Genomic DNA, 576716 nt, shown 5'->3' on the forward strand with positions numbered 1-576716 from the left:
ACTGAAGTTTTCACATCCTATTCCTTGGTAAGGAGTCTTTATTCCCATATGCATCTTAAGTTATTTGAGAGCTGGCAGGGAATAAAAATGGACCAATAAAAATATCTGAAAATTCCCTCTTGCTCTTATCTTTCAAAAGAAAAGCATGTGCTGAGTAGATGAATTAAAAGGAGATAGGGAAGCCCAGACCACAGTTTAACAGAAGCCATTGATCTTTACAAATTAGACTGACAACAGAGATCCATTAAAGTCCTCAGAATAATGAAAAAAATTCCTTTCCTTTGGCCTTTCTTTTATCTTCCCTCTTCCTAATTCTGATTCACCTCTTCCACGTTCTCCTGTCCTTCACAAGAGACACGAAATGCTGATGAGGTAATGGCCGTTAGTTATAAACCTCTTTCAATCTCATTTGAGAAATGACTCTGATTCCAAACATTAATTTTTGGTACCTATCTGAATAACAATAAGCTTGCTATAGCGTTGATTATGCAGTACAGAAGAAAAGAGGGGCTGTTCATTTTAATACAGTTTTGCCAGTTCAATGAAACCCATTATGAGTTAAACAGGATGCCCACACCATTTTTTACACCACCTAGCACAATACTTAGCATTTATCACTTTCTGCTTTTCATTGTTTTTATTTATTTACTTGCATTTTTTTAAATAAGATAAGCTTCCTAAGATTAGTAACCAGGTTGTTCCAGGCCTCCTTAACCCAAACAAGTCCAAGTCACAATGCCACTCATTTGCTTAGTCATTTGAGACCTAGTTTTTTGTACACCTTAAGAAGGCAAGAATGCTTACTTATGTATGCTGTTTGAATAAGAAGTGGATTACTTAGAAAAAGTAAGTAATAAAAATGGAGTAATAAATGTAATATAAGCTATAAAATGGAGAAAAGGCATGCATTGCAAAAGTGCCACTTCATTCTCCAATTCCTAAAGACAAAGGAGGAAATCATTCTCTTTCCTCTTCAACCACATACACACATATTTTTATCTATTGTAGCACTTACCTTACTGTGTTGTAATCCATCTTGTCTTCAAAATGAAACCACAAGGCTCTGAGAGGTGGAGGTTCTATCTCATTCATGTTCCTATTCTCTGTGCCTGTTTTAGATCTTGATAAGAGTAAATGGTCTGTAATACACTTGTCACTTTGTATAGGTGACTTATTTACAAACGTGGCAATAATTAAACAAAAATATTTTGGAAAAGTAATATAGCAAATCATGCAGGCTGTGTCTCACCGGTCTGACCCTGTCACTGAGAGGAAATCTAGTTTCAAGAATCAGAAGTGAGTTTCTGGGCTGTGTGGTTGGTATGAAGCTCAGTCCCGTACACTATCTCATTCTCCTGAGGTTGTTCATGGAGGCATCCACATAAGTGCACCCAGATCACATAAGCGCATTTGAGTCAGCGTGTCCTTGGTTTGCCAGTTGCCTCATTCACTTATAAGTTATAATTATTTGAGGAAAACATTTAATCACTCTGATTTGGGCTTTCTCCATACATTAATAAAGTTATAAAGCCTACTCCTCAATTGTGCGAAGGGGATCTTTACCAGAAAATGCACTTTGAACAGTTTGTATAATATCTGGCATATAATAAACATTCAGTTAATAGGAATTTCCGCTGCTGCCAGCCAGACCTGGGTGGAAATTGCAATTCAAGGGTGAAGACTGTGGATCTGACCTTGCAATTACAGGAGAGGAGATCTGTAGTAATTATATTAGCGGCTAAGGCAGTACAAGACAGCACTTCATTCGCTTTTCAGGGCCAAGTTAATACTCTGGGGTTCATGAGTTTCCCCACGGAATAGAACACTACAGATCTGTCCAGGACGTGGGAGTTTGGGAAATGAATCCTACGCCACTGCAGCCTTTCAAAATTTGCTCTGAAATAAGTTATGTAATAACAGTTGAAAATTAAACCCTGATTTGTTCGTCTCTTTCCGGGAATTTTGGAGTAGGATTAGAATATGCTGAGCTCTGAAGTCTTACGTGTAATAGTATAAGACCTGTATTGCATTCACAAATCCTGTGGCCATTGACAGCCCTGTACTTCTTTTTCTATGAGAGAAAACAGCTATGTCGCAAGGCGCTTCCTTTGTATCTCTCTGTTTGGGGCTGAAATCCAGCGGGTGCTGTTGTGAGCCTTCTCTCACTTCTCTAGGAGTCTAGTTCAGATCTTTCCATCTCTGCTTCTTCCTGGAGACCGCACCCTGGGCAATTTGAGAAAGTCTTTCCACAGCAATATAACTTTTGTATTTCATCAACAACCTTTTCCAACCTCTGAGAAGACTGTTAAAAAGGTAGTTAATAATCAATACCAAAATAATACCAAATCAATACCAAAATAATCAATATTGACCAAAGTTTCATAAGAATTTAGGAAGTTATCTAGAACTGCTTACACATTATTCTTCTCTGATAATGTAAACTACTGAAGTATTTCCTTGAATTTGGCTTTTCTGTCTCTATGCTAGCCCTGAAAGGAAAAAAAGAAACAAAAGCCCAATGTTGCTTCTATTCCATATCAAACATCTGAACACAAAGGGAAAATAAATGCAGATGTTTCTACAACAACAAATTTCTGATTTCCAATTTAATAGTAAGTCTAAAAGCATGTAGAAACAAGCTAAGCTTTTCTTTCAGATTTTAGCACAAATTAAGATGCTTGAATTTAGTTGGGATTTGGGATGGCCAATGGGAAGGATCTAACTTGATATTGTTAATGTGAAGGTTAGAGAAATGATTTAATTTGTAGTCGGTACTTATGCTTCATCTCCCAAAAGCCAGATAGTGAAATGATTTTTTAAATACCAATGTCTAATTAGTTTCTAAGTATCTTCTCCCTAATATTCTCTTGCCAAATCAGAGTCTATATCACCCTTTTTTTCATGTAACTTCTGAACATTTACTGTTGTGTAGGCAGTTTCAAGGAAAAAAAAAAAAATAGAGTGTTTGGAACAAGTTGGTATATGGTATTCTTTCTAATCTCACTTTTGGCTCAGAAGTGAAGACAATAGAAGTTAATTCCAAAGGAGTATATCTGATGAAAATTTAAAAATAGGTGTCTGAAAATTAATTAGATGGTTCTTACAGCGTTCACTCTAATTGGGTTATAGAAATATTTCCGCAGGGTGGAGACTGCGGCACTTTGGGTAGCTGGAGATTTCCTTAAAGGGCCACAGTGTGATGTTCTGTCTCCCACCCATCCACCCTCCAACATGTGGCCCTGGTTTTGAGATGGGTGGCAATTTAACGGGCAGTGGTCTGAGGCAAACCTGAAAAGTGAGGAGTGTGAGTTGAGTTGTTAGAAACAGCTGAGGAAAGGCGTCTGCTCTGCAAGCAGATGGCACTGTCAGAGTCTGCAAAGTACGAAGGCGTGTTCCCAGTGGCCACTTTCACATCAAAAGCACCAACAATTCGGAATGAGCTTTACCTTATTGCTCATGCAGAGAAAGGCGACGGGAATCTCTGACAGGCACTGCAGTAAGGGCAAGGGCTGTGCTAGTAGAATCTGTACCAAAGGGATCAAGAGACTGAAAGCAGATGGGACCAGTCATGGGGATGACTCTTGTCCCCATGAATCGACTGCAAACACCTGGGAGGCTGCAGGAGCACAGAGTCGTCTGTAGTAGAAGTAGTTGCAACTTTTCTGACTCGCGTAACTTCTCCTGCTTGCTCTCTGCTCCCAAACCAAAGGGACCAACAGGTTGGGATGGCACCTGAGGGAGAAGCTGTAGGGACAGAACTCAATTCAGTTCCATGCTCAGCCCTAGGCTTCTGGCATAGAACAGACTCTTGCCAGGGAAGGGGGAAAAGACTAAAGTCAATTGAATGAAACCATGCAATGTCCATGGAAAACAGCTTGTTTATTGACTTAGCATGATCATAGAACTCTTTATGACCTGCAGTATGAATGGAAAAGTTATGGGCGTGGCTGTGTTATCATCCAGAGGCAGGAGGAAACTTGATCTCTGAACAAACACAAGGGAGATAAAATAAATTTGCTTTATGAACCCCGCTTATACAACGTACTGTTTATTTTTTTTTTTTTCTTTTTTAACTTTTTTTTTTTTTTTCTTTTTTTTTTGGAGGGGGGGTTTGTCATACATTGATATGAAAAGCCACGGATTTACACGTATTCCCCATCCCGATCCCCGCTCCCACCTCCCTCTCCACCCGATTCCTCTGGGTCTTCCCAGTGCACCAGGCCGGAGCACTTGTCTCAGGCATCCCACCTGGGCTGGTGATCTGTTTCACCATAGATAGTATACATGCTGTTCTTTTGAAATATCCCACCCTCACATTCTCCCACAGAGTTCAAAAGTCTGTTCTGTATTTCTGTGTCTCTTTTTCTGTTTTGCATATAGGGTTATCGTTACCATCTTTCTAAATTCCATATATATGTGTTAGTATGCTGTAATGTTCTTTATCTTTCTGGCTTACTTCACTCTGTATAAGGGGCTCCAGTTTCATCCATCTCATTAGGACTGGTTCAAATGAATTCTTTTTAATGGCTGAGTAATATTCCATGGTGTATATGTACCACAGCTTCCTTATCCATTCATCTGCTGATGGGCATCTAGGTTGCTTCCATGTCCTGGCTATTATAAACAGTGCTGCGATGAACATTGGGGTGCACATATCTCTTTCAGATCTGGTTTCCTCAGTGTGTATGCCCAGAAGTGGGATTGCTGGGTCATATGGCAGTTCTATGTCCAGTTTTTTAAGAAATCTCCACACTGTTTTCCATAGCGGCTGTACTAGTTTGCATTCCCACCAACAGTGTAAGAGGGTTCCCTTTTCTCCACACCCTCTCCAGCATTTATTGCTTGTAGACTTTTGGATAGCAGCCATTCTGACTGGCATGTAATGGTACCTCATTGTGGTTTTGATTTGCATTTCTCTAATAATGAGTGATGTTGAGCATCTTTTCATGTGTTTGTTAGCCATCTGTATGTCTTCTTTGGAGAAATGTCTGTTTAGTTCTTTGGCCCATTTTTTTGATTGGGTCATTTATTTTTCTGGAATTGAGCTGCAGGAGTTGCTTGTATATTTTTGAGATTAATCCTTTGTCTGTTTCTTCATTTGCTATTATTTTCTCCCAATCTGAGGGCTGTCTTTTCACCTTACTTATAGTTTCCTTTGTAGTGCAAAAGCTTTGGAGTTTCATTAGGTCCCATTTGTTTATTTTTGCTTTTATTTCCAATATTCTGGGAGGTGGGTCATAGAGGATCTTGCTGTGATTTATGTCGGAGAGTGTTTTGCCTATGTTCTCCTCTAGGAGTTTTATAGTTTCTGGTCTTACATTTAGATCTTTAATCCATTTTGAGTTTATTTTTGTGTATGGTGTTAGAAAGTGTTCTAGTTTCATTCTTTTACAAGTGGTTGACCAGTTTTCCCAGCACCACTTGTTAAAGAGGTTGTCTTTTTTCCATTGTATATCCTTGCCTCCTTTGTCAAAGATAAGGTGTCCATAGGTTCGTGGATTTATCTCTGGGCTTTCTATTCTGTTCCATTGATCTATATTTCTGTCTTTGTGCCAGTACCATACTGTCTGGATGACTGTGGCTTTGTAGTAGAGTCTGAAGTCAGGCAGGTTGATTCCTCCAGTTCCATTCTTCTTTCTCAAGATTACTTTGGCTATTCGAGGTTTTTTGGATTTCCATACAAATTGTGAAATTCTTTGGTCTAGTTCTGTGAAAAATACCGTTGGTAGCTTGATAGGGATTGCATTGAATCTATAGACTGCTTTGGGTAGAATAGCCATTTTGACAATATTGATTCTTCCAATCCATGAACACGGTATGTTTCTCCATCTGTTTGTGTCCTCTTTGATTTCTTTCATCAGTGTTTTATAGTTTTCTATGTATAGGTCTTTTGTTTCTTTAGGTAGATATACTCCTAAGTATTTTATTCTTTTTGTTGTAATGGTGAATGGTATTGTTTCCTTAATTTCTCTTTCTGTTTTTTCATTGTTAGTATATAGGAATGCAAGGGATTTCTGTGTGTTAATTTTATGTCCTGCAACTTTACTATATTCATTGATTAGCTCTAGTAATTTTCTGGTAGAGTCTTTAGGGTTTTCTATGTAGAGGATCATGTCATCTGCAAACAGTGAGAGTTTCACTTCTTCTTTTCCTATCTGGATTCCTTTTACTTCTTTTTCTGCTCTGATTGCTGTGGCCAGAACTTCCAACACTATGTTGAATAGTAGTGGTGAGAGTGGGCACCCTTGTCTTGTTTCTGATTTCAGGGGAAATGCTTTCAATTTTTCACCATTGGGGGTGATGCTTGCTGTGGGTTTGTCATATATAGCTTTTATTATGTTGAGGTATGTTCCTTCTATTCCTGCTTTTTGGAGAGTTTTAATCATAAATGAGTGTTGAATTTTGTCAAAGGCTTTCTCTGCATCTATTGAGATAATCATATGGTTTTTAATCTTTCAGTTTGTTAATGTGGTGTATTACACTGATTGATTTGCAGATATTAAAGAATCCTTGCATTCCTGGGATAAAGCCCACTTGATCATGGTGTATGATTTTTTTAATATGTTGTTGGATTCTGTTTGCTAGAATTTTGTTAAGGATTTTTGCATCTATGTTCATCAGTGATATTGGCCTGTAGTTTTCTTTTTTTGTGGCATCTTTGTCTGGTTTTGGAATTAGGGTGATGGTGGCCTCATAGAATGAGTTTGGAAGCTTACCTTCATCTGCAATTTTCTGGAAGAGTTTGAGTAAGATAGGTGTTAGCTCTTCTCTAAATTTTTGGTAGAATTCAGCTGTGAAGCCATCTGGTCCTGGGCAAACGGAGACCAAAAGAAAGCAGGAGTCGCAATACTCATATCACATAAAATAGACTTTCAAATAAAGGATGTGAAAAGAGACAAAGAAGGACACTATATAATGATCAAAAGATCAATCAAAGAAGAAGATATAACAATTATAAATATATATGCACCCAACATAGGAGCACCGCAATATGTGCAGCAAACACTAACGAGTATGAAAGAGGAAATTAATAGTAACACAATAATAGTGGGAGACTTTAATACCCCACTCACAACTATGGATAGATCAACTAAAGAGAAAATTAACAAGGAAACACAAATCTTAAATGACACAATGGACCAGCTAGACCTAATTGATATCTATAGGACATTTCACCCCAAAACAATCAACTTCACCTTTTTCTCAAGTGCACATGGAACATTCTCCAGAATAGACCACATCCTGGGCCATAAATCTGGTCTTGGAAAATTCAAAAAAATTGAAATCATTCCAGTCATCTTTTCTGACCACAGTGCAGTAAGATTAGATCTCAATTACAGGAAAAAAATTGTTAAAACTTCAAACATATGGAGGCTAAATAACACGCTTCTGAATAACCAACAAATCATAGAAGAAATCAAAAAAAGAAATCAAAATATGTATAGAAATGAATGAAAATGAAAACACAACAACCCAAAACCTATGGGACACTGTAAAAGCAGTGCTAAGGGGAAGGTTCATAGCATTACAGGCTTACATCAAGAAACAAGAAAAAAACCAAATAAATAACCTAACTCTACACCTAAAGCAATTAGAGAAGGAAGAAATGAAGAACCCCAGGGTTAGCAGAAGGAAAGAAATCTTAAAAATCAGGGCAGAAATAAATGCAAAAGAAACTAAAGAGACCATAGCAAAAATCAACAAAGCTAAGAGCTGGTTTTTTGAAAAAATAAACAAAATTGACAAACCATTAGCAAGACTCATTAAGAAACAAAGAGAGAAGAACCAAATTAACAAAATTAGAAATGAAAATGGAGAGATCATAACAGACAACACTGAAATACAAAGGATCATAAGAGACTACTACTAGCTGCTATTAGCATAGCAGCTCTATGCCAATAAAATGGACAACTTGGATGAAATGGACAAATTCTTAGAAAAGTATAACTTTCCAAAACTGAACCAGGAAGAAATACAAGATCTTAACAGACCCATCACAAGCAAGGAAATCGAAACTGTAATCAAAAATCTTCCAGCAAACAATGTACTGTTTAAACCCTCTATTGTTCTAACCAAAATAAATCATGCAATACTCTTTGGATTTTTTATTTTTTTTCAAAAAAACTATGTATACTGTGTATAATGACTGGCGATCTGTAGGGTCATACCAGGAGGTGGATAAACCCAGATCAATTTCCTTTCCACTACAGTTTCATATTCCCTTCAATCTCTGGTCAGAAATTCTGGATGACATTGTTTTCATATAACTGCTTGAGACTATGCAGTTTTTTGCACTATTTTAGGCATAAAATATCCATAATACCTGTTTTATTGTCATTCTAAATAAACACAATCTCCTTAGAAGGTGAAAGTCAATTTTATTCTAGTGTTCATATGGTGTTTTCCCATTGAGATACTGTTTCATTCTACAGAGGGTGTAAGAATTGGCCAAGTTATTTTTAGGAATGGAGAACACATTTCTCCCGAGGTAATGGGACACCATGAGGCGTGCTCTTGCATATTGCTTCCTTTCCTAATTAAACGGAATGTGAGAGGGAAAGTAAGTTGACATTGTTAAAGTAAATGACCCAACGCTTTAGTAATGAAGACACATCTAGGCTGAAGTTTATTGTTTTAATTTTCATCGTGAGCAATTTCAGCCCTACCAAGTAAGTTGCTGCAAGTGTCCTGCCGTGTACTGCCTCCGTTGTGCTAACAGTGAAGCCCACTGATCCTATAAAAACAAAACTCTCTGTGATAAGTTGTGTTTTGGAATGAAGTGGTTTATTTATATGTAAGGTGAATTAATATTGGACATTTATTAAATCTAGCTTTTAACAGGGTGTCGTAAGTGGGGTTCTTTAGAGGGCAGAGGCATTGAGAGACTAAAAGTTGTGTAAATTATGCCCCATAAAAATATAGATGAGGCTCAGATGCCTTTGGATTAAATATCCATTACTGAATATCTACATAATGCATGTGAAAGTGCTTTTAAAATAAAAACTCTTTTTATATAAATGGAAACTATGGCCAGATTCTCCCACATTATACCCTGTAGAATACTTCAAAGCATTCTCTGTAGCCTTAGAGCAGAGAAGTCTATCATTCCTACAAAGGAAGGAAATGACTGATTATGCTACACAGTCCAAACCCACCCTACTCAAACTGTTTTGGCAATCTAAAACAGTTCAAACTTTACTCAACTTCTAGCTGAGGGCTTAAATTTCTGTGGTTTATAAATATATAATTCCAAAAAACAAGCAAACAAACAAACAAAAAAAACAATTTTTGAACTTCCATCCTGCTTTGAAAAGTATTACATGCTCAACAGGTAAATTACACAGAATCATTTGACTGTAATAAACAGGAGTAGAAATAGTTGGACTTATATTCCAATTCTGCTATTTAGTAGTTGCATGATCTTGGACTTCCCAATCTTGGGCTTCCCAGGTGGCACTAGTGGTAAAGAACCTGTCTGTCACTGTAGGAGAGGAAAGAGATGCAGGCTCAATCACTAGATCAGGAAGATCTCCTGGAGGAGGGCATGGCAATCCACTCCAATACTCTTGCCTAGAGAATCCCATGGACAGAGGAGCCTGACGAGCTGCAGTTCATAGGGTCAAACAGAGTCTGAAACAACTTAGCATGTATGCATGATCTTGGACAAGTCATTTTCAGTCTGTGCTTTATTGTTCTTTATCAGTTTTTATGATAGTCTAACTTCTACCTTGAAGAATTTACTTGAGAATTAAATGAGATCATGCAAGCAACAATTCCAGGATTTGACATGACTGAATTACTTCCTCCTACAAAAATAATTAGTTCCATATTGAAGACAGCTAACTCAATTACTTATGTTAATCTATGGAAATCTCTAAGTAGAGAAATAAAAATAATGTGAATATAATTTTCACATAGTTTTGTGATCTATTTTGATATTCTATGTTTCTAATATTTCACTATAGAATTTAGACATGAAAGGGTATCCATATTTAGAATTGGGTGGTTTAATGCCCTCATTTTACAGATAGAAATGTTCAGAGAGAGATAACAAATACAATTAAACATGTAATCCAACTACTTAGTGTAGAATTGGGATTGCATGTGAAATCTCTCTCTCTTTTTTTTTCTTTTTTTTTTTGCTATTGGTGTGGGTAGCCATTCCCTTCTTCAGGGGATCTTCCCGACCCAGGAATTGTACCAGGTCTCCTGCGTTGCAGGTAGGTTCTTTACCATCTGATCCACCAGGGAAGCACTGAACTCACAGTACTTTAAACAAAATGATCAAAGTCCTGTTCAAAATGAAGATCTTAATTTCAAGTAGCTGAAAAAATGCCCACCTTCACTCACCAAGATGCTATTTGTTACTTTCCCCCTGACAATTTCATTCTGTGGTGTGCATCATAATCACTTGCACTTATCCAAAGCAGAGTATCATCCTGGAAAAATTCCAGTCAAAATTTTGACTTGGTTTAGTCTAACCTTTGCAGTATTTAGGACAGTTGTGGATTAACAAAACACAAACATTACTGGCTGAGACCTGGGGTAGTGATTGGATAACTTTACCACATAACAGATTGCATTGTTGACTTCAGGTGTTAGAAGGAGAGAAGAGCTGAGGGCCACTTTTGAGGCTGAGCACATAGGCACCATCTGAGCTTAATATATTAGCATATAACTTCCCTAGAGGCAAAGAAGTAATTAAAGGCTTTGTTGTAAAATTCCTTCTATTGTGACTCACAAGCAGGTAAAACTAGCATATGATAAGAGTGAGCAGAGATGCTGATAATAACATAAGTAATGATAAAGTAAGCAGGGCTACTAATAATTTCTGCAAGAACTGAAACTAAAATTTGCTTTGAACATTCACACAGATAATAAATCAAAATATATTGCCAGACTGAATAACTCACTACTTCCTTTTTGAAAGAAAATAAATAATGGTCATACATACAATGTACATTTAATCATGTTTCTTGTATCCCCAGGTTCATCAAAGTATGTGGAACACAGTGAATTCAAGAAGTGCTTGTTATATGAAGAAACCACTGAATAAGTACACTGGCTGGATCAACTGATGAAAAATTATGGATTGTTTTGTGGAGCTGAGCAGAAAGATAGTATAAATGCCATTTCTAGGTAATAGACTCTCCATGCACATATAGTTTAGTTATATTGGCAAATTCTCTCCCATAGTTGGTTTTCATCTACTTAATTGAAAATGCTTGTTGATTATTTTCATTCTTTTATCTCTCAAATTAGCTACTTATTTCCTATCTCTACCTCAGTCAAAAGTCTTATTATTTCATACCTTGAGTAGATTGTTCAGAAGCTGCCCCCACCCCCACCCCCAAAAGTTCTCTCAATTCTGTGTCATCATCCCACATAAAAATGCCAGGCTAGTCTTTTCAAGGCAAGGATTTGGGCAATTTACTACCCTGCTTGAACACCATCAATTTCTCAACCCCTGTAGCAAAAGAATAACTTCCAGACCCCTTATCTTTGTATTCAGATTCCCTACAGAAGTGTTTGTACACTTTCTCTCCAACTCATCTACTTCCGTTCTCTTAATCGAGTCTAATTATCACCTTGACACACATTGCACTTTTTCCACTTGCACCTTCCTGCTCACACTGATCCACTTTTTAAAAGGCCATCTTGCTCCTCATCTCAGCAGGCCCCAGCACCTACATCCTGTTTATGTGTTGAAGACGACGACCTCTCTGATGTCACCAGGAAGTAATCCTTTCTTCTGAGTAAGCAGAACACTAGTTACCTCTGCCACACTCCCTAAATTATGGTTTGTGATACAACACTATTTCTAGAAGATAATAAATGTTAGGAACAAATATCTAATAACTTTTGGAAACCTTAATATAAATATGTTAAAAGCAATTCTTATCAATATTTCTCCAAGTCATGTTATGTGGAATGCAGCGCTGATTGTGGATCTCATGTTGTATAGAGCATATAAAGGAACTGGCATTTCACCAAACACTTTGTGAGAAAACACTTGCTTATGGTAATTTTACAAGATAGATTTATAGCTTGAGTTATCCTTTTGTTTTTCCACATAGGTATTTTAATTTTGGAGCTGAACATGTTTCCTTCTTCATGCTGATTTCTAGAATTTTTGTATTTCCATTACTGTTTTAACCTTATTCCTGGTACCGTATTACTGCTTTATTTTTATTTCCTTCTGTGTCATATGTACTATATCCACTTTTTTGTAAATGTAAGTATATTTCTTAAAATGGAGGTCTCCAACTTTTTTGGCACCAGAGACCAGTTTCGTGGAAGACTGTTTTTCCACAGATGAGGTAGGGGAATAATTTCAGGATTCAAGTGCATGACATTTACTGTGCATTTTATTTCTATTATTATTATATCAGATCATCAGGCATTTTGTTGTTCGGTCATTGAGTTGTGTCTGGCTCTTTGCTGTCCCATGAAGTAAGCTGGGCTTCCCTTTCTTTCACTATCTCCTCTCACCCTGTACTCCGATACAATACTCTAAGCTACTGTGTTAATTTCCTATTACTGCTGTAACTAATTGGCACAAACTCGGTCACTTAAAACAGCACAAATTTATTATCTTAACATTCTGGAGGTCAAAATGGTCTCACTCACTGAAATGTTAGCAGTGCAACGGTCTTTTTTGACAGCTTTAGGAAGAATACATTTTCTCTCTCTCTCTCTCTCTCTCTTTTTTTCTTTTTTGAGATATGAGTGTCTGCTCCTGCCCACACTCTCTGGCAAATACTTCCCTTCCATCTTCAGAGCCAGCAGTGGTGAGCAAGGTCTCTCACCCTGACTCTGCCTCTCCTGCCTCCCTTGTTCACATTATAAGGGCTGTTTGATCACATTAGACTCCTGCATAACCCAAAATGATTTCCTCATCTCAAGGTCTTAATTTCATCCACATCCTTAATTCTCCTTTCCTTGTAATACAACATATTCATAGTTTCTGGGTATAAGAATGTCAATATCTCTGTGGAAGGGCAGGGTGTCATTCATTTGCCTACAACAAACTGTTTTGAACTAAGTTATAACATATAATGTATAAAATAAATCAAATGTATAAAAAATTAAAGAAATAAAAAATAAATAATAATTGAGATGTCACAAGCAGTGCATGATTTATGTTCTTCCATAGATTATAAGCGGTTAGGCAAGTTGGTCTTAACTTATCCTATTTCCCCTCAGTGCCTGAAACAGATTTTTATCCATAACCAATTTTCAGTAAAAAAATTTAAATAAATGCCAACTTCCATTATTCCATCTCCACCATTCCTCAGACCAATATACACACATATTTGCAAACTACAATTTACATATTATTGTCTCCAGCTATTTAAATACTTTGATAAGCACCATGTGTTTCTATGTAAATACTGCCTTTTCCCCTTATCTTTTTAGTATAATTTTTGATCCATCTGAGGTAAATGCTCTATTCTGTTCTAGTACTTATGAATTAAAGGTTGATTCATGTACAAAAGCTATAATACTAGAATATTTGGAAAGGAAGAAAGCAAGGTTAGTGAAAGTGAAAGTTGCTCAGTTGTGTCCAACTCTTTGAGACCCCATGGACTATATAGCCCATGGAATTCTCCAGGCCAGAATGCTGGAGTGGGGTAAACTTTCCCTTCTCCAGGGGATCTTCCCAACTCAGGGATTGAACCCAGGTCTCTGGCATTGCAGGCAGATTCTTCACCAGCTGAACCACAAGGGGAGCCCAAGAATACTGGAGTGGGTAGCCTATCCCTGCTCCAGGGGATCTTTCTGAGCCAGAATGGAACTGGGGTTCCTGCACTGCAGGCAGATTCTTTACCAACTGAGCTATGCGTGAAGGTCAGTGGTGATATTGCACATTGTGCTTTTAAATATCATATAATGTGTCAATATTTCAAAGATCTGCATAACTCAGTAAATCAATATTTTCCAAAAGATTAATAGATTTTAAGAGTATGAAGAGCTTATGGATATGGTTTCAGATGCACCTTTAGGAAACTACTACTTTCCCAATTTTGGTGTAGCATCAGGAGAAAAGCCAAAATTATCAGAAAAGGCTATAAAATACTCCTATTTCTTTTGACTAAATATTGGCATGAGACAATATTCTTCATACAGGTGAACCAAAACAATGCATCACATCAAGCTGCATTCAGAAGCAGGTATAAGAACAAAGCTGTTGTCTATTAAGCCACACCCAAAGAGAAGTGGTAGCCTTTTGAGACTGGGGTGGGAGGTGGCAGCCTCTAGGGCGGAGCTGGCTCAGATGGAGATAAGCCTTTGGAGGAGCCCCAAGAGGGGTGGCGGGAAGGAGGACCAGGAGGCCTGGGTCTTTCCTGCCTCTGCCCAGAGAGGGCTGTGCTGTGGGGAGACCAGAACCTTCCTACCAGGAGGAGGCACTAACCATGGACACTGATGTGGCCGAAATGCTTGGGAAGAGAGCTCTGTCTCCCCAGGATTCACCCTTTTCCCAAGAAAGCAAGAGTAGTTGTTAAAATTTTTTTCTCAAAGATGTTAGTGTGACCTGGGAAGAATGTATAAAATATAAACTTAGCATTAGTCTATACTACATACTATATATTGCTATGTGCTATATACTGTATACTATATAATGTTGTTTAGTCATTGAGTCGTGTCTGACTCTTCTGTGACCACATGAACTCTTGCCTCCCAGGATCCTCTGTCCATAGGATTTCTCAGGCAAGAATATTGGAGTGTGTTGTCCTTTCCTTCTTCAGAGTATCTTTCCAACCCAGGGATAAAATCTATGTCTCCTGCATTGGCAGGTGAATTCTTTACCACTGAGCCATATACTCAAGATTCAAAAAACTAAGATCATGGCAGCCAGTTCCATAACTTCATGGCAAATAGATGGGGAAACAACAGAAACAGTGACAGACTATTTTTTTGGGCTCCAAAACCACTGCAGATGGTGACTGCAGCAATGAAATTGCTCCTTGGAAGAAAAGCCATGACCAATCTAGACAGCATATTAAAAAGCAGAGACATTACTTTGCCAACAAAGGTCTGTCTAGTCAAGGCTATGGTTTTTCCAGTAGTCATGTATGGATATGAGAGTTGGACTATAAAGAAAGCTGAGTGCCGAAGAATTGATGCTTTTGAATTGTGGTGTTGGAGAAGACTCTTGAGAGTCCCTTGGACTGCAAGGAGAGCCAACCAGTCTATCCCAAAGGAAATCAGCCCTGAATATTCTTTGGAAGGACTGATGCCGGGGCTGAAACTCCAATACTTTGGCCACCTGATGTGAAGAACTGACTCACTGGAAAAGACCTTGATGCTGGGAAAGATTGAAGGCAGGAGAAGGGGGCGACAGAAGATGAGATGGTTGGATGGCATCACCAACTCGATGGACATGAGTTTGAGCAAGCTATGGGAGTTGGTAATGGACAGGGAGGCCTAGTATGCTGCAGTCCATGGGGTCGCAAAGAGTCAGACATGAATGAGCGACTGAAATGAATTGAGCCATACACTGTATAACATATATGCTGTTTATAGTTAACTTTTGGAACTTACTTCAATGATTTAGCATTTTTATCTTAATTAAAGTAACAGGAATAGACTTGATTCTTCATTGTTTTCCAATCTCCGGTACAAATTTGAGTAAAGAACAATAAATATTTATCATGACCTCGGATTTGTATTCGCTGCTGTTACTCAGAATATGTATAATGCTAACAAAAAATGAGAAAAGTTCAGTATCCTCTGTGTTTATAACTGATTAAGAAACTCTATAGCATATTTCATTGGGAGAATGTGAAACAATCACTTTAGAGCAGTGGTTTTCAAAGCTGAAAACCATAAGAATCTCTGAAAATCTCAGTGCCCCTCCCTTCCCTCCAAAAAAGATTAAGTTTGACTACCTATTTTAAAGAATTGACAGACAGTTGCATAGGTAATTGAAAAAGGAATAATCAGATATTAGCTTAACTGAGCACTGGTTCTTTGGTATCTCTTATTTAGTACTTGTGAAAGGGAAATAAAACTCTTAACTATTAAGTTTAAAAAAAAAAACAAAACCTCACTATCCAAGGTTACAGTTTAAACCAATGAAATCAAAGTCAAATTATAATGCATGGCCACAGTGAGTTTTGGAAATTAATGGTCTTACCTTGGGGATTGATTTCCAACAGCAAGTAACAATTTATGAAATCTTTAGATAAATCTCCACTTACGAATTTATTCTCTAAATTTATCTCAGCAAGATTGCTCTATGTTTAAAATTCTGAACTTGCAACCATTCCCATCTGTAAAAGAGATTCACTTCTTCAGTGCTGATCCTTTTTTTCTTTTTGAATCGCTCATCTTTACTTCAGAATCACACAGGAAGATTCAGTCTAAAAATTCAACAATAGATTTCACATGATCTTATAATTTTATCTAGCTAATTAGAAGTTCTTAGTTTATGTATGAGTGTGTAACTTTTGGGGTTAATAACTAATTGCAAAATCCAAAAGAAAGAATGAGTGTAGGTTTAGTTATAGATGGTAACATTTAAAATACGGAGATTTAAGAACTCACATTACACATAACACAGTTTTATGAGATAGGAACTATTACTATTTCTTTTTTCATTTTCTTTATTTTAGTGGATGCGTATTCTGAAAAAATGTAATACTCTCCACAGGCCAAACAGCTTCTAGATCTAAAAATTTCATTTATGAACCAAGTCAGTCTAAATTCAGAATGTGTACTTTCACCCACTGTATCATACAAAAACTTAAATCATAACCCTGTTAATTGGCCATATCCCAATATAAAAATATTTTTGGTGTTAAGAAACATAAAATTTAAAAAAAGAAAAAAATTGTAATTGTAAAAAAATTGTAACATAACCAAGCATTTTTGAGCAGTAGTGGCAACTCTTTCAGGAAGCAGTTTATTTTGTTACTGTGAAAAACTAAAAAGGCAGCCTTTATTAAACCAGCAGAGAAATACAATATTCCTCAAACATTAAGAGGCAGCTGCAGGAAGCATTTTGTAAACATATGGTATTTGTATAATTAATGTTTAAGTAGAGAATTAGCTTACAGTTACATAATTACAGTTAGAAAACCTGAAATTTCCCAAGCTGAATTCATAGTAACTCCTTTTTTCTTCAAACCTATCTATTCCTATATTATTCCCCCAGTGCATACAACTAGAATATTGGTTGCTCAGTTCATCTTTGGAAGATATTCTGCATAAGTTCTTTGTTTTCATCCAGGCTTCCCATATCCCATACTTTAGATATCTCCCCCTGCTTTAATTGTAACTACTTGGTTTAGACTTATGTCCATTTACACCTTCAACATTGTGATGGCTTCCCGTGTGCCCTATTGGTCCAGTACATTTTCCATTGTCCTGGGAAGTGGCCTCATCTAAAAGGGAAATGTAATCATGTGGGGTTTTTTTTTGGCTTAAAATATTTCAATAAATTCTAGGTTAAAATACTAAAATAATCTCTGAGATGAAATCTAATCTCCTTAATAACACTATTGTTTATAATCTAACTGCTTTTTTAGTCTCATTCCAAATTTTAATTCTAATGTACTTCTTTACTTCTAATAATTAATTTTTTGGCCCCTTTTATGAGGAAATCTTAGAAAACCTCTCATTCTCCTGGATATAACCTTTATATGTTTTCTGATAATTCATCCAAGTATTCCTTTTCTCAGGAGTTACTTATTCAAATTTCCAGCAACAATATAACCAACATCCAACATTGTTTTTTTTTTTTTTTTCCCCCCTATGTGACAGCAAATTCTAAAAAGTCAGCTGCCAACTAAATGTGATGCAATGGCAAAGAGAAGCAAATGGAAATGGAAAAAAAAAAAAAAGTGGAGTATTAACACTCTGACAAAATTTCTACTTTCCCATTCTATTTTCCTCGATTTATTTGCATTGATTACTGAGGAAGGCTTTCTTATCCCTCCTTGCTATTCTTCGCAGCTATACATTCAAATGACTATACCTTTCCCTTTCTCCTTTGCCTTTGGCTTCTCTTCTTTTCTCAGGTATTTGTAAGACCACCTCAGACAACCATTTTTTCTTCTTGAATTTTACACCCATTAGGGATGGAGCTGTTAAAGTGCTGCATTCAATACATGAGCAAATTTGGAAAAGCCAGCAGTGGCCACAGGACTGGAAAAGGTCAGTTTTCATTCCAGTCCCAAAGAAAGGCAATGCCAAAGAATGTTCAAGCTACTGCATAGCTGCACTCATCTCACATGCTAGCAAAGTGATGCTCAAAATTCTCCAAGTCAGGCTTCAACAGTACGTGAACCGTGAACTTCCAGATGTTCAAGCTGGATTTAGAAAAGGCAGAGGAAGCAGATATCAAATTGCCAACATCTACTGGATCATTCAAAAAGTGAGAGAGTTCCAGTAGTCTTATATGGATGTGAGAGTTGGACTATAAAGAAAGCTGAGCACCAAATAATTGATGCTTTTGAGCTGTGGTGTTGGAGAAGACTCTTGAGAGTTCCTTGGACTGCAAGGAGATCCAACCAGTCAATCCTAAAGGAAATCAGCTGTGAAGAACTGATTCACTGGAGAAGATTCCAATGCTGGGAAAGATTGAAGGCAGGAGGAGAAGGCAATGACATAGGATGAGATGGTTGGATGTCATCACAGACTTGATGGACGTGAGTTTGAGCAAGCTCCGGGTGTTGGTGATGGACAAGGAGGCCTGGTGTGCTGCAGTCCATGGGATTGCAAAGAGTTGGACACGACTGAGCAACTGAACTGAACTGATCAGATAAAATATACTTCATAGTAAAATAGGTATGTCTGAGAACCTTTGCTATTCACCTGAAAACATTACAACATTGTTTTTTAATCAGCTACATACCAAGACAAAATAAAGTTTAAAAAGTTAAAAAAGATAAAAAATCTGAAAAAAAACTGCAACAAGAAACAAAGATGGATATTATATAATTATGAAATAATTAAGTCAAGCAGAGGATAGAATGCTTATGGAACATCTGAACACCTAAAGCAAATTTTAACAAGCACAAAAGGAAAAATAGGCAGTAGCATAATATAGTAAGTGACTTTAACACCAATTTACATCAATGAATAGATCATGCAAACAGAAAATCAATAAGAAAGCATTTAAACAATATGTTCTGCCAAATGAACTTAATAGAGATATACAGAACTATATGTTCAAAACAGTAGAATGAATTTTTTTTTTTTTCAAATGTTCATGGAACATTCTCCCAAGAGATCACATGCTAGTTCATAAAACAGTTCTCAATAAATTTAAGAAGATAAAAACATATGTTGAGAATCTTTATTGACCACAATGTTATATAACTAGAAGTCAATTACAAGAAGAAAATTGGAAACAAATAAACAATCATGTGGAGGCTAAACCACATGCTGTTAAACAACCAATGGGTCAATGAAAAAATCAAAGAGGAAACAAACAAATACCTTGAGACAAATGAAAATAGAAGCAGTTTTACAAAATCTAGAGGTGAAGCAGAAACAATCTAAGGGAGAAGTTTATAGTGACACTGACCTAGCTCAGGAAACAAAAAATATCTCAGATAAGCAATTTAACATGATATCTACAGGAAGTAGAAACAGAAGAACAAAGCCTAATGTTAGTATAAGAAATAATAAAGATCATAGAGCAAAAAAGAAACAATGAAAAAAAAAAGTAATAAAAGATCAGCAAAATTAAGAACTAATTATTTGAAGATAATTAAAAAAAAAAAGAAAAGCCTTTAGCCAGACTTCAGAAAATTAGAGATTCTCAAACATATAAAAGTATGAATAAAAGAGAAGAAGTTAGAACCAACAGCACAGAAATACGAAGATAAAAAGAGATCATTATGAACAATTATACACAAAAAAATTGGGCAGTTTAGAGAAATGATTAAATTCCAAGAAACATACCATCTTCTAAGGCTGAATCAGAAGGAAATGAAACATCTGAATAGGCTGGTAACAATTATTGGAATTGAATCAGTAATAAAAATCCCCAGAAATGAAAGTCAGGGGCAGATGGCTTCACAGCTAAATTCTACCAAACATTTAAAGAGATAATATTTACCCTGCTCAAAGCATTCTAAAAAAACTGGAGTGTTACTCCTACATTTGTTCTAGTAAGCCAGTACTACCATAATACCAAAACCAGATCAAGATTAAAAGGAAAAAAAAAAAAAGACAAGAAAATGGCAGGCCGGTATTCCTAGTAAACATAGACATTTTCATGTCTTTAACAAAGTACTAGCAAGCTAAATTCAACAATATATTGACAGGATCATACACCATAATCAAATGAGACTTATCCCAGAGATGCAAAAATGCTTCAATATTCACAAATTAATCAATATAATACACTATACTAACAAAAATAAAGATTAAAATCTTATGATCATCTCAACAGATGCAGAAATAACATTTGAAAAAATCTGGCACTTATTTATAGTCAAAACTTTTGAAAAAGTGCACGTAAAAGAAGCATATTTCAATTAATAAAAGCTGTATATTACAAACTCACAGCTATCATTATACTCTATGGAGAATAATGAAAGTTTTTCCAGTGAGATGAGGAGCAAGACAAGGCTGACCACTCTTGTCACTTTTATTTACATAGTACTAGAAGTCCTAGTCACAACATTTAGAGAAGAAAAAGGAACAAAACTTATGTAAATAGGAAAGGAAAAGTAAAACTATCTCTATTTTTAGATGACATAGTAGTATATGTAGTAAACCATAGAAATTCTACCAAAAAATATTAGAACTAATAAATAACTTTAGAAGTTTCAGAATGCAATATTAAGACACAGAAATCTACTGCATTTCTATATACTAATTACAAATATCAGAAAAAGAAATAAAGAAAACAATCTCATTACAATCTGCCCCCCCCCAAAGAATACAATATGTAGGAATAAATTTAATCAAGAAGGTGAAAAACCTATACTCTGAATACTGTAAGATGCTGATGAAATAAACTGAAGAAGGCATAAATAAAAGGAGGTATATTCAGTGCTCATAGACTTGAAAACTTTAATATTATTAAAATGCACATGCTACACAAAGCAATATACAAATTCAATCCATATCAAAATGTCAGTGACATTTGTCATGAAACTAGAGGAAGAACTTCTAAAATGTGTATGGACACATAAAAGACCCTGAAGAATTAGCTCAGTTCAGTTCAGTTGCTCAGTTGTGTCCGACTCTTTGCGACCCCATGAACCGCAGCACGCCAGGTCTCCCTGTCCATTGCCAATTCCTGGAGTTCACCCAAACCCATGTCCATCGAGTCAGTGATGCCATCCAGCCATCTCATCCTCTGTCACCCCCTTCTCCTCCTGCTCCCAATCCTTCCCAGCATTAGGGTCTTTTCCAATGAGTCAACTCTTTGCATCAGGTGGCCAAAATACTGGAGTTTCAGCTCCAGCATCAGTCCTTCCAATGAACATCCAGGACTGATCTCCTTTAGGATGGACTGGTTGGATCTCCTTGCAGTCCAAGGGACTCTCAAGAGTCTTCTCCAACACCAGAGTTCAAAGCATCAGTTCTTCGGTGCTCAGCTTTCTTCAAGACTGTCCAACTCTCACATGCATACAAAATCACTGGAAAAACCATAGCCTTGACTAGATGGACCTTTGTTGGCAAAGTAATGTCTCTGCTTTTAAATAGTCTATCCAGGTTGGTCATAACTTTCCTTTCAAGGAGTAAGCATCTTTTAGTTTCATGGCTGCAATCACCATCTGCAGTGATTTTGAAGCCCAAAAGAATAAAGTCTGACACTGTTTCCCCATCTATTTCCCATGAAGTGATGGGACTAGATGCCACAATCTTAGTTTTCTGAATGTTGTGCTTTAAGCCAACTTTTTCACTCTCCTCCTTCACTTTCATCAAGAGGCTTTTTAGTTTCTCTTCATTTTCTGCCATAAGGGTGGTGTTGTCTGCATATCTATGTTAAGGGAAAAAACCAAAGCTGGAAGTGTCACATTTCTTGATTTTAAACTATACTACAAAACTACAGTAATCAAAGCAATATGGTATTGGAACTAAGACACATAGATTAATGGAACAGAATTAGAGAGCTCAGAAATAAAACTCATGCTTATATAATAACTAAGGAGTTAATCAATGATAAGGAGTCAAGAATACAAAGTGGGGAAAGACAGTCTTTTCAGTAAACAGTGATGAGAACTTAAAAAAAAAAAAAGAAGAAGAAGAAACCTACTTAATGGAAAAAGTGACTTGTAAATGATCTACTTGAAAAAAAAAAAAAGATTAATATCCAAAATACATAAAGAACTCAACCAACTCAATATCAAAGAGAAAAGAAAAAAGTAATCTGATTAAAAAAAAAAGAAAACTAGACAAGTGCCTGAATAGACATTTTTCCAAAGAAGACAGAGATGTCCAACAGACATTTTAAAATGTACTCAATATCACTAATTATCAGGTAAATGTAAATCAAAGTCACAATGAGATAATACCTCTCACTTTTCAGAACGACTATCAACAAAGTGACATCAAATGGACGTGTTGGTCAGGTTGTGGAGAAGACAAAATGCTTGTACACTGTTAGTGGGAATCTCTGTAGTCACTATGGAAAATGGCATAAGATTCCTCAAAAAATTAAGGGTCAGTAAACAGTTTGGAAAAAACAAAATTGATGTATAATATTCAATAAATTTTTAAATTTTTTCTCTTCTCATTTTGTTATAGCTCCAACATGAGGAATCACCATGGGAAAATAAATTTTAATCATTACTGAGTACTATAAACTACCAGAACTTTGAGTTAGTAAATAGCTGTCTCCCTTTAACAGGATACAGTGTATCCTAATAAGAACTATGGTTTTCTAACTTTATGTTGTGAACATGATTATACTAGCCCCCTCTCCAACCTCCATATGTGTTCTGCTTCTTCAAAATTGAGAGACTTGTTGCTCTCTTCAGTCAAACTTTAATCAGAAATGTATTTAGATTGTTGCTAATATACAAGACCTTCTCAACTGACAGGTAGGATTTTTCAGAATTTGAAAGTCATGCTAAGAATTATTTGAGTGGCATTACAATGATTCTCGCTGACCCTTTTGATTTGGAACATGACTAACGCCAGAGACTGAATTATAAGGAGGGAGTTTTATTTCCCAGGCAAAAATCCCAACAAAAAGCTTGAAACCTGTTTTGAAAGAAAAATAATATTTTAGTTTACTTAACTTGAGCAAACACTAGGGATTACAGAATAGTTGATATATAAACTTCAGAAAGCTGGACTGTAATCACATGGCTACATGTATCCATATGTGCCATGAAAGATATTAAGGCTTATAAATCAGCAGGGCAGCTGGCATATTAAGAGAAAAATAAAAAGAAAAAAGTGAAAGCTTGAAAAAGAATAAAATGGAAAATTAGATGAGAAAGAGGTAGAAATTTAAGGAGAGAAAATCTAGAAAGAGAAATATGTTAAAAGATGTTCAACATAGACAAAGAGGAGAAAGAGGAATAAATGTGATACATGAGAGTCCAATGACAAACTTCACTCTAACATGTTATTATTATTAAAATGTCAATATTGTTTTGATTTGTGCCAAGGGTGGTGGGAGACAGAAAAAAACACAGACTCCTGTTAACAGCATGCTAGGATATATACTTTCATGAGACTGACACCTTGGGAAAGCAGGGGGCTGGGGAGAGTAACAATATCACTTGGAAGAAGCAAAAGGAATTGGCAGGACAATGACAGTAAAGTAATGCTGAAGCACCATCAGAAAAACTTCATTCACCCGATTGTACAAAGTAATGGCGAGGACATGGTCACTTCTGTTAAGCAGTCATTGTCAGAGAGAGACATGAAAGAACTAATGGTTAACGTGATCAGCTGCATTGTATGTGTCTACAATGGGAAAGCACACACAACGAGGACAAAACACTCAGGTTCCGAATGAAAGACTGTCTTCAACATGGCAATATCCTGAGAACAAGGGCGCATGGTGAAAACAAAAGAATAAACACATACTATTTGACAACCAAGACTGAGAGAAGCAGTGCTGGAGGAAGAATTGGGAATTTCTCTCTCTCAGGGTTCACCAGAGAATTAACAGCTTGGTTCCTCCGTCAAAACATATGAACCATATTCTTGCAGTGTTGAAATAACTAAAATTCATAAAAGTACATAAATCACAATTATGGCATAATTAAACAGGTTTCACTTTGGAAATTAAATGAATCACTGGGCAACTACAATAAGCTAGCAATTTTTGAGTCCCGCAGTTTCTCATAAAAGTGGAACTTTAATTTGGTAGCAGAACAGAGACAGAATGGAGACACTGTGATGCTCTCTGAGTAACTGCTTTTGTTACTAATGGGAAAGAACTGTGCCCTGTTATCCTGAAGTAGCATTATAATATGTGGCAGTCTCTAACTAAATCAAAGAGGAATAGTTAGAGGATATACAGCTATTTGATATATAGACTTCTGGAACACCATTGTACTTGAGGAAGCCAATAAATAATATTTTGAAAGGTAAGGATATATATATATATATATATATATATATATATAATTAACTTACTGAAAAGATAAAATAATCAGTTCTTATAGTGCTGCACCTAAACTTTTAAGCATCCATCCATAAATATGAGGCAGAGTCTAGTTGTTTATGCAGGTGTCAGAGTTTCCTGAAGGATAGGTAGTAGTTATTAATAAATCATAGTATAAGGGAAGGAAGAGAAGGATATAATGAAATATCTAGGCTAAGAAGTTATATAGACACAGGAAGAACTCTCACCTGTCTTGAAAAATAAATAGCTCTGGGGAGCCATACATGGCCAAAGGAGTTCACAATGTTCCTTACTCAGTACATAATTTTAGCATTTAACCTTGTATAGCTTGATCTATTCTGGTTCTGTGTGTCTTTTATTTATATTATATTGTGAGCTTAGCAAGAGTAGGTCTTCTCCACTTTGCCATCTGCTTAGTGTCTTTCAGGGGCACAAGTAATATTATTGATACTTAAGCCATGCTGATATTACTTGACTTCACACTCTTCAGTAAATCATGACATTCTGCTTTTGCTATGTGTTTTTGTCTTTTCTCAGAATTTTTGTTCAAATTACTCTCAAGACTGTCAGATGGTTTGGTTGATACTACATGTCTAATTCAGCTTATATACAAGTATTTATATACAAAGGACTGACCAGTATGCTTTGACTGGTGAAAAGGGGACCACAGGAGTTTAAAATCACAAAGATTCGGGATCTAGTTACTTTGATGACTCTCAAAACTTAGTAGATTTGGAAAAACAAATATGCGAAAGGCAAGGGAGGCACTCCAGGTAATATCATATCAAACACATAAGTGAATTAAATAATTGAAACTTTCTCATGAACGGTGGATTCAGCCTCAGTATACACTCAGTAGCAAATTTGGAAAGGCAGATGGTTTCACCTTTAAAAGAACTTTGGTGTTAGACAAACTGTCAGATTCCAGTTCTTCAGTTTATGAAGTAGGCAATATGGATTGCATTAAATTTCTATAAATGTGTGAAAGGTATCTCATCAAAAATATCACACTTTACTATAAAGATTAAACAGGATGATGGTTGTAGGGTATGTTTATGTTCCTAGTACATTATTGTGTTCCATCACTGTCATTTCTGACTCTTTGCAACTCTGTAGACTGTCATACTAAGGTTTTCTGTCCTTTGATGTCTTCTGGAGTTTGCTTAAGCCCATGTCCCTTGAGTTGGTGATGCCATCCAACCATCTCATCTTCTACCACCCCTTTCTCTCCTGCCCTCAATATGTCCCTTCATCAGGATCTTTTCCAGTGAGTCAGCTCTTCATATCCAGTGGCCAAAGTATTGGAGCTTCTGCTACAGCATCAGTCCTTCCATTGAATATTCAGGATTGATTTCCTTTAGGATGGACTAGTTTGATTTCCTTGCAGTCCAAGGGACTTTCAAGTGTCTTCTCCAGCACCACAGTTAGAAAGCATCAGTTCTTTGGCATTCAACCCTTGTATGGTCCAAATTTCACATCCACACATGACTATTGGGAAAAATCATAGGTTTGGCTATACAGACTTCTGTCAGCCAAGTGATGTCTATGCTTCTTAATATGCCCTCTAGGTTTACCATAGCTTTCCTTCCAAGGAGCAAGTGTCTTTTAATTTCATGGCTGCAGTTACTGTCTGCAGTGACTTTGGAGCCCATGAAAATAGTCTGTCACTGTTTCCATTTTTTCCCCCTCTATTTACCATGAAGTGATAGGGCCAGACACCATGATCTTAGTTTAATGAATGTTAAGTATTAAACCAGCTTTTTCACTCTCCACTTTCACCCTCATCAAGAGACTCTTTAGTTTCTCTTTGTTTTCTGCTATTAGAGTGGTATCACCTGCATATCTGAGGTTGCCATTTCTCCCAGTAATCTTAATTCCTGGTACATATGACTCAATATAAATGAGCTTCATTAATCACTAAGAAAACAGAAATATAGATTTTTTTTTTCTAGCAGAGCTGATGCATCTTAAGAAACTTTCTTTTATTGGTACATATTTCAAAATGAAACTAGTTTGACAGCTATAGAGATACTACAAATAAGGAAACAAAGAGTAGGTAGCATTAGTGAATTTGATAATTAACAGACAGTCTGGGAACAAAATTATCTAAAACTGGCAACAGATTCAAGTTTCTATATAGGAGACAACTGTGGCCTAGGAACGTGTGAACCTTGGTTCTCATTCTGACGCTCCCCTTGTAGCTGTGTATCTCTTGTCTATTTACTCACCTGTGATAATCAATGAAATAATAAAGACCCCAGTTAATTTGTAGTTTTAATATTAAACATCTTTGATAAGACCAGTTAGATAATGGAAGGGTCAGCACCAAAATTTCAAATTTTAGTGAAAGACAGAAAAGTAGCATTAAAAATATGAAACGTGGAGGGCAAGAAAAAGAACTGATTTGGAAGGGAGAATCTTGCTTTTTCTCATTTTTATCTGTAGGTTGTGATTTTGATTTGATGGCATAAAACTCGAGTGAAGATGTTTAGGAGGCATTTGGGAGTATGGGCTTGACACTTCAGAGAGAAGACATATGACGAGTTGATTTGGAAGTCCTCTGCATAAAGGTGACAGTTGGTGCTTTGATAGTGAATGATATCACAGAGCATAGCACTTTTTTCAGAAAAGAAAAAAGCAGTCCAAGGACAGAACTTTTGCCAAGACTCGAGTACAGATAGTGTCAAAGGAAGAAGAATCAGAAAAGTTGGTAGAGTTTTCAGTGAAGAATTTAATAAATGTATGTCAGGAAGTTAAAAAAAAAATAGAGGAGTTTCAAGGGGTAAAAAAAGGTAGTTCTTCCTATTTATATTTGCTAAGCTTTATTGAGGGACCATAACAAACAGAGGTAGTATTAATAAGCCAATTACAATTAGGAAGATGAGTGTATATTAGAGTATTAGGCATCAGTTTTTCTATCCTAACTTGGAAGTGACAGACCCATGATTCAAACTTAGCTGTTTCCAGTGTCAGGAATCATGTGCTCTTAGTTATTACTTTAATGAGATCAAGGAAGATAAAGACTCAGAAAAGCCTGTTGTAATTGATACGTGAAAGGTGGTGTGTATCTTTCCAAGAAGAGAAATCAAATTTCAAGGACCCAAGTTTGGCAGGTGTAGTAATGGGCTGGAGACAGGAGAGAAAATTTACTTCATCAAGAGAAGTAATAAAGTGATATTTTCTAGCTAGTAAAGAAGTAAAAAGGCAGCACCTTGATAGAGTAACAAAATGAGAGGAAAATATGCTGTTGTTATAGGGTGATCTTACCTAATGGTTTAGAAAGAGAAAAGGAGTGGGGAGGACACAATTAAAGAAATGTAGAAGAAGGCCATTGATATACTTAGAGCTCTACTCTGGATTTAAGGTTTCCTTCAGTCTAGATCTTGGCTATATCATTAATTAGCTTTCAGATCTCAGAAATTTATTTCTTTAAGCCAAAGTTTCCTCATTGGGAAAATGTGTATAATAATAATAGCTAAGGTTTAAATGAATAGAAACTACACAATTGTTTTTTCCTCTGCTTAAAATGCCCTTCCTCATTTACGTCCTTCAAGTCTCCGCAGAAATTTCCCTCCCAGAGAGGGTTTGCCTGGACTCCTACCTAAAATTTCATATTTCTTCATACCCTTTACATTACATATTTTCCTTCTGGCCTTAATTGCTTTTGTTCTGTTTTGTTTTTAGTGCATGTATTTAGGCAACCTACTGCTTTATTACTTACCTTGTTCATTGTCTTTCACCCTACTGAAACATGTGCTTCACGAAGACACTGATTTATTTATGCTTTGTTCAGCACACTTGATAGGTTTTTAATAAATATTTATTAAATGAATGAATGAATGAAGATGGATACCAAAATCAGCAGCTCAATCTCCTAGCAGGCTCTTTCTCAAGTAGAAGAATTGGCAGACAATCTGAACAAGTCTTTGTCCTCTGAACATCGTTTCAGAAACTCTCTTGAATATGACACCTGTGTTGTGCCATTAGTCAGCCCATTTCTAGATGGTTCCCTTGTAGATGTTTCACTGTAGTTAGGCTTCCCTGTCTGTTCTTATAAAACAAGTGTTTCCATCACCCTTAATTCCCAAGTATACCTTTCTCTTTCTCTTCAGCTTTGTCTCATTCAGCTTATCTTCACACCCATTCTGTTTCTTAGAACTTCAAATTATTTAGAGCCAAGAACTCCCTTCTTGTTTGTTTTCTGGGTAGTGTCTCAATCAAGAAGCAGGGAAGGACTGTGCATTTTTTCTGTGCATGTTTAAAATAACTCATCTTTTATGAGCCCTATGCATATTTCTATTGTTTATTTTCATATTTCTGTGGATCTGGCATATTTCTAAATCAAAGCAGTTCACATAGACTTTCTTTGAGAAAGCAAAAAAGAAACATCTTTGGATGTAAAGAGAAAAAAATATGACTTGTGACTATAATTTCAGAGATCAATGACTTCCGTTAATCACAATTTCTAACTTTGGTATAATGTTGATACATCACTGAGCTAGGCTTTATTGAAACAAACATGGTAAAATGGCTTCAATTTATAAAAGAAAATTAAATTTTTCATGGTGACACTAAAGCGGGTGTTTTGTTTGCTTTAGTAAGAGTTGGCATGGGTAAGTAAGTCTCTTAAAAATTTATTTTCTATTACAAGAGATGAAAACCACATTCAAATTTAGGGTAAATGAGTATCAATATTATCAGCTTATTTTTTGAGCTATTGAGAAAGATATCACATATATTTCAGATCATAAGGTTTGCTTACCATTATGAGGTCACTTGTTTCTTTGCCCAGCTGGCTAACTGTACAACATTTATATGCAGTTCATTAGAATTGTGTATATAACACTCTTATGAATCCTTTATCTTCCTCATTATCCTTTTCATACTTTTTCTTTCTTTTTTCTTGTTCTATAAAAGCCAGCATCCCTTTAGTGGCATAGATTCTCTCAAACAGATTCAATTTACTATTAATTAATACATGTTCAAATTTCACCTCTAATATAACAGATAACTTCCATTATTGTTGTCTGCTTTAAGTTCAGTTCACTTTCTTTTTGAAAATGTATTTCATTTTGATTCATTTAATATTTCAAATATCTAAGCTCCTTTAATTGCTATTTAAAGACAATTTAATGTATATACTTCCTAATCTCATTGAATTTAGCAAATATTTATTCTTTATTCTACCACATGAATTGAGTTGGCTTCCCTGATGGCTCATATGGTAAAGAATTTGCCTGAAATATAGGAGACTGGGGTTCGATCCCTGGGTTGGGAAGATCTCCTGGAATAGGGAATGGCTACCACCTCCAGTGTTCTTGCCTGGAGAATTTCATGCCAAAGAGCTTGGTAGGTGATGGTCCATGGGGTCATAAAAAGCCAGACAGGACTGAGTGACTAACAGTTTCACGTTCCATAAATTGAATTATAAATCCTATGCATTCTCTAAAAGTAACTGAAATTGTACTTCTTTATAAATATTTAACTAAATATCCCAACTTGTGCCCTACCTAAGCAAAAAGAGTATAGCAATTCTGTTGGTGCTGTCTCATGCTGCCCTATGTTTTTTTAATATTACATAATATTTACTTATGATATTTGTATAGCCAATTTCTTGGACCTCTTAAATCACTGCCCTATATTAAAAGCATCTCTTGTCTATTTATTAATTTTCATAAGTATGATTACAGGTATATTGTGTAACTTTCTTTTTGTCAAACATTCTAGCTGAAAAACCTGATCTTTGATAGAGCAGTAAAGGGAAAGACTATCCCAAAAATGAAGAAAAGAAGAATTGAAAATACTGACACGCTATTTTCGACAACTGGACATAGACTAGAATGGAAACATGTTCGCACCATGAGGTCAGTTTTGATGGGAGGGAAACATGGACCATTGTGAGAAGCTGGAAAGCCTAAAACCTGCTTCAACATTTCTGAATTGTGTTGTCAAGTTGAAGTGGTTTATATTCCTTTTGTTTATATCACAAGTGCAGACCTCAATAAATGGCTTTATCTTTTGTTGTTTGATTATATAATGCTTTATATCCTTGAGCAGATCAGGGTGGCCAGGATTTAGAAGTTGCTGCTTCCAGTAATATGTCATGTAATTTTTTTGATATTCCTATAATTCATATCAAAGTGTCATCACTAAAACATCTGTTATCTTATCTAACTAGTATAATTAATTAAACAGTGAGAATGTATTGAAAGTGTTAATGCATTAAAGACTGGAGTGTCAGATATATTTAGATATTTCATAAATATTTATTGAGCACAATTAAGGACAGAAATGGTATGGGCCTAACAGAAACAGAAGATATTAAAAGAGGTGGCAAGAACACACAGAAGCACTATACAAAAACAATCTTCATGACCCAGATAACCACAGTGGTGTGATCACTCACCTAGAGCCAGACATCATGGGGTGCGAAGTCAAGTGGGCTTTAGGAAACAACACTACTAACAAAACTAGAAGAGGTGATGGAATTCCAGCTGATCTATTTCAAATCCTGAAAGATGATGCTTTATGCCAGCAAATTTGGGAAACTCAGCAGTGGCCACAGGACTGGAAAAGGTCAGTTTTCATTCCAACCCCTAAAAAAGGCAGTGCCAAAGAACATTCAAACTACCACACAATTGCACTCATTTCACACGCCAGTAAAGTAATGCTCAAAATTCTCCAAGCCAGGCTTCAACAGTATGTGAACCATGAATTTCCAGTGTTCAAGCTGGATTTAGAAGGGGCAGAGGAACCAGAGATCAAATTGCCAACATCCACTGGATCATCAAAAGAGCAAGAGAGTTCCAGAAAAACATCTATCTCTGCTTTATTGACTATGTCAAAGCCTTTGACTGTGTGGATCACAATAAACTGTGGAAAATTCTGAAAGAGATGGGAATACCAGACCACCTGACCTCCCTCTTGAGAAACCTATATGCAGGTTCGGAAGCAACATTTAGAAGAGGACATGGAACAACAGACTGGTTCCAAATCAGGAAAGGAGTACATCAAGGCTGTATATAGTCACCCTGTTTATTTAACTTATATGCAGAGTACATCATGAGAAATGCTGGGCTGGATGAAGCACAAGCTGGAATCAAGATTGCCAAGAGAAATATCAATAATCTCAGATATGCAGATGACACCACCCCTATAGCAGAAAGTGAAGAAGAACTAAAGAGCCTCTTGATGAAAGTGAAAGAGGAGAGTGAAAAAGTTGGCTTAAAACTCAACATTCAGAAAACTAAGATCATGGCATCTGGTCCCATCACTTCATGGCAAATAGATGAGGAAATAGTGGAAACAGTGACAGACTTTATTTATTTATTTTTTTTTTTGGGGGGGGGGGTCCAAAATCACTGCAGATGGTGACTGTAGCCATGAAATTAAGAGACACTTCCTCCCTGGAAGAAAAGCTATGACCCACCTAGATAGCATATTAAAAAGAAGAGATGTGACTTTGCCAAAAAAAGGTCTGTCTAGTCAAAGCTGTTATTTTTCCAGTAGTCATATATGGATATGAGAGTTAGACTATAAAGAAAGCTGAGTGCTGGAGAATTGATGCTTTTGAACTGTGGTATTGGAGAAGACTCTTGAGAGTCCCTTGGACTGCAAGGAGATCCAACCAGTCCATCCTGAAGGAGATCACTCCTGGGTGTTCATTGGAAGGACTGATGTTGAAGCTGAAACTCCAATACTTTGGCCAACTCATGCGGAGAGCTGACTCATTGGAAAAGACCCTTATGCTGGGAAAGATTGAGGGCAGGAGGAGAAGGGGACAACAGAGGATAAGATGGTTGGATGGCATCACTGACTTGATGGACATGAGTTTGAGCAAGCCCCAGGAGTTGGTGATGGACAGGGAGGCCTGGCGTGCTGCGGTCTATGGGGTCACAAAGAGTCGGACAGGACTGAGCGACTGAACTGAACTGCACTCTGTGTCAAAAACTGTTCAAGGCACTGGGGATTCAAAAGAGAAAGACATGACTAGATCCCCATGCTTGTTACTCTTGTATGCCAGTGAAGAAGACAGAAAATAGAACAAAGAAAAACAAAAAATCAGCTAAATGATGAATAGTAGGCAAATAATTAAAATAGGATGCAGTTCTGTCAAGTAACAGGGTGGCTCTTTTAGATTGGGTAGCCAGAAAATGTTTTGCTAAGGAGGTAACATGTGTGCCAAACTCTGAATAACAAAACCATTTGGCAAAGATCAAAGATTTTCTAGAGCAGATTCCAGGCAGTGGGGCCAGCTTGAACAAATGGCCCCAGGCATGAGCAAATTTGGCATATGTGAGAAACAGCAAGAAAGTCAGTCTAGTTGGGAAGGAAAAGCAGTGTGAGATGAAATACTTGAGAAAAGTAGAAGTAATTCATACATGACTTTGTGTCATGAGAAAAAATGAAATTTGATACTGAAGTTCAAAGTGTAGAAAGTGACATGATATGATTGGATGGCTGCTGTCCAGATAATGTATATGATCATTTATTCAATAAATATGTATTGAGCATATTCTATGTGCACTCTTCTAGATACAAGACCATATCAGTAAAGAAACTATGCAATGACATTTGTCCTCTTTGAATTTGCTTTATATTGAGGGAATACAGACAGTAAACAATAAGCAGACAAATAAATTATACAGTATGTCAAGAGATTATAAGTGTAAGGGAGAAAGAAATCAGAGAGGAGGAATTGAGAAATGCTATGAGAGAAGAAAGGTCAGTTATAATTTTAAATAGTAATCCAATGTAGACAAGATTGAAAATTTGAACAAAGACTTGAGAGTAAAGGAAGGGATTTGAGATTTTTTCATTTTACTGTATTATTTTTATTGTTTTGTCAATTGAAGTTAATGTTTTTCAAGTCTTCACCTTGGTTTACTGTGTTTATCTCATGCTTGTAGCTTGAAAGTTGCCTTTAATCTCTGTACTTATCATCTCTGTGTGTGTTAGTCACTCAGCTGTGCCCAGCTGGACTATATCCTGCCAGTCTCCTCTGTCCATGGAATTCTCCAGTAAAGAATACTGGAGGTGACAGCCATTCCCTTCTCCAGGGGATCTTGCCAACCCAGGGATCAAACCCAGGTCTCTTGCATTGCAGGCAGATTCTTTACCATCTGAGCCACCATGGAAGCCCTATCATTTCTATACAGTATTCAAGTTTTATTATGTTAACATTAAAAAAAAAAAGTTCTGGATTGAAATAAGTTTTAGGTGATGCTCCAGAAAAATATATTTTTGCATTTTGTTTTTTTTAGTTAGTTTTGCCATCACCTCTCAGTATTATTCTTTAATTTCAAAGAGACATAATTATCAAAATAGCTGGAACAAAGTTGTGATGGTTAATTTTATGTGTCACCTTGGCTATACCATGGCACCTAGATGTCTGGTTAAACATTATTTCTAGCTGTTTCACTGAGGTTTTTTTTTTTTTTTTTTAAGGATTCTTAGGAGACAGGTTAAAACAGGCTGAAGAGTATCTTGAGTATAGAGAAGTTATAGATTTGGAGGTCCCTGAGAGCAATCGTATAGGTTGGAACAGTGATGAAGTAACATTCAGAAACAAGACCAGAAGCAAACTAAAAATAAAGGCAAACTGCCAAATAACTGTGTCTCCCTGATAGATTTTTAAAAATTACATGAAGGAATTATAATGAGATGATTTGTTCATGTTTTATTGATAAGTTCAATGTGGTAAAAAGCTATTATCACCAGCTTCACCCGCTGGTGTGAATTTAGAAGTAAAACAGGGTTGCTGAAATTTTGTTTTTCTCTTAGAAGGGCTGTGTTACAATTAATCTAATGATGTAGTCTCCCAAGACTACATGTCCTATTAAGACATTTAATAGGTGTGTTATTATTACTCTCCCTTTATAGAAATTGGTAGAAAAAAATTTCAAAGAGTGGTCTGGAAAAAGACACACACAAATCTACATGCCCGTTTGAACCTCAGAATTGCTGAGGGCAGCTGGAAGCAGGACTGAAAGTGTTGGTATCTTAGGGCAAAATTAGTCAGATCTAGGCATATATTTCTTGTTTATAAGATTAATTGAAAAACTCTTAGAAGAAGTAGAGCATTAGCAACTTAGCTGCAACTTAGCAAAGTGTCCGACCCTCTTAGAGACACTGTGCCTTTTAACTGGCATGCCCCCCTGAGTCTCCACTTTGGAAAAATAGCTCTTGTTTTTAATAATTGTGTGGCAATGCAAAATCAGGATGTCCCAGGAATCCCAGTGCTCCAACCTTGTAAATAATATCTTCTAGACACTATATCTTGCACCCAGATGGGACATAAACATTCTTTGTGACACCAAAGAAGCTAAATTTTAAAGCTAAACATATGGGCATGGGAACCTAGGACTTGCTGAAGAAAATTTACATCCATTTGCATGCCTGTGTGAGTTCTATTTTACATCTCTATCTAATTCTTAGTGTCTTGCCCAAGTGAGTATATCTGAAATGTTGTTTTATTTTTAATGTATAGTCTTAATGGATACAATAGACTAACAAAAATATTAATAATTGCAATTATGCACTTTGTGACTGCTAAACTGGATTTGAATAATCCAGACCTGGATAACTTTATATCTTAAATTGTGGGTTATGTTAAGAAACTCTTTTTCAATCTTTCCTACTCCCTCAGGATGAGACTATTTTCCCTCCCCTCAGAAAATCAACTGTTAGTCTTCCCTTTTTTCCTTCTCTTCTTTCATGTTTCTTGTTGCTACTATTCATTTTGCCTAGAATTGTTTTCTTATTATTGTATGTCACTTTCAATTCAGAATAACCCCTTGAAGACTCTGCTTTTTATGCTTCATGTCAGCCACAATGACCTAACATCGCTTTACATCCATATCTACACAACCTAAGTAAAATTAGAATTGACCATCAGATTCTGTGTATTCAGTTTGTGGCAGCCTGTCACAAATGCCCTACAAATAAAGTGGCTTGTATTTCAAGAATTCTGCCAATCACATAAACCACAAATGTATCTTCCAGACACAGCTATTTGTAAAGCTGTTCATGAGGAGGCATAGACTAGATCTTGATGATTACACACGGATACGAGCTCTCATTTTGAGAGGAAAGAGTGTGCAGTGCTCTGTGAATCATTATTATTCATGACAGTAAGAAGAGCACTACCATCTACTGATACAAAAGCAATAATGGCCCTGTTTTTTTTTTCTTTGCAACTTAAAGTGACTCATTCAATTCTCAGAATAGCTAATAAATACTTGCGAGATATGTTAATTTAGCCTACTGATAAAGCTGCTATATAAATGGACAATAATTAAATAACAATATCAATAATGTGTTCACAAGTTAATGAATAATGAGCTACTATGAAAAAACTGTGACTTCAATCTGAAGTTTTAAAATTAAGATTTGAGTTTTGGGTTTATTTTCTTAAAAAAATAATGTAAAAAAGGGCAAAACTAAAACTTTGTTTGGTAGTCAACTGCAAGGCATTCAAAATTGTATTCAGAATTGGAGATTTAACTGCTACTGAAAATGGCATTAATATGATAATGATATGCTAAAGAGAATCTTTCATTCCTTGTTTCTTCTAAGTGTACATGAACTTCTTTAGTTTTTCTCTCCATACTGTCTAGACAGTAGCGTCAACATCTTTTAAGGATTCAGGGATACAGTGATCACTATATTGTTCTAAACATGCTGGCAACCTAGACAAGCTCAATCTGATATACGTTCTTTGAATCCTTGGCAGAATCAAACATAAGCAAGACATTGCCAACAAGATTACCGTCACCAGAGGAAGAGAGAGAAAGAGGAGTGTAAAACCAGCGGACTACACAGGATACTTGAATTATTTCTATCAAAGAGGGCCCTATTTACAATTCCATGCTGCATTATCATTGTCTCTTTACACCCCAGGGATGCTCTGGCACCTTCACTTTCCAGATATAGGCTTCTCGTCCTCTGTTTTTGTCCCTCTTCTTTCCATTCCTTAATTCCTTAAACTGATCCAGCTATTCCTTTCCTAGGAACCCATATAGTCCTTCAGGAAGTAAAAGTGCAGAGAATATTGTTAAACAAATACAGACTTGTCTTTGCCAAATGGAATGAAGAAAAAAGCTAGGAAACCCTTACAAAAATGATATTGCTGTGTCATTCATAAATACCTCAGACATAATGACCAAGATTAAGAATTCTAAGGCTTAGACTGTCTGGATCCAAATAACTCTTTACCAATTACTGTTTGAATGAACTTAGACAAATGTCCTAAAATATTTTCTGGTAAATAAACCCAGGGATAGAACCCTGGTCTTCTTCACTGCAGGCAGGTTCTTCACTGTCTGAGCCACCAGGAAAGCACATTTTATATATGTCACATAGTAAAAAATACTGTTGTTGCCATTCAGTCGTTAAATTGTATCCGACTCTTCCACACCACGAACTGCAGCACACCAGGCTTCCGGGTCCTTCACTATCTCCCAAGTTTGCTCAAACCCATGTCCATTGAGTCAGTGATGCCATCCAACCATCTCATCCTCTGCCATCCCCTTCTTCTCCTGCCCTCAATCTTTCCCAGCATCAGGGTCTTTTCCGAATAGTCAGCTCTTCACATGAGGTAGCCAAAGTATTGGAGCTTCAGATTCAGCATCAGTCCTTCAGGGACTGATGAGTATTCAGGGTTGCTTTCCCTTAGGACTGATTGGCTTGATCTCCTTGTTGTCCAAGGGATTCTCAAGAGTCTTCTATAGCTGCTGCTTCTGCTACCAAGTCGCTTCAGTTGTGTCCAACTCTGTGCCACCCCATAGATGGCAGCCCACCAGACTCCTCTGTCCACAGGATTCTCTAGGCAAGAATACTGGAGTGGGTTGCCATGTCCTTCTCCATCTTCCATAGCACCACAGTTCAAAAGCATCCATTTTTTAGGCACTCAGCCTTCTTTATGGTCCAACTTTCACATCTGTAGATGACTGCTGGAAAAACCATAGCTTTGATTATCCAGACCTTTGTCAGTAAAGTGATGTCTCTGCTCTTTAATATCGTCTAGGTTCATCATAGCTTTTCCTCCAAGGAGCGGTTTCTTTAAATTTCATGCCTGCAGTCACCCTCTGCAGTGATTTTGGAGCCCAAGAAAATAAAGTCTGACACTGTTTCCACTTTTTCCCCATCTATTTGCCATGAAGTGATGGGACCGGATGCCATGATTTTCATTTTTGAAGGTTGAGTATCAACCCAGTTTTTTAACTCTCCTCTTTCAAACTCATCAAGAGGCTTTTTAGTTCCTCATTGCTTTCTGCCATTAGAGTAATATCATCTGCTCACCTGATATTGTTGGTATTTCTACTGTCTATCTTGATTCCAGCTTGTGATTCATCCAGACTGGCATTTCAAATGATGTGCTCTGCATATAAGTTAAATAAACAGGGGGCAATATACAACCTTGACATGCTCTTTTCCCCAATTTTGAGCCAGTTCTTTGTTCTATGTCTGGTTCTAAGTGTTGCTACTTGTTGACTACAGGTTGTTATATATTATCAATGAATATAGCAGTTGAATAAATGAATGAATATATGAACCCAAAATATAATAATGCATGTAATGATACGGATGTATGTCATTCCATGACGTATAATGAATATGATAACAAACCTAATAATAATACCTAACTCATAAGACTATTGTACAATTTAGAAAAATAATTACAGATTAAATCCCTAGCACACTATTAATTGGGCTTCCCAGGTGGCTTAGTGGTAAAAAAAAAAAAAAAAAAAAAATCACCTGCCAATGCAGAAGATGTAGGAAACATGGGTTCAAGCCCTGGATTGAGAGGAACCCTGGGGGAGGAAATGGCAACCCACTCAGTATTCTTGCCTGGAATATCCTATGGACAAAGGAGCCTGGCAGGCTAGAATCCATTAGGTTGCAAAGAGTTGGACATGACTAAGTGACTGAGCACATATATGCATTGTCTATCATATGGCAATTGCTCAACAAAAAATTGCTGTCATTATTATTATTATTGATAACTTGGCCTGACTTCTGAATTTATTTTCTAACTGGCTAACAAATGGACTACTAAGTCATTTCTGTTCATGAAAAGCTTAGTAGCTGAATTTGATGGCAACACAATATAGCACTGACACTAACCATTTTACTCAAAATGGTCACTTTTTCTGTTAATATATGTTCTCTAAATATATTACATATATATATATATATATATATACTTACATTTATACTGATATTTGTTATATTTATGATGAGATATTAAAATATTATTTCTGTAAGTTAGAATGTCATGAAATAAACATATGAACTATTTTTAATTTTGAGTACATATTAGAGTCAAAGTTTTTTTTTTTTTTTTTTTTTAAATACAGATGACCAGGCCCTATCATCAAATATTCTGACTCAAGTCTATGGTCAACCTGGACATTTATAATTTTTTTTTTACCCTCCATAGGTATCTCCAGTGTACAGTTAGAGTTAAGAAAACGAATGAGTATAAATCGGTATAATGAGTATAAAATCTAAATTATGAAAGTGATTTTATGAATTATCTAACTCAAGTATATCTGCAATTAAGAGCTCAACTCTGCCTACCAATTACACTCATCTCAAACACTAGCAAAGTAATGCTCAAAATTCTCCAAGCTAGGCTTCAACAGTATAGGAACCAAGAACTTCCAGATGTTCATCTGGATTTAGAAAAGACAGAGGAACCAGAGATCAAATTGCCAACATCCATTGGATCATAGAAAAAGCAAGAGAATTCTAGAAAAACATCTACTTCTGCTATATGACTATGTCAAACTTTTGACTGTGTGAATCACAAAAAGCTGTGGGAAATTCTTCAAGAGATGGGAATACCAGACCAGCTAACCTGCCTCCTGAGAAATCTGAATGCAGGTCAAGAAGCAACAGTTAGAACCAGACATGGAACAATGGAGTGGTTCTTAATTGGGAAAGGAGTACATAAAGCTGTATATTGTCACCCTGTTTATTTAACTTATATGTAGAGTACATCATGCAAAATTCCAGGCTGGAGGAAGCACAAACTGGAATCAAGATAGACAGGAGAAACACCAAGAACTTCAGATATGCAGATGATATTACTCTAATGGAAGAAAACAATGAGGAATAAAGAACCTCTTGATTAAAGTGAAAGAGGAGAGTGAAAAAATTGGCTTAAAACTCAACATTCCAAAAGCTAAGGTCATGGCATCCGGTCCCATCACTTTATGGCAAACAGATGGGGAAGCAATGGAAACAGGGAGAGACTTTATTTTCTTGGGCTCCCAAATCACTGCAGATGGTGACTGCAGCCATGAAATGAAAAGACACTTGCTCCTTGGAAGAAAAGTTACGACCAACCTAGACAGCATATTAAAAAGCAGAGACATTACTTTGCTGACAAAGGTCCATCTAGTCAAAGTATGGTTTTTCCAGTAGTCATGTATGGATGTGAGAGTTGGACTATAAAGAAAGCTGAGGGCCAAAGAAGTGATGCTTTTGAACTGTGATGTTGGAAAAGACTCTTGAGAGTCCCTTGGACTGCAAGGAGAACAAACCAGTCAATTCTAAAGGAAATCTGTTTGAAGACTTAAGGCAGGAGGAGAAGGGGATGACAGAGGATGAGATGGTTGGATGGCATCACCAACTCGATGGACATTAGTTTGAGCAAGCTCCGAGAGCTGGTGATGGACAGGGAAGCCTGGTGTGCTGCAGTCCATGGGGTACAAAAAGTCAGACATGACTGAGCGACTGAATTGAAATGAACTGAACTCTGCCTGCCAGATTTTTTTTTTTCCCCACAAGACTTAGCACCCCAGACTCTTTCTAGCAACACTTAACCATATAGCCCTTGTCTTTGTTCAGTTGGGCACTCAAACTTGAACACAGAGCAAGATGTTATCATCATCTGATATATTCTTTGTCTACTAAATCAGTCTGGAATATGTTAACTTTAAGATTCCTACAAACTTATTTTATAATTCGTATATCTTGGTGTAAGTAGCATAACTACTATATTATTATAATTGCCCATCACTGCATATAAAATTACCCCTAAAATAGACCAGCTTTAGAAAAAGTATAAGAGGCGTTATTATAAAATGATAAATATTATTGTATCACACAATTTCTGATGGTGAGAAATCTAGTAGGGGAATTAAACTCTACACATTGAATGGAAGAATTTGTGCATGTAATTTTAAAATCTCCACAGTGCTGTTACTGAATTAGTACAATTTCTCTTTTTGTATGCAGCTGAAACAGTTTGTAATTCTTTGTATCTATTTTTACAAGGTTTCTGAAACCTTTCTTGATTCACATCCTAACCTATCCCCTTCCCTTTACAGCATCATGTTCCTTGCCTATTTGAAACTCACACATTGTATACATTGTATATATTCACAGAAGCTATAAAGGAAACTCTTGAGACAGCTCCAAGCATGGGACTGTGACATGGTAATGCAGTAGCCCTCCAAGACAACACTAATTCATAGAGTGCAAGATACACCATCCTTTACAAACTTATCCTATATAATCACATTATCCTCACATCAGGATATCATGTGACACCCTGGTGAATTATTGCTCAGATCTACATATAATGTGCTCACCAGGTTTTCCCTCAGCTCTGATTCAGAAGTGTCAGAAAAGGGGGAGGCTTGGCTCACTCTTTTTCCTCAATAAATGAATCATTATTTTTTGTCATATAAACATCTGTGGCAATCAATTTTGAAATATGCCTTCCTCTATGATCAGATTTCTGGCATCTCTCCCATGTTCCAAGACTTTTCAGACACCTTCAAGATACCTTGTGCATTACTTTGAAATTCTTTTTATAAATTGAAACATAGCATCTGAAGGATAATCAATCCACTTAAAGCCAATGAATCTATTTTTAAAGTATTATATATTTCTATGTGTTTAGCAATTTCAGCACATTCTTTCTTAAATTTATTTTTCCATTTATAAGAATTTTTCTTACTTCCTAATCATCATTAAGTGATGAATTATGAAGTGTAAGCCAAACTAGCACAGAACTTTAAAGAAGTAAAAATGATGATGCTTAGCTTTCCACCATAATAATCATAATACTGCTTTCTACTGTAAGAGTATATCATCAAAACATCAAATCAAATAGGAAGTCTTACAATAAGGAATTTTTTACCAAGAAAATAATTATAAAAAATATAAATAGTAATTTGTTGTCTAGAAAATGATTATAATGTCCAGAAATTAAGATTTTCTAGGAGGTATAAACACAAAATCCAGTCTGTTTGAAAATTTGGAAGATTCAACTTTTCTTAGAAGTTAGACTCTAATTACCCAAAGTAAAACCTGAAGTCTAGTTTCCAAGAGAAAGCATCCTATATACATTTTATAAATATCTACTTAATGCAGTAAATTAACATCCTATCATCATCCAAACATATCCAACAAAGGATGTATTCTATAGATTGTTTCAAGGCCCTTTTGATGCCTTTATATTCTGCAAAAATTCAGTATTAATGCACAAAAAGAAAAAAAAAAATCAACCAAATAAAAACCAAGATCACGTGAATCCAAATGAAACACTAAAAAGGAGAAATTTAAATTTCAGCTGCACTGTTATCCCCAAAAGTACTGCAACATAGTCTAACATAGAAAAATACTTCATATTGTGTTATCTATTGAGATAGGTCAGAGACAGTGCAGATAGGCATTTTTCTCTGACAAATTTTATGTACTAAAATTAAGTACTGCAAATAATGTTTCATTAATTAAAACTTCAGTGATATACAGTAGCAAAAATTGAGAATCACTGTCTCCTTGATCTAGAGAAGTGTTTATTACTGTCTCTACTTTCTACAAATATTGCTTTCTCAATCTGATTGTCTAGAAATCTAACAACTTTGAGTGCAGTGAGTGTTGTTCCTGAATCAGGCACTATGGTTTGGAAAATTCCCAAGCAACAAAACAGACTAAATAGAAAAATATTTATTAAAATTGCCCAGGAAATAGTTTTCACACACACAGCAACAACTCATAATGGATGTCATAAAAGACTAATGATAATGTAACACTGACTATTCCAAGGGAGACATAATATTTCCTGGGAAGGAAATATATTTATTTCCTAAAACATATTTTGGGAATAAATTTCAGAATAGCAATCACACATACACACAAGTACACAAAATTAAAAAAAAAAAAAAAACAGAAAAACAGGAAAAGTAGGATTTAAACCGTGAGTAAAACTTTCCTGAGAATAAATGAATTGTGAGTTGTTTTTTTTTCTAGACCATATTGAAGTCCATAATACGAAAAATAATTTAATTTGCTGTTTTTATGTTTAAAGTTTAAATTTGAAAATAGAGTTATAGTGGTAGGAAGGGTTCATTTGCCCAAGAAACTGTTGATACTGAATGAACTGTCCCTCTCAAGTGCACTTGTTTAACATTCTATGATTATTTATACCTACTCATTATTTTCCTTCTTATTTTCTCTTTCGTCATTGAGGATTCTTGAGCACAGAGAAAGTAGTGTTCAATAATAAAAAGACGCTTGTTCCTTGGAAGAAATTTGTGGCAAAACTAGACAGCATACCAAAAAGCAGAGACATGACTTTGCCAAAACAGGTCCGCCTTGTCAAAGCTATGGTTTTTCCAAATCATGTATGGATGTGAGAGGTGGACCATTAAAAAAGCTGAGCACTGAAGAATTGATGCCTTTGAACTGTGGTGTTGGAGAAGACTCTTGAGAGTCCCTTGGACTGCAAGGAGATCCAACCAGTCCATCCTAAAGGAGATCAGTTCTGAATAGTCATTGGAAGGACTGATGCCGAAGTTGATGCTACAATACTTTGGCACCTGATGTGAAGAACTGACTCACTGGATAAGATCCTGATGCTGGGAAAGATTGAAGGCAGGAGAAGAAGGGGATGACAGAGGATGAGATGGTTGGATGGAATCACCGACTCGATGGACATGAATTTGATTGAGCAAGCTCGGGGAGTTGGTGATGGACGGGGAAGCATGATGTGCTGCAGTCCATGGGGTTGCAAAGAGTCAGACATGGCTGAGTGACTGAACTGAACTGAACTGAACTGAATAAAAGCCATCAATGAAAATATTTGTCAAGTGAGGTGATGAAAATAAACTTTATACACAAAACAACTAATGCATACTTACTTTTTGCTTAGTTACTTAATGCATGGGTAGATTATTGAATATTTATTTCTAATAAATGAATTTCTATTTATTTTCAGTATGTGGCAGAGGTAATTTTCATGATATTAAAAGTGTGAAAAATATGACACACAGGTAAAACTAAAGTTGATACTTTGAGAAAATGTTGACAAAAAGGATTAAATAAAACTTAGAAAAAGAGGAAGATATCTTTTTCATAAATAAATGAATGAAGCAGTTAAATTTTATGTGGATAGTTAATAAAATTACACGTTATTAGTAACCACATTAATTTGAGCTATGTTATTAGAGCTCAGATGGTAAGGAGTCTGCCTGCAATGCGGGAGACCTGGGTTTGATCCCTGGATTTGATCCCTGGATTTGATCCCTGGATTGGGATGATCCCTTGGAGATGGAAATGGCAACCCTTTCAAGTATGGTGGAGCCTGGTGGGCTACAGTCCATGGGGTCACAAAGAGTTGGACACAACTAAGTGACTAAAACTTTGTTTTTTCTTTTTTCTTTCTATTACAACCTCTGGAAATACCACATATCTAGGTCATGTCCAGAAATTAGGACTGCTCCAAGGATAATCAAGGCAAAAATGAAAGTTCTAGGCCAAGAAATGTTTGAGTAAAACCTTAGAGGTTATATTAAATATCAACATAGAACCTTTGTCCTTGTGACCTGACAGAGACTGTTTTGGGTGAGTTAGGCAGATCTGTGATCTAATGGCAGATTATCATCACAAGGAATATGGAGATGCCATCTCTTCCTAAAATATAGAAAGGGCCCATATTCCTTTTTCTTATATAATCCCACTGAAGGATAAAAACAGATTTCAAAGGTACAATTTAAGATAGACTGTCTCAGTTCAGTTCAGTTGCTCAGTCGTGTCCAATTCTTTGTGACCTCATGGACTGCAGCATGCCAGGCCTCCCTGTCCATCACCAACCCCAGGAGTTTACCCAAACTCACGTCCATTGAGTCAGTGATGCCATCCAACCATCTCATCCTCTGTCATCCCCTTCTTCTCCTGCCTTCAATCTTTCCCAGCATCTTTTCCAATGAGTCAGCTCTTCACATTAGGTGATCAAAGTATTGGAGTTTCAGCTTCAGCATCAGTCCTTCCAATGACTATTCAGGACTGATCTCCTTTAGGATGGACTGATTGGATCTCCTTGCAGTCCAAGGGACTCTCAAGAGTCTTCTCCAACACCACAGTTCAAAAGCATCAATTCTTCAGGGCTCAGCTTTATCGTCCAACTCTCACATCCATACATGACTACTGGAAAAACCGTAGCTTTGAGACATAGCATGTCTCAATCAGGTATAACTTTTGCCCCACTAAAGGAAAATTTGGCAGTACTGGACGAAATGTTTGACTGTTGCAGCTGCTGGGGTGATGCAGGTAGAGACCAAAGATGCTGCTCAATATTTTATGACGCACAAGTCAAGCACCTACTCCCAATAGCAAAGTATTTCGTCCAAAATGCCAGAAGTACTAAAGATGAGAAAACTTGTTCAAAGGTAAATGTCTGACTATAGCTAACTGTGCAAATTGCACGCATGCTAAGTTGCTTCAGTTGTGTCCAATCTTTGTGACCCGATGGACCATAGTCCTACCAGGCTCCTCTGTCCATGGGATTTTTGAGGCAAAAATACTGAATTGGTTTTATCATGCCCTCCTCCAGGGGATCTTCCTGACCTAGGGATTAAATCTGTGTTTCTTACATCTCCTGCATTGGCAGGCAGGTTCTTTACCACTAGAGTCACCTGGGAAACCCAATTACATGGGTATATAACATATATTTATATAAACATACAAATAATAATATAGATAATATTTCCTCATCTGCATATAAATATAGCTGCGTACCTCTTCTAAGTGGTTTGAATCAAGCTAGTTAAGTCTACTGCTCTATGAAGACATGGCTTTAAATGTGGCGTCACTACACCTACAGCTGCATACTTGTTAAATTGTCATACAAAAATGCCTTCTTTTGAAAAGAAAACAAAAATCTGTTTTTGACTTTTGGTTCCCTGCCAACAATGTAATCTTGATTAAACTATCAGCTTCTTTTCTCTTCAAACTAAGACCCAGTGTTTCTATGCAGTTGAGAGTGAATCACCTTAGCGTTTAGTCATCAAAAAATACTTATTATAAGCTCTTTAAAGTTAAAGCATAGTGTTAAATATATAGCAGCTTGCTGTCCCACCCACCTTGTTGTTAGTAAAGATAGAAAGACGTTTAAAAAGCAGGAGGCAATAAACACCACCTGTTTTTAAAGTACAGGGTTCCTGACATTTGCATTTCTGTTTGTATTTAAAGTCTGATATTCACATTGAGTTATGTTGGTATTTGAAAACAGAATGACTTTTAATACAGTGTATCAACTTCAAAAATGTAAAGAAGGAAATTGCATATTACTCATATATCTTCACATCTGCAAAATTAAACATCAAAATGTTAAAACTGGTTATCATGGAATGATAGCATTTTGGATGTTTTAAACATGGCATTTTCAATAATTAACAAATGTTTTATTATACTAAATTAGCAGGGGTCTTTATTTTTTTATTTTTATTAATTTACTTTTTTTCATTTATTTTTATTAGTTGGAGGCTAATTACTTTACAATATTGTGGTGGTTTTTGCCATAGATTGACATGAATCAGCCATGGATTTACATGTGTTCCCCATCCGGATACCCCCTCCCACCTCCCTCTCCACCCGATCCCTCTGGGTCTTCCCAGTACACCCCATAAATTCAGATGATTTGGTTTATAAAATGAAAACTGATAATAGTATACACTTTTAATCTGCTTTCTTGAGAAATACAAGGATATTTCTTCCTTTCCCTCCTTACACCCCATACTGCCTACCACATATATGCAAATTCAAGTTTTAAACATTTCATGGCTACATTCCATTTATAGATACACCAGATTTTGTTTGTCCCCTATTATTGGACATTTTCATTGTTTACAATATTTTGCTCCAATATTTTTTCAGAGAACATACTGATTATCTATATCTATGTATCTATGTTTTCTTGATAGTTTCCTTAGGATAAATTCCTAAAGTACACAATCCAGTAAATCAAAGGCACTTTTTAAAGTCTTCCAGCATATAGTGGCAAATTGCCCTCCTGAAATGTTTACTGTTCAATTTTTGAGAAGGTCCACTTTTTCTTATCACTAAAATATATATGATTTTCATACTTCAGCTTACTGATGAAATGATGTCAATATATAGGTATATATATAATGCTCATTACTACCTACACAAGATCTTTCATTCAAATGAAAAATAATGTGTGTATCTCCCAAGATATTGTAAAATTCAATGAGGATATGATTATGGGTTCAAAAGGCATAACCTTGGACACTATATCATCTTCCAGATTCCTCTGGTTTTCTCAAGAATCCTTTCTTTTATCCCTTTCAGCTGCTTTCATATAGGATCTTAAGTGATGCTTAGTATTGTAGAATATTACTTACAGATTTCAATGAATAGATATACTCCATGAAACGAAATATATAGAGACATCATTCTACTTTCAAGTGAAGATGACTAATAAATAATACAAGCTAAAGACATTATGATCTGATATAAAAAGAATGCTTTTCATTTGGGAGGAGGTAAAATATAATTCCCATTTCTCTAAATTGATAATCAGTGAAACATAAAACAAAATTTCCAAAAGATAAAGACTAGAAGAAATAAAAATAAATGCACATTTCTAATAATAGATTCAAATATATGCCTATGTTGATTGAAGGCAGCATTTTTTTTACAAATGAAATTTTTCATTTCTTCATGTCTAAATATAGAGAAACAATAAATAAGTGATATTTATGAATGCTCAAACTTTTCAGCTTAATTCCATAAATTATGCAATATTTGGGTCCTGTATTTGGCTAATTTACCAAATAGAACATGGCACTTTCATTTTCAGGTTATTGCTTAAACATTGTTTCAAACATACAACTTTTTCTAACACAGGTTGCTAAGCTTTTATCATTTTATTCATCTCCGCACTTTTCTGGGGCTTTAAAAATCTTTATGGTATTAAGCTCTCATTCTTTTCAAAAGGGCTATGGAGTTATACCTGTATCATTTAAACCAGGCATACTTAAACTCATCACCATATTTATAATCTGCTTTATTATTAATAAAGTGATTTCATAGACTTTTTGGATAGCATCCCTGGCTCAAAGGACATGAGTCTGAGCAGACGCCAAGAGATGGTGAAGAACAGGTAAGCCTGTCATGGTGCAGTCCATGGGGTGGCAAAGAGTTGGACATGACTGAGCGACTGAACAACAAAAACAGCATAGACTTCAATTAGACTTCACCAAATCACCAAAATAGCCCTGAGAGGCAAGTTTTTTTGCCCTGTTATATTTTCCATCCACCAGAGAAACTGAGATTAAAAGAGGTGCAATCATTTATCTAAGTTCACACAGTCTTTATTGTTGAATTTAGAACCATATATTTCCTGCTTACATCTTATTCCATCCAATTTGCTTCTGTATACATGTAAAATGAACTCAATATTACAAATTTTTGTTACTGCTTCTACTTTACATAACAGATTACAAGTATGAGATAAACCAATTAACACAATTGCTTTTAGTGTTTAAATATGAGAATTAGTCCCATTATCTTTTCTTACATTATTTTTCCTTCTAACATTTTCTGAAAAACTAGAATAATAAGGGATGACAGAAGCCGCCTTATACACTCAACAGTCTTGTCATAATCATTTGACATGAAATTGATCTAGTGAGTTGATGATCACTCCATTCCCTAGAGTCACTGTGAACCCAGAATCCACTGTTTCATGGTTGACATCAATATGATTAATGACATCAATATTATTCATTTCATCAATAGGATGTAAACAATTAGCAGATTTAGGCAACTGAACAAAAAAAACCAAAAATGTCAATCTACATTTTTATCAACTAAACCAAACAACCAACTGAGTGACAGTATTAACTTTTCAAACAATTGCTTTGAAATCAAATAGGATACAGCTTAATTTGAGCTTATTTTACTTAGAAACCCTGTGTATAAGTATAATATAGAGACATTTTTTGGTGTAAACATTTTAGTACAAAAATTTTATTTATATATAAAACTTATTTTTAGTCATTTTAATCTTATGCAGTTCATATTTCTAGTGACAAGTCTTTTTCTCAATGACAACATTCTAGTGCACAAAACAAATGTGTGTGTGTGGTGGGGCAGAGAGAGAGAGAGACAGAGAGAGAAAGAGTTGAGGCATGTAGATAGTATTTTATATTTGAAGTAGAATGTAGATCAGATACCTATCACATGCATTTTGAAATATAATTATTTTTAAAATTAGTATAGCTTATTAAATATATAAACATTTTTTCCTAAAAATTGAGCTAGTATTTTTTTGTCATAGTATTAGTTGCTTCTGAGACCATGGGCAATCCTTTAGCACAAGAAACTTGGAGAACACACATATGAAGTGTCAATCATAGAAGAGAAGTTTAGATTTTAAAGTCACACTGTAGCTTTTCACAAGTATTCACCTGCAAATGTACATGAAAGTTCTATATTTTTTCCCTGTTCACTAACTTTCAGAATGAAAACTCATCTGAGTGAAACTAGGGTAAAAATAGACAAAACAAATGCTACAGAAATAGAAGAATTCTAATTAGGGAAAGGGTAAAGATGGTATTAAAAACATTTGGATGTGCATAAAAATAGGACTGTTTTTAAATTAAAAAAAAAATTCATATACACTTTAGCTAACCAGACATTTTACATGTCTTGTCATCTATAAATGCACTATCAATATCTCTTACACTCATCAGCCCAGTGCATTCATTTCCAACTTTATTGCTTTAAATTAGCAGTATAATCTAGTAATTCTGATTAGCTTTGTGGTAAACTTGCTTTTCTTCAAATAGGTCAAATGAAGGTTCACCCAGAGTTACCCACCAACCCATATCACCCCACTTTCTGTGACTCTATATTACATTATCTGTTGAATCCATTACAAGGAAGATAGGATTAGGGTAAACTGTATCTTACACACCCCTTAACTGCCTTGCTGAAAAATTCTCTGTTCCTAGAAAGACTTCCACAAGAGAGTCAAAAAGAGAGAGAATGAGTACGACTGATAATGCCACTTTCCCACATTAAATATATGTTACTTCAAATACTTCATGTTAGTACCTTTTGATTTCATCTCCGTTTATTGAAAAAAAATTAAAAAACAATTTAACTTTTAGATCATCCCTACATTTGTCTTAAATATACCCAGCTGTGTCCTCAAAGTTCCATTGTTAATTTCAACACATACTTCAGAGGATAAAAAAACTGATTACAACTTAAACCAAGATTATTCAACACAACTATTTGTCATTTTTTAATGCTTCTTTCTGATGGAATATGTGATTGACAAATGCCAGCCACTATATAATTCACTTTGCTTCACAGTGAGCACAAAGAGATACTAATGGTGAATAATTCATCATATAAATTTTTATATTTCATAGTTCACCATTCATGGTGCTATTGTCAAAGACAAATAGGAAGAGTGCTAAAATTTAAAAACAAATGAAATGGGGAATTCAGAAAAGAGTTTTCATTAAATTATTATTTTCATTTTGAGATTCAGGGATAACTGATTTGTTAAAGAGGGCTCACAGAAAACTAACAAAGTCCATGTTATGTTAAATCTTTGAACTGTAAAATCAATTTAAAGGAATTTTAAGCAAGATGCAACACTGAAATCAGATTATCTTCTTTGCAGCCAAAGATGGAGAAGCTCTATACAGTCAGCACAAACAAGACTGGGAGCTGACTGTGGCTCAGATCATGAACTCTTTATCGCCAAATTCAGAATTAAATTGAAGAAAGTAGGGAAAACCACTGGACCATTCAGGTATGACCTAAATCAAGTCCCTTACTATTATACAGTGGAAGTGAGAAATAGATTTAAAGGACTAGATCTGATAGACAGAGTGCCTGATGAACTATGGACGGAGGTTTGTGACATTGTACAGGAGATAGGGATCAAGACCATCCCCAAGAAAAAGAAAAGCAAAAAAGGAAAATGGCTGTGTGAAGAGGCCTTACAAATAGCTGTGAAAAGAAGAGAAGTGAAAAGCAAAGGAGAAAAGGAAAGATATACCCATTTGAATGCAGAGTTCCAAAGAATAGCCAGGAGAGATAAGAAAGCCTTCCTCAGTGATCAATGCAAAGAAATAGAGGAAAACAATAGAATGGGAAAGACTGGAGATCCCTTCAAGAAAATTAGAGATACTAAGGGAATGTTTCATATAAAGATGAGCTCAATAAAGGACAGAAATGGTATGGACCTAATAGAAGCAGAAGATATTAAGAAGAGTTGGCAAGAATACACAGAAGAACTGTACAAAAGTCATCTTCATGACCCAGATAATCACGATGATGTGATCACTCACCTAGAGCCAGATATCCTGGAATGTGAAGTCAAGTGGGCCTTAGGAAACATCACTACAAACAAAGGTAGTGGAGGTGATGGAATTTCAGTTGAGCTATTTCAAATCCTAATAGATGATGCCGTGAAAGTGCTGCACTCAATATGCCAGCAAATTTGGAAAACTCGGTAGTGGCCACAAGACTGGAAAAGGTCAATTTTCATTCCAGTCCCAAAGAAAGGCAATGCCAAAGAATGCTCAAACTACCACGCAGTTGCACTTATCTCACACGCTAGTAAAGTAATGCTCAAAATTTTCCAAGCCAGCCTTCAGCTGATTTTAGCAAAGGCAGAGGAACCAGAGATCAAATTGCCAACATCCGCTGGATCATCGAAAAAAGCAAGAAAGCTCCAGAAAAAAAAATCTATTTCTGCTTTATTGACTATGACAAAGCCTTTGATTGTGTGGATCACAATAAACTGTGGAAAATTGTTAAAGACGTGGAATACAGATCACCTGACCTGCCTCTTGAGAAATCTATATGCAGGTCAGGAGGTAACAGTTAGAACTGGACATGGAACAACAGACTGGTTCCAAGTAGGAAAAAGCATACGTCAAGGCTGTATATGTCACCCTGCTTATTTAACTTATATGCAAAATACATCATGAGAAACACTGGGCTGGAGGAAACACAAGCTGGAATCAATATTCCTGGTAGAAATATCAATAACCTCAGATATGCATATGACACCACTCTTATGGCAGAAAGTGAAGAAGTAAAGAGCCTCTTGATGAAAGTGAAAGAGGAGAGTGAAAAAGTTGGTTTAAAGTTCAACATTCAGAAAACTAAGATCATGGCAACTGGCCCCATCACTTTATGACAAATAGATGGGGAAATAATGGAAACAGTGACAGACTTCATTTTTTTGAGCTCCAGAATCACTGCAGATAGTGACTGAAGCCATGAAATTAAAAGAAGCTTGCTCCTTGGAAGGAAAGTTATGACCAACCTAGATAGCATATTAAAAAGCAGAGACATTACTTTGCCAACAAAGGTCCATCCTGTCAAGGCTATGGTTTTTCCTGTAGTCATGTATAGATTTGAGATTTCTACTGTAAAGAAAGCTGAGCACCAAAGAATTGATGCTTTTGAACTGTGGTGTTGGAGAAGACTCTTGAGAGTCCCTTGGACTGCAAGGAGATCCAACCAGTCCATCCTAAAGAAGATCAGTCCTGAGTTTTCATTAGAAGGACTGATGTTGTAGCTGAAACTCCAATTCTTTGGCCACTTGATGTGAAGAGATGACTCATTTGAAAAGACTCTGATGCTGGGGAAGATTGAGGGCAGGAGGAGAAGGGAACAACATTGGATGACATCACTGACTCAATGGAGATGCCTTTGAGTAGACTCTGGGAGTTGGTGATGGACAGGGAGGCCTGGCCTGCTGCCGTCCATGGTGTCGTGAAGAGTCAGACATGAGTGAGCAACTGAACTGAACTGAACCAGGTTAAGTAATTAGATACATATTTTATACCTGAAATTACAATATTCAGGATGACCTCATCCAAATAACATTATGTGGGACAATACAGTTATTCAATATAACTCAATATAGTTTGCTGTTCCTGGAAGCTAATTTGCTTGAAAAGTAAATGTTAATCTTTGGATAAATCTTGTTGATGCATACTGAAGACTAGAGAATTAAACATTATATTTTAATGCACTGTCATGATAAATCTTGAAGAAAACATATTGATAATTTTAATATATTTTGAAATAGATGAGGTTAAGATACACAGTTATTTGTGAGATTATTTATACATCAAATGCTATAGTTTTTTTTTTTTTAAAGAACACACTTTTATTTGGAAAAAACAACTTTCTTGACCTTGTTTGACTGGTCAATAAAGCACAGATCTCGTGGTATGTGTTTCAATGAAACATCATGAAAAATCAGGAAAAAAGTGACATTTTTGTATTTTAAAAACTTGAGCAATGTGATGGATGGTTTGGCTTTTCAGCACATACAATGAAGTAAATATTTCTCCAATAATTCAAAAAAATTCATTCCTAAGAGTACTCCCTGATTTTAGGTCTTTTTCTTTTCTGATTTTGATTTCCTCAAGTGTTGAGATACACTGAAACATTAATGGTAAAAATGTACTATTTTATGCTTCTCAAAAGCTATCAAATGTACCACACAAGAGTAAATGCTCATGTAAACCGTGATCCTCTGAAGATCTGAAGATCATAGTTTATAAGTGAAAAAAAAAAATCATAAACTATTATCTTTAGCTAATAATAATGACTCAGTATTAGGCCATCAATTGTAACAAGTAAATCACACTTAGGCAAGACATTAATAGTAGGGCAGGTTGTACACAGGACAAGAGGAAGTATATGAGAACTCTCATCCTTATTGCTAAATATTTATTTAAATCTAAAACTGCTCTAAAAAGTAGAAATTTGTTATTTTAAAAAATACAATATTCTGATTTGAGAAAACATACTTTGAATATTATTTTTACTGTACATCACAACATAATATTTTTGCAATGTGTTATTACCATCCATTTTTAAACTTCTTTTGTGCTTTTTGGGCTTCCCAAGTGACATTAGTGGTAAAGAACCCGTCTGCCAATGCAGGAGACACAGGAGATGCCAATTCAGTCCCTGGGTTGGGTAGACTCTATGGAGGAGAGCATGGCAACACACTCCAGTATTCTTGCCTGGAGAATCCCATGGACAGATGAGCTTGGTGGGCTATAGTTCATAGGGTTGCAAAGAGTTGGACACAGCTGAAGCAACTTAGCATGCACACAAACCATTCATTTTTTAACTTATTTTTGTGCTTTTTAAATGCCAAGAGTGTGAAAAATTCATTAATTTCATTTGAGTTTCTAAATAACCTATTAATTTTTAATGGTTATATAATTTTTAATATAAAAAGATGTTCTTTGATTAATTTTTAAAAGTTGTATTTTGAAAAGACTCTGATGCTGGGAAAGATTGAGGGCAGGAGGAGAAGGGAAATCTCAAGAAAAGTTTTGTATTCATTTTTTAAAAAAGCATTTCTCTAAATATAGTCCCAATGCTTGTATATGGTTTTCTAAATTGCTATCATATGCAAATACCATTGTAGAATTGGTGCTGATATTTATAGGATGTTTGAATCTGTTTCAACAACCCAGTGAGTGAAATGAGAAGTCAACACAATCATCATAGAAGATGAAGTCTCTGGACAAGGACAGTAAAGGATATTGCTTCAGATCCTCTCATTTGTGCTATGGCTTCTGGTCTCTTCCTTGGATGTCTGGCTCTGCAGCCCAGATTGGCTTCCCTTGGTCCACTACCTCCGGATATCTGAAGTGTTCCTAAACAGCTCACACTGCCTCAGTAGGAATGCAGTATCAGCATTTCTGTTTTTTTTTTAATTACTTTTTCCACTTCTCCTTCTAATTCTGTTTGGTTTATCTATGAAATGCAGGGGCTATGGAATACTGCAATCCTTCTATGTAGCTATACTGAAACGTGTCATCAAGACTAAGGATATGCAAACTCTCGATTCATCATCAAAATCACTGAAATGGTTTTGAAGAAATATAAATACATATGTCTTATCCAAGGCCAAATGAGTCAGTTATTTCCAGAAGTGGGACCTAAAAACCCCTATTTTAATAAATACCTATGTACTACACTAATTAGAAACCATTGCCTGGGAATGTAATCAGCCACAAGATCAGATCATTGTGAATGTGTGTGTGTGTGTGTGTGTGTGTGTGTGTGTGTGTGTTTGTATGATTATTACCCTAAAACTCCATCTTGTTAGGCAATGTTGTTTTTTCTATGCTTATTTCTTCTCTTCTAATACGAATATTTTCAGGGCAGCTAATTATTTTCCTAATCAGTTGATCTAGGCTTTATATTTTTTGATATTTATACTTAGCTTGTTATTAATTTTTGTTAGTGCTATCTGGCCAAATAAACATAACAGTAAAAGCACAAACAGTCCTTTAAGTCATGTCTTCTAATCTTAATGGAGCCCACAAGACAAGCAGAGAAGTTTGACCTGAGAGGTCCTAGAGGGGTTGTTTGACTCAAGGCGAGTCATCCCCTTAAACTCATGTTTAATGTACATCATGTTACATTAAATACATTTACTAAATTTTACATTTAAAATAGGTTTGTATATTGCCAAATATTTTTATTTAATTAACTGCAAGTATAATGGAAACACAAAATTTCAAGTATTTATACTTTCAGGAGCTGATGGTCAATATCTCATACAGTCTGAAATGGATTGAATAGTCATTGGGTTGAAGCAACCGAAAACATTTGCTTACTTAGCTTTTAAGGAAAAAAAAAAAAGACATGAGTTTTCATTAACATAGATTAAATTAATTCTAAAAATCTATAAACACACTAGAGAAATATTTTATTATTTCTTTTGTTAAAACCCTTCTGCACTTCCTAATAAACACTTATATACTAGTGGTGGCTTTCATATTTAAGAAGGATATTCAATTATAAGCAGAATGAGCACTACATGGGGAAAAGGAAAGAAAAAGCAAGTATAGCAATCCAGTAAGTAACGGGCCACAAAATGCATAGGTGCCATGCATAATGGCCATGGGGTCAGCGGCTCCCAGCCCTCCATTTGGAAGAATAGAAAAAGCCAATCTATTGCTGTTTCCCAAAGCGATCCCTAGCAGTGTACATGGAGCAATAGCTGTAAAATGGAGTCCCGATAGACTTATTCAAACATGCAAATTAACAGCATTGAAAAGCAACACACAGTAATCAGGTCCCATTCAGCCTTGTAGTCTCATCTGGGACACAATAGCTGTCTGTGTGTCCTGTAGACAGTTTGTATTGGTAATAGCCACCACAAGAGTAATAAAGCTCTTTAACCAAGTCAACCATTTAAGCTGTCCTACAAGTTAGGAGTGAAAAGCAAAGCTGAAACAAAGAGCCATGAAAGGAGCCATTAGCCTTGAAAACACTGGTCCACCCAAAAGCACATGTTCCCCCAAATGAGAGCATATTGTTGGTCTCACCTGCACTTCAGATGTTTCCATCCTTAGAGCTCTACATATCGAAATAACTTAGATCCCAAACATGTTTTAGTGTAACTAGAAATAATAATTGGTGATGATCTTTTTCTAATTAATTTTGTATTTTTAAATTCTTTAACGATCTATTTAATAAATAGCTTGCTTCCAAGCTTGGCCCATTTTTCTAACTGCATGATTAATGTTTAGATTTATAAGTTGATGTACCCTAGCACTTTTTCCCCACAGATCATACGGCTTATGCTTCAGGAGTCTGTGATTCCCAGCGTAATCATACACATGAGCTTTGGATAATCAGGCTTAAACTGTTTTAACTTCTGGAGCATGTACTGGGATAGAATGGTGGAGTATTAATAACATTTTTTTTTTCAAATTTCCTGATACTACAAAAGATCACATTTAAAGTATTTGCATTGTTGTTCAGTTTTGCTGTCATGTCCGACTCTTTGTGACCCCATGAAACAGCACATCAGGCTTCCCTGTTCTTCACTGACTCCTGGAGTTTGCTCAAATTCATGTCCATTGTGTCGGTGATGCCATCCAACCGTCTCATCCTCTGTTGCTTCCTTCTCCTCCTGACCTCAGTCCTTCCCAGCCTTAGGGTCTTTTCCAATAAATCAGCTCTTTGCATCAGAAAGTATCTGCACTACCATATGCTCCTTTTCAAGAGAGGAGATTGTAGAACCCAATTTTCTAATTCATCCCTGATGTTAAAATGATGTACTCTTGATTGCAATGGAACTAAATGAAGGACAGTTGCTTCACTATTTGAGATCATTATTCTATTTATCCTCAGCCTTTATTCCTCAAGGCTAAATAATTTAAATCTCTTTAGTCTTTCTACATAAGTCTGTTTTTAAAGTACTTTATCTTTTTTGTGTATGTGAACCTTTTCTAATTTATTCATCTCTTGCAGCTGCATCGGTATTTTAGCATGGCCTTTGCCCCACAGCAATCCTGCCAGGTCACCATGGTCAGTGTTCCCTCTAATTTTTCCAGTCGTGTATAGGTTGGGTGACAAGGAAGTCACTGAAAAGGCAAGGTCAGCTCGCAGTGTCAGTGAGGTTACTGAATCACCTGGATTTGATAGCTGGGACAAGAAAGTGGACCAATAGACCCTCCTGAGGCTTCAAACCTGCTATAAATGATGTATGAGCCTTTCTTACAGTCACTTCTGAGTTACCCCCAAGGGAGTGAAACTTTACCAACTGTTGTATGGATGTCCAATTTAATAGTGACCCACAGATGTCAACCATCACAAAAATTCTTTACCTTATCCTTAACCTCACTATTAAACATTCAGCCTCCTGCTAGGTAGCCAGAAGTTTAGCTTTGAAGATTTGAATTGTAATACATAACAGTGGAGGACTTTTCAGGGTCTCCCTGGGGAAACAAGAGAATGTTCATTACTTTTGATTCCTCCAATGCCCTCTGCAGTGGTTTGATGGGTTTAGCTCAAAGTAAAAACTGTCATTTTTATATTATTCACTCAATTGCCTTGAACTTCAAGATCTACTATCTTCCCTTGTCCATATGTCTAAAACAGTTGAACAAATGTCATTAAAGATTCTGGTTTTTATCTGATTATAGATAACCTAAAGTTATCTCATATTAAGGCATGAAAGGAAGCAGGATAGAGGTAAGTTTTTCAAAACATGAGTTTAAGAAATTATATATATATATATATATATATATTTGAGGGTCAATAGAGAAGAAAGGTAGCAAGATTCCAATGAGAAAGAAGCCAAAACAGCAGGTAAGAGGTAATCTCTGCCTAATTGAGCCTTGGAAGTTGAGGGAAAGTCCTCATTTAGAAAATATGTTTTTTTAGAAAGAAGGGGTACAAGACAATAATAGGGTAAATGTATGGATTAAAGTGTATGAATGGATTGAAGATCAGGTTGAACACTATTGCATGAAACAAGAGATACTGTGCCACTAACCAAAGATAGCAAAGGAGCAAGATGTTAGAACAATTTAAGAGCATTTTGATACTGTGTCCCTAACATTTCAGTGGGATCAACTGGAAACTTTGCAAAAAGTAACCGCTCCTATGAAATGAGAAAAATTATCTTTCAAAACATTTGCTGTGTGGGCCGTGGCCAAACAGTTCCTGGACAACCAGTGTAGAACTTTGATAATAACCTGATGAAATTGTGTACTGTCGCTAACTTGTAAACATTAATGTAGCCTGAAAAAGCACATAGATTCCCCCCTTTAATAATATCAGCTAAAGTTACGCAATGTATATTTATTTCTTTTATCTAAACCACATATACTCAATAATACTGCCATATTAGCTAAGGCTATGAAGAATGTACTGGAAAAAAACAAAGTGAAGTTGTGTACGAAGAGATAAAGTGAACAATAACAAGGGACTCTGTGAGGGTCAGAGGTACTTCCCTTCACTGGGAAATAAAAATCAAAATAATTGTGTAATAGCAACTCTAAAGGCCTTGCTCAGCATTAGATTAAAACTTGCTATCCCACTTGACTCATTTTATAAGATAATTAAATTAGATTCAAACAATTGATCTAAACATTTTTGCATGAGAAGAACTGCACGTTCTCTTCTCTTTTGTTTCCAATTATTTTTAATGCATAATTTTATCTTTCTACATTATATCTAATTTCATTATAAACAAAAATTTAATCATACCTGTATCTTTCTACTAATGGGAGGGAAAGGAAAACTTTAAAATGAGATATTTTCTTTTAACAAAGCAATTTCAATCATCTTACCCAACATAGGACATCTTAATTAGAGTTGATGATAACATTATTTCACACTGAAAGCTGTGCTAAAAGCTATGATCCCTATTACTGGGCAGCATGTTAGTTTCCAATAAAACCAAGATGATTTGAGAAAATTAAAACAAAATGTCAATACAATACAGGCTAATGTTTGTTCTATAATAAAAATATTAAAATTCTAATGACTAGTAAATTGAGACATTTTATATAATTCCTTCATATTGGCCACCTATGCTTTGCATGAAATATTTATCATGCTCTTCTTCTCATGTTCTTTAAATGCACTACAATAGAGCTTCACTAGATTTAATGGGAGAAATAATAATTTATTTCATAGCAATTATTTGATTAAGACATGTAGACCTGTGATTTTTTCCTTTTCAAAATTAACTGTTTTGATATCAAAGCAAATAGTCTCAAACATGGAAAAATATAGAGAGTTTTTCTTTGAAAGAGTAAAGAGAAGTTAGGTTAATGTTCTGGTCCGGATGCATTACTATCCTTACTTCACCCAAGAGCCAAGAAAGCTATTCAATGGATGATTTCAAGAAAACTCAGAGCAAATTAGCTTTTGCAATTTAATGCAATTTATCTAGGGAAAACATAGAGAGTATGCCTGTAAGAATCATCTGACACCCAAGATTTATTATTTTCCATTCATTAAATGATCATTTCTTAAAAATATATATATACATGTATATATATCTCCATATGTGTCAAGTCTCCTTCAGTGCTGTTACACATGCTGTTCTTTCTGGTTGAAACACATTTCTTCCTTCCTTGTTCACTTAGCAGGTATTTATTCATATTTGCCAAGACCTCCTTTCCCAATCCTTCCTGGAGCCCTAGCTCTCTTGTGAGGCTATCATACTATCATCTATAGACTACTAGCATACTGATTGCAAGTATTATTATTTCCTCAGTTAAGTGTCATAGTTTTCTGTGAGTCTGTAGGAAGTAGCACATAAGTTTGTTGGGTAAAAAATAAGCAATAAACAGAAAGGGTCAAATGACAAAATAAATTGAAAGCATATTGTTGTGAAATACAGTATGGTGTTTCATTGAGGTTAATAGATTTATTCTATTTTTATTTTTTTTAATATTTAGAGCTGTCCTTTGAAACATTCTTACTGGATTGTTGTTAAGAAATAATTTTGAGAATTTGCTCTCAAAAAACACTATTGTCTGCTTTTTACCCCATGCCTACAACATATATGAGAGTATATATAATGAAGGCTATCTAACGTTTCAATTTTTTAATGCAGTTGAAAAATCTCAAGAACAAGGAAGGTAAGACAGAGGTGTTGAGTTCAGCCCTGATCTTTGGTTGGAAGGCATTAAGAGAATATTCACTTTTAATTCTAAATATAACACTTGGGCACCTAGAAATATATAAGTAAAATAAATGTTTTAAACAAGTAAGAATTTTCATTATTAACATACAAAGATATGTTCTCATTTAAATGAATCATGATCACCACAATGATCTTTTATGCATATTGGAACAAAAAGCAATCACAGAAATCTAACTGTGACAGATGCGACATTTTCTAGCAAAGCAGTGCAATGCACACTCCAGATGAGAAGTAACAAAATATGTACAATGGATGCAGAAATGTGATCTTTGATATTTAACAAACATAGCAAACATGAACAGCCATGCAATTTCCCTAGTGAAAACCCTTAGGGCAACTGTTATTCACTCATCTTCCACACTTGGCTATAAATGTGGATTTATGTCTTCTCCAGGGAATTTTTGTGTGCTAACAGTATTTTGTTTTTCTCTTTTTTTAATACTAATTAATTCCATTTTTATATTCCTCCTGCCGTACAATCTACTCTCCTTTGCATTATCTATAATAGTCTAGGATTATCTGATTGAAAAGCAATTGTGACATTTTACATCTTTCTTTCCTACATTCTTATGTAAACTTAGCAAAAAAAAAATAAGCAGATATTTGTATAAATACATGAGATAATGATATTATATATATATATTTTTTGTTCTTTGCTGACTACATGCTTATAGTCAATCAGTTCAGTTCAGTCATTCAGTTGTGTCCGACTCTTTGTGACCCCATGAATCGCAGCACACCAGGCTTCCCTGTCCATCGCCAACTCCTAGAGTCCACCCAAACCCATGTCGATCGAGTCGGTAATGCCATCCAACCATCTCATCCTCTGTCGACCCCTTCTCCTCCTGCCCTCAACCTTTTCCAGCATCAGGTCTTTTCAAATGAGTCAGCTCTTCGCATCAAGTGGCCAAATTGTTGGAGTTTCAGCTTCAGCATCAGTCCTTCCAATGAACACCCAGGACTGATCTCCTCTAGGATGGACTGGTTGGATCTCCTTGCAGTGCAAGGGACTCTCAAGAGTCTTCTCCAACACCACAGTTCAGAAACATCAATTCTTCAGCACTCAGCTTTCTTCACAGTCCAACTCTCACATCCACACATGACCACTGGAAAAACCATAGCCTTGACTAGGTGGACCTTTGTTGGCAAAGTAATGTCTCTGCTTTTTAATATGCTATCTAGGTTGGTCATGACCTACCTTCCAAGGAGTAAGCGTCTTTTAATTTCATGGCTGCAATCACCATATGCAGTGATTTTGGAGCCCAGAAAAATAAAGTTTTTGTTTCCACTGTTTCCCCATCTATTTGCCATGAAGTGATGGGACCAGATGCCATGATCTTAGTTTTCTGAATGTTGAGCTTTAAGCCAACTTTTTCACTCTCCTCTTTCACTTTCATCAAGAGGCTCTTTAGTTCTTCTTCACTTTCTGCCATAAGGGTGGTGTCATCTGCATATCTGAGGTTATTGATATTTCTCCTGGCAATAGCAATGCATCCATAAAAATACCAGCCAAGTGGCTTCCCTGGAATCACAGTGGTTACAATGCAGGGGGTGTGAGTCTGATCCCTGGTTGGAGAGCTAATCCCACATGCCTCAGGGGCCAACCCCCCAAAACATAAAACAGAAGCAATATTGTAACAAATTCAATACAGACTTTAAAAAATGCTCCACATAAAAAATGCCAGGCATGGTTAGGTGTATTTGGTTGGTTTCAGTTGGTAAACATCCTTTTATCATATTTTCTGACACATTCTGCCTTCCTTGGAGTAGCTCCTCCAAATTCTTTTTCTCCACAAGAGCCCATCCACATTCATTTACTTTTCACTCGTCTCCCTTAATCTTAATGCTTCCTCCCAGAAGTGGAGCTTCAAGAAATAAAATGTGGATAACTATTTAATTCATTAGTGTTTAGTTAAAGAATGAATGTACCAAAATATGTAAATTTTGCTTGAATTTGGTTGAATGGATTAGTGTTAAAATACTAACATTCATATGAATCCCAGTCAGAAGACAAACATCATCATCATCATACAATGAAATCAGAAACTGAAGAATAAATTTAATGTTATATAAAAAATAAACAAGTAACGTTGTATTGGTAGATTACTTTAAAAAAAAAATGATATAATGGAGAGACAAACATTTCTTAGTTAGTGTTAGACTGACTGTCTTTCCTACACTGAATGCTTACAATGCCAAATAAATGCTTCCCTTCACTGGAGGTCAGTTCTGAAGCACTGTTTCTGGGTCGCTCAGCAGAGGCAGGACACTGCTCATGGTAATATTATCACCAAAACAGTAAAATGCCTTTTCTCTTTCATAGGATCTGATTCAAGGAAAGGCTATTTTCTTTAATGGTTGTGATACACAGCAATTCCTATATAGAAAAATAATGTTATCTAATTAATATTCTGTCTTCAAAAAGAATCCTATGTCCTTCCCAAAGTTATTGAGCTAATGTGCTCATTCTTAACATTTATATGTTATCAGCATATTCTTATTTTCAATCACTTTTAAGTTTATTACTAATATTTTTCAAAATAGAATTATTAGTGTTTGAAGTTGTAGTTAATTATTACAACATTTTACTGCTTTAATATTAAATATACACCTAGACTTCAGTTCACTGACAGAATTTCATTATATAATACACTGTGAAAGTTTTTTACTGTATCAGTAATCTATATATGAAATAGATATCAAGAAAATTGCAGTAAGTTTGAAGGATGACTGACTTTGTTTTAATCACCAGCATTATAACTAGTTAAATGATGAGAGGTACTTATCAAAGTATGTCCGTTTCTCATTGACAGCACACAGGCTGAGTCAAGTAGCTGGGCAAAGTCTGAGATCAGAGTCAAAGAATCAGAGTTGCCCATCAATATCTCTACTGTGTTTATCTCCAATGTGTCTATCTCAGTAATATCTTTGTCCCTGGATAAAGAAAAAAACCAAAAACTAAGGTTGTGCTTTGAAGGAAATAGCAGAAAATCATGCATTGGAATGGCAACTGCCCCTACTCAACTATTTTCTCTTCACCCAGAATACTTCTTTATATTCAAGCTTCCTCTGCTTTTTTTGCTTTCATCTGGCAGAGAAGAACCATTCCCTTTTTACCTGCTAAAGTGTTTCAAATGGTGTTCTCTCATCTGTATATTTGTGTGTGTTTAAGTCTTGCTCTTTTTCTTATACCATTACACTTATCCTTTCTGCCAAATAATCCTATTTCTTTCTAAATCAAAATAAGCTCATATCACCACTTTTAACATAAATGACTTTTTTTTTTGAACTTAATACTTTTTTCAGCCTCCACTCCTTTTTTCCCTAAAAATAGTTTTAATCTGCTATCTCCAGTTCAACATCATCTATTTACTCCTGAGTATCTTAAAACTGGGGACTTCTTTGATGGCTCAGTGATAAAGAATCCGCTTATAATGCAAAAGACGTGGATTTGATCCCTGTGTTGGGAAGATCCCCTGAAAGAGGAAATGGCAACTCATTACATTATTCTTGCCTGAAAATTCCTACGGACAGAGGAATGTGGAGGGCTGCAGTCCAAAGGGTTGCAAAGAGCTGGACATGACTTGAGCAACTGAGAACACACACATCTTGAAATTATTTTCTCTAAAAGTTGGCTAAGTTTTTTAAAAAAAATTCTTCATACAGGTACATATTTATAATAGCAAACAAATGCATGCATATAATTATTATCATACTAATAGTTTTAGTTCAGTCCTCTGAATTTTTTTTCCTTCAGCTTGCTACCCCTGTAATCCATGTTACCATTCACTCTATATACTAATTCAAGTTGTTTCTCTATGGCCTTATAATACACTCCCTCCACATCTCTGTTTCTCTCTTTCTCTCTCTCTTGCATACATACCTACTCACAAGAATACATACATGATTTAAACACATCTACATATATATTCAATGTTCTATTTAGTGAATGTTATCTTTAAAGTCATTATTGTGAAAATTATACATTTCAGTATCTTGCTCTATTCAGAGGAAAAATGCATAGGTAAATTTCCTGCATCTATATCTGTAATTCACTCCTATTAATATCCATACAGGATGTTATGATTTATGTACACCCTGATTCATTTAATCTTTCCTCTACAGATGGTCGTTCACATGATTTCCTTTTTTTGACACTACCAATCACACTGCGATAAACATTATTGTACGTATATCCTTAAGGTTTGATGTTTTTATCCTAAGAGATATCTAAATATTTAGTCACTTATGTGGTACTACTAATGGTGAGGAATACATTTGTGTGAAACACCTTCATTTCTATGAATAGTTTTGCATGAATGGAATTGCTGGCTCTCAGGGAAGTCACATTGGTAATTCTGGTAAATGCCTCCAAACTGCTTTCCACAAAGATATCAGTAATTCTTATTTCTTTCAAGAATCAAAGTTAATACCTTTTAACAAGCATTTCTTCTCTCAGCTAGTGATATCAATTTCTACATTCTTTTTAGTCTGATATGCACTGTTGTTACATTATTACTTTAATTTGCATTCTCATTACTAATACTATTGAGTTTGAACTTTTCCACCTTCCCTCTCTCCCCTCCCTTCTTTCTGTACCTTTTTTTCCCTCTTCTCTTTTTTTGACAACGTGAATTTACTTTTCTGAGGAAAATGTTTTCATGTTTTCCCTAATATAATATTTGGATATTTGATTTATCCTCTTATCATAGTATTTTAGAAGTTTTGAGTAACACTACTCTTCGTCTCTACATTTAAATAGTTTTTTCCAAATTTATTAAGCATCTAATGTCTCTCTTTGGAGTACTTTGCTATAGAATTTTTAAAATGTTTTACAATTGATTAGCATTTTAAAAATAAATTTTCAGTTCCCTACAATATTAATCTGCTTGAACTGCTATAACAAAATACCATAATGACAGACATCTGTTTTTCTCAGTTCTGGAGCCTGGGAAGTCCAAGTTGAGAGTGTTGGTAGATTACCTTCCCAGCGAAAGCCCTCTTCCTGGCCTGCAGATAGCCCTCTCTTCTTTGTGTCTTCACGGGGCAGAGAGAGAAAGAGAGAGCTGTAGCTTCTTCTTACAAGGACAGGGATCTCATCCCAGGGCTCCATGCTCAAGACATTGAAGCCCAATTACTCCCCAAAGTGCCCACCTCCATATAGCATTATACTTGAGATTAGGCCTTCAACATGTAAGTTTGAGGAATACAAATACCTTAGGTTCATAGCATTCTGCCCCTTGTCCCCATAATACTTGTCTTTTTCACATGCAAAATATATTCATACCCTCACAAAGGTCCTCAAATCTTAACACATTCAAGCATCAATTTAAAGTCTACAGTCCAAAATCTCATCTAGATATTATTTAAATCAGATATAGGTGAGACTCGAGGTTTAATTCACCCTGGGGCAAAATCCCCCCTCTCTAGTTGGGAACCTATGAAACCAGGTAGGCCATGAGCTTCAAAACTATAGTGGTGGACAGACACAGCATAGACATTTCCATTCCAAAGCATAAACGTCAGAAGAAAGAGGTGGTAGGAACGAAGCAAGTCCCAAAACTAGCAAAGCAAATATCTACAGATTGTGAGACTTGAGGTTAATCCTCTTTGATTCAATGCTTTGACTTCCTGACTCACTGAAGTTGTAGTCCCATCTCTGCTAGAACAGCAGTTATGTTTCTGAAAATCTGATGAGTGACCTGCCCTCAAGGCTTGGGAGTGACTGCTGTCTGATCTTTGAAACAAAGGTGATGCTCCCCATTTCAAACCAAAGAGACAGTTCTGATGACTTCCAAACTGCCTTTCTGGGTCATTCTTCCCATGTCTTGAAGACCAATGCCTATTCACAGCCAAGCAGTTTTATGATCTGGTCCTACAGTGTGGAATAAGTCTGACAGCCTTCCTTCATTCCATCCAGTCTCCATCATCTTTAATTAAAACTGGCCATGTTTCCACTGGTATAACTGATTACATTCATGTTTTGAACCAACTTGGATCTCTTTATAAAATGATTGTTAAGCTACACTCTTGGTGTTCTTTTCCAAACACTCTCATTTTTGCCACAAGGATAGGGTGAGGATTTTTCAAATCTTCAAGTTTTGCTTCCTTTTTTTGGTGAATTAATTTATTTGTTTTAATTGGATGTTAATTACTTTACAATAGTGTAGTGGTTTTTGCCATACATTCTCATGAATCAGCCATGGGTGTACTTGTTCACTTCTTTTTTGTTTAACAATTACTTCATGAATTTATTTCTCTCTTCTCACAGTTTATTTTAAGCAATCATGAGAAAGCGAGTCACTCCTTCAATTCTTTGCTTAGAAACCACCTCAGTTAAATATCTAACTTCATCTATTGTATCTTCTACCTTCTGGCATCAGGAATAGGAATAAAGTCTGGCCAAGTTCTTCAATTTTTATAGCAAAGATTACATTTTCCACATTGTCTCCATTGTCCACTAACAAGTTCCTCATTTCCATCGGAGAGTTCATCAGAATGTCTTGGCCGTTCATATTTCTATGAATCCTTTTTATGTTTGTTTATATTTTCTCTAAAAAAGTTTTTCTTCCCAACTCTTTTTTTTTCAGCCTGAATCCTCACCAGAAGAGCCTGTAGCAGTCTTTTCATGGTAATACTGATATTTTCCTTTCATGAATCTCAAAATTTTTCCAGCCTCTACTCATTTCCAAAGCCACTCTATATTTTTAGGTCCATATTGTTACCCCAGTGTTCCACTTCTTAGTACCAATTTCTTTCTTACTGTGCTTAGATTTCTATAATAAAATGTGATAAGTAAATTTGTTTAAAAAGCAGACACATTTATCACAGTTCTGAAGCAAGGGTTCTAAGGTCAAGGCATCAGCTGATTCAGTAACTGGTGTGGACTCTCTTCTTGGTTTGCAGATGGCCACCTTCTTCACACGGTAGAGAGGGTAAGAACTCTAGTCTCTTCTTCTTATAAAGGCACTTGTTCCATCATGGAGTCCCCACCCTTATAATGTAATCTAAAGCTAATTACTTCCAAGGACTTTGCCTCCAAGTATCATTACCTTGGAGGGTTAGAGTTTCGTTAGTCAGACTTGGGGAGTGGGACACAAACATTAAATATATAAAACCTACTTTAATGGAGAAATTCTCTCCCAGCTTTTGATTCCATGTAGTTTTCTACAGTTATTTATATAATATTTATTATGTTTTCAATTTACAGACTATTTACAATGAATTTAGGATTTTATGCAAGACATGTGCTGAGCTTTCTTTTCCAGAATGGTACTCAGTTGTCATCATTTGTTGAATAAATCATGCTTTTTTTCCATTCAACTAAAATATTATTTCTATTATTTATTAAGTTCTTGAATTTTCTGTGATATATTTGTGAACACTCTATTTATTTAGGCTACATTTTTTTTTTTTTTTACTGTTTGATAACCAAGTAAACTTTATTAGAGTGGTTCTATAGTGTTTTATGATGTCCAGTAAAGTAATCTCCCATTTTCCTTTTTCATATATCTATTGGAATTGTCACAAGCTAAGACATTTCTTAACCATAACTGTTGGTACTAAAACATCACCTCCCAGAATAAGGGTTTCTTTTCATTTGTAAAGATCTTGTTTTCAATGCTACATGTGATGGTGTATTATTATATAGACACTTCATATTTTTTGATAAATTCATCCTTGTATATTTCACATTTTTACTAAGAATGGACTAAAGTAAAACACTTATTTTACAATTTTCCCTGTACCCATGTTTACCTCAAAAAAATCTATTGTTAAGCGTAGCAGTTTTTACTAATGCCTTTTGAGTTTTCTAGATGTATGATTATGACATCCACAATTAAAACAACAAAAATATTGTACCTCCTCTTTTCCAATTTTTATACTGCCTCTCATTTCTTTATCTTATTTAATTTTATTTTTATTGAAATTAAATTGAAACATGACTTAAATAAAATAATTCTAATAATTTCTTAATGATTGCATTAAAATTTCATCAAAATGTGATAACAATAATGGCTATCTCGATCCATCTCCTTTATTTAATTAATATGATTTAGTGGTTTTCCAAGTTATAATAATGCTTACTGTGTTTTTTGTAAACAGGTTGAATAATATTTAAGAAGTTTCTCATCTTCCCTTGAATCCCAAAAGCATATAAACAATTTTAAGTCTATTCCACCCGTAGCCTACAAGGCTCCTCTGTCTATAGGATTTTCCAGGCAAGAGTACTGGAGTGGGTGCCATTTCCTTCTCCAGGGGATTTTCCTGACCCAGAGATCCAACTCAGGTCTCCCGCATTGCAGGCAGATTCTTTACCATCTGAGCTACGAAGAAAGCCCCTTACATCTACCAGTGAGAATCATCTTCATGACAATGAGATTCAGAAATAGTTCATATAGCAATGACTTCTTATAGGGACACTGATGTTAAAAATGCAGTGAAATTCAGTATGGGCAGCTGTGGCAGAGGTGAGCCTGCCACAGAGTCCTGCAATATCTAAGATGCTTAGAGGCAGTGACAACGTAATCAAGGACTTCTAAGTTCCCACACTAGTAATAGTCGTTTTGGGCTGCTAAAACAAAACAACACAGGCTGAGGAATAAAATTTAAAACAACAACAACAACAGAAATGGACTTCTCTCAGTGTGGGAAGTTGAACATCTGACTTTGGGGTGGCAGCATGGTCAGACGAGGGCCCTCTTCTGGGCTGCAGAATGTCTTCACATGAAGGAAGAGTTTAGGGACCTCTCTAGGGTCTCCTTATAAGGGCACAGATACCATTCATAATATCTTCATCCACGTGACCTAGTCACTTTCCAAAGGTCCTGCATTTTAATAACATCAATTTGGGTATTAGGATCTCAACATGTGTGTTTGAGGGGGACACACTCAGAGTATAGCAAGTGTAAATTGTATCCTTATGTCTCCAATCCAAACCAGTTGAAAATTCTAATTTCTGCAGGGTTCTTTGCATCCTTTCTTGTTATCAATTATTATGTTGCACAGAATTGTGAGGTGTGAGCAACAAAGCACTTCTGGGCCAGCTTAAACAGAAAATAATCGTGTTAAAGAATAACAAATAGTTAATATATGCTAGAAATGTATCTTGAGCTAGTTATGCTACAGAGTATAGTTACATGGTCAAGAAACATATCAACCAATGAGAGGACTTTCAACTTGAAAACTACATTGTCACTACCAACTATGTCATGTTAACTCACCCCTCAAAAACAAACCAACAAAAATAATTTTGTGTTATTTACAAACAACAACAACAACAAATAAACTGGTGTCCCTTTGTGTTAGCATTCAGTGCTCACAAATGAGGAATCAACTTGCATTTTGCATTTGAGTTATAAACATTTCTCTCTGTAAATATGAACAAGTACTCACCAGACACCATATTTTTATGGATATTTATTTAATGATATAATTTCATTCAGCATCCAATAAGTCAAGTCAGATTTCAAGTCTTAATGATAAAAACACAATATCATTAGAGTAATTAGCCCTGTTGTAAATTGTAATTTAAGTACTCAGTTTGATATTAGAGGTAATCTTAAATGGACAGTTTCTACTATTAAATGAACTTGTAGAATGCAAAGTGTTAAGAAAAACTAAAATAAAAATTAGGCAAGGAGTATCCACATATTCTATGTTGCCTGACTCATCTAATGCAGAAGTTGACCAAAATGATCTTGTTTTTCACTATTTTTTTGTGGTGAGTTTTTGCATAACAATTTCCCATCACACTACTTTAACTACTGCTAAAGGATATTATTGTACAGGCTGTGTTCAAAGATTGGAACAAGGAATGTTAAAATTTGTTGTAAAAACTTGAATTGTGTCCTCTAGAGTTTTGTGTGTCTTCCTGGTTGGTGCCAGTGGTGAGAATTCACCTATCGATACAGGAGACATAAGAGATGCGGGCTTGATCCCTGGGTCAGGAAGATCCCCTGGAGGAGTAAATGGCAACCCACTCTAGTATTCTTGCCCGGAGAATCCCTTGGACAGAGGAGCCTGGTGGGCTGTAGTCCATAGGATTGCAAAGAGTCGGACACAACTGAAGCAACTTAGCACACAGAGATTTGTGAGGAGGGCACAGAGATCAGAGTGTGGTTCTATACATGTAGAAAACTCTAGATGAGAAGGATAGACTGGTGCCACCTCTGATGCCAAATTACAGGAAAGGCTGAAACAAGCGCCATCCAGACTCCAGGTTTTGTGGGAGTTTCTATGGGCTGGAGAGGATGCCTGGGAAATAGTAGTGTTAACTTGAAGTTCTAACAGGATGCCCAGATATCTGGTTAAATATTATCTGGGTGTGTCTGTGAGGGTGTTTCTTGGGGGAGAGGGGAAACATTTGAAAGAATGAGCTGAGTGAAGCAATCCTCCCTTGTGTGGGTGGAATCAGCGCGAAGAAAAGAAAAATGTGGAGTAAGGCAGGATTCTCTCTCTGTCTGTTTCTCTTTCTGTTTTCCTGGAGAACTTGATTAAAGTAAGCCATCTTGACAAAACCAGTCCAAGGGTTCTGCTTGCTGGGTTACCCTTCCACCAAAGCTGGGTTGGGTGAGAACAGAAAGCAAGAGGCAGAGATAGTAGATGTACATTTTTTTGCCCCAAGAAATGATTACAGAGGGGATGCTCCTCAGGGTTGGGGGAGAAAGAAATTTCCAAAGAATCCATAAATTGTCACTTTAAGTAGGGAAGTGAGCAGTTAATCATTTAGAGAGTAAGAAAGGAATTGGCCTTTTTGTCTGTCTAATCGTCTGCTTCCCTTGCCCCAACCACAGAGACTCTGGAAGCTTTTGATAAACAGAAACAGGAAAGGGAGCTCAGATGGTGACAGGCCTAACTATGTTCGCCTGTGCACTGCCAAACTGTGGAATACTATGTTAGACTCCGAGAGAATGGAAAACATCTACATTTGGCTAAGAAAGAGAAGTTTTTACATTGATTCAGACTAGGCTTTCTCACATCTAAATATAAGTGTTTTATACCAAAAAGTGAGCTGCAAAGATATGGGGGACATGATATATTAACCAGAAACATATTTAAAAGGAGTATTACAGAAAGTATATTATAAACAGAATTATAACATTAGTGCTTGAATTCTGTTGAATCTAGTCCACTCATGTAAGTTCAACAAGTGATTGATTTTTTTCCCCATTCCCTTTCAGAATACTTAATACAGGAAATAGTCACAAATTCATAAAAGCATATTCTCATGACCTCGGGGTTTGAAAACAGGACTCTGGAGACTATGAAGTATAAGAAGGAAAAATGATGCACAGTCAGAAGAACATAAAAGTGTGGTTCCTAAGAATCTTCAAAGCATAATTGTCCCAGAGATAGTCAAATTTGTTCTAGGGTAAGAGTGAATAAATCGGAATTTCCTATCTGTGTTTTTCTGTTTTTTTCATAAGAAAGACTTTGAGCACAATGATAGTGCATTTTCTCCAAATAAGTGGCTAACCTCAGTTCAGTTCAGTCTCTTAGTCATGTCCGACTCTTTGCGACCCCATGAACCATAGCACACCAGGCCTCCCTGCCCATTGCCAATGCCCGGAGTCCACCCAAACCCACGTCCATTGTGTCGGTGATGCCATCCAACCATCTCATCCTCTGTCGTCCCCTTCTTCTCCTGTCCCCAATCCCTCCCAGCATCAGGGTCTTTTCCAATGAGTCAACTCTTCGCATGAGGTGGCCAAAGTACTGGAGTTTCAGCTTCAGCATCAGTCCTTCCAATGAACACCCAGGACTGATCTCCTTTAGGAGGGACTGGTTGGATCTCCTTGCAGTCCAGGGGGCTCTCAAGAGTCTTCTCCAACACCTCAGTTCAAAAGCATCAATTCTTCGGTGCTCAGCTTTCTTCGCAGTCCAACTCTCACATCCATACATGACTACTGGAAAAACCATAGCCTTGACTAGACAGCCATTTGTTGGCAAAGTAATGTCTCTGCTTTTTAATATGCTGTCTAGGTTGGTCATAACTTTCCTTCCAAGGAGTAAGCATCTTTTAATTTTGTGGGTGCAGTCTCCATCTGCAGTCATTTTGGAGCCTAAAAAAAATGAAGTCTGCCACTGTTTCCATTTTTTCCCTATCTATTTGCCATGAAGTGATGGCACCAGATGCCATGATCTTAAAGATAGTAGAAAAAGTGTGTTTCATTTGAAATTAGAGGAAAGCTAAAAATCAATGCCTCTTTTATCTAGGATCTTGCAAATTTATATGTAAGCACTTCTGGAATTACCAGCAATGGGAAAAATTAGTCTCTGAATATAATATAAAAAAGTAATATTTTAAGCAATTTAAGAAACTTGATGATCCTCACATAAAAAAGTGATTTCATTAATGAAATTTGAGGAGTTAGATAGAGATATGTAGGTACAAATGTAGATATAGATTAAATACACACATTTAGGTATGCAGTCCTATCGTGGTGTGTACACATAATTCGGGTACATAAAGGTTTGGTATTTGTAAAATAAAGTAGTTCTTCTATAGTATTAAGCATCGTTACTTTGTATTTTTAAGTCTTTTCCATTTTTCTCTAAAAGCTGAAATTTTTCTGAGAATCATTGGAAATTATTTTTTAAAGAAATTAGAGGAAAACTTAATATTACACAAATGTATATTTAGAGAATTTTGAATATAACATCATTATAGCTCTGGTGTTAGTTTTTATTTTTATTTTTTTGTTTGTTTTTAGTACAATGTAATTAAACAATTATTTTGCACTTTAACTTTCAGTGGATAGCAATGATATTCAGTTTCAAATATTCAAGATTTATTTAGTTGCATTATTTGATACATTTTCCTTTTGAGTTTCTCACCTAATTTCTCAAAGACCTCTGCAAAGAGACCCCATATAATTGAATATCTATATTTTAGAATCAGGAAGTAAATATGCAATAAATTCTCAAAGAATATCTATTTCACTGAGCTGCTCTAAACTCTTTAGTTACTTATATAATCAAAAATTAAGCAGTGGTTCTCAAACGTAATGACATATTAAAGTCATCTGGGTACCTTTTTAAAAAATGCATATGCCCAGTATCCATCTTATATAAATGGACCAGGAAAATGAATGTGTGAAAACCTCTCCAGGTGTTCTTCACCTGTGGTCACTAAATTAGACTAAAGCTGCAAGATTTGTAGTTATTCTTACTAATAGCCCTTAGTCTTTACATCTCACTCATCTACATTAAATAAATAAATAAATAAATATATATATATATATATATATATATACCTTGTGGGATAACTAATTTATCTGTTTTTGTTATAGACTTTAAACTATCCCTCAAAAGTGGTTTCCAGAATACTTGTAAAAGTAGATTTAATAGATATTGGAATAGAGCAAGATAGTGCTACATGAAGCACTCTGATTTAGTTATGATTGCCTACAAAGAAGAGATTTTTAGAGTATTGGAAGTGGTATGATAATAAAACTGAACAAAGGGGAAAAAAAGGATTGAAGAATTACCTGAGATATGTCAATGAAATTGACACTAGTGAAGAAAGCAATGAATGAGAAAAAAATAGGGTAAAGGAGAGAGGAAATTCCTTCTGAACAATGTATTGGGTCCATATCGTATCTCAAATCCTACTTTGTAAAAGTCTTGTAGCTTTCTGTTAAGAGTATGTGGGCCCCTAAATTTCCTTTATGTGAAGGCTGGATCCTTCTTTATTTTGTGCATTCTCTGAACAAGAATCTCATTCCAAGATTCAATCAGAATGAATACACATGTAAATATTACCTCCATTGTTGTTTCATACCACGTCTTTTACTTATATAATTTTAGCTAACTATAAGCATTTTAATCCTTTTTGAAAGCTAAACTGAACATGATATTTAATTCTATTTAATTTGTAACGAATCAGTAATCATCTGAAAAATTTAAAAAAAAAGTGTGCATACAGTATAAGAGATATTAAATGTGATAAGAAAAAAAAAACAAGAAAAGCTAGGATATCATGTGTTTGGTTGTGATTCCTCATAAGCGAAAAATGCCAAGAACATGAGCTAGTTGACTGCAGTGTGTTTAGCTGTGACCTGAATTGTGCCTGGTCGCTTTGCTTAAAATATAATTGAACAGGCAGTGGGAAAATAGAAAATTGCCTGGATTAGGTGTTGGCTGAGGCCATCAGAGGAGACTAAACGTATGAAAGTTCAACAAATTACTGAATAAAAGATACTACAGCTGGTAAATATCTTTCCTTGAGAGAGCAGAAGAAATAGTTGTAACTATCATATAAAAGATAAGATAAAGATACTAACATAGAATATAAATGCTCTCAAATCAATGAATTCATAAGACTTCAATTAAAATATTTATATTTTCCATGACACCAAGACTCCAGAGCTTATTTCTTCATGTCAACAAAGTTTGGTAAATTTTTCCTCATTAAGGAAATGAAAAGGTCTATCTAATAAAACAAAATGTCTATCCCATGAATAAAGTTCATATAAAAATAACAGAGTGGAAAAACAATGACCTTAAAATGCAGTGATATTTCAGTATTTTTGACATATAACAAACACAGAAATCGATAGAAATAAATAGTGAATTCATAGAGAAAAGCGTGCAAATGGCACAGAAATATCGAGTTAAGTGTGACCAATAAACAATCTAAGAAAGCAAAATGAAATAAATTGTAGCATATAATTTTCTTTTTAAAGATTGAAAATATTAATAATTTCTAATGCTGTGAATGAGAGAGAAAATGCTTAGGTATTAATAATGGAGACATTTGTGTGTGTCTTTAAATACCAGTTTGTACGCTGCTACTGCTGCTAAGTCATCTCAGTTGTGTTCGACTCTGTGTGACCCCATAGATGACAGCCCACCAGGCTCCCCCATCCCTGGGATCCTCCAGGCAAGAACACTGGAGTCGGTTGCCATTTCCTTTTCCAATGGATGAAAGTGAAAAGTGAAAGTGAAGTCTCTCTGTCGTGTCCGACTCTTTGAGACCCTGTGGACTGCAGCCTACCAGGCTCCTCCATCCATGGGATTTTCCAGGCAAGAGTACTGGAGTGGGTTCCCATTGCCTTCTCTGCTAGTTTGTATTCAATGTAATTTATGATATTTTTACACAGCTAAAATTTTCACTTTTATTAATGTAACTTTTTCATGCAGTAATTTATATACAAGATTTGCTCACCTCAACATTATTTATTGCCTATGTTTTCTTAAATTACTTTCTTACATATATGCTTGTGTAAGGATTATGATATTTTGAACCTCCTGCCCCATCCAGTAAACAAATTCTTTAAAACCTGAATTCAGGGATGAAAATCCTCTAATGTGAAAAAGGACGTTTTAAAATACCTGGAAGAAACAAATGAGCTCCTATCAAGAATAAAGGAATCAATTGATAGGTGTCAATAGATACTGATAACAGCATTTGCCAAGAAGAACAGTTCACTCCTGAACCTCTGTTCTCCTGTATACACACCATATGCAAGTGGGTCTTGACATTCCACAGCTGATGTTGTGAGTGACAGATGTGAGAACATAATTGGTCCTCATTCAAAATCATGAGCATGAGCTTGAAATATACACTTTAGAAGGCTCAGTTAATTTGCTAATGACTAGCTCTGCTTGATTGTTTGAACATAGTGAGCAAGAAAATTTATGGTATGTAGATCGCAGAGGAAATCTAAGGTAAATTCTTTTTAATCACACACCTTGAAAAGCTGTTGCATTTATTTAAAAACTTTACATCCTGATGAGTACAACTTTAACAAATGTGAACGTTATCCAATTCTAATAGTTTCACTAGAGTCAATCTTGGTAATATTAGAAAGTAGTTTTTTTTTTTTTTTCTTTTGGTGATCTTCTCTTCACTCTACAGTCTTTTTTTTTATTATTTCTCACAAGTTCTGGACAGTCTTACTCTGTAGAATAACAATTTTTTAAATTCATCCACGAAAATCAAAGCTGGTTTTTCCAGTAGTCATGTATGGATGTGACAGTTTGACCATAAAGAATAATGAGTGCTAAAGAATTGGCACTTTCAAATTGTGGTGTTGGAGAAGACTCTTGAGAGATCCTTGGAAAGCAAGGAGATCAAACTAGTCAATCCTAGTGGAAATCAACCCTGAATATTCATTGGAAATACTGATGCTGATGCTGAAGCTCAAATACTTTGGACAACCCTTTTGTGAAGAGCCGACTCATTGGAAAGGACCCCGATGCTGGGAAAAATTAAGGGCAAGAGGATAAGGGGGTGATAGAGAATGAGATGGTTGGATGGCATCGCTGACTCAATGAACATGGGTTTGAGCAAACTCAAGGAGATAGTGATGGACAGAAAAACCTGGTGTGCTTCAGTTCATGGGGTCATACACAACTTAGCAACTGAACAACAACAAACTCATCCACACAGGCTAAGTTATTAAGATCACCCTGTCATACTCTTACCTCTCAGAAGCCATTATGTTAGAAGAAAAAGGTACAGATGATTTAAACATATATGAATAATTTTACAATTATGGAATTTAGGAATTTCAGGCTAGATATAAAGGAAGTATTCTAAAACCACCCCCAAATCTCTCTTGATTCTTGTTTACTCCAACCCTGGTAAGTCTCCTGTTTTCTAAATCAGTAAATAGTCATCATCACCCTTCCTGTTGTATAAGCCAGCTTTCTCAAAGTTGCCCTTGACATCTCTCAGCTATGTAAAATCCAATTCCAAGTTGCATTGGTGTTTAGTTCCCAAATATGACTCACCTAATTTCACTTCCATCCATCTCCACTCTCTCCAGCTTTGCCCAGGCTACATATTTTTCAATAGATTCCCTGAATAGACATGTTCAGATGATTTACAACAGCAAATGGACATCTTAAGCACAACTGGAAATTGTGTTTTGAAAAAAAAAAAAAAAAATGCAGACAGAAGATGAGCTGGTTCTTCAAATTCTGGTACTATAAAGATTTTCTCAGTCTCCTTGGTGGTTGTGTTCAGTGTGAGGCTTCTTTTTCAATATGTCAAAGGGGAGAAATATTTCAGGCAATAATTTGATCAATCTAGTAAAACTGAGCTTTTTATTTTGTCTCCGCCTAATTAAAGCATCAACTAATCTTAGTAGAGAAGATTTTTTTAAAATAATTAAGTTTGCCTAAAGCCATCTGAGACAATTTATGATCCACAAAGTATGAGTCGAGTAGCAGGCAATTTGACGGCCTTTCTAACTGTTTGCCAAATATCTTTTTACCCAAGTGATTAGGAAATGTTTCATTTGGTGTATTGCCCCCATCCCTGTGGCCAGGTGTAATAATCTCCAAAAATTTCATGGCTTAGTGCTGTCTTTGGTTGAATAACTTATTTTAAGAACTGAAATTTGAGTTGTTGGACAGTGATACTACCGAGTAAAATATTACATAAGAGCAAAATTTTGGAACTGTGTGTGTGTGTCTTACTTTCTGTTTTGAACCCCGTGTGTTTTAGCCGCTCAGTCATTTCCGACTCTTTGTGACACTGTGGACCATGGCCCCTCTGTCCGTGGGATTCTTCAGGCAAGAAAAGTGGAATGGGTTGCCATTTCCTTCTCCTGGGGATCTTCCCAACCTAGGGACTGAATCCAGGTCTCTTGCATTGCAGGCAGATTCTTTACCATCTGAGTCACCAGGGAAGCTTCATATTTATTCCAATAGCAGTTGTTCAGGTAGGTAAATTGATAGAAATTACTACAGTTACCAATTTATATATGAAGAAATTAAGTCTTTGGGAAATTTCTTGATTTATTTAGGTCTTAGAATATATGAGAACTTACCACTCAGAGGAAAATAAGGAGCTGAGTGAGCACAGACGTGCTAACAAAAATTGATAGAGGCAATTCTTGGAGCTTAATGATTATGTAAAGGCTTTAAATAAATTTTCTGAACTAAATAAAATACATCTCAGCATGAGCAAAGCAAATCAGACTAGCCTCTATTATGCTCTTCAGGAAGAACTTTTAAATGCTTTTCTGTATACGGTTATTTTTTTATTTGTTTCTGTGCATATGTGTGTTTATGAATGGTAGAAGTTCCAGGTCTACCTGAGCAAGCTTTAACTTCTATTTTAAATAATTTGAGAATCTGTACTAATTTTATATTATCTAATGTCTACACTTGACATATTTTGGGTCAGCAAATACCCATAATCAGTTTCTTGTATAAGTCAAAGAACATGAAAGTAGACAGGACAAGAGTAGGTTATGGCAGCATATCTTGTGAGACCAGATGAACTGTGGTGTTGGAGAAGAGTCTTGAGTCCCTTGGACTGCAAGGAGATCCAACCAGTCCATCCTAAAGGAGATCAGTCCTGAATATTCTTTGGAAGGACTGATGCTGAAATGGAAACTCCAATACTTTAGCCACCTGATTGAAAAACTGACTCATTTGAAAAGACCCTGAGGCTGGGAAAGATTGAAGGCAGGAGGAGGAGGGGCTGACAGAGGATGAGACAGTTGGATGGCATCACCGACTCAATGGACATGAGTTTGAGTAAACTCCAGGAGTTGGTGATGGACAGGGAGGCCTGGCATGCTGCAGTCCATGGGATTGCAAAGAGTCAGACACGACGGAGTGACTGAACTGAAAGGACAGCTATGATCAGTTGTTTTTAAAATCAGTTTAATTCAATTTGATAAAATATGTAAACTTTTTGCCAGGTTCTTTGGGGGTAAACAATGAACAAAATATAATTGATTCCTTAAGTAAATATAATACACAAGAAATACTGACATACAGTGAAATGGGCTAAATTTTATTTTATTTAATTTTTTTCATTTATTTTTATTAGTTGGAGGCTAATTTCTTTACAATATTGTAGTGGTTTTAGCCATACATTGAGATGAATCAGCCATGGATCTACATGTGTTCCCCATCCTGAACACCCCCCCCCCCCCCGGCACCTCCCTCCCCCATCCCATCCCTCTGGGTCATCCCAGTGCCCCAGCCCTGAGCACTTGTCTCATGCATCCAACCTGGGCTGGCGATCTGTTTCACACTTGATAATAAACATGTTTCGATGCTGTTCTCTCAGATCATCCCACCCTCACCTTCTCCCACAGAGTCCAAAAGTCTGTTCTATACATCTGTGTCTCTTTTTCTTTCTTGCATATCGTTACCATCTTTCTAAATCCCATATATATGTGTTACTATACTGTATTGGTGTTTATCTTTCTGGCTTACTTCACTGTGTATAATGTACTCCAATTTCATCCATTTCATTAGAACTGATTCAAATGCATTTCTTTTTAATGGCTGAGTAATATTCCATTGTGTATATGTACCACAGCTTTCTTATCCATTTGTCTGCTAGAGTTTAAACTTTAACAAAACATATGAAATAAAGAAAAATCAATTCTAATGGAGAAAGCAGTTAGTGGTTGAATAGCATTTGAATGTCACTGAAGGTTGCATTGAGAGCTTTTGCAAGAAAAAAAAGATAACAAATGGATTCTAAATTAGGAGGTTGTAAGTCAATAATTATTTGAGGGCCTCTAAATAGCATATTAATTAATTAACTAATTAATTAAACCATAATAACATATTTATGGTTTAATTTTAGTATGTGTGGGGCAGTTTGGTAAAATATAAGACTAAAAAGAGCTGTATACAGATGCTAAAGCCTTAAATATGATATCAAGGATTTACAGCTTTTTCTCACAGTTAGGGTTGTGAGTGCTTGCCAACTCTGATTGACTGATAGTGACTGCCCAGTTGAAAGTACTGAGAAGCATTCAGAGCATCAGGGTGAGCTTAGAGATGTGTTTGATCAGCAATGTCGTTCATAGGTAAAGGATGGTGTCAATTGAAAAAAAAAAAAAAAAGAATCATACAATGTAAAAGTTGAGTGCTCAATCGGATCCAACTCTTTGTGACCCCATGGACCATAGCCCACCATGCTCCTCTGTCCATGGGATTCTGCAGGCAAGAATACTGGAATGGGTTGCCATGCCCTCTTGACCCAGAGATCGAACCCATTCCCTGTGTATCCTGCATTGCAGGTGGATTCTTTACCAATGAGACACTGGGGAAGTCCAAAGTTGAGAGTTATGTTTTGTCTGGCCGACATTCTTAGGACTTCGATCTGGGGAGACTGAAGTTCTTAGGTTGTTCCAAGGGACTGTTCCAAGAAGGCAAACAGGGGAGTCAGATATACAGGAGCTTTTGCAACAAAGACCAGGTAGCTGAAACATTAAAGATTACAGTTAACTAAAGAAAATCAGATATTTCTTAAGGAATTTATTACTTTTCTATGTATGAGAAGATGCAAGAGTCTGGCCTCAGTGAAATCATTCCTTTGTTGTGTAACTTAGCTATCTGTGGCCAGTATCCAGTGTTTTCTCATCCTGAGTCCCCTCAGGGTGCTGAGTTGGGAGTAAATGCAATGGCTGAGGGTTTGGCAGTGGGTAGCCCATTTGTCTCCACCCTGAGTTCCCTTAAGGCTCATCATTTGGGTGGCTATAATGTGATGGCTTTATGGCTGCAACGTCCTTTGTTTACTGATATGGCAGGCAGTATTTTTCATCCATAACGGTTTGCAATGAAATTAGGCAGGGGACAAGCACAAATAAGATAGTTTTCATCCTACCACTTCCTTCAACCATGCTACATCAGATCTCCCTTCCAGACTCTTTCTAACATCTAGATAAATCTTAGAGCTTTCCAGCAACTTTCTGTGGGGAGAAAGCAAATTGGCTGAAAGGGCATGTTCAAGCTCTCTCGCCCCACGTTTTGTAAATAATGACTACGTAACAGCTGAGATAATTTGTAGCACTGCACATGTGTGTCACGAGGTATCGGCTTGGTCACAGGCTACTTCAGGTTGTACACATGTGTGCCCTCCACCTAGAAAGTGGTGAATTATTGCTGCCTCATGGCTATGTCCACTGGGTCAGCCACAGTGGGGAGATACAATGTGTTTGCTGCTGTAGCTACTGCGTCAGCCAGGAGGGAGGCTGTGTGATGGCTGCTGAGCCAGCCAGGAGAGAAGAAACGTGTCTGCAGTTCTGATGGATCCTCAAGTCTTCTCCCGGTCTCTTAGCTCATGCCTTCTGGACTTAGCTCACACCTTGCCCACACTGGGTTCAGCAAACAGTGAGGATATGTGAACAGTGACACAACTGGAGCTGTGAGCAGGATCGATGATACACTTTCCATTATGAAAACTATAAAATCGTGCTCTCGTTCAGATTTTTAAAACATCAAATCTAACCTGATTCACTTCAATTTCTAGCAAACTCAGCATACTTACCTCTTTCTGTTACCTGATGGGCAAGTAGCTATGCATTGGTCTTGCCAGAATTGTTCAAACCAGGTAACTTTTCTGGCCCATAGTTTTTGGACCACAGTAAATTGACATATTTTTGCATAAATGGACATAATATATAAATGCTACCTGAGAAAAGCCTTAACAACTTCAGTGTTAGTTTACCTACAGAAATTTTGGCCAAATGTCTTAAGTTCCATCAGCTGAGCATTTACATATATATATAACACACTTTTTTTCCTCCAACTCCTCTTCATTCACTCCCCATGTTATGTCTTATGTGATTATCTCCCACACCAAAAGTTTCTTTAAGGACAGCAATTGTCTTTTTTTAATGTTAGATTATCAACCTCCCCACAGACACCCCCAAGTCCCAGTACTAGTAAAATGCTTTCCCTAAAATCGCTCTGTAATATGTTACTTTTAGCACAAAAATGAAATCTGAAAATTTGCAATACCATCTGCAGAGGGTTTTGTTTTAGCTTCATTTCTTTTTGTCCTTGAAACATTTGAGGAATATACTGTATAACAAGTAGCTAATCATTATTAAATTGATGGGTATTCATTATAATCATTTTAATGTAGACATTACATGGTACCCTACATGCATGCCCTTGTAAGTTAACTTCATTTTGTGGCCTTAAAATAATATACCAGAGAAACACTTTTGTATATACAAATTTCAACTCCTTTCCCATCAATTATACCCTTAATTGTAAAGATCCAAAAGGGAGATTATAGTGGCCAAAACAGAACCAATTTCTGGCACTTGTAAACTGCACTTAGCCAGGTTGTTTATAATCTTGAAGAATTCCTCAAAAGGTAGAAGACCTCTCCTTTAACTTAATTTGTTTAATTGTGTAAATATCACTTGCCAAATATGGATAATTGTACTAAGGTTCTCAAATGCTATGGAGTGTTAGAAATGAACTCTTACTTTAGAACATTAACTTTCTTCTGTTATCTAATCATTTTCTTTTTTAAAAGAATACTTTTTAACTTACAGAAAATTTTGTATTACAAATTAACACTATTCAAAAACTAAAAAAAAAAAAAAAAAAAAATCAAAAGGTAATTGTCTAAAAGCAGACACTAAACCTCTTAAATTAAAAAAAAAGTGCCAATATAATAATGAGAACTCATATTATTCTATGCTTATTTTGTGCTGGACATTTTAAGTACATGAGATGTGCTATCTCATTAAATCCTCTAAACAAACTAATAATAAAGATTCTATAATTCTCCCCATTTTACAGGTGTAATAATACTTTCCAGCTCAGCACTTTAATAAACATCATTGAGCTGATAAGCAATAGAATTGAACTATCAGTCTAGGTGGTCAAAAATAAACCTCTAAATTGCTATAAACAGGCCTCTAAATTGTTACTAAGAAAAATAAGCACATTGCTGGAAAATTATGCTTGGATTTACATTAGAATTAAGAGAAATGAATCTTCAGTTCAGTTCAGTTCAGTCGCTCAGTCGTGCCCGACTCTTTGCAACCCCATGAATCGCAGCACACCAGGCCTCCCTGTCTATCACCAACTCCAGGAGTTTACTCAAACTCATGCCCATCAGAGTCAGTGATGCCATCCAGCCATCTCATCCTCTGTCGTCCCCTTCTCCTGCCCCAATCCCTCCCAGCATCAGGGTCTTTTCCAATGAGTTAACTCTTCGCATGAGGTGGCGAAAGTATTGCAGTTTCAGCTTCAGCATCAGTCCTTCCAATGAACACCCAGGACTGATCTCCTTTAGGATGGACTGGTTGGATCTCCTTGCAGTCCAAGGGACTCTCAAGAGTCTTCTCCAACACCACAGTTCAAAGCATCAATTCTTCGGTGCTCAGCTTTCTTCACATCCATACATGACCACTGGAAAAACCATAGCCTTGACCAGATGGACCTTTGTTGGGAATCTTACATGTGCTTATTTCTTTAGCAAATGTTGTTTGTTACCTACAAACATATTATAATTACACATTGAAATAACATTGACCACAACATTTGTTACTCATTATTGACCTAGAATGGTTCTTACTGTTAAATCAGAGATAATGGCCCTCCATCTATAGGCCCCACTGGGCTCTTGTATTAATTCCATCAACATGGGAATTCAGACTTCACAGGGTCAGAGCACCCAGCCTTAAGTAGAAGTTTTCTCAGTGGGTATGTTGCTGTGGCTACTTGTTAGAGAGTTGACTAGCTTGCAATTTGGCCATTACAGATTGTGGAACCTGGGATAGCACCTTTAAATTTCAAAGGGGAGTAAAAGCCTGGGATTGATGTATTAAACATTTTCATGTGTCCTTTGCTATATTATCATCCTGGAATTACTGAGTCTTTTTTTCTCTTCTTTATGATTATGCCTGTTCCATTCTGCCTTCCTTACCACCTACAACTCTAGTTCATTTCTTCCCTCCCCATCATCTATATGTCTTCTTTATTTCTCTCCTCCACCATCTATTATATACCAACAGTACTACTACTTCAATAAATGAAAGAATGGAACATAGTTTATTCCATCTCTAGGAAAAGAGCTAAATGTATACTTTAATAAATGTATCTCTTCCCCTTGATTGCTAAAATTCCATGGAAATTAGTCTTTGAAGTAGGAATAAAATATTGAAGTTACTCTGTCATATCTAAATAGTAGTAATATTTCCAAAAATACTCAACACAAAATATTTTACACTTATTTGTGTTATATGGCCAAAATTTTAAATGACTTCTAAAAGAATGTATACAGGAAATGCTAATATTAGTGTGATACTCTGTATATGAGATACAGTTACCTAATGCTGCACAAAAAATCACAGCATTTTAAAAATATTTTTTAAAAATTATTTTAAAAAATAATTTTTCATGGTTTTAGCAAGTCAGCAATTCTGACAGGGCAAGTAGGGCCTACTTGTTTCTCCTCCACAATGTTTAAGCCTCAGCTGACTGATGTGAAGGTTGGGAGCTGCACTCATTTGAGGATTGGTTCACTCAACATCTGGTGGCCTATCCTTACTGATGAGAGATCTCAGGTCTTCTCTACACAAACCTAAGGGGCTCCTCGCTGTTATGGGAGGCCTCTCTGAGCTTCTTCTCCACATGCACACTACAAGAAGATCTTGTAGGTCTTCATAGAACTGGTCAGTTTCAGTTTCTTCAACATTAGTGGCTGGGACATAAAATTTGATTACTGTGATGTTGAATGGTTTTCCCTGGAAATGGTTTGCCCTGGAAATGAACTTCTCCACAGAGAGTGTGAACATCCTCAAATGTCACCAGCCTCAGAAGACGCACAGCACTGACTCCACCATCCCCTATGATAAGGGAGTCACAAGTACCATCCATGTTCAAAAGGAGGGGAAAGAGAATCCTTCTCTTGATGGGAAGTGCAAGGTTCTGGAGGAGGAAATGAGACCAAAAATATCCCTATGTCATTTTTTTTTTAAAAATACAATCTGTTTTCTGTTCTTCATTTTATATACAAACTATATACAGCAAGATGTTAACAGTGGTTTATTCTCTATATGGACATAAGTTTGAGCAAGCTCTGGGAGTTGGTGATGGACGGGGAGGCCTGGCCTGCTGCAGTGCATGGGGTCTCAAAGAGTCCGATATGACTGAGTGACTGAACTGATTCTCTTTATGGAAATTATGATTTAATTTCATTTTTTTGTATTTTTTATTATATGCTTCGAGTATTTATTTGGAGAAGGCAATGGCAACCCACTCCAGTACTCTTGCCTGGAAAATCCCATGGATGCAGGAGCCTGGTAGGCTGCAGTCCATGGGGTCGCAAAGAGTTGGATACGACTGAGCGACCTCACTTTCAATTTTCACTTTCATGCATTGGAGAAGGAAATGGCAACCCACTCTAGTGTTCTTGCCTGGAGAATCCCAGGGATGGGGGAGTCTGGTGCGCTGCCATCTATGGGGTCGCACAGAGTCGGACAGGACTGAGGCGACTTAGCAGCAGCAGCAGCATTTATTCAGAAATAATGAACATGTATTACCTTTGTAAGAGAAAAAAGAGAAAATGAAGATGCACCCTGTATTCTTTAAGCTACAGGAAAAGAAAAAGAACAAGAAAACAAAGCTCAGGATCCCTGACCAAGTCCTTACAACACTCCATTTCACTTTCATTGCCTCCTCTTTTGCCTTCATCTGGTGCTTGAGTCAACCTAGAATCCTTTGTAACCACTCACCCAGATGTTTCCACTGCATCTAAAGTGCATGTTACACTTGCTTGCCTCTGCACCCATCTCCAGTGAGGGGCGTGAGGGACAGTTCCAGAAGAAAAGATCAAGGTATTAAACAGACAATCCAGCCCTTGATAAAGCCTATCTAAGCATTACAGAAAAAAAAAAAAAAAAAAAAAAAAAAGGAAACATTACTGAGAATAAATATATGAAAAAAAATCAAATATATGTTTTAAGCTATCTTTCCTTTATTCTTACTTAATTTCACTTTCAAGCTTGGGATTTGTTTCTTACAGAAATTGTCATGCCCTTAAAATTAGTGGTGTCCATGTGTAGAGTCATTTCTTGTCTTGTTGGAAGAGGGTGATTTCTGTGACCAGTGTTCTCTTGGCAGAGCTCTGTCAGCCTTTGTCCTCCTCCTTTCTGTACTCCAAGGCCAGACTTGCCTGTTACTCCAGGTATCTCCTGACTTCCTACTTTTGCATTCCACTCCCCTGTGAGAAAAAAGACATCTTTTTTTTTATCCTAGTTCTAGAAGATCTTGTAGGTCTTCACAGAACTGGCCCATTTCAGTTTCTTCACCATTAGTGGTTGGGGCATGATAGACTTGGATTACTGTGATGTTGAATGGTTTGCCTTGGAAATGAACAGAGATCATTCAGTCATCTTTGAGACTGCACTCAAGTACTGTATTTTGAATTCTTTTGTTGACTATGAAGGCCATTCCATTTTTTTCTGAGGGATTCTTGCCATAGAAAAATCAGTGATTATACTTGTGACAAATAAGTTCCAAAGATGCAACATATCTCCTAATTTTTTTTTCTAGCTTGAAATTGATAATCTGATGATAAGAATGACTCCAGTTGATAGTATCTATATAGTGCTTTCCAGTTTGAAAAAAAAAATTATATACATATGCAATTGTGTTCAACAAACTTCCCTATTCATAGTGCAGAGTACTATTCTCTGTTCAGAGACTTTGTCTTCAGAAACTGGCTTTAAAAGATTTACCCAGGTTACAAATATAAGAACAATGAAGGCAGTCTACTTTCTTTCATGGTGCTAAAGGAGAAGGCATTATTTTAGATCTAAATTGACATTTTTCCCTTTTCTTCAAGACATAATGACCAGCGGTAAAGGCATAGAAGGTAGCTTGTTTGCATATTTTAGACATATAATTCCAGGAATAAATATTCTAGAGCGTTCCTTATGGTGTGTGTCATCAACGTGAAAAGATCTTAGTTTTCCAGTCCTCTGCTTGAGTCAGTACTCAGAGAATGTGGAGTATGGATGCTTGAAACCATGTAACTGTTGCTTTCTCATACTCTGCCCTTTGGTACAAGGCAAAACACCCTTTGCAGGGAAGGTTGACTCAGGTGATTACTGCTGGTGGAAATCCAAGGGCTGCAATTGAACTACTGGCAGAGAGGGTGGTACTCTTGGACTGCTGATTAACCATAGTGTTTATTAGGGTAGCTATTGCTTTAAAACTATTTCTAAGCTTCCCAGTTATTTTCAGGTTCCCTGTTCCCCTTCCCCTGCCCACTTGATTGGTTTTAAATTGCAACTGTCGACTACAGCTTTCTATAGCACTTACTCATGACTGCTCCAGCTTTCCACTTTCTCTTTCCATTCAAACAGCTAAATTGGAAGTGTATAGTGCTTGATTTATATTTAGATGTATTTTTTAAATGAAGAGTTAAAAGTTAAAAGTCTGCACAGCTGCAGGAAACATTATTGAAAGTCCTTTAAAACCATTATGTAGACTCACTCAAATGGCTGCTACAAATGCACATTATAAAATCGGCCTTTTAGCTGTTAGTATTTCATTGGAGTTTGTACTATTTTCCTTTGGTATTGTCAGTATTTAATGCTAATCATTTAGTATCATAAAGCTAGGCATGTTTCTTTATCTAACTATAATAATGGCACCTATGAAAAAATAAGTGAGGAAGGTAGGACATTTAAAAATATGGTAGAGGATTGAGATTAAGGATTGCATAAAAATTAGTTTGCAACAATATTGGAACAAACTGACTTAAACTACAAGTATGTTTATCATTTTAAGAAAGTAGAAGTCCACGTGGAGTGTGGGATTCAGGATTAGTAGACATAGTGTCTCAGGGATGACCTAGCTTCTTTCAGTCTTTTAACTCTGTCACCTTCAACATCAGCTTCCTGCAGGTCTGGTTCTCTCTGTGGAGGTGAAAACCTTTTTGGTATCTGCAAAGCTGCTGGGCTACTTGCTTCCTTTCACATATTCAACAGGCAAGAAGGGAGTAAGATCAAGGATTGGGAGTAAGGGAAAAAGGGAGAAGGGGAAAAAGGGAGAAGGAGAAAAAGGGAGTTAGAGGAAGAGAGGATAAAGAAAGAGTGGAAGAAGGGAGGCAAGGAGGGCCAGGTGGAGGGAGAACAGACAAGCTGGGATACAGGACAAGAGGGATCCTTTCACAAATCTGATGGACCAATTTCTCAAGGAGGGCACTGGTAATCGTGTACAGACTGCCTCAGTGCAAGACTCTAACCCATCATGGATGAGAATCATGCAAATCATGACTGGAATACAGCATGACGTCAGGACTTCTCCTGGAGCTGCACCTTATCAGCATCTTCTGAGTCTCTTGGGGGGCACTGGAGGAGGCTGGGTCCCTTAACAATTTAGATTCTTTAAAAAAGAAAAGAAAACAAAAAACAGGGCAATCAATATTGCCTGGGTACCACCAATATTGCTATAGTGGTACCATATCAATATCTAGAAATAATTCAACTAATTATTGTAAAATAAGATATATTAAAGTCACTAGCTTACTTAACATATATGCAGCATACATCATGAGAAATGCTGGGTTGGATGAAGCACAAACTGGAATCAAGATTGCTGGGAGAAATATCAATAACCTCAGATATGCAGATGACACCATCCTTAAGGCAGAAAGTGAGGAAAAACTAAAGAGCATCTTGATGAAAGAGGAGAGTGAAAACATTGGCTTAAAACTCAACATTCAGAAAACTAAGATCTTGACATCGGGTCCCATCACTTCATGGCAAATAGATGGGGGAACAGTGGAAACAGTGATAGACTTTATTTTTTTGGGCTCCAAAATCACAGCACTGCAGCCATGAAATTAAAAGACACTTGCTCCTTGGAAGGAAAGTTATGACCAACCTAGACAGCATATTAAAAAGCAGAGACATTACTTTGCCAACAAAGGCCCATCTAGTCAAAGCTATGGTTTTTCCAGCAGTCATGTATGGATGTGAGAGTTGGACGATAAAGAAGGCTGAGAGCCGAAGAACTGATGCTTTTGAACTGTGATGTTGGGGAAAACTCTTGAGAGTCCCTTGGACAGCAAGGAGATCCAGCCAGTCCATCCTGAAGGAGATCAGTCCTGGGTGTTCATTGCAAGGACTGATGCTGAAGCTGAAACTCCAATACTTTGGCTAACTCATGCGAAGAATTGACTCACTTGAAAAGACCCTGATGCTGGGAAAGACTGAAGGCAGGAGGAGAAGGGAACGACAGAGGGTGAAATGGTTGGATGGTATCGCTGACTCAACGGACATGAGTTTGGGTAAACTCGGGGAGTTGGTGATGGACTGGGAGGCCTGATGTGCTGCAGTCCATGGGGTCTCAAAGAGTTGGACACAACTGAGCGACTGAACTGAACTGAACTGAAAGTCAGTAACACAAACATTCTTATTTATTTCTTTTTCTTTTATTTGAGAAACTTGAACTGCTACAATTTATTATTTACTTTTATTGAAAAAGAATATAAGAACATTTCCTTTTCCTCTAGGAAGGATTACAGCACTTTTAATTATTTCCTCTTTCCATTATATGAATAGTTTCAATACTATCATGATAATTATGACACTAATGTATTATTCAGTTAATTTGCACTTGATAAAGACCTACATCAGAGTATAATGTTAGGTATTCAGAAATTATAAGAATAATACAGAAAGGGACTTGGTCCTAAACTGTTTATGGTATTATACATATACGTATACAACTGATTATAAATCAGAGATAAGATGTACATAATTCCAGTTCAAGGTAGGAAATCAGTACAGAGAAGTGTAGACAGATGGTAATTAGCTTCTTTCCCTTTAAAAGGACAATCATTTTCTGGGGGGGACAGAGTAAAGTTGCAAAATCTATAACTCTCTATAACTTTATTTGCCTCTTCATTTTCCCCCTTAATCAATTCATTTTTAAAGGCAATGATTCTTGAATATTTGTCAGTTGCCATAGATGTGTAAATTATAATGATCTGTTGTGTATGTGTATGCGTGTGTGTATCTTGTGCAAATGTCCGTTTCATGTGTATTGCTTCTGTTATATTTCAGTGAGTGTTGTGTGTATGTGAGTGTGTGAACCAGTGTGTGGATAACTTGGAGATAGAAGTCTGTGTTGTTCAACTGATGCGCTTGTTACGAGCCTCCTAGACTCTGTTAATGACATGGATCAGTGAAGCAGACCCTTTTTTTGTTTGCAAATTACTAGTTGTCATATGGTTCCTCTTCCCCTACAAGGATTGCTTTCCTAAATAAATGCATAGTAATGAAAAGGAGAATATTCAACAATAATAAATCATCTTTATAGAAGAAACTTTGTGGCCTTTGTGTTCTTCATTCCTGAGGAATAGAAATATGATTAACATTTCCAGCTGAACCAGCATGCGGTGTTAGGAGTGTTTAGATTACTAGCTTCTGAAAAATTTTGTAGAAAAGACATTGGAAGACACTGCAATACTCTTTTGCAATGATATTTGTAGTTTAGTAACAAAATATACAGTTTAAATGTCACTGAAGGAAAAATTATAATGTCATTATAATATTTTACATTTTCTAAATACTCAATTTTTCTTTTTTATATTAAAGAGTACTTTTAGAGTAGTTTTAAGCTCACAACAAAATTGAGATGATACAGCAATTTCTTAAACATTCTCTGATTCTAAACACATGTAGCCCACTCCCACTATCAATGTCCCCCACCAGAGTGGTACAGTTGTTACAATTATTGAACTTACACTGACACAGTTTAATCAACCAAGTCCCTAGTTCATATTCAGATTCATGCTTGGAAGTACATTCTGTGGGTGTGGACAAATGAATAGTTACAGGAATCATCATTATAGTCTCACACAATATTTTCACTGCCTTAACAATCTTCTGGACCCCACCTATTCATTTTTTAACCTACATCAACCTCTGGTAACCACTGCACAGTTTATTTTCTCCATAGATTTGCCTTTCCCAGAATGCCATATGGTAGAAGTCTTATAGTGTGTGACTTTTTCAGATTGGCTTATTTGACTTACTGATATGCACTTAAGTCCCTCCCGTGTCTTTTCATGGCTTGATAGCTCATCTCTTTTTAGTGCTGAATACTATTCCATTGTCTGGATGGGCCACAGTTTATTTATCCATTCACTTACTGAAGGGCATCTTGGTTGCTTCTAAGTTTTGGCAATTATGAATAAAGCTGCCATAAACATCCATATGTAGGTTTTTGTGTGGACATAAGTTCTGAGCTTTTTTAGGTAAATGCCAAGATGTGTGATTGCTGGATTGTATGGTAAGAGTATATTTAGTTTTGTAAAAATTTTCCTTCAAACTGTCTTCACAAGTGACTATATAATTTTGCATTCCCATCAGTACCGAATGAGCGTTTCTGTTACTCCACATCCTCTTCCTCACTGCTGTTGGGGTTCCAAAATTTGGCCATTCTGATAGATATATAGTGGAATTTCATTGCTATGTTCGTGAAAATTCCCCTAAGGACATATAATGTGAAACATCTTTGTATATGTTTATTTGCCATTTGTTTATCTTTGGTGAGGAGTCAGTTAAGCACTTTGGCTCAATTTTTAGATTTTTCTCTTATTCTTGAGCTCTGTGAGTTGTCTATTTTCAGTAATAGTTAGCTATTAGATGATTTTTAAAAATATTTTCTCCCAGCCTGTGGCTTGTCACTTGATGTTTTCTTTTACAGAGTACAAGTTTCTAATTTAAAGGAACTACAGTTTATCATTGTTTTCCTTCATGGATCGTGACTTTGGTGCTGTATCTAAAAAGTCATGTACAAGGTCGGATAGGCTTTTTCTATGCCATCTCTTGGAGCTTTATAGTTTTGGTTTGCGTTTAATTCTAGCATCCATTCTGAGTTAATTATTGTGAAGGGTATACACTATGTGTCCAGATTTTTTTTTTTTTTTTGTATCTGAGTGTTCAGTTATCTTAGCACCATTTGTTGAAAAGACTATCTTTAGGCCATTGCACTGCTTTCGTTCCTTTGTCAGATATCACTGGGCTCTATTTGTTGCTGCTGTTGTTCAGTCACCCAGTCGTGTCTGACTCTGTGTGACCTCATGGACTGTAGCACAGCAAACCTGCCTGTGTCTCACCATCTCCTGACTTTTGCCCAAGTTCATGTCCATTGAATTGGTGATACCATCCAGCCAACTCATCCTCTAATGCCATCGTCTCCTTCCACCCTCAATCCTTCCCAGAATCAGAGACTTTTCCAATGAGTCAGCTGTTCACATCAGATGACCAAACTACTGGAGCTTCATCTTCAGCATCAGTTCTTCCAATAAATATTCAGGGTTGATTTCCTTTAAGTTTGACTGGTTTGATTTCCTTGCTGTCCCAGGGACTCTCAGGAATCTTCTCCAGCACCACAATTTGAAGATAGCAATTTTATTTATATGGCTCTATTTCCAGATTCTGCATTTTATACCATTGATATATTTCTCTATTCTTTGGCCAATAACACACTCTCTTGCTTACTGTTAGTTTATTAGTTGTTAAATACAGTTTTTCACCTCTTACTCAGTACATAAGCTCCTATTGAGTAATTCCTGAAGACTGGTGAATGTGAAATATTATATAGAGTCATCTAGAGAAGTAGCCAGAATGCTAAAATTCATAATGCAAGGTGTCATCACTTTAGCTTCAGGCTCTCATTCAAAGAGCTTTCTTAGATGCATCTGGGTGTATCACGGACCTTGTATATGTATGTGCTTGTGTGTGTTCTTGTGTATATGCACATGAATTGGGATCCAGTACATCACTTATAGGTTGCTAAAGCATTCTGCTCATCCTTGTCAAGGCTACACCAGTGCCACTTACTCAAAGTGGATGTGCTTTCCTATGTTATAATCTGCTTGAATTGATTGTTTATTCTCCAAGTTATGTCTAACACTGGAGACTCCATGGACTGTAGCTGATCAGATTCCTCTGTTCAAGGGATTTCCCAGGCAAGAATACTGGAGTGAATTCCCATTTCCTTCTCCAGGGAATCTTTCTGACCAAGAGATTAACCTCAGATCTCCTGCATTGCAGGTGGATTTTTTTACCAACTGAGCCACCAAGATATATGCTTGAATTAAGGATCATTAAAATGCAAGGAAGTGTTGTTTCTTTGTTCATAATTAGATCACACATGATATTTGTTTATACTTTATTAAAATAGAGAACATTTTTGGAAATTTATTTTCAGTATATATGTATGACTATTACATCTAAAATGCAATTTTAATTGATTTTTACTAAGTATTGTTTCAATTCAAGATTACTATAACTTTTCCTTTACCATTGAATATTTCTTTACTTCTTACATCATATTTTTATATGTAGTGAAAAACAGATTCAACTACGCTATCAGTTTATTTTGCGTGTCTGTCATAACTGGTTCAGTCTTATTACTGACCCCATTAATCTACCAAGTAAAGACTCTGACTCAGATTCAGGAAGGAATTTTGGTAACAGTATTCAAAGAACTATCAAAGAAACCTCCCTGATTCTTATTTTTGTTAATTGGCAAATTAGTGCAAATTCTGGTTCTCTTATCCAAAATAAAATCTAGAATTCAAGGGAAATTAATTTTTTGTGAGAGTTAATTTTATTGTGATAAAATTTTCATCTAATAAAATGAAAACTTTGTTTCATATTCTCAATCACTTTCGCTTTTTTCAAAATGGTATTTTTATTGAATATATTTGACATATAACTGTAAATTTATGGTGTACAATATGTTACTTTGATACATTTATGTATCATGACTGCATTGTAGGGATATGTATCATATTGCATGATTATATAATAGTGCAATATTGTAGTCTGTTTAATTATAAACTGTGAGGCTTGAAGCATTTAAATGTAAGTTTGATGACTTTTATAAACACATACTACGTGTTTAGTACCCTAATCATGATGTGGAAAGTTCCCTCATGTCCTTTGAGGCAGTCTACACACCCTTCTTACCCATGACCCAGGCGACTATTGACATGATTTCTATCACTATGGATTTGTTTTGAGTGTTGTATATTTTCAATTCATGGAATCATACAGTGTTTATCTTTTTGTCTGACCTCTTTCACTCAGCATATTGTTTCAAGTATTCATCTGTGATTAGGTATTAGTAGTTTGTTCTTTTATTTGGGTGACTACTATACTCTTTGAATTAAGATAATAAAATGTCTTTATCAATAAACTTAATGGACATTATTTTGTTTTCAATTTTTTATTCACAAATAAAGCTCCTGTGAGCATTCCTGATATTAACATCTATTTTTCAGTTTTGTGTAAATACCCAAGAATGAAACTGCTAGGCTATATTGTGAATGTATACTTAAATTTATAAGAAATGCTTAAATTATTTTCAGAAATGGTTATTTTATTTTATAATGTAAGTTTTATTTTTTAATCCACTCTAATGGGCTTGACATTGAATCACACTGTTGTTTTCATTGGCACTCCCTGATGGCTAATGATGCTGATTGTCTTCATGGGTATGTTGGTTATTTGCACACCTTTTGTGTGTGTGTGTGTGTGTGAAATACTGGTTCTTGGCTTTCTTGTGATTCTTTCATCTCAAGTTGATTTATGTCTGTCCTCAGACCAATAAAAGAACTTCTCAGGGTGTTTGCGTAAATACTGATTTCATTATTTAAACAAATTTATACACTGGTGCTCAGATGGTAAAGAATCTGCCCTCAAAGTGGGATACCCCAGTTCAGTCCCTCGGTCAGGAAGATCCCCTGGAGAAGGGCATGGCAACCAATTCCAGTATTCTTGCCTGGAGTATTCATTCCATGGACAGAAGGGCCTGGTGTGCTACAGTCTACGGGGTTGCAAAGAGTCAGACATAACTGAGTAACTACACTTTCACTTTCACATAACATGTATGCATATATTGCATGTATATATACTCAAGTATTCATCTTCATACATGGTTCATAACCTGAGCAAAACTGAAGAGTCAATATAATTAAGTAAATCTACTTGTTTCTTTGGGTGCAGTCTACAGTTTCCTAAACTGTTAACCTTGAAAAGAAAGGCACCTAGGAGAACATGCTATTAAATTTCATCATTCAACTGCTGAGGTCACTGACAATTGGATACAATAAGACTTGCCACAAATTACACAGTATTAGCAGAACCAAAACTGTAAGTAATTTTGTAATGTGAACTGCTAGGTTCTATAATCAATGCATTAGTGCTTTGCTATTAAACATCTTTTGTAGTTTGCTTATTAATCATGTATATTAACTTCTGCCCCTATGACCAAAAGTTTCCAGATGGCAGGAATGGGCTCTTAACTTTTTTTTTTTTTAATGTTACCATGGAACTGGATTAATCCCAGACACAGAAAGAGCACTCAGAGACAGAAAATGAGGATAATGGAATTTATGATCCTTCAAGTAATGCATATTTCCCACACCATTCTTTCCCCTATTTGTTTCATAGTCACACTGAAGGGGAAAAAAGTATATGCATCACAGCTTTATTACATATACTACCTTTTAATATATGTGAACACAGTTACAAAAAAAGAGAGAGAGGAAAAAAGAAAAAGCTCTCAGTAAAAACTTTAGCATTGATTGTTGGATGCACATGAGAGCAAGCTGGCAAAGTCTTTCAGAAGTTCAGCAGCAGCCGCAGAGCTTGCTGCAGAGGAGGATTCTTGCAGGAAGTCCCACTGCCAACCTGAGGCCAATTCCTCAGTACAGGTGGCTTCACTGGGGTCAGAATTGTGTCATGTGTTTAATCCTCTCCTGCTTTTGTTTAGTGACAACCTTACTTAATTTCTAAGAGTATGATCCCTTCCGCCAATATTTAAAATTTGTCTCCAGCCATTCATCTTCCAAAGTGCACCCAAGTGTTGACTCAGGGATTTCCAGTAGCTGGATGGGGCTTTGCATTCTTCCAGTTCCATGAAGAAAACGTCCTCTAGGGAAGAGTAAGTGAATGCAAACCTGTATCTCTCGTAATATCCTCTAATGACCTCCTGAATCATGCACTGCAAGTGGAGATGGATATACTTTATTTGAAGAGGAAACATTTTGCATCCCAATAATTTATTTGCCTTTGTATTCTGCATGAGATTTAATTTTCTCACTTGCATTTGACATTGTCTTTGACATCTTCATCAACTTCATCACTCACAGTCCTGATTCTGATGAGTCAAAAATAGTGAGGTACATGAAGGATGAGCTGGTTTTTATTTTACTCACACTTTTATTATGCATGTATTTATGGCTTATATTTGCTCTGATTTATTATTTCAGTAGCTAAAAGTCCTCAGGCTTCACCAGCCCATGGGTACAAATAAGGTCAATTTAATAAAATATCACTTTCGCATAAGTCCTTACCTATGGAAAGGCAACATCTCAGATTCGCATTTAAGGTTCTTTTTTTGCTTGAAATGTCTATATGTGTGTCTCGCAGTTTCTGCAGTGTTACTGATTTCTGTCCTGTTGATCATTCTAGGCTCTCTTTTATGCTTGCTCTGCCCGGGTGCACTGTCACAGGTGACGCTGTGAAATAAAATTTATATTTTATGGCAAGAAACAAAAAATTGCAACAACAAAAAAATTCTTCTTTACCCTTTGAGCTCCTCTTTTCCTGAACTCTGCATTGCATATCTGCATTATGCATCAACCAAACCTCTCCCAATACTTGCTCAGCCATAAAGAGCAACATTCTCCCAGCATCAAGACAACTCCTGGGAATTCCCTGGTGGTCCAGTGGTTAGGACTTGGTGCCCTCACTGCCAGGGGCCCGTGTTCAATCCCTAGTTGGGAACTTAAGATCCTGCAAGCTGCAATGCACTTCCCTCCCCTCCTTGCCAAAACAACAACAACAAAGCAGATGACTCCTTAAAAGATAACACTCTGCCATGATGCTTACGTCTGGAATATGTAAACTGTCAATAATACATCATTTGATGTACAGCCTTCTGTCTCAAGGAGAAGGAAATGGCAACCCACTCCAGTAATCTTGCCTGGAGAATTCCACAGACAGAGGAGCCTGGCAGGCTACAGTCCACGAGGTTGCAGAGTCAGGCAATGACTGAGCAACTGTCACTCACTTCTGTCTCAAAAACTTTACATAAACTGTGTCTTGACTTCTAACTACTAAGCAGTTCTCAGAGCTTTCTGAGATGATCTTCCTAAGTCATCACCTTCAAATTTGGCTCAAATAAAATTTTCTTCTTTATTCCTAGATCACTGATTAATTTTTGATTGATACTATCCTGCCTAGAGCTCTCCACCAACATTCACAACGGTTGTCATTGTAGTTATGATTAGTACCATCACAGCAGTGGGTAGAATAGCACCTGAAGCTATTGAAGACCACCATTTGCTGCATTCTCCTTCTACAAACTGTGTAGAGGAATTGTCTCTTCTAACCTAGTAGAAAGTTACGGCAAAGATTCTCTCCTTAACCAAACTTTAGTCAGGCTCCTCTGAGCTATCAGCTCAACTGAGCTTCATCCTGGGGTGTCCTCTTCTGTCCTTGTAGAGTCTAGTTTTAGCAAGAATCCTATTATGCCAGTATGAGAGAATCCACCCAAACTTGGCATCTAGTTAAATTCCACATCCTTCATCATTCCCCTGTCTATATATGATCACCCTGACCTGGTAGATCAGTTTAACTAGAATCCCCTTACCGCTTATGCCTCCACTCAATGACTTATTGGCTATAAACTCTCATTTTTCCTTGTATTTGGAGTTGAACTCAATTTCTGACTCTTATTGTGATAGTCCTGACACCTATCAAAGTCATCCTGAATAAAGTCTTCCTTAACATTTCATTGTGTCAGAATTTTTTCTATTATTATTTGAAGTTACACTTTCTGGTAGGTTTACTATGATGGTTTGGTGGTAGCTTTTTAAAGCACAGACCTTTCCTAACAGGTCAACCCAGTTGAATTCTATCATCCAGAAAGAAACCAGAAAATTCACCATGATCATAAACATGCTCTAAATAACTCATGGAGCAATTGTAGTTCTCCTGATATGTGTATCTTAAAAGCTCTATTGAAAAGTTATATCTACCTTATATATCTCAACTGCTGGCACCAAGCTTTTACAAATTTCCAGAAATAATTTCCTCCAAGTTTAGGTGAGTCTCTAAGATGGAGCTCTAAAATTCTAAGATGGGGAGGATAATTCTATGATGAGGGGCATGTGCATGATGACACAAGCATATACCTGATTCTATGAAAACTAAAATACTATTATTGCATGCAGATACATTAGAATAAACATGTCTATATATTCATATGATTTATATACATTTGTGTGTATATGAAATAGTCCCATAGTCTTTCTAGAATCAATATGGGGAGGATATAGCCAACAAGTCACTGGGTGGAGGCATAAGTGGTAAGGGGATTCTAGCTAAACAGATCTACCAGGTTAGGGTGATCGTATATCAACAGGGAAATGATGAAGGATGGGGAACTTAATTGATGCCAAGCTCCTCATCTTAGAATATCTAACATGATAATCTCAGATGGAGCTTTAAAATTCGATGATGGGGAGCTCTAAAATTCTAAGATGGGGAGAATAAAATTCTAAGATGGGTAGAAATGTGCACTATTGAACCACACTTCCCTACCAATGAATGCACGCACACAGGCAAACACATGCATATGCCCGACTCTATGAAAACTTAAGTGCTATTGCATGCACATACATTACAATAAACAGGTTTATATATTCATATATGATTTACATGTATTTGACAGTAGGTGCTGGAGTGGTGGATGCCCTGTTCTGGAGCAATGGCTGTGCAGTGCTGGAGCGACTTTGAGGAGATACCCCATGTCCGAGGAAAAGGAGAAGCCCAGCAAGATGGTAGGAAAGGTGAAATTGCATTTAGAATTAAATCCCATACATGCCAGAGATGCTCAGAGGGCTCAAACATATCTTGTGCACATCAGGAGACCCCACAGAGACTGAGACAGAACTGTGTTTGAGTGTCTTCTGAGGAGGTGCTGGTCAGCTGAGGAGCCCAGTGGTCTCCTGAGGTCACCAGTGGACTGCCCCAGGGTCAGGGATTTGGGGTGCAGTAGACCTGGGTATGGCATAAGCCCTTTTGAAGGAGGTCACCATTAACCCATCATAGAGCTGCCAGAACTTACACAGGAATGGGGAAACAGACTCTTGGAGGGTACAAACAGAACTTTACATGCACCAGGACCCAGGAGAAAGGAGCAGTGACCCCACAAGAGACTGACCCAGACTTGCCCAGGAGTGTCCAGGAGTCTCTGGCAGAGGTGTGAGTCGGCGGTGGCCTGCTGCAGGCTTGGGGGCACTGAGTGTAGCACTGCCTGATGGGAGCTTTTGAAGGAGGTCACCATTGTCTTCATTACCTCCACCATAGTTTGGCCTCAACTCAAAAAACAGGGAGCGAACACAGCCCTGCTCTGGTAATCATCAACAGAAAATTGGATTAAAGCTTTACAGAGCCTGGGACTGCCCATCAGAGAAAGACCCAGTCTCCCCCTCAGTCAGTCTCTCCCATCAGGAAGCTTCCATAAGCCTCTTACCCTGCTCCATCAGAAGGCAGACAGACTGAAAACCACAAACACAGAAAACTAACCAATCAGACCACATGGACCACAGCCTTGTCTAACTCAATGAAACTATAAGCCATGACATATAGGGCCACCCAAGATGGACGGGTCATGGTGGGTAATTCTGACAAAACTTGGTATATGGAGAAGGGAGTGCAAACCACTTCAGGATTTTTAACTTGAGAACCCCATGAACAGCATAAAACAGCAAAGATAGGACACTGAAAGATGAACTCCCCAGGTTGGTACAATCCCAATATGTTACTGGATATCAGTGGAGAAATAACTCCAGAAATAATGAAGGGATGGAGCCAAAGCAAAAGCGACACCCAGCTGTGGATGTGACTGGTGATGGAAGCAAAATCTGATGCTGTAAAGAGCAACATTGCATAGGAACCTGGAATGTCAGGTCCATGAATAAAGGCAAATTGGAAGTGGTCAAACAGGAGATGGCAAAAGTGAACATCGACATTTTAGAAGTCAGCAAACTAAGATGGAGTGAAATGGGTGAATTTAACAGAGATGCCATTATATCTACTACCGTGGGCAAGAATCCCTTAGAAGAAATGGAGTAGTCATCATAGTCAACAAAAGAGTCTGAAATGTAGTACTTGGATATAATCTCAAAAATGACAGAATTATCTCTGTTCCTTTCCAAGGCAAACTATTCAATATCACGGTAATCCAAGTCAATGCCCTGACCAATAATGCTGAAGAAGCTGGAGTTGAACCATTCTATGAAGACCTACAAGACCTTTTAGAGCTAACACCCCAAAAAGATGTCCTTTTCATTATAGGGAACTGAATGCAAATGTAGGAAGCCAAGAAACACCTGGAGTAACAGACAAATGTGACCTTGGAGTACAGAATGAAGCAGGGAAAAAGGCTAATAGAGTTTTGCCAAAAGAATGCACTGGTCGTAGAAAACACCCTCTCCCAACAACACAAGAAAAGACTCTACACATGGACATCATTAGATGGTCAACACCAAAATCAGATTGATTATATTCTTTGCAGCCAAAGATGAAGAAGCTCTATACAGTCAGCAAAAGCAAGACTGGGAACTAACTATGGCTTAGATCATGAACTTCTTATTGCCAAATTCAGACTTAAGTTGAAGAAAATAGGGAAAACCACTTGACCATTCAGGTATAACCTAAGTCAAATCCCTTATGATTATACAGTGGAAGTGACAAATAGATTCAAGGAATTAGATCTAATAGAGTGCCTGAAGAACTATGGAAGGAGGTTTGTGACATTGTATAGGAGGCAGGGATCAAGACTATCTCCAAGGAAGAAATGCAAAAAGGCAAAATGATTGTCTGAGGAGGCCTTAAAAATAGCTGTGAATGGAAGAGAAGCAAAGGCAAAGGAGAAAAGGAAAGATAAAACCATTCGAATGCAGGGTTCTAAAGTATAGCAAGGAGAGATGAGAAAGCCTTCCTCAGTGATCATGCAAAGAAGTATCAATGCAAGGAAAACAATAGAATGGAAAAGATCCCTTCAAGAAAATTAGAGATACCAAGGGAATTTTACTTGAAAAGATGGGTAGGGACCTAACAGAAGCAGAAAATATTAAGAAGAGGTGGCAAGAATATACAGGAGAACTCTACAGAAAATGTCTTCATGACCCAGATAATCACGATGGTATGATCACTCACCTAGAGCTGGACATCCTGAAATGTGAAGCCAAGTGAGCCTTAGGAAGCATCACTATGATCAAAGCTAGTGGAGGTGATGGAATTCCAGTTGAGCTATTTCAAATCCTGAAAGATGATGCTGTGAAAGTGCTACACTCAATATGCCAGCAAATTTGGAAAACTCAGCAGTGGCCACAGGACTGGAAAAGGTCAGGTATCATTCCAATCCCAAAGAAAGGAATGCCAAAGAATGCTCAGACTACCACACAATTGCACTCATCTCACACACTAACAAAATAATGCTCAAAATTCTCCAAGCCAGGCTTCAACAGTATGTGAACTGTGAAATTCTAGATATTCAAGTTGGATTTAGAAAAGGCAGAAGAACCAGAGATCAAACTGCTAACATACATTGGATCATCAAAAAAAGCAAGATAATTCCAGTAAAACATTTGCCTCTGCTTTATTCACTATGCCAAAGCTTTGACTGTGTGGATCACAACAAATTGTGGAAAATTCTGAAAGAGATGGAAATACAAGACCACCTGACCTGCCTCCTGATTAATCTGTATGCAGGTCAAGAAGCAACAGCTAGAACTGGACATGGAACAACAGACTGGTTCCAGATTGAGAAAGAAGTATGTCAAGGCTTTATACTGTCACCCTGCTTTTATTTAATTTATATGCAGAGTGCATCATGAGAAATTCTGGGCTGGATGAAGCAAAAGCTGGAATCACGGTTACCGGGAGAAATATCAGTAACCTCAGATATGCAGATGACACCACCCTTATGGCAGAAAGTGAAGAACTAAAGAGCTTCTTGATGAAAGTGAAAGAGGAGAGTGAAAAAATTGGCTTAAAGTTCAACATTCATAAAACTAAGATCATGGCATCTGTTCCCATCACTTCATGGAAAACAGATGTGGAAACGATGGAAACAGTGACAGGATGTATTCTTTTCGGCTTCAAAGTCACTGCAGATGTTGACTGTAGCCATGAAATTAAAAAATTCTTGCTCCTTGGGAGAAAAGTTATGACCAACCTAGATAGCACCTTAAAAAACAGAGACATTACTTTGACAACCAAAGTCCACCTAGTCATGCTATGGTTTTTCCAGTAGTCATGTATGGAAGTGAGAGTTGGACTATAAAGAAAGATAAGCACTGAAGAATTGATGTTTTTGAACTGTGATGTTGGAGAAGACTCTTGAGAGTCCCTTGGACTGCAAGGAGATCCAACCAGTCCATCCTAAAGGAGATCAGTCCTGAGTGTTCATTGGAAGGACTGATGCTGAAGCTGAAATTCCAATACTTTGGCCACCTGATGTGAAGAGCTGACTCTTTTGAAAAGACCCTGATGCTGGGAAAGATTGAAGGTGGGAGGAGAAGGGGATAACAGAGGGTGTGATGGTTGGGTGGCATCACCAACGCAATGGGTATGACTTTGAGTAAAACTCCGGGTGTTGTTGATGGACAGGGAGGCCCGGCGTCCTGCAGTCCCTGGGTCCCAAAGAGCTGGACACAACTGAGTGACTGAACTGAACTGTGTGTATATGCAATAGTCCTGTAGTCTTTCTAGAATCAATATTGGGTCGAGTATATGATATTTACTTGCATTACTGTATTCACTTTCATTTCAGGAAGGAACTTACAAATAAACATTATTCAAAATAGTAAAGCATTTAAAATTACATTAAGGTAGAATCAGGTATTTTTGCAATCTTAATAGAGCAAGAAAGCAGCATGAAGTTAACAAAGGGCCGCACAGCAGGAAATTTATGCCGGTAAAGAAGCAATTCACACCTGTTAACTACTGTGAATAGAATGAGATTCAGCACCATCTAAATATAATGCTATTTATTTTGGGTTTTCTTTCTTAAAAAAAAAAAAGAAAGAAAGAAATGTCATTTTTAAGTTTTTATTTTCTTTCAATAATACTGCATGAATTAAATGAATCAGCATATGGAATAATATAAAAAGCAGGAAGAAATGCAAAGATGAAGAACAATGAACAAAATATGCCATTATATTTCAAAAAGAATTGAGTAAAAAAAAAGTCATGATCAAATTTTGATTAGAAAACATGCAGATTCACAAGTTTACTGGTTATATGTCAATATAATGAAATATAGGAGATAGTCTCTTGCACTGTTAGAATTCGCTATTACTGAGTTAATGGTTAGATAAGACATACCAGGTCTTCAGCATCAAGAGAAGCACACATTGCTAAAAATAAGACTCCTGATGCTTCCTTCATTAGTGAAAAAAAAGTCTTGGAACTCAACAAAGTAAATGTTTGTCCTAATGATATTTCATCTGCAGTTTTGAAGTAAAATTCTTTATCAATGAATGCACAGTGAAACTGCAAGAAAAGGAACCCAAAACTTCTGATTCTGTGCATTGCCTGTCTCATGTGCCTCTTTGATATCTTCTTTTGGGTATTTAGTTTTCTTTGCAGTATTATTCATAGCTGTTTAAAACTGAACAGTCATTATTCCCAAAGACCAAAAAGTTCAATGAGTAGTGTAGAATGGATCTATGGAGATATAAGAGGAGAAACTGAACACAGAAACAAACTGCTGAAAGATAAAGTGAGGTGTATGAACTTTTTAAGGGTTTATTTGAACATTTATTGATTTGAGTTAGGCAGTGTTAACCAGGAACTGCTTAGAAGCGCTCCACCAATAGGAATTCAGGGAGTAGCTGAGAAAAAAAGAAGAAACAAGATAAGAAAGGTATTGATGGACTGTAGCTTTTAGCTGGCTATTTCTGATTAAAAGTTGAATGTTTCTGATTGGTGTCCTTGGGTTTTGACTTTCTAAACTTGAATCACTTAGAGGTTTGGATTTTGGTTTGATTTCTTGGGCAACCAAGTTATTAGACCACCTCAGTCAAATGGCTTCTTTGTTTCATCAAATTCACAATGTTTAATCAGACTCACGCATACATGTGCATCCTTACTCATTCAGCAGTGTCTGACTCTCTGTGATCCTTTCAACTGTAGACACCAGGCTCCTCTGTCCATGGGACTTTTCAGGCAAGAATACTGGAGTGGATTGTCATTTCTTCCTCCAGGGAGACTTCAGCCCAGGGATTGAGCCATCATCTCCTGTGTCTCCTGCATTGAAGGAAGATTCTTTACCTGTTCAGCCATCAGGAAAGCCCATAGCTTTCTTTAAAAGACATTTTACTTTTGACCTTATTTTCCCTGTTATTTATGAAACAAAATGTATGATACAACGTGTTTCTTGGTTAAGTAGGCACAGTTCTTCACTCAGGAAGTCTCACCCTAAGAAGAGCATCTACAGGGGAAGACAGGAGATGAGTAGGTAGGAGAAGTACACAACAAAGAAGGTTGCTCACAACCCAGTTCTACAAGGATTGAGTCATCAGCCACTGTAGTTACTAACCAACAGAGTACACTAAGAGGAATTTAGGATGAAAACAGGGTGAGTTTGCACTGTGTTTTGGAAAATCAAGCCTCTTAGATAAATGTATATCTCAGGTAGAATATTAATGAACCAAGATTTTTGCATCTTCTCATGTATAAGAAAAGCACTAAAATCATTAACTCAGAAATTTGTTTCTTTTGACCAATAGTAAACTTTTATTGAGTTGTACACTTGACTGCTCATATTCTTTAGCCAAAATCTTATGAATACTGACTTATTCCCAACCTCCACAGAGTAGTACTCTTAGAACTATAGAGGGACCGTTTCCTGGGCTACCATCCTCAGTAAGTCTCCGAGTTTAGGAAAACTTTTACTCATAGCTCTTATGTTGTATGGTTTTCTTTAAGTCAGTGGTAGCAGAGTGAGACTTTGTCTCCTTTTACACCAAGACTATTCAATTCCCAAGGATGAATGGGCCCTTTTTTCCTTTTCTGAAACTAGCTGAGGCCTAGGAGAACCAAATAACTCTATCATAGTATTCTAGATGATTCCTCCCTGTTGAAGTGTTCTGTGTCCACACGAATAGTTTGCTTTTCCTGAAGGCATCACGTTTATCATTTTGTAGACTTACCCTTCTTGAACATGTTAGGTAGGTAGAATAGGAAAAATGAGTCCAGAATGGCGGTGGCTAAAATACAAGGAAGGGAAAAATAGAACAAAGGAAGGTCCGAGGACCAGAGTGAGGACCTCAGGTAAAGCAAACAGCACTCCTGGTTAGTCCAATTTACACAGAGTAGGCTCAGGGGGAGGAGAAAAAGCATAAAAAGTAGGAGTCAAACTTGGGCTGGAGGCTTCTCTTCTCTTCATGTCTTTTGGATCGGTGTGTCCTCACACCTCCAAGATGTATTTTCCTTTCCTTTGCTTTCTAAATAAAACTGAGCTGTAATATGGAGCTGTAACACTAGTCCATTGAGGGCTGTAACACTGGTCCATTCGTCACTTCAAATTTTTGTTGTGATGAGACAGAGTGGAGGAAATTACACACTCCCCTGACAAACACAGGCAAGAAAATCTGAACCCTTAACTAAGCACTGAAGGACAATATCAGTAGATATCACCACCCTACTTTTTCATTCCCCTCTTAAAAGTTCCCTCCCACTGTTTCGTTGTCCTTATTCTGCCCACATTTATTCTGTGCCTTTCACTCTTTCCCCAATTCTGCGTTGTGACTATGGACATTTCCACTATGAAATGATTCCTCTCCCAAAGGAAAAATATTTTATTTTCTGTAATACTATCATCAACTATTGCTGTGAACTCCTACATTAAATTATTTTAAATAAGTCTCAATATTCCTATAGGAATGAAGGAAATCAGACATTGTGAAGATGAGCATCATGGCCAATATATGTCTTCAAATCAGCATGAGTATTTTGTTCTAAATTTTAAAGTCTTGTGTACTTTGAATATCTTTGTAGAATTTCTTTACTTTTATGCTAGTCTCTAAATTCTCAGAAAATATAATAAAGATATAGGACATCTCTATTTACCCAGAAATGAAGAATTTTTAAAGATGAGATACTTTCGCAACTAAAACTGGAAAGATCCCAGGCAAATTGGGGGAAAAAAAAAAAAAAACAAAACAAAACTAATAAATTACATAAAGTGATATAGTAACAGTAAAATAAAATCAAGACATTTTTAGCACTTGGTAAGCACATATTTAAGCATTTTGTTGAATGGAAACTTTATGGAACTGAAGTCCGTTTCTAGTTCCACCTGATTATGGCCCTATAATATGACAATATATAGTCCTTTAATTTTTAAGGTTAGTTTATTTGATGAATGCTTTGTGCTTCACAGGTGGAACTAGTGGTTAAAAAAAAAAAAAAAAATGCTGGAGATGCAGGTTCAATTCATGGGTCAGGAAGATCCCCTGGAGGAGGAAGTGGCAACCAGCTCAAGTAGTTTGCCTTGAAGATTTCATGGACAGAGGAGCCTGATAGGGGTACATTTCATGGGGCAGCAAAGAGTTCCACACAACTGAGTGTGCATGCAGACACACACAACTTTGGGAAGATAATCTTTGGGGACTGATAAAGTTTAGCAAAATCTTGGCAAACCAGGTATAAGACACAATAGTTGAGGTAAACATAATTAACATTGACACCAGGTATGTCAAAGGTAAGTTATTGTTTAATCAATAATGCTTTTATGGTACTTATGATAGCATTGTGGTAAAGAGTGGGCCACTCTTTTTAGACTGCCTCTATTTAAATGTCTCTATCACTCAGAACTTTAGTTTCATCTTTCTTTTTACATTTTTCCAGGTTTATTGAGGTATAATTGAAAAATTAAAGTGTATATATTTAAGAAATACAATGTGATAGTTTGATATATCTATACATTGTGAAATAATTATCATAGTGAGGCAAATTAATACATTTTTCATCTCATGTATTTAATCTGTTTTTATGTATGTAGTAAGAACAATTAATATCTACTTTTCTCAGCAAATTTCAAGTATATGCTACAGTATGTTAACCATCGTTAGTTAGAGTTAGTTGCTCAGTTGTTTCTTACTCTTTGTGACTCCATGGACTCTAGCCTACCAGGTTCCCCTGTCCATGGGATTCTCCAGGCAAGAACACTGGAGTGTGTAGCCATTCCCTTCTCCATTGAATCTTCCTGATCCAGGGATTGAATCTGGGTCTCCTGCATCGCAGGCAGATTCTTTGCCATCCGAGCCACCAGCAAAGCCCCTATATTATCCACAGGCATGCTGTATATTGGGCTTCCCCTGTGGCGTAGTGATAAAGAACTGCCTGCCAAGGGAGGAGACATAAGAGATGCAGGTTTGATGCCTGGGTCAGGAAGATCCCCTGGAGGAGGGCACACAACCCATTCCAGTATTGTTGCCTGAAGAATCCCACGGAAAGAGGAGCCTGGCGGGCTATAGCCCATGTGTCCCAAAGGGTTGGGCACAACTGAGGCAACAGCCTGAACATGCCGTATATTAGCTCTCTAGAAAATAGTCAACTTATAATTAAAAATGCATAACCTTTCATCTACATCTCCCTATTTTCCTCACCCTCAGACCCAAGAAACCACCAATCTGCTCTCTTCTTCTATGAGCTCAATTCTTTTGAATTCCTCATATAAGTGAGATTATATAGTATTTGTCTTTCTGTGACTGGTTTATTTCAAAAAAGATAGTGTCCTTCAGGTTCATCCATGTTGTTAAACATGGTAGATTTCCTTCTCTTTTCTGGCTGAATATTTCACTATATATATATATATATATATATATATATATATATATATAGTCTTCATCCATTTATCTGTTGACAGACACTTAGGCTATTTCCATATATTGGCTCCTGGAAATAATGCTGCATTCACAAAGGAATGCAGATACCTCTTTGAGATACTGATTTCATTTCCTTTGGGTATAAACACAGAAGTGAGATTGATAGATCATATGGTAGTTGTATTTTAAACATTTTCTGAAACCTCACATTGTCTTTTATAATTACTGTGGCAATTTTCATTCCCAGCAACAATGTATAAGGATTCCCTTTCTCTGTACCCTCAATAGCATTTGTTATCTCTTCTTCTTCTTCTTCTTTTTTTTTTTTTTTTTGATGAATCACTGACAGGAAGAAGTAAAGTCTCATTGTGATTTTTATTTGCATTTCCCTGAATTTTAGTGATGTTGAGCAGATTTCCATGTATTTGTTGACCATTTGTATCTTTTATTGCCTATTCCTGTCCCTTACCAATTCTTCTTTCTTAAATCCATTCATTTGTTATTGGATCATATGGGTCTTTATGCACTTTGAATACAAACCCCTCAACATATATTTAGCTTTAACATATTTTGGGTGCTAATAGTAACTAGTTCATGGACCTCTTCCTAGTTTTAAATGAATAATACTTATAAATGGATAGAAAAGTGCCTGTCATATAGACAACTGATATTGATAATAATGATGACAATAATAGTGATGGCATTGCTCATAAAATTTAGCTAGCTGATTTTGACTATTGCTTTAATGAAGAATGCAACAATGCATGTATCCTGATAGATTAATCAGAAAGAGTGTGAAATATGGATCAAAGGGTAACTGATGTATACTGGGATATGACACGGATAATACATAAATAAGGATCACTGAAGATAGCCTGAGTACCCTCAATAAATTACTGCAACAAGATCTATCTGGCTAAATTTAGTAGCTTTATATGTTAATATGTGTGTATATATATCTTGTATCTTAAATAATCCAAAGTACAGTATCAGAAAAGAAATAGAAAAGTTAAATCTAGAAAGACAAATAGAATAGGAAGGGAGACAATAGTGTTAGTCGCTCAGTCGTGCCCAGCTTTGCGGCCCCATGGACTACAGCCCACCAGGCTCCTCTGTCCGTGAGATTTTCCAGGCAAGGATACTGGAGTGGGTTGCCACTTCCTTCTCCAGAGGATCTTCTTGACCCAGGGATCAAACCCGGGTCTACTGCACCAGAGGCAGATTCTTTTTTTTTTTTATTTTTTTTATTTATTTTTTTTTTTTCCAGTGGGTTTTGTCATACATTGATATGAATCAGCCATGGATTTACATGTATTCCCAATCCCGATCCCCCCTCCCACCTCCCTCTCCACCCGATTCCTCTGGGTCTTCCCAGTGCACCAGGCCGGAGCACTTGTCTCAGGCATCCCACCTGGGCTGGTGATCTGCTTCACCATAGATAGTATACATGCTGTTCTTTTGAAATATCCCACCCTCACATTCTCCCACAGAGTTCAAAAGTCTGTTCTGTATTTCTGTGTCTCTTTTTCTGTTCTGCATATAGGGTTATCGTTATCACCTTTCTAAATTCCATATACATGTGTCAGTATGCTGTAATGTTCTTTATCTTTCTGGCTTACTTCACTCTGTATAATGGGCTCCAGCTTCATCCATCTCATTAGGACTGGTTCAAATGAATTCTTTTTAATGGCTGAGTAATATTCCATGGTGTATATGTACCACAGCTTCCTTATCCATTCATCTGCTGATGGGCATCTAGGTTGCTTCCATGTCCTGGCTATTATAAACAGTGCTGCGATGAACATTGGGGTGCACGTGTCTCTTTCAGATCTGGTTTCCTCAGTGTGTATGCCCAGAAGTGGGATTGCTGGGTCATATGGCAGTTCTATGTCCAGTTTTTTAAGAAATCTCCCCACTGTTTTCCATAGCGGCTGTACTAGTTTGCATTCCCACCAACAGTGTAAGAGGGTTCCCTTTTCTCCACACCCTCTCCAGCATTTATTGCTTGTAGACTTTTGGATAGCAGCCATCCTGACTGGCGTGTAATGGTACCTCATTGTGGTTTTGATTTGCATTTCTCTAATAATGAGTGATGTTGAGCATCTTTTCATGTGTTTGTTAGCCATCTGTATGTCTTCTTTGGAGAAATGTCTGTTTAGTTCTTTGGCCCATTTTTTGATGGGGTCATTTATTTTTCTGGAATTGAGCTGTAGGAGTTGCTTGTATATTTTTGAGATTAATCCTTTGTCTGTTTCTTCATTTGCTATTATTTTCTCCCAATCTGAGGGCTGTCTTTTCACCTTACTTATAGTTTCCTTTGTAGTGCAAAAGCTTTTAAGTTTCATTAGGTCCCATTTGTTTAGTTTTGCTTTTATTTCCAATATTCTGGGAGGTGGGTCATATAGGATCTTGCTGTGATTTATGTCGGAGAGTGTTTTGCCTATGTTCTCCTCTAGGAGTTTTATAGTTTCTGGTCTTACATTTAGGTCTTTAATCCATTTTGAGTTTATTTTTGTGTATGGTGTTAGAAAGTGTTCTAGTTTCATTCTTTTACAAGTGGTTGACCAGTTTTCCCAGCACCACTTGTTAAAGAGGTTGTCTTTTTTCCATTGTATATCCTTGCCTCCTTTGTCAAAGATAAGGTGTCCATAGGTTCGTGGATTTATCTCTGGGCTTTCTATTCTGTTCCATTGATCTATATTTCTGTCTTTGTGCCAGTACCATACTGTCTGGATGACTGTGGCTTTGTAGTAGAGCCTGAAGTCAGGCAGGTTGATTCCTCCAGTTCCATTCTTCTTTCTCAAGATTACTTTGGCTATTCGAGGTTTTTTGTATTTCCATACAAATTGTGAAATTCTTTGGTCTAGTTCTGTGAAAAATACCATTGGTAGCTTGATAGGGATTGCATTGAATCTATAGACTGCTTTGGGTAGAATAGCCATTTTGACAATATTGATTCTTCCAATCCATGAACACGGTATGTTTCTCCATCTGTTTGTGTCCTCTTTGATTTCTTTCATCAGTGTTTTATAGTTTTCTATGTATAGGTCTTTTGTTTCTTTAGGTAGATATACTCCTAAGTATTTTATTCTTTTTCTTGCAATGGTGAATGGTATTGTTTCCTTAATTTCTCTTTCTGTTTTTTCATTGTTAGTATATAGGAATGCAAGGGATTTCTGTGTGTTAATTTTATATCCTGCAACTTTACTATATTCATTGATTAGCTCTAGTAATTTTCTGGTAGAATCTTTAGGGTTTTCTATGTAGAGGATCATGTCATCTGCAAACAGTGAGAGTTTTACTTCTTCTTTTCCTATCTGGATTCCTTTTACTTCTTTTTCTGCTCTGATTGCTGTGGCCAGAACTTCCAACACTATGTTGAATAGTAGTGGTGAGAGTGGGCACCCTTGTCTTGTTCCTGATTTCAGGGGAAATGCCTTCAATTTTTCACCATTGAGGGTGATGCTTGCTGTGGGTTTGTCATATATAGCTTTTATTATGTTGAGGTATGTTCCTTCTATTCCTGCTTTTTGGAGAGTTTTAATCATAAATGAGTGTTGAATTTTGTCAAAGGCTTTCTCTGCATCTATTGAGATAATCATATGGTTTTTATCTTTCAATTTGTTAATGTGGTGTATTACATTGATTGATTTGCGGATATTAAAGAATCCTTGCATTCCTGGGATAAAGCCCACTTGGTCATGGTGTATGATTTTTTTAATATGTTGTTGGATTCTGTTTGCTAGAATTTTGTTAAGGATTTTTGCATCTATGTTCATCAGTGATATTGGCCTGTAGTTTTCTTTTGTTGTGGCATCTTTGTCTGGTTTTGGAATTAGGGTGATGTTGGCCTCATAGAATGAGTTTGGAAGCTTACCTTCATCTGCAATTTTCTGGAAGAGTTTGAGTAAGATAGGTGTTAGCTCTTCTCTAAATTTTTGGTAGAATTCAGCTGTGAAGCCATCTGGTCCTGGGTTTCTGTTTGCTGGAAGATTTTTGATTACAGTTTCGATTTCCTTGCTTATGATGGGTCTGTTAAGATCTTCTATTTCTTCCTGGTTCAGTTTTGGAAAGTTATACTTTTCTAAGAATTTGTCCATTTCATCCAAGTTGTCCATTTTATTGGCATAGAGCTGCTGGTAGTAGTCTCTTATGATCCTTTGTATTTCAGTGTTGTCTGTTGTGATCTCTCCATTTTCATTTCTAATTTTGTTAATTTGGTTCTTTTCTCTTTGTTTCTTAATGAGTCTTGCTAATGGTTTGTCAATTTTGTTTATATTTTCAAAAAAACAGCTTTTAGCTTTGTTGATTTTTGCTATGGTCTCTTTAGTTTCTTTTGCATTTATTTCTGCCCTGATTTTTAAGATTTCTTTCCTTCTGCTAACTCTGGGGTTCTTCATTTCTTCCTTCTCTAATTGCTTTAGGTGTAGAGTTAGGTTATTTATTTGGTTTTTTTCTTGTTTCTTGATGTAAGCCTGTAATGCTATGAACCTTCCCCTTAGCACTGCTTTTACAGTGTCCCATAGGTTTTGGGTTGTTGTGTTTTCATTTTCATTCATTTCTATACATATTTTGATTTCTTTTTTTATTTCCTCTATGATTTGTTGGTTATTCAGAAGCGTGTTCTTTAGCCTCCATATGTTTGAAGTTTTAACAATTTTTTTTCCTGTAATTGAGATCTAATCTTACTGCACTGTGGTCAGAAAAGATGACTGGAATGATTTCAGTTTTTTTGAATTTTCCCTAAAATGGGGAAGGAAATAGCCACCCAAGTCCAAGAAACCCAGAGAGTCCCAAACAGGATAAACCCAAGGAGAAACACCCCAAGACACATATTAATCAAATTAACAAAGATCAAACACAAAGAACAAATATTAAAAGCAGCAAGGGCAAAACAACAAATAACACACAAAGGGATTCCCATAAGGATAACAGCTGATCTATCAATAGAAACCCTCCAGGCCAGAAGGGAATGGCAGGACGCACTGAAAGTAATGAAAGAGAATAACCTACAACCTAGATTACTGTATCCAGCAAGGATCTCATTCAGATATGAAGGAGAATTCAAAAACTTTGCAGATAAGCAAAAGCTGAGAGAATTCAGCACCACCAAACCAGCTCTTCAACAAATGCTAAAGGATCTTCTCTAGACAGGAAATGCAGAAAGGTTGTATAAACGTGAACCCAAAACAACAAAGTAAATGGCAACGGGACCACAACTATCAATAATTACCCTAAATGTAAATGGGTTGAATGCCCCAACCAAAAGACAAAGATTGGCTGAATGGATACAAAAACAAGACCCCTATATATGCTGTCTACAAGAGACCCACCTCAAAACAAGAGATACATACAGACTAAAAGTGAAGGGCTGGAAAAAAATATTTCATGCATACAGAGACCAAAAGAAAGCAGGAGTCGCAATACTCATATCAGATAAAATAGACTTTCAAATAAAGGATGTGAAAAGAGACAAAGAAGGACACTACATAATGATCAAAGGATCAATCCAAGAAGAAGATATAACAATTATAAATATATATGCACCCAACATAGGAGCACCGCAATATGTGCGGCAAACACTAACGAGTATGAAAGAGGAAATTAATAGTAACACAATAGTAGTGGGAGACTTTAATACCCCACTCACAACTATGGATAGATCAACTAAACAGAAAATTAACAAGGAAACACAAACCTTAAATGACACAATAGACCAGCTAGACCTAATTGATATCTATAGGACATTTCACCCCAAAACAATCAACTTCACCTTTTTCTCAAGTGCACACGGAACATTCTCCAGAATAGATCACATCCTGGGCCATAAATCTGGTCTTGGAAAATTCAGATTCTTTACCAACTGAGCTACAAGGGAAGCCCAAGTAAAATAACAGAAAAGGAACAGAAAAGTTAAATCTAGAAAGACAAATAGACTAGCAAGGAAGACTATAGTAGATAAGAAATTCCAACAAAATTATGAAAGGTGAATAGTAGTTATAAAAGAAGTATCCAAAGTCTGTTCTCTGTGTCTGTGTCTCTATGTCTGCCCTGCAAATCAGTTCATCCCAGAGCCATTTTTCTACATTCAATATATAGCATTAATACACAAAATTTGTTTTTCTCTTTCTAACTTACTTCACTCTGTATAATAGGCTCTAGGTTCATTCACCTCACTAGAACTGACTCCAATGTGTTCCTTTTATGGCTGAGTAATATTTCATTGTGTGTGTATATATAACTTCCCTATCCATTCCTCTGTTGATGAACATCTAGGCTGCTTCCATATCCTAGCTATTGTAAATAGAGCTGCTATAAACAGGGGCACGTGTGTCGTTTTAAATTATGGTTTTATCAGGGTGTACGCTCAGTAGTGGGTTTATTGGGTCAAATGGTATTTTATTCCTAGTTTTCAAAATATCACATCAGGGAAAGGAAAAGGCGGGTAAATTGAGAGAGTAGCATTGACATATATATACACCTCCATGTGTAAAACAGGTAGCCAGTAGAAACTGTTGTATAGGCACAAGAGCTCAACCTAGTGCTCTGTGACAACCTGAAGGAGAGGGATGGGCTGAGGGGTGGGGAGGAAATTCAAGAGGGCGGGGAAATACACACACACACACACACACACACACACACACACATACACACACACACACACACATATGTATATTTATGCCTGTTTTACACTGCTGTACTTCAGAAGTCAAAGCAATTTTATAAATTGATTATCCTCCAGTTAAAAAAAGTTAAAAAGGTATGTGATAAGTCTTTTATTGTAGTTCCAATCACTCATTCATGTCCAAATTTTGCGACCCAATGGACTGCAGCACTCTAGGTCTTCCTGTCCTTCACCATCTTCCAGATCTTGCTCAATCTCGTCAGTGATGCCAAGTCAGTGATGGCATTTAACCATATCATCCTCTGTCATCCTCTTCTCCTCCTGCCTTCAATCTTTCCCAGCATCAGGGCCTTTTCTAATGAGTCAGTTCTTCACATCAGGAGGCCAAAGTATTGGAGTTTCATCCTTCCAATGAATATTCAGGACTGATCTCCTTTAAGATTGCCTGGTTGGATCTCCTTGTAGTCCAAGGGACTCGCAAGAGTCTTCTCCAACACCACAGTTCAAAAGCATCAATTCTTTGGTGCTTAGCATTTTTTATAGTCCAACTCTCACATCCATACGTAACTACTGGAAAAACCATAGCTTTCACTATACAGACATTTGTTGGTAAAGCAATGTCTCTGTTTTTTAATCTGCTGTCTTGATTGGTCATAGCTTTTCTTCCAAGGAGCAAGCATCTTTTAATTTCATGGCTTCAGTCACCATCTGCAGTGATGGAGCCCCCCCCCCCAAAAAAAAATAAAAATAAAAATAAACAAAGCAGGTAACTGTTTCCATCATTTCCCCATCTATTTACCAGAAAGTGATGGGACCATATGCCATTATCTTAGGTTTCTGAATGCTGAGTTTTAAGCCAACTTTTTCACTCTCCTCTTTCATTTTCATCAAGAGGCTCTTTAGTTCCTCTTCACTTTCTGCATATGTGAGGTTATTGATATCTCTCCCTGTAATCTTGATTCCAGTTTGTGCTTCATCCAGCCAGGCATTTCACATGATGTAGTATAGAATGAAGCAGGGCAAAGGCTAACAGAATTTTGCCAAGAGAATGTGCTGGTTATAGCAAACACCCTCTTCCAACAACACAGGAGAAGACTACTCATGAATATCACCAGGTGGTCAACGCCGAAATTGGATTGATTATATTCTTTGCAGCCAAAGATGGAGAAGCTCTATACAGTCAGCAAAAACAAGACTGGGAGCTGACTGTGGCTCAGATCATGAACTCCTTATTGCCAAATTCAGACTTAAATTGAAGAAAGCAGGGAAAACCACTAGACCATTCAAGTATTACTTAAATCAAATCCCTTATGACAATACAGTGGAAGTGAGAAATAGATTTAAGGGACTAGATCTGATAGACAGAGTGCCTGATGACTATGGACGGACATGACATTGTACAGGAGACAGGGATCAAGACCATGCCCATGGAAAAGAAATGCAAAAATGCAAAATGGCTGTCTGAGGAGGCCTTACAAATAGCTGTGAAAAGAAGAGAAGTGAAAAGCAAAGGAGAAAAGGAAAGATATTCCCATTTGAATGCAGAGTTCCAAAGAATAGCAAGGAGAAATAAGAAAGCCTTCCTCAGCAATCAGTACAAAGAGGGAAACAACAGAATGGGAAAGGCGAGAGATTTCTTCAAGAAAACTAGAGATACCAAGGGAATATTCAAGGAGATCAGTCCTAGTTGTTCATTGGAAGGACTGATGCTGAAGCTGAAACTCTAATACTTTGGCCACCTCATGCGAAGAGTTGACTCATTGGAAAAGACCCTGATGCTGGTAGGGATTGGGGGCAGGAGAAGAAGGGGACGACAGAGGATGAGATGGCTGGATGGCATCACTGACTCGATGGACATGAGTTTGGGTAAACTCCAGGAGTTGGTTGTGGACAGGGAGGCCTGGCGTGCTGCGATTCATGGGGTCGCAAAAAGTCGGACACGACTGAGCGACTGAACTGAACTGAACTGACTCCGCATGTAAGTTAAATAAGCAGGGTGACAATATACAGCCTTCATGTTCTCCTCTCCCAATTTGGAGCCAGTCTGCTGTTGCATGTCCAGTTCTAACTGTTGCTTCTTGACCTGCATACAGATTTCTCAGGAGGCAGGCAAGGTGGTCTGGTATTCCCATCTCTTGAAGAATTTTCCACAGTTTGTTGTGATCCATACAGTCAAATGCTTTGGCATAGCCAATAAAGGAGAAATAGATGTTTTTTTGAACTCTCTTAATTTTTCTATGATCCAAAAGATCCAAAGGATTTTGGCAATTTGATCTCTGGTTCTTCTGCCTTTTCTAAATCTAGCTTGAACATCAGGAAGTTCATGGTTCACATACTGTTGAAGCCTGGCTTGGAGAATTTTGAGAATTACTTTGCTAGTGTGAGAGATGAGTGCAGTTGTTGGGTACTTTGAGCATTCTTTGACATTGCCTTTCTTTGGGATTGGGATGAAAATTGACCTTTTCCAGTCCTGTGGCCTCTGTCCATGGAATGCTCTAAATAACAATACTGCAGTGGGTTGTCATGCCTTCCTCCATGATCTTCCCAATCCAGGGATCAAATGATATCTCCTGCATCTCCTACATTGCAGGCAGATTTTTTTTTTTTTTTTTTTTAAACTGCTGGGTCACTAGCAAAGCCCAAACCTGTTGAGGTGGAGGCAGGAGATATTTCCATCTGAAGGCATGCTAAGTCACTTCAGCTGTGTCTGACTGTTTAGATTTAATGGACTGTAACCTGCCAGTCTCCTCTGTCCATACAATTCTCCAGGTAAAATACTGGAGTTTCCTCCTCTGTGGGATCTTCCCAACCCAGGGATCAAACCCATGTCTCTTATGCCTCCTGGATTGGCAGGTGGGTTCTTTACTACTAGTACCACCTGGGATTCCAGGCACAGTAAGAATCAACTACTTGTGGAGGAAGGAAGAAAAACCCATAGAGAAGACATAAAAATTTCAGGATACTGCTATGGAGAAAAGAAATAAACTGTTCTTGTAGGTGAATGGGAGGAGAGTTTGGGAGCAATTTGCTTCCCAAAGGGAAGGAACAAGTGGCTAATAAAACCACACCTCTGAAGGGCAGACTCCCTGGGTTAACGGACAGTTATAAACCAGAAATGAAAGTCCTCAGCTCTTCTGACCTAGGAAGAAATCATAAGCATTAGCATCAATAGTGCTGAATGTCCTGAAGAGAGGGAATGACCTGGAAAGGGATCCCTTCAACTCAGAGGGACTGCTAAACTGAACAGTTCTCTTATTCCTGAGCTTTGAAGCTCAGGAAATTTACAAACTCAGTTCTTTTTTTTTTTTTTTTTCCTTTTCTTACTACTCTTTGCTCTGCACTATCTGTTATTGAGTACCAGAAAATATTTTTCATTACATTTGGTCTAAATATTCTTTATGGTGAGGAGTAAAATATACCTCAGTAATTCCATCAAGGCTAGAAGTGAAAATCACTTGGATATTGTTTTTCTGTGTAATTAGCTTTTTTTTGGGAGGGGTGTATGTGTGCTAAGTTTGGTATTGGCCTGCAAGTATGGGTCAATATGTTGCAGAAAAAAAAAAAAAAAAACATTCCTGGAGCCAGAGGGGATCCTTAAAACAGAGAAAAATCATTTGGAATTATATTGCTTCTCATGGAATTAGAAATTGAGGCACTCCTATCTGATCTCAGGGGTAGGATTAATTTCAACTTGGAGTAAATAACTATCTTCTATCTATCTCTCTGTCTATCCATCTATCTATTAATCATATATCTATATCTATATATCTACTATCTTATACCTTGGCTTCCCAGGTTAAGAGATGTGAATTCAGTCCGTGGATCAGGAAGATCCCCTGCCTGGAGGACGGCATGACAACCCACTCTACTATTCTTGCCTGGAGAATTCCATGGAGAGGGAAGCCTGGTGGACTATGGTCCATAGGGTTGCAAAGAGTTGGACACAACTGAAGCAACTTGGCATGCATGCACATCTACTATCTATCATGGATCCATCCAACTATCTATCTTTCTAGTTGTATTTATACAGGTATTTAGCATATTATACAATGACAAGCATATTGCACATATTAATATTTAATGTTATGCACTGCAAAAGCTAAGGTAATATTAGACATAACTAGGAGATAGTTCAAATAATTCCAATAAAGATATCAAGATAGTTAAAAATTGAAGTGTAATATAAAAGCTTAAGTTGATTCATGTAATATAATATATAATAATGGCAATCTAGAATCTGAAAGTATATAGCAATTTAAGTAATTCAAATAATGTTCAGTTTTTCCCACATATGTCAAGTAGAAGAATGACTTTGAGGCTGGAAATAACTAGATGATGTCCAAATTTCTATTTCTTTTTTTTTGGCATACTGATATCATCAAAGGTTTGGGTTATGAGGTTATACAAGAACTATACAAGGCTATACAAGAACCTAAACCAGGGAGAAGTAGTTGCTTAAAATGCAATTTATTACATCTGCTATAAAGTAACTGCAGATTATATTCCCAGCATAATTCTTAAGGCAGAGTGATGTGAACAAAATTCAGGGCCAGCTTTATGGGCTTGTGACCTGTACACATTGTCATATGGATCCTCATGCCAAGTTTTTGCCCAACTGTTACCATTTTGAAATTCTTAATAACTTTTGATAAATGGGTCCCATATTTTCAATTTTTCACTTATTCCCACAAATTATGTAGCTCTTCTTTACTAAACTGAGGGATTCTCAGGGTATTTAATTTGCTGGCAAGAAAACATTGCTGCATACCTTAGAAATGGAAAATGTTCTAAGTAGTGAATATGTGATTTTGTTTCAATAGTTGGAGCCTGAGTCTCATAACTAATTAGATGTGAAAAACGGCAGATTAAACAACCATTCTGATTAAACTGAATACTTTAGTATTTTCCAGGACCAGTCTTGTGAAAATTTAGTGATAAATTTTGTGAAGCCTCACAGGAACACAACAGGGTTTACCTCATAGCAAATGCTAATTTATATTTAAAGCCTCAGTGTTTCCATTTGTTCAAACTAAAATAAAAATGTTAATTGCAATGTATGTGGAAAATTTTATTGCTACTATCCATTAGATTCATAGATGTTGCCAGTACACAAGGATCAATCTGAGGCATGTTACAGGATGAATACAAACAGAAACTAAATGTAATTTAATCACATCATGGAGATTCTCCACTAAAGCTAAAGAGAAATGGATGGCTAAGTATAAATATCTGGAATGGTAAGCAACTGAGATGAATTGAAAACTCTTTTCTCACTTGTAGTAGAAATTAAACTCTATTTTGTGTTCACATATTTCTTAAGTAACTTTTTTCTTTTCCTCCTTCTCTTTACTTCATGATTTTTAATTTTCTCCACTAACATAGATCTCTTTTCTTTTATTTCAAGACTAATTTTCTTTTAAATGGAGTTCCACAGAAGTAATTATGTACATTTCATAATTTAGGATGATTTTCTAGGGATCTAAGCTCAAATGTACTATTTTTTTTTCCTTTGATGGGAAGAAGAGGGAGACATTTGTCTGCAATATCCTAATCATTTTCATATTTAATAATATTCATAGTCATCCCAAGAACTCAACTTAACAATTTTATATATATATATATATATATATATATATGTCCTTACTGGATGATTTTGCTCTTTGTATACCACTATTTGGTGCACTGTTAAAGAGAATGTTCCTATTTAAACACTTGTTTGAAAACATATCTGAAACTTATTTAGCTGATAAGTTCCAGATAACTCACTTATTTTATTTGCTGGTATCAACTGAGTACCCAATATAATCCCTGTAGAGATTTCATATGTATGGTTCAATATGACAGTATTATCAATGTTTTAGAAATGATACATTAATTTTGGGGAGATGACTTGTGTTTATATACAAGAGAACTTAAGCAATTGTTTAACATTACAAAATTAGCAGTAGCAGAATAGACTTGTGTCTGCCATATTTCAAGCTATGCCCGTTCTTTACTGTTATAAGACAAGTGGAGATGGTTGGTCCATAATGAGATAATTGGAATGCTACTGAATTAAAGCCTCAATGTGGTGAGCTTCAACACTTGGAGTCAGTAGGATGGAAAGAAAATGAGTTTGCATCATAAAAAGTTCATGGAAACAGAGTACTTCTAAATATAATGTATATTTTCATGAAACTGTTCATAATTGAATATGTTTGTTACATGAGAAATGTAAATGTCTATTTAAAAAATCTACTTATCATCGAAAATTTTACTAGATGTATACTATCCAATGAATGATGTAACACAATAGAGCTACAATCTTGTTCTCTTTGATAGTCAGTATTAACTAATTTGGATATTTCTCACTCAATTTTAGGAATGTTTGGTAAAACCAGAGGGCATACTATAATATAGAGGTTAAAATATCATTCTCTGGGATTGAACAACCTGGATTAAAACTCTGTTTCATTATTTGCAAGTTATTTGAACAAGTAGTGTAATCTTGCTAAGCTTAGGTTTCCTTACCAAAAAAAAAAAGGGGGGGGGGGGCTTTCTAGTGGCAATTTTTGTGAGAATAATAGTGATGTAGTAGTAAGAAGCACTATTCTAGAACATAAGGTGAACTCAATATATTGGGTCGGTGAAAAGTTCATTTGGGTTTTCTGTAACATCTTAACGAAAAATCCAAATGAACTTTTTGGCTAACCCAATATGTTAGCTATTATAATCAAAATAGGCTTAAAATTCCTAAAATGTCTAATCATATTCTGCAAGTTTCAGTTCAGTTCAGTTCAGTCACTTAGTTCTATCCAACTCTTTGCAACCCCACAGACTGCAGCAGGCCAGGCCTCCCTGTCCATCACAAACTCCGAGAGCTTGCTCAAAATCATGTCCATAGAGTCGGTGATGCCATCCAGCCATCTCATCCTCTGTTGTCCCCTTCTCCTCCTGCCCCCAATCCCTTCCAGCATCAGGGTCTTTTCCAATGAGTCAACTCTTCGCATGAGGTGGCCAAAGTATTGGAGATTCAGCTTCAGCATCAGTCCTTCCAGTGAACACCCAGGACTTATCTCCTTTAGGATGGACTAGTTGGATCTCCTTGCCATCCAAGGGACTCTCAAGAGTCTTCTCCAACACCACAGTTCAAAAGCATCAATTTTTCAGCACTCAGTTTTCTTCACAGTCCAACTCTCACATCCATAATGACCACTGGAAAAACCGTAGCCTTGACCAGACCGACCTTTGTTGGTAAAGTAATGTCTCTGCTTTTTAAAGTGTTGTCTGTGTTGGTCATAACTCTCCTTCCAAGGAGTAAACATCTTTAAATTTCATGGCTGCAATCACCATCTGCTGTGATTTTGGAGCCCCAAGAAATAAAGTCTGACACTGTTTCCACTGTTTCCCCATCTATTATCCATGAAGTGATGGGACCAGATGCCATGATCTTAGTTTTCTGAATGTTGAGTTTTAAGCCAATTTTTTCACTGTCCTCTTTCACTTTCATCAAGAGGCTTTTTAGTTCCTCTTCACTTTCTGCCATAAGGGTGGTGTCATCTGCATATCTGAGGTTATTGATATTTCTCCTGGATATCTTGATTCCAGCTTGTGCTCCTTCCAGCCCAGCGTTTCTCATGATGTACTCTGCATATAAGTTAAATAAGCAGGGTGACAATATACAGCCTGATGTACTCCTTTTCCTATTTGGAACCAGTCTGTTGTTCCATGTCCAGTTCTAACTGTTGCTTCCTGACCTGCATATAGGTTTCTCAAGAGGGAGGTCAGGTGGTCTGGTATTGCCATCTCTTGAAGAATTTTCCAGTTTATTGTGATCCACACAGTCAAAGGCTTTGGCATAGTCAATAAAGCAGAAGTATATGTTTTTTCTGGAACTCTCTTGATTTTTTTTATGATCCAGCAGATGTTGGTAATCTGATCTCTGGTTCCTCTGCCTTTTCTAAAACCAGCTTGAACATCTGGAAGTTCTCAGTTCACATATTGCTGAAGCCTGGATTGGAGAATTTTTAGCATTACTTTACTAGTGTGTGAGATGAGTGCAATTGTGTGGTAGTTTGAGCATTCTTTGGCATTGCCTTTCTTTGGGATTGGAATGATATCTGACCTTTTCCAGTCCTGTGGCCACTGCTGAGTTCTCCAAATTTGCTGGCATATTGAGTGCAGCACTTTCACAGCATTATCTTTCAGGATTTGAAATAGCTCAACTGGAATTCCATCACCTCCGCTAGCTTTGTTCAAGTGATGCTTTCTAAGGTCCACTTGACTTCACATTCCAGGATGTCTGCTCTAGGTGAGTGATCACACCATCCTGATTATCTGAGTCATGAAGATCTTTTCTGTAGAGTTCTTCTGTGTATTCTTGCCACCTCTTCTTAATATCTTCTGCTTCTGTTAGGCCCATACCATTTCTGTCCTTTATCGAACCCATCTTTGCATGGAATGTTCCCTTGGAATCTCTGATTTTCTTGAAGAGATCTCTAGTCTTTCCCATTTGTTGTTTTCCTCTATTTCTTTGCATTGATTGCTGAGGAAGGCTTTCTTATTTCTCCTTGCTATTCTTTGGAACTCTGCAATCAAATGGGAATATCTTTCCTTTTCTCCTTTGCTTTTGACTTCTCTTCTTTTCAGAGCTATTTGTAAGACCTTCTCAGACCACCATTTCGCATTTTTTCATTTCTTTTCCATGGGCACCGTCTTGATCCCTGTCTCCTGTACAATGTCATGAGCCTCTGTTCACAGTTCATCAGGCTCACTGTCCATCAGATCTAGTCCCTTAAATCTTTTCTCACTTCCACTCTATAGTCATAAGGGATTTGATTTAGGTCATGCTTGAATGGTCTAGTGGTTTTCCCTGCTCTCTTCAATTTAAGTCTGAATTTGGCAATAAGGAGTTCATTATCTAAGCCACAGTCAGCTCCCAGTCTTGTTTTTGCTGACTGTATAGAACTTCTCCACCTTTGGCTGCAAAGAATATAATCAATCTGATTTGGGTGTTGGCCATCTGGTGATGTCCATGTGTAGAGTCTTTTCTTGTGTTGTTGGAAGGGGGTGTTTGCTATCACCAGTGTGTTCTCTTGGCAAAACTCTATTAGCCTTTGCCCTGCTTCATTCTGTACTCCAAAGCCAAATTTGCCTGTTACTCCAGGTGTTTCTTGACTTCCTACTTTTGCATTCCAGTCCCCTATAATGAAAAGGACATCTTTGTTGGGTGTTAATTCTAAAAGGTCTTGTAGGTCTTCATAGAACCGTTCAACTTCAGCTTCTTCTGCATTACTGTTTGGGGCATAGACTTGCATTACCATGATACTGAATGGTTTTCCTTGGAAACAAACAGAGATCATTCTGTCATTTTTGAGATTGCATCCAAGTACTGCATTTCGCACTCTTTTGTTGACTATGATGGCTACTCCATTTCTTCTAAGGGATTCCTGCCCACAATAGTAGATATAGTGGTCATCTGAGTTAAATTCACCCATTCCAGTACATTTTAGTTCGCTGATTCCTAGAATGTCGACATTCACTCTTGCCATCTCCTGTTTGACCACTTCCAATTTGCTTTGATTCATGGACCTAATATTCCAGATTCCTGTGCAATAAATTGCTCTTTGCAGCATTGGACCTTGGTTTTATTACCAGTTACATCCACAACTGGGTATTGTTTTTGCTTTGGCTCTATCCCTTCATTCTTTCTGGAGTTATTTCTCCACTGATCTTCAGTAGGATATTGGGCACCATGGCAACCTACTCCAGTACTCTTGCCTGGAAAATCCTATGGGCAGAGGATCCTGGTGGGCTGCAGTCCATGGGTTCAAGAAGACTCAGACATGACTGAGAGACTTCACCTTCACTTTTCACTTTCATGCATTGGAGAGGGAAATGGCAGCCCACTCCAGTGTTCTTGCCTGGAGCATCCCAAGGATGGCGGAGCCTGGTGGGCTGCAGTCTATGCGGTCGCACAGAGTTGGACAGGACTGAAGAGACTTAGCATCAACAGCAGCAACAATTGACATGGGGAATTCCTCTTTCAGTATCCTATCATTTTGCCTGTTCATGGGGTTCTCAAGGCACGAGTCCTGAAGTGGTTTGCCATTCCATTCTCCAGTGGACCACATTCTGTCAGACCTCTCCACCATGACCCGTCCGTCTTGGGTGGCCCCACGTGGCATGGCTTAGTTTCACTGAGTTAGACAAGACTGTGGTCCTGTGATCAGATTGGCTAGTTTTCTGTGATTATGATTTCAGTGTCTGCCCTTTGATGCCGTCTCACAACACCTACCGTCTTACTTGGGTTTCTCTTACCTTGGACGTGGGGTATCTCTTCACGGCTGCTCCAGCAAAGCCCAGCCCTGCTCCTTACCTTGGACGAGGGGTGTCTCCTCATGGCCGCCCCTCCTGACCTTGAACGTGGAGTAGCCCCTCTCAGCCCTCCTGCGCCCGGCAGCCGCCGCTCCTTGGTCTCAGGGTACCTCCTCTGGATGCAGCCCCTGTCCTCGGAGGAGGTGTAGCTTCGCACCGCCACGCTTCTGCGGGGTCCATCACAGCCGGCGCGCTTCGGTAAAAAGAATTTGAGAAAATACCAAGTCTTCTGCAACTTTAGACAATCAAAGAAGAGGTGGGATAAATTCTAATGGCTAAACTATTCCAAATTACCTGAAATAATCACAATAAATACAAGTGAGTCACAAAAGTGTATAGATAGAAATCAAATACAGCGGTGCAAGTTCAAGATACTTTTTACAATGAAATCTTCCATATAGAAAAATCATGTCAGAGGGCTAATGTATTTCATTTGCATTTTCTATATGTCCTCTTCTCTGCCAAGGGCATTCTCAGAGTCAAAATATCGGTGTCAAAGTAAGAATTCCACATCGATTAAGCATAGACCTTAAGTTACATGATATGTTTACATAATATCCTGAATTTCCTTTATAGAACTACTAAAATATTGCAGTTTTAATAGAGTCCCATGAATTAGGAAATGACAATCCACTCTGATATTCTTATCTGGAGAATCCCATGAGTGGAGGAACCTGGTGGGCTATAGTCCATGGGGTCTCAAGAGAGTTGGACATGACTCAGAGACTAAACAACAACAAATAGAGTCCCTACTTGGCTCTTCTTTCCTTTTAAAGTCTCTAAAATTATTTGATATCAACTACTTAAAAAAAAAAGATTTTTAAAAAAGAAATGAATTATTCATAGAATAATTGTTTTTCAGTTTAACTACTTGTAATACTGAAAATGCATTATAATGTATAATTATATTTTCCAACATAATTACTAAGTATAATGACAATGTATGATTCCTTATAAGACTACCTGAAGAAAATTGAACTGCTCATGCATAATATTATAATAGTTAAATTGTTATTCCAAAGACTTATTGAAATTTGTTGTTTTACAGACCATCTGATCATTTCACAAATGGAAAAAAAAAGTGATTTTCTGTTTAGGGTGAGTGAGATAGCACTTTGAAAAGGAAAACTTTTTGAAATCTCAGTATCATGGTATACTTTGAACTCATGAGTTTTTATTGATACTATAAGATAGTATGATATAATTTCTAAGAGCAAAATTTAGTTTATATTGAAAGATATAATACAAAAATTTTTGATGAAGTAAAACTTCCCTGTACGAATCAACTACACTAAATGAAAATGCAATAACATGAAATTACATTCTTCCAGGCCAAAGTTGGAGTAGGAAATGGCAGCCCACTCCTGTATCCTTGCCTAGAAAATCCCATGGACAGAGTAGCTTGGTAGGCTACAGCTCTAGAGGGCTCAAAGAGTTGGACTGGAGTCAGCACACACATGTATAGGACCAAAGTACCTGTTGGTGTTATGTAAATACTTTGAGAAAATGGTATCTCCTTTTTCTGGTGCTTAAATCTTCTTCACTAAGTGATTGCTCCAGTAAATTCAACTATACTAAATTATGCAAAGTCCTCCAGTCTATTTCTATATGGTTAGTTAACAAGCTGGGAAATATGAGCAATTCCAATATTGGTGAAGTTTATAATTAAGAAACAGTTTCTCTCACCTTAGAATTCAAAAGAATATCATCTCAACAGTAATCCAAAATTCATATCTTTCATATAACACAGGTCAACTGTGTCTAAAGATGTACGGCTTTGGATTGTTTTATCTCATTTTTTCTACATTACAAAGTACAAATTCAAAGATAATTCTAGTTTAATAGACATCTTAAAATTGACAACTTTATCACATGTGTGCCAGAGAGCTATTGAATTATTTGTCAAGGACACTGTCCACAGATGTATCAAATATGCAGTTTTCTGGGTTTCTTTATTTGTTTGTTTTCAAGGCAAAACAAGACTCATTGCAGATGTATTAAAAGTACACAGTTAAAAGGAGGCCTGTGTAAATGACTTGGAAAGAATCTAAGTCACATCACGCATGAAAAGCACAGAACACAGAAATAATCAAAAACCATCCATTATCTCTTCATTTAGGCAAATCTATTTCCAGATTTACCTAAATGCCAAACTTGAACTTCTAAGATGATTTTTGTTGTTGTTGTTGTTTTTATCTTTGGTTTTGGGTGCAGTTCTTTCTGCTAGCATACAACAACAAAATATTTCATACCCAATGGATATTGGTTTGCAGTGGTAACAATACTACTAAAACTCCTTTTCAAGAGTGGACTTTTATTGATTATTTGGATTTATTTGAAATAATATACAAGCATGCAAGCAGTGTTGAGAAACCGAATGAGTTTCCATGAAGCACTGGTTGGAGATATCACTCACAGATTTAAGGAACTGACATAAAGATAATTCAGAAGGTGGTTAAATCTTCATATAAAATTCAAAACTTGCTATTAGAGTAAAATATTCTCATTGTTGTTATTCAATCACTTAGTCATGTCCGACTCTTTGCTACCCCATGGACTGCAGCACACCAGGCTTCCCTGTCCTTCATCATCTCCCCAAGCTTGCTCAAACTCAAGTCTCTTGAGTCAGTGATACCAACTAACCATCTCATCCTCTGTTGTCCCCTTCTCCTCCTGCCTTCTGTCTATCTCCTCCTGCCTTCTATCAGCATCAGGGGTTTGTACTCCAAGGCCAAACTTGTCTGCTACTCCAGGTATCTCTTGACTTCCTACTTTTGTATTCCAGTCCCCTATGATGAAAAGGACAACTTTTTTGGGTGTTAGTTCTAGAAGATCTTGTAGGTCTTCAGAGAGCCATTCAACTTCAGCTGCTTCAGCATTACTGGTTGGGGCATAGACTTGGATTACTGTGAGATTGAATGGTTTGCCTCAGAAATGAACCAAGATCTTTCTTTCATTTTTTAGGCTGCACAAAAGTACTGCATTTCAGATTCTTTTGTTGACTTTGAGCGCTACTTCATTTCTTCTAAGGGATTCGTGCCCACAGTAGTAGATATAATGGTCATAAATATTCTCATAATTAAACAATTAAAATACCTGTTTCTAAATGTGAGGTGAAATTAAAGCCAGTTACTGAAAAATATGGTGATTACACTGATCAGAACTTAAAAAGAAAAAAGAGAAAACTGAAATTAAAAAAATAGGTATGCAGAGAGATTTTTTTTCAATTAACAAATTAATAGTTAATCAGGCTTTTACTTCACAAATTTTGTTTTCCTTTTTAATATGTTAGTTTCAATACCTAGAGCTAAATATAACATCACAGAATATTATAATTTGGTAATACTGTAGCTGATGTGTAGATAACTAAACAAATATATTTATTTATATCTATGAACTTGAATTCAGTTCAGTTCAGCTCAGTCGCTCAGTCGTGTGTGACTCTTTGTGACCCCATGAATCGCAGCACACCAGGCCGGGGTTTACTCAATCTCAAACTCCCGGGGTTTACTCAAACTCATGCCCATGGAGTTGGTGATGCCATCCAGCCATCTCATCCTCTGTTGTCCCCTTCTCCTCCTGCCCCCAATTCCTCCCAGCATCAGGGTCTTTTCCAACGAGTCAACTCTTTGCATGAGGTGGCCAAAGTATTACAGCTTCAACTTCAGCATCAGTCCCTCTAATGAACACCCAGGACTGATCTCCTTTAGGATGGACTGATTGGATCTCCTTGCAGTCCAAGGGACTCTCAAGAATCTTCTCCAACACGATAGTACAAAAGCATCATTTTTTTCAGCACTCAGCTTTCTTCACAGTCCAACTCTCACATCTATACATGACCACTGGAAAAAACATAGCCTTGACCAGATGGACCTTTGTTGGCAAAGTAATGTCTCTGCTTTTAATATGCTGTCTAGGTTGGTCATAACTTTCCTTCCAAGGAGTAAGCATCTTTTAATTTCATGGCTGCAGTCACCATCTGCAGTGATTTTGGAGCCCCCCAAAATAAAGTCTGACACTGTTTCCACTGTTTACCCATCTATTTCCCATGAGGTGATGGGACCAGATGCCATGATCTTAGTTAGGTTAATTTAATTCAGAGTCAGAAGTGACTTAGCATGTGATGCTTTGGGTCTTTTCAGGTGGCACCTGTGGTAAAGAACATGCCTGTCAATGCAGGAGATGTAACAGATATGGGTTTGATCCCTGTGTCAGGAAGGTCCCCAGAGAAGGGCATGACAACCCACTACAGTATTCTTGCCTGGAGGATCCCGTGGACAGAGGAGCCTGGTGGGCGACAGTCCATAGTGTCACACAGAGTGAGACATGTCTGAAGCGAGTTAGCAGGTGTGACAGCATGTGAACTACCTGGCTACCCACTGGTGAAGATAACTGAGTAAATACAATGTTGAGATTGTGTTTAGCTTTTATAAAATGTGATTAAGTGTTACATTAGACATTTAAGAAGTATACCAGTGAAAGAACTCCCTGGAAGTATGCCTGGTGACAGATTAGAAGGGATCAAGGTTAATGGAGTAACTGGAAATGATACTTACACAGGATGCAGGTTGCAAATGAAAGGAATATGTAAGAAAAAGATTATGTTAAGAAGTGAATGGGAAGAAAAACCCTCAGTCAGGCACTGACGTTTCAAATTTTCATAGAATATAAAAAGCAAACAAGAGTATTTAATAATGTACCTATAGAATTAAGTGATTTTTCCCTCTGGGTAAATTCAGATGTCCTTAGTGTTTTCCAAACTAAAGATGTGAAATGGAGTATTTGGGAATTAATAGAATTTGTTTTAAAAGTCATGTCTCAAAATAAGTTGCATTTCAACAATTTAATATGCTATACCTTGGATAAATTTGAGTTTGTCTGTACTTATTCATATAATCACTGGCTCATCCTTATCATATACCTTCCTATTTCTTCATGTGTTCTAAAGTAGCAATGGTGTTTTCAATAAGCTACTTGAAATCTAACATATTTGGTGAAAGTGCTAATAACAGTTTGCCTGAGTGGCCATTAAGCTGATAAATATATTTGAATTAAAATAGTTATAAAACTGCTATATATTATTCACAGTAGAACTGTTAGCTATAGCATTGAAAAATTGAGAATATAAGTAAAAATTAAAAACAAAGTTTCATTTGTAATAGGTACTGCTGTGTGTATTTTAAAGCTGCTTTTGAACTCTGTGGGAGAAGGTGAGGGTGGGATGTTTTGAAAGAACAGCATGTATACTATCTATGGTGAAACAGATCACCAGCCCAGGTGGGATGCATGAGACAAGTGCTCGGGCCTGGTGCACTGGGAAGACACAGAGGAACTGGGTGGAGAGGGAGGTGGGAGGGGGGATCGGGATGGGGAATACATGTAAATCTATGGCTGATTCATATCAATGTATGACAAAACCCACTGAAATGTTGTGAAGTAATTAGCCTCCAACTAATAAAAAAAAAATAAAGCTGCTTTTCTCTTTTAACTTTACAACACATGGAATAAAATTTGAATAAATAAAGTTTGAATAAACTTTGGAACTGTTCTTAATGAATTTTTTATACAAATGACATCAGTGAACCTTGAGGAATATCTAACTCTATTATAATTAAAGTTTAGTAAGAGTCAGAAAAGAGACTACCACAATGGTAAAATCCTGTATTCCTGTGTTTTCAAGATATTTTTGCCTCTTCAAAAACACATGTTCCTCTGTGCTAAGGTTTATTCAGTATGATTTTTACTAGCAACACATTTTAACTGAAAGATATATAATGACATATATTTGAAAGAAAAATACACTTCAGTCATTTCACTTCTCAAGTTGGCAGTGTCTGACTAACTCAGAGAGGAAAATCTTTAAAATAACATTAAGAAAAAACACATTCTCAGTCTTTATGGCAATTTTTCTATTATTTTAAAGATATAACTCTGTATAAATACATGATGCATATACATGCTACTTGCCAGGAATAGCCACAAGGGAAAGGTAATTTCACTAAATTTATATATGGAGATTCTTAATGGATAGAAAAACATCAAAGAATGAATAATAAATTGAAGTTTCTAAGAACTCTAGTTTGATTAATGGAGACCATTTTAAAGTGCACTTATCCAAGGTATGCACCACTATTTCTAATCATGACTGGGATAGCTGAGAGATTACTGTTCACTTCAAATAGGGAAGTTAATGTTTTAATAAAAGAAAACAAAAGCTTTATATAGTTCTAGAATATGGAGAAAATGGTCAAATGTTTTTTTTCTTGTCCCTTACGGATTTAATTGCAATTGAATTGATGTGTTGTTGCTTTTGAGCTTTCTTTTGTTTCTGGAAAGAACAATCTTATATGTGACAATAAAGTGTGCAATGGAAAGCTTGTCCTGCATATCCACATTATCACAGAGCAGTGTCCCTCCACTCCTGAAACCACTAGATTTTCTTTCCCTCCTGCTACTAAAACCTGTCAAAAGCATGTTCTTTATCACTAGCACCACCTGGGAAGCCCAAAAGTGTCACACCTGGGCACAATTCTTGAAGCAGGTTCCCATGGAAAAGTAAAAGTCTTCAATATGGAGTGAGACTAAGAATCTGGACATTCATGTTTTGTAACTAGGGAGACTAGAGGAAGGACTTAACTCTTTGATGTTGCATGAGTATTAAGTTGGAGCCTTCTTCATGCAATATGCTGTCTCCTCCTTTCTGAATGGGTCTTAGGCCTGCTGTTTAACCAAGACAGTCTTGGAAGTCAGGCTGGCCAGTTCCACTGTGTCTAATGGAGAGCTTGTTACTATGGAAAAATTTTGACCACCAGACATGCATTGCTTGCCTGAATTTCTAATGTGTCTGATTTTAACCTTAGTTCTCCACTAGTAGAGAAGCCAAGCTCTAAACTGCAAACATTTTCAGTAGAGCATGTTCTCGTTGCATTATATCTTTCAAACCCCTTTCTTCAAGGCCAGAGCTAATTTCTAACATAATGATAGTGACCTCAGTTATCCTTTATCCAGACTGTGGACTTACCCATAATGAAGAGAATGGCAACCTTATATAAACTTTTGGCCCTCCCTAATAGTGGTGATGATTCTTTGTGAACTTCACAGAAATGAACAGATTGCATTCTTCCAGGAAGAGGACATCAGACTATTCCAAAACAGGATCTCATGTATTCGCTGCACACGGGACAGTTACAGAAAGGAGAAAAACTAGATTTGCTTGTTCAAATCCAGATTTTTGAGGCAAGAGTAGTTTTTATGAACTAGAAACATGATGAAATAAGGTTCCTATTTTTCATTCATTTGGTTCTGTATTTAGAAAGAGAATAGAGAAGTTCTGAGGCTGTTCATATTCACTTAATACTTTTAAGAGACTGCAATTAACACCATTTTTGTTCACAAAGAAGGAAGGATTTTTACTGTTAGTTTCTGACTGAGAGTTTTAAATTAACATACTCTAAGTATTTCATTAAGTGGAATAACACTGGAAATTAATAAGCATGAATAGGCAAACATTTATTTTGAGAGTTCCTGGACTTTAAATGTCCTTGACTACTGATTTTTCTTCTTTCATCTACCCTGGACTGTCTGCCTGCCATTTTCTCTGGGAAGAATTCTACCATTTATCACAACAGAGCTCTGTAGATTGCTGTTATAGTGAAAAAGTCAGGAAAATAAACAAAAAACGGAGACTTAATATAGATTAGGGGAAATACAGAAGAAATAAAGTGTTGGGGCTAGAATTAGCTGAAACATATTGAGGAAATTTTTCTTTAAGAAGATGAAGTGAAAGAAAGATTGGACAGCAAAATTTACAAAGTGTCATTCTGAACTCTATACCCCTCACACTGTATTCTGCTTGAATAACACAAGGAAAATTTAGTACTTCTCAAATTGTCGGGTTATGTTTAGACAAAACAATCACTCTGGAGTTATATTATGTGAATTTTAATTTTAAAATGTTTAAAAGACTCAGGTAAGCACATAGTGTATTAACATGTGTATTTATTTCTTTGATCTCTCAGGATCCCATTCAATGATATTAAGTACATTTTTTTTTTTAATGATATTAACCTGTAGGGAAGGAAATATCAACCCCACTCCAGTACTCATGCCTGGGAAATTCCATGGACAGAGCAGCCTGGTAGGCTACAGTCCAGAGAGTTACAAAGAATCGAACATGACAGAGAACACACAGCATAAACTTCAGGAATAAGGTAATGAAGAGAAGAGAAAAGAGAGATGATATAGCATGTTGGGTGGCAGAAATGAATCTGGAACTCTAAGTTATAAGGATTATGGTGAGTTTGATTTTGTTACATTTGTTGTCAATTATTCTTTCATGATACCCAACTGCACACAAATGGAATTTTCAAAAGTAAGCTAACTTATGTTTTTAAAATTAGGCAAAAATAAAATAATTGTGTATAGCAGATCAACTCAGAATTGATATGAATAAATAAAACAAGTAAAAAACAAAAAGGCTGCTTTAAAGTTTTGTACACTTGTTATAAAAAATAAACCAAACTATGATTTTCAGTTCATTTCAGTTGCTCAGTCTTGTCCAACTCTTTGTGACCCCATGACTGCGGGACTCCAGACTTCCTTGTCATTCAACTCCCCAACCTTGTCTAAATTCAGGACCGTCGAGTTGGTGATCCCATCCAACCATCTCATCCTCTGTTGTCCCCTTCTCCTCCCGCCTTCAGTCTTTCCAAGCATCAGGGTCTTTTCCAGTGAGTCAGTTCTTCGCATCAGGTGGCCAAAGTATTGGAGTTTCAGCCTCAGCATCAGTCCTTCCAATGAATATTCAGGACTGATTTCCTTTAGGACTGACTGGTTTGATCTCCTTTCTGTCCAAGGGACTCTCAAGAGTCTTCTCCAACACCACATTTCAAAAGCATCAACTAATTTGTGCTCAGCTTTCTTGATAGTCCAAATCTCACATCCATACATAACTACTGGAAAAACCACAGCTTTGACTATATAGACTTTGTTAGTAAAGTAATATTTCTGCTTTTTAATATGCTGTCTAGGTTGGCCATAGCTTTTCTTCCAAGGAGCAAGTGTATTTTAATTTCATGGCTGCAGTCACCATCTGCAACAACATTGGAGCCAAAAAAAAAGTAAATTCTCTGATTGCTTCCATTGTTTCCCCAGCTATTTGCCATAAAGTGATGGGACCGGATGCCATGATCTTCGTTTTCTGAATGTTGAGTTTTAAACCAACTTTTTTACTTTCCTCTTTCACTTTCATCAAGAGACTCTCTAGTCATTTCTTGCTTTCTGCCATAAGTGTGGTGTCATGTATGTATCTGAGGTTATTGATATTTCTCCCAGCAATCTTGATCCCAGCTTGTACTTCATCCAGCCCAGCATTTCCCATGATGAGTTCTACATATAAGTCAAATAAGCATGGTGACAATATACAGCCTTGATGTACTCCTTTCCCAATTTGAAACCAGTCTGTTGTTCAACATACAGTTCTAACTGTTGCTTCTTGACCTGCATACAGATTTCTCAGGAAGCAGTTTGGGTGGTCTGGTATTGCCACCTCTTGAAGAACTTTCCACAGTTTGTTGTGATCCACTCAGTCAAAGGATTTGGTGTAGTCAATAAAGCAGAAGTAGATGTTTTTCTTGGAGAAGGAAATGGCAACCCAGTCCAGTATTCTTGCCTGGAGAATCCCAGGGACGGAGGAGCCTGGTGGACTGCCATCTATGGGGTCACACAGAGTCGGACATGACTGAAGTGACTTAGCAGATGCTTTTCTGGATTTCTCTTGTATTTTTGATGATCCAACGGATATTGAAAAATTAATCTCTGGTACCTCTGGCTTTTCTAAATCCAGCTTGAACATCTGGAAGTTCACAGTTCACATACTATTGAAGCTTGGCTTGGAGAATTTTGTGCGTTACTTTGCTAGTATGTGAGATGAGTGCAATTGTGTGGTAGTTTGAGCATTCTTTGGCATTGCCTTTCTTTGGAATCGGAATGAAAACTGACCTTTTCCAGTCCTGTGGCCATTGCTGATTTTTCCAAATTTACTGGCATATTGAGTGCAGCACTTTCACAGCATCATCTTTCAGTATTTGAAATAGCTCAACTTGAATTCCATAACCTCCATTTGCTCATAGTGATGCTTCCTAAGGGGCATTTACCTTTGCATTCCAGGATGTCTGGCTCTAGGTGGGTGATCACACCATCGTGGTTATCTGGGTCATTAAGATCTTTTTTGCATAGTTCTTCTGTGTATTCCTGCCACCTCTTATTAACATTTTTTTGCTTCTGTTAGGTCCATACCATTCTGTCCTTTATTGTGCTAGTCTCTGCATGAAATGTTCCGTTGGAATCTCTAGTTTCTTGAAGAAATCTCTAGTCTTGCCCATTCTATTGTTTTCCTCTATTTCTTTGCATTGATCACTGAGGGAGGCTTTCTTATGCTATTCTTTGGAACTTTGCCTTAAAATAGGTATGTGTTTCCTTTTCTCCTTTGCCTTAAACTTCTCTTTTTTTCTCAGCTATTTGTAAGGCCTCCTCAGACAACTATTTTGCATTTTTGCATTTACTTTCTTGGGGATTGTCTTGATCACTGCCTCCTGTACAATGTCACGAACCTCCATCCATCATTCTTCAGGCACTCTGTCTATCAGATCTAATCCCTTGAATGTATTTGTCACTTCCTCTATATAATAGTAAGGGATTTGATTTAGGTCATACCCGAATAGTCTAATGGTTTTCCCTACTTTCTTCAATTTAAGTCTGAATTTGGCAATAAATTCATGATCTGAGCCACAGTCAGCTCCCTGTCTTGATGTTGCTGACTGTATAGAGCTTCTCTATCTTTGGCTGCAAATAATATATTCAGTCTGAGTTAGTTATTGACCATCTGGTGATGCCCATGTGTAGGGTCTTCTCTTGTGTTGTTGGAAGAGGGTATTTGCTATGACCAGTGTGTTCTCTTGGCAAAACTGTGTTAGCCTTTTACCTGCTTTGCTCTGTACTCCAAGGCCAAATTTGCCTGCTACTCCAGGTATCTCTTGACTTCCTACTTTTGCATTCCAGTCCCCTATAATCAACAGGGCTTTTTTTTCTTTTTTGTTCTAGAAGATCTTATAGGTCTTCATAGAACCATTTAACTTCAGCTTCTTCAGCATTACTGATCGGGGCATAGACTTGGATTACTGTGATTTTGAATGGTTTGCCTTGGAAATGAACAGAGATCATTCTGTTGTTTTTGAGATTGCATCCAAAAACTGCATTTCAGACTCTTTTGTCAACTATGGAGGCTGCTCCATTTCTTCTATGGGATTCTTGTCCACAGTAGTAGATATAATGGCCATCTGAGTTAAATTCTCCCTTTCCAGTCCATTTTAGTTCGCTGATTCCTAGAATGTTGATACTCACTCTTGCCATTTATTGTCACTTCCAATTTACCTTGTTTCATGGACATAACATTCCAGAGTCCTATGCCATACTGTTCTTTATAGCATCAGACTTTACTTGCATCACCAACGTATACCAACAACTGGGTGTTGCTTTTGCTTTTGCTCCATCTCTTCATTCTTTCTGAAGTTATTTCTCACTCTTCTCCGGTAGCATATTGGGCAGCTCATGACCTGAGGAATTCATCTTTCAATGTCCTATCTTTTTGCCTTTTCATACTGTTCATGGATGAAAAGTATGAAGAATCCCAAGGTGCTCAAGGCAAGAATACTGAAGTGGTTTGCCATTCCCTTCTCCAGTGGACCACATTTTGTCAGAACTCTCTGCCATGACCTGTCCATCTTGGGTGGCCCTACATGGCATGGCTCATAGGTTCATTGAATTAGACAAGGTTATGGCCCATGTGATCAGATTGGTTAGTTTTCTGTGTTTGTGGTTTTCAGTCTGTCTGCCCTCTGATGGAGCAGGATAAGAAGCTTATGGAAGCTTCCTGATGGGAGAGACTGACTGAGGGGGAAACTGGGTCTTTTTTTGATGGGCAAGACCATGCTCAGTAAATCTTTAATCCACTTTTCTATGGTTGGGCCAGGCTGTATTCCCTCAATGTTCTTTGACCTGAGACCAAACTATGGTGGAGGTAATGAAGAAAATGGAGACCTCCTTCAAACAGTCCCATGTACACACTGCTGCCCTCAATGCCCCTGACCTTGCAGCTGGTCACCGCCAACCTATGCCTCTGCTGGAGACTCCTGGACATTCACAGGTGAGTCTGGGTCAGTCTCTTGTTATGGGCTCACTGCTCCTTTCTCCTGGGTCCTGGTTTGCACAAGGTTTTGTCTGTGCCTTCCAAGAGTCTGTTTCCCCAGCCCTGTGTAAGTTCTGAAGGCTCTATGGTGGGGTTAATGCCGACCTCCTCCAAGAGGCTTATGGCACACCCAGGTCTGCTGCATCCAGAGCCTCTGCCTCTGTGGCAGGCCATTGCTGGCCCACATGACTGCAGGAGACACTCAGACACGTGAAGGCAGGGCTGACTCAATCTCTGATGTGCACAGGGTTCTGTCTGAGCCCTCTGCGCATCTCTGGTGAGTATGGAGTATCATTCTAAAGGGATTTTGCCCCCTCCTGTCATCTTGCTGTGGCTTCTACTTTCCCTTGTATGTGAGGTACCTTTTTTTGGTGGGATCCAACATTCTCCTGTTGATGGTTGTTCAGCAACAAGCTGTAATGTTGGAGTTCTTGCAGGAGAAGATGAGTACATGCCCTTGTACTCTGCCATCTTGTAGGCAAGATTTTCAGAATCCCTACATTACTAAGGTTAGAAAAAAAATATTCCAATAAAAGAACAAATTGAAAATGACTTTTAAATAATAGAAAGTGCAAACAAAGAAAAATATTTTCCAGATGTTATAAAATACTATGCATTATAGAAAATTTCCTAATTTTTTTATTTTACAAATTTAATCTATTCTGTTAATACTTGCTTTATCTTCTAGGTGTGGAAATTCTTTACCCTTTTATTGTGAAAAACATAAGTAATGACTGTTTTTGTCTATTTTATATATTTCTGTTTTAGCATAGTCACTTTTTCTTATTCTTCATTATTTTATATTACCATATAGGAAAAATTACAATGGAAACATCAGTGGATACTAAATTATTAAACAATATTTGAATTATATTTTGAATAGTGCAGATTATAAATATGACTTGATCAAACAGCTAATACAAAGGTCTAAGTCTTATTGAAGTCTCCTACCAAATCACCTAGGAGATTTAAACAAAAACTTCAAATGCTTGTGGGATTTTATGAGAAAGTCCCTGGTGGTTCAGATGGTAAAGAATCCACCTGCAATGCAGAAGACCTCGGTTGGATCCCTGGGTTGGGAAGATCCCCCTTGAGGAGGGAATGGCAACCCACTGAAGTATTCTTGCCTAGAATCCCCATGGACAGAGGAGCCTGGTGAGCTACAGTCCATGGGGTCCCAAAGAGTTGGACATGACTTAGCAACGAAGCAACATAAGAAAGTCAGTGCCTACATTTTAAAAAGATGATTTACTCCTATAACAATTACTGTTTAAAGGATTTATTACTTATTTGTTTAAAGAAAATTAAATTCCCTACACTTTTCAAGTGATAAAGAAACCAAGAAAAAAAAGAATGCTTAAACATGCAAACTCCAACTGTTTAGAAGAAAGTGCTATAGAAAACAACAAAAGAAAAAGATTCTAACAAGCTCTGTAAATTTTTAACATGAAATTGAGATCATATTAAAAAAGCTATTCTAATAAATAAATTTTCTTTAAAAAATAAATAAACTTTTATTTTTTCTCCATATGCTATTAATCACTAAACTGCATTCTAAACTTAAGAAATGTTATCTGGAAAAAAAATATAGAATTTGGTATGTTACATCCTTAAACATTTATAAGAACCCCAGTAGTGTATATATCTCTGTTTTTTTCACCAACATTTGTATTCACTATGTATATTTTATTGTTTTCAGTGTTGTTTTGTGAGTTCCTCTGTTCCTATAAACCATGTCTCTAAAGTGTTTCAGGAATATGTATCTATTCTTTAATCATTTCTCCAAAGTATTTTCAGGCATGATTACTTATTCTACTTCGTAAACAACTCTGTACTGTACTGATACTTTTTATTTGTATTTATCCTTCTTTCTTAAAGTTAGCTTCTGAGTATTCTTTATTTCTACCTAATCCTTGAAACCGTATATCTCTTTTGTGTGTAGCTTTTTAAAAACAAGACTATGCTTACTATAATTTACTTCAGAATATGGATACTTATTTATCTGAGATCACCCGGTATTTCTTCAAGTAATTCTTTTTTCCTATATGTTCTAACTGTCTTCTGTGTTCATTTTCTCCTTTTCCCCATGCATCTATATCTATATGGGCTTTCCTGGTGGCTCAGGCCATAAAGCATCTGCCTGCAATGCAGAGACGCGGGTTCAATCCCTGCGTCGGGAAGAGCCCCTGGAGAAGTAAATGGTTACCCACTCCAGTACTCTTGCCTGGGAAATTCCATGGACTGAGGAGCCCAGTAGGTTACAGTCCATGGGGTCACAAAGAGTCAGACATGGCTGAGCAACTTCACTTTCTTTCTTTTCTATATCTATGCGTGTGTGTGTGTGTGTGCGTGCGTGTGTGTGTGTGTGGGCGCGCACACACACACACACACATACACATGCTCATGTCCAACTCTTTGCCACCACATGGACTGTAGCCCACCAGTCTCCTTTGTCCATGGAATTCTCTAAGCAAGGATACTTGAACAGTTTCCTACTCCAGGGGATCTTCTCAACCCAGGGATAGAAACTGTGCCTCAGGTTTCTGCATTGGCGGGCAGATTCTTTACCACTGAGCCCCTGGAAGACCCTATGCATAGTTCCCATGAATTGCTCTGTTGACTAGTATTTCACTATAGGTGGAACAAGTAGGATATACATTTTTACCGGTAAGCTGGATCCATTAGCATTTCTAAGCTGTGCCTGTTGTCTCTCCATGTACCTTAGTGTGTGTGTATATATATAAACACTCATAGTTGTCACCTCAGTTTTTCAAACAACCTATATTCCTCCTTCCATTACTACTGACCTTCCAGTTAGGATATGATAATCACTATATTCTTTTCCCTCTCCCCCACCTTCACCAAGCAGTATTCCAGAACAGAGGTTATAGTAAAGAATTAAGGCCATCTACTTGCAATCTGGAGAAGTATTTGCAGAACTTTAATCATTTTTCTCCCACTTGGTGAAGGCTTCACAGTTTTGGAAGATATGTTTTATAATTGTGACTGTCTCTATTTTTCTTTAGTATGAAGTTTTTCTTGTTATTTTCATTGTTTTTTTTTCTAAAAAATTAAAAGTAGATTTTAAAAGCTTATATGATTTCTAGGACTCCAAAGTCACTGCAGATGGTGGCTGAAGTCACAAACTTCACTTGCTAAGGAGACACTTGCTCCTTAGAAGAAAAGCTGTGACAAACAAACAAACAAATAGCATATTAAAAAGCAAAGGCATTGCTTTGCCAACAAAGGTTCACATAGTCAAAGCCATGGTTTTTCTCAGGTGTCACGTCCAACTGTGAGAGTGGACCATACAGAAAGCTGAGCACCAAAGAATTGATGCTTTTGAACTGTGGTATTGGAGAAGACTCTTGAGAGTCCCTTGAACAGAAAAGAAATACAACTGGTGAATCCTAAAGGAAATCAAACCTGACTATTCACTGAAAGGAGGACTGATGCTGAAGCTGAAGCTCCCATGCTTTGGCCACCTGATGCAAAGAGCCAACTCGTTGGAATAGACTCTGAGGCTAGGAAACATTGAAAACAAAAGGAGAAGAGGGCAGCAGAGGATGAATGGTTAGATGGTATCACCAACTCAGTGGACGTGATTTTGAGCAAACTTCGGGAGATAGTGAAGGACAGGGAAGCCTGGCATGCTGCAGCCCATGAGGTCACAAAGAGTTAGACATCACTTAGCTACTGAACAGCAACCTTGTTCCTTACCTTTATATACTACCCTTTTCTGCTGTGGATCCTTCTAAGCAATGAGAATTGAGTTCTTTCCAGAAACTCTGGTATGTCACATAGTTCACTACTCACTCTTTGAAAATAAAGTTCAAGGCAGACTACAGCATCAAGATATCTTAGCAGTGGAAGGAGAATTGATTTCAGTGTTAGTAGTCCTGTCACAAAAGTAAGGAGTGTTTCTAAAACTGGTTTCTTGAAATCTAGGTTTTCAATAATGACTTTCAAGTTTGACCAAAATATTAATATGTGCACACTCTGAGTTATTTGATTATCTGATAACCAAATATTGACCTGTGCTTTCATCCAATATTTTCATTTGTATTCATTATTCATGGCTAATTTTCAATGACATAATGAATAAAATAGTGATCTTAATGTAACTGATGCTTGCTTGCCAATCAGAAGCTAAATGATACCTCTGCCAGGGCATCTAATTATTCACAACTGAGAAATGTTGGTGTAACTAGTTTTCACTATACATCTGAGTGGTTTTTAGAAGTTATTAATGATTAGACTATTGATTTCAACTTTTAATAGTAAAGATGATTAATGTCACTTGCATATTTTCCTGTTAAAGTGAAAACAATGACAAACATTAAAACAGTGTATGTGCCCATGTATGGTGCATGTCTGTAGAACTACCAGCATCCCTGTATGGTAATGCTCAAACTTTCCTTCAACCTGATCTGAAAATCTTCAAGTATTTTGACCTTTTTACTCTTCTATCCCACCTCTTTTTTTCCATTCCTAATTAAGTTATTTGCTTTTTTTAGTTAAGAACGGTGTATTTAACTATTTACATGATTTGTTTTTCTTCTTCCTTCCTCTTATCAATGTTTTCTACTTGCCTAAAATAAGCCTTCCTCACCAAAACAAGTCAAAATGAAAACTGCAATTATGTCTGAAACCAACAGAGACACACTTTATGAATATGTTTCTTCTTTCTTTTACTACCATTCAATCTCTGTGAAAGATTTTGAATGGCATCCAACTTGAATCACAAGCACAAATATATAAAGAGAATAGAGTGGGACAAATTGAAAGTGTCGCATTGAGAGACATACATCACCACGTGTGAAATAGAGGGCTAGCAGGGAGCTCAGCCTGGTGCTCTGCGACGATGTAGAGGAGAGAGAGGGGAATGGGAAAGAGGCTCTGGAGAGAGGGTATGTATGTGCACAGGCTGAGGTGGTAAAGAATCTGCCTGCAAGGAGGTTCAATCTGTGGGTCATGAAGATCCCCTGGAGAAGGGACTGGCAGCTCACTCCAGTATTCGTGGGTGGAGAATTCCATGAACAGAGGAGCCTGGCAGGCTGCAGTCAATGGGATGGCAAAAGGTCAGACATGAGCGGGCAACCACACTTTAACACTTTTCACTACATAGTCGATTTGTTTTCTTTTACAGCAGAAACTAACACAATAGTATAAAGTAATTATGCTCCAATTAAAAAAAAAAGATCAGAGCAAATAAATGAATATTATAAGCAAAAGAGAACAGGGGCCTTCACGGTATGCAAAAAAAAATAAGAAATGAAATGAAAAGGAAAATAAAAATAAAAATACAGCATAGTCTCTTAGCTTATTAAGTATTCATCCTAAAGTTCACTCACTTTAATTGATCTCACTCAAACAGGAGACAACTGACTTATAACTGTATGCATAGTTAAGCTTATTGATTTAGCAAGATTGGTTGTCTGGTTTCTTGCTCTTGACAGCAGATTACAAGAAGCTTCTCTGATAGCTTAAAGCATTGAGCTATAACAAAGAAGAGATAAGAGAGGTGGATCACCAATTACAAATAAATCTGTGCACTGCTCTTAAATAGCTTACAGACTCCTGAGGACATCATTCTATAGACTCTGATACCAAAATTAATAATAATTAAGATATAAGTATGAAGTATTTATAACAATATTTTAGTGTCTTATTTAGAAGTATGTAAAAGACATAATAAATACAAAATTAGAAAACTGTACAATATTTGGATAGATCATAATATAACCTAGAACAGTAATTCCTTCTTTATCATTTACAACACCTTACATTTTCTTGAATACTTCAGAAATCAGATTATTCCCTTTTTGGGAAAGTCCAAATTGATAAAAAATCATTCTCCAGACTCATTTGAGCCTTGCTTGTCTCTAACAAAATAATTGATCCTACATCTTTTTTCTTTTTTTATAAAACAACTCTGAATATATTTCATTTCTAAAAGACAGCATTTTTAACTTTTAAAATAGTTATATCCAACTTAAGAAGTTTATTTCTTTAGTCGAGTTCATTACTTTCTGTAATAATTATTCTATCTGCCTTCAATTGTTCCTATCAAATATTTCCCAGATTTATTTATCAACCTCATTATTTTCTTCTGCATAAATTCTAGTGTTTAGGATCCTTTTCCAAAACATAACAAGATAATCTCAATATTACAGATCTCATCAGGAATAGGAGTAATAGCCATTCATCTGATGAAGAGAGTTGTATAACGTAAACCTTATCTAGACTGACTTGTTTCTATTCACTTAATTTTATCAAGTGACATTTTTTACTTCTTAACACAATTATATGTTTTATATATTTTGATTTAACAAGATCAATTTTTTTGATAGAATCTATATTTTATTAATTTTTTTAAGTACTTGGCATATAGTAGGAAGTTGAAAATATTGTTTGGGGAATGTGTGAACAAATGAACCATCTAAATATATGTAAGTTCATTTTAGTAATTTCATTCCATTATTGATTTTTTATCTTGTCCATGAAATTTTTAATGTAGTTTTCAAATTTTTAAAGTTTGTCATGTTCTCTCTGATCTGGAATTTGTGAAATTTATTTTTAAACAGAATTCAAGTCTACATTTGTTCTTAATTAAATTTTGTGAGATATGAAAATTATTGAAATTCTGTAGAACCTTGATTTGTCATCAATTTCATAAAAAGGACTTTCCAGCTAGCATACAGTAGTATACAGATTTTTTTCTCCATTACTGTTTCAATTACTGTTAAGTAAAAGTTGAATATATTTGTTCATCAAATACATAAATGTCATCCTAAGTAGGTTGAAGGTCCTTAAACACTGAGATTGAGTTCTCCACTATATATGTCTTAATCACTCTGTAAACATAGATCATATAAGATGAACTAAATTTAATTGTGTGATTTGCAGGTGTGTGATGCTAAGTCATGTCAGCTGTGCCTGACTCTTTGTAACCCACTGGTCTATAGTCTGCCAGACCCCTCTGTCCATGGGTTACTCTAGGCAAGAATACTGGAGTGGGTTGCCACGCTTTCCTCCAGGGAATCTTCCTGACCCAGGGATCGAACCCATGTCTCTTACATCCCCTGCATTGGCAAGCATCTTTACTACTAGACCCAACTGGGAAGCCCATGATTTGCATATTATATATTTATTTTAGCAGAAGATTAACCACTTAACACACACCATATATTTAGGAATATACAACTGACCTTCAAATAAGATGGATTATTTCATATAAAAAAGGAATGAAAAGGATAATAATGTATCCCCTAATAGTTATAATTTTGGGGGGGGTGAAGATTACTTACTGAATTAACCTATGAAATTTCTATTCAGCTTTATTTTTCAGAGCCTGAAAAAACCTTGAAATTGTGAATAATTATTGGTACATGTTTTCTGTTAGACTGGTATAGATTTAATAGACATTTTGTTCTAATATGTGGGTGAATAAATATATTGCTATTTACTAGTAAGTAAAATTCCATAATTTAATAAATATTACTTTCTATGTGAAAGATTTCTCTATACTCAACTTGTTCTTGCTATAATGCCTTTCTTCTTAATCAAATCTGCACACTTACCTCTGGTGGAATGTTATTAATGCAATGCTTTGAGACTATTAACTAGCATTTTAATACCTAACGCTTAATGAAACTTTACTTTGAAAGACTATTGTAAATGTTGGTTCAGGCTTCAGACATAGAGAAAACAGACTTCAAATTGTCTTTTAAATACTCCACGGAAAAGAATTCCCTGAGATCAGAGGACATTAAAGGTTTCCCGGGAACTAAATAGACTCCAAACTGCTGTGCCCACGTTCTCCATTATCCCATCGTCTCTCCGTAACTGGCGGAGGAGCCAAGAAAGAACCAAGGAGGAAGGAGTGAACACCTGCACCAGAAAAGAGAGAGAACTGGAAAACACAAAGCTGTTGACAATGGAATTGGAAACCCTTGAACCAGTCTGTATCTATTTTTAGGCTAATCTTCATATTCTGTAAAGTCCTTTCTGTGCCTAACCTAGAACTAAAGCAAAATTTCCATCTCCATACTCAATCTGTTTTCTTCCATCCACTATTAGAGAATAGCAGTCATAACAGTCTTTATTGTCTAGCCATCCACAATCTCCCTTTAGTTTTTTTTTTTTTTTTTTTTTAAGTTGTAATTTTACAGAGTATCATTATTCTGACTAAGAAACGGCCATCCATCCAGGAAGTCATGAATTACCTGCCATTTGTCAGAGTTCTAAGATCCTAGATACCTATATCTGTATTCATAATCTGACTTTTCAAAAATCACCCATTAGGAAATTAAAAAAAAAAAAAAATACATTCAATTACACAAGTGAAAAGTATAAAAATCAACTTAGCAAGCAAAAGATGACAAAGATACAATCAGATTATAAATTTTATAAAATGTGTAAATTTTCTCTGAGATTTCATATTGAGGCATAGAATGCCTGTAAAGTATTACATACTTGAGCCAGATATTAGAGTTCAGACATAATTTCACTTGGAAGTGATTTGGAATAAGGAAGGAGCACTAATTATAATTCAGTTTTACCAGAGCCTAAGTTACATATAATGGAAAATTATAAGACAAAACTAGAAAAGTTGGATTGTGGTCACGTTATAGCATTTTTAAAATTCTTGGTGGGGGAGTTCATACTTAATTCCACAGGAAATGAGCAAATATGAGTGAGATTCTCTCAGAAAAACCCCATAATACCAGGATCTGTTGTCCCATCCACAAACAACTTAAGGATCCTATATCAGGTCTAGGGTGTCAGGATATTTTCATTATGATTGAAAATTATTATATGGGAAGTTTGTAATCTGAGAGTAAATATGAAGTTTTGTATGTTATTTAAAAGATAGAGGAAATCAAATATAAATAAATGTTGATAAAGCATGTAGAGTGGTAGCAGGAAAGAAATTTGAACAAAACATCCAAAAAGTACTATGGAAATTAAAGATTCAAAACAGAACCAGAGGTTAATAATATGTAGAACTAATAATTAACAGTATGAAAGCTCTCAAGGGGACTGAATTTAGAAAAGTGGGGAGGGAATTTCTGAGGAAGATGGGGATAACTGATTTCCTGTCTCGTGGCGCCTTTCCCCCTGATACCTATGTGAGGAACTCAGGTGAGCTGGGGGAGAGAAAGTGAGCAGGAATGCCAGGTGTCAGAGTTGCCAATTAAAGTAACAAGATGAAAGTTATTCCTTTAATCACTTACTGCCATGATATAAGCAAGAGACTGAAACAAGTAAGTGCCAGAATGCCTGTTCCCTTTTCCCTGTGGGAAAGGCATATCAGCTGGGGGCAGGGTAGGCCAGCGCAGAATAGAGGATCATCTCACTGTTGAGGGAACCCAGGGCAAAAGGCTCTGGCAGTTTTATGGATCCTAAAATGCAGTATTCACTGGATGGACTGGTGCTGAAGCTGAAACTCCAGTACTTCAGCCACCTGATGCAGGAGCCAACTCTTTGGTAAAGACACTGATGCTGGGAAAGATTGAGGGCAGGAAGGAAGGGTGTGACAGAGGATGAGATGGCTGGATGGCATCACCAACTCAGTGGACATGAGTTTGAGCAAACTAGGGGAAATGGTGGAGGACAGGGAAGCCTGGCATCCTGCAGTCTATGGGGTCGCAAAGAGGTTGGATGTGCCTGAGCAACTGAACAACAGCAACAAAGGTGGAAGGAGGGAGATGCGGGAGAGCTAGGAGTGGCAAATTATTGGCTTCCAAGTCAGAGGCTGAGCGTGTCTTTATCCCCCTGCCAGGCCAGCACGCTCATCGTAAGGAGGTTTCAGCAGATGAGTCTGGACAGGACTTCTGCTAAAGGTCTCAGATCAAGGGACCTTGCAATGAGGGCTCCTAGGAATAGGGTATATGAAGTGCGTGACTAGCCAGAGGCCTGAATCTTCAATCAAAACTCCTCCGAGAAACTAAAGGCTTGGTTGTGCACCAAGTCAGCTGTGGGATAACACTTTCCTCAGGAGGTCTGCCAGTTAAATTATCTGTAATCATTTATGATGTCTGAAAAATCACACCTACAGGTTAAAAATCAATCATACTGATTCAAAACTCCTCACTGTGCCATGCAATGAGGGAGAAAAAACACTTTGATCAAGTTTTTCAAGGTTAGGGCAACTCCACAGACTCTTTGAAGGGCCTACTGTCTGCTGTTCTAATGGACCAGCCCAACTACCCAACGATTTAGTTTCCTTCTTTAAACAATCACATGAACACACACACACACACACACACACACACACACAACTACACACTCTTTCCTCCTGCCCTTTTCTTCCTCCCAGTTCTCAAACTATAGGGATTTTAATAGAAATGAGACTTCCACAAAACCACTTTTGAAAGAGACTTAAGCCTATTTTATGGAGAAGGAAATGGCAACCCACTCCAGTGTTCTTGCCTTGGAAAATCCCAGGGACGGGGGAGCCTGGTGGGCTGCCGTCTATGGGGTCACACAGAGTCGGACACGACTGAAGTGACTTAGCAGCAATAAGCTTATTTTAAGGTTCTATATCTTTTTGATTTTCTTCTTGGTAAGACTTTTTAAAAACAAAGAAGTTTGAGGACCCTAATTAGTTGACCAGATTTCCTTTTTAAACCAATCACCATTTTATTTATTTTTTTAAGAACAATAACTGTTTATTAAAATATATAATCAAGTAAAATTATTAACATACATTATCTGGTTAGTGATATGTCTAATGTGTTTTCCTTAATTGATTTTTTTACTTTATTGTTTGAGGTTTTTATAATAAGTATGCTGTATCATTTCAAAAATAATAAAGTTAGTCTCAAAAAATTGTCAGTAATGAAATGGATAAAAATTAATTCATATTTTCTATTGAATACATAATCCTAATGGATTTAGAATGGCAGACAATCTCTACATTTTTCACAGTAATTTGCTTCATCTTTATTTATTTATTTATTTTTTTTGTCTTTTTTTTTTTTTTTTAATTTTTATTATTATTATTTTTTTTTTCCAGTGGGTTTTGTCATACATTGATATGAATCAGCCATGGATTTACATGTATTCCCAATCCCGATCCCCCCTCCCACCTCCCTCTCCACCCGATTCCTCTGGGTCTTCCCAGTGCACCAGGCCCGAGCACTTGTCTCGTGCATCCCACCTGGGCTGGTGATCTGTTTCACCATAGATAGTATACATGCTGTTCTTTTGAAATATCCCACCCTCACATTCTCCCACAAAGTTCAAAAGTCTGTTCTGTATTTCTGTGTCTCTTTTTCTGTTCTGCATATAGGGTTATCGTTATCACCTTTCTAAATTCCATATACATGTGTCAGTATGCTGTAATGTTCTTTATCTTTCTGGCTTACTTCACTCTGTATAATGGGCTCCAGCTTCATCCATCTCATTAGGACTGGTTCAAATGAATTCTTTTTAATGGCTGAGTAATATTCCATGGTGTATATGTACCACAGCTTCCTTATCCATTCATCTGCTGATGGGCATCTAGGTTGCTTCCATGTCCTGGCTATTATAAACAGTGCTGCGATGAACATTGGGGTGCACGTGTCTCTTTCAGATCTGGTTTCCTCAGTGTGTATGCCCAGAAGTGGGATTGCTGGGTCATATGGCAGTTCTATGTCCAGTTTTTTAAGAAATCTCCACACTGTTTTCCATAGCGGCTGTACTAGTTTGCATTCCCACCAACAGTGTAAGAGGGTTCCCTTTTCTCCACACCCTCTCCAGCATTTATTGCTTGTAGACTTTTGGATAGCAGCCATCCTGACTGGCGTGTAATGGTACCTCATTGTGGTTTTGATTTGCATTTCTCTAATAATGAGTGATGTTGAGCATCTTTTCATGTGTTTGTTAGCCATCTGTATGTCTTCTTTGGAGAAATGTCTGTTTAGTTCTTTGGCCCATTTTTTGATTGGGTCATTTATTTTTCTGGAATTGAGCTGTAGGAGTTGCTTGTATATTTTTTAGATTAATCCTTTGTCTGTTTCTTCATTTGCTATTATTTTCTCCCAATCTGAGGGCTGTCTTTTCACCTTACTTATAGTTTCCTTTGTAGTGCAAAAGCTTTTAAGTTTCATTAGGTCCCATTTGTTTAGTTTTGCTTTTATTTCCAATATTCTGGGAGGTGGGTCATAGAGGATCTTGCTTTGATTTATGTCGGAGAGTGTTTTGCCTATGTTCTCCTCTAGGAATTTTATAGTTTCTGGTCTTACATTTAGATCTTTAATCCATTTTGAGTTTATTTTTGTGTATGGTGTTAGAAAGTGTTCTAGTTTCATTCTTTTACAAGTGGTTGACCAGTTTTCCCAGCACCACTTGTTAAAGAGGTTGTCTTTTTTCCATTGTATATCCTTGCCTCCTTTGTCAAAGATAAGGTGTCCATAGGTTCGTGGATTTATCTCTGGGCTTTCTATTCTGTTCCATCGATCTATATTTCTGTCTTTGTGCCAGTACCATACTGTCTGGATGACTGTGGCTTTGTAGTAGAGCCTGAAGTCAGGCAGGTTGATTCCTCCAGTTCCATTCTTCTTTCTCAAGATTACTTTGGCTATTCGAGGTTTTTTGTATTTCCATACAAATTGTGAAATTCTTTGGTCTAGTTCTGTGAAAAATACCGTTGGTAGCTTGATAGGGATTGCATTGAATCTATAGACTGCTTTGGGTAGAATAGCCATTTTGACAATATTAATTCTTCCAATCCATGAACACGGTATGTTTCTCCATCTGTTTGTGTCCTCTTTGATTTCTTTCATCAGTGTTTTATAGTTTTCTATGTATAGGTCCTTTGTTTCTTTAGGTAGATATACTCCTAAGTATTTTATTCTTTTTGTTGCAATGGTGAATGGTATTGTTTCCTTAATTTCTCTGTCTGTTTTTTCATTGTTAGTATATAGGAATGCAAGGGATTTCTGTGTGTTAATTTTATATCCTGCAACTTTACTATATTCATTGATTAGCTCTAGTAATTTTCTGGTAGAATCTTTAGGGTTTTCTATGTAGAGGATCATGTCATCTGCAAACAGTGAGAGTTTTACTTCTTCTTTTCCTATCTGGATTCCTTTTACTTCTTTTTCTGCTCTGATTGCTGTGGCCAGCACTTCCAACACTATGTTGAATAGTAGTGGTGAGAGTGGGCACCCTTGTCTTGTTCCTGATTTCAGGGGAAATGCCTTCAATTTTTCACCATTGAGGGTGATGCTTGCTGTGGGTTTGTCATATATAGCTTTTATTATGTTGAGGTATGTTCCTTCTATTCCTGCTTTCTGGAGAGTTTTAATCATAAATGAGTGTTGAATTTTGTCAAAGGCTTTCTCTGCATCTATTGAGATAATCATATGGTTTTTATCTTTCAATTTGTTAATGTGGTGTATTACATTGATTGATTTGCGGATATTAAAGAATCCTTGCATTCCTGGGATAAAGCCCACTTGGTCATGGTGTATGATTTTTTTAATATGTTGTTGGATTCTGTTTGCTAGAATTTTGTTAAGGATTTTTGCATCTATGTTCATCAGAGATATTGGCCTGTAGTTTTCTTTTTTTGTGGCATCTTTGTCTGGTTTTGGAATTAGGGTGATGGTGGCCTCATAGAATGAGTTTGGAAGCTTACCTTCTTCTGCAATTTTCTGGAAGAGTTTGAGTAAGATAGGTGTTAGCTCTTCTCTAAATTTTTGGTAGAATTCAGCTGTGAAGCCATCTGGTCCTGGGCTTTTGTTTGCTGGAAGATTTTTGATGACAGTTTCGATTTCCTTGCTTGTGATGGGTCCGTTAAGATCTTCTATTTCTTCCTGGTTCAGTTTTGGAAAGTTATACTTTTCTAAGAATTTGTCCATTTCATCCAAGTTGTCCATTTTATAACTTTTTGTGTTATAACATCATAGATAAGGGTTTATCTTCTTGAATGAATATTTGTAATGTAGTTCTGAATGGATTGAAATAGACATTTGAAGTGCCTATCAATTAGGAGGCTACGTTAGTGGTCAGGGATAGTTAAAAAAAGAGTTGAAATAAAGTTGCTTTAGTTGAAAGGAGAACAGACAAGACCTGAAAAAAAATTGTATTAAAGGTCATTCAATAGGATTTGACACCCACTGGATATGAAGGAACAGGGAGAAATGTTGCAAAAAGTAACTGAGAGAAATTACCCTGTCAACAAACAGAAAAACGGAAGTTTGCTTGAGGACAGAGATTTTTTCTATTAAAATTTGTTTGATTTACAATATTATCCTAGTTTCAAGTGTTCAAAGTAGTGATTTGTGTATATTATACTCAATTTAAAATTATAAAATATTGACTATAGTCCCTGTGCTACATAATACACCCCTGTATCTTAATTTATTTTACAACTCGTAGTTTATATCTCTATATCCCCTACTGTTAGGTACCCTCCATGATCCCCCCACTGTTAACTCTAAGTTTGTTCTCTGTATCTTTGAGGTTGTTTCTGTTTTCTTATGTTCATTTAATTTTATTATATTTTAGATTCTACATATAAATTAAAATATATAGCATTTGCTTTTCTGTATCTGACTTACTTCACTAAACATGATAATAAATCCTCCAGGTTCATCCATGCTGCAAATGACAAAATTTCATACTTTCTTATGGCTGAGTAATACCATGTTCTAAATGTAAATGATGTATTCTTTATCCATTCATCTGTTGATAGACATTTAGGTGGCTTTCATGTCTTGGAAATTGCAAATAAAATTGCTACCAACATTAGGGTGCATGTATATTTTCAAATTAGTGTTTTAATTTTCTTTAGACATACACCCAAAAGTGAAATTGATGGATCGCATGGTAGTCTTAATTTTATGTTTGATTGAAGAAACTCTATTTTGTTTTCCTTAGGGGTGATGCCAATTTACATCCCCACCAGTGGTGAACTAAGATTCCTTTTTACCCATATCCTCACCAAGATTTGTTATTTGTTGTCTTATTGATGATAGCCATTCTGACAGATATGAGGTGATACGTCATTGTGGTTTTTACTTACATTTCTCTGGTTAGCAATGTTCAGCATTGTTTCATGTGTGTTTTGGCCATCTGCATGTCTTCCTTGGGAAAATGTCCATTCGTGTCTTCTGCCCATTTTAATCAGGCTGTTTGTGTTTTATATTTAATTTTATGAGGTGTTTATATATTTTTAAATATTAACCACCCCCCCAAAAAAATAAATGAATATTAACCCTTATCAATCATGTACTTTTGCAAACATATAATTTTGCAAACATGTTTGCAAATTTTTCCTTCCATTTAGTAGGTGTTTATATAGTTTATATACATCATGAGAAACGCTGGGCTGGAAGAAGCACAAGCTGGAATTAAGATTGCTGGGAGAAATAGCAATAACCTCAGATATGCAGATGACACCACCCTTATGGCAGAAAGTGAAGAGAAACTAAAAAGCCTCTTGATGAAAGTGAAAAAGGAGAGTGAAAAAGTTGGCTTAAAGCTTAACATTCAGAAGACTGAGATCATGGTATCTGGTCCCATCACCTCATGGGAAATAGATGGGTAAACAGTGGAAATAGTGTCAGACTTTATTTCTTTGGGCTCCAAAATCACTGCAGATGGTGACTGCAGCCATGAAATTAAAAGACGCTTACTCCTTGGAAGGAAAGTTATGACCAACCTAGATAGCATATTAAAAAGCAGAGATTTACTTTGCCAACAAAGGTCCATCTGGTCAAGGCTATGATTTTTCCAGTGGTCATGTGTGGATGTGAGAGTTGGACTGTGAAGAAAGCTGAGCATCAAAAAATTTATGCTTTTGAACTACGGTGTTGGAGAAGACTCTTGAAGTCCTTTGGACTGCAAGGGGATCCAACCAGTTCATCCTAAAGCAGATCAGTCCTAGGTGTTCATTGGAAGGACTGATGCTGAAGCTGAAACTCCAATACTTTGGCCACCTCATGCGAAGAGTTGACTCATTGGAAAAGACCCTGATGCTTGGAGGGATTGGGGGCAGGAGGAGGAGGGGACGACAGAGGATGAGATGGCTGGATGGCGTCACCGACTCGATGGGCATGAGTTTGAGTAAACTCCGGGAGTTGGTGATGGACAGGGAAGCCTGGCGTGCTGCGAATCATGGGGTCGCAAAGAGTCGGACACAACTGAGCGACTGAAATGACTGACTATATATTTTAAATATTTGTGTTTATATATTTTATATTTTAGTAGGTATTTATATAGTTTTAAATATTAATCCTTATCAATCATGTACTTTTGCAAACTTGTAATTTTGCAAACATGTTTGCAAAATTTTTCTTCCATTTAGTAGGCTGTCTTTTGGTTTTGTCAGTGTTTCCTTTTCCTCTGTAAAGGCTTCTAAGCTTAATTAGGGCTTGTTTGCTTATTTTTGCTTTTGGTTCCTTCGCATGAGGAGACAGATTTAAAGAAGCATTGTTAAAATTGATGTTAAAGAGTATACTGCTTATGCTGTCTTTTAAAAGTTTTATGATTTCCAGTCTTATATTGGGTCATTATTTTATTTTAAGTTAATTTTGTATATGGTTTGAGAAAAAGTTCTAATTTCATTCTTTTACATGTACTTTTCTGTTTTCCCAGCACCATTTATTGAAGAGACTGTCTTTTCCTTACTGCATATTCTTGCCTCCTTTGTAATAGATTAATTGACCATATGTATCTGCATTTATTACTGGGCTCTCTATTATGTTTCATTGATCACTGTGTTTATTTTTGTACAAGTACCATGATGTTTTGACTACTTTAGCTTTGTACACAATCTGTCTAAAGTAGTGAGACCTTTAGCTGTGTTCTTTTTTTTCCCTCAACATTTATTCAGTTATTCAAGGTCCTTTGGGGTTTAACACAAACTTTAAAAATTATTTGGATTTCAAAATAAACTCAGATATGCAGATGACACTACCCTTATGCCAGAAAGTGAAGAGGAACTAAAGAATCACTTGACGAAAATGAAAAAGGAGAGTGAAAAAGTTGAGTTGAAGCTGAACAGTCAAGAAACTAAATTCATGGCATCCAGTCCCATCACTTCATGGCAAATAGATGGGGAAACAATGGAAATAGTGACAGACTTCATTTTCTTGGGCTACAAAATCACTGCATGGTGACTTGCAGCCATGAAATTAAAAGACACTTCCTCCTTGGAAGAAAAGTTATGACAAACTTCAGTTCAGTTCAGTTGCTCAGTTGTGTCTGACTCTTTGCGACCCCATGAATTGCAGCACGCCAGGTTTCCCTGTCCATCACCAGCTCCCGGAGTTTACTCAAACTCATGTCCATCAAGTCAGTGATGCCATCCAGCCATCTCATCCTGTTGTCCCCTTCTCCTCCTGCCCCCAATCCCTCCAAGCATCAGGGTCTTTTCCAATGAGTCAACTCTTTGCATGAGGTGGCCAAAGTATTGGAGTTTCAGCTTCAGCATCAGTCCTTCCAGAACTGATGAACACCCAGGATTGATCTCCTTAGGGATGGACTGGTTGGATCTCCTTGCAGTCCAAAGAACTCTCAAGAGTCTTCTCCAACACCATAGTTCAAAAGCATAAATTTTTTGATGCTCAGCTTTCTTCACAGTCCAACTCTCACATCCACACATGACCACTGGAAAAATCATAGCCTTGACCAGATGGACCTTTGTTGACAAAGTAATGTCTCTGCTTTTTAATATGCTATCTAGGTTGGTCATAACCTTCCTTCCAAGGAGTAAGTGTCTTTTAATTTCATGGCTGCAGTCACCATCTGCAGTGATTTTGGAGCCCAAAGAAATGAAGTCTGACACTATTTCCACTGTTTACCCATCTATTTCCCATGAGGTGATGGGACCATATACCATGATCTTAGTCTTCTGAATGTTAAGCTTTAAGCCAACTTTTTCACTCTCCTTTTTCACTTTCATCAAGAGGCTTTTTAGTTTCTCTTCACTTTCTGCCATAAGGGTGGTGTCATCTGCATATCTGAGGTTATTGATATTTCTCCTGGCAATCTTAATTCCAGCTTGTGCTTCTTCCAGTCCAGCGTTTCATGATGTAGTCTGCATAGAAGTTAAATAAGCAGGGTGACAGTATACAGCATTGATGCACTCCTTTTCCTATTTGGAACCAGTCTGTTGTTCCATGTCCAGTTCTAACTGTTGCTTCCTGACCTGCATACAGGTTTCTCAAGAGGCAGGTCAGGTGGTCTGGTATTCCCATCTGTTGAAGAATTTTCCACAGTTTATTGTCATCCACACAGTTGAAGGCTTTGGCATAGTCAATAAAGCAGAAATAGATGTTTTTCTGGAACTCACTTGCTTTTTTGATGATTCAGCGGATATTGGCAATTTGATCTCTGGTTCCTCTGCCTTTTCTAAAACCAGCTTGAACATCTGGAAGTTCTCAGTTCACGTATTGCTGAAGCCTGGCTTGGAGAATTTTGAGCATTACTTTACTAGAGTGTGAGATGAGTGCAATTGTGCAGTAGTTTGAGTTTTCTTTGGCATTACCTTTCTTTGGGATTGGAATGAAAACTGACCTTTTCCAGTCCTGTGGCCACTGCTGAGTTTTCCACATTTGCTGGCATATTGAGTGCAGCACTTTCACAGCATCATCTTTCAGGATTTGAAATAGCTCAACTGGAATTCCATCACATCCACTAGCTTTGTTCGTAGTGGTGCTTTCTAAAGCCCACTTGAGTTCACATTCCAGGATGTCTGGCTCTAGGTGAGTGATCACACCATTGTGATTATCTGGGTCATGAAGATGTTTTTTGTACAGTTCTTCTGTCTATTCTTGCCAATTCTTCTTAATATCTTCTGCTTCTATTAGGTCCATACCATTTCTGTCCTTTATTGAGCCCATATTTACCTGAAATATTCCCTTGGTATCTCTAATTTTCTTGAAGAGATGTCTAATCTTTCCAATTCTGTTGTTTTCGTCTATTTCTTTGCATTTATCACTGAGGAATGCTTTCTTATCTCTCCTGGCTATTCTTTGGAACTCTGCATTCAAATGGGAATATCTTTCCTTTTCTCCTTTGCTTTTTGCTTGTCTTCTTTTCACAGCTATTTGTAAGACCTCCTCAGACAACCATTTTGCCTTTTTGCATTTCTTTTCCATGGGGATGGTCTTGATCCCTGTCTCCTGTACAATGTCACGAACCTCTGTCCATAGTTCATCAGGCTCTCTGTCTATCAGATCTAGTCCCTTAAATCTATTTCTCACTTCCACTGTATATTCATAAGGGATTTGATTTAGGTCATACCTGAATGGTCTAGTGGTTTTCCCTATTCTCTTCAGTTTAAGTCTGAATTTGGCAATAAGGAGTTCATGATCTGAGCCACAGTCAGCTCCTGGTCTTGTTTTTGCTGAGTGTATAGAGCTTTTCCATCTTTGGCTGCAAAGAATATAATCAATCCGATTTTGGTCTTGGCCATCTGATGATGTCCATGTGTAGAGTGGGCCTACAGGAGGGTGCAGGAAGGCTGAGAGGAGCTACTCCACGTTCAAGGTCAGGAGGGGCAATCATGAGAAGATACCCCTCGTCCAAGGTAAGGAGCAGTGGCTGCACTTTGCTGGAGAAGCCATGAAGAGATACCCCTTGTCCAAGGTAAGAGAAACCCAAGTAAGACTGTAGGTGTTGCAAGAGGGCGTCAGAGGGCAGACACACTAAAACCATAATCACAGAAAACCAGCCAACTTGTTCTTGTCTAACCACAGTCCTGTCTAACTCAATGAAACTAAGCCATGCCGTGTGGGGCCACCCAAGACGGCGGGTCATGGTGGAGAGTCTGACAGAATGTGGTCCACTGGAGAAGGCAATGGCAAACCACTTCAGTATTCTTGCCTTGAGAACCCCATGAACAGTATGACAAACCTAGACAACATATAAAAAGCAGAGACATTATTTTGCCAACAAAGGTCCATCTAGTCAAGCCTAGTAGTCAAATATGGATATGAGAGTTAGACAAAAAAGACAACTGAGCACTGAAGATGCTTTGAACTGTGGTGTTGGAGAAGACTCTTGAGAGTCCCTTGGACTGAAAGGAAATCAAACCAGTCAATCCTAAAGGAAATCAGTCCTGTATATTCACTATAAGGACTGATGCTGAGGCTGAAACTCCAATACTTTGGCCACCTGATGTGAAGAGCTGACTCACTGTAAAAACCCTGATGATGGGAAAGATGGAAGAAAGGAGGAGAAGGTGATGACAGAGGCTGAGATGGTTGGATGGCATCACCGACTCAATGGACATGAGTTTAAATAATCTCTGAAAGTTGGTGATGGATAGGGAAATCTGGTGTGCTGCAGTCCTTGGGATCTAGGATACAGAAGGAGCCTTAACAACTTTAAGAGGATAGAAGTAACATCAAGCATCTATTTTGATTACAGCAGTATGACACTAGAAATCAGTTATAAGAAATGGTAAAAACACAGCCTCATGGATACTAAAAATGAAAGAAAAAAAAACACAGCTAAAAAGCTTGATGTAACTTCTATCCTCTTAAATTTGTTAAATTTTCTTTTGTGGCCTAGGATGTGGTATAACCAGGAGAATGTATTCTCTTATTCTGATATTTAATGTCCTGTGGGCATCTATTAAGTCCACCTAAACTAATGTGCCATCTAAGACCACAGTTTCTGGTTATATAATTCATTTCTTTGTCTTTTATTATAGATTATGTTTTGCTACTCCAGCTTTCTTTTTATTTCTATTCACATGGAATGTCTTTTTCCATCCTCTCTCTTTTAGTCTGTCTGTGTCTTTGGGTCTGTCTGAAGTGTCTCTTATAAGCAGCATATAGATATGTCATTTTTTTTTTTAATCCTATCAACCACCCTATGTCTTTTGATTGGAGCATTTAGTCTGCTGACATTTTATAACTTGTTTTACAGTTGTTTATGTAGTTTTTATCTATTCTTTTCTTTTTCTTCTTTTAGTCTCTCCCCTTGTGGTTTGACTATTCTCTTTACTGTTATGTTTGTGTTCTTTTCTCTCTAAGATTTGTGCATCCGTTATAGGTTTTTGATTTGTGGCTACTATGGGTCTCGTATATGTTACTCATGTTTGCTCAGTCATGTCTGCCTCTTTGCGACCCCATGGACTATAGCCCACCAGGCTCCTCTGTCCATGGGCTGTCCCAGGCAAGAATACTGCAGTGGGTTTCCATTTCCTTCTCCAGGGGACCTTCCCAACCCAGAGACCAAGCCTGTGTCTCTTGCATTGGCAGGAGGTTTCTTTACCACTAAGCCACCTGGGAAGCCCTATACTTATATCTACTTGTTTTAAACTGAAAGACACATTTTTACCTGTGTTGCACTGGTAGCCACCACCTTGGTGTGAACCAGTGAAGGAGATGGAAGGGAAGACACCAGAGTCAGGTGTGTGCCAGGGCTTCTCCTGTGCTCAATGACAGTGATCTTCTTATTAGGGGTGAGTTAGGGTTGCAAAAGGCTATACCAGAAGGCTAAGGGGATAGGCTCCTCTCCTGTGTAATGACCACTTCCTCTTTGGAGAAGTGGCAAGGGTCTTACAGCCTATGCACTTTTCCCTCACTGAGGGCTCCTTTCTTAGGTACTGGGTTAGGTGCTAGAGGGGTTAATGTCACACTGCTGAGCTGAGTTCAATCCTTCAGACAATGTCAGTTGCCATCCTGGACATAGTTTTTCTCATCCTAAAAATGGGTGGTCATGTGTTCTCTGGCAATGGCTTCCTCTGCAATTATCTGAGGCTGGGTCAGATCTGAGCTCGTTCAATTTCCTCCAAGTGTGTGCACTCTCCTTAACAATGGCAACCTCTGCCATAGTGTGGAGCAAAATTAGACAGGCTAGAGAAGGTATCTGATATGGTCTGGGATGTGCATTAATGTGGTCTCAGCAAACTGACTAGAGTCCCAGATGATTTTTAATCTTCAGTCCACACTGGGACCAGGAGTAAGCAAGGGTGTCCAGACAGTCTTCAAGAGCAAAGGCTTGTTTTTTTTTTTACAGCCCTCTGGTAACCCACACTGGTTATCAGGCCAACTAAGAAGACTCATCTTCCTGACATCAGACCCCTGGGCTGGGGTACCTAATATGTGGCTTGAACCTCTCACTCTTCACTGAGGGCCCTTGGGCCCCTTGTATCCCCTTCCTTTTCTGGGTTCCCCACAAGGGATGAGGTTCCTGACCATACTATAGATCACAGCTTCTCCATTCATACCAGACTCTGGGTGAATCTTTCTTTACTGCCTAAGTCATAGAAGAGACTGTCAGTCTCTAGGTTGTTTCTGGTGAGAGTTGCTCCACATGTAGTTGTTCAGTTTGGATGTGTTCATGGGGGAAGTGATGCCAGCATCCTCTTACTCTGTCTCTCTACTCTGACATTTTTTAATTGTACATGCTAAATTTATGGTACTGGCAAGATATCAATATGATATTCAGGATATTGTTAGAAGTTTCAGCTAATAAGAAAGTCAGAACTAAAAATAACTTAATAAACATTTTAACTAAAGTTTTGAACATAGCATGAATTAAAGAAACATGAAAGCAAAGGAAAGGAAACTCATGGTTTAAAAGATTAAAAAGAGTACAGAAATCTCCATTTTTCCAAATTTAATATTAGACAATGAAATTCTTATCAAAATTATGACCAGATATTTTTAGACACAGGCAAGTTTATTATAAATGTTATAAGACAAAATACATTGCATATCTAAAACAATTTTGAAAAAGAGGAGTCAATTTGAGATAATGAATCTCCTCAGTGTTATTATATAGCTATAATAATGAAGACTGTTGTATTGGTGAAGGGGTAGAACATAGATCAATGTAGCAAAATACTAAAAAAAAAATGCAGTTAAAAAAGCAATAAGATATCACTACAGACCTATTAGAATGGCTAAAATCAACTTTAAAAATAGTGTTAGCAACAAATGTTAGAGAGGGTATTGAAAACTGTATCATGTATATCCTGATGGTGGAAATATAAATTAAAACAACTGCTATGGAAAATAATGTGGCAATTTTATAAAAGTTAAACATATAACTATAATACTACCCAGTAATTTCATTCTTGGGCATTTATTCCAAGGAAGTGAAAGTTTATATTCACATAAAAATTTGTATAGACAAACTGAAAGCCACAATCACAGAAAAATAACCAATCTGATCACATGGACCACTTCCTTGTCTAACTCAATGAAACTATGAACCATGCCATGTAGGGCCACCCAAGACGGATGGGTCATGGCAGAGAGTTCTGACAAAATGTATTCCACTGGAGAAGGGAATAGCAAACCACTTGAGTGTTCTTGCCTTGAGAACCCCATGAACAGTGTGAAAGGGCAAAAAGATAGGACACTGAAAGATAAACTCCCCAGGTCAGTAGGTGCCCAATATGCTACTGGAGATCAGTGGAGAAATAACACCAGAAAGAATGAAGAGATGGAGCCAAAGCAAAAACAACACCCAGTTGTGGATGTGTCTGGTGATGGAAGCAAGGTCTAATGCTGTAAAGAGCAATATTGCATAGGAATCTGGAATGTTAGGTCCATGAATCAAGGCAAATTGGAAGTGATCAAACAGGAGTTGGCAAGAGTGAACATCGACATTTTAGGAATCAGAGAACTAAAATGGACTGGAATGGGTGAGTTTATTCCATGACCATTATATCTACTACTGTGGGCAAGAATCCCTTAGACGAAATGGAGTAGCCATCATAGTCAACAAAGAGTCCAAAATGAGGTACTTGGATGCAATCTCAAAAATAACAGAATGATCTCTGTTTGTTTTCAAAGCAAACCATTCACTATCACAGTAATCCAAGTCTATGTTCCAACCAGTAATGCTGAAGAAGATGAAGTTGAATGGTACTATGAAGATCTACAAGACCTTATAGAACTAACGCAGAAAAAAGATGTCCTTTTCATCATAGGGGACTGGAATACAAAAGTAGGAAGTCAAGAAACACCTGGAGTAATGGGTAAATTTGGCCGTGGAGTACAGAATTAAGCAAGGCAAAGGCTAATAGAATTTTGCCAAGAGAACTCACTGGTCTGAGCAAACACCCTTTTCCAAAAACACAAGAGAAGACTCTACACACGGACATCACCAGATGGCCAAACCCAATTTCAGATTGATCATATTTTTTGCAGTCAAAGATGGAGAAGCTCTATACAGTCAGCAAAAACAAGACTGGCAGCTGACTGTGGCTTAGATTGTGAACTCCTCATTGCCAAATTCAGACTTAGGTTGAAAAAAGTAAGGAAAACCAATAGACCATTCAGGTATGACCTAAATCAAATCCCTTTTGATTATACAATGAAAGTGACAAATAAATTCAAGGGATTAGATTTGAGAGAGACAGTGTCTGAAAAAATATGAATGGAGGTTCGTGATTTTGTACAGGAGACAGGGATCAAGACAATTCCTTTGAAAAAAGAAATACAAAATGCAAAATGGTTGACTGAGGAGGCCTTACAAATAGTTGTGAAACAAAGAGAAGTGAAAGGCAAAGAGGAAAAGGAAAGGTATACCCATTTGAATGCAGAGTTCCAAACAATAGCAAGGATAGATAAGAAAGCCTTCCTCTGTGATCAATGCAAAGAAATAGAGGAAAACGATGGAATGGGAAAGACTAGAGATCTCTTCAAGAAAATTAGAGATAGCAAAGGAACATTTCATGCAAAGATGGATTCACTAAAGGACAGAAATGGTATGGACTTAAGAGAAGCAGAAGAGATTAAGAACAGGTGGCAAGAATACAAAGAAGAACTATACACAAAAGATCATCACGATCCAGATAAACACAATGGTGTGAGACTCACCTAGAGACAGACATAATGGAATGTGAAGTCAAGTGGGCCTTAGGAAGCACCACTACTGGCAAAGCTCGTGGAGGTGATGTAATTCCAACTGAGCTTTTTCAAATCATAAAAAATGATTCTGTGAAAGTGCTGCTTTCAATATGCCAGCAAGTTTGGAAAACTCAGCAATGGCCACAGAACTGGAAAACTTCCATTTTCATTTCAATCCCAAAGAAAGGCAATGCCAAAGAATGCTCAAACTACCTCACAATTGCACTCATTTCACACACTAGCAAAATAATGTTCAAAATTCTACAAGCCAGGCTTCAACAGTACGTGGACTGTGAACTTCCAGATGTTGAAGCTGGATTTAGAAAAGACAGGGGAGCCAGAGATAAAATTGCCAACATCCATTGGTTCATCACAAAAAGCAAGAGAGTTCCAGGAAAAAAAACATCTACTTCTTCCTTATTGACTACACCAAAGCCTCTGACTGTGTGGGTCACAACACTGTGAAAAATTCTTCAAGAGATGGGAATACCAGACCACCTGTCCTGCCTCACGAGAAATCTGTATGCAGGTCAGAAAGCAACAGTTAGAACTGGACATGGAAAAACAGACTGGTTCCAAATCGGGAAAGGCGTATGTCAAGGTTGTATATTGTCACCCTACTTGTTTAACTTATATGTAGAGTACATCATGAGAAACGCTGGGCTGGATGAAGCACAAATTGGAATCAAGATTGCCAGAAGGAATATCAATAACCTCAGATATGCAGATGACACCACCCTTATGGCAGAAAACGAAGAACTAAAAAGCCTCTTGATGAAAGTGAAAGAGGAGAGTGAAAAAGTTGGCTTAAAACTCAACATTCAGAAAAGTAAGATCATGGCATCTGATCCCATCACTTCATGGCAAATAGATGGGGAACCAATGGGAATAGTGAGAGACTTTTTTTGGGGAGGTGGGGCCTCCAAAATCACTGCAGATGGTGACTGCAGCCATGAAATTAAAAGATGTTTGCTCCTTGGAAGAAAAGCTATGACCAACTAAGACATCAGGTTAAAAAGCAGAGACATTACTTTGCCAACAATGATCTGTCTAGTTAAAGCTATGGTTTTTCCACTAGTTATGTATGGATGTGAGAGTTGGACTACAAAGAAAGCTGAGCACTGAAGAATCGATGCTTTTGAACTGTGGTGTTGGAAAAAACTCTTGAGAGTCCCTTGGACTGAAAGGAGATCTGATCAGTCCATCCTAAAGGAAATCAGTCCTGAATATTCATTTGAAGGACTGATGCTGAAGCTTAAACTCCAATACTTTGGCCACCTGATGCAAAGAATTGAATCAATGGAAAAGACCTTGATGCTGGGAAAGATTGAAGGCGAGAGGAGAAGGGAACAACAGAGTATGAGATGGTTGGGTGGCATCACAGTCTCAATGGGCATGAGTTTGGGTGGACTCTGGGAGTTGGTGATGGACAGGGAGGCCTGGCGTGCTGCAGTCCGTGGGGTAGCAAAGAGCCGGACATTACTGAGCAACTGAACTGCAGTGAACTATCACAATATCCCTAAACTGTAATGTTCTTCAGTGGGTGTGTGGTAAAGCAAACTGGCTGATTGTAAAGAAAAATTGATATTTTTGACAACTTGGATGTGCCTCAAGGGGATTATACTGAATAAAGATGTCCAATATAAAAAAGCAGCCTACTTTTTGATCTATTTTATATAATTCTCAAAATCACAAATTTGAAATGCAGAATAAATTAGTGCTTGCTAGATGTTAGAGGGAAAGGATGGAGAAAGAAGTATCTGTGGCTCTAAAAGGGTAGCCTGAGTATTCATTGTGATGGTAATACTGTATATTGTAATTGTCATAATGGTCACAGTAACATACACATGAGATAAAATTTGCAGAAATGCAAATGATTATGAGAGTAAGATGAATAATTACATGCCAAGGAATTGGATAACTTAAAAAAAAATAGATGAACTTAGAAATAAAGACCTAATATAGATGAACTTAGTCAATAAAGCAGAAATAGAAGTTTCTCTGCAACTCTCTTGCTTTTGTGATGATAGTATTTATACCAATACATTCCATGTATAGAGGAGGATGTGGCAGCCCACTCCAACATTCCTGCCTAGCAATCCCCTTGTACAGAGGATCCTGAGGGACTTCAAGACATAGGGTCTCTGATAAATTTAGATGCAAAATCCTCAACAAAATACTGGAAAACTAAATTTACAACACATTAAAATAATCATGAGCTATTACCAAATGAAATTTGTCCCCGAGATAACAAGGATGGCTCAATATTAAAAAATTGATCAATGTGATATACCATGTTAACAGAAGGAAGGATTAGAATCACATGATCACTGCAAAAGATACAGAGAAGGCATTTGAAAAAATTCAGTGCACTTTCATGATGAAAAATACTCAGTAAACTAGGTGGGGAGGACATTAACATTTTGCTCAGTGGTGAAAACTGAAGCATTGCCTCTAAGATAATGCACCAAATATCTATTAATGATGCATAAAGAAAATAGGGTATATATTTTCAATGGACTATTGTTCAGTCATAAGAAAGAAGGGAATCTTGTCATATGCCTCATAATTGTTGCGCCTTGAGGACATTACACTAAGTGAAATAAGCAAGACATATTATGATAAACTTCACCTATATGATACATCTAATATATTAAAATTCATAAGAATATAAAGTAGAATGTTGATTACTCAGGGCTGAAGTGTTGGGAAAATGAAAAGTTAACTGCTAAAGTGTACTGAATATCAGTAATTCAAGATGAAAAAGTTCCAGAAATTTGCTGTACAACATTGTAATGCATGATGCACTTATAAAATTAAGTATATATCATATTTTTGCTAACCCTAACCCTAACCCTAAAAAATAAAAACTTCATAGATACAGAATAGTAAAAAGATGATACAAAAGCTTATATTTATCATTAACCAGATTAGACAAATATATAGCTTTAATTTTTATAATTATTTTAGAGAAATACATTATTATTTTTATTGTACTTATTGTACACCAAGGTAACTATAACCTTATCAAAGGCAATTGTGATAGTTTCTGACATATAAGGAATTTACACTTCCCATTTTCATTCCAAGAACCCATGGAAATCAGAAAGCATAGTTTTATAATGTCATAGTTCACCTTCATCCCAGTCTGAAGAAAATAATCACCTCAAAGCTTTTTGAAGAGTTTTCTTGTCCTCCAAAGCATTAATATTAGTTTTGAAGGAAGTTTTGGCATCTGACTGAGATTTATTAACTGGAAGGTCATATTTTTTTAAATACCTTATGATTATTCTTTAAATAGTTTTAGGTTCACAACAATATTAAGAGAAAAGCACAGACATTTCCCATTTACTCCCTGGCCTCCATACATACAGAGCCTCTCCCATTATAGACTACTCCCACAAAATATTATATTTGTTACAACTGATGAAGCTACATAAGCACATTATTATTATCCAAAGTCCATAGTTTATATTAGGATTCACTCTTGGTGTTGTGCACTGTATGGGTTCAGACAAATGACATGCAACCACTACTATAGTATCATAGAGTATTTTCCCTGCTCAAAAGATCCTCTCTGCTCTATCTTTTCATCACTTTCTCATCCACATCCCTGGCAAATACTGATTTTTTTTTTTTTTTTACTGTCTCCAGATTTTCACATTTTCTCGAATGTCATATATTTGGAATCATACAGTAAGTACATTTTCATATTGTTTTTTATTTAATGTGCACCTTAGTTTTCTCCATGTCTTTTAGTCACTCTATAACTCATTTCTATTTTAGTGTTGAATAATAGTCCATTGTCTTCATTTATCAGAGTTTGTCTATTCACCTACTGAAGGACCTCTTGGTTGCTCCAAAAATTGGGCAATTTTAAATAAAGCTGCTATAAACATTGCTGTGCAGGTTTGTATGTGGACAAAACTTTCATTTCCTTTGGGTGAATACCAAGGAATTAGACTGCTCTATAGTAAGAGTATGTTAATTTTGTAAGAAATTGACAAACTGCCTTTCAAAATGACTATACCATTTTCTATTCCCGGAAACAAGAATTAGAGTTCCTGTTGCTCCAAATATTTTAGAGAACCACTTTTGAATCTAAGCCTCAATTAAATAAAAAGCAAACTGTTAGGGTCATTCTCACTTGTTTATACATTAAATTCCAAATCCAGGCTGTTTGTCTCACCCACTCTTGTACTTAATTTTCTTGGGTCTAATATGTATAAATGACTTCCCAGGTGGCTTAGCGGTAAAGAATCCACCTGCAATGCAGGAGACACAAGAGACGTGGATTTGATCCCTGGGTTGGGAAGATCCCCTGGAGAAGGAAATGGCAACCCACTCCATATTCTCGCCTAAGAAATTCCATAGACAGAGAATCATGGCAGGCTACAACTGACTGGGTCACAAAAGAGGCAACACAACTTAGCAACTAAGCAATAACAACACTGCCTATAAAACTTATTTCCATATTATAATCCTGTTGAAATAAACTGTCAAGATCCTATAAGGTAGGGAATAACCTACCTCCTCCTAGAGTTGACATTGCAGGTTTCCTCTGAACAATGCTGATATTAATCATCATGAGGGTCTTTGAGGCAATAAGTTTGTTCCTTTACCCCTTGGATATAATACTATTGCATTTGTTTTCTTCGCTTTTAAGCACAACAATATGTCTCAAGCTTGTCTTTTATATTCATTGACTGGAGCTGGAATCAAATCATTCTCCAAAAAAGTCTTAGTTTATTTCATGGGAAATAATGTTTACAAACCACAAGCTGGACCTCACATAGAATAATACAAAAATTATTCAATTATATATTTTATTTAGCCATTCCCAAACTTAGGCAATTTTTATGATAACAATTTTCTCGAGAATATCTACTGTAATTATAGAAGGCAGAACAGCAGAAGTCTCTAGATTTCACTTGTATTTATGAAGCACTTATGCTGAACATTTTCACACATTATTATATTTCCACTTTTAATATTTAATTTTTAAAGCAGCTTTAGATTTACAGAAAAAGTGAGAAGATAGAATAGAGAGTTTCCATCTGTCCTGCATTCAGTTCTCCCTATTATTAGCAACTTACTTTAATATATTTTGGTACAATTATAAACTAATATTAATACCTCATTATTAACTGAAATCAGAGAAGGCAATGGCAACCCACTCCAGTACCCTTGCCTGGAAAATCCCATGGACGGAGGAGCCTGGTCGGCTGCCATCTATGGGGACACACAGAGTTGAACACAACTGAAGCGACTTAGCAGCAGCATTAACTGAAGTCAATATTTTATTTATATTCTTTTGGTTTTTACCCAGTTTCATTTTGCTGTTCTGGAGTCCCATTCAGTATACCACACTACATTTAGTTGTCATGTCTCCTTATGCCCTTCTTTACTGTAGAAATTTCTGACTTTCCTCATTTTTGCTGACTTTAGCAGTTTTGAGGAGTAACAGTGAAGCGTTTTGTAAGATGCTACACTACTGGAATTTGGTTGATGCTTTTCTCTTGATAAAACTGAGGAAACAGGTGTTAGGGAAGAAGTAAACAGATAAAGCACCATTCTCATCATACAATATCATGGCTACATACATGATTTTTTCCCATTGATATTAAATAAGACAGTGTTGTCAGGTTTATTCACTGTAAAATCATTTTTATTTATCTTCCTCTTTTCTCTACTATATTCTTTGGAAGTCTCTAAGTGAAAGGATCCTCTTCTCCTTGAGGGTGGAGTAGCAACATAAACGCATGGAGGATTTATCTCTTCTCTTCCATCTATTAATTTATTCAACCTTAATTTTTATCAGAACGGACTCATGGATATGTAGTTTATAATCTGGATTATTATCAAATACCATTTTTTAAATTTTGTTTCACACAACCTTCAGCTTTATCTATTGATAGCAATTCAGCTGGAGCATGTGCTCCTTTGACATACCTTCATCTACTTACTTGTTTGTTTGTTTTTAGCACTTTTTACCTTATGGCACAACAAAACACTGCACACTGCTGTATTATATATATTTATTGCCCCAGTCTAGAAACAGCCACCACCCCAAAGACTCCTGGTTCCTTTTGCTGGATGATATTAGAAACCAAGGTCTGGTTGCTAGTTGTGTCCACTGTCATTGAATTGTCATTTACTTTAAGACTTCAGAGCTAGTAGAATACATCAATATATGACAAAGCATTTGTTATTTGATTTTGGAAATCTGTGTCTATGAGAGATAATTTGAATATTTCTGATTATTTTGGTTACAACCGACACAAATATGCCTTAAATTTTGGAACTCACCTTTGGTGTGAAATAGCATTAAGTCAGCTTGAGTGTATCTTTCCAAACTTAGGCCGAGTTGTTGTTGTTCAGTGGCTCAGTCATGTCTGCCTCTGCAATCCCATGGACTGCTAGACTTCCTTCTCCTTCATCAACTCCTGGAGCTGAGTTGTTGCATAGTAATACTCATTCTAGCTTCATAAACTTCGATCATAACCACCATTTTCAGTTTGTTGTTCTATAAGTCCTTTAATGGGCTTTCCCCAAAACTATAAAATTTGACTTGGCCAAAGAGATCTGCTTCAAAATGAGGTCTGCCTCAAAAAATCAAAGGATTTCACAAAAAAATTAGAGTCATAGTTTTATAGGTTTTTAAAAGTGAAATTGAAATGTAACTTTACATGTTAAGATTTCTATTATTTTTGTTTAAGTTAATTGTTAACTGATTAATTACTATTTCCAAAACCCCCAAACAGCTATTAGAATCAGAAATGTTTAATTAAAATTGTATTTCTGATAGTACTTATAAAAATATAACTTAAAATTGTTGTTGATGAATTTCATTGACCCAATCTGTTATATAATTTTCATGATGAATATTAGATTCTAAATGATCAAGAACTCCATTTCTTTTACATCAGAAATTGTAGAATTCTAGAGTTTGTGGATTACTACAGGTGTGTGTGTGTGTTAAAATAAAAATAAGTTTTTGTTTGGTATAGATGAATACACTACATAAGTTGAAAATGATAAGCAGTTCTTAAACTGTACTTTTGTTTGTACAGATTAAGTTAAAAAACAGGACGGTCTTGAATATCTACTTATGAAGCTACAAGGTCACTGAAATTATTTTAATCCAATATCCTTGAAATGTCTTCCTCATTCTCATAAGATGCATGTAGTATACATCCATTTAGCACTTGTGTGATAGACACATAATGATCGTGATCATCCATTTCAGATAATTCTCTGTAAGTTGTCAAATCTTGCTGAAAAGGCATACCCTGGAGAAGTGACTTTTTTTGCTTGCCTTGCACTTCACTGACTTTGATAGGGATTTACTAGAAATTGTAATTGTCTCTTCTGATCAACAATGAAGAGCACATTTCTTACTGCTCTGACTATGTCTGTGGATTGATAAATGCTGTGCAATACGGTAGTATACCAATGTGAAGTTGGCTAATGTGAAAGGAACATGAGCTGATGACTTACCTAGCACTACAGGGTGGCAGTAAATTGAAATTTTTGCACACATCTTTACTTCTTCATTTTGTCCTCTTCTGTAAAGGTTTTTAATTTTTCCAGCTCAATCAACAAAATAAGAACTGTATTTACCTAATGTAAGATACATGGCTTGGTTGTAATGGGCCATTTCTGATGGGAAAAGGCAATAACCATTTGTTAAATGATACTCTTGGATCCTGGAAAAAGGTAACAAAATTTCCCCCAAACACCTCATCTCCTTCAAAAGAATCATTTATATACCAAAAGAAACTGTCTTAATGATTATCAACACTAGGCCTAACACTTTACAAAACTGATACATGTACCAAATTATTTGGTTACCTATTCAAAATCTCTAGAAAGAAATTTTATGACAGATCTGTTTTAAATTAATTTAAAATAGTGGATTTCAAATATGGTACAGAACGATTCTTGTTTAATAGATTTTTTTTTTCCCCAAAGAAATATCTTCTGCACAGTAAACAGTTTTATGATAAGACTTTAGGTCTACAAATTAGCTTTAATTTGTAAATGTTCATAAGCTATAATTACTGATTAGTTCTAACCTTTTTTCTTGTAAGTATATTCTTTAATCCCCATTCTCTCAGTAGGAATCCAAAATGCTAAAGTGATTTTTTTTTCCCCCAAAGGCTTACTTTCATCAATAATACAATTAGGGATAAACCTCACAAATACCAGGAGAAACTTGCTTACTTATCCACAGTACATAATTTTGTATAGAGAAATGCACACAGAGACAGAAGGCACATGCATAAAAATATAGAGAGAGACCTATGAATTTTTCTTTGTCTTTTTCTTTCTTCCTTCTTCCATTTTCTTTCTTTCTCTTTCTCTTTCCTTCTTTCCTTCCTTCTGCCTACTATGTCTATCTTTATTTAATATATAATATGCAGATATTGTATGGCAATGCATAGTAAATACTAGTGTGTTTTTTAAAGTAAAGCATATTAATTTTAACATATCAAAAGCCTAAATATCATTTGCAATAAATCTTGATCAACTTTGCTTGATTATAAAAGAATATAAGGTGCTTCACTGGAACAAAAAGCTCTGCCATCAACTAAATCAAACACCAAAGATATTGTGACAGGTTGAAGTAAGCCTACGTCAAAAACTATTTTAAATTCCATAATATAAATGTGAGAACCATTTGTTGCTATTATAGTAATTGTTTATGTTCTGAATTTCAATTTCTCCTTTTCACTATAAAGGGAAAAGGCAGTCCAAGACCAGAAAAATAACCAATTTAATGCTTCTCTCTAGAGAGTAATTCACTATATTTACATGATCTAATTTAATCTCATAACATTCTATGATGTAGAGAATATTATTGCCATTAGCATATGAGAAAAATATATTTTGTAAAATTTAAATCAATAATCTAAAGACACAGAAATAGCAAAAATGTATTAAAATCATGTTAACACAATCTTTGACCACAATAATTATCTTGTTATAAATATTGTTGACACTACTGTAAAAACAGGGGTAGAGTGACATAAAATATTCTGACAAATAATGAAAGGTGAGCAGAATTTTCTCAAGTAGTTACAAAACATGTTAGTTATTACTGTTTCTTTTACTAAAATATTTTTGTATTACATGCCTCAACTTTTTAATAGAAAAATATTAAAATAAAACCACACAGGATAGATACAATTACATTTCAATAGTAATATTCCATAATTCCTTATAAAAGCTCAATCAGCGATTATAATTATATTGCATTTTCTCCTTAACAGATCTGGGAGCTAAAGATTTGTGAGTTGGCAAGGAATGACTCTACTTTAAAGGCTGTGCTAAAGCTTCTTTCATTTCTTTTCAGTGGTTAATACTTGATCAATTGTATAACTACATCTGGAGAAAGCACTATTTTCTTTTTTATATGGCAAGAGAGAAAGTGTGCATTTTCTCTAATCAAAGAGAAAAATATTCAAAAGCCATTATTTTTTAACATTTACATTATATTTTCCCCTAAGATATATTTGCAATTTTTGTTACATAAAATTATATCAAATATAGAAACTACTATTAATAAACAGATACACCCAAGTCAGTGATGAAAGAATTGCAAGATTTTTGTTTCTGTTTTGTTTTCAATAGACCATGTTTTAAATAATATATTTGTTACATATAGCTGATTCACTACATTTTACAGCAGAAACTATATTTTAAAGCGATTATGCTCCAATTTATAAAAAGAATATATTAGATTTCCAGTGTTGTCACGTTGTGAAGCACAGAAAGTTTATATAGACCGCATACCTGGTTTCCCTACTATGAATATCTTACACCAGAGTGTTACCTTTGTTGTAACTCATGGGTTTATATTATTAAATTATTATTAAATAAAAGTTGAAACTGAAACTGTTAGCTGCTCAGTCATCTCCAACTCTTTGCGACCCATGGACTGTAGCCTGCCAGGATCCTCTGTCCATGGAATTCTCCAGGCAAGAATAATGGAGTGGGTAGCCATTCCCTTCTCTAATTATTAAATAAAATGCACAGTTTATTCAAGTTGTCAGTTTTTACCAAACATCCTTTTTCTGTTATGGTATTCTTGAGGATACCATATTACTTTGAATCCTTATGTCTACTACTTTGATAATTTTGATTCTCCCTTAGCAAACTAACTCTAAATTTATCTTCACACTCAAACTTAGAACCACTAGATGCAGATATATATCCTAGCACTTATTTTATTTGCCAAAACAATTGCATTACATCTAGCAAGGTGATCCCCTAAGTTATTCTGATAGTTATGTATTTCATCAGAGCTCTGTTTACATTATCACTTGTTGCTGTAAAATGAATAATGTCTAGTACAGTCTTAACACATTTGCATTAACTTTACTAGATGTAAAACATTACATATATGAACAAATGTGTCTTAGGTGTTGGCATGAAGTAAAATGAAATGATATTATCATATGTGTAAATTGGTAGATTGTTTTAGAATTTCAACATTTATGAGAGGAGAACATTTTGAAAAATAGTAATTTTTGATGGAAAAGATGAAACTTTCTGTTAGCTAGGCTGTTTTGATCACTTTTTTCAGATTATTGGTCCAGGTGATTGTCTTGCCTCCAATAATTAAGACTCATTTGAATATAAGACTTTATTTTTCTCAAGGGTTAATCTCTCTTGCTGAAAAAATTCAAGATATCCCACTTTCAATGAATTATTTTGTTTGTTCCTTGTCATCTTGGATACTTTCTTTGTAATTGTTCTGTTCATAGGAATCCTAGTGACTAAAGAATATGTAATATTGTATGTCATGTCCAACTTGAGTGGACATCAGATTGGCAGTAAACGATGTTGTTAAACAAAAGTCATATCCTTTTGCTTTAAAACTCTGGTTTCTTTATTAAACATTCAACATATTTTAATAAAATCGAAGTGAAGATCACAAATATAAAATGACTGACAAGAATTTCTAATCCTCACATGCCATTGTAATTTTGTAAATTGGATTGATTCTTTATAATCAGCCTGATTCCTTCCATCACCTATCTTAAAGAATCTCGTCAAAGGTTCAGTAGTCCAGAGAAGATGAGAGTTCCCAGTTAGATAAAGCAAACTTTGAACAAGAAGTAAGGAAACTTGCTTGGAAGAGTGAAGACTGATGTATGGCTTCCTACTCTTTATTGAATTGGGGCCACTTAAAATCTGTTCCTTCATGTGTAAAGTGGACTTGATATATATCTTTGAAGGTATTAATAATTAGAAATTATGTAATGTTTGTGAAGTGCATTAGTCTTTGATATGTGATAGACATTTAAAAATAACTGTTATTATATTATTTTAGAATATATAAAAATAAACTGTTATTCTAATAATACTATGGTGCTGTTACTATTTGGGTTTTCCCTGGTGGCTCAGCTGGTAAAGAATCTGTCTGCAATGTGGGAGACCTGGGTTCAATTACTGGGTAGGAAAGATCCCCTGGAGAAGGGACCGACTACCCACTCCAGTATTCTGGCCTGGAGAATTCCATGGGCTGTATAGTCAGTGGGGTCACAAAGAGTCATACATTACTGAGAAATATACTTTAATATCAGCATGCACTAATTCAATGAATATTTACTAGGCAGCTTCTAAATAACAGGTGCTATTAAAAAGCAGAGGCATTACTTTGTCAGCAAGGTCTGTCTAGTCAAGGCTATGGTTTTTCCAGTGGTCATGTATGGATGTGAAAATTGGACTATAAAGAAAGCTGAGCACTGAAGAATTGATGCCTTTGAGCTGCGGTGTTGGAGAAGACTCTTGAGAGTCCCTTGGGCTGCAAGGAGATCCAACCAGTCCATCCTAAAGAAAATCAGTCCTGAATATTCAGTGAAAGGACTGATGTTGAAGCTGAAACTCCAATATGTTGGCCACCTGATGCGAAGAGCTGACTCATTTGAAAAGACCCTGATGCTGGGAAAGATTGAGGGCAGGAGGAGAAGGGGATGACAGAAGATGAGTTGGTTGGAAGGCATCACCGACTCAATGGACATGGGTTTGGGTAAACTCTGGGAGTTGGTGATGGACAGGGAGGCCTGGTGTGCTGTGGTTCATGGGGTCACAGAGTCGGACACGACTGAGTGACTGAATGGAACTGAAGGTCTAGGAATTTACCAAATAACAAAACACAAAAATCTCTCTTTTTATGAGTTTATGGTGTAGCAAGAGTGAGGTCATAGTGAGCAGTGGAAAGTGAGCGAGGACGGGGGCATGCAGACAGTATGTCAATGGGAGGTAAATAGATACTACCATAATAGCACTGTTGACAAAGGAGATAGAACATGCAATGGAAAAAAGATAATTCCTTCAATAAATGGTGCTGGGAAAACTGGAGAACTACATGTAAAAGAATGAAATTAGAACACTTCATAACATCATACACAAAGATAAACTCAAAATGGATTAAAGACCTAAATGTAAGACCAAAAACTATAAAACTCTTAGACGAAAACATAGGCAGAACAATCTATGACATAAATTGTAGCAATATCCTCTTGACTCACCTCCTAGATAATAAAAATAAAAACAAAAATTTTTAAAATTGTGACCTAATTAAACTTAAAACCTTTTGCACAGCGAGGAAAACCATAAACAAGATGAAAAGACAACTTTCAGAATAGGAGAAAACAATTGGAAATGAAGCAACTGACAAAGGATTAATTCCCAAAATATTTAAGCAACCCATGTAGCTCAATATCAGAAAAGCAAACAACTCAATCAAAAAATGGACAGACATTCTCCAAAGACCTAAACAGACAATCTCCAAAGAAGATATACCATACAGATTGCCAACAATCACATAAAAAATGTTCAACATCACCAATTATTAGTGAAATGAAAATCAAAACTACAATGAGTATCACCTCACACTAGTCAGAATGGCCCAGAGTCAAAAAATCCACAAATGCTAAATGCAGGAGAGGATATGAAGAAAAGGGAACACTTTTGCACAATTAGTGGGAATGTAAATTGATATAACCACTATGGAGAACAGAATGGAGATTTCTTAAAAGAAAAACAAAAACAACAACTAGGAATGCAACTAGAAACAACCCAGCAATCCCACTATTGGGTGTATACCTGAGAAAACTGTAATTGAAAAAGACACATGCATCCCAATGTCCATTGCAGCACTATTTACAGTAGCTAGGACATAGAAGCAATGTAGATGTCCATCAACAAATGAATTGACAAAGAAGTTGTGGTACATATATACTATGGAATATTACTCAGCCATAAAAATGAATGAATTTGAATCGGTTCTAGTGAGTTCTAATGAATGTAGAGCCTGTTATGCAGAGTGAAATAAGTCAGAAAGAGAAAAATAAATATCATAATGCATATATATGGAATGTAGAAAAATAGTACTGATGAACCTATTTGAAATGCAGATATAGAGACTCTGACACAGAGAACAGATTTGCAGATCCAGTGCAAGAAGGAGAAGGTGGGCCTAATCGAGAGAGTAGCATTGGAACATATACAGTACCATGTGTAAAATAAATAGCTAGTGAAAAGTTGCTATATAACGCAGGGAGCTCAAACCAGTGCTCTGTAACAACCCAGAGAGATGGGGGTGGGGGTGGAAAAGAGGTTCAGGAAGGGGACGCATATGTATATGGACAGCTAAATCATGTAGTTGAAGGCAAAAACCAACACAATATTGTAAAGCAATTATCCTCCAATTATTTTTTAATGTAAGTTGTCAAATATATATATATATATATATATATATATATATATGTAAAACAATTTTATATGAAAAAAAATCAATCAGGGAAAAAGAATAAGAAATCCTTCAGTTCAGTTCAGTCACTTAGTTATGTCCAACTCTTTGTGACTACATAGACTACAGCGCACCAGGCTTCCCTGTCCATCACCGACTACCAGAGCTTACTCAAACTCATGTCCATCAAGCCAGTGATACCATCCAACCATCTCAACCTGTCGTTTCCTTCTCCTGCCTTCAATCTTTCCCAGCATCAGGGTCTTTTCCATTGAGTCAGTTCTTTGCATCAGGTGGACAAAGTATTGGAGCTTTAGCTTCAGCATCAGTCCTTCCAATGAATCTTCAGGACTGATTTCCTTTAGGATGGATGGCTGGACATGCTTGCTGTCCAAGGGACTCTCAAAAGTCTTCTCCAACACCACAGTTCAAAAGCATAAATTCTCTGGCACTCAGCTTTCTTTACAGTCTAACTCTCACATCCATATATGACTACTGGAAAAACCATAGCTTTGAATAGATGGACGTTTGTTGGCAAAGTAGTCTCCATTTTTAATATGCTTTCTATGTTTGTCACAACTTTTCTTCCAAGGATCAAGCATCTTTTAATTTCATGGCTGCAGTCACCATCTACAGTGATTTTGGAGCCCAAGAAAATAAAGTCTCTGTTTCCATTGTTTCCCCATCTATTTGCTATGAAGTGATGGGATCGGATGCCATGATCTTCGTTTTCTGAATGTTGAGTTTTAAGTCAGTTGTTTCACTCCTCTCCTTCACTTTTACTGAGAAGTTCTTTAGTTCCTCTTCCATTTCTGCCATAAGGGTGGTGTCATCTACATAACTGAGGTTACTGATATTTTGCCCAGGGGTCTTGATTCCAGCTTGTGCTTCATCCAACCCAGCATTTTGCATGATGTACTCTGCATATAAGTTAAAAAAGCAGGGTGACAATATACAGCCCTGGTGTACTCCTTTCCCAATTTGGAATCAGTCTGTTGTACCATGCCCAGTTTTAGCTGTTGCTTCTTAACTTGCAAACAAATTTCTCAGGAGGCAGGTCAGGTGGTCTGGTATTCCCATCTCTTTCAGAATTTTCCCCAATTTGTTGTGATCCACACAGTTAAATACTTTGGCATAGTCAATAATGGAGAAGTAGATTTTTTCTGGAATTCACTTGATTTTTCTATGATCCAATGGATGTTGACAATTTTATCTCTGGTTTCTCTGCCTTTTCTAAATCCAGCTTGAATACCTGGGATTTCTTGGTTCATGTACTATTGAAGCCTGGCTTGGAGAATTTTGAGCATTACTTTGCTAGCATGTGAGATAAGTGCAACTGTGTGGTAGTTTGAAAATTCTTCGGCATTGCCTTTCTTTGAGATTGGAATGAAAAAAAAAAAAAATTCCTGTGGTCACTGCTGAGTTTTCCAAATTTTCTGGCATAATGAGTGCAGCACTTCCACAGTGTTATCTTTTAGGATTTGAAATAGCTCATCTGGAATCCCATCACCTCCAACTTTGTTTGTAGTAGTACTTCCTAAGGTCCACTTGACTTCACATTCCAGAATGTCTGGCTCTAGGTGAGTAATCACATGATTGTGATTATCTGTGTCATGATGGTAATTTTTAATATAGTTCTGTTTATTTTTGCCACCTCTTCTTGATATCCTCTGCTTCTCTTAGGTCCATGGTGTTTCTGTCTTTTATTGTGCCCATCTTTGCATGAAATATTCCCTTAGTATCTCTAATTTTCTTGAAGAGATCTCTTATTCCATTGTTTTCCTCTATTTCTTTGCACTGATCGCTGAGGAAGTCTTTCTTATCTCTCCTTGCTATTCTTTGGAACTCTGCATTCAGATGGGTATATCTTTCCTTTTCTCCTTTGCCTTTCACTTCTCTTTTTTTCACAGATAATTGAAAGGCCTCCTCAGGCAACCATTTTGTCTTTTTGCATTTCTTTTTCTTGGGGATGATTTTGATCACCACTTCCTGTACAATGTCTTGAACCTCCCTCCTTAGTTCTTCATATACTCTGTCTATCAGATCTAATCTTTTGAATCTATTTGTGACTTCCACTGTATGTGTAAGGGATTTGATTTAGGTCATCCCTGAATGGTCTGGTGGCTTTCCCTACTTTCTTCAATTTGAGTCTGAATTTTGGTATAAGAAATTCATGATCCTAGTCACAGTCAGCGCCCGGTCTTGTTTTTGGTGACTGTAGAGAGATTCTCCATCTTTGGCTGCAAAGAATATAGTCAATCTGATTTCAGTATTGGCTATCTGGTGATGTCTATGCATAGAGTGGCTACACAACATGGCTTATAGTTTCATTGCGTTAGACAAGGCTGTGATCCATGTGACCAGTTTGGATAGTTTTCTGTGATTGTTGCTTTCATTCTGTCTGCACTCTGATGGATAAGGATAAGAGGCTTGTGGAAGCTTCCTGATGGGAAAGACTGGTTGTGGGGGAATCTGGGTCTTGCTCTGATGGGTGAGGCCATGCTCAGTAAATCTTTAATCTAATTTTCTGTTGTGGGTGGGGCTGTATTCCCTCCCTGTTGTTTTCCCTAAGGACAAACTATGGTGGGTGTAATGGGAGTATTAGTGATCCCCTTCAAAAGGACTTATGCCAGCGCTGTTGTATTCAGCGCCCATGACACTGCAACAGGCCAGTGTCTACCCATGCCTCTGCCCTAGTCTCCTGGACACTCTAAGGCAAATCTGGCTTAGTCTCTCACAGGGAGACTGCTCCTTTCCCCTGGGTTCTGGTGTGCACAAGGTTTTGTTTGTGCCCTCCAAGAGTCTATTTCCCAAGTCCTGTGGAAATTCTGTGATCAAATCCCACTGGCCTCAAAAATCAAATTCCTGGGAGTTCTCAGTCCCTTTTGCCAGATGCCCAGGTTGGTAAATCTGTTGTGGGCCCTAGAACTTTCATAACAGTGTGAGAACTTCTTTGATATAATTGTTCTCCAGCTTGTGGGACATCTGCTTGGTGGCTTTATGGTGGGGTAATGGCAAGCTCCTCTAAGAACGGTTATGCCACACACTGCTTATGCCTGCCAGGTCTGCTGCAGCCAGAGCCCCTGTCCCCATGGCAGGCCACTGCTGACCCATGCCCCTGCAGGAGACACTCAAAGGCATGGGTCAGCAGTGGCTATGTCTCTAGCGGGTCTCTGGGCCCTGGTGCATGCCAGGTTTTGTTTGAGCCCTCCCAGCGTCTTTGATGGGTATCGGTTTGATTCTAAACTTGATTTCACCTTTCCTACCATCTTGTTGGGGCTTCTCATTTGCCTTTGGATGTGGGGTATCTTTTCTGTGTGTGGGGGATTCAACATTCTCCTGTCAATGGTCATTCAGCAACAGTTGCAATTTTGGAGTTATTGTAGGAGAAGATGAGCACATGTCCTTCTACTCTGCCATCTAACCACTAAGGTAATGCTTGGTGAGAATCATATACAAATTTAAGAAAGCTGTGAGGATGCACTGAGAAAGTCGTTCCCTAACATTACAGTATATTCATGTACTAAAAAACGAAATAAAACAAAACCTAAGAATAGGTTAGTTGAAAGAATAACAAAATGAATAACCTTACAGTTTACCTAGAATCCTCAATTTTTAACCTTTTGGCACATTTGCTTTCATGTAACATTGTTTTTGCTTTGTTTGTTGCTATAGGATATCACAAAACATTTCATTATCTCTTGCTCCACTGAAGCGTTTTGGTCACCTAAAACAATAATTATTATTTCACGTGACTCTGTTGGTCTGGGACCTGGGCAGATCCAACTGGTTTTTGCATTTGCTGTACGTGGTATTGCTAGAGATCACTCGTGACTGCATTCAGCTAAGAGTTAGCTGAGACTGAGATATCCAAAATGGACTCTCACCTCATAGGGCCTTTCTCCATGTGGTCATTAGCCACTTGGGAATGTTGCCTGAACTTTCTTGACATATAGTAGCTGGGCTCCAAGAGCAAAGGCTGAAGGTTCTTGGCTGAGGAAAAAGTCGAAAACCTTACCTGAAAATAGATCTGCTTTGTTTCTGCTGCAGTGTATTGTTCAGAGCAATTCATAAGGCCAGCTAGGTTCAGGCAAAGGGGATAGACTTTACTTCATGATGGAAGAAGAGGCGCAGAATTTGTGGCCATTTAAATTCTGTTACATCAAGCATCAGTCATTTCATTAAGCTGCAGCTTTGTTTTATCTAACTAATCTAGAACAGAAATGTTCTTCTCTATTTTTTTCTTTTCATTTTCAGTCAGTCTATTTTAATCAGTTGTATTCATTATTCTTTCTGATATTCAAATGATCTCACAATTGGCCAATAGGTTTTCCTTTGAATTCTAGGTCCATTAAATATATATTGACTTCTATGATAATTATATAGTTAAATATAGGTACACTAAAAACATGATGTTCTGCACATGCCCTGCATTGTTTTTTAACTGTTTTTTAAAAGCATTTAACACACATAGATCAATTTTTCACATTATGTGAATTTTTATTTGTAGACAAAGGCAATGTCAAAGTTTTTATATGTATGGATATATTGTTCTCTTCATGCTATTTCTTTTTTTGACTACATATTGTATTTATGATTAGACAAATGAAAAGCACAGTTTTATGATTTCTCATCAATTTTATTTCTCAGAAACTTAGAAATTAATTATGTATTTAAATTATTTGTATGTTTAAGATAGCCTTATGCAATGCATATCTTACTTCTGTGTGTTACATGGAAGATTTTGCTCTAATATAACCACAATTAATTTTGAGCATTTAGTCTAAGAAGAACTAGAAGGTAACACTGATCAATTACTGCTGGTATATTGGCAAATTTTTCAATAAATATTAAAAATAGTAACATTAAACAGTAAAGATTACTATTTAGTAACAAATATGGAAAAACTCACAAACTCAACCATCCACCTTTTTTGTTTGTATACCTATAAAGAATGAAGTATTAAAGTACACCTTAATCTTCCAAATATATATCAAAATTATACAGTTATCTAAACATAATAAAGATATCTTTTCACAGAAATGAAGATTTAAAGGAAAGTAAGAGTAATTTAGCTCCTTTTTTCTTGTTGATTTTATGGAAAACTTTTTTTTTTTTTTTTTCCAAATGAGCACTACTCATTTGATGGAGGATGTTGTAAAGCTTCCATTGATGTGGTCCCTCAGTCACCCACCTTTGTATTGCAGGTAAGTACCAGGCATAGCAATCAAAGTCATCTATGTGTGCATCAAGATTAATTTTAAAAGGACTGGATAACTAATGGTCAAAACTAGAAGAAAGAGGAAAGGAAGAAGAACCAAGGGGAACTACTATTCCCCTCAGCTTACCTAAACTTTAGAGAGCCTCCTTCCTTACCCTAGGCCACTGACATCACTCTTCTTAGAGTATTTTCTTTAGAGAAAATTTAACGGTAAACCCTCCTTCTGCTCCTCTGAGGCTTAAATGTTTTAGAAGGCCTCTTGTCAGCTTTACTGTTCAGGACTCTGTAAGGACCTGGGAACCATCTCTTTACCATGTAATCATCAAGGAGTATCATGACTATATCCCTCACATTCTGTGGGAAAGTAGGTGTTTAACCTCCTTGGCTTCTTGACCCTATTTGTAAAACAAAGTCTTGTCATGGAAGTAAGACAAATTTACCTTTCTTTTGGGTAAGGCCAATCACCAAACACAGATGCCTGAGGTCCTCCCACTGCCGCTTTGAAACTCTCCCACTTTTTGTTTTAGTAGAGATGATCCTTCTTCCTTATTACAATAGCCTTGAATAAAGCCTGCCTTGGTTTTCAACACTGGCAGGTACAGTTTTTGCTTTGCCATTTGGAAGGAAATAGTAAAGAAGAGACACAGACAGAGAGAAAGAGAAAATCTTTATTTTTTAATCATGAAAACAAATCTACCTAAGTGTGACTTAAAGTTCTGAAGCAAAAAAGCAAAAAATTGATATATTTTAACACATAGGATTATTTTATATCTCAATAAACCAACAAACAAAAAAGCAAATGTAAGCAAAGATACAGATCAAATAAGCTGGTGAAAAATTGCACTTCATATCATAGAGAAGGAAAATATCCCTAATGTAAAAAGAGCACCTAAAAATCAAAAGGACCTCTACACGGCAGAAGAATTGGCAAAAGGAACAATCACATCACATTAGAAAAACATTAAAAATGCATATATATATACATATATATGAGAAAATGATTGATTTTTCCTTAATAACAGAAATGCAAAATAAAATTCCATTAAGATACTTTTATAAACCTATTAATTTTTTAAGTGTCCAAATTTGGTAGCACTCTATTGTCTTTCTCTGTGTGTTTGTCTATATTTCCTTTGATACATTTTTTTGAGTATGTAAAACAAGCATAAATTATTAAAATAAAGACTGTGTAAAAATTCTCAATTCTGTCTCTGTCCCCACTATCCTTCTCTCTTCTTACTTCCATTGTAATCATTTGTATTAATTTTCATACACCCTTCTAACTTTTCTTTCAGCAAATATGTTTGTATATATATGTATAGATACATATGTCTACACATATATATGCATCTCCCTCCCTCTTTTTTGTATAAAAAGTAGCAAAATGATTTCTTACTCTGCACTTTTCACTTTTCACAATCTTACCTGGAGATGACCCCAAGTTACTGCAGAGCCTTTTAAGGGTATAGAGTGTTTATATATGCTGAACCATGAATTTTTCAGCTACTCCAGCATTAAGATGCATTTGGATTATTTCCAATAATTTGTAATTATTTTGGTATAATTACAAATTATGGCACAATAAAAAATCAATTTCATGAGCTTTTTCATAATTTTGGCAAAGTTTCCTAGAAATGGACTTGCTGGGTCAAAAGCTGAATTCATATATGATTTTTCTAGAATCTTCTAAATTCCTCTCCATCAGGATTGTACTATGTTTTATTCTGACTGGCAATGTATTGGAGAGCTTGTCTCCTTCATGGCCTCCACCAACATAGTATACTGTCAAACATTTGCACTTGGGCCCATCTGTTAAATGCTGAGTTGTCATCTCTGAATAGTATTATTTGCACTGCTCCTATTGTGAGTGAGATTGACTCCAAATGCTGCCCAGCTTTCATACCAACTCTTAGATGAAGAATGCTTCTCATTCACTGAGATAACAGACAAAAGAGGATGATACTTTCTCCCACTCCTAATGTCTTCTTATATCTGTGTTTATACACTATACCTAAACACTTTACCTTCAGGTAATGCAGTCAATGGCTTATTCTAATCTCAAAAGCAAGCAAGCAAACAAACAAAAAAATCTCCTTCTTGGTCTTACTATCTCTTCTACATATATCCCTGCTTTTCTTCTTTACAAACTAATTTTCAAAAATTGTCCTCATTCCCTTCCTTCACATTCTCTCCCTCTTGTCTGTTCTTTGGATCTTATTTTGTCAATGTTCTCACTGTCCTCCATGTTTCTAAATCCAAAAATCAATCTGGAGTCTTTCTTGTTTGATCTATCAGCAATTTTTGACATAATTGATCACACCCTTCTCCTTGTCCACTGTCTCTGCTCCCAAGACAACACAACTTACTCATTTTCTTTTATAGGATGCTATTTTTCCACTCCCTGGTCAGATTTTTTTTTAAATCAATTCCTTTAATGCTGGGGTTCTCTAAGGCTCAGCCTGAGAAAATCTTCCATTTTCTCCTGACTTTTGGAGATCTCATTCAATTTTATGGCTTCCAAGACTAGCTATGTGATGATTAGTTACCAAGAGAAGCAATAAGCATGGCTAATAGATCCACAGACTTCCTATCCATTACTAGCCTTTTGTCCTTGAAACAAATACTTTGTTTTTCAGCTTCTTCATTGTAAAATGTTGATAATTATAGTATCTTTTTTCATGGAAATCTTGTATGGATTAAATGACTCATAAATAGAAAAAATAGTTCTGGCACATAATCAGTATAAAATATCCATCAATTCATACAATTACTATAGTTTCAGGGTGACTCTCTCCTCCAACATGTCAGACTAGTACATTTAGCTGCTTATTGAACACCTACATGTGATTAATTTATTAAGTATTCCAAAGTTAACATATATAGAGTGCTCTTGATTTATGCCTCATACCTGTCTTAGCAGTCGTCCCCCTTCTTCACAGAATTCCCTAAAAGGGAATTCTATTCTTTCAGGCGAACAAGTCTTTCTCTCACATTCCAAATCTGGTAAGTCAGCAAATCCTTTCTGAATTTGCCTTGAAAATGAATCAACAATCTGACCATTTCTTACCATCTCCATTGCTAGCACTCTAGCTGGAGAGAACTCACCTCAGTATCCCTTGATCCACTTTAAAATGTGTTTCCACCCAGCAGTCTAGAATATGTATGATCGCTTCTTCCTCTGCTTAAAATACTCCCATGAGTTTCCAACTTGAGAAGTCCATTTCATTGTCTTGGCTCACAAGATTGCAGAAACTATGCTATCACTTGCCTGACCCCTTTCACTCCTGACTCCATGATTCCCCTCCTCCACCGTCCAGCCATTCTGTCCCAGGGTCTTTATTCCCTGTTAGCCTCTCTGGCAAGCTCCCTCCATAGACATCCACATGGTCTGAGTTTTTCATCATCTTAAATTCCTTACTCAGAAATCGGCTTAATGAAGAGGACTTCCTTCACTGTACTACTTAACATTGAGTCTCCTCCCTCTACCACCTCCGCACTTCTATCTGTGTTACTTGTTTTATGTCTTTCATTAGCACTTTTGACATATTATATATTTTACTGATTTCTTCTCATTTATTTTAAGTCTTCTTTAACTAGAATGTAAATTCCATGGGGACACCTACTTTTCCCCCCAAGTTTAAATCCTCAGTATCAGAACTGTGCCTGGCACAAAGACATTTATAAATATTAACTGAACAAATCAATTAATTAAGTAGACCACTGATTGCAAAAAAAAAAAAATCATAATTTTTGTAGACCTTTACATATATGAAAGGCAATTTTCGGGCGCCACTTTTTGCGGTCCTTTAATGGACTGGAACCAGGTGGTCTGCAGTTGAGCGTAAGAAAGCGAAAGAGGCTAGTATTGTGTGGATTGCGCAGAGAACCAATAAAGCCCTAGGACAGGGCTTGTAGCACTCACGGAGGCACAGGGCGTCCTCTCAAAGAGGTCTTGAAAGCTGGGGCAGGAAAGTGAGCTCGGCAGGTTTCCAGGCTCCAGAGAATTAGCCAGAAGGAGAGAGAGAAAGAGAAAGCAAGAACGACACGGGGACCCAAGTCTCTAGTGGAACAAGGGTATTTTATTAGCAGAAATGCAGGCTTATATATCTTTATTAAAATGATTACTCAGCCATTACAAAGGGTGAAATCCCATCAATTGCAACAAAATGGATAGTCTAATACATACAGGGTCACTGACGCTGAAAAGAGTCATTGAAGGGAACTACTGAAAGGAATCCAAGCAGGTACCCTTTCCCACGATCTCAGTCCTGAGAACTGCATGCAGCTCTACTCGTTCCGGAATAGGAACTGATAAGGAACAGAGAATCCTTGAGAAATGGCACACAAAGGGAGAAAAGTGCAATATATTGGATTCCTTAAAGTTGAACGTCCCCTGACAAAAGGTATGCAGAGATTGTTCAAATTTAATAAATTAATAAAACGTTTAATACTTTACTTCTAAATCAACATTTAACAAATTACATTCATATTTAATGAATTTGTAGTCACATTTAATAAATTAAACAAGTAGAAGAAAATAAAAGGGTGCTTTCATTCTCTATATATACTATATATGATTATATACATATACTAACTATGTGTGTCAGTTTATATATGTTTATGATAGAAAAAAAATACTATATCAAAATAGCTCAAAAATATGTCAAAAAAATTCCTCCATACAGAAATCACTGTATCACTGTTGATATTTTAGTACATTTATAGGGGCTCGTATGCTGCAATGCATCTCCCTGCAATGCATATTGATTTCCTGATTAGATCTTTTGATCAAGACACAGGCCTGAAAACTGGCTACATCACATATACTATGAGTCTCCTACTCTTTTTCCTCTATTAATGATTCAGACCAATTTTTGATTACCTACGCCTTTGTTTCATTTGTCTTGCTCAAAATAGTTTTGCAAATACATTTACAGTTTCCCAAATTGACATTAATTTCCTCTCTTTTTCTCAAACTGACATTTTTTAAAATTTCAAATTATATCCATAGATAGAAAAAGAATCAGATAATTATCACCTGGAATTCTAAAATTCATTGCTAGAAATCAGATGGTCTGATAATTGATTTGATACTATGCTTACTGGTATAGTAAAAATAGCTGCTTTTCATTTTATTAAATGACACTGTTGAAGTTTTATAGTTGCAGTTCTGTTTTTTACAGAGAAAATAGTTTGACATTACTAAAATTCAATTATAAAAAGCTAAAACAAATCAAATTGTCATACAGAGTTCAAACAAATTCAGTTTGCTTTGATAAATTTGATCCTAGTTTTGATCAAATAAAAATGTGACACTACTTTACCAGTGATCACAAAAATGTAAACCAGTTTTGTCTTCAGAAAATCTCTTGGACATAGTTAAAAGATATCTTAGTGAAAACACAATTTATACTGTATCTTAATTTTATAGCCTAAAGGGAGAAGTTGACTGTCTATCAACATACAGATTATATGATTAACTATCTTCACTTCCAGAGCTCAATATTTTCTTTCTCAAAGGAAGAAAACATTCTTCTTACTGCCTCACCCTAGGAAGATAGTGATAAACACTATTACACTTGCCAAAACATAACACATATGTCTAGAGTTTTATCACACCTAGTAAACAAAATACAAAACAAATGAGAAACAAAAATGTAAAAATGCATATACTAAGCCAGTATATGCACACTGGTGTAAAAGTGTCAGACATGACTTAGCAATTGAACATTAACATGATATTCGCAAAATGTCAGACGTGACTTAGCAACTGAACACCAACAAAATCAATATTTAGACAAATGAAAATAAATTAAACATTTAAAACTATTTCATTAGTAAAACTAGGAATAGTAAAAGAAAAAGTGATCCCTGTTTTACTAAGAATGTAGAAAAGTTAAAATCTCAGGCAAGTAGTACAAGGGTAGCATTTTAGCTATTCAAAAATGTTGTGTTTGCATATAAGAAACATCATTTCACACACGTACTGACTCAGAAATTCTACATAGAGAAATTTATTCTCAGAGGAAATAATTAAGTATTGTAGAAATATTCTGAAGCTAGGATGCTTAACAAAGTTGCTTATTATCAGAAATGTTTGAAAAAAACAAAATAGACTTAAACAAAAACCATGAATAAATAATCATTAAAATCTAAGAGAATATATTCATATAATTCCTTACTTTATTAATGTTGCATTGTAAAAAAAAATATTTTCTTCCTTGGAAATATGTTCCTATTAAATCAAAGAGCAAGTCATTATGTTATTATTCTTTGTATGGGATATGTGTGTGTGAATATATATACATATATATATGTATGCACACAAAGAAATTGTATAAATATGAAGGTTATATGATCTATTATTGATAATGACTATCTCTGGTGTTTGCACTATGAGTTATTTCAATTTTCTTTTTGTTTTTTTAGTGTTTATCTTAATTTTTAAGAATTGCAGTTTAATTAAAGCCATTGCTCCAAGTCATCTTAATTACTTCATAGCTTAAATTCATGGAAATGCTACCATTTTCAGAGTTTTTATTTCCTGTTGCATTAACAGAGAAAAAGATTATATGACACATCATTACACTGGCTCTTCAAGGTATACCCAGAAGTTAGACATGGCCAAGGTGGGTCTCAGAGACACTGCTAACTTTAAAGGACATGGGAATCATCCTTTCTACCCTTCATTTGCCTGTAAGAATGAACACTGGAGCGATTGTGAACAGCATTAAGGACCCCCATACTGAAAAGGTAAACAACAGAGGCAGAGGAAGGCAGGCAATGAGATTTGATTACAGCAACTTTTTTTTTTGTTTGTTTTCTACTGATAGAAAATCATTTGTTGTGTGATAATTACAGTTCTCTTCCTAAAACTTGCTTAGTTAAATGTCTTTTCATGACTTTTGAGACACCCAACACTACCTTGTTTGCAGTTTGATCTGAGAGAGAGAGAGAGAGAGAGAGAGAAAACTCATTGAAATCAAATCAAGAAAAAGTTCATGAAACTATAACAGAAAACATTAAATTTGAGTTCCATGACCTTATTTTTATAAAGTTGAGCTGAATCTCAATTGCTTATGTAGTTGCGATTATCCATTTTGCTTTGGTTTGCATTATAATTATATAACATATTTAATTGACAGTAATGAATAAGGATAAAAATGCTGAGTACTTCTCTTGTTCTTGTCAGCCAATGGCCTTTAATATATGATGCCTTTGATTTAAAGAAACAGAGAGCATACAAATAAAGGTTTCTCTTAGCTTCTTGATGAGAACTGTCATCCCTATGGAACTGCACAGAGGTTAGCAGTTTCCTATAAAACAATAGACTTTTCTTATGGGCTAGATAAATAATGTCTCCTTCAACATGGGAGGAGAGAGACTAAACTTTAGAAAGACACAAGGCATCTGGATGCATCAGAGAGAGAGTATTTCCCCAACAGAGAAGCTAGTGATTGAAGGAAAAAGATGCTCATCTTCATTATATAGAAACCAATGCAGTCAAGGTGAATCAGTTCAGTTCAGTTCAGTTGCTCAGTTGTGTCCGACTCTTTGCAACCCCATGAATCACAACACTCCAGGCCTCCCTGTCCATCACCAACTCCTGGAGTTTACCCAAACTCATGTCCATTGAGTCAGTGATGCCACCCAACCATCTCATCCTCTGTCATCCCCTTCTCCTCCTGCCCTCAATCTTTCCCAGCATCAGGGTCTTTTCAAATGAGTCAGCTTTTCGTATGAGGTAGCCAAAGTATTGGAGTTTCAGCTTCAACATCAGTCCTTCCAGTGAATACTCAGGACTGATCTCCTTTAGGAGGGACTGGTTGGATCTCTTTGCAGTCCAAGGGACTCTCAAGATTCTTTACCAACACCATAGTTCAAAAGCATCAATTCTTCGGCATTCAGCTTTCTTTACAGTCCAACTCTCACATCCATACATGACTACTTAAAAGCTTACTTAGACCTATAATTTATATATTTAATTTGACTACTCAGTATGATTTTATACATAATAAGTCCATAAATTAATCTAATGGGTTCCTTTTCTTTAAAAGTCCAAAGTAAGTAACTTACTTTAACATAGTTTTTATACAAAAAAAAAAAAAAAAATCTGATCTTAGGGTAAGGTCATCCTTCATGCCTAAAGCTCTCCTATCCACCAGTCAAAGAAAGCTCAGAATTAAGTCCAAACTGAACCAGTTTGACTTAACTTACACGAAATTCATTCTCATAAAGACATGCATGAGAAATATAGCTAATTTGAATTCCCTTTGGAAAGGAATTCTTTTTGTGGTTAATTATTTGCCTCCTGGAAAGACTGCAGGCAGCTTTCAGTGCCATGTGGCTCCCAGAGGGAAACATTTATTAGGGACAAGGACACAAGATGATAATGACATGCAGGCATCAGTCCTAGAAACGCAGTGTTTCAAATGCATGGTCTAATACGGCTGGCAGTAAAAATATAAATGTTTTTATGTAGAAGAAAAATTGGGAAAGTTAGACTATTTGATGTTACTGAAGAGAGTCACATGCTGGTATTGAGTAATATGGTGATTATGGTTAATATTATTATTAGGAATTATAATGCCATCTCAAATAGAAGAGTCATTCCAAACCTACCACTTGGAAAGACTGTATTTCGTCTAATTAGGAACTTTAGGGCTTTATTCACACAATAAAAACACATGAAATGCATGAATAAGATTGTTAATTATGATATATTTCAGCTTCTGAGAGACTTTAGCAGGAATGAGGACACCAAGGAAAGTGTTAAATTCAAATTAAGGTAATTAAGAGTTACAAAGGATTACTTATATTTGCACTTAAAGTTACAGTCTTCCAGTGCACAAATCCCTTCTTGCAATATTACTTTATATTTTCCGGATTACTCTTAACTCTTGCCAGTCTTGGTTACTAACAGAGCATAGCAAAGACTATATTTTCTAAAAACTGTCCAGTAGAATGCTTGAAAAACAGTAGAGTGAAAAAAAAAACAAAAAACAGTAGAGTGTTATACTGAAAGACAGTAGAGTTAGCATATTCTTAGGGAAATACATGATCTCAATGCCAAATTATTTTGCTAGTCTTAGGAAAAGCACAAGCTCTCACTGATAAATCTGTATTACTATTATGCAGTAGTAGTCAAAGAAATGACTTTTTCACCAGCTACTTAATGCACTCCAGTGTTTCTGAGTTGCTTGTGTCATATATGGGGCATTTTTTTTTTCCCAACTATATGCCATTGGTGTAGAACAATATCATTGGATGATGCTCAGATGTTGCTTTTTCTGGATTACAGGGTATATAACCAGTAACCTCATAAACTGATGCCTTTGAATAATACTTTCAGAGATCTTCAGTAATTTCAATACTCAATATTGTGCTTTAAAAGATATATGTATTAGCCTTACTCCAGAGAACATTGCAAAAATATATTTGTCAACATCTGAGAGTTGAAATCCAGCACTGATTATTCATAACAATAGAATACTTATTTATGAGAAGACTAGGAGGCCAAAAGACATATTTTATCTAAAAGTATCTATATCCCTCAGTAGGTCTCTAAAGGAAATATGGAGACTTTTCTATTCTCAGCTTGCTCAGATAAACCCCACCCTCACACTCCAAACTCTCAATTTCAAACCCAAAGAAAATATACAAATGCAAATAATCAAATAAGATACCTAACATCAGCTATTACTAGAAGTTATAAATTAAAGCAATGAGATACCACTATACTACACACCTATTAGGAAGGTCAATATCCAAAACACTGAACACACCTGGTGAGGATGGAGAACAGCAGGAATCCTCATCCATTGTTCCTGGAAATGCAAAATGGTACAGCCACTTTAGAATATAGTTCACTCTTTACAGAGCTGAACATACTATTGCCATATGATTCAGCAACCACATTCCTAAGTATTTGCTCAAATGCGCTGAAAACATGTCTACTTGGAATCATTCACACAAATCGTTATGGTGACTTTATTCATAATTGGCCACATTCGGAAACAACCAAAATGTCCTCCAGGAGGTGAATGGATAAATAAAATGTGGGACAGAAAGACACAGAAAGAACCAAGAAAGCCATAGAAAGACACAATGGAACCTTAAATGTATCAGTATATCACTGTGAAAGATGTAAATCAAAAAAGGCTGCATGCTATATGATTCATATTATACGACCGTCAGAAAAGGAAAAGCTTCCGAGACAGTAAAAAGACCAGTGCTTGCCAGGGATCTGAGAAGGGTGAAAGAGAAATGAATAAGCACAGAAGTTTTTTATGATGGTGAAACTATTCTTTATGATACTGCTAATATTTGCATACATACCTTTATACTGTCATCAAAATCCATAAAATGCACCATACAAAAGTAGTACCCTATCACTAAGCTTGGACTTCAGTTAATAAAAACATACTGATTCATCAGTTGTGATAAATGTACCACAGTAATGGAGGTTGTCAATAATAGGAGGAACTGTGAGGGACTGTGGGGTAGTTGGGAGAGCAGAGGGGTATCTGGGAACTCTGTAAATTTTCTCTAATTTTTCTATAAACTTAAAACTGTTCTAAAAAATAAAGTCATGCAATTTTAAAAATTCAGTTTGAAGATTTTGAATGCCAGGTGAAACTCAGGGAGATAAGAACAACAATCTAAATTCAATCTAAATTCATTTCTGCTCCCCTTGGGTAAGTCATTTCATTACTTTTCTCCTCAGTTTTCAACCTGCAAATTGGAGTAATAATAGTACCTACCACGTAATGTCTTCAAGAATTAAAACCAGAAAAGTGCTGGTAATAAGTGATAAGTTTATTCTTTTTTGTACAATCAGCTGCCATGAGAGACTCTAAAAGCAAAGTAGAAGAAGAGGGTGGTATGACTGTGAGGAGAAACATGTCACAGATATGAGATTCTAAGGCCAGACATACAATCCTTTACAAGTCTCCACAGTGAAACTGGCAAGAGCAGTCATTGGTAAGCCTTGCTCTGTAACTGGTTAATTTCCCACAAGGATGTGTCTATTTGTTTTGTTCATGCAGTATCTATAAGGTCTATGAAGTCACTCAATTAATTCTGGGAAGACCATAATGTAATAGTGACTACTGGAATTTACTCAGCACTTTTTTGTTTGGCAACACTGTTCTAAGAGCTTTACATCTTAATTTTTACATAAAAATTAAATAGGTGTGTGTATTCTTTTCTTTTCACAGAAGTATAACTGAGGATAGCTGATTTAATTTACTCATGGCTACACAACAAATAAACAGAAACTGAAATTTGAACCTAAGCAGCCTAATTCTAAAGTCTGAATTCTTTACCATTCTATTATGTTGACATCTTTATAATATTTTCATCCTATATATGCATTTGTGTTGTTTCCTATTCTATAAGATTTTAACCTTATTCTACAGCTTATTAATTTTGTGTCCTCAAGCAATTTTATTGGCTTCCATAGGGACAATGATATTAACAACATCACAGAGTATTGTAAGGATTAATGACCAAATATATGTAAAAGACTTTGAAAAGTACTTGAAATAGAGAAAGGACACTGTACATGTTATGCTTGTTATATTTTCATTATTACGCAATCATTTTGGCATTATCACAATACACTTTTATTACCAACTATACCAATAACAAGCTTAACATTTTTGTATCCTTATTATATATATCAAAATATTTATATATTTGTGCACAATATTTTATAATGTCTTATATCCATCAACAGTTTCTAATATAGATGGGGTTATAAAGATCATTAACACTATGGTTTTGAGTAAAGAAGTTCTATCATCAGAGAAGAATAAGTGATAACACTATATTTGGCATGGTGCCTGGTCCATAGTAGGCTCTTGATAAATATTTGATGAATTGATAAGTAAATGGCACTCATTGCAATGGTGCTCTAGCAGAGAACAAACATAGGAAATGATAGTACCAGCCCTAATACCATGGTTAACCACAGGCACAGGAGGGAGTTCAACCCAACTGAACACATTTCATATACTTAAATCTAAAGCACTTAGTAAATTCATTCATCTTGCAGAGATCCAAAAAAGTTCCTAGGGAGAAAATGGTGGAAGAGTCACAGAGAAGGTAAGATTTAGTTTAGATCTGATCGATTAATAGAACATACTGAGGGGCAAGATGCCCTATTAATAAAGCCATGTGCATCATAAGTAAAAGCATTACCATCTAGTGCTAGAATTAGTATACTGAGTAATAATTAAATATTCATTTTTTAATATTAGGATCTATTCAATATATTACATAAACTCAATGTAGATAAGTATAAATTTATACAAAATTTTATTCAACCTCTGCTGCAGTTAGGGCTTCCCTGGTGGCTCAGATGGTAAAGGATCTGCCTGCAATGCAGGAGACCTGGGTTCAATTCCTGGGTTGGGAAGATCCCTGGAGAAGGGACTGGCAACATACTCCAGTATTCTTGCCTAGAGAATTCCTTGGGCAGAAGAGCCTGGAGGGTTACAGTACGTGGGGTCACAAAGAGTTGGACATGACTGAGCAACTAACACTTACCTATTGATGCAATAATGCTGCCTAACAGACTACTGCAAAATTCAGTGGTTTAGAATGCTCTTCCATTTACTAGATATTTCCTGATTCACGAATCATTGAATAAAGTCAATTAGACCTTCAAATTAAAAAAAAAAAAAAAAAAAGGCTTAAACAATGCACCTTTGTTTTCTTGCTCCTATGACTTAAGGCCAGTTATGGTTAAGCCCATCTATGCTGCATTCTACTCATGGTTCTACCTTCAAGATGTGAGTCAAACAGGCTTGGCTCCAAAGACTGTGTTAGATTTAAACTTGTTCTGATTTCCTTTCATCCCTCTTAGCACAGTGTCAATCAAAGAAATGCTTTTCATGGCAAATGACAGGAGTCAAGAGGTCAATCCAAAAACTGCTTCTGTTAGAGCAAATAACTTGCTTTTGGCCAAATTAAGTCAGTCAGGTGGCCCAGTGGTAAAGAATCCAGCTGCCAATGAAGAACATGCAGGTTCAATCCCTGGGTCAGGAAGAGCCCATGAAAAAGGAAATGGCTACCCATTCCAATATTCATGCCTGGAAAAATCTTATGGACAGCAAAGCCTGGCAGGCTACAGTCCATGAGGTCAGAAAAGAGTCAAACATGACTTAGTGATGACTGACAAGTCAGTCATGTGGTCAAATTCAAGTACAATGATACTTGAAATGTCCCCCACTCTCTCTCTTCAGTACACCAGAAGAAGCACAATCTTTACTCCAATAACCATAAATGTACCTATATTGTCATTTTGAAGAATAAGAAAGAGTTAGACAGTCAGTTCTTCCTTAGGAAAGAATGGTTGACTCTGAGTCAGCAATAATTAAAACATTCAGTCAACTGAGTAAAAAAAAAAAAAAGAAAGTTTGGAGAAATTTGAGTCCCAGAAGTAAACCAAAGGTATTACTCTAGAAAGCACATTTAAGACACTGCCCGCTCTGGGAGTAGAAACATGTAAGAATTGTAACACGAGGTCCAAGACAGGCAAAGAAAACCTGGACTAATAATTAGCTGGGCTCCAATATCAAGGCGGCAAAATCCAGAACTTGAGATTCTTCTTATACTAAAATGTACACCTTCCTTTTAAATCACTCTTACCTATTATGACCAACCTAGACAGCATATTAAAAGGCAGAGACATTACTTTGCCAACAAACGTCCGTCTAGTCAAGGCTATGGTTTTTCCAGTGGTCATGTATAGATGTGAGAGTTGGACTATAAAGAAAGCTGAGTGTTGAAGAATTGATGCTTTTGAACTGTGGTGTTGGAGAAGACTCTTGAGAGTCCCTTGGACTACAAGGAGATCCAACCAGTCCATCCTAAAGGAGATCAGTCCTGGGTGTTCATTGGAAGGACTGATGTTGAAGCTGAAACTCCAGGACTTTGGCCACCTGATGAGAAGAGCTGACTCATTTGAAAAGACCCTGATTCTGGGAAAGATTGAAGGCAGGAGGAGAAGGGGATGAGGGAGGATGAGATGGTTGGATGGCATCACCGACTCAATGGACATGAGTTTGGGTAAACTCCATGAGTTGGTGATGGACAGGGAGGCCTGGTGTGCTGTGGTCCATGGTGTCACAAAGAGTTGGACTTGACTGAGCAACTGAACTGACCGGCTAACTGACTTATTTGAACATAGTTTGTAATACCAAATAGCACCTCTGTTTGTTTTGTAATAATATAACTGTATTTCGTGTGATAGGCAAAATTGTGAGATGACATACACTGATTTCTAATCTCCTCTTGTGTGTGGTGGAATCTATAACTTGCTTCTAGCCATCTAAACATGACAAAGGTGAAGGGATTTTGGTAATGTAATCAAAGACTCTAATTGGTTTACTTTAAGTGAATCAAATGGGAGATTATCTTGGGTGAGCCTCTCTTAATGAGCTCTTAATAGAGAGTCTAAGAGTCAAAGCCTGAAAGCAAAGCACCAGAGAGCCTTTCTCCCCCTCCAATCTCTTTCTTTCTATCTGTGTACATGTATTGTATGCTTATGTGTCTCTGTTTGTATTTGCCTGCTAGCTTTGAAAAAGTAATACACCATGACATCTAATAAATTCTGCCAACAACCTTAGGGGCCTAGTAGAGATATCCTTCCCTAGATGCGCCTTCAAATGAAAACAGAGCTTGCCTGATACCTTATGTGTAGACCTGCTGAGAGCCTGAGCAGAGGACCCAGCCAGGCTATCCTCCTGACTCATGGAAACTGAGTAAAAATTGTGTGCTGTTTTAAGCTCCTGAGTTTGTGATAGTTTCTCAAATAGCAATAGAATGGTACTTATATTGCATGGACAGTATCACAAGTCAATAAATATTTAGCAATGGTTTCCCAGTTGGTGCTCTTGGCAAAGAACCTGCCTGCCTGACAATACAGGAGACATAAGAGATGCCAGTTCGATCCCTGGGTCAGGAAGTCCCCTGGAGGAGGACATGGCAACCCACTCCAGTATTCTTGCCTGGAGAATCCCATGGGCAGTAGAGACCGCTGGGCTACAATCACAAAGGGTCACAAAGAGTCAGACATGACTGAAGCGACTTAGCACAAAAGTATAGCACACAGTGGATAGCTGATTAAAGAAACCATTCATTCCATTAGAGGATCACACACATGAAAGGACACCCAAGTCCATGATTTCAGAGTAAAGCCTGGATGATCCTTCTGTCTGCTTGGTGAAGCTACTTGATTGTTTCAAATGTGTAGCTTGTAAGGTCATTTTATATATCAGTACTAATATGACTACAGGTCCATATTAATACTCAAAATGACAAAAGGCAAGCACTATCCTTTGTTTACATGCAACTTTATTTCATTTGTATTGTTATCTTCAATAAGCACCTCTCTATACTGTTTATGTCAGGTGTATATGTTGATAAAATGTAATAAAAGAAAATTATTTTAATGTACATCGGAAATTGTGAGAAGAAAAGTTGAAAAAGTTGAAGGATTGCATATTGCTATGTCTCCACCACCATCACCACCACTCCACCACAGTTCTAAATGTCATATCACTGATCAGATTTCCTGGGAAGCAGATGCCTGAGACAAAATATGGATGCAGGAAGATTCCTGTAGAGTGCTCTTTGATAAAACACTTTTGGAGAAAGAGAGGAATCAGGATGGATGGAGTGGAAGTGTTGCCATGTAATGTCAACAGAAATCTCAACTGCTCCCATGGTAAGCTCTAAAGCTGAGGTGACACTTTAGAGATGTCCTCATCTGAGACCAAGGGTTGGACCCCTGTATCCCCTAGAGAGATCACTAATCAGATACTAGCTATCAGATCAGATCACTTATCAGTCAGCTGAGAGCTGGCATCTTGTATTGTAGCTGGAAGAGTAGTTCTTCCATCCTAAAGGGTTGGAAGGAGCATGATCACATTCATGATATATCATTTAATATTTGATCATCCTTTAAATTAAGCTGGGAATGGTGAGTAGAAAGTAAATAAGTGCCATTTTGTTTTCTAAAATAAGGACAAAATAGCTATTTTTCTCCCTTTCCTTTGTTTTTCCCATAGATAAAATGAGAATACTAGGAGATATCCCTGATTGACTTCATGGGTATGTTCTTTGGATTTAAAAAACAAAGAAAGTAAAATGCCAACAAACAAACAAAAAAAAAAAAAAACACAAAAACCCTCCTTTAATGGTCTTTGAAGAAGACAATAAATCTGAATTATGCTGAAGTTAACAATCATACATTGGAATTAAAAAGACATTTTAAAATGGCAGACTTTAACTTCTTGGAAATCAATTAACTCCTTTGTGAGTCTAACTTCAGGATTCTAACTAAACTGGGGACAGTCCTGTGTTTCTGAATACACTTACTGATCTCTGGACACAGAATGAAAGAAAACGCAGTGGCAGCTAGGAAACGTCTAATGTGGCAGTCGCAGTGCAAGTGATTAAGAGCCTTGTCTTCCACCTGAGCCTTACACTTCTGCCTGCGAGGTTTAACACCTCACCTCCAGACTCAGTCAAGCCCCAAGTGCCTGTGAATTGACATCACAAACACACCTCCATATTTAACAAGGGAGAAAACAAGGAGGAACATGGGGAGGGGGGTGGGAAATGCGGTAAGCAACTTTTGAATTCAGGTAGAAGAATGAGGAAAATCTGAATGAAATCATTTTAGGAGGATATTAAGGAAAGAAACCAAACAAAACGGGACTCTCCTGTAACTGAAGATCAGGCCGCCAGGGGAAAGCTCAGTTGCGTCCAGATACAGAACTATCATCCTTTACCTTAATGAACTCTGTACTGACAAGTCTTTTATGACAAATTTTGTGCTCTCAGCAACTTCAGATCTGTATGAGATTTGGAGCTCTGTTTAAAGCCGTATCTGGCCCTGTCATGCTTGTGTGACAAGTTCTCGCAGTCCTCATCTGGGTCACTAAATGGAGATCCCCTGATAGAGAAAGCCGACAGCGCATCCATCTTGCTTTGCATGAGTGCGCCTCTGTCAGGCAAACTACATAACAATGTGAGTTTTATATGCTCTCCAGGAATGCAGCCATGAAATGGCTTCCAATAGCCGGAACAGAAGCAACTGGCAAGCTTCAGTTTAGAAGCGTGTTGTTCCCCTAACCTGGAAAAAAGATAAAAATAAAAGCCAGCCATCACTCCAACCCTATACCATTCAATACTTCAAAGTTCTGTACACTTTTTTGGTAAGGAAAGATTGCTTTCTCTAGTTTGAAATAAGGGAAAAAATACGGAAATAAGAAATTATTTAAGAATGGGTGGTAAAAATAGTTCATGTGTAGTTAATAAATTTTTATTAACATTTTACTTCCATTGCTTAAAGGGGGAAAAAAATTATTGCCAGCATTTAAAATGGAAAATATTTCATCTTAGAATTGTGACAGTCTTTGTGCAATGATGTGTCTTTTTTTTTTCCTCTAACTTTTCTATCTTTGCTTTATTTGTAACATGGGTTATTCAATTTTCTATAAAGCAATGTTTAAAAAACAAATCAGTTCTAATGAGATGAATAAAACTGGAGCCCATTATACAGAGTGAAGTAAGCCAGAAAGATAAACACCAATACAGTATACTAACACATATATATGGAATTTAGAAAGATGGTAACGATAACCCTATATGCAAGACAGAAAAAGAGACACAGATGTACAGAACAGACTTTTGGACTCTATGGGAGAAGGCGAGGGTGAGATGATCTGAGAGAACAGCATTGAAACATGTATATTATCAAGTGTGAAACAGATCACCAGTCCAGGTTGGATGCATGAGACAAGAGCTCGGGGCTGGTGCACTGGGATGACCCAGAGGGATGGGATGGGGAGGGAGGTGGGAGGGGGGTTCGGGATGGGGAACACATGTAAATCCATGGCTGATTCATGTCAATGTATGACAAAAACCACTGCAATGTTGTGAAGTAATTAGCCTCCAACTAATAAAAATAAATGGAAAAAATAAAAATAAATACAAAATGAAGCAAAGCCCTACAACCTCGGTGTTTTCTCAGAAGACCTGAAACATCTCACAGTAAGTGTAAAAATTGAATCTCTAGGACTCCATAAAGCATTCTGCATTTTTAATAAAAGTTGTATTGCTCTAAGTAATTCCTAAATGGTATGTAAACCAAATTAAAGGTGACATTGTCATCTATACAACAAAATGACTTATGCACATAATGTTTTTAAAAATTCATCATGAAAATCTCAAAGTCTCATGTATTACTTCATCTTTATGTTATATAAGAGAAGTCAGAGAAAACTGCCTAGACCCTTATGGAACCTGGAACTAATAAACGGAGTACAAACCAGGTCTGTTCAACTACAGATGCTTATTAAAGATGAGCTTAAAATGGATTGTAAACTTACTGGGATCAAATAGCAATAAAAAGAATAATAATTGAAAATGATATAATGAAAGGCTGCATTTTATTATTACAAAAAAAAAAAAAAGTAACCACTGTATCAAAAAGGACAGGGTTGCAATGTCTAAGACTTTGAAATGCATTTTAGGAATAATGTCTTGGCCCCTAAGATTTTCTCCAACATATATTTTGTTATAATTCTTCCTGACCTCTTGCCCACTGAGCTGCTGGTATCTGCAGAGGAAATTTCATAGAAAGTATCCCCCTGAAAGGAAGGAACAACTTACACCAAAATAAAACCCCACCTTTTACCTGCCTCTTAAAAGCAGCAAAATTGAATTTCATAACATGGCTTCTGATATCTATTTTGTTTAGATTAAATGTAGGTTAAAGTGTAATCTTTTTGTAATCTGATCACAGGTTGCAACAAATAGGATGGCTAGGGGCAGGACATGAAATAGAAAAATTCCAAATTGTTCTAAGTGTGTTCATATCTAGATGCTGAAACAGAGTCCCCAGTGGCTTCCGGTGCCAGCCTTGCATCTTCAAGACACACAGTGTCTCTGAGTGAACTCCTTCTGAACCCCACTTGTCAAAGTAATGGCAAAATAACAATATCACGTAAACAAAACAAGAGGCTGCATTGCTTCTATTGTTAGCATCATTAAAAATTAATAATGGCTGATTTAGATCAAATATTTAATGTGACAATTCCATACTTTGCAATGATTTCCCTCTAACACGGAGAGTTGTTTTTAAAATATTCTTCAAGCAGTCATGTTTTTCTTTTGATAAATCATAGTTTATTCCCTTTGTCATATGGTTATAGTTTTGTTTCACTTCACAGACCATTTTATCTACAGACATGTGATTTCTTTAAGCATATCACATTAAGGCATAACAGCATAATATCTCTTATTAAAACTAACAGTATTTCTTCACAAAGTATTAGTATCTGTTGTAAGTTATATATTAAAAACACTTTGATACATAAAATTGTTTGCACAAAACTCCTAATTAGATTCTGAAATATCAAGAAAATCATGTAAGATTTAGCTTAAATGTTGAAACAAGTGTTCTAAATAGATCTGTTAGAAAGCATATTGGAAATACCTGAAAAAGCCTGTCTCTCAGAGTTTAGTTTTGAGGTTCTCTTGCTTATAATGTGTTTTGCAGTATCCCAAATTCATAGCCGTATTACTGGTCCTATTTTCTGGAGAAATATTAAACTTTATCACTTCTGACAAATTGGAACAAGTGCTCCAAGTCAAGTTTTATGTATTCTACTCTCTCTAACTCCATTAAGTATGGATAGTTTATTCTTACTGTGCTATAAATATCAGCAAAGTAAAATGTTAGAATCCTGGAGGAATTTGCAGTTTGACAATTAAAAAAAAAAAAAAAAGCCTGTAGTAAGCAGCATGAAAGTACAGTTGTGAAATCTCAGTTCATATGATTGTTGTCAAGACTGGGGTGATTTAGGAGCTTCCCAACAACTATCTGTATAGTCATGTGATTAGCCCTTGTGCCCTTTAGGCCAATAAAGAGAGAAAAATATAAGATTTAAATAAATAAATAAATTTAAATAAAAATTCTCAAATAAACACAAATTTTAGAAGTGATGGATATAGAACTGACACTGAAGCAATGATAGACTACACATGTTTTTTCTTAGAATATGTTTTTTAACTGAATATATGCCTTTGCTTCACATTCTGTTCTCCACTGTTCCCCAGTCCATAAGTTACAACCTGTTTTTTTTCCCTTTTGTTTTTTGCATATTATATTTCCTCTCTTTGGAATTTTCTTCTTCTGTATTTACTCTGTGCTTCCATGGTAGCTCAGTGGTAAAGAATCCGCCTGCCAATGAGGAGACATGGCTTTAATCCGAGGATGGGAAGATCCCCTAGAGAATGAAGTGCAGCCCACTCCAGCATTCTTGCCTGGTAAGTCCCATGGACAGAGGAGCTTGGCAGGCTGTCATTCATGGGGTCACAAAAGAGTTGGACATGACTTAGCAGCTTAAAGAACCACATTTACTCTGGCAAAATTGTGTTCATACTTCATTTTTCAGTTTAGACAAACCTGTAGCTAGAAAACAACTGACAGACCCACCTAGGGTAAGGAAGGCGCCAACTCCTATGCCCCTTTTCCTACCTGAACTCTTTCGCATGGTGTCGTTTGGGGACCCAGACACCATCGATCTTATCCATTGCTGTCATATTCTCAGCTCACAGCACTGTGCCTGGCACGAGGCTGGTTCTTGGCTAAGTGCCACACTATGAGACTTGTTGTTGTTGTTCAGTCACTAAGTAGTGTCTTGACTCTTGCCAACTTCATGGACTGCAGCACGCCAGGCTTCCCTGTCCTTCACTGTCTCCTGGAGTTTGCTCAAATTCATGTCCATTGAGTCAATGATGCCATCTAACTATCTCATCCTCGATGGTGCTATAGTCCACATTTAATCACTCCCTCCTTTGTGCTACACTCTCTAGTCATTTGGAACTGCTTGTCAATGACTTATGCTGTTTCTTATTTCTGGGTCTCAGGTCCTTTGCCCAGAATTTCTTTCCATCTTTCATCTCTTGCCCCACTCATCTGGCTAGTTCTTACTCCCCTTTAGGAACAGCTCCGTCATCACTTTATCTGGGAAGCCACTGAACCTATTGTTGACAAGGATGCTAATCTCGGTGTCCTCTTGCTACCCTCAATCAAACATCATAAATATAATGCTATTTTCAGATCATCCAAAATTTCTGCCTCCCCAAGTTGACTGAAATATTTTAAGGGTAAAAGTTCTGACTCACTTTGCCCACTACTATACTCCTTGCATAGAAAGCATTCAAATACTTACAAGAAGTTCAACAGGATATCCTTGTCCAATCTTTACTTCTTATTGTATAAAATTGTATCTTGGGCAAGTGATGAATATTTCTGAACTTTATTTTTCTTAGTATTGTTGAAATGGGAATGATAATACCAATGGGTCCATGGATAAGCATGTCCTCTCCCCTGACATCATGCTTCTTTGTGGACAGATTTCACCTGTCCACGGTCATCTCTCCCCATTCCTTACTCATTCATCCATTAGAAGAAGCTACCTATCTGTGTGATGAATGTAGGGTACATTTATTTTTCTAGTCTTCTTACTGCTGTGTATTCTCCACACTTCAGGAAGAGGCTGTGTGGGTAAATAAGGCTTTGTGCTTCACAGGTAAATGTAAGGAAGCTCCTTTAGTCCCAGTCCTAAATCTGCATTCACCAGTAGGCTTTCTTCCTTGTAACAATAAAATGTTTTATCTTCATCTGTTTACCAATATCTGTGAGAGCTTTTCAGGAAAGGAGAATACCACTGAATTAGGAGTACAGTAAATTTAGGTAGAGGGGATAATACTTTTGAAAAACATGAATTTGCAAAATTGATCAAGAGGAACACCTTCACTGTGATGCACACTGGAGATCATCTCTGCAAAGCCCAAGGTACTCCATTTAAGGACTTATGCATTAGGCAGAAACGGCTAGGCCTTTGCTCAGGCATGGATGCTGCGTTTTCTGTAGAGTGTGACCTTGGTTCCAACGCGGAAGCATACCCAGGCCCGAACAAGCCAATTCTTGGTACTGGTCTCTAGCAGCAGTTCTGATAGCTGGCCGTGTACAGCCTCTCCTGACTTGAAGCAGGCTTTGAGAAGTGCATCTCTGTTTCTCCCACATTTGCCATCAGTCCCCCTCTGTGGGCTACAGATTCCACGAGTGTATCCTATTATTATTTCATTCAATGCTTTGTCACCAGTTTCTATAAAGAGTACCAAGTATAAGTGGGTTAGAAAAATAGTTTGTTGAATGAATGAATGAGTTTATCTGATTTATATGTCCAGCACTCATCTTGTTCTAAACATTGGCAAAGATAAAGGATGTGATTTACTGTACCCCTTCAAGTTCTATCATGCACATGGCATATTAGTATTCTGAAAGGATCCTATTCAATAAAGTATTTCACCTTATATTAAACATTGCAAAGCATTGCACAAATGTCCAAAATAAATGCTGTTTAGTTGCATTTTAAACTTACTCTCTCTGTCCTTTTATTGTTTTTTTAATGATTGACATATCATATAATTGATACAACTGAGATATAACTGATATATAACTTATATACATGTATATCAGTTTTAGGTCTATGACATAATGGTTATATATATGTGTGTGTGTGTGTTTTAAATTGTTGTTTCATAACAAGTTCAGTTAATATCTATCACTTTACATAGTCACAGTTTTTTTCTTGGTGATGAGAACTTTTAAAATTGACTCTCTTTTTAACTTTTAAATACACAATACAATATGATTAACTAGAGTCACCATGCTGTACATAAAACCCCAAGGACTTATTTATTTCCTTTTATTTTCTAATCAATTACTGTTTTTAATTCACATTATCTAGTTTAAAGAGTGCCCGGTTTCCAAAGAACTAAACAGACATTTCTCCAAAGAAGACATACAGATAACATACACATGAAAAGATGCTCAACATCACTCATTATCAGAGAAATGCAAATCAAAACCACAATGAGGTACCATCTCACACCAGTCAGGATGGCTGCTATCCAAAAGTCTACAAACAATAAATGCTGGAGAGGGTGTGGAGAAAAGGGAACACTTACACTGTTGGTGGGAATGCAAACTAGTACAGCCACTATGGAGAACAGTGTGGAGATTCCTTAAAAAACTGGAAATAGAACTGCCATAAACGACCCAGCAATCCCATTGCTGGCCATACACACTGAGGAAACCAGAATTGAAAGACACACGTGTACCCCAGTGTTCATTGAAGCATTGTTTTACAATAACTAGGACATGGAAGCAACCTAGATGTTCATCAGCAGACAAATGGATAAGGAAGCTGTGGTACATATACACCATGGAATATTATTCAACTATTAAAAAGAATGCATTTGAATCAGTTCTAATGAGGTGGATGAAACTGGGGCCTATTATACAGAGTGAAGTAAGTCAGAAAGAAAAACATCAATATAGAATACTAATGCATATATATGGAATTTAGAAAGATGATAACGATGACTCTATATGTGAGACAGCAAAAGAGACACAGATATAAAGAACAGACTTTTGGACTCTATGAGACAAGGAAGGCAAGGGTGGGAAGATTTGAGAGAATAGCATTGAAACATGTATATTATCATATGTGAAACGAATCGCCAGTCCAGGTTCGATGCATGAGACAGGGCGCTCAGGGTTGGTGCACTGGGATGACCCTGAGGGATGGGATGGGGGGGAGGGGGGAGGGGGATTCAGGGTGGGGAACTCATGTATACCCATGGCTGATTCATGTCAATGTATGGCAAAAACCACAATATTGTAAAGTAACTAGCCTTCAATTGAAATAAATAAATTACTTAAAAAAACAAATAAGCTAAAACAATTAAAAAAAAAAGAGTGCCCTGTTTTGCTTTTCATTTTGTTTCTCACAACCATAACACTTCTTACTCATTCACTATTACTTCCAAAAGAAAATAGTGGCCATGCTACATGAAGAAAGATAGACTAAATTCAAGTTGGGAATTATTTTCTAGAAAAATTTATATAGAATATTTTTATATTTTTATATGAAAAGTTTGAAGCCAGGGGCTGTAGTGAAATGTAAATTTGTCACTGACAGTCAAAATCAACTCTGTTTTGCACTCAAAACACATCACATCTGCTGACCTTCTATTCTTTCTAAAAGGCATCAAAAATCTCATTGGATTCAGGCTTGACTTTTGGACCCTTTTTCAGAGGGAGATCATTCTGGACAATCTAAGTTACTATGACCACGATCTTGCCTACCTATGACATCTTTCTTAGGAAACTTAGACGTTTTCAATTACCTCTCATGCTTCATTCATTTCTTAAATATCTCTCACTCACATTATCAAAATATATCTACACACCCTGGGAAAACATGGCACAAAAAGTATTAACTGCAGCAACTTTTTAAGAATATTTAATTTGTAGATCAGGGCTTCCCTAGTGGCTCAAGGGTGAAGAACCCGCCTGCCAATGCAAGAGACATGAGATGCTGTTTGGATCTCCGGTGTCAGGAAGATCCCCTGGAAGAAGAAATGACAATCCACTCTGGTATTCTTGTCCGGAGAATCCCATGGACAGAGGAGCCTGGTGGGCTGTAGTCCAGAGGGTCACGAAGAGTCAGGAATGACTGAAGCGACTGAACAGTTCACAGGAAGTAGCTTCCAAGCTCTATTCTAGAATGTAAACTCAGTCCTCCTTTGAGATGAAGCTGTATCACCATCAGATTCTTAATTCTCACAGCTGCCAGTACAGTGACTTTTACTTAGAATGTCCTAAAAATTATTACTTGAATTGATAGAAATGGAAGCTTAAATTCGATTGCCACCAATAAGAAAAAGATACACTGAGAATGAAGTTACAGGCAGTTGCTAATATTTTTAATTATATTCTCTATCTGATTTGATATAGTATTTTCACTTAATTTGTTGTAAATGCAAATACTCTGTTTTAAATAAAATGTACTTGGTATTTTCAGTATAATTCTATAAAGCTGCCTTTACAAAAGAGCAGAAGAAATTACTGACATGATATTCTTTGCATTTTGTAGCATCAACTTTAGATATTGCTTACCTCTACAAAAAGAAAAGGGCTGGCATCACATAAAAACTTACGCCTGCTGTCATAACTATTGTCATAGGTCCCTTTCTTTCTTCAAAATGGCAGCAGAAAAGCTGTATGTAGAACAGAATTCTGAAATGTGGGAGCTTGCCCAGGCACCCCATTGTCCTTTCTGTCAGACTAAAAATGAAACAGAGAGACAGCACAGGCAGTTGGCTAAAGATCTGACTGCCAAAAGTAACAAATAAAACGTTTAATGGTATGTCTTTTTCAAATGGGAATGTCTGGATAATCCACAACAGAGACATATTAATTCTAACATACAGTGAATTGTGTACAGTATCAGCAAATTTCCTGATAGATGTGAAGAATTAAATTCAGTTCTCAGATAACAAGTCTTAGAAAATATGTGAAAAGGTATGGTATAACAGGGAAAACTTGTCTTTGCTTCCAAAATGTACCCAGGGTTATTCCAAGTCTATTTTTTTTTTTGTTTTTGAAAAATTTTATTTTATATTGTAGTATAGTTGATTTTTTAAATTTATTTTTTATTGAAGGATAATTGCTTTATGAAATTTTGTTGTCTTCTATCAAACGTCAACATGAATCAGCCATAGGTATTTAAAATCTACCTTGGAAGACTAATAGGAGTGATAAGATAAAGTGGAAGAAATATTGGTTTGCAACCCAACGTAATCTGATTAGAATCCTGGTTCTGGTGTTTCATAAGTGAGAAATATTGTCTTGATAGTTCACTCTCTAATCTTAATTTTTTAATTTGTAAAATTAAGATAATATTATTAAGCATACTGTATATAGGTTACAGCTATTAGAGATAGACCTGATGCCTGAAATGTAGATGTGTCAAATGATAGCTATTTCTGTGAATAATATTATTGCCATAGATGTAAAATGTCAGCAAGAACAATAGTAAAAGACATAAAATGTTCTGCAGTACAGCTCAAGGAAATAAACAGAGAGTTTAGGAAACCACTATAGTTCCCTCTAAGCTGAAAATAGCACCATCTTCTTTCTCAGGTTCTCAGGGGCTCACTCTGGTGAGTGGATTCGTTCTCTCAACATAAGAATTGAAGTAAAAGAACAAACAAAAAACATGCAAATCAGAGAAGAATCCACACCTTGGAAGGAGCCTGAAGCTTTTTCCCCTAATTATTTCTGATTTCCTATTCCCTGAGATAATTACCCATTAGTGTCCACCTCACTAAGAAGCCACAGTGTCGTTATAATGAAGAATAATGGTGGCTGTCCTCGCCGCTGTCCCATTTTTAATATGGGATAAAGATGACTATCTGTCTATACTTATTAGCGTTTATCTTCAACAAATCACTCTGTAACATATTCTCTAATTCACTTTTTCTTTCTGCTAACACCTACCACGTATATCTCTATTATTCTTCCCTGGAGAATCCCATGGACAGAGGAGCCTGACAGGCTACAGTCCACGGGATCGCAAGAGTCGGACACAACTTGGTGACTAAACCGCCACCACCACCACCAAGTATATGCTACACGCAAGATGCTGTATTTTATATCATCCTGGGTTTTGTTTTTAAGAAACCAAAAGGTTCACCTGAAAAAAGTGGGTGGGGTGGGGAAGAAGCAATTTGTCCAGAACCAGATTCAGTTCAGTTCAGTTCAGTCACTCAGTCGTGTCCGACTTTTTGTGACCCCAGCACGCCAGCACGCCAGGCCTCCCTGTCCATCACCAACTCCTGGAGTTTACTCAAACTCATGCCCATCGAGTCGGTGATGCCATCTAGCCATCTCATCCTCTGTGTCCCCCCTCTCCTCCTGCCCCCAATCCCTCCCAGCATCAGGGTCTTTTCCAATGAGTCAACACTTCTCATGAGGTGGCCAAAGTACTGGAATTTCAGCTTCAGCATCAGTCCTTCCAATGAACACCCAGGACTGATCTTCTTTAGGATGGACTGGTTGGATCTCCTTGCAGTCCAAGGGACTCTCAAGAGTCTTCTCCAACACCACAGTTCAAAAGCATCAATTTTTTGGTGCTGAGCTTTCTTCACAGTCCAACTCTCACATCCATACATGACCACTGGAAAAACCATAACCTTGACCAGACGGACCTTAGGCTTCTGTAAAACAATATAAGGAAAAAAAAAAAAAAGTGTTTTGGGGGAGGTCTGTTAACACAAAAACTAAGCATATGATCTGCCTACATTTGATACAGATGGTTCAACTGGAATTTATAAACTAAATCAAAGCTTCTGATTCATACTTAAATTCCATTTTTGGTCAAAAAAGATGTGAAAAGCATAGAAGAGATTGTTAAAAAGAATACATTTGAGAAAATGAAGAGAGAATCTACGTGATTTTAAATCAAGAAACTCAGATATGTTTCATAGCAAAGAACTGGGATTATTTGCAGAAGTGCCACAGAACCACTATTGGCATTATTTGTTAAGCCTAGGAGAATAAGAGTCACTGGACAGTTGAAAGCTATCAAATGTTCCCACTTGCAAAAAACTAAAATCTCAGGTATAGAGGTTTCAACAACTTGCTTGTAACTCTCTAGATGTAAAAACATGGCTATTAGCTAGCAACATATATTCACACAGAAAAGAAGCCATCTCACCCTTTTTCTTTAAAAAATCCTACACTTAATAGCAATATTTTAGGTCAGTGAACCTGGGTTTTATCAAATGGTGTGTCGGGAAGATCCCCTGGAGGAGGGAATGGCAACCCACCCCAGTATTCTTGCCTGAAGAATCCTATGGACAGAGAGGCTGGTGGGTTGCGAAGAGTCAGATACAACTGAAGCGCTTGAGCCTGCACATACAGACACTGACGAAAATCTCTCTGCAGTAAAACATTTTGAGGAGGTTGTAGAGATGGGTCAAAAAACTGATTGTACAACTAGGCGGTTTTAAATGTACATTGAGATGAGTTAATGAGAAAGTTTCTAAGTGGAGTCTGTAAGTTTATGCCTTCCATCAAACTTGTCCAAAATGTTGAATAACATAAATTAGAAAGGGCTAATTAATACATTTCATATTAGAATCAGAATATCAAAATAGCCAAACAGAAAATTAAATCTAGTATAATAGAAATAATTGGATGACTCGAAATTAATGCATTTAGTGACATAAACCAAACTCTCCTGGTACTATATTATTAGGTGAAATTTTCCACTTAAAATAGATATTTCCTCCTGACTAATAATTAATGAACTCTTATTTTTAGTAGAGAAGATTGTCCCTCCATAAATGTCACTTGCTTCCCTTTGATCTAAAATTTCACAAGGAAGTAAAAGTGATCATAAGTAAAAGCATCATAAAATGTACTAATGAAATATAAGTGAGGAATCACTTATAAAATTGTCCCTAAACTACTATGTCCAACATAACATTGACTTCTATATTAAACTAAGTTTCTTGTTGATTGTCAAATACTGTACAACTTTATTACACACTGGAATATATTGGAAATTTAATCTAAAATTAAACATAAATATTTTAAAAGATGTTAGATTTCACACACATACACACACACATATAACATAAAATGAATGATGGCTAATGCTTGGATTGCATGGAAAGCCTTCACAAATGAAGATCATAAAGTTAAAAGAAATCAACTTTAAAGCAGCAACAACAACAAAAAATAATAATAACATTCTGAATACTTGGAAAAGAATGAGATTGGAGACTGGAGTAATTTATGGAGTGTACTACAGTGTCAGAAACCATCTTTTTCATGATCATATTACATATTGCCAAAGTCATCCATAAATTCAAATATATCATGTTATGCTACTATAAATTTGTTAGAAAAATTACATACACACTCAAAATATACCATCACTTGATTAAGCTAGCTCATAATTTCCACAGTTTAAAATTTGATGATGGTAATGTAAAATGTCTAATTTGGTAATTTTACTTTTAAGACAAAATTTAAAAAAAAAACATTTTTTTCACTCTTTACTATGATTTCTTTTTTTGGGGGGGAGCCTTTTTAGAATGCTTTTCTGTAACAGTAGTTATGCTTAGCAGTTATTTTGTCTGCTACCTATTGAGAAACATCATTCTGTTTTTCAACAGGTCACACTTTTATATTTTATTACATGTCCATTCATTAATGTAATTAAAGAATATTTATTGGATTACTTCCATGGGGCAGACTTATTTGAAAAACCTGAGGTGGAGCAGTGAATAAAATAGATCCAAAGTTCTCTCTTCATACATTTCATGTATTGAGGCAACATTTTATTTTATTCCCTTATTTTAAATTTTATATAAATTTAACTTTATATAACATAAGTTTATATAAACATAAATTATAAGTTTAAAATTTAGAAATGAATTTTATTTAATTATTTACTTTTATTGAGTCAGCATTTTAGTCAACACTTAATTCCCTTTATATCTTCTGTTCACTCTGCCTTTTGTAACAATACTTAAATCACCTCTGAAACATAAAACTTCATATATTTGAAAGCAGTTGTCATGTTTCCCTTTAATCTTATTTTCTTTCTGTTAGAAATGACCATGTCCTTTAATCGTGCTTTGTTTGACATAGTTTTAAAACCCATCACCAACCATCAACTTCACTGGAGGCAACCATGATTTTGAGATAATATCCCATCATTCTTTTCATCCTTCCTAGTGCCCTCCTATTGTCAGAAATGTTTTCCAAATGTAGCTTACCAAAAGTAAATTATATGTATATATACACCATGAACAATTAGAATAGAGGGTAAATAGTATATTCCTTCTAAGATTTTATCTGTACAGATTAAAGCTGTGTTCACTTTTTTTTTTTTTTTTTCCCCAGCAATACATCAGTTACTTAGGGCCAAATTAAGATTTTCTTCATCTAATTCACCCACCATGGGTTAGCTGTAGATGTTGCAAAGCTAGTTATTTACAATCCTATATTTTTTTGAGTTGAAATTTTTAGCACTGCAGTACATCATATTTATATTTCTTAAACTTCATTCTGTTGATTTCAGCCTACTGTTTTAGTCTTTGAAGGTGACGTTTATAGTTAATCCTAATGACATTTGTCCCAATAATATTTGCAATGTTCTCCAGTCTTGCATCATCTACAAATTTAATGATCAGATTTTGCCTTTTACCATCATATATAAAAATAATAATGATGAAACTGATAGAAGAATAGTACCCTGTGGCATGCTGCTGGAAACTGCTATTCCCTAATTGTTTTCATGAGGATGTTAAACCAGGTGTGAATTTCCCTTTCTCTGCCATTACCCAATTTATATTCCACAAGTTTACAATCAAGCAATCATGAATGCATTTATAATACTTTTCTGAAATTGGAATACACAGTAGTTAAAGTATGCTCACTAATTTCCCCCAGAAGAATTATATAGCTTCTTTCCCTGTGAGAGACTTTATTTTTTGGGGCTCCAAAATCACTGCAGATGGTGACTGCAACCATGAAATTAAAAGATGCTTGCTCCTTGGAAGAAAAGCTATGACCAACCTAGACAGCATACTAAAAAGCAGAGACGTTACTTTGCCAACAAAGGTCTGTCTAGTCAAAGCTATAGTTTTTCCAGTGGTCATGTGTGGATGTGAGAGTTGGACTATAAAGAAAGCTGAGCACCAAAGAATCGATGCTTTTGAACTGTGGTGTTAGAGAAGACTCTTGAGAGTCCCTTGGACTGAAAGGAGCTCAAACCAGTCCAACCTAAAGGAAATCAATCCTGAATATTCATTTGAAGGACTGATGCTGAAGCTTAAACTCCAATACTTTGACTGCCTGATACGAAGAACCAACTTGTTGGAAAAGACCATGATGCTGGGAAAGATTGAAGGTGGATGGAACAGGGGCAGACAGAGGATGAGATGGTTAGATGGCATCACTAACGTGATGCACATGAGTTTCAGTAAACTCTGGGAGTTGGTGATGGACAGGGAAGCCTGGCATGCTGCAGTCCATGGGGTCACAAAGAGTCGGACATGATTGAGCAACTGAACTGACTTTCCCTGTGCACTTATTACACTTTTTATGTACCTACAATATAATGCCTACTCAAATTATATTAGAGTCATTTTTTGCACAGCAGGTCATGCAATGGTGCTCAATATTTATTAGTTGAATGAGTAAATGACATGTAGGTACTTGTGTTAACTTTTTAGTCAAGGACCCTAACAGAAAACAGCACAGGACTGTTGTACATACTGAATGACTGCTGGCAAACTTAAGGTCTTAGCTATCAGGATTCAGTATATTAAGATCATCACGTGATTATAAGTTGTACAGATGACAGGAATTGCTAGTCACATTTAGAGCTAGTGAAACCAGAGTAACTAAAACTTATGACTGCTCCAGGGTCTATGACAAAGCAATTTAAAATAGTACTCACACGTCCTAATTTATAGAAATGTTCCACTCAAATCAGGGACACATCTGTCAAATCAGAGCAACTGCTTGAGGGTATATCATGTTTTGCCAATGCAAATTAATGTAGCAATTTGGAATTGATGTTTTGTGTTACATGATTTCTTTTGTTTGCTGATTTTTAATAGTGGTGTATGCAACTATTTTTATCACTACATATTTACCATATATCAGCTATCAGTGGGTATTCTGCTATGTATGCATAACATTGTGTAGGCTCTATAAGAGGCATTAAATACAAGCTATTTAATTTGCTTTTTTTTTTTTTTACATAGATGTACAAATATTTCTTCTATCTCTTGGGAACTCACCATCAGTTTGGGGAAGATGCAAGCATGGGAAAATTAAATAGCCAAACAGGTACATGAGTAGTTTATAATTTAACAATAATGGCATCTTGACTTTCAATTAATTTATGATTCTGCTTATGTTTAATGAGTGGCTACAATATATTTGTTATGAAATTACTCCCCTGACCAAAAAAGTGATGAATTCTGCACTCTTATCACTTTGCAACTTAACAGTAGCTACAGTACACACCTTGAAAGAGGAGATATTTGGCCAGGTTGTGTGATCAATAGACAGTTCATAAGGATTTGTATCTGCACTGCATTTGAAATCTGAATAGTCACAGAATGGAGCCCAATCCCAGGCTAGAAAACAATTGGCTCTGCTTATGGAAGAAAAACAATAACACAAATAAATGTTATTTCTTAAAAGCTACTGTGATGGATTTTTTCCTTCTTCTTTTGTTCAATCCTCCAGATAGATCAAATGGAAAAGGTAATAATATAGATTTCAATTGGGAGAGGTCAAAGTTTGCTCTAAGAAGGATGAGGACAAAAGTGTCTTCTGATTACATGAATCTTAGCATCCTTTGAAAAAGTAAAATCTTTATTGCTCTATTACATGGAGAATTTTTTTAAGTTCAAAACCTGAAGATCTCATTTATACCCTCTGAATCTAAATCTCAAACCTGTTGTGAAGAGTAAAATAAAGCAGGACTTAAAGACAGAAAACTGTCATACCCCAGGCTTCCCACTCACCTAAAAAAGGCCACTGCAATGCATTCTCAATGTGGCTTGTCATTCACTTCGCAAATTACAGGTCTTCCACTGAACATTGATGATCCATCACTGCCATGACAACGGAAGTGCTGCCTTAGCGACACTCACCTCTGGCAGGGGAATGACACACTGCTTAGAAATACTACAGTTGGGAGATTAGTGTAAATTCCAGACAAAGCACATAATGCATCTCACTTTGGAAATGCAGTTGAAGTATGACAATTTATTTGTGAAAAAATACATTCCAAAGTTTCCTGTATTAAAATGTATCTACTTCATTGAGTTCAAAAGAGATGCATAAAGACAAATAAACTTCAAACTTTTACTTAATAATTTTAAATGTGATGGTGCATCTCTTCTTATTTTTAATCAGAGTTAAGAAAAATATAATAAAGATGAAGCACAGAAATTTCTCAATTTAAGCACGGTAGTTTGAACAAATTTTAATAAATGACAGTTTCTCTGGGTGAGAGATTAGAAACATTTCCCAACCATCATTACTTTATCATTTCAAAGATAAAAATTAAATTTTCTTGTGACTGTTCAAATTTATCTTTTAAAATTATATTTGATAATTAATTATGCTAGTGTTTTATGAGAAAAAAAGAGTTTTATAACTATATATTTGAGAAAAGAAAGCCATTTAATGTGTACTTCTCTTAAAAAATCTATTACCTCATTTTAGTTTTGGGTTGCGTAAATAAAAAAGAATATGTGTGTGGTATATAAAATATGTAACCAACCTTAATTCCTTGAATTATCTATAAATTTCCAATTGTCACCATTTAAACAACTTCAAGTTGCCTTTAGGAGTATAGTATATAACTGGAAATGTGACTCAGCTTAAAACAATAGTGGCTTTGGGGTTCCACTCTGGAGGAAGAATTTTATTTTTCTATACTACTTATAGGAGCACTAATTTTACAACAGTTTATATTGCTATTTCTTTAGGGTGCTTCTTTTTTATTTTTTCAATAAGCTTGAGAAAAAAACCTATTATCTCTGTTCATTTGATTCCTTTATGATGCTTACAGCCTTGCTGAGCACATCATAAGCATTGAATATACACTAGTCAAATTCAGTTGAAACTAGTTGAGAATAGTTCCTACTAGTTCACAGTTTATGGTGAATACTGCTTTGAAAATATGTGTTAGGTCTTAGTACAAACTCCTTTGTTTCCTCAGAATCACCCTATTAGGAGATGCCTTAGTTCTTTGAATATAATCTCTCAGTCTGTCTGCCACACAATCCTCACCAGTCGTCAGTGCAGCTAATATTTAGACACCTGCCTTCATGACTTAACACAAACTCTTTAGGTTACCCATTCTACATTAAAGATGATATTGTTAGAAACTAGTCAGAACATTTATTTGTTTACCAGAGGCTTTGATCTTAATTTCTTCAGGCTCAAGAATGCATCAATGTAGATTATTTGAATAGTAATAATTTAAAATTTTCTCCAGAGGGGAATCAAGTTAGTTAATGAATAGAGATTCAGAAGTGAGTAAAAAAGTTGTCTCAACTCTGAAGAGTTCACAGTAAATAAAATAAAGATACTATATTTTAATTATATGTGTGTGTGTATATATATGTACACAAATAGACATTCACACATTTGTACATATGTATATGCTTGCATATATGCATATATTTCTCAGGTTATAAAATATTAATGCAGTTCTTATATGTTAATAGTACAAAACTGGACATTGCTCATGGTTGAATAATTAGTGGCAGACCCAGGACTCCAACTCAGGTTGTCCTCTGTAACACTGACCACAGTATATCAGAAATCTCCAATCATGAGGGAAAAAAAAAAAATTCTCATTGAGGGACAGTTTACAAAAATGCCTGAGCAACAACCCTCAAAACTGTCCATGTCACTGAAAACAAGGTAAATCTGAAAAACTTTCACAGCCAAAAAGAGGTTAAGGAGGCGAGAACTAGAGGTAATGAAGTATCCTAGATGGGATCAGGGAACAGACAAGAGACATTAGGGGAAAACTGAAGACATCTGAATGAAGTGTAGACTTCAGTTAATAATAATGTATCAATTATGGCTCATTAGTCATGATAAATGTACCATACTAAAGTAAAATCTTAATAATGGGGGAAACTGAGTGTGCAATATTTGGGAACACTCTCTGTACTTTCTTCACAGTGGTTCTCTATTCAGAGAACTGTAGTAGAAAAGATTATTTTTTTAATTGTAAATTTCACAATAATCTTTATAATATCATCCTATTTTTGTTAAAGAAAGCCCGTCTTATAAACACATGTTACTCGTTTAGTCATGTCCAACTCTTTGTGACCCCATGGACTGTAGCCCACCAGGCTTCTCTGTCCATGGGATTCTCCAGGCAAGAATCTTGGAGTGGGTTGCCATTCCCTTCTCCAGAGGATCTTCCCAACCCAGGGATTGAACCCTGGTGTCCTGCATTGCAGGCAGATTCTTTACCATTTGAACTACAGAGAAGTCCTATAAACACATAATATTTAATATATACATACATATACATGTTTTGTTGTTACTGTTTTGGAAAAATGTACAGAAAGAAAAAAATCTAGCTATGAACATTGTCACAGCAGGGAATGAAGGAAAGATATTTTAAAAGGAAATTGATCATTTTTCTTTACATATGTGATTTTGAATTTACTGAGCCCTTTAGATATGCTTCTTTTTTGAGCCAGAACTTCCCATGGTTCTTGAAGACTTGGATATTAATATTCCCTTCCCTTTCTGAAAAAAGCAGTTGTCAAACAATATTCAACCTCTCCTCAAAGTAGATGTGTTTTTGTCATGCAAGTTGTTTTGGACACCAGTCTTGAAATATTCACTCAGTGATTAGGTCTCAAAGCCGAACTTTTTACAAGTTCTACCAATTTTCCATTTCAGGAAAGGGGAAAAAAAAAAAAAAAAAAGGTTTTTACCTCTTTGCCTTTTTTTATTTGTTTGTTTTTATCTTCCTTGCATAAAAATGATGGGCTTTAGAAATTTAAAGCTCTTTTTGGCATTCAGTTCAGTCGCTCAGTCGTGTCCGACTCTTTGCGACCCCATGAATCGCAGCACACCAGGCCTCCCTGTCCATCACCAACTCCCGGAGTTTACTCAAGCTCACATCCATCGAGTCGATGATGCCATCCAGCCATCTCATCCTCTGTTGTCCCCTTCTCCTCCTGCCCCCAATCCCTCCCAACATCAGGGTCTTTTCCAATGAGTCAACTCATCGCATGAGGTGGCCAAAGTATTGGAGTTTTGGCATTGGTTGAGGTAAAATAATATAGTCTACATACAAAAATTTTACACTATCAAGAAAAATAATATCTATATCTAAAAGGTTTCCACTAAGTGTTTTGTCGGAAAATTTTTCTAATTTCCAACAGTACCTTAGAGCTCATCTTTCACAGAATGGTGAAGGGACGCTTGCATTGCATCTTTTGATAAATATCATCTTCTAGTCACACATAAAAAGAAAGTATTTTTACATTGTGGTATGTCAGGGGTTTTTATCCCTATTTAAGGATTTTTAAAATATTACCATAATAACATGTTGATATTCTCCCTAGGTACAATCATCATATATTACTCATATATATTAAATATAAAATAAAATACATAGGATAAAGGAATTTGTTATAGGATTATACATTGCTTGAATAAGCCAAATTCAAAGCAGAGATGCTTTACAATATCTATACCAATTTCTAAAAATACTATTTGAAACTCCCTCTTTATGAACATCGTTTTTTAAATATTTAGATAATGCTTAAGATAAAGCAATGTTACAGTAAAAACACACCAACAAGTGAAAATTCATCCTTTTATCAGTCAATATGTTACTTAGAATTTCTTGGTAGTTATAATTTTCATCTTTATATGCTATTTAGCCGAAAAAAAAAAAAAAAATCCATAACTGACGGTGTTATCACTCACCTAGAGCCAGATATCCTAGAATGTGAAGTCAAGTGGGCCTCAGGAAGCATCACTATGAACAAAGCTAGTGGAGGTTATGGAATACTAGTTAAGCTATTTCAAGTCCTGAAAGATGACATTGTGAAAGTACTGCACTCAATATGCCAGCAAATATGGAAAACTCAGCAGTGGCCACAGGACTGGAAAAGGTCAGTTTTCATTCCAATCCCAAAGAAAGGCAATGCCAAAGAATGCTCAAACTACTGCACAATTGCACTCATCTCACACACTAGTAAAGTAATGCTTAAAATTCTCCCGGCCAGGCTTCAGCAATATGTGAACCGTGAACTTCCAGATGTTCAAGCTGGTTTTAGAAAAGGCAGAGGAACCAGAGGTCAAATTGCCAGTATCCGCTGAATCATCGAAAAAGCAAGAGAGTTCCAGAAAAACATCTATTGCTGCTTTATTGGCTATGCCAAAGCCTTGACTGTGTGGATCACAATAAACTGTGGAAAATTCTGAAAGAGATGGCAATACCAGACCACCTGACCTGCCTCTTGAGAAACCTATATGCAGGTCAGGAAGCAACAGTTAGAACTGGACATGGAACAACAGACTGGTTCCAAATAGGAAAAGGAGTACATCAAGGCTGTATATTGTCACCCTGCTTATTTAACTTATATGCAGAGTACATCATGAGAAACACTGGGCTGGAGGAACCACAAGCTGGAATTAAGACTGCCAGGAGAAACATCAATAACCTCAGATATGCAGATGACACCACCCTTATGGCAGAAAGTGAAGAGGAACTAAAGAGCCTCTTGATGAAGGTGAAAGAGGAGAGTGAAAAAGTTGGCTTAAAGCTCAACATTCAGAAATATAAGATCATGGCATCTGGTCCCATCACTTCGTAGCAAACAGATGGGGAAAGAGTGGAAACCGTGGCTGACTTTATTTTTCTAGGCTCCAAAATCACTGCCGATGGTGATTGAGCCATGAAATTAAAAGAGGCTTACTCCTTGGAAGGAAAATTATGACCAACCTAGAAAGCGTATTAAAAAGCAGAGACATTACTTTGCCAACAAAGGTCCATCTAGTCAAGGTTATGCTTTTTCCAATGGTCAAGTATGGCTGTGAGAGTTGGACTATAAAGAAAGCTGAGTGCCAAAGAATTGATGCTTTTCAACTGTGGTGTTAGAGAAGACTCTTGAGAGTCCCTTGGACTGCAAGGAAATCCAACCAGTCTATCCTAAAGGAAATCAGTCCTGGGTGTTCATTGGAAGGACTGATGTTGAAGCTGAAACTCCAATACTTTGGCCACTTGATGCGAAGAGCTGACTCATTTGAAAAGACCTTGATGCTGGGAAAGATTGAAGGCAGGAGGAGAAGGGGACGACAGAGGATGAGATGGTTGGATGGCATCACCGACTCAATGGACATGGGTTTGAGTGAACTCCGTGAGTTGGTGATGGACAGGGAGGCATGGCGTGCTGCATTTCATGGGGTCTCAAAGAGTCGGACACGACTAAATGACTGAAGTGAACTGAAAGGAAAATTCTCTGTTGAAGAGAAAAATTACTTTATCTGACGTATTTTCAGGCTTTCAAGGAAGTAAAAAAGTTTTAGTGGTATAATTAAGAATTCAAATTATATTTTAAATAAAACTAATTAAAATAGGAATAATTTAAATAGTACTAAATTTATTGATTACATGTGTCTTTTCCTGATATTTACAGTCATTAGGATTAGGATATTCTTTAAAAGTACAAACACTCTGGGAATTTTTTTGAAGGATTTTCTAAGATTATAAACATTCAAAACCTAAATAATATAATTATAGAAAGAATAATGTCATAGGAGGAAAATGATAAGAAAAATGTGTAGCTTAAGAGCAGCCATTAAAAAAACTATTATTATAAGACTTGGAACATCTCCATTTCTGTCCTATACATATCAACTTCACTTTTATCAAACATCTGTGTAAGATGCAGTCATACTTATTTTTCTGAAAAAATTCCAATGAATACAATATCTGGTATGATATTAAATTATGTTTGCACAAGCAGTCACATGATAATATTGCTCCTTTTATTAACTTCCATGAAGTTATTTATCTTTTCAGAAGAATATTTTTTTTTTTTAAGTCAGATCATGAAATCAATATGGTCTCATCCCCTGTCTCTTTTTTGTTTTAACTATTAAAGAACTCTGAGAAAATTTAATGGCCATTTGCATAACTATGAAATCTTGCATTTAAGAAACATTTTCCAAATCATTAGGGACTGCCTATTTCACTTAAATGTCTATTAAGTGTATGTAAATGTCTTTTCTGTAATTATAAGAGATCTTTTTCTATTTCCACTTTCCCTGTTTATAAGCTGCTTCTTTATTCATGATATTTTTCTGCTTTTCTTTTACTTTATTTAATAGTGTCTCCAACTATGTCTTTCTTATGCCAATTTTCTAAAAATGTTGTCAGTACTAACCTTGCTTAGAATGTTCACAAGGGGATCTCTTGGTGATGATGTTTCAACATATCAATCAAACTTTTCCTCCCTTGAAAAATGGTTTCCGTTACTCTGTTTCTTCGCTCATTTAATAATATCAACAACATTCAAGTCAAAGACTCAAGCTAGAAGCTTTGGATCTACTGTTTATTTGAGTAAAACTTTTTTGACTTTTGCTGTTATAATACTATTCATGAGATTATTATATTTCAGGTACTCAGCTTTCATATAAAGTATTTCAATTGTTTCTTAAATAATTTACCTTCCTGTAATCTCTGTCTCCCCACCTTCACTCTCTACAGTGAGTTATGATTTAAAACAGATATAATCATGATAATTTTATTTCAATCTTTTGTCTCCCCATGCCCCACTGGAATAAATACAAATACTTGCATAGCTTTTTCAGACTCTTCACAAATTTTCACCACCTGCATTCCTTACCATATCTTCTGTGCTCCATCACACTAGTTTTCCTTCTCATTCTGGGTCTTTTTAAGCACCTATTACTGTTCTGACTGACAAAAAACTACACTTTATTCAAGACCAAACAAATAAGAACATAAAAATAATTATAATTATTATGAATATTTAAAATTTATTGATATTTTATCCTTGATCAGAATTTGTTATAAGTGCCTATGTATACAATTTTGTTTAATATTCATAACAGCTATGTTAGGTAAGCTGTTAGTAAAAGACAAAAATCTTACTTAAAATCTAAAATTGTTTTTCTTAAAGTTCTGTGAACTTCTTAAAGCCTTGTATAGGCTTCAATTTCCTCATCTGTAAAACTGGGTCAATGATTGTAGCCTATTCCATAGGCTAGATATAAAGCCTTCATGAGTTTATATATGTGAAGCTTTTGGAATAGTGACCAACACACAGAAAGCATGAACTAGCAGTGTCTGTTATTCACTAACGTACATTACTGTCTTACTCAAATTTCACTCCCTGTAAAATATTTATGACTATTTTACTTATAATATTTTTTTCTATATTCTTCCAGCATTTAAACTCTAATTTTGTGCCCACCCAATCATATTGTATGGGGCTTCCTTGGTAACTCAGACAATAGAGAATCTGCCTGCAATGCAGGAGACCTGGGTTTGTTCCTTGGATCAGGAAGATCCCCTGGAGAAGGGAATGGCTACCCACTCTAGTATTTTTGCCTGGGGAATTCCATGGACAGAGGAACCTGGTGGGCTACAGTCCATGGGATCACAAACAGTCAGACAGAACTAAGCAACTAACTCACAAAAAAGCAAATTGTATATATGCATTATATATATATATAAATATACATATATATATATATATATATATATATATATATAATATGTCTCTGAATTTCCCCAAACCTGGTAACTATATTTTATTTCTAAAAATATTTATTTGTAAATTTATTTTTATAAACTACTCTGTCATCCAGTGCTTAATGAATGTATACACATAACTCTTGATTACTTATATTTCAATAGTTTAAGGAAGGAAAATGGAAAAAAATCACAGTTCATAAAGAAATTTTAGTTTTTTAGTAAGGATCTGTTTAGAGTTGTCAGTTCATTCTTAAGGTCACTCAGTCTATCTTTCATCAGGCAGAATCCTGTGTAGTTGACACATGCTTCAGAGCCCTTTATGATTTATTTTTTGTTTTTGTCATCTATGCTGCTTCCTGAATTCCAAACTTAACTTTTGTCAGCAGCATCTTCTTTCACAAAAGCTCACTCCCATTCTCTGTAGCAGCTGAGGTGAGGAAATAGCTCATCCCCTTTTACCAACTTTAGCATATCTATTTGCATCTAAGGAATGGTCTTCCCTGATTCACTTTTCTTAAAGATTTTCTCTGAGCACTTTAAGACAAGTTCTCCAAGGACAAGAGAGAGGAATATGAGTAGCACTTCCAATTATTATATTTAAATGCCTTTTCCATTCTCCCAAATTAATTCTGAGTGTTTTTCAGATAACCCAACTGTCTCTTTAACTAACCTATTTAGAACTAACTTAACTAATTAACCTAAATAACCTACCATACATACCTACATGCATCATTTTGTTTGGGTTTTAGCCTGACATTTCAGCATGCAACCATGGAGCTAAGGTAATTTTAGTCATATCTCTGTATGCAAACAGGATTACTAAAGACTTATTCTCATCATTTGCAAGATGAGAATATGAATGCCTCTAAGAATATAAATTACAATGACTCTAACACAGTTGTAAAGAACAGACTTTTGAACTCTGGGAGAAGGTGAGGGTAGGATGATTTGAGAGAACAGCATTGAAACACGTATATTACCATATATAAAATAGAGGACCAGTGCAAGTTCGATGCATAAAGAAGGGCACTCAAAGTCAGTACTCTGGGACAACCCAGTGGGATGGGGTGGGGAGGGACGTGGAGAGGGGGGATTTCAGGATGGGGGACACATGTACACCCATGGCTGATTCATGTTGATGCATGGCAAAAACTACTGCAATATTGTAATTAGTCTCCAATTAAAATAAATAAATTAAAAGAAAAAATTACAATGACTCTAACAGTATAAAATTAAATTAAAGTAGAAAGAACATAAATATTACATCAGTAACATACAGAAATATCAGAAATACAAAATATAGCAAACTGCTTCATTCATGTAAGCAGATCTTAAATATATATGAGAATTTATTTACTCTAGTTTACCCTTATCTAGTGGACAGCTCGGAGAAGGCAATGGCACCCTACTCCAGGACTCTTGTCTGGAAAATCCCGTGGATGGAGGAGCCTGGTAGGCTGCAGTCAATGGGGTCGCTAAGAGTCAGACACGACTGAGAGACTTCACTTTCACTTTTCACTTTCATGCACTGAAGAAGGAAATTGCAACCCACTCCAGTGTTCTTGCCTGGAGAATCCCAGGGACGAGGGAGCCTGGTGGGCAGCCGTCTATGGGGTCGCCCAGAGTCGAACACTAATAAAGTGACTTAGCAGCAGCAGCAGTGGACAGCTATAATTCAGCAACCCATGAAACTATTACAAACACAGATTATAATTAAACAAGTGAATACTGGACTACTTACTGAATCGATCTTTCAGTGGATTACAAGTTTTACAAATAACTTTCTTTTGAATTAAATCTTATTCTATTGAATCAGCTGTTTGGATATATCACTTGAACTGAATACTCAAATTATGTGTTTCTTTATTTTGCCTTCTTCCATGTGACATTTCCATTTATGATGTCTTAGAACATTTAAAATTTTTCTTAAATTGAAAATTCCTCTTAAAATTTGACCCCTTTCCATTTAAACTATTAATTATGTCACATTACATCAACCAAGTTCAGGAATCCAAATAATACAGTTGCATTTCAATATATATCTAGTCTACTTTCATTCTATTATTGTTTCTTTGATTATTTTCACCAGTAAAATCAATGTTGGAGTCTCATATGACCTGAGAACATTTATGATCTACTAAGAGCAGCTCTTCTCCAATCTTTTGGGATGTGATTTCCCATCAGTTGAGTTCAGTTCATTTCAGTCACTCAGTTGTGTCCAGCTCTTTGTGACCCCATAGACTGCAGCACAACAGGCCTCACTCTTCATCATCACTCCCAGAGCTTGCTCAAACTCATGTCCATTGAGTCGGTGATGCCATCCAACCATCTTAACTACTTTCACCCCTTTCTCTTTCTGCCTTCAATCTTTCCCAGCATCAGGGTCTTTTCAAATGAGTCAGCTCTTTGCATTAGGTGGCCAAAGTATTGGAGTTTCAACTTCAACATCAGCCCTTCCAATGAATATTCAGGACTGATTTCCTGTAGGATGGACTGGTTGGATCTCCTTGCAGTCCAAGGGGCTCTCAAGAGTCTTGTCCAACACCACAGTTCAAAAGCATCAGTTCTTGGGTGCTCAGCTTTCTTTAGAGTCCAACTCTCACATCCATACATGACTACTGGAAAAACTATAGCCTTAACTAGACGGACCTTTCTTGGCAAAGTAATGTCTCTGCTTTTTTATGCTGTCTAGGTTGGTCATAACTTTTCTTCCAAGGAACAAGCGTCTTTTAATTTCATGGCTGCAGTCACCATCTGCAGTGATTTTGGAGCCCAAGAAAATTAAGTCTGTCACTGTTTCCATTATTTCTCTTTCTATTTGCCATAAAATGATGGGCCCAAATGCCATGAGCTTAGTTTTTTGAATGTTGAATTTTAAGCTAGCTTTTTTACTCTCTTCTTTCACCTTCATCAACAGGCTCTTAAGTTCCTCTTCACTTTCTGCCATAAGGGTGGTGTCATCTGCATATCTGAGGTTATTGAAATTTCTCCCAGCACTTTGTGTATATTACTGTAGAAAATGTATTTTGTAGCAATAATGATCAGATACAGGTAAGACAGAATTGTTGTTGTTGTTCAGTTGCTAACTCAATTTCCAAATGTATGACTCCATGGACTGCAACAATCCAGGCTTCCCTGTCCTTCACTATCTCTCATAGTTTGCTCAGATTCTTGTTCATTGAGTCAGTGATGCTCTATAACCATCTCATTCTCCACAGCCCTCTTCCTTTGTTTACAATCTTTCCCAGCATCAGGGTCTTTTTCAATGAGTTGGCTCTTCGCATCAGGTGGCCAAGGACTGGAGGTTCAGTTTCAGTACTGATCCTTCCAGTGAATATTCAGCGTTGATTTACTTTAGAACCGACTGGTTTGATTGCCTTGTAGAATTAGAGCAAGCTAAATGGAATCACATAAACTTCATTAAACAAAAAGATAGTATTGACTAATGATATTCAGTATTCTACTAAATTGAAGCATAGTTTGAGCATGTTCTCATTGATTCTATATTCATTATGAGTCTTTGTATTCTTAAAAGACAAGTTCTATTACTTAAAAGCAAATTAAAAATGAACAAACAAATAAAATCACAAATATGTTCATTATGTCTTCATATTAACAAAAATGTTTGCAAGATTTTCCAGGTAGATGCTCACTTAGTATTATTAAGTGCCAAGTCATGTCAATCTTCTAATAGTGATTTTTTAATTAGTTACAGAGTATTATTATGTCTATCATTTCCTAATCAACATTGAAGTAATATCAACTTTTGTAAACTATGCCAGATCCTATAATTATTGTAAATGACTCATATCCTATATCCATCTCCTTTATTATTTAATATTAATAATAATGTATTTATACATGAGTGCTTAATTTTATCTTTCAGAATGTGATGACTACAAAATAATTCTAACTAAAAGAGAATTCTCAACTGTTTCCTTCAAAATGTCTAAGTTTCAGTGGTCAGTTAACCCAGACTTCTCAAACTCATGGGGAAAGTAAACATAGAGAGATTGAGATATAATCTAAAACAGATACAAATTAAAAAATTAAAATTTGCAACAAATCCTATTGACAATTTTATAAGTGTTTGAGTATTTGAAGGTTTTCAAGAAAAAGTCATTTTTAAGGAAGTGGTTCATTTGAGAATGTATACAATGTAAATCAATGTGAATAGTGACACCTGCAAGAGAAAATAAAGATTATTTATAATATTTTATATGAATAAAGTAGTGAAAAGCTTACCCTCTTACAATTATTTGCTTAATAGAATGATAATAATGTTTCTCTAAGTATTTATCAAGAATAAAAATAAAGTATCCTTAATCCTTTATAATGAATGCAAATCTTATAAAATGCAAATGATTAAATTCAGTGTGCATTCAGAAACATGGGAATATAGTTATTGATATATACAAACTAATGCTATGTAATTTAAATATGATATGATATGAATTTAAATATAGCTTTTGATTATGTAAGTTGATACTCAGCCAATTAATTTACTTATATTTAGTTGCATATAGGAAATTATGATACTTATTGTACTGTATTTTTTGGTTTATTCTGTGTTGTAAATGGGCTTTCTTAGTGATTTAGATGGTAAAGAATCTGCCTGCAATGCAGGAGACCTGGGTTCAATCTCTGGTCAGGAAGATGCCGTGGAGAAGGAAATGGCAACCCACTCCAGTATTCTTGCCTGGAGAATTCCATGGACTAAGAAGCCTGGCAGGCTATGGTCCATGAGGTAGCCAAGAGTTTTATCTGTGTTATAAACAGATTGATCATCTTGGCGTTTTGGTTCAAAAACCTAAGCCAAAATGGTGCAAGTATGACTGGAGATATAGCAAGAATCAGGCTAAGATAATAATCTACTTAACTCTTGATTGCAATTTGAAGATAAGGAGCAGACAGGCTCATAAAACATCTTACGGGGCAAAAGCCTTTACAATGGACACAAGTTTTCTAGAGATGCTGTACCATCTACTGAAGAGGGGGTTTTTTTGTACGCTTTGGCAAAGAAAAAAATTAGAAACTTTTATAACTCTATTTCACCATTTACCTTTAAAAATCCAGACCATAAGAGCCTTAACTATTTTTTCCTTTCTTTAAAAGGCAGGTTGAATCAGCTCCTCTTCAATTGATTACCTTGGGGAATAGTTAAAGCAATCTAAAATCTGATTTGTAGAAGTTCTTCATTGGCTCAGAAAAGTAAAATTAAATGAGAGCTGATCTCACAAAGTTTCCTTTTAAAAATTGTCACCTAGTAACAAGTGAAAAGAAAAAAAAAATGAGTTTTTAATTTATAAAATGGATACTGATAAAAATCATGATTTGGAGAAGGAACTAAGATGGTGGAGGAATAGGACGGGGAGACCACTTTCTCCCCTACAAATTCATCAAAAGATCATTTGAACACTGAGCAAACTCCACAAAACAACTTCTGATCGCTAGCAGAGGACATCAGACACCCAGAAAAGCAGCCCATTGTCTTCAAAAGGAGGTAGGACAAAATATAAAAGATAAAAAGAGAGACAATAGAGTTAGGGACAGAGATCCGTCCCAGGAAGGGAGTCGTAATAGAGGAAGTTAACAAATACCAGGAAACCCTCTCACTGGCGGGTCTGAGGGAAGTTTCAAATCTCAGAGGGCAACCTAACTGGGAGGAAAAATAAATAAAACCCACCGATTACATTCCTAAAAACAACTCCCAGCAGAAAAGTACCCCAGACGCTTGCATCTGCCACCAGCAAGTGGGGGCGGAACAGAGAGGAGCGCGCGGCATTGCTTAGGGTAAGGACCGGGCCTGAATGCCCTGAGTGCAATCAGAGGGAGCTAACGTGAGATAGCAACTTAAACTGTGGGATCGCAAGAGAGAGAGAATTAACTTGGGAAAAGCCCTAAATTTAGGCACTACCCGACCGTTCCCGGAACGAAGGACTGAGTGGAATATCAGAGAAAAGAGCCAGCTGCGGACTGGCCCATCCCCCGCCAGAGGCAGGAGGCAGGGAGGAAGGGAAAGGGGCAAACTCGGCCCCAGAGACGGCATCGCCTACCAAACTGCAAACAGGCTTCCAGCTTCTAACCAAAGACTTCCTGAGATTCTGGATGGTCGACATCCGCCGGGAGGGTCGAAGCTAGAGTCCAGCTCCCCAGAACAAACACAAGGCACACCGACCGGCAGGCACAGAAACTGAGGCTGGGACTGCAGAGGGGAGAAGGCGCCCTGCACCCGGGGAGAGTGCGCCCATCAAGCTCCTGGCTGCCTGAGCTGCTCCCACCCGGGAAGGCACAAAACGCAGGCCCAACAAAGTCTGCGTCTTTGTAGAGTACCAGAAAACCGAAATCTGAGCGGCTTCAGCTTGGGAAGTGCACACAACACAGGGCCCGCTCCCTGGAGAGCAGCCTGGAGCCTGAGCAGTGTGGACGGGGAAAGCACACACCGTGAGCGGGGGCAACCCAGTGTGGCCAGAACACTGCGAGTGCTCCCCACACAGGCCAGTGACATTTGTCTGCAGCGCCCCTCCCTCCCCACAGCACGACTGAACAAGCGAACCTAAACAAGAGACCACGTCCACCCGCGTGTGTCAGAGTGGAAATTAGACACTGAAGAGACCTGCAAACAGAAGCCAAATAAATAAAGGGAACTGCTTCAGAAGTGACAGGTGCATCAAGTTAAAATCTCTGTAGTTAACACCGACTACGCTGGAAGGGGCCTATACATATCGAGAAGTGTAAGCTCAAACAAGGAGCTATCTGAAACTGAACCGAACCCACACTGCCTGCAACAGCTCCAGAGAAATTCCTGGATATATTTTTACTATTATTTTTTTTTTTAATTAAAAAATTTTTTTTCTTTCTCTTTTTTTTTTCTTTCTTTTAAAGTCCTCTATTACTCCTTAATTTTCATTTTTATAACCCACTATAACCTGGCAAAAAAAAAAAAAAAAAAGACCCTATTTTTAAGGCAAACTTCATATATATTTCTTAAATTTGTTGTGTTTTTGTGGTTTTTTAATATTGTATTTTTAAGAGTCTAACCTCTACTCTAGATTTTTAATCTTTGTTTTTCAGTATTTGATATCAATTTTGGACATTTAAGAATACAATCTTCAGTACCTATTTTTACTCAGGAGTGTGATTACTGGTTTGATCACTCTCTCCCCCTACTGACTCCCCTTTTTCTCCCCCAGATCACCTCTATTTCCTCCCTCCCTCTTCTCTTCTCAACCTAATTCTGTGAATCTCTGTGGGTGTTCTGGGCTATGGAGAACACTTGGGGAACAGAGTACAACCTAGATCTATCTCTTCTCTCTTGAATCCCCCTTTTATTCCTCCTGCTCACCTCTATCTCCTTCCTCCCTCTCCTCTTCTTCATGTAACGCTGTGAACCTCTCTGGGTGCCCCTCACTGTGGAGAATCCTTCCACTGTTAACCTAGAAGTTTTATTATCAGTGCTGTATAGAGTCAGGAGTCTTGAGGCTACTGAAAGAATAAGACTGAAATCTGGAGGCAAGAGGCTTAAGCCCAAAACCTGAGAACACCAGAGAACTCCTGACTACAGGGAACATTAATTAATAAGAGATCATCCAAAAGCCTCCATACCTACACTGAAACCAACCACCACCCAAGAGCCAATAAGTTCCAGAGCAAGACATACCACGCAAATTCTCCAACAACGCAGGAACATAGCCCTAAGCATCAATGCTCAGGCTGCCCAAAGTCACACCAAACCCATAGTCCCATCTCAAAACTCACTACTGGACACTCCATTGCACTCCAGAGAGAAGAAATCCAGCTCCACCCACCAGAACACCGACACAAGCTTCTCTAACCAGCAAACCTCGACAAGCCCAACATCCAGCCCTGGGAGAAACCTCCACAATAAAAAGGAACCACAGACTACCAGAATACAAAAAGGCCACCCCAAATCCAGCAATCTAAATAAGACGAAAAGGCAGAGAAATACCCAGCAGGTAAGGAACATGAAAAATGCCCACCAAGCCAAACAAAAGAGGAGGAGATAGGGAATCTACCTGAAAAAGAATTTAGAATAATGATGATAAAAATGATCCAAAATCTTGAAAACAAAATGGAGTTACAGATAAATAACCTGGAGACAAGGATTGAGAAGATGCAAGAAATGTTTAACAAGGACCTAGAAGAAATTTAAAAAAAAGTCAATTAAAAATGAATAATGCAATAAATGAGGTCAAAAACACTCTGGAGGGAACCAACAGTAGAATAATGGAGGCAGAAGATAGGATAAGTGAGGTAGAAGATTAAATGGTGGAAATAAATGAAGCAGAGAGGAAAAAAGAAAAATGAGTTAAAAGAAATGAGGACAACCTCAGGGACCACTGGGACAATGTGAAACGCCCCAACATTCGAATCATAGGAGTCCCAGAAGAAGAAGACAAAAAGAAAGGCCATGAGAAGATACTTGAGGAGATAATAGCTGAAAACTTCCCCAAAATGGGGAAGGAAATAGCCACCCAAGTCCAAGAAACCCAGAGAGTCCCAAACAGGATAAACCCAAGGTGAAACACCCCAAGATACATATTAGTCAAATTAACAAAGATCAAACCCAAACAACAAATATTAAAAGCAGCAAGGGAGAAACAACAAATAACACACAAGGGGATTCCCATAAGGATAAGAGCTGACCTTTCAATAGAAACTCTTCAGGCCAGAAGGGAATGGCAGGACATACTTAAAGTAATGAAAGAGAATAACCTACAACTCAGATTACTGTACCCAGCAAGGATATCATTCAGATATGAAGGAGAATTTAAAAGCTTTATAGACAAGCAAAAGCTGAGAGAATTCAGCACCACCAAACCAGCTCTTCAACAAATGCTAAAAGATCTTCTCTAGATAGGTAACACAGAAAGGTTGTACGAACGTTAACCCAAAACAACAAAGCAAATGGTAATGGGACCATACTTATCAATAATTACCTTAAATGTAAATGGGTTGACTGCTCCAACCAAAAGACAAAGACTGGCTGAATGGATACAAAAGCAAGACCCCTATATAGGCTGTCTACAAGAGACCCACCTCAAAGCAAGGGACACATACAGACTGAAATTGAAGGGCTGGGAAAAAATCTTCATGCAACTGGAGACCAAAAGAAAGCAGGAGTCGCAATATTTATATCAGATAAAATAAACTTCAAAATAAAGACTGTGAAAAGAGACAAAGAAGGACACTACATAATGATCAAAAGATCAATCCAAGAAGAAGATATAACAATTATAAATATATGTGCACACAACATAGGAGCACTGCAACATGTAAGGCAAATGCTAACAAGAATGAAGGGGGAAATTAACAATAACACAATAATAGTGGGAGACTTTAATACCCCACTCACACCTATGAACAGATCAACTAAACAGAAAATTAACAGGGAAACACAAACTTTAAATGACACAACGGTCCAGATAGACCTAATTGATATCTATAGGACATTTCACCCCAAAACAATCAATTCCACCTTTTTCTCAAGTGCACACGGAATCTTCTCCAGAATAGATCACATCCTAAGCCATAAATCTAGCCTTGGTAAATTCAAAAAATTGGAAATCATTCCAGTCATCTTTTCTGACCACAATGCAGTGACTAGATCTCAATTACAAGAAAAAAACTATTAAAAATTCCAACATGTGGAGGCTAAATAACACGCTTCTGAATAACCAACAAATCATAGAAGAAATCAAAAAATGCATAGAAACAAATGAAAATGAAAACACAACAACCCAAAACCTATGGGACACTGAAAAAGCAGCGCTAAGGGGAAGGTTCATAGCAATACAGGCTTACCTCAAGAAACAAGAAAAAAGTCAAATAAATAACCTAACTCTACACCTAAAGCAACTAGAGAAGGAAGAAATGAAGAACCCCAGGGTTAGTAGAAGGAAAGAAATCTTAAAAATTAGGGCAGAAATAAATGCAAAAGAAACCAAAGAGACCATAGCAAAAATCAACAAAGCTAAAAGTTGGTTTTTTGAAAAGGTAAATAAAATTGACAAACCATTAGCCAGACTCATCAAGAAACAAAGGGAGAAGAACCAAATCAACAAAATTAGAAATGAAAATGGAGAGATCACAACAGAAAACTCTGAAATACAAAGGATCATAAGAGACTACTACCAGCAGCTCTATGCCAGTAAAATGGACAACTTGGAAGAACTGGACAAATTCTTGGAAAAGTATAACTTTCCAAAACTGAACCAGGAAGAAATAGAAGATCTTAACAGACCCATCACAAGCACAGAAATAAAAACTGTAATCAGAAATCTTCCAGCAAACAAAGCCCAGGACCAGACGGCTTCACAGCTGAATTCTACCAAAAATTTCGAGAAGAGCTAACACCTATCTTACTCAAACTCTTCCAGAAAATTGCAAAAGGCAAACTTCCAAATTCATTCTATGAGGCCACCATCACCCTAATACCAAAACCAGACAAGGATGCCACAAAAAAAGAAAACTACAGGCCAATATCACTGATGAACATAGATGCAAAAATCCTTAACAAAATTCTGGCAAACAGAAACTAACAACATATTAAAAAGATCATACATACATCATGACCAAGTGGGCTTTATCCCCAGAATGCAAGGATTCTTTAATATCTGCAAATCAATCAATGTAATACACCACATTAACAAATTGAAAGATAATAATCATGTGATTATCTCAATAGATGCAAAAAAATCCTTTGACAAAATTCAACATCCATTTATGATAAAAACTCTCCAGAAAGTGGGCATAGAAGGAACATACCTCAACATAATACAAGCTATATATGACAAACCCACAACAAACATTATCCTCAATGGTCAAAAATTGAAAGCATTTCCCATAAAGTCAGGAACAAGACAAGAGTGTCTACTCTCACCACCACTATTCAACATAGTTTTGGAAATGTTGGCCACAGCAATCAGAGCATAAAAAGAAATAAAAGGAATCCAGATGGGAAAAGAAGAAGTAAAACACTCACTGTTTGCAGATGACATGATCCTCTGCATAGAAAACCCTAAAGACTCTACCAGAAAATTACTAGAGCTAATCAATGAATACAGTAATGTCACAGGATATAAAATTAACACACAGAAATCCCTTGTATTCCTATACACTAACAGTGAGAAAACAGAAAGAGAAATTAAGGAAACAATACCATTCAACATTGCAACAAAAAGAATAAAATACTTAGGAGTATATCTACCTAAAGAAACAAAAGAATACTATAAAACACGGATGAAAGAAATCAAAGAGGACACAAACAGATGGAGAAATATACCATGTTCATGGATTGGAAGAATCAATATTGTGAAAATGGCGATACTACCCAAAGCAATCTATAGATTTAATGCAATCCCTATCAAGCTACCAACAGTATTTTTCAAAGAACTAGAACAAATAATTTCACAATTTGTATGGAAATACAAAAAACCTCTAATAGCCAAAGCAATCTTGAGAAAGAAGGATGGAACTGGAGGAATCAACCTGCCTGACTTCAGGCTCTACTACAAAGCCACAGTCATCAAGACAGTATGGTACTGGCACAAAGACAGAAATATAGATCAATGGAGCAGAATAGAAAGCCCAGAGATAAATCCATGAACCTATGGACACCTTATCTTTGACAAAGGAGGCAAGGATATACAATGGAAAAAAGACAACCTCTTTAACAAGTGGTGCTGGGAAAACTGGTCAACCACTTGTAAAAGAATGAAACTAGAACACTTTCTAACACCATACACAAAAATAAACTCAAAATGGATTAAAGATCTAAATGTAAGACCAGAAACTATAAAACTCCTAGAGGAGAACATAGGCAAAACACTCTCCGACATAAATCACAGCAGGATCCTCTATGACCCACCTCCCAAAATATTGGAAATAAAAGCAAAAATAAAGAAATGGGACCTAATTAAACTTAAAAGCTTTTGCACAACAAAGGAAACTATAAGCAAGGTGAAAAGACAGCCCTCAGAATGGGAGAAAATAATAGCAAATGAAGCAATAGACAAAGGATTAATCTCAAAAATATACAAGCAACTCCTACAGCTCAATTCCAGAAAAATAAATGACCCAATCAAAAAATGGGCCAAAGAACTAAACAGACATTTCTCCAAAGAAGACATACAGATGGCTAACAAACACATGAAAAGATGCTCAACATCAATCATCATCAGAGAAATGCAAATCAAAACCACAACAAGATACCATTACACGCCAGTCAGGATGGCTGCTATCCAAAAGTCTACAAGCAATAAGTGCTGGAGAGGGTGTGGAGAAAAGGGAACCCTCTTACACTGTTGGTGGGAATGCAAACTAGTACAGCCACTATGGAGAACAGAGTGGAGATTCCTTAAAAACTGGAAATAGAACTGCCATATGACCCAGCAATCCCACTCCAGGGCATACACACCGAGGAAGCTAGATCTGAAAGAGACACGTGTACCCCAATGTTCCTCACAGCACTGTTTATAATTTCCAGGACATGGAAGCAACCTAGATGCCCATCAGCAGACGAATGGATAAGGAAACCATGGTACATATACACAATGGAATATTTCTCAACCATTAAAAATAATTCATTTGAATTAGTTTTAATGAGATGGATGAAACTGGAGCCCCTTATACAGAGTGAAGTAAGCCAGAAAGATAAAGACCAATACAGTATACCAATGCATATATATGGAATTTAGAAAGATGGTAATGATAACCTTATATGCAAAACAGAAAAAGAGACACAGATGTACAGAACAGACTTTGGGACTCTGTGGGAGAAGGCGAGGGTGGGATGTTCTTAGAGAATAGCACTGAAACAAGTATACTGTCAAGGGTGAAACAGATCACCAGCCCAGGCTGGATGCATGAGACAAGTGCTCAGGGCTGGTGCACTGGGAAGACCCAGAGGGATGGGATGGGGAGGGAGGTGGGAGGGGGGATTGTGATGGGGAACATATGTAAATCCATGGCTGATTCATGTCAATGTATGGCAAAAACCACTACAATATTGTAAAGTAATTAGCTTTCAACTAAAAAAAATAAATGAAAAAAAAAATCATGATTTGATAGAATGCCAAATGTTTATAGATGAGGAAACAGTGATTTATTTATCCATTTACCGTCTTTCCTGCCTGTTTCATGTAGATCTAAGCACATGATGCTCTTCATATATAGAAAAATTATAGAAATGGAGAAAAAAGGAAGGAATGAAATAAAGATTAAATATGTGTGTGCTTAGTTGTTCAGTCACGTCTGGCTCTCTGTGGCCCCGTGGACAATAGCCCATCAGGCTCCTCTGTCCATGGAATTTTCTAGACAAGAATACTGGAGCAGGTTATCATTTCCTGTTCCAGGGGATCTTTCCAACCCAGGGATCGAAACTGCATCTCTTGCATCTCCTGCATTGGCAGGCAGATCTTTACCATTATCATCACCTGAGACACCCTAGATATAAAATAAAATCCATCTTAAATTTAGTTTCTATGTAACTAGTCTGGACATAGAGTTCACACAATTTAAAAAATCTGACATTTTTAAAAGAGCTGAAAATATTTATGTAATAGGAAATCAATTTAAATTTTTTAAGACTCCTGCAAATGCACAGTGTAATTCCCTTCTCAACACAAGCAGAATTATAATTCTCACTCTCTTCTTATTTTTTTCTTGTAATATTGTACTTAACATCCACAGTATATGCTCTAGGGTTTCTAATGTCAACCCAAATGCTCCAAAATTTTCTTCAGACACTTACTCATCCTTCCCTCTTTCTCCATAACTTAACATCTCTTTTATCAAAAACTATGTCCCTTGATAGTCCCTTGGACTACAAGAAGATCCAACTAGTCCATCCCAAAGGAGATTAGTCCTGGGTGTTCATTGGAAGGACTGATGTTGAAGCTGAAACTGCAATACTGTGGCCACCTGATGCGAAGAGCTGACCCATTTGAAAAGACCCTGATGCTGGGAAAGATCTAAGGCAGGAGGAGAAGGGGATGACAGAAGATGAGATGGTTGGATGGCACCACTTACTCAATGGACATGAGTTTGGGTAAACTCTGTGAGTTGGTGATGGACAGGGAGGCCTGGCATGATGAGGTTCATGGGGTCACAAAGATTCGGACACAACTGAGTGACTGAACTGAATGGATGCCCATTGAAAATCACAGTGGTCTGGTATCTCTCAATCCTTAACACTTAAGGTATCCTGATTATGCACTGTAAGTACCTAGGAATTTAGCAAAAACTAGGTTTTGTATGACAGAGAAAGAGATTTTGTGAACAATATTATTATGTTAATTTTTCCTATTTACACTCACAATAGAGTGCCTATGTGCGTATACTTGATGCTATCAATTAGCAAGATCAAATATCATGTAGTGAGTCACATAAACCTTAAAGATGGGCAAAATAAAGGCATTAGTGCCATTTCTGTTTTACTGACCTACAATATAGACTTGTCCTCAGTGAAGTTTTTTGCTTTGATTCCCAGACTTAGTTATTAGCTAGTTATATTGAGTTTATTTTAAAAATTACAATATTAGCTACTGTGGGACATTTTCTTATTTGATAACTACTGGTGGGCTGCAGTCCATGGGGTCACAAAGAGTTGATCATGACTGAGCAACAAAGCACAGCAGAGCATTGCATCCGTATACTACCATTGTACAAAACGTATCAGCAAATCTTGTAGAATTTGAACAGTAATGTAATAATTTTCCTAAGATGCTAATTTATAGCATAATAACATTTCTAAGCAAAATGAAATTACTTATATTTAATTACCACATTTATACAAATAAATATGTAGCACATAATTTAGAAAGGTTAGCACTAGATTACAGCTGACATCAATATTTGTGGATCTTATTGGGATGAGTGGTCAAGTGAGATTTTTATTAATATTTGTGGTCTAACATAAATACATAATAATATGTGAAGATGAAAGTGAAAATCACTCAGTCAGGTCTGACTCTCTTTGACCCTATGGACTGTAGCCCACCAAGCTCCTCTGTCCATGGAGTTCTCCAGGCATGAATACTGGAGTGGGAAGTTGTTCAGTTAGGTCTGACTCTTTGCAACCCCAGGGACTGTAGCCTGCTGGGCTCCTCCATCCATGGGATTCTCCAGGCAAGAAGACTGGAGTGGGTAGCTATTCTGTTCTCCAGGTGGTCTTCCCAACCCAGGGGTTGAAACCAGGTCTCCGCATTGCAGGTGGATTCTTTACCAGCTGAGTCACAAGGGAAGCCCAAGAATACTGGAGTGGGTAGTCTATCCCTTCTCTGGTGGATCTTCCTGGCCCAGGAGTTGAACTGGGATATGCATTGCAGGTGATTCTATACCAGCTGATCTATCAAAGAAGCCCATACCAAAGCCCATAAATATATATATGTTATTGCACATATATATGTGCAATAACAACATATATGATTGGCTATTTATGTAAGAATGGGATGTTAATCTTAGAACATCAGGTAATAAATACTTCCTCTCATTTCTCAGAGCAAGGTGCCAGACTACTTGTGTGAAATTTGCCCAGAGGTAAGCCATACTGTGGGGCTTCCCAGGCAGCACCAGCAGTAAAAAACTCTCCTGCCAACACAGGAGACATAAGAAATGTTGGTTCAGTCCCTGGTTGGTGAGATCCCATGGAGGAGGATGTCAAAGCCTACCTCAGTATTCTTGCGTGGAGAATCGCATGGACAGAACAGCCTGGTGGTCCATAGTCCACAGGGCTGCAATGAGTCAGACATGACTGAAGCAACTTAGCTTTCACTCACGCAAACCAAACTGCATTCTGTCAGCCTTGTGCCTTCTCCTGCCACTCCCTAGATAGGTATTGATGTGTTTGTTGTGCATTCCATTCCACACCTTCCATCACAAAACCAGAATGGAAGGAGTTCCTGCCTACTCAAATTTGATCACATGAAGAAGGCTTGAAAACGAATACTCAAAGAGCTTAGCTTTAACCTCCTACTCTTGAGGGACACACAAGGTGGTCTGTTTCAATGCCTGAAAAAGAGTAACTGTGAGAAAGTATGACTGGTCAGTTCAGATGGCACAAGGTAAGTGGCTGCTTTTGCAATGGCCAATTAACCGTTTTGTGGCCAAAGAATGTGTAAGGGTTTCTACATCAGTGATGGACCTCTTGGAAGAGAATTACTTACATTTCTTCAGAGGGATTGTATCTGAGAGTCTTTCTGAAGATGTCAGGTGATTTCAACAGAGATGCAAAATGTCTTTAAGAGATCTCAAGAAATAAGGATCTCCTAAGAACCCACAGACACATACATGAGAGGAAGAATCAGTGTGTGGATGAATCTCCCCTCGATGGGTAGCATGACCAGATTAAGCTCATATTGAGGTAAACTCTTACTGTTATCAACTCTCCAGAGTCTTCCTGTATCAAAGTTGTTAGTGCCTAAAATAACATCTAGCAAATGTATGGGAGCCTAAAACAGCAACAAGAAGGTAATGGAGTGAGAATGAGAGAAGAAATCAACCATATGCTACTCTCCCGGCGCAGGTTTCTCAGCCTAATCTGAAGGAGGACAAAAATAAACCATATGACATTTTGGAACTTTGATATTGTACTGGTTTGGATTTTTATATGTGCACAAATAAAACATCCTTTTGCTATCTGTAAGTGACTAAAACAGCAATGAAATTTGGCTAAGATTTTATCCCATAGTGGCAAAATTGAATCCATAGAATAAATGTAATGAAACATTAGCAAGAAATACTAAACTGCTTTCTGCTTTCATCTTTCAGTGCAGTTCATTCAATAAATTGGCTTCTGCTAAGTCACTTCAGTCGTGTCTGACTCTGTGTGATCCCATAGATGGCAGCCCACCAGGCTCCCCGGTCCCTGGAATTCTCCAGGCAAGAACACTGGAGTGGGTTGCTATTTCCTTCTCTGAATAAATTGGCTACATGTAACTAAAAGTGAAAAGTGAAAGTGAAGTCGCTCAGTCGTGTCCAACTCTTAGCGACCCCATGGACCGCAGCCTACCAGGCTCCTCCTTCCACGTGATTTTCCAGGCAAGAGTACTGGAGTGGGGTGCCATTGCCTTCTCTGAATAAATTGGATACATGTAATTAAAAATTTAGAAAAATATATGGAATGAAAAGAACTCCCCTGTTGGCTCAGATGGTAAAGAATCTGCCTGCACTACAGGAGACCTGGGTTTGATCCCTGGGTTGGGAAGATCCCCTGGAAAGGAAATGGCAGCCCACTCCAGTATTCTTGCGTGGAGAATCCTATGGACATAGGAGCCTGGCAGCCTACAGCCCATGGGGTCAGGAAGAGTTGGACACGATGGAAACAACTTAGATCAGCACATTGAATAAAAGCACTATTTTTTTATGTTTTCTAGGAAAATAGCAGTGATGTAAATATTTTATTATATAATCAGAAATTTAAAATAAAGCACAGTATAAAAGAAAATAAAGATAATGTATATCAGGAGAATACAAAAGACATGTCTATGTTCTAAAATAATGCACTTTTCTACAAATAAGGTTGATTACCTAGTATCTAAAAGAGTCTAGTTATTCTAATTAACATTAGCTAGCAAAACTATTAGGATTAAAAGTCCAGTTCTTTCATGTGTATGACATTTTTAAAATATTAGTATTGTGAGTAGAGTTCTGTAAAGAAAACTCGCAGTCTTAATATTTTTAATACTTGCTTAATATTTTACATAAAAGTTCTAAATATAAGGATAAGTTGGCATAGTCTTATTATGTTTCCTAAATATTTAAACTCTCTAAGAGTTCTAAATTCTGCTTTTAGATATGTAAAAACGTAGTTAGTTGTTGTTCAGTTGCTAAGTTGAGTCGACTATTTGGGACTCCAGGAGCTGCAGCATGCCAGGCTCTGCTGTCTGTCACTATCTCCTGCAGTTGGCTCAGATTCATGTCCCTCGAGTTGGTGACACTATCTAAACATCTCATCCTCTGCCACTGTCATCAACTAACAAATATTTTAAAAGTACTTGACCAGAGCCTACAGACATATTATTTACTTTTTAAAAGCAAATATCTATTGACCTGAACATTTCAATTAACTATGCATTCAAAGTTAAATTTCAGTGATGGAACTATATGCATAGAATTTTGTGTGTGCTAAGTTGCTTGATTAAAAGATGCTTACTGCTTGGAAGGAAAGTGATGACCAACCTAGACAGCATATTAAAAAGCAGAGACATTACTTTGCCAACAAAGGTCCGTCTGGTCAAGAATATGGTCTTTCCAGTGGTCATGTATGGATGTGAGAGTTGGACTGTGAAGAAAGCTGAGAGCTGAAAAATTGATGTTTTTGAACTATGGTGTTGGAGAAGAGTCTTGAGAGTCCCTTGGACTGCAAGGAGATCCAACCAGTTCATCCTAAAGGTGATCAGTTCTGGGTGTTCATTGGAGGGACTGATGCTGAAGCTGAAACTCCAGTATTTTGGCCACCTCATGCGAAGAGTTGACTCATTGGAAATAGCCCTGATGCTGGGAGGGGTTGGGGGCAGGAGAAGAAGAGGGTGACAGAGGATGAGATGGTTGGATGGCATCACCAACTCGATGGACATGGGTTTGAATAAACTCCGGGAGTTGGTGATGGATAGGGAGGCCTGGCGTGCTGCGATTCATGGGGTCGCAAAGAGTCAGACACGACTGAGACAACTGAACTGAACTGAAGTTGCTTGAGTTGTGTCCAGATCTTTGCGACCCTATAGACTGTAGACTGCCAGGCTACCCTGTCCATGGGTTTCTGCAGTCAAGAATACCGGAGTGGGTTTCTACACCCTCCTCCAGGGATCTTCCCAACCCAAGGTTTTAACCCACATCTCCTGCAGTTCCAACATTGTAGGCAGATTCTTTACCCCTGAGCCACACCAGGTTCCTCTGTCCATGGGATTCTCCAGGCAAGAAAACTCTCTGAGCTACCAAGGAAGCCCTCATATACATAGACTTTTACACTATATCAATTCATGAAAAATTTTAAAATCTTAGATTAAGTCTTTAAAAATAATAGACTAACGTGCAACTACACTTACGGAGCAAAGGGATTATATCCTTCTTACTTGAGAATTGTATATCTACATTGTTTTTTCCTTTTATTGTGCAGCAGATTTATGTATTCTCCCTATTCATTTATTAATTTAATCACTTGTTTTAGTAGTGTGGATTAATTGATATTTATATTATATATTAGATTATAATCAGATATTACTTTATTAACATTTTTGCTGAAGTTGTTCTAGCTTTGCCTTTAGCAGTTGGGTCATGTGTCCCTTTGACATTCTCAGTCATTGCTTTTTAAGTTTTTTTTTCTTGTTGTTGCTGTTGTTTGGTTTTTCTTGCCTATAGTAAATCCTTTCAGAGAGTACAGTGTAGAAGGAAAGAAAAGTAACCCTACAGTGAAGAAACTGATAAACACTACTTCAAGCCACGTGATTAAGGTCAGCACCAGCAGTGATGTCATATTGATACTATATACTATTGATGGGAAGAGAATGGCATCTTGCCTCTCTGGTTTTCCACCATAAATCCATAATCCAAATCTAATCATAGGGAAATATCAGAAAAATACCAATGATATTTGATACCTTTGCAAAATAACTGACAATTATCCTCAAAACTGGTAAGGTCATCACAACCAAGGAAAATGTAAGGAAGTACCACCAACAGAATCTATGGAGATATGGAGACTAAGGTGATTAGAATTATGGGTGGAATGCTAAAACAGAAATAGGATATTATGTAAAAATAAAATATAATAAATTATGGAATTTAATAAATATAACATAATGCAACTGATTGTTTTAATGTAGATTAATTAAAGTGAAAGAGGAGAGTGAAAAAGTTGGCTTAAAGCTCAACAGTCAGAAAACTAAGGTCATGGTATCTGGTCCCATCACTTCATGGCAAACAGATGGGGAAACAGTGGAAACAGTGGCTAACTTTATTGTTCTGGGCTCCAAAATCACTACAGATGGTGATTGCAGCCATGAAATTGAAAGACGCTTACTCCTTGGAAGGAAAGTTATGATTAACCTAGACAGCATATTAAAAAGCAGAGACATTACTTTGCCAACAAAGTCCGTCTAGTCAAGGTTATGGTTTTTCCAGTGGTCATGTATGGATGTGAGAGCTGGACTGTGAAGAAAGCTGAGCACCGAAGAACTGATACTTTTGAACTATGGTGTTGGAGAAGACTCTTGAGAGTCCCTTGGACTGCAAGGAGATCCAACCAGTCCATCCTAAAGGAGATCAGTCCTGGGTGTTCATTGAAAGGACTGATGCTGAAGCTGAAACTCCAGTACTTTGGCCACCTGATGCAAAGAATTGATTTATTTGAAAAGACCCTGATGCTGGGAAAGATTGAGAGCAGGAGGAGAAGGGGATGACAGAGGATAAGATGGTTGGATGGCATCACCAACTCAATGGACATGAGTTTGGGTAAACTCTGTGAGTTGGTGATGGACAGGGAGGCCTGGCATGATGCAGTTCATGGAGTCACAAAGAGTTGGACATGACCGAGAGACTGAACTGAACTGAATTAGTCGTGGCAAATATATGAATGTATGATATTAATAATGAGGAAAAGAGACACAGATGTACAGAACAGACTTTTGGACTCTGTGGGAGAAGGCAAGGGTGGGATGTTTCGAGAGAACAGCATCGAAGCGTGTATATTATCTAGGGTGAAACAGATCACCAGCCCAGGTTGGATGCATGAGACAAGTGCTCGGGCCTGGCACACTGAGAAGACCCAGAGGGATCGGGTAGAGAGGGAGGTGGGAGGGGGGATCGGGATGGGGAATACATATAAATCCATGACTAATTCATGTCAATGTATGACAAAAACCACTACAATATTGTAAAGTAATTAGCCTCCAACTAATAAAAATAAATGAAAAAAAAATAATAATGAGGAGAATTGGTTTGAGGTATATGACAATTCTGTCCTCACAACTTTTTAAAGTATAAAAATGTTCTAAAATAAAAGGTTATTTAAAAGAAACTATTAGAATAATTAATGGAATATAGGATATCAATATCTGAGTAGACTCAAAGAAAGCATAATAGAAACTTTGCATTTACATTTAAACCTCGTGGCTCTGTAATGTGGGAGATCTGGGTTCAATCCCTGGGTCGAGAAGATGCCTGGAGTAGGAAATGGCAACCCACTCCATTACTCTTGCCTGAAGAATTCCATGGATGGAGGAGCCTAGTGGGCTAGAGTCAATGTGGTCACAAAGAGTTGGACACAACTGAGAAACTAACATAGCATTTAATATTTACTTTTAAATAAGGTGCCCAAGACAAATAAAGACTTAATTCTTTAAACTCTTTCAATCATTTTCCATAGGGAAAAAGATTATTCTAAAGGCAAAATAGCAAAATGAATATTAATAATGCATATAAATATTATATAAACTACAATAAATCCTGGTGCCTAAATATCTGTCATTAAAAGCAAAATTTTAAGGAAGGAGTACTTTGCATACATTTAAATATTTGTAATGGATGTTTTTCAATACATGTCTCAAATGTTTGCATGTGTGCTAAGTCACTTCAGTCGTGTCTGATTCTGTGCAACCCAGATTTTCCCCACCCAGGGATGGAATCTGCTTCTCTTAAGTCTCCTGTGTTGACAGGTGTGTTCTTTACCACTAGCACCACTTGGGAAGCCCAATATATCACATACTTTTAATTTTCTATTTAAATTTATTGTAGCATACTCTGGTTGTGGTTACAGAGATATATCCAAATTTACATTGCATAATGAGATGGTGAAACCCATTAGCTCTCTGCCTATATGTTAGAATCATTTGGGGAATATCACATTCCAATTGGGCTTCCCAGGTGGCACTAGTCACAAAGAACCACCTGCAAATGCAAGAGGCATAAGAGACTCGGGTTCAATCCCTGGGTGCGGAAGATCCCCTGGAGGAGGGCATGGCAACTCACTCCAGTATTCTTGCCTGGAGATTTCCAAAGACTGAGGAGCCTGGCCAGCTATAGTCCATGGGGTCACAAAGAGTTGGACATGACTGAACGACTAACACACACACAGTTATTTTAAGATATAGTCTATTTTCACCCATTCTGAGTAGCACACAAATCAGATTGCATTTTGAGGAGCTGATGTAAAATATTGTTCCCATACAGAATGTAAACTTCTTTGTGATTGTTCATCATTGACTATCTTCTTATCTACCATAGTTTACAATGGTTACATTTATATACAATCTCCATCTCTCATCAATATGAGTTCAGTATTAAAGATACTACTTTAATTTGTTCTTATAAATGCTTCTAATGCTGTTTTCTCAGGTATTCTTAAAGGTTTCAGCCACTTGCTGTCTACTTAGTTTGTTCATTGGCTTATCTTCTATTTTCTTGTGTCTTCTGTCTCTCATCACTTTACAAGAATCTACAAAGTAGATTCAAAATTCTGATCTTTTTATAGGTACTGATAGGCATATAGAAAATCCTTATACTTGTACTGAATGACCCAAACTCACTCAGAGTACATTAAAAATTGATGCTGAATTCTTGCAGGTGGCTCAACTGGTAAAGAATACACCTGCAGTGTGGGAGACCTGGGTTCCATCCCTGGGATGGGAAGATCTCCTGGAGAAGGGAACAGCTACCCACTCCAGTCTTCTGGCCTGGAGAGTTCCATGGACTGTATAGTCCATGGGATGACAAAGAGTCAGACACGACTGAGCGACTTTCACTTTCACTTTCTTGCAACCTTGGCTAAATTTGCATGATTATTTCTGTGCTGCTTGGAAATATAGTCCCCCATCCATTGTTGTTACTGTTGCTATTGTATTTGGTGTCAGAGACATTTGAGTCAGGGCCAAAAAGCTGGGTTCCTGGTATAACGTAATAGATACTGGCTGGCTCACAGAATCTTATGAGATTAGTGTAATATAGTATCTTCTGAATCTCTGTTCACAATTATACATTTTGCATATGATCTTTGTAAATAATTAAAAGTATAATATCAAATTCCCTCCTTCACTGCAACCCAATTCTATGGAAAGACATTGAGCTTTTTAGGAAGGCTGGGGAGAGTGGTAGTCAACCCCTTTAGGTCTGGGAGATCATATTTTTTGAATTTCTGATTTGTGCTTAGAATGGTGAAAGAAACCAGATGATTGTAGATTTTTTATGAAATCTTGGTAATAACATAAATCCTTCATATAAATCTCTTCATTTTAAGAGAAAGTGAAAATGAATTTGTAGACAAAATATTAAACTTCTAAAGAGCTAAAGAAATGTGGAGTGGTAAAAGTATATAAACATTCCTATTAAACTAAGTAAATTCAAACACAGATCCTGCTTTCTGTGTGATGGATTCCAGAATATATTTCCCTCAGTTTTGTTTTATCATTCTCAATAACAATAATTATGGAGAAAGGGCTATGCAAAAATGTTCCTAACAGAGTTCATTTCTTATTTCTAGATTATGAAATATAAGAGATATTTTAATCAATTTAGCAATAATATAACTTTAACTCATATTTGAATTATTTCATACTCAAAAGTTATTAAATATATGCAAAAACATGTATTAAAAGTTTTGGTCATCTTGTATTTAGCTCTTGTCACAATGATTATGGAATTTTCAATGCCTTGATAGCATAATGTAATGAAGTCGATCAGCTCAGAAGAGTATAATTTTAGGGTTAGAATTTATCTGTAGTAGCAGCTAGTCAATATTTTTTATTTAATGGTAAAGAAACTCTAAGAAGTTAAGTAATTTGCCTAAGCACATATATCTGGAATAATTAAAATCACAAATAGCTCTTTATTCTCAATTGCTCACCAGCAAGTATTCTTTTACATTTTCTCTGTTCGGATACTCTCTTTGCTGCTGCCATTTTATCACATCTCTGACCATAAAAAATTTATCCAAGCAGGAGATTTAGATTTATTTGAAGTGCATATACAAGTTCTCTTTAGAGAAATATTTTCTGTGTGAAGAATATTATTATCATCTTTAGTGTTTTTATTCAAGGCTAAGTAATTCTAATGTAATCAACTATTTTTTCAATGTTATTTTATTTGATTCTTCAAATGTCAATATTCCTTCTTCTCTGGAGAATTTTCTCTTAAAGGCCTCCCTGTCACCTACATACCCTAATTTTTCATCTCAGAAGGACATCAAATTATCTAATAAAAGCTTTTAAACAGATTACAATAGCAAACTAAAAATGCTGAAGTCACCAGCCATCATTTTGTTATTATCATAACCTTTGTGCTTAGTTATTCAGCCTTTATGCATCACCTTGATTTTCTCAGTTTTATAATCATCATTTAGTTATCCTCAGCTAGTATGCAAAATATCTAATTACTAATGTAGAAATATAATAATCATCATTTATGAGCTGTCTGCTTCTTTTATTTCTTAAGTAAAATGTTTCTGTCTAAGCTAGATTATTCTCACATGCAGCCAGCAGTAAATCTCATGGGATGAGAATTTGGCACATAATTTTTATACTATATAATTCCTTTACAAATGTGAACTTGTACAGTATCTGAACTCACATTAAAATAGCATTTTTATTTAGCTTGTATGACTTTTGCATTCTTTTTTTCACTTTTTTCTTCCCCTTTTAGCTTACTTCAATTGGCTTTTCATTGTTCTTCATAATGCTAAGTAGAATATTAAAGTACAAAACATTGTAAGTCACAAATTTGGGCTTGAAACAATTTAAATGTAAATTAAATATATGCACTTAAAATGTAGGAGAAACATTGGCTTACAGTGTGTAACATAACAGGGAGTAATAATAATATATATAATATTTCTCCACTTTTACTTATGCCGTATCAAGCCTGCTTTATTGTTGATGGCCTAGGATAAATCTTTTTGAAAGCAATTTTACTATTTAGCATTTATATAAAAGGAAAAGTATGTATGCATCAATAAAGAAGTGTTAGGGTTTCATCAATAACTGGATAGGTGTGGGTGCTTATTTGGTCATATTGTTTTAACTTACTCTTATTTTACACCTACACTAGCAATTTCTGTGCTATTAGATTTCTCTGATCATTAGTTTCTTTCTGTAATGTGAGTACTTAGGAATATTGGTCCTTAGCCACACTGAGACTTACATTAATAGTGCTATGAAGCTGTTTATATGTCTCTTTCACATCCTTTGAGATCTATTCCTCAAGTGTCTTTTCTTTTTCTTTAGTATTTTTATTGTCTCTTTCTTCTGAAGGCTTTCTCACATACACCAAAGACATCATAGTTTTTCCAACAACCTCTAGTACTTCCAACAAAGACACTTTCTTTTTTCAACTTGAATATTAGATTATGGACTTGCTCAAAAATATACCTGGTGATACCAAAATCATTGTGTACCTTAACAATATTGGTTTTCCTATTCATGTTTTCCCAGAAAGTTTTATGGCAAGAGAATGAGAAGCAATGAGTGACTAAGGAAAGAGTAGGTGCAGTTCTAGTACTTAACTATGAATGGATTTATTTATGAATGGATGTACATAGATTACTCCTTATAGCTGTTGAAATTCCAAACAAAGTAAACAGGAAAGGTTGGAAGAATTTTGGATCTCCATCAAAGTCATTGATTTCAGCAGTGTTTTAATTCCCATTAATTCCCAAGTAATATACTGATGTAAAAATATTTTTCCATATAGTATTGATTTTGCACCAATCAAAATCTGATTAACAATGGGTAATATTAGTAGTGTAAAGTGTTGTGTATGTTTATGAGTAGTTTGTGTGTAACAATGCATAACAATGGGTAGCACTGAATAACAATGGGTAATATTATTAGTGTGAAGTGTGGTGTATGTTTATGAGTAGTTTGCGTGTGTTTGTGTATGTGTGTGTGTTGAATTGGGGAGCACTTCCTGCAGAATCAGTCATAACCAGGGGCATTCACCTTTCTAATACCAGATATGTAAAATTGACAAGGGCAAATATATTTGTGTTGGCACCCATTGATAGTTTAAAAGCCTATGCTACAAAGCTAAATTTATCAAAACAGTATGGTACTGGCAGAAAAGGAGATAAGTAGGTTGATGGAACAAAATAAAGAGCCAGAAAATGGATCCTTGCACATACAGACAACTAATATTTGACAAGAAAGTCATGTGTACCAAATGGGGAAAGAGAATCTCTTCAACACATGTTGTTGAAAAAAATGTTGAAAAAAATATCATTCATAAAATAATTAAATTAGGCCCTACTTACATCACATAGAAATTAAACTGAAGTATATTAAAGACTTAAAATAAGACCCCAAATTTTAAACCTCCCAGATTCTTCTTTTACCTAGCATAGGTAAAAAAATCTTGATGTTGGCCTTGGAGAACTTTTTAAAATATGACACCAAAAACAAAAACAGCAAAAGTCAATGTCAACAAGTGGGACCATATAAAATTGGAAATTTCCTCTGCGCAACAAAGAAAACCATCGACAGAATAAAAAGGCAATCGACAGAATAAAAAGGCAATTGACAGAATAAAAATGCAATCTACAGAATGGGAGAAAATACTTTACAAATTATAAACCTGATAAGGAGTTAATACCTAAAATATACGTGTTATTTGCTCCATTGTGTCTGACTCTTTGCAATCCCATGGACTGTAGCAGAGCAGGCTCCTCTGCCCATGGGATTCTCCAGGCAAGAATACTGGAGTGGGCTGCCATGCCTTTCTCCAGGGGATCTTCCTGACCCAGGGATCAAACCCAGGTCTCCTGCATTGCAGACAGATACTTTACAATCTGAGCCACCTGTGATTCCCAAAATATAAAGGAAACTCATATTATTCGGGGGTAAAAGCAAAGCAATCTATTTTCTCCTTAGCCTTGCTAGCACTTATTGCTTGTAGATTTTTTGATGGTGGCCATTCTGACTGGTGTAAGATGATACCTTTTTGATTTTCATTTGTATAATAATTAATGATTTTGAGTATGTTTTCAAGTGACTCTTGGCCATCAGGATGCATTCTTTGGAGAAATATCTATTTGGATCTTCTGTCCAGTTTTTGATTGGGTTTTTTGTTTGTTTGTTTAACTGAGCTGCATAAAGTGTGTATTTCAGAGATATGCTCCTTGGTGGTCACTTCATTGGCAAATATTTTCTCCCATTCTTTGGGTTGTCTTTTCATTTTGTTTATGGTTTCCTTCACTGTACATAAATTAGGTCTAATTAATTAATGTTTTTGTTTGTTTTTAGTTTCATTACTCTAGGAAGTAGATCAAAAAGGACCTTGTCGTGATTTATGTTAGAGAATGTTCTGCCTATGGCTCTTTTTCTGAGTTTAAGTAACCAATCTTAAATTTACTTTTTAAACCATTTTGAGTGTGTGTGTGTGTGTGTGTGTGTGTGTGTGTGTGTGTGTGTATGCCGTTTCCTTTTCCTGTAGCTGCCCAGTCTTTCCAGCATCACTTATAGAGGAGACTGTGTTTTCTCTATTATGTATTCTTGCCTCCTTTGTCAAAGATTGACCATGGTTTTGAGTTTATCTCTGGTTTTCCTATCCTGTTCCATTGATTTACATTTCTGTTTTTGTGCCAGTACCATACTATTTTGATTATTGTAGCTATGAAGTATAGTCTGAAGTCAGGCAGCCTGGTTCCTTTAGCTCTATTTTTTTTTTCCTTAAGACATGAAAGCAAGCTAACAGAGGAATGACTAAAGAAGATGTGGTACATACATGTAATGGAGTATTATTCAGTCATAAAAAAGAATGAAAATATCCTGTTTATAGCAACATGGATTGATCCACGGATTGTCACACTGAGTGAAGTAAGTGAGAATGACAACTATCATATGATATCACTTCTATTTGTAATCTAAAAAGAAATGACACGGACAAATCTATTTTCAGAACAGAAATAGAATCACAGATGTAGAAAATGAACTACAGTTACCAAGGGGAAACGGGGGAGGGATAAACTGGGAGAATGGGATTAACATATATGTACTACTAGACATAAGATAGACAACAGATAAGAACATACTCTATAGCACTGGAAATACTCTCCATCTACATAGAAAGGTCGTTGTCTTTGTTGTTTAGTATACTAATTGATGCCAGACTCTTTGTAACCCCTTGAATTATAGCTCACAAGGTTCCTCTGTCCATGGGATTTCCCAGGCAAGAACACTGGAGTGGGTTGTCATTTCTTTCTCCAGGGGATCTCCCCAGCCCAGGGATCAAAGCCAAATCTCCTGCTTAACAGGAAGATTCTTTAGAATAGAATCTGAAAAATAGTGTATGTATATATTTTTATAACTGATTCACTTTGAGATACAGCAGAAACTAACACAATTTTGTAAATCAACTCTGGTCCAATAAAAATTAATTTTAAAAAATACAATTTAAAAATGGACAGAGAAACTGAATACACATTCTTTTCAGAAGAAGGAATCCAAATGGCCAACAAGTACCTAAAAAGATGCTCATTAGTTATTTGTTGTTGTTGTTTAGTTACTCAGGCATGTCTGGTTCTTTTGTGACCGCATAGACTATAGCCTGTCAGGTTCCTCTGTCCATGGGATTTCCCAGGCAAGAATACTAGAGTGGGTTGCCATCTCCTTCTCCAAAGGATCTTCCTGATCTAAGGATCCAACCCACATCACCTGCATTTACAGGTGGATTCTTTACCACTGAGACACCAGGGAAGCCCTCACCAGATATTAGGGACATACAAATCAAATCATAAAGAGACAGCCGTCACACCTGTTAATATGACTATTGTTAAAAAGACAAGAGACTACAAGCATTGGCAAAGATGTGGATGAAAGGCAACCCTGTGCATTGTTCATCAAAAATCTGTGCAACTACTCTGTGAAACATAATTTAGATTCTCAAAAAAAAAAAAAAAAACGTGGAACAACTATTCTATCCACTTATGGGGATATATGCAAAAGAAATTAAATCAGAATCTATAAGACATTTCTAGAACCCCATGTTCAATACAACATTGTTTATATTAGCCAGAGACTATGGAAAGAACCTAATTGCCCATCTACAGATGAATGGATAAAGAAGATATAAGATACATACACACACATACACACACACATGCACACATATACATAATCAAATATTATTCAGCCATGGGAAAGAAAGAAATCTTGTTTTGCAACAACATGGGTGGACCTTGAAAGCATTATACTGAATTACATAAATCAGACAGAGGAAGATAATTATTGAATGATACTGCTTAAATGTAGAATCTGAATACAGCCAAATGCATAGAAAGCAAGAGTAGGAATGGGTTAACCTGGGGCTGGGGAATCAAGAAAATGGGAAGATTACACGGAAAGGATACAAACTTTCAGCTATAAGATAAATAAGTTCTGGGGAAAGAATGCACCTCATGGAAAGAGTTAAAATTATATTATGTGTGTTTATATTATTATGTTTCATATGTATTATACACTTGAAAAGTTGCTAACAAAGCAGATCTCAAATGTTCTGTAATAAATATTTGAAAGTGGCTAACAGAGTAGCTATAAAATATTCTGACTGACCATAAAAATATGTGATAATCATGTGAGGTAAATAAGATGTTAGCAGATTCAGCTTAGAAATCATTTCACCATACATGTTTCAAACCATGTAATAAATCTAAAATTTACATATTGCATGTTAATTATATCTCAATAAAAATATAAAAAAATAAAACTATTCTGTTCCATTGATCTATATTTCTGTCTTTGTGCCAGTACCATACTGTCTTGATGACTGTGGCTTTGTAATATAGTCTGAAGTCAGGCAGGTTGATTCCTCCAGTTCCATTCTTCTTTCTCAAGATTACTTTGGCTATTCGAGGTTTTTTGTATTTCATAAATCCACGAACTTATGGACACCTTATCTTTGACAAAGGAGGAAATGATATACAATGGAAAAAAGACAACCTCTTTAACAAGTGGTGCTGGGAAAGCTGGTCAACCACTTGTAAAAGAATGAAACTAGAACACTTTCTAACACCATACACAAAAATAAACTCAAAATGGATAAAGATCTAAATGTAAGACCAGAAACTATAAAACTCCTAGAGGAGGACATAGGCAAAACACTCTCCGACATAAACCACAGCAAGATCCTCTATGACCCACCTCCCAGAATATTGGAAATAAAAGCAAAAATAAACAAATGGGACCTAATGAAACTTAAAAGCTTTTGCACTACAAAGGAAACTATAAGTAAGGTGAAAAGACAGCCCTCAGAATGGGAGAAAATAATAGCAAATGAAGAAACAGACAAAGGATTAATCTCAAAAATATACAAGCAACTCCTGCAGCTCAATTCCAGAAAAATAAATGACCCAGTCAAAAAATGGGCCAAAGAACTAAACAGACATTTCTCCAAAGAAGACATACAGATGGCTAACAAACACATGAAAATGTGCTCAACATCACTCATTATCAGAGAAATGCAAATCAAAACCACAATGAGGTACCATGACACGCCAGTCAGGATGGCTGCTATCCAAAAGTCTACAAGCAATAAATGCTGGAGAGGGTGTGGAGAAAAGGGAACCCTCTTACACTGTTGGTGGGAATGCAAACTAGTACAGCCGCTATGGAAAACAGTGGGGAGATTTCTTAAAAAACTGGAAATAGAACTGCCATATGACCCAGAAATCCCACTTCTGGGCATACACACTGAGGAAACCAGATCTGAAAGAGACACGTGCACCCCAATGTTCATCACAGCACTGTTTATAATAGCCAGGACATGGAAGCAACCTAGATGCCCATCAGCAGATGAATGGATAAGGAAGCTGTGGTACATATACACCATGGAATATTACTCAGCCATTAAAAAGAATTCATTTGAACCAGTTCTAATGAGATGGATGAAACTGGAGCCCATTATACAGAGTGAAGTAAGCCAGAAAGATAAAGAACATTACAGCATACTAACACATATATATGGAATTTAGAAAGTTGGTAACGACAACCCTACATGCACAACAGAAAAAGAGACACAGAAGTATAGAACAGACTTCTGAACTCTGTGGGAGAAGGTGAGGGTGGGATGTTTTGAAAGAACAGCATGTATATTATCTATGGTGAAACAGATCACCAGCCCAGGTTGGATGCATGAGACAAGTGCTCGGGCCTGGTGCACTGGGAAGACCCAGAGGAACTGGGTGGAGAGGGAGGTGGGAGGGGGGATCGGAATGGGGAATACGTGTAAATCTGTGGCTGGTTCATATCAATGTATGACAAAACCCACTGAATAAATAAATAAATAAATAAAGGAAAAAAAAAAAAAAGACCAAAAAATAAATAAAACTATGTATACCTTTTTTTTCATCCTACTAGGAGACAAAGGGAAAAAGTAGGCTCCAGAATTTGTGGAACAATTTTGGCAAGGTTTTATAGCTGATTATATATATGGAGTTTACTATCTTAGCGATATTAAATAGAGATAGTTAAAGAGTTGTGAAGAAAATGGATGAATGGTGCAAGATTAAAATGTATGTAAAATCTTTTCTGGAGTACAACAAGCAGACAATTTAGTACAATTTTTTTTGTACTAAAATACAACAGATTTGATTGAGTTTCCCATAATAGAGGGATAACCAAGATAACCACTCAGATTCAGACATTTTGGAGTTTGAAGTCAAGTGAGCTTTAGGAAGTGATGCTGCCAATAAAGCTAGTGGAGGTGATGAAATTCCAGGACAACTATTTAAAATCCTAAAAGGTGATCCAATTAAAGTGCTGCACTCAATATGTCAGGCAATTTGGAAAAACAGCAGTGGCCACAGGACTGGAAAAGATCAGTGTTCATCTCAATTGCCAAGAAGGGCAGTAGTAAAGAATATTTAAACTACTGGACATTTGCACTCATATACAATGTTAATAAGGCTGTGCTCAAAATCCTTCAAGCTAGGCTTCAGTATTACATGAACCAAGAACTTCCAGATGTTCAAAGTGGGTTTAGAAAAGGCAGAGGAACCAGAGATCAAATTGCCAATATTCACTGACATGAAAGCATGGGAATTCAAGAAAGAAAAAAAAAAATCTATATCTCTTTCATTAATTATACTAAAACCTTTGACTGTGTGAATCATAACAAATGCTGGAAAACTTTTAAAGAGATGGAAATATCAAACCATCTACCTGTCTGCTGAGAAACCTATATTTGGGTCAAGAAGCAACAGTTAGAACATTGTATGGAATAACTGACTGGTTCAAGATTGGAAAAGGAGTATGACAAAACTGTTTATTGTCATCCTGTTTATTTAACTTAACCACAGAGCACACCATGAGAAATGCCAGGCTGGATGAGTTACAAGCTGGAATCAAGATTGCCGAGAGAAATATCAACAACTTCAGAGAAAAGCAAAGATGAACTAAAGAACCTCTTGATGAGGGTGAAAAGAATTGCTTTAAAACTCAATATTAAAAAGCGAAACAAACAAACAAAAAACTAAGATCATGGCATCAGGTCCCATCACTTCACGGTAAATAGCACAATAAAAGTTGGAAGCAGTGACAGATATCCTCTTCTTGAGCTCTAAAATCACTGCTGATCTTGACTGAAGCCATAAAATTAGAGGATTGCTTCTTAGCAGGAGAGCTATGACAAACCTAGATGGCATGTTAAAAATCAAAGACATTGCTTTTCTGACAAAGGTCCACATAGTTAAGGCTATGGTCTTTCCAGTTGTCATTCACAGATGTAAGACCTGAACCATAAAGAAAGCAGAACACCCAAGAATTGATGCTTTCAAACTGTGTTTCTCAAGAAGACTCTTGAGAGTCCCTTGGACCGCAAGGTGATCAAAGCAGTCAATCTTAAAGGAAATCAACCCTGAATACAATACTCATTGGAAGCACTGATGCTGAAGCTCCAATACTTTGGTCACCTGGTGTGAAGAGCCGACTCAATGGAAAAGACCCTGGTGCTAGGAAAGATTGAAGGCAGAAGGAGAAGAGGGTGACAGAGGATGAAATGATTGGATGGCATCACTGATTCAATAGACATGAACTTGGGCAAACTCCAGGAGATGGTGATGTACAGGGAAGCCTGTCATGTTGCTGTCCACAGAGCTGCAAATAGCTGGACATGATTTGGTGACTGAACAACAAATAGTAGGGGGATGTCAATACAGATGGCAAAGAAAGATGTGGAACTCACCTATCCCACAATCACTTCAGACATACATCTCAATGTGGAGCAATCCTCACAGAAAACTGACATCAAACGGGCAGCAAGACTCACATATAACCAAATCTGTAAGAAAGGCCCACGTGAAACTGGGTAAGAAGGGAAGACAGTCATATTGGGACCAGTGTCCAAGGGAGAATACTCAAGAGGAAAAAGGAGAATACATTGGCAGATATCTGCCCTGAGGAGTGAGCAATTTGAACCACATATTGGGCACCCCAAGTCTGGGCTGTGACACAGGGAAGATGAGCCTTTTTGACTGGTTGGAAGGCCACTGGGATTAGTAGGGGAGCTGTGGGAAGCCTGGACTCCACTTCTGAGGAGCACGCAAACACTGACTTGTCCCCAAGTCAGGGCAGAGAGAAGATTGGGGTACTCCAGACTAAGATTTCCCACAACTGTCTCCATGCATGTCCCAGCCTGGGCCAGGCAAACACTTCAGCCCTGTTTATTTGACTTCACAGTCCCCTACTGCCAAGAGCAACAGCTGCCATGTTGGGGTGAAAGTTCAGCCATGGAACTCAGAGATGACTTTGATCTGAGACCACATCTGAGCATGGCAACATCAGCTGTAGCTGATGCTTGCATGTGTACCTCATCACTGGCAATCCTGACTTCTGATAGTGCTCTGACGGCCACAGCCCATCCCCCATGCATGCCTAGAGCCTACATGAGCACGGCTTGCCTTGCCACGTGGTTTCACAATGAGTAGCTGTGTGAGGCAGATAAGAGTGCTCAGCTCTTAGGGACAAAGGAGACTCAGATACAGGGAAGCAGCTATTTCTGGTGGTCACACAGGTAGTGTATCAGAGACTGGATTCCTGTTTGTAGCCACCCTGCTGAGATCACAAGACTCTTTTTTGCCAAGCACTGCTTCTCCCTGGAGCATGGATATTAATGCTTAGAGAGGGGAGATCAAATACTTAAAAGGAATGGAGCCAGCTTGGACCCAACTCTCAGGGTCTCAAGATTAAACCAAAGAGACCCACACCAAGGCATATAATAATTAAGATGACAAAATTTAAAGACAAAGAAAGAATTCTAAATTCAGCAGGAGAAAAACAGTCATGTACAAGAGAACTACCATCAGACTACCACCTGATTTTTCTGAAGAAAGTTTACAGGCAAGAAAGGAGTGGCATAATATATTCAAAATGCTGAAAGGGGAAAATCCTGCAACCTAGAATACTTTATTTAGCAAGAGTATCATTTAGAATTGAAAGAGAGATAAAGAACTTCTCAAACAAGCAAAAACTAAAAGAGTTAATCAATATTTAATCTACCATAAAAGAAATGTTAAAGGGTCTTCTCTAAGTGGAAAAGAAAGAGCTATAACAAGAAGTTAATATCTATAGGAAAGGGAAAATTCCAGTAGGAATGGAAAATATATAGTAAGGGTTGAGGATAAACCACTTAAATAAACTGGCATAAAAATTAAAAAACAAAACTTGAAAAACAGCTATAAGTAAAATTAACAGCTGAGTGATTATGTAAAATGGATATCAAGAACAAGAAATGTGTGGGAGGGACATGAAAACTGCAGATTTTTTACAATGTGTATAAACTTAAATGACTATTAGTCAAAAACAAGTACATATAGTTAATTATATGTCAACATAAGTGAACCTCATGGTAACCACAAACCAAAAATCTAAAACTGAGAGACAAAAGCTAAAAAGAAAACAACACAAGCATACTCTAAAGAAAGCCATCAAACCACAAGGCAAGAAACAAAAATAAATGAACAGAGAACTACAAAAACAAAGTAATAAAATGACAATAAGCACTTACCTATCAATAGTTAAAGACCAATCTATATGCTGCTTACAAGACTCATATCACAGCTAAAGACATACACAGAGAAAGGAAGAGGATGGAAAAAAGCATTTGTATGAGTAGAAATGACAAGAAAGCAAGGAAAGCAATACTCATATTGTGAAATATAGATTTTAAAAAGCAAGTGTATAGCAAAAACACAAAGAAGGGTATTACATAATGACAAAGGCATCAATACAAGAAGAGAACATTATACTCAATAACATGTATGCATCCAATACAGGTGCACCTAAACATACAAAGCAAATATTAATAGGCATAAAGGGAGAAATGGACAATAATGCAATCATAGTAGGGGATTTTAACATCCCATTTACATCAATGGAAAGGTCACCGAGAAAGAAAAATCAATATGACAATAGTGGTCTTAAACGACACAATAAATCACTTGAAAAAATAGATGTTTATATGACATCCAATTGAAAAAAAGCAGATACATATTTTTTTTTCAGATGCACATGGAATTTTCTCCAGGATAGACTACATTCTTGGACACAAAACAAGTCTCAACAAATGTAGGAAAATAGAAATAAATGAAGCAATATTTTTGGTCATAGTAGAATGAAACTAAAAATCAATTACATAAAAATGTGAGAAGCATAAACAGATGGTAGCCAAACAACTACTAAAAAAATGAGAGAAAGGAGATAAGAAAGTAACTCAGGACAAGTGAAACTGGAAAAAGAATTTTCTAAAATCTATGGGACACAGCCAAAGCAGTTTCAGCTTATAGTGGTACAAGTCTTCATTAAAATAAGAAAAATCTCAGTAAACAACCTAATGTACCATCTAAACAAATTAGACAGAAAAGAACAAAGTCCAAAATCAGAAAATGAAAGTAAATAATAAAGATCACTGTGTGCTGCTGTGTGTGTGTGTGTGTGTGTGTGTGTGTGTGTGTGTGTGTGTGTGCATGCTCAGTTGTGTCCAACTCTTTGTGACCCCATGGACTGTAACTTTCCAGACTTCTCTGTCCATGGAACTCTACAGGCAAGAATTGTGGAGCAGGTTGCCATTTCCTACTCCAGGGGATTTTCCTGACACAGGGATTGAACCTGCATTTCTTGCATCTCCTCAATTGGCAGGTGGATTTTCTACCACTGTGCCACCTGGGAAACATAAAGATCAGAGAGGAGATGAATAAAACAGATACAAAAAGAGAGAAAGATCAGTGAAACCAAGAGCTCATTTTTGAAAAGATAAATCAAATTTATGAACCTTTAGCAAGCCTTCTCAGGAAGACAAGAGAGAGGACGAAATAAAATAAAAAAATGAAAGTGGAGAATGAGAACTCATATCACAAAGATACAAACATAGAAAACATAAGAATACTACAAATATTTATATGCAAACAAATTAGATAACAATTCTACAAAACCTGGCACGACTGAATCAGGACAAAACAGACAATCTGAACAGACAAATCACTAGTAGTAGAATTAAATTCTTGATGCAAACTCGCCAGCAAACAGAATTCCAGAGTCAGATGACTTCTTAGGGGAATTCTCCTAAACATATAAAGAAGAGCTAATACCTATCTTTCTCAAATTATTCCCAAAAATTGAAAAGAAAGGTGCTCTCCCAAATCCATCTGTTATGCCCCCTTAACCTGAAACCAAAATTAGACAATGAGAGTAAAATAATAATAATAATTACAGATGCTTATTTTTAATGACTATTGATGAAAAAAGAATTGCCAAAAAAATACTAGCTTACTAATTCCAAAAGCATATCAAAAGTATCACATAACTTAATTGAGTGGGATTTATTCCAGGGATAATAGGGTGGTTCTATATTCACAAATAAATTACTGTGATAACCCACGTTAACCAAAGCAAGGATAAAAACCACATGCCCATCTCCATAGATGCAGAAAATGCATCTATGATTTGGATTTGACACAATTCAATATTTATTTGTGATAAAACTCTAATCAGTGGGTATAGGGAAAATATCTCAACATAAATCCATTCACACATACAAAAAAAAAAAAAAAAACACACACAAATAACATCATACTGAACAGTGAAAAGTTGAAAGTCTTTCCTTAAAATCAGGACTAAGACAAGAATACCCACTCTCACCACTTCAATTTGACATAGTATTGAAAGATCTTATCACAGTCATTCAAGAAGAAAAATAAGAAAAGGCATACAAATTGGAAGTGAAGAAGTTAAAGTTGCTATTTGCAAAAACCATGATACCATATAGAGAAAACCCAAAAGTCCTCACCAAAATGCTTGTTGTTGTTCAGTCACTAAGTCATGTCCAACTCTTTGTGACCTAAACTGCACCACTTAAGGCTTCTCTGTCCTTCACTATCTGAAGTTTGCTCAAGCTCATGTCCATTGAGTCAGTGATGCCCACCAACCATCTCATCCTCTGTTTCCCTTTTCCTCTCTTGCCCTCAATCTTTTCCAGCATCAGGGTCTTTTCAGTGAGTAAGTTCTTCACATCAGATGGCCAAAGTACTGGAGCTTCAACTTTGGCATCAGTTCTTCCAATGAATGAATAGTCAGGGTTGAGTTTCATTAGGATTGACTGGTTTGAACTCCTTGCTGTCCAAGGGACTCTCGAGAGTCTTCTCCAGCACAACAGTTTGAAAGCGTCAGTTCTTGAATGTGTGACCTTCTTCATGGTACAACTCTCACATCCATACATAGCTACTGGAAAAAAAAAAAAAAAAAAAAAACTTTTACTAGACCTTTGTTGGCAAAGTGATGTCATTTTTTTTTAATACACTGTCTAGATTTGTCATAGCTTTTCTTTCAAGAATCAAGAGTTTTTTAATTCCATGTCTGCAGTGGAACCCAAGAAATAAAAGAAATAAAATGTGTCACTGTTTCCACTTTTTCTTCATCTATTTGCTATGAAGTGATGGGACCAGATCCCATGGTCTTTGTTTCTTTAATGTTGATTTACAAGCCAGCTTTTTCATGCACCTCTTTTACCTTTATTAAGAAGCTTTTTAGTTCCTCTTCACTTTCTGTCATTAAAGTGGTATCATCTGCTTACCTGACATTGTTGATATTTATCCCAGCAATCTTGATTCCAGTTTGTGAGTCATCCAGCCTGGCATTTTGCATGATGTACTCTGCATAGAAGATAAATAAGCAGGGTGACAATATACAGCCTTGACATACTCCTTTCTCAATTTTGAACCACCAAAAAGTTATTAGAACTAATAAATTAATTCACTAAAGTTGTAAGACACAAAATTAATATATAGATATCTCTTGTTTTTCTGGGCTTCTCAGGTGGTGCTAGTGGTAAAGAATAGGCTTGCCAATGCAGGAGACATAAGAAACACGTGTTTGACCCCTGGGTAGGGAAGATCCCCTAGAGGAGAGCAGATCAACCCACTTCAGTATTGTGGCCTGGGGAATTAATAATAATTTAAAAATAATTTATTTAATCTATAATAATGTAGTAACAATTGTTATTTCTGTATAGAAAAATAAGACATGCATGCCAAATCATTTTAGTAGTGTCTGACTCTGCAACTCTATGGACTGTAGCCTGCCAGCCTGGTATGCATGTCTTGCTTTTCTATACAGATATAATAGCTTATTAGGAAGAGAAAGCCAAAAAAAAAAAATCCCATTTAAAATTTCATCAAGAATGAAATATATAAGAATTGACTTAACCAAGAAGTTAGAAAACCTATACTCTGAAAACTGTAAAACAATGATGAAGGAAATTGAAGACAGTAAAAATAAACAGAAAGATACTGTCTATCCCTTGATTGGAATAATTAACATTATTATAATATCCATACTACTCAAAGCAATCTACAGATTTAATGCAATCTCTATCAAAATAATCATGATATTTTTCACAGAACAAAAGCAAATATTCCTAAAATTTATACATAACTACAAAAGACCTGGAATTCCCAAATTAATCATCTAAGCTGCCACCTTAGGAAACGACACAAAGCAGAGCCGATTAAATTCCAAGAAAGCAAAACAACAAAAAATGAAATAACAAAAATTAAAACACATATTGATGGCACTGAAAATAGAAAATATACAGGGAAAACCAAACAAGTCAAGAAGAGCAACAAAGTCAGTGACTCTCCCAAATTAACTAAAAGCTAAAAAATACTCACACAGATTACAATGTCAGAAATCAGTGGCTACCACAATAACTCACAAAGACTTCAAATGATAATAAAGGAATACTATGTGCCACTCTATGTCTACAAGTTTGACAATAGAGATGCAATGGACCAATTCCTTGAAAGACACACTTCTCCAAATTTCACAGAAGAACTAGACAATATGATGAGATATATGCATAATAAAAAATTGAATCAGCAATTAATAAATATTCAAAACATAAAGCACCAGGCTCAGATAGGTTCACTGGTGCACTCTATCAAATATTACAGAAGTAATTATACACATTCTCTACCATCTCCTTCAGAAAATAATGCAGAGGGAATATTTCTTAACTTATTCTATGAAACCAGTACTGCCCTAATACCATAACCAGACTAAGACATTACAAGAAAACTATAGACCAGTATCTATCACAAATCTAGGTGCAAAAATCCACAACAAAATATGAAACTTATCAGATAATGTGTAAAAAGGATTATACACTATGACAGGTGGGATTTATCTCAAATATGTGAAGTTGGTTTAATATTCAAAAATAATTTAATGTAATCCATCATATCAAGATTCTACAGAATAACAATTGTATGATCATATAAGTAAAGGTAGAAAAGCATTTGAAAAAACACAAATTCCACTTATTATTAAAACTTTCAGTAGACGAGGAAGAGATGGGAATTTTTCAACTTGATAAAGAATACTGACCAAAATCTCTTCCAAAAGAGGGTGAACTTCAATCTTGAGATTACTAAATATTGTCATGTATATAAAAGAGACTTGCACTGCATTTCAAAACTACATGAACATACCACTATGTCTACTACTAACAGATTTTATGAGCCATGTAAATTCTCTTCAGCTATGGTAGCATATTACTGTGAATTCTCCTGTTCTGATAAATTGAGATCTAAAAATTTAAGAGACTGTGCTTCTGCTATGCATGTTTCTGCATTAGGTGATAGTAAAACATTGTCTCCATAGTAAAAATAAAGAAATGATTGCTGTTTTATTTCTTTTTTCTTTTGTTCTTAAATCAGTGAAATGTTAATAATTCAAACTTGGATGTTTTATTTTTATACCTAAAGCATACATATATGAATTGATAAAATTCATTTTTGAAACTAGCCGAAATTCTGGACTAGATTATTTCCAGTAAGCAAAGAAAGAAACCACTAGTTTATCCATAGAAAACACTACTCTTTTCCCAAAATATCTTTGTAGTTGTATCCCATATTTAAAATATTGATAGAGCTATTTGGTTGCATTGGTCTTGATCTGAGAACAGAGTGTAAATTGAATAGAATTATTTTAAGTTACTATGTCCTCATGTTAATCTCCTGCTTTGTCTTTTTTGAAATATTTAAATTTCCCTCCTTAGCAGTAATAGAAATATATTGCTTTAGGTCATCTTTTTTCCCCTTCATTAAACCTTAATATCCTTCTCTTCCATCTCTATTTACCACTGGGCATACTAATAGTAAAGATAATAAATATGTTACTTTGTTTAACATTCTAGTTTGCTAGGCCTTTCATTATAGCATAATGAGTTGTGGGGTTATAAGAAAGCAAATATGTTCATTGTAAAAGAAGTTTATGAATGCATAGAAAAAATGAAGCAATGTTTCCTGAGGAAATCACTGTATCTAAGGTTAGCCTTTTATGACAAATTGGTAGACAAGAACATGTGTCAGAAAATGCAAGAATCGTTGCCTCTGCCATGTAGACAATAGGCCAGCTTTTAGAATTCAACAGATCCAATGATAAGGGTAAGTCATAGCCTTGTGTAATTTCAACTGGAATTTATAATACTTTTGAGATATTGCAACATAAAAAGCTATAGTGCCACAGTCGTGTTTTCTGCCAAGAATTGCTTTTAGCATGTGATTAACCTCCTAAATGATAACACATTTCCAAGGCTTGTCTTCAGAGGTCACAGTTTGGGTACAGCAAATAGGGTATAATGGCTGACATTATTTACCCACTACCATTGCTGCTATTTGTTTGTCCCATAATGGTCTCTCATTTCGTCGTTTATGTAACTGGTGATCATTAGCATAAAGGTTTACAGTACCTTCATGCACAATAAAAGGGGAAAGAGCAAGTGAGTAAAACTAATTTACTTATAAAATGGCAACTTGAGGAAATGTGTTTTAAAAAAATGACATTTCCTTGAACTCATCTTTTCATAAGTTCCATTTTTAAGGGCCTTTAGAAAGAGACCTCAGTGTTCCAGTAAAATTACTAGAGTGGTAAATGCTCCATCAGATAGGCTTTCTTCAATCCTCTACTTAAGAACTTCAAAATAAGTATAATAATCACAGAAATAACATATTGCTATTAAATTTTCACCACAGTTCTTTCTAAGATCTCATAGTACACTGTGTGATCACAGTGACTGTATTCCTAAAAAAATCCCTTGTGGAACACTATATATTTATAAACATGTATTATGGTTTTATGGCTCCTGAAGAGGATGAAAAATCTGAACTTATTTACTAGTTTCCCTGGGAAAGTTATGTTAATTATTTGCAAGATTTCTCAGGTTAAATGACAGGTACCTTACTAATATTGATAGGTCATCTTTGTTAATGATTTTTCCAAAATGTTTTAACACTATCAATTTTGTTAGAATGATACATTTCCTTTCAAATGGTTTTATCCTGGCTTATAAAGAGAGAACACTATGTGGCAAGGAAATTGTATTGATTTTTTTCTGTGAACCACATTGACTACCAAATTCATCAAAGATGGTAGAAGCATAGTGGTTTTAACAATATTATTTTATGGAAGGTACCTGGTTCTATTAGAACATATGCAAATATCTTCTGACTCTCATAAATGACTTAATTGAAGTCTTAAGAGCTCTGACCTCCTTTGAAAAAGAGTTACATAAACACAAGGCAATCAACACCAGCACTCGGAAATTACATATGAGTTAATTCAGGGCTCCATTAAATAGGGCTGAGATGAGATCACCTGGGAAATATTTGGCATGGTTTTTAATTATTCTCTTCTGCATTTTCTGGTCATGCCATACTTTGATAGAGCTACTGTATTTTTCTTGAACATTTTCAGTTTTGTGGTGATTTAATCTTTTATATCCATATTTAATTCCAATAAACAATATGTTTACCTGTCAAATTTTGTCATTTTTTTTTGGCAATACGTTAACTATTGAAGTTGAATCTTCAAAGAGTAGCTATTATTTGTTGCTATTTCTCTCATTTTTATTATAGTAACCTTTGTGATGGGTTGAGATGGAGTCAGATATTATGCAAAGGGCCTTGAAATTTCTCTTAATCTCTCTATTCAATATATTCAGCTATGAGACTTTGACATTCTCTTAGCCTTGACCTACATACCTTTAAAATGGTAATAGAAATAAGTCCTTTGTTTCTCATAAGTAGTGACAAAGTTACATATAACATTGAAAATAATTTTATAATGGAATAAAGCTGCATGTACTGGTTTTTGTGTGAACATGTATTTTTATCTCTCTGAGATAAATGAACATAAGTGCTAAGTTGTATGATACTTATTACATGTGTGCTTTTTTTTTTTTTAAGAAACTGCCAACCTGTTTTTGAGCAAAGATGCACCATTTTACATTTCTATCAACAACATATGAGTAATTGATTTTCTCCAAATCGTCATTAGATTTTGATATTGTGGTTATTCTTTTCTTTAAGCTATTCCTACAGGTATATGGTGGTTTTAATGTACATTTTCTTAAACACTAATTGATTTTATTAATCACTAATTAATTTGGATATCTTTTCCTGTACTTATTTGGCATATGTATTTCCTCTCTGGGCTTCCCTGGTATCTCAGCTGGTGAAGAATCCGCCTGCAATGCAGGAGATCCCAGTTGAATTCATGGGTCAGGAAGATTCCCCCAGAGAAGGGAAAGGCTACTCAATCCAGAATAATCGGGCTGTAATGCGGGAGGCCTGGGTTCGATCTCTGGGTTGGGAAGATCCCCTGGAGGAGGACACGGCAGCCCACTCCAGTATTCTTTCCTTGAAAGTCCCCGTAGAAAGAGGAGCCTTGGGGCTTAAAGAGTCGGACACGATGGAGCAGCTAAGCACAGCACAACGCGTTTCCTTTTCAGTGAAATGTCTGCTGATATCTTTCATGCTTTTTCTAAATGGGATTTTTTCTTTCTTACTGTTGAATTTGAGAGTTCTTTATTTTTTCCAAATTTTGCAAATATTTCCTGTTAATGTGCAATTTGTGATCGTCACAACAGATTCATTCACCAAGCAAAAGGTTTTAATCTTGATGAAGTTCAATTTATCATTTTCTTTTCTTTTTTTCTTATGGATCACATTTTGATGCCAGGTGTAAGAACTCTTTGTTTCATTCCAGTTACCAAAGTTTTGCTCCTAGTTTTTTTCTAGAAGTTTTGTAATTTTTATATTTGCAACCAAATCCATGATTAACTTTGGATTAGTTTTTGTATATGGTGTGAGATTTATGTCAAAGCTTATTTTTTGCCTGTTAGTGTCTAATTACTTCACAACTATTTTTTTAAAAAGTTAGTCTTCCTGCATTGAATTACTTTTGCTCCTTCGTTTAAAATTAACTGGACACATTTGTGTTGATTTGTTTCTAAATTTTGCATTTTACTCCATCGATTTGAATCTGTTCCTCTGTTAGCACAACACTGCCCTGAATACTGCATCTATATAATATCCTTTAACTTCAGGAAAAATTGTTCCTCTATTTTATTATTTTTAAAAATTATTTTAGCTATTCTAGGACCTTTTTTATTCCTATATAAATCTTAGAATAAGCTTGAATATATCTGTAAATATTTGATGATATTTTGATAGAATTTTAAAAATTGATAGCTTTGCAATGTTGAGTCTTCCAATCCATAAACACTCTGTCTATTCAATTACTGTTGAATATATCTTTTCTAATTTCTTTCATCAACATTTTAATCATCATACATAATCCTGTACATGTTTCTCAGTTTTATGTTGACTCATTTAACTTCCTTTGGAATAATTATTAATGGAATTGAATTTTAATTTCAGTTTCCACTTATTTATTGTCAGAAAAAAATGATTATTATGTGTTGATTTTATATCCCATCATATCACTGAAATCACCTCTTATTTTTAGTTTTGGTAGATTCCTACGCAGTTTATTCAAAGAAAATTATTTCATCTTCAAATGCAAGTAATTTTATTTCTTCTCTTTGCCTTATTGCGGTTTTAGAGAGAGTTTCTAGTCTCCATCCATCAAATATGATTGTAGTTATGGATACTTTGTAGATAGTCTTTATCAAGCTGAAGATGTCCACCTCTATCTCTAATGTAACATTTTTGTTTTTCTTAAAATCAGGAATTAAAACTGAACTTCGTCAATGATTTCACTGAATCAGTTGATGTTATATGGTTTTCTTCTTTAGTCTCTTTATATGGAAGATGTTATGATAAAACTATTGAGCCAGGACTGTATACTGGTAATAACTTTCACTTATCATGGGCTACTATTATTTTTACATATTGGTGGATTAAATTTGCTGTTATTTGTTGAATATTTTGCATGAAGTCTATTAGACATATTGGCCTATAATTTTCTTTTTCTGGGTTTCCCTTAATTATTTTGATATCAGGGTAATATTGGTCTCATGAAATTGACTGGGAAGTGTTTCTTCTTTTGATATTTTTTGGAAGACATTGTGTAAAATTGATGTTAATTTTTTTTCCATATTCAGAAAAATTCTACAGTAAAACCACCTGATCCTTGATATTCTTTTTTCAGCATTTTTTTTAATGCACTTTATATTTGTTTACTGGTTATATGACTTCTCAGGCTATTTGTTTCATTTCATTTTGTCTTAGAGTGTGTAGCTTGAATTTCTTAGGAATTAGTCCTTTTATCCCAAGGTGTTGAGTAGATGTGTTAAATTATTATAGACCCTTATTATCATTTTAAAGCAGCATGTTTTATAATGATACCTTTTATTTCATTTTTTTTATAGTGGTAATCATGATTTTTTTCTCTTTTATTTTGTCCTTTTTACCAGAATTTTACTAATTTAAAAAACATACTTTCAAAGCACCAGATTTTGCTTTAAGTTTTCTCTATTTTTTGTTTCTATTTTCAGTTATATACTTTCTACTCTTTGGGTTTATCTTGCTCTTCTTTCTTTAGTTTCTTGAGGTTCAAAGGTAGGTTATTGAATTTTTCCTAATTTGTAGTGCAAGCATTTAGTGCTATAATTTTTCCACTCAGCACTGTTTTAGCAGTACTCCATCAATTGTATTAGGAGGTGTTTTTATTTTCACTCAGTGCTATGAATTTTTAAATTTACTTTGAGATTCTTTCTTTGTCCCATTGGTCAATTATAAGTATGTTTTATTTTCAAGGTTTGGATATTTTCCTATTTTCTCTCTATTGTCAATTTTCAGTTCAATCCCTTATGGTCTGGGAACATATTGCACATCATTTAAATTCTTTTAAAATTTTATAGTTATTTTCTCACAAGTTATTATCTATCTTATTAAATGTTTTATAGGCCTTTGGGGAAAAAAATGTGTATTCTGCAATTGTTGGTTAGATTGTTTTATAAATATCAAATATTAATAGATTCCTTTAGCTAATGGTGTTGTTGAATTCTATATCCTTCCTGGTTTTCTGTGTAGTAGTTATATTAACCACTAAGAGTAGGTTTTGAAGCCCTAACTATAGATATTGATTTGTGTATTCCCTATTTTATTTCCAGTAGCATTTTCTAATGCATTTTGCAGATCTATTTTTAGTGCATGCTTATTTAGAATTGCATCTCATTGCTGCACTGACTCTGTGATTATTATATCATATCCCTTATAATTCTCTTTGCTCTGAAATATATTTATTTTATATTAATATAACCAGTCATGGTTTTTAAAATATTTGTTTATTGTATATTTAGTTGTCCTTTTACTTTCAACTAATTTATGTTGCTAAGTTTGAAGTGAATCTCTCATATACAGTTGTTTTTTTAATTGAACTTGAAAGTCTTTGCTTTTTCATTGGTGTACTTAAGCCATTTACATTTAAATAATTACTGATATGTTAGAGTTTAAGTCTGTTATTTGTTATTTATTGTTTATTTCCTTTGCTTATTTTTTTTTGTATGTTGCCTTCCTATTGGTTGCTTGAACTGTTTGTAGAATTCCATTTTAAGTATTATATTTTCAATATATTATTCTGTAGTTTCCTAATAAATTTTCTACATATTACCATATCCATAAGTTGTTTATCACAATCTATTTGTATTAATATAGAGAGTTTACTTCCATTTAGGTCCCTTTATTCTCTCAATTTTTATATGTAATTGTAACAATTGTTTGTTTCTTATCCTTACATTGAGCATTATATCTTACCTTATTAAAAGTTTTGCTCCCACCATAAAATATGATTAAAGAAACCCAACAGTTGAAAAATTGCCTGTTATGTTTTATTTCTAATTTTACTCATTGTGATGTGTTTCTTTTCTTTGTGAAGGTTCTACACTTCTTTGGTTATCCTTCCTTTTCTCTGTAGAGAGTTTTCTATGGCTATTTTTAAATGAAAGTTCTGCTTGCTGCAAATTTTCTTTCTTTTTAATTCATTCTTGAAGAACATTTTTTTCAGGGTACATAATTCGGAATTGATAAGTCTTCTTCCAGCATTTGAAAATATTGTTCTGCTTCTTCTGGCCTCAGTTATTTTAGGCGATACAGTGACTGTCTGGTGTTTCTCTGTAGGTATTGTAATCACTTCTTCCTGGATATTTGCATGAATTTTTTTGTCCTTAATGTTAATAATTATGATATATTTTGGTGAGAATTTTTAAGCTTATCCAACTTAGCATTGCTAAGTTTATTGAATATATAGTAACTAAATGTCTTTCATTGAATTTGGGAAGTTTCACCCATTTTTAAAACTAATTTTATTTTAATTTTGGTTGTGCTGGGTCTTGTTGCATGGGCTTTTCTCTAGGTGCAGTGATGAGCGGAGGGGCTACTCTTCATTTCAATGTACAGGCTTCTCATTGCAGCGGCTTCCCTTGTTGCAGAACATAGACTCTAGGACCCATGGCTCTATAGCACAGGCTCAGTAGTTGTAGTGCATGGGATCTCCCTGGATCAGGGATCAAAAACATGTTTCCCACATTGGCAGGAAGATTCTTCACCACTTAGCCACCAGATAAGCTTCTCATTCATTTAAAAAAAAATTTTTTTTATTCTTATTGTCTTTCCTGCTGATGTTCTAATGATAGGAATGTTACATAGTCTGCTGTTCCACAAATTCCTGAGGCTGATTTTCTAAAATCTATTCTCTGTTGTTTAGAGTAAGTAAATTCTACTGATCTCTCGGTAAATCTCTGATTTTATCCTTTTCATCTCCACTCCAGTGTCACATTCACCCAGTAAATTTTATTTCAGTTATGTTAACTTTTGTGTCTGTAATTTTCTTTTAGTCATTTTTTAACTTCTACATCTTTCTTGATATTTTTAAAGATAATTTTATTTAAGTCTTTCTTGTAATGCTGTTTAAGTCATGATAAGGTAGTTCCAACATCTGGTTCATCTCAGCGTTGGCATCAATTGACTGTCTTTCCTCATTTAATTTTTTTTTTTTTTCTGGTTCTGGATATGATGAGTGACTTTTTATTCCATCATGAACATTTTGAATCTTATGTCAGTAGATATTTGACTGTATTCTATGCAAGGTAAGCAGATAGATTCTGATCCCTTTTGTGAGCTATATTCCCCATGACTATTTAAGTTTCAGAGCTCTGACAATATTATTCTGTCCTGCTTCCGTCTTCAGTTGCTACTGATGCTCCTGCTCAAACTCTGTCAGTATCTCCTTCTAAGGCAGAAGCTACTTTCCAAAGCTGTCTATTGTTGGTGGAGAAATCTTCTATGCATGAAGGAAGTAGGGTGGAGTAGCAGATATTGCAGGGAAGAGATAGACTAGATTTTTATATCCTTGTGCTACTACATAGAAGGTCAAGACACCCAGGGCTTTTCTGCTGCTTTCCCTGTGGGTGGATCTGCTTGGTCACTTGTGTCCCAGGTTTGGAGCAGTCTGGCTCAGGACATTAAATCTTTGAAGCTGCTGCTGCAAGTGAATTAACCAATATGTTAGATGTGGAGCATGCTTTGGCCTTTGTGTTTCCTGATTCTCTGAGCAGAGAAAGTACATTATGGTTTATTTATTTATTTTTTATTCCAATGTATGGGTTCACATTATAGAAGTCTCCAGTGACAACCATTTTTAAGAAATAAAAATAAAACCCAAGGAACTATTTTCTTATTCCTTAATGATAAATAGGATGTGAGAGTTGGACTGTGAAGAAAGTTGAGCACTGAAGAATTGATGCTTTTGAACTGTGGTGTTGGAGAAGACTCTTGAGAGTCCCTTGGACTGCAAGGAGATCCAACCAGTCAATCTTAGGGGAGATCAGTCCTGGGTGTTCATTGGAAGAACTGATGCTTAAGCTGAAACTCCAATACTTTGGCCACCTCATGCGAAGAGTTGACTCACTGGAAAATACACTGATGCTGGGAGGGATTGGAGGCAGGAGGAGGAGACGGCAGAGGATGAGATGACTGGATGGCATCACCGAGGCAATGGACCTGAGTTTGAGTAAACTCTGGGAGTTGGTGATGGACAGGGAGGCCTGTCGTGGTGCGATTCATGGGGTTGCAAAGAGTCAGACACGACTGAGCGACTGAACTGAACTGAACTCAAAGACTAATATTCCTAGCCTATCCTTTTTTGTAGCTTTCAAAATACTTTTATTATTGTCTTTTGAATTAGTTCTGGGGAATTTAGTTGTAATTATAAAAGCATGCTAAGTCACTTCAGTTGTGACTGATTCTTTGTGACCCTATGGACTGTAGCCATCCAGGCTCTTCTATCCATGGGATTCTCCAGGCAAGAATACTAGTGTGGGTTGCCAGGAGATCTTCCCAACCCAGGGGTCGAACCCTAGTCTCTTTACACCTCCTGTATTGCAGGTGATTCTTTACCACTAGCACCACCTGTGAAACCCAATTAAAAGGGAGGATCAGGGAAAAGTGAGTCTATACCACGGTGATCCAGTGCTGGAACTGTCACCTGCTTTCATAAATAAAATTTTATTGGAACATAGCTTACTTGTTTCACATTTGTCATGGCTCTTTTAGCACTAAAATAACAGAACTGAGAAGTTGCAAAAAAGTCCACATAGCCCGAAAAGTCAGAAGTATTTACTATCCGGCTTTTAGACACAGGAAAAAAAAAAAAAAATGCTGACCTCCATTTTGAGTATACCACTGTGAAGAAAGGAGCTATGACAAATTCAATTCTCCAAATAACTGGAAAGAATAATTATTTGATGTTGGATATGGTGGCAATTTGACATGGAAAGAGAAATCACTGACTGGAGCCTTAAAAAAGAGTTGCATGTTTGTTTACTATGGAGTAAAAATCCCTAAGTCAATTTCATGGTCTTCATTAATACTCACGTTTCTTATTTTACAAAAAATAAGTTTTAAGTAAAAAATTACTATAAATTAAAATTATACACACTCAAACATGTGATATACCAATTAAAAAATAACTACAGCTAGTTCATTTACCATTGTCTTCAATAATTGATTAATAATAATAAAAAATTAAATTTTATTATCACTGGAATTTCCTCTAAAAAAGGTATCATTTTGTGGGTCAATAAATTGATAAGCTTCTTAGAATGATGATGACATTGTGGATTATAGCTGCTGCTGCTGCTGCTAAGTCACTTCAGAGAACATTTGAAGAAAAGGACAGAATTTTTTTTTTTTTTTTTTTATGTCTAAGGGGCTTCCCTCCTGGCTCAGTGGTAAAGAATCCAATGCAGGAGATGAAAGTTCCATCCGTGGTTTGGGGAGATCCCATGGAGAAGAAAATGGCCACCCACTGCAGTATACTTGCCTGGGAAATCCCATGGACAGAAGAACTTGGCGGGCTACAGACCATGGGGATGCAAAAGAGTTGGACACCACTTAGTGACTAAATAACAATAACAACATGCTAGATAAGGCAGATCTGGTTTGGAATAATAAATCTAAGTGAATATGAATTTATAAAGTAAACTTTTATGAAAAAAATGATTTTTATGTAAATTTCCACTTTATAGAGTTGATTTGCATAGAGGACTACATTTTTTTTTTTTATTTCAGTTGCTTCAATTTTTAAGTAAAAGTACTGCCAAAAGCACCACTTGGATGTGTCAATGTAAGCAAAGCTTTTACGATTATCTTGTGAGCCAAGGTAGGAAAATCAATGACTAAAAGTGGGAATTGAGACATGATGTCTAAAACAAATCACATAAGGTTAATTTGGTACTAAATAATTTGTAAGATAAAGAATGATCATAGATTTCTATGAAATAATTTAGGGTGCCAGTTTAATGAGAAAATGGAAAGACAACAGAATGCAATCAGAAAAATAAAATAAAAGAACAAGAACTATGCAGTAAAATGAAAGAGAAAAAATAGCAGAGAGCGAAATAAAAATGTATTTATATGGTAGAGTTTACCATAATGGACTATGCTAATTTTTTTGTGATTGTTAGAAACTTTGTTTATTTGGGGTTTTTTTGCTTGTTTTTCATAATAGCTAACAGAGAAGGCAATAGCACCCCACTCCAGTACTCTTGCCTGGAAAATCCCATGGACGGAGGAGCTTGGTAGGCTGCAGTCCATGGGGTCGCTAAGAGTCAGCCACGACTGAGCGACTTCACTTTCACTTTTCACTTTCATGCACTAGAGAAGGAAATGACAACCCACTCCAGTAGTGTTCTTGCCTGGAGAATCCCAGGGACAGGGGAGCCTGATGCCCTGCCATCTATGGGGTCACACAGAGTCGGACACGACTGAAGTGACTTAGCAGCAGCAGCAGCAGCAGCATAATAGCTAAAATGGTCTTTTCAGGTAGCTTGCTATTTTTTTCTCAGTAAGTATGATTTATTTTCACCTTTCAGACCAGGGGAACAGAAAAGATAATTCCAGTAGCTGATCAAGGAATGTGTAATGGCAAAGATTCATACACAAGAGCATTTCACAAGAGAAATGTTTTCTCTCCTTAATAGAGAAATATTCACATATACTTGCATGCATGCTAAGTCACTTTGGTTCTGTCCGACTCTTTGTGACCCTATGAACTATAGCCCACCAGGCTTCTCTGTACATGGGCTTCTCCAGGCCAGAATACTGGAGAGGTGTGCCTTTTCCTCCTCCAGGGGATCTTCCTGATCCAGGGATTGAACCTGAGTCTCTGACATCACCTGCATTGGCTGGCAGATTCTTTACCACTACTGCCACGTTGGAAGCCCCAGATATTTAATACTTTTTAATTGTATAGCACTATTCAAGGACTTCCCTGGTGGCTCAGTGGTAAAGAACTTGCCCCACAATGCAGGAGACATGGGTTTGATCCCTGGATTGGGAAGATCTTTGGAGAAACAAATGGCAACCTACTACAATAGTCTTGCCTGGGAAATCCCATGGACAGAGGATCCTGGCAGGCTACAGTCCATGGGGTCGCAAAAGAGCCAGATGACTTAGTGACTAAGCAGCATCAAGTACTGTTCAATATGGCCATAAAAGCTGTGCATAGCATGGCTTGGGGAGTCAAGTATCCAATGCAAATGAAAAGAAGAAAATATTGCCTTTCAAGAGGAACCAAGCTTCTGCTCAGACATCTCCTTTTTTTCAAATTTAAAAATAAACTTGCAAAATTATTTAAGTAGTCCATGCTTGTTGAAGAAAAAAATTCAGAAAAAAATGATAACAATAAACTGACATTGCATTACCTAGAGGTAATAACTGTTAATTGTATATGTGTGTATCCAATTTATTCCCAGTATGTATATATATATGTACACTGTAATACATTTTTAAAAAAATTAAAATTATACTTTTGTTACTTCTTTTCAAGCTGATATATTTGTTTTTCAACAATACACTTGACAATATTTCCTTGTAAATAATAATACTTCCACGACATAATTTTTAAAGGTTCAAAGTACTTAATAATAAATGTTTATTCACCAACATTGTATAAATGATATTTAAGCTTTTTCAGAAACTACAATTAACAAAACCCAAGAAGACCTTCTATCTTAGAACTTAAGAAAGCCAAGAAAGGAAGCCATCAAGGTGACTATAATTTGTACTATCTAATGAATGAGCACAGTTAACTTTTCAACTTAATTATATATACATATTAAATACTAAATAATACAAGATATATTTATACTATATATATATATATATATATATATATATATATATATATATATATATATATATATATAAATTTCTTGTCCTGACACGTTATGGGAAATGGTAAGATGTTTACCTGAGATAGTTAAGGGCTTCCCTGGTGGCTCAGATAGTAAAGAATCTGCCTGCAATGCAGGAGACCTGGGTTGGATCCCTGGGTTTGATCCCTGGGAAGGGAAGAACCCCTGGAGAAGGGAATGAGTACCCACTCCAGTATTCTTGCCTGGAGAATTCCATGGACAGAGGAGCCTGGTGGGCTATAGTCCATGGGGTCATGAAGAGTTGGACAGAACTGAGCAACTAACCTTTTCACCTTGAACCTTTGGATAGTTAAAAATAAGAAGTTCATGTTTAATATGAATTTATAAAATAAAATTTTGTTAATAAAATAATATTAAAAGAAATGAATCTTTCTGTTCCTTTTTTTTTTTTTTTTTTTATTTCTGCTTCTCCTTCTTCTCTGTTTTTCTCTCTTCAGCATATTCTCTCCCCAAGACCCACAGCTCCACATCACGGTTTATATGCTGTATTTGAAATGCAGTTGGACATATTTCGGTTGAACTTTGAGAGAGGGTAAAATAATTTTGAAACAAATCCTATAATTATTCAGAAAACATTTTTATCAAAGGTACAGTTGTTATTTCAGATCATTGATTCTGTGCTTAAAGTATAACAATTATTTAACTGCTGATAGACAGTTTCATTCATTGACTTCCATTTAATACTAATTATTTATTCTAGTTATCATTTCTTACCTTGCCAACTTATTTTCCATGGTATGAAGCTATAACTATTCCCTTCCATATATTTCAACTCCTTTCCCTTCATTTCCTGTGTTCTCTTATATAAGCAAGTGCTTACTAGGTGTCTCAGTGGATAAAGAATCTACCTGTAATGCATGGGATGCAGGAGACACAGGTTAGATTCCTGGGTTGGGAAGATCTCTTGAAGAAGGAAATGACAACCCACTCCAGTATTATTGGCTGGAGAATCCCATAGACAGAGGAATCTCACAGGCTACAGTCCATGGGTTGCAAAGAGCGGAACACAACTGAAGCAATTGAGCATGCATGCATGCACTATATAAGCAAAACCCTTACTCTGGTAGAAACCAAGTATTCTCCTCTCTGGACTTTTATTCAACATCTGACTTTGTTGGGTAAACTGAATACTGGCTACATGTGTTTTAATTCATGATTCCATACTCAACACTGCCATGAAATTCTACAAAGATTCCAAAATAAGTCAACTGTTTAATATCCAAGTTAATAATTTCAGACTTCATCTCTTTCATCTCCTCTCAACTGATAATTTTACATGATATTCTACTGAGAACAAAGAAAAGAAATGGATGAACTTTTATGTTAACTCCACCACCACACTTGTCATCATTGTGTACTATATTCTCTACCAAATTTCCAGTTCCAAGAAGGACAATGACCTATTCCAGTCATGTTTTGATCTTTAAAGATATTTAAAGTATACAATGCGATGGTTTGATATATCTATACATTGTGATTTCTTTGGTTGAGATAATGAACACATCCATCATCTCAAATATTTACCTTTTCATATATGTATGAGAGGATTAAGCTTCTGTGCTCTTAGCAAAGTGCAATTACACCATACATGTGATTTTGGCCTATGCTAAAATCTGAGCATTATTGTTAATACAACATGATATTTATGTCTTAGGAGCTTTGTTTGTCCTTTTCCACAACAGTCACATTCCTCCTCTGGCTCTTATCTTGGCGTGTTTCTTAAGGTCCAGTATGTGTTGCTATATCTAAAGGAGACTCCATTCCTGTAAAACATGATTGAATCACTTATTTATTGTATTATCAGTCACTCTCCCTCAAATACAAACTGCAGCATGACAGGGCCTTGTCAGTCTCATTTAGTACTCTAATTATACCAGTAGTACAACGTCTGACACAGAGTAAGAACTCAGTAAATGTGTGTAAAATGAGTGTATTCATGGAGGGGATCTGTAAATAGTCATTTGATTAGTTGATAATTTCTGTAAAACCTACCAAATTATCTGACATTTATTTTCAATTGAAAAGAAACATCTTCCATTCCCCTCAGAATGACCAAAAAATAAACTTCACTAATGTGAAATAAATGTGTATTTTAATGAAATGTTGTTACCCATTTTCTCAATTATCAAATTAATCAATGTTTTGATTCAACCTTCAGTGTTAACACTGAGCCATGTGTCATTGGTTACAAAACTATATTCAAATTAACATTTCAATTAGTTAGAAAAGAAGAAATTTATGCTATTCTCTTTCTACATACATATCTATTTTTATATGTGTGTTTATATTGTCACATATATCATATAAAATTATATATATATAGGTATATATATATAACACCACTATTTTAAGATGCTGTAATCACTTTGGCTTCAGATAATTAAAAAATGCTGCTGGATGATAACAGAAAAGGAAATCAATGGGTATTACTTTAACCAGGAGATGATTCATAGAGTATGTACAACTTAAACTCGTGGAAATATAGGGCCAGAGGCAACACATTTGGTATGAATTTTATGTCTAAATTTAAGTTGAAAGAGAGAAATGTGGCTGGACTACCTTAATCAAACCTTATTTGGGGAAATGCATACGTAGTTCTAAGAGTCCTCTGGGCTCTTGATCTAATTTCTCAACCTCTAAGAGGTGTTAATGACACCGTGAGTTTTCCTACAGAAAGACGGTGCCAGCACATTGTGATCTGTATGCTGTCCCCACAATTCTGCTGAAATTATTTTCATTACTGTCACCAGTCAGCTCCCTTTTACCAAAGTCAAGTGACACCTTTTAGTTTTATTTTATTCAATCTCTTAGTAGCCTTTGACATCATAAGCCACTCCCAGTAGTAGATTTTGCTTGTTTGTCATGTGCCTTTGGTTTCTCTTTAACAATTTTATTTACAAACAGTTCGTTTCTTGAATGATTTCACCTCAGGTTTCTGGCTCGGTTTCTGTGGTCTCCATTACCCTTAGCAATTGTACCCACAGCCACAGATTCTATTATAATATCTATTCTGATAAATTGTCATAGTGTTTGTACAACTTGGAGTTGACTGTTGATGTACAGAAAAATACTATTAGTAGTCTCCTAGACATAATCACATGGAGGCGTTAGAGGAACATCTAACTCAACATCTCTAATAACAACTTCTCACGTTCATCACTATTATGGAAGGGATGGTGTCCCCCTCAATTTTTTTTTCTTGTTGTTATTGGAGCCCTAACACCCAGTATCACATGCTTTATTTGGAGATAGGATTTTTAAGGAGGTAGGCCAGCTAAATGGAGTATTAGACTAAACACTTAAATAATTTAACTGGGTCCTTGTGAGAAGGAAAGCTTTAAAGGTAGAAATGCACACAGAGAATATCATGTAAAGATGAAGGTAGAGATCAGAATGATATTTTAACAAGCTCAGGACCCCAAGTATTGGCAGAAAACTGCCACAGACTGGGAGAGAGACATAGAATAGATTCATGATCCTCACAGAGAATCAGTCCTGCTGACACCTTGATTTCAAACTTATAGTCTCCACAACTTTTTTTTTTCCTCCGAGTTCTGTTTACTTATTGACCAGAACAGACAATGCATTTCTGTTGTTTGAGCCACTTAGTTTGTACTATATGATTAAAGAAGTCCTAGAAAACTATTACAATCTCCAAGCTCAACAGATATTTAGGCAAAAGTTTTGAATACACACTTCACCAAAATAGGTAGACAGATGATCAATACACATGTGGTGCTGTCCTCTACATCACTTGTTGCTTGAAAATGCAAATTTAAATTGATGTGCAATGCTATTATCTACTAAAACTGCAGGGCACTGATATGCAGAGTACATCGTGTGAATGCTGGGCTGGATGACTCATAAGCTGGAATCAAGATTGCCAGGAGAAATATCAACAGCCTGAGATATGCAGATGATACCACTTTATTGGCAGAAAGGGAAAAGGAACTAGAGAGCCTCTTGATGTAGGTGAAAGAAGAAAGGGAAAAAAACTGGCTTAAAGTGTAACTTTCAAAAAGCGAAGATCATGGCATTTAGTCACATCACTTCCTGGCAAATAGATAAGGGAAAAATGGAAACAGTGACAGATTTCATTTTATTTGGGCTCCAAAATCACTGTGGGCAGTGACTGCAGCCATGAAATTAGAAGATGACTGCTTCTTGGCAGGAAAGCTATGATAGACCTAGACAGTGTGCTATAAAGCAAAGACATCACATTGCTGACAAAGGTCTGTATAGTCAAAGCTGTGGTTTTTACAGTAGTCATGTATGGATATAAGAGTTAGAACATAAAGAAGGCTAAGCATCGAATAATTGATGCCTTCGAACTGTGGTGTTGGAGAAGATTCCTGAGAGTCCCTTGGACTACAAGGAGATGAAAACAGTCCATCCTAAAGGAAATCAACCCTAAATATTCACTGGAAGGGCTGATGCTAAAGCTGAAGCTCCAATACTTTGGCCACATGATACAAACAGCTGACTCACTGGAAAAGACTCTGATGCTGGGAAAGATTGAACACAACAGAAGAAGGGGACAACAGAGGATGAGATGGTTGGATGGCATCACTGAATCAATGGACATGAGTTTGAGCAAGCTCCAGGAATTGGTGATGGACAGGGAAGTCTGTCATGCTGCAGTCCATGGGGTTGCAAAGAATTGGACACGACTGAGCGACTGAACTGACTGAACTGAATGGAATCTTCCCAACCAAGGGATCAAACCCACTTCTCTTGCGGCTCTTATATTGCAGGCAGATTCTTTACCACTTCACTGGCTGGGAAGTCCCAAGCATAAGCACCTCTCATTATTATTCTTTTGCCTGTAAGGCATGTTCCAATCATTAAGATACAGACATACCTTTTGGAGGTCACCATTGAGCCATCCACATTAGACAAACAGGAAAAGTCCTGATCTAGATGAAGTAAGCTGATTATAAAGAGTACATTATCCTTTTAAATTATTGTATTGTATTATAGTTGATATACAATATGTTGTGTTAGTTTCCAAGGTGCACCAAAATGACTAATGTATATGTTAGATATATACATATATTCATTGTTTTTTCAGATTCTTTCCTTATATAGGTTATCACAGAATATTGAGTAGAGTTCCCTGTGCTAAACAGTAGATCCTGGTTGGTTATCTATTTTATAGACATTAGTGTGTGTATGTTAATCCCAAGCTCCCAATTCATCCCTAAATCATGCATCCACTTTTATAACAATAATTTTTTTATATCTATAATTCTGTTTCTGGTTTGCAAAGAAGAGTACATTGTTTTATTTACATAACTGTTTAGTGGCAGAGCTATAACAACAGACAGCAGCTCAGTGGTTTCTGGAGACTAAGAGTGGATGGTGTGAGGAGGGAGAGGTGAATTGACTGCAAAGAAATATGAAGAAACATTTCAGGAAGATGAAGATATTCTATACCAAATAGTGATAAGAAGTAAAATGTTGTACATGTTTGTCAAAATTCACCAAAATGTTTACTTAAAATTGATCAATTTTATACTGTGTGATTTTGCCTAATTTTAAAAATTTTTAAAATTTTAAAAAGTGGCAACACTTTGAAATTTTTCCTTTATGAAAGTTTCTGTTTACTTCTTACTCCTAATTTGTTCTACTAATAGCTTAGCCTCTGTACTTATCAGTAATGGAAATACTGGACTTTATTTCATGAGTTTTCTACTAAAGCTGACTTTTTGAAATGTAAGAATACAACAACATAAAACCTGTAACAACATCAAACCTGTAACAACATCTGGTACCTTATTACTAAAATAGAGTCATGTTTTCTTAAGGGAAAAGAGAGAAAAATAAATGAATTATTAGCTTATAAATATTGTCTTAAGAGGAGGTGGCAAGAATACACAGAAGAATTGTACAAAAAAAAAAAAAAAAAAGATCTTCATGACACAGATAACTATAATCACGTGATCACTCACCTAGAGCCAGACATCCTGGAATCCGAAGTCAAGTGGACCTTAAGAAGCATCACTACAAACAAAGCTAGTGGAGGTGATGAAATTCCATTTGAGCTGTTTCAAATCCTAAAAGATGGTGCTGTGAGGTGCTGCACTCAATATGCCAGAAAATTTGGAAAACTCAGCAGTGGCTACAGGACTGGGAAAGGTCAGTTTTCATTCCAATCCCAAAGAAAGGCGATGCCAAAGAATGCTCAAACTACCACACAATTATACTCATCTCACACGCTAGCAAAGTAATGCTCAAAATTCTCCAAGCCAGGCTTCAACAGTATGTGAATTGTGAACTTCCAGATGTTGAAGCTGGATTTAGGAAAGGCAGAGGAATCAGAGATCAAATTACCAATATCCGCTGGATCATTGAAAAAGCAAGAGTGGTCCATGAAAAACATCTACTTCTGCTTTATTGACTATGCCAAAGCCTTTGTGTACCACAACAAACTGTGGAAAATTATTAAAGAGATAGAAATATCAGACCACCTGACCTGCCTTCTGAGAAATCTGTATGCAGGTCAAGAAGCAACAGTTAGAACTGGACGTTAAACAACAGACTGGTCCCAAGTATGTCAAGGCTGTGTATTGTCACCCTGCTTATTATATTCAGAGTACATCATGTGAAATGCCAGGCTGGATGAAGCACAAGCTGGGATCAAGATTGCTGGGAGAAATACCAATAACCTCAGATACATACATGACACCACCCTTATGGGAGAAAGAGAAGAACTAAAGAGCCTCTTGATGAAATAAGAGAGTAAAAATGTTGGCTTAAAACTCAATATTGAGAAAACTAAGATCATGGCATCCAGTCCCATCAGTTCATGGCAAATAGATGGGGAAACGATAGAAACGGTGAGAGACTTTATTTTCTTGAACTCCAAAATCACTGCAGATGGTGACTGCAGTCATGAAATTAAAAGACTCTTGCTCCTAGGAAGAAAATCAATGACCAACCTAGACAGCATATTAAAAAGCAGAGACACTACTATATCAACAAAGATCCATCTAGTTAAAGCTATGGTTTTCCAGTAGTAATGTGTGAATATGATAGTTGGACTATAAAGAAAGCTGAGCACTGAAGAATTGATGCTTTTGAACTGTGGTGTTGAAGAAGAGTCTTGAGAGTCCCTTGGACTGCAAGGAGATCCAACCAGTCCATCCTAAAGGAAATCAGTCCTGAATATTCATTGGAAGAACTGATGTTGAAGCTGAAAGTCCAACACTTTGGCCACCTCATGTGAAGAATTAACTCATTTAAAAAGACCCTTTTGCTGGAAAAGCCTGAAGGCAGGAGGAGAAAGATATGACAGAGGAGATGGTTGGATGGCCTCACCAACATGAGGGGCATGAGTTTGAGTAACCTTTGGGAGTTATTGATGGACAGGGAAGTCTGGCGTGCTGCAGTCCATGGGGTCGCAGAGAGTTGGACATGACTGAGCGACTGAACTGTAGTGAACTGAAATATTGAAATTTAGTTTTTTTGCGTTTTAGTTTGAAGGCTCATGTTTGGAATGAATGGGGAGAGGGTAAGAATATAAGGGATCTGGAAATGATGAGATTTTTAACAACCCTATCAAATTGTGAGAAAGGCACTCAATCATCTCAAGACGGTCTTTTCAAATTTGCTTGAAGTTTTTGATAGGAAGATACAATAAATATACCTTTCAAAAGTAAAGTAATTATGTAATAAAGTAACTTAAGAAGGAGATGATAGCATATAATGGAATAAAGCAAAAATGAAATGTTAACATTAGCACATGAGACAAGTAAAAACATATAGTCAATAAAGTGTTATTTGCTCAGTCGTGTCCAGCTGTTTGTGATTCCATGGACTGTAACCCACCAGTCTCCTCTGTCCATGGAATTCTCCAGGCAAGAGTACTGAAGTGAGTTGCTGTTCCCTTCTCCAGAGGATCTTCCCGACCAGGGATGGAATCCAGGTTTCCTGCACAGCAGACAGATTCTTTACTGCCTGAGCCACCAGGGAAAACATAGTCAATAAAATCTAGATTAAATATGAAAGAATAGATAAATGAAAATATTTAGTTAAAGTAACTTTAGAAAACAAATAATACAAACAACTAAATATGCAAATTCAGTTAATGTCATACTAAAAAAGTATACAATTTTTGTTCTTGTTCAAAGATTTTTGTTTTATTTCTCATCAATTACTCTTTAATTACTATTGTTTCATAAAGTCCAATGATACCTAACTGCATGCTTTCCATCATCTCCCAGGGCCATACTTCCACACTCTTCCCTTTTGTCCTCTTCCTTCCTCCATCCCTCCTTCCCTTCTGCTCTTCCTCTCTCTTTCTCGTTCCTTCTTCCTTCCTTTCATTCCTCCAGCTATCTACTCTCCAAATATGTTGTTTCCATTTCCTCCTTGGCCAGGTTCATTCCTATTCATTCCTTAAGCCTCAGGTCCAGTTTAGTTTTCAGGACTAACCCGGGATTCGCTGTGTTGTTGTGTTAGTTGCTCAGCTGTGTCTGACTCTTTGTGGCCCCGTGGACTGTAGCCCGCCAGGCTCCTCTGTCCATGGAATTCTCCAGTCAAGAATACTGGCGTAGGTAGTCATTCTTTTCTCCAGGGGATATTCCCAACCCAGGGATCAAACCTGGGTCTCCTGTATCGCAGGCAGATTGCTTACCATCTGACCCACCAGGGAAGCCCCAACCCTGAGTTTAGGTCTTCTATTTGTCCTTGTCTTCCTAGGTTATCCCACTCCTTGCTAATGTAAAGTGTACCACTTTAGCTTCCTCAAAAGAACCTATAATCGTCTCTTCACTAACAACTGTCATTTATAGTTGTCTGCTCTCTCACTTGCCTCCCACAGATCTATGGGCTCCTTGTCTTTAAGACTACTTTATTCATCTTGACCTAACAGTGAACACAGAACCTGGTGTATGTAGAGGCAGTCAGTCAAATTTATTTAATGAATAAAAATACTTAGGGTAAAAGATGTTTCTAAACCAAAGTGAGCAAGGAGGACCCACTGACTTGAATTTAGGAAGCCAGGATTCATGGTGAGGCATCTAGGGAATAGCTTTTAGAGAACCTATTGGAAATCTGAGTTGCCTTGGCAGATGTCTCAAAAAAAGTCACTGAGCATTTAGTAGGTATAGAGGACCCTAATAAGTCCTGGACTCTAGTAAGAATATACTCACTCTACTTAGACCTTCAAATAACTGCCTTTAGCAATAAATATTTAAATTTGTTTTAAAAAGAGAGAAAAAAACATTTTTAGAATATGTTTAGTTTCATAATCTGTTTGGTTCAGAAGGTGCTAACTCATTTTGATAAGGATGGATATTTTCTAATTTTTTCAGAAGATTATAAATTCTAAATGTATTGTTAGAAATAGAACTCTTTTCTTAAAAAAAAAAAAAAAAACACATTATTTATTTTAAACTCCCTCAGCTTACTTTCTATATTAATTAATATGATGAACTACTTCACCTTACTTCATCTCTGGAGAACAAATACTGAATAGTTTTACAAACTATGTTACAAACTGTGTTACAGTTGTAACTACAAAATAGTGTTACAAACTGTTACAGATGGTAACACTGTCTGTAAAGAAGTTTGTAATTAGTGATTTACTTGGAGAAGGATGTTTTAAGTACACATTTATGGAAATATTCATAGGATAAAATTTGGTATTTTATGATACATGTATTTTAATGTTTGCTTTCCTAATGTGTATTGCAGATTGGAATTCACAGCTTGAAATCTTCTTCACATAGTAAACTCCTTACATTGCCCAAAGCAATAACAATCTATGCAGGAAAAGGAATGAATTGATTCATATAGTTAATTCATATAGTAATAAACAAAATTAACAGCATTAAAAACCTGGAATTAATGTAACAAAAACTAGATAAAGAATAAAATTAAAATATATTGATTTTTTGTCATTAAGATTAATAAAATGAGTTATAGTGTTGCAATTTTAAGCTATATATATTTATAAATTAAAGTATATGTACTCCTAAATATACAATATATGCTTATAAAATATATGCATTATATTTAAACATTTTTGAGTTGAGAAAATCCAACTAGAGAAATGTGCAAGGCAATGCAATTTAATTAATTGGCCCAATAAATATTTACTCTGTATCTAATTCATATCAGATATTCTTCCAGTTCCTTCAGAAATGAAAATCGGAGTTGATGATGTCCCTACATTTACACAGTGCTTATTTTAATAAAGTACCTATAATCATAAAGTCAAATAATTTTATTATGGCTGGAAATATTGCTGTTGAATAGTTATCTATCTCAATCTTTGCATCTGTCACCTTGGCTTTTTGCTTATTATTATATTATCACATTTTTGCAATTTTCTAAAGTTCATTTTTAGAGGCTGCTTCTTCCTTAACATCTCTTTAACCATCTGTGTACATTTATATTCAATTTTAAAATATCTTTAGTTTAGACTGGATATATGCTCTTTTACTCTTTGTGCGATTATTTGAATACATAGAAAGGAGTAGCCACATTATCACATTCAAGTCTACTTATTATGCATGTAATAATAATGGTACAAGTCACATAGGGCTGATCTTTTATTTCATTAAAGATTAGTTCCATCCCATCAGTCAGCTAGTTATAGTGCAGTATCTTTATTCATTCATTTATCGTTTAAGAATTGGACCTCAGCTAAGGGCCAGTCCATGTGCTAGATCGGGGAATAAAAAGCTGATCAGATGACATACAGGTTTATCATCAAGAAGCTCACATAGTAGTAGAGAAGATGAAAGGTAATCTAAAAGCAAAAGCAAATAAATACGTAATTGTAATCTTCTAATTGAATCTTTCTTGAATCTAATTGAATCAATCTTCATTTGAATCTTCTAATCATGGACATAATCTTCTGAATAAATCTTAGAACTCACTGTAGATCCTGAGAAAGTGTTTCCATGAATTTCTTGCTTTTCAGTAATCACTTTGTTAATAACTGGATAATCTATATTAAAAATTTTAAAACAACTCTCTCTTCTTAAAATTATTTTTCAGGTACAACAAAAAGAACTGCCCCTTCCTGAATTAATTTGGCCTATATTTGTAGGTCTTTTTTTTCTTTACTTCAGAATATGAAATCACATGTTTTAAATGAGAGTTGCAATGATACAACAATTTGAAGTTACCAGTTTTAAGTGTTACGATTTATAAATTTTTAAGCTCATTCTTGGGTTTCCCTAGTGGCTCAGCTGGTAAAGAATCCGCCTCAATGAGAGAGACCTGGATTTGATCCCTGGGTTGGGGAGATCCCCTGTAGAAGGGAAAGGCTACCCACTCGGTATTCTGGCTTGCAGAATTCTATGGACTATATAGTCCATGGGGTAACAGAGTCGGACATGACTGAGCGACTTTCATTGTCACTTTCATGCACATTTTTAGTTGGGTAATGATTAATTAGTTAAGATAACAAGAGTGAAGCTATGTGTATTAAATTCCATACATCTTGTTCCACTTTTCACCCCCTGCCCACTATCAACTGAAAAACAAAAAAATTCTCTCTTTAATATTAGTGAGATTCCCAATTAGATCCTAAGACATTCTTGAAAGAATTACCCTAATTTTTACTTTCTTTATGGTAGCAGTGATATCTATTAAACCTTTTGTTAACTTTTGCTGCCTCAGTTATGCCTGACTGATCATTCGTGATTTAAAAATATTATACATGATTTCTATATATACATATCTTAAAGGTATTTCTATAATAGTAATTCTTTCAAACATTTTATAATTGAAAGCCTTATTTAGCATATTTAAAGCATTTTGTGAATATTTTAAGAATCTATAGGTGTTTTATTTCATCTCTTTTTTTTCCATTTATTTTTATCAATTGGAGGCTAATTACTTTACAGTTATTGTAGTGGTTTTTGTCATACATTAGTTTGACCAAGTGAAGAAAATAATTGGATTTATAACAGTCACAGGATACAGATGAGCTTCTTTGAGGGCTCAGATGATAAAGAATCTGTCTGCAGTGCAGGAGGCCCGGGTTCAATCCTTGGATCTGGAAGATCCCCTGGAGAAGGGTGTGGCTACCCACTCCAGTGTTCCTGCCTGGAGAATTCCATGGACAGAGGAGCCTTGTGAGCTACAGTCCATGGGGTTGCAAAGTCAGACACTACTGAGCAACTAACATTAGGATACAGATGGTAAAGTGATGGAAAGTCAAATGCATCCTAGTTCTGAGGACAAATGCTTGCTTAGCTTTATACATCTATAGAATCAATAACTCTGACCTATGGTGTTTAGATTAGGCTTGCTGTATTTGGTCATGAATTATCTTTGTAGAGTTAGCATGTGGAAGCTAAAAGTTGAATACTAGAAGTCTAATTCATTTCTTTCAGAAACATGCAGCTTCCACACTTTCTTCATCCATGAAAATCAAACTGTTATCTGTCAACTGAAAATGTGATCAATTCTCTAGTCTGCTTATATCTTTCCCTCATTTCTTTATGTAGCTGTATCATTATAAATGATACTTAATAGATTATAAGAAAGTACTTGTATTTAGTCTACTATCTTCAACTTATCAAATTGCTAAAATGCTATTTTTTTTTCCATTTCCTTTAAAAGAACACACATAGAGCAATTATTTGGACTTCCCTGGTGGCTCAAGGGTAAAGAATCCACCTGTGATGCTGGAGACACAGAAATGCAGCTTTGATCCCTGGGTCAGGAAGATCTCCCGGAATGGGAAATGGCAACCCACTCTAATACTTTTGCCTGGAGAATTCCGTGGACAGAGGAGCTTGGTTGGGCTACAGTCCATGGGGTCACAAAGAGTTGGACATGACTGAGAACACACACACACACACACACACACATTTATTGTATTGTATAAATACATACATGTCATAATGTCATATGTACTACTTTTTATTTTTCATGAATTTGCTCTTAATTTTCTATGATTCTTTCCTCCCCTTTTCCCTACTTCTCTACAGATTACTCACTCCCACAGTCAACATGTACACACAAATATAATCCATTTGGCATATTTTGTTCTGTATCTTTCTCTATGATTGCATAATGCGATCATAATGCATAATAATTATATATTTAACATGTGTAAATGAGTGAGTGAAAATCTTTCAGTTGTGTCTGACTCTTTGTGATCCCATGGACTGTAGCCCACCAGGCTCCTCTGTCCATGAAGTCTCCAGGCAAGAATACTGGAGAGAAAAAAAAGAAAATACTGGAGTGGGTTGCCATTTTCTTCTCCAGGTAATCTCAACAACTCAGGTATTGAACCTGAGTCTCCAAAATTGCAGGCAGACTCTTTACTGTCTGAGACACCAGGGAAGCCCAATGTGTGAAAATTCCTGTGTAAATAAATATACCTATGTGAATTTATGTAAGCATATATATAATGATGCACACATGTATTGAACAGGATTCATTATAATTGCTTTATAAAAGTGAAATTGTCCACATTTGTCTTCATTTTTAATTCAGTTATAGCCTATGCCATTATTTCAAAACACTCAGTATTTTTTCCAATTCACTTTTATTCATACACAATATTCTAATATATGATTATACCATAATGCTGTAATTTAAACAATTATTACCTTATTAATAGAAATCCACTTTATTTCATGATTCCCTGGAACTTCAAACAATGTTATTACAACCTATTTGCTTCCTGTCCTTACCAATAGGCACTTTTGTGTCTGTGGGATAGATTACCAAGAATGGGGCTGATTGGTTAACCAGATGTGTCCCTATATATTTCCCAAATACTTTGCTAAAATGATGTAACAATTTGCATTTGAAGAGTGATATATGAAAGTACACTGGTACACATATACTTTTCTACCAAAAATATTAACAGAGATTTTAATTTTGTTTAGTCTGATTCCTGTAATCTGATAGCTTGCTGTTACTTTACTTTACATTACCCTACATGTTAATGAATTTAAGCATCTTTTCATGAGAATTCATTTTTCTATGAATTGCCTCTCTAGATACTTTGTGCATTTTCTAATATTTAATAACTTCTTGTCAGTTATCAAGTACTATTATAGAGATAACCCTATCTTCAGCATTGCACGTATTTTAATAATTTTTTGTCTAAGGGGTCTGTTCATACTGTTTTCTTCCCATGCTCATATTTTAAAATTTGAGCTCATATTTTAAAATTCATATTTTAAAATCAGATATGCCTATCTTTTCTTCTTTAGCTTCTGATTTTTCAGTCTTAGTGAGGAAATCCCCCCCACTTTGTCACTCATATAGTTTTTTTTTTTTTCTTTTTAATTTCATTTACATTTGAGAATTTGTGTGTAAATCAGTTTTTTTTTTCTTTTTAATTTCATTTACATTTGAAAATTTAATTTGTGTGTAAATCAGTTTCATAGATAGTGAAACTATTGGTACAATCATTTTCTTCTCAATGAATATAAATTTTGTATATTTTCTAACTGACTTAGATATATTACTAAAAATATATTGAACTCTCTAAATTTCTTATCATTATTTTCTTGATTGGCCAATATAATTTCTAGATTTAATCTATATTCTGATGCTGGGAAGGAAAATGCTCTTAACTATTTTTACTTGGCTTTACCAAGAACATTTATTCTTATATAATAATACTAAAATAATGCTATTCAATTAAAATAAATAGAAACTCTGCTGGGACTTTAACTGGAATAGCTTAAGTTAATATGCTAGTTTTATAATAACTGATTTTTAATATTACTGTTTATATATAAGAACATAAATATTATTTACATTACCCAGACTTCAATTTACATCTTAAACTATGCTGATTTTATTCTTTTATTATAAGATTTTCTAAATTTAAAACATTACCATTATTCTGTGAGAGACATTATGTGTTCTACTTCTGTGCATACTGCTAAAATGAGAAAAGCATTTGTTATAGTGCTTAATTAACATCTAGTCATAATAAAAAACCTTTCATTTATAATTCTAGTTTCTATTTAACTGAGCACTCATAACAACAAAGGGAGTTTTATTTTCTCTTTTTGTGACTGTTGCATTTTTAATATCTCTATTGATTCACAAGAATGTTCAAGTAAAGTTAAGTAATAATGGCGATGAAGAAAATTTCTGTCTAGATATTGAAATTTGTTGAATTTTTAAAATTTTCACTATATTTTATTTCTATTCCATTTTACCTAGAATTTTATTAGCATTTGCTTGTTGGCATATTTTAGCAAATACTTTCAATCATCAGTAAAATCATGTTTATTTCTCTTTATAAAATTGTTGATATAATAAATTATTGTAAATGCAGACTTCCTGATATTAACTTTATTTTACCTGCAAAAAGCAAATTACACTTACCCATTAATAGTGCATTATTCTCATTTTGAATCTTCCATGAAATCAAATATTAAATGATTTATTATCTATTCATAGAATTACCTAATTTTTTTATGAACAATATTTTATCTATAAGGTTTTTTCATTGCTTCTATACTGATAATGCAGTTATTCCATTTTAATAAAATGAATCAGGTTGGAATTTTAAATTTAAATGTCTCAAAAAAAAATAATCTAAAAAGTAGATTAATTGAAATAATTGTTCTTTAAAGAATTTAAAGTTTAATTTTAATCACATTTGTTGGTCCCTGTACTTTTTTAAAGGTATATCTTTAACAACTTTATAAATATTCTGTGATCCTTGTTAATTTTTCAACTTCTTTTTGGATAGGTTTTTTTTTAAACTAAGATTTTCTGTGAATATAGAATTTTCAAATAGCTTTTTAAAGCCTTTACCATACATTTGCGTATAAGGGACTTAATAGTCTTATAATTGCCTCTGATCTGTGATGATATACCTTTCTATTGTTTGACATTTCTCTGTCTTCTCTTTAGTTGCTCAGTCGTGTCTGACTCTGCAACCCCATGGACTGCAGCTCAACAGACTTCCCTGTCCATCACCAAATCCTGGAGCTTGCTCAAACTCATGTCCATCATCAGTGATACTATCCAACCATATCACCCTCTGTCATCCCCTTTCCCTCCTACCTTCAATCTTTCCCAGCATCAGGGTCTTTTCCAAGGAGTCAGTTCTTTGCCTCAGGAGGCCAAGGTATTGGAGCTTCAGCTTCAGCATCAGTCCTTCCAATGAATATTCAGGACTGATCTCCTTTAGGATGGACTGGTTGAATCTCCTTGCAGTCCAAAGGACTTGCAAGTCTTCTCCAACACCACAGTTCAAAAGCATCGATTCTTTGGTGCTTAGCTTTCTTACGGTCCAAATCTCACATCCATGCATGACTACTGGAAAAACCAAAGCTTTTACTAGACAGACTTTTATTGGCAAAGTAATGTCTCTGCTTTTTAATATGCTATCTAGGTAGGTCATAACTTTCCTTCCAAGGAGCAAGTGTCTTTTAATTTCATGGCTGCGATGACCATCTGCAGTGATTTTGGAGCCCAAGAAAATAAAGTCTGTCACTGTTTCCATTGCTTCCCCTTTCTTTGCCATGAAGTGATGGGACTGGATCCCATGATCTAAGTTTTTTGAATGTTGAATATCAAGTCAGCTTTTTCACTCTCCTCTTTCACTTTCATCAGGAGGCTCAACAGTTCCTCTTCACTTTTGCCATACGCGTGGTGTCATCTGCAAATCTAAGGTTATTGATTTTTTTTTTTTTTTGGAAATCCTGACTCCAGCTTGTGCTTCATCCAGCCCGGGATTTCACTTGATGTATTCTGCATATAAGTTAAACAAACAGAATGGCATATACAGCATTCACGTACTCCTTTCCTTGGCAACTCACTCCAGTACTCTTGCCTGGAAAATCCCATGGACTGAGGAGCCTGGTAGGTTACTGTCCATGGGGTCGCAAAGAGTCGGACACAACTGAGCGACTTCACTTCACCTCACTTCCCAATTTGGAACCAGTCCATTGTTCCACGTCTGGTTCTAACTGTTGCTCCCTTACCTGCATACAGATTTCTCAGGAGGCAGGTAAAATGGTCTGGTATTCCCATCTCTTGCAGAATTTTCCACAGTTTGTTGTGATCCACATAGTCAAATCCTTTAGTGTAGGAAATAAAGCAGAAGTAGATGTTTTTCTGAAACTCTCTTGCTTTTTCTACGATCCAACAGATACTGGCAATTTGATCACTGGTTTCTCTGCCTTTTCTAAATCCAGCTTGAACATCTGGGATTTCTCAGTTCACATATTGTTGAAACCTAGCTTGGAGATTTTTGAGCATTACTTTGATAGCATGTGAGATGAGTGCAATTGTGTGGTAATTTGAAGCTTCTTTGTCCTTGCCTTTCTTTGGGATTGGAATGAAAACTGACCTTTTCCAGTCCTGTGGCCTCTGTTGAGTTTTCCAAATTTGCTGGCATACCGAATGCAGCACTTTCACAGCAGCATCTTTTAGGACTTGAAATAGCTCAGCTGGAATTCTATCACCCCCACTAGCTTTGCTCATGGTGATGCTTCCTAAGGCCCACTTGACTTCAGACTCAAGGATGTCTGACTCTAGGTAATGATCACAGCATCATGGTTATCTGGGTCAAGACCTTTTTTGTACAGTTCTTCTATGTATTTTTTTGCCACCTCTTCTTAATATCTTCTGCTTTTGTTAGGTCCATACTGTTTCTGTCCTTTATTGTGCCCATCTTTGCATGAAATGTTCCCTTGCTATCTCTAACTTCTTAAAGAGATCTCTAATATTTCCCCTTCTATTGTTTCCTCTATTTTTTTGCATTGATCCCAGAGGAAGGCTTTCTTATCTCTCCTTGCTAGTCTATGGAACTCTGCATTCATTTGGGTATATCTTTCCTTGTCTCCTTTGCCTTTATCTTCTCTTCTTTTCTCAGCTATTTGGAAGGCCTCCTCAGACAACCATTTTGCCTTTTTGCATTCCTTTTTCTTGGGGATGGTCTTGATCTCTGCCTCCTGTACAATGTCACGAATATCTATCCATAGCTCTGTCACTCTGTCTATCAGATCTAATCCCTTGAATCTATTTGTCACTTCCACTGTAAAATCTTGAGATATATAATTTAGGTCATACCTGAATAGTCTAGCACTTTATCCTACTGCTGTTAAGTCACTTTGTCGTGTCCGACTCTGCGACCCCATAGATGGCAGCCCACTAGGCTCCCCCATCCCTGGGATTCTCCAGGCAAGAATACTGGAGTGGGTTGCCATTTCCTTCTCCAGTGCTTTTCTCTACTTTCTTCAATTTATGTCTGAATTTGGCAATAAGGAAGTTCATAATCTGAGCCACAGTCAGCACCCAGTCTTGTTTTTGCTAACTGTATAGAGCTTCTCCATCTTTGACTGCAAAGAATAAAATCAACCTGATTTCAGTGTTGACCAACTGGTGATGTCTGTGTCTAGAGTCTTCCCTTGTGTTGTTGGAAAAGGGTGTTTGCTTATGACCAGTGCATTCTCTTGGCAAAACCCTGTTAGACTTTGCCCTGCTTCATTTTGTGCTGCAAGGCCAAATGTGCCTGTTACTCCAGGTATCTCTTGACTTCCTACTTTGCTTCTCTCTCTTATCCCTTTATTTAGCATATTTCAGCAAATGTGTATTAAACGTGTACTTTTGCTCTCAATGTATTTTATACTGGTGCTATCAAATGGAACTGTCTGTGAAGAAGATTATCTGTAATATCATGTCTGTTATTGCAGCACTAGCCACATATTGCTATTGAACACTTGAAATGTGACAATCTAACTGAGGGACTAAATTTTCTATTTTAAGTAATTTAAATTTAAATAGCTGCATGTGGCTAGTGACTAGTTTACTCAACCTTTCAGTTTACATGTGAGGAATATAGCAGTGAAAAAAATAGACAAAGTATCCATAGTCCTGGAAATTGTTAATATAATAAAATCGTATTTTCTTATGAATAAATTAAAAAGTTTATGTGCACCTGATCAGATGTTGATATGTAAAGAAACAAAATAAAGGGGAAAAATTTTAGCGGAAAAGAAGAAATAGCATTTTTGTTTGTTCGCCTGTTTTTTTTTTTTTTTTAAGAGATTATTTAGGGACTCCTGTTTTAAAAAGTGACGTTTGATCAGACACCTAAAAGAACTGAGAATGCAAACCATGGAAAAGTGTGTCCTGGAAAGAATAAGAAATGACTGTTGGGAATTCCCTAGCATTCCAGTGGTTAGAACTCTGTGCTTTCACTGACAAGGGCCCAGGGTTTAATTTCTGATGGGGAAATTAAAATCCTGCAAGCTGCACAGTGAAACACACCCCCCACCTCAAGTAAACAAACAAATAAATAAATAAAGGAAAGAAAAGAAAATGGAAAAAAAAAAAGAATGCAAAAACACACAGGTGGATTTACACCTATGCACAAGAGGAAGAGAATAGCTCTGTAATTTGCGGGAATATTTTGAGAAGAATAAATGTTAACACTTCTCTAAATTTTTGTTGAACACACTTGTGAAGCCTGGATATTTGTTTGTTGTGAGTTTTGTTGTTGTTGTTGTTAGTTTTCACTGACTCAGCTTCATCACTGATAATTAATCTGTTCATATTTTCTATTTTTTTTTCTTTTACTAGCTTAGTCTTTGGATATTGTACATTTACAGTAATTTGTCTTTTTCTTCTAGATTTTCTATTTTATCAGTATATAGTTGTTCGTATTATCAGTAATCTTTTCTGATCCTTTATATTTCTGTGGTGTCAGATGTAACTCCTCTTTTATCATTTCTCATTCTATTTACTTGACCCTTTCTCTTTCTTCTTGATGAGTCTGACTATCAATTGTCTCTATCTTTTTAAAGGATCAGCTCCACATTTTATTCATCTTTTCAAATTTTTTGCATGCTCAAAAAAAATTCAATTTTTTTCACTTCAGTTGTGTCTGACTCTTTGTGATCTCATGGACTGTAGCCTACCAGGCTCGTCTGTCCATGGGAGTCTCAGGCAAGAATCCTGGAGCGTGTTGCCATTTCCTTCTCCAGGGGATCTTCCTGACCCAAGGATCACACCTGCATCTCTTACCTCTCCTGCACTGACAGGCAGATTCTTTACCACTAGAACCACCTGCAGTCTTTATTTACTTTCTCTCGGTTCTGATCTTTATGATTATTTTCCTTCTATTAACTCTGGGCTTTGTTTGTTCTCTTTTTTCTAGGTTTTTATTTTCCTTTAATATAAAGTTATTTATCTGAGATTTTTCTTCTTTTCTAAGGGATAATATTGTTTTAAATGTGTAGATTGGGCATGCCATGTGAAAGAGAAGAATCAGGTGTTCCAAAAGGATGGGAATTGACTGCAAGAATGTAGCTGATGCTAATGAAATGGGGGAAGATACAACAGGAACAAATTTTAGATAAGGTTCATGATTAGGAGATAATGTGGCAAATAACCTAGACAAAGTTACCAACTAAACTGTTTTCTCAATGAAAATGGTAGTCATTTTCCGGTAAATGGCAGTGAGCAGTAAAATTGTATGAATCTACTGATGTTTGCACATTAAGTGAAGTCAAATTCTAAATTCAGGTTATTTTGAATACAGCAATTCTCACTCTCACAAACACTTAACAGAATACTCAAAAGTTATGGAGGCTGAAAAAATAATTTTGTTTGAGTGGACCTGTCATGTACATTGTAATACACTTAGTAGCTCTCTGTATTGCATAGACAGAAATGTACATATTCAAGCAGAACAAATTAAGATGAGCCAAGTTAACTGCTGAGAGCCAATGTTAAGCACATTTAAATTTTATGTAAGTTGAATCTTATTGGAATGTTTATTTCCCCACAGATCTAAATCCAGTATATATTAATATAATTTAAAGGAAGGATATTTAATATCATCATTTAAAAATTCAGAAATAATCATTGAAAGTTATCATTAGAAACAAGAACATGCACATTTTGAAATATATATTAAACTTTCAATTTGTCATTTTGAATAGTCAAGAGTTACTAAGTAATTTCATTCTTAAGACACTAGTGGAAGTGGAAGTGAAAGGAGACCGGACATGTGTGTGCTCTGTGTATGGCGTTTATAACTGAGTGCAATGTGTTGGAAATAATGCTTAGTATTCACATTCTGAACTATATAACATAATCTTAAAATTTCATTTTTGTCTCTCAATCTCTTTCTCAGGGAATGAATATTAACTTTTAACAAAGTTTGGATAAGATGATAAAAAATAAGAAGTTAAAGAAGAGAATAATAAATAATTTTAAATATTATGTTTCTATTTAAAACACATCAAGGTGCTTATTTTCACCAACTTTTAATGGGTACAATAATTACAGAAAAAGATTCATAAAACCCCTACTGTTGTTAACATTTTTTCTTTTTAATGGAGCAATAATTTAAGGCAATTTTTAAAATATGGTGAGTGTATCATCTTTGTACTAGATAAAACATGGAAGTTGAGATATCTATAAGTCAGAAACAAGATATGCTTAATAAAATGCCTAAATATGGCAAATAAAAAACCTTTTGATAATCAATGTGTAACAAAAACTAGAAAAAAATCACAGAATTGTCATTGCTATACCTAAGAGAAATTCCAAAGGTAAAAAGCATTGTGAATGTGTTAGAAAGGAAAGCTATTCAAATGTAGCTCAACAAAAATGCAGTGGTCTAGTTATAAACAAATAATACAAAAGGCAACAGTTTACTTGTATTTATTAGAAAGCACAAAATAGTTTATAGTTTATGTGTGTGTATATATATATATATATATATATATATATAAATTCATCTATCTACCCACCAATTAAGTTTCTTTATATAGGTTATTTTCAAGTTATGTAAAACAACTATTTTAGATTAAAATATTTTATGTAACTTATATAGCATTGAATTATATTTCTTGCTTGATGCTGTTGCTTGGAGGACTTTAATCAAATGAATTATTATGATCTAACTCCAAGTTAAGTCCTGTGGCAAGGTGAATAAAAATCATAAAAATTAAGTCTACTGAACTCACTGGGAAGCCAACCAATTACAAATATATACATTATTCTCTGAGAGAAATGATGTGTACCATAACACATTTATGTGTGTTTCTGAATTTAGTAAATCAGTTTAACAGATCTTAAGAGAATTTTTTAATATATTATTTCTAACTTTTATATTTCATTTTTTTGAAAACAGGGCACATCTTCCATTATAATAAATGCTCAGGTTTAATAATTCTGACTCTTTCTATCTAATGAAAAAAAGTTATTCTATTAATATCTAATATATTCTTATTACTAGCTATGGCATGCAAAGCTTGGCCTGTACTTCTTATATATACTATTCATCTTACTATCTAGTAGTATGAGAAAATGTAATAGATTGAAATTACTTTGCATAATTATCATGATGACCTGCCTTTAAAATAAATATCATATCTGCTTCTATGTAATTAGCCATCTTTGCAACTTAGCATCTGTTATTTCCTTTTCTTCTAGAATAGGCTCAAATAGATCTTTCTGTTTTAACTTTTATATCAATCCACTCTTTATGAAACATAAAAGCTGATCTTTTAGAAGTTAAAAGATCACTTTGTAAGGAATTCCACTTCATCTAAATTGGAGTAAAAAGAAACAGATTTACCCTTCTGCTTGAAAAGCACTCCACTGCTCCCCCATCCCCTCAAAGCATACACCAAAAAAAAAAATATATATATATATATATATGAAAAAGTGGTTTTCAAAACAGTGGAAATTTGGCAATAAAGGACAATGATTCCTGAGAGATGAGAAAGAAATGAAATAAGTCCTATGTTTTCCCCAGATCAATGTCCTAAGACATGTTTCAAGATTTATGCAAACAGGAAGAACTGAGTTGGAGCCCAGAGGACTTCTTGAACCAAGGAGACAAAATTGAGAGCTGGGAAGAGCAATACAGTTAGATTTCATAGAACAGAGACAAGAGAGGCAAGAGCCACATAGCTAAAAAAAAAGAAGAAAACAAACAAACAAAAAACACAGCATTATCAGTTAATGTAGATGAGGAAACTGCGTGAAGCCAAGGAAAGAAATATCCAAAATGATTAGAAGGAACAGGACACTGTGCCTGGAATTATGTGTGTTCCCACTAGTCAGACTGAATGAAACACAGTTCAGAGGACCTGGGTTGAGTCTAGGACCACTTAACAAATCATAAAACCTCACCTACTAAACACTTTCCAAGTAGCTAACTGCATCCCAGAACAAAGCTCAAGATTTATAGGAGTATGAAGATATTCATCACTCAATTAGGTAAAATTCACAATGTCTGATTTTCAGTCAAGAAGCACCAGGCATGCAATGAGGAAGGAAAGCATGAAAAAGTCCACAAAACCTGTGTCAACGACGGAAGAAGCCCTTGCTCAGCATCCCTGTTTCCTGGTGGAGCCTTACCTAATTAGCTTATGATGACCTCACTTGGAGAAGTGGCCTTGGAAGAGGGTGAGAATTCTCTCCAAGGCCTTCCCACTACATTTGTTGTCTCCATTTAACTACTGTGCATTTATATGCATATATACATACATACATACTGGTAAGGAGGAAGGTGTATATTTAAAAACTCAGAAAAACTACATATTAATACCTATATACCAAAGTTACTACAAAATTCTGTTTTTGTTGTTGTTGTTGTTCAGTCTCTAAGTTGTGTCTGACTCTTTGTGACCTCATGGATTGCAGGACATCTGGCTTCCTTGTCCTTCATTATCTCTAAGAGTTTACTCAAACTCATGTCCATTAAGTCAGTGGTGCTATCCAACCATCTCATTCTCTGTTGTCCTCTTCTTCTTCTGACTTCAGTCATTCCCAGCATCAGATTATTTTCCAGTGAGTGGGCTTTTCACATCAAGCAGCCAAACTATTGAAGCTTCAGCTTCCACACCAGTCCTTCCAATGAATATTCAGTGTTGATTTCCTCTCAGATAGACAGGTTTGCTCTCTTTGCTGTCCAAGGGACACTCAAGAGTCTTCTCCAGAACCACATTTCAAAAGAATCTATTCTGTTTTATATCAGTATGAACATTGGAAGTATATGAGAGAATAGATCCTGAAACTGTTAAGCCAAGGAAGAAGAAATATAACTTAACACACATTTATCTTCAGAGGGTTTCATTGTTTTTTATGTTAGTTAACTAAAACCAGTACCCAAATTATCACTTTATTATATGAGTTTAAGACATTAGAAATTTCTTATAAATGTAAAAGTATTAATCCAAAATATTCACAGATTGGAACATAAAATATATATTACGTCAACACCATAACTGGGTACCCCAAAAAATTTAGAGTAAAATGCATCCACCAAGGCATTGCAAAACACATTGATGAAAAAGTCTGCTTATCTCTGAGAAGAAAAGTAGTTGTTTTCTGTAGGCAAGGGATATGCTGCTATTTCAAAATCTCTGTGGTTTCAAAGAGGATGATTGACTTTCTTATGCCAGGGATATTAGGTGTGGGCACTTTTCGGGACAGCAGATAATAAGATGGTTTGATAACTTTTAATAGGGAGAAATACTCTGCATGGTCTAATATTGTGTCCATTGGCAAAATTCATAAAGTACTCTTTATGAATGGAGGAAGAGAGGGAGGAAGGAAAAAAGGGAATCAGTTTATGTCAGATGAAGTCAAGTCAGTCACAGCCTTTCACTGAATCCCGAGGTTGAGTCAGATCACAAACGCGGAGTCCCTCGAAGGAAGGAGAAGCCGTAGACTTTTGAGGAAGAATCATGTAGTGATAGTAACACCACGAGAGCCATGGGCCCTCCGTCTACTCTTAAACTTCCCCAAAGGATGCTGTGGCATTCAGTGGGTAAGTGCTTAGAGAACTGGCTTTTAACTTCCTTTGGAAAGAAGCTTTAGTATAAACTTTGGGTAGCCAAGGGGGTGGACCATGTCAGATGGATAAACAGTTCAGGATCTTTTGCAATCTTCTAGTAAACATCTAAATATATATACATATATATATATATATACACACACACACACACATATATATATATATATACACACACACAAATATATATATATATATACACATATATATTCAAAGTTAATAGTAACAAATACATACTTTAACTTGCTCCTAGGAAAGAGTAAGTTTGAAAGTTACATTTCATTGTCTTATAAATGTTCTTCAGTAAAGTAGTTCTGTAGCTGATGACTGTAGTGGTGATTTCTTGGCTGAGAAAAAGGTGGCTTCTTTAACTTTCAACATTGGCATTATTCTAGAACCAGCAGCTACAGTGACTTCTTTTCAAGAGTGTTTCAGATCATGGTACAAACAGCTGATTCCTTGGTGGTCTATTCCATGTATTACTCTGGAAGTCTTCTTTAATGTTCATCTTAACATTTTTTTCAAACTATGTTAACATTTTTTCAAATATGTTAGAGCTTCCCAAGTGATGGGAAAAGAAGCAGACCGCACTGACCTGCTCCTGTATTCCCTGAAAGTATTTTATTTATTTATTTTTCATTTATTTTTATTAGTTGGAGGCTAATTACTTCACAACATTGCAGTGGGTTTCGTCATACATTGACACCTGAAAGTATTTTAAAAAGTAATGTGTCCCTTATACTTTTAGGCTGACAGCTAACATAATTCATGGGAAGGTAGAGTTGCCAAAATATATACTTCCTGGTGTCATGTAAATGTTGAAATTTTAAAACTGTTACATCACTCATTTAGGCATATTCAGTGTAATTTAAATATGTATGAATTTGACACTCATCATCTATTTACAAAAATAAATGAATGCATCATTTAGTTAAGAAACGTGTTAGTGTGCTATGTGTAATGTGCTAGTAGATAGATAGAAATGGGTTACTGCAAGCTCAGTCATGTCCAACTTTTTGCGACTCCGTGGACTGTAGCTCTCCAGTCTCCTCTGTCCATGGACTTTTCCAGGCAAGAATACTTGAGTGGGCTGCCATTTTCTATTTCAGGGGATCTTCCCAACCCAAGGATTGATCCCTCCTCTCTTATGTCTCCTGAATTGGTAAGTAGATTCTTTACCGCTGCACTCCTTGGGCAGCCCCCACATTATTATGGATGCTTTAATATTCATTCTGTCATTCACTACGCATTAGTTCATGCCTGAGGATGAGGTAGGTCAGAGTCCCTGAGACAGGCTTGCCTGGCCTTGAGTGTTCCATGACGTGTGAAGACCTGTGGTCCATATGAGACCTCATGCAAGCCATTTAATTAAATGTCAGAGATCCCCTTCTGCTAAAATGAGTTACAATGCTTTTGTGGGTTTTTGTTTGTTTGTTTTTATCTGATAAGTTATCAACACAGTGACACTTCCTGGAACATCCCTATATTAACATGGCTGCTCCAGAAACTAGGTCAGAGAACTATGTGGTATTGCTTTCTTAGGGAACACGGGCTTCAGGAGCAGAATGCAGGAAGAAGGAGGCAAGGAAGGCGAGATTGTGAGGGTTGGTTAGCAAGCTAGTCTACAGCAAGTGGGAATGATTTCCTGATCCCATGGGGCAATCTCTAATAAACAATTCAAACCACGTTCTAGGGCAATGCATAATGACGGAAAAAGTGGGGACAAATTTGCTCATTAGCTGCTATTTCCAATGGTGAAAGTTCTAGCCCAGTAAGGTTAAATTCTCTGCTCTTATAAGATATACATTTGTGAGCCTTGAGTAGGGTCTGGTGGCACCAAAAGAGAAGCCACGGGTTGGAAGCCAGGCACATGGTGGGAGGATGAGATGGGGCATGTTCAGATGATGCCTGCAAAAGGTCAATCGAAACCCATGCAGATGTTATCCACACAGGGGTAGTTTGGAGCAAAACACAGATGAAGCTAAAATAAGTCGAAATGATGCATAAAGGACCCCCTTTTCACATGGAGACTTCACTTAGTTTTTCAGTTTTCATGAATTACACTGCCCTTCATGCTCACTAATTTTTCCTCATGCTTTGTGACTCATCTTAAATGCTACTCTTAGAGAAGATTTCCGTGGCTCACCCCTCTTTCTCTAGGGTGAAGACTAACTGTTAATATAGCTTGTCTCACTATTGTGTCTATTCCTCTAATGAGCACATGTCAGGATTTGTATTAATATGGGCATTTGTAAAAATATTTAATATGTCTCTTCTAGTTTTATTATCCATGAGAATAGCAGTAATTTTTCTTTAATAATACATCCTCTACACCAAGAACTGTGTATAAAATTTAATAGGTGCTATCAAAAAAAGTGTGTTAAATTATTAAATGAGTTATCTTTACAATGACTACATCTTTATCCCAATCTTCTAAAGAGAAGCAAAAGTGAAAGTGAAAGTCGGTCAGTCGTATCTGACTCTTTGGGATCCCATGGACTGTACAGTCCATAGACTTCTCCAGGCCAGAATACTGGAGTGGGTAGCCTTTCCCTTCTCCAGGGCATCTTCCCAACCCAGGGATCGAATCCAGGTCTCCCACATTGTGGGTGGATTATTTACCAGCTAAGCCACAAGGGAAACCCAAGAATACTGGAGTGGGTAGCCTATCCCTTCTCCAGCAGATCTTCCTGACCCAGGAATCTAACCGAGGTCTCCTGCATTGCAAGTGGGTTTTTTACCAACTGAGTTATCAGCGAAGCCCAAGAGAAACAAGGATGAGTGTGAAATGCATTTATGTAAGATACATTGAATATCTTTACTCCATGGACAGTTTCAGGACAATATGCTATAGAGTTAGGGCATGACTGAATAGGTTCATGGTTTATTAGTAAAATCTGACAATCATATAGGACATTTTGTTATCTTTTGAATTTTGTTTTTCCTTCACAAGCATCCAAAGGCTATCAGTATGTCAATAAATATTATGGTAATAAAAATAATTTTGCTTTATAACCTTTTGTCAAAGGTCATTGTTACCTTTTCAAGGTCAAAGAATAGGACTAACATAATGCCTATTACAAACTCATTTGAGAGAATAAAAATGCTAATTTATTTTCATTTCAATAGTATCTATTATTAGAATTAATTTCTTAACTGTAGGCTTCCCCAGTGGCTCAGAGAGAAAGAATCCACCTGCAATATAGGAGACACAAAAGATGGTGGTTCGATCCCTGGGTCAGGAAGATACTCTGGAGGACGAAATGGAAACCCAGTTCAATATTCTTTCTTGGAAAAAATCCACAAACAGAGGATCCTGGTGGGCTATAGTTGTGGGGTTGCAATGAGTTGGACATGCCTGGGCCACTGAGCACACACACTAGCTCAGCTGGTAGAGCGTGGGGCATAGGACTTAACTGTAGCTGAACTAATGGCAAAATAATCTTTACTATCACTAAATAAATCTTAAGGTTGTGAACATTATGCATAAATGATATGGGGAAAACATTATAGAGTATTTGTGACGTGTATACGTACACATCAGAGTCTGAGTTGGAATCCTGGTTGTAGTTATTTCACTTTAATCAGTCTTATCAGCCTCCCTCATCATATATATATATATATATACATTTTTCATAAAGAAAACTGGCATCATTGCAATATATCAAGGCTCCTAAGATGCTATATAGTATAAGTATCATTACTTTATTATGTGTAACCATTAGCAAAGAAAAACCCTCAACAATTACACAAGGTAATTCCGTTAATTATAACATAAATATCTGACCTGAGAGAAGCTAAAATACAAAAGAAAGAAAAAACATAATTAATTGTCTGAAATTTGATGAAATGGGCTTTTTTGAAAAGTAAATGAGGTACATGCACAATTTTTAACACAAACCTGATATATCAGAGGTCAATTATACTAGCAATGCAAAACTCTGGAAATCTGCTATCTTTAAAATGGGTGAGAAATGTAATACAACTCATATAAGGTTTTTGTCATTATTCTATGTCATATTTTTTTTCAAAAGTTTTCTTTATAATTCTGTGTAGCAAGCACTGGCATAAATGCTTTGCTTTGGATCATTTAATTTCTTTTGTCCTTTCCAATTCATTTCGTTTGGTTTCAAAATTCAACTGTAGTGCTTTTGACTTAACAATAAAGGGAAATAGAGAAAGACTAAACTGAAAACATTCTCTAAATAGATCTGCAATCCAGAAGTGTCTGCCTTAGTTTGATGTATAAGTTTATTCATTATGTGGAAACATTCTTGCATGTTTAAATAGATGCTCATACTCTGTTTTTGCTTGTCATTTATACTTCTAACCACGCGTCATGTTTGTCAATACTTTCAGGATTCAGTCATGAGACATAATCTTGCTTTGATGATCACATGTACATTTTCTATATATATGCAGTTTTGAAAATCAGCCAGAATCTAAATTAAAAAAAAAAAAATCACTATACATAATTTTGTGAAGCCCTATTATTGTAGCTGTCTAGTTTTGTAAATCAAATAGTTTTTAACTCATTGTAACAGCATAAGCTGATAGACCTACCTACATTACAATAAATCACTTTTGTTTTACAGATATTTTTTGTAATATATGAAATGTCTGAATATAACACTTTGTGAATTAGCAATATAACAAGATAGATCTCTGGTTCTTTTATATACCCAAAAAGAATAACCCTAGTTGCCAAAACTAATAACTAGTTTTACTTTTACTGATGTTTCATTTTATATTTGCTTAGACAATTTCATGCCATAAGTTAATTTTTAATCATCCCCTTCTACTCTTTATTTATGTCTTCTCTAATGGTAAAAAAAATGAACAAAAAATTAAGTGTGTTATTAAAACAAAATGTTGCAGAATAGTGCATATATGTAATAGTAAGAGTTTTCTACTAACAATGCCAAAAATACATGACCGACCACCATTAGAAAAATGCTAGCTTTTATTAAAATTTTTAATTGCTTCATATTTATATACTTAAGGAAATAATGAGAGCTTCAATAAACTCATGAGTAATGATATCAATATGACAAAGCACTGTGAAATGAATGAATCACCTATTTGGAAAATATTTGCCAGTATTATTAGCTATAGTCATAGCAAAATATGCTGATACATATATATAAAAACACATACTCCATACACACTTGCTAAAATATCCACATAAATAAGCAAAAATCAGGAATTATTGAAAAAATTATTCGATATGTGTCCTTTTTAAATGTGGAATAGTTGCTAGTGACGTAATAAAATATTGTTTTCAAGCTTCCACTATCCCTTTCTTCCTAGATGACAACACTTCATATATACAGTTTTTAGCTGAGCACACTAACCTTTTAAATAAAAGTTGTACCTCCGAGTCCCGCTTATAGCTAGGAATGGACAAATGACTACTGTGAGTTAATTTGAGCAGATATGATTAAGGGACATCAAAGAATGAGGGTATATTTTTCCCCACTTTTTCTCCTTACTGTGTATAGATTGTAGAGAATTGGAGATGGAAAAATTCTTATGGACTTACATGCTGCCTATGGAGTGTATGCAAGATATGACATCCTGGGTTGCTAATACTGCACCCACATCAGCTACAGGATATTTTGAATCTGGGGATAGAAGTAAATTTTTTTTTTTTTCCTGTGCGGCATATTTTATTTTAGGTTTTCTTTCACTCACAGCTTCTAATACTGACAGAGAAGGTGACAGCTATTTCACTCTTTTGTCGTTACAGACAAAATTTATTTTTTAACTGGACAATTAGAATTGTTTGAAGCATATCGTCTTTTGTTCAACTTTCTATCCCAACAGTTTTGTTCTTTGAAATCTCTAATCTACTTGGTTTTGCCTAGGATATAGAAAGCGGCAAAGAGTACTGCTCCTAGTGTGAAAGCAAACCAACCAAAAAAAAAAAAAAAAAAAAAAACCTAGCTAAAATACAAAATCGTAATTTTTGTTGTACCTATAAAAGAACTGAAGTTTCAGGCAACCAAATAGCCTGAAATTTAAGGCAAAATGGATAACACCAGTTAGAGATACAGTGTGAACACAGGCTTACCAGTGGCAGATCACAGGAGGAAAAGACACCTGGGAATTGTGTAATGGAGCAAAAAAAAAAAAAAAAAAAAAAAAAATATATATATATATATATATATATGCTTTTTTAGTGACTAGCTAAAGTGTGGGACATGAAATTGAGCAAACTCAGGGAAATAGTAGAAGACAGAGGAACCTGGCATGTCGACAGAGTCGGATATAATTTAGCAACAGAACAACAACAAAAGTGTGGGTAGGCATGACAGGAACAGAGATTATATGGAATAGAAGTCAATAGCAGAGTTATCTCTAGATACTATGAAACTAAATCATACAGTTGTGAAAATCAAGGTCCAAAGGAAAAGTTACACAATAAATGAGAAAGTATTTTTGAAATTGAAATCAAATTTAATCTGAAAGTGAAAGTTGCTCAGTCCTTTGGACTCTTTGGGACACCACGGACTGTAGTCCAACGGTCTACTGTCCATGGTATTATCCAGGCAAGAATACTGGAGTAGGTTGCCATTTCCTTCTCCATGGGATCTTCCTGACCCAGGGATTGAACCTGGGTCTCCTGCATTGCAGGAAGATTCTTGATTGTTTGAGCCACCATATAACAATTTGTGGAAGGCAGTTTAAACAATGTTTAGAGAGAAATTTTCAGCATTAAATACTCAGAAAATAAAATAAGTCTTAAATCAATGACCCAATTTTATACTTTTATACCCCAGAAAAATAAGAGCAAAATACACCCAAAGCAATTGGAAAGAAGTGAATAATGAAAATAAGAACAATACTTGATGAATTGAGGCAAGAAAACAATGGAGAAATTTAATAAAACTGAAAGCTAGTTATTTTTTAGAACAGCTTTATTGAAGTATAACTGATATACAATAAACTGCACAAGATTAGTGTATACAATTACATAACCTTTGATGTATACACCTGGTGAAATCATCACCACAATCAAAATACTGAGTACATCCCTCACCCCTAAGAGTTTTGTGACCATTTGTTATCCCTCACTTCTGCCCATCCTGCTCCCACTTTACTATAGTTCCAGGAAGCCACTGAGTCCCTTTTTAACACTATAGAATTGTATACATTTTGTAGAGATTTATATGAATAAAATCAAAGAATATGTGTTCTTGTGTTTGTGTGTGTGTTTGGTCTGACCTCTTTCATACAATACAGTTATTTGATGGGGTCATCTATATTATTGCTTTAGTTCCCTTATTTCCTTGCTGATTAATATTCCATCATATGTATATAACACATTTGTTTATCCATTCAGTGTTGACAGGGTTTTGGTTGTTTCCCAGCTTTTGAATATTAATAAACTGCTACGAACATTAATGTGTATGTAGCATTTATTTTTCTTGGGTAAATGCCATGAGGAAAACAACCGGGTTATATACTACAAATATGTCTAACTTTTTAACTAATTTCCAAAATATTCTCTGAAGTGATTGCACTATCTTGCATTCTACCTGCAGTATTTGAGAGTTCTAGTCACAAAATATGTTCATCAATTTAGTATGATGAGTTTTACTAATTGTAAACATTCTAAGTTGGGTGCAATAGCATCAGATTTAAGATTATTTTACACTTTTCCTAGTGACTAATAAAATGATGTGAGAAATGTGGCCTCCTCTTCTATTTTTAAGTGCTTATTTGCCATTGACATATTTTTATGATGAGATGTCATTGATTTTTGACCTTTTTAAAATTAGTTTTTTCTTCTATTATTGTTGAGCTTTGATATTTCCATAGTTTGGGTAAAATCCTTTATCAAATATGGGATTTGCAGATAATTTATCTGAGTCTACAGTCTATCTTTTAATTCTCTTAATAGTACCTTTTAAAGGATAGTAATTTTTAATTTTGTTGAAGTTCATCTTATTTAGTTTTAAGGTTTTTACTTTTGGTATTATATGATTATTCACATTAAATTTAATGTAAAATCTCTAAAATTTTATCATTTTTTTCCTCTGAGTTTTAATATTCACAGACAAGCACATATAGGGGAAAACTTCCATTTTTATGGCATATGTTATCATTCAACATCTTTAATCCCACTAGAATTTCTGAGCCATTACAACACCATTCTTTTCTTAATTCATATCTTTTTCCCTAATAATGTCTCCAACCAACCAACCCACAAATATTACCAAATCAAGATCCAACTTTCCAATAGAAATACCTTCCCTAAATCAAATCTGATATGAATATATTCTTTCTGCTGAAAACTTCCCTTCCCATCCCAGATTGCTTAAAAGCTAAGGTTGAAACTTCAAATATTGAATATAAAACGGCCTAAAACCTATATTTCTCTCTGGAAGAGGGTAGTGTGAACTAACTCATTTAATTTGCATTCCACACTTCTAATATGTAAGTAAGTAACCCTTCTTTATTGCATGGTCTGTACTGTTTTAAAAATTCTCAGAATCTGGATTCTGGATTGTAGTTCAGTTTTTCAATTTATATGCATCCATTTGACATTTGGAAGGTAGAAGAGAGATGAATAACATTTTCTCACTGCTGCTGGCAATCAAAATCTCAGAGAAGTGATAATCAAGAAGCAGTTGTGATAATGTCTTGCAGGATTTAGCCACCACCTTCATGAGTATGGCAATTGCAGTTATTATTTCAATCAAAGATTATTTTCATATGGATTATCAAAAATCCATTTTCATATGGTTTATCAAACAATTGGTGATTAATACAATGGTGGGGGAAGTGAGTCTCAATATCTGCATTGCAGCTATATTAAAATGGTTGTTTTTATACTCAAGCAATTTAAAAGTAGACTCACTTTCCTCATCTTTTCATTTTTGCTTGCATCTAATTCTGTGTAATACATTTGTTTAACTTTACCTTAGAAAAGCTTTATTTACTGCAGCAGTTTTGTATCAGAAATTGGGACAGCATTGATTACCTGACTTGACTGAATGTGTGGGCAGTGAAACCAATCTTGAAATCACTGGAAATGAGATGCCGGGAGTCTATGGAACAAGTAGCCAAAGAGTTATGGAAATTAACCAATGGTGGTCACCTGCCAGAAAGTGCCAGTTAAAGACAAGATTTGGCATGTCTCACGTTTACTTCAAAGGTTGTCATGGGGAAATAAGGAATATAAATACTCTGGTTTATTCCACTGTTCTTGAGTACATAGGAGAAATGAAAGAAAAAAGAAAAGACAAGCTCAGGGTTTTACACTTTTGATTCAAGATACGTTCAAAGTAACTTCTGTGATTCCCCAGAATCACGTCTCACTTCACCATGGCTTATGTATCTAAAACTAAGGTGTGAAGTATGACTTTACAAATTGCTGAATTCCCATATTGGTGGAAGTCTCTCTTGGTATTTCTTTTTTTAATCTATTTTGTGTGTGTGTGTGTTTGAAATTTATTCACTAGTTGGAAAATAAAAACAAAAACAAAAACAGAATCTGAGAATTCTATTCGAGGTGAGGACTTTGAAATAACAAGCCCATCTAGCCTTCCTTGCCAGAGGAACACCGTCTAACACTTTCTGATGTGACAAGACCTATCTTGTCTAGAAGTCATGAACTGGTTAATTTGAGATAACTTTCTAGAAAAATGTTACAGATTCTCACACTCCACCCCATACCCCCTTCATATCTCCAAACATGACTAGAGTTAAAAGCCAGATTGTGACCCAGGGAGATAAGCACTACATCTAAAGAGGAGAAGACATAAATCAAAAGAGTTGTAAGATTTTGTCAATTTATATCTACATAAGTGGTAGTGGATTCTAAGGATTCCAGGGGAAGAAAAAACACATCTCCAAATTGATATCAGCATCAAATTGATATTGATGTTAAATTGATATTAACATGCTAGCCCCAAACTCTGGACTTAACATCAGAGCATAAGTAGATGAAAGGAACAATATACTTTTTGTTCAGTCAGTTGACTAAAACTGGATTCAACTTTGGTTGACATTGAATGAAGCTAAAGTATTAGAAGAAATTGATAAAATGTAGAGAAAAGAATCCCAAATTCTAGAAAGATAAAAGTGTACAACTTATGACTCATTCACTACCATGTTTCTCAAGGAAATCATTGAGGAATACAAAGATAACAAGAATGTAAATAGCTTTGTCAAGACCTGTTCTTCTCTACTGGCCACTGGTGAAGATAAACGGCACTGGCATTACATATAACTAATTCACTTCATTGCACAAGAATAAGGAACACAGCATTGTAAGTAACTATACTTCATGAAAATAAACAAAGTTGATTAAAGACTCTCCAAAATAGTACATCTTTCATAGCAAAATCCAATTCCTAAGCCATAGACAAGGCTACCACAGCTACCTTAAAAGAAGAACCAAATCAGAAATTGCATCCATGTTGAATTTTGATGATGTTTAATTAATTATGCCATTATAGCACTGAAAAATATGGATTCTTTGTGATTCAAACATTTGAGAAATCTCTGCATGGTAAGCAAGAGACTGAGTTCAACCGAGTTACATAGTTCATGTAATCATGGCTTTATACTCAATTATAGTCAATTACAGATATGATCCAGATAATAGATCCTTATCTCATCAAGTTTGAGAAAGTTGGGGACTTTAAAGAAGAACCCTGTGACACTGATATGAATATGTGTTGGCTTTTTCCAAAACGGCATTCAGATATTTACTAGGATAGGTATATACCAAGAAGAGAGAGCAAACTATTTTGGAGAGATTTTTGGATACATTCTCATTAATTCCAGTCTATAAGAAACCAAATGTCACTTGGGCCCACCTCTGGGAATCAAGTGGAAAAGTAGTTCAAGTCTGGCTTCGTCTTACTGTAGAACGAGAGTCCATTCAGTAGATATGCTCCAGTCTCTGAGTGAAGAGTTGGAATATTCATGCATTAATTTTGGGCCTATTTATTGAGGTAATTAGGAGCACAGAGTAATGTTGGGACCTCTGAGGTTGCATTTGTGTGCCAAAACACTGACACAAAATAGGAAATGACAGATCAGTGTCAAATGAAATTTGTATGATTAATCTGACTACAGATGATATTCCAGATGTGACTTTTAAACTGGAGTAATTTGACTTTGCTGCCAGTACCCAATATATGGCTATTTACCTATAATTGATTACTATTCCCCTATGACAATAAGACAACAAACAATAGTGGTTGATTTCACCATGTAGCAACTGAAGTACACCTTCAACATATTACTTCAGGATTATATTAGTTGATTCACCTTATGCCCATTTATTTTTGAGTAAGAACAATGGGCTATCGTAAATGCTTTGACAAGATACAACCACATTAGAGAATAAAAAATGTAAGTAAATATTTAAGGACTTGCATTTAAGTGAATTTTGTAGTTTGCAGTATAGTCTAGAAAATGTTCAAATAGCTCCTCCAGGGAAAAACAAAATTTCACCTCTTGATCTTCCTACCACTTAAAGATACAATGATTTCTAAGGTTCTGGGTATTGAAGACAATATATCATACTTTCGTATATTTCACTGACTCATTCACTGAGTGAGTCATAATAGCTAAAGTAAGAGAAAGCAGTTCATCTAGGCTATAGAACAGTAATGGTTGAAGTATATTCTATGTAGAAGTTATCAGTAATGATAAATATTTGCAAAAGTATATTTATATAAAACTTTTGCTATCTCTCTATATAAAAATCACCAATTATTTTAAGAAATGTAAATCTTGGTCATTTTTCTTTACTATCTCAATTATTTAATATAAGATATAATTTGAAACATGTCTTTGTAATTTTGTAGTCTTATAAGATATTAGTAGAAATTTGATTGACCCATAAGAGGAATGAATAGCTTATGGGGTTTATATGATGACTGACAGGATTCTGAATATTTCTTATTATGAGCAAAATGAATGAGTCATTATTTATAAAATGAATGGTTTTATAATGATGCAGATATATTGTTACTACCTTACTATTGCTATACTTTAGGAGTAAAAGTATGTGTGAAATTATAAATTAAGGTATTGAATACTCAAAGAGATGGTGTTTAAAGAATATAATCTGTTTTCTCAATTTTTTCTCTAGAGTGCCCTGCCCTCATATACTTAAAAGACATTGTAAATTTGACTCCACAAGGTAAATGAATTTCATTGATATTTGATAGATAAAGTCAAGTGCATCCTCCTATTGCTCTTTCAGCTGGCAATAGAAGTTGTAAGGAGATTCCTATTAAGAGGAAATATCAAGGGTTGGATTCAGCAATGTAGTAACTGATTTATGAGAATGAAAGGTCATGGCTGAAGTATCAGCTTCTTTATTTCTGAAGAACAGCTTCAGTAAAATTGTTTGCTCTGGATAGACTACTTAGCCATCTCAATGAATTTGTAAGCTACTAATTTCTTGTATTAGATTCCTTCTCTTTAAAGGCCTAAAGAGGATAATATTTCTTACACCTATCTCATCTCTTCAACTCTGCCTTTACCTACACCTTATGATTCAGGTACTAGACTACTTAAAGATGCAATTCTCTGTGGCTCAGGTTTTAGCACATATCATTCTAACTGCCTCAATATCCCTCTTAACCATATGGAAAATATGTTCTCACTTTTAAATCAAATAACATTATTTTTGTGTGTGAAAACATTCTTGCAGAATGCCCTTTGCTTTTTGATGTTCTTTTACATGTTTAGTCAGCACTTATCCATCTAGTTCTGTCATTATTAGTTTAACTTTCTTTCCCTATGTAACATTTTAAATTTATTGAGAAAAACAACAAAAAAATTCCATGCTAGTTTTAATGTGTGACTATCTAGCACAACTCCTGCATGGCACATAATTGCCCCACATTCAGTATTTTCTTTCTATGGGTACATAAAGGATGCAATCTCTAACTTTGTTTATAAGTTTTAAACATTATTTATATTTTTATCTTTGGGCTTCTTCAATGGCTCAGCAAGTAAAGAATCTTCCTGCAAGACAAGAGTCACAGAAGATGAGGGTTCCATCCCTAGGGCAGGAAGATCCTGGAGAGAAGGGACTGGCAACCCACTTTAGTATTCTTGCCTGAAAAATCCTATAGACAGAGGAGCCTGGCAGGCTACAGTCCGAAATTTTGCAGTTAGACACGACTGAGCAAATAAGCACACATATTATTATATTAACTATTCTTAAAATGTTTACTATATTATACTTCTTTATTATTTGCTTCTTATATTACTACTTTATGTATGTAGCTTTGTATGTCACCTAAAATTAGAAATTAAGGGATTGAGAAAAATATTTTATATGAGAATACATTTCTAATTCCAGTTAGTTCAAATGACCAGAGTGTATTAAGTGGTAAGGGTTAAGGGGGTTAGTTGTTTTGAAAATAGTGTTGGGGGAGTGTGTAAATTCCTCAGTTCTGTCTTGCTGCAGCAAAAATTTGAAGTGGCAGACCAGTGTTTCAGCTCGGTGGCAACTCAGTTTAAATGGCAGCCCATTGTTACAGCTTGGTTACACTCAGTTTTATTTGGCAAGCAAAGGAAAATATATCCTCAAGTTGTGAGGGCAGGTCAACCCAAAAGAAGAGAAAGGCTCAATTTTGGCTTCTCTTTTTATGTTTTTTCTCCTCCCCTTGAGCCTGCCCTATGTAAATTGAGATAGCCAAGAGGGCTGTTTCACCTGAGGTTCTCACTCCAGTCCTCGAACTTTCCTTTGTTCTATTTTTGAGAGCTTTACTCTTCCTAGTCTTTTAGCCACTGACATTCTGGACTTCTTTTTCCTATTCTAACTACCTAACATTTCCCCCTCAAGAGATGGGAGGCCCAATTCTTTGAGAATAGGGGTGTTGAGGTCTCTCTAGCTGCTTCCTGCTGAGCTGGGATGGCGAGGGGCATTGGATCTCCCCCTCTTGCTAGTCTCAGGCCTGAGTTCTAATAGCAGTGTCCATCTAAGGGTGAGTGATATTTTCCATGGTAAGCTGTAGTTTTATATATCCTTGTTGAACTGGCATTGCATGTTGTAGCTTGTGGACCTTGGCAGAGACAAAATGGGTGAGACAATTGATAATACATGGAGCAATCATAAGCAGCATCAATATGGGGATAATAGGGATTAATAGGGGCATTAGTCAACTCCAGTTTCCCCCTTGCCAGGAGAAGGATCCCCCAGAGAGAGATTGTAGACACCCCAAGAACTCTTCAGCTCATTCTTTGAGATCCTGCAGGATCTCACAGGTGTATTGAGTGTCCTCTTCTGTTTTCTTCCTTGGCTTGACTCATAAGTAGTGAATCCAGGAGTCATGTCCTGGTACCTTGACTGCTGTGGGGGTAGAAAGTATTACAGGGTAGGGGCCCTTCCATGTGGGCTGGATTTGAGCCTTTGGGGACCCATCTTTCCAGAATTTAATTAGGACTTGAGCCCCTGCAGCATATAGCAGTTGCTCTTTAGAATCTTTTGTGTCCTGGTTTGACACGCCACAAGCGTATATCCTGTTGGAATTGCCCAATAACCATGGTATAAGACTGGGGCATCTGAGCCTCTGGATCTAGGAAGAGGTCCCTGACATAAACAAAAGGTCTCCCATATAGCATCTCATGAGGACTAAGACCAACCTGTTCCTTAGGGGCAATATGAGTACAGAGGAGAGCTATTGGTAAACCCTCTTTCCATCCCAAGGAGGTCTCCTGAGTTATCTTTTTTTTATTACTGACTTTAAGAATTGGTTGACTCTTTCCACTTTTCCTGAAGACTGAGGCCTCCAGGCACAAAGGAGATAATAAGTAATACCCAATGCTTTAGAGACCCTTTGGATGACCTTAGAAGTAAATGATGTCCCATTGTCACTTTTAATGACTTGGGGACACCAAATCTCATAATGATTTCATGGGGCAGTTTTTGTTTTGTTTTTTTTGTTTGTTTGTTTTTTACCACCTCCTCAGCCTTCTCAGTCCAGGTGGGAAAGACTTCAATCCATCCTGTGAATGTATCTATCATGACTAATAGGTATGTATACCCTTGAGAAACTGACATCTGGGTGAAGTCCATCTGCCAGTCCTCTCCTGGGTAGGTCCCATGTCATTGGAAGGACTGGGCCAGTTGGGGTCTTCCAGCTCTTTGGGGGTTGTTTTATTGGCAAGTGGGACAGGAGGAGGCCACTTGCCTTATAGTTGTTTGGGGGCCTGTTCCTCTGAAAGATCTTTCTAGTAATCTTTGGAGGGCCTTTTCCCCTAAATGAATGGTGGCATGTAAGGAGTTAACCAACTTCCATTGGGGGTTCCTGGGCAGAAAAATGAGTCCCTCCTTTTGGAAACACCCTTTATGATCTTCTTGAAAGCCCTCACTGTTAGAGGCAAGAGTGAAAGGGGAGCGAGCCCTCAGAAGTAGGCAGGAGGGTAGCTGGGTTAGGAATCTCACAAGGGGATATAGTGAGGTCTGGATTTTCCATCAGCATTACTTGATATCTGAGGATCCTTTAAACAGACATCTATAAATGGCCTCTCCCATTCAGAAGTTGCTTCACTGCTGGCTGGTAAAAATAGTTAGTTTGCCCCTCAAGAGTGAGATTTAAAACATCTTCTCTCAGGACTGCAATAGCTGCAAGATTTCAAATGCAGGAAAAGATCTCTCCCCAGTAAGGGAGTAGGACACTCAGGGACCACCAGAAACTGGTGGGAAACTATTTGTCCATCCCAGCAACAAGGTACTCAGGTGAATCTTTTTGTAATTGCTTGTTTGTTTGTTTGTTTCCCTGTAGCAGCCAAAATGGTATAGGCTTGGAAGGAGAGGGCTCTGGAGCAGGAGATCAGGACAGAGTAGGTAGCCCCTGTGTCAACCAAGAAATTCTGCCTACCTGCCACATCCAGTTTCACCCTTGGCTCCACCTCCATGATGGTTATCTGTGACAGGCAGGTTGGCTGGAGCGGGCCACTTCAGTCCTGTTGAACCACCATGAGGGAAGGCTTGGTGCTTGACCTTGAGGTTCTTGGGTCCTGAGGGCAGAGTGCTGTCCAATGTCTCAGTTAATGACATTTCTAGCAAGCCTTTTTAGGAGACTTGCCACTGTTTGGACACTCTTTGGCCCAATGTCCCACCTGTATACCGATTAGGCATTTACCCATGCCTTGTCCTTTAAGGGCTCAGGGTTTGCCATAGGGCTTCCCTGGAGGGCAGCCAACATCTGGGCATGGCTTGTCTCTTTCTTTTTCTCCCTTTCCTAGGCCTTGGCCTCCCTCCCCTATTCTCTATTATAAAAGGTATTGGTGACTATCTGGACCATCTCATTTAAAGAGGCAGCAGGGTCCCACTGCTGTAGGTGTTATAACTTTATCCTTATGTCTAATTCACATTGGAACAGGAATTTGTTCTTTAAAAATCACCTGTCCCTTGTAAGAGTATAAGTCCAGATTGGTAAACTTTTTGAGGGCCTCTTTAGATTTTCCAAAAGGGCAATGGGGTCCTTATTGGACTCTTAAGCTATTTTTGAGACTAGACACAGTCCCACAACTAATAGGCTTCCTTCTATTTCCATGATTGGACTTCCTTAGGGGTGAGTCTTTGTGAAGCTTATCCAACCCAGTACTGTTGCAACATGAGACCCAGGCATCCCTGGGTCAGGGTGCAGATCCCCAGGCAGGCTGAGGCATGACATCCTCCTGGAGATCAGATTTCCAGGCAGGTTAAGACATGTCAGCCTCCTAATAATTGTGTCCCTGGGCAGGTCGAGGCATGTTGACCTCCTGGGACCCCAGACTTGTGGATCCCCAAGCAGGATTATGACAACTTCCCAAGGACCAGATCCCTAGGCAGGTCAACCTCTTGGAGCCCTCAGACTGGAGTTGGATGTCCCCAAGGTCTCCAGTGTGACCAGGGCTGGGTAGGATTAAGAGGTTGTAATTTTAAATCATTGCTGGTTTGTCAACAGTGGATGGGAATAGATACCATGATGTAAAGCAATCTGAGCCTGTGCCCTGAGACTGGGAACCTGGTGAAACAGCCATAAGGCAGATTCTTATTGCTTTGAGGAAATGTAAGTCACTGATGTCCTCCCCTAGTCCTCCATAAGAGCAGTTTAGGGTGTCTCCAATGATAAACATTTCATTGTCAGTGACCCACTTTAGGTAATAACAGAAGTAATGACAAAGGAGTGGGTTATTTGGCCCTGTTAGGGGCATTAAGAGTACCTTAATAATAAGCTGGGTGAAGGAATATTGTTCACAGAGGGGTCAGGGTCCTGGTCCTGGTTGTAGGAGCTAGTAAGTGGCTTAAAAACAAATTGATAAGAGGCAACAGGCCAGATATTCCCTAAAAGTGGAGTGGAGATATGAATGGGGGTATGTTTGTAACTTTAGGAGAAGGGAGGTAAGGGTTTGGGCCCAAATGGCCTGCAGGGCCAACTCCCAAAGTGGCAAACATTGTCCCTGGAAGCCCAGTTGCCCTTGAACGGATGCCAACAGATGGACTTGTAGCAGGTATAGTCTGCCTGTTGCCCACCCTAGCGGGCTTCACTGAGAAGTGCTGCTGTTGCACACGTTGTGGGAAACATGGAAGATGAAGGCCTGAATCTCTAGAGGGAGTGGATATTATACAGCATTTCCCTCCCAAGGGCCAGCTAGTTTCTGGTTGTCCCTTCACAAGATTGTAGAGGCAACATTGTGGGCCCAGATGGGGCTCAGGAAAGAGCATGAAACAGGGGCAAATGGGACAGGGCACAACGTTTGAAAGAATGACCAGCCCAAGGGCATAACATAAACTGGTTAAAATCAAATGGGTCCAAGATGACAAGTCAAATTCAACTAAATCTTGATCCCCAATCTTCAAGATAAATGACACACCCAGAGGCTCCTTGATAGTTCCAAGACACTATGAAAAGACCAAGGAGTGGGTGGTTCCCCAGTTGTTGGAATGATCCTTGAACCAACTAGCATATGAAATCACCCAGCCCAGAAAAAGCTAACCACACCACATTTCATGGCCCACGCCCTGTGGAGTTTGTGTCTCTCTGAATCTGAACAAATCTACCTCTTACCTATCACTGTGTCTCTTAGTGTTTTTTGTTTGTTTGCTTGTTTGTTTTGTAATGAGACATCAAGAACCTGAGATACATTAGGATCTAAAATCAGGTCAAAACCTGGTTTTGAAACCTAGGTCCAAAACCAACGGTTTTGACCAGGCTCAAACCCCAGTCAGATATGATTGAGTAATTAAGCATAGCACAGAATCTCTGCCACATGGGTTTGAGTCCCAATCTTAGATAAACAGATTCAAACACAACTTTCAGAAATGTGAAGATGATGACCTGCCGAATACTTTGTAAGCAGTGTCATAGATGGAGAGAGGAGCTGAAGAATAGGAGGAAAAAGCAGTGGGAAAAATGTGCTGAGGAATCCCCTTCATAACCTGCTGGAAAATCTGCTAAATGCCTGACCTGTGCTCACCAGTGTTGTGACCTGTGCTGACCAGTTTTCATTGGCTTGATCCTTAGCACAGAGAAGATTAAGGACAAAAGAATCCTCACCTGCTTGGGCAACAGCTACTAAGGTGCAGCAGATAGTGGAGCCTTCAGGACAGATGGGAGTAACCCCTGCCAGAGATCCTCAATTGCACCACCACAGCTCACCTGTTCACAGAGTATTCAAGGAAACAAGGAAACAAGATATGAGAGATTGTAAAGTAATTAAGATTTTGTTAGCCAAATGTCCTTCCAGCCATAGGAGCGAGGACCTCCTATCTTAACCAGAGGTCTTCTAGAATCTGAGACTGAGCCGTGTGAGCTATATGCCGAGTTTGCTTTTGCTGTCCCAGTTTCCAGCATGCTGGGCTTCTTGTCACTTCCCCTGTGTTGGGTTTTCTTTGCATTCAGTTTCTACCATGTGAGCTTTTGCTGAGTTGGGCTTCTGTTGTGCTTGGCCTCTGCCTCATAGGGGATGAGCTGAGGTTGTTTCAGCCAGGTTAAATCCAAGAAATGGCACGAGATGTGTCAGAGAAGTTTGCAATTTCCTCGGTTCTGTCTTGCCACAGCAACAATTTGAGGTGGTGGACCAGTGTTATAGCTCAGTTACAGCTCAGGTTAAATGGTGGACCAGTGTTACAGCTCAGTTACAGCTCAGTTTTATTTGGCAAGCAAAGGAAAATACATCCTCGAGATGTGAGGGCCGGCCAACCCAAAAGGAGAGATGGGCTCAATTTTGGCTCCTCTTTTGATACATTTTTTCTCCTCCTCCTCAGCCAGCCCTATGTTAATTGGGCTGGCCAGGAGGGCTGTTTGTTTCACATGAGGTTCTCACTCTGGTCCTTGGACATTCCTTTGTTCTATTTTTGAGGGCTTTTTCCTTCTTTGCCTTTTAGCCACCAGCATTCTGAACTTCTTTTTCTTATTCTAGCTACCTAACAATAGGAAGAAATTAGAGTATTCTCAGTTTTAAATTTACAGGTAGGGAGGAGTCATTCAAATTTGGATTGGTTATTTTTTTGGCCAAAAACCAGTGAGGTTTTTAAGCCCTCTCCCACCAAAGCCACAGATGGCATTTCTGGAGGACCAGGGGAAATGTTGACAGACATATTGTAAAACCTGGGCAAGAGCCACAACTTCAGCATGTTCACAGGTGTATGGAAAAACAAGTCTATAAAGGAAAGAATTGGAACAACGAGCTTTTACTTAATGGAGAGTCTATGCCTCAGGAATCCTAAATTGACTAATTGCATGCATAGTTTGATTCATTTCTCACCCTGGGGCTGTTGAGTGGGGCTTGCCAAAGAGGTCATTTTTCCTTCATGCTGTCAGAAAGAAAAGTTGTTGGATTTCTTACTTTCAGTGAAGATTTGTAGGTCAAGAAAGGTAAATTCCAGAAGACTAAGTACCAAATGGTCAATTCAAATGTCAGGCCAAAGGGATCACAGTAGCAACAAATGAGAAGCAAATTTTGAAAGCTAAAATGCAAAGCCAGAGTAGGTTTTGAGAACAAAGAAATATTAGAACATGGAGCACTTGGGCAGGCCACAAAAAATAAGTGTCATTGTGGATGAACAAAGCAGAAGATGCAATCAATCATTAAGGGAATTAGGAATTTTGAAAGATTAAAGCTTGTGTGGTGAAGGGAAATGACCTATCTGCCTTGGATTATTAACATAGGAACAGGAGTGCTAACTCCCTTAAGGAAAGACCCTGAGGAGAATCAATGCTGAAAGAATTCTCTGAAAATTTTCTGTCTAAAGTATGTGGCATAGTGATTAAAATAAACAAACAAACAAAACACAAAAACATAGCCCATAGAGTCAGCTCTACATGCTTCCAAATTCTGTATTTGCTCTGGAACTTTGTCAAGGTATATAACCATTCTAAGCCTTTGTTTCCTCTTCTAAAAATTGTACTAACACAATTAATCTCTGAATATTGGTTATACTTGCTGAATGTAAACAAAATATGTATCAATGTATATTTATAATTCATCCCATGTTGTCAGTAAGATATTGTACCTATTTATTTTTGTTATTGTATAAGATTTTAAGTTAATAAACCTCTATCAAGTGAAGTTAAGGTGAAGTATTTTAATTGGGTGTGCATTGCTTTCAAATTTCTTTACCCATGTGTGGAAAACCAGGCTAATACCATCTTTTACAAAATGATTCCTAAAATTATTCTTGTTTTGAGGTGCCCTTCATTACTTCAGGCATTGACCATCAAATGACTATACTCTTGATCTGTGTAAAACTAAATATTTATATAGTAGTGAAATATAAACCTCTCATTACAGAGTCAGAGAAAATTTAATCCCCATTAAATTGAGTTGCCAGTTCAATTGATGGTCCTTTGAATCATATTTACTCAAGGAGTAAGGGTAAGCTTTTCTAAGGCCAAGTATTTTCACGTTAATTAAACTTAAATTGTAGCATTAGAATCTGTAAGAGTGCTGAAGTCATGTAGAAAAAGGTCCCTGGTAAGTTTAATGTTTGCTCAAACTCAAGATGAGCCAGATTTTTGGCTTTAACAAAATGTAACCAGTCAGGAATTGTACTGATGAACTATTACCTGATATCCAATAAAGTAAGTGGATAACCAACCAAATTCATGAAGAGTAATGGCATATTGATTAATCAGTTTTAGAATCTATTTTTTTTTTTTTTTTAGATTGCACTCAAAGGGATGTGCTGGAAAAATCAATGATAAACTGAGAGTCAAATAAAGAAAATCTTTAATATTTCCATTGATTCTAGAAGGCACTTGAAGTCTTAACGCCCATCAGAGGCCCCATCAGGATGTTTTGAAACTGACTGTCGGAGAAGTTGATCAAAATGTTAGTGAAGATAATACAGAATATATTATCTTAAATTTAAAGAAACTTAAATACATAAATTTTTATATAATAAACTTCTTGCAACCTACATTCTAGTATTTTCTCCAGGTCGATGTGGTATTATAGTGTTGTGGAAGCCTGTAATCGAGAAACCAAGGAGCTCTCGGAGAGTTGTAGAATTCAGGTTTATTACACAGGTGGGCCCAGAGGATTTAACACTCCAAGCTCTGAGCCCCAAACAAAGCAGTCACAAAGATTTTATAAACAGTGCATGACAGCAGACTATAGTGGGCAAGGCTAACTGTTAATAAACTGGTTTAAACTGGGGGTTTCACTAACGCCGGAATGACGGTTAGGACAGGGCAAGGGAATGCCTGACCTTTACACAGACAAGCATGGTTAAGCAGGATTGCGGGGGTTGATAATCACAAAAGCAGAAAAAGGGTAAGTGAGATAAGCTTTAGTTCCTAGCATTGCTGTAAGTCTCTATTTTCTTGAGACTACTTGACTTTGTAAGGAGCAAGCTGAATTACAGAGCATGAGGTTACTGTAAGCTTTAACTTTTCCTCATCAATAGTATGTACAAAATGAGCTTATTTTACAAACTTTGGCTACCAGACATATATTTATACACAATGCATTTGAATATACATATATGTGTGTTTATGCATACACACATAAATTTATATAACATATAAAGAAATATAATTATGGTATCCCAGGGACAAAATAATAGGGGAAAAAAAGGAAGTAGGGCCTTGGAATGCAGGAACTGAAAAAACCAGACCCTTATCATCCATTTTTCCCTCCCCTATGTATAATCTGTCACCCCTCCAACACCATAGGGAGAAGGTATTTGCCTTACTCTTCCCCCACTCAGTATATGTGCCTCATCCAATCAGCAAATGACCCGCAAGACCCCTATCCTGCTCCTTGTACCCTGGGTATAAAAATGGACTAAAGACACCTGTTCAGTATTGGCTTTCTCTTGATCCAGCCCACTGTTCTAACAGTATCTCCCACCCGAATAAGCTTTATTTCCCTCTCATTCTGTCTCATGCCTGGAAATTCTTTTCCAACCCATGAACAGACCATGACAATAATTTATAGTTTTTTCAATATATCATCTCAACTTAGGAAGAGTTTATACTCCAGGTGTCAAAATACATGTATATCATATAGCATAGAATCTAGTTCTAAATCCAACATTTATTAATGTTAGTACTGCAGACAAATATCTGTGTTTCTTATTGCTGTCAAAACATCTGTGCAAACACTAAATAATATCTGTATATATGTACACAGATAAGTAAAAATTTGCTTTAAAGAATACATAAACATGGCTTCAATATTTTTAAGACCAGTTCATTCCATTTCAACTGAATGTTGAAAAGATATTATGTATAAAAGCATTTCCTTCATTTAAATTTGTAAGGCAACTTAAAAAAAAATCTTTTCAACTTTTGAGAAAACAAAATCTAAAGAAAAAAGGGACAATGCCAAAAGAGAAAAAAAATTTTTAATTGTCTACTTCTTAGCTAACAATTTCTTTGAACAGAGCAAACTTTCTTTTTTTTTTTTTTTTTGCCACTATGTGCTACATGAATGAGGTATCTTGAGCAAGATTGAGTTCTAAGGATGTTATAAGAATTGACTTCTTTTTTTTTTTCCATTTATTTTTATTAGTTGGAGGCTAATTACTTTACAATATTGTAGTGGTTTTTGCCATACATTGACATGAATCAGCCATGGATTTACATGTATTCCCCATCCCGATCCCCCCTCCCACCTCCCTCTCCACCCGATCCCTCTGGGTCTTCCCAGTGCACCAGGCCCGAGCACTTGTCTCACGCATCCAACCTGGGCTGGTGATCTGTTTCACCCTTGATAATCTACATGTTTCGATGCTGTTCTTTTGAAACATCCCACCCTCACCTTCTCCCACAGAGTCCAAAAGTCTGTTCTGTACATCTGTGTCTCTTTTTCTGTTTTGCATATAGGGTTATCGTTACCATCTTTCTAAATTCCATATATATGTGTTAGTATAAGATGTTGACTTCTAAGATGGCACCAGAATGACTATCCTGTATCCAGAATGACTATCCTCTCCTGCCCCTTTAGATAGAACTCTTTTACTAAAGACCTTTCTAGCCTGTCCCATGTCAAAGTAAAATGACCCATCACAAAGCCAAAAAAAGGGGAAATGTCTAGTATCCTATATAAAATCATGGGCCAACCTTCTGTAACCTTGACTGACAGTCCCCTTTTCCTCTGGAGACAAGAAATGCGGTTCTAATAAAAATGTGTGCTGAATAGGGAAGATGAGTTTTCTTCACCATTTCTTAATGTAACCATTATGATTTCACTTTTAAAAACCTATTAATAATTCTCTATAATACACCAATTGAAAAATCATCTATAATTATAGAAATTCATTTACAAAGGGACTCACATCATTCCTTTCTAAGAAAAAATTTCCTGTCAAAGAAAAATTTCTCTGACAAGGAAGACGTTATTTAAGACTATTGCAATGGGGATCAAGATTATTGCAGTAGGAAAGAGATACTGAACTTAATTTCTCTGAAAAAACAAACAAACAAACAAACAGACAAAAACAGGAAAATTTTGAGGGCTACAGTTATCTTATAGAATCATGTTTAAAATAGATGATTAAAAGGAAGCTGCTGTCTAACACACAGCCTTGCACAAGGTGATGACCTAGAGGGGCTGCAGGGGTGGAATGGTGAGGGAAGAGGAGGTCATAAGAGAGGAGATATATATATATATATATACACACACATATATATGTACTAATAACTGATTCATATAGATGCATGGCAGAGACCACCGCAACATTGTAGAGCAATTATCTTCCAAGTAAAAAAAAAAAAAATGTCGGAGGTAGGTTAATGTCTATAATGAGGCCACTGGTGTTTACTAATTGGAGCTTGCTGAAGTTAGGCTCCTACCCTTTCACTAAGCCTAGGGGATAGGGACTCCATCTTTCCTGATGATTGCATTTCAAAGAGATGACTCCTAGATGTTTGAGAAACTGGTGAGAAACTGGCTTGTAAAACTGGTGAGAAGATGGGAGAACATTTACATATCAAATGAGCAGAATAGGAATTTATGATTAAAGTTTTTCTAAAATAAAACAAAAATAAGGTCAGGGGCCTATAGTCAGGAAGAAACCTGTCTAAATTTTACTGAAGCTGAATGAAGCAAAATCCATCTTGGTCACTGGCATGTACATGAGATAACAATCTCTAAACCAGAGTTGGTTAAGATGCCGCATTAAAATTATAAATGATTCCATAGCATAGGTAATGGTTCAAGCCATATCATAAGTAATAGTCTGAAACGGCTAAAACAAATTGAGTAATAAGGAGAAAACCACAAGCCTTCCACACAAATGAATTATCTATCTACCTACCTACCTATCTATCTATCTACTGATTTAGCTTTACATCCCCCTCTCCCTCCCCCAGCACACAGTTTCAGCACACTTGATTTCTTCATTAAGAAGAAAAAAAATCCTTCTTTATATATTTCTTCATCATATCCTCTCCACTTAGGAGTCTGCACTCTAGATGTCAAAATACAAATATACTATGTAGCATTGACATATTCTTCCAAATAAAACAGATATTTGTGTCAAAGTTGTAGTTAAATAGAAATGCTCTTTATTATTGTTATAGGACATTGGTACAAACTCCATACAATTTCAGTCAATAACAATGAAAAAAGAAATGTGTGAATAATAGTTGGTTTCTTTCTTTCTTTTTTTTTTATAATGTAGGTTATTCAAAGTCATATGGAAAAGGAACAGGAGAAAATGTGAAAATAATTATGTTAGCCAAGTAAATTAAGGAATTCACAGTTGTTTTTTTCTGAAATTTGCTGCTAATTAAGGATAATTTTTGTTTTCAATTTTCCTTTAGTTAATTAGAAAATTATTGTAATTTGCCAATTCACTTGCAAATTTATGTTTCTTGTGTAAACATAAATTAACTCTACTTTAAGTTGTAAATGGAGTCAGTGAAACAAAAATTACAAAAACTTTGTCATCAACACTGTTTATCAAGTGAGAGTAACAGCTGTCAAAGACGATGTACTTCAAATGTCACCCAAGAACCTAAAAAGAACTGTGGCCGTGTAAAGATCCTGGGATGACTGACACATCATGTGAGGAAGTGGTGAGTGCAGCAGGTATCATCTACAAGAAGCTGAACCTTACAGACATTAAGGAACATTAACAGAGCTTATGGAGTAAATGCCACATAAGCCGCTCTCTGAGTGAGCCCTACCTTAACATGCCAGTAAAAAAGGAAAATAACATAATGTAAAACCATGTATTTATATAGATCATTTCCCTGAAAAGCTCTTAAATCCTTAACAGATTCTGAGCTCATCAATACTTAAATTCCAATGAAGCATTATAGAAGCATGTAAACCTCAAAATAATTATTGACTGATCCAAGAAAGACAATTTTCTAGAGGTTTTCTATTTTATGAATAGTTATGTGATAAGGGGATTATGTTTGTTAGAAAAAGAGCTCAATCTCCAGAGAATTTGGAAACAAAGTGTATAGGGATTTTTCTATTTTACTATACATATTTCCTTAAGATACCTTAAATCCTATTGAGCTCTGTAGTAAATAAGTAAAGACAAGATCAAGAATGGGGCATTATTACATTCGGGTAGAATTTATGATAATTCATATATAATGATAGTATGAGTCTACCAGACACCCTGACTAGGAGTAATAATTTTCCTAAATATTCATCTAATTGACATGTAATGCTGCTTATCTATCTGATTTGTCTTTTCTGTATTTTCATGTTTCTCCAGTGCTAACATCATTATCTTGGATGACATCACTGACGTGATGAACATGAGTTTGTGTAGGCTCTGGGAGTTGGTGATGGACAGGGAGGCATGGCATGCTGTGGTTCATGGGGTCACAAAGAGTCGGACACGACTGAGACTGAACTGCACATCCCGATCACAGTTGAGACCCACTCAGCAATCCATATCCAACAATTGGGGTTTCCACCATCCCCAGAATGCAAAAACTTGAGACAGCAAGGATTTTGATCTGTTTGTTCACTGGTTAATACCGAAGTACTAGAATAATACTTGATCACAAAAGACACTAAATACATGTCTGTCGAAAGTTAGTAGAATGCAGAAATGGATGAATGAACAAATAATAAATGAAATGATGCCCTTACATTTTTGTCTTGCACTTCTGCAACACATTCTACATCTAGTTTCTTCATTGTATTCCCATATCACACACAAAAGTTGGTCTTTATTTTTTAAGTAATTCTTTTTTCTCATTTTATTTATTTTTATTAAAGTGCTCTCTCGGAATCTTTTGCATGTAAAAATCTAATCAAACTTATAATATCAAAACTGAAAGTCCAAATAAAGTACAACACCTTACACTGTAGCCCTTAAGCACTGCTTCTTCTTGTCAACTTTTATTTGAATTTATAATTGTTCCACCAAATAATTTCAAGTAATGATTTAGTACTATTAAATTGCTTATGCCATAGACCATGTTCCCAAACATCAAGAAAAAAAAAATTATGCAGTACCAAAAATCCTGACATTAAGAAATCACCTTTAATAATATATAATAATAACCTACTGTAAAGTAATTAGCCTCCAACTAATAAAAATAATTGGGGAAAATATATATATATAATAATAACTTACTTATATAGATAAACAGATACATTTTTAAGTGGGAAAGAAGCATAAGAAAGGGAAAGAAGGGAAAATAACTGGATACATAGTTCATTTTTGAAATATTATCTTAATTTATAATTTTAATTAATTTAACTTTTAAAAATTATTATAATTTCTATTTTTATTGTTCTGATTTTGGCAAAAATCATTCTATTTAATCTTTTAATGAAAACAAGTAACAATAAACTGAAAGGTAGTTGGAAATTTTGCTGAAATATAAGCATTTCATCACAGCTAAGTATATTAATTCCTAACATTTCACTGTGAAACAGAGCAAAAACAACTCAAGTCCCTGTGACTTAAACATATTTGTTCTGCACAAAACAATATTTTTTCAATAGTAGGGATGTAATGAAATACAGAAACTATATTTTTCTAGTTTCCCTCCACTCAGTCATGGTTTATCTCTTGTGAAGAGCCCTATAACTGTACTCTTGTTTTCATATGACTTTTAGTTGCTCACCCATGGTTGGATAGATGAATGGATATATGGGTGGGTGGACAGAAGAATATCTCTCAGGCTACTACTGCTGTCTCCATACTTTAGAATTTATTTATTTTTAATATTGATATGTTCATTGTATGTTTATATGATTATTTTGTTTTTTAAAAAAAATGGCTCAACGTAACTGAAGACAGAAAACGTCTGTCTTCTACTCTTGTGCATGCTCAGTCACTCAGTCGTGTCTGATACTTTGTGACCCTTTGAACTATAGCCTGCCAGGCTCCTCTGTCCATGCGATTTCTCAGGCAAGAATACTGGAGTAGGTTGCCATTTCCTCCTGCAGAGGATCTTTCCCATCAAGGGAGTCAACCCACATCTCCTGCGTCTCCTGCATTGGTAGGTGGATTCTTTACTGTGGAGCCATCCCAGAAGCCATTCATTGCTTTTTTTTTTTTTTTTTTGCTTTATTTTTTTTTATTTTTTTTATTTTTTTATTTTTTTTTTTTATTATTTTTATTTTTTTTTTTCCAGTGGGTTTTGTCATACATTGATATGAATCAGCCATGGATTTACATGTATTCCCAATCCCGATCCCCCCTCCCACCTCCCTCTCCACCCGATTCCTCTGGGTCTTCCCAGTGCACCAGGCCGGAGCACTTGTCTCATGCATCCCACCTTGGCTGGTGATCTGTTTCACCATAGATAGCATACATGCTGTTCTTTTGAAATATCCCACCCTCACATTCTCCCACAAAGTTCAAAAGTCTGTTCTGTACTTCTGTGTCTCTTTTTCTGTTCTGCATATAGGGTTATCGTTATCACCTTTCTAAATTCCATATACATGTGTCAGTATGCTGTAATGTTCTTTATCTTTCTGGCTTACTTCACTCTGTATAATGGGCTCCAGCTTCATCCATCTCATTAGGACTGGTTCAAATGAATTCTTTTTAATGGCTGAGTAATATTCCATGGTGTATATGTACCACAGCTTCCTTATCCATTCATCTGCTGATGAGCATCTAGGTTGCTTCCATGTCCTGGCTATTATAAACAGTGCTGCGATGAACATTGGGGTGCACGTGTCTCTTTCAGATCTGGTTTCCTCAGTGTGTATGCCCAGAAGTGGGATTGCTGGGTCATATGGCAGTTCTATGTCCAGTTTTTTAAGAAATCTCCACACTGTTCTCCATAGCGGCTGTACTAGTTTGCATTCCCACCAACAGTGTAAGAGGGTTCCCTTTTCTCCACACCCTCTCCAGCATTTATTGCTTGTAGACTTTTGGATAGCAGCCATCCTGACTGGCGTGTCATGGTACCTCATTGTGGTTTTGATTTGCATTTCTCTAATAATGAGTGATGTTGAGCATCTTTTCATGTGTTTGTTAGCCATCTGTATGTCTTCTTTGGAGAAATGTCTGTTTAGTTCTTTGGCCCATTTTTTGATTGGGTCATTTATTTTTCTGGAATTGAGCTTCATTGCTTTTGTACATAACTGATATCTAGACAGGATTTATCACCTGAGGGTCATGCTCTCCTCAAAAAAACTTTTTACTACCTTCAGATATTGCATTGATATGCTGAATTTGAAGCCCAGCATACGCAAAAAATATATGCAATGGAAAAAACTCATCAACAAACTGGAAATGATGATGGGATGGTGTGAGTATAGGATAAGTAGGTGTAGAAATAATCATAGGATACATAGGGAACTTACTTTATCTGCATTCACTAGCATCTAGGTGCCTGAATATTAAGGTAATTCAGGAGTATATAGCATTCAAGAGGACCTTTGAAGAAGGCAAAGAGACCAACTCTAAGTTTCTCCTTTTTTTTTTTTTCACAAGTTACACATATTTTATTCAGCAAATATATTGGTTACTCGAAATATTTTCTAATTACATGTATGAAATCTGAGCAGATCATTTACTATAAACTCACTCTGATAAAATAAAAATAAAACAAAAGACAACACCAAATAGACACATAGCAAGTAATTTTACTTATTTATTTATTTTTAATCTATATGCAAGCACCAAATAACTGCCTACAATTTCTGTATTGGAAAGGATTAAGGAACTACTCTTTATTTCAGTGAGAAAAATATATCATGATAGATTGGTAATATCTGTCATTGTGGTAAGTATTGTGGATTTACCAAACTTATGTTGGAAGGTAGTTCATATGAATCAAACATGTTCATTCAAATGAATCCCATAATACAATTTTGACTCTATGTCTTCTTTTGCTCATTTATTTTTCTAAATTAAAGACTAGGAGTACGTTGTCATGCTATAATTATTACATTACCCAAAAGGCAGCACATATAGGGTAATACTTCAGTTCAATTCAGTCACTCAGTTGTGTCTGACTCTTTGCAACCCCATGAACCGGAGCGCGCCAGGCCTCCCTGTCCATCACCAATCCCCGGATTTCCCCAAACTCATGATAGGGTAATATTTACTGTAACATATAAAACAAGATTGTTTCGATATAACACCAAATAAATTTGCAGTGATCAATTTCTGGCCTTCTTAATTACAGCTTAGCATTCTTCTCTACTAGTCATTTTCTCTATTTCCTCCATGTCTCCTCTCTAACGCACATTTTTATGCTAGTAGTGAAACAACTTCAGTGTATCTCCTTTGTGAAATCTGTGATGTCATGACACTAATTTTTCACAGCTTTCAAGGGGTAGAGTAGCAAGTGTTCTTTTCAAGGTTTTGATCAAAAGAAGCAAATGGTTTGTCAACAGAAGCACAGTATAGAAAAGAGCTTTCAGGAACTCTTGTTGACGTAGGTGTCCAACTAATTCAGTTGGCTAAAAGTTAGCTAGGAACATAAATCTTTAGCTCCCGAAGGAGAATTTGGGCATATGACATCATTAACAACAAAATTAATATCCATTAGCTATTTTTATTTTATAACAATTGCTCTGTTCCTCTATGTCAGGTATAATCATCTTCATATTCTGTACTCAAGAGCATTTAGAATTTAAGAATTAAAACATATTATTTGAGCTTTGATAATTAAGTAAAAGGCAGAATATTAATCTGTGTAATCTGAATCCCCAAATATAATTACTCTCTGAATATTTGTTCTACCTCGTTATGAAGCTTGGTATAATCTAAGTCAGCTATAATATACCTTTAGGATTTGTGGACCTCTTAATTAGAAGGCTATATTGTCATATCAGATCCCATACATTCATTTCACCAATTGCCTGGACAGTGAATGCTGTTGCTTTATAATTGTGCCTGGTTGATTTTATTATTGTTGAAGTATATCCTGTGATGTTTTACCTTTAAATCCTAGACTGAGAATGAAAGCTGTGGGATTATAATACAATGCAGGTGAATTAGAGGTTAGACACAATTTTCTGAAACATATTCACAGTAGAAGAGTAAGTTCTTTTTTTTGAGTGGATTGACCATTTCTTTATTTCTCACAAAAACAACTTAAAATTAATACAACACATTTCTTATGGAATTTAAATGGAACTTGCTTCATTAGATCACTTTTTGAAGTCTTTTAAAACTAAAAAAAGTCAGCTCTGTGTCTGTATCTCCTACTAGTAACAAAAAGAATTCAACTGGAGAGTCAGATATCACTCTATATTTAAAAACAGTGTTAACTATACTTTTCATTTGAACTGTCTTTAGACCCAGAACTACTAACTACATATCTCCAAAAAGGGCTTCTTCTAACCTTAATACTATTATTATCTATTTACCACTTTGCTTAAAGTCTGTCTCAGCACAGCATCAAAACTTCTCTTACCACGTTCTCCTACTCTTAGAGTGACTATCTATTATCTTTTCAATAGCTCACATGTTTTTCTTTTATCTTCATATATATTTAGAAATTTGATAATTTTATATAATCATTTTTAGTAACTCTTCACAGTACCCAGTCTTGAAAACACCTCTTTCCATGTCAATTACTTATAGTAATTTTTTTTGATAAAGCTTGTACTTTCAGCTTACACTGATACTCATAGTATCTTCTGTAATGCTCAACAAATAAAAATAAATAAATTTGATGATGTAATTTAAATTTTATTTTGAAAAAAAATATATACACCTAAAACAAGGAATTAACTACCAAGATTAAAAATGATTTGTCAAAATGATTACTGATTAATATAGACTCAAAACCATTTGAAATGCTTCAACAGAGGATTTGCATAGAAACTGAAGGTCAGGTAAAAGAAAATCATGAGGCTTGAAATATGGAAAGGAAGGAGATCGATAAGAAACACAGCATTATATATTTTAGGCTGTTGGACACTGGATGGAAGGTTGGAATTTAACTAACCAAATACTGTGAGGAAATGGAGAAAAGCCATATAATTTTGGAGGAAGGAAGTATAATAGTTATTAGAGTATAATTCTTACAATTAATCATGGATTCTTAAGTATTTTTAAAGGAAAATCAGGGAGGCAGTACAGAAAATAAATGGGGTGATAAATATATTTCAAAGATAGAAGAATTCTCAAAAAATCAGAGACTAAACATAGTTATGACAGGCATCATGATGAGGTGTCCAAAAACATAAACTTTGGGGCCACAGTAAGGCACATAGATTCTAGATCCAGACAGTCTGGCTTCAAATGCCACATTTGTTATTGAGCATTGTTATTGAGCATTGTTCCTTAAACTCTTTGACCACAGTCCTTTTTTCTATTATTTGGGAAGCTGTCTTTTAGATATATTAGGATTACCAGGTAAATAATTATAGAAGACTTATAATAGTGCTCCTCAAATCATAAACTAGAATTATTTGTAGATAGATGATAGATGGATAGATAGAATCACAGATAATTCACAAGTTTTGAGCCTAAAGTTTTGATTAGATAGGAAAATGTTTTGTTATGGGAGACAGAGTAGTAGATTGCAAATAGTGCTCCAAATTCTTCCCTTTCTATGATGTCTTATTTTTTGAAATGACCATACAATTTACTTTGACCATTTTGTCATTAGCAAATATAAGACAAGCAGAGGTCTCAGAAATAATGTGCCCTGACACTTGCTCTTTACAATCCTCTGTGTGTGTGTGTGTGCTGTACTTACAATCCTCTGTGTGTGTGTGTGTGTGTGTGTGTGTGTACACACATGTCATGTCCGACTCTTTACGACACCATAGACTGTAGCCCACCAGGCTCTTCTGTCCATGGAATTTAACAGGCAAGAATACTGGAGTGGGTGTCCATTTCCTCCTAGGGGATCTTTCCAACTGAGGGATCGAACCCATGTCTCTAGAGTCTTCTGCACTGACAGGTAGATGTTTTACCACTGCACCACCTGGGAAGCCCCATAATTCTGAGACTGCTAGTTTAAGAAGCCTGAGCTAATGTGCTAGAGTGTGACAAATCACTCAGAATAGAACTAAAGCTACCTGAGAGACAACTTGCCAACCAACAGAAAAAGCCATCTTAAACATTTAACTACTAGCCCGTTATCAGCTAACCAAAAACACATGAAAGTAGCCAATACTATTCAAGCTGGCCCAGATGTGGCAACGTCCCTATCCGTGCAACCCTCACACAGAAAATGAGTAAAGCCATTACGTTTTGTAGTGTTTTGATATGTAAAAGTGAACTGATGAAGAACTGGTACTCAGAGGTGAGGTAATACCACAACATAAATGTAAAATATGTCACCCTGACTATGTGACTGCTACCCAGTCACTAGGTAAAAAAAGGCAAAAGGTAGAAAAACGGTGAGGAAGATTTAAGTGAAGGCATGAACAACTGATCTAGCACTGAAGAGAAGGGAAGGAAATTCTCAGGTTGATAGAAGACCAAGCATAGGGTGAGAACGATGACAAAGGCCTGGTGAACTAATAGGTATGCATAGAGTAGGAAGTCAGAGATCCCTCAGAGAGTTGTGTCCCTGAAAGTATAAATAGAACTGATGAATTATCTAAACAATTTTAATTTTAGAAGTAGTAGTGTTAGCCACACAGCCATGTCTGATTCTTTGCAACCCCATGGACTGTAACCCAACAGGCTCCTCTCTCCATGGAATTCTTCAACCAAGAATACTGGAGTGGCCATGCCCTTCTCCAGGGGATCTTCCTGACCCAAGTATCAAACCCACGTCTCCTTCATTTCAGGCAGATACTTTACCATCTGATCCATCAGGGAAGCCCAGCTTTCATCATAAGTCAGTTTAAGTGAAGATACATTGTTTGGAGCTTTGGAGGAGCATAGAAAGAATACCAGATGTGAAACAATAATAAAAAAAAAATTATAAGAAAGGCAATACTAGATCAAATTAAAATTTTGAAGTTATATAACAAATGAAATAAGCTGATAATTGGCTCACAGGACACAATATTTATATAAACATAGTAATTAAACATTGAATATGAATTTAATAAAATTTGTAAGATAGTGTGTTAACAGGAATAAAGGATAAAAGATTCTAAATGTAAATAAGCTGGTATTCTTATTTACAATCATAGAGTCAATATACAATGTCAAAACTGATGAATGTACATATTAAAGCTCATAACAATTTGTAATAGCTTGACATCAATATAAGAGTATAGAAATAAATAACAGATGAAACAACTGAAATACTCTTTTCCTCTTAGACATGAGTTAGGGTAAAAGAACTTTGGGGACATTAAAGGCCGTTTTTATTTGCATATGCTTGTTTGTTAAGTAAAATAAGCATAGTTAACTTTTGGCTAAGACGAACCGAATTTTGTCCCCCAAAATACATGTATTGAGGTCCTAACCTCCAATTTGATAGCAGTTGGATATAGGGTCCTGGGAGGAAATTAGGTTTGGCTGAGGCTCTCATGATGAGATCAACACTCAGAGGAAGAGACACAAGGTTCTCTCTCTGCGCGTGAGGACGTGGTGAGAAGGCAAATGTCTACAGGTCACTGGAGGGCAGCAGGACACAACCACCAAGAACAGACCACTTTGGCACATGGATTATTTCTAGCTGAAAACAGCAGGGCCCCCAAGACTTAGGGAGAGTTTTTCATTCCTCCTTAGCTGCCTGAAAGAACTTAGATAAGGGGCTTATACCAGCGAGACAGCTATTACCAGAGATAACTTCTTATATCAAAAAGTCTAATCTCCATGGTATGGCAAACATTTGTTTAGCAAATATTTGCTTTTCTCATCTTCCCATATATTACCTTCCTCCCTTAAAAGAGGCGGATCCTTAGCCCCTCTCTTTAGATCAAGATGGCGCATAAACTCCAGTTACCTGACTGCCAAGGAATCGCACATTTTTGTGGGACTTTATACATATAAAATTAATTATTTTCTGCTGCCAATCTGTTTTATGTCAATTTAATTATCAGACAAGCCAAAGAAGCTAGAAGAGAGGAAAGAGAAAACGTTTCTGCCCTTGCACCAGGAAAAGTGTTCTTAACAAAAACCACGGTGTTTGCACCCTGATCTCAATACAAGGAAGTAACAGAGAGCACAGGGAGTGTAGCCGATATCTTACACTTCATAGAGCATGAGATTTATAAAAATACTGAATCGTTGTATTGTATACCATATCTAACATAACCTTACAAGTCAACTATACTTCAATAGTAAACAAATAATGCAAAAAGAAATACACTTGCTAATATGTAAGAGGCATTAAGTAAATCAAGAAGAGGTAGAGATTTTGAGAATTCTGAGTAGAGAGGCTTAGAGATGTTGGTCATTTCACAAGTCCAAAGCATTGTATCTTGACTTCTTCAGAGACAGACACTAAAATAAATTTGGGGGTGCAAGATAATTATAAGGAGCAATACCTGTGAAAGGAATGTGATGGGTGCAGTAAATATCAGAGGAGGGGCACGTCCTTGGTGGTCCAGAGGCTAAGAGTCCTCTCTCCCCATACAGGAGGCCTGGATTTGATACCTGGTCAGGGAATTAGATCCCATGTGTGGCAACTAAGGGTTCACATGCTGCAGCTAAATATCCTGCATGTGGCATCTAAGACCTGGCACAGCCAAATAAATGATTGGATAAACATTTTTTTTTTAATTATGTGACAGGAGATAGTAAAAAATGCAATACGGTCTGGGTGAAGCATTAGTCAGCCCAGAAAGAAGTTCTTGAGTAAGAGATGATTGTTAATAATATTCAACTTCAAACCAAAATAGTTGGATCTCTACTCTTTCATTTCTTAGTTAGTGCATGTTGGCTGCTGTGGGGAGGGTGTAACCTGAAGTTGGCTGATTCTTTGAAAGTAAAGCAGACACAGAGCTGATCTGTAGGAGGTGTTAACTGCTGATTCTCCCCATGCCTGGGAAGCAAGTCCTTTCTTGGAGGTTATATAAGAAATGCACCTAGGAGTTTAGTCAGAAGATCCATGGCCACTACCACTTCAGTTCACCTGGAGCCCTTAGTTGAAACTAATTTTATCCCTACTACACTATCCATTCTAGTTTTCTGCTTGATAACTTAGCATGAGATGTAACTCATACCTGCACCGTGCGGAAGCCTGACCTCTTCTTGATCAGCATGTCTTTCTCAGTGTGGGTTAGTCGTATCCAACTGAGAAAGGAGCTACCCAGAAGCGACCAAGTGGATTATCTCTGTTATACACATATTCCTCCTTGGCCCTTTACTTCCTCTTGATGTTCAGGATTAATACCACCGTTAATAAAGTAACTTCACTTATTGATTGCTAGTCCACGAACAACAAGGAAACCAAAGTACTATATTGGCAGTTGGCAGCTGTAGTTTATAATTCATTGATATTCTTGTTGGATATCCTGGACCAAGACCACAAACACTGCAGAGGCCAAATTAGGTCATTGAGTTTTACCATTCTTTACACTTCTTTGTCCCAGACATATGTATTCATCTTACTGAGAACATAAAGCCACAGAAAATCCTTTGATACAATACATATACTGTATCCAGTAGGATAGCACCACATTCTCACAGAGTATTGTGTCCATTTTGCACTTCAACTGTGCCTTTAACAAGTTATTCCAACTTTGTCTCAAGCCAGCACGATAAACCAGTAATGCATAATCTAACCAATGGATCTGAAGTTCATGAGCCTACTTTTGCATGGCTATTAATTAAGAAGTGGATCTCCTAGTCCAAAGTGATATTATGTGGAATCTCATGCTTGTAAATCAAACGCTCAGTAAGACCCGGGATAATGCAGCTAAATGAGTCAGGACAGGGAGATCCATACGTGGACTATGTATCTATCCTTCCAAGAAGAAACCTCTGGTCTTTCCCAGATGCAAGAGACCCAAAGCAGCAGCTTACCATCAAGTAAATGTTAGTTTTGTTTTGTTTTGTTTTTTTTCCAGAAAGCGTGCCATATCGAGAACGTAATTCCCCAAGCCTAACAGTCTGAGAAGATAACAGCTAGATCAATTCGTGGTTTGGAGTCAGTGCTTGGCCTCCATTTATGTATTTATGGCCACTTCATTTCTGTACCCATCTTGCTAGTCATGGGCACAAAGACAAAATCTGGCTAGCACCAACTGACTGGGTCATTTGCTGTACATTGTTGTTTAGTGCCCTTTCTACGGTGGATGTTCTCTTATGGTGGGTAAAAGTCTTCACATTTCTTGTCCACAAACCTCCACTCCAAGTCTCCTTATCCTGAGTTTCTTGTCTTTTCCCTTTTGGGTTCTTGATTAGCTTGCCAAGTCATTTTTCCACTGCCTTTGAATCTGTATATATTGTAATTTGGGGCCACTTATTTTTTCCAAGAAGTAAAAATAAAATGAGTAAATGCTAGCATACTCCTTGAGATTTTGATGACTTAGAGGATTCTCCATCATAATTGTCTAAAAATGTACCTCTAGTGAAACATAGTGAAATAGTCATACATGATTGTTCTAAACCTATGTATTGAGTTGACCTGTCTATAAACCAAAATAGAGCATAATAATCTTTATTATAGTTATGGGTCATTTTCATCTTTGTCATCATAGGCCTGAACAGATGGAAGGGGAATGATATAATAGTGGGTCCAGGCTACTTATGCACCTTGCTTATGGCTCCTGACCAAACTAGGACTTAATCCTACATAGAAAGTTTCCATCACACAGTGGACTGTATATGGACTTTCTCAACCTTATGTTTATGGATCTGATAGGACCACATTCATGATAATCAAGGCCCAGTAGCAGAAATATAGGGCTTCCCTGGTGGCTCAGATGATAAAGAATCCGCCTGCAATTCAGGAGACCCAGGTTCAATCCCTGGATCAAGAAGAGCCCCTGGAGGAAGGAATGGCAACTCAGTCCAGTATTCTTGCCTGGAGAGTCCCAAGGACAGAGGAACCTGGCGGGCTGCAGTCCATGAGTTTGTGAAGAGTCGGACAGGACTGAGTGACTAAGCACACACAGTACAAATGGTTTTCTTTTTCTTAAAAATGTATGAAATTCCACTACAGATGGCATAGCCTTGCTTTAGGGTAATTCTCCCACTAGTAACTTTGTTCAGAATCCATGAATTGTGGTTCTCCCACTAGCTTGTCAAAAGCTCTACACAGCATCATTTCTCACCACTGATACTTCAAAAAATCATTGGGTCTGCCAGATTATATGGCTCAAGTGTATTGGCATGAAGTGCGTAAACTGCCAGATATTTTTCCAGCAAGGAGAGATTTTTGGGATATCAGCAGAGAATTGCAACTTGTAGTCTGCAAACACAGCCAGCTATGTAAAAATTACCCCATGGCAAGGGAAGGAGAATGCTTTTATAAGGAGGAAAGGGAAACTGAGAGAGCAATGGTAAATAACCCTGGAGAAGGAAATGGCAACCCACTCCAGTATGCTTGCCTGGAAATTCCCATGGAGAGAGAAGCCTGGTGGGCTAGAGTCCATGGGGTCGCAAAGAGTGAGACATGACTTAGTGACTGAGCACACATGATAAATTAGAAGTATACAGCTTTTTATTGGCTGAGTTCTTGTCAGGGAAGAAGAGGAATCTTTCTCCTTTCTCCTGTTCTGCTATATTGGCAGGGTGTGAGAGCTCCCATCTCTACCTAAATAAGGTTTTGGTTTATTATTTTTTATAAGTGGTAAAGTGGCTTATAGGGGCTTTCCTGGTGGCTCAGATGATAGAGAATCTCCTGCAATGCAGGAGACCCAGGTTTGGTTCTTGGGTTGGGGAAGATCCCTTGGAGAAGAGAATAGCTACCCACTGCATTATTCTTTCCTTGACAATTCCATGGGCAGAGGGATCTAAAAGCCCCCTTCATGGGCTCACCAAGGGTCAAATATGACTGAGTGGTGACTAACACTTTCACTTTCTTCCAAAATGGCTTATACCATACTTTGAGCCTGATGCAAAATATTTTTCTGCTCTGGGCCTCATTTGAAGCTGGCAGACTTTTAGGTCACCTAGCGTATTGGGCAGATGGAACATACTGGTTCTAAAATCTATGGAGGCACACCTAATGTTATGCTTTGTTCTTTGGTTTAGGAACTACGAGATTTGATAATTATCTCTTAATTTAAAGGAGACAGTGTGGCAGCCCCAAGATCACCAGACACTTGAATCATCATGGATGTGACTCACTCCTGAATTATTTCTTACCCTTAGAATGCTTGGGTTTTATCAAGTTCTCTGGACTACTAGTCTCCTCTTTCTCATTCAGTCCAATGAATATAATTGACATAATGAATCAATGTAATATTTATTCTAAAACTGTCAAGATAGCCCAATGTCTTTTGTCTGTGTTGTGAAAGATGTGAGAAATTACACAGCCCTGACTAACTGCAACTATATATTATTGTCCTTTCTTTGGGAATAAAAAACTTATTTTAACACTTTTCTGATTAGGATATAAAAGAAAGCCTCCATTGAATAAATGGCTGCATGCTTTGTATCTGGGACCTTACTAAAGTGCTCTAGGAAACATACCCTATCTGTCACAATGTTTGGGACTGGAGCTACTATAGGATGAGCTTGAGGTAGTCTATGTTCTGCCTCTAGAATCCATCTGGTTCTGCAGGAACAGGAGATAAATCAAACCGAGTTATGGTGAGTCCACTATCTCTGCATATATCCTTAAGACTGGCATTAATCTTCACCATTTCTTACAAAATATAATATTGTTTTGGGGGTATTAAATGTTGATAGCCTTTCTTATCAAAATTGTTAAAGAAAGTTAATGAAATAAAAATAAAAAAATATTACACTAAATCACAGAAACAAATGTTGGTTTGATAAATCGTTACCAAAAAATGATTTAAAAAAGATAAAAACACATCAATAATAGGAAAAAAAGGAACACCACCATGAAGACTATAGGTATTAAACTCACAACAGAATAGGCTTAACAATTCTTTGCCTAATAATATTGAAAAATTAAAGGAAATGGACACATTTCTTACAATAATTGCTTACCAAAACACACTCAAGGAGAGATATAAAATCTAAATAATCCTATGTCCCTTTGAGACAGGAAGGAAGGAGATAAGGCACAACTGTTAAAGAATGTACAGAGGGACACAGCTGTTTGAGAAAAAAAAAATAGGACAAAACTGGCTGGAACCAGCTGAAACCAAGAGGGCATCCAACATGGTCTGGTCATTGACATTTAGCTCATTATGCATTCATTAGAATACTAAAGAATATACTCCCCCTTATGCTATGACAATTCCAGGGCTGAACATAAAAGGCCAAAAAGTGGGCAATGGCTCAACTCCTAGAAACCCCTTCCCCTTAACAAGAATATTCCTCCTACTCATTAACATGTGACAATGTCATTGTTGTTGTTCAGTCATCCAGTCGTGTCCAACTCTTTGCAACCCCATGGACTGCAGCACTCCAGGCCTCCCTGTCCCTCACCATCTCCCGGAGTTTGCCCAAGATCATGTTCATGGCATCGGTGATGTACGCCCAGCCATCTCATCTTCTGATGCCCTCTTCTCCTTCCACCCTTGATCTTTCCCGGCATCAGGAACTTTTCCAATGAGTCATCTGTCTGCACCAGATGACCTAAATTCTGGAGCTTCAGCTTCAGCATCAGTCCTTCCAGTGAATATTCAGAGTTGATCTTCCTTAAGATTGACTGGTTTGATCTCTTTGCTGTCCAGGTGAGTTTCAGCAGTCTTCTCCAGCACCACGGTTCGAAGGCATTGATTCTTTGGCATTCTGTCTTCTTTATGGTCCAACTCGGAAGACCATATGACCACTCGGAAGACCATAGCCTTGATTCTATGGACCTTTGTTGGAAGAGTAATGTTTCTGCTTTTCAACACACTGTCTAGGTTTGTCATTGCTTTCCTGCCAAGAAACAATCGTCTTCTGATTTCACGGCTGCTGTCGACCTCCACAGTGATTTTGGAGCCCAAGAAGAGGAAATATATCACTACTTCCACCTTTTCTCCTTCTATTTGTCATGCAGTAATGGGGTCAGATGCCATGATCTTATTATTATTATTATTTCTTAATATTTAGTCTTAAGCTGTCTCTTTCATTCTCCTCCTTCACCCTCATCAAGAGGCTCTTTAGTTCCTCTTCTTCTGGCATTAAAGTAGCATCATCCACATAGCTGAGGTTGTTGATGTTTCTCTGGCCGCTTGTTACTCATCCAGCCAAGCATTTCTCATGATGTGTGCATATGAAATTACTCAGCTCATAAAACTATTAAACCAATACCTTGGGGGCAGCTCTCACCTTCTGAGATGTCTGCATTCTGCTGATGGAATGTGTATCTCTCTAACTAAACTGTCTTACTTTACTTTGGCTTGCTCTTGATTTTTCCTCTGTACAAAGCCCAGGACCCTGATTGGCATCCCAGGATGAATATTAAGTTATAAGCCAGCTTTCTCACTCTCCTCTCTCATTTTCCTCAAGAGGCTCTTCAGTTCTTCTTCTCTTTCTGAAGTTCCCACAAGGCAAACTCCAGATGGTTTTCACCAAAATATAATAAATAATATTCTTATGTAATTATTCTAGAATATATAAAAAGATAAAATAACACATGAAGGTAAGTTATGAGATAGTCATCAACTTGATTCCACATCTGATAAAGACATTAAAATAAAGATTCATCCTTAGCAAACTAAAGATGCAAAAACTATAAACAAAGATTCAAAAAACCTAAATAAAATATTAGCAAATAAGATATAGCAGTACATTGAAAAGATAAAATATTGTAATATCTCAGATTTATTTGAAGATTACATTGGTTTAATTAATTAATATTATTTAAAAAGTTAAGAGAATTTCTTTAACTTGATGTCATAGCTAAAAATATGCAAATATCACTCTTTAATAGTGAAGTAATGATATTTTTCTCCCTTAACTTAGGAATGTGAATGACTACTGTTAATAACTTTAGTCATCACAGTTACTAGCAGGGCCTTGCTAATTCATTAAGGAAAGCATAATAAATAGCATAGCAATTATATAGGAAGAAGTTTTTCAAAATTATTTTGATACAATATTATTGTTTAAGCAGAAGATCAAAATAACATATAGAGAAACTGTTATAAAAAGTAGCTGAAATTGAGAATTTTTGCATACAAAACTAATATAATGAATACCAATTTTATTTATACATACTAGCAACAAACAGAATATTTAATAAATAATATGCATCAAATATCTAGAAGTTAATGCAACAAAGGATTTTAAGACCTTTATTAGTATTCACAATATAATAAAGATGTTAAATTCCCTTAAATTTATATATATATATATATATATGTATATATATATATATATATATATTCACTGCACAACTGATCAGTATCTGAGCAATGTTTTGCAAAAGAATTCTTAATTTATATGGAATTGTAATGCTCAAGAACAGACAGGAGTATCTTGATAGAGAGTATCAAATTTGGAGAATGTGCTCTATCACTTATCTGGATTTATCATAACACCAATTATACAAGTAACAGGGTAACAAGGAAGAAATATATAAAACTGTAACAAAATAGAGCCCAGAAAAAGAAATGCTATATGTACTTTTTATCAAGTTTTTGATATACACTACAATGCACTGACAAACGGGTGACTGTTAAAGTTTGGTATTGATGTGGGAAAAAAATATTTGTGACTCTTCTCCAAATATGCAAATATCAATTACACTTGGGTTAAGAAGCTAAAGTTCAAATGTAAAACAATAAATCATCAAGAAGTTAATATAGGACATTTTAAAAAATTATTTTGGCTTTGGCAAAGATTTCTTAATACTAAAAGTGCAAGTTATAAATACATATTCAACAAAAAGATTGCCATAAAAAAATAGGATGAATAATCAATGTTAAAGTAGAACAACTGAAACTTTCATACCCTGCTGGTGGGTTTACAAATTACATCAGGCACTTTGAAAAGCTAAATGGATGTGTGACCTCAGCCCATGAATCCCACTTCTCTGTATTCACATGATAGGAATGAATATATCCAGGCCTCCAAAGACATAATTTTTTGTTTATAACAGTGGTATTTGTAATCATTCTAAATTATGTTTTACTCAACTGTCCATTAGCTGTAAAATAAGCAAAGCAATTATGGTATGTTTCCAAAGTGGACTACTATGCTGCAAAGGAAATTAATAAACTATTTTAGCAACAACACCCAAGAATATCACATAGTGTTGGTTAGTGAAAGGCCAAAAACAGTGAATATACAAGTCAATGCATAAAGATCAATAATAGGCAAGAAGTTTATGACAACAGAAGTCAGAGAGTAGTTAGCTATCATAGGATGTATGTTAACAGTACAACAGCATAAGGAAGACTTCTGAGGTCTATTTAATATTCTGTGTTCTTAGTCTTGTTAGTGGTTATGTGAATGTAGCAAATTTGTAAAAAAAAAGATATATCCGACAGCATGTTTATAATTTGTATGCTTTTTCTCATTAATATTGCCCTTCAATAAAAAACAACTTAGAAAAAACTAACAAAAAAGAATTTAGGGCTAGAATCATTAGATTTAAAAATCAATGCTAGCTCAATAAATAAAACTCTAATGCAAATCTGCTTAATTGACTGAATCCTTGAAGGAAAAATCACTAATAAGTTTGATCTCATTCTTTCACCTTGATGTGACTATACTTTTGTAGGGATGGTCATTTTCAAGATGCTTTTCCTCTTCATTCTCTCACCATCTACATGTGAAGTTCCCTAAGTTACTCATGGTGTACCTTTTTAAGGCAATAATAGTCAAACATAATTTTTCATTATCTTTCGTGTGAACTTATTTTCTCTGTTTTCTATGATCTCCTTTATCCTGGAGCTGGTTGCAAGGTGGCAATATCTTGCTATTTGGTTTCAGTTAAGGATGAAGAATATGTCTGTCATTCAGGATTTGGGGGTTAGGATAAAAACTTCATTTATTAACTGAGACCCCTCTACTTGGATTTGGAACATAAGCTTGGTTAATAATCAAAGATTTAGATCTTGTTTTAGCCATGATCCAGCAAGTGCACATCTCCTTCACATTTTCACTAGGTCAGTGAGTGGCTTGACCACAGACTTACTCAGTGATCTCTTGGTCCATTGTTGAAAATACCATCAAATGGTATCACAAATCAACAGAATATCCCTTAACAATTTATTCTTGCTGCAAGGATGAAATCCTATACATGCATTCTTGGGTCAGAGTAGAACAGATGAGGCCTATATTAACACCTATGAGGTAGCATCAAGAGTGTCCTAAACCAACATTACTTGTCTTAGTTCATTTTCTCATGCCAGAAAACATTCTACAATGCTAATGATTAATCAATATTGGACATACAAGCTGATCTTATGGTAATAAATAAACACTCAAAACGTATTGTCCCTTAATTCCCTATAGATACTAAGTAGGTATAAAGGCATAAAAAACAAATGTTCAAAATGTAATCTATAACAATATGAAAAAAGTGAAAGTGTTAGTCACTCAGTCGTATCTGACTTTTGGCAACCCTGTGGCCTGTAAGCATCCTCTGTCCGTAAAGTTCTCCAGGCAAGAACACTGGAGTGGGTAGCCATTCTATGCTCTTCAATTGTTTGCCTGTGCTACTCAGATAAACTGATGTTAAGAACAGGAAAGAAATGGAATGAGTCCTTTCCTGGCACTAGAGCCCACCATAGAGTGAAAGCAAAGGATCAGTCCATGGCGTAATTAAGAAGACATCCAGGTCAAACACTTACACGGCTCGGTGGGACTGCACTACTGTCTGCGATATGATGTGGTTACTGTCTGACCGTATATCTGCCTCCTTCCGATGACCTGCTGTGGGAACATCGTAAAGAAAGTGGTAAAAAAGAGAAAACAACCCCCAAATGGAGTCAGTTATGCAAATCCCCACATCAGCAAAGCAAAGGTTAATATCTAACCTAGCTACAGTTTCAGTTTCTTCCAGGCATGTAACCTTTAACCAATCAAGCTGGAATTACCTGGTCAGCCTTGGTGAGGTAATCTTCCCCTAAAAGCCTCCTTTGTTCACTTGAGAATGGTGACTTAGCTTTAAAAAAATCCACTTTTTCCTAATAATCTTTTCTCTGCCCTATTTCCACTTTTAAAAACCTCTCCTGTTCTACAACTCTTGGGAGCTCCTTTTTATTTGGTAGGTGGGGTGCTTCGCGATTTATGAATTGTTGAATAAAGCCAATTAGATCTTTTCATTTATTTAGTTGAATTTGCTTTGCTCATTTTTTAATGGCAGCAAGCAAGCATATGGTGAGGCGTTTAAGTTCAGCCCTGAAAAGAGAATACAGGTTGTGTGAGGTTCTTGGGCATGCACAACTTAGGCAGGAAAACAAACAGATCAATGTAAGTTTTGTCTGTTGTAAGTGTTCATCTTCCTAAGAGTGAAAATTTGTTATATTTGAATGTCTTTATGTAAGGTCCAATAAGTCTGTCATTGTTTACAGGAATTTGGTCAAGAAGGATCCAAGTTTTCCATATTTCAAAGAGGAAAACAATTCTCAAATAGCAAATCACATCAGAATAAATATTATGAGATGCACAAATATGACTAGACTGTATACTCTTCAGAGCAAAAATATTCTGGTGGGTTTAATGCTCTTTTCCTCCAGAATTTGCTGGCCTGTCCTTTGACTGAAAGTTCAAATGCTCCCTTAGGACAGTCAGTGTATGTTGCTCCATGTGGAATTTCATCCAGCAATGCAGTCACCTTTCACGCAGTCTACAAGGTCTTAGGAGCGTGGTGCTGGATACATAATGTTATCAACTGCTTCAGATCCATTAGCCTTTGGGACCTGTCAGCTCTTCACCACCATGGATCACTGTGCTCCTCCTGACCCTCTCTGCCCCCTCTTCTAATCACCATAAGTTCAACTTATCCCCACATTTTCCTGTGTAAGCTCATTCAAATAGAAATAGCAGCTGAATAATTGACCTCTTAAATCCAAATATAATGCTGGTTCATATATATATTGTCACACCCTTCATTTCTCCTTATGTACTTCGGCAATGTTTAGAAAGGAAGTTCCTAGACACATAGCTTATATGTATTAATGTTTTAGTTAACATGAATAATATTTGTGAGCACACTAATATGAGTTATTAAAATTAATAAATTCAATTAAATACACCTTTGTGCTTGCCACTCTCTATCAACACTTAAATGTTAGTGTTGATACAACGGAGCTGTATCAACTCCCTTGATATAGTAAATAGGATCCTTAGCCTGGAGATAAACTAAGGAGAGCAAAAAGCTTAAGACTCATGTAGCCAGAATTTTTAGAACATGTTCTACCTTTATCTAGAGGAAGGGTCCTGGCAAAAGTCTCTGGCAGCAGGATATTTCCAGACTCCAGTGAAATTTCAATAAGATCCCTTAAAATGTGAGAGAGATTCTGCTGTCAGTTCTTCTGTGTCAGTAAAATCTATGACATTACCACTAATTTTGATACTGTTCTGCACAATATTAAGCCAGTGACCTACAAGCAGTTTGTTTTTGTTGTTTTGTTGCTCAGTCATGTCTGACTCTTTTTGACCCCATGAATTGCAGCATGCCAAACATCCCTGTCCTTCACTATCTCTCGGATCTTGCTCAAACTCATGTTCATTGAGTCAGTGATACTATCCAACCATCTCATCCTCTGTTGCTGCCCCCCTCCCTTCTTCCCTTGCCTTCAATCTTTCCCAGTATCAGAGTCTTTTCCACTGAGTTGACACTTTCCATCAGGTGGCCAAAGTATTGCAGCTTCAGCTTCAACATCAGTCCTTCCAATGAATATTCAGGATTGATTTCCTTTAGGATAGGACTGGTTTGATCTCCTTTCTGTCCAAGGGAATGTCTAGAGTCTTCAACACCACAGTTGAAAAGCATAATTTCCTTGGCACTCAACCTTTTTTATGGTCCAATTCTCACATCCATACATGACTACTGGAAAAATCATAGCTTTGATTATACAGACCTTTGTCAGCAAAGTGATATTTCTGCTTTTTAACACTCTGTTTAAGTTTGTTATAGCTTTTGTTCCAAGGAGCAAGCATCATTTAGTTTCATGGCTGCAGTCATCATCCACAGAGATTTTGGAACCCAAGAAAATAAAGTCTGTCACTGTTTCCATTGTTTCCTCATCTATTTGCCATGAAGTGATGGGACTAGATGCCATGATCTTAGCTTTTAGAATGTTGAATTTTAAGCCAACTTTTTCACACTCCTCTTTCACCTGCATCAAGACGCTCTTTAGTTTTTCTTCACTTTCTGCCATAAGGGTGGTGTCATCTGCATGTCTGAGGTATTGATATTTCTCTTGGCAATCTTGATTCCAGCTTGTGCTTCATGAAATATCTATAATTTCTTCCCTATTCATTTCCTATTTTTTTTTGCTTGTAGTGCAATATTGTAATTTATAAGAAACATAGTTGATCATCCAGATGACCAAAATATATTTCTCATATTTTGTAAATCTTCACCCAAGATTCCTTGTTCATGACTCCCAAAACCCTTGAAATTCCCTTAATGATAAGAGCAATGAGAGCATCTTTTGTCATAATATTTGGTCTCCAGTTCTCAGTTGACATAATTTCAGAGTCATAATGGTGAAATAAATGTTTTGCTATTCACAGTAATACCCTTTCCACCACAAATGAGTTTATATTAATGAGCTGACTTTTGGTATGAAGGTTGGTTTCCAAGGGAACCAACCAAAACAGAAGCCTTTAACTTTCAGTCTCACCTCTAACTTATGGGGAGGGGAGAGGAACAGGAGAGTGTATCAATCACTAATGCCAATGATGTAGTTACACTTGCCTACATAATTATCTTTATAAAAACTCAAAGGAGAAAGTTCCAATAACTTCTAAGTTGGGAAATCAGAACATATCAATGTCCCACCATACTGGGCCACAAACTCCATGAGGACAGATGCTCCTTTGTTTGGTTCCTCACCTATTTATCTCTTCATCTGGCTGTGTTGATTTGTATCCTTTAATATCCCTTGTATTAAACCAGTAATCTTTCAAGTATATGGGTTCTCTGAGTTCTGTGAGCTGCTCTACCAAATCAATCAAACTCAAAGAGAGGGTCATGGAAACCTGGTTTATAGCTGGTACCTCAGAAGTGAGGGTGATGACCTGGGCTTCAAATCGGAGGGTGATTTTGTGGGATGGGACTGAGCCTTCTACCAGTGGAATCTGATGCTGTCTCCAGGTAGTTCATGTCAGACTGAGCTGAATTGTAAGATACCCCAATGGGGTCCTGAGTAGAGTCTGGTGGTGTGTGGACAATCCCCACGAGCACACATATGTTGCAATTGTTTATCAGAACCACTAATGAGTAAAATATATCCCATCCTCTTGCTCTTTAATTGTTCCAACTACAGAGGCAGGAGACAATGTGTTGTATGGTAAATAACACAAGATACAGAGTTTAAAACATTAATGTCTATACTTAGAAATCTTCTTATCCTCAAGGAATGGCAGTCCCTATAAAATAAAAGTGTAATATTTGTTCTGTTGAAAATTTGGCATTTATGGTAATCAGATGAGATGAAGCAATTTATGTGTCAGTGTATTTAAAATTGAAAAAGTGTCCAAAATGTAATGAAATGTTATTAATATTATGCTTAATCACTAGTATCTTGGAATAACAACTTTAAAAAATAAAAAAAAAAAAATGGTAGAACTTATTAGCCAGATAGTATAAGTCTCATAAAATAGTTTGATATGAGCCATTTTCAAAAAAATAAATCTTAAAAGAATAAGAAAGACCTGTAAGATAAATTAACTTCTCAATATATATGTCATTAGTTAGATGGTGTCATTAGTTAGTGTTCCTAGGGACAGGAATCAATTCTAGATGACTTAAACCAAAACGGAATTTTTTTTATAAGGAAAGGGAGAAAGATTGGGGAAGTGGACAGAATCAAGCAATCCAAACTTGAGGACTCTTGAAATTAAAATACATATATATGCCTGAGAACTAAGAGTTTACCTTGCCTAGTTAGTCTATGCCTCTGTCATCCCCTCTTCATTCCCCTACAGTGGTCCTTACTGATCACAACTCTGTTATCAACCCATCACCTGGCAGCGATGGGCTGTCTCTAATGATGCATAGAAGGAGGACTTTGCCCCCTGTGTTTCTGAGGTAAAAGTTTAAAGGGAAATTGAAAATACTCTCTTATCAAGACTACACTCAGTGGAAGAGAGGCGATTCCCTTTAAAGAAATCAGGTATTATTAGAAAAGATTAGTGCCAGGAAGCCCCAAGCTAATGAGGGAACCCTTTGGAAAGTCACAATTTTCTCTGTTCTGCACATGGGAATAAAATTTCTAATGAAGGGACGTTGTAAACTTGAACTTCATTAATAAGCATTCTATGTCAGTATTCTAATTTGAAGTTAATTTACTCTTTGTGTATGTTTATTCTCCCTCAAAGCTACAATAATTTATTATTGAGAATAAGCTAAACATGTTCTCATCTGAAAGATGAATAGCTTGCCTACTGCTTATCAGCTAAAAGCAGTTTGTGGAAAATGTTCAAGAAACTTTGGAAATCTCTTTTATTTTCTAAAGAACAGTATTTCAGCCCCTGTATTCTACCTTCTGGAAAACTAATCACACCAATATTCTCCATTAGTTTCAAAGTCATATGTACTATTTCCCCTTATTTTTTGTCATGAAAAAATTATTAACTCCCTGAAATTTTCAGAGTTTTTATTTTTTTTCCACTTTGACTATTTCTTTGGACAGTTAAATAACTAGACTTCTAAACATAAATGTTAATGATTTTTCTTTATTTGGGGGGATGAAGATGAAGACAGAGATAGGGTCAACTTTATAAGGAAATAGTGTTATTTTCAAGATGTACTTACTAAATTATTAAGATCAATTATTTTTCATTATATTGACTCTCTGATTATGATAGAAATTGTAGGTATTGTAAAACATTTAGGTTAGCTAAAACAGTAACATTAAGAGTTTGCTCAGGGAAATGACTCAGAAACATCAGATAATAGGGAATAAACTAGGTCTTCTAGAATTAAAATTTTCTAGTAAATTCATATTCAATAGAGGAAAGACAACATGACTTAGAAGGATTTCAGAGTCCAAATACTTCACACTTTCAGATTTAGAAATAATAAAAATTACTGATTTCATGGGATAATTCTGATTTTCTTCAAACTGCAAGCCTTTTTCCAATGAAAAGCTTGATCCAAAAACCTCACTTGGAAGTTGTTGATGTCATTTTGCAAACATTTTGAGAATTTGGAAAAAGCAAGTACCCTCTCTCCTGCTTCCGGTTTCAAATCTGTTCTTAGGGCTTCTTTTCAAGTCTTCTAAAAGCCAAGAGTGTTGAATTCTTCAAGTAATGTGTTTATCAAGTAAGGTTGCTATTTTTTTTTGCAATGATGCCAGCAGATTCTTAGGCTGTTGAAGACAATTTATAATATGAAATTTTAATGTGTTAATCAGGGAAGGATTGCATTCATAATACGTAGGTATGGTCTATAGAAAAATTCAGTATGCTTTTCAAACACTTCAATGTTAAATACAGTAATTTTTCATATATTGTATACTACATGTGAGAAAATATTGTTATTAATGTTTATAGGAATGTTCATTTTTTCATGTTACTCTGAAAAAAAAGTCATGAAAGAAACATACTTTGTTATGTGTCCTAAGAATCATTTTTGTGGACGAAAATACCTGTATTATTTGTTTGAAAAACAAAATAAGAAATAATTGACAACATGGCACCAGCTTAAAAAAAAAAAACAAAAAAACTAATAGTGAAGCAAAACATCAAATTAAAAATAACCAGAAAACAGAATAAAAATATACACAGAAATCATTTCTTAAAAGTATGTTACTTTCATTAATGAGCAAAAAACACTTGTATTAATAAGTAAAGGAGATACAGTAATAGAAAAGTATAAATTGTCTTGTGGAAACAGGTTCTTAAAATTAGTTTTAGTGCACTGTGAAGTTTTGTATGTGGAAGTTACATTTTTGAATTTCAAGATATTGGGAATACTTCTTAATGAAATGGCTATTGATTAAAGTGTTCTAGTTTTCGTTTTTATTAGTCCATTATTTTTCTATTTTCCATTTTAATATATTCTATTTTATCATAGTAAACGAAAATACTTTTTAAAAATAAAATATGCCATGGAAAATAGCATAATAATTCTTCTATAATGTACTTTCTTCTGAAAATAACCTAGTTGTTCTCTAGAAACTGGCAATCATTCCCATCTCTTACTAGAACATATTTCAATTTTTCTAATATGTTTGATTATTTGCTAATGTATCCAAGATCTTAGGCAGAAATTTCTGCATCATCTTAACTCCATCTGCTCTGTTCTTGCCATGTTTGGCAAGAGTTTTTAAATACTCAATTTAACTAATGAAAGATTATTACTCCACCATACTATTGATATTTGGATATTTTAGCTTCAAAAGGAAACATTTTAGTTTCATATACTAATGAGGCAACTTGCTTTGCCTTCTAATAATTTCCTGTGATTTTAGAAAATAAAGTTTTTTCTTGAAATATTTCTGCCAAGTCTTTTGTATTCTCATGTGAGAAATTAAAACCTTAAAAAATGCTGGTGTTAACCTAATAGCTCACTCTTTGGCCAAAAGCCAGTAGGGTAAAAATCATTTCCTTGCTGTCACTGATCCTCTTGCATAGCATCTAGTTTTTGTGATACTGCAGAACAGGTCTCCATTAAGAAATATATTCCATTTTCACATCATAACTGAAGGTTAGCATCATTAACGTGAGAAAAAATGCTGCCAGACTCCAGCTTGACACTGGGTCAAGTACTGTAGCTCATTTTCTGAAACACTTCCCATCTAGGTGATTTGTCTTTTTCTCACTACAATGATCTAAAATATCACCATCTAGACTGAAAAAGTCACTAGGAAATGGAAAATTTGATCATTCAGAAATAAAAATGAGCATTTTACTTTGTCTACTGGAAAAGTGTACTACCCTTGCCTTCAAAAATGAAATTAAACAAAAAGGAAGATTTTCTTATTTTCTAGTGTTTTGCAATCATTTCTTAAAGTGATAGCAAATGAAATGTAGATTCTCTGTGCCGTTCTTAAAAGCAGTTCTTAGAAATACTGTTTTCATGTCAGGTCCTGGTTATTTCACTAATGTTATTTAAGATATAACTCAATATTCACTAAATAGCTCACATTTAATTTAAAAATTATTTATTTTATATGTTTGCTTATTAATATATTACCAGTTAGAAACTAAATGACTATTTTGATTTTACCAGAATCTGTTTGCCCCTATGTCACCATCAGATCTTTTATAAGAATAACCTATGCAGTTACATGGGAGGACTAGTGAATACACTTGTGAATCACCTCAAAAAAATTAGCTAGTATATCAATAAAAATAAATAAATAAATAAAAATACATTGGCTACTCAGATAGGATTTTAAAATTTTTCTTAATCAAAACTGTCAAATGTATTATTTTAAAGTAAATTTATCATAAATTATGTTCTTACACATAATTTTTCAAAACTTGGAATTTTTTAATGTTTGAAAATATTTTCACAAAAGAAAAGCGAGCATCATTACATTTTTATAGAGATTAGTTAATTGAAGATACTGAGTTATAACATTACAGGGCTACCAGTTTATTCTATTCAAATTTAAACTCAGAATTCTGTTCATATCTTGATTATGCATTTGATTATAATGTATTTAAAATAAAAAAAGAATTTCCCTACAAGAGTTTGACTTAATGGAGACCCACAGTTAACCAACTTCAAGGTTACAGGGCAGTCCTCCACACTGCCAAGTCAGCCCAAGATTTCTAATACCAGCTACAGATTTCTAGCTTCCCAAATTACCCTCAGGTTTGCTAGAAAAGACTCACTGATCACATGGCAAGCAATTATCCTCATAGTTATGTTTATTACAAGTGAAGGATACAAATTAAAAGCCACTGAAGGAAAAGACACAGAGGGCAGTTTGGGAAAACCAAAGGGGTCAGTCTTTCCCTGTGGAGTCACAGACTGTTATATCTTCCCCACTAGAGCATCACAAACTCACAGAGGATTGCCAACCAGGGACGCTCATCTGGACTGCAGTGCTCAGAGTTTTTATGAGGATTCATAACATTAACATGATTGATTGAGTTGCTGCTCACTGTGTTGAACTCTATCTCCAGTCCCTTCTCTCCTCCAGAGATCTGAACGATATCGTGTGACCTCAAGGTCTCATCACAAGTCACCTTGTTGGCATAAATTATCATTTAATTCTATATTATACAGCATAAATAATCAGGATAATTCCATGTGTCTACCATGAATGTCAAGACATTTCTATTTGGGAAATGCCAACGGTTTGGAATTAGACAGGAATGAAGGCCAGACCTCTTTTTGGACTATATCACATACTAAAAACATGACAGGACAATAGTTGGAGAGTATTCCTTACCTACACAACATGAGTAGAGAATTACAACAATCTGTCACTTGATTTAAGCCTAAATGAGAACTTTTTGCAAGAAATTAATCCATAAGAACTTATAATTTTGTATAGTTGTATACATACATATACTTTAGTTTAATAACATATTAAATTGACTCAATAGTAAAGGTTTTAAAATAAAAGCACAAGAGAGAAAATCATTGATGAAACTGATTATAGCATCTATTTTTCTCACTTTTCCTTTATTTTCTAGATTCAGAGTTAAGATGTTGATTCACCTTTAAGAAAGCAATATTTATTCATGTGACATTAAACAATCACAGCACTCTTTATTTGATGGAAAGAAGAGATAAAAGATTAGTTTCAAACTCCATACATGCATGAACAAGTGATAAGTACAAAAAGGATGAAGAAATCCTACCAGCAGATTGGCAATCAGGCAGTGCACAGTGTTGTAAATATGGATTGTTTACAAGATCATATTTTCCATATGTAAGTCCTAATTTATTTGATATTTTTCAAAATTATTTATATTGCTATAAATTTACCCCCAAACAATCCCAACATATAGAATCAAGTATAACAAACATACTCCAGTAAAATTTTGGCATAAATTTCATATATCTCACATGCAGTATTTTGTCTTCTGTCAATGTCTCTGTCTGCCTTTTAGGGCAAGTCAACCTGAAAATTTCATCACAGATAGAAAACTAAAGTTTACTGATGAACCATCTGATTTTTGTATTAAATGCAAGAACACTAACACTTGATGTGAAGATAGCAAATGAGATACAGATTAGAAATTCTGGTCAAACAAATTCAGTGTGTTCTTCTTTGCCTGCACATCAGTGCTGTTGCCTTCAGAAGTAACAGCTCTCCTATTTCTATGCTAAGTCAGGATTGCATGTTCATTGAAGTAAGGGGTTCTTTTTAATGACATGCATTTTTCATAATACAAACATCTGTATGAGTACATGATGGACACAGTTTGTAAAAGTGTGTCATAGAAGATAGTTCTTATGTCGCTGCATTGTTTTATACCTTGCCTCCTGAGTTCATGTAATTAGGGAGGTCAAAGAAATGGAGGAGATTCAAACAGAGATGAAAGATGTCTAGGTGTGATATATTTATGAATGGAAAATCAATGGTATTTATTGTATGTAGATTAACATGTAAAGCTAGAATTTTAAGAAATTATTAATATTGTATTTACTAATATTTCTTAAGAAGAGAGAAAAATGGAGAATAATTTCCTACAAAATACTGACCAATATTTGCCTCAAATATTAACCAATGCAATAAAATATTTTATCAACTAGAAATAAGAACAACTAAATTTTAGAAACCCCACGGTGTGATAGATTCAAAATTGGGTATTTGAGTCTTTTTTAGAATTAGTCTTATATATATAGTGATGGTCACCTGCCATTAGTGTGTTGTCTAAAACTAGCTACGTGGTCACTAGAAGAAATCAGATTTTTCCCTTCTGAGGAATAGATAGGTTTATTTGTGTCTGTTGTTTTCTTTTAGGATCCATAGGATAAGTAAGCATACAGTCAATGATTTTGATGTTTTATTTGGGATTTTACATTCAGATGTTATAATAAATACACAGAAAGGGTAAAAAATTATAATCATACAAAAATTGCTGATATTTTTAAACTCATCAAGTGTTATATATAAGGAACTAAAGAATAAGAAAATAAACTATCTCAAGGAAAAAAGAAATGCCACAAGGCAAAGGGGTTGTCTGAGGAGGACAACAAATAGCTGAGGAAATGAAGTGAAAGGCAAGGGTGAAAGTGAAAGATATACCCAACTAAATGCATTGCAGAGAGGAGGGAGGAGAAAAAAGAAGGAATTCTTAAAAGAGCAATGCAAAGAAATAGAGGAAAACAATAGAAACAGAAAGACTAGAGATCTTATCAAGAAAATCAGAGGTATCAAAGTAACATTTCATGCAAGGAAGAGCACAATAAAAGACAGAAATGGCAAAGGCCTAACAGAAGCAAAAGATATTAAGAAGAGGTGGCAAGAATATGCAGAACTAAACAGTTTTATTAGCCCAGATAATGACAATGGGGTGATCATTTACCTAGAGTCAGACATCCTGGGGTGTGGAGGCAAGTGGGCCTCAGAAAGAAATACTAGGAGCAAGGCAAGTAGCGGTGAAGGAATTTCAGCTAGGCTGTTTAAAATCCTGAAAGATGCTACTGCTAAAGTGTTGCACTCAATATGTCAGCAAATTTATAAAATTATGTGGTGGCCACAGGACTGGAAAAGTTTATTTTTCCTTCCAGTCCCAAAGAAGGGCAATGCTAAAGAACATTCAAACTATGATACAATTGTGCTCATTTTAGATGCTAGCAAGGTTATGCTCTTAAAGAGGTGGTAATATCAGATCACCTTACCTGTCTCCTGGGAAACCTGTGTGTAGATCAAGAAGCAGCAGTTAGAACCAAACATGGAACGACTGACTGGTTCTAAATTGGAAAGAGTCCAACAAGTTTGTACATTGTCATCCTGCTTATTTAACTGATATGCAGAATACATCATATAAAATGTCTGACTGGATGAATCACAGCTGGAATCAAGATTGTCAGTGGAAATATCAATAATTCACATATGTAGATGATACCACTCTAACGGCAGAAAGTAAGGAGGAACTGAAAAGCCTCTATATGAGGTCAAAAGAGGTTAATGAAAAAACTAGCTTGAAACTCAACATTTAAAAACACTAAGATCTATACAAATTGTGAGATTATTTGTTCCAGTTCTGTGAAAAAATATTGTTGGTAGCTTGATAGGGATTGCATTGAATCTATAGATTGCTTTGGGTAGTATACTCATTTTCACAATACTGATTCTTCCAATCCGTAAACAACCTCAAATAGCCAAAGCAATCTTGAGAAAGAAGAATGGAACAGAGGAATCAACCTGCCTGACTTCAGGGTCTACTAGAAAGCCACAGTCATCAAGACAGTGTGGTACTGGCACAAAGACAGAAATATAGATCAATGGAACAAAATAGAAAGCCCAGAGATAAATCCACGTACTGATGGACACCTTGGAGAAGGCAATGGCACCCCACTACAGTACTCTTGCCTGGAAAATCCCATGGATGGAGGAGCCTCGTAGGCTGCAGTCCATGGGGTTGCTAAGAGTCAGACATGACTGAGCGACTTCAGTTTCACCTTTCACTTTCATGCATTGGAGAAGGAAATGGCAACCCACTTCAGTGTTCTTGCCTGGAGAATCCCAGGGATGGGGGAGCCTGGTGGGCTGCTATCTATGGGGTCACAGAGTTGGACACGACTGAAGCGACTTAGCAGCAGCAGCAGCATGGACACCTTATCTTCAACAATGGAGGCAAGAATATACAATGGAAAAAAGACAACCTCTTTAACAAATGGTGCTAGGAAAACTGGTCAACCACTTGTAAAAGAATGAAACTAGAACACTTTCTAACACCATACACAAAAATAAACTCAAAATGGATTAAAGATCTAAATGTAAGATCAGAAACTATAGAACTCCTAGAGGAGAACATAGGCAAAACACTCTCTGACATAAATCACAGCAAGATCCTCTATGACCCACCTCCCAGAATATTGGAAATAAGAGCAAAAATAAACAATGGGACCTAATTAAACTTAAAAGCTTTTGCACAACAAAGGAAATATAAGCAAGGTGAAAAGACAGGCTTTGGAAAGGGAGAAAATAATAGCAAATGAAGAAACAGACAAAGGATTAATCTCAAAAATATACAAGCAACTGCTGCAGCTCAATTCCCGAAATGTAAATGACCCAATAAAAAAATGGGCCAGAAAACTAAACAGACATGTCTCCAAAGAAGACATACAGATGGCTAACAAACACATGAAAAGATGCTCAACATCACTCATTATCAGAGAAATGCAAATCAAAACCATAAAGAGGTAGCAATACACGCCAGTCAGAATGGCTGCTATCCAAAAGTCTACAAGCAATAAATGCTGGAGAGGGTGTGGAGAAAAGGGAACCCTCTTACACTGTTGGTGGGAATGCAAAGTACTACAGCCACTATGGAGAACAGTGTGGAGATTCCTTAAAAAACTGGAAATAGAACTGCCATATGACCCGGCAATCCCACTCCGGGGCATACACACTGAGGAAACCAGAACTGAAAGAGGCATATGTACCCCAATGTTCATCACAACACTGTTTATAATAGGCAGGACATGGAAGCAACCTAGATGCCCATCAGCAGACGAATGGATAAGGAAGCTGTGGTACATATACACCATGGAATATTACTCAGCCATTAAAAAGAATACATTTGAGAATACATCTCAGTTCTAATGAGATGGATGAAACTGGATCCCATTATACAGAATGACGTAAGAAAAACACCAATACAGTATACAACACATATATATGGAATTAAAAAAGGTGGTAATGATAACCCTATATGCAGGATAGAAAAAGAGACACAGATGTATAGAACAGAATTTTGGACTCTGTGGGAGAAGGCAAGGGTGGGATGATCTGAGAGAATAGCATTGAAACATGTATATTATCAAGTGTGAAACAGATTGCCAGCCCAGGTTGGATGCATGAGACAAGTGCTCAGGGCTGGTGCACTGGGAAGACCCAGAGGGATGAGATGGAGAGGAAGGTGGGAGGGGGGATCAGGATGGGGAACACATGTAAATCCATGAGTGATTCATGTCAATGTATGGCAAAAACCACTACAATATTGTAAAGTAATTAGCCTCCAACTAATAAAAATAAATGAAAAAAAACAAAAACAAAAACACTAAGATCACAGCCTCCAGTCCCATCACTTCATGGCAAACTGTAGGGGAAAAAAAATGGCAGTAGTGGAGAAGGAAATGGCAACCCACTCCAGTGTTCCTGCCTGGAGAATCCCAGGGACAGAAGAGCCCGGTGGGCTGCCATCTATGGGGTTGCACAGATTTGGACACGACTGACATGACTTAGCAGCAGCAGCAGCAGCAATGGTAGATTTTACTTTCTTGGGCTCCAAAATCACTGTGGATAGTGACAGCAGCCATGGAAATATAAAATGCTTGCTCTCTGGAAGGAAAGGTATGACAAACCTAGACATCATATTAAAAAGCAGAGACCTCACTTTGCCAACAAAGGTTCATGTAGTCAAAGCTATGTTTTTCCAGTAGTCATGTATGGATGTAAGATTTGGATCATACAGAAGACTGAGCATTGAAGAATTGATGGTTTTGAGATGCAGTGTTGGAGAAGATTCTTAAGAGTCTCTTGGATTGCAAGGTGATCAAACTGGTCAATCCTAAAGGAAATCAACCCTGAATATCATTGGAAGGACTGATGCTGAAGCTGAAGTTCCAATACTTTGGCCTTCTGATGTGAAGAACTGATTCATTGGAAAAGACTCTGATGTTTGTAAAGATTGAAGGCAAAAGGAGAAGGGGACAGCAGAGGATGAGATGGTTAGATAGCATCACTGACGCAATGTACATAACTGAGCAATCTCCGGGAGATAGTGAAGGACAGAGGAACCTGCCCTGCTGCAGTCCATGGAATCACAAAGAGTCAGACAAGACTTAGCAAGTGAGCAATAACAATAAAATATTAAGAGAATAATGACACTTTTCAGGAGAGTACAAGAACAGTTCTATGTCATATAAATTTAGAGAGTACAAATAACTATAGCAAAGAACCAAGGGGTAAGTAAAACTGCTTTGATTAAGTGGAGATGGTGACTCATGGCTTTAAGTAAATATGAAAAAAAAAGGAAAATTAATAATTATAGGCATAAATAACAGGAGGCTATGAGAAAATCAACCTGCCTCACCAGATGTAGTGGATTATCTTTAAACACATATTTTGAATATGGGTTAGTCATACACTCAATCATAACTGCATACTAAGAAAGCAAAATGGATATTTAGCATGAGAATTGTGGTTTTTTTCCCCCCATTTATTTTTATTAGTTGGAGGCTAATTACTTTACAATATTGTAGTGGGTTTTGTCATGCATTGACATGAATCAGCCATGGACTTACATGTATTCCCCGTCCCGATCCCCCTCCCACCTCCCTCTCCACCCGATTCCTCTGGGTCTTCCCAGTGCACCAGGCCCGAGCACTTGTCTCACGCATCCAGCCTGGGCTGGTGATCTGTTTCACCCTAGATAATATACATGTTTCGATGCTGTTCTCTCAAAACCCATTGCCTTATATGAACAGGAAGGATTAATCTGCTCAGATGAACCAGCTGTCATAACAACACAACCACACAGGTGGGGAATGGGAAGAGAACATATGCTTAAGAAAGTCCATCAATCTTCAATGGTCTTGCCCTAACAATTATGAACTGTGGAATAAAGAATGGCAGACACATGTAGACCAGATTGAAAAGATTGCCCACGCAGTATGTGCAATGTGACATGTCTTTCTTATGGACTTAACACTGAGGTTCAAATCATAGTCTCCTCTTCTTAATCTATTCATAGATACATATGCAGATTACAAAGTTTAGAATCATTTTTTTTTTTCCCTTGCATAGCTTTCTCAAAGGACTGTATCTTGATGGCTAGTAGTAAAAGATTTAAAAATATTTAGGTAACTTTCTTCTGCCCCTTGTTCTGTGTGTGTGTGTTTTTTTGTTTTTTTTTTTTGTTTTGTTTTTTATAGTTTCTCAGTCATGTCCAACAGTTTGTGACCCCATGGACCATACATAGGTAGCCTGTCACCTGTCAGGCTCCTTTGTCCATGAAATATTCCAGTCAAGAAAACTGGAGTGGGTTGCCATTTCCTAATCCAGGGGATCTTTCCAATCCAGGGACTGAACCCACATCTCTTGCATCTCCTGCATAGGCAAGTGGATTGTTTAACCACTGCACCACCTGGGGAGCCCACTCCTTACTCCATGTCTCTTTTAATATTTGACTTAAATACCTTCCAGTTCTTAGTACCATAAAATATTTTATTTCTATCATACGATTCAGAATGGTACTAAGAATCAGAAGGTATTTAAGTCAAATATTAAAAGAGACGTCTAGTAGAAGAAAACTACCTAAACATTACAAGCTGCCCCAATGTAGGACAGTTTTCTGGGAAAATGTCTATCACCCATTGTACCAACTTGTATATGTACCACCTCAGGACTTCTAGTACAAACCAGAATCATGGAATCAAGTGACCATATTGTATGTACCCAGCACCACGTTTAAAGCTATGCAGGTAGTAAAGCTAAAACAAGATTTGAAGTATATGGAGCAAGAAGCTTGTTTATGGAAAATCCTTCTAATAATCACCAAAAAAAGTACAAGCAGACAGTTTGAATACCAGTGAAAGCAGAACTTCTCTCCTATCATGAATAAACTCAGTAACATAGTATATACAATTAAAAATGTACCATACTACACTACACAATAAAAGTTTAATATATTTTTGCACCATTAATAGGAGTTATTTTGACACCAAAAAGCAAATCATAAGAAAAAGTTTCAGATCATAATAAAAGCATAAATTCAAAGACTTGGAATAGAAATAATGACTAAGTTCTTGAATTATAAGATAATACAATTAATAAAAATTGTAACATATAAACATATTGAAGAATAACTTTAATTGAAATATTTCAGTTTCTCCCTAAATGATAAAATAAATGCACAGAATGTAGAATTCATAGTATATTTCTAAATACAAAGTACTTGATTTAAGATGTATATGTTTTCACAAAAATTTAAAAGTTTTACATACAAACATGATTTGAATATGATTCATACTATGAAATATTAATGATTCTGATGATAATATAATAGAATAAAATAAAATTAAGAAAAAATAAAGTTGGCTTCTAGCTCTTACGATTAAGATTAAAACTTGGGTTAGTATTTCATGAGTAGAATTTGTATTAAAAATGTTAACAAGGAAAATGTTGGCAAAATAAAATGCTAGCAAAGGTCAAAGTTAGTTCTGAAGGAAAGTAATTTGCCTGAAAATGATTTGTGGGTGAAGTCAGTCAGTTCAGTAGCTCAGTGGAGTCTGACTCTTTGCAACCCCATGGATTGCAGGGTGCCAGGCCTCCCTGTCCATCACCAACTCCTGGAGTTTACTCAAACTCATGCCCACTGAGTCATTGATGCCACCCAACCATCTCATCCTCTGTAGTGGATGAGGTATATGATATTAAATAGTTTGATCTTAACTACTGTATATTGTTTGGAGAAGGAAATGGCAACCCACTCCAGTGTTCTTGCCTGGAAAATCCCAGGGACGACGGAGCCTGGTGGGCTGCCGTCTATGGGGTCGCACAGAGTTGGACACGACTGAAGTGACTTAGCAGCAGCAGCAGCAGTGTATATTGTTTAGATAGTGGGGAACCTTGGACCACTGTTGAGAAAGATAGTCAAATAACTGTTGCTAACAATTTTATAACATTTTTATTACTGAAGACAATATATGTGGCTAAATGAAAATCTGATATGAATATTAGAAAATAAATTCACATTTTTGAATGACTGAGCACAATGCATTAATTCCAGGATCATTTTCCAACATTATATTCTATGGTTGAAATTTACTTATGCAAATGACTTATAAAACTGTTTAAGATATTCTAATTGTTATTATTATCATTATTTAAAAGCAAAATATGTTTATGATAAGACTCTACACATGGGCATCACCAAACAGTAAATGTTGAAATCAAATTGATTATATTCTTTGCTCCCAAAGATGGTGAAGTTCTATGCAGTCAGCAAAAACAAGACCAGGAGCTGACTGTGGCATGGATCATGAACTCCTTATTGCCAAATTCAATTTTAATGCAAGAAAGTAGGGAAAACCACCAGACCTTTCAGGTATGACCTAAATTAAATCCCTTATGATTATACAGTGGAAGTGACAAATAGATTCGGGGGATTAGATATGTCTAATTCCTGAAGAGACAGAGTCCCTAAAGAACTTTGGATGGAGGTTTATGACATTGTACAGGAGGCAGGGATCAAGATCATGTCCAAGAAGAGAAATACAAAAAGGCAAAATGGTTGTCTGAAGAGCCCTTACAAATACCTGGGAAAACAAGAGAAGCTAAAGGTAAAGGAGAAAAGGAAAGATATACCCATTTGAATGCAGAGTTCCAAAGAATAGCAGGGAGAGATAAGAAAGCCTTCCTCAGCGATCAGTGCAAAGAAATAGAGGAAAACAATAGAATGGGAACGACTAGGGATACCAAGGGAACATTTCATGCAAAGATGGGCACAATAAAGGACAGAAAAGGTATGGACCTAACAGAAGCAGAAGATATTAAAGAGGTGGCAAGAATTCACAGAAGAACAATACAAAAAGTTCTTAATGACCCAGATAATCACAATGGTGTGATCACTCACCTAGAGCCAGACATCCTGGAATGCAAAGCCTAGTGGGCTTTAGGAAGCAGCACTGCAAACAAAGCTAGTGGAGATGATGGAATTCCACTGAACAATTTCAAATCCTAAAAGACGATGATGTGAAAGTTCTGCACTCAATATACCAGCGAATTTGGGAAAACTCAGCAGTGGACAGAGGACTGGAATAGGTCAGTTTTTTTTCAATCCCAAAGAAAAGCAATGCTAAAGAAGTTCAAACTACCCAACATTTGCACTCATCTCATATGCTAGCAAAGTAATGCTTAAAATTCTCCAAGTCAGGCTTCAACCGTACATGAACTGTGAATTTCCAGATGTTCAAGCTGGATATAGAAAGAGCAGAGGAATGAGAGATCAAATGGCCAACATTGATTGGATCATCAAACTGCAAAATCTCCAGAAAAAAATATCTACTTCTATTTTATTGACTATGCAAAAGACTGACTGTGTGGATCATAACAAAATGTGGAAAATTCCTCAAGGAATGGGAATATCAGACCACCTTATCTTCCTCCTGAGAAATCTGTATGCAGGTCAAGAAACAATAGTTAGAACTGGACATGGAACAACAGACTGGTTCCAAATTGGGAAAGGAGTACATCAATGCTGTATATTGTCACCCTGCTTATTTAACTTAAATGCAGAGTACATCATGAAAAATGCCAGGTTGGATGAAGCACAAGCTGGATTCAAGAGCAAGTTCAGTTCAGTCACTCACTCATGTCCAATCTTTGTGACCCCATGGACTGCTGTATGCCAGGCTTTCCTGTCCACCACCAACTCCTGGAGCTTACTCAAACCCATATCCATCGAGTAGGTGATACCATCCAACCATCTCATCCTCTATTGTCCCCTTTTCCTCCCACCTTCAATGTTTCACAGCATCAGGGTCTTTTCCAGTGAGTCAGTTCTTCCCAACAGGTGGCCAAAGTATTGGAGTTTAAGTTTCAGCATCAGTCCTTCCAATGAATATTCAGGACTGATTTCATTTAGGATGGACTAGCTGGATCTCCTTGCAGTCCAAGGGACTCTCAAGAGTCTTCTCCAACACCACAGTTCAGAAGCATCAGTTCTTTGGTGGTCAACTTTATTTATAGTTCAACTCTCACATCCATACATGACTCCTGCAAAAACCATAGCTTTGACTAGGTGGACCTTGTTTGGCAAACTAATGTCTCTGATTTTTAGTATGCAGTCTGTGTTTGTCACAGCTTTTCTTACATGGAGCAAGCGTCTTTTAATTTCACGGTTGCAATCACCATCTGCAGTGATTTTGGAGCACCCCAAAATCAAGTCTCTAGGTTTCCATTGTTTCCTCGTCTATTTGCCATGAAGTGATGGGTCTGGATCCCGGCAACCTTGATTCCAGCTTGTGCTTCATCCAGCCCAGCATGTTGCATGATGTACTCTGCATATAAGTTAAATTAGCATGGTGACAATATACAGCCTTTACATACTCCTTTGCCAATGTGGAACCAATCTGTTGTTCCATGTTCAATTCTAACCGTTGCTTCTTGACGCATACAGATTTCTCAGGAGGAAGGTAAAGTGGTCTGATTTTCCCATTTCTTGAAGAGTTTTCCGCTATCAAGATTGCAGGAAGAAATATCAATAACCTCAAATACACACATGACGCCACCCTTATGGCAGAAAGCAAAGAACTAAAGAGCCTCTTTTTGAAAATGAAAGAGGAGAGTGAAAATGTTGCCTTAAAACTCGACATTCAGAAAACTAAGATTAGGCATCTTTTCTCATCTCTTCATGGCAAATATATGGGAAATAATGAAAACAGTTAGAGACTGGTTTTTTGGGCTCCAAAATCATTGCAGATGGTGACTACAGCCATGAAATTAAGAGACACTTGTTCCTTGGAAGAAAAGCTGTGACAAACCTAGACAGCATACTAAAAAGCAGAGACATTACTTTGCCAACAAAGGTCTGTCCAATCAAAACTGGTTTTTCCAGTAATTATATGTATATGTATATGTATATATATGTATATGTATATGGATGTGAGACTTGGACTATAAAGAAAGCTGAGCACTGAAGAACGATGCTTTTGAACTGTGGTGTTGGAGAAGACTCTTGAGAGTCCTTTGGATTGCAAGGAGATCAAATGTTGGTCCTTTAATGGACTGGAACCTGGTGGTCTGGAGTCAATGATAAGAAAGTAAGAGAAGGAGGCTGATATCCCCTGGTTTACACGGAAAGCCACAAAAGCCATGTTCTTAGAGCTCGCGCTGCTGCACGTGGGCACCAGGCGCCCTCTCGAGTGGGTGAAGGCACAGTGCGCCTTCTCGAGAGGGTCTCAGAAGCTCCGGCAAGAAAGTGAGCTCACGGGCCTCCACGCTCCAAGGAATTAGCCAGAAATAGAGAGAGAGAGAGAGAGAGAGAGAGAAAGACACGGGGACCCAAGCTCTGATGGAGCAAAGGTGTTTTAATCAACATGGTGTGTGCATATATACTGTCTTACAAGGTGGTTATTCTCAGCAAAGACAACGATTAAAATTGCAGACTTACACAACATAAGACCGGTCCTTATCAAAGAGAGAGTTGCAAACAATCACCTTTTACCGTATGGCTCATAAAAAGGAAGAGGGTACTTATCACCGTAATGAGAAATGCTTGGATTCCTCAGCCCGGGGAAAGGCATGCCTTTCCTCTTAATTCCTGAATATTCAGGAATTAATAAGCGCCAGAGGGTTCCTGGCAGATCCAAAACAGCACACAGGAAGCCTCTTGTTAAATGCTTCCTGACAATCAAACCAGTCCACCCTAAAGGAAATCAGTCCTGAATATTCATTGGAAGGACTGATGCTCAAGCTGAAGCTCTAATACTTTGGCCACCTAATGGGAAGAACTGACTCATTGGAAAAGACCCCAATGCTGGGAAAGATTGAAGGCCTGAGGAGACGGGGACGACAGAGAATGAGATGGTTGGATGGCATCACTATCTCAAAGGACATGAGCTTGAGCTAGCTCCATGAGTTGGTGGTGGACAGCGAAGTCTGGGGTGCTGCAGCCCATGGGGTCACAAAGAGTTGGATACGATGAGCGACTGAAGTGATGACATTTAGAGGCATTTATAACAGCATTTCCTATAATTTAGTTTGAAATGATTCAGGCCAATTTGTTTTTCTATTGTCTTATGTAATGCAATACCAAGCAGTCCCCTTTGTATTGCCTTATGTTTTATTTTATCATCCAGATAAACGACAGCAAGTAAATATCGTTAAGTCAGTTGGGACTTGGAGCCTTTACCATAACCAAGAGAGTAAGATAAATACCAGAAATAGACTAGGGAATTGTCCAAACTTAGAATGAAAGGAAAGAAATCATACATTTTCGTAAATGTTTAACATTTTATTTGTGTCGTGGAAAACAAAAATTACACGAAATATTTCTAGTGATAGTTCTCATAGCTCTACAGATGTAGAAATTGCTCAGTAAATGTTTTGATTATTAGTCTGAAAAACTCTATTATCAAAGACACAGAGACAATAAACATTCTGTCTTCCATCACAAGACAGTGAAGACCTTTTCTGCCCTTAAGTTGATAATTCTGGCATTCTCTTCAGTATTCCCTGGAGTGAGTCAGCATTAAGGATGATTAAGCCAGTTGTTAAAATTAAACTGTGCTTGTCAAAATAAATGAGTTACGTACCAACAGAAGAATCTCACTTTGTTTTTCCTCATTCTTTTTGCTTTCTTTCTGTTCATAGCTATTTATTAAGGAGGGGTGATTAGTAGCCTCAACATATATATCAGAAACTAGTAATTAGATGGATGGTGATGTTAAGAATGTATACCAATAATTATTATATGAGAAAAGATAATGCATATACTAGCTATTTTCTTCACATACTAGACAAAAAAGAAATGCTTTCCACCAACAAAGAATATTTTTGATACATTTTTAAACTTTGAAAATAACTGGGTGTCTCAGGAGAGGCAAGAATTTCTTGTTTTGGGGAGATAACATGGCATGGTGGAAGGAAGACTGTGTGCTCCAAGGTAACGACAATGGTTGTCTTCAGGGCATCAGGGCAGGGCAAGTGTGAGAACTTGTTTTAACAAGACTACAAGCTCTATGAATTTTCCCAGTCACTTAAAATTTCTAGGCTTCAATCTCTTAGAAAATATAAGAGATACACTGCACGGTGTATTTAAAAAAAGGAAAAATCCATTGCTAATGTCTAATACTATTTTTAATTCATTCTCATCCATCTGCTTAATGAGAAGTACACTCACTATTACCACTCCTGAGGAAGGCGTAGTCTGACTTTGTGAATAATTACTATTTCATGTTAGGCGTTTTACCTTTAAACTTGTGAAGGGAGCATGTACATTTTATGAGTTTCATCCTAGTTCTTCAGTCTTTGGATTTTTTTTTTTTTTTTACAATTTTCCTGAAAATGAAAAGATACCAATAAAAGAATCCTTAGTCTCTGAAAAATGTAATGGCCCATGGAATAATAAGTGTGACTCCATGTCTGTTGAGTCTCAGGAAAGGAGATAATGGAAAAGTCAGGGATTCAGTTTATTAAGGGTATATTAAATGTTCTTTTAAAGTTAATTTTGTTATTCTCTGAGAACTTGCATATTGCCTACTTTATTAAGTTGTTGGGAAAAATTGCTTCCAATCAATGGGCAAGTTATCTATTTTTCCAATTAGCAATTCAAAATTTAAAGAATAAAATATATTATATTTTTCCTATTGAGTAGTATCCATAGTCCTTAAAACTTTACTTTCTTCACAAACCACTGATATCATAGCTGAAAGCCAGCAGTATTCCATCAATTGTAAGCTGATTTTTTATTTATAAATTATGTTACCATTAATTAGCATTTCTATGTGCTGTCCCCTCTGTTTAACTACTTCACAAACAACATATTACTTTGTTCTTATTCAGTTCCTCAATTGTGTCCGACTCTTTGTGGCCCCATGGACTGCAGCACCCAAGGCTTCCCTGTCGTTCACCAACCCCCAGAGCTTGCTCAAACTCATGTCCATCAATTCAGTGATGCCATCCAACCATCTCACTCCCCATCATCCTCTTTCCTCCTGCCTTCAATCTTTTCCATCATCACAGTCTTTTCTGATGAGTTGGCTCTTCGCATCAGGTGGCCAAAGTATTGAAGCTTCAGATTCAGCATCAGTTCTCCAAAGACTATTCAGGACTGCTTTCCTTTAAAATGGACTGGTTTGATCTTGCAGTCCAAGGAACTCTCAAGAGTCTTCTCCAATACAACAGTTAAAAAACGTCAGTTCTTCAGGGTTCAGCCTTCTTCATAGTCCAACCCTCACATCCATACATGAGCTTTGACTATACAGATCTTTGTTGGAAAAATAGTTTTTGATTTTTAATACACTGTCTCTGTTTGTCATAGCTTTTCTTCCAAGGAGTAAGTGTCTTAATTTCATGACTGCAGTCACCATCTGCAGTAATTTTGGAGCCCTCCCAAAAATGAAGTCTGTCACTATTTCCATTGTTTTCCCATTTGTTTGTAATGAAGTGATGGGAGTGGATGCCATGATCTTAGTTTTTTGAATGTTGAGTTTTAAGTCAGGTTTTTCACTCTCCTCTTTCACCTTCATCAAGAGGCTCTTTAGTTCCTCTCCATCTTTTGCCATAAGGATGGTGTCATCTGTGTATCTGATGTTATTGATATTTCTCCCAGCAATCTTGATTACAGCTTGTGCTTCATCCAGTGTGACATTTCACATTACTTACTTGGTATATAAGTTAAATAAACAGGGTGATACCATGCAGCATGATCTACTCCTTCCCCAGTTTAGAACCAGTCCATTTTGCCAAGTCCAGTTCTAACTCTTGCTTCTTGACTTGAATGCAACTTTCTCAAGAGGCAGGTGAGATGGTCTGGTATTTTCATCTCTTGAGGAATTGTCCAGTTTCTTATGATCCACACACTCAAAGACTCTAGTGTTGTCAATGCAGCAGAAGTAGATGCTTTCTGGAATCCATTGCTTTTTCCATGATCCAACGGATGTTGGCAATTTGGCCTCTGGTTTCTCTGCCTTTTCTAAATTCAGCTTGAACATCTGGTAGTTCTCAGTTCACATGCTGCTGAAGCCTAGCTTGGGGAATATTGAGCATTCCTTTGCTAGCACGTGAAATGAGCACAACTGTACGGTAGTCTGAACATTCTTTGGCATTACCTTTCTTTGGTATTGGAATGAAAACAGACCTTTTCCAGTCCTGTGGCCACCTACTGATATTGAATGCAGCACTTTCACACCATCATCTTGTAGGATATGAAATAGTTCAGCTGGAATTCCATCACCTCCACTAGCTTTGTTCATAGTGATGCTTTCTAAGGCCCACTTGACCTTCCACTCCAGGACATCTGGCTCTAGGTGAGTGATCACAGCATTGTGGTTATCTGAGTCATTAAAATCTTTCTTGTGTAGCTCTTCTGTGTATTCTTGCATTCTCTTGTTAATATCTTCTGCTTCTGTTGGGTCCATATACTTTCTGTCCTTTATTGTGCCCATCTTTGCATGAAATGTTCCCTTGTATCTCTTATTTTCTTGAAGAGATCACTAGTCTTTCCTATTCTATTGTTTTCCTCTATTTCTTTGCATTGATCATTGATGAAGGCATTCTTATCTCTCCTGCTATTCTTTGGAACTCTGCATTCAGTTGGCTATATCTTTCCTTTAGTAAGGGATTTGATTTAGGTCATATTTGAACATCAGTTGTTTTCCTTGCTTTCTTCAATTTAAGTCTGAAGTTTGCAATTAGAAGTTCATGATCTGAACCACAGTTAGCTCCTAATCTTGTTTTTGATGACTGTATAGAGCTTCTCCATCGTTCACTGCAAAGGATATAATCATTCTGATTTTGGTATTGACCATCTGGTGATTCCATGTGTAGAGTTGTCTCTATTGTTGTTGGAGGAGAGTGTTTGCTATGACCAATGTGTTCTCTTGGCAAAACTCTGTTAGCCTTTGTCCTGCTTCATTTTGTACTACAAGGCCAAACGTGCCTGTTACTCCAGGTATTTTTTGACTTTCTCCTTTGCACTCCAGTCCCTTGTGATGAAAAAGACATCATTTTTGGTGTTACTTCTAATAGGTCTTGCAGATCATCATAGAACCATTCAATTTATTTTAATATATTACTTAATTTCCCCAAAACTCTATTCAACAAATATCAATTCAATGCTTGAGAATAAGTTACTGACCTGGGCACTAGAATGATATTGAATAAACAGAAAACTAAAGGGAAAAGAATAAATAACTCACATATAGTTTACTTATTAGAAAGTTAAAAGTGCTAGTTGTTCAGTTGAGTCTGACTCTTTGCATGGAATTCTCCAGGCAAGTATACTGGAGTGGGTAACCATTCCTATTTCCAGTGGATCTTCTTGATCCAGGAATCAAACCCAGTCTCTTGCATGGCAGGTGGACTCTTTATCTTCTGAGTCACCAGTGAAGCCCTATCTTTTGAATGGGAGATAATATTATTCTTATCCTCTACAGGAAGAAATAAGAAATCAACAGAGATTAGGTGTCTACCAGTGAGTGAGTAACTGAGCCAGAGTTTTAATCAAGGCCTGACTTGACTTGAAAGCTCTAACACTTTAATATGATACTTCTCACTTTGCAAATCTAGTAGACATTAGAAATTAACTAAACTTGATCTCTTTTATTGAATAAAATCATGCATTTATATTTTAAAAGTTAGAACATCAGATTTTATACTATGCAGTCATTTGAGCCTCCTTAAAGACAGTGACCATGAATTATTAGATTTGGGTCTTCAAGGATGGACAAAGCCCTGGTATATAACAGAATTTCCAAAAATATTGATCAAATTTGGGCTTTTACCTTGGATGAAGCCAAAACCTTAGAAGGTAGGGTGAGTTGTTCAGGATTATTCTGCTACATACCTATGGTCATCTATTTTTTTTTTTTTTTAATGACCATGCTATATGTACCTCTCACTTTCCCTACTTGTTGCTATCTCAGTCCTTCATTGTTTCTTGGATTCTTCAGGCTCCGATTTTTGTCTTTCTGACTGCATCCACCATTACTCCTGCATTTTCCTAATATTTAGACCTCTCGCCTACCTACCTCTCTGTCGCTTTACTTTATCCTGATAACTCTGTCTGCACTAAACAATTGGTAGTGGTAGTTTAGTCACTAAGTTGTGTCTGACTTGTGTGACCCCATGGAGTGTAGCCTGCCAGGCTCCTCTGTCCATGGGATTCTCTAGGCAAGAATACTGGAGTGGATTGCCATTTCCTTCTCCAGGGGATCTTTCCAACCCAGTAATCAAACCTGGGTCTCCTGCACTGCAGTCAGATTCTTTACCAACTGAGCTACAAGGGAAGAAAGTTTATGTTGCCTCAAACTGGAAGGGTTAGGTGAAGAGTTTCTAGATAAGATCTCACCACTTTTGGAGTTTTTAGGCTCATTTCAGAAGCTGACGATCGTCTATAATATGCATATATATACATATATTTCAGCATTCAGTGTTAGTCATTCAGTCATGTCCAACTCTGTGTGACCCCATGGACTAGACTGCCAGGCTCCTCTGTCCATGGGATTTACCAGGCAAGAATACTGGAGTAGGTTGCCACTTCCTTCTCTAAAACAATTGGTTCTCAAATGTCAACATGTGCTACATAGTAGAAAGATTTTAATTTTATTAAATTCTTTTCCAAAGAGTTAAAGAGAGAGAGAGAGTTAGCATTTATCTCTTGCTAATGGTATTTATCATGGTTTGCCTTTTTAGAAATAATTATTTATTAATATGGGTCTCTCACTGTCTTCTAATTTGTAATATATTTGGAATGGGATCATGGGCTATTTCTTTTTCTATGCTTTGCAGTCTATAGCAAGGAAACTGATGTACAATAAATTCTCAAGAAATATATAATGAATATTTAATTTTTTCTTCACAACTTTGTTATTGGTGAATATAAAATTTTGAGTGATCTGCTTAGGAAACATTAAACATTTTTTATTTTTTTATTTTTATAAACTGTTTTCCAAGTCTTTGAGGGGTTTTCTAGTTTTTCTTTCCAACTAAAATGATAATTAAATGTCACTAAGTATTACTATTTATCTTCTATATGTTCTTATCTTAGGTTATCCATAAGTCTCTACCAACTCAAAAATGTTTCAATACAGCTTAATTATGGTTTATTACATCCCATAAGCCATGGTCAGTTCTACACAAAAATAAATAAATATCTTTTCAGAGAAGCAATGTTTTTAGGTCTTATTAATTTTTCTAAATAAATGACAAAAAAAAACAATTGAAATAGTATTTGAATTAAGTTAAATGTAAGACAATACATAAGGCATTTATTCCTATCTTAGTTCTATATTCATGTGATTTAGATAGCCTATTAATCAATATGAAATAGGATAAATATATTTTAAATACCAGGTTGATCAAACAAAATCATTTCTATCATTTCTATCATTCTTAGTGCTAAAACCCATATTTTAAGATAAAATACATATCTTTACGTACTAAGATAAAGAAAATATCTCAAAACTCTTAATTCTGAATTTCTGAATTCCTGAATACATAATCATGAACCCCATCAAAAGAGGATGGCAAGAAAACCTCCGATTCTAACCTCTAAAAGAAACTGGAGCCTATTATAGAGAGTGAAGTAAGTCAGAAAGAAAAACACCAATACAGTGTATTAACACATACACATGGAATTTAGAAAGATGGTAACGATGACCCTATATGTGAGACAGCAAAAGAGACACAGATGTAAAGAACAGTCTTTTGGACTCTGTGGGAGAAGGCGAGGATGGGATGATTTGAGAGAATAGCCTTGAAACATGTATATTATCATATGTGAAATAGATCGCCAGTCCAGGTTTGCTGAATGAGACAGGGCGCTCAGGGCTGGTGCACTGGGTCATCCCTGAGGGATGGGATGCGGAACACATGTACACCCACAGCTGATTCATGTCAATGTATGGCAAAACCACCACAATATTGTAATTAGCCTTCAATTAAAATAGATACATTAATTTTATAAAATAGATGACCTAAATCAAAATCCCCAAAATCCACATAAGCATAAGGAGAAGTATGTTGGTACTGCACTTACCAAATATTGAAAAACAAAAATGATACTGAACACATTTCTCCATATTCAATACGTAAGTGTAAATTTTCTGGTTTCAAAATTTGACTACTTGGTGCTTATGTCCATGAAGATCCACTCCAAGATCCCTGTTGAAATTAAATCCAAATAGTGACCAGGTGGTCTTCACACATCATCCACCTGTGGTATCCAGACCCGCTGATTTCATTTGCAGTTAGTCTCTTCGACCAAACAAAAATAATGTGAATCAGTTAGAAGTTATTCTGACTGAGCAAACATAGTCATTCACTGATGATTTCCTCTTACTACTTTACTTTTATAAAAAATTAAGAAGCAAATTTGTCATGAGCTTAAGTTGTCTTATTTACTTGCCCTGACAGCAGTTCATTCTTTCAACTACCTTTCAATGTCTGAGTCAGAGTATTGCTCTTTAGTTACAAATAAACTTACTCCAGGTTCTAACTATATTAAGTCTTAGTTTTATTATCTGCTAGGAGAACAAACATGAATACTCCTATCTTCAATATCCTTTCAGCTTTATATTTCTGATTTATTTTCTATTCTTTAATCATGATTTAGTTTCAAGAGCTACTCAATAACAAAAAAGAAAGACTATAAAAGGTTTTAGTCTATATGGTCATTAAATATGACAAATTTATGTCTGATTTTTAGTTATTTTAGATAACCCAACTTATTTTGCCTAGTAATATCACTTTTCTATTAGATGCATTCAGTCAACTGACTATCCAAAAACTTTTCACATGGTACTACTTGTAAACTCTATACTATTAAATTTTTGGAAACTTCTCCAGCTTTTTTTTTTTTTTTTTTTTGCATATATTGACATTTTTTAGCACCTGAATGCTATACTACACTCTCCACATATTGTAATGAAAAAAAAGGGTAATTGACTTCGAAGTCTGTTGCTTTCTTATCGTGAGATGTTTGAGGAAGAAAAATCTCTAGCAAATGAAGAAAACAGATGACCTCTGAAATCTCTTCAGTTCAGTTCAGTTCAGTCGCTCAGTCGTGTCTGACTCTTTGCGACCCCTTGAATCGCAGCACGTCAGGCCTCCCTGTCCATCACAAACTCCCGGAGCTTACTCAAACTCATGTCCATCGAGTCAGTGACGCCATCCAGCCATCTCATCCTCTGTTATCCCCTTCTCCTCCTGCCCCCAATCCCTCCCAGCATCAGGGTCTTTTCCAATGAGTCACCTCTTCGCATGAAGTGGCCAAAGTATTGGAGTTTCAGCTTCAGCATCAGTCCTTCCAATGAACAACTAGGACTGATCTCCTTTAGGATGGACTGGTTGGATCTCCTTGCAGTCCAAGGGACTCTCAAGAGTCTTCTCCAACTCCACAGTTCAAAAGCATCAATTTTTTGGTACTCAGCTTTCTTCACAGTCCAACTGTTACATCCATACATGACCACTGGAAAAACCATAGCATTGACTTAAAGTAGTAATTAAAAGCAATTCAGTGATTAAAGCAGATCAAAATAAAAAATCAGAAAGTTCTACCGTCCACAATTAAATTTTTTTTGTAAGTTAACAATAAAATACAATATTCTTGTCCCTAAAATGGAAGTGATTAACATTAATTTCTTGGCATTGTATTAATACAAGACATAACATTTTTTAAGGACTCCATGTTTAATTACTTTTAGGTAATAGTGGATCAAATAATATTAAAATAGATTTCTTTCATGTAGACTCTCTCTACAAGTGGTCCAATAATCTTGGATAAAAGATAAGTAATTACCAAGATTTGATCAAGAAATAACTGAAGGGCACACAGTTTCAAGGGCATTGCCTTGCTGCAGCCCCCTTTGTCTAGCTAAGCAATAAAACTATTCTTTTCTACTTCATCCTCCCCTCAAAAGGAAAAAAAAAAAAAAGAAAGAAAGAAAGAAACCCTAATACTAACCCTAACCCTAACCTGAAAACTGAAACTATGAATGTTTGTAACATTCTTTGGAGTTTTTCTGCATCAGAAGATACTATAGACTTGATAGCCTTTCTTTGATATCATATATATTTAGAATTACACTTTGCTCTCACTGCATTGTACATACACTGAAGCTGCAGAAATTTTTATATTATATTTATCTAATTTTTATTTGCTTCTTTTACATTTTTTAAAATTTTAGAAGAATTTCAGGTACTTAAATTTCCCATATATTCCCTGCCCTAACACATGTATAGCCTCCCTCATTATCAACATCACTCACCCAGATGTTATATTTGTTGCCAAGGATGTAGCTACATTGGCAAATCATTAAGTTTTCTCTGGCCATTGTACCTTTTGTTGGTTCTGTCAAATGTGTAATGAATGTATCCAACATTACAGTATATTCACTGTTCTCAAAGTCTGTTGTGCTCTGCTTACTCACCGTTCCCCTTCGTAACACCCTGGCACTACTGATCTTTTTACTGTCTCCATAGTTTCGCTTCTTCCAGATTTCTTTTCAGGTTGTCTTCTTTCACTTATAATGTACATTTAAGATTCATCCATGTCTCAATAGCTCATTTATTTTTAGTTCTGATTAATATCCCATTGTTTGTAGAGACCACAGTTTATTTCTCCATTCACCAACTGAAGGACAATTTAGTTGCTTCCAAGTTTTGGTAATTATAAATAGAGCTGCTATTAACATCTGTTGGTAGATTTTTTTTTTCCTGTCCCAGTGCCCTACCTTGTCCAGAAATGTATATAAAAGGAATCATATAGCACATAATTCTGATGTCTGAATCTATTTTTTTTTTTTATTCTGCATAGTACATTTGAGACTTACCTATCGCGTATCACTAGTTCATTCCTTTTCAGTGCTGAGTAGTATTTCATTGTATGAACCTGAGCTTTTTTATCTATTCAGCGAAAGCCAGTTAGATTGTCTTCAGTGGGAAAATTATAAAGAAGGCTACTGCAAACACTTGTGCATATTTTTTGGTACAACGACAAATGTTCATTGCTCTTAGGCCAAGATTGCTGGGTCATTTGATGAGCAGATGTTTAACTTTGTAAACAACTGCAAAAATGTTTTTCAAAGTGACCTTAATATATTATAATCTCACCAGAAAAGAATGAGAGTTATATAATCCTCTGATCCTGAAAGAACCTGTCATAATCAATTGTTTTTATTTTAGCCACTCCATAGGTATATAATAGTATCTTAGTTTTAATTTGTATCTTCCTTATGTTACTAAAGTGAAAGTGAAATTTACTCAGTCCTGTCCAACTCTTTGAGACCTCCATGTCCAGTCCAGGCCAGAATACTCCAGGCCAGAAGTCTCCAGGCCAGAATACTGGATTGGGTAGCCTTTCCCTTCTCCAGGGGATCTTCCCAATCATGGATTGAACCCGGGACTTCCACATTGCAGGTGGATTACTTACCAGCTGAGCCACAAGAGAAGCCCAAGAACACTGGAATGGGTAGCCTAACTCTTTTCAGTGAATCTTCCTGACCCAGGAATCCAACCAGGGTCTTCTGCATTTCAGGCAGATTCTTTACCAATTGAGCTATCACAGAAGTCAAAGATGCTGTCTTTTCATTCGTTTCTTAGCCAGCTGTATAATTCCTTTGATGAAGCATTTATTCAAATCTTTAACTGTTTTTTAAAATTGGGTTAATATTTTATTATTATTTTAATGATTTTCAAAAACTATTATAGATACAAGTGATTTAACCTATATGTATTGGCAATATTTTCTCAAGTCTACAGCTTTCCTTTCATTCATTCATTGATGTCTTTTGCAGGACAGAAACTGCTGATTTTGATACTGTTAAATTGACCATTTAAAATATATATCATGCTATTGATTTTTATCTATCTTATAGCTTTATTTGATCTAAAAGATTAAAAAAATCATGTTTAAACATGAATGTTGTATGCAAATTTAAACAGAGAAACATGCAAATATTCTACTAAGTAGCAATATTTTTAAAGCAGCTCAAACAAATAATTATTAAATACTGAAAAAAAGAGCTGTCTTCAAGGTTGTTGAGGCTTATAAAATATTCCTCAGTGTAAGAAGCTTAGTCTACACTCTTTCAATGAGAAATAGTCAAGTAACAGTCACAGAACACTTGCTTGAAACAAACTGCTCAAAATTTAATGATCAGCAAAGTCTCTATTTATAATTTTAAAAAGTGTCTTGATAGTTTCCTCAAAGTGTTATTATTACATGGGATCCTTCATTTTATTCATTTGTAACAGAGATAATTTTATTACATAATTTTGAGAATATGTACAATTTTTGTCATTGACTATCTGAGATTATAATAATATATCTCCAAAATATTCACTGTTAAACACTTAACATAACCAAAGCACTGTATGAGGAAATATACAGGGTTCCTGCAGTTGAACTAGGTATAGTTACGGGATTTTTTAAAGGAACTTCAATTTGGGAAACTAAAATAGCTGGAAATACATATATATTGTGTGAACAAAAGTTTTCACTGTGAAAAGTAATAGTAGAGGTCAAAATGACTAGTGGATTATGATAATAACATATTATATATGAGCAGAAAGAGTGAGAGACATTATCAGTAATGTGCTTTGGAATTGAATTAAATCAGCATCAATGATCATGTAGTTAGGTAAGTATATCTTATGATTATCTTTTTGGTGAACCCATGTCTCAGAGGGAATCATAAATAAAAGAGAAAACTTAAAGGACAATATAATTTGACTTGTGACTATGCAGTTCAAAAATTAAATATAAATAAATGGGTAACATATAGATCTTAGATGAAAAATTAAGATATCAAAACTAAGATGTGCACATTTTTTATCAATGTGTAGATTGTATAATCAGCAGATATAATTCATCAATCATTCTAGGTACAGTAAAGCTTCAAATCATTTAATTTGTATAATAAAATATAAGAATAACATTATGCTATATTTGAGTCATATATGTTTATTTATAAAAAATATTTTTTTTCTACTTACCCATAGACTTTATCAGTGCCTGGTGAGTTCTTAAGCTTCCTGTAGAAACTACATTTACATTTTCCTTTCCTGATGGGCAATCTGTTTTCATCTTTAAAGAATAAATTCAAATGTGTTGAGTCCTAAAATTCTGAATAAGGATTTCTGAATAAATTGTGTGCTCAGTAGAATTCAAAGATATTTTTTTCTTATATTTAAAATGCAGTTGTTCAGTAGTTACTGAGTTTTGAGGGAGGGCAGTTCTAATGGGAGGATACTTACAAATGTTAGAAATCATAAGTGTTTGGGGAAGGAGGAGTACACAAAAAGGAAACTGCAGAAATTGTCACATCTCACCACATGGGGCAATGTCTATGCTACCAAATGTTATGTCAGATTTGCCATTCAAATTTACTCAGAAGTAAAAAAGTTTATTGAAATAAATGAAAGCCAAAATTGCAGATCATGTGTATTCCTGATTGGAACACCTATATCACATTTAGTAATATGAATCTAGTAATAGCATATGATTAACACATAGTATTAAATGTGTACTATAAGGGAGGAGGGGGGTTCAGGATGGGGAACACATGTACACCCACGGCTGTTTCATGTCAATGTATGGCAAAAACCACTACAATATTGTAAAGTAGTTGACATCCAATTAAAATAAATTAATTAAAATAATAAACCTATGTCGCAAGTACTAAATGAATTTGCTATTAAATTGCTATTTTTAAATAAAAATTTTTCAGTTTTTAGGTAAGATTATAGATTGTTTTCATTTACCAATGTTTATTAAGTGTTTGCACACTTCTCAAGAGACACGGTAAGGGTGTATTGTTTGCTTTTTTTTTTTTTTTTAATTTATTCCTATCTTGAGATTTCCCATTTTTGCTGTGATTTATCGGATGTATTTTAGGAATATTTGAAGAAATATCTCATTACGGAAAGATGTCCTTTAAATTTTGCATAATTGTAGTGTATAAACATTCATAATATTTATAATTCTTTTTATTGTGATAATAGCAAAAATTTTATAATGTGCATATTATTTATGTTTTAGGGTTATAATAATCAACCCTGAATATTCTTTGGAAGGACTGATGATGAAGCTGAAGCTCCAATACTTTGGCCACCTGATGTGAAGAGCCGACTCATTGGAAAAGGTCCTGATGCTGGAAAAGATTGAGGGGAAGAGGAGAAGGGGGCTCCAGATGGTTGGATGCCACATGGATGTAGTGGGCATGAACTTGAGCAAATTCTGAGAGACAGTGAAGGACATGGAAGATTACCATGTTGCAATTCATGGGATCACAAAGAGTCACACATGACTTAGCAACTGAACAACAGCAAAGTGTTATAATATTCACATATCTAGATTTTAGTCAATAAAAGATAGGTTGAATCAAAATAAAGCAACAAAGACTAACATTTCAATTCCATATGTTATTTCTACCACTTTTGTAATAATGCATCACTTATTTACCAGTCAGTGGACTCCAGAAGGGCAACGGACAGGAGGCGGAGAATGGTAAGGCCAAGTCTCAATGAAAACCCGAAGTATGTTTTCCTCTGACTCTATTCTATGTAATTTTGAAAACTCTTAATATTCCCATTCTTCACTCTTCCTGCCACCTATTGATGGCAATGTCAATAGCAGTGAGTAGCAGCTAGCCCCCATGGAAATTATCAGTCCTGATGAAGGCTATGAATATATCTGTAAACAATGTTGGACATGCCAAAGAAGCTAATAGTTTTACTGTGAGCTATTTTCTGATGGCACTGATGTTGAAAGCACTAACCTTCAATGCTGCAGAAACTGAGGAAATTCTAACGCCATTTTGCTTTCTCAAAGTTACACAGATTGTGTAATGGCATGTATAAAAACGAAGAAATCTTTTCTTACTCTTTTATTACAGGTTACTTGGGGGTTTTGTTTGTTTATTAGTTGTTTTGTTTGTTTTTCTGCTCTGCACAGCTTGTGGGATGTTACGTCTCCAACCAGGGATTGAACCTACAACCTCGGCAGCCAAAGCAGAGAGTCCTAACCACCGGATTGCAGGGAATTCCTCAATTTAAGATTAATCCGTGATGTTCGGGTATTGAAACAGGAAAGTATGTTTACTAGGCCCTGTGATGCCTTGAGAATTAATCCTTCTTTTAAGTTAAGCACTTTTTTTAAGCTATATGTATGCGCCTTCAGTCTTCTCTAATTTATTTAGGTCTCAAAACGTCCTATGTTTCCTTTTGTAAAAATAACGAGGTTGGGGGTTGGGCAGGAAGGCATGCCACTAATCCCCATGCTTGCCTAGACATGCCCGATCTCTGGGGAAAATATACGTTAGGATCAATATAAGACCCTGTTACAATGAGTTTTATTTACTTTCCAAACTAATTTACAAAATCTCATGAACATCAAAATTTTATCTATTTAAAAGTGGCAACATAATTCCCATAAATTTAATCTGCAGCCTATAAATCCTTTTAAAAGATTTCCCAGCTAGATGGCATAAAAATAGTATGATCATAGCAAATCTCAAAATTGAAATCGGAAGGGCCAATGCATGCCTTATTAGTAACTTTTCAGATTGGGCTAAATTCTTTGTGAAATATTTCAGGATAGATATTATGTTAGATCAGACATAAAATGTCTCATTTAACATTTAAATAATGCGTAAATATGGAGTAAATCCTACTGAAGTTAAAGCTATATTGTCTGAAAAATAACCCAGCTTTTGTATTATTAGATAAATCTGAAGGTAAAATGTGGATTGGTACAAATAAAGGCAAAGATTTAGTTTTCTTTCTCTGATTTTTAAAATAAAGTTTGTAGAAGAAGGACTTGGCTTTATACTGCAGAGCCAACCATAGACTTTTGAAAAATACTGGTGACCTGGAGGCAAATGTCTGGGAACTTTAAAACTATGTGGATGATATCACAGCTGGTAAGTGTTTCTGGAATGATTTTCAGGGGGTTATAAAAATATAAACACACTTAAAATTTGTTTGTGATTTAGTAAATATGTAAAAATTAAGCGACATTCCTCAGAATTATCATCACTAAGTGCTTGGCATAGTGTCATTTCATTTGGAATCGTGTAATAGCTAAAATACATGGATAAAGCAAATGCTGACTTAAAAACAATAGGAGGAATACATTTTATATTACACTAGAAAAACTATTCCTGAGTTCAGCTTTTGCTGGGTTTATTTTGTTTATGTTGATAAAGAAATTTCTCTATTGGGAGTTCATTGGGATAAAATAAGGCCGGCTAAGTGGCCCTGCCAACATCATAAATCTAAATCTAGATTGGCCTGAATCTAGGGGAAATGCTTCACTCTCTAAAAGAACTAACATACACCAGTCACAAACCTCCATCTCAGCTTTAACTAGCTCATCTTACCTTAGGAAAAAAGACTTGCTAACCTTACCAAGAAGTTCCCATACTTCAAGTCTATCAAGCTCTGTTTCTGCATTGCGGCTTCCAATACTCCATAAAAGTTGCTCTTGCCCAAATTCCTTAGGGAAAACTGCTCCACTGTTTGTGAGGCACCATACTCCTCAAACCTATGGATTCTTTTCCCTTAAATAACAGACAAGAAACTCATTGTTAAATTGGGTTATTTTTGACAATGTAATGTGTTCATTTGAAATTCTAATTCAAGATTAGATGAGCTGACCATTTACCTCCCAAAAGAATAGTATATATATGTATATATATATATATATATATAGCAAAGACATAAGCAATTGTTACTTTAAAATTTTACTTACAAATAAAATTTTTCAAATAAAGCACAAAAATAAAAAATACTGATACCCTAATGTTCTAATAATCTGTTTGGTAACATATTTCTATTATATAAGCATAGGAAATATTTTAGGGCTTTCCAGCTGTCTCAGTGATAAGGAATCTGCTTGTCAATTCAGGAGATGCAAGTTCAATCCCTAGGTCAGGAAGACCCCCTGGAGGAGAGCATGGCAACTCACTTGAATGTTCTTGCCTGGACAATCCCATGGACAGAGGAGCCTGGTGGGCTACAGTCTATAGGGTCACAAAACATTGAACATGACTGAATAACTGAGCGCACATGTAAATATTTTAGTCTTATAATTTAGTACTTTGAATCTTGAAATTCTTTGGAGGGCTAGTCCAAGTATGCTTATGTCCTGGATACTTATCTGAGATTTTCTTTCCAGTATATGAACTGTTAAAGAACTTAGGCACGCATGTGTGTTAAGTTGCTTCAATGATGTCCAATGCTTTGGGACCTTATGGACTGTAGCCCACCAGGCTTCTCCGTCTATGGGATTTTTCAGGCAAGAATACTCAAGAGGGTTGCCCTCCTCCAAGGGATCTTCCTGACCCAGGGATTGAACCCGTGTCTCTTATGTTTCCTGCATTGGCAGGTGGGTTCTTTACCACTAGTGACACCTGGGGAGCCCTAGGGAGCGTATAGCAAACAAATAAAGCGACTAAATCACTTAGTTCACTCTTAAGTTCACAGGACTTTCCTACCATGTTGTTTGGTAAGACACTCTCAATGAGGGAAGCCGTGCCTGGATTGACGTTCTAGTTGAAGCCTCTTATCTCCCCATGCATCTGCACTTTGAGCAGAACAACCTGTGTTACCTTTGCCTTTCTCTACTCCACTTACTTCAGTAGTGGTATACTTCCCTTTGACAACTTGCAAGAAACTTAACTTCTACATAGACTTCATTCCTTATTCTTTCTAGTAGATTTCTCCTTTTCAGTAAGCTTTGATATACGGTCTATAGAGTAAAGTTTAGAATTTAAAAGCACCATTTCTACTTAGGGGCTCATAGCTCCTTTTCATGTGGTATGATAATGAGACTTTGATTTTATTCAGTATGCCATTCATGCTAGCTTAGCCACTACATTTCTCATAATTTATTTTTGAAATCCACTATTGATATAAAGAAGTACTGGTATAGTACCCTAAAATGATCTTGAAAGCTTAAAATAATTTGTCTATAGTTAAATAAAAATAAGAGACATATGGGATAAACGAGTCTTCAATACAGTTTTACATGTATAAGCATAGGAGCATTCTTTTGGATGAGGGTCCTGCCAAAGCTGAACACATTAAGAAAAGCTTGATTTGTAGCATGTTTCTGGATTTATATATTTATTTATTGTTGTCTTAGAGGAGAGAGCAACCTGATCAGTGGGACTACCAGAGACAATGCACCTAAAGAATTACGCATTATGTGTATGTGTGTATATATATATATAAACTTGAAAAGCATTAAATAGTAAATACAGTGTCCTTTCCTTCATATACGTAAGTATATAAGTATACAAATGCATTATAAATATACTAGAAAGTGCATTTATACATTTATGCATTTGCATTCAATTTTTTAAGTAAAAGCAATACATACATAACCTTGAAATATGTTTCTATATTAAAGTGTCACTTCAAAAGACCTACCATATAATGGATTGTTTACATCATTTTCTATGTTCTATTAAACTGACTTTTTACAGGCAAATTTCCAAATTAGAAAAAAATCAGACCACTTCATTTCTGTATAATAAAGGGCTTGAGTTCTGTTGCTTTCATTTTACATAAATACAGGAGAGGAGGATAAACCATTTCTCTAATTGATTATTTTACCAAGTGCTCTGACCTATTATAGAAGAGAATGAGTCCCAAGATTAGAAAGTGTGACTATAGCACCACTGTTTAACATGTACACACATAAACACGCACACACACACGTGCATGCACCTGCACACACACGCGCATGTACCTGCACACACAGGCGTACACACCCACACACACACATATATTTTCCAACCAGTAATTACTTCCTCATTGTTGAGAAATTTTCTTCCTGTCTAAGCTGTGGATGCTGACGCACTGAGTTTTTCTTCAGTTTGGTAGATTTGATTCCCCTTTACCCACACATAGTCACTCATCTGACAACAGCAGGTCCTATTATTTAATATAGCTTTTAAGGAAATGGAGACTAAGAATTCCAAAATGACAATAAACCATTTAGTTTTAGTTAATTTTATGACATATCTGGTTTTAGCATTTGTAGCTGCAATAAAACATATGTTAACTCCCTAATAAAACCTGAGTGATGCTGTATCTGTCACCTCTTTCTGCATTGGGAATAGTGCACAAGTGATTACCTTGAGAACAGTTGTTTCTGTCTCCTGTGCAGATCCATATCACTCTCCAATTTGCATTCTGATAGAGAAGCAACAAATGTTACTTAAATCCCATGAAGTATGTTAATTATACCAAGCTTCGTGAAATTATGGGTGAGAGAGCTGAAAGGAATTCTACAGCTGCATCTTGGGTCTTTTGAGCATATCTTGCCAGATCAATGTCTTTGTCACTTAGATGATAGCCTTACAATTCCTTTTTTCCCTTAAGTGGTATTCCCTGAATCTCAGTGATAGGGAAAAGCTCACACAAAACTAAATAGATGTACTTTGGTGTTATTTATACAAATTACATTGATATCTTCAGATAAACAAGTCAAAATTCCATTTTAAAACTGAATTGAACTGGGAACCGTGTCTTGCTGGTTTTACTTAATTATAACTATTTTCTCTCATTTTCGTTGTATAAAGTATGAAGGATAGAGGATGGGAAAAGGAAATAAGCTCAGATCCTTTTCTCATGCTTATAAAGGAAAGACAGTCTTTGGAACCTCACCCTGTAAACAGCCATCGTTGAGCTCTATATGGAAAATTGGAGATGATCCAGTTTTTCCCAATTATATGTATTTGAAATTGACAACTATGCATGGGTAGATGGTATTTAATAGGATTCTTCTTGTCATTTCAGAAAAAAAAGGTGGGAAAAACTGCACATATTAAAGTAAAATTTTAGGTTTTATTATTTCCAATTTTGTTGCTGCTTAAAACATCTGGTATAGTGGTATGGGATGGCAGTCTTGGAATCAGTTTCCAGAATTAGACAACTGGTTTGGATTTGATTTTCTGCTCCATCACTTGCTACCTGTAGGAACTTGACCAAATTAATTAAAGCTTCTGTGTCCCAGTCTTCTCAATTGTTACTAAGATAATAACGTTACCTCATATGGTTACTATGAGAACTAGAAATATTAATATGAGTAATATGTTTATGCCAGGATTTGGCTTGTAACAACCACCACCAAAATGTTACCAGTTGCTATTACAAGAATCCTGAAGCAGCGGTGGTCCCATGCGTTGATATTAGGCAGTTAAATGGAGGAAGTTCAAGCAAGCATTTCTTACAGAGGAATTCTTATTGCACTCATATGCAAAATTCTGAATTTCAATCCCCCACCAGGGACCATTCTCCACCCTCAGATAGCACCAACTCTTAGCAAGTCACTCTGCAACTGGGAAAGCTTCAGCCCATTGGAAATCTATACCACATGTCAAACCTATTTGCGAGACAAATCTAATCCTTTTGGCTAAAAATAGCTTGCAGCAGTCTGCTGTCCTTAGTTTACTAATATTTGGAAGAATGGTTTGGTTTGGCAGTCAATGTCCTAGAGACACCCAAGACCTTGACATGATCGTTTTTCTCTGAAACCTTAACAAGGATTACTGCAAAAGCAGATATCCACAATTTTACACAACAAATTGCTATTTTACTTGTCATTGAGATTATCGTGCTAGAAGTATATCGTCTATGTTTCCTAAGGATCATTTTTGAGATTTTACTTGCTTGGGTTTAACTTTTAAAACTTCCAGGTTTTATATATTCATGCTGAAGTGATTTTTTTTTAATGAAAAATCAATGCACCTTAAACAATGTTATAGCAGAAAGTACATACTGCCCTGTTTAGTACTTTATCATCTACCAAGTGCTTTCATATATGTCATTTCACTTGACATAAAAGACAAGCCTATAAGCTATCACAGGCAGTGATATATTAACACCATTTAATAGATGTGGGTGGGTGGGGAATGGCAAACCACTCCAGTATTTTTCCCTGGAGAATCTCATGGACAGAGGAGCCTGATGGGCTACAGTCCATGGGGAGCAAAGAGTTGAACATGACTGAGTGGCTGGGCATGCTGAACAATGGATGTGGGTGTGAGCTGGTTATTCTACAAGATGCCCTCATATTTTTAAATTCACAAAGCCAGTATGTGGGAGAATAGAGTCTTAAACACTAACTACCTGCCTCCAAATCCGGTATTCATTTAATTATGTCAAGTATTTAGGAAAGAAAAGAATATTCTAATATCTGAATTGCAGTTGTTTAGTCACTGAACCGTGGACTGTAGCCCACCACACTCCTCTGTTTGTGGAAATTACCAGGCAAGAATACTAAAGTGGGTTGTCATTTCCTTCTCCAAGGGATCTTCCTGATCCAGGGATCAAACCAGTTCTCCAGCACTGCAGGTGGACTTTCTGCCTCTGAGCCACCAGGGAAGTCTGATGGTTACACTTAAATTCTTAGCCCACTTTAGATATCACAAATATTAAAACTAGGTTATCACTATAATTTTGAAAATGCATGCATATAAAATTATAATTTTAAACTTATTATCTCTAGAAGATCTTAACACAAGTAGTGACAATTATATCTTATAGAACAAAATAAGTTAGAATAAAGCAATAATTGAATGATGAATCCTGCTACAATAATTTTATCAAGGACACACAATTTTCTGTAGAGAAGATACCTGTATTTTAAAAAATAGGTTTTAAAAGCATGACTCACACCAAATGACATTTGATAATAGTCCATTCAAAATAACATAATTTAAATAATTCAAAGCAACATGATTCATTTTATAAGAAGCCAAAGCATGTATTTGTAATGACTGTGAGGAAGTAAATGAATATTTGATAATAAAGATTTTGCCTTTTTAAAAACGAAAATCTAGGAAATACAGTTCAGCTCAGTCACTCAGTTGTGTTTGACTCTTTGTGACTGCAGCATGCCAGGCTTCCCTGTCCATCACAAACTCCTGCAGCTTGCTCAAACTCATGTTCATTGTGTCTGTGACGCCATCTAACCATCTCAACCTTGGTCGTCCCCTTCTCCTCCTGCCTTCAATACTCCCCAGCATCAGGGTCTTTTCCAGTGAGTCAGTTCTTTGCATCAAGTGGCCAAAGGATTGGAGTTTCAGCTTCAGCATCAGTCCTTCCAATGAATAATCAGGATTGATTTCCTTTAGGATTGAATGGGTTGATCTCCTTGCAGTCCAAGGGACTGTCAAGAGTCTTCTCCAACACCACAGTTCAAAAGCATCAGTTCTTCGGGGCTCAGCTTTCTTTATAGTCCAACTCTCACATCCATACATGACTACTGGAAAAACAATAGCTTTGACTAGATGGACCTTTGTTGGTATAGTAATGTCTCTGCTTTTTAATATGCTGTCCAGATTGGTCATAGCTTTTCTTCCAAGGAGCAAGCATCTTTTAATTTCATGGCTGCAGTCACCATCTGCAGTGATTTTGGAGCCCAATCAAATAAAGTCTGTCACTGTCTCCATTGTTTCCCCATCTATTTGCCATGAAGTGATGGGACCACGTGCCATAATCTTAGTTTTTTGAATGGTGAGTTTTAAACCAACTTTTTCACTCTCCTTTCACTTTCTTCAATACGCTCTTTAATTCCTCTTCACTTTCTGTCATAAGGGTGATATCATCGGCGTATCTGAGGTTGTTGACATTTCTCCTGGCAATCTTGATTCTAGCTTGTGCTTCATCCAGCCCAGCATTTTGCATGATGTATTCTGCATAGAAGTTAAATAAGCAGGGTGACAAGATACAGCCTTGACCTACTCCATCCCAATTTGGAACCAGTGTGTTATTCCATATAAGATTTCTTTTCTTTTCTTTTCTTTTTTTTTTTAAAGGTTCTAACTGTTGCTTCTGCCCTGCATACATATTTCTCAGGGGGCAGGTAAGGTGGTCTAGTATTCCCATTGCTTTAAGAATTTTCCACAGTTTGTTGTCATCTACACAGTCAAAGGCTTTGGTGTAGTCAATAAACAGAAGTATTTTTTTTTTTCTTTTTTTTGGAATTTTCTTGCTTTTTCTATGATCCAATGGATGTTGGCAATTTGATTTCTGTTTCCTCTGCCTTTTCTGAGTCCAGCTTGAACTTATGGAAGCTCATGGTTCATGTACTGTTGAAGCCTGGCTAGGATAATTTTGAGCATTACTTTACTAGCATGTGAGATGAGTGAAATTTTGTGGTAATTTGAACATTCTTTGGTATTGCCCTTCTTTGGGACTGAAATGAAAACTGACCATTTCCAGTCCTGTGACCACTGCTGAGTATTCCAAATTTGCTGGCATATTGAGTGATTGAGTGCAGCACTTTAAAAGCATCATCCTTCAGGATTTGAGGTAGCTCAACTGGAAATCCATCACTTCTACTAGCTTTGCTTGTAGTGATGCTTCCTAAGGCCCACTTGACTCCGCATTCCAGGATGTCTGTCTCTCCAAGTGAGTGATCAAACCACTGGGGTTATCTGGGTCATTAAGATCTTTTTTGTATAGTTCTTCTCTGTATCCTTGCCAGAAAGTACAGGTTATAATTAATAAGAATACTCTGAATGTTCCTAAACTGAGAAGAAGGGAAATATGATTCCCTGGAGGAATGGATGTCTAATTTCCTCTTAAAGGTGAACTGCATGTCACCCTTTCTGATTCTTCTTAATAAACTTATTCAATCAAAATTTTCCTAGATGAATTATAAAGCCAAATTTGTCAATATGAAGTTACATGCTTTGACATAGCATTTAGGCCTAAAATTCATTCATTCAACTGTTATTTTTTGAGGATCTCTCATATGGAGGGATTCTGCTTGTTTTAAGCACGGAAAGTTGAATATCAGTTCAGTTGAGTTCAGTTGTTCAGTTGTGTCCGACTCTTTGTGACCCCATGAATCGCAGCACGCCAGGCCTCCCTGTCCATCACCAACTCCTGGAGTTTACTCAAACCCATGTCCATCGAGTTGGTGATGCCATCCAACCATTTCATCCTCTGTCGTCCCTTCTCCTCCTGCCCCCAATCCCTCCCAGCATCAGGGTCTTTTCCAATGAGTCACCTCTTCGCATGAGGTGGCTAAAGTAGTGGAGTTTCAGCTTCAGCATCAGTCCTTCCAATGAACACCCAGGACTGATTTCCTTCAGGATGGACTGGATGGATCTCGTTGCAGTCCAAGGGACTCTCAAGAGTCTTCTCTAACACCACAGTTCAAAAGCATCAATTTTTCGGTGCTCAGCTTTCTTCACAGTCCAACTCTCACATCCATACATGACCACTGGAAAAACCATAGCCTTGACCAAACAGACCTTTGTTGGCAAACAGGATAGGCTAAATAAGTCACAGATCACCAGAACACCAAGCCAATCCCAAAAACAGATGTGGTATACAAAACAATGACTGTGGAAGGGCATAAGACAATGACATACTTGAAATACAAAGAAGAAAGGTACTTAAAATTCTAGTAGAAGAGCTCAAGGAAGGTTTCCCAGAGGGGATGCCATTTGAATTAAATCTGAAAACTGGATAAGACATGTGTACCGAAGATAAGCAATACAGGTGGAGAAGGCCCTTCAAAGCAGCCTAAGCAAATACCATTAAGATGGCAGTGATTTTAATTTTTACCTGCATGGTTTTGTAAGGAATTAAGATTAATTTTATCCCATTGACAAATGAAGTAAAATATAGGGAATGACAACATAGAAGATGGTATTAATGACAACTGCTTTAGCAAATCAATAAGATGGACCTTATTTTGAGCTGATATGACATGTACTAGTAATAATAGAGGAACTGTGCATATTTTTTGTTGTTGTTTAGTCGCTAAGTTGTATCCAACTCTGTGACCACATGAGCTGTAGCCTGTCTGGCTCCTCTGTCCATGGAGTTTCCCAGACAAGAATACTAGAGTGGGTTGCCATTTCCTTCTTCAGGTGATCTTTCTAACCTAGGGATCAAACCTGTGTCTCCTGCATTGGCAAGAATTAGCAGGCAGATTCTTCCACCAGGGAAGCCCCTGTTGTGTGTATATACCTCTATTAAACCCAGAGGGATTCTAGAAAGCACTTCTTTGTATGCAACCAAGTTAGTGAGATATGAGGAACATGAAGTTTGGAACACGGAGTCATCAGCAATGGAGACAGACTTTTTCCGAACATGGCCTGAGGCAGTCCTATATCAGAATAACCTCTAGGACCCCTCATCCAGAAATTCTGAGTCAGTAGGTCTGGAAGTGAAGTTTAGCAGTTTCAAATAGCAGTAATTGATATGTTCCAAGAAGACAGATAGAATGAGCTGAGAATAAAAATGAGAATACCATTGGCAGTCACTCACATTTAATGATAAGAAGTTTAGGCTGGACGTTTTCATGAAAAACAAATAACATGGCTATTTTGGATCAGTTAGTTTCTTAAGGATGAGTGTATCTGCATTTGAGTGCATCTGTGCATGTGTATTATAGCATATTTATTGACACGCTGTTGATGGTTTATCTTGCATAGCCCAGTGATTATATATGTGTAAAACCATAAGAAGAAACCAGGTATTTTATGAAATTTGTACAGGACTTTTGTAAGAGTTGAGAGTGACATTTTCATTAGCTTCTACTCTTAAAGATTAGGTTTATACCTGTACATCAAGTAATTTTGTTTACTGAAAATCTAATCTGTATTTATTTGGGTTCCTGGTGAGTGAAGAGTTGTTATGTAGAAATGTGAAAATCTATTGCTGAGTATAATGCTTAGAATCCCTATAAAAATCATCTCAATAGGTAATGGGAATAGTCTATCCTCGAATATTCTTGTGGTGGGCTCACTTGAAATTTCCCTGGACTTACAGTAAAACATAAAAAAAAAATAAAAATAAAAAAATAAACTAAATACAAAGTGTTGATGGGATTTAGTTTAGAAGATAAGAAAATATATGGGTGAAATGTTCCTATTTTTAATATCTCTGAAAAACACATAAAAGAATGAAGATGGGTAATCGTTTTACCTTCAATAATAAATATTATTACCTTAAATTATAAGGTTGCTATAAAATTATTTTTTTGGTTGCACATTATATGATGATTAGCTGACTAAGGCTTGATAAATATTCTGTAATTAGATAGTAAAGTTGTATTGTTTTACAAATCATACATGTTATTTATAGTGTTTAACTCATCTCTGTGGGGGCACTGAAAACAAAAGCCCTGTCTACTGAAATCGAAACCATCACTCTACTCTTCCGCTTTAGTTAATTTATGTTTACATTGGAATGTTCACAAGGTGGTAAACTTACTGATATTTGCTCTATTTTAAAATATATTAATATTTTTCATAATTATAGAATATTTCTCACTTAGTGTGCATATGCATTTGTGTATGTGTAAAATTGTGTTTCATTCCTCCTTCTTGAGCTCAATGTATAGGAAAGAATTTTAAGTCCTAATTATTTCCTAATTCATGTTATTATGGCCGTACTACTTTCCTCCTCTAAACTGAAGATGATAATAATATCCAGATTTGGGATCTGTATGACCAAATACGAAGATATTAGATTTCTCATATACTGAATTCATATCCTCCGGGCTTTGCCTCCAAGTATAGTTTCCTTGCCTTTCCAATGCCCACCCAGCTGCCAACCAATTTGCTCTCCTTCCTGAGAGATTGTTACAAGAGTACTGCAGTAAAATGTGTGCTGAGTCCTGGCTTGAGTTCTACAGGAAACACCCAATCTCTCTCTTGTTAGTTAACATATAAATTCACACTGACTTCTTTATTCCCTACTCTTCTCACCCAAATTCAGATGAAAAGGTGCATCTTCACAAATGACACCATGGATACTGTTTTTTAATGCTCACTCTTGTTTCAAGTAACTTTGCAACACAGAGAATTACCATAAGGCAAAAAATCAAAATGCAAAGCCATATGCATTAAAAGACAGTATAAGAGATAAATCCAGGAAGAATATAATAATTTTGCCTCAAGTTTTTCTCCCAAACATTACCCTTAATACAAATTAATCATCGCATTTTTTATTTTTCCCTTGGTGTATTACCTGAAGTTAGAGTGAGGTGGAAAATTGGTAACTGAAATGAGTCTAGTGAGAAAAAATGTTTTCTAAATTGAAAATTTTAGAATAATGTGAATCAATTCTATTATGCATCATGAATAAAAACAGCAGTCTCATACAATTTGGAAGTATACTTATCTATGTAACATTAAAATATAAAGTTTCTTGATATGCCCAAGCAGCAAACCCAAGCAGCTCTAGAGTACAGGTATCTCTGGTTTTTCAAAAGTTCGCTTTTCACCACTTTGCTTTTACAAGAGACCTGTAGAAGTCTGTAGACTTCTTAGGACCTGGAGAAGGAAATAGCAACTCACTCCAGTAGTCTTGCCTGGGCAATCCCATGGACAGAAGAGTCTGGCAGGCTACATACTCCACGGGGGTCACAAAGAGCCACACACGAATGAGCATGGACACTTATATTAGTATCTGTTTTAGATAACTGAAATAAAGCCAAAGAGGATTTTCATTTTTATGAAAAAAGCCAAATAATGAAGATGACATTCTGCGTTTTTTTTTTTTCAGGAGCAGAGAGAGGGCCACCGCCATGCTCCTGCCAGTGAGCTACACTCAGCATTTTGGCATTGAGCCGTCACAGCTTTGAACTGTGTCTGTGAGCTTCTGCTTGATCTGGATTTATTTTGTGCATCTGTTAGCAAGGTATATTCTTTGGCAATTGCTCTTTCATGCCATTTGGCTTACAAAAGTTTTCTTGGAAACACTCTGGAATATTGGGGAAAAACTTGCGTCAGGACATTCAGTTTGGCCTCTCCTGTTGTTTCTGACAGCATATACTAAAAATTGAGTCCTGAGGTAGGGATGGGATGGTGCCAGCTTTTAAAGATAATAGGGTTTTTTTTTTTTTTTTTTTTTGAGAGAAATAAATGACTTATTTGCACATATGATGAAGTAAAATGGGAATAAAAAAGAAAAGTAAACAAATTCTATTTGAAAAGATGTTCTGAAAAATGTCATTATTTTTAGGAAATATTTTTCTGAATTTAAATTATTCCATAGTAGAAGAAATCTGCTATTAATGTACTGAAGTGCTATTTCCAGTGGTTTGAAGTCTGCCTGTAATAATGAAATCCATAGTGTGACCCTATCTTATGTTTATATTGTCTTGATTATTGCAGTCAATGGTGACATTTTTGCCTATTCAATAATGCCTGTAAATGATTTCTGACCTACATTCAATTAATGGTGACAAGAAAAATTATGGCAGAATTGTAAATGGAAAGAAACCTAATAGAAACATCATCAAATATCAGAAGGAATCTGAAATTACCAATACTACATCAAAGAATTTTCCAGAAACATATGCTGATATAGTAAAGAGAAATTCTATTGTCTGGCACAGATGTTTAACACCTGTCAGGGAAACATCCCTCTTAGCATTCATCAATCAAAACCTTTTAGGCCAAGCACATACTCTATGAAAACTTTCCCAGATAGACACTCTAATCTTAAATATAAATTTAATAGCCTTAAGAAAATAACTTTTTCGAAATTAATCCTTTGTCTGTTTCTTCATTTGCTATTATTTTCTCCCAATCTGAGGGCTGTCTTTTCACCTTACTTATAGTTTCCTTTGTAGTGCAAAAGCTTTTAAGTTTCATTAGGTCCCATTTGTTTAGTTTTGCTTTTATTTCCAGTATTCTGGGAGGTGGGTCATAGAGGATCTTGCTGTGGTACATATACACCATGGAATATTACTCAGCCATGAAAAAGAATTCATTTGAACCAGTCCTAATGAGATGGATGAAGCTGGAGCCCATTATACAGAGTGAAGTAAGCCAGAAAGATAAAGAACATTACAGCATACTGACACATGTATATGGAATTTAGAAAGGTGATAACGATAACCCTATATGCAGAACAGAAAAAGAGACACAGAAATACAGAACAGACTTTTGAACTCTGTGGGAGAATGTGAGGGTGGGATATTTCAAAAGAACAGCATGTATACTATCTATGGTGAAACAGATCACCAGCCCAGGTGGGATGCATGAGACAAGTGCTCGGGCCTGGTGCACTGGGAAGACCCAGAGGAATCGGGTGGAGAGGGAGGTGGGAGGGGGGATCGGGATTGGGAATACATGTAAATCCATGGCTGATTCATATCAATGTATGACAAAACCCACTGGAAAAAAAAATAATAATAATAAAAATTAAAAAAAAAAAAAAGAAAATAACTTTTTCAATATAGATTTTATTGAACTAATATTTTTAAAAAATATATATCCTGTGTAGGCTCTGTGGAAAATTTCCCCAAATGGATATATTTGATTCTTTAAAACATTTGCTTTCATTCATGCAATTAACTTGTAATATTTTTGTTTCATAATAAATATTAGAATTTCTAAGATTGAAATAAGTTCTAATATTTAAACTCCAAAATATCACATTTCATTTTTACGGAATAAGAATTATTCACTTGATCAGATACTAAGTAGGATTTAAGTATGCTTTTTTATCTTTCTGGTGTTGCTTATTAATACTTTCAATTTTTACCTCTTATATAAATTCCTTAATTCCCCAAAGGAAAAGCAAGTCCTTTGAAAGAATTATGTGAAATAGATTTATCTACTTGCAAACAATTCAGGTAGTGTACTGCATAGTGATAAATTTAATAAAAAGTGATACTTTTAAAAGTATTGTAAGATATACTATTAATCATTCCTTAAAGTTTCTATACATGTGGCCACATCACATAACTGATTCCATTGACGCAAACCATAATTATTCAAGAAATATTTTGTGAAAAATAACTTTTAAAATAGCAAAATTACTTACAACATTTGATGCTACCTCATATTTTTTCTTTTATCACCTGTGAAATATTGAATCATTCGGAAAAATGCAATCCCTAAATTTTCAGTATGTCACCAAATCAGTTCCTTTTCTTAAGATCATAGTTTTTAAACAGAAGAAACTTATTCATGCTGAATTTATTGTTGAACAGTATATATTGTTGAACATATTATACACACACACACACACACACACATATTTTGGGGGGCTTCCCAGGTGATGCTAGTGGTAAAGAACCCACCTGCCAATGCAAGAGACATAAGAGATGAGGGTTCAGTCCCTGGGACTGAAAAAATCCCCTGGAGGGGGGCATGGCAGCCCACTCCAGCTTGGAGAAGCCCATGGACAGAGGAACCTGGCAAGCTACCGTCAGTAAGGTTGCAAAGAGTCGGACACGACTGAAACGACTTATAAGCATGCATATATATATATATAAGCCTCCAGTAATCTCACTTTTAAAATTCAATAAGTAATATAATTCTTATTATGTTTTAAAACCTACTGGCTAAATGCCAAATTTTGAGTGAAAAAAAAAAAAAAAAAAAAGAACTGTTATTGAAGATTGCTCAATAAACTTTCTTTTCTGTAAAAGGTGATCTTTATGATGTGTCTGGTCAGCATGATTTAAACAAGGAACTTCTTTTTGTACTGAAATCACAATTTTCCATAGAAGTTAATGAAGTTCTCTCCCTCTTGCTCAATTTGACATCTTACTTTCATCTCTGCCTACACTACATTAAATTTCTCAGTAGCCTTGCTGACTAGTAGAATTTGGTGTCCTTCATTTGATGTTTGGTTTGGAACTAATGACAGTTTATCCAGGAGTTGGAAAGAGTAACAAGATCTCCTTTCGGGAATTTAGAAAAAATGTGAGGCAAAAAAAAAAAAAAAGATAAACTTCAGATTACCAGCAAGTTCTTTCTAAAGGGTGAATTTTCTCCCTTACTTTCCTGTTTTTGAACAGATTTAATGTCACATTTTCTTTTTCCAGGTATGGTGAAATAAGGCAATGCAATATGTAATATGCTGGTTATTTAGTTGTCAATCAACATCTCTGCCTACAAAGTTCACCATAGAGCAATATTTATTAAAATGCACCTTTTCCCAACACTGTTTAAAGATCTTGATCTGCATTAAAGTTATGAGCTGATACTTGTGAAAGATAATGATTTGTTTTTTGCCTCCTTCTTCCAGAATCACTGTTACATTTGCTCATTGCTGCGAGCTAAGGTCACACAGCCCTCATGCTCTTATTATAACTGACAACTACATCTTGGTTTGAACTCCAATTCAATTTACACCGGTTTTCCTTTACACATTTTTCTCATATATTAGGTAAATGGAATTCTCACACAGTCTTAAATCAGTCAAAGGGCAGATAGATGTTTTGTTATACAGGCTCCCTCAAAACAGTTCAGCAAACAGCTCTGCTAGGCCTGTAAGAACTAAGATTCCCCTTGGGCAGGAGTTTGTCACTATGATTCATTGAAGAAGTGCTAATTTTAACATTCTATATAATCAGTAAAATTTGTTTGTTATGTGTGCTGGAAATTAGTATCAGATACTGGCTTCAGAACCGTCTCTGAGCAAGAATTTCAGATTCTAAGGAGAATGGATGCATGTGTTTCAAAAAGATCATGTAAAGCTGCCTGAGTAAATTTACGTCTCAAATCAAAAATGATCCCCAGTGCTGAGAGTGACAGATTGATCAGTAGCCTCTGGCTGAAATGACTCTTGTGATGTCCTCCCCATTGCAAGGTTCTTAATGCACTTCTTTCCACAACTCCTGAACAGCCCCTTCTCTACACGCCTTACTTCACTTTAGCTCCTCATTGATACCCAAATTTCCTCCGCAGTTTCTGTTCCTATCAAATGATTCAGTATTTCATCTGTATCTTCCACTTCCTTTTTCCCTCTTTGTCCTAAATAACCCCTTGAGAAATAAAATAAGAATAATATAATGTCTATTTTCCCTCCTCCTTATTTTAGCAGAAAGTGATCATTACCACAAATTGCAAGTGTGGACAATACTTAATAGTAATAAATCATATTTAATACTGATTGAACAGCTACTAAGCTATTTGTTAAATGTAAGTTGACATAAAAATCTGAATGTGCACATTTATATCATATTTCTCCAGACCCCAAATGTTGCATTTCAGAAAAGTTATTATTGCTTGCATTTTCTCCCAAAATACTTTTATGGATCTCTACACTTCCAAGCCTTTCCCTTTAATGTCTCATAGGTTTATTATTTCTTGGAATATCTAGGATTCTCTGAGATACTTTAACCCAAACTACCCTCTCAGCTACCAAAAGGCATTTTCTGTTTTATTCCGATCTTTTTACCTTGCACTTTCTAGTCACTTTACATCACCTTTTCAGTTAGGTCTTCTCTGACACTGCTCAATTCAGGCTCCTGCTTTTGTTCGGTCCCTAAGTTGTGCCCAGCTCTTTGCAATCCCATGGACCCTGGAGCACAGCAGGATCTCCTGTCCTCCACTGTCTCCCAGGGTTTGCTCTAATTCATGTCCACTGAGTTGGTGATGCTATCTAACCATCTCATCCTCTACCATCCCCTTCTTTTGCCTTCAGTCTTTCCCAGCATCAGGGTCTTTTCCAATGAGTCAGTTCTTTGTATCAGGTGGCCAGCTTCAGCATGAGTCCTTCCAAGGAATATTCAGGGTTGATCTCCTTTGGGATTGACTGGGGTTGATTTCCTTGCAGTCCAAGGGATTCTCAAGAATCTCTGATCCCCCTCTACCCGCCCCTCCCCGCCACATACAGGCTACTCCAGCAAAATACCACTTATTGAGTAGCTTATAAAAAGACAGAAATTTAGTGCTCACAGTTTTGGAAGCTGGAAGTCAGAGTACCAACACGATGGGGTGAAGGCCTTCTAACAGGTCACGGATTTCTTGCTTTGTCCTCACAGGGCAGAAGGGGTTCAGTATCTCTTTGGAGTCTCTTTTAAAATGCAGTAATCTAGTTCATTGAGGGCTCCACCTTCAGGAGTTAGGCACCTCCCCAAAGCCCCACCTCTTAATACTTTCTTTTTAGAGGGGTAGGATTTCAAAATATGAATTTTGGGTAATTGCAAACATTCAAGTCATAGCAGCAGTCACTTTCTAATCCAATTTACTAATATTAATTCTGTTTTTATTAATGGCACTTATCATTTAAAAAAATAGTTTAGTTATTTTCCTGTTTTCTCCTACTAAACACAAAAACTTTATGAGAGCAAGAAATCCATCTTATTCATCACATTCTTCCAGTTCTTATAAGATAAATAGTAGAAGCTCAAAAAGCACGTTTTGAATGACTTTTATCAATGAATGACTTATGGCAGAGATAATTTCCTTAGCTACTTGACTTAAGGTTTCTCTGTACCATCAATTTTACCATATTCATTAATTAGACATTCAACACCCTCTTATTAAGTACCTGCTGTGTGCCATGAAATATTAGACACGTTAAAAAAGGCACGTAGCACATTGTAAACATTAAACAAATATTCCCTAAAAAGTATTTCCTATAATTACATTGAGTTAACCTCATTAGATGGAGAAGGCAATGGCAAGCCACTCCAGTACTCTTGCCTGGCAAATCCCATGGATGGGGGAGCCTGATGGGCTGCAGTCCATGAGGTCGCAAAGAGTCGGACATGACTGAGCGACTTCACTTTCTCTTTTCACTTTCTTGCATTGGAGAAGGAAATGGCAACCCATTCCAGTATTCTTGCCTGGAGAATCCCAGGGACGCGGAGCCTGGTGGGCTGCCGTCTATGGGGTCGCACAGAGTCGGACACGACTGAAGTGACTTAGCAGCAGCAGCAGCAGCAACCTCATTAGAAAATGTTGCCATAGGACAATTGTTAAACACAAAGGTTTATGAAATACCTTATTTCTTGATAATTTAATTTGGATAAAGTCAATCAATGGCTTATAGAAAACATTGCAATTTGCAAAAGAAATAATGTAAATATATTAAATAAATCTTTTTAAATTCCTTGCAAAATAATGTAAATAATGTAAATATATTAAATAAATCTTTTTAAATTCCTTGCAAAATCAAGATTTGTTAGTTTATTGCTTATATTCTTTCTATTAAAATTCTCTAAAGTAAAATCATCATGTGACTGTATAGCAATATATTAGGAGATGACGTTCTTGTATTATGATTTGCTTCCAAAGGCTACTGAATGAGTTCATCTTTCAATTCTGTCTAATTTAAAATAAAGGATATTTTAAACACTAAGAGAATATACTTGAATATGAATTATTATCTATATAAAGTTAAATAGAGAATAAGCACCCTCAAATTTCCTTTTCATCAGTTCTCTGAATATTTTAAAAGATAGCATTGTGTTGCATTTTACATCATTGTATTTTGATTTAAAAAATATTAAAAATAAAATATACGAGAGAAAATGTTCTTGTGAATGACTGTCTTAATCTGATAACATTTTTTATTAACTTATATTAACAAAATCTGATTGAACACCTTTGGAAAGCCTAGTCCTTCTGTTAAACATTTATCTTAATTGGAGGGTAATCACTTATACAGTATTGTGATGCTTGTTGCCATGTATCAGTATGACTTGACCATAGGGACACATTTTTGCTCTCCATCCTGAGCACCCCCTCCTGCATCCCTCCCCACCTTATCCCTCCAGGTTGTCACAGAACAAAGTCTTTGGGTGCTCTGCGTCATACATCAACCTCCTACTGACTGTCTATTTCACATTTGGTAAGGTATATGTTTCAATGCTATTCTCTCAAATCATCCCATCCTCTCTTTCCACTGAGTCCAAGTCTGTTCTTTACATCTGTGTCTCCTTTGCTATCCTGTACATAGGAAAGTCGGCTCCATCTTCTAGATTCCATATATATGTGTTAATGTATAGTATTTGTCTTTCTCTTTCTGACTTACTTCACTTTGTATAATAGGCTCTAGGTTTATCCACCTCACTAGAACTGACTCAAAGGCATTCCTTTTTACAGCTCGATAATATTCCACTGTGTATATATAACACAACTTCCTTATCCATTCATCTGCTGATGGACATCTAGGTTGCTTCCATGCCATAGCTATTGTAAATAATGCTGCAATGAATATTCTGGTACATGTGTCTTTATCAATTCGGGCTTCCTCGGGGTATATGTCCAGTAGCAGGATTGCTGGGTCATATGATAGTTTTATTCCTAGATTTTTAAGGGATTTCCATGCTGTTCTCCTTGGTATTTGTATCAGCTTAAGAGAGTTCTTTTTCCTCCACACCCTCTCCAAGGCCCAGTCATTTGTAAAACTCTTTGAAGGATGCAAAATCAGTAGATAAAATACTTGGCTTGGAGTTTACATTATAGTTGCATAAGTAAAAAATTTAAGAAATCATGAAATTTTTAGGGAAGAATTATAAGATTCTAGATTAAATTCTAGATTCTAATAAGCTAGAGATCATATACCTCGAAGTAAGTTATTAGTTATAGCAGGCACGTATATGTTGGCATACTTTGGCATACATCATTGTCAATGTAAATTGTCATCTTTTCTGATTGTAATATCAAGCATGTAGAGAACTAAGAACAAAACATGACTGAGGTAAGATTAATCTGGCTTGCCTTAAGTATGTAATATATTCAAGTGAACAAGAAACTCAGAGAAGAGGCTCTAGTATAGATCCTGAATTCCAGAATGATTATATGCAAGTTTATTTACAAGTGAGGAAAGAGTCAGTATCACATTTGTTTTTCTGGTAGTTTTTAAAGGTACACTGTAAAAATGTATTGAAATTTATTAGAAGGTAGACCCATCTTTGAAAATGAAGACTAATGCTAGTTAGATTCCCTGATGTATCCCCAGATGAGAAATATATAAAAGCTCTGTATATTGTGAGGAAAAAAGCAATATTTAAATTTCTAAATGTTTTCTTTTTTCTGTGTCTTCTGAGAATGGTAAAACAAGATGTTATCTTTCATTCTCACTTTCCTCTACAAAATATGTTCTCTTCTGGAATATATGCTAGTTTCTGGGAATACAGATAGGCCCTAATCAATGTAATATTTTATAATAAGATTATGAAGTCAATTATATTATCATTTTTCATTGAAGAAAATAAATTCTCTGCTACAAATGATATCCTAGAGCAAAGTGGTGGTTGTGAGAAAAATAAATAAATAAATAACAACAATCTAAAATAATTCTCAAAAGAAGAGTTGGTTGTATTTAGTAATTGTGAGAAAGCCAAAAACAAAGCACCAGTTCAAGTCTTTAGAGATCCAAATTCTTATTATATCTCATATAAAATTCTCTTCAGTATACTATTACATTCTGTTACCATCATTGTTTTTATGTTGACATATTCCCTAATGTATCATAAACTCTTTGACATCAGAAACATAGTTTATTTATCATTAAATTCTGTCCAAACCACTGAATATATTTATATACCATTAAAATAAGCTAATCATTTTAGTTAACTGAATGAGGGAGTGAGGGGACTGTAATGACATTCACTATGCCATTCTCTTTTTGAGGAGAAAAGACAGGGACTGTAAATTAATTATGCTTTATATTTGCTGAATTTTAGTAAAAAATACAAAATAAAAATATTCTGCTTGTAGACCAGTGAAATAAAAATACAAATCTGAGGAAAGTCATTGGCAAAGAAAGTTACCTGAAAAAACTTTAGAAATTTCAATGTAATACATGAGTACCAATTAGCTTCTTTCAACACTGGATACCAAGGAAGGCAAATTTACTCAAAAATGTAAATATGAAAATAAAGTCTTAAATTTAAAGGTTATCCCCATATCCAAGGTGAATAAGTACAAAGAAGCAAGATATTGAAGCAGAGAGAGGAAAAAAAAAAGAAAGAAAGAAATCTTATTACTTAAACAAATCGGTAAAGAATATGAAGAAATCATAGTTTAAATTTGAACAGTCATAAGAGCATAAAAAAGATTTTTATAAGGTCATTAAATTGAACATTATAAAGTTTTTGGTTATACTAAATACACAAATACACATTTCAGTGAAGCAAAGTAAACATGGTATTCTGAATAAGGGAATTCAAAAACAGTGCAGATTTATCATACACTAAAAACTACATTGCAATAACAATAATATCAATAATAAGATATTAATAATAATAGCAAAGTGATATAATATAACAATTAATAATAACAATTAATAATATTAATAATATAATTATATATTAATTATATATTATAATCATGTTAATAATTAATAATATAATATAATATATATAATTATATTTTACATACATTTTATATATTATATTTTATTTGTATATATTATATAATATATATTTATATATATTTTATAAATTTTATATTTAATATATATGATATAATATATATTACATAATATATATAATATATATATTATATATTTTATTATATATTTATATTATGTTATATAAAATCATATTATATAATAATGATATAAGTATAATAATACTTATATCAATAATAATAAGAAAAAGTAATAGCACTAGAAAATGGGGAATAATGCAACACAAAATTTAGACACTTTTAGAATTCATGAAAACCAAGAATGTACCAAGAGAAACAAAATGCATGAAAGCAGCATCATTCACAATCTTCAGAATGTGAAATGAAGGTGGAGACACATTAAAAAAGCCCAGTTAGGCACCATGATTTGAAGAGGAAGATCTATAGTTTAACATGAGTTGTGAAGTAGAAAGCCAGCAGAGAATCATGTGTATTTACCACTGAGACAAAGAGGAATTTGAAATCTTCAGTGCTAGGGATTATGCTAATAGCAGTAGCCAATAGAGTGTAACTAAGGAAGAAAATATTTCTAAGTGATCAATACAAAGAAACAGAGGATTCTTTGATACCATGAAAAAAAAAAAAAAGAAAGAAATAGAGGAGAAAGAGACTGGAGATCTCTCAAGAAAATTAGAGATACCAAGGGAATATTTCATGCAAAGATAGGCACAATAAAAGACAGAAATGGTATGGACCTAACAGAAGCAAAAGATATTAAGAAGAGGTGGCAAGAATACACAGAAGAACCATACAAAAAATATCTTAATGACCCAGATAACCACAATTGTGTATTTTTTTTTCTATATTTATTCCCTTGTTTGCTTTTCCTATTGTTCTTTTTCCCTTGCAGTTAATCTTTAGTGTTTATAAATCTTCTTTATCTATCTTTATTTAACTTTGTATATCTATTCTTTCTTTCTCTTCTTTCTTTCCTGTTCTCTCAATGTATTTGTTAGTTTTGTTTCCATTGCTTTATTCCACACCTGGCACCTTGCTTTAGTTTTGTTTTCCACTTTGTGCTTTAGTTAGTTTTGTTCCTAACTGCTAGATACATGTTTTGGTTTCCTTTGTTTGCTGGGTCAATCCATTATACTTTTTGTTGTTGTTGGACTGTCTTGTTTTTGATTATGGGTGTATATGCATATGTGTATATCCAGTCACATTTTTTACTGCTGTTATAAACCTCTGCCTCTAGGTTGGGCTTTTGCAGTTCTGTGGAGTGTTCCTTTTTTTTTTTTTTTTCCATTTTTTTTTTCATTCTCCTTCCTTTTCTTTCTTTCTTTCTTTTCTTTTCTTTCTTTTTTTTTAGGTGCTCTTTTCTATAATTTTAATCTTTAATTTTTAAGCCCATTATATTTTATCTACATTTATTACTTTGTTTGCTTTTCCTACTGTTCTTTTCCTCTTGAAGGTAATCTTTAATGTATAGAAATCTTCTCATCTACCTCTATTTAACTTTGCATATCTATTCTTTATTTCTTTTCCTCTCAACATATTTGTTAGTTTTGTTTTCATTGCTTTATTCCACACCTGGCACCTTGCTTTACTTTTGTTTTCCACTTTGTATTTTAGTTACTCTTGTTCTTAACTGGTAAATAAAATTTTTTATTTCCTTTGTTCACTGGATTAATCTGGGTACTTTATTTTTGTTGGTCTGTTTTGACTTTGCTTATGGGTGTATATGTGTATATTCCATTATTTCAATTATTATTTGCCAGATTTTGTACCTGCTATTTGTCTGGGGTTCATCTTTGGTTTCAGGTTTTTGGGTATTTGTTTTAATATCAATGCCATAACAGACCACCTGTGGAACTTTTATTCTTGAACAGAAATCAAGCCCTGAGCCTTTGGAGTGGGAGCCCTGATTCCAAGACCCTGGACTACCAGAGAACTCATACAAAGGAAACCACTTGAGTACAAGACCCAGCATCACCCAGCCAACAGTGGCACCCTGTGCAGAATGCCTCATCTAAACAACAAACAAAACAAAATACAAACCCAAGCACCAGCATACAGGATTACCACCTCACTCAGCCTTTTTCATCAGAGGAAAAACACACAAACAAAAAAATCCAGCACAAATCTCACCCCATATGAAGCTTACACAAACCGCTGGACCAACCTTAGGAGGGGAGAAACCAAAAGGAAGAAAGAATTCAACCTTGAAGCCTTGAAAAGGAGACCTCAGACACAATAAGTTAAAAAAAGAAAAATAATGAAAAGGCAGAGAAATACTACACAAATGAAAGAAAGGACTAGAAATACAGAAGTCCGAATAAATGTAGAGGAAATAGGCAAACTATCTGAAAAAAAGTTCAGAATAATGATAGCAAAAATGATCAAACACCTCGAAAACCAAATGGAGAAAATACAGAAATCAATTAACAAAGACCTAGAAGAATTAAAGAATACGCATACAGAGACAAACAACACAATTACTGAAATTAAAAACACTCTAGAAGGAATCAGTAGCAGAATGGCTGAAGCAGAAGAACGAATCAGTGAGCTGGAAGAGAAAATGGTGGAAATGACTTCTGAAAAGCAGAATAAAGTAAAAAAGAATGAAAAGAACTGAGGATAGCCTCAGAATCCTCTGGAACAATATCAAATGGACCAACATTCAAATTATAGGGGACCCAGAAGAAGAAGAGAAAAAGAAAGGGTATGAGAAAATTTTTGAAAAGATTATAGCTGAAAATTTCCCCAACGTGGAAAAGGAAATAGTCAATCAAGTTCAAGAGTCACAAAGAGCACCATACAGGATAAACACAAGAAAAAACATGCAGAGACACATACTAATCAAATTAACAAAGACTAAGCACATAGAAAGAATATTGAAAGCAGCAAGGAAAAAGCTATAAATAACTACAAGGGAAACCTGATATGCTTAACAGCAGATCTTTCAGCAGAAACTCTACAGCCCAGAAGGGAATGGCAGGATATATTTAAAGAACTGAAAGGGAAAAATCTACAACCAAGAGTACTGTACCCATCAAGGATCTCATTCAAAACTGATGAAGAAATCAAAAGCTTTTCAGACAAGCAAAAGCTAAGAGAATTCAGTATCACCAAATCAGCTTTGCAACAAATGTTAATGGGACTTATATAGTCAAGAAATGGAAGAAAAAAAGATCTACAAAATCAACCCCAAACAATTAAGAAAATGGCAATAGGAACATATATATCAATAATTACTTTAAATGTAAATGGATTAAATGTTCCAACCAAAAGACAAAGACTGGCTGAATAAGTATAAAAAATAAGAACCATATATATCTTGTCCAAAAGAAACCCAATTCAGACCTAAAGACACATATAGACTAAAGTGAGAGGATGTAAAAATATATTCCATGCAAATGGGAAGCAAAAGAAAGCTGGAGTAGAAATTCTCGTAACAGAAAAAAATAGACCTTAAAATAAAGATTACAAGAGATAAGGAAGGGCAATGCATAATGATCAAGGGATCAGTCCAAGAGGAAGACGTAACAATGATAAATATCTATGCGCCCAACATAGGATCACCTCAATACATAAGAGAAACACTAACAGACAAAAAAGAAGAAATGAACAGTAAAACAATGATACTAGGAGACTTTAACACCCCACTCACACCAATGGATAGATCACCAAAATAGAAACTTAATAAGGAAAAACAAGTCTTAAATGATATATTAGATGAGATGGATCTCATTGATATCAATAAGACATTCCATCCAAATGCAAAAAAAAAAAAAAAAAAAAAAAAAAACCACCTTCTTCTCAAGTGTACATTCAACGTTCTCCAGGATAGACCATGTCTTGGGTCATAAATCAAACCTCGGTAAATTTAGGAAAACTGAAATCATATCAAGCATCTTCTCTGACCACAGTGCTATGAGATTAGATATCAATTACAAAAAAAAAAAAAAAGAAAAACAACTGTAAGAAACACAAGCACATGGAGATTAAACAACACGTTTCTAAATAACTGACAGGTTACTGAAGAAATTAAAAGGGAAGTCAAAAAATTTCTAGAAATAAATGACAATGAACAACTCAAAACCTATGAGATGCAGCAAAAGCCATTCTAAGAGGGAAATTTATAGCAATACAATCTTACCTCAAGAAACAAGAAAAACATCAAATAGGCAATATAACTTTACACCTAAAACAACTAGGAAAAGAAGAGCAACAACAACAAAAAAATTACTAGAAGGTAAGAAATCATAAAGATCCAAGAAGAAATACATGAAAAAAGAAAGAAAGAAAGAAATGATAGAAAAGATTAATAAAACTAAAAGCTGGTTCTGTGAAAAGATAAACAAAATTGACAAACCTTTAGCCAGACTCATCAAGAAAAAAAGAGAGAAGATTCAGATCAACAAAATTAGAAATGAAAAAGGAGAGATTACAACACACAATGCAGAAGTACAAAAAGTTATAAGAGACTACTATGAACAACATATGGCAATAAACTAGATAGCCTGGAAGAAATGGACAGATGCTTAAAAAGTTCAATCTTTCAAGACTGAACCAGGAAGAAATAGAAATTATGAACAATCCAAATACAAGCACTGACATTGAAGCTGTGATTAAAAAAAAAAAAATCTCTCAGAAAACAAAAGCCCAGGAGCAGATGGTTTCACAGGAGAATTTTTACCGAAGAGCTAACGTCTATGCTTCCAATATTTTTTCAAAAAATTGCAGAGGAAGGAACACTTCCAAACTTATTCTATGAGGCCACCAATACCAAAACCAGGCAAAGATAATACAAAAAAAGAAAACTACAGGGCATTATCACTGATGAACATAAATGCAAAAATCCTCAAAAAAAATTTAGCACACAGAATTCAGCAACTCATCAAAAAGCTCATACACCATGATCAAGTTGGGTTTATTCCAGAGATTCAAGGACTCTTTAACATAGAGAAATAAATCAGTGTGATATATCATATTAACAAATTGAAAGATAAAAACCATATGATAATCTCAATAGATGCAGAAAAATCCCTTGAGAAAATTCAGCACCAATTTATGATTAAAACTCCTCATAAAATGGGCATAGAAGAAACCTACCTCAATATGGTAAAGGCCATATGTTAAGCCTACAGCTAACATTATTCTCAGTGGTGAAAAACTGAAAGCATTCTCCCTAAGATCAGGAATAAGACAAGAGTGTCCATTTTCGTCACTATTATTCAACATAGTTTTGGAAGTCCTAGCTACAGTAACCAGAGAAGAAAAAGAAATAAAAGAAATCCAGATTGAAAAAGAAGAAGCGAAGGTCTCATTGTTTGCAGATCACAAGGTACTGTATATAGAAAACCCTAAAGATAGTAACAGAAGATTACTAGAGTTAATCAGTAAATTTATCAAAGTTGCAGGATACAAAATCAATGCATAGAAATCACTTGCATTTCTATATACTAACAATGAAGAATCAGAAAGAGAAATTAGGGAATCAATCCCATTCATCATTGCAACAAAAGTAATTAAATATCTAGGAATAAACTTACCTAAGGAGACAAAAGAACTGTACACAGAAAATTGTAACACACTAATGAAATAAATTAAAAAATGACATAAATGGATGGAAAGATATTCCATGTTCCTGGATAGGAAGATTCAATATTTTGAAAATGACTATACTATGAAACTACCAGGACTTCCCTGGTGGCTCAGATGGTAAAAGCGTCTGCCTACAATGCGGGAGAGTCAGGTTTGATCCCTGGGTTGGGAAGATCCCCTGGAGAAGGAAATGGCAACCCACTCCAGTACTCTTGCCTGGAAAATCCCATGGACGGAGGAGCCTGGTGGACTGCAGTTCATGGGGTCACAAAGATTCAGACACGACTGAGCGACTTCATTTCACTTTCTTTCATACTATGAAACATGATCTATAGATGCAACGTGGTCATTATCAAATTACTGCTGACATTTTTCACAAGACAAGGACAAAAAATTTCACAATTCATATGAAAATACAAAATACCCCAAATAGCCAAAGCAGTCTTGAGAAAGGAGAATGGAGCTGGAGTACTCAGTCTTTCTGACTTCAGATTATACTACAAAGCTACAATCATCAAGACAGCATAAGAAAGAAAGAAAGTGAGGTTGCTCAGTCATGTCCTACTCTTTGTGACCACTTGGACGGTAGCCTACCAGGCTCCTCTGTCCATGGGGTTCTCTAGGCAAAAATACTAGAGTGGGTTGCCATTTCATTCTTCAGGGGATCTTCCCGATCCAAGGATCAAACCCGGGTCACCTGTATTGCAGGCAGACACTTTACCCTCTTAGCCACCAAGACAATATGGTACTAGTACAAAAACAGAAATATAGTCCAATGGAGCAAGATAAAAAGCCCAGAAATAAACCCATACACCTATAGGTACCTTATTTTTGACAAAGCAGGCAAGAATATACAATGAGGCAAAAACAGCTTCTTCAATAAATGGTGCTGAGAAAACTGGACAGCTACATGGAAAACAATGAAGTTAGAACACTTCCTAACACCATACACAAAGATAAACTCAAAATGGATTTAAGAGTGAAATATAAGACTAGAAACTATAGAACTCTTAGAGGAAAACATAGGCAGAACACTCGATGACATAAATCACAGCAAGATCCTCTATGACCCACCTCCTAGGTTAATGGAAATAAAACAAAAGTAAACAAGTGGGACCTGATTAAACTTAAAAGCTTTTGCACAGTAAAGGAAACTATAAGCAAGGTGAAAAGACAACCCTCAGAATGAGAGAAAATAATAGCAAATGAAACAACTGATAAAGGATTAATTTCAAAAATATACAAGCAGCTCATACAACTCTATACCAGAAAAACAAGCAACCCAACAAAAAAGTGGGAAAAGACCTAAACAGACATTTCTCCAAAGAAGGCATACAGATGGCTAACAAACACTTGAAAAGATGTTCAGTATCACTCATTATTAGAGAAGTGCATATCAAAACTACAATGAGATATAACCTCACACCAGTCAGAATAGCCATCATCAAAAGTCTACACACAATAAATGCTTAAGAGGGTGTGGAGAAAAGGGAACACTCTTTCAGAATACAGCTATGGAAGATGGCATGACAATTCCTTAAAAAAAAAAAAAACTAGGAATAAAACCACCATATGTCCCACCAATCCCACTCCTAGGCATATACACTGAGGAAACCAAAATTGAAAAAGACACATATATCCCATTGTTCGTTTTAGCACTATTTACAATAGTTAGAACATGGAAGCAACCTAGATGTCCATTGACAGATGAATGGATAAAGAAGTTGTGGTACATATACACAATGGATTATTACTCAGCCATAAAAAAGAATGCATTTGAATCAGTTCTAGTGAGGTGGATGAGCCTAAGATCCTGTTATAGAGTGAAGTGAGTCAGAAAGAGAAAGAGAAATATCATATTCTGACACATATATATGGAATCTAGAAAAACGATACTGAAGAATGTATTATAGTGCTGCAATAGAAAACAGAAATACATAATAGACTTATGGACAGTGATAGAGGGGAGAAGAGGGTGAGATATATGGAAAGAATAACATGGAAATACATTACCATATGTAAAATAGATAGCCAGCGGGAATTTGCTCTATGGCTCAGGAAACTCAAACAGGCGCTCTCTATCAACCTAGAGGGGTAGGATGGGGAGGGAGATGGGAGGGAGGTTCAGAAGGGAGGGGATATATATATATATATATATATATATATATATATATATATATATATATATATATATACCTATCACTGATTAATGTTGAGGTTTGACAGAAAACAACAAAATTCTGTAAAGCAATTATCCTTCAATAAAAAGTAAATTAATTAAAACAAAACAAAACACTCAGCATTCAAAAAATGAAGACCATGGCATCTGGTCCCATCACTTAATGGCAGATAGATGGGGAAACAGTGAGACTTTATTTTGGGGGGTTATACAATCATGGCTGATGGTGACAGAAACCATGAAATTAAAAGATATTTGCTCCTTGGAAGAAAAGCTATGACCAACCTAGACAGCATATTAAAAATCAGAAACATTACTTTGCCAACAAAGTTCTATCTAGTCAAAGCTATGGTTTTCCCAGTAGTCATGTATCTGGGGATGTGAGAGTTGGACTATAGAGAAAGCTGAGCACCAAGAATTGAAGCTTTCAAACTTTGGTGTTGGAGAAGACTCTTGAGAGTCCCTAGGACTGTAAGGAGATTAAACCAGTCAATCCTAAAGGAAATTAGTTCTGAATATTCATTGGAAGGACTAATGCTGAAGCTGAAGCTTCAATACTTTGGCCACTTGATGGGAAGAGTCAACTCATTAGAAAAGCCCCTGATGCTGGGAAAGATTGAAGGTAGGAAGAGAGGGGATCAACAGAAGATGAGATGGTTGGATGGCATCACTGACTCGATGGACATGAGTTTGAGCAACCTCTGGGAGTTGTGATGGCCAGGGATTCCTGGCGTGCTGCTGTCCATAGGGTTGCAAAGAGTCACTTTATTGAGCTGAACTCAGTAGAGAGTACATTACAGAACACAAATCATCTACAAAGAAATTGGCAGTAGCATCAGACAGAAGATCATTGGCCATTCCAAGCTTCTGTGCACGTTGCCTGTGTGCTCAGTCACTCAGTTGTGTCCAATTCTGTGATCTTATAAATTGTAGCTAACCAGGCTACCTGTCCATGGGATTATCCCAGCAAGAATACTGGAGTGGGGTTCCATTTCCTTCTCCAGGGGATCTTCCCAACCCACGGGTAGAATCTGTGTCGCCTGTGGCTCCTGCATTGGCAGGTTGATACTTTACCACTAGCCATCTACATCATGTTTGTTGACATGTAATTGACTAAAGCAATTCACATGCATTTAACGTTATAAAGAAATAAAAGTCCTCTCATGTGTCGAAATGTAGATGTGATCTTGATAAAATGTACATTAAATACACCATAACTGAAAGGCAAAATTAGAAAACATTATGTAATATATGAATTATACTTCTTCTTTTACAATGCATATTTTCATACAAAGTCAGAAATAGCATATTTAGTTGTAAATCTACTAAATACTTTTTCAGTCAATATTCCCCCTGAATTCCAAATAGTCAGTATTTCAGCTTTATGTTTCTTGAAATTTCACTCTTTGTTTCTGTCTGGAAAAATCCCTTCTCATGAATTTCAACCTACTACCTTCTCTTCCTTCATTCCTTTGTGTGACAAATACCATCTTGGCTCACATGCAACTTCTCATCTTGTCCTCTTCAATACACCTTGGCTCCAGTTCTAATCTCCACAACAGGGCTTTCTGTGGTGGTTGGAGCTGATTTTGCCACTTGCATATAGGCCAAAAATGGAAGGAAATTAATATCCTTTGGGAGAAGTCCTCTTCTATATATAGTCTAACTGTTCATAAACATCATTTTCTAACAATGAAGATAACACCAAGGAGCATGTTTTACACATAAGGGACACCAACATATGCCAGTTGGATCAAACCCTAGTTTTTCGTTGGAAATTGGATCTAGCGATTTAGTGGTAATTTACCAGGTAACATATCCTGCTTAGTTGTATTTGGTTCCCTGTTTCACTTTATCCTCACCATCGATATTTTCTAAAGTCCTCTTCAAAATAAACCCATTGAATCTGAATCATGTCCTCAATATCTGTTTCTCAAGGAACCCAAACTAAAGTGCAACACTTAAAGCTACTGTTCTCCAAACTAGTTCTACCTTCATTCCCACACCCTGTGTACAACATTAGCATCCAAGCAGCTGTTGTTGTCAGTCACTAAGCCATGTCCAACCCTTTGCAACCCTTTGAACTGCAGCACACGAGGTTTCCCTGTTCTTCACCTGAGTTTGCTCAAGTTCATGTCCATTGATGCCATCTAACCATGTCAGCGATGCCATACAACCTTCTCATCCTGTCACCCCCTTCTCCTCATACCTTCAACCTTTACCATCATCATGAGTCGGCTTTTCACATCAAGGGGCCAAAATATTGGAGTTTCAGCTTCAGCATCAGTCCTTCCAATGAATATGCAGGGTTGATTTCCTTTAGGATTGACTGGTTTGATCTCCTTTCCATCCAAGGGATTCCCAAAAGTCGTCTCCACACCACAATTCAAAAGCATCGACTTTTGGCACTCAGCCTTCTTTATGGTCCAACTCTCACACCATCATATGACTACTGGAAAAACCATAGTTTAGACTATACAGACCATTGTCAGCAAAGCAGCTATCAAGATAGAAACCTAGCCATCATCAATTATATCTCTTTTTCTCTCTCTTTCTCCTTCATAAACCACATAAATCTATGCCTTCAATCAATGAATATTGCCATATGATTAGATCATGTCAAATCAACTTTGTTTCTTCTAGGTCCTTGTTAAACATTTCTTGCATCTTCTCAATCCTTGTCTCCAGGCTGTTTATCTGTAACTCCATTTTGTTTTCAAGATTTTGGATCATTTTTATTATCATTATTCTAAATTCTTTTTCAGGTATATTCCCTATCTCCTCATCTTTTGTTTGGCTTGGTGGGCATTTCTCATGTTCCTTTACCTGCTGGGTATTTCTCTGCCTTTTCATCTTGTTTAGATTGCTGTGTCTGGAGTGGGCTTTCTGTATTCTGGTGGTCTGTGGTTCCTTTTTATTGTGGAGGTTTCTCCCAGTGGGCGGGGTTGGACAATTGGCTTGTCAAGGTTTCCTGGTTTAGGGAAGCTTGTGTCGGTGTTCAAGTGCGTGGAACTCTCCGGAGTGCAATGGAGTGTCCAGTAGTGAGTTTTGAGATGGGTCTATGTGTTTGGTGTGATTTTGGGCAGCCTGTATGTTGACGCTCAGGGCTATGTTCCTGTATTGTTGGAGAATTTCCGTGGTATGTCTTGCTCTGGAACTTATTGGCTCTTGGGTGGTGGTTGGTTTCAGTGTAGGTATGGAAGCTTTTGGATGATCTCTTATTACTTAATGTTCCCTGCAGTCAGGAGTTCTCTGTTGTTCTCAGGTTTTGGACTTAAGTCTCCTGCCTCTGGATTTCAGTCTTATTCTTCCAATAGCCTCAAGACTTCTCCAAATATACAGCACTGATAATAAAACTTCTAGGTTAATGGTGAAAAGATTCTCCCCCGTTAGGGACACCCAGAGAGGTTCACAGAGTTACATGAAGAAGAGGAGAGGGAGGAAGGAGATAGAGATGAGCAGGAGGAGAAAAAGGGGGACTCAAGAGGTGAGAGACAGATTTGCACAGTACTCTGTTCCCTAAGTGTTCTCCATAGCCCAGACACCCACAGAGATTCACAGAATTGGATTTAGAAGAGAAGGGGGAGGGAGGAAATAGGGGTGATCTGGGTGAGAAAATGGAGTCAAAAGGGGGAGAGAGTAATCAACACCCTCCTGAGTAAAAATAGGTACTGAATATTGGATTCTTAAATGTCCAAAATTGATATCAAATACTGAAAAGCAAAGATTAAAAATCTAGAGTAGAGGTTAGACTCTTAAAAATGCAATATTAAAAACAAAAACACAAACACAAAAAATATTAGCAATACATACAAAGTTCAGTTTAAAAATAGGGTCTTTTTTTTGCAAGGTTATAGTGAAATGAAAATGAAAATTAAGGAGTAATAGAGGAGTAATAGAGGACTTTAAAAGAAAATAAAAGAAAATGAAAATTAAAGAGTAATAGGGAATTTTAAAAGAAAATAAAATAACAAAATTTAAAAAAGAAAAATAATTTTTTTTAATTAAAAAAATAGTAAAAATATGTCTAGGAATTTCTCTGGAGCTGTTGAGGTCAGTGTGGGTTCAGTTCAGTTTCAGATAGCTCCTCATTCCAGTTTACACTTCTTGGTATCTTTAGGCCCCTTCCGGTGTAGTTGGTGTTACCTACAGGGATTTTAATCTGTTGCACCGGTCACTTCTGAAGCGGTTCCCTTTGTTTATTTGGCTTCTGTGTGCCGGTCTCTTCAGTGTCTAATTTCCGCCCTGACACAGGCGGGTGGAGGTGGACTCTTGTTCAGGTTCGCTTGTTCAGTCGTGCTGCGGGGAGGGAGGGGCGCTGCAGACAAATCTCACTGGCCTGTGTGGGGAGCACTCGCAGTGCTCCAGCCACACTGGTTTTGCCCCGGCTCATGGGTGTGGGCTTTCCCGGTCTACACTGCTCAGGCTCCCGGCTGCTCTGTATGGAGCGGGCCCTGCGTTGCATGTGATTCCAGTTTTTGGGTATTCCACAAAAGAGCGGGCCTGCGTTTTGTGCCTTCCCCCGACCGAGCAGCTCAGGCAGCCAGGAGCTTGACGGGTGCACTCTCCCCGAGTGCAGCGCGCCTTATCCCCTCCGGGGTCCCAGCCTCAGTTTCTGTACGCTGGTCTGGTGCGTGCACCTTGTGTCTGTTCTGGGGAGCTGGCCTCCAGCCGCAACCCTCCCAGTGGATGTCAACCATCCAGAATCTCAGGAAGTCTTTGGTTAGAAACTGGGAGCCTGTTTGCAGTTTGGTAGGGGTGCCGTCTCTGGGGCCGAGTTTGCCCCTTTCCCCTCCCCCCTGCCTCCAGCCTCCAGCGGGGGATGGGCCGGTCCGCAGCCGGCCAGCTCTTCTCTGGAATTGCTCAGTCCTTTTGTTCTGCGAATGTCCAGCAGTGTGTTTGGTTAGTAGTTTTCGCAGGTTAATTTTCTCTCTCTCTCCTGCTATCCCACAGTTTAAGTTGCTATCTTGCATTAGCTCCCTCCAATTGCCCTCAGGGCACTCAGGCCCGGTCTTTACCCTGAGCAATGCTGCCCGCTCCTCTCCGTTCCACCCTCACTTGCTGGTGGCAGATGCGAGCATCTGGGGTACTTTTCTGCTGGGAGTTGCTTTTAGGCATGCAATCTGTGGGTTTTATTTATTTCTCCTCCTGGTTAGGTTGCCCTCTGAGATTCAATAACTTCTCCCAAGCCCACCAGTGAGAGGGCTTCCTGGTGTTTGGAAACTTCCTCTATTACGGCTCCCTTCCCGGGACGGGTCTCCGTCCCTAGCTCTTTTATCTCTCTTTTTCTCTTTTATATTTTGTCCTACCTCCTTTCAAAGACAATGGGCTGCTTTTCTGGGCACCTGATGTCCTCTGCTAGCAATCAGAAGTTGTTTTGTGGAGTTTGCTCAGGGTTCAAATGTTCTTTCAGTGCAATTTTAGGGGAGAAAGTGGTCTCCCCGTCCTATTCCTCTGCCATCTTAGCTCCTCCTCAAATCAACTTTAATTCAGATTGCTGAATCTGCTTTTGTCCCTTTTATCAGTTGTGTCCCTTTAATTGTTATTCTTCACAAGCAACTTAAATAATCCCATTGAAATGTAAAGTTAAAAATGTTACCAAGATATTTTTTTTTCATTGCTTTCAGGAAAAGTAAAACTCCTACAACCTTTATATCCTAGCTCTAATGTATCATTTCAACCTCACTTTATCACACTGTTTCTTTGTATTATGTGTTTCAATGTTACTGAACTAATAGAGCTAAGTAATTTTTGGAACAGCAAATTTAAACTTCTGGAAGAAAAGATAATTGCAAATGTTAAGCCCAGTGGAACTACACCAATAATGAATTGATAATAACAAGGAACAACTGTGTTAAGAAAATAAAATGAAATATTTTTGAGCCATAGGAAGGACTATTTATTTGTAAATATGGATATATATGATGATAAATATTTACAATGCATAATCATTGATTTACTATAGAGATTATCTGAAAAATTATCTTCAGCAAACCTTGACTATATGATGTGAATGGGGAAAAAGAAATGACTTACTGAAAAATGAGAGTAGGTACAAATTGTTTTGTCCTTATATCCATGAAAATAAAGATGATTGTGTTATTCTCACAATGCAAACCAAAGTCCCTGAGAAGTGACCATATAGATATTCTTATAATACTATTTAACAAAAGAAGTATGCTCTATTAGTTTTCTGTTTTACTAATTATATGGACATTTTTAACATATGATCAATAATTATGTCAACTTAGTAAGTTACAAATCAAGACATATCCTTGTATGACTTTACAGCTCTTGTGTGGAGGGTGGGGGGAGAAGAGAATGTAGTTCTATAAGAGAAGGAATGTGCAAATGGAGATAGTGTATACCCACTATTTGTTTGAAATTTGTTTTTTTCTTCACAGGAAAGGGTATGTTCCTTCATAGATGTCATGCATTTTATGTATCAACAGTTTCTATTAATGAAACATATAATTAGAAGATCTATCTCTTGATAAATTCTATCTCCAGAAAATAGTAATAGTTTTTCAGGAAGATGGATAGGAAGAACATGTGGAAATGTGAGGAAAAAAAAAACAAAAAACATGCAGAAATGAATGTGGAAGGAGCACTGTGAAGGACAAAATGTCATTTTGACTAAGCATTTTGTGCATTATATCCTCTGAGATAATAATATTAATATTTACATTTATTTATCAGTTAGTGCACTCATTGGTTTACTAAAGTTAGTCACCTTTTAGGATTTTAAATAGCTCTGCTGGAATTTCATCATCTCCACTAGACTGGTTCATAATAATACTTCCTAAGGACCACTTGACTTCACACACCAGGATGTCTGACTCTAGGTGAGTGAACACACCATCGTGGTTTTCCAGGTCATAAAGACCTTTCTTATAGAGTTCTTCTGTGGATTCTTGCTACCTATTCTTAATCTCTTTTGCTTTTGTTAGTTTCTGTTCTTTTTTCTGCCCATCTTTGTATGAAATGTTCCCTTCAGTTCAGTTCAGTTGTTCAGTTGTGTCCAACTCTTTGCGACCCCATGGACAGCAGCAGATCAGGCTTCTCTGTCCATCAGCAACTCCTGGAGCTTACTCAAACTCATGTTCATCGAGTCAGTGATGCCATCCAACCATCTCATCCTCTGTCGTCCCCCTCTCCTCCTGCATTCAACCTATCCCAGCATCAGGGTCTTTTCCAAGGAGTCAGGTCTTCGCATCACGCATCAGGTGACCAAAGTATTGGAGTTTCAGCTTCAGCATCAGTCCTTCCAATGAATATGCAGGACTGACTTCCTTTAGGACTGACTTGTTGGATCTTCTTGCAGTCCAGGAGACTTCTTCAGAGTCTTCTTCAATACCACAGTTCAAAAGCATCAATTCTTTGGCACTCAGCTTTCTTTATAGTCCAACTCTCACATCCGTACATTACTACTGGAAAAAACAAAGCTTTGACTAGGCGGACCTTTGTTGGAAAAGTAATGTCTCTGCTTTTTGGTATCTCTAATTTTCTTGAAGAGATCTATAGTTTTCCCATTATATTGTTTTCCTCTATTTCTTTGTATTGTTCACTTAAGAAGGTTTTTTTTTGTTTTATTTTGTTTTGTTTTGTTTGTTTGTTTGTTTTAATCTCTCCTTCTTATTCTCTGGAACTCTACATTCAGTTTGATGTATTTCCTTTTCTACTTTGCTTTTTGCTTTTCTTCGTTTCTCAGCTATTTATAAGGCCTCCTCAGACAACCATTTTTCCTTCTTGCATTTCTTTTTCTTGGGGGTGATTTTGGTCACTGCATCTTGTGCAATGTTATGAACCACAGCCCATAATTCTTCAGACTATCAGGTCAAATCCCTTGAATTTATTTGTCAGTTCCACTGTGTAATTAAAAGGGATTTGATTTTGGCCATTCCTGAATGACCTTGTCGTTTTCCCCTCTTTCTTACATTTAAATCTGAATTTTGCAACAAGAAGCTCATGATCTGAATCACAGTCAGTGCCAGATCCTGGTTTTGATGACTGTATAGAGCTCCATTTTCAGCTGCAAAGAATATAATCAATCTGATTTTGGTTTTGACCATTTGGTGATGTCCATGTGTAGTGTCATCTCTTGTGCTCTTGGAAGAAGTGATTTGCTATGACCACTGTGTTCTCTTCACAAAACTCTGTTAGCTTCCATCCTGTTTCATTTTGTAGTCCAAGGCCAAACTTGCCTGTTTCTCCAGTTATCTCTTGACTTCCTATTTTTGCATTCCAATCCCCTGTGATGAAAATGACTTGTGTGTGTGTGTGTGTGTGTTTTAGAATGTCTTGTAGGTCTTCATAGAACTGGTCAACTTCAGCTTCTTTGGTGTCAGTGGTTGGGGCATAGAGTTGGATTACTGTGATGTTGAATAGTTTCCCTTGGCAACAAATCAAGATCATTCTTCAGTTGTTGAGATTGCACCCAAATACTGTATTTCAGATTATTTTGTTGACTGTGAAAGTTACCCCATTTCTTCTAAAGGATTCTTGCCCACGATAGTAGACGTAATGCTCATCTGAATTAAGTTCACTCATTCCCTTCCATTTTAGTTCACTGATTTCTAAAAGGTCAAGGTTCAGTCTTCCCATCTCCTGTTTGGCCACATCCAATTCACCTTGGGCTTCCCTTGTGGCTCAACTGGTAAAGAATCCACCTGCAATGCAGGAGACCTGGGTTTGACCCCTGGGTTGGGAAGATCCCCTGGAGAAGGAAAAGGCTAGCCACTCCAGTATTCTGGCCTGGAGAATTCCACAGACTCTATAGTCCACGGGGTCACAGAGAGGCAGACACGGCTGAGCGATCATTGCCACAATACATCGGGTTTCCCTTGTGTCTCAGCTGGAGCGGCTTTCACGTTCAGTTCACTTTGACTCGTGGACTAACGTTTCAGGTTACTGTGCAGTGTTGTTCTGTGTGGCATGGGGCCCTACTGTGCTCCCGGAAACACCCACAGCTGGGTGTCACTCCTGCTTTGCCTTGGTGTCTTCATTCCACTTTGCCCCCGTAGCATATTGGACACCTACAGACTGAGGGCTGGGGTGGGCTCATCTTTCAGTTTCATATTTTGTCTCCTCCTCATACTGTTCATGGGATTCTCAAAGCAAGAATGCTGAAGTGGTTTGCCCTTCCCTTCTCCAGGGGACCACATTTTGTCAGAATTCTTCACCATGACCCGTCCCTTGTGGGTGGCCGTGAACGACATGGCTCATAGTTTCACTGAGCTGCACAAGGCTATGATCCATGTGATCATTTTGTTATAGACTAGACAATAAAGCTATAAACGTGGAAGAAAAATTGCTTAGGAGACAGGTAAACATCAGGTATGCAAATAGAAAATTAAAAGACCCTATGAAAATTGTTATTATTTAATTTGTTATGCAAGATAGAGTGAGAATCTGAGGTATGGATTGCATACAAAGATGTCAAGCTGGTAAGTAAATTAATTTCAGAAAGATGAATTCACTGAACGCTATTGGAATAGCAGTAAAGGAAAGTTTGCAAGCCATTTCCCTAGAATTATATGGATAAACAATGGACTTAGTGCTTTATTTTTTCTTGCTTTTTTTTTTTTTTACTTTTATTAGTTTGTGTCATATACATTTACTTTAATGACAAAGATATTATAAATCAGCAAACATAGTATTTGATGAATCATTTGAAATTATAAATTAACATATTAAAATGAATCAAATGACAATACAGCATGTATATAAATTCAATCAAAGGAGCAATATGAGTGAGTTTGAGAACAGAGATGGAATTCTAACATTCATACCAAAGAAAATCACCATTATTATCAAGTATTATAGGAAAGGGTGAATTTTTAGTTTTTAATCTCTCACTGGTTACTTTATTGTGCATATGTGTGTATTCTTTTGTGTCTTTCATTTTTGCTCATTATTTCCTCTTCACTGTATAAAATTTCTTGTTTTTACCTTTATATTATTGATCTAAATCTAAGTATCAACAGTGAATTCCTATTCAAGGCTCTTGGGGGAAAAAAATCATGAGAGAAAAGATAAGTCAACTAGTAATACTTTGCTTTCTCTTAAAATTTTATTATCAGACATAAAAATAAACATTCAATTAAAAAATAAGCCATGAAGTAAAATATACAGTACAGTTATTTCTACAAATATACATAGACAGCATTATAGGATGGAATATATAAATCTTGCTGTTACATGAGGATAAAATGGAAAAATAAGCCACTTTTTAAAAAAGCTACAATAATTATATTATATACTTATATCTAGGAGACAATATATATTACCTATGTTTCTGTATTTATAAGTAAATAAAAATAGTGGAAATAGTGGTTAACATGAGTAACAAATGGTAAGTTATGCCTTATTTTCTACTTAACTTTTGCTTTTTTTAAAAATATTTTTCAAGACTTTTAAAATTCCGGACTTGATAGTCCTCATTGTTTTCATTCACCTGCCACACTGGTCTCCCCTTTTTAATGGCCTGAAAAAGATGGCTAACATTTTGAAACTCACACATCTTTTGATGATGGTCCCTAAAGACAACCAAAGGTAGAACGGAAAAAAATGTTACATTTGACTGGCCAGAGCTCCAGTAAAGAGCTCTGTCTGATCAATACAGACCCTATTAATTCTGATCCTAGCCTCATAACTGTTGCTCTGCTCTCTCCCCAGAGTTAAATTACTTTGAAATAGCACAAAAACTACTCAGAAGGGTTAGTCAGGAACCACACAAAATGTTTTCTTCCTAACAGTCTGGCTATCACTGAGTTGCACACAAGGAAAGGATGAGAATATGGTTTTATAGTATATATTTCATACTATAAGCACCCCCTAAAGTGCTTTGTAATGAAGGTAAATATCAGTCTGGATAATTGTGAAGCTGTTAGGTGAGTGCTATATGAGAGTTGGCCTTAAGATATTGGAGTCTTTAGTGTTAATAGGTAGAATGTTGGTTAGGACCACAAAGACATTTTTTATACTCTTCTGGAAAGATGGTCAATTTTCTTTCTTTTTTTTTTTTTTTTCCCCCATTTCAACTGGAAAGATCGCAAACTCAGTCCCAAGCTCAGTTTTTTAAATAATAAAAATGTATTAAGTGCCTGCAATGGGCCAGTTAAACACAGGACCTACAAATATAAATACAAATAAAAAATGGTTACTGCCCTCCAGGTATTCACCATATGGTCAGTGTGGCTGCTACATAAGCATATAGTTGTAATCAGTTGTTAAACTGAGAGACTCAATATAGAAGAGAATAAACATAAAAGCTGATGGTGTACTATTAACAAAGTTGCATAGGAGACATGAAACTGGAATTTGAGTTTGAAATGTTTGTCAGATATGTACACCAGATTTACCAAAATTGAAGAGACATATTAAAAAAAAAAAAAAAAAAAAAAGGCTAAGGACTCAAAATGTAAAATGTATACATTTCATGGCACACAGAAGAAAACTACCATTGATTCAATGTGGCTGTATATTTGGATGAGAAAACTGAAAATAATTTAGGCAATGTTAAGGGAAGTCTTTTTAATTTCTTTAAAAAAAAAAAGTTAAAAGATTTGAAGCAGAAAAGTGACAGTTAAATCTGATATTTTTGAGTGAAACTTCTAGTAGCAATATGATTAATGGATTGAAAAGAAGCATCAGTAAAATCAGAGAGGGACTAAAACCATCCTGTTGAGATTCTTGAGAAATAAGAGTTTGTTAAAGAGAATAGAATGGCTGATGAAAGAGAGGACATGTGAGGGAAGCATTAGACACAGAAAATATGTAACTAACTGTCATAATTTTAGATCTTACATATTTGGAATTTTTCCTTAAGCAAGGAAATAGCTTAAAAAATAATGCTTTTAGGATAGGAAAGGCAAAGCTAGGAATAGATTTGGGGAAAGAGAGTAGGATTGGCCATTTTGAAGTGGTGATTTTGCAGGACATTCTTATGGCATTTTACTGTGCTTTACTTATATTCTGTCTAAATTCATTTACTGGAGGTAAGAGAAAAGTCAAGAACAGAGATGAAACTTCAGAAGTTATCAATACAGATAAGAATGAATTTTGCAGAAGATGAAATTCCCTTTCAACAGGAAAACAAGAACATAAAATGACTGAGAACAGACATATAGGGAACCTGAAACTTTTAGGATTTAGCAGAAGGAAAGAAGTTGCTATATAGAGGGAGCATCTTTCTTAGTGATCTGAAAAGGGAGATAACCAGGAGACTCTGTTCCAAATACCAAGAAAAGAAGGAATTTTTCAAGAAGTTAACTTATCTTTCCTCTATTCCATGAGATCACCGTGAGAACACCTCCAAAGTGTCAATCAAACCATCCAAACTTGACTTTCTCTAGGTATGCCTCTTTCAAATTTTCCACCTCGTAAATTCACGAATTTGGGGAAAATTTGTTCGTTTTCTTGTATAAGATATTAATGATGCAAAATAAATACTTAAAATCTTTTTGAGTTTGTAAATTGTACCCTATACATGGGTTTTCCCTGGTGGCTCAGATGGTAAAAAAGAAAAAAAGAAAAAAAATCTGCCTCCCGTACAGGAGACCCAGGTTCAATCTCTGCATCAGGAAGATCCCCTGGAGAAGGAAATGGCAACCTACTCCATTATACTTACCTGGAGAATTCCATGGACAAAGAAACCTGGTGGGCTTCCATGGGTTTCCAAAGAGTTGGACACAACTGAGAGACCAGTGTTTGAATGCCAATTAATAAGAGGCTTCAAAAGTCAGAGGAGGTTTCATTCAGTTTGTAACAGTAACCTGGGGTAGATGGAAAAAAAAAAAAAAATCAACAACTAGTTCCTCTGAATGTTCTCCCCTTAGACCAGGCATTCCTTTCCACTTCCACTTGTTCTGCGTGTCAACTGCTCACTGTTTATCTGGGAAATGAGCAGCAAATTATGCACATGGCTGATAACTTCTTAGATTCAAGTAGAATGTGTTACAGAATGTGTTTGTATATATGCATGGCCTTCTGTATAGAATAATGCAAAATTAAAATAATTCAAACAAATTTTTTCACAAGACTGACATTTATTTCAAGATAACCATTTTAAATATTGAAAAACATTTTTAAAAAAGCTTTCTGGAATAGACAAAAAAAAAAAAAAGAAAAGAAACAATGATGTTTTCATATTTAGAATACATTTGTCCCAGAGAGAACATAGACATTATTTCAACATTCAGCTTTACTTACTTGCAGTTTATTTTCTTGAGACATATATTGGCTTAATTTGATCAGATGGATTATTTAGCCACAAGCTATTTTGTATTTAGGTACATTTTAGAGTTATTCACCATATCCCACCATTAATCCCTATACTGAATTGCCCATTCAAACTAATGATGCATTCTGAATACAAATACATGGAGAGAAACAGAAATTGCTTTGATACAGGCTTTGTAAACTAAAATATCTCCCGTTTTGCTTAACTTACTACCTGGGAGGACAATCTACCTTTTTGCAATGCTAAACAGGAACAGATAGCTGGCTAATTAAAGCAGCATTAACATAGCTATTCAGTATATAGCTAGTTTTTGCACCTTTTTCAAATGAGGACTAATAGTAAAATATGCATTAGTAGCAATTTTTCTTCACTATTATTTGTTCTTTGAATTCATTTTTGTAAGAAGATTTAGAGTCTAGGCAAGATTTACAAAAAAAAAAAAAAAAAACTTGTTTGATTCAACATGTCTAAAAGTATTAGAGAATTTCAAGTGAGTACATAAAATAAAGCAAAAAAAAAAAAAAGCAAAAACATAAGCTATCAGTCAATAATGTAGATGGTCATTTAATGAGCCCAATTCTTAAATGTACCAGATATTGTTAAATTGTAGAAACACTGTAGATATTTAACAAGTAAAGTAGTCATAATTATAAGACTGGAGCAATATCTCTAAATAGTTCTTCTCTTTTCACAATCTCTTTTTTTTTTTCAAAACATTTAAAATCTATTGAATTCTGTCTTTATATTTACTATTAAGACTGAAACAATTGTCAAACAAAAAATATATGACTAAATAAAATATTTTTCATTACTTTAAAATATATATAAATACTGCATAATAATAAACCCAGATATGGGGCACTGCGCAATATTCCTGATTCCTTTTCATGACATTTGTACTACATAAATGTCATAGAAGTTGATTCTTTATAAAAGGTCTAATATGTGATTTATATGTTTAGACTACTAAGTGATATATTGACTAGCATATTAAACATTTATATTATAACCCAAAGTATCATGTGACCTTTCCTTGAAGCCAAGGGAAGTATTATCTCATATTCCCTAAAAGGCAAATCTATGGGTGAATTAGTCAGTTCACTGTGTTTAGAAAATATAATCTATATCTTGCAAAAAGCACATATGTCAGACAGTATTTTAAAAGTATTATTTATATTAATCAATTTTTTTATAAAGTAGATTTCTTCACTCTGCCAGAGGGTAAAGGCAGGGATCGATGGGGAGATTAGGAATGACAAATATACACTACTATATATAAAATAGGTAACTATTACAGACCTACTGTATAGCAGAGGAAACTCTACTCAATACTCTGCAATGTCTTATATGGGAAAATAATCTAAAAAAGAGTGGATATATGTATATGTATAACTGATTCACTTTGCCATACACCTGAAATTAACTCAACATTGTATTTCAACTATATTACTATATATATATATATATATATATATTTTTTTTTTTTTTAAGAAAAGGAAAAAAGAACTGCATGCTTAAAACAAAAGATGATCAGGTGGAATCTGTAGTAATTTCTGGTGAAAATTGGAGGATCTAACTTGGATAGTCAATTTCTTAAAAGACTTAGAGGTATGGTTAAGCAAATCCCAAAATTTCTTTAGGGAGCAGTTTTGAACCTACTTGAAAATTCTATACCAAAAGTTAAAATGATTTATTCCTGTTAATTTTCAAAATGATTGTCTACAAGACTTATAGAAAAACCTTATAAAGCTCCTTTTGAGATGCTGATTATAAGCAAAATGACACCACCCTTATGGAAGAAAGCAAAAAGGAACTAAAGAGCCTCCTGATGAAGGTGAAAGAGGGCAGGGAAAAGCTAGCTTAAAACTCAGCATTCAAAGACTAAGATCATGGCATCGTTTGCCATCACTTCATGGTAAATAGATGGGGAAACAGTGAGAGACTGTTTTCCTGGGCTCCAAAATCATTGCAGATGGTGACTGCAGCCATGAAACTAAAAGACTCCTGCTCCTTGGAAGAAAAGATATTAATAACCTAGAAAGTGTATTAAAAAGCAGAGACATTATTTTGTCAACAAAGGTCCATCTAGTCAAAGCTATGGTTTTTCCAGTAGTCATGTATGGATGTGAGTGTTGGGCCATAAAGAAGGCTGAGCCCCAGAAAATTGATCGTTTAAACTGTGGTGTTGGAGAAGCCTCTTGTGAGTCCCTTGGACTGCAAGGAGATCCAACAAGTTAATCCTAAAGGAAATTGATTCTGAATATTCAATGGAAGGACTGATGATGAAGCTAAACCTGCAAAACTTTGGTCACCTGACACAAAGAACAGACTCATTAGAAAAGATCATGTTGCTGGGAAAGATTGAAGGCAGGAGGAGAAGGGGACCACAGAAGATGAGATGGTTGGATGGCATCACCGACTCAATGGACACGAGTTTTCTCAAGCTCTGGATAATGGTGAAGGACAAGGAGACCTGGCATGCTGCAGTTCATGGAGTTGCAAAGAGTCAGGCTCAACTGAACCACTGAGCAACAACAACAATAAGCAAAATAGTTTCTTTCTCAAGCTCATGAGATGAAATTGTGGCAAAACATACTCGTGGATAACTTCATTGACTATTGGTTATATGTAGTTGAACTAAAGAGATAGAATTTGGAAACTGATAACTAAATACAATTTGACGAGTTTGCAAATTAATCTTTCTGACAATAGTGTGTTTCTAGTATTGATCAATACTAGAACTGAGATCAACAAGGTTTCTTGAATTCAAGAATTATCTTCATGGTATAACTTTAGAAACCTTCTGAAATATCCAACATAGATATATAACAAATATTTATGCTTACTGGTATATATATGATAGAAAATATGCAGTCATTAAAATAATATTATCAAATTAATTAGTTCACAAAATGTTTTATTATATATTATCAATTGAAAATGTTAGTCACATGAAATTTATTGGCTACATACTGTTTCAATCTGTAAAGTTACATTGAAAAAATAAAACCCTATCTCACTGTTGACCTATTATTAAATCCAATTCCTTTGTATGATAAACATTATTTCTTACTTTTCTGTATTCTAACTTAAAAATAATTAACATCAAGTACTTTAATACTCTTAAAAGAAACAAATTACTGGAACCATTGTTTAAACTATACTAATTAGTCTATGATAACTCAGAAACACTTAAAAAATATTATCTATGAAGTTTTCAATATAATAAAGGAAAAAATAATCAAAAAACAGAAAATGTTGTTAGAGATGTTAGATTGAACAAATATATTTAGCTTTTCTCCCTACTGAAACTGTCCTAAAATTATAATAAATAATTTTTAAATGAACTTTTAAAAAGAGATTGAAATAAATAAACAAAAGAAATTGATAATGGAACAGGAAACAATAACAACAAAAAAATAAAAAGCAGTGTAACTTACTAGACCCATGGATCTAGTAATCCTTAGTCTGCTCTAAGAAAAAGCATAAAATCACATAAACTGTGTCATAGAATACTCCCATAATAAAAAGCTTAGTAATAGGCAATGTGTGTGAGTGCTAAGTTGTTTCAGTTGAGTATGACTCTGTGCGACCCTGTGGACTATGGCCTGCCAGGCTCCTCTGTTCATGGGATTCTCCAGGCAAGAATACTGGAGTGGAATTCCAGGCCTCCTCCAGGGGATCTTTCCCACCCAGGGATCCAACCCACCTTCTCTCCTACCAGATTAAATATATATATGTATGTATATATAAATCCAGAGAAAGTAAGGGGAAAAAACAAAACATTGAAGGGTAGATGAGGGAAACACAGGCAGGATAGCGTGGAGGAGGGAGCGCATGCCATCAGAGGTTAAAACAAAGCTCTCACACTAGATGATATGACTGAACAGTCTTTCCCACTTATCTCTAGTGCTGGCATCCTCTCTTACAATCTGAAGTTAGGAGTCTAGAAGAGGTTCCCGTGGTGTAAACAAATGACAAAAAGGCTGTAAATGCAGGAGTTTCCCAAGAAAAGAATCTGACCAAGCCACCTTCAAAATAAGATCGCAATTGACAAACCTACAAATAACTTCCAATCAGCTTTCTACTGACCATTCTTAAATATCAGTAGACAGCCAAGGATTGCCAGACATATGTGACAAATATCTGAAAAGAATTACTTAATGAGAACAAAAGGAAATCATCTAGGAAAAAACAATTTGGAGGAACCTGATAGGATGAATTGAAAAGAAAAAAAAAAAAAAAATTTAAAAGCTATATTTCTCTTGCCACTCCAGCTATCATAACAGAATACCAGACTGGATGGGTTATAAACAATAAACACTTACTTCTCAAAGTCTGGAAGATGAGTTCGAGATAACAGCACTGGTAGAGTAAGTGTCTGGTGAGATTCCTCATCCTTAGAAATGGCTGTCATTCTGCTATAACTGCTCCGGGCAGAACAGCAGAGATAACACTCTGGGGCCTTCTTTCTAAGGGCAGTGGTTTTGTTTTGTTTTCCTGAGGTGTCTTCATGATCTGATCAGTTACCAAAGGCTGCACTTCCTAATACATTCAGACTCAGGTGTCAGCATATGAATTCTGAGGGAACACAAACACTCAATCTGTATCAATACAATTATTCACCTAGATTGTAGGTCTTGGACAGAATAAGAGAAGCTCCTGTATTGATAATAATAGAATGCCTTGAAAATGGAACCAGGTAACAACAACAACAACAAAATACCTGTTAAAAATGGAAATGAAAGTGGAAATTGAAAATTTGATGGGAGGAACGGAAGAGAATGTTAAAGAAATATCCTGAAAAATAGAAAAACAAAGACATAAGATTAAGCAATGTGAATTAAGAGACAGTTCAAGTCCAAAAAGATAATATCTAAATTATCAGTATAAGATTATTAGGAAGCTGAAGAAGTAAGACGAAAGAAAATGGTAGAGATGAAATTAAGGAATAGAGACTTTGAGGTTGAATTAATGTTAAGCAGTACACAGAAAACTAATCAAGCAAACATGTAGACTCTTCAGTTCAGTTCAGTTGCTCAGTTGTGTCTGACTTTTGCAACCTCATAGACTAAAGCACCCCAGGCTTCCCTGTCCATCAGCAACTCCTGGAACTTGTTCAAACTCATGTCCATCGAGTCGGTGATGCCATCTGTGGTCCCCTTTTCCTCCTGCCTTCAATCTTTCACAACATCAGGGTCTTTTCCAATGAGTCAGTTCTTCACATCAGGTGGCCAAAGTATTGGAGTTTCACTTCAGCATCAGTCCTTCCAATGAATATTCAGGACTGATTTATTTTAGGATTGACTGGTTTGATGTCCTTGCAGTCCAAGGGACTCTCAAGAGTCTTCTCCAACACCATAGTTCAAAATTATCAATTCTTTAGCTCTCAGGTTTCTTTATATTCCAACTCTCACATCTATACATGAGTACTGGAAAAACCATTGCTTTGACTACACCGACCTCGGTTGGCAAAGTATGTCTCTGATTTTTAATATGCTACCTAGTTTGGTCATAGCATTTCTTCCAAGGAGCAGGTCAGTTCAGTTCAGTCACTTAGTTATGTTCGACTCTTTGCAACCCCATGGACCACAGCATGCCAGGCCTCCCTGTCCATCACCAACTCCCGGAGTCCACCCAAACTCATGTGCATTGAATCAGTGATGCCATCCAACCATCTCATCCTTTGTTGTCCACTTCTCCTCCTGCCTTCTGTCTTTCCCAGCATCAGGGTCTTTTCAAATGAGTCAGTTCTTCACAGCAGGTGACCAAAGTAATGGAGTTTCAGCTTCAACATCAGTCCTTCCAATGAACACTCAGGATTGATCTCCTTTAGGATGGACTGGTTGGATCTCCTTGCAGTCCAAGGGACTCTCCAGAGTCTTCTCTGATACCACAGTTAAAAAGCATCAATTCTTTGGCGCTCAGCTTTCTTTATAGTCCAACTGTCACATCCATACATGACCACTGGAAAAACCATAGCCTTGACTAGATGGACCTTTGTTGGCAAAGTAATGTCTCTGCTTTTTAATATGCTGTCTAGGTTGGTCATAACTTTGCTTCCAAGGAGTAGGCATCTTTTAATTTCATGGCTGCAGTCACCATCTGCAGTGATTTTGGAGCCCAAAAAAGTAAAGTCTGACACTGTTTCCACTGTTTCCCCATCTATTTTCCATGAAGTGATTGGACTGGATGCCACCCAGTTTTGCCAAGAGAACGCACTGGTCATAGCAAATGCCCTCTTCCAACAACACAAGAGAAGACTATACACATGAACATCACCAGATGGCCAACACTGAAATCAGATTGATTATATTCTTTGCAGCCAAAGATGGAGAGACTCTCTACAGCCAGCAGAAACAAGACCGGGAGCTGACTGTGGCTCAGATCATGAACTCCTTATTGCCAAATTCAGACTTAAATTGAAGAAAGTAGGAAAACCCAGTAGACCATTCACGTATGACCTAAATCAAATCCCTTACAATTATGCAGTGGAAGAGAGAAATAGATTTAAGGGACTAGACAGAGTGCCCTATAAACTATGGATGGAAGTTCATGACATTTTGCAGGAGACAGGGATCAAGACCATCCCCAAGGGGGGGGGGGGGGGGGGAATAGACTATTACTCCCAGAGAAAATTTTTAAAAAAGTTTAAAAAAAGCATATTTTGACATATAACATGTAAATGGTGGTTAGCTTGTCATAGTTTCTAAATGTTTATCTATTCAAAATAAATAAATACATTTTAATGATAAGAAGACCTGTAAAATCTGTGGCAGTGGTAGACCAGTTTAAGCAAGCAAAGAAAGATACTTATATTTCCCAAAACTTCAGAAATTATGTGTAAATTTGAGGAAAAAAATATTAAAATAATTATAAGCCCATGATTTAACAATGTTGATGTAGCTAAAAGAGTTAATAGTTCCTGTTCTTTAGACATAAACAAGTTGTGTAAATTTATTTGATGCTAACTCACATGCATAATTTGGATAAAAATGTAATTTCATGTTAATTTGGGGTACATCCATAGCCAAATATGAATAATAAAATAGTGTTACTGAAGATTGACCTATTTCTAGGGTCAGTAGTATAGACTGCAATGCAAATACATAAATAAACAAAAAACAATTGACTGATAAATAAATAAAATGATTTAAGTTGTTAAAATAGAAGTATCTATTTGATAATAACTACTCAACAGTGATGACACATGTAGGTTTTGAAGCCCAGTGGCGGTGGTGGGGGGTACAATTTACCCAGTAAAACAGGAGAATACTGCCCAAAGGTAAATCTTAAATATTATTAATTGTAGCAACAAAAAGGCACAATAGCATGCTTTTATTAAAGGAAATACAGTCTGAACTGTCACACGATACAGTGTGACTGAAACACCAGTTCAGAAATTCACAGCTTGAATTCAGACTAAAAATTCTCTGTTGATATAAATCTCTTAAAGGGTTACTGTCAATGCATTCTGAGTCATAAGCTCTTCATCTTGTCAATTTCACTGCATCTAAAAACACTTGACAACTTTCATTGCAATAATTGTGAGCAATCTTTCAGTCCTAGAGCAACTCAGTTACTGTGATCAACAAATATGTGAAATGCTCTATAAAGGTAAACCAGATAAAGTAGGTTAGCATGGACTTTGGCAATATAAACCCTCTGGCATATGAGAAATGCCATTATAATGCAAGCTCCGTGGCTCACATTGTCCCACTTAATGACTATATATAAAAGCTGCAAAAAAGACAAACAATTTTGTAAAAATCTCTGCAGATATTTCAGAATTGAATACAAATATTGTGGTCTGGAAGCCTCTTATGATGCCCCTTTAAGATGATTAACTCATATACAGGATGTTTCTTAGTCTTTTCTACTCAATTTTCCTAAATACTATCTGGCATTCTTTACCCTTCAGCTGTGACACAACAAAATTAGACTGTTACAAATCTGTATAGCAGCCCAGAGTTGTCCTCAACACTTGTGACTTGCTTGCTCCTCCATCCCACAGAGCTTCTACAGGGTTAACGTAGTATTTCATTAAAAATTTACAACTCTGGATTTTTCCAGTCTGGCATGTAAGGATCTTAGACCTCACCACTCTGTCCTAAACAATAAAATGGTCAAACAAATGGATAAATAAGCTCTCTCTAGACCAGTACTCTTGCCTGGAAAATCCCATGGATGGAGGAGCCTGGTAGGCTACAGTCCATGGGGTCGCTAAGAGTCAGACAGACTGAGCGACTTCACTTTCACTTTCCACTTTCATGCATTGGAGAAGGAAATGGCAACCCACTCCAGTATTCTCACCTGGAGAATCCCAGGGACAGAGGAGCCTGGTGGGCTGCCGTATATGGGGTCACACAGAGTTGCACATGACTGAAACGACTTAGCAGCAGCAGCAGCAGCAAATCTGTCAGAGAAGTGAAGACACAGGGCAAGCGATTGCTTTCCAAATTGGAGAGATAGACAGATACAAAACTTGGCCAGTTATGTCTCACTAAAGCTAAAAAAGTAAAATAATTCAATGAGAATTAAAAAAAAAACATAAAAACTTATCAATGCAGAATTCCATTAGTAAACATCTCCATAACAGCCAGTACTGAGGTAGGAAAATCTAAATTCTCATTGATGAACTGCTGGAGGCTCGGCATGAAAGATGTTGAGAGTTTAAAAGTTCAGGGTACCCAGGTATAGGGGAACCCCTGAATATTTGTCATATTTATTACAGGAGCTCTGCTTCCAGGACTTCATAGTAAATATAAGAGAAAATAACCCTCCAACTTCCAGCAGGGAGATGGAACAAAAAAACTATTTTGAAATACACAACAGCATTCTGTTCTTAACAATGCCTGCCTTTAGGACAAACTATTTTTACCAGAGCTTAACCTGCTGGAATTTAATCAGAGCCTAACCTACTTAGAAAACTAAGATCATGGCATCTGGTCCCATAACTTCATCAGAAATAGATGGGGAGACAGTGGAAACAGTGTCAGACTTTATTTTTGGGGGGCTCCAAAATCACTGCAGATGGTGACTGCAGCCATGAAATGGAAAGACACTTACTCCTGGGAAGGAAAGTTATGACCAACCTAGATAGCATATTAAAAAGCAGAGACATTACTTTGCCAACAAAGGTCCATCTAGTCAAGGCTATGGTTTTTCCAGTGGTCATGTATGGATGTGACAGTTGGACTGTGAGGAAGGCTGATCACTGAAAATTGATGCTTTTGAACTGTGGTGTTGGAGAAGACTCTTGAGAGTCCCTTGGACTGCAACGAGATCCAACCAGTCCATCCTAAAGGAGACCAGTCCTGGGAGTTCATTGGAAGGACTGATGCTGAAGCTGAAACTCCAGTACTTTGGCCACCTCATGTGAAGAGTTGACTCATTGGAGAAGACCCTGATGCTGGGAGGGATTGGGGGCAGGAGGAGAAGGGGACGACAGAGGATGAGATGGCTGGATGGCATCACCAACTCGATGGGCATGAGTTTGAGTCAACTCCAGGAGTTGGTGACGGACAGGGAGGCCTGGTGTGCTGTGATTCATGGGGCCGCAAAGAGTCGGACACGACTGAGCGACTGAACTGAACTGAACTGAACCTACTTAAGGAGCAGGGAAATATACAACTGCTGCCCTTTAGCCTATCAAGTGGAAAAAGGGAAATACCAGTTTCCACCAGCCATCTTGTCCACCTAAGTGGGGAAAAAAATGAGAAACACTGTTGAAAGTTCATAGTCCAGGGATACAGGTTCACTTAAGACTGAAATAATCATAAGAGTATATAATGCTTCCCCTCCCTCCATGGATGTGAATATATTAAATGAAAATGAAAATTTTAAACTACTTTAAGTCTCATTATAAAAAGCATACTAAAATTCTGCAAAATTGCAATTATAAGTATAAAATGGCAGGGTAAATATGATGGTGACAAATTTCAGTTGGCAAGGAAAACACAAAGATAAAGGCAGCCAGAAAAATTTAATAGAAATTGATAATTTTAGTGGCATTTGAAATAGAAATCACCCTCAAATGAATGATTTTTTTCATAGAAAGTAGTTGAGTTAATAAAATCATGTTGAAACATTTCAGAGTGTTTGAATGGGAAGCTTCCAAGATCATCTCTTATTCAACAAGTCATACTGAGTATTCTTCATAATTAGTGACTTATTTAGAAAAAGAAATAAAAAATGCTACTAATTATTTTTATATACTCAAATACTTCAGATATAAAAATCAGTATTTCCTTAAATAATGCACATGTCAACTTTATAGAAAATACTAAAGGTGTTTAAAACTATGTCAGTCTAGGATAAATAATGGTATGTGGTCATCATACAACAAGGTAGTACTCAAAATCAGTTTAATATCAAATGATAGTATATCATCTTAATTCCTTCTAGGAATTAAGATTCAAATTTGGCTAATTTACCATAATAAGTTTTTATTTATGTAAATTAGTATTTTTCTTGAATATTCATACACTTGTCTCTAGGATGTTTTTGAACATAATCATACATGTACATGCACATAATTACTTTCATTGACATTTCAAAAATTTGGCAAAAATAGTCATCATAAGTTATAGTAGTATTAAATCCCTAGGAATTTCAGATATTCTTGACTTTCATTAACTCTGGAATTATGCTGTCCACTGGAGACTTAGAAAAAGCAATTTCTTTGAGTTGGAAATGTAATCAATGTTTTCCATTTCAAAGCAGAATATTGGCCTTATCATTCATCAGCAATGTAGACTTGTGTGATGCCAGCCAAATTATTTCATGGTTGGTTAATTATACAGCACTTAGCATTTCTGCATTTGGCTATCTTGATCTGTAGCAATTACCACACTAATGATGGACACAATTTGTTCCTTGATGCACAGCATTTCTATGAAAACTTAAATGACAAATTTATGATAAAACACACCCTGAATAAAAAGGATATTCTCCATAATTCTCTAATATCCTTTATAATTCTCTATAAGGACAAATTTTGAAAAGATATTCTCTATAATTCTCCAAAGGTAGATTAGAGCTAGCTTTTTACAAAGTGTTGACTAAAGACTTTGACAAATTTAATTTTATCAGAAGAAATTATTATTTGATGATCAATATTTTACTCATATTTTTCAGATGAATAATATTTTTGTTTAGATAATTAAGTATGGTAAAACCAAGAAGAAAGTTAAAGAAAATAGTAGCACATATTTTCCTGTTAAAGCTAGGGCACATGTCCATTAATTTTATTACATCAGTCAAGCTCAGCACTCTTCTAACATTTATTGGTCTTAATTTATGAGTAAGATTATCAGATCATGTTATGATTATTTAAGTGCTTCTCCCAGCCTTCCTGGTCCTACTTCATCAACTCTGAATTAATCAATGTGGAACTATATGTACAGAATCTTTAAATCCATGGTAAATTATTAGTTCTATTGTCCTAACATAAATCATTTCCTAGAGGATGTCAGTTACTTTAGAAAGTTCACTGATGTTTTAAATGTATCAAAGAAACTAAACTTGTAATCTAATGCAAATACAGTGAAGTGAAAGTTGCTCAGTCATGTCCAACTCTGCGACCCAATGGAATATACAGTCCATGGAATTCTGCAGGCCAGAATACCGGAGTGGGTAGCCATTCCCTTCTCCAGGGGATCTTCAAAACCAGGGATTGAACCCAGGTCTCCTACATAGCAGGTAGATTCTTTACCAGCTGAGAGGATGTCAGTTACTTTAGAAAAGTTCACTGACATTTTAAATATGTCAAAGAAACTAAATTTTTAATCTAATAAACCTATAGGAGAAACATAAATACACACACATACAAACACACCCACACACACCAAAACAGAATGCTTGATATTTTTTCAGTCTAATAATAACAATAGTTAAACAGTGGCTTCTGACGATGATATTATTTTAGACTTTTAAAGAAAGATTTTGTATAGCTTCTTTTATGATTATATTTTAAAATTATGTTGTACATTGCTGAGGAGAAAATGAATATAGTGAAGAAAAAAATCCTGAATGATCTTGATTAAAATTGGTACTGTTATTTATATTAAGTAATTTAAAAATGGATAAGTAACAAGTTCCTAGTATATAGAATAGGGGACTATATTCAATCTCTTGTGATAAACTGTAATGAAAAATAATATAAAGAATGTATGTATATGTATGAATGAGTCACTTTGCTGTACAGCAGAACATAGTAAACCTACTATATGTCCATTAAGAAAAAATATTCAATGACAGTTTTGAATGGGTAAATTATAGGGCATGTAAATTATATCTCACAGATATTTTTAAAAGTGAAAATTCAAAGTCAACAAAAAATCAAATAAATGTGTTTGATCAGAAACAAAAAAAAAGGTAAAATAAAGTAATTACTCATACTGTATATTAGGTGGGCTAGGTTTTGTTTCTTGGATTTACAGAATATTGGCATTTCAAGGTAAAGATTAAAATTTAAAATGGTAAGTTTTAGTCTTTTCATGCATAATCTTGCATTTTTTATCACCAAAGTCCTTCAAGGAAAAGATATTTAAATTAATTATATTCAGCAATACTATAGAGTGCTTGCAGCATGTAATCTACCACAATAGGTAATTGTTCTCAATTGTCAAGTTTAATACATAGAAATAAATCTCTGGAGCATTAATAAAGTTTTGAAAAAGAGTCACTTAATATACTATATCACATACACTCAGTGATAAACCTAAGTGAAGAAGAATAGATTTTCAATTAACAATTCTATTTGAAGTCATTGGTAAAAAACTAGACCATCAAAATATAAAATTCATATATAATGTGTAAGGGTAAGAATTGATATTACTATATTGAAATATATTTATAAATTTTGGCAGTTTATAACCTGAAGCTGAAGCTCCAAAACTCCAATACTTTGGCCACCTGATACGAAGAACTGACTCATTGGAAAAGACCCTGATGCTGGGAAAGATTAAAGGCAGGAGAAGAAGGGAATGGCAGAGGATGAGATGGTTGGATGTCATCACCAGCTCAACTGACATGAGTTTGAGCAAGCTCCTGGAGTTGGTGATGGACAGGGAAGCTTGGAGTGCTGCAGTCTTTAGGGTCACAAAGAGTCGGACATGACTGAGCAACTGAACTGAACTGACCTGATAAACTTTGGCATCGTAGGATTGAAGGTAACAATTTGAATGTGTATAACAAAAGAGAAAGTAAAATTTAGTAAATAAGAGAGTATACATGTATCAAGAGATACCTGGAGTAACAGGCAAATTTTGCCCTGGAATACAAAATGAAGCAGGGCAAAGGCTAACAAAGTTTTTTTAAGAGAATGCACTGGTCATAGCAAGAACCCACTTCAAACAATACAAGAGACGACTTTACACGTGAACATAACCAAATGGTCAATACCAATATCAGACTGATCATATACTTTGCAGCCAAAGATGGAGAAGCTCTATACAGTCATCAAAAACAAGACCTGGAGCTGATCATGTGGAGGTGACCTGTGGCTCAGATCATGATCTCCTTATTTCAAACTTCAGGCTTAAATTGAATAACATAGGAAAAACCACTAGGCCACTCAGGTATGACTTAAATCCCTGTCAGTGAAAGTGACAAATTCAAAGCATTAGATCTGGTAGAGAGAGTGCCTAAACTATGGACAGAGGTTCATAATACTGTGCAGGAGAAGGTGACTAAAAATTTCCCAAAGAAAAAGAAATGCAAGAGACAAAGTGGTTTTCTGGGGAGGCCTTACAAATAGCTGAGAAAAGAAGAAACACAAAAGGCAATGGAAAAAAAGGAAATATATACTTAATTGGATGCAGAATTCCAGAGACTAGCAAGGAGATAAGAAGACCTTTTTAAATGAACAATGCAAAGAAGTAGAGGAAAACAATAGAATGGGAAAGGCTAGAGATCTCTTCAGGAAAATTGCAGCTATCAAGGAAACATTTCAAGTAAGGATGTCAAGATAAAGGACAGAAACAGTAAGGACCTAATAGAAGCAAAAGAGATTATGAAGAGCTGCAAGAATACATAGAAGAACTATACAGAGTTCTCAATGACCTGGATAACAGTGATAGTGTGATCACTTGCCTAGAGCCAGACATCCCAGAGTCCAAAGTCAAGTGGGACAAGGAAGAATTACTGTGGACAAAGCTAGTAGAGGGGGATGGAATTCCAGCTGAACTATTTAAAATCCTGAAAGATGATGTTGTTAAAGTGTTGGACTCAATATGAAAGCAGATTTGGAAAACTCAACAATGACCACAAGACTGGCAAAGGTCAGTTTTCATTCCAATCCCAAAGAAGGAAAATGCCAAGAATCTTCAAACTATCATACAATTGCACTCATTCCACCTGTTAGTATTACTCAAAATCCTTCAAGCCAGGCTTCAACAGTAATGAATTGAGAACTTCCAGATGAACAAGCTGTATTTAGAAAAGGAGAAGAATCGAGATCTAATTGCCAACATTTATTGGATCTTGGGGAAAGCAAGGGGATTCAAGAAGAACATCTACTTCTGCTTCATTGACTATGATAAAGCCTTTTGTGTGTATTGCAACAAACTGTGGAAAATTTTTAATGAGCTGGGAATACCAGATCACTTTACCTGTCTCCTGAGAAACCTGTGTGCAGGTCAACAAGAACCAGCTAGAACTGTGGACAGTGATGGCAGCCATGACATTTAAGATGCTGGCTCCTTGGAAGCAATCCTATGACAGCATATTAAAGAGCAGAGTCATCACTTTGCTGACAAATGTCCATCTAGTCAAAGTTATGGTTTTCCCAGTACTCATGTATGGATGTGAGTGTTTGACCCTAAAGAAGGCTAATCGCAGAAAAACTGATGCTTTCAAATTGTGGTGCTGGAGAAGACTCCTGAGAGTCCCTTGAACAGCAAGGAGATCAAATCAGTCAATCTTAAAGGAAATCAACATGGAGTATTCATTGGAAGGACTGATGCTGAAGCTGAAATTCCAATACTTTGGCCACCTGATGCGAAGAGCTGACTTATTGGAAAAGACTCTGATGCTGGGAAAGATTGAGGGTGGGAGGAGAAGGGAGTGACAGAGACTGAGATGGCTGGCTAGCATCACTGACTCAGGGGACCTGAGTTTGAGCAAATCCAGGAGACAGTGAAGGACAGGGAAGCCTGGTGTGCTGCAGTTTATGGGGTTGCAAGGAGTTGGACATGACTTAGTGACTGAGCAACAACAACACTTTATACATAGAATTTTGCTGCTTTCTGATAAATAGGATTAGCTATAAACTTTTAAAATATTAATATAATCATGACAATTTACCAAAAATATGAGTAAATATTATTCCATAACACATAGATGATTTCAATTTATCTCAGGAACTAGAATGGATGACTACTTTTCATGATTATTATCCCGCATTGTCAGAGTTTAAATATGAGATAAAAACATAATAAAATAAAAAATGAAGTAATGTAAGACCAGATAAAAAACATAATACTGTCACATTTGTTGATTATATGATTCTAAGATGATAATCTCTATGTAAACTAGCTTTTCTAAAAATAACAAAATATAGAAGTGTTTTTGTTTTAAGACAAACACATGAAAATCAGTCTTCTTTTTTTTTAATTTTAGGAATAAATATCTAACAGCAAATGAAGAAAACATATTACATTTGCAATGTTGCAAAACTACAACCATCCTGTAAAACTTTAATGAAAGAGACAAAATATAAAATTCTATAAATTTCTGTAGAATATAGCAAGATCCAAACTTAAAAAGGGATAAAAAATGATTTTGAGGGAAAGATCTTCAAACAATAAAAATAGCCACTGTCCCCAAATTAGCATATAAATTTAATGCTAATTTAGTTATATCTCAACAGTGTTTCCTTGTAGATGGAAGCAAGCAGGGCTGATAAAATCTGAATAATAATTCAGTTACAAAATAATCACAGAGCTAAAGTTTAATGTCAGCTACCATATATGTAATGCTTATAACATTTCTTATGAAGAGAATATTTTTTAGTTTTACATATCAATAAAATGAAGCTCTGAAAGGTTAAGTAGTTTGTGAGAAATATAATGTATTGTAAAATAGATATCATCAGAGCAGAAAGAACTTCATGAATCTGAATCACACATTTTCTCTCTATATCAGAGTACCACTAGTTTAAAATCTGATTTAACATTATACTTGAGAAAATGAAAATGATTAAAATAATATTAAAATCATGGGAGGGAGGGAAAAGAGGGAGGGGATATATGTTTACCTGTGGCTGATTCATGCTGGGGTTTGACAGAAAACAACAAAATTCTGTAAAGCAATTATCCTTCAATTAAAAAATAAATAAATGCATTTAAAAAAGAATAAGCAAAAGTGCTTGAGAAATATTGACTTAATGATAATATTAAAACCAAGTCTCCTAATATATATTTTATCAAATGTTAGGTTATGATTTAAATTGACAGAAACCACAATTCAGTGTACATATAATTGTTGAAAAGTTTTCCAGAAATTGTCTTCATGAATAAAACTAGTTCATTCTGTCTATCTTCCTAACTTTATAATTTAGGGGAAAAAAAATTCCAAAGAAAAGATACGAACTTAATAAAAGTTTAAAACACCCAAAAGTTGGCATAGACTTTAAGAAATGCATTTGAGCCTTAGATTCATTACTATAAAATGAAAAGGGACGCCCCCCGCCCCCCACCAGTGATCCAGGGGTTAAGAATCCTCCTTGCAAGCCTTGCAGTGGAGGGGACATGCAGCCGGTCCCTGGTTGGGGAAGTAAGACCCCCACACATCACAGGACAACTAATCCCTTGCACTACTGAGCCCGTCCACTCAAGCCCGCACATCACAAATAGACTCTCTGCGTGCCTCAATGAAAGGTTCCACATGCTGGAACTAAGATCTGTCACAGCAAAAGTAGTTAATTTTAAAAATAAATAAATAAAACTAAGATTTTGAACCAATTCCCATAAATGTTTTGGGTAATTATCTTATCAGTTAAGTCAGAATATTTGGAAGTGCAATTTGAGTCTATAGATTCAGTTTGGTCTCATTAAACTGGGAAATTTCACACAATTTTTCTAAAAATAGGTTCACCCCGTCTGCCTGCTTCTCTCAGATTTGGAGTAGCCTTCTAGCCTTACTATGATGGGTGACTACCAAAGCTCACCCAGAGACAGAAAGGGAGATCTGGAGAGAGGACGGTCCAGTAATCCAACTGATCCGCTTACATCTGGTACTTCATCCATGAAAGCAAGTTTGAGTCCCCCCAAAGTGTGAGTGAAATCATGTGACGAGATGGAAAGTATATGACCTCTGAACTCAGAAGAATAAAGATTAGAATCTGGCTCTGCCCCTTACTTTTCTAACTTTGAAAAGTTATTCACTCTCTCCAGGTCTCTATTTTCTTATTTATAAAATGAATATAACGGATATCAGTGGCATTGCTAGGAAGATTAATTAAAAATTCAAGAATCCAGATGATGTATCATTCATAGTTGATATTTAAATATTATTTATAGTGCCACAATCATTATTGCTCTTTTAAAGAGACTAACAATACAAAAGATGAGTGAATTAGAAACTGGAATAGGGAGGTCTGGGCAAAAACTGAAATGAAGGAACATTATCAAGGCAAATTTATTGACAGAGATTGAAGTAGAAAAAGGGGAAGATTCTGTGGGAAGGCTATATCAAAATGTAGGTGTCTTGAGAGGGGACTGCTAGAACAGTTAGTAATAATGTGCATTCATTGAGGAAGCATTCCAACTATAAAATAAAGCCATTCTTGTGAAACTTCCCCCCAATATCAGTTACTTATTCATATTAGATTTTTGTACTTCTACTATAAGGGCAAATGTTTCATTTGAAAACTTTTTATACCTGATATACTGAGTTATTTCCAAATATATTCAAACATTAACATTGTTATATTTTCTCTGAATGATTATTTTTACTGACAAGCTTACTGTAAGTGAAAAACAATCAGAGACATTAAACAGGTATTTCTGATATGTGTTTAAAAAAAGTGTATTTCCCTAGCAATATAAACAGATTTATATTATCCAAGTATTTTTCCATGCTCTTCAGGATAAACTAAAACATGAATTAAATAAAAGGAAGAAGAATAGCTATTATTAATTATTATTACATTTATGCCACCATTATCATAATATTTTTGAATGATCTAGGAATAACTTTTGAACTAATTTTGTGTCTTCAACTGACCAAAGTGTGTACTTCTATTGAATCTTAGTCAATGCCATGAACAAAATTTCAATATCTTTCATTTAGAGAAAATTCAATAACACAGTGTTGCTTCAGGAAGACAACTTTATGAAATACATTTACTGCAAACTCAGGTACCTTGAATTAGGCTAGCCAAACCAATATTAATATGTTGAGAAAATTAAATAAGCACTTTGGCCAAAATTTAATAATTACACTCAAATAATTGAGATCCTGCCTCCTATATAATAGCATTCCAATATTCCTGTAGAATATGCAGGAGGTGCTTGTTTCTAGGTGTGCTAATAGGTTATGTTGGTTCACTCGCTCCTTCACTCGTGAATGAAAAAAGAAAAGACTCACAGATTAATAAAGCTGGCCCAGGTTAGGAATGTGTCCTCTAGTTATCGCACAAAATTGTTTTTCCATAAGCAACAATAGCCAGTTGGTGTACTTATAAATCAAACTGTTACGTTAAAAACCAATGAAGCTAAACAATCTTGCTATCCAGGACTGTCTTGTAGAGGTAAAAGCAGATTATTTGCTAGAAATAAGATTGGGTTTGTTTTATCTTAAGCAATACAAGAGAGAAAGTTAGTATTTAAGCGTATATGCTTGAATTACCAAGATTATCATCTGCAATCATTTTAATTTTGTAAATCACATTATATTGATATATAAGAAAATACTGGTTTGGGGACTTCCCTGGTGGTCCAGTAGCAGCTAAAACTCTATGCTTCCAATGCAGGGGGCCCAGTTTCAATGCCTGGCCAGGTAAGTAGGTCTCAAATGCCCCAACCAAAATCTGGTGCAGCCAAATAAATAAATACTTTAAAATAAAACAACAAAAAAGAACATGTTAGTTTAAATATCTGTGGCTATAAATCATGGTTCATTGTTTTGTATGACAAAATCTGAATGTTTATTGCTATTAGCTTATTCTCATTTTATTTAAGTATATATTTAAGTATATATTTAACACATTAATTTGGTAACTATAGCAAAAGATTTAAAAAGAAAAGTTTTGTTGGTGCTTGTTTGTAAGAAGGTGCCTGTAGTTCTTCCATTAACAGAACTCTTTGAAGCTAAACTTTTGCAGGAATGGGTCTCTCCATCACTGTAACAAGGTAAAATAGGTCAAGCCTGCATGGGGTGAAACTAAAAGAAACCAATTTTCTAAGTAGTTTCCCTAGCTAGAGGGGAAAAAAAATAAAAAAAAACTCTGCCTTTCTGGAAAGTTGCAATAGGCTGCAATACAGTAAAGGAAAAGAAAGAAATGGAAAAGTTTTACTTACAAAACAGGAGGGTATCTTTCAGAAGGAGTAAGAATGTACCCTTATTTATCATTATTTTCTTTTGATATGAACAGGGAATGCCTCTGTCGATGTCATTTTGTTAGTTATTATATGTACTCTAGAGATTACTTAAATTGTATTGGGGGATGTATATAGGTTATTAGCAAATACTATGTCATTTTATGAGATTTGACCATCTTGAAATTCAGTGTCTAGACCCAATCCCCCTTGGATATTGAGGGACAACTGAATTGTATCAGTTCAGGGGGACAGAGAGAGAGAAGAGAGTGAGAAAGAGAGAGAGCGCTCACGTCTCTTCTGACCAGTGCACTAATTCCCCTCTGAGGGCTCCACTTTCTTGACTTCCCTTCCAAACATCCAATTTCCAAATACTATCCCATAAGGATTTGATTTTCAATATATGAATTTTGTGGGGGACACAGATATGAAATTTATAGCAGATATTTAGTAAGAAATCTGAAAGAAGGAATTTTTAAAATTCTAATAAGGAATTTAATTATTCTTTAAGATTCACTTCCTAAAGTTGGTTTATAGGATGTGTATCTTCTGTGTATAATGAAACTTTAGAATAGTGTTCTTTAGTAGAAGCCTATTCTTGGATTATTGTTTCTTTATATATATGTATGTGTGTGTGTGTGTGTGTGTATGTGTGTGTTAAATTAAACATAATTTAAATGTTTGTTGTTTGCAAGTGGCAAGACAAAAAACAGTAACAAAACATTAGACTTAGAAAACCGTGGCAGGGCAGACCCTACATGAAAGCGTGCAGTAATGTGAAAATGAGAAATGGAGTTAGCTAAACTCTAGCTTAATGTGATTAGGGGCACTGAGATAGTACCTGAGGTGCAAAGTGATTACAAAAGAATCAGCAGTTTCCTACTTCAGAAAAATAAAAGCAATCGCTGGCATTGTTGGTATAGGCAACTTGAAAGTGAAAGTGAAACTCTCTCAGTCCTGTCTGATTCTTTGCTTCCCCATGGACTGTACAGTCCATGGAATTCTCCAGGCCAGACTACTGGAGTGGGTGACCTTTCCCTTCTCCAGGGGATCTTCCCAACCCAAGGATCGAACCCAGGTATCCCACATTAAAGGAAGATCCAATACCAGCTGAGCCACAAGGGAAGTCCAAAAGCAAATAGATGAGCCAATAATCTACTCTACAGTCATTCTGGAAATACCTTAGTCACTCAGTCCTGCCTGGTTCTTTGGAACCCCGTGGACTGCAGCCCACCAGGATCCTCTGTCCATGGGATTTTCCAGGTAAGACTACTGGAGTGAGTTGTCATTTTCTTCTCCAGGGGATCTTCCCAACCTAGGGATTGAACGCAGGTCTCCAGCATTGCAGGCAGATTCTTTACCAACTAAGCCACCAGAGAGGCAAAGTGAAAGTCGCTCAGTCGTGTCCATCTTTTTGCAACCCCGTGGATTATACAGTCCATGGAATTCTCCAGGCCAGAATACTGGAGTGGGTAGCCTTTCCCTTCTCCAGGGGATCTTCCCAACCAAGGGACTGAACCTAGGTCTCACACATTGCAGGCAAATTCTTAGTGGAGTAATAATACCTTAAATTTCTAGGATAATGGTAAATTTACCTCTTCTTCTGGAATATAAGCTAAAGTTTTTGTCATTTTAGACAAAATCTCACTGTCATTCTCAGTGAGAAAAAACTTCTTATTTCAGGCATCACTCTTTATCTATTAGCTTTTCTGAGAGCTTGTATTGTGGCCCTGTGAGCTTAACATATGATAGTGTAGGCAGGAGAACATACTTCACTGACTACATGGTCTTGTCCAAGTCATTTAAGCTATAATATGAATATGCAAACAAATGGGCTTTGTAGCTTCCCCTTGACATTCATTCGGGTGTTCTGAGCTAACAATCATTTGATAAGAAGATTCTTTCAAACTGTGGAATCTCATTAATCATGTACATCTACATTTTTATTTTATTGTCTCTCTAAAATGATGTTCCTCTGCCTAACTTGATGAAGCTGACCAGTTATGTTTAATAATAGCATCAAACAAATGCCCTTATCCCTCTGCTGAGCTTCCTTCAATATTTAAAGTTAATATGACATAATGCATTTTGCATCTGTTTTCCAATGATTTTTTTTTTGTTTGTAATCATTATTTATTTCCTCCAGTTATACCACAAGACATAAGAAGATATTAAGAAGAAGTGGCAAGAAAACCCAGAAGAACTATAACAAAAACATCTTCATGACCCAGATAACCATGATGGTATGATCACTCACCCACAGCCAGACATACTGGACTGCAAAGTCAAGTGGGCCTTAGGAAACATCACTACGAAAAAAGCTAGTAGAGGTGATGGGATGCCAGTTGAGCCACTTCAAACCCTAAAACATGATGCTGTTAAAGCAATGCACTCAATTATGCCAGCAAATTTGGAAAACCCAGCAGTGGCCACAGGACTGGAAAAGGTCAGTTTTCATTCCACTCCCAAAGAAAGGCAATACCAAAAAATGTTCAAACTACTACACAATCTCACTCATCTCACCTGCTATCAAAGTAATGTTCAAAATTCTCCAAGCCATGCTTCAACAGTATGTGATCAGTGAACTTCCAGGTGTTCGAGCTGGATTTAGAAATGGCAGAGGAACCAGAGATCAAATTGCCAAAATTCACTGGATCATAGAAAAAGCAAGAGAGTTCCAGAAAAGCATCTGTTTCTGCTTTATTGAGTATGCCAAAGCCTTTGACTATATGGCTCACAACAAACTGTGGAAAATTCTTAAAGAGATGGGAATACCAAATGACCTGACTTGCCTCCTGAGAAACCTGTATGCAGCTCAAAGCAACAGTTAGAACTGGACATGGAACCAGAGACTGGTTCCAAATCAGGAAAGGAGTAAGTCAAGGCTGTATATTGTCACCCTGCTTATTTAACTTATATGCAGAATATATCATGTGAAATGCTAGGCTAAATGAAGCACACACTAGAATCAAGGTTGCCAGGAAAAATATCAATAACCTCAGATACACAGATGACACCACCCTTATGGCAGAAGGAGAGAAACTAAAGAGCCTCTTGATGAAAAGTGAAAGAGGAGAGTGAAAAAATTGGCTTAAAACTCAACATTCAGAAAACTAAGATCATGACATCCAGTCCCATCACTTCATGGCAAATAGATGCGGAAACAATGGAAACAGTGAGAGAATTTATTTTCTTGGGCTCCAAAATCACTGCGGATAGTGACTCCAGCCATGAAATTAAAAGACGCTCACTCCTTGGAAGAAAAGCTATGACCAATTTAGACAGCTTATTAAAAAGCAGAGACATTACTTTACTAACAAATGTCCATCTAGTCAAAGTTATAGTTTTCCCAGTGTCCATGTATTGATGTGAGTGTTGGAATATAAAGAAAGCTAAGTAGCAAAAATTGATGCTTTTGAACTGTGATGTTAGAGAAGACTCTTGAGAATCCCTTGGATGGCAAGGAGATCCAACCAGTCCATCCTAAAGGAAATCAGTCCTAAATATTCATTGGAAGGACTGATGCTGAAGCTGAAGCTCCAATACTTTGGCCACCTGATGCAAAGAACTAACTCATTGGAAAAGACCCTGACACTGGGAAAGATTGAAGGCAGGAGGAGAAGGGGATCACAGAGGATGAGGTGGTTGGATGACATCACCGACTAGATGGACATGAGTTTGGGTAAACTCCAGGAGTTGGTGATGGACAGGGAGGCCTGGCATGCTGCAGTCCATGGGGTCGCAAAGAGTCTCACATGACTGAGTGACTGAATTGAACTGAAAAACTATTTTCTTCCTCTAGTTATATCACAAACGTTTTAAAAGCAGAATTTCACTTGTTTGTTTCCTCTATAGTCTTTGCATATCAGGCAAAAGACATATTTTAAAATTTGTTCATGTTTTGATTGCCACTTGAAGTATTTCTTAAAGCATATAGTTTCACCCAAAATTATACGCATGCTGATACTCAGTGAGTGAAGTAACGGACTTATGGTGATGATGGTGGTTTGGTGTCTTAAGTCGCCTCCAACTTTTGCAACTCTATGGACTACAGCCCACCAGGCTCCTCTGTCCTTGGCATTTCCAACACGAATGCTGGAGTGGGTTGCCATTTCCTCCTCCTGGGCATTTCCTGACCCAGGAATTGAGCCGCATCTTTTGCACTGCAGGGGTATTCTTTACCAACTAAACCACCAGAGAAGTCCCCAATGAACTTATACCACAGTCCAAAATCTCCTTCATATTCCCATGGTAACTTTTATTCTACATTTGTATGTGTGTTATTAGTGAAACGCTTCTCTTAGCTATTTAAGCTGAGAACCTCAGATTCATTTTTATTCTCTGTTTATTCCTCACACCTCAAATTGAAATAGCAGGCAGATGTTTTAATTATCCCTCATTAAAAGTGGCAACAGAGGATGAGATGTTTGGATGGCATCACCAACTCAATCGACATGAGTCTGAACAAACTCTGGAAGTTGCTGAAGGACAGGGAAGCCTGGCATGATGAAGTCCATGGGGTTACAGAGAATTGGGCATGACTCTACAACTAAACAATAACCGTTTCTGTCATAGTAACCTTTTGTTTTGATGCCAGCCTCCTGAGATGTTCATGATAGTCCTAACTGATTTTCCAGATTATTATTTCCATATTCTCTATTATGTCTATTCTTATACTTATGGATTTATTTTTCTAAAAATGTATTTTAATAAAGTCTATTGCTGATGAAATCACTGGATGTCATTGTAAATAGACTAATATTTAAATTCCATGTACTATGTTTGAACTTGACTTACCTGGCAGACTATTGCTCTTTATGATAATCTCCTTATATAAAAAAACAAATTCTTCACAATTAAATACTTTATCTCTTGCTTTTTATGTGCTAATTTTGTCAGTCCTTCTCCATGAAATGCATGGTTTTCCTTCTTACTGAAATGAAACACTATTTATACTTCTAAATCCAACTCAAATAACACTTCTTCCCTGATTGCTTTCTTTATGTTGCTAGTCACTGTATTCATTTCATATCATACACACATATTACTTTTATTTAAATAAGCTGCATTTTTCTTCAATAGATTTATTACATCTGTTGTGTTTCACCTATACTCCTCAATTTACTTATAAACTAAAAATACTTCTTATCCCATTTTATATTTGCGGAGGAAAACTAGATAATGTCTTACAGGTGATGAAAGCTTAGTAAAAATAAAGGAATTGTCCATGAAGGATGGAAGGACTGATGGATCCTTCTGCATGTCAACATTAGGAAGGCAAAGCTGGTGGAGAAGATCAAATTATGAATGTGAAATCGAAACAAGGAAGCAATGCCTCTTCACCCAGAGCTGCCCTATTTCATGAACTTCTTCAGGACTAGTTAACTCAGCTTTTCCTACACTGCTGGGAGAATCTCTCCACCCTTAAACACTGCCCTTTTAAAATCAGATTGTTCAAAATACATGTTGTTCCTTAGCCTTAAACTATCACTAATTGGGATATGTTTATAAAAGGTTTATATTCTTTCATTTCTTTTCATGCATACCTATTGTTTCTTGGTGACAGTATCTGTATCTTTACATTTTATTTATTTCTCACTCTCCCAAAGATTAATGAAGAAACAGAAGAAATTGACTGTTTCATTGACTTTGTAGATCACTGTAGGTTATCTGAGCTGGTGAAACACTCCTATGATGTGTGTGTCTCTGATTGTGCTTATTCCTATTTAGGGTGGAATGGGGAATCCCCTCCAGAGTCCCTGCTATGGAAGTTTAATTTTCTTAACTCTTCTCAAAATATGGAACACATTTGAGTTAGTTCTAATGAGGTGGATGAACCTAGAGCCTATTACACAGAGTGAAGTAAGTTAGAAAGAGAAAAGCAGATATATTAATGCATATATATGGAGCCTAGAAAGATGGTACTGATGAATCTGTTTGCAGGAGGGCAATGGAGAGACAGACATAGAGAACAGACTTATAGACACAGTGGGCAGGGAGGAAGGAGAGGATGGGATAAGTAGAGAGAGTAGCATGGAAATATATACACTACTATACGGAAAATAGCTATCCAATGGGAATGTGCAATATGACCCAAGGAGCTCTAACTGGAGCTCTGTAACAACCTAAAGGGGTGGGAAAGGGTGGAGGGTGGGTAGGAGATTTGAGAGACAGGGGATATAGGTATATATATATATATATATACACACATTCATGTTGATTCATGAATGATTCATGAACAGGCTGATTCATGTTGATGGAGGCCAAACAACCCAATGTTGTAAGGCAATTATCCTTCAATAAAAAAATAAATAAAATTTAAAAAACAAATGTATTATAATATATTCTATACATTGAAACTGATGACTAAATAGGTAAAGTGACTTAACCTAAGTCACACAGTTATTAAGTGATAGGACTTTGAATAAGGTTTTCCCCACTTTATTCTAGATTTCAATCCAGGGACAAACCTGTTACACCAATTTGACATCTCCTTAGAGACTCAGATTAAGTATCCAATGACATTCCATTAGTGATGAAAACATCTTTAAGTTTTGTCCACTTCTGAAAAACAGCCTGCTTTAATTTCAAACTGAAAAATTAGAAGAAAAAAAAAGGGATTTTTTAAAAAATTTCCTTTCATTCTGAAAAATTAGTTTGCTTCTAAAACTACAGGCACCTGGATAGTATTCATATGATATACTGTGGCAGTAAATTGAACTTTAATTAATCCATGATTTTAACCCATGCTCACAGGAAGATCTGAGGTACAGGTAAATAACTTGAGGTGTACTAGATTCTCTGTGAGTTGAAATTTTTTCAAAGCTTTGGAATTGTCACAGCAGACTTAAACTGGAATTCAGGAGTAAAAGTGTAATGTATATTTTGACCATATCTTAATATTTTAAAATTAAAATACTTCCCCCCCTACCCCGGTCCATGGGGTTTTCCAGGCAAGAGTACTGGAGTGGGTTGCCATGTCCTTCTCCAAAATTAAAATAAAGCCTGAGTCAAAGCAAATGTAAAAAGCCAAGAAATCAAATCAATATGTTCTTAGATGCTTTAAAGGACCATTTCCATTCTGACATCTTACAAATTAACAATGGAAACATATTTCTCTGACTGGAGTTATCCTGCCCAGTTTTGCATCATTTAGTGATAGGAAATTACCTTACAAAATACAGATATTTACCCTCAGGATTTCCTCTTCAGTACATCAGACAGTTTGCATTACAGTTACCCTTCCTCCCATTGGACAAATGAGTCAATAGGTATGGTAAGGAAAGAGAAGGAAGAGGAAAGAAATAAGGAAAGAAAGTCACTTTTAACAGCTGTGTAGGAGAACATGTAAAGGCTATGTTATCTCACTCAGCACAAAGGATCCCTGGATTTCTTTTTCCACCAGAGCAGCAGGTTTCCCTCCTCCCTAGCCATCGTACCCAACAATACTTCAGAGATAGCTCAGTTCTTTAGCTTTTAGTGTCTGTTAAAATGTAGAATTAAAAGCACACTACAGAGCTTTGATTCTGCATTTTTTTTCTCCTCATAGAAACAAAAACCTAAAAGAAGTTCAGGTTCTTCTAAAGGGATCCTGAAACCACAAGTAAAAGTCAGGATTCAAAGAAAAAGTATTGTCTAGGCATCCTATTATCTCGGGCAATGTTATGCTCACCAAGAACTTCAGAGACCCCTGAGGATGCTTATGTAAATTACCTCATCGTGTGGGAGAAATCTCACATTTTCCATGCCATTTAAATAAGTACCCAAGGATCTCAAAGGGGCCAATGCAGTTAGCAAATGGTACCCTGTGTCAGGAGACTAGGAAAAATGTTAAACCTTACATTAAAAGAAACCTAGTCCCAAAGATTAATGACTGTGCAGAACTTAAAACTGGATGAGAAAAACATAGTATGTAAATGTGACAGAGTTTATGCTATCAACTCTTGTAGAATTCCTAAAATATGGGTTCAGCAAGGAGATTTATTCATAAACTGTAATGTTTTGAATTTTACTTGAAGAGACTATTGTTTCATCAAAGAACATACTGTGAAGGAGAAAGAGTTTGTAAGCAGAGGGTAGAAAAGAAACCACCATCGTCACAATACTAGGAGATGCGTGTGTGTGTGTGTGTGTGTTGTCTCCTTTGACTTTAATTAATCTCTCTCTCTCTGGACTTCTGTGAGCTGGAAAAAAAGGTTTTATTTTTGTTTTTGGAGTTGGCTCGCCAGATGGGGTTCTTTGAACTATCGCTGCTCTAACTCTGGCAACCACAGAATTCCTAGTGAAAGATTTTAATTTGTTTTACAACTAGACAAAGGCAGAACAAGAAATGATGCGGGCAGTGGAGTGCAGTGATGAGGGTCAATCCTGAGGACGCAGATGGCTATTAGTAAGGTAGGCACACAATGCCCACCTCTTCCTCTTCCTTCCTTCTAATATTAAAAAAGATCCCTGATGCCAGGAGCTAACTTTTGTGTGTGTGTGTTTTTAACCATTTGAGGTTATCTCTAAAACAACAACAACGCTGTTAGAAATTTGATCTTCCTCACATTACACTTTTTCACAATATACACGGCAACGTCTTGCCCATAGTATTTGATGTATACTATTGGCTATGTCAATTGACTGCTTAGTCAGTTGTGTCTGACTGTTTGCAACCCCTTGAACTGTCTCCCACCAGGCTCCTCTGTCCATGGGGATTCTCCAGGTAAGAATACCGGAGTGGGTTGCCATGCCCTCCTCCAGGGGATCTTCCCAACCCTGTGATTAAACTCAAGTCTTCTGCATAGAAGGTGGATTCTTTACCATCTGAGCCACCAGGGAGGCCCATACAATTGGCTACTCTGGTTTAAATTTAAATATGGTCAATTTAAGCAAGCTATCTTGTTTAAGGAACGACACACTAGGCAAGGCAGGTGGAAGGTCATGTGAAAACAATTTAAAACTTTGCAAAGAATAATTAATAGATTTAATTCTGAAATAACTAATAGATTTAATTCTGAAATTCACTTCACTGGAACATCGTTTGCATAACTAGCCAAAGATTCAATTCACACTACAAGGCACTAGAGATTCCTGCTGAAACCTTCCTCTCCGTAGAAGCCCTAGATTCCATGTTTCATAAATGTTAGTTCACTAAAGATACTCCATTTTCTCTGAATTAGCCCAACGTAGAAAAGCATGAGGGAAAGCCAGGTAACTAAATGGAATTAAGAAATTAAGGAAAACATCTCTTACTTTGCATTTGATTTTCAAATGTACTTATATTGAGGGGTAACTAGTAAAGGGAACTTAAGTTTCACAGCTGGACATTGGCCAAACCAAAGCAAAAAATAGTAGTTTCTTCTTTCCTTCCCTTTTTCTTTTTTCTTTCTGCTTTGTTCTTCTTCCTTCATTAAATAATTACTGATGATGAGTCTACTATGTACCATGTAATGTAATAGGTATCCTGATATTTAAAATATTTGAATATGTGATATTTAAATATTTATTTTAATGTTATATTTAAATATTTACTTGAATATTTAAATATTTTAAGTTTAAAATTCTGCCAAATAAAGTAACTCCAAGAGTCAATGCTAAATCCTAAACCACTAATGAATCTAAATTTGCTGTGTACATTATTTACTATAAATGCTAATTAGTATTGCTTTAAGAGAAAAGAAGATATTACTCATAGATCAATGATTCTAATATTATTTGTAATTTTCAAAGAAGTAAAGATGTACCAGCTAAAAGCCTCTCAAAAGTCAATGAATATCAGTCTGTATATTGAAGTGGACTAATAAATAGTCTGATAACTTACTGTCTACATAAGACTCTCTTTTTTCCAATATTTTATTATAAAAATTATAAACATACTGCAAATTTGAAAGAAATGTACAGTGAGTAGCTATGTATTGGCAACTAGTTTCTAAAATTTATATATATTTTAATTTATTTGCTTTATATTTCTTTTAAGTGTGACTTTTAGCTTAAAATAAAATAGTAAGATTCACACATAACTAATCACACCAAAAGCAATCTATAGCCATGTCAGACCATCACTCTTTTATAGAAAATCTAATGAAATCAATGACACCTTAGTTTAGAATTGAATGATGGTTTCACATAAGAGGTAACAGTCAAAATTTCATGTCCATTGGAAGCAAATGGTTATAGAAAAACATCACATCTTAAAGTGAAAAGTTTTTAAACTATTTTGGCATATAAATGTAGAAATTAAATTAATAATGTTTATTCCCATTCTGATTAAGATTTCATTATGTATGGTGGGGTCAAATCCTTCAAGTTAAGTTAAAGTAAATTAAAATAAATAGTTCAGAAAATAAGTGAGATTTTCTTTATAGACACACTATGATTTTCTCCCCAAACTATTTTCTTCATCAACAGAATGATCATGCTTAAAATTATTTAAATCTTTGCAAATAGCATTTATACTTGCTACTCATACTATGCAAATATTAGCTAAATATTACACAAAAGCGTTGTTTAAATGCATGCAGTTTTATATCCCCTAACAGATGCCTGGGAATTTGTAAAACTGCATTCTAAACCATGATTTACAGGATTCTTGTTATGCAGGCCTCTGGGTACCAGATTTATTCTTGATTTTTCTTTTACCTTTAAGAAAGAGAAAGCAATATATTGTGTGTGTGTGTGTGTGTGTGTGTGTGTGTGTGTGTGTGTGTGACAGAGAGTGAAAAGAAACCTGTCTGATTTTCGTATAGTTTGTATTTAGTTGCTACTCCAGATGGCTATACTTTTACAAAGACCAGAAGAAATGTATTTGCTTTATATTTATTTGGAATTTTCTGTAGAAGTTATGGGGGCTGATTAAGTGGGGTAAGTAGTCCTTTATTATCCTTACCTAAGCTTTACTAAAGGAAACTTTCCAAAGCGAACACATATCTCTTTCTTGTGCTCTTTTTAGTCACATGATCTCACACAGCCTTGGTTTTGCATAGGTTAACTCATTTTTAAACCATTGTCTAGGTCTGCGCCAACACCATGAACAATATTTTACCCACCCGGACCTCCAGCCCCCACTTGTTAGAAACGGAGTTCCGAGTCCCCTGTGCTTTTGATTCAGGCCTTTTATTTTAAATTAGGCTACAATCACTTCACTTTCTTTATCTGAATTCTGAGTATAAATCAAAATGCTTTCTAGTAAAAACATCTCTATTCCTCTTCTCATCAATACTAATAAGTATATTTTTCCTGTATATCCATTAATTGATCCCATACCATCCCTTATATCAGCAGCCCTGAAGCTTGAGAATGATGTGAAGATAAACAGCACTACAAAAGTTAAACAGATTATACATCAAAACAGGGAAACCAGTATATAACTTCTGGACCTGAAAATCCTGCTCTAAAATGTCTCAAGAGGGCTGCAGATATGATCTTCACTGATCACTCTGGGAAGATAATGTAGTGGGGAAAAACAAGAAAAACAACAGTATTGTTTACCCATGGGACCCAACACCCAAATGATCCCATAGTCCAAAAGATTTCTCTTTCTCTATGTGCAGAACAAAAATGACATTATAGATATCCAATGCTGACTTAATACTATGCAGCAGGCCCTTTTCTAAGTGCTTTACACATATTAACTCATTTAGTGTTCAAAAATTCTTTCAAACAGGTAACATGTTGCAATGGAGAAAAATGAGTTACAGAAAGGTTAAGTAATTTGCCCAGTTAAGGTCACACAGGTAAGAAACTGGAGGTCCCTGGATTTGAACCAAATCAATTTGCTTCAGAATCCTTGCCCCTAATTACTTGAAAAATATATTTAAAATTTTGATCTGTGATTTTTCTAATAGAGTTTTGCTAAATTTCCTGATCTATAATATTTAGATCTTTTATACCTAGTTTCATTGCTCATTTTTGTCACTTAGCTCTTATCATGTTCAAATTTTCTCCAACATCTGCTACTTATAAATTCATTTAATAATAATAATACATATAGTCTCAGTTTTTATTGATACTCTGGGAATCAGATTTCTATTCCCTCAAGAATCTATAAATTCCTTTTTGAGGCAAATAGAATGATGTGCATTTATAACAAAGATAACTTCACCTGTTAGAGTGTTTCAGATCTAAAAAGCTGTCCACAATCAATGAATCACATTGGGCAACATGATTCCTTCTCCAAATATTTATCTTTAAGATCACAATAATATGTGTCTTGGGGTGTTTCGCCTTGAGTTTATCCTGTTTGGGACTCTCTGGGTTTCTTGGACTTGGGTGGCTATTTCCTTCCCCATTTGGGGGAAGTTTTCAGCTATTATCTCCTCGAGTATCTTCTCATGGTCTTTCTTTTTGTCTTCTTCTTCTGGGACTCCTATGATTCGAATGTTGGGGCGTTTCACATTGTCCCAGAGGTCCCTGAGGTTGTCCTCATTTCTTTTAATTTTTTTCTTTTTTCCTCTCTGCTTCATTTATTTCCACCATTTTATCTTCTACCTCACTTATCCTATCTTCTGCCTCCATTATTCTACTGTTTGTTCCCTCCAGAGTGATTTTGATCTCATTTATTGCATTATTCATTTTTAATCAACTCCTTTTTATTTCTTCTAGGTCCTTGTTAAACATTTCTTGCATCTTCTCAATCCTTGCCTCCAGGCTATTTATCTGTAACTCCATTTTGTTTTCAAGATTTTGGATCATTTTTATTATCATTATTCTAAATTCTTTTTCAGGTAGATTCCCTATCTCCTCCTCTTTTGTTTGGCTTGGTGGGCATTTTTCATGTTCCTTTACCTGCTGGGTGTTTCTCTGCCTTTTCATCTTATTTAGATTACTGGGTTTGGGGTGGCCTTTTTGTATTCTGGAGGTCTGTGGTTCCTTTTTACTGTGGAGGTTTCTCCCAGTGGGTGGGGCTGGATGTTTGGCTTGTCGAGGTTTGCTGATTAGAGAAGCTTTTGCACAACAAAGGAAATTATAAGCAAGGTGAAAAGACAGCCCTCAGATTGGGAGAAAATAATAGCAAACGAAGCAACAGACAAAGGATTAATCTCAAAAATATACAAGCAACTCCCGCAGCTCAATTCCAGGAAAATAAATGACCCAGTCAAAAAATGGGCCAAAGAACTAAACAGACATTTCTCCAAAGAAGACATACAGATGGCTAACAAACACATGAAAAGATGTTCAACATCACTCATTATCAGAGAAATGCAAATCAAAACCACAATGAGGTACCATTACACGCCAATCAGGATGGCTGCTACCCACAAAGGTGTGGAGAAAAGGGAACCCTCTTACACTGTTGGTGGGAATGCAACCTAGTACAGCCACTATGGAGAACAGTGTGGAGATTCCTTAAAAAACTGAAAATAGAACTGCCATATGACCCAGCAATCCCACTCCTGGGCATACACATCGAGGAAACCAGATCTGAAAGAGACACGTGCACCCCAATGTTCATTGCAGCACTGTTTATAATAGCCAGGACATGGAAGCAACCTAGATGCCCATCAGCAGATGAATGGATAAGGAAGCTGTGGTACATATACACCATGGAATATTACTCAGCCATTAAAAAATTCATTTGAATCAGTTCTAATGAGATGGATGAAACTGGAGCCCATTATACAGAGTGTAGTAAGCCAGAAAGAAAAAGAACATTACAGTATACTAACGCATATATATGGAATTTAGAAAGATGGTAATGATAACCCTATATGCAAAACAGAAAAAGAGACACAGATGTACAGAACAGACTTTTGGACTCTGTGGGAGAAGGCGAGGGTGGGATGTTCTGAGAGAATAGCACTGAAACATGTATACTATCAAGGGTGAAACAGATCACCAGTCCAGGTTGGATGCATGAGACAAGTGCTCAGGGCTGGTGCACTGGGAAGACCCAGAGGAGGTCTTCTGGGGAGGGAGTTGGGAGCGGGGATCGGGATGGGGAACACATGTAAATCCATGGCTGATTCATGTCAATGTATGGCAAAACCCACTACAATATTGTAAATTAATTAGCCTCCAACTAATAAAAATAAATGGAAAAAAAATCACAATAAGCAAATAGATTAAGAGGATAGCACTGAAACATATACAAAACCATGTATAAAATAGTTTGCTAGTGGGAAGTTGCTATATAGCAAAGGGAGCTCAGGCAAGGGCTCTGTGATGACCTAGAGGGGTGGGATGGAGTGGGCAGTGGGAGGGAAGGGACATGTGTATACATATGGCTGAGTCGTGTTGATGCATGGCAGAAACCAACACAATATTGCAAGCAATTATCCTCCAACTAAAAATAAATTCAATTATAAAAATAAATTATTTCAGTCTTACATAATTATATATTAATTATTTAGACTGACACTAATATATTCAGTGGATTTTAGTAGTTTTTAAACTTTTTTAGTATCCTCAAAAAACAGTCCATCAATTGTAAGAAAAAAGAATGTAAGAAAAAGCAACATAACTCTAATATTTCTAATTACACAAAATTGCCTAAATGTCAAAATGGAGGCAGTTATGTAACCAAAAGTTTATGGATTGCTATTAGGTAACATTTATTTCAACTTCATAATATTCCCTAGGTTTCCTAATTATATTCCTGTTTCCTAATTCTATTCTTATCAACTGCTTCCCAAATTTTCCCCATCAAGCATATCTTTCTTCTGTGAGAAGTTGATCTCAAACTCCCACGTCTTAGAGTTTAAGCACACTGTTCCTAGTTATTCTTAGCTGATTCTCCCAATTGGTAATTGATATCTATTTCCATCACGGTCTGAGATAGCCTAGTGGTCAAAAGCACTGTCATTGATCTAGCACGGCCACAGTGCCTTTGGTTTGCCAATTCTTAGTTCTTCCGCATAAAAAAATTTATAATCTCTCTGGAGCCTGGCAGGCTGCAGTCCATAGGGTGGCAGAATCGGAAGTGACTGAAGCGACTGAGCAGCTGCAGCAGCATAAACATGATTATATAAATAATGAAAATAAAACATAACTCATTTAAGTATTTTGAAGATCAGTTTTTTTTAAACAGCACTCTTGAAAATCTGCCTGATTATAACTTGTTAAATAAATATTTATTAATAATGGTAATAATAAAATGCAACAGTATGTAAAATTTGAGAGAAGTTCTTATGATTAAAATATTAATTGTGAGCATAGTCTATTGAAAAATTAATCTGCTTACTTTCATTTTACTTTACATAGTCTTTCAATTTTTTAAGGGTCTCCATGCTACTTTGCTTCACTGTAAATCTTTTCTTTTTATTTAATAATAATAATAAATTAATGTGCTAGTGATTAAAGAGATTTTAAAAGGAAAATATTTTAATCATAAAATTTAAGGGACTATTTCAAAGAAAAGTCGGCACAAGATGAAATTTTAAATAATTTAAAATAAAGTTAAAACAAAATTAACCATTCGGGTGTGATAAGTTCATTTAATAGGTGTTAATCTACATAAATATGCTTTTAATCATCAAGTGCCATTTAATTATCTGCAATAACTGGTTTATTAAATTTAAATTAAGTCATTATATGAGACACTTTTTTATATTGTACATGAATGTGCTACTTCTTTGTACTTACCTAGAGTATTTCAGGACTGCTGAAATGAAAGTTGAGAGAATTTTTTAAATTCAAATTTCTCACATATCCTTGCTGGAAATTCATACTTTACCACATAAGATTTAAGTACTCTTCTTATGGGACAGGCATTTAGAAATTTAAAACAGTGCTAAAACTATGAAAAAATAAGGACAATAATAAGTCTAGAAATTTTGTGATTAATTGCTCTACCTTACTGCTCCCAAAATATATATTTTATTTTAATGCATAGATTTACAGACACAAAAATAGCTATCCTTTGAATTATAATTCAATACAACTTGCATTTATTCTGTTGTTCAAATTGTGAAAGGGCTTCAATTTCAATTTTTGGCTTTCTGTGTTCCAGTTCTGTAATCAAGGACCTATAACTCCATTTGTTAGAGAATAACATGTATAATCCAAGATTTGGATGACAGGTGTGCTTATTGCTACTGAATGTCACTACTTTAGGGTTTCTTAATGGACAGAGCTAGGTGACACATGGACACTGTTGCTCATTGTAGCTCTATTTACAATGGCCAGGACGTGGAAGCAATCTAAAATCCATCAATAAATGAATTGATAAAGAAGATATGGTACACACATGTAATGGAACATTACTCAGCCATGGAAAGGAAAATGAGTGTCACTTGTAGAAGTGGATAGACCTAGTGACAGTCATATAGAGTGAAAGAAGTCTGACAGAGAAAGACAAAAATCATATGATAATGCTTATATGTGAAATCTAAGGAAAATGGTACAAATTAACTTATTTGCAAATTAGAGTCACAGACCTAGAATACACAGTTATAGTTACCAAAAGGGGGGATAAACTGGGGGATGGGATTGGCACACACACACTGCAATATACAAAATATATAATTAATAAGAATCTATTATATATCACAGGGAACTCTATGTAATGTACTCTAATGGTCTATATGGACTTCCCTGTGGCTCAGACGGTAAAGAGTCTGCCTACAATGTAGAAGACCCGGGTTCGATCCCTTGGTTGGGAAGATCCTCTGGAGAAGGAAATGGCAACCCACTCCAGTCCTCTTGCCTGGAAAATCCCATGGATGGAGGAGCCTGTTGGGCTACAGTCCATGGGGTCACAAAGAGTCGGACACAACTGAGTGACTTCAATTCACTTCACTTCACTTCATTTCAATGGTCTATATGGGGGGAAAAATATAAAATAGAGTGGATATATGTATATGTATAACTGATTCATTTTGCTATACAGTAGAAACTAATACTTGTAAGTCAACCATATCTCAATAAAAAATTAATTTTAACAAAGACTACACAATGTAAGACTATAGAAAAAAAAAAATTCATGCAGTGAGAAGAACAGTAGTTACCAGTGACTGGGAGATGGAGGGAAGAATAGGTGTAGCACAAAGGATATTTAAGGCAGTGTAAATTGTTTCTACATATCAAAACCCATGGAATGTACAACAGTAAGGGTGGACTGCAATGGAAACTATGGACCTTAGTTAATTATGATGTGTCAGTGTAAGTTCCTCAGTTGAAACCAATGCACTGTTCTAGTGGTGTGCTGATAATAGGGATGCCTTTATGTGGAGGCAGGGAGTATACAGGAAATCTGTTCCCCTTCTTCCTCAATATTGTTTTGATCTAAAATTGTTCTAAATGCAAAATCTTAAAACAAAACAAATAAAAATCAACAAAAATTAAAGGAGAACAGTATGGAGATTCCTTAAAAAACTAGGAATAAAAATGCAATGATTCAACAGGTCCACTAATGGCCATATACCCTAAGGGATCCAAAATTGAAAAAGACACATGTACTCCAATGTTCACTTCAGCCTTATATATAATAACTAGCATGTGGAAGCAACATATCAGAGACAGATGAATGGATAAAGAAGCTGTGGTACATATACATGGCAGTGGTTTAGTTGCTCAATTGTGTCCAACTCTTGCAGTCCCATGGACTATGGTCCACCAGGTTACTCTGTCCATGGAATTTCCCAGGCAAGAATACTGGAGTGGGTAGTCACTTCCTTCTCCAGGAAATATTCCTGACCCAGGAATCAAACACACGTCTCATGTGTTGAGGGCAGTGTCCTGCATTGCAAGCAGATTCTTTACCAGCTAAGTCACCAGGGAGTTGATACGGTATGCACATATATATAAAGGAATATTACTCAGTCATAAAAAGAAATGCATTTCAGTCAGTTCAGGAAACTAACCAAACTGATCACACGGACCACAGTCTTGTCTAACTCAATGAAACTATGAGCCATGCCATGACCGACGGGTCATGGTGGAGAGTTCTGACAAATGTGGTCTACTGGAGAAGGGAATGGCAAATCACTTCTGTATTCTTGCCTTGAGAACCCCATGAACAGTATGAAAAGCAAAAAGATAGGGCACTAAAAGATGAGCTCCCCAGGTCATTAGGTGCCCAATATGCTGCTGGAGATCAGTGGAGAAATAACTCCAGAAAGAGTGAAGAGACAGAGCCAAAGATGAAGCTACATCCAGTTGTGGATTTGACTAGTGATGGAAGTAAAATCCAACGCTGAAAAGAGCAATACTGCATAGGAACCTGGAATGTTAGGTCCAAGAATCAAAGCAAATTGGAAGTGGTCAAACAAGAGATGGCAAGAGTGACCATGGACATTTTAGCAATCAGCAAACTTAAATGGACTGGAATGGGTGAATTTAACTCAGATGACCATTATATCTACTACTGTGGGCAAGAATCCAATAGAAGAAATGGATGAGCCATCATAGTCAACAAGAGTCCGAAATGAGTTTGGATGCAATCTCAAAAAAGACAGAATGATCTCTGTTCATTTCCAAGGCAAACCATTCAGTATCACGGTAATCCAAGTCTATGCCATGGCCAGTAATGCTGAAGAAGCTGAAGCTGAACAGTTTTATGACAACCTACAAGACCTTCTAGAACTAACACCCAAAAAAAAATGTCCTTCCGATTATAGGGAATTGGAATGCAAAAGTAGGAAGTTAAGAAATACCTGGAGTAATAGGCAAATTTGGCCTTGGAGTACAGAATGAAGCTGGGAAAAGGTTAATAGATTTTTGGCAAGAGAATGCACTGGTCACCCTCTTCCAATAATACAAGAGAAGACTCTACACACGGACATCACCAAATGCTCAATGCTGAAATCAGAGTAATTGCATTCTTTGCAGCCAAAGATGGAGAAGCTCTATACAGTCAGCAAAAAACAAGGCTGGAAGTTGACTGTGGCATAGACCATGATTCTTTACTGTCAAATTCAGACTTAAATTGAAGGAAGTAGGGAAAACCACTAGACCATTCAGGTATGATTTAAATCAAATCCCTTATGATTATACAGTGGAAGTGACTAATAGATTTAAGAGATTAGATCTGATTGACAGAGTGCCCAAAGAACTATGGATGAAGGTCTGAGACATTGTACAGGAGACAGGGATCAAGGCCATTCCCAAGGAAAAGAAATGAAAAAAGGCAAAATGGTTTTCTGAGGAGGCCTTACAAATAGCTGAGAAAAGAAGAGAAGCAAAAGGCAAAGGAGAAAAGGAAAGATATTCCCATTTGAATGCAGAGTTCCAAAGAATTTCAAGGAGAGATAAGAAAGCCTTCCTCAGTGGTCAGTGCAAAGAAATAGAGGAAAACAATAGAATGGGAAAGACTAGATATGTCTTCAAAAAAATTAGATACCAAGGAAATATTTTGTGCCAAGATGGGCCCAACAAAGGACAGAAATGGTATGGACCTAACAGAAGCAGAAGATATTAAGAGGTGGCGAGAATACACAGAAGAACTACACAAAAAAGATCTTCATGATACAGATGATCATGATGGTGTGATCACCAACCTAGAGCCTGACATCCCAGAATGTGAAGTCAAGTGGGCCTTAGGAAGCATCACTGTGAACAAAGCTAGTGGAGGTGATGGAATTCGGTTGAGCCATTACAAATCCTAAAGGATGATGTTATGAAAGTGTTGCACTCAATATACTAGCAAATTTGGAAAACTCAGCAGTAGCCACAGGACTGGAAAAGATCAGTTTTCATTGCATAAGAAAGGCAACACCAAAGAATGTTCAAATTACCACATAATTGCACTCATCTCACATGCTAGTAAAGTAATGCTCAAAATTCTCCAAAACAAGGCTTCAACTGTACATGAACTGTGAAGTTCCAGATGTTCAAGCTGGATTTAGAAAAGGCAAAGGAACCAGAGGTCAAATTGCCAACATCCACTGGATAATCTAAAAAGCAAGAGAGTTCGAGAAAAACATCTATTTCTGCGTTATTGACTATGCAAAAACCATTGACTGTGTGGCTCACAACAAGCTCTGGAAAATTCCTAAAGAGATGGGAATATCAGACCACCTAACCTGCCTCTTGAAATATCTGTATGCAGGTCAGGAATCAGCAGTTAGAAATGGACATAAAAAAACAGGCTGGTTCCAAATCGGAAAAGAAGTACATCAAGGCTGTATATTGTCACCCTGCTTATTTAACTTGTATGCAGAGTACATCATGAGAAACGCTGGCTGGATGAAGCACAGGCTGGAATCAAGATTTCCAGGAGAAATATCAATAACCTCAGATATGCAGAGGACACCACCCTTATGGCAGAACATGAAGAAGAACTAAAGAGCCTCTTGATGAAAGTGAAAGAGGAGAGTGAAAAAAAATGGCTTAAAACTCAACATTCAGAAAACTAAGATCATGGCATCTGGTCCCATCTCTTCATGGCAAATAGATGGGGAAACAGTGGAAACAGTGGCTGAGTTTATTTTTCTGGGATACAAAATAACTGCATATGGTGATTGCAGCCATGAAATTAAAAGACACTTACTCCTTGGAAGGAAAGTTATGACCAACCTAGATAGCATATTAAAAAGCAGAGACATTACTTTGCCAATAATGGTCCTTTTAGTCAAAGCTATGGTTTTTCCAGTGGTCATGTATGGATGTGATAGTTGGACTATAAAGAAAGCTGGAAGTGAAGAATTGATGCTTTTGAACTGTGGTGTTGGAGAAGATTCTTGAGAGTCTCTCAGACTGCCAGGAGATCCATCCTGTCCATCCTAAAGGAAGTCAGTCCTGAATATTCACTGGAAGAACTGATCCTGAAGCTGAAACTCCAAAATTTTGGCCACAAAAAGCAGAGACATTACTTTGCCAACAAAGGTCTGTCTAGTCAATGTTATGGTTTTTCCAGTGGTCATTTATGGATGTGAGAGTTGGACTGTGAAGAAAGCTGAGCGCTGAAAAGTTGATGCTTTTGAACTGTGGTGTTGGAGAAGACTCTTGAGAGTCCTATGGACTACAAGGAGATCCAACAAGTCCATCCTAAAGGAGATCAGTCCTGGGTGTTCATTGGAAGGACTGATGCTGAAGCTGAAATTCCAATACTTTGGCCACCTCTTGCGAAGAGTTGATTTATTGGGAAAGACCCTGATGCTCGGAGGGATTGGGGGCAGGGGGAGAAGGGGACGACAGAGGATGAGATGGCTGGATGGCATCACCAACTCGATGGACATGAGTTTAAGTAAACTCTTGGAGTTGATGATGGACAGGGAAGCCTGGCGTGCTGCAGTCCATGGGGTTGCAAAGAGTCGGACACGACTAGCTGAATTGAATATTCCATTGTGTATATTTACCACAACTTCTTTATCCATTCATCTGTCGATGGGCATCTAGGTTGCTTCCATGGTCTAGCTATTGTAAATTGTGCTAAAATGAACACTTCGATACATGTGTGTCTTTCAATTTTGGTTTCCTCCAGTATATGCCTAGTAGTGGGATTGCTGAGTCATATTGTGGTTTTATTTCTAGTTTTTAAAGCAATCTCCAAACAGTCTTCCATAGTGGCTGTATTAATTTATATCCCCACCAGCAGTGCAAGAGAGTCTCTCCAGCATTCATAGTTTGCAGGCATTTTGATGAGGGCCATTCTGACCGGTGTGCGGTGATATCTCATTGTAGTTTTGATTTGCATTTCTCTAATAATGAGCGATGTTGAGCATCTTTTCATGTGTTTGTTAACAATCTGTATGTCTTCTTTGGAGAAATGTTTGTTTAAGTCTTTTTCCCACTCTTTGATGGGTTGTTTGTTTTTCTGGTATTGAGTCTATGAGCTGCTTGTATATTTGGGGAATTAATCCTTTCTCAGTTGTTTCATTTGCTGTTGTTTTCTCCCATTTTGAAGGTTGTCTTTCCACCTTGCTTATAGTTTCCTTTGCTGTGCAAAAACTTTTAAGTTTAATCAGATCCCGCTTGTTTACTTTTGCTTTGATTTCCATGACTCCAGGAAGTGGGTCATAGGGGATCTTGCTGTGATTTATTTCATCGAGTGTTCTGCCTGTTTTCCTCTAAGAGTTTTACAGTTTCTGGTCTTACATGTTGGTCTTTAATCCATTTTGAGTTTATCTTTTCGTATAATATTAGGAAGTGTTCTAATTTTACTCTTTTACATGAAACTGTTCAGTTTTCCCAGCACCATTTATTGAAGAGGCTGTCTTTGCCCCTTTGTGTGTTCTTCCCTCCTTTGTCAAAAATAAGGTACCCATAGGTTCATGAATTATTTCTGGGCTTTCTATCCTGCTTCATTTGTCTATATTCCTGTTTTTGTGCCAGTACCATACTGTCGTGATTACTGTAGCTTTGTAGTATAATCTGAAGTCAGGAAGGTTGATTCCTCCCGCTCCATCCTTCGTTCTCAAGGCTATTTTGGCTATTTGGGGTCTTTACTGTTTCCATACCAACTGTGAAATTTTTTGTCCTAGTTCTGTGAAAAATGTCATTGATAATTTGGTAGGGATCACATTAAATATGTAGATAGCCTTTGGTAGTATAGTTATTTTCACAATATTGATTCTTGCTACCCAGGAATATGGAAAATCTCTCCATCTCTTTGTGTCGTCTTTGATTTCTTTCATTAGTGTCTTATAATTTTCTGTGTACAGTTCTTTTGTCTCCTTACTGCTAAGTCACTTTAGTCGTGCCCGACTCTGTGCGACCCCATTCCTGGGATTCTCCAGGCAAGAAGACTGGAGTGGGTTGCCGTTTCCTTCTCCAATGCATAAAAGTGAAAAGTGAAAGTGAAGTCGCTCAGTCATGTCCAACTCTTCGCAACCCCATGGACTGCAACCTACCAGGCTCCTCCATCCACGGGATTTTCCAAGCAAGAGTACTGGAGTGGGGTGCCATTGCCTTCTCCATTTGTCTCCTTAGGTAAGTTTGTTCCTAGATATTTAATTCTCTTTGTTGCAATGGTGAATGGGATCAATTCCCTAATTTATCTTTCTGGTTTTTCATTGTCAGTATATAGAAATACAAGTGATTTCTGTGTTGATTTTGACCCTGCAACTTTGCTAAATTCACTGGCTCTAATAATTTTCTGATGCTATCTTGAGGGTTTTCTATGTACAGCACCATGTCATCTGCAAACAGTGAGAGCTTAACTTCTTCTTTTCTGATCTGGATTCCTTTTATTTCTTTTTCTTCTCCGATTACTGTAGCTAGGACTTCCAAAACTATGCTGAATAATAGTGGTGAAAGTGGACACCCTTGTCTTGTTCCTGATCTTAGGGGGTATGCTTTCAGTTTTTCACCATTGAGAATAATGTTTGCTGTTGGCTTATCATATATGGCCTTTACCCATTCAGCCAGTCTTTGTCTCTTGGTTGGAGCATTTAATCCATTTACATTTAAAGTAATTATTGATATATATGTTCTTATTGCCATTTTCTTAATTGTTTGGGGTTGATATCGTAGATCTTTTTTCTTCTATTTCTTGACTATATAAGTCCCTTTAACATTTGTTGTAAAGCTGGTTTGGTGGTACTGAATTCTCTTAACTTTTGCTTGTCTGAAAAGCTTCTGATTTCTCCATCAATTTCGAATGAGATCCTTGATGGGTATAGTAATCTTGGTTATAGATTTTTCCCTTTCAGTACTTTAAATATATCCTGCCATTCTCTTCTGGCCTGCAGAGTGTCTGCTGAAAGATCAGCTGTTAAGCATATGGGGTTTTTCTTATATGTTACTTGTTGATTCTCCCTTGCTGCTTTTAATATTCTTTCTTTGTGTTTAGTCTTTGTTAGTTTGATTAGTATATATCTTGTCATGTCTCTCCTGGGATATATCATGTATGGAATTCTTTGTGCCTCTTGGGCTTTATAAGCTATTTCCTTTTCCATGTTGGGGAAATTTTCAATTCTAATCTCATCAAAAATTTTTCATACCCTTTCTTTTTTTCTTCTTCTTCTGGTACCCCCATAATCCGAATGTTGGTATGTTTGATATGGCCTCGGAGGTCTTTGAGACTATCCTCAGCTCTTTTAATTATTTTTTACTTTATTCTGCTCTTCACAAGCTATTTTCACCATTTTATCTTCCAGCTCTCTGATCCATTCCTCTGCTTCAGATATTCTGGCATTGATTCCTTCTAGAATATTCTTAATTTCAGTAATTGTGTTGTTTGTATCTGTATGTTTATTCTTTAATTCTTCTAGGTTTTTGTTAATTTATTCTTGCCTTTTCTCCAATTTCTTTTCAAGGTTTTTGATCATTTTTACTATCATTATTCTGATTTCTTTTTCAGATAGTTTGCCCATTCCCTCTACATTTATTTGGACTTTTGTGTTTCTAGTGTGTTCCTTTATTTGTGCAGTATTTCTTTGCCTTTTCTTTTCTTTTCTTTTTTTTTTTTTTAAGTAAGGCTATGGTTTTTCCAGTAGTCATGTATGGATGTGAGAGTTGGACTATAAAGAAAGCTGAGCACCAAAGAATTGATGCTTTTGAACTGTGGTGTTGGAGAAGACTCTTGAGAGTCCCTTGGACAGCAAGGAGATACAACCAGTCCATCCTAAAGGAGATCAGTCCTGGATATTCATCAGAAGGACTGATGTTGAAGCTGAAATTCCAATACTTTGGCAACCTGATATGAAGAGCTGACTCTGAAAAGACCCTGATGCTGGGAAAGATTGAGGGTGGGAGGAGAAGGGGATCACAGAGGACGAGGTGGTTGGATGGCATCACCAACTCAATGGACATGAGTTTGGGTAAACTCCTGGAGTTGGTGATGGACAGGGAGGCCTGACATGATGCGGTTCATGGGGTCGCAAAGAGTCTGATATGACTGAGTGACTGAACTGAACTGATTGTGTTTGAAGTCTTGTTTTCCCAGACTCCAGGGAAAGTTGAATTCTTTCCTTGAAAAAGGTTGAATTCTTTCTTCCTTTTGATTTCTGCTCTCCTGAGATTGGTCCAGTGGTTGGTGTGAGCTTTGTATAGGGTGAGATTTCTGCTGAGTTTTTGTTTGTTTTTCCTCTGATGGACAAGGCTGAGTGAGGTTGTAATCCTGTCTGCTGATGATTTGGTTTGTATATTTGTTTTGTTTGTTGTTTGGATGAAGCATCCTATGCAGGGTGCTACTGGTGGTTGAATGATGCCTGGTCTTGTATTCACGTGGCTTCCTTTGTGTGAGTTCTCACTATTTGATACTCTCTAGGATTAGTTCTCTGGTAATCTAGGGTCTTGAAGTCAGTGCTCCCACTCCAAAGGCTGAGGGTTTGATCTCTGGTCAGGAATAAAGATTCCACAAGTGGTTTGCTATAGCATTAAGTGAGATCAAAACAAATAATCAAAAAAAGATAGACCAAAGGTGAACCCTAGACAAATGGTAGTTAAAAAGTTATTTACAAAATCAAATGGTAGTTAGAAATAATAACTAACATAATGGAATATACACATATACATGTACACCCATGAGCAAAGTCAAAAGAGTATAACAAAAATAAAGTACAGTAGGTTGACCCAGTGAACAAAGGAAATCAAAAATTGTATTTAACAGTTAAGAATAAAATTAACCACAAATTGGAAAACAAAACTAAAGGTGCCAAATGGGAAATAAAGCCATGAAAACAAAACTAATAAATATGTAGAGAGGAAAGAAAAGAAAGGAAAGAAAGAAAGAATAGATATGTAAAGTTAAACAGAGGTAGGTGAAAAAGTTTTATATATATTAAAGATGAACTGCAAGGGGAAAGGAACAGTAGGAAAGGCAAACAAAGGAATAAATGTAGAAAAAAACATAATAGGTTTAAAAAATTAAAATTGTAAAAAAGAGAAAAGGAAAAATGGAAGAAGAAAAAAGGAGAAGAAAATGGAAGAAGAAAAAAGGAAAACTCCACAGAAATGCAAAAGCACAAAATAGAGGCAGAGGTTTTTAATAACAATAGAAAGTGTGATTTAATATACACATATACATATACACCCATAAGCAAAATCAAAGTAGTCCAGCAAAAATAAAGTACAATAGATTAACCTGTCAAGCAAAGGAAAACAAAAATTATACCTACCAAATCAAAAGTAACAAAAGCACAAACTGGAAAACAAAACTAAAGCAAGGTGATAATTGGGGAATAAAGCAATGAGAATAAAGCTAACAAATTTGTTGAGAGGAAAGGAGAGAAAAGAAAGAAAGAATAGTTATGCAAAGTAAATAGAGGTAAATAAAGAAGATTCATATACATTAAAGATTAACTGCAAGGGGAAAAGAACAGTAGGAAAAACAAACAAAGGAATAAAGATAGAAAAAATAATAATAGGTTTAAAAATTAAAATAAAAAAAAAAGGGGGGGGGGAACTCTACAGAACTACAAAAGCCCAACATAGAGGCAGAGGTTTATGACAATAAAAATTTGACTAAGAAAAAAATAAAAAATCCTCAATAGCCTAATTGGATTTCTTAGTGACAATAAAATCAACAACTATAATGGGTGGGAGGTGGGGGAGGAGGGGGGGTAGAGGGAAAAAAAAAAAAGGAAAAAATCCAAAAGAATCTACAGAGGAAGCAAAAAAATTAGAATAATAAATGTTATTATTGAGTCACTGCTGTGAGTCCTTTCCCTCTCTAGGAGTTGGTCTACCTTACCTCTGATTTCTCCACCTGCTGTGGGGGCAGCTCAGATTCTCACCTGGTCCTACTCCCATGTGTTCTTGCCTCCAATGTCCACAGCTTTCAGAACTAGTGTGTTTTCTTTTGCAGGAGCGCTCAGTGTCCTTTTATATATTCCATAGACACAGAGTCTGCTTAGTTGACCCTGTGGATTTAACCTGCAGTTTGTACAGCTGGTGGGGAGGTTTTGGGCCTTGTTCCTTAGCCACACTGCCCCTGGGTTTTCAATTGTGGTTTTATTTCCACCGCTACATGTGGGTGATCCACTGGGGTTTGCTCCTGGGGCTGCCTGGAGGACTTGGGTTTGCCCCTGTGAGGGCCAGGTGTGGAGGTGGCATGGATGCCTTGGTGGCAGGAGTTCTGGCAACACCAGGTATTCAAAGGATTTGGCAGCTAGGGCAGCAGAAAATATAGTGCTCTAGAAGGGTATGGCAACCAGTCTTGGCCAATACGCTCCTGTATTCTTGCCTGGAAGACTCCCTTTCTGATAGAGAAGCCTGGCAGGCCACAGTCTACAGTGAACAGAGTCAGACATGACCAAAGCGACCCTGCAGGTGTAGATGCAAGACATTTTTTTCCTGTGGCAGCTCTGCCCCAGTGAGAGTTGAGGGTGAAGGTGGTGTAGCTGCTTTGCTTGCATGGACCCTGGTGGCGCCAAGTGTGCAGGGACATGGACTGCCTCCACCCCAGGAGTTATGGCCTATCACAGTCCTTTTTCAAGCCTCTTGTAGCTGGTGATCAGAAAGCCTTTCTGGCCAGTCTTTCTGTGTAGCTCCACCTGTTTAGGCACTTAGAGGGCTCCCTTGCCTGGGGTACTTCTGTGTTGTTGGGTGTGTCAGGCACATCAGGAATTTCTATTTCTAAATGTTACAGGAAAATATATTTATAGTTCTACAGTATATTAATGGGAAGTACTACTATATCTGGAAGGCAGACATTCAGGAATCTTTCTCTCCCTTGATCAGTAATAAGCCAGACAGAGACTTTTGGGCCAGAAGAGCTATTTTACTATTGTCTTTCAAATATTATGGCTAGAATAGTGTCAGAATTAGTTGTACATGGGTCTATCCATTTCCTGTTTCTTTCTGAATATGCAGTCTTAGTGTTGAAGAGATAAGTAGAAGACCTGCTACATAGAGTCTACGAACTCTCTTCAACATACATTTATCTCACAGTCATAAATTATGAAATATCAGGCACTGATTTAGTTACTAATAAGATTCTAGTTATTCCTACTTTCCCTATTTTACGTAAATAGTCTTTTAGAATCATAGTAAATCAGAAATTTTTCTTTTTATGAAACCTTATACATAATGCCAGCATGAATCTTCACATAAATTCTCTATCAATAAGTTCTGGAGAAGAATTTATATACAGTTGAACCTAAAAGTAAAAGAGGAAAAGAAAAATTTCCATTTACTGAAATTTTATTATAGTATCATGAAAGAGGCTTAATAAAGTTCCCACAAAATGCCTCATTCTTAAATTTTTCATGGTGCTTGTGTCATGATGATTTAACTACACTATTTAATAGTAGACAGCTGACCAATATGTTTGCTAAGTATGGCCATTTAATTGCAGCCAGTTAAACTTTTGATAATTCCACCAGAGACAGAAAATTAATATTTTTCAGCTTAATAAAGAGCAGTGTTGAAATTATCTGGAAAAATATCTTAATAAATATTAGTTCACAATAATAATTTTTCTCTGGGGAAGGAAATGGCAACCCAGTCCAGTATTCTTGCCTGGAGAATTCTATGGACAGAGGAACCTGGTTGGGCTACAATCCATGGGATTATGAGGAGTTGAACATGACTGAGTGATTAACACTCACAATAATACAGCCAGATTCTATATTTTACAATAGTTATCCCCTATGCCTATATGGCAAAAGGAGTGTTCTCAACTACTCTTACATAGAAATTAGTATTTAAGTTATAGAGAGCTGTTTTGGAAAGGGAATTCAATATGTACTACATAATATATATTATAGCAGGAGTCATTTTATCACTACTAGATGCATATACTTTAATTTTTATGTAGATATAGGATGTAGTCTAAATATTTCTGAATCACTGATGCTTTACATTTCTTTCATGTGAATACTTAGTTGAGGACTAAACAGCAAAGAAACACTGAATCATGATCTCTTCCATCAGCGCCACAACTAAGGTTATGACTCTTGATTATCAGCCTGAAAATTTGTGAGAGACTCATTTACTGTTTTGTCTAAGTGGCAAAATATATATTTAATAACTAAGATTTCCTTATTTTATTCTTTATCCCATCACTAGACCCTACATGGCAAGATTCTTGCCTTTGATTTGCCAAACGTGGAACTCAGTCATGGTAGAAAAGCGATGGCGATTCTTTGAAAACATTGTAAGGCAAGTAAAAAGCCTGTAGCCGCTTTAGAACAAGAGATTGCAGTTGAGGTGAACAGTTTCTTCTTTATTTTGTCTTAACTCTACAGATTAAGGTATTTGTTCCTAATGTATTTTTATATTTCTTAAAGGCACATGGGACATTTTTCAAAATAGATCATGTTAGTCCATAAAACAAGTTTTAATAAATGTAACACTTGCTCCTTGGAAGCAAAACTATGACCGACCTAGACCGCATATTAAAAAGCAGAGACATTACTTTACCAGCAAAGGTCCATCTAGTGAAAGCTATGGTTTTTCCAGTAGTCATGTATGGATGTGAGAGATGGGCTACAAAGAAAGCTGAGCATGAAGAATTGATGCCTTTGAACTGTGATGTTGGAGAAGACTCTTGAGAGTCCTTTGGACTGCAAGGAGATCCAACCTGTCAATCCTAAAAGAAATCAGTCCTGAATATTCATTGGAAGGGCTGATGTTGAAGCTGAAACTCCAATACTTTGGCCACCTGATGTGAAGAACCAACTCATTGGAAAGTGAGTCTACCTTGATGTCTACTCCATCTTCCCAGTGGCAGAAAAAATATATTGATTTAAATATATATGTATATTCTTTATTGTGATGATGGTGGATGAAGATAAAAACTGTTTTTTAATCTTATTCTAAAATAATATTTCTATATATCACACATATTATTTGTGATATATAGTTAGAATACAGACAAGAGAAGATGACCATATAAGACAGAACTATTTTTTGTTGGGATAAGCAATTTAGTAATACTTACTCATCCCAAACTCTCTGGAGTACACACAAAGGAACCCGTCAAAGGAATGTTCCTCTACCAAGTAGGAGGCAATGGAGTATAAATAAGAAAAACAATGAGGCTAGCTGAGATTTAAATTATATAGTAAAATAATGTCAATACCAAGAAGTCAAAGATAAGCTGTCTTTGGGGTTTTTTTGGATAGCTCATCAATGTCATCAAGGACCCAGAATCTCCTGACTTTCTAGTCTGAATGTCCAGTGTGTCCTGTTTAATCTTCATGACAGCAAACTGACTGTTTTGGCTAAATCATCATGTACAGGAATGCTATGTTCAACTCCGGAAATAAGAGGAGAGTTATGAGATGAAATCTCTCACCTTGCATGCCTCTCTTTCTGATGTGAACAAAACATCCTAAGCTAACATCATATAATAATATTTAACTAGCCAGAACTGAACTAAATTCCAGCTGCAAAGGAAATACAGGAAAAAATATATATCTGAAAGGAAAAAATACTGGAAAGTAGGAATGGAAGAACATGTTTGAAAAGGTCAGTTATCTACACTTGCAACACCTGATAACTGAGTCTGACAGAGTGCTAAATGTGACATATTATGTCTCATTTTATTGAGACTTAGGTTCATTCTTTAGTTAATTGGACTCTTTCATTAATATTTCTAGATGATTGTGGGATAATTCAAGTATTAACCTAATGTAATAATTATTATTAATTTTAGTTCTACACAAATATTAATGCCTAAACACAAAGATTAAACCTCAAGCTTATTATGAGCAAATAAAAATGTAAAAGACAGAATTTTGCAAATAACAACATATGGAATCACTTTTACTAATACAAATATAGGATATTCCAGGTATTTGGGCTATTTTAGATACTAAGTTGATGAGATTAGGTATATTCAGCAAGGCTAGCTTTGTATTTTTAGAATTGTTAATTTGTAGCAGATACAATGTTTTTCAGAATATATTTTCTGGAATACAATTTCTGTACAAGATGAATAGTTTTAATTGCAGGAAAAGTGTTACACATTTAAAAAATACTAGGCTAACATGTAAAAATTTTCTGTAACTTTAGGACTCTCAGAGTTTAAATATGTTCAGTAAATTTCCAAGGACTAGTAGAGTCTGAAGGATTTACCAAGTTTACTGGCCAATTTATAGGTGAAAAAAATCAGCGAGTACAAATAATTTATTTCCTTACCCTCAGTTCAGTGATGGAGTTTCAAATAGGACTTATGTTTAAATGTTTTCTCTACAAGTTATTACTAGCTATTGAACACATTATTTAGTATCTTTGAGCCAAGATTTTCTCAGCTGTAAATGAAGGGTGGTTATGAGGATTCACATACCCAATGCTTAGTAGCCATTTAATGAAAGCATGACAGAGATGATCACTATGTTACTATTACTATACTATTACAATTACCATATTCATACATGCACTGCAACTATATATTTGAGTAAAAATCATTTGGTTCAGTGAAAATATTTAATTTCTATTTTCATATTCCAACTGATATCTGGCTCCTTCATGATCTGAATGGACAATAGTAAGTACCAAGAAAATCTCAAATGCCATTTACATGGAGAAATTTTAATTTTAGTTTCCAGTGATTAGCTAGTTTCCCTTCTCTCTAAGTTCTCATCCACACTATAGCATGAATATTGTATTGTGCCTTTCTGTTTACTTCACTGTTTCCTCACTCTGCTGCCAACTTCTTGAAAGTGTAATTCATGATTTATTCATACGTTTATTTCCACTGTCTGGCAACATACCAAGAACATGATATGTTTGTTACATGACATGTGTTATTTTGTCTACCATATAATACACATCAAAATATTCCCAAAATCTTCCCATATTTTTCCAAATACATAGCTTCAGTACCTTTTATTTAAAAGAGACATAATAAAAAGTAACTGCAAATATTCATCACTAACTGAAAAACTGTGTGTTCTGTTCTTAAATTATATCAGGTTATTTATAAAATTCAACTGAAAACTGTTCATATGCCTTCAATCAGGGGTTCACTGCTAGAACTTCTGTACAAGTATTTCTAACATTGGTAACAGTGGTAGCAAAAGGTGGTTTTTTTTTGTTTTGTTTTATTTTTTTTTTTTTGTTTTTTTCTGGTAGATATATGTATATATTTTTACTCTGTTCATTCCCCATGAAAATAGCCTCATTTCCACTACATCCATTCCTTCCATGAATTGATGTGGACTTTTCACAGTCAAGTACAGATATATTTTAGAAATACGTAAACTGTGAACTTCCAGATGTTCAACCTGGTCTTAGAAAAGGCAGAGGAACCAGAGATCCAATTGCCAACATCCACTGGATCATCAAAAAAGCAAGAGAGTTCCAGAAAAGCACCTATTCCTGCTTTACTGACTATGCCAAAGCCTTTGACTGTGTGGCTCACAATAAACTGTGGAAAATTCTGAAAGAGATGGGAATACCAGAACACCTGATCTACCTCTTGAGAAACCTGTATGCAGGTCAGAAAGCAATAGTTAGAACTGAACATGGAACAACAGGCTGGTTCCAAATAGGAAAAGGAGTATGGTAAGGCTATATATTGTCACCCTGCTTATTTAACTTATATGCAGATTCACCATGAGAAACGCTGGGCTGGAGGAAGCACAAGCTGGAATCAAGATTGCTGGGAGAAATATCAATAATCTCAGATATGTAGATGAGACCACCCTTATGGCAGAAAGTGAAGAACTAAAGGGCCTCTTGATAAAAGTGAAAGAAGGGAATGAAAAAATTGGCTCAAAGCTCAACATTGAGAAAACTAAGATCATGGCATCTGGCCCCATCACTTCATGGCAAATAAATGGGGAAACAGTGGAAACAGTGGCTGACTTTATTTTATTGGGCTCCAAAATCACTGCATATGGTGATTGCAGCCATGAAATTAAAAGACACTTACTCCTTGGAAGGAAAGTTATGACCAACCTAGACAGCATATTGAAAAGCACAGACATTATCTTGTCCACAAAGGTCCGTCTAGTCAAGGCTATGGTTTTGCCAGTCATATGGTTGTGAGAGTTGGACTATAAAGAAGGCTGAGTGCAGAAGAATTGATGTTTTTGAATTGTGGTATTGGAGAAGACTCTTGAGAGTCCCTTGGACAGCAAGGAGATCCAACCAGTCCATCTTAAAGGAAATCAGTCCTGAATATTCATTGGAAGGACTGATGCTGAAGCTGAAATTCCAATACTTTGGCCACCTGATGTGAAGAGCTGACTCATTTGAAAAGACCCTGATGGTGGGGAAGATTGAGGGAAGGAGGAGAAGGGGACAACAGAGGATGAGATGGTTGGATGGCATCACTGACTCGATGGGCATGGGTTTGGGTGGACTCCGGGAGTTGGTGATGGACAGGGAAGCCTGGCATGCTGCAGTTCATGGCGTCACAAAGAGTCGGACATGACTGAGTGACTGAACTGAACTGAGTGAGCCATAAAGATTGCTTTCAGTCCTTTATGGCCCAAACTCATATTTTTTCTGTTTCAGAAATGCTTCTTTTAAAGTATCATCTCTTTTTGTCCTTCAAAGGTTGTCTGAAATCTCATAGGAGTTACCAGGTAGCCCTGCACGTATATCTAAAAATTCACTTTCTCGGGGAATTCTGACTTCCTAAGATATCTTTGCAGCTTCAACACTGCAAAATATAGTGTTGAATACAATAAATACTAATACTAAAATACAGAAGAGTTTTTGAACACACATAGACATTTGTGGTAGTTCTAGATCGCATTTGTCTTCAAGTTAGCCTCTGATAATTTCCAAGTTTCAAATTGAACTTGAAGCATAGGTATTTAAGGGATGTTTCATGTTAAGACCTCTGACTTAAACCTGAATAGAAATTGTTTTTAAGGTGGGCAGCTTCCTTACAACTTACTACTTGGAAGTTAAAGTTGCTAGGTCATGACCGACTCTTCGTGACCCCATGGACTATACAATCCATGGAATTCTCCAGGCCAGAATACTGGATGGGGTAGTCTATCCCTTCTCCAGGGGATCTTTCTGACCCAGGAATTGAACTGGGGTCTCCTGCACTTCAGGCAGATTATTTACCAACTGAACTATCAGGAAAGACCAACTTGTACTAGTTGGAATTTTCCCTACAACTTACTACTAGCTTTATAAGAATACTTAGTTAGTAGTATCCAAGTACTGGGAAAGATTGAAGGCAGGAGGAGCAGGGGACGACAGAGGATGAGATGGTTGGATGGCATCACCAACTCAACGGACACAAGTTTGAGTAAACTCTGGGAGTTGGTGATGGACAGGGAGGCCTAGCATGCTGCAGTCCACAGGGTCACATAGTTGGACATGACTGAATGACTGAACTGAACTGAACTGAGTATTTAAGCATGACCTGCACAGTAGCATCAGTGTTTTGATTGCTTTTGAATATATGGGTACTCTTCTCTCTTTTTCTTTGAGATCTAGGATATTGCAGTTACTTCACTGTCATTAAGGCAGAAGTAAAAGACAACCTAAAAAATATTCCATTCTAGAGCCGGATTTGAGTTTACATGTATTGGAAAAATATCTTATCCAGAAACATTTGGAAAAGTTAATTCTTAAGCTCCCAAGGGAGATTAGAAGGCACACCCCGAGGCTTGACAGAAAATAAAGAGACCAAAAGAGAGAGGTCTGTCCCTGTTTCTTTAATATGCAAAGATGCAATAAAACCACCATAAGAGATAATCAGAGCAAAGGAACCCTTTACAGCATGACTGGCTATAAAGTACATTTTACTCTTACAATTCTGGTATTCCAGGGGTAACAAAGAAACACAGAGAACTGCTGGACAGCAAAAACTAGAATTAAGAGGGTAAAAGATATATTTATGAAGCAGTTATGTGGACAGATGGCTAAACAAGAGGAGTTTTTTCCCCCCAGTCCTTTGAAATAATTCAGTGCTCTATAAACATGGCTCATTAGGGTGAAAAACCCTGAAAGAATTTGAGATGAAGTTTCCCACCAACTTAGTGCAACAGGAGTTTAGATGCATAATGATAACTAGTTACAGGTGACAAAGTTGAATGTCTTACATGCTTGTGTCATGATGTTCTTTGTATCCCCTCTTTATGGGAACCCACTAAAGGCAGATTTCTTTCAAGGAGTTTGGAAGGATTTTTTCTGGGTCTTGAGAGAATCATATTCACTTGCCTTTTGTTTGTGGACTTAGAGTAAACCAAATTCCTCTGTGTTGATAGTCTGGTATGTATGTGGCATAATCCATTAAACTATATTTTAAGAAGACACTTGTGGTAACATAGTGAAAAGTGAGTCATGAAGGACAATTTTCAATTTTTTGAAAGTTTTTCTGAATACCACCTTCAACCAACCAATATCTGGTAAATGTCCCAGATATCAGCTTGAAAGGGTTAAGCAACAGCACTTTGAATTATCTCAGAAATCATTCTGCAGTGGTATAAACTCTTTTTGATATCATTCATGTAAGTTTCAGAACATATAACCCAGAAAAACTGAGAAATAATATTCTAATGCCATTTCCAACCATAGAGTCACTATAGGGATACTGGCTAGCTTAGTAACAGTTATTTTGGAAAATATTAAAGTTGATGATATTGAGACATGGCTCAAAATGATATGATCATTGAGTAATAGAAGCTATTTGGGCACTGGGATGAATAGTAAAACTCACGGCTGAGATCTAATTAGTAAATTAGCCTTGAATTATTACAGTCAGTTTCCAAATTGCAAAAATGAATGAAGAGTAGTGTATAATGCTTTTATTTTATATTCAAAATTTACCTGGAATCTAGTTTGCTTCACTTCTTAGAGGTTATCACTAAGTTGAATATTCAGGTACAGATTCAATGTGTCCCTGGAACATTGTTCAGAAATTTCTTATATCAGGATATCCAAAAGCAAAAAGGAATTGTTAAAAAATTTCAATAAAGATATGTTTATAGATCCAGGTGAAAGGTCATTTTCTTGGCCTACTATAAGTCTAGTAGAAGCATAAGAAAGTATTCCTATCAATGGAATTGCTATACTTCTTAAATTGATAAATTTTATATAAAAGATAGAAATTGATTGGTTCAGACTGTTCAAATTAGAGAACTGTTTAAACAATGAACAGCTTTTTCATGTATGGGCATAATGGTTTGTTTTTTATTAAACAAAAAAGCTTATTATTGACAGAGAATTATTATTTATGATGAGAATGTCCTAGAGAATGAAATTTTTAGCCATATGACTATAAATAAGAAAACTCTTATTGAATTAAGGCATACACAGAACATATAACTGTTACATCCCAAGTAAATATATTTCTAGAGTATTTAATAACCAAGAGATCTCTGGGGCTCTAGGTTGAATGACCTCAGGAAATCACTTGAAGTTTAATGCCCCTGTCTCATAAAATACACCTTATTTGAACAAGCAACAACTAAGCAATAACGGAACGCTCACATTTGCTGCACTAAGGTAATGTTGCATCTGTTCATGCCCATTTTGCTGGAATGTCTACATCCTTCACAAGTCCTGCTGCTTGAACAATATGTTATCCTTCATATGTAGCCAACTCCATTTGGCAAGCCGTGTCTCTGGCCATCTGCAATTGATGCATAGCTAATTTTGTTAATCACTCCCAGTGGCATTTATCACATTTTCCCCCCATTTTCAATTAATTGGTCCCAGGTCATTTCATCTTGCAGGGACCTGCATTTATAGGTAGCTGATACAACTAAGATGACCGACAGAAGTTGTTGGATACCCGGGCAATGAGTACATCACCAGAACAAGCATGGTCTATTAAAAAGCTTTGTGCTCTCATAAAAGTGATTCAAGCTACCTCGAGGCCACAAATCTCCTTCTGAGCCTGCCTGTGTGTCCATCCACACAAACTCTTTTTCCTTCTAATAAAGACTTGTTTCACTGAAAAAAAAAAAAAAAAGCTTTGTGCTGAGTTAAAAAGAATACAAAGCATTGACTGTGCTTCATATTATTCATCAAGTACAGATTGAAGAAAACTAAAACTCAATATCCCAAGCACATTAAGAAGTATTTTTACCCTTGGGCCTAGATGACTTTCTTCTTGATCAGTAGTATAACAATAGTTATGAGAGTCGGCACTTATAGAAATATGAGAGAAAAGAAAGGGGCGTATTGGGTAAATACCAACATCATCACACAGAAAATTCATTTCTATGTCTGTTTTGGATTTTTGATTTGTTCTTTTAAAATTCACGGTGACATGATCCTTGAGGGGCCATTTCTGTTTGTTCCCTCATAGGTCTTGAGGACATTTATAATATACCAGCAATCAGATAACTAAAGATAGTATAAATATAAGACATGGCCAGGAAAATATGAGGATATAAGGAATACTATAAGGCAAAGCTTCATGTTTTTAATGTTTCAATGAAATGTTCAGTATAAAGAAGAATCATGAACATAAATGTTGACTGTCTGCAACAAGACTCTATATATGTATAGAAATTACACAATGTTAAAAATGTCTTTAAAATATATAATTTAATGGAATCATCACAAGAATTCAATGAAGCAGATAAGCATCGACATTTTGTAAATTATGAGACTGGAGCTTAAACAAAAGAAGCTGCATATCCAAGAGGACATGACCGAAAGCAGGGGAATGGGATGAATCACCCAGCCCTGTGTCCTAAACCTTCCTTTTGCTCACAGACTTCAGTTTTTCCTCTAGGTATCTGCCAAAGGTTTATGTCAAAAATGATAAGTATCTATGAATCTGGAATATTACTAACTGCTTTAGAACAAAATGCTTTCACCCTCCTCTGTGTCCATGTTATTTATTTCACTTAATTTTCCAATTACCCTGTGAATTACAGGGTTTGTTAAAATTTTACTTTTATCACATGATGAATATTAAACTAGAAAAGGTAAGGGTATAAGATTATACGGCTAATAATAACTAGACTGGTATTCAAGTAGAAATCCATTTTTTCCCCAAAATTTGTAATAGTGATTTTGTTTTTTTTAAGTAGTATCCTATGAATAATTTATGAGTCAATTCTAATATAGTTAGATTAGTGACTATAGCTGATGTATTTTGGGCAATATTATAACATTTACTGTAACAGCATATATATATATACACACACACATATATAGTATTAAATAAATCTCCAGATCCAATTTATCTCTCATCTTTATAACTGCCCAGAAGAAAATGGTAAATGAGAAAACCTCAGGGAAAAGTTTTATTCACTTAAACAAAAATTGAGATATATCTCAGTGGTTTCCTCTTGTCTCTTCTACTTATGTTTTGTTTTGTTTAAATCAAGATTAGAGTTGTTTGACTGGTAGAACATGGAACATTATGTTTAGCTTCAATAACTTTACAGCAAATCTGCAATTAATTTGATTTCTTAATGTTTAGGTCTTATGATCAGTTACAGGATTTTAAAGCAATGAAAGGAATATATCATTTTCAAAGAAACAACTGAAAAGGTTTTTAAAATAAAAGTACATGTGACAAATTAAGAGATCAGAAGGTATTTTGACAGCTTTTCTACTGTGGACTAAAATTTATGCCATTCTATTATGACAAATCAACCTAAGCAAAAGCAAAAACAAATGAAAACAAATAAAATGCTCTGCATAAAGAAATAAAAATTAATTATAAACTAAAGAGCACCTTGGCAGAGATGGTAATAGTTGATGTATTCACTCATCAAATATTGACTGAGAGTCTATTATGTGCCAGGTATCAGTCTAGCTGCTTAGGAGACATAGCAAATAGAACTTTCTAGTGTCCTTCCCTGGAGGAGCTTACATTCCACATTCTATGACTGTGCTGTATAAATGTGGTGAAATCTCTGCTCTGGGCTGGATAAGACATTGCCGTTTCTTTTCCATGCATACCACACCTCCCCATTAGTATACTGAGCGACAGAGTTACAAACTGCACTCAGAAATCTGTGTGCAAACACACCCGAAATCCTTTCTTGCTTTCCTCCTGGTGACCTTTCCAAAACAGTTCGTATTTGCAGAACTGTGTTAATTTATGTGTTCTAACCTCCTTGTCAAAAGATAACTTGGTTCTCCTGGGTGAAAAGGAAACCTCACCAGGAAAAAACCTGCCTCTTTATCTTCATCAAGGGAGACTCTGAAACAACTTGAGATCTTTTACTGCCAGCCAATCCCTATACTAATATAGCATTTCACAGGGTATCTGAAATAACTGTCTTTGGGTCTTCTCATAAGAGCCCTATAATAGCCATAAATATTCCTCAGGAGAGCAAGACGAAATCTGAAAGGCCTATAACAGCTATCATAAATGAATAATAAAATGCAGAAAGGACAAGCACCATGAAAATGGCAAACGAATATGATGACGTGTGTACTGTACTTGAAGTAATTACGGGATTGTTATATTTACAGGAATTTTCCACAGTTTTTTGTGGAGTCTGCGAAATTTAGCAAGAGCTGCATATACTGTAAAATTGGTGGAATGGAAAGAGGTGGTTCAGCACAATAAAACTTAGAATGTCTCTATGCAGGTATCTTTAAGAATTAAATCAAATACAGCCATTTCACTACACTGACTTCTGAAATGTACCAGTCTTAACAACAAACTCTCTGCATTCTCAGCATCCAAATACACTGTTTATGTGTCTCAAAAATAAACAATATGCCAAACAAGAGTTTCTGCATTATTAACAGAACTCATCAAGTAATTGGCAAGAGACTTAGCAGCTAAGATGAAAATGTGATTTGTATGGGTGTATGGGGTTGGGAAGACATAAGTGTTGAAAGAAATTTTAAATGAATAATCACTGCATGACTCTCAATTTAAGAAGCAAGAAGGGATGCAACATTGTACTGTACTCAGTTAAAAAGACAATTTTTGAAATCCCAGTGGAAATGGAGAAATAAGACATATGCTTTAGACAGAGGAATCATATAGTGTTTCCAAACAAAAAGATTATTTATCTTGCCAGGAAAATAAAAATAGTAAAAGAACAGCTATGAGAAAAAGAAAAAATAAATTCTGAAAGACCTTGAGAGGAATCAGTGAATGAAAAAAAGAATGCTGTTGAAATGCTGTAGTGAAAGCAGGCATCAGTTTTTACAAGCCCACTTCCTGATATGCTAGAGGTTTAGTTGTCTTTTTCCCAGCTGTAAACATTTGCATATAGGAACATCTACTTTTCAAATGAGCAACTGATCATGAAGAAACCTGTGGTAAAATATCTGATTTACAATCATCTCTCTTAGCTTCCAAGAATTTCTGTGTGAATTCCAAAAACCTTTAGAAAGCACCTTCAGAGGTTATGTGCTCTGAGAAAGGGTTCTTTAAAACTGTTGCTAACAAAGTCTTGAGACCCCAGAAAATGTTTTTGACTGCATCTTATTCCTTGCTTACCAAAGTCTCCAAAATCTGGCCTTTCTTCTAAGTCACTTATCAGTGACTTAGATTATGTGAGCTCTTTTTTTTTTGGTGGATGTTGCAAGAATTAGATTAAGATTCTCCATCTGCAAAATTCATTAACTAAAATTTCTGCTTTCAAATCTGCCTTTAATCACAGCACAATCGATATTTCTAGCCTCATAAATATTGCACATCAGTCAAAAATCATTTACTACTTTATCTGATCATAAATTGGTTTACACATGTTCTTTAATTAATATTTGTTTCACCTATTCCATAGTATAAGTACAACTTAAATTCTCTATTATTTATCAACTCTTGCTTGGCTACAGCTACTGAAAGACTGAAATGGTCTTAATCATTTGCTCGATTTTTGTTGACTGGGTCACAATCTTTATTTGTGTATATCCTCACAACAAAGGTCTATGGTTAATTTCTGAAAATTATTATCTTAGTAAAACATAGGGTTTTCCACATCCAATTGAATTTTTTGTTGTTGTTTTTTGTTTTTAAGGAGCTCAAATACTCTAATTTCAACAAGCTAGGAAAAAATTGAAAACCTGATGGCATGAAGTGGATCCCTCCTTTCAATTCATGGCTGTTGTTTGGTCACTCAGTCGTGTCTGACTCATTGTGAACCCATGGACTGCAGAACGCCAGGCCCCCCTGTCCTTCACCATCTCCCAGAGCCTACTCAAACTCATGACCATTGAGTTGGTGATGCCACCCAATAATTTCATCCTCTGCTGTTCCCTTCTCCTCTTGCCTTAAAACTTTCCCAACATCAGGGTTTTTTCTAATGAGTCAGCCCTGTGCATCAGATGGCCAAAGGATTGGAGCTTCAGCTTCAACATAAGTTCTACAAATGCATATTCAGGACTGATTTCTTTAAGATTAGCTACTTTAAGATTAGCTACTTTAAGAGTCTCATTGCTGTCCAGGGACTCTCAAAAGTCTTCCCCAACACCACAGTTCAAAAGCATCAATTCTTCACCACTCAGGTTTCTTTAAGGTCCAACTCTCACATCCATACATGACTAATAGAAAAAAAAAAACAACATAGCTTTATCTAGATGGACTTTTGTTAGCAAAGTCAATATGCTGTCTAGGTTGGTCATAACATTTCCTCCAAGGAGCTAGTGTTTTTTATTTTGACTGCAGTCACCATCTGCAGTGATTTTGGAGCCCAAGAAAATAAAGTCTACCACTGTTTCCATTGTTTCCCTATCTATTTGCCATGAAGTGATGGGACTGGATACCATAATTTTCATTTTTTGAATGTTGAGTTTTAAGCCAGATTTTTCACTCTCAAATTTCACTTTCATCAAGAAGCTCTTTAGCTCCTCTTTGGTTTCTGCCATAAGCGTGGAGTCATCTCCATATCTGAGGTTATTGATATTTCTCCCAGTAATCTTGATTCCAGCTTGTGCTTCATCCTGGCATTTTGAATGATGTACTCTGCTATAAGTTACATAAGCAGGGTGACACTCTACAGCCTTCACATATTTCTTTCCCAATTTGGAACCAGCCCATTGTTGCAAGTCCTGAACCAACTGTTGTTTCTTGACCTCCATACAGATGTCTCAGGAGGCAGGTAAGGTGGTCTGGTATGCCCATCTCTTTAAGAATTTTCAGTTTGTTGTGATCCACACAGTTAAAGGCTTTAGCGTAGTCAATGAAGCAGAAGTAGATGCTCTTTTTCTGGAACTCTCTTGCTTTTGCTATGATCCAATGGATGTTGGCAATTTTAACTCTGGTTCCTCTGCATTTTCTAAATCTAGCTTGAACATCTTGAAGTCCTTGATTTATGTACTGTTAAAGCCTAACCTGGAGAATTTTGAGCATTACTTTGCTAGCATGTGAAATGAGTGCAATTGTACAGTAGTTCAAACATTCTTTGGCATTGCCTTTCTTTGGGATTACAACGAAAACTGACTTTTTCCAGTCCTTTGGCCACTGCTGAGTTTTCCAAATTTGCTGGCATATTGAGTGCAGCACTTTAACAGCATCATCTTTTAGAATGTGAAATTCTAATTCATGGTAATTAAATCTGAATTCTGGATATAATGTTAAATGAAATGAAGTGAAAGTCAGTCCAGTCATGTCTGACTCTTTACAATCCCAAGGACTGTAGCCTTCCAGGCTTCTCTGTCTATGGAATTCTCCAGGCAAGAATACTGGAGTTGTTGCCATTCCCTTTTTCAAGGGCCCTTGCTGACCAAGGAATTGAACCTGAGTCTCCTGCATTGTAGGCAGATTCTTTACCATCTAAGACACTGGGATATCCTGTTTATAATAAAAACAAGTACTCAGTTGACTACTCTTTAACTTTGAAATCTTGATTATACAGACATCTTTATTTAGTTTACTTATGCTGTTATACTTTACATTGTGTAAAGACCCTGCATTTATAGGGATTCTCATTAATAAGGGAAACACCTTAGTAACTTATAGCCCCTTAATCACTTATCTTCTTATTTACACAATAAAGTTCCTACCCACTCTATAATTCAAGCATGTTGAGAAAAACCAATGTAAAAACAAGTGTAAAATTAATTTTCAAAACATATACAAATGTGAGATCGTTTTTTATGCTGTTGAACATCTTCATATTTTTCAATGTGTTATGATACTAATGAATGTATGTGTCATTCAGTATTTTTGTTATACAAACCTCTGAAGGAAACATTTGTGTTTATACTTTCTTGCTTACTTTCCTATCCCTATAGGCTTTTTAGTATGTATTAGATGTATGTGAGGCTTAAACAATTACTGCTGAAGTATTATACACATCTTGTTCAAACAATAGTTTTGATGATCTTAACTGAATTTGTTAAATATATATCATGGTTACTTTTAATATCGTTCAGAGAAAACTATTATGTTCCTTCTTTTAGTGATTCTTTTCACTGTTTTATAGCATGACCATAAACTCTGAAAATCATTTATCATGTTTTGCAATAAAATATCAATATTTTATTATGAATTTACTTATGCTTTCAGAAATGTTTGCTCCTGTATATCTGAGATGGAAATCCAAGTTCTTGTCCAAGAAGCCGAAGAATGGAATCCATGAACAAGTAAACACTCATGGTAGCAAGGGAATATAATTTATTAAAGAGGAGGAAAGTACAAAGTTCTCAGCATAGACACTGAGAGGAGGTAAAGAGTTCCCCCAAGGTGAAACTTACAGAAGTTTTTATATCCTTCCTTATCACATTATTTCTAATCAATCAATTTAAAGGCCAAGATAGTTAACATCTTTATGGCTTCTCTTGATCATTGGATTAAGTCACTACCCTTTTTCATGCCCCTTGGCCATTTTACCAGGAATCAGATGTATGGGCTTAAGATTAATGATCACCAGTTATTTTTCCCTCAGGCATATGGAACAGAAGTTAATTACTGCCCTTTCCTGGATCTGAGTCCTGATCATTCATCAGGCTAAAGAAACATTCCAGGAATTCTGGACAATGGAGGTGAATTTTCCTGAAAACAAGATGAGATCTCAGAGTTCTACACTGTCTGACTAGTAATTTCTACCTCATATCTATGTTTTAGTGGTATCTAATAATAAGAAAAAATTCCTGCATGATATTTATGAGGTGTATTTTGATAAATTTGAACACACTGATTAATAGATCTACAGAGGAGACTCTAAGAGTTTGTGTTATTTTATTCTCTGCCTAATTTTTCATTCTTCCCAAACCTGTATTATACAAGATAGTCTGTGTTGTAGAAGTTATAGTATTGAAAGGTTGTGGTTTCAGGCCCTGTGCTACACCAGGATTTGTGACCACTGGAAGAGAGGATATCAATCTGTGGCCAGAGATGAGGCTTGACTACTGGGAGATTTTACTGTAGCAAAGATTTATTAAAGTATAATAGAGATACAGAAAGCTTCTGACATAGACATCAGAAGGGGCAGAAAGAGTGACAATTGCTAGTTTTTACCAAGGTGTTTTATGTCTGTTAGTGAGCTGCTTATCAGATAAGAGAGACACCTCAAGGCTTAGGAAGTCTCACCAGGCCCCTCCCCCACAATAGCATTTATGAGACAGGATAGCACAAGGCATGTCATCCTTGACCATAAAACAGTTGACAGGAATACAAGTCTGACTTTGGACTCCAGTGGGATTTGACTACAGAAATTCCACAGGACTGGGAAAACAGACTCTTGGAGGACACAAACAAAAGCTTGTGTGCCCCAGGAGCCAGGACAAAAGAGTGGTGTCCTCACAAGAGACTGAGCCAGACTTGCCTGTGAGTGTCCAGGAGTACCCAGTGGAGGCATGGCCTGCTACGGGATCAGGGGCAGTGAATACAACACTGCCTCCTTTTGAAGGAGGTCATTACCCACACCATAGTTTGGCCTTAGGCAAAACTACAGGGAAGGAGCACAGCCCTGCCCAACAACAGAAAATTGGATTAAAGATTTACTGAGCACAGTCTCGCCCATCAGAACAAGACCCAGTTTCCCCAACAGTCAGTCTCTCCCATCAGGAAGCTTCAAAAGCCTCTTATCCTTATTCACCAGAGGTCAGAGAGAATGAAAACTACCATCACAGAAAATTAAACAAAGTGATCACATGGATCACAGCTTTCTCTAACTCAGTGAAATTAAGAGCCATGCCCTGCAGGGTCACCCAAGACACACAGGTCCTGGTGGAGAGTCCTGACAAAACATGGCTGACTGGAGAAAGGAATGGCAAACCACTTCAGGATTTTTGCTTTGTGAACCCCATGAGTATACAAAAAGGAAAAAATATATGACACTGAAAATGGAACTCCCCAGAGTTCAGTTGGTAGGTGCCCAATACTCTACTGGAGAAGAGTGAAGAAATAATGCCAGAAAGAATGAAGAGATAGAGGCAAAGTGAAAACAACACCCAGTTGTGTATGTATCTGGTAATGGAAGTAAAGTCTAACTTTGTAAGGAACGCTATTGCCTAGGAACCTGGAATGTTAGGTTCAAGCTTAATTTGAAGTGGTCAAACAGGAGATGGTAAGAGTGAACAGAGACATTTTAAGGATCAGTGAACTGAAATGAACTGGAATGGGCGAATTTAATTCAAATGACCATTATATCTATTACTGTGGGCAAGAATCCCTTAGAAGAAATGGAGTAACCCTCATAGTCAATGAAAAAGTCTGAAATGCAGTACTTGGGTGCATTATCAAAAATGACAGAATACTCTGTTTCTTTCCAAGGCAAACTATTTAATATCACAGTAATCCATGTTTATGCTCCAACCACTAATGCCAAAGAAGCTGAAACTGAACAGTTCTATAAAGACCTACAAGACCTTTCAGAACTTACACCAAAAAAAAAAAAAAAAAATATGTTCTTTTCATCATAGGGGACTGGAATGAAAAGTAGGAAGTCAAGAGATACCTGGAGTAACAGGCAAATTTGGCCTTGTGGTACAAAATGAGGCAGGGCAAAAGCAAACAGTATTGCCAAGATAACTCACTGGTCATAGTAAACATCCTCTTCCAACAACACAAGAGAAGACTCTAAACATGGATATCACCAGATGGTCAACACTGAAATCAAATTTATTATATTCCTTGCAGCCGAAGATGGAGAAGCTCTATATAATCATAAAAAACAAGACCAGGAGATGACTGTGGCTCAGATCAAGAAACATTATTGCAAAACTCAGACTTATATTGAAGAAAGTATGGAAAACCAGTAGAACATTAGTGTATGACCTAAATCAAATCATTTTCAATTGTACAGTGGAAGTGACAAAGAGATTCAAGGGATTAGACTTGATAGAGTGCCTGAAGAACTCTGGAGGGAGGTCTGTGACATTATAGAGGAGTCAGTGATCAAGACCATCTCCAGGAAAAAGAAATGCAAAAAGGCAAAACGATTGTGTGAGGAGGCCTTATCAATAGCTGAGAAAAGAAGAGAAGCAAAAGGCAAAGGAGAAAGGAAAGATACACCGACTTGAATGCAGAGTTTCAAAGAAAAGCAAAGAGAGATAAGAAAGCCTTCCTTAGTGATCAACGCAAAGAAATAAAGGAAGACAATAGAATGGGAAAGACTAGAGAATTCTTCAAGAAAATTAGAGATATCAAGGGAACATTTCATGCAAAGATGGGCATAATAAAGGACAGAAATGGTATGGACCTAACAGATGCAGAAGATATTAAGAAGAGATGGCAAGAATACACAGAGAAACTATACTGAAAAGATCTTCATGACCCAGATAATCACGATGGTGTTATCACTCACCTAGAGACAGAAATCTTGGACTGTGAAGTCAAATGGGATTTCGGAAGCATCACTGTGAACAAAGCTAGTGGAGGTGATGGAATTCTAGTTGAGTTCTTTCAAATCCTAAAAGATGATGCTGTTAAAGTGCTGCATTCAATATGCCAGTTAATTTGGAAAACTCGGCAGTGGCCACAGGACTGGAAAATGTCCAGTTTCATTCCAATCTCAAACAAAGGTAATGCCAAAGAATGTTCAAGCTGCCACAGAATTGCACTCATCTCACACGCTAGCAAAGTAATGCTCAAAATTCTCCAAGCTAGACTTCAAAAGTGCATGAACCAAGAACTACATGATGTCAAGCTGGATTTAGAAAAGGCAGCAGAACCACAGGTTAAATTGCCAACATCCACTGGATCATAGAAAAAGCAAGAGAGTTTCAGAAAAAAAAAACTACCTCTACTTCATTGACTACGCCAAAGCCTTTGACTATTTGTATCACAACAAACTTTGAAAATTCTTCAAAAGATGGGAATACCAGACCACCTTACCTGCCTCCTGAGAAATCTGTATGCAGGTCAAGAAACAACAGTTAGAACAGGACATGGAACAACAGACTGGTTCCAAATTGGGAAAGGAGTATATGAAGGCTGTATATTGTCACCTTGCTTATGTAACTTATATGCAGAATACATCATGCAAAATGCCTGGCTGGATGAAGCACAAGCTGAAATCAAGATTACTGGGATAAATATCAATAACTTTACATATGCAGATAAGACCACTCTTATGGCAGAAAGTGAAGATGAACAGAAGAGTCTCTTGTTGAAAATGAAATATGAGGATGAAAAAGCTGGCTTAAAACTCGACATTCAAAAAAAGATCATGTCATCCAGACGCATCACTTCATAGGAGATAGATGGAGAAACAATGGAAACAGTGACAGACTTTATTTTCTTGAGCTACAAAATCACTGCAGATGTTGACTGCAGCCATGAAATTAAAAGACACTTGCTCCTTGGAAGAAAAGCTTTGACCAACCTAGACAGCATATTAAAAAGCAGAGACATAACTTTACTGACAAATTTCCACCTAGTATAAGCTATGGTTTTTCCAGTAATCATGTATGGATGTGAGAGTTGGACCATAAAGAAAACAAAGCACTGAAGAATTATGCTTTTGTACTCTGGTGTTGGAAAAGACTCTTGAGAGTCCTTTGGATTGCAATGAGGTCAAACCAGTCAATCCTAAAGTAAATCAGTCCTGAATATTCATTGAAAGGACTGATGCTGAAGCTGAAACTCCAATCCTTTGGCCTCCTGATGTGAAGAACTGGCTCATTGGAAAAAACACTCATGCTGGGAAAAAACTGAAGGCAGGGAGAGAAGGGGAAGACATAGTATGAGATGATTGAATGGCATCACTGACTCAATAGACATGAGTTTGGGCAAACTCCAGGAGTTGGTGAAGGACAAGGAATCCTGGCAAGATGCAGTCCATGGGGTCACAAAGAGTAGGATACGACTGAGTGAGTAAACTGAACTTACTGGTTTGCTGAGCCATTATCAAGTTTTGAGAAACATTATCAAGTTTCTTAGGTGGAACCTACTGAAGAAAGGCAGATTCTAAAGCAAATACATAGTTTCATTAACATGTCTTAAGAAAGCCATTTCTATAAAAAGATTGCATTGGTTGGTTCAATGTTTGAGAAAAGTTAAGTTCCACTGGAACCAGGTGTCAGTCAACAGAGAAGGAAAAAAGGTCTGCCACTTGCATTTTTTTGTTTATTTGATTGTTTGTTTTTGCTTGGGGACATCTGTCCTCCCTACCGAGGCTGTTAACACTCTCTATATGTACAATTTCTTACCTTCAAGAAATACTTAACATTGCTCAATTCTGTAACTGGCACTAGAACAGTTCCTGATCATACAGTATTCAAATCTATTTCCTCAGATAAAAAAAAGTGACAGGTTATTCTTACAATTTCAGTTTAAATCACTTATCTTCTTTGAGAGATTTTTCTGGTTTGTCAAACAGAATTGGTGATTCTCCCTACTTTGTTTCCATAAACATTTTGTATTTAGACTATAGTATATACATTGCTTTATAATTACCTCAACAGTAAATATAATCATTGTCCACATTTGATAATAAGTTTCTTGAGATCAGGAACTTTGTCTGAATCATCTTCATGTCTGCACAGCCTAGCAAATAGTTAGCATACAGAAAATAGTCTTGGGTTCTTTGTAGACAGATGCAGGTAATATTAACACATTAAAATGCAAATCCTTTAAAATATAATTTATAAAAATTGAAGATTACTACAAAATTTATATCAACATTTACTTTTTCTTCCTCCAGAATATCTCTCAGTGAGTCAAAGCAAAGAAGAATATATTTTCCATTCTTTGTTCCCTTTCAAATGTTAGTTACTATGACAATATGAATCATGATTCCATGGCAGAGGCTAAGTGGAGATGAAAATTCAGTTTAATTTACTGAGACCATTTCCTGTGTTTCTTCATTATTTTACACACTGGCAGAATTGACTATGGTACATTTCAGCAAAGATTAGTTGACGCCTGGGGGTGAATATCTTCAGATATTAGACTTGCAGTAATAGTGCACTTGACAGTACTTGTCAATTCACGGATTTCAAAGTGTCACTATTGTACTCATTGCCCCAACCAGAAATGATTCTGTAAGAAACCGTTTCATAGATAAAAATCTGTCATCTGTTGCCATTCATGTCATATTCTCACATTGTGTCTGCTATTCTCATAGTCAGAGTCCTCTTCCATTCCACCAGATGACTTCTCTCATTATTGCTTTCTATCACAAGCAAAATCTACAATAAGCATCTTAACACTAAATGAAAATGGCATAACATACTGTACTTCGTTAACAAATTTAGCTTTAGTAGAATTCTAATCAAGTGAATAAATCATTAATGCTACAGTTTCAGGTCTCAACAGAAAAGTAAAGGAGGTATGTTGGAGGGTCTTAGCAGCAGTCTTAAATTTACAGTACATACTCAAGCACTCAGCACAATTTAAGAATTATCTATTTCTCACTTCCACTGTATAGTCATAAGGGATTTGATTCAGGTCATATATGAATGTGCTAGTGGTTCTCCCTACTTTCTTCAATGTAAGTCTGAGTTTGGCAATAAGGAGTTCATGATCTGAGTCATAGTCAGCTCCCAGTCTTGTTTCTGATGACTGTATAAAATTTTTCCACCTTTGGCTACAGAGAATATAATTAATCTGATTTCAATTTTGAACACTAATGGGACTTTTTGAAATAAAGTGACCATAGGAATATTTGTTGCCAGAAAACAGAAGGAAAAATCATGGGACTGAGAAGTTTCATTAATTAACAGAGTCAAAGCTTCCTTAATTGAATAAAGTTGAAGAAGGCAGTAGGAAAAAAAAAAAAATAATATATATATATATATGTATGTATATATAACCACTGTTACAACTACTATGATTATCAGTCCCATATTTTTATTAAAATCATTAAGATCCTTATGGCTTACCTTTCAAAATATGACATCACCATTGGAAATTTTATTGGTATTTTGGCAGCTCAAATTTTTTTAGCAATTTATTATTATTTTGGAAAAACCATGGAGTACCAATACTGCTTACCTTTTCTCTCCAACTTGGCGGGGGGGGGGTGTTTTGACTATACAGAAGTGGTATATTACCTATATATAATAGGTATTAAATAATATCATCAGGGTTATACATGAGAGATATTTAATAATCTGTTGTATAAATGAATGTATCTTTTTCAGTTTGCAATAATGAGGAAGGTGTAATAAAAAAAAAAAAAAAAAACCTGCATCAATGTTGCATCAAAATTTCAAAATTACAGCAATTTTTTTTCTCCATTGACAATAAAAAGAAGTCAGTATAAAAGAGTTATAGATTTAGAATTAAGAAAACTTGAACTGAAAACTCAGTTCTAATACTTATTACAGAAGGGTCTCAAAAAGGAAGTTTTATCTCTGTAACTCTTGAATTTCTCATATGTAAAAAGAAAATAATACTCATCATGAAAGATTGGTCTGATGTAAAAAATGAAGAAACGTAAGCAACATGCTTAGCACAGTGCTTTGGGAAAGATTAGTTTTTAAATAAAGTTTAATAACTAGATAGGTGATGGAGCCTACCATTTTCCCCCAAGAATCTTAAAACAGTGATACATAGACAAAAGAGGGAATAAATCCAAAACAATTAAGCAAACAGGAGGAAGATAGCCAGTGGGCAATAAGTTGTGACAAATTTCCCCAAAACAGAAACTGTATGAAGTGTGATGAATGGGATCACACTAGAAAAGTGAGCCCTCTGCCACCAGGAAGAGGGTGGAACCATGGAAAGTTTGGATTCAAAACCACCTGATAGAAGAGATGGCTGAGGCTGAGGCTGAGGACAGCAGAGGTAGTAGAGGTTAAAGTGGGAATTCCTTAGTTTACCAGCCCCCAAAGTAAAAGTTCTCCACTTTTCTTCACAGCATTGGCTAGCATAATTGCTTAGAGTCAGTTCTTGTCTAGGAGGGGGAAATAGGTAGATATTTCCACTTTAAAGAGATTTAGTAAGTTGGGTTTAATTTAGGTCAATTAGTTTTGGCAGTGGCATTTTAGTTAAGATTTTCTCATGTTGGTATTGAGGATTTTTCTCCAGATAGAACCAGATTCTGTCCACTCTTCTTAAAATGTAGTGTTGTACAAAATAAGACCCAAATTTAAAATAGGAGTTTCTCATCACAGAAAGGAAAGATCTTGACTACACAAAAATACAAGTTTTATTTTAATCTTAATAAAACTTTAATCTCCTCCAAAAAAAATTTTTAAGGTCATCAGAGGATAAGGCCTTTGACACTTAGGGAAGACAACCTAAAGTTACTCAGAAATAACACGGTCAAAAGAGAAAACTTCAGAGACATTATTTGAGAGAGAGACTGATAATACAGATGAAAGGAGTCGTGTGGTTTGTGCAGTACAGTGTTAAGAGTCTATCATTTTACTCACTTTTTTTTCTTTCCATTAACAGTAATGCTGTCTTATGTTGTTGCTGTTTAGTCACTAAATCGTGTACAACTCTTTTTTAAAAAATTAATTCACTTTTTATTGAATAATAATTGCTTTACAGAATTTTGCTGTTTTTTGTCAAACCTCAACACGAATGAGCCACCAGTATACATATGTCCCCTCTCTTTTGAGACCCTGTGGACTATAGACCATCAGACTTCTCTCTCCATGGAATTCTCCAAGCAAGAATGCTAGAGTGAGTTGCCATTTCCTTCTCCAGGGGATCTTCCTGACCCGGGAATTGAACTCATGTCTCCTGCATTGTCAGGTGGATTATTTACCACTGGGCCACATGGAAAATCCTGTCTTGTTATAAAAAGGGATCAGTTTTTCAACACATTGCTTCCTTTTTTACTTAATCCATATATTTATATTTAAAGATTCTGTATGGCGTACATTTCAGAGATTGAAATTGTTAATTATCACGGAGGAGGCCTACAAGCAAGAGTACACTGGACACTTAGACAAAATGATATCACAGCCGCAACAATTACAACAGTGGTTTCCATCTCCATGCTACAACTCCTAAAGTCATGTGTTCTGGGTCACCGTAGAGTTCTTCAAATTTCTTTCAAAATCCACTCTGTATGCTGTGGGATAGATATTTCCCTTCTAGGTTAAGGCTACCATAAAACTGTAAAAGTCCAGTTTCCTCAATCTTCATTTTTAAAATGCAGCTAGAAAATGTTAACATTCTATTTTTAATTCTGCCATATTTTAAAGTTACTTTAATTTTTTAAAATTTTCAACCAGTGTACAAATTAGTGAATGCTACCTTAAAAGATTTTGAATAGCATATATAGATTAAATGTTCATTTTATATATGCAATCATCTAGAAACATGACAAAATTTCCTTAGTAGTATATAATTCTTCACACTTCAGCAAAATTTTAAAAGCACATAGTAAATAAACATTTATGTGAGATATTTCAATACTAATTGTATAATCATAAGATATGTTATGAATAAATGAATTATTCAATTATTTACTCTAGCTATAGTTACATCACTGTCACTCCAAAAAGGTGAATTTTCACTCAAATTACCAGTAAATAATATACCCAACTAAATGCAGAGTGGCAGAGAAGAACAAGGAGAGATAAGAAAGCCTTCTTAAATGAACAATGCAAAGAAACAAAGAAAAATAGAATGGGAAAGATAGAGATTTCTTCAAGAAAACTGGAGATATCAAGGAACATTTCATGCAAGGATGGGGATGGTAAAGACAGAAATTGTAAGAGCATAACAGAACTAGATGAGATTAAGAAGTGGTGGAAAGAACACACAGAAGAATTATATAAGAAAAATCTTAAAGACCCAGATAACCAAGATGGTGTGGTACTCACCAAGAGCCAGATATCCTGGAGTGTGAAGTCAAATGAAATTTAAGAAGTGTTAGTATGAATAGGAGAGTAGGGGTAACATAATTCCAATGAGCAATTCAAAATCTTGAAAGATGATGTTGTCAAAATGCTGCACTCAGCATGTCAACAAATTTGGAAAACTCAGCAGTGGTCACAGGAGTGGAAAAGGTCAGCTTTCGTTTCAATCCCAAAGTACAGCAATACCTAAGAATGTTCAAATTACCATGCAATTGTGCTCATTTCACATTCTAACAAGGTAATGCTCAAGATCCTATAAGCTAGGCATTAGGAATGTGAACTGAGACTTCCAGAAGTATGACCTAGGTTTAGAAAGGGCAGAGGAACAGAGATCAAATTGCAAACATTCACTGGAACATGGAGAAAGAAAGGGAATTCAGAAAAGCATCTGCTTCTGCTTCATTGACTACACTAAATGCTTTGACTGTGGGGATCATAAGAAATTGTGGAAAATTCTTAAAGAGATGGGAGTATCAGACCACCTTACCTGTTTCCTAAAAAACCTGCATGCAAGTCAAGAAGCACCAGTCAGAACAGGACACGGAAGTCTTCAGTTCAGTTCAGTCACTCAGTCGAGTTTGATTCTTTGTGACCCCATGAACTTCAGCATGCCAGGCCTCCCTGTCCATCATCAACTCTGGGAGCTTGCTCAGACTCATGTTCTTCGAGTCAGTGATTCCATCCAATCATCTCATCTTCTGTCGTCCCCTTCTCCTCCTGCCTTCAGCCTTTACCAGCATCAGGGTCTTTCCCAAAGAGTCAGTTCTTCGCATCAGGTGACCAAAGTATTGGAGCTTTAGCTTCAGCATGAGTCCTTCCAATGAAAACTCAGGACTGATTTCCTCTAGGATGGACTGGTTGGATCTCCTTGCAGTCCTCAGGTCTTCTCCAACACCACAGTTCAAAAGCATCAATTATTTGGTGCTCAGCTTTCTTTATGGTCCCACCCTTACATCCTAGCATGACTTCAGGAGAAACCATTCCTTCGACTAGATGGACCACTGTTGGCAAAGTAATGTCTCTGTTTTTTAAAATGCTGTCTATGTTGCTCATAAGTCTTCTTCCAAGAAGCAAGTGTCTTTTAATTTCATGGCTGCAGTCACCATCTGCAGTGATTCTGGAGCTCAAGAAAATAAAGTCAGCCACAGTTTCCACTGTTTCCCCATCTATTTGCCATGAATGATGGGACCACTTGCCATGATCTTAGTTTTTGAATGCTGAGCTTTCAGCCAAGTTTTTCACTCTCTTCTTTCACTTTGCTTTCTGTCATAAGGGTAGTGACATCTGCGTGTCTGAGGTAATTGATATTTCTCCTGGAAATCTTGTTTCCAGCTTGTGCTTCATTCATCCTGACATTTTCCATGATGTACTCTGCATATAAGTTACATAAGCAGAGTGACAATATACAGCCTTGACATAATCCTTTCCCAATTTGGAAACAGTCTGCTGTTCCATATCTGGTTCTAACTGTTGCTTCCTGACCTACATACAGATTTCTCAGGAGGCAGGAAAGGTGGTCTGGTAATCCCATCTCTTGAAGAATTGTCCAAGTTTGTCATGATCTACACAGCCAAAGGTTTTGGCAGAGTCAATAAAGCATAAGTAGATGTTTTTTCTGGAACTCTGTTGCTTTTTCTATGATCCGACAGATGTTGGCAAATTGATCTCTGGTTCTTCTGCCTTTACTATATCCAGCTTGAATATCTGGAAGTTCACAGTTCACATACTGTTGAAGCCTGTCTTGGAGAATTTTGAGCATTAATTTGTTAGCATGTGAGATGAGTACAATTGTGTGGTAGGTAGTTTGAACATTTTTGTCACTGCCTTTTTTGGAATTTGAATGAGAACTGATTTTTTTCCAGTCCTGTGCAACTGCTGAATTTTCCAAATTTGCTGGCATATTGAGTGCAGAACTTTAATAGCATCATCTTCTAGAATTTGAAAGAGTTCAACTTAAATTCCATCACCTCCACTAGATTTGTTCTTAGTGATGCATCCTAAGGCCCACTTGACTTCACATTCCAGGATATTTGGCTCTAGGTGAGTGATCACACTGTCATGGTTATCTGGGTCATGAAGATATTTTTTGTAGAGTTCTTCTGTGTATTATTGCTATCTTTTCTTAATATCTTCTGCTTCTGTTAGGTCCATACCATTTCTGTCCTTTATTGTGTCCATCTTTTCATGAAATTGTCCCTTGGTGTCTCTAATTTGCTTGAAGTTAACTCTAGTCTTTCCCATTCCATTTTTTTCCTATATTTTTTTGCATTGATCACTGAGGAAGGCTTTCTTATCTCTTCTTGTTATTCTTTGGAACTATGCATTCAAATGGATATATCTTTCCTTTTCCCCTTTGTCTTTCACTTCTTTTCTCAGCCATTTGTAAGGTCTCCAGAGACAACCATTTTGCCTTTTGCATTTCTTTTTATTGGAGATTGTCTTTATCATTACGTCCTATACATGTCATGAATCTCCATAACATAGTTATGTCAGGCAATATGTCTATCAGATCTAATCCCTTGAATCTATTTGTCACTTCCACTGTGTAATTGTAAGGAATTTGATTTAAATCATAAATGGTCTAGTGGTTTTCCATAGTTTCTTCAATTTAAGACTGAATTTTGCAATAAGGAATTCGTGATCGGAGCCACAGTCTGCTCTTGGTCTCTATTTTGCTGACTGTATAGAGCTTCTCCATCTTTGGCTGCAAAGAATATAATCATCTGGTGATGTCCATGTGTAGGGTCCTGTCCTGTGTTGTTGGAAGAGGTTGTTATGACCAGCGAGTTCTTTTGGCAAAGCTCTGTTCACCTTTGCCCTGCTTCATTTTGTACCACAAGGCCAAATTTGCCTGTTACTCCAGGTATCTCTTGACTTGCTACTTTTCATTCCAGCTCCCTATGATTAAAAGGACATCATTTTTTGGCATTAGTTTTAGGTCTTGTAGGTTCTCCATAGAACTGTTCAACTTCATCTTCTTCAGCATTACTATTTGGGGAATAGATTTGGATTACTGTGATGCTGAACTGTTTACCTTGGAGAGGAACAGAGCTCATTCTGTTGTTTTTCAGACTGTACCCAACTACTGTATTTAAGACTCTTTCATTGACTATGAGGGCTACTACATTTTTTCTAAGGGATTCTTGCCCACATCTGAATTAAATTCACCTCACAAAGCAAGTGGAGGTTATGGAATTCCAGTTAAGCTATTTTAAATCCTAAAAGATGATGCAGTGAAAGTGCTGCACTCAATATGCAAGCAAATTTGGAAAACTCAGCAGTGGCCACAGCACTGGAAAAGGCCAGTTTTCATTCCAATCCCAAAGAAAGGCAATGCCAAAGCATGCTCAAATTACCACACAATTGCACTCATCTCACATGCTAGTATATCAATGCTCAAAATTCTCCAAACCGGGCTTCAACAGTATACAAACCATGAACTTCCAGATTTCAAGCTGGTTTTAGAAAAGGTAGAGGAACTAGAGGTCAAATTGCCAACATTCATTGGGTTATCAAAAAACCAAAAGAGTTCCAGAAATACATCTACTTATGCTTTATTGACTATCCCAAAGCCTTTGACTGTGCGGATCACAATAAACTGCGGAAAATTCTTAAAGAAATAGGAATACCAGACCACCTGACCTGCCTCTTGAGAAACCTGTATGCAGGTCAGGAAGCAACAGTTAGAACTGGACATGGAAAAACAGACTGATCCCAAATAGGAAAAGGAGTACGTCAAGGCTGTATATTGTCACCCTGCTTGTTTAACTCACATGCAGAGTACATCATGAGAAATGCTGGGCTGGATGAAGCACAAGCTGAAATCAAGACTGTCAGTAGAAATATCAATAACCTCATATATGCAGATAACACCACATTTATGGAAGAAAGCGAAGAAGAACTAAGGAGCCTTTTGATGAAATTGAAAGAGGAGAGTGAAAAAGTTGGCCTAAAACCCAACATTTAGAAAACTAAGATCATGGCATCTGGTCCCATCACTTCTTGGCAAATAGATGGGAAAGCAGTGGAAACAGTGACAGATTTTATTTTGGGGGGCTCCAAAATCACTGCAGATGGTGATTGCAGCCATGAAATTAAAAGACACTTGCTCCTTGGAAGAAAAGTTATGAGCAACCTAGATAGCATATTAAAAAGCAGAAACATTACTTTGCCAACAGTGGTCCGTTTAGTCAAAGCAATGGTTTTTCCAGTAGTCATGTATGCATTTGAAAGTTGGACTATAAAGAAAGCTGAGCATGGAAAAATTGATGCTTTTGAATTGTGGTGTTGAACAAGACTCTTGAAAGTACCTTGGACTACAAGGAGATCCAACCAGTCCATCCTAAAGGAAATCAGTCCTGAATATTCATTGGAAGGACTGATCCTGAAGCTGAAATTCCAATACTTTGGCCAACTGATGTGAAGAACTGACTCATTTGCAAAGACCCTGATGCTGGGAAAGATTGAAGGTGGGAGAAGTGGATTACAGAGGATGAGATGGTTGAATGGCATCACTGACTCAACGGACATGAGTTTGAGTAAACTCCAGGAGTTGACAATGGACAGGGAAGCCTGTCATACTGCAGTCCATTTGGTTGGAAAGAGTTGGACACCACTGAGCAACTGAACTGAACTGAATTAAATTCACCCATTCCAGTCCATTTTAGTTCACTGAGTCCTAAAATGTCGGTGTTCACTCTTGCCATCTCCTTTTTGACCACTTCAAATTTACCTTGACTCATGAACCTAACATTCCAGATTCCTATGCAATAGTGCTCTTAACAACATTCGACTTTGCTTCCATCACCAGTCACATCCACAACTCGGTGTTGCTTTCGCTTTGTCTCTGTCTCTTCATTCTTTCTGAAGTTATTTCTTCTCTCTTCTCCAGTAGCATGTTGGTCACCTACCAATCTGGGGAATTCATCTTTTAGTGTCGTATCTTTTTCCTTTCTCTACTGTTCTTGTGTTTCTCAAGGCAATAATACTGAAGATGTTTGCCATTCCCTTCTCTAGTAAACCACGTTTTGTCAGAAATCTTCACCTTGACCGTCAGTCTTGGGTGGCCCTACACAGCATGGCTCATAATTTCATTGAGTTAGACAAAGCTGTGATCCATGTGAATAGTTTAATCAGTTTTCTGTGATTGTGGAACAATGGATTGGTTCAGAATGAGGAAAGGAATACATCAAGACTGTGGATTGTTACCCTGCTTATAATAGTTATATGCAGAGTACATCATGCAAAATTCCAGGCTGAATGTAGCACTAGTTGGAATCAAGACTGCTGGGAGTAATATCAACAGTCTCAGATATGCAGATGACACCACTCTAATGGCAGAAAGTAAAGAGTAACTAAATAGTCTCTTGATGAGGGTGAAAAAGGAGAGGGGAAGGGTTGACTTAAAATTCAACATTTAAAAACTAAGATCATGGCATCCAACCTCATCAGTTCATGGCAAATAGAAGGGGAAAATATTGGACAAGGTGACAGATTTTCTTTTTTTTTTGTCTCCAAAGTCACTGTGGATGGTGATTGCAACCAAGAAATTAAAAGACACCTGCTCTTTGGAAGAACAGCTATGACTAATCCAGACAGCGTATTAAAAAGCAGAGACATCACTTTGCAGACAAATGTCAATATAGTCAAAGCTATTATTTTTCCGGGTAGTCATGTACAGATTTAAGACTTGGACCATTAAGAATTTGAGGGGTAAAGCACTGATGCTTTTGAATTGTGTTGTGGAGAAGATTATGGAGTCCCTTGGACTGTAAGGCTATCAAACTAGTCATTCGTAAAGGAAATCAACACGAATGTTCATTGTAAGTACTTATGCTGAAGCTGAAGATCCAGCCCTCTGGTCACCTGATGTGAAGAGTCAACTCATTGAAAAAAACCCTGTTGCTGGAACCTGATGCTGGGAAAGGTTGACAGCAGAAGGAGAGGGGCAAAAGAGACAATACAGTTAGATAGCATCACAGACTCAATGTACATCAAGTTAAACAAACTCGGAAAATAGAAGAGGACAGAGGATGCTGGCATGCTGCAGGCCATGGGATGGCAGAAAGTTGGACATGACTTAGGGACTGAACAACAGCAGCAAATTAAATATAACAAGAAATAGGCTCACAGATATGGATAACAAACAAGTGATGGGAAGAAGGGAAAGAGAAAGGGAAATTAGAAAGAAAACTAAAAGTTAAAATTAAAAATTAAATTAGGAGTAGAATTAATAGGTAAAATTATACACACACACACACACACACACACATATATATATATATATATAAACTACAAGGGTATATCATACAACACAGGCAATGGAGCCAATATTTCATTATAACTGTAAAGGGGATACAATCTTTAAAAATTGTGAATCATTATGCCATACATTTTAAATTTATGTAATATTGTACATCAGCTATGCTTCAATAAAAAAGTAACTGATTAAATTCTATATATCTGTCTTGGTTTTGTCATACCTTTAATCATAAAGTGCATTTTAATCAAAGTATAAAATATTAGTCTCTCTATGTTTCACCATTAAAGCAAATGTATCAAAATACAATATATCAAAATACAAACATCATTTTAATGACATGGCTCAAAATTGCTTTATTTGCTAGCATGTGTCTCATTGTAAAATACTTTATATTTTCAGTACAGTTCGGTCGCTCAGTCGTGTCTGACTTTTTGCAACTCCGTGAACTGCAGCACGCCAGGCCTCCCTGTCCATCACCAACTCCCAGAGTTCACCCAAACCCATGTACATCGAGTCAGTGGTGCCATCCAGCCATCTCATCCTCTGTCGTCCCCTTCTCCTCCTGCCCTCAATCTTTCCCAGAATCAGGGTCTTTTCAAATGAGTCAGCTCTTCGCATCAGGTGGCCAAAGTATTGGAGCTTCAGCTTCAGCATCAGTTCTTCCAATGAACACCTAGGACTGATCTCCTTCAGGACAGACTGGTCAGATCTCCTTGCAGTCCAAGGGACTCTCAAGAGTCTTCTCCAACACCACAGTTCAAAAGCATCATTTCTTCAGCGCTCAGCTTTCTCGCATCCATACATGACCACTGGAAAAACCATAGCCTTGACTAGACGGACCTTTGTTGGCAAAGTAATGTCTCTGCTTTTTAATGTGCTGTCTAGGTTGATCATAAATTTCCTTCCAAGGAGCAAGTGTCTTTTAATTTCATGGCTGCAATCACCATATGCAGTGATTTTGGAGCCCAAAAAGCAAAGTCTGACACTGTTTCTACTGTTTCCCCATCTACTTGCCATGAAATAATGGGACCGGATGCCATGATCTTAATTTTCTGAATGTTGAGTTTTAAGCCAACTTTTTCACTCTCATCCTTCACTTTCATCAAGAGGCTCTTTAGTTCTTCCTCACTTTCTGCCTTAAGGGTGGTGTCATCTGCATATCTGAGCTTATTGATATTTCTCCCTGCAATCTTGATTCAGCTTGTACGTCCTCCAGCCCAGTGTTTCTCATGATGTACTCTGCATATAAGTTAAATAAGCAGGGTGACAATATACAGCCTTGGCATACTCCTTTCCCTATTTGGAAACAGTCTGTTGTTCCATGTCCAGTTCTAACTGTTGCTTCCTGACCTGCATACAGGTTTCTCAAGAGGCAGGTCAGGTGGTCTGGTAGTCCCATCTCTTTCAGAATTTTCCACAGTTTATTGTGATCCACACAGTCAAAGGCTTTGGCATAGTCAATAAAGCAGAAATAGTTGTTTTTCTGTAACTCTCTTGCCTTTTCGATGATCCAGAGGATGTTGGAAATCTGATCCCTTGTTCCTCTGCCTTTTCTAAAACCAGCTTGAGCTTTATATTTACATTATATTAAATGTTTATATTGGGGTTTCAGGGATTTAATAGTATTGTGATCTACAGTCATTAAATTATTTTCCATGCTTAAATTAAAAATCTTTGGTTGTAGGAGCCTTTTTACATTGGTTCCATGTCCTTTTCCCAGGATTCTTTTATCTTTGAAAGCATCTTTTTGTATGGAATGGTAGGATTTCTAGCCTTGATTTGAACCTCTGTGCTGCATGCATAGAATTAGCCATTCATCCTTGAGTATTTAGTGGAATAAGAACACTAGTAATCACAATTTGATTACTCATTTAGATTGTCTTCATGTTTAGCGATCTAGAGTAACATTGCCCCTGATACCGCCCCATGTCTAAATGTAGAAAGAATGTGTCTATGTTATCTGATTTAATTTTAAATATATGGTAATATAAAGTTTCTACTCTAGTCTTTTGATTCTATGACTATAATTTTTTGTCTTAATGAAATATTATAGCATTAACAAAAAGAGCATTTGTTACTTATTTCACTTATCTTTTAATTATTTATTTTTCATTAGTGAAAATAAACAACAGCAAAATATTGAAGCAAAAAAAAGCCATTAAATAAAATTCAAGATCTTTCTTGGTAGCCATTTTGTTCTTTTCATCTCCCTATAAATTCAAGGAAATTATTTAATCTAGAATCAATAATAATTCCTCACTTCCACTTGCCATAAATATGCTTAAGTGATGGCTCTTTTAGCTTACTTTTTGAAGTTACCTTCAGTTTGAGCACACTGATATTGTAATGGTTAACACAGCAGTTTTTTAAAAGTAAATAAATGCAACAATAAGTAAAGAATTTTTGTTTTACATGATAGAAAATGGATTTCCATTCTCCAAATTTATATCAAAGTTTTATTTTGCCAAAAGAATGGCCCAGTTTCATAATCTAGTGTATAGTTATAAATAAAGGAACCATACTCAGAAGTTCTGGCTAGACAAACCATTTCAAAATCTTAATATTGTAAATATTAAATTATATTAAAACCCACACATTGTAATTACAGTTACAACTTAATTTTTTCTAAATCTTACTCTAATACTAAAACTTTAAATATATCCTTTGAATTCGAGGTTCTAATTTTAACTTAGCACTTTAAGCTTAACTTCAGTTTGCAGTGTATAAACACAACTGCTTCTCCCAGTTGGCATTAATCTTGAGCCAGCACCAACATAGACCAGTTTTTCTCCAAGTAAGATCAAGAAGATATCTAGCATCACAGAATTTCACATCAATGGCAAAGAATAATATATGTAAATAAAATCTCCTAAAGCATTGTTTGAAAACCTATTTAACTCACAGTTCAATAGTATAATGTGTCTTTAATTACAGACAACTTTAGAGTCGAAGCTCAATTTCTCAGAGGTCCATAGATAAATGTTGTATTCCTACCAAACTGATATGCAGATTTAAATTCCCAAAGCAAGTGAAATAATTGAAAAAATAAGAGAACAATTTTTTAATAGGATTAAACTAATATCTAATGTCTGGAATAGAGTAGTACATGGTATTTGTTGTTCAGTCATTTAGTCATGTCCAACTCTTTGTGACCCATGGACTGCAGCATTCCAGGCTTCACTGTCTTTCACCATCTCCCAGAGTTTGCTCAAACTCATGTCCATTGAGTTGGTGATGCCATCCAACCATGTTGACCTCTGTCGTCCCCTTCTCCTCCTGCCTCCAATCTCAATGAGTTGGCTCTTCACATCAAGTGCCAAAGTATTGGAGCATCATCTTCAGCATCAGTCCTTTCAATGAGTATTCAGGATTGATTTTCTTTAGGATTGATTCGTTTGATCTTCTCACTGCCCAAGAGACTCTCAAGAGTCTTCTCCAGCATCACAGTTTGAAATATCAATTCTTCAGCACTCACCCTTCTTTATGATCCAACTCTCACATATGTACATGACTGCTGGGAAAACTGTAGCTGTGACTATACCAACATTTATCGGCAAAGTAATGTCTCTGCTTTTTAATATGCTGTCCAGTTTTGTCATAGTTTTTCTTCCAAGGAGCAAGCATCTTTTAATTTCATGGCTGCAGTCAACATCCGGAGTAATTTTGGAGTCCAAGAAAATAATATCTGTAATATATTTATTTTAAATTATACCTCTAATATATATTTTTAATTATTTTGGTTTCAATAGGTATAATTTATAAAAGACTGATATGCCAATTATAATACATTTCAACTCCATGACAGGTTCTTATTAACACAGTTCATTTTATAACATTTTATATAACATAAGATTATTTATTACAGTTTAGAGATTTAATTTAAAAACCTTTTAATTGGAAGATAATTGCTTTACAATGTTGCATTGGTTTCTGCCGTACAACAGCATGAATCAGTTGTAAGTATACATATATCTCCTCCCTCTTGAGTTTCCTTTCTCCATCTCAGCCCTCTAGGTCATTACAGGACACCAACCTGAGTTCCTTGTACTATACAGTTTTAAATTCTTAAAATGTATAAAAATATCCTATATCTCTCAATTTCCTCTTCTTTATTGTGTGCAAATATCTTCAGTGTCATACCAAAAAAAAAAAAAAATCAAAATTACTGGCACATTATTAAGTAAAAACATATTTTGTAATGTATTTAAATCATAAATTTAAATAACATTTTGAAATCTAAAGAAAATAATGCAAATTGCTAAGTTCTGAGCAAATATTCTGATAAGCAATAAAATTAATGTTTTTATTTTACCAAAATTTGCAGTGGCATAGTTAAACTCCATATTTCAAGAATCAGATTTCCTTGTTGTTGTGTCAGTATTGCTGGATAAGATCTGAGTATGCTTCTTTTGAAGTGATATCAGTAGCAGTGATAGAATAAGAACCTCTACAATGTTTATAAAAATTATGATAACAATGGAAATAAATCAAAATAAAAAAATAAAAATTAACTTTTTCAAGTTAAAAACTCCACAATTATAACAGGTGGAACTGAAACTCAACAAAATCTTCATTGCCAGAAAAATTTCATTGTTTGGCCATTCCATGGAAATCCCCGCTACTAATGGTGGTATTTTTTAACCTGATTCTGAAATTGTTCTGTGCAGATAGCCTTTATTTCTGGGTATTTGTAGAAAGCAATCAGCTGCAATTGCTTACACTGCAGCTGTCTGAAGTGAAAACAGTTTGAGCAAATAAGAATCTGATCAAACACTTTAAAAAAGCTGAAAAATAAAATACCCTTAGGGGGCTTTTAAAAGCTTTCAGAAATTCGTGGAAATACAAAAAGTGATCCGCATATATACAGCTGTGCACATATCCAGGAAAGAAGTGAAAAGGCCTTGAAATCTGTCTTGCAAAAGGTCATGGAGTTCTGTGCAAGAGAGAAGTCAAAGCTAAAACAGAATTTCAGACTGCCAGCTTTAGGATTGAGTGTATGATCCAACATGCACAAGGAACCTCTTGGCAAATGCTAGAGACTTATTAGTTCACGATTTTTAAGGAAATCCCTTTCTAATCGTTAGTTGACCTCTGAGCTAATCAAGCAGAGACATTGGCCAAAGATGACAAAGAATGCTGACTTCTCAAATTTATTTTAGGAATGATACCACATAAACAAACAACAGCAACACACTCTGGGGAGTGGAAGAAACTGGTTTTTAAAATTGCCACATTATATTCTTTGAAATAATAAAATTTCAATAAAAATCTATGTTACATGCAAGGAAATAAAAAAGTATAGCCCATACACAGAGGGAAGAAAAGGAATCAATAGAAATTATCCCTGTGAAACTCAAGATTATTGGACTTGCAAAGCAAAGTTTTAAAATCAGCTATTTTAAATAGGTTTGAAGAAATGAAACCAAGTCTAAATAATGAAGAGAAAGTATGGGAATAATGTCTCACAAAATAAAACATATCAATGATGAGGTAGAAATTATTAAAAAAAAAAAAAAAAAAAAAAAGAACCATACAAATTCTGTGGTAGGATAATACTTAAACTGGAAAAAAGAAAAAATTCACTTGAGGGTTTTGAGAGCAAATACGTTTGGTGGAAGAATCAGCAAACTTGAAAATAAATCAATTGGAATTACTCAGTTTGTAAAAGGAAAAAAAAAATTTTTTAAAGAAAAGAATGAACAGTCTAAAAGTGTGATACACCATCAACTGTACCAACATATGTATAATAGGAGTCCCAGAGTAGAAAAGAAAATATGTCAGAAAAAAATATTTGAAGAAGTAATGGCTGAAAATTTGCCAAATTTGGTGTGAAACAGTCTATATAGTCAAGAAGCACAAGAAACTAAATTAAGCTCAGAGATCCATATCTAGCCACATTTTAATCAAACTAAAATGACAAAGAAAGAAAATCTTGAAAGCAGCAAAAGTTATTTCATCACATACATTATCTTTAATAAAATTAACAGTAAGTTTTTTAACAGAAACCATGGAAGCTAGAAGGTTGTGGAAGTGCATATTCACACTGTCAGTGAGGAAAAAATGATTAGTCTATTTTATATCCAAGAAAATGATTTTTCCAAAGTGAAGGAGAATTGAGATGTTATACATAAAGAAAAATAGACTTTTTCACTATCAGAACTGCACAAAAGGAAATCCTCAAGAGACTCCTTCATACTGAATGAAAGAACAGCAGACACTTGGTCAAATCCACATGAATGAAGAGAGCAGGTAAAATAACAACACGTATAAACATAAAGGACAGTGCAGGCTTACCTTGGAGATATTTCAAGTTTAGTTCCAGACCACAGCAATAAAGCAAATATCTCAATAAAGCAAGTTACAAGATTTTTTGATATGGCCCTTCAGTCAGTCATAATATTTTGTAATAGTTTGAAATATTGCAAGAATTACCAAAATGTGACAAAGTGAGAAAAAGTGTCACTTGAAAAAATGGCATCAGTAGGGTTTCTCAACTCACGTTTGTCAAAAACCTTTAATGTATTTAAAAAAAAAAAGCAGTATCTGTGAAGCTATAAAGTCAGATATGATAAAATGAGATACACTTGAATAGAGGACTATTTTGTTTGTAATCATTTTTTTTCCCTTCTATGTGGTTTAAAATACAACTGTGCAAAGTAATACATACAAATTTGTCTTGAGGAGTATATAATGTACAAAGATGTGATTTGTATGAAAACAGTAACACAAAGATGAGGGGTAGTGGAGCACAGTTTTGTATAAGTTGAAATTAAATTAGTATTAATTCAAACAGCTTATAACCATTAATTGTAATTTCAAGAAAAACCACTAAGAAGATAATTTTTAACTATAATAAATGATATAACAAGTATATTAAAATGGCACACTAGACATTGTTTATTTAGCACAAGAAGGAAGGGATGGGTAATTAGGGGAACAAAGAGAACATAAGACAGGTAGAAAGCAAATAATAAAATGACTGACAAATTATATATTATCAGTAATTACACTGAATACAAATGGGCTAAAGATTTCAATCTAAAAACAGGATTGGCATAATGGATTATGAAAAAATTCTCCAACTATGAACTGTCTGCAAGAGATAGCATTTAGACTCAAAGACACAGTTTGGTTAAAAGTAATAGGATGAAAAGAAATATGCCAGCCAAACAGTAGCAAAAAAAGACCTGAAACAACCATAGTAATATCACAAAGGATAGAGTTTAGAATAGAAAATGTTGCTAAAGAAAAAGAGATGAAATATTATAATTATTTAAAGCTTAACCCATCAAGAAGATCTAAAACTTATAATGATTTACACATATATGTTTCTAACAACACAGCCCCAAAATACATTAGCCAAAACTGACAGAATTGAAGAAAGAAATGAACTAGAAATAGAAAATTCAACAATAATAGCTAGAGACTTCAATTCTCCATTTTAATAATAGAACATTTAGATAGATGATGAACAAGGAAATTAAAACTTGAAGAACACTACACAACAATTAGATCTAAAGCAATTCACAGACCAAAATCTGTGAATTGACACTGCAAATATAAAATGTTATATTTATAGTCAATTGATTTCTAACAAGTATGCCAAGACAAAGAAGAAAGAATAATCTTTAACAAATGAAGCTGTGACTGAATTTCGACTCCCATCTAATATTATATGTAATATAATTAACACAAAATTTATCAAAAACCTCAGTTTAGAAGCAAAAGTAAAAAGCTCTCAGAAAACAGAAAACAAATGTGCAAGTCTTTGTGATATGGAGTAGACAATAGTTTCTTACATATAACAGCAAGCAAAAGAAGCAACAACAACAAAAAAAAGGATAATAAATTGGACTACGTCAAATTTAAAACTTTTGTATTTTAAGGGACATAATCAAGTAAGTGAAATGTCAGACTTCCCTGTTGGTCCAATGGTTAAGACTTTGCCTTCCAATGCAGAGGATGCAGATTCAATCCCTGGTCAGGGAGCTCATCCCACGCACCTCACAGACAAAAAAACCAAAGCATAAAGCAAAAGCAATATTGTAGTAAATTCAATAAAGATGTTGAAAATGCTCCACATCAAAAAAATCTTAGAAAAAAGGGAGGTAAAAAGACAATGTACAGAATGCAGATAAATATATACAACACACACACTTACACAAAACTCTTACAACTCTGACTTGAAAGAATGGGTGGACCATTTGAATAAAAATTTCTCCACTGAAGATATTAAAATGATCAATGAGCATAAGAAAAGATGCTTAATACTGATAATATTTACTGAAATGTATATAGAAACCCTGATGAAGGATCTATTTCACACTTACTAAGAGAGTTATTTTAAAAGTTAGACAATAATAAGTGTTGATGAGGATGTGACAAACAAAAACAAAAATATACCGTAGCCGGTAAGACTGTAAAATGGAACGTTTAGAAAGCAGTTTAACAAAGAGTCAAAAGTTAAATGTGCAGTTACCACATGACTTAGCAATTCCAATTCTCATATATAACCAAGAAAGTAGGAAACATAGGTTAACACAAAGACTTGTATATGAATATTCATAGCAGTATAGTTCACAATAGTCAAATTGTGATAGCACAAATGTTCATCAACTGAAGAATGGACAAGCAAAATGTGATATATTTCTACAACTGAATATTAACCAATCATAAAGATGAGTAAAGCACTGATACCTGTTATGACATGCAAATCTTGAGAAAATTATGATAAATTAAGAGCTAAATACAAAGGTGGCATGCTATGTGATTCTGTGGTATGAAATGTCCATGATATGTCAATCCGTAGAGACACAAAGTAGATTAGTGTTTGTCAGTGGTTGAGTTGAATGGGAGATGGGGAATGACTGGTAACTGATGCGTCATTTATTTGGGAGTAAAGAAAATGTTGTGGAATTTGAAAGTGATGATGACTCCACAATTTTCTGAGTGTTCCCAGAACCGTAGTTGTATACCTTAAAATGCTTAATTCTATGGTATGTGAGTTCTATCTCAATAAAATTGAAAAGGAAATCTTCAATTTTTCTTTTTCCTCCCCTCTTTACATACCTGTAGTTTCATTACTGATTTCTTTTTATTTTACTACTTCAATTATAGATTATTCTTGTCAGTTCAAGGTTAAATTTCCTAATTGACCTCAAAATTATACTAGAAAAATGTATAGTATAATTTTAACTCCATAAAATTCATTTGCATAATCTTCCTGCCTTTCTGGCTAGAAATATAAAAACACATTCAAGAATATTCAAACACAATCTCTTCATTATACTTTTACCAGTAAATATTCCTTTGCATCTATCAAGAATATTTTAATTGTCTTTTATAACCATGCTAACCAAGAAGTTCACTACTTGGTGTGGCTCTTAAGCAATTAAAATGTGGCATGTATGTAAAATCCACCCTGGTTTGTAAGACACTCTGAAACTAAATAGAATATAAAATATCCCATGACTAAATTTTAATTTACAGTAAGTGTCCTAAATACAAAAGAGTTCCATTCTGAGAGCATGTTCATTAAGTCCAATTTGTTTGTAAATCCAACAAAGTTAGCCTAGGTACCCAACTAACACAATTGGATATATAGTACTGTACTGTAGTAGGTTTATATTCCTTTTTTCACAAATAATACATAGAAAGCAAACATAAAAAGGAAAGAAAACATTTATAATCTTAATAGTATTGAAAGGTACAGTAGTATAGTACAGCATCTGGTATACCAGGGGCCGGCATCAAGTGAACAGGCAAGAATAACTGACTGGAGGAAGCAGTGGAGGTAGGAACTGGTAGAGGTGAAGGATGGTCAGCAATAGGAGACAGAGGGCAAGTTGCACTTTCAGTCATTTCTCACACTAACGGGATGCATGTGTGCATCTTTGAAAGTTTACACCCTGAAGGTTCGTATGTAAGGGGCATATTGTACTATGTAGCACTGATAATAGCCTTGATCTATTGTGTTAAATAAAGTTATACTAAAGGGAATTTAACCTTTCTTAAGCAACTGAAGCCTCTAGAAAGTCAAAAATTACCTATGTGACTCTGATTTTATTTGTTTGATCAGCAATTTTCAAGAGGATACCTTCCCACACAGACAACTGGTCTTGAGACTTGAGGTGTCTAAATGCCATTCTTAATTCAATAAGCTGTAAAAATGTGTATGTGACTCTTAGCACTCTAACTACTTTTAGAGTGAACAAATACATTTATTTGAAAAAACAATGTGTAACTTTTAGAGTGAACAAATATATTTATTTGAAAAAACAATGTGTCACACATTAAAATGGAGTCATTTGCAGTTACATATATTCAAAAATTATCATTAATTCATATATCCTCCAACTCCTATACTTTATTGTAAACTCTGAAAACTCTGTAGGATTTTGTAATTTATGGTTAATATAGGTGGCACTGGTAGTAAAGAACATGCCTCCCAAGGCAGGAGATGTAAGAGACACGGGTTCAATCCCTGGAAGGTCCTCTGGAGAAGGGAACGACAACCCACTCTAGTATTCTTGTCTGGAGAATTCTATGGACAGAAGAGCCTGGTGGTCTACAGTCCACAGGTTTGCAAAAAATCAGATGCGGCTGAAGCATGATGCGGCATGCAAGCATGAACACACACACACATATAGGGATTTACAACACTTTATTAAACTAATTTGCTGAAAAGTGGTGATTGCTAATATTTGAAAATATTGAACTATCTCTATTTTCCTCTCTACCGTACACTTATTCACCCTGCTGTCACCATGGGAGTCTGATCTCTCAGTTCAGTTAAATTCAATTCAGTCACTCAGTCGTGTCTGACTCTTTGTGACCCCATGAATCGCAGCACGCCAGGCCTCCCTGTCCATCACCAACTCCCAGAGTTTACTCAAACTCATGTCCATTGAGTCGGTGATGCCATCCAGCCATCTCATCCTCTGTCGCCCCCTTCTCCTCCTGCCCCCAATCCCTCCCAGCATCAGGGTCTTTTCCAATGAGTCAACTCTTAGCATGAGGTGGCCAAAGTATTGGAGTTTCAGCTTCAGCATCAGTCCTTCCAACGAACACCCAGGACTGACCTCCTTTAGGATGGACTGGTCGGATCTCCTTGCAGTCCAAGAGACTCTCAGGAGTCTTCTCCAACACCACAGTTCAAAAGCATCAATTTTTCGGTGCTCATCTTTCTTCACAGTCCAACTCTCACATCCATACATGACCACTGGAAAAACCATAGCCTTGACCAGACGGCTACCTGACTACATAACCAGGATCCCTTAACTTCTGTCCATATTTGATTTGCCCAATAAGAGAACAAGAAGGAAGAAGGGAAAATATTTTGGGCAGCTACTCTTCTGTTTCTCTCACTGCCCGCCCCAATTTGACTTTGCCTGTGTTTCTCTGTGTAAGACCATTTGCTGAAAAGCAACCCATGTTTTCTACCTACAGTTCTCTCAATGGGATCTGGTAAAGACCATGGGTAGTAAAGGTTTCCCATCCACGTTAGCGTTTCAGCGTTCCTTCCTCACTTAACCTTGGCTACACCTCTGTACAGAGTCCCTACCTTCAGTTTCCTTCAGTCACCCATTTGAATAAATCATCTGTTTCCTACCAGGACCTTGACTGACACAGAGAATATTCTTTCTATGCTATAGCTTCTATTTCTATACTAGACTCTTCTAAGGAATCTGCATATTTAGGAACAAGCCCTGAAGGGATTGATATAAAGTGTGAGACTTGAATTTTTGCCTATATAGGTTTTTAAAAGATACCTGAGAAGCTTTATGTCTATTTTTTCCTCTGGATTCCTCATGATTTTACTTCCTGGATATCTGTGCAAGAGAAAAGATTTTCTTCCCTTTCAGTAAGCTTTACTTTCTTAGGGAGGCTCTACTTTACCAGGGTGGAGGCGTTCCACATTGTTTCTCATGTATCAGAGAGCATCATGACCTCTTAGGTAGTTGATCATCAAATATTTCTGATCATGCACCTTTAACATAATTTTCAAAATCAATGTTACCTCACCACATGTTTTTAACTTAGCATCTAAAATATTTTACCCAAAGTTTAAATATAGCTACAAGGTATATTGGGGCTTCCTGGGTGGCGATAGTGTTAAAAAAAAAAAAAAAAACCTGCAATGGAGAAGACCTGGGTTTGATCCCTGGGTTGGGAAGATCCCCTGGAGGAGGACATAGCAACCCACTCCAGTGTTCTTACCCAGAGAACCCCATGGTTAGAAGAGCCTGGTGGCCACATTTCCGTAGAGTCACAAAGGATCAGACATGCCTGAAGCAAATTAGCACAGCAAAGCACAGCACACAAGGTATATTATTTCTATGCACAGATATTTTAACGTATTACTCTCACATCATTCAGTGTTATATGCCCAATGGTATCCGAATACCGTAGGAATTTGATATCATTATAATCCAATTTAAATATCGATGAAAAAGCTCTTCATCAATAAATGAAAAATTTTATACCATTTTTCTTTCCTCTATACACTCAGATTTCCATTTACTTCCCGCACATAATTACGTCTTAATGTAGTATATTTTTATTCTTGAAAGTATTTTATTGATTCCTTTTCATTCTACACTGAAGAAAAAATAAATATATAAATTGACATTGAACTTTTTTCCTATAACTTAAACTATGTGTTAAAAGAAATCCTCCAGGTTTGAGTTCCTAATTAATTGCAAATCAACAAAATGTATTAAAATTCTAGCATATGATCATTGAGGATAAAAGTAAAAAGTTTAATTATGTACACATTTCTTAATGAAATGGATATGATTTATTTGTTCCCATTATGTTTGATATCTATATATGATTATCACTAGTTGCTAGAAGGAGAAACAATTCAACTTCAAATCTGTCTCCTCTGACTTTTTTTTTTAGATGTAAATGCTGAAGAAACATGTTCACGTAAATAGTTAATGAGAATAAGAGCTGTGTTATGAGTGTCACTTCATTTGTTTGGTTCCTAAGTGTCAGGGACTCGGGTAAACTGGGAGAGAAAAAATGGAGGAGAAAGCATGCGCTTTCTTCCTCTCCTGGACTGGGGCCTGGGCAGACCAGACAGATCAGCATAGATTTGGGATTGCCATACTGCTGAAGAAGCTCTGAGGAGGACTCTGACAGCTTATGGAAGAGGAAGAAGGGAGAGGATGAAGGGGAAGAAGGGGGGGAGCCTGAAGAGGAAAAGTACCTGACACCGAGTCAGACTGCAGAAATGACTTTAAAATTCCCCCTTCTCAGGCCCCAGGAGACCCCAGCAGAGGAGCCTGAGGACACTCCTGCCCAAAGGCTCAAATAAAGCCACCAGAGGCTAGCAATGCAAATATGAAGAGCCTGACCAGTCGTGGAGCCTGAGGCTTTGACTTCAATCCCCTCAGAGTTCCCAATGCCGTAATTCATGGGCTGCACACCAAGTCTGGTGTCGTTGGGAGGGAAATTTTCCCCATGAGGACTACGAGGCAGAAGCTTTTGTAATTGTCTGTGATCTGGGCTGAGAAATCACATAGGCTTTTTAACCAGAAGCTAGACTCTTTATTAAGTTACACGCTAAATATCACAGACTGAGCTACCATCAAAGGTTATGTTTAGTGATATCTCAGCTCACAGTTGGATCAAGTCAAGTTTCAATTATGATAAAAGCAAATTTTTCAGTTGAAATACACAAAACCTTTAGCACCTATTTTGCATAACTATTTGACACTTAGTTTTTACAGTCACTCACAAACATTTTGAATTGTCTATCTGTTTGTTAGCAGCCTTATGACCTTATCCAAAAAAAGTAGATTATACTAAGATTCAGGGTGAGAAGGAGTTATGCCCTTATTTGGTAAAATAGAGAGAGGTGATTGTGAAAAGGTAAGTAAGAAAGAAAAGCCAAATCTCAGTCAAACCAGGTACTTTCACAGTCAAACAAATACATGTATACATAGTTTGGGGATATGAAAATTGAATCCCTTGAACATTTATGCCCTTTAACCATTCTAAGCTCTTAAAGTACCCCCCTCGCCAGGGGTGCACATAGCAGTTTGAGGATTGGGATGATCATCTCATAAGTAGTAGGTAGAAGGACTAGGGCACAAAGTCTGGCAAGCCGTCTTGAGAAACTCAATTGTTTATTATACTCTACTGTCTGAGGTACAGGCTTCCAGATCTGCTCTGATGATTTGTTTCAGAAATAAAGAATTTAAAAAGTGTGTTACTTCTCACACTTACTTTCTTGGGAAGTTATTGGAGACTATCTCACTAAATATGGATATCACTCAGAATAATAATTTTCACAGTGGCCACTGTGCAGCAGATGAAGGGAACCACAAGTCCAGTTTAGACCAAAAGAAGAAAGACAATTGTAAAGTTCTCTGGGGAAGCCATCTGGGGTCTCTCTGTGACCCCACAGACTGTAGCCCACCAGGTTCCTCTGTCCATGGAATTCTTCAGGCAAGAATATTGGAGTGGGTTGCCATTCCCTTCTCCAGGGGACCTTCCAGACCCAGGGAATGAACCTGTTTCTCCCGGATTGCAGGTAGATTCTTTACTGTCTGAGCCACCAGGGAAGCCAGAAAAATAACCAAATATATAAAAATAACATCGTATAATCAACAAATGCAAATGATTAAGCAGCAAAGAAATAGTTAAAACTCTGTTTCATTTGTGGAGAAGGAAATGGCAGCCAACTCCAGTGTTCTTGCCGGGAGAATCCCAGGGATGAAGGAGCCTGGTGGGCTGCCGTCCATGGAGTCGCACAGAGTCAGACACAACTGAAGCGACTTAGCAGCAGCAGCAGCAGCTGTTTCATTTGAAAATATTTTATACATTTGACTGGTTCAGCTTCTGGCAAGAACTTAGAGCAGTGATAAGTCAGTGACAGTAAAGATTGTTTAAAGTAATTTGGCAGTACCTAATAAAATTGAAAATATATACATATGCTTATGACCCAACAATTATTCACTTATATATATAATCCCTTAGACAATCTTTCCTGAAACTCAGAAATATACATGTATAAAAGCGTCTAATGGAGAATTCTTTGTAAGAGGAGAAGACCCCAAAATCTTAAACATTCATCAGCTTCAGGATAGATAAATAATTTGTGATAAGTTAATGCAGTAAAGTACTACTGCACAGCTATGGAAATGAATAATCTAAAAGTAGCAGTATTAATAGATTCATGGATAATCTTAAAACATAACAGGAATGAAAAAACAAATTAGTGAATGGCATGCTGGTATGGTATTATTTAAATAAAGTTATAGTACATAAAAGTATGCTATATGATCTTTAGTGGTATATACACAGATAGTGATATATTTATTTAAGAAATTTAAGGAGATTATAAACCATAAACTGAGAATGGTAATTAGTTCAGACTGATGTCAGATGGGAACAAGCAGGTTGAGAGCAAGCAAATGAGATTCAGAAATACCCAGCACTACTGGTGTGAGTGCGCATGTGTGTCCTCAGTTGCTCAGTTGGGTCTGACTCTTTGTGACCCCATGAGCTATAGCCAGCCAAGCTCCTCTGTTCTTGAGATTTCCCAGGCAAAAATACTGGAGTGGGTTGCCATTTCCTTCTTCGGGGGATCTTCCCAGCCCAGGGATTGAATCTACATCTCTTGCATTTCCTGTGTTGATGGGTAGATTCTTTACCACTACACCACCTGGGAAGTCTCCTTTATTTCTTAAGCTGACTTGGGGAACTTTGTTATTCTTTGTATCATGATTCATACAATTTTAAAGAACGCTTCCAGAGGATTGTCATTTTGGAGAAGAGTAGATCCCAGAAGTCATATGGTATTGTTGAGATAGGAAAATGTGATGAAATGTTGAAAACAACAGAGCAACAAGTGAAGCAGAATCAGAAAGTCATTATTCAAGTACGGAATACAACTACCATCAAGAAAAGGAAGTGAAGGATTTTAAGAAATTGTTATATTTTCCTTCCAGTTGTTAAATTTTGTTCACTCAATTACTATCTGAGCAAAATGTCCAAAATGTGAATGGTTACCTTTTTCACAAGTGACTCATAAAGCTATTTGCAAATGCCAGCTAGAGGACAACATGTTACAGAGAACTAGTCAATCGGACAAATTTATTTTTCTTGTTAGCCAAAAAAAGTGAAAAAAAAAAAATTATAGATAATTTTCCAATCATTCCCATGATATGAGATATTGTGGTACATAGAAATTACTAGACACTAGTTTTTAAATATCACTTAGTTGTATATATAACATACGGTGATATCATAAATCTTAAAGTAAGGCCTACATGTGATAGGACGTAAAGGGGAAAAAAAGCAGGTAGACAAAAGAGTAGGTCACTAATGCCCTATTTTAAGAGTGAACAATCAGGAGTTGTTTTTTATAGTAGAGAGTATATATCTTTTAAAAACTTTTAAATATGTCATTTGATATTGATACAGTGACCTGTCAAGGAAGTTAGATAAGACATATAACTAGGAGTGACATTTATATACTGTGTCAACTTTCAAATTTAATTCCCTGAAGAAGGAAATGGAAACCCACTTCAGCATTCTTCCTGGGAAATCCCATGGATAGAGAAGCCTGGTTGGCTACAGTCCATGGAGCCACAAAGAATAGGACATGACCGAGTGACTGAGCATCACGTTAAATTAGATCATTTAGAAGACGCCCATCCACCAGCTGCAGTCCTGAAGCAGAGCTCTTGACAGCCGCCCCTCTCCTAGGAGACATGGAGAGGCAGCAGGGGGCACTCCTGGGCCCTTGGATGCACTGTTGGACTAACTATCAGGCCTATTTGAATATTCAACGGCTCTTCAGGATGTACTGGTGTACACCAGCTGAACAAAAACCCTGGGCATAACAGTTTTTTGAAGATTGGCGAGAAGAAGATGTAAGCCACATTTACCATAACTGAGGAAAATGCCCTTTCAGCATAGCAGAGAGCCAAATACCCATTTCTAAAATCAATAAAATAAATAGCAATTCAAGAATATTATTAGAAACTTTTGATTATCTAGCTAATCTAAAATTAGAGATACTCAATACTATTATTTATCAACTTTTTCATCTTTTTTCCCAGGCTAGTAACTATAGAATTAGACCCTATAGTTCTACCACATTTTCTATCATTATTCCTCAAACGTATTGCCTTATCTCCAATGACCTTCATTTTCTCTGCTTCCCAGCCATACGCTCCCAAGTTTACCAGTTCCTAATATCTAATTCCAAGATATTAAATCCCACTCACTTCTCCTCTTCCAGTTCATCTTTTCAGGTAGCTCCATCATTCTTTCCAAATATGCTTAAACCACCATTCTATTAACTATCTACCAATAATCTGTCTTCTCTTATGCCCAGCTTAAATTTCATAATCTAGAAAAAGAAACGATCCTTTGCAAAAATATTTAACTTCCATTTCACTCACCTTCTTCCCAGTTCAGCTAAAAGAACTTCAATATTCATTATAAGGACTCAATAGTGTATACCCCTAAGGAAGGTGGATAAATGAAAATCAGTTGCACAACCAGTTAGGTTGACTCACAACAAAGTTTAGATTAAATTTGTGATTTGTTGTTTTCTGCAACCCCATGGACTGCAGCACGCCAGGCCTCCCTATCCTTCCTTCTCTCCCGGAGTTAGCTCAAACTCATGTTCATTGAGTCCGTGATGCCATCCAACCATCTCATCCTCTTTTGCACCTTCTCCTCCTGCCCTCAGTCTTTCCCAGCATCAGGGTCTTTTCCAGTGAGTCAGTTCTTCACATCAGGTGGTCAAAGTATTCAGCTTTGCATCAGTCCTTCCAATGAATATTCAGGGTTGATTTCATTTAGGATTGACTGTTTTCATCTCTTTATTCTCCAAGGGAGGCTCAAGAATCTTTTCCAGCAGCACAATTCAAAAGCATCAATTCTTCCATGCTGAGCCTTCTTTATGGTCCAATTTTCACATCCATCAAATGTCAGATGTTCTTTCAGCATCTCTGATGATACAAAAGCATTTTTGTGGAAAGTTTATATTCTATTATAAAAAAATAATTTTATATATTATCATTTAGCCAAAAACATCTTGGTACTCCTCAACCATCCCATCTTCCTGATCACTTTGAGATGACCTTGATTCCAAATCCTTGGTAATACAGAAGTTATTGGTTTGGACTTCCCTAACTCCTACTTAATTTCTAGCTTACTTGCAAGTGCCTCACTTTTGTTTATTCTCCCTCATTTTGCAATCCCAGTTAACTCCTCTTTCTCATCCCACTTCATTCACTCTAGATCCTGTCTCCTTTAACAATCTAAGACGTTGAGAAATTTCTGACTTAGGTCACTCATTATATAATCTGGTGTCCTAAATCATCAGTCTTTCTCTCTCTCGTACAATGTTTATATCGGCATACAAACTTGTCTTCTCATTTTCTTAAAAATACATTTATTCCCCCCAACAGATCTTTCCAGATGCTACCCCTTTTCCATGCTTACCTATATAGATACACTTTTAGAAAGAACTAACTACACTCAGACTCCACTTTCTCACTTTCAGTTCACTTTTCAGTGCTCTACAATTTACTTTTTTAAAATTTTTATTTGTATTTTTTTAGTTTATTTATTTTAATTGGAGGCTAATTACTTTACAATATTGTGGTGGTTTTTGACATACCTTCACATGAATCAGCCATGTGTTCCTGGGGAACACAAGGGGAATACAATTTACTTTCTTTCCTCATTAGTACACTGAAATGCCTTTTGTCAAATCACTAGAAACTTTACTTTTCCCAAGTTCAGTGATCACATTTGGTTCTGATTTTACTCCCCTGCAGTCTTTAACACATGTGAGTGTTTCTGTCTTCTGAAAACCTTCTCTTAGCTTCAAGAACATCAATTTTATCTAGGTTTTTCTAATAATCTTTCCAATAATCTTCCTGACAATTTCCCGTTGGAGTCTCCAGCACTTATTCTTTCATCCTTTTCTCTTTTCTGCCTACATTCTATTTCTATGGCTGCTAATGACTCAAATTCCTTGTTGAATCTCTTTACTGCCCGTACTTAAGCCCAACTTTCTTGTTTTATTTACAATTTCAAAAATAACACATCCATAGAGCACATGATTATTTATTCTTATGAAATCTGTATGTGTTTCTTATCTCAGTAAATGATGCAACCATTCATACAGCTCCCCAAGCAGAAGATAAATTCTGGGGGATTGCTTTATTCACCCCTCTTTCCTGTGTCTCCTGCATCGTCAGGTGGATTCTGTACCACTGAGCCACATGGGGAAGCTGAAAATACTGACAAATATCGCTAATATCACCACCGAAATGATCTAGTGTTAGCCTCTTTGTCTTCCTATCCAGTGCTAATGTTATCATCCGGGCCATAGCTGGGCTGCTCCATGGCCAGTCTCTGGCCAGTGGTCTCCTGATCTATACTCTTGTCCTCAACACTCAACTGCCAATAACCTTTAAAACACAAAGTAGCAGGGGTCACTTTTTCTAAAAGCCCTAAATGAAAACATATCATACCTCTTTTTTTTTTTTTATTTTTCATTGACTTCTGGTTGAATTATGAATATAATCTAAAATCCTGTGCATGGCCTAGAAACCCTAGCCTTTAGGAACATTTTCAACACATTTTAAACAACTCTGATTCTGACATTCTCTACTCCAATCATACTGGATGCTATAGATCTTTTAATTAGCCAAGTCCTTCCTATGCCAGACACAAACCACTTGCATTTTGTGGGTTAATTACATACTTGTCTCTTCTATAAACTTCATGTCTCGTCTTAAATGATCTATTCAAAAAGGCACATATTGCCTGCCCCCCATCTAATTAGCTGCCCCCTCATTTGTTTTTGTCCAACACTAAATTCTTTTCAACATTTTCAGAGAAAAGTTTTGTCACATTAAAGTTCTTTATTGTTTACATGTTTATTTTTCTGTCTTTTTCATTTTATAGGAAATTCCAAAATAGGAGGAATTATGGCTTTTTCTCATTGTCAAGTATCTACTATAATTCATTTATTATATGGATGAATGAATTATAGCCTATTACAGGTTTGAAAAACATATCATATGTTTACAAACAACCAACTTCATTGTAAGTGCCTTAAATGATATTATATGCTTTTTTGTACTTCTACAAAACTTCTATTGTAGTTGTGTTTATACTGCAACTAAATCTTTGCTGAGTATTTTAAATTTACATTCATACATACAGTTAATAACCCATACCATTTTATAACAATTTTTTTGTATTTATTTCTCTTTATCTTGTACTTTCTGCCATTGAATAAACACTCATGTTCAGTGGCTGGGCTAAAATGAATGACATAGAACTAATCAATACAACAAACTGGCTAATTTAATCCCCCTTTTGTTATTGTCAGTTTGGAAGCAAAACATAAATTCCAATTTCATTGAATTTTTATAAGAAAAATAAATTAGTAACAGTCCCTTCAAGCAAAATAAAGAAACCCACATGGTTTTTATTTTTACATTGCTTTTCATCATAATTTTAAACCACCCACAACAATTCAGTCAAACAATCTGTGTGCTTTTTCCTCTGGGGAATTTGATAAATTTGCAATTGAGATAAGCAATCAATGCTCACCTCTGCTAAACTGTACATAAATATTATTTCAAAAGGAAATTCCTTGGAGGAACTCCTTTATGGAATGTAACTTCATTAGTAAGTAATAGATTGCTCTATTGTAGATTTTCTCCCATCAAGGTAATTTGGAAACTGTTAATTGTCTTACATTTCTTTTATACGGTAAAATGAATGATACCCCTGTGTGAGACTCGACCTGATTATAATTATGCTTTCCATGAGTTAATGGTATTGACTCCATCAACTTTCATGTTCACATTAATCTATTTATTATAGAATATTTACAAAATTGAATTGGAATGGAATTCATCCTTATCTCAACAGTGTTTCTTGAGCTTTCATTGGTCCAGTACAAATAAAAAGGAAATTTAGTTTTAAAGGAAAAGTCTAAGTATCCTTTCAATTTTTCAAATGCTCAGACAAATGATTTTCAAAATGTCTACTAGTATAAATAGAGATTTTATTCTTTTAGCCTCGATAAAGGAATTATAAGTTCTAGTTCTTGATTCTCATTAGAATATTTGATTTTCCCTGTAGCGAAAGCTTTTCACTATTTTTTTAACTTACTTGCTTTGTTCATAGAGTTTAAGAACTCTGATAGTCTTCACCTTCAAATACATTTTCAAATAAAATATGTTATATTTTCACTAAAGTATCTGAGTATATAAAGCTTTTCATGTAAAAAAGACTTCAGAAGACTATAACTTGACTAACTTTTCTAGATAATGAATCTAAGCTATGGAAAACAAGTAATTTGGTATAAACCACACAACTGTATGATCACTGAATCATAATCCTGAAATACCATCAGGGGAAGATCTTGTCTCATTTCTTATCTAAAACTCATCTTATAACATGATAAATAGCCATAGGAAAAGTGACACAAATTTTTTAAATAAAAATTTTATTTCTACAATTTCAAGTTAACATTGACAAGTTGATACTGAATTTTCCAAGACCAATTTATTCATTGTAATATATTTGCCACAGATGAATAATGAGCATTAGAAATTATTAAATTATATCTCCACTGTTCTTTTGATTTTCTATAAAATTAGTTTTCAATTATTGTGCAACAAATTAGCAAAATTTTAGTGGCTTAAAACATCATACATTTATGATCTCACCATTTCTGTGGGAAAGGAATCTGATACTTATTTTGCAGTGCCCTTTGTTTATAGTATCCCCTGTCTGAAAGCAAGGTATCAGTGGATGTGATCTCACCCGTCGTTCAAGGAATTTTTCTAAGTTTCCTGACTGCTATTTTAATTCCAGCACTATACTGAGATTGGACTGAGATTTCTGTCTTCTTACTAGCTCACCTAGAGGAAATAGAGGAAAACAATAGAATGGGAAAGACTAGAGATCTCTTCAAGAAAATTAGAGATACCAAGAGAACATTTCATGGAAAGATGGGCTCAATAAAGGACAGAAATGGTATGGACCTAACAGAAGCAGAAGATATTAAGAAGAGGTGGCAAGAATACACAGAAGAACTATTTAAAAAAAAAATCTTCATGACCCAGATAATTAGACTGGTGTGATCACTCACCTAGAGCCAGACATCCTGGAATGCGAAGTCAAGTGGGCCTTAGGAAGTATCACTACAAACAAAGCTAGTGAAGGAGACGGAATTCTAGTTGGGCTATTTCAAATCCTAAAAGATGATGCTGTGAAAGTGCTGCACTCAATATGCCAGCAAATTTGAAAAACTCAACACTGGCCACAGGACTAGAAAAGGTCAGATTTCATTTCAATCCCAAAGAAAGACAATACCAAAGAATGCTCAAACTACCACACAATTTCTCTCATCTCATGCATTAGCAAAGTAATGCTCAAAATTCTCCAGCCAGGCTTCAACAGTACATGAACCATGAACTTTCAGATGTTCAAGCTGGATTTAGAAAAGGCGGAGGAAGCAGAGATCAAATTGCCAACAGCTTCCCTGATGGCTCAGAGGTTAAAACGTCTGCCTCCAATGCAGGAGACCCGGGTTCAATCCCTGGGTTGGGAAGATCCCCTGGAGAAGGAAATGACAACCCACTCAGTATTCTTGCCCGAAGAATCCCACGGACAGAGGAGCCTGGTAGGCTACAGTCCACGGGATCTCAAAGAGTTGAACACGACTGAGCGACTTCACTTCACTATTGGATCATCAAAAAAGCAAGAGAGTTCCAGAAAAACATCTGTTTCTGCTTTATTGACTATGTGGATCACAACAAACTGTGGAAAATTCTTCAAGAGATGGGGATACTAGACCACCCGACCTGCCTCCTGAGAAATCTGTATGCAGCTCAAGAAGTAACAGTAAGAACTGGACATGGAACGGCAGACTGGTTCCAAATCAGGAAAGGAGTACGTCAAGGCTGTATATTGTCACTCTGCTTATTTAACTTATATGCAGAGTACATCATGAGAAACGCTGGCTGGATGAAGCACAAGCTGGAGTCAAGATTGCTGGAAGAAATATCAATAACCTCAAATATGCAGATGACACCACATTTATGGCAGAAAACGAAGAACTAAAGAGCCTCTTGATGAAAGTCAGAGGACAGTGAAAAGTGGGCTTAAAATGAAACATTCATAAAACTAAGGTCATGCCATCTGGTCCCATCACTACATTGCAAATAGATGGGGAAACAGGAAACAGTGACAGACTCTATTTTTTGGAGGGGGAGCTCCAAAATCACTGCAGTTTGTGACTGCAGCCATGAAATTAAAATACACTTACTCTTTGGAAGAAAAGTTATGGCCAGCCTAGACAGCATATTAAGAAACAGAGACATTACTTTGCCAACAAAGGTCCGTCTAGTCAAAGGTTGGGTTTTTCCAGTGGTCATGTATGGATGTGAGAGTTGGACTATAAAGAAATCTGAGCACCGAAGAATTGATGCTTTTGAACTGTGGTGTTGGAGAAGACTCTTGAGAGGCCCTCGGACTGCAAGGATATCCAACCAGTCCATCCTAAAGGAGATCAGTCCTGGGTGTTCATTGGAAGGACTGATTCTGAAGCTGAAACTCCAACACTTTGCCCACCTGATGTAAAGAGCTGACTCACTGGAAAAGATCCTGATGCTGGGAATGACTGAAGGTGGGAGAAGAAGGGGATGACAGAGGATGAGATGGTTGGATGCCATCACTGACTCAATGGACATGAGTTTGAGTAGACTCCGGGAGTTGGTGATGGACAGGGAGGTCTGGTGTGCTGCAGTCCATGGGGTCGCAAAGAGTCGGACACGACTGAGCAACTGAACTGAACTGAACCAGCTCACAAAGGGCAATTCGCAGCTGTTAGCAGCCACCCATCCCTTCCTGACATGTTCTTTGCACCACTTTTAGTTTGCTCATTTAAAACCAGTGGGTGAATCTATACTGTTGCTTCTTACCTCTTTTAATGTCCTCAACTGTCAGGATTAACCCAAACCAGGATAATCTCCCTTTAGATTATTGAACTAATTGGAAGCCTTAATCATATTTTCAAAAATCATTTTTTCATAAACATAAGCATAAAGAAAGCATCATAGGAGATATATCCCATTATATTCACATGTTCTGTAACCCCGAAAGGGTGGACATTACTCAAAGTGGTACAATACATGGTAGAAATTTGAATTCTACCTACCAAACTGGCCAAATGATACTCTGTTAACATTTAGTGATTAAGTGAAAGGCACTAATAAAAAAATATAAATAAAATGAATGGCCCTATGATGAAAAGTTTAAATATAGGGAATCACCATCTGTGGTAAAAGATCTGCCTGCCATGCAGGAGATTTGCAGAAGATACAAGTTTGATTCCTGGGTTGGAAAGATGCCCTGGAGGAGGAAATGACAACCCACTCCAGTATTCTCACCTGGAAAATCCCATGGACAGAGAAGCCTGGTAGGCTACAGCCCATGGGATCACAAAGAATCAGACAAGACTGAGAGACTAAACAATAAGAACAGTAATTGTTTTACAATATTTATCTCTCCAAGATTTAAGAATTGGATAATTATTGGCAAAAAGTCATAAGTTTTCAGGCATACCCTGATTAAAGTGTGATGAGCTAATATGAAATAAACATGGTGAAAGTAGTTAATAAAACTGTACCATATAACTGAAATTTGCTATGAGAGTAGAACTTAAACCCTCTCACCAAAGAAAATAAAAACAAAGGGATAAATATATTAGATGATAGATGTGTTGATTAAGTAGATGAAGGGGAGACTATTTTCACAACGTGTATGTACATCAAATTACACAACTTACAAATATTCTATGTCAACTATACCTCAATAAACTGAAATTTAATAAAGAAAACCACATGTCTTTTCATCTCTATTTTTTATTTTTTTTCCTTCTAAAATCTTAATTAACCACAAGTTTCCCTCAGTCATAAGTGAAATATGTTGATCAAATTCAGGCAGCCCCAAGGAAAAAGCTCTCTTAAATGAATATAATATATAATATGTATTTGGGGACTAAAAGCTTTATTTCATTGTTATTGAAAACAAAGAGAAAAAGAAAAATGACCTTTATTCAACTACCAGGTGATTCTATACCAATCATTTTAATGTCTGCCTGTAGTATTCTGCAAAGTGAATAAGCAAAGCATCTTATAGAATACTTACAGAAATCAGCAAAGCAAGGCTTTTCAATCATGATTGGCCATGTGACAAGTATGTAGTACACTGCTTTCTCCTTGAAAACTTGTCACAGTTAAGAGCAAGGCATTCTTGTTTATGGAACTTGTATGCATGCTCTGAAACTCATATTTAACTGTCAAATACTCTGAGTCAAAGCAGAAGGTAGAAGATTTTTAATTTACAAGTCAGTCTATTTTAATCTTGATTTTAAAAGGACACAAGAGCTATCATGTTTTCTTTAAAAAGTAGAACTCAGAGGTTTTGTCTCTCTTAAGATTCTCAAAGTTGTCAAGAATCTAGGCAGCTGTTTAGATTATATCAGTGGAAAAGCTAACTAAACAAAAACCTTTCCATTTTGGTGACTCTTTTTAGAATAAAATATGCTTTTATTTTTAAAAGTCTTTTTTCTTGAATGGTATATATACCTGTATACTTGCTAGTTTCAAAGCTAATAATTTAAGGCATTAATGAAGAGGGAGGAAAAGTTGTATTTTCTAGCATATTTACCAATTGAATTTTTTGTAATTATGTAAAAGATAACCATTATTTCAGAATATTTCTATAGTATAGCTTATTTTTAAAATATATTGCTCTATGTGAAATAAGCTAGACAGAATAATAAGCACTGAGTGATTTCACTTATATGTATGATCTAAAAACATCAAATTCACAGAACATATTAGAGTGGTGGTCGCCAGGGATTGAGCTCCAGGAGCTGGTGATAGACAGGGAAGCCTGGCATGCTGCAATCCATGGGGTCTCAAAGAGTCAGTCATGACTGAGTGACTAAACTGCACTGAACCGCCAGCAGCTGAGGGTTGCAGGAAATGCGGAGATGTTGGTTAGAGAATAAACATGCTCAGTTACAAGATTAATAAGTTCTAGAGGCCTAATGTACAGCATAGTGTTAATAGTTAAAAATGCTGTATTTTATGCTTGAAATTTACTGAGTATAAATCTTAAATGTTCTCATCACCATAAAAATTGTAACTAGTGAGATAATAGAGGTGCTAATTAATTGGATTACGGTAAGCATTTCACTATGTATACTTGAATCATCATTATATCAATGTACATCTTTTTAAATCCACACTTTAAAAACAAAGTACATACAAATTTTAATTGTCAATCATATGTCTATATTTTAAATAGCCTAATAATCCTTGTGAACATGAAAAATCTTTTGCAAATAATTAGGTTTGTATTGTCTATAGGACACACTAAAGGTTCATTTCTGATTTTCTGTTTCTGGTAATAGCAGCTCAAAGTATATGGGCTACAACTCTCTCTGAGAAAAGGAATAATATAGGAACAAAATATATTACTAAAATTTTTGTAACAGTAACAAGAATGAACAAGAGAGTAAAGAAGTATCACAAGGACTTGAGATTCAGAGAAATAAATGAATTCTGAATCTACTTTTGCCCTAAGGACATATGTAGATTTCAAGAAATTTGAACTTTCCACCGAATGAGGCTGAGTGAATTCAAAATACAGGACAACTGAAAGCAGCGAGTCCAAAATAATTACCTGCCCTACAACTTGCTGGTTTCGCAAAGAAAAGCAGCCGAGGCTGAGAAATGGAGAACTACTTTCTCATAGAATTTTTGCTTGGACAATCTAGGAAATTTTATGATTTGAAATTGGCTTAAGCTGGTTGTTAACCAGTATTCTTTGCAGATTCGTGGCTGAAAACAAGTGTCTATCTTCACTGAGGGAAAAGAAATTTTAACCCAAGCTTCATATTTTTGCTGTCAGTTCAGTTTAGTTCAGTTGCTCAGTCATGTCCGACTCTTTGCGACCCCGTGGACCACAGCACGCCAGGCCTCCCTGTCCGTCACCAACTCCCTGAGTTTACCCAAACTCATGTCCACTGAGTCGGTGATGCCATCCAACCATCCCATCCTCTGTCGTCCCCTTCTCCTCCTGCCTTTAATACTTTCCAGCACCAAGGTCTTTTCAAATGAGTCAGTGCTTCACATCAGGTGGCCAGCTGGAGTTGGAGTTTCATCCATTTCCTGATGAAACACATCAAAGTTTCAGCTTCACTATCAGTCCTTCCAGTGAACACTCAGGACTGACCTCCCTGAGGATGGACTGGTTGGATCTCCTGGCAGTGCAAGGGAATCTCAAGAGTCTTCTCCAACACCACAGTTCAAAAGCATCAATTGTTTGGCGCTCAGCCTTCTTTATAGATCAATTTTCACATCCATACATGACCACTGGAAAAAACAGCCTTGAGGAAACATGCCAACAGACTTTGTTGGCAAAGTAATGTCTCTGCTTTTTAATATGCTGTCTAGTTTGGTCATAACTTTCCTTCCAAGGAGTAAGCATCTTTTAATCTCATGGCTGGGTCACCATCTGCAGTGATTTTGGAGCCCCAAAAAATAAAGTCTGACACTGTTTCCACTGTTTCCCCTTCTATTTCCCATGAAGTAACGGGATCAGATACCACGATCTTAGTTTTCTGAATGCTGAGCTTTAAGCCAAATTTTTCACTCTCCTCTTTTACTTTCATCACGAGGCTCTTCAGTTCTTCTTTGCTTTCTGCAATAAGCACGGTGTCATCTGCATATCTGAGATTATTGATATTTCTCCCAGCAATCTTGATTCCAGCTTGTGCTTCATACAGCCCAGCATTTCTCATGATGTACTCTGCATATGAGTTAAATAAGCAGGGTGACAATATACAGCCTTGATGATCTCCTTTTCCTATTTGGAACCAGTCTGTTTTCCATGACCAGTTCTAATTGTTGCTTCCTGACCTGCATACAGATTTCTCAAGAGGCAGATTAGGTGTTCTGGTATTCCCATCTCTTTCAGAATTTTCCACAGTTTATTGTGATCCACACAGTCAACGGCTTTGGAAGAGTCAATAAAGCAGAAATAGATGTTTTTCCCCTTGCTTTTTCAATGATCCAGTGGATATTGGCAATTTGATCTCTGGTTTCTCTGCCTCTTCTAAATCCAGTTTGAACATCTGGAAGTTCACAGTTCACATATTGCTGAAGTCTGGCTTGGAGAATGTTGAGCATTACTTTACTAGCGTGTGAGATGAGTGCAATTGTGTGGTAGTTTGAACATTCTTTGTCATTGCCTTTCTTAGGGATTGGGATGAAAACTGACCTTTTCCAGTCCTGTGGCCGCTGTTGAGTTTTCCAAATTTTGCTGTGGATAAATAATATTTCAAGAGTATGGTTCATCACATAATCAGTGATGTGCTGTGATTAGTCACTCAGCCGTGTCTGACTCTTTGCAGCCCCATGGACTGTAGCCTATCAGGCTCCTCTGTCCATGGGGATTCTCTGAGCAAGAATATTGAAGTGGATTGCCATGCCCTCCTCCAGGGGATCTTCCCAAGCCAGGGATAGAACCTAGGTCTCCCACATTTCAGGCAGAGTCTTTACCATCTGAGCCACCAGGGAAGCCTAATCAGTGATAATCAGACACAAAAGGGGAAAAAATGATAGGACATCATGAGAAAACCCAGGGAGAAATTTAAAAAACAAACAAGCAACAACAACAACAAAAAGAAAAGAAAACCAGAAACGAATCATCCAAATTTCAGGTGTTAGAAAAACAAACACAGACCATAAATTAACTATACATAAATAAACTTAAAACAGCAATAAACTCAACAAGGAACAGCATAGAATTATACACATAAAAGTTTGTTAAGAAGGTAGATCTCATTTTATGTGTTTTTACCATAATTTAAAAGAAAATTTTAAAATTCTATGAATAATGTATGTAGTAGGTTCTAAAATTTAGAGAAAAATAAGTGAAATTCTCAAAAATAATTATTACATATCCTTTAGATGATAAAAATTTTAAACATAAGTTAACCCATAAGCATTAACCAAATTAAATAAGTATTGAAATATCTTCCATAAGTGTTAGTCAAGGTCATATAACTTCGACACCAATCCCAATAAAATCCATGAAAGACATTGGATTAGTTTCATATTGTTGTTCAGTCACTAATTTGTGTCTGACTGTTTGTGACCCCATGAACTGCAGCATGCCAGGCTTCACACAGCACTGTAACAAACTGACATAAACAATGTGGCTTAAAACAACACACATATTACAATATTATAGATCAAGAATCCTACATGGATTTCACTAGAGTAGCATCAAGATGCTGGAGAAGGAAACGGCCACCCACTCCAGTATTCTTGCCTGGAGAATCCCAGGGATGGGGGAGCCTGGTGGGCTGCCATCTATGGGATCACACAGAGCCAGACACGACTGAAGTGACTTAGCAGCAGCAGCAGCAGCATCAAGATGATGGCAGGACAATATTCCTAGGGGACAATCTGTGCTTTCCTTCCTGGTTTCTAGAGGTTTCTTTCATTCCCTGACTTGTGACTTTTTTCTTCCTCTTCAATGTCAGCAATGTAGCATCTCTCTTATTCTGATTCTGTCTTCATATGTTTTTCTCTCACCACAGCATGGAAGGATTTTCCTCATTTGGATTCATGTGATTAGGTTGGGTGATAACCTCAATTGTATCTGCAAAATTCAGTTTGTCTTGCAAAAATATATATATATTCATGGATTCAGAAGATTCAGCAACAGGCATTTTGGGGAGCATAGTGTTCTACCTACCTAAGAAATTTTTTGCAGTGTTTCATAAAATCTTCCAAAGACTAGGCAAAAGGGATTCACCTTTCAACTTTTTTCATGAGGTAACCTGAACTTGATACCCAAATTCATCAGGGGACTATGAGAGATGAGACTTATAAGAATATCTCACCCATAAAAAGCATGCAAATGGGGATTCCCTGGTGTCTCAGTGGTAAAGAATCTGCCTGCCAGTGCAGGAGACATGGGTTCAATGCCTGATCTAGGAAGATCTCACATGCCCAAGAACTAAACCTGCACACCACAACTATTCAGCCGGTGCTCTAGAGCTTGTGTTCTGAAACAAGAGAAGCCGCCACAAAGAGAGGCCCACACACCACTGCTAGAGCTAGCCCTGACGCACTGCAGTTTAGAGAAAAGCCCATGAGGCAACGAAGACCCAGTACAGCCAAAATAAATAAATTAGTTAAATTAAATAATTTAAAAGAACATGCAAATATCCTAAGCAAAATATTTAGCAAAATAATTCCAACATGAACAATTTGGATCCACTGAAAGCTTCAAGATGTGTCTTAGATTAGAAAGCAAGCAATTTTAATTTATTATATCAACAGATTGACAGAGACTTTAAAAATCATATGGTTGTTTAATAAATTGAAAGAAATGTTTGACACAATCATTAAACAAAAGAGCTTTTAGAAAACTAGAAATGGGAGAGAATTCCCTTCATCTTTTAAAGGGTATCTATAAAAATTAACTCACAGCATACATCATATACAGACGAATCCTTACAATATGACAATGTGTATTGAAAGGTCATTAATAATCAGGATTAAATACTATTGTTTAAGGATGACTATCTAGTTAGCAAATGAGATTTTTGCATTATAAGCAATTTTTTTAAAGCAATAATTTCCATAAAAGAAAGATAGTTGTCAAATGGAGCAGGTCCACTGAGAGGAATCAAGAGTCAGTATGCTGACAACTTCTGGAGTGGGCATAGCCTATTTGTTGATCTGGTTACATGGGATTTTGCCTTATAATTACTTGTTAAGTTGAACATTTATATTTTATACGTGAGTTATATTTCACAATGAAAAGTTTAGAAAATGAAGTACATCTTAACATATATTTTACATAAGTAATCCATGTTTTCTATAGAAACATAATAAAGCATTCAAAAAGACAAAGAGCAGTTTTTCCTTTCTGGAGTGTTAATAGCAATTGGTGTATTTCCTTCCAGGTATCGCCTGTGTATATAACCATACAGATGCATATGAATTCCATGAAATGTACTCTGAATTAAGAGTACACAATGAATGAATGCTTAGCACACTAATTAACAGAACTTCATGGAAATAACCCTCTGATACATTATCAGTGTAATTGCCATGCCAAGCACTACATCATATTTATGTAATTTCATGCATATTGTCAAATTTCACACAAGAAAGTTTGTATTATGTCCCAATCACATATTCACCCTTGTGAATGCTTGTCATTATTATTCTTTTGCAAATTTGCGTGCATAAGAAGTGAAAATGACTATTAGTTTTAATTAGTATTTCTTTAATTTGTCACTAGTAGGAATAAAGATTATGTTCATGTATTTACTTATTTGTATTCATCTTTTTATTAAGTACTTGCTGATTTCCCTTTCCCTCTTTTTTATTTTTTTTTCTTTAGAGTGTGTGATATGAGAAACTCCATGATGCTATAATAGTCTCTAAAAGTGAAGTGAAGTGAAGTCACTCAGTCGTGTCCGACTCTTTGTGACATGACTATAGCCTACCAGGCTACTCAGTCTGTGGGATTTTCCAGGCAAGAGTACTGGAGTGGCTTGCCATTTCCTTCTCCAGAGGATCTTCCAGACCCAGGGATCTAACCTGGGTCTCCCACAGTGTAGGCAGAGGCTTTACTAAGTCACCTCCAAAAAAGCTATGCTAAGAGTCATGAAACTGACCAAATTTAAATGTTTGAGTTGTGGAGTTTATTAAATCAGTTTAAAACTCACTATGAGAAACAGAGGGAAAGAGACTGAATCAAATGACATACGAGAGATAGCCAGTGAAAAGTATATACCAACTGAGTCCTGGAATAAGTATCATGACCTGCCTCTTTTTTTGCATGTCAGCTTCCCTTACTGATAACATAGTTAAGGAAACCAAAGTTAAGCAAAGAACAAAGGAGTGTAACCAGGCATAAGTTGTCTGAGTCTTGTGGACATGTGCTCTTAAAGAGAGCATGGTGACAAGTATATAGCCACAGCTGTGCCTTAAAAACTCACCTGCTAATCTGCCTTAGAGAGGGTTTGCAGATTTTCAGGGCAAAGCATCTTTGAGGGTCAGAAGAGAACGGTGTTGAGTGTCGTCAAGTGGATGCCAAATAACGGCAGAGGTATGTTTATGAGATGATCTTTTCAGTTGATCTTTCTATATAAAATCAGCACTCACATTTCTATTTATTCTATCTATAGCATATTTTTCAGATTACTAGCTTCATATATAATATATGTATAAATATATGTAAATTACATATAGAAACTTGAGGCTTCCCAGGTGGCATAGGGGTGAAGAATCTGCCTGCCAATGAAGGAGACACAAAAGACACAGTTTTGGTCCCCGGGTTAGGACGATCCCCTGGTGAAGGAAATAGCAACCAACTCCAGTCTTCTTGCCTGGAAAACCCCACGGACAGAGGAGCCTGGTGGGCTATAGTCCATGGAGTCACAAAAAAATCAGACACAGCTGAGTAACTGAGCATGCACACACACACACACACACACACACACACACACAATGCACCTTATGAAGTCTGTTCTGTCTCATACACACAATCTGCTTATTACATATCTATATTTAACACGCCATATGTGTTTTGTCCATATCGCCTATGCTCTTAAACAACCTTACTCACTCTGTATGCTCAACATTCAGCCCTCACAATATCTTTATGAGTTGCTCTATTATTATAATTCTTCCCAGTGAGCTTTAGAGATCAATCAACTGACCAAGGTTACTCTTATAGGTAGGAGGAAAGCTGAGACTTGGATCCAATTTGTTTGACTCTAATGTGTACAGACATGATCAATACAAAAGACTATTTCTACATGAGAAAACGAATAAAGGTTTGAAAAATGATTTTAACTTATTGAAACTCCTTCTTTATTTATGACATCTGCATTAGCTCTCTACAAGAAGTTATGCTTATTCAGGTAATTCATTCAAGCCACTTGTCTCCATAGATACACTCAATTCTAATGCACTCGGAGAGCTCTTTCTTCATTGTAACACATCCCTTGCATTATTCCTTTTTGCTACTCAAGTGCCAACTATTAATCTATGCAGAAAAAGCAACGTAAATAAAGAATAGACATACCTCCTAACATTTTAATGACATAACATAAATTCATAGAAAGCCTTGAAAAATGGTAGAAAACTATATTTTGAGAAGGAATGTTGAGATAAAAAAATCTGAGACTGAAAAGGATATTGATCCCAATTCTGCTGAAAGCAACAGAGAATGAGATAAAAAAAAAGAAATCATCACTTATGGAATACATTAATTTATTTTATTTCCCTTGTTTGCACACTGGAAATGGTGTATGATGATGACAGAGATAATTAAGTAGAAAATTACAAACAGAAAATTTAGTGCATGAGAATAGTTTAGTGCATGGGTCTGTTTACACAGTTTCCTCTCCTTATCTTAGATTCTGTTTCCAGAGATTAAGGACACATGGCATGAATTGCATAGAGAGAAAATTAATTTAGTCTGTTTATCTTAACAGAGGACTGATAAATAAGTGTCATCACAACTGATAAAGTTCAATTATGTGGAAAATGGAGAGCTGAACTGGTCAACAAATGTGTCCTGAATGAGATGACAGTGGGCTAAACCATAAATGATGGAGGATATTTACATTGTAGAGAGTGAGCATAGGGCAGAAATGGAATTCATAGTGAGAGGAATAAAAAGACCCCAAAGGATGCAAGGATTCAGATACCCAAAACATATTGATCATCTATTATCAGGTAATATGCTAATTTCTGAAAATATAAGGAAATGAAAAATGACCCCACTTCTCACAAATATAAGCTTATCCAGAAAAACTTATACATTTAATATAGAATGATTAGTAAAACTATGGAAATAAGAACAATATATGGAGAAGCAGAGAGAAGTAACAACGAAGTTTGTTTTTGATGACAAAGTAATCCAAGAGGAGCAATATTTTGAGCTGTATTTTTTAAAAATTGCATAAGAAATGCTAGGAAGACAGATGTTCCCAGGGAAATATATAATTATGTGCTCTTTGGAGAAAATGTAAAAAGAAATAATGGGTTTTTACCATAGGTTTGTGTGTGGCAGAAAAGAGAAAGAAAAAAGTGATAGAACCTGCAACAGAGTTGTAAGGATCAGCCAAGTCTTGTAGAATTCACAATGTGTGGAAAGAAACTTGGAATTTATTCTGTGGGAAATGGTCAAACTCTTAAAGAATGATTGGTAAAAGAGATTCATGATCAGATTTCAATTTCAGAAAGATTACTACAGAAATGTGGTAGAAGCAGATCAGAAGGCAAAATGGATTTAGGGAGACCTAATTCTTTTCCAAGTAAGTGGAAGAGAGCTATAGAAATTAAAACAGGAGAAATGAAAAACCTGAGCTGAGGCAATAGTGTAAGGGATAAAAAAGGAAGAGTGTAACTGAGAAATATTAAAAGGAAGTATTAGCTCAACACTATACTGACTTGGGGAAAAATTATAGATAATTCGCACAATTCCTTTTGAAATTCTGCCTGGATTACAAGGCCTTTCATCAAAATAAGGCAAGAAAGGAAGTTTGTGGGAAGACAGAGAACTTACACAGAATATATTTTTCATATTAATTTTAGGTTCTAGTAGAAAATTCATAGATAGCTAATTGGTAGACAGAATAAGCACGAAAGGCAGAAAGGGGACTGTCTTTCTTCTGACTAAACTTAAAAGCTTTTGCACAGTTAGGGAAGCCATTGGCAAAACAAAAAGACAACCTAAGAAAGTGGAGAAATATTTGCAAATGATATGGGCAACAGAACATGAGGTGGTTGGATGGCATCTGTGCCTCAAGGGACATAAATTTGAAAAAACTCCAGTGACAGTGAAGGACGGGGAGCCTGGCCTGATGCAGTCTGCGGGGTCACACATTGTTGGACACACTTAGCAACTGAACAAAATAGCAACAACATGGATGGCAGCAATAAAAGAATTATGGGGTTTTTCCTAACCTCCCTTTTCACCAAGTGTAGCCAAGTAGCAGATGGTTTTTCTATCAGAATAACAAGGGATAGGCACTGGCTGGTGGTAGTAAGGTCAAGAATGAAGAAAAGCATGCTTGGCAGAGGTCAAGGTCAGGGGGCAGAAGCTTTCCCTGCCTCTTCCAAGTCCATTTTCCAATCCTAAGACCTTAACAACCTGTTAGTAATATGATCACAAGTGTCAAGTGTTGGCTTTTCCATAATTTCTATTTTCTTCACATAACGTACATGACGGATCATGGCAAACAGCGAGAGGCCCACAAAAAGGTCAGGATATGTCCCCCTAAAAAGGGTTGTGATTAATAGAAAGTGACAGCTATCAACCTCAGTGATTATCAGTGACAGCCATTTCTTTCTTTAAATAAAAGTCAGTCAGAAAAATATTTCACCTAGCAGAGTTTGTGTTAAGGAAAGTTGGGTTAATATTGAATCATTAGTTCAAAATAATTCCTCCAGATTCCTAAATAGCCCACTCTTATAAAGCTCAGACTTTAACTTTCTCATTTTAAATATGCTTTAGAAGACTTTCTTTGATTAAAAAAGAGAGAGAAATTTAGGAGGGTTGACATTTCTCTTTCTGTTATAATTCTACATGGTGAAAGAAAAGATTCCGGAAATACTTGTGATGTGCTTGGAGAGTAAGGACAATTTCCTCCTACTAGTTGGAACATTTAATTCGCAGCTTGAGTTGGGGGGAGGCATTCAGCCTCAACGTACGATATACAGTCTTTTTTGTTTGTCTCACAACACCAGTAAGGAGCTAACAGAGCTCACAGCTCCTCTACAATGGGCTGAATGACCGCTGTATTCTAGTCGCAAACAAAGCTCCAGAAGCAATTCAAAATTCTTTTTATGCTTTTTTGCAAATACGTTGTTCATTGTTCTTGTTTTAGAAGCAACCTTAATTTGCGCTGAAAACTCTGTTAGCATCTTATTTTCATAAGGCTCTGTATCTTTTAACATGGATCTATTTTTTTTTTTTCCAATTGGTGAATAATTTTTCAGGGAAATGTTTACTAAATTCATAAGACTATCATTATTCTCTCTGCTATAATTAAGGTACGGCGCTTATACCTTAGTGATAAAACAATGTATTAACTCCAGAAACCCATTGTATGAGCAAAGTTTTAGCTTATAGTTTTCTAGAAAAGCTTTTGGGCATATTTTATTTATATATCCAAGTGTACAGAAATGTGTCCAGCATATTTTTAAAAACTTCTTCCTGGGAGACACAAGGTCATTTTTCAGACAAATATTTAAATGAACAGCATCAGAAAACATGCACATGTGTACTGCTGATGGATTATTTAAAATAATTGATATTACTTTTCCTTTCTAAAATGTACCTATATTTGTATGGATAGTCTTTCAGAATAAAATTATAAATCATCAATAAAGAGAATTGAGGAAAGGCTTTAGATATCTTATTTCCTTGCTATATATACTAAGACATTTCTCTATATTTCATAAATGCACCAGAGATATGCATGTCATCAAACTGAACAAACCAATATTAGTTAATATCCTCAAATTCTATTGATCATGTGCTTTATCCCAGGCAATATTCTTGTCACTTTAGTCATGTTAATAAGTATAACTATTTTAATAATGCTATAATGTAGGCACTGCTATTATTTCCATTTTGCAGATGAGAGAAGTGGGGCACAGAGATTTATTGCCTTACTGAGGGCTGTTCAGTCAATAAATTGTAGAACTAGTATTGTATCCTAGACCTTTTGAATCCAGAACCTATGCTTTTATCAAAAACTTAGTCACATTGCTCTTTTGGTCAGTTTGGTGGATTGAATTATTGTTTTCCAGAAAAAAAAAAAATTGCTTATTCTTAAAAGAGAAGATATGCTTTTAAGATACAGAATTTTTCTACATATGCCCTTCCATTAGACTGTGCATGGTTGAGTTGTATGTTCCAAATATATTCATCAGTCTTGATTGTAACATTGCAAAAATTAATTAAATTGTCATTGACTATGTTTTATTTTAAATATCGGCACAACATTAGGAAATGATTATGAGCCCATCATTTGGGAGACTCTCATCTGTACACTTATTATTGTCATTTTTCCCCTGGGGAAAGAATATTGGAAACTGCTAAGAGACATAAAGAATTACAAATTATTTTACAAGTCTTATTTCAAAATAAAATCAAGTTGAGCACATTAAAGACTTTGCTCACAATTACCTTTGGTGTTTTGTGACAGCAAAAATAGCTGAAAATGACAATCAGCTAAGAAGTAGTAAAAAAAATCCAACGAATAATGACCTAAGAATCCTCACTGTGTTTGCAGTTTATTTCTATTGTATGAGGTTTCTTTAAAAACTCTAAGTCGTATACTTGCCTATGTCAGAACCCATCTTTCGGATGGATTTTGCTCACCTGTGATCCATAATTGTACAATCTTTTTAGGACAGGGTTCAAATCCACTGCCTTTCTTTTTGTTTTTGAAGCTTGCCTCCCTGATTCCTGCTGCAAGGACTTGTCAAGAGAGCAGGAGATAGCAATCTTCTAGTCCTCTTGGAGATTTGCATGTAGGAAAGCAAGCAAATCCATATTCACTCTGCCCATGGCTCCTGGGGTGATAAGGACAATGTGAGCCTCAGAGGGAAGGATTGCTTCACAACAAGGAGCTCATGCATTTCAAATTGCTCTACACCTGAGCTGAAATAAGTCCATATTCCTGTTGGTTAATGAGGCTGCTATACTGGCAAGACTGACAGCTTGAAGGAGCATGCACATACAGCAGGCTAATTCAAGGAAATGCATCTTTTTTTTTTTTTTTTTTACTGATTGACATGATTACAAGAAAGAGAAATTGGCCATATCTTCCTGCATCTGGTTGCATAGCACAGTGACAACATAGACTCTGCATTAAGCTTATGGAATTTAGTTCTCCTTATTTCTGCTTGTACAAGTGTATTTTGCTGAGTGTTTAAAACACTGTGTTTAAAACACCGATGATTATTTGACATAGACTTTCTTTCATGTCCTTCATCAGACTACTATAGTACTTTATTACTGATACCATTTTAGTTTTCTGTTGCCTTTTTCCATACTGTCTGGCCTTTGCCTCATATAGATGCTTGTATAGACAGGATAACTTTCTGATTACTCTTTAGGTTGTGCAAAAACATGGTTTTTGATAGATTTATTGATTATACTGAGTACAAACTACTTAACTACATTAAGCATCTCTTTATTTTTTCTTGCTCTGCATTGTCATTGATACATATGTATTATCTTCCTTCACACAGATCCACTTACATACATAGGTCCAAGGCTCTCGGCTCCCAATTTTCTCCCACTTATCCTTCTTATTGAAGTTACCCTTCAATACTTTGACCACCTGATGCGAAGAACTGACTCATTTGAAAAGACCCTGATGCTGGGAAAGATTGAAGGTGGGAGGAGAAGGGGACAGCAGAGGATGAGATGGTTGGATGGCATCACCGACTTAATGGACATGAGTTTGGTTAAACTCTGGGAGTCGGTGATGGACAGGGAGGCCTGGCGTGCTGTGGTTCATGGGGTTGCAAAGAGTCAGACACAACTGAGTGACTGGACTGAACTGAACTATCCTTCTTAACTAATGTCCCACACACTGTGTATTTAAGGTTTATTTTGGACTCTTTCAATTGCAGCTACACATATTGTCTTTGCAGTTACTGGGGGAAATGAAATTAAATCAGCTAATCACAGATCTGGGAAAAACAGAGATTGTTCCGCTGAAACCTTAGGAGAAAACCTGACAGCACACTCTGTAGCTATTCATATCACTTTTTTTCCCCCCAAAAAAACAAGCCCTGTCTTTAATCTGTTATTTGGTTTCAAGCTTCTTTGATCCATTATTCACTTTGAAATCCAACCTTTGTTTAGACATTCACTTTAGCTCTATATTCTAAAATTGCACCCACAGTTCAGAAAAATGGAGCTTTAAAACAGCAGAATTCTCTTAATTTCCTAGATCATGGAAATGCACAGAAGCTACTGAACTACCGAACTTCTCTGAGCTGGCTCCAGCCACAAGAAGCACAATAATTGGGGTTCAAGTAATTAGACAGCATTTTTTTGTTGTTGTTGTTCTGTTAGCTAAATACAGTAATAATGTAAACTAATGACTAATCAAACATTGAAATGCTTCCCAGTCTTTCTTTCAAAGAGCTTGAAAATTCTGGGAGATTTGCATCTTATATCTATGTGTTGGTTGGGCCTAGTCAGTGCCCAATAACTACATTTTTCTTTACTGACTGAAATGTGTTTAATTTGAGAAGTAATGCAAAACAAACTAACAAAAAAAAATCAAAATGTCACTATTCTTATTGATAATGGCTAGGTTGAGGATACAGCATAGGGTGATAGCCAAGTGCAGCTGCTTTCTGAAGGCCAGAACTGAAGGCCAGAACAGGGGCAGGCCTGCCATTCCGGGGAGGAGGCACTGAAACTCTAGCAGCTGATGCCATTCTTGGGACTGGCTTGCAGATTATTCTCTCCAGTTTCCCCACCAGTAAATAGTTTACTTCCTTAGAGGTAATGTGGGTAAAGGGACCACAAAAAGGCCAAAAGTACTGCTTGGGAAAATTCCTCTCATGGAAACCAGGAATGGGGAAAAGGTATCCACTTCTCAGAGGAGAACACATTATTTTATGATTTGAATATACATTGTGTTCTTACATGAATTTAATCTCCTAATAATTTTGTTTAAATAATTAATTTGATTGCCAAATTTTCATGAAACATTGAAAAGTTCAACTTTATCTATAAAGTTATAGGAATTCTCTAAAATTCTGAATGAATGAAAGATTGAAGGCAGGAGGAGAAGGGGACAACAGAGGGTGATATGGCTGGATGGTGTCACCGACTCGATGTACCTGCGTTTGAGCAAGCTCCGGGAGCTGGTGAAGGAAAGGGAGGCCTGTCATGTTGCAGTCCATGGGGTTGCAAAGAATCAGACATGACTGAGCGACCAAACTAAACTGAACTGACTGTGAGTATCCATGAAGCTTTAACCAAATACTTGAATATCACAAATTTGCATTTTTAATTGAAGTTGATGTACAATATTGTGTAGGTTACAGATGTACAATATAGTGATTCATAATTTTGAAAGTTATACTCTTTATATTTATGAAAAATTCCTAGCTATAGTCTCTGTGCTATACAATATATCCTTACAGTTTATTTTTGTGTAATAGTTTATGTCTCTTAACTCCTACTCTTATGTTGCCCCTCCCCACCTCCCCACTAATAACCAGTAATTTGTTCTCTATATATATGAGTTTATTTCTTTTTTATTATAGGCATCAAATTTTCATATTTTTTATATTTGACATATAAGTGAAAACATGCCTTTGTCTTTTCCTCACTTATTTCACTTAGCATAAACCCTTCATGTCTATCCATGTTGTTGCAAATGACAAATTTTCATTCTTCTTAATGACTACATAGTATTCCATTACCTATAATTATATATATGTATGTTTGTGTTAGTCTCTCAGTCATGTCCGACTCTATGCCACCCCATAGACTGTATCCCACCAGGCTCCTCGGTCCATGGAATTCTCCATGTAAGAATACTGGCATGGGTAGCCATTCCCTTCTCCAGGGGATCTTCCCAAATCAGGAATCAAACCTGGGTCTCCTGAACTGCAACCACCAGAAAAACCCATTATATATATACATATATATACATATATGTCATAGCTTCTTTATCCATCCATCTGTTGATGGACATTTAAGTTGCTTCTATACCTTGGAAGTTGTAAATAATGCTGTTATGAATATTGGAGTGTATGTAGCTTTCCAAGTTAATGTTTATATAGTATATAATGTATATATATTATAGATATTATATATATCTATAGAGATTATATAGTATATAATCTATAATGTTATATATATATATATATATATATATGTATATATATCTCCAGGAATAGAATTGCTGAGTCATATGGTAGTTCTATTTTAATTGGTCCTCTGTGACAACCTAGAACGGTGGGATGGGGTAGGAAGTGGGAGAGAGGTTCAAGAGGGAGGGGACATATCATATCTTCAGCACTCAGACTTTTATTTATGGTCCACCTCTCACATCCATTCATGACTATTGGAAAACCACAGCTTTGAGTATATGGACCTTGTTGACAAAGTGCTATCTCTGGTTTTTAATAAGCTGTCTAGGTTTCTTATAGCTTACATTCCAAAGAGCAAGCATCCTTTAATTTCACAGCTGCAGTCACCGTCTGCAGTGATTCTGGAGCCCAAGAAAATAAAGTCTGTCACTGCTTCCACTTTTCCCCTTCTATTTGCCATGAAGTGATGCGACCAGATAACATGATCTTAGTTCTTTATTTTATTTTTTTTTTAATTTTCTCTTTTTTTTTTTTATTTTTTATTTTGTTTTTTATTAGTTGGAGGCTAATTACTTCACAACATTTCAGTGGGTTTTGTCATACATTGATATGAATCAGCCATAGATCTTAGTTCTTTAAATGTTGAGTTTTAAGCTGGCTTTTTCACTCTCCCCTTTCACCCTCATCAAGAGTCTCTTTAGTTCCTCTTTGTTTTCTGCCATTAGACTGGTATCATCTGCATGTTTGAGGGTGTTGATATTTCCCCTGGCAATCTTGATTCCAGCTTGTGCTTCATCTAGTCCAGCATTTCTCATGATGTACTCTGCATGTAAATTACATAAACAGAGTGACAATATACAGCCTTGACATACTCCTTTCCCAATTTGGAACCAATCTGTTGTTCCATGTCCAGCTATAACTGTTGCTCCTTAACGTGCATACAGGTTTCTCAGGATGCAGGTAAGGTAGTTTGGTATTCCCATCTCTTGAAGAATTTTCCACAGTTTGTTGTAATCCACACAGTCAAAGGCTTTGGTTCGACTAAATTAAGCAGAAGTACATGTTTTTCTGGAATTTTATTAATCCAACGAGTGTTGGCAATTTGATCTCTTGTTCCTCTGCCTTTTCTAAATCGAGCTTGAACATCTGGAAGTTCTTGGTTCACATACTTTTGAAGCCTGGCTTGGAGAATTTTGAGCATTACGTTGCTAGCGTGTGAGATGAGTGTAACTGTGCAGTAGTTTGAGCATTCTTTGGCCTTGTCTTTCTTAGGGACTGGAATGAAAAGTGACCTTTTCCAGTCCTGTGGCCACTGCTGAGTTTTCCAATTTTTCTGGCATACTTAGGGCAGCACATTTACAGTATCATCTTTTAGGACTTGAAATAGCTCAGCTGGAATTCCATCACCTCCACTAGCTTTGTTTGTAGTGATGCCTCCTAAGGCCCACTTGACCTCGCATTCCAGGATGTCTGGCTTTAGGTGAGTGATCACACTACCGTAGTTATCTGGGTCATGAAGATCTTTTTGTACAGTTCTTCTGTGTATTCTTACCACCTTTTCTTAATATCCTCTGCTCCTGTTAGTTCCATACCATTTCTGTCCTTTATTCAGCCCATCTTTGCATGAAATGTTCCCTTGGTATCTCAAATTTTCTTGGAGAGATCTCTAGTCCTTCCCATCCTATTGTTTTCCTCTATTTCTTTGCACTGATCACTTAAGAAGGCTTTCTTATCTCTCTTTCCTATTCTTTGGAACTCTGCATTCAGATGGGAATATCTTTCCCTTTCTCCTTTGCCTTTAGCTTCTCTTCTTTCCTTAGCTATTTATAAGGCCTCCTCAAACAGCCATTTTACCTTTTTGCATTTCTTCTTGCAGATGGTTTTGATCACTGCCTCTTGTATAGTGTTACAAATCTCCATCCATAATTCTTCAGGCACTCTATGAGATCTAATCCCTTGAATCTATTTGTCACTCTACTGTATGATCATAAGGAATTTGGTTTAGGCCATACCTGAATGTTCTACAGGTTTTCCCTACTTCCTTCAATTTGAGTCTGAATTTTTGCAATAAGGACTTCATGATCTGAGCCACAGTCAGCTGCTGGTCTTGTTTTTGCTGACTACATATAGATTCTGCATCTTAGCTGTAAAGAAAATAAACAATCTGAGGACCCCATGAACAGTATGATAAGGCAAAAGATATGACACTGAAAGATGAACTAGCCAGGTTGGTAGGTGCCCAATATGCTACTGGAGAAGACTGAAGAAATAGCTCCAGAAAGAATGAAAAGGCTGAACCAAAGTGAAAAAAATGCCCAGTTGTGTGTGTGACTGGTGATGGAAGTAAAGTTTGATGCTGTAAATAAAAATATTGTATAGGAACCTGGAATATTAAGTCCATGAATCAAGGCAAATTGGAAGTGGTCAAATAGGAGATGGCAAGAGTGAACATCGACATTTTAGGAATCAGGGAACTAAAATGGACTGGAATGGGTGAATTTAACTCAGATGACCATTATTTCTACTACTGTGGGCAGAAATCCCTTATAAGAAATGGAGTAGCCCTCGTAGTCAGCAAAAGAGTCTGAAATGCATACTTGGGTGCAATCTTCAAAATGACAGAATGATCTCTGTTCGTTTCCAAGGCAAACCATTCAAATCACAGTAATCCCAGTCTACGTCCCAACCACTAATGCTGAAGAAGCTGAAGTTGAAGAGTTCTGTGAAGACCTACAAGATCTTCTAGATCTAACACCAAAAATAGATATCCTTTTCATCATACGGAACTGGAATGCAAAAGTAGGAAGTCAAGAGTTACCTGGAGTAACAGGCAAGTTTGGCCTTGGAGTACAAAATTAAGCAGGGCAAAGGCTAACAGAGTTTTGCCAAGAGAATGCAAAAAATATAATTAATCTGATTTAAATATTGACCATTTTGTGATGTCCATATATAGAGTCACCTCTGGTGTTGTTGGAAGAGGGTATTTGCTATGACTAATATGTTCTCTTGACAAAACTCTCTTAGCCTTTGTCCTGCTTCGTTTTGTGCTCCAAAGCCAAACCTGCCTGTTACTCGGTCATCTCCTGATTTCCTACTGTTGCATTCCAGTCTCCTATGATTAATAGGATGTCTTTTTTTGGTTTTTTGGTTTTAGTTCTAGGAGATCTTCTAGGTCTTCATAGAACTGATCAACTTCAGTTTCTTCAATATCAGTGGTTGTGTCATAGACTTGGATTGCTGTGATTTTGAATGATTTGCCTTGGAAACAAACTGAGATTTTTCTTTTGTCATTTTTAAGCTTGCACCCAATTACTGCATTTTGGAATCTTTTGTTGATTATGAGGGCTACTCCACTTCTTCTATGATAGTTTTGACCTCAGTAGTAGATATAATGGTCATCTGAATTAAATTCACCCATTCCCATCCATTTTAGTCACTGATTCCTAAGATGTAGATGTTTACTCTTGCCATCCTCTGCTTGACCACATCCAATTTACCTTGATTCATGCACCTATTATGCCAGGTTCCTAAGCAATGCTGTTCTTTCAACATAGGAGTTTGCTTTCATCATCGGACACATCCACAACTGAGCATCATTTATGCTTTGACCCAACCATTTCATTCTTTCTGGAGTTATTAGCAGTTTGTCCTCTGACCCTCCCTAGGAGCATACTGGACACCTTATAACGTGGGAAGCTCATCTGTTGGTGTCATATTTTTGTTTGCCTTTTTATACAGTTCACAAAGTTCTCACAGCTAGGACACTGGAGTGGGTTGCCATGCCCTCCTCCAGTGGATCAAGTTTTGTTAAAACTCTCTGTATGACCTATCCAACTTGGGTGGCCATACCTGGCATGGCTCATAGCTTCATTGAGTTACACAAGCCCCTTCCATCAAAACAAGGCAGTGATCCATGAAAGGGGATAATAGAACTGAAAAAAGTCAAATATTTTATCTCACAAGATGTCATATCTAGGGTAAAAATACTGCCATAATGAACATAATATATCATATAATTTTATATTACATAACATAATATATTATAATGTATTTAGAGAATAACATATTTTATAAAGCAAAATCTTACACAAAATTTAGAATTCATGAAAAAAAAAACAACGAAGCTTAGAGTATATAAAATTCAAGTCATTTATAATAAGGATAATCAGCTTTTTTAAAAAATGTTAAAGATAGTGTTATTTAAAATGTCACATTTTGTTAATTTTCTGCAGTGCCACGAACAAGGAATCAACCATGAATTGATTGAATGATTATATGAGGGAGAATTTTTATTAACAATGGAAATATCTTCCTAGCACATCAGAAAAAGATCAACTTTATCTACAATTCTGTGAAATTAATCCATTCTTGCCTTTTGTCTTTTTTTCAAAATAATCTTTATAATAATCTAAATCTGTTATCATATAGAAATTTTATGTCTTCATAACCATATGACACACACATAAAGACACACACACACACACACCCTCTACATGTATATTTAACCTAAATATCAACAGAGTCCTAAGTATATATTTTTTACAATAAAAGCATATTTTATAACTTAGCCAACAAACTATTTTTGCTAATAGTGCATGTTGAGAAATAATTCCATCATGACTATAATATTTGAAAGATGTCATTTGTTCGATGATATTTAATGAATTATAGTTTGCAATGGAAAAAGTTTTATGTAAAATAATCATACAGTATTTACTCTTTCCAAATAGCACAAAAAATATTTTATACCTACTCAGTCTGGAGTTGGAGAAGGCAATGGCACCCCACTCCAGTGCTCTTGCCTGGAAAATCCCATGAATGGAGGAGCCTGGTGGACTGCAGTCTATGGGGTCGCTAAGGGTCGGACACGACTGAGCGACTTCACTTTCACTTCTCCTTTCATGCATTGGAGAAGGAAATGGCAACCCACTCCAGTGTTCTTGCCTGGAGAATCCCAGGGACGGCGGAGCCTGGTGGGCTGCCGTCTATGGGGTCGCACAGAGTCGGACATGACCGACACAACTTAGCAGCAGCAGCCGCAGTCTGGAGTTCACTAGATAAAGGGGAGGCTTGTGGTGTGAGTGTCAGATTCTGTGAAATGTGGACAGGGAACTTTTTAAACTCTTCTGAAACTACAGAGTGAGGAAGAACTAGAATGAAAATGTTATTCACATTAAGAAATATTTGCTTTTTTTTTCTTTTTATTAAAATAGTCATAAACTTACAGTACACTTTAACTAGTAAAAAAAAATTAAAAGGCAAGAAAAAATATTTTTAAACTCTTTTCATAGAAAATAAATTTGAAATATGCGTTAGTATTCCATTTCTGCTTATGAAGTGCAGCCAAAATGTGACTGGAATATAAGAAAGAGGCTGAGAATCCTATTTGTACATTTCTGTCTACCAACCTATTTATATGTTTATAATCTCAAATATTAATGATGAATTGTTAAGAATTTATCATGAGTATAACTAGTCATTATAATTTGTATCTTCTGAAATGCAAATTATTAATCAAGACTAAAAAGCTTCTTTATTGACAATATAAATAGTATTTTATTGTCTGAGACATCTAAAATTTAAATTTAATATTAGATTATCCAATTACTAATAATGACTATTTGACATATTTCCTCTAATAGCAGAGTGAGGTAGTAAAAATGAGAGCTAGCTTATTATATATTTAAGTGTACTAAAACAATATAAACATATTCATAAATTTAAACATATTTTTAAATGCATGCACATATTTCTCTTGAAATAATATTTTAAGTTTGAAAACAAAATATTTTTGCATAATTTCTACATTTTTCTCCCAAATCATTTTTTGAGAAATCGGTTATCTTCTGACTTACAGGCAATGGTATGTTGGTTCTTTTCTCGAGAGCTTTGAATTTATTTTTTTAATGAACATAATTCATAAATCTTAAACCAAAGATAATATTAAGGCAATGTTGAGGTTCTATCTGAAGTGCCAGCCTTAAGAAATATATTTAAAAAAATACAACTTAAATAACAGCCATATAGAATATGTGGAACTCAATCAAGTTTGGAATCTGATACAATTAATAAAATAATTATTTGTGGATAAGAAAAGAAATTCAATTATGGATTGGTTGTTGGACAATGTTAAAAGTTTAATTTTGTTAGCTACAAGAATAACATTGTGATTTCAATAAAAACATGTATTTTCTTTATTGCTACCAATACCACCTCAATTATTAGGTTTCTAGCCCCCACTTGGCATCTCCCATTTCATATTTCAGGTGAATTGCTTCATCCTTTCCCAGTTTGCATAGTAATATTATAATAAGTTGCTTTGAATCTTTGAGGGAAGGGGAGGGAGAAGAAGAAGGATGGAGGCAAGAAACAAACCTACACATGGGCTACAGAAAATTTAGTGATTATCTTTAGCCTGGGGTTGGTTAGCTACTCATGCTCATTGGGACATAGGGGAAAAGTGTTCTTATTCCATACTTAGACTAAAACACACTAACATCAGTACCAATGGTAAGATTATTTTTTCTGTTCCCTATGTATATACTTCCTGGTGTCTCAGACAATAAAGAATCTGCCTGCAATGCAGGAGACCTGGGTTCAACTCTTGAGTCAGGAAGATTCCCTGGAGAAGGGAATGGTAACCTACTCCAGTATCCTTGCCTGGAAAATTTAATGGACAGAGGAACCTGGCGGGCTACAGTCCATGGGATCGCAGAGCCAGACACAACTGAATGACGAACACTTTCACTCCCTGTATATACTCTCCACCTGTCTTAGCCTGTATCTTTGAAATACCTTGTCCTTTTTCAGGATTTTCTCATTAAACATTTTAAACCTATTTCTTTGGTAAAATAGAGCTCAGTGGGATATGCCCAAAATCCTGACATGACTTTGAATGCTTTCTCCCTCCAGACCATGATATTTCTAAATCATTAGAAACATTTTCTTTATTTCTCAGAGTGATAGCTAGTAACATGCCCTTTCATATGTATGGGAAAGTCTTTCCAAACCTCCTGCGCCCGGGAAGCCTGTCTGCCAGGAGCAGCCCTACAAGTGCACTAAGCAGCGGGCAAGAGGGTCTCTTTGGCCACACATAACAGCAGGCAAACCGGCCTCCCATGCATGTATTTTTGTTTACATCATCAACCAGTGCATTGATGAGCTGCCAATTTGCTCAAGCAGGACAACATTGAGAAGTAGGCCAGCTTGATCTTTGGCACATGGCTCTCATCATAACTCAATCTCATTCTTTGGCCAAGCTGAAAAATAATTATTTTAAAAGATAAGCCTCAGGTTAAAAAGAAGAAAATCTCAAAGTGATTTCACTTTAATTTATTAAGTTTTTATAACATTTGAACCAAATGATGACATTAATGTAAGTGACCTAAATTTTCCATTCAAAAATACATTTTCAATTATAATAGTCATTATTAGTCTTAGTCCTTCCTCATTTTTCAAAGTATAATCCAAATGAAGATGAAGAATTAGAAAGGGAATGAGATGAAAGAGATCAGAAGAAAGGAGTTAGAAGGTGGAAGAGAAAGAATAGGAAAGATAAAACAACATATCAGGAAAGAAATAAGAGAAAAACCAAGAGAGATGTGAAAAAATGATGATAAAGATAAGACTAGAGAAAAGAGAAGGAACAAAGGAATAAGAGGAATGGGAGAGAAATGAGAAGAAAAGACACTCTGAGATTGAAAGTACTTTCATATGTTTATACCTTCTCTTGTTCAGTTTTCATAATCAGTTGCCCATTTTGGGGTCATTGTGAATGTGTCATTATTCAAGTTTGTGAAAAATTCATGCACACTGGAATTTTCACGTTGGGTCTCAAAACTTTACTTATCAAAATCTTTACTGACAATAATAATGAAGTGTGCCACTCTATCACTAATGATCAGTTCATGTGAAATGTATCAGAAATGTTGGATGTGAGCTTTTTTTTCTGGCAGAGATTCAGCTTCAGAGATGCTTGTGTGCTGCTGTAGCTTCAACCAAGAAAGAGTGTGAGTAGTCTATTTTAAACTCTACAATAAAGGAAGAACTCATTACTGTGACTCATTCATTTTCTCAGAAATAGCTTCAGTCTCTCACTAACCATACACAGGCAGTCATTTTCAGATGATCTTAAAATAGAGTTATTGTTCATGCCAAAACACTGACCTCTTGAATGACATCTTCTTTTTTTTTTCATTTTTAAAAAAAGCAACAATTTTCTTCTATGACTTTTCATACACTATCCAGAGATCAGTGTTTTTGTCCCATGTGGTGTTACTTTAAGAACACATAATATTATGTTGGATAATCTATATATTAAAACAACAATTCAGATGGTGACCAATTTTTCTTAACGTTTTTCTTTTCAAATTCATGTTGTATTCAAACTTTCTCACCGTATTATGTGCAATGAGGTTTTTAGCATAGAGAAATGTGGTTCTTATTTAATATGTACTGCTTATAATATAATTCTTCTCTGTGTAAACAAGCATTGTTTGATTTTAAAAAATATACAAATTTAAAATGCTTAGACATTAATTTGCTCAGAGTTAGCAATATGGATAACACTATGTTATGGAGTGTTCAAGCTTATTTGAATATGTAACACAGTTTTCTTGGGATCCCAGTTAATGTCAAAAGCAAATCTTTATTACTTAATTTGGCCAGTAGAAAAAAAAAGAAATCTAAAAATCATTAAAAAAAAAAAACACACACACACACACACGGAGTTAGCTCATGAATAGGATTTCACAAATGAGGAAATCAACAGAAAACTTTTGTATTTTGGGCAGTCGTATGTTGCAGAGATGGCAGATCTCAGTAGTCTGAATTCCTAACTTGAATGTTTTGTATTCAACATTGTATCTAGCTTGTATCTATTACTATCACTTTCTATTGATTTATGACTTCTTTACTCAATCTCATTTGTATAATTCCAGATCATGAAAATACAAGCTCAACCAACCAGACCACATTCAGGACAAATTGAAAAGGTAAATCCTTACTAGCACTTTACTTTTATGGCTACACCCATAACCAAACATGTAGTGCAAAAAAAACTAATGTAAAATTAAAATGAAAGAGAAGAAGAGAGAGGAGAAGAAGCAGAAGAAAGACCAGGAAAGGCTCCTGAATAAAGTCATCAACTCCAACAATTTTAACTGTATATGGAATTAGAAGACTATGTGGGAATACAGGGAAGGACCAGAGAAACTGGAAGAAAAAAATGAAGAAAAGTGTCACTGAATTCAAATAAAAATATGTTTTCAGAAGACACGTTCTAACAGAAATGTTGAATACTCTTTTAAAATTTGAGTACATAATAACAAAGAGCTTAGAATAACCTTAGAGCTTAGGATGCAAAATCGGTGTGCTGAAGTACTTATATCTTTAAGTACTGGGCAGCGTTCTCAGTGTCTGTTGGTGTGCTTTGGCCACCTGATGCAAAGAGCCAACTCATTGGAAAATAACCTGATGCTGGAAAAGATTGAGGACAGGAGGAGAAGGGTCATCAGTGGGTGAGATGGTTGGATGGCATCACCAACTCAATGGACATGGGCGTGAGCAAGCTCCAGGAGACAGTGAAGAACAGGTAAGCCTGGAGTGGTGCAGTCCATGGGGTCGCAAAGAGATGGACATGACTGAGTGACCAAACAACAAAAATAAGAAAGAATTTCAGTATAGAAAAACTTTATCTTGTTGCTTATTTTTATTTGCTCTACAAGTAGACAATCCCATTTCTAATGGGTACTTTACACAAAAATTGTATACCTCTAATTTTTTAAGACACTCAAATATTGAACTTGACTAAAATTTTCCTGAGTTAATTCTGTGCAGTACTACCTACTATCTGCATGATGTTGGACAAGACACTTGCCATTAGTGGTGAGTTTTCCTCATTACTAAAATGCCAAAGAAGTAGCTCTTAACTTATCAACTTGGAAGGAAGAAATAGGATAATGCCTGGAAAAGTGCCTGATCCTTTGATGATTGGTACATTGTGTTAGTTGTGGTCCTCCAAAACAAAAATATTCCTCTCAGACATGTTTCACTGAAGAGAAGTTAATGGATATTCTGTTAAAAGAGATGTGGAATGTTCAGAGACCCAACAAGGAATGTGGGACATTCACGGACTAGCGGCAGGAGGGCGTCATTGCTACACCTAAGCCTGAAGGAGGAGGAGGGGAATCGACCGTGCCCGTGCCTACTGAGTTGCAGCCACTTCTTTCTACCATCGCCTGGCCTTGCTTCACTTTGGTTGAACCCAAGGGAGACAAAGGAGCCCAAGGGATGAGGTCCTTAGCAGGCAGCTGCCTCCAGTTTATTGCACAAGGGAACAGAGATTGTATGAGACAGGGAACGATGGAGTAGTTTTATAACCAGAACATTCTACTCCTCTTGTCATGTAGCATCTTTATCTGTCCTCTACTTGGATAAATATATTTCAACCAGAGAGAGCATTGTTGTATTAACCATCATGTCATCACAGGATGGTGTCAGTCCAGTGTCCCTACCATCTAGAACATAAACTGTAACATGAATCATAGCCAATGCTTTTTATATATAAAAGACAGGGAAAAGGTCAAAAGAAAAGCAAACACAATATCAAATACAGTTGCAACAACACCTACTATAAGTAGATCATAAATCCTCAACTGTTAACCATTGCTTTCTTCTTGCATCATCTATTCTATGTTCCCCCTTAATCTTTGTCAGCATCTCAGTTGGTCTTGGTTCTTTACCAGAGGATGGACCCAACTCATCATTTTTACATGATACAAGACTTTCACGATGCTGTCTTCACTTGACCCCTACAGTTAACTTTTGGTCATTGTTTTTGGATGTAGATTATTAAAATGTGCCTCAGTGAGTCTGCTTGTTTCAAAATTAGTCTTTTACTCATTTTTATAATGACCACTCCATTTCCCTTTGATAACTAGGACTGTTCACCCTGCTTGCAGTGTACGGGCATAAAGAGCCCAAAACGGATTGAAGTAGTCTTAGCTTTCAATTTAATGGAAGAATGACTATGCACTTTCATTGAAGCATTCTCCTCTAAGAGTTAACAATCCTACCATGACTAAGGTTGTGGAAAGAGAAATAAAAGCTCTGTAAGTGGAGCAGGCATGTTAAATACACACACACAAACACACACACAAACTAGAAGAGAGAGACAGAGTGAGAGGAGGAAGCACTCTTCAGCTGCATTCCAGACTTTCCAGACACCTACTCTTCGGCTGTCAAAGACATACCAATGTGTGGGGGTTTACTTTAAAACGTATTCTGAACCTTGTAGGATAGCATCTCAATTTTAGACAATGCACTCTCCTAGTCAGCACCATCAGTTCACATCTGTAGCTCAGTCATGTCTAAGTCTTTGCGACCCCATGGACTGCAGCACCCCAGGCCTCCCTGTCCATCACCAACTCCTGGAGCTTGCTCAAACTCATGTTCATTGAGTTGGTGATGCCATCCAACCATCTCATCCTCTGTCGTCCCCCTTTCCTCCCGTTTTCAATCTTTCTTAGCATCAGGGCCTTTTCAAATGAGTCACTTCTTTGCATCAGGTGGCCAAAGTATTGGAGTTTCAGCTTCAGCATCAGTACTTCCAATGAATATTCAGGACTGATCTCCTTTAGGATGGACTGATTGGATCTCCTTGCAGTCTAAGGGACTCTCAAGAGTCTTCTCCAACACCACAGTTCAAAAGCATCAATTCTTTGCACTCAGATTTCTTTATAGTCCAACTCTCACATCCATACATGACTACTGGAAAAACCAAAGCTTTGACTAGATGGACCTCTGTTGGGAAAGTAATGTCTCTGCCTTTTTATATGCTGTCTAGGTTGGTTATAGCTTTTCTTCCAAGGAATAAGTGTCTTTTAATTTCATGGCTGCAGTCACCATCTGCATTTTGGAGCCCAAGAAAATAAAGTCTCTCACTGTTTTCATTGCCTCCCTATCTATTTACCATGAAGTAAATGGGCCAGATGCCATGATCTTAGTTTTCTAAATGTTGAGTTTTAAGCCAACTTTGTCACTCTCCTCTTTCACTTTCATCAAGAGGCTCTTTAGTTCTTCACTTTCTGCCATAAGGATGTTGTCATCTGCGTATCTGAGGTTATTGATATTTCTCCCAGCAATCTTGATTCCAGCTTGTGTTTCATTGAGCCCAGCATTTCTCATGATGTACTCTGCATATAGGTTAAATAAGCAGGGTGACAGTCTTGACATACTCCTTTCCTGATTTGGAACCAGTCTGTTGTTCCATGTCCAGTTCTAACTTTTGTTTCTTGACTTGCATATAGATTTATCAGGAGGAAGGTTGAGTAGTATGGTATTCCCATCTCTTTAAGAATTTTTCAGTTTGTTGTGATTCATACAGTCAAAGGCTTTGGCAAAGTCAATAAAGCAGAAGTAGATGTTTTTCTGGAACTCTCTTGCTTTTTTGATGATCCAACATAATTGGGCATTTAGTAGCCATTCCATCTTTAAATCAGGCCAGCTATTTCTATGTAATGGGGTATATCAGGATACAAGTGATTTTTGTGTACATGAACCTGTTGCTATAATTTCTCCACCAAAAAAATGAGTTCCTTGATCAAAGTTATTATTTATTGGGCTGCCAAAGTTCCTTCTTCACCTTTGTGAGAAGCTGTACTTTAATAAAGGTATACTTTTCCTAGGAAATGAAAGTGAGCTGCTTCCAAATGACTTTATTGCAATTAAGAATATCCTTTTTAGGGAAGAGATGAGATGCTATTCTTGCTTACTCCAGTAAACTTCTGTAAAGTCCTCTAAAACAGAATCTGAGGTAAGGGTTCAAGGGTATATTATTAAATAAGTGAATCCTCTTTAGAGGAAAGGAGTAAGGCCAACAGCACAATGTGAGGGAAGAAGTTAGGTAAGGACTGGATGGCTCATCTTAAGACTACACTTATTCAGGCTCATCCTTCTGGCAGCTTTGTGCCATGATTTGCGCCACAGAATTTGTCTCACTGTTCACACAATGGAGGCTGGGCTTTTGTTATTCCAGGATGTGCCACCTTTAAATGTAATATCGGACCCACAAGGATAAAGAGATCATCCCTCCCAGGAGGACAAAGTGACATCTGTTCAGTAGAGAGCACGTCTCTAAAGAAGGAGCATTTGTGAACTCTTAGCATCTGACACTTATACAAGCGATTATGCACAGGGCTGCCAAAGTGAGGCAGGTGGGGTCACCTTAGTAGGTTGCCTAGCTATTTCATTCTTAAGGACACTGATATCAATTAGCCATTGCCAAAGCCCTTGGATTTCAAAGCACTCCAATTATGCTTTGTGGCAATTGCTCCCACCTTGTCTCTGATGATTAGGTGTTGCTACCTTACCTTTGTCTCTCAAGGAGCTAATTATTAGCATTAAGGCCTGCAATGCAATGGTGTCATATCCAGTCATCTTCTCTAACCTCCAGAGTGAAGCCAAGATAGGAGTTTTTGGAGGATGTCGATAATTCTTTAACAATGCATTCCCTAGTGTCCTGATGAGAGGAATATTCTGGTCTGTAGCATAGGCAACAGCTGAGAAAATGGATTCTAATATAATCATGAGAGCATGCCCCGCCCCCACTCACCTTCTCAAAGTGTTTGCATTTAACCTTATATGGCCTGCAATGAATATTCTTGAGTCTTAACTTATTGAAACTAGGACACTCTTGAGTATAGGCTTCAGTGGACCAACAAAGCAAGTTATTAGAGTCAAGATGTGGCCAAGTATAGTGCCAGAATAATAGATATATCCCTGATGAGTGTTCAGTTCAGTTCAGTCACTCAGTCATGTCCGACTCTTTGCAACCCCATGGACTGCCGCACAGCAGGCTTACCTGTCCATTGTGATCTCCTGGAGCTTACTCAAACTCATGTCAATCGAGTCAGTGATGCCATCGAACCATCTCATTCTCTTCCATCCCCTTCTTCTGCCTCCAATCTTTCCCAGCATCAGGGTCTTTTCCAAGGAGTCAGTTCTTCCCATCAGGTGGCCAAAGTATTGGAGTTTCAGCTTCAGCATCAGTCCCTCCAATGAATATTCAGGACTGATTTCCTTTAGGGTGGACTGGTTGGATCTCCTTGCAGTCCAAGGAACTTTCAAGAATCTTCTCCAACACCACATTTCAAAAGCATCTATTTTTCAGTGTTCAGCTTTCTTTATGGTCCAACTCTCACATCCATACATGACTACTGGAAAAACCATAGCTTTGACTAGACTAATTATTGTGGGAAAAGTAATGTCTCTGCTTTTAATATACTCTCTAGGTTTGTCATAGCTTTTCTTCCAAGGAGCAAGGGTCTTTAAATTTCATGGCTGCAGTCACCATCTGCAGTGATTTTGGAGCCCAAGAAAATAAAGTCTGTCACTGTTTCCATTGTTTCCCCATCTATTTGCCTTGAAGTGATGGGACCAGATTCCATGATCTTCATTTTTTAAATGTTGAGTTTTAAGCCAACATATTCACTCTTCTCTTTCACTTTCATCAATAGGCTCTTTAGTTCTTCTTTGCTTTCTGCCATAAGGTTGGTGTCATCTGCATATCTGAGGTTATTGATATTTCCCCTAGCAATCTTGATTCCAGCTTGTGCTTCATCTATCCAAGAATTTTGCTTGATGTACTCTGCAAATAAGATAAATGAGCAGGGTGACAATATACATCCTTGAGGTACTGCTTTCCCAATTTAGAACCAGTCTGTTGTTCCATGCCTGGTTCTAACTGTTGCTTCTTGACCTGCATACAGGTTTCTCAGGAGGCAGGTAAGGTGAGTGTAACCAATCCCAGAATCCCGTACCATCTTAATAGTATGTTTCTTGGGGACCAGCACAATTTGTTATATCAATAATAGTCTCATTGGAAAGATAAGTCTACTCAAATGGCTTAAATGGAAAATTTCGATGATGGAGTTACATTTACAGATAAATGTCCCATTGTACAGTATCCAAAAATACATGCTAACTTTTTCAAGAACTAGCAAGAGCAGGAAGTCATTTCTGCCCATGTCTACAGTCCCAACATTGTTAAAGGCCTGAGAGCTGACTCTCAGCCCCTGCCAGACTGGTGAACTAAAGGAGAGGAACCGAGAAAACATTAGCTGACCAGCTTATCATTCTCTCACGTTTCTTGCTTATGCCTCCCACTGATTGCAACCAACTAACTGGATAGCAAAGTTCAAGGATACTGAAACAACAAAACCCTTGGCTTCAGCCCACTAAGAACCAGAATGGAGCAAGGGGAGAATGCAGCTGGCTGGGCAGAAAGAAAATGTTTGGCATTTTGTGTTACCTATTTTTATTATTTTATCATTATTAATCTTTCTTCAGTCTTATTTCTCTTGATTCTGGGCCACTGGTGAATCTAGTCATGGACAGTCTTTTCAACAAACATAAAATTAATTTTGTGGCATGTGACATGGGTTATACACAAAGCTTTCTTGATACAAACAATCTTGTCATTTAAATTTAATTTCTTTGAGGTGTTAAAGAAAGTGGTTTGTAAGACTTAATTGTTATATGACAATAATATACTCCTTGACTGGAGAAAGAAATGGCAGTGCACCCCAGTGTTCTTGCCTGGAGAGTCCCAGGGACAGGGGAGCCTGGTGGGCTGCAGTCCATGTGGTCGCAAAGAGTCGGACACGACTGAAGTGACTTAGCACACACATACTCCTTGAAGGATTAATAACAAAGGAAATCATACAGAGGTAACTGCAGCTAAGTTCACACTTTAAAAAGAATGATCTGACAATTCAGCTGAGGGCAAAAGTAGGTTAAGAAAAAAGTCCACATACCTGTAAAAGTAATATAAATGGGAAAATGAAAAAAAAAATGTATCAGTGGAAAAGGGCAACATCGACTTGGACAAGGTCCAGCTTTGAGAAGAAACAAAGACCAGAACTCTGGTTTTCTAGTTTTCTAACCTTTATTGGGCCTTTATTCTTAGAATTGTCTTGTTAATTGGATTCCCTATTTGGTTAATAATATTAGTTAATTGCAAAATACATAAAGGTGGCTATAGCTTTTATTTAAGCAAACAAATTAAAAAATCAGGACAAAGGAGTGACCATGTGTATGGTCTAATACTTAATTTCCTTCACTATGATAAAAAGGGATTCATAATATCCCTAATGAGTAATTGACTAAAATAACTATTTTGTTCTTGAACTTTAAGACTTTTAACATCTTCTTTCCCCCCCCCCCCTCCATTTAGAAATAAATTTAGGAAAGCACTCTGTTTTTGTGATCCAGAATTTCCAGTAACAAATAGCAAGCAGAGATGAATTGTTTAGGAATAATGAGGAAATGCTTTCTACAGCTTTTGTAAATGCTTGGCAAAGATCCTGGGACGATTAGGTTGGAAGGTCACCCTGAAGCATCTACTAATGAACGTCACAAGTTGCTCTCACCCCTGAAAGGTGGAGACAGAGGTTTTCAGAAGTTGTCTTGCATCTTGGGAAGATGGCAACTAGTATACATTCTTATACAAAACCTGAATCTTCCACTAATATAAAGCACACTCGTCTCTTTATCACTGTGAAGGTTATTAAAAGTGAGTAAAAATCTAGTGACCAGCTTTTCATCAAAATATTCATCAGACTATCCATCCTTCTAATAGTAGAGAAGCACTCTTTAGCCTTGGATCAGTGATTTAAAGCCTCCCTCGTTGTGCATTGACACAGTGGACCATGGCCACTTGAAAAGAGCCGTTATAGTTTATCCTGCCAGTGGTCTGTGCGTGAGGACTCCCTGAGTGTGTGCACTGACGCAATAATACACCGTGACGGCTTCACAACTAGGATAATGATTTCAGTGGAAAACCCATAATGGTTGCATTAAGATTTCAGTGAAATTTCAATGAAAACATCTCATATACTTCTCATGAGATCATAATGACTCACATGAGTTTGTTATGATCTCAGCAGAAGTTTAAAAAAATCATAAAAGAGAAACGTAGAGTCTTTTCAAAGTCATATTTTTATTCTTTCTCTGCTCAAAATACTTTCTTGTCTTATCCAGTAAATTATCAAGGATGAATTTGCAGACAAGTTTACAAACAGAATGTAAATAACAGTGGGAGCAACAACAATAATCAGCATTTATTGATTATTATATTCACCTGTTATGCCAGGCACTGTGCTACTTACTTTGAAGTTATCATCCAGTTTGTTATAAAACCAGATGAGGCTAATACTATGATTTTTCCCTCATCACAGATGGGAAAATAGGGTCTTAGAAAGAGGAATTTGCTCAAAGACCTACATGGCCAAATGCTTTGAGAAAATGAGTTTAACAGTGGGACTAATCTTATCACTTATATAAATTCAAATTTCTACATTCAGAATTCTCATGGGTGAGTGCCATACAATCTGAGTTTATTAGTAAGGAATCATGTACATTAATAAAAACTTAGGTAATTATGAGTAATCTTTTTCAAAGGCCTTTCAAAATGTTCTCATACAGCTCTAGCAATTGTAAAGATAGGATGATTGGTGCCGTGGTACAAATACGGAGATTAAAAACAGAGATCTCTGACTCCAGTCCAGTTTATTCAGGGTGCTTCAAGGAAGGTGAAACAGCCAGCTCATCAACTAATGGAGCTGAACTTGTTTTATTCCCAATATTCACGAATCATTTCTTCTTATGATATCTAAAACAAAAGCTTAATAGGAAAGAGAAATGAGAGCTGAGCCGCTTCTCCTAAGGGAGGGGAAGCAGTGAAGCTCAGTTCATTGCCTCAATCCAATCCTTAAGTCTGTTTTTAAGGGGACTTCACAAATTATAAAACAATGCTTCAGCAAAGTTTAACATTTGATAACCTGTCTTTGTTCAAGATATAAGTCAAATATACATTGAATTTGAGAAAGTGACAAAAACAAATTTGTGCACCCACAGACATTTCCACCAAACTGTTGAAAGTCTGGAAAAGATATAAAATATTAAATTGTCATCAATAGGAAGTCCAGATGAGTGTCTCCTCTGAAAGCCACACGTTTATGAAACTATTATGAAATAATTTTCTTTCCAATGCAGGAAGGGTCTTTAGCAATCAGCTTTATAGTATTAAATATAATGATAGTGTGTGAATAAGTGGAATTTTAATCAGTACTCTATTTTTTATACAAACAAAGTTTAGAACATTTTAGACTGGGAAGAATTATTTTTTATTGACCTCATATTGCTAAAACAGAAACCTTGAACTAGACACTGAGCCATGTAATTTTACTGAACATGTCACATTATGACAGCAGATTAATTCACAGCTAACAATAAACACTCAGGGCACCTGCAAGCAGCCTCTACAATAATGTCCAAACAACCATGCATGATATTATGCATTACTATTGCTAACCCTGTTAGTAAACTTAACACAATAAAAAAATTATCTTATCCAGGAAACTTATCACATGGAACTGTCATAATGTTTCAGAAAAAAAAAAAAAAAAGCTGTGTGTGATTACAAATATATATTGAGGGTGGCTAATCAAAAGAAAAAGAATTTGTAAACTTGATTGTCACAGTTGACTCAAGTAGAAAAATAAAGGGTTTTGAAAAATAAAATTCAAGCAGCAATATGGTGAATGCTTTTTTGTTTTTTGATTTAGGCTGTGAGCTGCTTAATCTAACTGGGGAATTTGAGTGTGCAAATGAAATTCACATTAACCTGTAAGTGTACTGCTAGAAGAAATATGTACCTATTTTTATCATGAATATTCCATCTCCCACGCCCCTTTGGTAGGTAAAGGACATTCAGCTGCCCCAAGAAACCAATTGCAACTACAGCAGTGAGAATGGGGCAGCAGGTTGTCATTGTTACTCCAAGTTTACTGTGTCATTTGACACACGCATCACTGTGATTCAGTAACTCAACCAAAAGCCTCAGATTCTGATCAGTGAGAAGAATGCTATTTGCTCCTTTGTACCCTCACAGGTATATTGTGATGTTTTGAGACTTGATGTCTGTTAAGTGGTTGCTTAGAGAGCAAGTGATTTATAAACACCGATCTTACAGAAGGGAACGTGGGCTCTTGACAGTCACAGAAAATGCAATGACAGATCTTGCTCTTTCAAACTGCAACCCAATATATTTCTTTTTAACCAGGATATAAAATGCTTGGATTTTAAAGGAGTGTCCATTTAAGGGAGAACAAAGACTTAGGAACAAATTCTGAAAAATCATGAGCATTTTACTACTGTCTGTAGCTTAAAAAATGTATTTGAAAAGTATATGTTATTATCACGTGATACAGTTGCTTCCCAGTTTTCATGCTTACATAATTATATGTACATACATTCAAACACAGACAAGATTAGGAATCTAATATATATATATATATATATATATATGAATATACAGCACACATGTGTGTGTTTAATATAATTTCTAAATATGGGTTGGTGTGAATGAGTTATTTTTTATGTAGGCTTGATTTAGATAATTTCAGAGTCCCATATGCTTTAAAAGGTATACAATATTTTTAAGTTGTATTTCAGTTACAGATATGTAATTACAGTTACATATCTCAGTGGCACAGCAAATGTTAATGGAAACTGTCCAATGTTCCTGCAAAATAATGCATTTTGTGTTTCCTTTAAAATTAATAGATAAATTTATATTTAATTATTTTATCCAGGAGTTCCCTTAAACCTTCTTCTTCAGCAGTCTTCTAGTAAATGGAATGGAAGGCTGTACTTTTCATGAAGGGGTTATGGGAGGCAGGGTCCATGCCTGTCAGTCTCTATAATTTTGGGCATACAGTCAAGCACTTTAGTTTTCTATAAAGAACCTTTTTCCCCCTAATTGAGTTGTTCTAAAAATCTGAATGTTTTTCCCCTATGGGCCTCAATGGGCTTCTCGGGTAGCTAAAATGATAAAGAATCTGCCTGTAACACAAGAGACCTGGGTTCAATCCTTGGGTTGGGAAGATCCCCTGCAGCAGGGCTTGGCAACCCACTCTAGTATTCTTGCCTGGAGAATTCCATGGACAGAGGAGTTTGGCAGGCTCTAGTCCTTGGGGTCACAAAGAGTTGGACACAACTGAGCGACCACTTCTTTCACTTACTTGCATGGGCCTCAGTGGGTTTCCCTGGTGGTTCAGAGGTAAAGAATCACCTGCAATGTAGGAGACATAGAAGACACAGTTTTTATCCCTGGGTCTAGAAGATCCTCTGAAGAAGAAAATTGGCCATCCATTCCAGTATTCTTGCCTGGGAAATCCCATGGACAGAGGAGCCTGGCAGGTTACACTTCGTAGGTTTGCAAAAGAGAGGGACATGATTGAGCAACTGAGCATGCACACACAGGCCTCAGCATCCCAAAGTCACATCATTCAGTGTGACTTCAGAGTCAAATGTTTTCTAATGAAAAAAGGGAATTATCTTACATTAATTGCCATTGTTCAAAGGCCAAATTGCCATTGAAGAAAGGTGGTGTTAATCTGATCTGTTCTCCTCATTTTATCTTCTCCCTTTCCAAAACTCTTTTTTCACCACTTAATTGTAGAGGTCAGGTCTCATGCACCTTAAATTGCATGTTCTGTGGGTTGAAAAATGTTAGGAGAAGGTATAGAGTTTACTGATTTTCTCCACCCCTAAATAGAATATAAACTTCATTTGTTCACTTACTGAAGTACTTAAAACAGTCCCAGAAAACCTAGAAAACACAAGACATTGCAGAGAACTTCCATTTAATCCTCAAAATTCAGATGCACAGTAATAGATTTTCCATGTCTGACAAAGCTTCCACAAGTCAAGAAGGTAAGTAAGAGGATTATTTGCTAACAGCTGAAAAACAGATTCCCCAAAAGTTGAGACAAACAGAACAGTTGTCTCTGCTCTGTCCCAGGAAGGGCAGGATATCCCAAAGAATTAATAGGCAAGTGAAGAAACACTGCTCATTTACACAGCAGTTCTGAAAAGTTCAGAGCATTTCATACACCATCAACTCAGTACTTACAGGCAAACTGCCCAAATTCTTGTTTTCAGTTGGGCCCTGAGACTAAGTTAGGTAACATAGGATCTGCAATTAACTTATTCAGAGCTCTGGTGTATCACTGAGCCCATCCCAACGACAATTTGCTAAATGGTACTCTGGTGACCCAAAAGGGGAAGCTCAGTTCCCAGTGTGCTAACTTAATCCCAGGAAGTCATTTGCATACTGGAAGACTCCCGCTGATTAGAGCCCATTTATCCCACAATGTACAAGACATGGCAGAGTACACAGTCAATTCAATGGCCTTAAAATCAAAGTTAAGCAAATGCAGCACAGACAGAGAATCTGAAAGCTGGATACCAGTGACAGGAAGGAAGATCTGGTTTAAAAGTATTTGAGATAAGCGACATCTCTGCAATGTATTAAGTATTAGACTGATTGCCTGTAATGTGGAGGCATATATATGCATGTATATATGTTTAGATACATATGTGTGTGTGTGTGTGTGTGTGTGTGTGTGTGTGTGCATGCATATAAAGCTTTCCAGTGGTTGAGTAGAGATTTAACTAATGCACATAGCTCAGAACAAAAGAGTACAAGTTTTACAACATTTACGTCCCTTGCTCCTGATAATTATGACACTTCAATAAAGCTTTAAAAACTCAGAAATAACCCTACATAATGCATTTTTAGAACATTTAAAGAGATTAAATGTAGCATTTTGTTCTAAAAGCAGAGAAACCAGCATTTACAAATTTACTTCCCTGTTCTGTTTGCTTGTTTTCTGTAGCTAAATTAAATATTATAGTATTCTTTTTATTTATTTATTAAAAACTCCTTTGCAGAATATGTAAAGCTAGATATAGAAAGTTGTTCTTTTTTGACTGATCATAAGGGTACAAGATGTGAGACACCCATTTTATACTATGTGTGGCTTCTTAAAGATGACTTGGAGAATATGCAATGTCAAAGTTATTTTCCACTTAGCATGTTACATACTGAGCTCATAAAACTGGTAAATAATGAGTTTCAATGAGAACATTATTTAAAACATATATTGGATGCTCACTGGTTCAGGATTAGCTATAGCTTAAAAATAAATTTATTTAAATGATGTAACCTGTTATGGCAGAGGAAGTGCACTGTGTGTGCTTTTGTAATAAAAATGTCACTTAACTGCCCAAGAATTTTCCCTACAAAACTGAAAAATTCATACTTATTTTTAAGAAAAGTTTCTCTTCTAGACAATGTAAAACATTTATTCTTGAAGAAAATTTGTGGATAACAGTCCTGGAGAATGGCACCAACACCAAAATGAGGTCTGGAGTCAAGCTTCACTTTTTCTTGTGATATTGAGCATAAAACAAAAGAAAAGAAAGAAAAAAATTCAACATCAAGCAAGAAATTCATAAACCTCTATCACTTTATGTGGAAGATTTTTTCTTTCAATTTATGCTGCAGTATCACTGTTCCTGCTAAAGCAGTAGAAGATTGAAGTGAAGGGTGCTCAGTCGTGCCCAACTCTTTGCAACCCCAAGGATTCGTCCATGGAATTCTCCAGGCCAGAACACTGCAGTGGGTAGCCTTTCCCTTCTCCAGGGGATCTTCTCAACCCAGGGATCAAATCCAGGTCTCCCTCATTGCAGGTGGATTCTTTACCAGCTGAGCCACAAGGGAAGCCCAACAATACTGGGGTGCCAACTGAGCTATCAGGAAAGACATTGAAGGGAGCTGTAAAACTTTGATTTCAAATAATAAATAAATACTTTCCTATAACTATATACTAAAATCAAAGTGAGGTAAATATGAAAATAGAGACATAAAAGAAAAACAAAAAGAGAGAGAGAGGTATATGAACTAAACATCAGCTAAAGCTGATGAAATTGCTCCAAAAAATAGCTGAAACACTATTCTTTATATGAGTTGAGCTCAGGACTAATCTTTGGGGCACCATTTCCTTTCTTCTAAGATTTCTCAACCGTTGAACTGTTTAATAGCCCCCAGGGAATGAGACTGGCATCTTCAGACTGCAAAAAAATGAGACCTAATGACATCATGTAATACTGAGATGGGCTTCCCTGGTAGCTCTGCTGATAAAGACTCCACCTGCAATGCAGGAGACCCCAGTTCAATTCCTGGGTTGCAAAGATCCGCTGGAGAACAGACAGGCTACCCACTCCAGTATTCATGGGCTTCCCTGGCAGCTCAGGTGGTAAAGAGTCCACCTGCAATATAGGAGACATGGCTTCAGTCCCCGGGTTGGGAAGATCCCCTGGAGGAGGGCATGGCAACCCACTCCTGTATTCTTGCCTGGAGAATCCCACGGACAGAGGAGCCTGGCGGGCTACAGTCCATGGCTTTGCACAGTCAGACATGACTGAGCGACTAAGCACAGCACACAATAGTCAAAAGAGCATTCACAAACTAATTTTACAACCCTACACATATCAACCTCATATTTAGGGCTAAGAAGATTGTGTCTAAGAATACATACTGCTGTGTCCATTTTACTAAATAGACACATGCTACTATGTTTGTTGCAAGAGGGTGTTTGCTATGACCGCTGCATTTTCTTGGCACAACTGTTAGTCTTTGCCCTGCTTCATTCTGTACTCCAAGGCCAAATTTGCCTGTTACTCCATGTATTTCTTGACTTCCTACTTTTGCATTTCAGTACCCTATAATGAAAAGGATGTCTTTTTTGAATGTTAGTTCTAGAAGGTGGTGTAAGTCTTCATAGAACTGTTCAACTTCAGCTTCTTCAGCATTACTAGTCGGGGCATAGATTTGGATTACTGTGATATTGAATGGCTTGCATTGGAAACAAACAGAGATCATTCTGTCATTTTTGAGACTGCATCCAGTTACTGCATTTCAGACTTTTTTTGATGACTATGAGGGCTACTCTATTTCTTCTAAGGGATTCCTGCCCACAGTAGTAGATATAATGGTCATCTGAGTTAAATTCACACACTCCAGTCCATTTTAGCTCACTGATTCCTAAAATGTTGATGTTCACTCTTGCCATCTGCCATTTAACCACTTCCAATTTACCTTGATTCATGCATCTACCATTCCAGGTTCCTATGCAATATTGTTTTTACAACATCGGATTTTACTTCCATCATCAGTCACATACACAACTGGGCATTGATTTTGCTTTGGCTCTGTTGTTTTGCTTGGGCTCCATCTCTTCATTCTTTCTGGAGTTAATTCGCCACTCTTCTCCAGTAGCATTTTGGGCATGTACCAACCTGGGTGGCTCATCTTTCAGTGTCATAACTTTTGCCCCTTTCATGCTGTTTATGGGCTTTTCAAGGCAAGAATGCTGAAGTAGTTTGCCATTGCCTTTTCCAGTGTACCAACTTTTGTCAGGACTCCTGCCCGTCAAAAACAAGACTGGGAGCTGCCTGTAGCCCAGATCATGAACTCCTTATCGCCAAATTCAGAAGTAAATGTAGCAATGTAGGGAAAACCACTAAGCTATTCAGGTATGCAGAGTTCCAAAGAATAGCCAGGAGAGATAAGAAAGTCTTCCTCAGCGATCAATGCAAAGAAATAGAGGAAAACAACAGAATGGGAAAGACTAGAGATCTCTTCAAGAAAATTAGAGCTATCAAGGGAATATTTCATGCAAAGATGGGTTCGATAAAGGACAGAAATGGTATGGACCTAACAGAAGCAGAAGATATCAGGAAGAGGTGGCAAGAATAAAAGATCTTCATGACCCAGAAGGAAACAATAGAATGGGAAAGACTAGAGATCTCTTCAAGAAAATTATAAATACCAAGGGAGCATTTCATGCAAAGATGGGCACAATAAAGGGCAGAAATGGTATGGACCTAACAGAAGCAGAAGATATCAGGAAGAGGTGGCAAGAATAAAAGATCTTCATGAAGCAGATAATCACAATGGTGTGATCTCTCACCTAGAGCCAGACATTCTGGACTGTGAAGTCAACTGGGCCTTAGAAAGCATCACTATGAACAAAGCTAGTGGAGGTGATAGAATTCCAGTTGAGGTATTTCAAATCCTGAAAGATGATGCTGTGACAGTGCTCCACTCAAAATGCCAGCAAATTTGGAAAACTCATCAGTGGCCACAGGAATGGAAAAGGTCAGTTTTCATTCCAATCCCTAAGAAAGGCAATCCCAAAGAATGCTCAAGCTATCACACAATTGCACTCATCTCACACGCTGGTAAAGTAATGCTCAAAATTCTCCAAGCCAGGCTTCAGCAATATGTGACCTGTGAACTTCCAGATGTTCAAGCTCATTTTAGAAAAGGCATAGGAACCAGAGATCAAATTGCCAACATCTGCTGGATCATCAAAGAAGCAAGAGACTTCCAGAAAAACATCTATTTCTGCTTTATTGACTATGCCAAAACCTTTGACTGTGTGGATCACAATAAACTGTGGAAAATTCTGAAAGAGATGGGAATACCAGACCACCTGACCTGCCTCTTGAGAAACCTGTATGCAGGTCAGGAAGCAACAGTTAGAATGGGACATGGAACAACAGACTGACTCCAAATAGGGAAAGGAGTACGTCAAGGCTGTATATTGTCACCCTGCTTATTTAACTTATATGCAGAGGACATCATGAGAAACGCTGGGCTGGAAGAAGCACAAGCTGGAATTAAGATTGCTGGGAGAAATATCAATAACCTCAGATATGTAGATGACACCACCTTTATGGCAGAAAGTGAAGGTGAACTAAAACGTCTCTTGATGAAAGTGAAAGAGGAGAGTGAAAAAGTTGGCTTAAAGCTCAACATTCAGAAAACTAAGATCATGGCATTTGGTCCCATCACTTCATGGGAAATAGATGGGGAAACAGTGGGAACAGTGTCAGACTTTAATTTTTTGGGCTCCACAATCACTGCAGATGGTGACTGCAGCCATGAAATTAAAAGACACTTACTTCTTGGAAAGAAAGTGATGACCAACCTAGATAGCATATTAAAAGGCAGAGACATTACTTTACCAAAAAAGGTCTGTCTGGTCAAGGTTATGGTTTTTCCAGTGGTCATGTATGGATGTGAGAGTTGGACTGTGAAGAAAGCTGAGTGCTGAAAAATTGATGTTTTTGAACTACGGTGTTGGAGGAGACTCTTGAGAGTCCCTTGGACTGCAAGGAGATCCAACCAGTCCATCCTAAAGGAGATCAGTCCTGGGTGTTCATTGGAAGGACTGATGCTGAAGCTGAAACTCCACTACTTTGGCCACCTGATGGGAAGAGCTGACTCCTTGGAAAAAGCCCTGATGATGGGAGGATTGGGGGCAGGAGGAGAAGGGGATGACAGAGGACGAGATGGTTGGATGACATCACCAACTCGAAGGACATGGGTTTGAGTAAACTCTGGGAGTTGGCGATGGACAGGGAGGCCTGGCGTCCTGTGGTTCATGGGGTCGCAAAGAGTCAGACACGACTGAGCGACTGAACTAAACTGAACTGAACTGAATTCAGGTATGACCTAACTAAATCCCTTATGATTATACAGTAGAAGTGGCAAATAGATTCACAGGATTAGATCTGATAGACAGAGAGCCTGAAGAACTATGGGTAGTGGTCCATGACATTATACAGGGTCAACGGTCAAGACCATGCCCAAGAAAAAGAAATGCAAAAAGGCAAAATGGTTGTCTCAGGAGGACTCACAAATAGCTGAGAAAAGAAGAGAAGTTAACGGCAAAGCAGAAAAGGAAAGATGTATCCACTTAAATGCAGAGCTCCAAAGAATAGCAAAGAGAGATAAGAAAGCCTTCCTCAGTGATCAGTGCAAAGAAATAGAGGAAAACAATAGAATGGGAAAGACTAGAGATCTCTTCAAGAAAATTAGAGCTATCAAGGGAATATTTCATGCAAAGATGGGTTCGATAAAGGACAGAAATGGTATGGACCTAATAGAAGCAGAAGATATCAGGAAGAGGTGGCAAGAATAAAAGATCTTCATGACCCAGAAGGAAACAATAGAATGGGAAAGACTAGAGATCTCTTCAAGAAAATTATAAATACCAAGGGAGCATTTCATGCAAAGATGGGCACAATAAAGGGCAGAAATGGTATGGACCTAACAGAAGCAGAAGATATTAACAAGAGGTGGCAAAAATACACAAAAGAACTGTACAAAAAAGATCTTCATGACCCAAATAATCATGATGATGTGATCACTCACCTAGAGCCAGACATCCTGGAATGCAAAGTCAAGTGGGCCTTAGGAAACATCACTATGAACAAAGCTAGTAGAGTTGAAGGAATTCCAATTGAGCTATTTCAAATACTGAGATGATGCTGTTAAAGTACTGCACTCAAAGTACCAGCAAATTCGGGAAACTCAGCAGTGGTCACAGGACTAGAAAAGGCCAGTTTTAATTCCAACCTCAAAGAAAGGTAATGCCAAAGAATGTTCAAGCTACCACTTGATGGTACTCATCTCACACGCTAATAAAGTGATGCTCATAATTCTCCGAGGCAGGCTTCAATTGTACGTGAACCATGAACTTCCAGATATTCAAGATGGATTTAGAAAAGGCAGAGGAACCAGAGATCAATTTGTCAACATCCGTTGGATCATTGAAAAAGCAAGAGTTCCAGAAAAATATCTACTTCTGCTTTATTGACTCTGCCAAAGCCTTTTACTCTGTGGATCACAACAGTGGAAAATTAACTAACTCAGTGAAAAATCACTAACTCAGTGGAAAATTCTTAAAGAAGTGGGAACACCAGAACACCTTACCTGCCTCCTGAGAAACCTATTTGCAGGTCAGGAAGCAACAGTTAGAACTGGACATGGAACAGCAGACTGGTTCCAAATCTGGACAGGAGTAACAAGGGTGTATATTGTCACCCTGCTTATTTAGCTTATATGCAGAGTACCTCATGCAAAGTGTCAGGCTGGATGAAGCACAAGCTGGAATCAAGATTGTTGGGAGAAATATCAATAACCTCACGTACGCAGATGACATCACCCTCATGGCAGAAAGTGAAGAACTCAAGAGGCTCTTAATGAAAGTGAAAGAGGAGAGTAAAAAGTTGGCTTAAAGCTTAACATTCAGAAAACTGAGATCATGGCATCTGGTCCCATCACTTCATGGCAAATAGATGAGGAAACAATGGGAAAAGTGAGAGACTTTATTTATTTATTTATTTATTTATTTGATGGCTCCAAAATTACTGCAGATGGTGACTGCACCATGAAATTAGAAGATGCTTGCTCCTTGGAAGAAAAATTATGATCAACCTAGACAGCATATTAAAAAGCAGAGATATTACCTTGGCAACAAAGATCCATCTAGTCAAAGCTATTTTTTCCCCCAGTAGTCATATATGGATGTGAGAGCTGGACCATAAGGAAAGTTGAATGCCGAAGAATTGATGCTTTTGAACTGTGGTGTTGGAGAAGAATCTTAAGAGTCCCTTGGACTGCAAGGAGATCCAACCAGTCTGTCCTAAAGGAAATCAGTCCTGAATATTCATTGGAAGGACTGATGCTGAAGCTGAAACTCCAATATTTTGGCCACCTGATGTGAAAAACTGACTCATTGGAAAAGACCCTGATGCTGGGAAAGTTTGATGTTGGGAAAGTTTGAAGGTGGGAGGAGAAGGGGATGGCAGGGGATGAGATGGTGGAATGACATCACTAACTCAATGGAAATGAGTTTGAGTAAGCTCTGGGAGTTGGTGATGGACAGGGAAGCCTAGTGTGCTGCAGTCCATGGGGTCACAAAGAGTTGGACACCACTGCATGACTGGTATTTGTGGTAGTTTCTAAGTTTATGATCTACAATGCAAATACTAGTAAAACTTGATATTAAGGAATTTACATCCTATCAAAGTTAAAATCTAATTCCACGCTTAAGGAATCATTGCTCATTTTAACTCAAGGCAGAGTTATTAGAAAATCTAAAATTTGAAAAAGTTTCTATAGAGTGGCTAAAAAGAATTAAGATAAACCGAGGCAAGCATCCTTGATATTGGAGAAAGACCATGGAGTTTAGAGTCAGGGAGATCTGTGCCCAATCTTTGTTCTCCCAGTGATTGCTATGATGATGGAATAAACCTGTTTGGATCAATTGCTAGAGTATTGGAATAGAAACAAAACAAATAAGGACCTTATAAATTGAATGCTACAGGGCACTCTGATTCACATAGATTATCTGATTGTGTGATATAGAAAAACAAACAAACAAACCCAACCTTGCAAAGGGAGACAAGGAATAAACCCACCACAACTGCTTATAACTCAAAAGTATGTAACCAGACATGGTGTATCAGAACAGGGTAGATAATCATTCACAATTAGGCAACAGTAATAGAAGCTTTTGCCTCTCCCTGACTGTCTGAAAGTGTCAGTGGCTCAGTCCAGTCTGATTCTTTGCGGCACAATGGACTGTAGCCTAGCAGGCTCCTCTGTCCATGGAACTCTCCTTTAGAGAAGGGAATGACAGCCCACTCCAGGATTCTTACTTGGAGAATCCCATGGACAGGGGAGCCTGGTGGGCTACAGTCAAGGGGGTCGCAAAGAATCAGACAAGGCCGAGTGGCTAACACTACTGCTATATGAGAATCAGAGCTACTGCCCATCCCCAAAGTCCTCAGGGTGACGTGATGCACTCAGAGGAAGGTTATGTACCCAACACTGCTCCGCAACTGAGCAAGCCAGGGTTAAGTCTCCAGCAAGTGCAAAAGAAGGCAACAAACCAGCCAGCTTCCCATCCTCCTCCCTCAGGGAGCAAGCAGTTACATAGTAAACACTCTCTGGTCACTTAGATGTAAGTTGTTGCTTCTGGAACTGGCTAGAGAATTTTTTTGTTGTCTGGGGACCATTATGCTTGCCCTCTGGCATATTCAACTCATAAGGTCACTGATGCTAAGGGCCCATATGGACTTCCCCTCTCAATTGCAGTGTGAGAATGATGTGTGTCATTTTTCATAGCAATATTTTAAAAACATAAAAATGAAATAAAATTCAAGTTTTGGATGTTGTTCAGTTGCTAAGTCATGTCTGACTTTTTGCAACCCCATGGACAGCAGCACTCCAGGCTTCCTTGTTCTTCACCATCCCTTGGAATTTGTTCAAACTCATGTCCATTGAGTCAGTGATGCCATCTAATCATTTCATCCTCCGCCACCCCTTTCTCCTCCTGCCCTCACTCTTCCCCAGAATCAGGGTCTTTACCAGTGAGTCAGTTCTTTGCATCAGGTGATCAAAGTATTGGAGCTTCAGCTGTTGCATCAGTCCATCCAATAAATATTCAGGCTTGATTTCCTTTAGGACTGACTGGTTTGATCTCCTTGCTGTCCAAGGGACTCTTAAAAATCTTCTCCAGCACCACAGTTAGAAAGCATAAATTCTTGTCACTCAGCCTTCTTTGTGGTCAAACTCTCACATATCTACATGACTACTGGAAAACCCATAGATTTTGACTACTTGGATCTTTGTCAGCAAAATGATGTCTCTGCTTTTTAATATGCTGTCTAGTTTTGTCATAGCTTCTCTTCCAAGGACAAAGCATTTTTTAATTCACAAAAGATAAAATTCAAGATTTATAGTTTACTTAAATATTATTATGAAGGAAGACAGGCAAAACTATTGGGTCGACCAAAAAAAATTTCATTCTGTAAGATGTTAATGTCTTATGGAAATATCTGAACAATTTTTTTGGCCAACTACATATAATAATAAATAAAGAGAAAAGCAGAGGGCAGTAGAGGAATAAAAATGACATAAGTAAGTGGATGCAAGAGACATGCATAGATGAAGGCTGGTTTCTCAAACTTGTTTGGCTATTATTTGGTACTGACAATTCTTACTTTGGGAGCTTGCCCTGTACATTGTAATGTGTTTGGCACTCACTAGGTTCTAGTAGCTTCCCATCTCCCAGCTATGAGAATTAAAAATGTCTCCAACATTGCCAGATATTCCCTTGGAAGAGCTCAGGGGTCAAGGAGTAAAACTGCCCTCAGTTAAATACTACTGGATTAAGGAAAATAATAATTGGAACACTGAAAGATGAACTCCCTAGGATGGTAGGTGCCCAATATGCTACTGGAGATCAGAGGAGAAATAACTCCAGAGAGAATGAAGAGACGGACCCAAAGCAAAACCAACACCCAGCTGTGGATGTGACTGGCGATGGAAGCAAGGTCCGATGCTGTAAAGAGCAATATTGCAAAGGAACCTGGAATGTTAGGTCCTTGAATCAAAGTAAACTGGAAATGGCCAAACAGGAGATGACAAGAGTGAACATCGACATTTTAGGAATCAGGGAACTAAAATGGACTGGAATGGATGAATTTAACTCAGATGACCATTATATCTACTACTATGGGCAAGAATCCCTTAGAAGAAATGGAGTAGCCCTCATAGTCAACAAAAGATTCCAAAAGGCAGTACTTGGGAGCAATCTCGAATGACAGAATGATCTCTGTTTGTTTCCAAGGCAAACCATTCAATATCACAGTAATCCAAGTCTATGCCCCAACCAGTAACGCTGAAGAAGCTGAAGCTGAATGGTTCTATGAAGACCTACATGACCTTCTAGAACTAACACCCAAAAAAGATATCCTTTTTGTCAGGCGAGTGTATGCTCCTTGGTTTTTGTCTCATCACAACAAAGACTTGGAGTGACGGACATTAAAGCCCTCGCGTGTCACAGCTCTCTGCTCTTGGACAGACCGTGTTATAGCTATTAGATAAATCAGTGTTACAACTTAGTGTTACAGCTCTATTTTATTTAGATAATAGCAGGAAAATCCATCTTCAAGACGTGAAGGCATGTCGACCCAAAGACACGAAGAGAAGAGTGCCCCAGTGCGTGGGAGACAGAGAACGAGCTAGCTTTGACTCTTCTATTTATGTTTTTCTCTCCCTGGGCCTGTCCTATGTAAATTGGGCCAGCCAGGAGTGCTGTTTGTTTTACCTGAGTTTCTCACTCTGGTCCTCGGACCTTCCTTTGTTCTATTTCCTTGGGCTTTTCCCTTCCAGGTCTTTTAGCCACCGCCATTCTAGACTCCTTTTCCCTATTCTAACTACTTAACATTTTCATTATGGGGACTGGAATGCAAAAGTAGGAAGTACCTGAGTAACAGGCAAATTTGGACTTGGAGTATGGAATGAAGCAGGGAAAAGGCTAATAGAGTTTTGCCAAAAGAACGCACTGGTCATAGCAAACACCCTATTCCAACAACACAAGAGAAGACTTCTGTCCAACACATGGACATTACCAGATAGTCAACACTGAAATCTGAGTGATTATATTCTTTGCAGCCAAAGATGGAGAAGCTCTATACATTCAGCAAAAAAACAAGATCAGGAGCTGACTGTGGCTCAGATCATGAAATCTTTATTGCCAAATTCAGACTTAAATTGAAGAAAGTAGGGAAAACCACTAGACCATTCAGGTATGACCTAAATCTAATCCCTTACAATTATACAGTGGAAGTGACAAATAAATTTAAGGGATTAGTTCTGATAGACAGAGTGCCTGATGAACTATGAGCAGAGGTTCATGACACTGTACAGGAGATAGGATGATCAAGACCATCCCCAAGAAAAAGAAATGCAATAAAGCAAAACGGCTGTCTGAGGAGGTCTTACAAATAGCTGTGAGAAGAAGAGAAGTGAAAAACAAAGGAGACAAAGAAAGATATACCCATTTGAATGCAGAGCTCCAAAGAATAGCAAGGAGAGATAAAAAGCCTTCCTCAGCAAACAATGCAAAGAAATAGAGGAAAACAACAGAATGGGAAAGACTAGAGATCTCTTCAAGAGAATTTGAGATACCAAGGGGACAGTTCATGCAAAGATGGGTTTGACTAAGGACAGAAATTATATGGACCTAACAGAAGCAGAAGATATTAAGAAGAGCTGGTGAGAATACACAGAAGAACTGTATAAAAAAGATCTTCATGACCCAGATAATCACGATGTTGTGATCACTCACACCCACCTGGAGCCGGACATCTTGGAATGTGAAGTCAAATGGGCCTTAGGAAGCATCACTACGAACAAAGCTAGTGGATGTGATGAAATTCCAGTTGAGCTATTTCAAATCCTGAAAGATGATGCTGTGAAAATGCTGCACTCTATATGCCAGAAAATCTGGAAAACTCAGCAGTGGCCGCAGGACTGGAAAAGGTCAGTTTTCATTCCAGTCCCTAAGAAAGGCAATGCCAAAGCATTCTCAAACTGTGGCACAATTGCACTCATCTCACATGCTAGTAAAGTAATACTCAAAATTCTCCAAGGCAGGTTTCAGCAATACATGAACCGTGAACTCCAGATGTTGAAGCTGGATTTAGAAAAGGCAGAGAAACCAGAGATCAAATTTCCAACATCCACCGGATCATCTAACAAGCAAGAGTTACAGAAGAACACCTATTTCTGCTTTACTGACTATGCCAAAGACTTTGACTGTGTGGATCAGAACAAACTGTGAAAAATTCTTAAAGAGTTAGGAATACCAGACCACCTGACCTGCCTCTTGAGAAATTTGTATGCGGGTCAGGAAGCAACAGTTAAAACTAGACATGGAACAGACTGGTTCCAAATCAGTAAAGGAGTATATCAAGGCTGTATATTGTCACCTGCTTATTAACTTAAATCGAGAGTACATCATGAGAAATGCTGGGCTGTAAGAAGCACAAGTTGGAATCAAGATTTCTGGGAGAAATATCAATAACCTCAGATATGCAGATGACACCACCCTTATGGTAGAAAGCGAAGGACTAAAGAACCTCTTGATGAAAGTGAAAGAGAAGAGTGAAAAATTTGGCTTAAAACTCAGCATTCAGAAAACTAAGATCATGGCATCTGGTCCCATCATTCCTTGGCAAAAAGATGGGGAAAGAGTGGAAACAGTGACAGATTTTATTATGGGGAGCTCCAAAATCACTGCAGATGATGACTGCAGTTATGACCAACCTAGACAGCATATTAAAAAGCAGAGACATTACAATGCCAACAAAGGTCTGTCTAGTCAAGGCTATGATTTTTCTCATATTTATATATGAATGTGAGGGTTGGAAAGAAAGCTGAGTGATGTGGAATTGATGCTTTTGAACTGTGGTGTTGGAGAAGACTCTTGAGAGCCCCTTGAACTACAAGGAGATCCAACCAGTCCATCCTAAAGGAAATCAGTCTTGAATATTCATTTGAAGGACTGATGTTGAAGCTGAAACTCCAATATTTTGGCCACCTGATGCGAAGGAATGACTCATTTGAAAAGACCCTGATGCTGAGAAAGATTGAGGGCAGAAAGAGAAGGTGCCAACAGAGGATGAGATGGTTGGATGGCATCACCGACTCAATGGACATGGGTTTGAGCAAGTTCCGGGAGTTGGTGATGATGGATAGGTAGTTTGGTGTGCTGCAGCCCATGGTGTTGCAAAGAATCAGACATGATTGAGTGTCTGAACTGAACTGAACTGAAGGGAAAATTAACAGAAAAACAAGAGGGAAAAAATTTTAAAATAGGAGATTTTAAAACAAAATGACCAATCCCTTACTTTATGCCACACTCTGTGCTAAGCGTTTTAAATATATTATTTCACTTAATACTTAAAATACAACTCTGACAGATGTACTATTATTTCTATTTTAATGCTGAGAAAAAAAAAAAACTTTTCATTTTAAATAATTTGTGCATGAGTTTGATCTCACTGATACAGCTTGCTGTCTGAAAGTCTGACTAGAAGATAACAGAGTTCTGCTGGTTACAGAATTGGGACAGCAAGATTACCTAGTGCCTATCTGGTCCCTAACATCTTCAGAAAAACTATTAATAACATTACAGTGTGAGACAGGAATCTCTCTTGCATTAAAAGAGTTTTGTTTTATTTTTCTCAAGAAACATGTCAGAAGGAAATGCCTTCTCTGAAGTGCTCATCATTACTAAAAGAAAAAAAAAATCTGAAAACTAAAACAAAAAACTAGAGATACATTTCTTTTTCTTGGAATTCTTTTGGAGCCCAATAAGAAAATGATGACACAGTTAAGACCAATCAAAGAAAAAAACAGGGAACTGCTTTTGCAACGTGTTTCTTTTAAAAGTGTCAATTTCCCCAAATGTTCCCACACTTCAGGGAAAAAAAAAGAGAGAGAGAGTCTTAATAAATGTTCCACAGTCAAATATGCTAAAAATAACACAGAGCTAAATAATCCAGCTCTCACCCAGTGTGAGAAAACTAGATCTGCTTTTCAGAGGGAAGCATTTTCCTTTGCACGAATCATGCAGTACATTCTGCAGGAAACTAATGACTCGTAGAGACTCAGAGTTGAGCTTTACTTTCAGTAATAAAACCAGTGCAAATTTATTTTTTAGCCACTCTGATCAATGCCAGCCTTATCCACATGTATAAGCGGGACTTATCTAAGCACCTGCTCGTTACTTTCACAGAGTCTGAGATCTCAGCAGAGTGATCTGAGAGAGGACTATTAGTGTTGGTAGTTTCTGGCAGACTACACATATATAAATACATCCTCAAACCAACAGGATTAGGAAACTATTAAAAACTGAAGACATACTGCAAATTGTACTTATTCAGAGTCTGCACTCATACATTTGTGGTAGCCTGTGTATATCTTACTTATTTATTTTTAATTGAAGAATAATTGCTTTACAAAC

This window comes from Dama dama, chromosome 30, assembly GCF_033118175.1.
Source record: "Dama dama isolate Ldn47 chromosome 30, ASM3311817v1, whole genome shotgun sequence".
Classification (NCBI taxonomy): domain Eukaryota; kingdom Metazoa; phylum Chordata; class Mammalia; order Artiodactyla; family Cervidae; genus Dama; species Dama dama.